This window comes from Cherax quadricarinatus, unplaced genomic scaffold, assembly GCF_038502225.1.
Source record: "Cherax quadricarinatus isolate ZL_2023a unplaced genomic scaffold, ASM3850222v1 Contig12, whole genome shotgun sequence".
NCBI lineage: Eukaryota > Metazoa > Arthropoda > Malacostraca > Decapoda > Parastacidae > Cherax > Cherax quadricarinatus.
In genome coordinates, this window is record NW_027195038.1 from 389,652 (window position 1) to 926,090 (window position 536,439).

General features: G+C 42.3%; 4 protein-coding genes and 1 long non-coding RNA gene across 7 annotated transcripts; 3 read left to right on the forward strand and 2 right to left on the reverse strand.

The window, feature by feature from the left end:
- Positions 1-23,710: 23,710 nt before the first annotated feature.
- LOC128685837 (uncharacterized) lies at positions 23,711-43,481 on the forward strand. The gene is made up of 3 exons (XR_008406561.2): positions 23,711-23,876; positions 34,648-34,740; positions 42,844-43,481. It is a non-coding gene; the product is annotated as an uncharacterized lncRNA (long non-coding RNA).
- Positions 43,482-63,905: 20,424 nt separating this feature from the next.
- On the reverse strand, positions 63,906-131,436 carry SerRS (Seryl-tRNA synthetase). Of its 2 annotated transcripts, XM_070079744.1 has the most exons (13): positions 131,182-131,436; positions 125,843-125,913; positions 121,372-121,641; positions 109,896-110,006; positions 109,053-109,184; positions 107,518-107,632; positions 94,457-94,635; positions 89,420-89,547; positions 71,782-71,872; positions 69,931-70,120; positions 68,994-69,091; positions 67,828-67,957; positions 63,906-67,653 (listed from the first exon to the last, which is right to left on the reverse strand). In XM_070079744.1, the coding sequence occupies exons 1-13, from the start codon at positions 131,312-131,314 to the stop codon at positions 67,559-67,561; spliced, it is 1,743 nt and encodes a 580-aa protein (XP_069935845.1). In that variant the 5' UTR covers positions 131,315-131,436; the 3' UTR covers positions 63,906-67,558. The 2 variants fall into 2 exon arrangements, with proteins under 2 accessions (XP_069935845.1, XP_069935846.1); XM_070079745.1 differs by lacking the exon at positions 121,372-121,641.
- A 10,759-nt stretch (positions 131,437-142,195) lies between these two features.
- Positions 142,196-224,613, forward strand: Mcm3 (minichromosome maintenance 3). The gene is made up of 15 exons (XM_070079747.1): positions 142,196-142,338; positions 146,774-146,886; positions 148,562-148,770; positions 156,105-156,245; positions 158,938-159,104; positions 178,087-178,251; positions 180,102-180,238; positions 183,726-183,890; positions 184,115-184,462; positions 198,832-198,984; positions 200,673-200,823; positions 209,168-209,308; positions 214,640-214,817; positions 220,373-220,566; positions 224,280-224,613. The coding sequence occupies exons 1-15, from the start codon at positions 142,258-142,260 to the stop codon at positions 224,436-224,438; spliced, it is 2,502 nt and encodes an 833-aa protein (XP_069935848.1). The 5' UTR covers positions 142,196-142,257; the 3' UTR covers positions 224,439-224,613.
- Positions 224,614-252,338: 27,725 nt separating this feature from the next.
- Positions 252,339-359,914, forward strand: Kap3 (kinesin associated protein 3). 2 transcript variants are annotated; one of them, XR_011391008.1, is made up of 17 exons: positions 252,339-252,481; positions 263,698-263,815; positions 268,388-268,550; positions 291,001-291,189; positions 296,824-296,960; positions 310,422-310,598; positions 312,456-312,644; positions 315,998-316,160; positions 318,494-318,594; positions 319,186-319,407; positions 330,500-330,665; positions 337,435-337,560; positions 342,983-343,167; positions 345,576-345,768; positions 348,299-348,386; positions 358,843-358,957; positions 359,778-359,914. XR_011391008.1 is itself a non-coding variant. In XM_070079748.1 (16 exons), exons 1-16 carry the CDS (start codon positions 252,450-252,452, stop codon positions 358,898-358,900), a joined length of 2,307 nt encoding a protein of 768 aa, XP_069935849.1. In that variant the 5' UTR covers positions 252,339-252,449; the 3' UTR covers positions 358,901-358,968. The 2 variants fall into 2 exon arrangements, 1 of the variants encoding a protein (XP_069935849.1); XM_070079748.1 differs by lacking the exon at positions 359,778-359,914 and having other exon boundaries at positions 358,843-358,968.
- Positions 359,915-364,888: 4,974 nt separating this feature from the next.
- LOC128685835 (uncharacterized) lies at positions 364,889-439,283 on the reverse strand. Its single transcript, XM_070079749.1, has 6 exons — positions 439,145-439,283; positions 397,123-397,231; positions 392,328-392,673; positions 388,886-389,060; positions 368,753-369,030; positions 364,889-367,094 (listed from the first exon to the last, which is right to left on the reverse strand). The coding sequence occupies exons 1-6, from the start codon at positions 439,151-439,153 to the stop codon at positions 367,061-367,063; spliced, it is 951 nt and encodes a 316-aa protein (XP_069935850.1). The 5' UTR covers positions 439,154-439,283; the 3' UTR covers positions 364,889-367,060.
- Between the last annotated feature and the right edge of the window lie 97,156 nt (positions 439,284-536,439).

The following is a 536,439-nucleotide window of genomic DNA, read 5'->3' on the forward strand; positions in this document are numbered from 1 at the left end:
AAAGAAAAATTGGATATCACATTGGAGGGAGGGAGTATGGAAGAAGTGAATGTGTTCAGATATTTGTGACTTAACTTCTCAGTAGATGGGTTTATGAAGAATGAGGTTAACCATAGAATTGATGATGGAAAAATGGTGATTTGTGCTTTGAGGTATCTGTGGAGACAAAAAAAACTTATCCAAGGAGGCAAAGAAGGGAATGTACGAGAGTATAGTGGTTCCAACATTCTTATGTGGGTGTGAAGCATGGATTGCAAATGCTGCAGCAAGGAGGAGGCTAGAGGCAGTGGAGATGTTGTGTCTAAGGGCAATGTGTAGTGTAAATACGTATTATGCAGAGAATTTGTATTGTGAAAATTAGGAGGTGTGGAATTACTAAAAGTATTAGTCAGAGGGCTGAAGAGGGGTTGTTGGGGTGGTTTGGTTATTTACAGAGGATGGAGCAAAATAGAATGACTTGGACAATGTGTAAATCTGTAGTGGAAGGAAGGCAGGGTAGGGGCCACCCTAGGAAAGGTTGGAGGGAGGGGAAAAAGGGGGTTTTGTGGACGAGGGGCTTGGACTTCCATCAAGTGTGCATGAGCATGTTAGATAGTAGTGAATGGAGATGAATGGTTTTTGGGACCTGACGAGCTGTTAGAGTGTAAGCAGAGTAATATTTTTTGAAGGGATTCAGGGAACCTGCTTAGCCAGACTTGAGTCCTGGAGGTGGGAAGTACAATGCCTGCACTTTAAAGGAGAAGTTTGGGATATTGGCTGTTTGGAGTGACATCTGAACTCATATTTGAGTGCCTCTGCCAAGACTGGTAATGTAAGAGTGTTGGTAAAAGTGTTGAATGATGATGAAAGTTTTTTTTTTGTAGAGGTCTGAGCTTGCTCAGACATCTACAAAACAATTGCCCTCAAAGATTTGTTAAATTATACCATGGATTAAGGAAAGATTCTAGAATTCACCTTATGAAACAAAAAAAGCAAATACAACAGTAATTATGGACGAGGTAGATTATAGTGGAAAATGTTATTAGAAGACAGTCCTGCCCTGCTGCACTGTATGACCCTTGTAGGTTTAGAACTTCTTTTTGATTATAATATTAGAAAACAGGGGTACTTACGTGTCTCTTAACCCTTAAACTGTCCAAACATAGATCTACATTTTTTCAACATTTGAAAGTGTATGTAAAAAAACGTAGACATTCCTTTTTTTTTTTTTTTTTACATTTGAAAATGTGTAAAAAAAACTTTGATCTACGTTTTTTTTGTTATTGAAAATATGTAAAAAAAAATAGATCTACGTTTGGAGCACTACGCATGTGAACATAGATCTGTTTGGACAGTTTAAGGGTTAAGGGATCGTACTTCCTGCCAACATTCACCATCCAGTATTTCTGTGGCTGGGATGGACATCTCTTGATCCATCTCTGTCTCACTGGCCCTGCTTGTCTCATTTGTCTTGCTGTCCGATAAGCCCAGGGAGTCGCCTTGCTGTCTGATGAGTCTTGGCAATGGTTTTGCTGTCATGCAAATTCAGGTGTCATCTGCAAAGGAAGACACGGTGCTGTGGCTTACATCCTTATCTATGTCAGATGTGAGGATGAGGAATAGGATGAGAGCAAGTACTGTGCCTTGTGGAACAAAGCTTTCCACTGTAGCCCCCTCAGAGCTTACTCTGTTTACTACTACTCTTTGTGTTCTATTTGTTAGGAAATTATAGATCCCTCTGTTATTCCTTTATCACGCATTTTGTGTGTTATTACACCATGGTCACGCTTGTCAAAGGCCTTTGCAAAGTCTGTGTTTACTACATCTGCATTTTGTTTGTCTTCTAGAGCATCCAGGAGCTTGTTATAGTGGTCCAATAGTCAGGACAGGCAGGAACAACTTGCTCTAAACCCATGTTACCCTGGGTTGTGTAACTGATGAGTATCTAGATGGGTGGCAATCTTGTAGAACCCTTTCAAAGATTTTTATGATGTGGGATGTTCGCACTACCTGTCTGTAGTTCTTTGCTATTGCTTTACTGCCCCCTTTGTGGAGTGGGGCTATGTCTGTTGTTTTTAGGAGCTCTGGGAGCCCCTGTGTCCATGTTCCTTCTCCATAGGATGTTAATAGCACATGATATGGGTTTCTTGCAGTTCTTGATGAACATGAAGTTCCATGAGTGTGGGCCTGGGTCAGAGTGCATGGGCATGTCATTTATGGCCTTTTTGAAGTCGTAGCTGACATCAATGACATACTATTATACAGCAAGCCCCTTGTTATGCAGTGTTTCGGGCAAATTAACTCAGTTTTCTTCCAAGACGTGACCCACACCAGTCGACTAACACCCAGGTATCTATTTTATTGATGGGTGAACATAGACAACCAGTGTAAGGAAAAAAGCCCAATGTTTCTACCCTTGCCTGGAATCGAACCTGGACACTCAGTGTGTGAAGTGAGAGCTTTGCCTTCTAGAACGAATGGGAAAAGAGGCATGAGAAGGATGGAGTAGGGAAAGGAAGAATGTAAGGTAATTTACCTGGAGTTTACCTGGAGAGAGTTCTGGGGGTCAACGCCCCCGCGGCCCGGTCTGTGACCAGGCCTCCTGGTGGATCAGAGCCTGATCAGCCAGGCTGTTACTGCTGGCTGCACGCAAACCAACGTACGCGCCACAGCCCGGCTGGTCAGGAACTTAGGTTCGGTCAGATGAAGATCATGAGATCCAATTCCACAGAACAAAAGCCTCCTCACATTGTCAGAAAGCCCCCATCCCCCATCACTTGAAGAGGTCAGGTTAAAAATCCCAACAAATGTTATCTTGCAGTCTCTAATTTGACCTCTATACCCCGTAGCTGGATAGGTGTCTAGTAGCTGGATCACAAGCGCACTCAACTCACACACTGAGTTTCGGAGATCGAATCACCGGTACGGCTGGAGAACATTAGGATGTGTTTTCTTAAGACGCCTGTTGTTCATGTTCACCCATCAGTATAAAATGGGTACCTGGGTGATAGTCAACTGGTGTGGGTCGCATCCTGGAACAAGCAGCATAACAAGCGGCTTTCTACATAGTAGTATGTCATTGATACTACGTGCCGCAAACTACCCTTCTCACACTATACCATTCACTTATATATCCATACCTCACCTATGCTATCTGTGCTTGGGGTTCAACTGCAGCAACACACCTAAAGCCAATAATAACCCAACAAAAAGCTGCAGTAAGAATAATCACTAAATCCCATCCCTGGCAACACACCCCCCACTCTTCATAGATCTAAACTTACTCCCTGTTCAGAACATCCACACTTACTACTGTGCAGTCTATATCTACAGGACCTTAAATTCCAATATTAACCTTGACCTAAAATGCTTTCTTGATAATTGTGACAGGATCCACAGGCATAACACCAGACACAAACATCTCTATGATATTCCCCGTGTTCGGCTAAACCTTTACAAAAATTCAATGTATTTCAAAGGACCTAAAATTTGGAACACCCTACTTGAACACTCTAGAACTGCAGACACATTCATCACTTTCAAAACTACAGTTAGAAAACATCTTATCTCCCTGATCCACCCCGACAGCTAACTACATGATAACCACCTGGTGGTTCACAATTACACTCAATCACCCACTGACTATAAACCCAGAAATACTAATCTTAATCTTAAAATAATAAATCCTAACTAGTCATAAGTTTGCCTATGATACTCCAATATAGACACTTTGTATTGTGCCAGAACAAAAGCATTCACATTGCTAAACTCACAAATTATGATGTAGTCACTTAGCCTTAATACCATAATCTGTAAGGATTTAATATTAAGATTTAATTTAAGTCTGCCCGAAATGCCTAGCCAGGCTAGGTGTCCTAGTGGCCCCCTCTGTAATTAGTATTTTTTTTATTAACACACTGGCCAATTCCCACCAAGGCAGGGTGACCCGAAAAAGAAAAACTTTCACCATCATTCACTCCATCACTGTCTTGCCAGAAGGGTGCTTTACACTACAATTTTTAAACTGCAACATTAACATCCCTCCTTCAGAGTGCAGGCACTGCACTTCCCATCTCCAGGACTCAAGTCCGGCCTGCCAGTTTCCCTGAATCCCTTCATAAATGTTACTTTCCTCACACTCCAACAGCACGTCAAGTATTAAAAACCATTTGTCTCCATTCACTCCTATCAAACACGCTCACGCATGCCCGCTGGAAGTCCAAGCCCCTCGCACACAAAACCTCCTTTACCCCCTCCCTCCAACCTTTCCTAGGCCGACCCCTACCCCGCCTTCCTTCCACTACAGACTGATACACTCTTGAAGTCTTTCTGTTCTGCTCCATTCTCTCTACATGTGCGAACCACCTCAACAACCATTCCTCAGCCCTCTGGACAACAGTTTTGGTAATCCCGCACCTCCTCCTAACTTCCAAACTACGAATTCTCTGCATTATATTCACACCACACATTGCCCTCAGACATGACATCTCCACTGCCTCCAGCCTTCTCCTCGCTGCAACATTCATCACCCATGCTTCACACCCATATAAGAGCGTTGGTAAAACTATACTCTCATACATTCCCCTCTTTGCCTCCAAGGACAAAGTTCTTTGTCTCCACAGACTCCTAAGTGCACCACTCACCCTTTTCCCCTCATCAATTCTATGATTCACCTCATCTTTCATAGACCCATCCGCTGACACGTCCACTCCCAAATATCTGAATACATTCACCTCCTCCATACTCTCTCCCTCCAATCTGATATCCAATCTTTCATCACCTAATCTTTTTGTTATCCTCATAACCTTACTCTTTCCTGTATTCACTTTTAATTTTCTTCTTTTGCATACCCTACTAAATTCATCCACCAATTTCTGCAACTTCTCTTCAGAATCTCCCAAGAGCACAGTGTCATCAGCAAAGAGCAACTGTGACAACTCCCACTTTATGTGTGATTCTTTATCTTTTAACTCCACGCCTCTTGCCAAGACCCTCGCATTTACTTCTCTTACAACCCCATCTATAAATACATTAAACAACCACGGTGACATCACACATCCTTGTCTAAGGCCTACTTTTACTGGGAAATAATTTCCCTCTTTCCTACATATTCTAACTTGAGCCTCACTATCCTCGTAAAAACTCTTCACTGCTTTCAGTAACCTACCTCCTACACCATACACCTGCAACATCTGCCACATTGCCCCCCTATCCACCCTGTCATACGCCTTTTCTAAATCCATAAATGCCACAAAAACCTCTTTAGACTTATCTAAATACTGTTCACTTATATGTTTCACTGTAAACACCTGGTCCACACACCCCCTACCTTTCCTAAAGCCTCCTTGTTCATCTGCTATCCTATTCTCCGTCTCACTCTTAATTCTTTCAATAATAACTCTACCATACACTTTACCTGGTATACTCAACAGACTTAAACCCCTATAATTTTTGCACTCTCTTCTGTACCCTTTGCCTTTGTACAATTAGTATTTTATAACATGTAAACCACACAATACCCAAAACCTGTAAAACCCACATTGTAACCCTTATAGAGAATCAACTTGAATTGAATTGAATTGAACTGATGTCAGCTAGGGCTGTATAGCTTGTACATGTACTTGTAGAAATAAATACATTAATATTATATTACTTTCTAGTTGGTTAAGTTTCGACTCTAAACCTGATTGCAACATTGATGACCACATTCATTGTTGTAGTGAGCGAGACTTGCTGCTCAGGTGGTTACTAGGCTCTGGTCTCCCAGGTGGTTACTAGACTCTGGTCCCTCAGATGGTAACTAAACTCTGGTCTCCCAGGTGGTTACTAGACACTGGTCTCCTAGGTGGTTACTAGACTCTGGTCTCCCAGGTGGTTACTAGACTCTGGTCTCCCAGGTGGTTACTAGACTCTGGTCTCCCAGGTGGTTGCTAGACTCTGGTCTCCCAGGTGGATACGAGATTTGGGTGTCCCAGGTAGTTACTAGACTGGTCTCCCAGGTGGTTACTAGACTCTGGTCTCCCAGGTGGTTACTAGACTCTCATCTCCCAGGTGGTTACTAGACTGGTCTCCCAGGTGGCTACTAGACTCTGGTCTCCCAGGAGGTTACTAGACTCTGGTCTCCCAGGTGGTTACTAGACTCTGGTCTCCCAGGTGGATACGAGATTTGGGTGTCCCAGGCGGTTACTAGACTGGTCTCCCAGGTGGTTACTAGACTCTGGTCTCCCAGGTGGTTACTAGACTCTGGTATCCCAGGTGGTTACTAGACTGGTCTCCCAGGTGTTTACTAGATTTGGGTCTCCCACGTGGTTACTAGACTTGGGCCTCCCACGTGGTTACTAGACTGGTCTACCAGGCGGTTACCAGACTCTGGACCCACAGATGTTACTAGACTGGTCTACCAGGTAGTTAATACGCTCTGGACCCACAGGTGGTTACTAGACTGTGGTCTCCCAAGTGGTTACTAGACTCTGGACCCACGGATGGTTACTAGACTCTGGTCTCCCAGGTGGTTACTAGACTCGGGTCTAGCAGGTGGTTACTAGACTCTGGACCCACAGGTGGTTACTAGACTCTGGTCTCCCAGGTGGTTACTAGACTCTGGTCTCCCACGTGGTTACTAGACTCTGGTCTCCCAAGTAGTCACAGACTCTGGTCTCCCAGGTAGTCACTAGACTCTGGACCCACAGGTGGTTACTAGACTCTGGTCTCCCAGGTTGTTACTAGACTCTGGTCTCCCAGGTGGTTTCTAGACTCTGAACCCACAGTTGGTTACTAGATTCTGGACCCACAGGTGGTTACTAGATTCTGGTCTCCCAGGTAGTCACTAGACTCTGGTCTCCCACGTGGTTGCTAGACTCCGGTCTCCCAGGTGGTTACTAGACTTTGGTCTCCCACATGGTTACTAGACTCTGGTATCCCAGGTGGTTACTAGACTGGTCTCCCAGGTGTTTACTAGATTTGGGTCTCCCACGTGGTTACTAGACTTGGGTCTCCCACGTGGTTACTAGACTGGTCTACCAGGCGGTTACTAGACTCTGGACCCACAGATGTTACTAGACTGGTCTACCAGGTAGTTAATACGCTCTGGACCCACAGGTGGTTACTAGACTGTGGTCTCCCAAGTGGTTACTAGACTCTGGACCCACGGATGGTTACTAGACTCTGGTCTCCCAGGTGGTTACTAGACTCGGGTCTAGCAGGTGGTTACTAGACTCTGGACCCACAGGTGGTTACTAGACTCTGGTCTCCCAGGTGGTTACTAGACTCTGGTCTCCCACGTGGTTACTAGACTCTGGTCTCCCAAGTAGTCACAGACTCTGGTCTCCCAGGTAGTCACTAGACTCTGGACCCACAGGTGGTTACTAGACTCTGGTCTCCCAGGTTGTTACTAGACTCTGGTCTCCCAGGTGGTTTCTAGACTCTGAACCCACAGTTGGTTACTAGATTCTGGACCCACAGGTGGTTACTAGATTCTGGTCTCCCAGGTGGTCACTAGACTCTGGTCTCCCACGTGGTTGCTAGACTCCGGTCTCCCAGGTGGTTACTAGACTTTGGTCTCCCACATGGTTACTAGACTCTGGCCTCCCAGGTGGTTACTATGGTCTCCCAGGTGGTTACTATGGTCTCCCAGGTGGTTACTATGGTCTCCCAGGTGGTTACTATGGCCTCCCAGGTGGTTACTATGGTCTCCCAGGTGGTTACTATGGCCTCCCAGGTGGTTACTATGGTCTCCCAGGTGGTTACTATGGTCTCCCAGGTGGTTACTATGGTCTCCCAGGTGGAAACTACAGTAAAGAAACACTGGTAAATAGGCTACACAATTGTGACTGGACAGAGATAACAAGTTGCACGGACGTAAACGATGCCTGGGAAAAATTCAAAACAATGTTCACTACCATCCTTGATAATATTGTACCAGTTAAAGAGGTTAGAATTAAACGAAGAACTGAACCCTGGATGACTACTGATTATTATTATTATTATAATCAAGTGGGAAGAGCTAAACCCGGAGGATTATACAGCGCCTGGGGAGGGGGATCTGGAAGGCATTCAGGCTTAATTCGAGGAACTGGAGTACAGATCAAATTCCCTAAATCAAGAGCCCCTCACCAACATCAAGGAACCTTCCTTGAGGGGGATGACTACTGAGATATTAGATAATATGAAATTCAGAGACCAGCTGCTAAAAAGATTTAAAGCAAACAGACAGGATATTGCAGCACTAAATGAATTCCAAAGGGTGAGGAACAGAGTACAGAGACTTATAGAAGGAGCAAAGGCAATTTGCAAAGCATTATTGCTCAAAAATTGAAGAATATAAGCATAACCCCAGAAAGCTCTGGCAACAACTAAAACAGTTGGGGTATAGCCATAAGCCAGTAGATAGGTCTAACATAGTACTCACTATCGATAATGAGGTATGCCACGAAACATCTAAGGTGGCAAATTGCTTTAATTCCTACTACACATCTGTTGCATCAACACAGTAAGTAAACTACCAGCTGCATCAAATACCTTTAACACAGACTCTGATAAGTTTCAAACATACTATACCAATAAAGGGGTAACCCCAAACAGTTGTCAACTAGTAAGTGTATCTCATGACTTTATTCAAAAAGAACTAAGCAGGTTAAACCCAACTAAGACCACAGGCCCTGATAACATCCCGTCTAAGTTCCTAAAAAATGGTGCTTCTGAATTGTCAATTCTTATTGCTCACATAATAAATCTATCAATCACCACTAATACCGTACCGGAGGGGTTCAAGGAGGCCAGAGTTACTCCTATCTTCAAGAAAAATAGTAGGTCTGATGTCAGCAACTATAGGCCTGTTAGTATACTCAGTATAATATCCAAAATTCTAGAGAGGGCTGTATACTGTCAAGTAGTTAAGTACTTTAATGACAACAACATTCTCCATAGCTATCAATCAGGTTTTAGAAGATCTTACTCAACCGACACCTTCCTAATTAATCTGATGGATTACCTGAGAACTGAAATGTCAAAGGGGAACCTCATAGGTATAGTAACCTAAGACCTGCAAAAGGCCTACGATACTGTCAACCACAATATATTATGTAAGAAACTTCAAGCTATCGGTATAGGTTCTGTAGACTGGTTTAAGTCCTACCTTAGCAACAGGAGACAAATAGTCAAAATCAACAAAACAGAATCAGAACCCCTGCCGATAACATGTGGAGTTCCCCAAGGTAGTATTCTGGGTCCCTTATTATTCTTATGTTATGTCAATGACATGCCCATCAGTGTCAAGTGCAAACTCCTACTGTATGCAGATGACAGTGCTCTGTTAGTGTCTGGAGTTTACCTGGAGAGAGTTCCGGGGGTCAACGCCCCAGCGGCCCGGTCTGTGACCAGGCCTCCTGGTGGATCAGAGCCTGATCAACCAGGTTGTTGCTGCTGGCTGCACGCAAACCAACGTACGAGCCACAGCCCGGCTGGTCAGGAACCGACTTTAGGTGCTTGTCCAGTGCCAGCTTGAAGACTGCCAGGGGTCTGTTGGTAATCCCCCTTATGTATGCTGGGAGGCAGTTGAACAGTCTTGGGCCCCTGAAACTTATTGTATGGTCTCTTAACGTGCTAGTGACACCCCTGCTTTTCATTGGGGGGATGTTGCATCATCTGCCAAGTCTTTTGCTTTCGTAGTGAGTGATTTTCGTGTGCAAGTTCGGTACTAGTCCCTCTAGGATTTTCCAGGTGTATATAATCATGTATCTCTCCCTCCTGCATTCCAGGGAATACAGGTATAGGAACCTCAAGTGCTCCCAGTAATTGAGGTGTTTTATCTGTTATGCGCGCCGTGAAGGTTCTCTGTACATTTTCTAGGTCAGCAATTTCACCTGCCTTGAAAGGTGCTGTAAGTGTGCAGCAATATTCCAGCCTAGATAGAACAAGTGACCTGAAGTCTCATCATGGGCTTGGCATCCCTAGTTTTGAAGGTTCTCATTATCCAGCCTGTCATTTTTCTAGCAGATGCGAATGATACAATGTTATGGTCCTTGAAGGTGAGATCCTCCGACATGATCACTCCCAGGTCTTTGACGTTGGTGTTTCGCTCTATTTTGTGGCCAGAATTTGTTTTGTACTCTGATGAAGATTTAATTTCCTCATGTTTACCATATCTGAGTAATTGAAATTTCTCATCGTTGAACTTCATATTGTTTTCTGCAGCCCACTGAAAGATTTGGTTGATGTCCGCCTGGAGCCTTGCAGTGTCTGCAATGGAAGACACTGTCATGCAGATTCGGGTGTCATCTGCAAAGGGAGACACGGTGCTGTGGCTGACATCCTTGTCTATGTCAGATATGAGGATGAGGAACAAGATGGGAGCGAGTACTGTGCCTTGTGGAACAGAGCTTTTCACCGTAGCTGCCTCGGACTTTACTCTGTTGACGACTACTCTCTGTGTTATGTTAGTGAGGAAATTATAGATCCATCGACCGACTTTTCCTGTTATTCCTTTAGCACGCATTTTAGTTAGTTAGTTTAATATGTTTATTATGCACCCCATACCCATCCTGTGGGCGGTAGTCAAAAGATTACAGAGGTACATAATTGGTCCAGGGACTGGACTCCAAAGTTTTGATAGCTGAGCAAGTTACAGAGGTAATGAATTCACAATTTACAAAGGTAATGAACTCACAATTTACAAAGGTAATGAACTCCAGGTAGGTCTGGTCACAATCATGACAAGTTACAAAGATATTTACAGATTACAGAGGTACGTAATGGGTCCAGGGACTGGGCTCCCAAAGTTGTGATGGCTGAACTAGGTACAAGGTAATGAACTCACAAGTTACAAAGGTAATGAATCCTGTAAGAATTGTTACTTACGTTTATACATGGCTACAATCATGAACAAATTATAGTGTAATGAGCAATTCACACTTCCACACCCGGTCACAACTGTAGTGAGTTATTGGTGCAAATATTGATTGTTGAGTCAAACACACACACATACACACATATACAAATTCATACACACACACACACACACACACACACACACACACACACACACACACACACACACACACACACATACACAAACTCATACACACACACACGCACACACACTCATACACGCAGTCACAGAAACAAAACTCGCTTAGACAATAACAGACACAATCTTCCCAACAGGATATCAGATCCTGAGGAAAGATAGAAGGAGTAGAGGGGGAGGAGGGGTTGCACTGCTCATAAAACACCGATGGGGATTTGAGGAAATGGAAGGCATGGACATGATTGGAGAAAGAGACTACATTGTAGGTACAATTCAGTCCGGAGAACATAAAGTAGTCATTGGAGTGATGTATAACCCACCACAGAACTGCAGGAGGCCAAGAGAGGAGTACGAAGAAAACAACAGGGTGATGGTGGACACACTGGCTGAGGTGGCAAGAAGAGCTCACTCGAGCAGAGCAAAGTTACTGGTAATGGGCGATTTCAACCACAGGGAGATCGACTGGGAAAACCTGGAGCCACATGGGGGTCCCGAAACATGGAGAGCCAAGATGATGGATGTGGTACTTGAAAACCTCATGCATCAACATGTCAGGGACACAACCAGAGAGAGAGGGGAGGATGAGCCAGCAAGACTGGATCTTGTGTTCACCCTGAGCAGTTCAGACATTGAGGACATCACTTACGAGAGGCCCCTTGGAGCTAGCGATCATGTGGTTCTGAGTTTTGACTATATAGTAGAGTTACAAGTGGAGAAGGTAACAGGAACTGAAGGGGACAGGCCAAACTATAAAAGGGGGGACTACACAGGTATGAGAAACTTCCTGCAGGAGGTTCAGTGGGACAGAGAAATGGTAGGAAAATCAGTAAACGAGATGATGGAATATATGGCAACAAAGTGCAAGGAGGCAGAGGAAAGTTTTGTTCCCAAGGGAAACAGAAATAATAGGAAGACCAAAACGAGTCCTTGGTTTACCCGAAGGTGTAGGGAGGCAAAAACTAAGTGCAACAGAGAATGGAAAAGGTACAGGAGGCATAGGACCCAGGAAAACAAGGAGATTAGTAGAAGAGCCAGAAACGAGTATGCACAGATAAGGAGGGAGGCCCAGCGACAGTATGAAAACGACATAGCATCGAAAGTCAAATCTGACCCGAAACTGCTGTATAGCCACATTAGGAGGAAGACAACAGTCAAGGACCAGGTGATAAGGCTGAGGAAAGAAGGTGGAGAACTCACAAGAAACGATCAAGAGGTATGTGAGGAGCTCAACACGAGATTTAAGGAAGTATTTACAGTAGAGACAGGAAGGACTCTGGGGGGACAGACCAGATGGGGACACCAGCAAGGAATACACCAACAAGTGTTGGACGACATACATACAGATGGGGAGGAGGTGAAGAAACTGCTAAGGGACATCGATACCTCAAAGGCAATGGGACCGGACAACATCTCCCCGTGGGTCCTTAGAGAGGGAGCAGATATGTTGTGCGTGCCACTTACCACAATCTTCAACACATCCCTGGAAACTGGGCAACTGCCTGAGGTATGGAAGACGGCAAATGTAGTTCCCATTTTTAAAAAAGGAGACAGAAAAGAGGCACTAAACTATAGACCTGTGTCATTGACGTGTATAGTATGCAAAATTATGGAGAAGATTATCAGGAGGAGAGTGGTGGAGCACCTGGAACGGAACAGGAGTATAAATGCCAACCAGCACGGATTCACGGAAGGCAAATCCTGTGTCACAAACCTTCTGGAGTTTTATGATAAAATAACAGAAGTAAGACAAGAGAGAGAGGGGTGGGTTGATTGCATCTTCTTGGACTGCAAGAAGGCCTTTGACACAGTTCCTCACAAGAGATTAGTGCAGAAGCTAGAGCATCAGGCGCATATAACAGGAAGGGCACTGCAATGGATCAGAGAATACCTGACAGGGAGGCAACAACGAGTCATGGTACGTAATGATGTATCACAGTGGGCACCTGTGACGAGCGGGGTCCCACAGGGGTCGGTCCTAGGACCAGTGCTATTTTTGGTATATGTGAATGACATGACGGAAGGGTTAGACTCAGAAGTGTCCCTGTTTGCAGATGATGTGAAGTTAATGAGGAGAATTAAATCTGATGAGGACCAGGCAGGACTTCAAAGAGACTTGGACAGACTGGACACCTGGTCCAGCAAATGGCTTCTCGAATTTAATCCTGCCAAATGCAAAGTCATGAAGATAGGGGAAGGGCACAGAAGACCACAGACAGAGTATAGGCTAGGTGGCCAAAGACTGCAAACCTCACTCAAGGAGAAAGATTTTGGGGTGAGTATAACACCGAGCATGTCTCCGGAAGCACACATCAATCAGATAACTGCTGCAGCATATGGGCGCCTGGCAAACCTGAGAACAGCATTCCGATACCTTAGTAAGGAATCATTCAAGACACTGTACACCGTGTATGTCAGGCCCATACTGGAGTATGCAGCACCTGTTTGGAACCCGCACTTGATAAAGCACGTCAAGAAACTAGAGAAAGTACAAAGGTTTGCGACAAGGTTAGTTCCAGAGCTAAGGGGAATGTCCTATGAAGAAAGATTAAGGGAAATCGGCCTGACGACACTGGAGGACAGGAGGGTCAGGGGAGACATGATAACGACATATAAAATACTGCGTGGAATAGACAAGGTGGACAAAGACAGGATGTTCCAGGGAGGGGACACAGAAACAAGAGGCCACAATTGGAAGTTGAAGACACAAATGAGTCAGAGAGATAGTAGGAAGTATTTCTTCAGTCATAGAGTTGTAAGGCAGTGGAATAGCCTAGAAAATGACGTAGTGGAGGCAGGAACCATACACAGTTTTAAGACGAGGTTTGATAAAGCTCATGGAGCGGGGAGAGAGAGGGCCTAGTAGCAACCGGTGAAGAGGCGGGGCCAGGAGCTAGGACTCGACCCCTGCAACCACAAATAGGTGAGTACAAATAGGTGAGTACACACACACACTCATACACACACACACACTCATACACACACACACTCATATACACTCATACACATACACACGCACACACAAACACACACACACACACACACACACACAGGAGCTTGGACTCGACCCCTGCAATCTCAACTAGGTGAGTGCACACACATACACACACACACACACACACACACACACACACACACACACACACACACACACACACACACACACACACACACACACACACACACGATCGAAGACCAGGCAGAACTACAAAGGGATCTGGACAGGCTGCAGACCTGGTCCAGCAATTGGCTCCTGGAGTTCAATCCCACCAAGTGCAAAGTCATGAAGAGTGGGGAAGGGCAAAGAAGGCCGCAGACGGAGTACAGTCTAGGGGGTCAGAGACTACAAACCTCACTCAAGGAAAAAGATCTTGGGGTGAGTATAACACCAGGCACATCTCCTGAAGCGCACATCAACCAAATAACTGCTGCAGCATATGGGCGCCTAGCAAACCTCAGAACAGCATTCCGACATCTTAATAAGGAATCATTCAGGACCCTGTACACCGTGTATGTTAGGCCCATATTGGAGTATGCGGCACCAGTTTGGAACCCACACCTAGCCAAGCACGTGAAGAAACTAGAGAAAGTGCAAAGGTTTGCAACAAGACTAGTCCCAGAGCTAAGAGGTATGTCCTACGAGGAGAGGTTAAGGGAAATCAACCTGACGACACTGGAGGACAGGAGAGATAGGGGGGACATGATAACGACATACAAAATACTGAGAGGAATTGACAAGGTGGACAAAGACAGGATGTTCCAGAGATTGGACACAGTAACAAGGGGACACAGTTGGAAGCTGAAGACACAGATGAATCACAGGGATGTTAGGAAGTATTTCTTCAGCCACAGAGTAGTCAGTAAGTGGAATAGTTTGGGAAGCGATGTAGTGGAGGCAGGATCCATACATAGCTTTAAGCAGAGGTATGATAAAGCTCACGGCTCAGGGAGAGTCAGAGTGCACATGCTGTGGATTCCATCTCACATTGGTCTTCAGATGCATGATAGAACTGATAAATTGGCTAAGCTGTATGCTTTCAAAGAGGGAGTAGATTACAATCTTGGCTTGTCAGGTAGTAGTTTGAGAACAATAATACGAAAAGAACTTCAGCTGAATTTTATGGACTTAAGGCTCAGGGAGATTGACACCAGTGAGTCCATCTATCATCATTCTATCATGCAGGAGGAGCCACATGTCTATGGTGCATCCAACAAAATAAGCAGACTCTTGGATGTCACTACCGCCCGGCTCCGGCTGGGTTACAAGTATCTTTGGCAGGTTAAATCACCACCACCAGATGTAGACCAAACGAAATGTAAACTTTGCCAGATGGATTATTGTCACACCCTGCGTCATTATGTACTGGAGTGCGATAAAATTAATGAATTTAGAAACAACTCACTCAGAAGTGTTCAAGAAATGGCTAAGTATTTTATCCACAGTGGTATATTACAGACCATTCTGGAGAAATACCCTGACTTTGCTAGCTGTAAATAAAGCATTACCACATGTGTGCATGTGTGTGTGTGTGTGTGTGTGTGTGTGTGTGTGTGTGTGTGTGTGTGTGTGTGTGTGTGTGTGTGTGTGAGTATGAGTGTGTGTGTGTATGAGTGTGAGTGTGTGTATGAGTGTGTGTGAGTATGAGTGTGTGTGCGTGTGTGTATGAGTTTGTGTGTGTGTGTGTGTGTGTGTGTTTATGTGTGTGTGTGTATGAATTTGTATGTGTGTGTGTGTGTGTGTGTGTGTGTGTGTGAGAGAGAGAGAGAGACTCAGCAATCAACATTTGCACCAATAACTCACTACAGTTGTGACCGGGTGTGGAAGTGTGAATTGCTCATTACTCTAAAATTTGTTCATGATTGCAGCCATGTATAAACGTAAGTAACCATTCTTACAGTATTCATTACCTTTGTAACTTGTGAGTTCATTACCTTTGTAACTTGTGAGTTCATTACCTTGTACCTAGTTCAGCCATCAAAACTTTGGAGCCCGGTCCCTGGACCCATTGTGTACCTCTGTAATCTGTAAATACCTTTGTAACTTGTAATGATTGTGACTAGACCTACCTGGAGTTCATTACCTTTGTAAATTGTGAGTTCATTACCTTTGTAAATTGTGAGTTCATTGCCTCTGTAGCTTGCTCAGCTATCAAAACTTTGAGGCCCAGTCCCTGGACCCATTATGTACCTCTGTAATCTCCCACAGGATGGGTATGGGGTGCATAATAAACATATTAAACTAACTACTAACTCAGGGAGAGTGACCTAGTAGCGATCAGTGAAGAGGCGGGGCCAGGAGCTCGGACTCGACTCATGCAACCTCAACTAGGTGAGTACACATGCACACATGTGGTAATGCTTTATTTACAGCTAGCAAAGTCAGGGTATTTCTCCAGAATGGTCTAGCAAGCATTTTGTGCGCTATTACGCCATGGTCACACTTGTCGAAGGTTTTTGCAAAGTCTATATATTACATCTCAGGTAAAGACCCACAAGATATTGCTAATGTTTTAACACTGGAACTGGAGTCCTGCAGCAAATGGTTAGTAGACAACAAACTATCATTACACCTAGGGAAAACTGAAGCCATTCTCTTTGGCACGAAACATAAAGTGAGAAGGGTAAATAATTTTAATGTTCAGTGTAATGGGGAGATCATCACTTTGGTTTCTTCAGTAAAATATCTGGGAATCCCCTTTGACCCATGCATGTCAGGAGAATTGATATAGACAAGCACAGTGTCTGCCTACTGAGGCTCGCAGGACCCTATGTCTAGCCCTTATACAATGTCATATGGATTACGCTTGCTCTTCTTGGTACTCTGCCTTGACAAAAAAACTGAAAGATAGACTGCAAATTACCCAGAACAAAATCGTAAGATTCATCCTGGGGCTGGGACCAAGAGAACATGTAGGCCAGGATGAATTACAGCAGTTGGATATGCTGAATGTTGAAGACAGAGTAAAACAACTGAAGCTAAATCATGTTTATAAAATTGCTCACAAACAATGTCCAGAATATCTTGCTGTCAATTTTGTCAAGGTTGGGAACCAGAGCAATCATAGTACTAGGGGGAGACAACAATCATAGTACTAGGGGGAGACAACAATCATAGTACTAGGGGGAGACAACAATCATAGTACTAGGGGGAGACAACAATCATAGTACTAGGGGGAGACAACAATCATAGTACTAGGGGGAGACAACAATCATAGTACTAGGGGGAGACAACAATCATAGTACTAGGGGGAGACAACAATCATAGTACTAGGGGGAGACAACAATCATAGTACTAGGGGGAGAGAACAATCGTAGTACTAGGGGGAGAGAACAATCATAGTACTAGGGGGAGACAACAATCATAGTACTAGGGGGAGACAACAATCATAGTACTAGGGGGAGACAACAATCATAGTACTAGGGGGAGACAACAATCATAGTACTAGGGGGAGACAACAATCATAGTACTAGGGGGAGACAACAATCATAGTACTAGGGGGAGACAACAATCATAGTACTAGGGGGAGAGAACAATCGTAGTACTAGGGGGAGAGAACAATCATAGTACTAGGGGGAGACAACAATCATAGTACTAGGGGGAGACAACAATCATAGTACTAGGGGGAGACAACAATCATAGTACTAGGGGGAGACAACAATCATAGTACTAGGGGGAGACAACAATCATAGTACTAGGGGGAGAGAACAATCATAGTACTAGGGGGAGACAACAATCATAGTACTAGGGGGAGACAACAATCATAGTACTAGGGGGAGACAACAATCATAGTACTAGGGGGAGACAACAATCATAGTACTAGGGGGAGACAACAATCATAGTACTAGGGGGAGACAACAATCATAGTACTAGGGGGAGACAACAATCATAGTACTAGGGGGAGACAACAATCATAGTACTAGGGGGAGACAACAATCATAGTACTAGGGGGAGACAACAATCATAGTACTAGGGGGAGACAACAATCATAGTACTAGGGGGAGACAACAATCATAGTACTAGGGGGAGACAACAATCATAGTACTAGGGGGAGAGAACAATCGTAGTACTAGGGGGAGAGAACAATCATAGTACTAGGGGGAGACAACAATCATAGTACTAGGGGGAGACAACAATCATAGTACTAGGGGGAGACAACAATCATAGTACTAGGGGGAGACAACAATCATAGTACTAGGGGGAGACAACAATCATAGTACTAGGGGGAGAGAACAATCATAGTACTAGGGGGAGACAACAATCATAGTACTAGGGGGAGAGAACAATCATAGTACTAGGGGGAGAGAACAATCATAGTACTAGGGGGAGACAACAATCATAGTACTAGGGGGAGACAACAATCATAGTACTAGGGGGAGAGAACAATCATAGTACTAGGGGGAGAGAACAATCATAGTACTAGGGGGAGACAACAATCATAGTACTAGGGGGAGACAACAATCATAGTACTAGGGGGAGACTAGGGGGAGACAACAATCATAGTACTAGGGGGAGACAACAATTATAGTACTAGTGGGAGAAAACAATCAAAGTACTAGGGGGAGACAACAATCATAGTACTAGGGGGAGACAACAATCATAGTACTAGGGGAAGACAACAATCATAGTACTAGGGGGAGACAACAATCATAGTACTAGGGGGAGACAACAATCATAGTACTAGGGGGAGACAACAATCATAGTACTAGGGGGAGACAACAATCATAGCACTAGGGGGAGAGAGCACAACTTTGTAGTACCCACAGTCATTGGCCAGGCGTCAAACACCTTTTATTGTTCAAACATTAGCCAATTTAGTCAAAACCTAGGAAGTATGATAACTGATGCACGCATGAACAAAGATCACTTACTACTCTCAGGTGACTTCAATATAAATCTCCTGCAAGACCAGGACCCACACGTTACTGAATTCACAAACACAATGAGTAACTGCATGTTGCTACCAACAGTAACAAAACCTACAAGAGTTACAGAGACTAGTGTTTCCCTACTTGACCACATCTGGACCAACACCATATCCCCTTTAAAATCAGGCATAATTACAGATAATACCACAGACCACTACCCTACTTTCCTCATAACAACTCTTGGTAAAATACCCCAAGACACTACTAAAATCACCTTCAGACTTCACAATGAGGCAGCCATTAATAACTTCACAACAGCAGTAGCAAACATTGACTGGCACACTGAGCTAGAAATCTATACAGATATTGACGGATGTATTAATAATTTTCTAAAAAAGACCCAATACCTCTATAACAAGCACTGCCCTAAAAAAACTAAACAGATGACAGCTAAGAGACTGAACAGTCCCTGGCTAACACCCAGCATTCTCAAATCCATAAATACAAAACACCAATATGAAAAACAGTACAGAATGGGTCACATAACCAGAGACCAAACAAAACGTTACTCGTCAATCCTATGCAGCCTGATAAGAAGGGCAAAAAAAATTGTATTATGAGAACAGATTATCCAACTTACGAGGTGATATAAAAAAGACCTAGAAAACCCTATCAGAAATTCTGGGAACAAAAAAGATATCACGAAATAGCGAAATAAAATTAGCAAAATCAGATGAACCCCAACTCCCACCAAAAGAAACAGCAAACAGACTCAATGATTTCTTCTCCACTATAGGACAAAACCTTGCCAATAAAATCCCAAGCTCAGATACCCCACCAAATGACTACCTCACTGGCAACTACCCGAACACACTGTTCCTAGCTCCGACTAACCCATACGAAGTCTCCCTTATCATCAACGCACTAAAAAACAAGGCAGGAGATTTAAATACCTTACCACCCTTTATATACAAAAAAGTGTCACAAGTGCTATCACCAATCATTGCAACACTCTTTAACAAATCCATTGAATCCTCCACCTTCCCTACAGTACTCAAAATAGCAAGGGTCACCCCGATCCACAAAGGAGGAGACCAAACAGAGTTGAATAACTATAGGCCAATATCCAACTTACACCCTCTCTCAAAAATCTTCGAAAAATTAATTCATAAACGAATCTACTCCTACTTTATCTCCCAAAACATACTCAACTCCTGCCAATTTGGATTCAGGCCTAATAAAAATACTAATGAGGCTATTATACACATGCTAGAACATATATACACTGCAATAGAGAAAAAAGAAGTCCCATTGGGGATCTTCATTGACTTAAGTAAAGCTTTTGATACAGTTGACCATGACTTGCTCCACGTAAAATTGTCACACTATGGTATAAGAGGGCATTCCCTCAACTACCTCAAGTCTTACCTCAGCAACAGAAGCCAATATGTGTACGCAAATGGGGCAAACTCTTCTGCACAACCAATTACAGTTGGTGTCCCACAGGGAAGTGTCCTTGGCCCTCTTCTCTTTCTCCTATACATAAATGACCTACCAAATGCTTCGCAATTACTCAAACCCACACTATTTGCAGATGACACCACATACGTCTTCTCCCACCCGAGCCCAGTCACGCTAGCCAATACTGTAAACACCGAATTACAGAAAATATCTACCTGGATGAGGACTAACAAACTTACACTAAACATTGACAAAACCTACTTCATTCAGTTTGGTAGCAGAGCTACAGATGTACCTCTTAACATAACAATAAACGGATCACCTATCACAAAGCTAACAGAGGGAAAATTCTTAGGAATCCACCTTGATAATAGACTCAAATTTCATACACATATACAACAAATTTCTAAGAAAATTTCCAAGACTGTAGGCATACTATCGAAGATACGGTACTATGTTCCACAGTCAGCCCTCCTGGCCCTATATCACTCTCTTATTTACCCCTATCTCACCTATGGAATTTGTGCATGGGGCTCAACAACAATTAACCATCTCAGACCACTAATTACCCAACAAAAGGCTGCAGTTAGAATGATAACAAATTCTCACTACAGGCAGCACACTCCACCAATATTCAATACACTAAACCTACTCACCATACAAAACATCCATACTTATTACTGCACCTATTACATACATAGAACACTTAACTCTGATATTAACCCTCCCCTCAAACATCTCCTTGCCAACCTCAACAGAACACATGACCATAACACAAGGCACAGATCACTCTTTGATGTTCCTCGTGTCCATCTCACACTATGCAAAAACTCAATGCACATAAAAGGTCCTAAAATCTGGAATTCATTACCTGTAAATATAAAAGAAACACTTACCTGTTTATAAATTTAAGTCTCTTCTCAAAGATCACTTACTCACCCAAAACCAAATAAATACTGAATAACTGAACCTTATAAATTGTATATCTTAAATGTTTCTCACAATTATATCACATAAATGCTAAACCTAAAACCCAATCTAACTTTATTATTTTTTAAATACACTACCTAACAGAATACTCCATACGACTGAATGTTTACCTGGAGTTTACCTGGAGTTTACCTGGACCTGTCTTTGTAATACTCACTTGTGCTTTATAGTTATCTGTTTACATTAATGTTTTATCACTGATTTCATCATTGCTTAGTTAATCTTAAGTTAATTTTAAGCCAGCCCGTAATGCTATGCATAGTATAAGTGACTTTGGCATGCTGCTCTTATCTGTATTTTTTTGTACCTCTGTATGTGTGCTCAAATTGTTAATAAATAAATAAATAAATAAATAAATTGTACAGCAATAAAGGAATGGAACAGACTGCCCGCACATGTCAAAGCCAGTCATAGCATGAACCAGTTCAAGAAGAGTGCCAAAAGGTGTCTGATGAATGTAGCTACAGAAAGGGAGGGGAATGATTTTCTATTTTTTAGCTAACATACGTGTAAATTTTACCTTATTCCTAGTGATGACCCTCGTAGTGTAGGTAGTCTTAATGACCCTCGTTGTGGAAATTTATTTGGTCCAAATAGTTCCACAGCTCAGATCCAGCATGGCCGTCGGGTCATCCGAGCCGGACGGCCCTTAAACCCTCCCAAACAAACAAGGCATTCTCTGGTTGGCGGTTGGTAAGCTTATTTAATTTATAGATTTACTCTTCAGGGAAGGAGTAGGTAGTTTTACTGGTAGTACACTAATATTAGGTTTACTAAGGCATCTGTAGATAATGAAAAAAGTAGACCTAAGACCTTAACATAGGTAGTTATAGGCCGATAATGTAGGCAAACACTAGGATAAGTTAGCTAGGGAGAACTGGCAGCCCTAGCTTGAATGGCGGGGCGCGGGTCACAAAGACAGAATAGCGCCCTTCTTACGACAGACACCGACTGGACAAGACGTGCCGTGAACAGCAGTCGGCGCCCCCACGTGTCTTCACATCTGAGACCTGGGGAAATCTGGTAGAGGCACCTCGATGTACCGTAGATGATCTCCTCCATCAGCCCATACAGTAAGAGATCTTCACCTTTTCCCGTAGGTTCTGGCCAGTGTGTTGGGAGATTGTGGGTTGAGTTAACTGAGGGCTCGGCGTGCTACAGAGAGAGCATGCCCAGTAAGTACCAGTGTCTCAGACCCGTCTGAAGCTAGTGTCTGAGTCTGCATAGTTATACTAGGGGATACATACCCTCTTGGATATAGGAATTTCTGAGGTGCAGGCAGGACACTAATTACGATTGAATATTGCAGGAATTAATGCTCCCGGTTGCACGTGGTTTCTGAGGGAAAGTCCAAAGGGGCTAAAGCTAGGCTTAGGAAGTTGAAGATCAGGATATATGCTGCAACACCAAGTAAGTTAGTCCTTTATACGTGCATGCAGGCGAGGTTTCTTGCAATACCAATCATTTGTGAAAATCTGTCCTATAAGCCACTTGTGAGGCTGAGGTACCCACCTCAGAGCTCGGTGTCAACAGAGTTTGCCAGGGTAGGCGACTCACTTGGAGGCAGTCCACACAAATTTTCACATCTTCATTGTAGAATAATAAGAAAATATTATAACCTTTATATTATAATAATAAGGTAAAAGGACCCCAATGGAAATAAGTCACTGTCTGACTTTTTTGGGTTATCCCAGGTTCTCTACACATATGCTGCTATGTATGATAATTCTATGTAACTGTATTTGTGTATACCTGAATAAACTTACTTACTATGGTCTCCCAGGTGGTTACTATGGTCTCCCAGGTGGTTACTATGGCCTCCCAGGTGGTTAGTATGGCCTCCCAGGTGGTTACTATGGCCTCCCAGGTGGTTACTATGGTCTCCCAGGTGGTTACTATGGCCTCCCAGGTAGTTACTATGGCCTCCCAGGTGGTTACTATGGCCTCCCAGGTGGTTACTATGGCCTCCCAGGTGGTTACTATGGTCTCCCAGGTGGTTACTATGGCCTCCCAGGTGGTTACTATGGCCTCCCAGGTGGTTACTATGGTCTCCCAGGTGGTTACTATGGCCTCCCAGGTGGTTACTATGGTCTCCCAGGTGGTTACTATGGCCTCCCAGGTGGTTACTATGGTCTCCCAGGTGGTTACTATGGTCTCCCAGGTGGTTACTATGGTCTCCCAGGTGGTTACTATGGTCTCCCAGGTGGTTACTATGGCCTCCCAGGTGGTTACTATGGCCTCCCAGGTGGTTACTATGGCCTCCCAGGTGGTTACTATGGTCTCCCAGGTGGTTACTATGGTCCCCCAGGTGGTTACTATGGTCTCCCAGGTGGTTACTATGGTCCCCCAGGTGGTTACTGTATCAAGTGACGGTAAATGGCTAACGGCTCCACTAGTTATAACAACCTTTACATCCAACTTCAACAACAATATTATCACAACAAGAGTTAAGATAACTTGTAGTTTTTATTATGTCACTTCTTGTACTGGATATTTGTGCTGTCATCTACACCATTAAGTAAACTACCACGAGAAGCGTTCAAGTACGGACTAGGTGCATGTAAGTACGGACTAGGTGCACGTAAGTACGGACTAGGTGCATGTAAGTACGGACTAGGTGCATGTAAGTACGGACTAGGTACATGTAAGTACGGACTAGGTGCATGTAAGTACGGACTAGGTGCATGTAAGTACGGACTAGGTGCATGTAAGTACGGACTAGGTGCATGTAAGTACGGACTAGGTGCATGTAAGTACGGACTAGGTACATGTAAGTACGGACTAGGTGCATGTAAGTACGGACTAGGTGTATTCAATTCAAAGTTTATTCTCTATAAGGATTACAATGCTGAGTTAACAGAAATTTGGTTATTGTGTGGTTTACATGTAGTAAAGGACCCCAATGGAAATAAGTCACTCTGTCTGACTTTTTTGGGTTATCCCAGGTACTTTACACATATGTTGCTATGTATGATAATTCTATGTAACTGTATTTGTGTATACCTGAATAAATTTACTTACTTACTAGTAAAATTGTGATTACAGAGTGTACCACTAGAACACCTAGCATGGCTAGGCATTTCGGGCAGACTTAGTTTTATTCTTAATTGTAAAATATTACAAATTATGAGGTAAGTTGGTATTATGGCTAAGTGACTAAATACTAGTTTGTGAGTTTAGCAATGTGAATGCTTTTGTTTTGGCACAGTACATAGTTTCAGTATTGGAGTATCATAGGATTCATTATTTTAAGATTGAGATTAATATTTCTGTTTATGGTCAAATGAGTGAGTGAGTGTAAGTGTGAACCACCAGGTGGTATTCGTATAGTTAGTTGACGGGGTGTATCAGGGAGATAAGATGTTTTCTAATGGTAGTTTTGAAGGTGATGAATGTGTCTGCAGTTCTAGAGTTCTCAGGTAGGGTATTCCAGATTTTAGGGCCTTTGACATACATTGAATTTTTGTAAAGGTTTAGTCGGACACGGGGAATGTCGTAGAGATGTTTGTGTCTGGTGTTATGCCTGTGGGTTCTGTCACAACTATCAAGAAAGCGTTTTAGGTCAAGGTTGATATTAGAGTTTAAGGCCCTGTAGATGTAGATTGCACAGTAGTAAGTGTGGATGTACTGAACTGGGAGTAAGTTTAGGTCTATGAAGAGTGGGGGGGGGGGTGTTGCCAGGGATGGGATTTAGTGATTATTCTTACTGCAGCTTTTTGTTGGGTTATTATTGGCTTTAGGTGTGTTGCTGCAGTTGATCCCCAAGCACAAATAGCATAGGTGAGGTATGGATAAATAAGTGAGTGGTATAGTGTGAGAAGGGCATTTTGCGGCACGTAGTATCGTATCTTGGAGAGGATCCCAACCGTTTTGGATACTTTTTTGGTTATATGCTGGATATGGGTGCTGAAATTCAGGTTGTTGTCAAGGTATAAGCCTAGGAATTTGCCCCCATTATTTCTGGTAATTAGAGTGTTGTCAATCTTAATGTTAATTTGAGCATCTCCTGCTCTGCTACCAAACATAATATAGTAGGTTTTGTCAGTGTTAAGCGTAAGTTTATTGGCTGTCATCCAAGTCGATATTTTAATCAGCTCCTCATTCACAATGGTGTTGAGGGTGGCAAGATTAGGGTGAGAGATGACATAAGTCGTGTCATCAGCAAAGAGAATGGGTATGTAAGTACGGACTAGGTGCATGTAAGTATGGACTAGGTGCATGTAAGTATGGACTAGGTGCATGTAAGTACGGACCAGGTGCATGTAAGTACGGACCAGGTGCATGTAAGTATGGACTAGGTGCATGTAAGTATGGACTAGGTGCATGTAAGTACAGACCAGGTGCATGTAAGTACGGACTAGGTGCATGTAAGTATGGACTAGGTGCATGTAAGTATGGACCAGGTGCACGTAAGTATGGACCAGGTGCATGTAAGTACGGACCAGGTGCACGTAAGTACGGACCAGGTGCACGTAAGTACGGACCAGGTGCAGGTAAGTACGGACTAGGTTCAGGTAAGTATGGACCAGGTGCACGTAAGTACGGACCAGGTGCACGTAAGTACAGACCAGGTGCACGTAAGTACGGACCAGGTGCACGTAAGTACAGACCAGGTGCAGGTAAGTACGGACCAGGTGCAGGTAAGTACGGACCAGGTGCAGGTAAGTACGGACCAGGTGCAGGTAAGTACAGACCAGGTGCAGGTAAGTACGGACCAGGTGCAGGTAAGTACGGACCAGGTGCACGTAAAATACAGACGAGGTGCACATAACTACGAACGAGGAAATAAGTCACTTGGACTTTCTTGAAGGGTTCTCATAGGTAATTTGCACTATGTATGGTAATTGTACTTATTTATTTATTTATTTATTTATTTAATGTCTTTGCAAACAGTACATTGAGATTTTGTATTTACAATAGTGGGTTGTAATACAAAGAGAACCTCTATTATGCCTAGGCATTATGGCCCAACTTAACATTATTGGCTTACAGTCTACTTAATACTAAGGAGTATATCATAGTTGTACAGTAGGATAGTAATTATTTCATAGTTGTACAGTAGATTATTAATTATAAGTGAATCAAAATTTGTATAAGACAGATATATTTATATTCGAAAATGCTTTTGTGAAAACAATGATTCAATTATATTCCTGTCAACAATGGATAAAAGGTTCAAAGTGATTGTTTCAGTTATGAAGTGGGAGTACATAGGTGAGTAAGTGTGTACGGAGTATTTAGCATTTAGTCTAGGGTGATTAAGTGGCTTTTGAGAAGAGTCTTAAATTGACTCTTAAATTGGTAGACAGTAATGGTGAAGCTGGAGGTGCTGTCCTGGGAGACAGTAATGGTGAAGCTGGAGGTGCTGTCCTGGGAGACAGTAATGGTGAAGCTGGAGGTGCTGTCCTGGGAGACAGTAATGGTGAAGCTGGAGGTGCTGTCCTGGGAGACAGTAATGGTGAAGCTGGAGGTGCTGTCCTGGGAGACAGTAATGGTGAAGCTGGAGGTGCTGTCCTGGGAGACAGTAATGGTGAAGCTGGAGGTGCTGTCCTGGGAGACAGTAATGGTGAAGCTGGAGGTGCTGTCCTGGGAGACAGTAATGGTGAAGCTGGAGGTGCTGTCCTGGGAGACAGTAATGGTGAAGCTGGAGGTGCTGTCCTGGGAGACAGTAATGGTGAAGCTGGAGGTGCTGTCCTGGGAGACAGTAATGGTGAAGCTGGAGATTTTGTCCAGGTAGTCGGGAATTATACGCAGGAAGGACTGCATATAAATGACCTCATGGGAGACAGGAGCCGTAGTGGGAAAACAAAGTGTAGTCAAAGATAAGATAAAACCAATATTGCAAACTAGAAATACCACAGGAAATAGCAAACAAGAGGACTCCACTAGCAATAGTGAGGATATATTACCAAAAACAACTGGTGGGAACGCCATTGTTGGTGCTAGGGAGGATAGGAATAAGACAGGTAAACATACACCAACAGGGAATACAGTCACAGAAACCCAAGGCAAATGGAAACCAAGCCTGTGCACATATTATGCACTTGGTATCTGCAGACATGGGAAATCTGGAAAAACAGATGGGACGTGCAACTATGACCACCCTAGAAAATGCCGTGCCCATATGGCAACAGGAAAATGCAAACTCCCTTCCTGTAAGCTTTTTCACCCTGAAATGTGTACCTCTTCAGTACAGGAAAGACTGTGCTATAACTTAAATTGCCAGGCACATCATCTAAAGGGGACAAAAAGATACAAAACATCCAGGCCATGGGAAAACCTGGGTAGCCACAGCCACTCAAGAGGGAGAGGTTTTTTAGTGCCAGGAAGGAAAAAAACTGGCAGGAAATGGCAGAAATCGTACACCAAATCCAGCCATTCCTGCAGTGGAACCACAGTCGATGGCCTCCACTCCAAACCAACAGATAAAGATACTAATTCCGGAAAAAAAAATCCCCTCCCCAGTACCAACAATACCACCAGTCCGATGACATTCTTCTTTGCAAATATACTGGGTCTAAAGCCTCTGCTTGCAGAGGCAAAGGCAATGTTCGCAGCTTTCACTGAGACCCACATAAAGGATCACTTGGACAACGAAATATGGATCCCAGGTTACAACCTATACACATGCGACAGAGTGAATAGGCAAAAGGGGGGGGTTGGCCTGTACATTGCAGAGTCACTTGTTTGCACAGAACTGCTTAATGCCTCAAATGATGTAGTGGAAGTTTTAGCAGTAAAGATCGAGAACCAAAACCTAGTCATTGTGGTAGTCTACATGCCTCCGGACGCAACATCCAAGCAATTCCAGGAACAGCTGTTAAAAATTGACCACTGTCTGGAAAATCTGCCAGCTCCTGCACCCAACATCTTGCTCCTGGGGGATTTCAACTTAAGGCACCTAAAATGGAGGAATATAGCAAATAATATTGTTGCAGTAATAACACCAGGAGGCAGCTCTGATGAAAACTCTCACTCAGACGAGCTTTTAAATCTCTGCACAAAATCAATTTAAACTAGCAAATAATAGAGCCTACTAGACTGGAGAATACACTAGACCTCATCTTCACTAACAATGATGATCTGATGCAAAATGTCACCATATCAAAAACAATATACATGTACTCAGATCACAACATAATTGAGGTTCAGACATGTATGCGTGGAGCCCCAGACCAACATAATGAGATTAGTCACGAGGGAGCATTCACCAAATTCAACTTCAATAACAAAAACATAAAGTTGGACCAAGTAAACCAAGTCCTAACCGATATAAGCTGGGAAGATATACTAAGCAACACAGACCCCCAACTTATGCCTAGAACACATTAACTCAGTGGCACTCGATGTATGCACAAGGCTTATTCCTCTAAGAAAAAGGAGGAGTAGATGTATAATAGAAAGAGAGAGGCGCTCCCTTTACAGGTGACGGAAAAGAATAACAGAGCGGCTAAAAGAGGTCAATATATCTGATATGCGTAGGGAGACACTGGTCAGAGAAATAGCAAGCATCGAACTTAAACTAAAGGAATCTTACAGGAGTCAGGAATCGCGGGAAGAACTAAAAGCCATAAATGAAATCGAAAGAAACCCAAAGTATTTCTTCTCCTATGCCAAATCAAAGTCGAGAACAATGTCCAGTATTGGGCCCCTACTTAAACAAGATGGGTCCTACACAGATGACAGCAAGGAAATGAGTGAGCTACTCAAGTCCCAATGTGACTCAGTTTTTAGCAAGCCGCTAACCAGACTGAGATCAAAATGAATTTTTTATGAGAGAGCCACAGAATTTGGTTAACACAAGCCTATCTGATGTTATCCTGATGCCAAATGACTTCGAACAGGCAATAAATGACATGCCAATGTACTCTGCCCCAGGGCCAGACTCATGGAACTCCGTGTTCATCAAGAACTGCAAGAAGCCCCTATCACGAGCTTTTACCATCCTATGGAGAGGGAGCATGGACACGGGGGTCGTCCCACAGTTACTAAAAACAACAGACATACCCCCACTCCGCAAAGGGGGCAGTAAAGCAATAGCAAAGAACTACAGACGGATAGCACTAACATCCCCTATCATAAAAATCTTTGAAAGGGTCCTAAGAAGCAAGATCACCACCCATCTAGAAACCCATAAATTACACAACCCAGTGCAACATGGGTTTAGAACAGGTCGCTCCTGTCTGTCTCAACTATTGGATCACTACGACAAGGTCCTAGATGCACTAGAAGACAAAAAAAATGCAGATGTAATATATACAGACTTTGCAAAAGCCTTCGACAAGTGTGACCATGGCGTAATAGCGCACAAAATGCGTGCTAAAGGAAAAGTCGGTTGATGGATCTATAATTTCCTCACTAACAGAACACAGAGTAGTAGTCAACAGAGTAAAGTCCGAGGCAGCTATGGTGAAAAGCTCTGTTCCACAAGGCACAGTACTCGCTCCCATCTTGTTCCTCATCCTCATATCTGACATAGACAAGGATGTCAGCCACAGCACCGTGTCTTCCTTTGCAGATGACACCCGAATCTGCATGACAGTGTCTTCCATTGCAGACACTGCAAGGCTCCAGGCGGACATCAACCAAATCTTTCAGTGGGCTGCAGAAAACAATATGAGGTTCAACGATGAGAAATTTCAATTACGTACTCAGATATGGTAAACACGAAGAAATTAAATCTTCATCAGAGTACAAAACAAATTCTGGCCACAAAATAGAGCGAAACACCAACGTCAAAGACCTGGGAGTGATCGTGTCGGAGGATCTCACCTTCAAGGACCATAACATTGTATCAATCGCATCTGCTAGAAAAATGACAGGATGGATAATGAGAACCTTCAAAACTAGGGATGCTAAGCCCATGATGACACTCTTCAGGTCACTTGTTTTATCTAGGCTGGAATATTGCTGGACACTAACAGCTCCTTTCAAGGTAGGTGAAATTGCTGACCTAGAAAATGTACAGAGAACCTTCACGGCGCGCATAACGGAGATAAAACACCTACATATGCTATGTAATGGGTTTCATATATAATTTTGAGGGGTTTGGACTTCCAGCAGGCATGCGTGAGCGTGTTTGATAGGAGTGAATGGAGACAAATGGTTTTTAATACTTGACGTGCTGTTGGAGTGTGAGCAAAGTAACATTTATGAAGGGGTTCAGGGAAACCGGCAGGCCGGACTTGAGTCCTGGAGATGGGAAGTACAGTGCCTGCACTCTGAAGGAGGGGTGTTAATGTTGCAGTTTAAAAACTGTAGTGTAAAGCACCCCTCTGGCAAGACAGTGATGGAGTGAATGATGGTGAAAGTTTTTCTTTTTCGGGCCACCCTGCCTTGGTGGGAATCGGCCAGTGTGATAATAAAAAAAAAATATAATTTTGAGGAAAATATCATAGATGGATTAATGAAAATGCCTATATTGATGTAAAATAAGACATTTAGTATGACCAAGAGTGATTATTATTAGGTAGTATTGGCGTCATGAGTAGAGAGAGACTTAGTGATTTTAATGTGTACCTGCACACCAGCACAATGTGTAAGTATATTTAGGTACAGGTACACATAAGTATAATTATCAGAGTACATATAAAATATGCAGTAACTTTAAAACACTTGAAATTTTGGAAAGTTTCCTGACATAATAGATGTGGTCACGGAAAATGTAAACAAACCGGTTGGGGGTGCCATATTTGAAAGATTGCTTGCCTTATAGCAAATTTTGGTCATAATTTGACATCACCGTATTAACGGAATGCCGTAAGGCGAAACGCCGTAAAGCGGGGCCTTACTGTATTTGAGGTAGCTGGTATTAGCTAGTAAAAGAAAAAACAATAATGCACAATAATGTAATAGTAAATAATAATAATGCACAATAATAGTAACATACACTATATGCACCATATGTATATATGTGTTAAGGACACTTATCTAATCTGTTACAGAAATGTCAGCTTTTCTAAGGAAGGTAGAGAAATCATGTTCATTTGAGATGGTGTATTGTTGTCCTGTTGATGTTTTTCTAATTAGTATTTTCCCATCTCGAGTGAAACACTGATGTATTTTGTTTTCCTGTTTAAGTTTTCTCAACCTGAACAGAAGGTTTTGACGTTTTCTCATTAGACACTCGTTGATGTACACTCCATTTTTCATTGTAATTGCTGATTTAATTAGGTCCTTTTTTTTATCATATGAATGAAGTCTGATCATGATACTGTGTTTACTACCTTGTTTTCCTAACAAACATGTTTCTTTGATTTCATTGTTTTGCACGATAACTTGTACATGGTCCTGTATTATCCTGATAGCAGTTTCTTTGCACTGTTCTTGAGTTATGTCACTAGGAATGTGTGGACTGTTTATTATAACTGCATCAGACAACTTATCTTGTTCAGTTTTGTCGTCTTGGAAATCAAGGTATTCATTCAGTCGAATGTGCATGTTCTGATTCCAGTCCTTGATTGCCTCTTCAACCTTCATATCTAGAGTTGTTAATTGCTCAGTATAATAATCATAATAGTATAATAATACTAGTTTTTATTTCTACAAGTACATGTACAAGGTATACACACCATAGCTGACATCACTGACATAATACAATATATATAGGAAGGCACTTGTTATGATGAGCAATTCTGAGAAATTAGGTCAATTTTGTCCCAGGACAACACTAGTGTCAGGAGCCCAAGACTGTTCAACTGCCTCCCAGCATACATAAGGGGGATTACCAATAGACCCCTGGCTGTCTTCAAGACCATTGTTTGTCTTCAAGACCCCTGTTTGTCTTCAAGACCCCTGTTTGTCTTCAAGACCCCTGTTTGTCTTCAAGACCCCTGTTTGTCTTCAAGACCCCTGGTTGTCTTCAAGACCCCTGTTTGTCTTCAAGACCCCTGTTTGTCTTCAAGACCCCTGTTTGTCTTCAAGACCCCTGGCTGTCTTCAAGACCCCTGGCTGTCTTCAAGAAGGTACTGCACAGGCACCTAAAGTCAGTACCTGATCTGCCAGACTGTGGTTCGTATGTCATTCTATGTGTGGCCAGCAGTAACAGCCTGGTTGATCAGACCCTGATCCACCACGAGGCCTGGTCTCCGACCGGGCCATGGGGGCGTTGACCCCTGAAACCTTCTCCAGGTACTCCAGGATGCAACCCACACCAGTTGACTAACACCCAGGTACCTATTTTACTGCTAGGCAAACGTGGACATCAGGTGTACTAGCATTATAAATTTTTACTTTACTTAGTGAAGCTCCTAAACTCAATAAGGGGCTTTCTAAAAAATAGTTTCTATATGTTAATTACCCTAATTGTATAATGTACTGTATTGTACTTTATAGAAGTAGAGTTATGATGAAAGCGTTTTTTTCTTTTTCGGGTCACCGTGCCTTGGTGGGAAACAGTTGATGTGTTAAAAACAAAAATCGTCAAACAACTCTAGCCAGTTCAAGTTAGCATTGAGATAATTTATACAGTTATACAATAGGCAATAGTTTTAAGCTTTAGTTATTTTTTATTATCACACTGGCCGATTCCCACCAAGGCAGGGTGGCCCGAAAAAGAAAAACTTTCACCATCATTCACTCCATCACTGTCTTGCCAGAAGGGTGCTTTACACTACAGTTTTTAAACTGCAACATTAACACCCCTCCTTCAGAGTGCAGGCACTGTACTTCCCATCTCCAGGACTCAAGTCCGGCCTGCCGGTTTCCCTGAACCCCTTCATAAATGTTACTTTGCTCACACTCCAACAGCACGTCAAGTATTAAAAACCATTTGTCTCCATTCACTCCTATCAAACACGCTCATGCATACCTGCTGGAAGTCCAAGCCCCTCGCACACAAAACCTCCTTTACCCCATCTCTCCAACCTTTCCTAGGCCGACCCCTACCCCGCCTTCCTTCCACTACAGACTGATACACTCTTGAAGTCATTCTGTTTCGCTCCATTCTCTCTACATGTCCGAACCACCTCAACAACCCTTCCTCAGCCCTCTGGACAACAGTTTTGGTAATCCCGCACCTCCTCCTAACTTCCAAACTACGAATTCTCTGCATTATATTCACACCACACATTGCCCTCAGACATGACATCTCCACTGCCTCCAGCCTTCTCCTCGCTGCAACATTCATCACCCACGCTTCACACCCATATAAGAGCGTTGGTAAAACTATACTCTCATACATTCCCCTCTTTGCCTCCAAGGACAAAGTTCTTTGTTTCCACAGACTCCTAAGTGCACCACTCACTCTTTTTCCCTCATCAATTCTATGATTCACCTCATCTTTCATAGACCCATCCGCTGACACGTCCACTCCCAAATATCTGAATACATTCACCTCCTCCATACTCTCTCCCTCCAATCTGATATTCAATCTTTCATCACCTAATCTTTTTGTTATCCTCATAACCTTACTCTTTCCTGTATTCACCTTTAATTTTCTTCTTTTGCACACCCTACCAAATTCATCCACCAATCTCTGCAACTTCTCTTCAGAATCTCCCAAGAGCACAGTGTCATCAGCAAAGAGCAGCTGTGACAACTCCCACTTTGTGTGTGATTCTTTATCTTTTAACTCCACGCCTCTTGTCAAGACCCTCGCATTTACTTCTCTTACAACCCCATCTATAAATATATTAAACAACCACGGTGACATCACACATCCTTGTCTAAGGCCTACTTTTACTGGGAAATAATTTCCCTCTTTCCTACATACTCTAACTTGAGCCTCACTATCCTCGTAAAAACTCTTCACTGCTTTCAGTAACCTACCTCCTACACCATACACTTGCAACATCTGCCACATTGCCCCCCTATCCACCCTGTCATACGCTTTTTCCAAATCCATAAATGCCACAAAGACCTCTTTAGCCTTATCTAAAGCTTTAGTTACTTCTGGCCAAAATGCTCTGCATAACCAGGAGCTTCTGGTGAAGTATGAAATAAATATCACATAATTTTATAAGAAATGTATACAGTAGGACTCCCGTATCTGCGGGAGATACATTCCAAGGACCTGCCAAGGATACTGAAACTGCAGATGGTAGTGAACCCTATATATAAGACCTGTACATACCTTTTATGGAGTTTAATTAATAAATTATGCACAGTTAGTGGATAATTATCACTTTTCCCTGATGTGAAGCATCTCTCAGCTTCTCTTAAGCTTTGAAGAACTGCTACCATCACTTCTTTTGCACTTTGAGGACATTATTAAGCAAAATTAACAGTTATTTTCAGGCCACAATAAACTGTGATAACAGAAACTGCAGATACTGTACTTTTGTTAGTGGGACAATACTTGTGTAGTTATTTCATAATAGTTTTTATTACAGATTTATAAACTGAAAGAGGTAGAAGTCCTGGAGCTAAAGTTATGACCAGTTGAGTCGACTTTATAGCCGCCATCCAAGAGTAAAACATCTTTGGTAAGACACTAAAAATATTTTCTCTTCATTTTGTTGTGTACTGTAGTTTTTTTTTTTTTTTATAAAACTGTCTCTTTTTTTTATGTCACTTTTGAAAGTGCCAGTAAACAAAGGTTTCCTTTATTTTATGAACTTTTATTATGATGGATATTAATAAATGCTGTATATTATTGTAGCCTTTTTATCATATCTGAATACAGTATTCTGTATTTTATTACCAGTTCTTGATAATATATAGAGCCCATTAAGAAAACAATAATTTGCTATACAGCCTCTCCTCGCCTAACGAGGGAGTTCCGTTCCTGAGATCACGTTAGTAAACGAATTTGTCACTAAGTGAGGAGCATAGTATAATGGTTTGTGTCAACCATCTTTGATAATGTTTTAATGTCACCTTTGCACCATTTATAATATTTCTGATATATTTTTAAATGTTTATACAGTAGTGTACTCTATATTGTAATAAACAGAATAGAGGAAATCAGCTCTAATATACATAATTTAGGTATGAATACTGGTCAGAGAGCCCTTGTAAGTCCGAGTCGTTAGTAAATGAGTACATCACTAAGTGAGTAGAGGCTGTATATACAAATGTTTATTCAATATTGTCAGTTACTTTTACACACTTGGAAGAAGGGTGATTACATGTGGTGTAGTTCAGAGGTCAGTCAGTGATCATCACACTGGTAAGTAAGAGAAGGTCGTTGTGGGAGAGGTTAGTCAGTGATCATCACTGGTAAGTAAGAGAAGGTTGTTGTGGGAGAGGTCAGTCAGTGATCATCACACTGATAAGTAAGAGAAGGTTGCTGTGGGAGAGGCCAGTCAGTGATCATCACACTGGTAAGTAAGGGAAGGTTGTTGTGAGAGAGGTTAGTCAGTGACCATCACACTGGTAAGTAAGAGAAGGTTGTTTGTTGTAGGAGAGGTCAGTCAGTGACAATCACACTGGTAAGTAAGAGAAGGTTGTTGTGGGAGATTTTAGTCAGTGACCATCACACTGGTAAGTAAGAGAAGGTTGTTTGTTGTAGGAGAGGTCAGTCAGTGACCATCACACTGGTAAGTAAGAGAAGGTTGTTGTGGGAGATTTTAGTCAGTGACCATCACACTGGTAAGTAAGAGAAGGTTGTTGTGGGAGATTTTAGTCAGTGACCATCACACTGGTAAGTAAGAGAAGGTTGTTGTGGGAGAGGTTAGTCAGTGACCATCACACTGGTAAGTTCTCAAAATACAGTTCTCAAAATAGCAAGGGTCACCCTGATTCATAAAGGAGGAGACCAAACAGACTTGAATAACTATAGGCCAATATCCAACTTACACCCTCTCTCTAAAATCTTTGAAAAATTAATTCATCAGCGAATCTATTCCTACCTCATCTCCCAAAACATACTCAACCCCCTGTCATTTTGGGTTCAGGCCTAATAAAAATACTAATAATGCTATTATACACATACTAGAACATATATACACTGCAATAGAGAAAAAAGAAGTCCTACTGGGGATCTTCATTGACTTACGTAAAGCTTTTGATACAGTTGACCATGACTTGCTCCATATAAAATTGTCACACTATGGTATAAGAGGGCATTCCCTCAACTACCTAAAGTCATATCTCAGCAACAGAAGCCAATATGTTTACACAAATGGGGCAAGTGAGTGCAAAACGAAAGCCTGTAATTGTTTTACATGATGGTAGGATTGCTGGTGTCCATTTTTCTGTCTCATAAACATGCAAGGTTTCAGGTACATTTTGCTACTTCTACTTACACTTAGGTCACACTACACATACATGTACAAGCATATATATACACACACACCCCTCTGGGTTTTCTTCTATTTTCTTACTAGTTCTTGTTCTTGTTAATTTCCTCTTACCTCCATGGGGAAGTGGAACAGAATTCTTCCTCCGTAAGCCATGCGTGTTGTAAGAGGCGACTAAAATGCCGGGAGCAAGGGGCTAGTAACCCCTTCTCCTGTATATATTACTAAATGTAAAAGGAGAAACTTTTGTTTTTCCTTTTGGGCCACCCCGCCTCGGTGGGATACGGCCGGTGTGTTGAAAGAAAGATATAAATGGGGCAAACTCTTCCGCACAGCCAATTACAGTTGGTGTCCCACAGGGAAGTGTCTTTGGCCCTCTTCTCTTTCTCCTATACATAAATGACCTACCAAATGCATCGCAACTACTTAAACACACACTATTTGCAGATGACACTACATACGTCTTCTCTCACCCTAGCCCAGTCATGCTAGCCAATACGTACTGTAAATACCGAATTACAGAAAATATCTACCTGGATGAGGACTAACAAACTTACTCTAAACATTGACAAAACCTACTTCATTCAGTTTGGTAACGGAGCTACAAATGTCCCTCTTAACATAATGATAAATGGATCACCTATCACAAAATTCACAGAGGGAAAATTCTTAGGAATCCACCTTGATAATAGACTCAAATTTCAAACACATACACGGCAAATTTCCAAGAAAATTTCCAAGACAGTAGGCATACTATCGAAGATACGTTACTATGTTCCACAGTCAGCCCTCCTGGCCCTATAACACTCACTTATTTACCCCTATCTCACCTATGGAAATTGTGCATGGGGCTCAACAACAATAAACCATCTCAGACCACTAATTACCCAACAAAAGGCTGCAGTCAGAATGATAACAAATTCCCACTACAGGCAGCACACTCCACCAATATTCAAAACACTCAACCTACTCACCATACAAAACATCCATACTTATTACTGCACCTATTACATACATAGAACACTTAACTCGGATATAAACCCTCCCTTCAAACGTCTTCTTACCAACCTCAATAGAACACATGACCATAACACAAGGCACAGATCACTCTTTGATGTTCCTCGTGTCCATCTCACGCTATACAAAAACTCAATGTTTAACCTGATACCCAATCAAACTTTGTTATTTTTTAATTACGTACCTAACAGAATACTCCATTCTACTGAATGCACAGCAATACAGTAAATGACCATATGACCTGTCTTTGTAATACTCATTTGTGCTTAACCCTTAAACAGTCCAAACAGATCGACGTTCAGATTCGTAGTGCTACAAAAGTAGATCTACTTTTTTTTACATATTTTCAAATATAACAACAAAAAAATGTAGATAAAAGTCTTTTTTACACATTTTCAAATGTAAAACAAAAAAAGAAGTTCTAGGCTCTGGTGGCCTGGTGGTTAACGCTCTCGCTTCACACGGTGAGGGCCTGGGTTCGATTCCCAGCCAGAGTAGAAACATTGGACGTGTTTCTTTCCACCTGTTGTCTATGTTCCCCATCAGTAAAATGGGTACCTGGGTGTTTGTCGACTGGTGTGGGTCGCATCCTGGGACACTGACCTAAGGAGGCCTGGTCACAGACCGGGCCGCGGGGGCGTTGACCCCCGGAACTCTCTCCAGATAAACTCTCCAGATACGTTTGGACCATTTAAGGGTTAATTGTTATCTGTTTACAATAATGTTTTACCACTGAATATATCACTGCTTAGTTAATCTTAAGTTAATTTTAAACCTGCCCATAATGCTCTGCATACAAGGGGCTTTGGCATGTTGCACTTAACTGTATTCATTTGTACTACTCTGTATCATGTTCAAATTAATAAATAAATAAATAAAATAAATAAATAAATGTATTCAGATATTTGGGAGTGGACGTGTCAGCGGATGGGTCTATGAAAGATGAGATGAATCATAGTTGATGAGGGAAAAAGAGTGAGTGGTGCACTTAGGAGTCTGTGGAGACAAAGAACTTTGTCCTTGGAGGCAAAGAGGGGAATGTATGAGAGTATAGTTTTACCAACGCTCTTATATGGGTGTGAAGCATGGGTGATGAATGTTGCAGCGAGGAGAAGGCTGGAGGCAGTGGAGATGTCATGTCTGAGGGCAATGTGTGGTGTGAATATAATGCAGAGAATTCGTAGTTTGGAAGTTAGGAGGAGGTGCGGGATTACCAAAACTGTTGTCCAGAGGGCTCAGGAAGGGTTGTTGAGGTGGTTCGGACATGTAGAGAGAATGGAGCGAAACAGAAAGACTTCAAGAGTGTATCAGTCTGTAGTGGAAGGAAGGCGGGGTAGGGGTCGGCCTAGGAAAGGTTGGAGAGAGGGGGTAAAGGAGGTTTTGTGTGCGAGGGGCTTGGACTTCCAGCAGGTATGCATGAGCGTGTTTGATAGGAGTGAATGGAGACAAATGGTTTTTAATACTTGACGTGCTGTTGGAGTGTGAGCAAAGTAACATTTATGAAGGGGTTCAGGGAAACCGGCAGGCCGGACTTGAGTCCTGGAGATGGGAAGTACAGTGCCTGCACTCTGAAGGATTATGTGGAGTAAAATAAAGATTGGATGTGAAAAGTGAGTTATAGTAAGCGTGTATGCACCTGGAGAAGAGAGAAGTGTAGAGGAGAGAGAGATTTTGGGAAATGTTGAGGGAATGCATGGGGAGTTTTGAATCAAGTGTGAGAGTAATGGTGGTTGGGGATTTCAATGCTAAAGTGGGTAAAAATGTTATGGAGGGAGTAGTAGGTAAATTTGGGGTGCCAGGGGTAAATGTAAATGGGGAGCCTTTAATTGAGCTGTGTATAGAAAGAAATTTGGTAATAAGTAATACATATTTTATGAAAAAGAGGATAAATAAATATACAAGGTATGATGTAGCACGTAATGAAAGTAGTTTGTTAGATTATGTATTGGTGGATAAAAGGTTGATGGGTAGGCTCCAGGATGTACATGTTTATAGAGGGGCAACTGATATATCGGATCATTATTTAGTTGTAGCTACAGTTAGAGTAAGAGGTAGATGGGAAAAGAGGAAGGTGGCAACAACAAGTAAGAGGGAGGTGAAAGTGTATAAACTAAGGGAGGAGGAAGTTCGGGTGAGATATAAGCGACTATTGGCAGAAAGATGGTCTAGTGCAAAGATGAGTAGTGGGGGGTTGAAGAGGGTTGGAATAGTTTTAAAAATGCAGTATTACAATGTGGGGCAGAAGCTTGTGGTTATAGGAGGGTGGGAGCAGGAGGAAAGAGGAGTGATTGGTGGAATGATGAAGTAAAGGGTGTGATAAAAGAGAAAAAGGTAGCTTATGAGAAGTTGTTACAAAGCAGAAGTGTTATAAGAAGAGCAGAGTATATGGAGAGTAAAAGAAAGGTGAAGAGAGTGGTGAGAGAGTGCAAAAGGAGAGCAGATGATAGAATGGGAGAGGCACTGTCAAGAAATTTTAGTGAAAATAAGAAAAAATTTTGGAGTGAGTTAAACAAGTTAAGAAAGCCTAGGGAAAGTATAGATTTGTCAGTTAAAAACAGAGTAGGGGAGTTAGTAGATGGGGAGAGGGAGGTATTAGGTAGATGGCGAGAATATTTTGAGGAACTTTTAAATGTTGAGGAAGAAAGGGAGGTGGTAATTTCATGCACTGGCCAGGGAGGTATACCATCTTTTAGGAGTGAAGAAGAGCAGAATGTAAGTGTGGTGGAGGTACATGAGGCATTACATAGAATGAAAGGGGGTAAAGCAGCTGGAACTGATGGGATCATGACAGAAATGTTAAAAGCAGGGGGGGATATAGTGTTGGAGTGGTTGGTACTTATGTTTAATAAATGTATGAAAGAGGGGAAGGTACCTAGGGATTGGCGGAGAGCATGTATAGTCCCTTTGTATAAAGGGAAAGGGGACAAAAGAGATAGTAAACTTATTCCTCTATAATTTTTACAGAGTATACCAGGAAAAGTATACGGCAGGGTTATAATTGAAAGAATTAGAGGTAAGACAGAATATAGGATTGCGAATGAGCAGGGAGGCTTCAGAGTGGGTAGGGGATGTGTAGATCAAGTGTTTACATTGAAGCATATATGTGAACAGTATTTAGATAAACGTAGGAAAGTTTTTATTGCATTTATGGATTTAGAAAATGCATATGACAGAGGGGCTTGGACTTCCAGCAAGCGTGCATGAGCGTGTTAGATAGGAGTGAATGGAGACGAATGATACTTGGGACCTGACGATCTGTTGGAGTGTGAGCAGGGTAATATTTAGTGAAGGGATTCAGGGAAACCGGTTATTTTCATATAGTCGGACTTGAGTCCTGGAAATGGGAAGTACATTGCCTGCACTTTAAAGGAGGGGTTTGGGATATTGGCTGTTTGGAGGGATATGTTGTGTATCTTTATACGTATATGCTTCTAAACTGTTGTATTTTGAGCACCTCTGCAAAAGCAGTGATAATGTGTGAGTGTGGTGAAAGTGTTGAATGATGATGAAAGTATTTTCTTTTTGGGGATTTTCTTTCTTTTTTGGGTCACCCTGCCTCGGTGGGAGACGACCGACTTGTTGAAAAAAAAAAAAAAATATGACAGAGTGGATAGAGGAGCAATGTGGCAGTTGTTGCAAGTATATGGAATAGGTGGTAAGTTACTAAATGCTGTAAAGAGTTTTTATGAGGATAGTGAGGCTCAGGTTAGGGTGTGTAGAAGAGAGGGAGAATACTTCCCGGTAAAAGTAGGTCTTAGACAGGGATGTGTAATGTCACCATGGTTGTTTAATATATTTATAGATGGGGTTGTAAAAGAAGTAAATGCTAGGGTGTTCGGGAGAGGGGTGGAATTAAATTATGGGGATTCAAATTCAAAATGGGAATTGACAGTTACTTTTTGCTGATGATACTGTGCTTATGGGAGATTCTAAAGAAAAATTGCAAAGGTTAGTGGATGAGTTTGGGAATGTGTGTAAAGGTAGAAAGTTGAAAGTGAACATAGAAAAGAGTAAGGTGATGAGGGTATCAAATGATTTAGATAAAGAAAAATTAGATATCAAATTGGGGAGGAGCAGTATGGAAGATGTGAATGTTTTCAGATACTTGGGAGTTGACGTGTCGGCGGATGGATTTATGAAGGATGAGGTTAATCATAGAATTGACGAGGGAAAAAAGGTGAGTGGTGCATTGAGGTATATGTGGAGTCAAAAAACGTTATCTATGGAGGCAAAGAAGGGAATGTATGAAAGTATAGTAGTACCAACACTCTTATATGGATGTGAAGCTTGGGTGGTAAATGCAGCAGCAAGGAGACAGTTGGAGGCAGTGGAGATGTCCTGTCTAAGGGCAATGTGTGGTGTAAATATTATGCAGAAAATTCAGAGTGTGGAAATTAGGAAAAGGTGTGGAGTTAATAAAAGCATTAGTCAGAGGGCAGAAGAAGGGTTGTTGAGGTGGTTTGGTCATTTAGAGAGAATGGATCAAAGTAGAATGACATGGAAAGGATATAAATCTATAGGGGAAGGAAGGAGGGGTAGGGGTCATCCTCGAAAGGGTTTGAGAGAGGGGGTAAAGGAGGTTTTGTGGGCGAGGGGCTTGGACTTCCAGCAAGTGTGCGTGAGCGTGTTAGATAGGAGTGAATGGAGACGAATGGTACGTGGGATCTGACGATCTGTTGGAGTGTGAGCAGGGTAATATTTAGCGAAGGGATTCAGGGAAACCGGTTATTTTCATATACTCGGACTTGAGTCCTGGAAATGGGAAGTACAATGCCTGCACTTTAAAGGAGGGGTTTGAGATATTGGCAGTTTGGAGGGATATGTTATGTATCTTTATATGTGTATGCTTCTAAACTGTTGTATTCTGAGCACCTCTGCAAAAACAGTGATAATGTGTGAGTGTGGTGAAAGTGTGGAATGATGATGAAAGTATTTTCTTTTTGGGGATTTTCTTTCTTTTTTGGGTCACCCTGCCTCGGTGGGGGACGGCCAACTTGTTGAAAAAAAAAAAAATCTCTGATTTCCTTACCTCTTCCTCCTTCTGTTAGCATTTTAGTGTAAGTCTTGGTGTGGAAAGTATCAATTACTCTAAGACTGACTTACCGCATACTGTTTGTAATTAGGCTTCTTTTGGCATAACGTCTGAACTAAGATAATCTATTAGTGTCTGATACTTTTAGCTCATTTATAGCATGTATTGTAGAGGTTGTCAGTATGTATTATACTCTCCTGGAGTTTTAGCAAGAAAGAGTTTGAAAAATTGCAGGATTCTCCGTGAGATTCTCACTCGGGTACTGCTGATCATTCATGTTATATCTTTTTTTACAGTTACTAGCCAGCAGCCAGTAAAAGCTCTTGTGACATCAGTGGTTGATATATACTGCCAGCAGTAAGTGCTATGAAGGGATAAGCCGTAAGAGACAAAACCTTAAATACATTTATATTTGAATCTTAAGTTTATCTCATCGTCCATAGTTTTACAGACTTAACTGTCTGGAAGAAAGTCATCTTAGGAAATAGTGCCTTGGCATTTTAGATAAAACAAAAAATATAAGAACAGATCATCAGTCATATAATTTCTTGCACTGAAGAAAAGTATTGTCTGGAAGTACATACAAGACAGCAGTGTGTGAGATTTGGTCACATGCCATTGAAGGATTAGCCAACACCTACCAAGACTCAGAGACTGATCACTTCAAAACTACTACCATTATTTACAGTGTTTATTCACCTGTATTTGACAAAAGAAATGTTTTGAGCAGGTGACACCTTTCAGCGATGAAGATGCCAAAGTTTTGCATATGTCTTATTCATCAGTAATGTGAAAGACTCTTTGACTTTGCACTGAAATCACATTTAGTATTGCAGTGTTCATTCTGAAAAACCTTGCAAATCTTCAGTGTTTAAAAAGAGTATTAAAGTGAATCTAATTAAAAACTCCAAAAAAAAAAAAAAAAAGTTAAAACTGGTAAGAAATATGAGCACTCAAACAGTAGAAAAGCCATATCAGTGCTCAGAGTGTCGAAAAAGTTTTATACGTAAAACATATTTGGCTTTACATATGAGACTTCATCGAGGAGATAGACCATATCAGTGCTCAGAGTGTCAAAAAGACTTTTCACGAAAGTCTAACCTAATAGCACATATGACAATTCATACAGGAGAGAAACCATATAGCTGCTCTGAGTGTCCCAAGAAATTTTCAAGAAAACCCGATCTACTAAAACATAAAAAATTTCATACAGGAGAGAAGCCATACCAGTGCTCTGAATGTCAGAAAAGCTTTAAGTGCAAATCATTTTTGTCTCTACATATGAGAATTCATAGAGGAGAGAGACCATATAAATGCTCAGAGTGCCAAAAAGAGTTTTCAAGAAAATCTAATCTTCAGGCACATATGGCAGCTCATAAAGGATAGAAATGTTGTCAGTGCTTTCTCTAAAACACTTTGTACAAAAACACATAAGATATAAAGATTTTATACTTAAGAGAAACCATATTGATACAGTCCTACCTAAAAGCTTCTGGGTTAATTAACTATAGGAAAATCTGAAACTAGTGTCAGAATAATCTGTGTTGATGAAAAAATATCTAAAAAGTGTTTTAACAAATAATAATTTAATACATGTATATCAGTTCATATTTGCATGAAATACTTTCAGATATTAATGTGTATAGTTTAATAATAATTTTCTCAGAAGTTACATTTGAGGGATCACAAATAAGAAAATTCCTATTATGTTCATTGTTTAAAAAACTTCTTGCATAAATCTACTCTTAGTAAGATGTACAGGTTTCAGACATGTATCCAATCAACACAAACAAATAGAACAAGTGATGATGACGGCAATATTTCCAGCCACACAAGCTTAGCTCATCAAAATATATGTTTTTTAGGATATATTTCCAAATTTACTGAATAATTGGAGATCAAAAGTTTTAGGAAAGATGTGGGATGGTAGTATTTCCCACAAAATAACTTTGTGATGGAAAGCTCAATACAAGAACACTGGGCAAGATTGCCAGCACACTTAATCACTGTAAGATTACCAACATAATAACTGTAAGATTACCAGTACACTCAGTAACTAAGATTACCAATATACCTAATAACTGTAAGATTACTAGCACACTTTAAAACTGTAAGATTGATGGCACACTTAATAATTGTAAGATTACCAGCACTTAATAAATGACACCAAGAAAATATTGTAGACTTTTATCAAGTCAGCAAAGAATACATTAAAAAGAGAAGGGTTCTTTCTTGGAGTGAGATAACATTGCATGATACACCACAGACTATTAAGTTGGCTCTCACACACTTGGATAACTTATAAGTATGGTACATACAAAGCTTTTGTTAACATGAAATGTCCTTGGCTATGTGCAAGTGTCAGAAGTGCTGTAACTTGTCCTTTGTTTATACCTGTATATGTATTCCTGTGACGTATTTTCCGAACAACTTGATGACACCCGATGTGTGAGTCAAGTTTCATTGTTAAATAAAGGTGTCCACTGCATCTAAATGTCTTATAGGGAGAGTTACACAAGTGACTGATAGCAAGAACTACACAAGTGACTGAGAACAAAAGGTACACTATACTTCCTCCACTATACTTCCTCCACTATACTTCCTCCACTATACTTCCTCCACTATACTTCCTCCACTATGCTTCCTCCACTATACTTCCTCCACTATGCTTCCTCCACTATACTTCCTCCACTATGCTTCCTCCACTATGCTTCCTCCACTATGCTTCCTCCACTATGCTTCCTCCACTATACTTCCTCCACTATGCTTCCTCCACTATGCTTCCTCCACTATGCTTCCTCCACTATACTTCCTCCACTATACTTCCTCCACTATGCTTCCTCCACTATACTTCCTCCACTATACTTCCTCCACTATACTTCCTCCACTATACTTCCTCCACTATACTTCCTCCACTATACTTCCTCCACTATACTTCCTCCACTATGCTTCCTCCACTATACTTCCTCCACTATGCTTCCTCCACTATACTTCCTCCACTATGCTTCCTCCACTATGCTTCCTCCACTATGCTTCCTCCACTATGCTTCCTCCACTATACTTCCTCCACTATGCTTCTTCCACTATACTTCCTCCACTATACTTCCTCCACTATACTTCCTCCACTATGCTTCCTCCACTATGCTTCCTCCACTATGCTTCCTCCACTATGCTTCCTCCACTATGCTTCCTCCACTATGCTTCCTCCACTATGCTTCCTCCACTATGCTTCCTCCACTATACTTCCTCCACTATGCTTCCTCCACTATGCTTCCTCCACTATGCTTCCTCCACTATGCTTCCTCCACTATGCTTCCTCCACTATACTTCCTCCACTATACTTCCTCCACTATGCTTCCTCCACTATGCTTCCTCCACTATGCTTCCTCCACTATGCTTCCTCCACTATACTTCCTCCACTATGCTTCCTCCACTATGCTTCCTCCACTATGCTTCCTCCACTATGCTTCCTCCACTATACTTCCTCCACTATACTTCCTCCACTATACTTCCTCCACTATACTTCCTCCACTATTCTTCCTCCACTATACTTCCTCCACTATACTTCCTCCACTATACTTCCTCCACTATACTTCCTCCACTATACTTCCTCCACTATACTTCCTCCACTGTACTTCCTCCACTGTACTTCCTCCACTATGCTTCCTCCACTATACTTCCTCCACTATACTTCCTCCACTATGCTTCCTCCACTATGCTTCCTCCACTATGCTTCCTCCACTATGCTTCCTCCACTATACTTCCTCCACTATGCTTCCTCCACTATGCTTCCTCCACTATGCTTCCTCCACTATACTTCCTCCACTATGCTTCCTCCACTATGCTTCCTCCACTATGCTTCCTCCACTATGCTTCCTCCACTATGCTTCCTCCACTATGCTTCCTCCACTATGCTTCCTCCACTATGCTTCCTCCACTATACTTCCTCCACTATGCTTCCTCCACTATGCTTCCTCCACTATGCTTCCTCCACTATACTCCCTCCACTATACTTCCTCCACTATGCTTCCTCCACTATGCTTCCTCCACTATACTTCCTCCACTATGCTTCTTCCACTATACTTCCTCCACTATACTTCCTCCACTATACTTCCTCCACTATACTTCCTCCACTATACTTCCTCCACTGTACTTCCTCCACTGTACTTCCTCCACTGTACTTCCTCCACTATGCTTCCTCCACTATACTTCCTCCACTATACTTCCTCCACTGTACTTCCTCCACTATGCTTCCTCCACTGTACTTCCTCCATTATACTTCCTCCACTATACTTCCTCCACTATACAGTGGAACCCCGGATTTCGTCCGGTGTGGATATCATAGAATTTGGATTTCGACCACTTTTTTGGGCAAAATTTTACCCCAGGTTTCGTACCTTTGTTCAGAAACCATCTGTATCAGACGCGTCCACCCGCCCAGGATGCGGCCACTCACACGTGCGACTCGGTCTGCCTCTGTCACTTGTTCAGTGAGCAATACTCCTAGTGTTCATCCAGAACACTGGTGGTAGTGATGGTGGTAGAGGGTGGTAGTGATGGTGGTAGAGAGTGGTTATGATGAGGGTAATGATGGTGGTAGAAGGTGGTTATGGTTGTGATGGTGGTAATTAGTGGTAGTAATGGTGGTAGAGGGTGGTAGTGATGGTGGTAGAGGATGGTTGTGATGGTGGCAGAGGGTGGTTGTGATGGTGGTAGAGGGTGGTTGTGATGGTGGCAAAGGAAGGTAGTAATGGTGGTAGAGGTTGGTAGTGATGGTGGTAGTGTTGGTGGTAGTGATAGTGGTAGAGGGTGGTTGTGGTTGTGATGGTGGCAAAGGGTGGTAGCAGTGGTGGTTGTGATGGTGGTAGAGGAGGGTTGCGATGGTGGCAGAGGGTGGTTGTGATGGTGGTAGAGGGTGGTTGTGATGGTGGCAAAGGGTGGTAGTAATGCTGGTAGAGGGTGGTAGTGATGGTGGTAGAGGGTAGTTGTGATGGTAGTAGAGGGTTGTAATGATGGTAGAGGGTGGTAGTGATGGTGGTAGAGGGTGGTTATGGTTGTGATGGTGGTAGAGGGTGGTTTTTGTGGTGGTAAAGGGTGGTAGTGATGGAAGTAGAGGGTGGTAGTGATGGTGGTAGAGGGTGGTTGTGGTTGTGTTGGTAGTAGAGGGTTGTAGTGATGGTAGAGGGTGGTGGTGGAGGGTGGTTGTGGTTGTGATGGTAGTAGAGAGTTGTAGTGACAGTGGTAGAGGGTGGTAGTGATGGTGGTAGAGGGTGGTAGTGATGGTAGTAGAGACTGGTAGTGATGGTGGTAGAAGGTGGTTATGGTTGTGATGGTGGTAGAGGGTGGTTGTGGTGATGGTAAAGGGTGGTAGTGATGGTAGTAGAGGGTCCACTGCCTCCAACCGCCTCCTCGCTGCTGCATTCGCAACCCAAGCTTCACACCCATATAAGAGTGTCGGTACTACTATACTTTCATACATTCCCTTCTTTGCCTCCGTAGATAACGTTTTTTTGTCTCCACATGTACCTCATTGTACCACTCACCTATTTTCCCTCATCAATTCTATGATTAACCTGATCCTTCATAAATCCATCCGCCGACACATCAACTCCCAAGTATCTGAAAACATTCACTTCTTCCATACTCCTCCTCCCCTATTTAATATCCAATTTTTTTTTTATCTAAATCATTTGATACCCTCATCACTTGACTCTTTTCTATGTCCACTTTCAACTTTCTACCTTTACACACACTCCCAAACTCATCCACTAACCTTTGCAATTTTTCATTAGAATCTCCCATAAGCACAGTATCATCAGCAAAAAGCAACTGTGTCAATTCCCATTTTGAATTTGATTCCCCATAATTTAATCCCACCCCTCTCCTGAACACCCTAGCATTTACTTCTTTTACAACCTCATCTATAAATATATTAAACAACCATGATGACATTACACATCCCTGTCTAAGACCTACTTTTACCGGGAAGTAGTCTCCCTCTCTTCTACACACCCTAACCTGAGCCTCACTATCCTCATAAAAACTCTTTACAGCATTTAGTAACTTACCACCTATTCCATATACTTGCAACATCTGCCACATTGCTCCCCTATCCACTCTATCATATGTCTTTTCTAAATCCATAAATGCAATAAAAGCTTCCCTTCCTTTATCTAAATACTGTTCACATATATGCTTCAATGTAAACACTTGATCTATACATCCCCTACCCACTCTGAAACTATCTTTCTCATCCACAATCCTACATTCTGTTTTACCTCTAATTCTTTCAATTATAACCCTACCGTACACTTTTCCTAGTATACTCAGTAAACTTATTCCTCTATAATTTTTACAATCTCTTTTGTCCCCTTTCCCTTTATATAAAGGGACTAACATGCTCTCTGCCAATCCCTAGGTACTTTCCCCTCTTTCATACATTTATTAAACAAAAATACCAACCACTCCAACATTATATCCCCCCCTGCTTTTAAGATTTCTGTCATGATCCCATCAGTTCCAGCTGCTTTACCCCCTTTCATTCTACGTAATGCCTCATGCACCTCCCCCACACTCACATCCTGTTCTTCTTCACTCCTAAAAGATGGTATACCTCCCTGGCCAGTGCATGAAATTACCGCTTCCCTTTCTTCGTTGACATTTAAAAGTTCCTCAAAATATTCTCACCATCTATGCCATGTACATTATTTCTTATGGGAAATATTACTTCGGTTTTCGTCCATTTTGGATTTCGACCAACCTTCTGGAACAAATTAAGGATGAAAACCAGGGTTCCACTGTACTTCTACCACTATACTTCCTCTGCTATACTTTCACTGCTATACTTCTTCCATTATACTGCTGTAAGTTTCCCATCATGGCTGAAATGATTATTTTGTTAATATGCTATAGTTACAGTAGATAATGGATAAGCCTCATTGTGAATTTTTGACTGTTAGAAGGGGAGGGGGGGTGTCCACCCTTGTATATTGAACCTAGAAACTTTTATAATTTTTTTTAGTAGAGGAGGAAGTTATTAATCACATAGTGAAGAGAAGTGGTTCAAATTTCAGTACAGTTATCACTGTAATAGCAGATGGGCTATTCATTTGCTTATTTTTCTAGTTTGCAGTGATGGGCACAGTTCCACTAACTGCTAATTAGTGGGATTAATTTTTTGTTTACCAGATTAGCATTTCCACTAACTTCAGAAACTGTTAGCGGGCCAATTAGCTTCCGCTAAATAAAGTACTGCTAACTTTGAGTCCGCAAAAAAAAAAAATTCATACATTGTTGGTAGTCAGAAAGAAATACCTTTTCAACGGCGCACGTTTGTTCCTGTCTGTTGTAGGCATTTCCCCAACAGTGTCAAGCATGCTATTGGTGCTGGAGAAGGCCCAGCCAGAGTAGTAATCAGCCCAATCATCATTTGATCTTGGCATGATACCCATGCTGTGCATTTTGTACAGTAAATGAAATGTATGTTGGATTTAAACTGATGTTTGATTTCATTTGTTCATTTAACTATTTGTGTGCACCTGTATGACTGTATTGCTGGTGCAGCAATAAGTTGTGTGCACCTGTATGGCTGTATCACTGGCACAGTGATAAGTTGTGTGCACCTGTATGGTTGTATTGCTGGTGCAGCGATAAGTTGTGTGCACCTGTATGGTTGCATCGCTGGTGCAGTGATAAGTTGTGTGCAGTGATAAGTGCACCTGTATGTGCACCTGTATGGTTGTATCACTGGTCGCTGGTGCTGTATGGTTGTATTGCTGCTGCAGCAATAAGTTGTATGTCTGTATCACTGGTGCAGCGATAAGTTGTGTATGGTCTGTATCATCGCTGGTGCAGTGATAAGTTGGCACTCAAGGTTTCAGTGATAAACTTTAAGCACGCACCTGTATGGTTGTATCACTGGCACAGTGATAAGTTGTGTGCACCTGTATGTCTCAGTTGTGTGTACCTGTATGGTTGTATCACTGTATCACTGGCACAGTGATAAGTTGTTGTATCACTGGCACAGTGATAAGTTGTGTGCACCTGTATGGTTGGCACAGTGATAAGTTGTGTGCACCTGTATGGCTGTATCACTGGCACAGCGATAAGTTGTGTGTACCTGTATGGTTGTATTGCTGGTGAAGCAATAAGTTGTGTGCACCTGTATGGCTGTATCACTGGCACAGTGATAAGTTGTGTGCACCTGTATGGTTGTATCACTGGCACAGTGATAAGTTGTGTGCACCTGTATGGCTGTATCACTGGCACAGTGATAAGTTGTGTGCACCTGTATGGCTGTATCACTGGCACAGTGATAAGTTGTGTGCACCTGTATGGTTGTATTGCTGGTGCAGCGATAAGTTGTGTGCACCTGTATGGTTGCATCACTGGTGCAGTGATAAGTTGGCCTCAAGGTTTCAACTTTAAGCACGATTTTCAACTACTTGTTTGTAGTTTATTTGGTTCAAAATCTAAATTAAGTTAAATACAAACATGAACAGAAACAGAATAAAATGAACGAATACAATGAGTAACTGGAACTAATGAAGAAAACAGTTAAATAAGCTAACTCAGTCTGTTCGGTGCTATGGTGCTTCAGTGCAGTGACAAGCGTGTCCTTGTTGGTCGCTCACATTACATCACAAAATTAAACAATATTTTTGCACTAGGAAGCTCTCCAGATCTGTTCTAAAAGTCTTAAAAATAAAAGACCAAAAAACTAAACCGAATCTGATCTCATGTGAAAAAGTTAGCATTACCTTCTAATTTTTTTTGTCCGTTTAGCGATTTAGCATTAGCTAATGTTTTAGTTAGCGGATTAGCAGTTAGCTGTGATCAACACTGCTAGTGTGGGGCTTTCTAACATCTTGATTGTTTAAAAATTGTTGCTTGCTTATGGAATTACATTTTCAGAGTTTAACTGAAAAGGCTGTGTGTAACTCTGGGGTGGTTAGTAATTAGCAGGTTGCTGCTTGCCATCTGTGTGTTGCTTTTTTTTTTTAATTACTACTGGTGTATGCATATTAAAGTTTACTCTTAACAGTATGTAAAAGGTGAGATGGGTAATCTAATCTTAGAGTTTTTTTTTTATCAATTAGGCAGTGTTTTGTGTTTTGTTGAGGTTCTTATTTACATAATTTGTGATGCCTATTCTTTATATACTTTTTCTAAAAAAAATTCTTATTTTAATTACTGAGTGATGCCATTTTTGAATGATAATTGATTTTGGCTAGGTTTCAGCCCCGTGTACTATCTGACCTTTATGCTTATCTGTTTCTGGGGAATGGTCAAGTACTATATATTTTCTGAGGAACTCGTATGTCTATCACAGTCTGCTAATACTTCCTCAGTGAGGATAATCCCATGAGAGGTTCTGGTTACTTAAGTCTTTTATATAAGAAGACTATACTTTCATTTTGGATCTTTTATCAAACTAAACTAACAGCTTTCTCTGTTATATGACATAAATTTTCATTCTCCTCCAGAGTGATACATTAATTACTTATGTACATCAGTGGTAGACTATAGTGACAAGCAAACAAGGTGTAACACATCCTGGCAGGATCAGGAGCTACGACTCTATCCCTGCAGCCACAATTAGGCGAGTCATTGATAAAACACCAGATAAAAAAATAAAGTGCCTGAAAGCAGCAACAATTTACAAGTATACAATATTTGAAGGAAAAAAAAAATACTTTTATTTCACTGCCTCACTTCTAACTTGACTTGTACTGGAAGTGTTACAAATGTTTCTTAAGAAGTGACTCCACCTGATGTAACTTATAAAATATTACAGTTCCTTTTCTTATATTTCTTCTTGCTTAGTGAATTATATATGTTCTTGTATGTTTTTCTGTACACTTAAGAAAACTTGTATCAAATAACATTGTAAATTATACTGTGTACTCTATATGGCATTTTATTTACATTCTGCATATTATCACCTATAAGCATACCATGACCATAAGTTTATATGAACTATAAATCTACCAGGACCATGAGTTTACATGAATTATAAATCTGTCAGGACCATTAGTTTACATAACTATAAATCTATCAAGATCCTAAGTACCTGAACTATAAATCTACCAGGACCATAAGCCTGAATCATAAGCCTATCCAGACCAAAAATGTACAATAATAAAAGCTTACTTTGAATCATAGTGATGTATGACCCATACTTGTTGAGCTTTTTCATGATCAGTGCTGTATGACCCCCTTTTGGGTTTAATGCTTCATTTCATTATTAGCTTGTGAATGTAATAATACTTGTACCATGAACTTACCTTGACCATAAGTCTGCGTGAGTCTACTTAAATTATGTCTGTGAATTATGTGTACCTAAACAAAAAAGTCTACCAGAAATATAAGGTGACAAACTCTAAATTTACCTTAGCTGTAAAGTCAACATCAAAGTTGATTTTCACCTCTTGGATTACATATCATTATACATTTTCATTATTCCCCTTGAGGTGAGGGATTCTTAATTCAAGGAATTAGACCTGACTGCCCCTTATGCAAACCATTTAGAGCAGACAAAAAATATATATTTTAGCACATGTAGGTGTGTCAGAGATGTAACTGATCATTCTACTCTAGGTGGTAAAACACACTTTTCCAGTAGCCCTGCATGTGTTAGAGACTGAACCTGCTCATGACATAAATAATAGAAATGATCCTGATATGAGGGTTGATTTCAGCACCAAATGAAATTCTACTGAATAACAAAAGGCAGCAGACAACTGTATACTGTACTGACAATTACAGTAGGAAGCCACCTGTGCATTATCACAATCAAATGTTTGAAGTCGATATTATTTTTTTTTTTTTTTCAACAAGTCGGCCGTCTCCCACCGAGGCAGGGTGACCCAAAAAAATTTAGAAAATCCCCAAAAAGAAAATACTTTCATCATCATTCAACACTTTCACCACACTCACACATTATCACTGTTTTTGCAGAGGTGCTCAGAATACAATAGTTTAGAAGCATATACATATAAAGATACACAACATATCCCTCCAAACTGCCAATATCCCAAACCCCTCCTTTAAAGTGCAGGCATTGTACTTCCCATTTCCAGGACTCAAGTCCGACTATATGAAAATAACTGGTTTCCCTGAATCCCTTCACTAAATATTACCCTGCTCACACTCCAACAGATCGTCAGGTCCCAAGTACCATTCGTCTCCATTCACTCCTATCTAACACGCTCACGCACGCTTGCTGGAAGTCCAAGCCCCTCGCCCACAAAACCTGCTTTACCCCCTCTCTCCAACCCTTTCGAGAACGACCCCTACCCCTCCTTTCTTCCCCTATAGATTTATATGCTTTCCATATCATTCTACTTTGATCCATTCTCTCTAAATGACCAAACCACCTCAACAACCCCTCTTCTGCCCTCTGACTAATACTTTTATTTACTCCACACCTTTTCCTAATTTCCACACTCCGAATTTTCTGCATAATATATTTACACCACACATTGCCCTTAGACATGACATCTCCACTGCCTCCAACCATCTCCTCGCTGCTGCATTTACCACCCAAGCTTCACATCCATATAAGAGTGTTGGTACTACTATACTTTCATACATTCCCTTCTTTGCCTCCATAGATAACGTTTTTTGACTCCACATATACCTAAACGCACCACTCACCTTTTTTCCCTCATCAATTCTATGATTAACCTCTTCTTTCTTTCAACACACCGGCCGTATCCCACCTTCTTTCTTTCAACACACCGGCCGTATCCCACCGAGGCGGGGTGGCCCAAAAGGAAAAACGAAAGTTTCTCCTTTTACATTTAGTAATATATACAGGAGAAGGTTGGCTTAGCGCTTCTTTTTTGATTATAATAATAATAATACAGGAGAAGGGGTTACTAGCACTTTGCTCCTGGCATTTTAGTCGCCTCTTACAGCACGCATGGCTTATGGAGGAAAAATTCTGTTCCACTTCCCCATGGAAATGAGAGGAAATAGACAAGAACAAGAACTAGAAAGAAAATAGAAGAAAATCCTGAGGGGTATGTATATATAAATGCTTGTACATTTATGTGTAGTGTGACCTAAGTGTAAGTAGAAGTAGCAAGACGTACCTGAAATCTTGCATGTTTATGAAACAGAAAAAAGGACACCAGCAATCCTACGATCATATAAAACAATTACAGGATTTCGTTTTACACTCACTTGGCAGGACGGTAGTACCTCCCTGGGTGGTTGCTGTCTACCAACCTACTACCAATATGATTAACCTCATCCTTCATAAATCCATCCGCCGACACGTCAACTCCCAAGTATCTGAAAACATTCACTTCTTCCATACTCCTCCTCCCCAATTTGATATCCAATTTTTCTTTATCTAAATCATTTGATACCCTCATCACCTTACTCTTTTCTATGTTCACTTTCAACTTTCTACCTTTACACACACTCCCAAACTCATCCACTAACCTTTGCAATTTTTCTTTAGAATCTCCCATAAGCACAGTATCATCAGCAAAAAGTAACTGTGTCAGTTCCCATTTTGAATTTGATTCCCCATAATTTAATCTCACCTCTCTCCCGAACACCCTAGCATTTACTTCTTTTACAACCCCATCTGTAAATATATTAAACAACCATGGTGACATTACACATCCCTGTCTAAGACCTACGTTTACCGGGAAGTAGTCTCCCTCTCTTCTACACACCCTAACCTGAGCCTCACTATCCTCATAAAAACTCTTTACAGCATTTAGTAACTTACCACCTATTCCATATACTTGCAACATCTGCCACATTGCTCCCCTATCCACTCTATCATATGCCTTTTCTAAATCCATAAATGCAATAAAACCTTCCCTACCCGTATCAAAATACTGTTCACATATATGCTTCAATGTAAACACTTGATCTACACATCCCCTACCCACTCTGAAACCTCCTTGCTCATCCGCAATCCTACATTCTGTCTTACCTCTAATTCTTTCAATTATAACCCTACCATACACTTTTCCTGGTGTACTCGGTAAACTTATTCCTCTATAATTTTTACAAATTCTTTTGTCCTCCTTCCCTTTATATAAAGGGACTATACATGCTCTCTGCCAATCCCTAGGTACCTTCCCCTCTTTCATACATTTATTAAACAAAAGTACAAACCACTCCAACACTATATCCCCCCCTGCTTTTAACATTTCTGTCATGATCCCATCAGTTCCAGCTGCTTTACCCCTTTTCATTCTACGTAATGCCTCACGTACCTCCCCCACACTTACATTCTGTTCTTCGTCACTCCTAAAAGATGGTATACCTCCCTGGCCAGTGCATGAAATTACCACCTCCCTTTCTTCCTCAACATTTAAAAGTTCCTCAAAATATTTTCGCCATCTACCTAATACTTCCATCTCCCCATCTTCTAACTCCCCTGCTCTGTTTTTAACTGACAAATCCATACGTGCCCTAGGCTTTCTTAACTTGTTTAACTCGCTCCAAAATTTTTTCTTATTTTCATTAAAATTTCTTGACAGTGCCTCTCCCACTCTATCATATGCTCTTCTTTTGCACTCTTTCATCACTCTCTTCACCTTTCTTTTACTCTCCATATACTCTGCTCTTCTTATAACACTTCTACTTTGTAAAAACCTCTCACAAGCTAACTTTTTCTCTTTTATCACAGCCTTTACTTCATCATTCCACCAATCACTCCTCTTTCCTCCTGCCCCCACCCTCCTATAATCACAAACTTCTGCCCCACATTCTAATACTGCATTTTTAAAACTATTCCAACCCTCTTCAACCCCCCCACTACTCATCTTTGCACTAGCCCACCTTTCTGCCAATAGTCGCTTATATCTCACCCGAACTTCCTCCTCCCTTAGTTTATACACTTTCGCCTCTCTCTTACTTGTTGTTGCCACCTTCCGCTTGTCCCATCTACCTCTTACTCAAACTGTAGCTACAACTAAATAATGGTCCGATATATCAGTTGCCCCTCTATAAACATGTACATCCTGGAGCCTACCCATCAACCTTTTATCCACCAACATATAATCTAACAAACTACTTTCATTATGTGCTACATCATACCTTGTATATTTATTTATCCTCTTTTTCATAAAATATGTACCTCTTCAAGGGGGGCTCCTTGGCGTGGTGAAGAGGCTCTTGGTCTGAGGAATTAGACCTGTCGGTCTTCTTCCTCAGACCGAACCTAATTACCCCCATTGTCCCCTCCCCTATCCCATCCTCCCCTTTTTCCATTCCTCCTCCTCCTCCCCACCCCTCCCCTCCCTTTTGCCCTTCCTCTTTTTGGCCTTTGGGATTTCTCTCACAGGCACGCTAGTTCCTAGGTAGGGGAAAGGACACCGGGGTCCATCCCATTCCGTTGAGGTTCTTGGCAGTGGCATAGTTTGCCGTGGAATCTGGATCGCCTGGGGATGTCCCGATCCCTCTCCGGTATCCCGGATTAGCTTTGGGTGTCTTTCGGGTGACGGGTGTATCTCTGGAAGCCACCTTTCGGATTCCGGGGGTGGTGGCCGAAGGAGGTATGCTTTATGGCGGATATCCGGCCGCCCTCTCTTTTGTCTACCGAGGTAGCTCGGCAGATGTGAGGTTGCTATCCCGGATTGCTGGTTTACTGGCATGAAGGGTAGGGTATGGCACGGGTTCCATGCTGCATCTGCGCTACTAGTGGTGCTGAGGTCCTCTTGGGCGTGGAGGGAGATTTCCGGCCCTTTCATTCCTCCTGGGAACTATTCCTCCCCGCTCCCCCCTTTTTTTATTTTTATTTTCTTTTGTTCTTTCTTTTTTTTTCTTAAAAACAAAAAGCAAAGGAGTAACCTAACCATGGAGAACCCAATCCATGAACCCACTACCCCCAGGCCCCTTCTTGATACCGCACCCCATTCTGACCCTGCCTTGTGTTTAGACCACTCTTCGGACACTCCTGATGCCCCTGTACCTCTTGCTGGTGCTGTTTCCTCACCCGCTTCAGGTACCGGGGCTTCGACCGACTCCTTCGATTTGTCTGAACTCCGCTCTCCTCTGACTATGCTTCCGGCTTCTCCCTCTACGGTATGGCAAATTTTGAATCGCCCGCCCATTTCACGCCGGACCAACTCCGGTCCTACTCCTAAACGCCAACTTCAATCTCCTGATGATGCTCCTTCGTTACCTTCCCATTCTACTCGGAAAAGACCGACATGTCAAGCACTCCCTCTCCACGCTCAGTTTCGGACCACACAATGGACTAAATTCTTTACTTTAAGACCGACTTCTTCTTCTGCCTACCTTTCTGACAATAGTATTGGCAAAGCGCTGCTGCGTCATGTTGGTAGAGATATTTCATTTCATGCTCTCAAGAGCGGTACGTGCATCGTCACTGTCCAGAATGCTACCCAAGCTCATGATCTTTCTCTCCTTTCGAATATCGATACTACTCCTATCACTATTGAAAAACATCTTTCTCTCAATTCTTGTAGTGGTACTGTCATTCTGCCCCATACCATAGTCCAACAGAATTTCCAGTCATGTGGCAATGACATTCTTGAACAGCTGGAACTCCAGGATCTCCCAATCCTCAAAGTAGACACTTATGTCCTTCCTGCCCGGGGGCGGAGACGTTATCCTTGCAATGTGGCTCGTTTAACTTTTGACAGCCGAGAACTCCCGTCCTCTGTATATGTCGCGGGACATCGGTTACAAGTTTGAAAGGTGATACCTACACTGCAACAATGTAGAAATTGCTGGCGTTTTGGTCACCCAGCGAAATATTGCAGATCTATGGCCGAATGCCCAGTCTGTGGTGCCGACGACCATTCTAATACATCTTGCAGTCAACCTCCATCTTGCCTTAATTGTAATGAAGCTCACCCTTCGTACTCCCGCTGTTGCCAGGTCTACTTAAATGAACGTGAAATCCATTGCCTCAAAGAGGCAGAAGGTCTCCCTTATGCTATGGCAGTTACTCATCTCCGCCTCCAAGGGAGACTACCCTGTGTTTCTTATTCTCGTGTTTCCAAACATCCCCCCACTTCTGGGGTCCCATCTTCTGCAGCCTCTGTTGTTACCCCTCCCATAGCCACTCCGGCATCTAATCCTTTTGCTGTCCTTGGCTCTGACGTCCCAACTACAACTCAGTCTGTTCTCACATCTTCGCGTCCTTCCTCACACGCCCCAGTATCGACAAGACCTCGTACGACACCTAATACCAATCGCCCCTCTACTTCTCAGAAGTCCAAAAAATCCACATTGCTCAAATCTTCTTTGCCCCTTCCTTCCCTTCTTCCACATCCACACTTTACCTTTCCAGTCTCTGTACCTAGTTCTTCCCCTCTCTCTGGCTCTATTACAAGTGTGGAGATTCACCCTCCTCCTCGTACTATGCCTTCCACCCCCGTCCCCTCCCAAGTTTCTCCCTCTTCTGCCACCTCCCAGGTTTCTGCCTCTTCTGCCCCCCCCCCCACACTTCATCTCCAGTACCTTACACTCTTCCCTCCCCCTCTACTTTGGTACAGTCCATTACTGTCCCAATCTTTACTCACCCTCCTCCTATCTCCAATATGGTCTCCCATACATCTTTGAATTCAGAAACACTTGAAGCCATTTCAGAATATATTGCAGAGACTAAACCTTCAATGGACACTGATTCACTTCCTGTTCCTTCTCTTCCCTCTCCTCCATCTTCACAACCCCATTCTTCGCAACGCTCCGTTCCTTTGCTGCTTGAACGTCTTCCAATGCCACCACATGTTGACTTTTCTAACCCCTCTAGTCCGTAGGTGCCTTTATCTACAGATTCCTGGTATTTTCTTCATCGCCAATCATGGCCTATTTACAGTGGAATATCTGCGGCCTCAGGGGTAATCGGGGTGAGCTTCAGATGGTGCTTTCCAGGTTTTCCCCTGTTGGTGCTTGCTTACAAGAACCAAAATTACACTCGGCTGTTTTCCAACCTATCTCAGGCTATAATTTATTGTATTCTTCGGATCCTTTCTCAGATGGGACCTTTAATGAAAGTGCCCTTCTTCTACGCAATGATATTCCGTACTGTCAACTATTTGTCCATACCTCGCTGCATTACACTGCAGCCTGTATCCACTTGAATAAGTGGTTTACAATATGTTCTTTATATCTCTCTCCTTCTCGAGCATTTTCTATCCCAGACTTTACCTTTCTTGTTTCATCCTTACCACCACCACTTCTGTTACTTGGTGATTTTAATGCCCACCATTTCCTCTGGGGGGGGTCTCATTGTGACTCACGTGGCATGCAGTTGGAGGCTTTTCTCGCCTCTCACCCCCTCCATGTTTTAAATACGGGTACTCCCACCCATTTTGATCCTCGTACTCATACTCTCTCTTGCATCGATCTGTCAGTCTGCTCTTCCTCCACTGCACTAGACTTCACCTGGTCTGTTCTACCGGACTTACATGACAGCGATCATTTTCCAATCTTTCTTACTTCTCCTTCCTATTCACCACCTTTCCGTAGCCCTCGCTGGCAATTTGATCGGGCAAATTGGGATCTTTACTCACACCTCACTGCTTTTAGTGAGGTTCCTTCTTCATCCTCCATTGATGAGCTCCTACACCTCTTCTCGACGTCAGTTTATACCGCAGCTTCTCATTCTATACCCCAAACCTCAGGCAGGCATTCTCAGAAGTGCGTGCCTTGGTGGTCTCCTGCTTGTGCTCATGCAGTACGTTTGAAATGCGCTGCATGGGGCAGGTACCGGTACAATAGAACCGCTGAGAGACTTCTTGATTTTAAGCAGAAGCGTGCGATCGCTCGCCGTGTCATCCGTGAAGCTAAACGCACTTGTTGGCAAGACTGTTTCCACCATCACCTCTGCTTCTTCTATGAGTGCAGTCTGGAAAAAAGTGAGGAAATTGAGTGGTAAATACTCTCCTGACCCGGCTCCTGTTCTACGGGTCGCTGGTGTTGATGTAGCAAACCCTCTCGACGTTGCCATTGAACTTGGCACACATCTGGTCCGTATTTCCCGAGGGCTCCATCTATGCCCCTCATTTCTTTCCTCAAAGTCTGCCAGAGAGTTAGTACCCTTGGACTTTTCTTCTCTCAGAGAAGAACAGTATAATGTGCCTTTTACACTTCAAGAACTAGAGGCAACACTCTCAGCTTGCCGATCATCGGCAGCTGGGCCTGACGACATTCATATTTGTATGTTACAACATTTACATCGGTCAGCCCTTGTAGTCCTCTTACACCTCTTCAATCTTATTTGGGCACAAGGAGTTCTTCCCCAGCTGTGGAAATCTGCCATTGTTCTCCCTTTCCGCAAACCGGGTACTACAGGACATGATGCCTCCCACTATCATCCCAGTGCTCGTACTAGTGCAGTTTGCAAAGTGATGGAACGTCTCATAAATCGACGTTTAATGTGGTATTTATAGACACACAACAGTCTCTCCGCTAGTCAATACGGCTTTCATAAGGGTCGTTCTACCATAGACCCCTTACTACGCTTGGATACGTATGTTCGTAATGCCTTTGCGAATAATCACTCAGTTATTGCCATATTTTTTGACCTTGAGAAGGCATATGACACAACTTGGAGGTATAATATTTTGGCCCAGGCCCCTTTCATTAGGCCTCCGAGGCAATCTACCATCCTTCCTTAAGAACTTTTTAACTGACAGACATTTCCGTGTTCGAGTCAAAAATGTTCTTTCCCCAGACTTCGTCCAAGCTGAAGGTGTCCCTCAGGGATGTGTTCTAAGCACAACACTTTTTCTCCTTGCTATAAATGATTTGGCCTCTGTTCTTCCACCCAATATTTGGTCATCACTCTTATGTTGATGACTTCGCTATTGCTTGTGCAGGCGCTGACTGTCATCTTATTGCAGTTTCTCTCCAGCATGCGGTCGACCGTGTTTCCACTTGGGCCACCACGCGTGGGTTTAAATTTTCAAGTACCAAAACTCACCAAATTACTTTCACTAGATGCTCTGTTATCTCCGATCATCCTTTGTATCTCTATGGCTCCCGTATCCCCGAACGTGATAGTCAGGTTTCTAGGCCTTCTCTTTGACCGTAGGTTATCCTGGAAACCTCACATTACCTCTCTGAAGGCAACTTGTCACAGCCGGCTAAACCTTCTTAAAACCCTTGCTCATCTTTCCTGGGGAGCTGATCGTTGAACTCTGCTTCGCCTACATTCAGCCCTCGTTTTATCGAAACTCGATTATGGTGACCAGATTTATTCCATGGCCTCTCCTGCTACTCTCGCTAGCCTTAACTCTATCCATCACCAAGGATTACGTTTGTGCCTTGGTGCTTTTCGCTCTTCCCCTGTTGAGAGCCTCTATGCAGAAGCGAATGTTCCATCCTTGTCTGATCGCCGTGATGCCCATTGCCTTCGCTACTATGTACGCTCTCACGATCTCCACAATCCTTCCATTTATAGAATGGTCACCGATATTAGTAGACACTTTATTCGTTCGCCGCCCATTTGCTCCATCCCTTTTCTCTTCGCTTACATTCACTCTTGTCTTCCCTTCAGTTACCACCTTTATATGTTCATGTAGCATCTCACTTTTCCCTACCACCCTGGGAAGTTCCAGCTGTTTGGGTCTGTTCTTTCTCACTCCCTTGCTCGAAAGCTCAACTGCCTACGGCGGCTTCCCGCTCTCTTTTTCTTGATCACTTCCACTCCCATTCTCATGCCACCGTTGTGTACACAGATGGCTTTGAGTCTTCAGACGGCGTCGGATTCGCAGCAGTGTTTCCAGACAGCGTCGTGCGGGGGCATTTACTATCTTCGGCTAGCATTTTTACTGCTGAACTGTATGCCATTCTTGCAGCACTTATTCGTATCGCATCTATGCCTGTGTCATCATTTGTGGTAGTCTCAGACTCCCTTAGTGCTCTACAGGCTATACGAAAATTTGATACATCTCACCCCCTAGTTCTCCGTATCCAACTTTGGCTACGCCGTATCTCTATGAAGCATAAAGATATTATTTTTTGTTGGGTCCCTGGTCATGTCGACGTACAGGGCAATGAACAGGCAGACACTGCTGCGCAGTCAACAGTACATGACCTACCAATTTCCTATAGAGGTGTTCCATTTCTGGACTATTTTGCTACAATAGCTGCCCACCTTCGCGCCCGTTGGCAACAACGTTGGTCAACTCTGCTTGGTAACAAACTTCATTCTATTAAACCGAGCATAGGTTCCTGACCGTCTTCTTGTCATCAGTGCCGTGGTTGGGAGACCACTCTCTCCCGTCTTCGCATTGGCCACACTGTCTTACTCACGGGTATCTCATGGAGAGGCACCCTGTACCTCTCTGTGAGCAGTGTCAAGTTCCAGTATCGATTAGCCACATTCTGTTAGACTGTCCTCTCTATCAACGAGCACGCAGAATTTACCTCCAACGCCGTCTTCGTTCTACTACTCTCTCTTTACCTTCCCTTCTTGCTGATGGACCCTCCTTTAATCCTGACTCTCTCATTGACTTCTTGACAACGACTGATTTACTCCACAAACTCTGATGATGATACCTTACGCACTCCCCTCAGCCCTTTCTAGCTCAGTCTCTTGCTGCCCTTTACCCTTTCACCATCCACTGCTCCACTGTTATCCGTAACCTATTACTCATCCACCTCCCTTTTGCCACTTGATGCCCTCACTTCCTTCCTGCCCTGCAGCGCTGCATAGCCCTTGTGGCTTAGCGCTTCTTTTTGATTATAATAATAATAATCATAAAATATGTATTACTTATTACCAAATCTCTTTCTACACAAAGCTCAATTAAAGGCTCCCCATTTACATTTACCCCTGGCACCCCAAATTTACCTACTACTCCCTCAATAACATTTTTACCCACTTTAGCATTGAAATCCCCAACCACAAGTACTCTCACACTTGGTTCAAAACTCCCCATGCATTCACTCAACATTTCCCAAAATCTCTCTCTCTCGTCTACACTTCTCTCTTCTCCAGGTGCATATACACTTACTATAACCCACTTTTCACATCCAACCTTTATTTTACTCCACATAATCCCTCTTTTCCTGCCATAGCTTATCCTTCAACATTATTGCTACTCCTTCCTTAGCTCTAACTCTATTTGAAACCCCTGACCTAATCCCATTTATTCCTCTCCACTAAAACTCTCCCACCCCCTTCAGCTTTGTTTCACTTAAAGCCAGGACATCCAGCTTCTTCTCATATAATCAAATAAAGTGCTAAACCATTGAAGTCAATATAAAACGGTTCGTCTTACTGTCTAATAATGAAGTGCATCTCTTGGTTAAAAAAATGGTTGATATTCTCCCCATAAAATATCTGTTGGTTGAGAAACAGTTTTATACTATAGTGTAATATGAAAGGAACAAGCTAAACAACTTTTCCATAACATATTTATTTAAAACAGTATAAATACCAAGCTTAGAAAAACTGCCTTTTACCAGAGCCTATTCATTTGAATCACTATAATATAAATATTATAAGAATCATCTAAATACTACACTTCCCAGCTTATCAAATTAAATACAAATTATGATAATCACAATATACTGGTCAAGTATAGTACTACATTATTAGTACAGTACATATAACCATATTATAATCAAATAAAACACTAAACATATAACAAAAGGTATAGGGTGAAACAAGTCAAATTGAAACTTTTGAGAGAGAGTAAAAAAAATAAGTAACAGCTAAATGAAAGGGGGGAATTTCTGGACTACAATAATGGTATGATTATTTGAACATACGAGCCATCCCCTACCCAGGTAGAGTGATCGTGAAGAGGAAACATTCACCATCATCCATTCAATCACTGTCTTGCCACAAGCATGCTGACATCACAGTTCAGATGACCTTTTGAACTGCAACATTCCACCTCTTCTTCAGAGTGCAGGATCTTCCCACCTCCACCTCTCCTACAGAGTGCAGGACCTATGCTTCCCACCTCCACCTCTCCTACAGAGTGCAGGACCTATGCTTCCCACCTCCACCTCTCCTACAGAGTGCAGGACCTATGCTTCCCACCTCCATCTCTCCTACAGAGTGCAGGACCTATGCTTCCCACCTCCATCTCTCCTACAGAGTGCAGGACCTATGCTTCCCACTGCCACCTCTCCTACAGAATGCAGGACCCATACTTCCCACCTCTAGGTTAACTAGCTTTCCTGAATCTCTTCATAAATGTTACCTTGTTCACAGGAAATATTACTTTGCTCATAGTAATAAATGAAAAATATCCCACACAGGAAACCAGCAGGAAGAACAAGTGGGAGGTCTATGAATATTTTCATTTACTCCAAGAAATGTGTTAGGCAACTGCTTCCAAGATATCTTCATATCACTGTGACATATACTGTGACACCAGTGGACTTTATTGGTGCAGAAAACTTGGCTCACTTGAAATTATCAACTTAACACAGATTAGAGTCCTCATCATGCCACTGAATGTTCATTCATTATATATTTTCAACAACTATATCTTTAGGCAATTCAACATAACCTGTCCGTGTGCTCACTAGTTATATAATATACAATAAGTACATTAATATTGGCATCTCAAGTGATATGCTTACATTTTTAAACAATGGCTGTTCTCCACCAAGGTTATCTAGCAAAAGGGAAAAAACATTCACCATCTTTCATTCAGTTTGTCTTTCATTCACAGGATATACTTACATATCCCATGGATTTCATACACATACAGGTGGTTCCCCAAAATCATGGGGGTTATATTCTTAAGAGATCCTGCAAATCTAAAATCAGCAAATAAGGTAAAATTATGTCTGTATAATAAGTTGTTTCATGTTTGGGCTTCTTGATTTACTCAGAGCATCTTTCAATATTGCTCTAATCCAGTTAAAGCAACACTTTGGGTATAATATAGGTATTAAGCATATTTTCAGTTTTCAAGTCATAGGGTTCCTAGAGTGCCTGGGAAAATAGACGCTAATCAAGTCTAATATGAGGAAGGGAAGATAGGTCCAATTCCTTGGATCAAGACACCCTTATTGATATGAAGACACTTCCTTGATGGGTGTCCATCAGTAAAAGTATTGGATAATAGAATTCCACAAATTATGAAGCTGAGAAAGTGGACCCCTCAAGGAAGGTTCCTTGATGTTGGTGAGGGGCTCTTGATTTAGGGAATTGGATCTGTGCTCCAGTTCCCCAAATTAAGCCTGAATGCCTTCCACATCCCCCCCCAGGCGCTGTATAATCCTCCGGGTTTAGCGCTTCCCCCTTGATTGTAATAATAATAATGAGAAAGTGGATTGACTGTATAAGTAATATTTAAACTTATAATGTAGAAGTTAAAGTTGTTGAGGCACATAAATCAAGTGTCGCAAGTCAAATACGCCTTCCAGTAAATATAAGGCTATGGTGTCCTCACAGCTATCAAAAATATTTAACATGATCATAAGATACTCTGACAGAATGGAAACACTGATACAAGACAATTTTTTTTTAAAGATAAGATTGTGTTACCACCTTGTTGCTCTTGCAATCTCGTCCTCACTATTGTACTGTTAGCCATTATAAATAATCTGTTAAGAACATAAAGGCAGGGTGATTCGATGTTCAACTTTATTAAAAGTTCATATAAAACAAAAAAAAACATTGTTTAATATAATATACAGTGTTTTAATTTCTACATCTGATAAGCAGTGAAAATACTGTGTGCCAATTGTAGAAAATGGTTAAGACATGTTGAATTCAGTTTTTAATTTATATTTGTGTTAAAGGTACAGTTATGTCAACATTAGAGACGATGCAACTGGGAAGAAAGTAGTGCACTGTACACAAATAACCCGCACATAAAAGACAGAAGCTTACGACGACGTTTCGGTCCGACTTGGACCATTGACAAAGTCACACTGTGTGACTTTGTCAATGGTCCAAGTCGGACCGAAACGTCGTCGTAAGCTTCTGTCTTTTATGTGCGGGTTATTTGTGTATCGTTCCAGTCACGGTATTGTGCCTTTTTGTTATTTAGTAGTGCACTGTGCCAGTTAACATAACTTTTATATATAGAATACCCTAACTGGGAGGAGAGAGGTTTACCTTATTAGCCCTTGTTACCTAGTATACAGGATACCCTAATTCCTTAATTTACAAAGCAACTGTGTCCCTGGTATCTTGACTAACAAGCTGTTTGTATAGAAAACAATATACTTTTTAATAATGGTTTTAAAACTTCAACTGGTTCATAGAAGTCCCAGTCATATTTTAAGTTAGAAAGCTGCTCTGTAACCTGGAATCATTAACCCATCATCTCAAAAGTTTTTTCTCTTACAGCTTCTCTTGACCCTTACGTAGTCATGCAAAACTTCTAATTGTTTTTTCTCACAGATATTATGCCTGTTGCTAATCCTTGAACAGAGTACTTTGCTATCTCAATTATGTATTAAACAGAAATTGCAAACCCACCATCTAGTACACTTCCTGTAAATTTTACCTCAAGAGGCATGTGACTGTATTTTTAGACACTCTTCTGATACTTTCATATTTTTGAGAATTAATACGTAGCAAAGCACATCTTCCACAGCAGCACATTATCTCACCTGCTTCTAAACTAAATGTAAAGTATGTTTAACTCAAGTGATAATAATGTCATTCATTCATTCAATAATAACAAATGTCTTCTATTCAGCCATGTTCACCATTCTTTATGTTATATTCATATAGTGTACCCAGTTTCCTCACACAGACATTAACTCATAACTTGCCCTTCTTGCTGGGCTCCCTCTTCTCTTGCCTTCAGTTTATCCCAACACACTTTCTTCCAACTGTTTACAAAACTAAACAAAGAAATGTCGAAAGAATTTTAAGAATGGGAACTAGTACATAATTATAATAACGTAATGAAGAACCAAGAATTCGCCATAAGAGTAAGCAGAAACATAGTATATGACAAGAGCAACAGTTGGTACCCCTATTGTGATGATTGATGAAGCAACCACTATCTCATCATAAATAATGTGTCAGAATTAATGCTCCATTTTCTTGTGTGCTTAATAGTCTCTAATGCCTCATTCTTCTTGCTTATTTTTACCCTTTTTCTTCTTCTTGTTAGCTTCTTCATCAATTGGTGCTGGATACTTGAAAGGAATAAACTCCTTCATATCTGAGAAACATGAATAATTACAATCACTTTGTTTAAATGTAAATAAAGATAATGTACTAGTATAATTCTCTCTCTTATTAAACAATGGTAATATTATCATTAGTTACTCTAATATAGTTATTAAATATTTTATAATTAATATGTGCATATGAGGACTACTGTATATAGACATACCACTGGGCATGTACTCTCTGAGAGCAGCTGGTACAGTGATACCATCATCAGTCTGGTAGTTCTCCAGCAGTGCACATATCACTCGTGTGGTGGCACACATGGTAGCATTCAACATGTGCACATATTCAACCTAAGAGCAGACAAACAAATACAAAAATATTTTAGAGGATCTTTGAAATCGTGATATCTATACACCTCTTAATAAGACAGCTGTTGGCTGGGTGATGGGAAATGTGTTTACTTCTATGGACCAAACTACACTGTTGTAAGCTGGTGGGGAAAATATGCTAAAAAAAAAAAATGAAAAACCTTTATTACAGATTGATATCAATATATTGCACAAAGATACAGTACCGGGCCGCGGGGGCGCTGACCCCCGGAACTCTCTCCAGATAAACTCCAGATAAACACTTACACAGAAAATAATACAAGTAAAGAGAGGAGAACTACATGGTGCTGATTTTGCAGCAAAATGTATTATTAGTTGTATTCAAGTGTTTTACTGAAGAAATTTATTACAATAAATATACAAGACATAGGGACCATAGCCTCTGAGAAAGTAAATTAACAAAGGCTTCGAGGTAAAATATTTGGATTTCTCCCAGAGGCTGTCTGACTATTCCACTTCTTCCATCACCCCAGCTTTTATAAACAAACAAACAGGTATGTTATTGTGAATAAATGAAAAAATATTTTATAATTAAAACTTCACATTACATGTAATTTTATCCTCTACACTGCAGATATTTTAGCTCTAGTCATCCTGACATCTAATGCTGAGGGCTGTAATATTCTGTTACACCATCAGTGTCGTGGTGACCAGACATACTGTCGCACCATCAGTGTCGTGGTGCCCAGACATACTGTCACACCATCAGTGTCGAGGTGACCAGACATACTGTCGCACCATCAGTGTCGTGGTGCCCAGACATACTGTCACACCATCAGTGTCGTGGTAACCAAACATACTCTCACACCATCAGTGTCATGGTGACCACAGATACTCTGTTATGAGCCTATATAGGAAGAAAAATTTGGTACCAGCAGATTTTAGCTCATATTCTGAAGTTGGTTCAATTGATGTCTATTAAGACTGAGAATTTAGTGAAGCACATTCATGAGAAACCCTACATCCTACCCATACACAATGTTGAAGAAAAACTTACAGCAGTGTTCATCTTCTTGGTTGTTCCATAGCGAACCTTGAGCCTCCTGGACTGATAGTCGAGACAATTGGAGCACGAGACCAGTTCACGATAGGCACCTGAAACAATTTTCACTTTAGCAACCTTAATGAGTGAAACTTTGTTTCTGTGATTTAATATGTGGAATAATCTGAACATAATATAGCCTTGATGAGTGAAACTGCTTCTGTGATATAATATGCAGAATACTCTGAAGATAGCGTAATATTCATGAGTTCTGTAATATAACATGTGGAATAATCTGAACATAGTGTAACCATGATGAGTGAGACTGTTTATGTTACATAACATGTGGAATAACCTGAATATTATAAAAAAAAAGTGAAATATTACTTTGGTTACCTTCTACATATTAGTTTGTTACAACGATACAATAAAAGTGATATAAACTATACTTTTTCTGTTAATAACAATGTTACAATCATGAGTAGAGTTAACTGTATATGTTGTGTGTACCATGACTGGCTGATGACTGTGATATGCTCATAACGTCATACCCTAAAATAAAGAGTAATGTGAAATTTTTTCAAAGTTTGTATTGTATAGGGATTATGACAGAAATTTGTATGGTATAGGAAATATGACAATTTTGTATGGTATGTGAATTACGACTAAATTTTGTATTTTACTTTTTCTGCTGTCTTTGTATCACATTCATTTGTTTTTATGTGATCATTTGGTGCATGTGTGTGTGTGTGTAATAATTTGCTTTATGTACCCAGGGCCAGGAATATATTTATTGTACAGTATAAAGTCAGAAACACCTATATTATCCTCAACAATGTTCTCTTGTGATACTTGTCCATACTTTATGAAAAAGTGCTTCTCCAACTTAATGAACATGGTACTGTAATAGTTATTATATGAAATGTTGATTAGTATTTCAATACATATTGACCTGAGCCTGGGAAGTAAGCCTCCAGATCCAACTTCTTAGCTGCAGCATTGTTAAGTTCTCCTGACACAATGTTGACCACACGATAAGCTAGACCCAACAGTTGACATAATTCCTCAGCATTTGTGATCATTTCTTCCATCATGATCCACGAAGCATTGTCATGAGGCGATGTGAGACAAAATTGCTCCACCTGAAATACAACACAAGCTGAGGTCAAACAAATATTATAATTTTTTACTAATACAATGTACCAATAAACTGTAGTACAAATATTGCATGAATAGTTAAAACCGTACTCTGCATCTGTACATGTTGAAAGAGGTGACTCTACAATCCAATATTGGTTAATTTAACAAGCACAATGTGTTCAGACAGGTGGTAAGTAGCCAACAGATGTGAGAGATCCTGTCATTGTTCAACCAAAAAGCAACACCATTTAACAGAAGTCTCTCCCTTCCAGATAATAAAAATGTGATGGGTGGGATGGAAGGTGGGAGGGGATGTCCCTGGAATGATTGGAGGGAGGTGGGTAAAAAACAGGAATTTTGAGTTTTAGGGGTTTGAGAATGAATAAGTATTGTGCGAGCATGTTAAACTGGGTGGTTTTTAATGGACATGCTGTTGGAGTGTGAGCAAGATAACTACTATGAAGGGATTCAGAGAAACCAGTTAGACAGACTTGAGTCCTGGAGGTGAGAAGTACAATGCTTACACAATGAGGGAGGAGTGGGGATGTTGCAGTCAGAGGGTAATCTGATTTGTGATATCAGCACACTTCTGGAAAGATGGCAGTTGAATGAATGATAGTGAATGTACTTTCTTTGTTGGGTTACCCTGCCTTGGCAAGAGATGGTTTACCTGGAGTTTACCTGGAGAGAGTTCCGGGGGTCAACGCCCCCGCGGCCCGGTCTGTGACCAGGCCTCCTATGGTTGCTGAGGTAAAAACAAATAATAAAAATAATAATAGTAAATGATAATTATGTCTAGGTAGTAGGTTGGTAGACAACCACTTCCCAGGGAGGTGCTACTGTCTTGCCAAGCAAGTGTAAAACAAAAGCTTGTAATTGTTTTACATGATGATAGGAATGCTGGTGTCTTTTTTTGTCTCATAAACATGCAAGATTTCAGGTATGTCTTGCTACTTCTACTTGCACTTAGGTCACACTACACATACATGTACAAGCATATATATACACACCCCTCTGGGTTTTCTTCTATTTTCTTTCTAGTTCTTGTACTTGTTTATTTCCTCTTATCTCCATGGGGAAGTGGAACAGAATTCTTCCTCTGTAAGCCATGTGTGTTGTAAGAGGCGACTAAAATGCCGGGAGCAAGGGCCTAGCAACCCCTTCTCCTGTATAAATTACTAAATTTAAAAAGAGAAACTTTCGTTTTTCTTTTTGGGCCACCCTGCCTTGGTGGGATGCGGCCGGTTTGTTAAAAAAAAAAAAAAAAAAACATGCAAGATTTCAGGTACATCTTGTTACTTCTACTTACATTTAGGTCACACTACACATGCATGTACAAGCATATATACATACACCCCTCTGGGTTTTCTTATATTTTCTTACTAGTTCTTGTTTATTTCTACTTATCTCCATGGGGAAATGGAACAGAATTCTTCCTCCGTAAGCCATGCATGTCATAAGAGGCAACTAAAATGCCAGGAGCAAGGGGCTAGTAACCTGTTCTCCTGTATATATTACTAAATTTAGGAGTAGAAACTTTTTTTTTTTTTGGGTGGGGCCCACTCTGCCTCGGTGGAATATGGCCAGTGCGTTGAAAGAAGAAAGATAATTACAACGACAGTGACAACGACAATGGTGACATTGAAAATAAGAGAGAACTGACCTTCTGGAACTGGTGCACTCTGAAGATACCTCTGGTATCACGACCGTGAGAGCCCACTTCTTGGCGAAAACAGTAGGACAAACCTGCATATCTGAAACACCAAACAAAAAAAAAATTGAACATCTACTTCAAGTACCTATAATGCATCAATAAACATATTAATATCTTACAAATTTAACAACAGCAGTATCGTTACAATACTTATACATCTTTAAACATTAATATTTTACAATCGCCATCATTTTACAACTCCAAAATATATAATTAACATAATGTGCTTCAAATTAATAGTATCAGTAATATCACAGCCCATCATCTTACGTTAGTATTTCACTGTTACTAAGACAGTGAAATACTGACTGACCGAGTGGATGACCAGGCCTCCAGATTAGCAACTATCACAAAGCATCTAGGCAAGTAAATGTAAGTTTATACTGAATATATGGAAGTTATGGTAATAGGTTGGTAGACAGCAACCACCCAGGGAGGTACTACCGTCCTGCCAAGTGAGTGTAAAACAAAAGCCTGTAATTGTTTTACATGATGGTAGGATTGCTGGTGTCTTTTGTCTGTCTCATAAATATACACGATTACAGGTATGTCTTGCTACTTCTACTTACACTTAGGTCACACTACACATACATGTACACATTTATTTACATACACTCATCTGAGTTTTCTTTGATTTTATCTTAATAGTTCTTGGTCTTATTACTTTTCCTTTTATATCCATGGGGAAGTGGAATAAGAATCTTTCCTCCATAAGCCATGCGTGTTGTAAAAGTCAACTAAAATGCCGGGAACAATGGGCTAGTAACCCTTTTTCCTGTAAAGATTACTAAAAAGAATAAGAAGAAGAAAATTGTCAAAGTGGGAAGCCTGAATGTGCGTGGATGTTGTGCAAATGATAAGAAAGAGATGATTGTGGATGTTATGAATGAGAAGAAGCTGGATGTCCTGGCTTTAAGTGAAACAAAGCTGAAGGGGGTGGGAGAGTTTCAGTGGAGAGGAATAAATGGGATTAGATCAGGGGTTTCAAATAGAGTTAGAGCTAGAGAAGGAGTAGCAATAATGTTGAAGGATAAGATATGGCAGGAAAAGAGGGACTATAAATGTATTAATTCAAGGATTATGTAGCGTAAAATAAAGGTTGGATGTGAAAAGTGGGTTATAGTAAGCGTATATGCACCTGGAGAAGAGAGAAGTGTAGAGGAGAGAGAGACATTTTGGGAAATGTTGAGTGAATGCGTGGGGAGTTTTGAACCAATTGTGAGAGTACTTGTGGTTGGGGATTTCAATGCTAAAGTGGGTAAAAATGCTGTGGAGGGAGTAGTAGGTAAATTTTGGGTGCCAGGGGTAAATGTAAATGGGGAGCCTTTAACCCTTTGAGGGTTTTCGTCGTACTAGTACGTCTTACGCGTAGGGGTTTTTGACGTACTAGTACTCATAAATTCTAGCGGCCTCAAATCTAGTGGGAGAAAGCTGGTAGGCCTTCATATGAAAGAATGGGTCTATGTGGTCAGTGTGCACAGTCTAAAAAAAATCCTGCAGCACACAGTGCATAATGAGAAAAAAAAAACTTTGACCATTTTTTTTAATAAATCAGCGACTTTGCAGTGTATTTTCGTATGGTATTTATTGTTGTATTCTAGTTTTCTTGGTCTCATTTTATAGAATGGAAGACATATTACAGAAATTGAGATGATTTTGACTGGTTTTACTAAGAAAGGTGCCTTGAAATTGAGCTCAAAGTAGCAGAAATGTTCGATTTTTACCAAACTTCAAAAGTAAACAAATCGTGCCAAGCGTGCAATACACGTCAACTGGTGAGTCTAATATTCTTTCACAAGTGCACCAATAATATTTATACCATTTTTTACACTAATGCAATAGTCTGCATAACAGTAAATCTTATATTTTTTGTGAAAATAAAAATTCAAAGTGGAAAGCAAAAGAATATAAGAGGGGCCTTGAGACGTGACTAATGACTAGAGGAAATGCCATTTTAGTGCCAGGAATGTCTTTCTTCTTTATTCTGGACCCTATTCGGAAATTGGCATCTTTTGAAATTTGTGTGAAATTGGCAAAATTGCTAAATTCTGACCACTGTACTGGATAGTTGAATTTCATAAATGAGTGGTTTCTTGCACCCATTCGATAGAAAAAATGGAGTTCTAGTGAAATATTCATGTTTTTTTCGACTAGTACAGTGAAATTGGCCGAAAATGGGGCTCAAAGTGGGCAAAATCGCCGATGCGTAAACATCGCCGAGACCGCTAACTTTGCGAGAGCATAATTCCGTAAGTTTTCTATCAAATTTCAAACTTTTGGTGTCTTTATGATCAGGAAAAGATGTCAGCATAGTTGCTGATCCCTGTATTCCCTGTATTATATAGCATAGCATATTAGTATCCTCCATGTGCTTTAGACACGAGATCCCTCGTAGGCCTTTGGCTTGGAGTGACGTCATGGGCATAGACATGGGCAGTGATCCCTTTGTCCCGCCCTCACTCAGCGGTAGACCTTCATAACGTAAACAGGCTAGGCACCGGGCTCCATCTCTCATCTCAGTCTGACAATATATTTACCATCCTACAAGTGTGTCTACTTTCAACCTGTGATATCTCCATTCAAGAACCCTTACGATAAATGGTGACAGCGGTGAGCCTGTAATTCTGACGATTACAGCGATTTCTGGAGATAAAGTTGTCGACCAGCAAGACGGCCATTTCGTGTTACCAGTAGGCCTACCGAGGTTCACCCCATCCAGCTACCTCAAGCCAGCTACTCTACCAGCTTCTACATTATTCACTGGTCAGTCTCTTTGTATTAGTGTTTCCTGCTTTTTTTGCATTACTCCCGAGGGGTTGACCCGAGTTTGCAAAATAAGCCAGCTTCCAGTCTGTGGTGGGGGAGTCAGAACACCCGAGTCCAGTCCAGCCTAGCCTACTCCATCCAATTATTTTGCCTGCCAAGCCAGCTTCCACCCCTGCTGTGCTCATCGTGTGAAGTTATCAAGCTATTCTGTGTGAAGGGTTAAGATAAGCCAGCTAGCAACTAACCCAGGTGTCTTACCCCAGTACTCAAGCAAGCCACATGACTAGCCTTCATCGCTTGTGATTCTAGTTCCAAGCATTCTGAGTGCTCCTTGTCATCCTTGTGGTGTTGTAGTATTTCGTGGGTTTCTTCTAAGCCAGCCGGCTTAGAATTATCTTCGCGGCAGTGTGGGTTTTCTCAGTGAGGCTTACGACGTTCAACCCATAAGCCCAGCCACTCACGATCACGTGTGTCGCACCATTGCCGGTCTCAGACGCCTCGCTCAGCCTTTACCCACAAACCCAACTACAGTCGGCCATTACAACTCACCTACCTCATCAGTGTTTTGGTGCACTGCTAAGGGTTGTAGCACCATATTTTAAGGACCACATAGGGGGTCAAGAGCTAGAGAGTGGCGCGCCATCTTTAAAAGCCTCCTGTGTGTTGTCTCTCGCCGATTTAAGCGCAATTCTACGATCATCTGTGCAGAGGACAGCAGCAAGACGATATAAACAATCCATCAGTCTCATTCTTCTAGTTGTTACAGCGATAATATTTTTTTTTTTTTAGAGACATTTGCGAGTGTTGAGACATTTCTTTTGTGTTCCCAGTGAATTTTTCTCTTAGTGACATTCAGTGACTCTTGATCAGACTCAGTGTTTATCATGTACTGATTGCATTCATTTCTTTTAATCTCCTTAATTCAGTGTTAATTTTCGTGCATTATTTTATATCTGTTGTGTTGTGTTTCTTTTTATACACACTTGAAGTAAGTACTTAGTGTTTCCTTTGTTGTGTGTGCAACATATGAGCAGTATAGAACTTGTGTTTAAACTTCAGAATTCCAGTGAATTAATTCAGTAATTTTTCACCTCATATTCTGCATCACAACTCAGTGTTGTCTGTTATTTTTTTTCTTCCCAGCATTTGTGTATTTTTGTTTGTTCCCTGTGTGTTGAACATTCTTGTGTTCATATTTTTCCATTCAGCCAGTGTTTAATTTGTCTTATTTCCACAGACAATAGTGCCATTTTTAAAGCTCCAGCAAGAAATCTGTTTACAAAATTTTTTAAAACATCAAGTTTCATTGCAAGAAAATTCTAGTACTGAGTTTATGTTGATGTTTTGTGCTCTGCATCACTGTAAGTGTTGTATTTCTTTTTGTTGTGTGTTTTTTTTTGCACCTATTATTTTTTTTTTCATGTTTTATTGAACAAATTCACTCTTAGTGCAATTTTTAAATTCTCCTTCTAAAGTAAATTGTTCTTTTGCTTGTTGTTTAAGTGCAGTTAAGAGTTAAAGTGTTCATTCCTTGATATATTTCTTTTCTTGTGTGTTATAATTTTTATTATTGCACATTGACTCATTTTGCAATAATTCTTGTGCAAATATTGTGTTGCTATTAAAGTTTTTCTTGTAGAAAATTTTATGCAGTGTTGTGCAATACAGTTTATTACAGTGCAGTTTCTTATGCTCTGTTCTGTGCATAGTATTTTATTCTCTTGTCATTTTATTTTTTTAATTTCAGTGAATTGTGTGTTTGTTTTAATTTTTGCACAAGTTTATTGAGTCCATTTTATTATTTTATTGTGTATTTTCCTTGTTGCATTGAAAGTAAAGAAAACTCACTGTGCCATTTATTCAATTTAAAGTAAAAGTTGAGCAAATTAGATTTGAGCAAAGTACAAGTTCTCTTGATTTTCAGTGTTTGTTAAGTTGCATATTATTCTTGTGTGAGTTCTTTGCTTACTGTGTAACTTGTCAATTTTTAATTACTTATGCAGAATAGTTAAGCATTTTCTTCCATTTAAGCTTATTGTGTCATTCTCTCCATTTTTCTTGACTTATGCCCTTCAGTATTTTCACTGAGAAGATGTCCCAGTCACTTTTGAACGTTCACTTAGTGTATCATTCCAGTCAAAGTCAATATGAATCAGTCCACAGTACCAACATTCCCTTACTGACTGAAAGACAATACCTAGCCCTTGAGCAATGTGTTTGTTCTCACAGCTTGTATCTGAGATTTGTTAAAGTGCTGCGAAATGTGAAGTTCAGATTAAGTTCCTATAGATCCGTGAATTACTTATTAACGTAGCCGAGCGGTCAGGCACTAGTAATTCTGTCACTCCCATTAGTGTTCCACCTATACCTTCAGACTTGCAGGATAGTGTTCCGTTGCCTCAAGTGTCCGAGGACACTCAGACTGCCTTGAGTGCACAGCCTATCCCTGCAATGACTGCTAGTTCGAGTAGTAGTTTCTCCACAGGGGATGCCTTGTCAGAAAACGATTACTTGGAACTAGTAATGCCATCTCTTGTTGATGTCACATGCCGTTTGCAGAAAGACGTCTCTGTTACAGCTAGTGTTCTCACTAGAGTGTCTGTTGTTGTTCCTAATGTTTCAGATGGTGATCCCATCCTAGTTGACAGAAATCAGTGCATTGTAAGAAGTTATTTCTCGAGTAACTTTCACATGTTAACGTTTGTAAGTGTAGTTTCTTTATAGCTGATACCTCGTGTCACTGTGTGCGACTCAGATTGAATATCAGCATTGTTCACCGTGTTCATTTCTTTCTCCTGTGCTTGCAGTTGAGATAGTAGATTCGTTCTCCCTTGCTCATATTGCGTGTTATAGCGTTAATTTTTTTCAACCGGGGGGAGTCATCCACTCCACCGAGTTTGTTCTTTCCTCCAGTAAGGAAGAACTGTTACCTTTATTCCAGAACAAACAGCCTACTGGAAGGTTAGCCAGATGGACCTTGACTATCCAAGAGTTCAATCCCACTTTTGAAAATTTACCTGGCAAGTCAAATGTAGTCGCAGATGCTTTATCGCGACACGTTAGTGTAGTTACTGCAGATCCTCCATTTACTGTCGAGGATGTCAAAACTGCACAAAGACTAGATCCCTTGTGTCTGGTGTGATTCGATTCCTTCTCCAGGAAGATCCCATTCTTACTGTGAAGCCACCAGCATCCATTAGTGACTTTGTAATGAGCCAAGAATTACTGTATCGAATAGTCGAGTTGAGTACTCCTAGCAGACGAGTTAGTAATTCCACAGTCACTAGTGATTGTAGTTGTATCTTTTGTAGATACTCGTTCAGATCTCTCTCAGTCAAGGCATGTGTTAGCCATTGCAGAGGAATTCAATCCTCCCAGAGATGATAACCATTCTGCATATGTAAACCTTACCCTCGCAGAATTGGGTTTAAATGTACATAGTCTGTATAATTAGATGTCCGAGATGAATGAAAGTGTCAACTGTGTGTTTATTATTAGCTGATCAGTTTGTCAGAAATTTTCGTGTTCACGTTCCCTCCGTATTCTGAGAATTAACAGTCTAGATTTGTGTGCACCGAATCTGCCTTTCTGTTAAACACTTCTTTGTATATATTTATTCTTCCTCAGAATCCGTAGAGTGCATGAATACAGATCGATCGATCAATTCCATCCATATTGTATAATGAATTGTTCTTATAGTTTGTAATGCATTATGTTAACACCCTCTATGTAATGTCCATTATGATACCATCCATTAGTTCTAAGATATATATGAATTTGTTATTGTATAGAATCAGCCCAGATCCGCCTGCCTGTTCAGCCTATAGATAGTAGTGTATGTCGGGACGACATACGTAACATGACCGAGCTGTCAGCATAGTTGCTGATCCCTGTATTCCCTGTATTATATAGCATAGCATATTAGTATCCTCCATGTGCTTTAGACACGAGATCCCTCGTAGGCCTTTGGCTTGGAGTGACGTCATGGGCATAGACATGGGCAGTGATCCCTTTGTCCCGCCCTCACTCAGCGGTAGACCTTCATAACGTAAACAGGCTAGGCACCGGGCTCCATCTCTCATCTCAGTCTGACAATATATTTACCATCCTACAAGTGTGTCTACTTTCAACCTGTGATATCTCCATTCAAGAACCCTTACGATAAAGATTCTCTATCTTTTCATAAGAGAAAATAATTTTTTTTTTTTTAAATTTGGCCGACCCTGAGAACGAGTTTCGGAGAGGGCCTGTCGACCCTCAAAGGGTTAATTGAGCTATGTGTAGAAAGAGATTTGGTAATAAGTAATACATATTTTATGAAAAAGAGGATAAATAAATATACAAGGTATGATGTAGCACGTAATGAAAGTAGTTTGTTAGATTATGTATTGGTGGATAAAAGGTTAATGGGTAGGCTCCAGGATGTACATGTTTATAGAGGGGCAACTGATATATCGGATCATTATTTAGTTGTAGCTACAGTTAGAGTAAGAGGTAGATGGGACAAGAGGAAGGTGGCAACAACAAGGAGGGAAGTGAAAGTGTATAAACTAAGGGAGGAGGAAGTTCGGGTGAGATATAAACGACTATTGGCAGAAAGGTGGGCTAGTGCAAAGATGAGTAGTGGGGAGGGGGGGTTGAAGAGGGTTGGATGAGTTTTAAAAATGCAGTATTACAATGTAGGGCAGAAGTTTATGGTTATAGGAGGGTGGGAGCAGGAGGAAAGAGGAGTGATTGGTGGAATGATGAAGTACAGGGTGTGATAAAAGAGAAAAAGTTAGCTTATGAGAGGTTTTTACAAAGCAGAAGTGTTATAAGAAGAGCAGAGTATATGGAGAGTAAAAGAAAGGTGAAGAGAGTGGTGAGAGAGTGCAAAAGGAGAGCAGATGATAGAATGGGAGAGGCACTGTCAAGAAATTTTTATGAAAATAAGAAAAAATTTAGGAGTTAAACAAGTTAAGAAAGCCTAGGGAATGTATGGATTTGTCAGTAAAAAACAGAGTAGGGGAGTTAGTAGATGGGGAGAGGGAGGTATTAGGTAGATGGCGAGAATATTTTGAGGAACTTTTAAATGTTGAGGAAGGGAGGCGGTAATTTCATGCACTGGCCAGGGAGGTATACCATCTTTTAGGAGCGAAGAAGAGCAGAATGTGTGGGGGAGGTACGTGGGGCATTACGTAAAATGAAAGGGGGTAAAGTACCTGGAACTGATGGGATCATGACAGAAATGTTAAAAGCAGGGGGGGATATAGTGTTGGAGTGGTTGGTACTTTTGTTTAATAAATATATGAAAGAGGGGAAGGTACCTAGGGATTGGCGGAGAGCATGTATAGTCCCTTTATATAAAGGGAAGGGGGACAAAAGGGATTGTAAAAATTATAGAGGAATAAGTTTACTGAGTACTTTCATTTTTCCTTTTATGTCACCCCACCTCGGTGGGATTCGGCTGGTACGTTGAAAGAAGAAGTTTACTGAGTATACCAGGAAAAGTGTACAGTAGGGTTATAATTGAAAGAATTAGAGGTAAAACAGAATGTAGGATTGCAGATGAGCAAGGAGGTTTCAGAGTGGGTAGAGGATGTGTAGATCAAGTGTTTACATTGAAACATATATGTGAACAGTATTTCGATAAAGGTAGGAAAGGTTTTGTTGCATTTATGGATTTAAAAATGGCATATGATAGAGTGGATAGGGGAGCAATGTGGCAGATGTTGCAAGTATATGGAATATGTGGTAAGTTACTAAATGCTGTAAAGAGTTTTTATGAGGATAGTGAGGCTCAGGTTAGGGTGCGTAGAAGAGAGGGAGACTACTTCCCGGTAAAAGTAGGTCTTAGACAGGGATGTGTAATGCCACCATGGTTGTTTAATATATTTATAGATGGGGTTGTAAAAGAAGTAAATGCTAGGGTGTTCGGGAGAGGGGTGGGATTAAATTATGGGGAATCAAATACAAAATGGGAATTGACACAGTTACTTTTTGCTGATGATACTGTGCTTATGGGAGAGTCTAAAGAAAAATTGCAAAGGTTAGTGGGTGAGTTTGGGAGTGTGTGTAAAGGCAGAAAGTTGAAAGCGAACATAGAAAAGAGTAAGGTGATGAGGGTATCAAATGATTTAGATAAAGAAAAATTGGATATCAAATTGTGGAGGAGGAGCATGGAAGAAGTGAATGTTTTCAAATACTTGGGAGTTGACGTGTTGGCAGATGGATTTATGAAGGATGAGGTTAATCATAGAATTGATGAGGGGAAAAAAGGTGAGTGGTGCGTTGAGGTATATGTGGAGTCAAAAAATGTTATCTATGGAGGCAAAGAAGGGAATGTATGAAAGTACAGTAGTACCAACACTCTTATATGTGTGTGAAGCTTGGGTTGTGAATGCAGCAGTGAGGAGGCAGTTGGAGGCAGTGGAGATGTCCTGTCTAAGGGCAATGTGTGGTGTAAATATTATGCAGAAAATTAGGAGTGTGGAAATTAGAAGGTGTGGAGTTAATAAAAATATTAGTTAGAGGGCTGAAGAGCGGTTGTTGAGGTGGTTTGGTCATTTAGAGAGAATGGATTAAAGTAGAATGACATGGAGAGCATTTAAATCTGTAGGAGAAGGAAGGTGGGGTAGGGGTTGTCCTCGAAAAGGTTGGAAGGAAGGGGTAAGGGAGGTTTTGTGGGCGAGGGGCTTGGACTTCCAGAAGGCGTGCATGAGCGTGTTCGATAGGAGTGAATGGAGACGAATGGTATTTGGGACCTGACGATCTGTTGGAGTGTGAGCAGGGTAATATTTAGTGAAGGGATTCTGGGAAAACGGTTTATTTTATATAGCCGGACTTGAGTCCTGGAAATGGGAAGTACAATGCCTACACTCTAAAGGAGGGGGTTTGGGATATTAAGTATTTTCTTTTTGGGGATTTTCTTTCTTTTTGGGTCACCCTGCCTCGGTGGGAGATGGCCGACTTGTTGAAAAAAAAAAATATATGGAAGTTTGTCAGATTTACCTGTCATCTTACAAGTTCACGAGACAGAAAGAGAAGACAAGTAATCTTGTCTGAGTGTAAAAACATTTAACAGGTTTCCATTTTATACTCAACTGATAAGATGGTAGTACCTCCCTGGATGACTGTTGTTTACCAAACTAATAACTATTAGACTGGATAAATATATGAGTATAATTATCTTACAAATGCCTGGGATGAGGAGGACCTGCCAAGCATAAGCCAGAATAATTACTACATAACATCAACATCCAGTACAATACTTTAATTCTCAAGTGTTGTCCTACTGACTCTCATAAACTAAGATGCACTTACACATAAGATGTATAAAAAAAAAAAAAAGGCAAGGATTCCAGGATTGTCTACCACAGAATATTGTAAGGAGGTGAGAAGGAAGATTTGAGAAGGGTAAACAGGGACTGAACAAGGTGCTGAATGAACAGTAGGAAGACAAAAGGCTAGTGGCTCACCCACTATGATGTGTAAGTTTAAGTGTTAATTAAAAGAACACATGTGCAACATTTAATTGTGGCAATATTTTGCTCTCCAGGAGCTTTGTCAAGCAGTAACAGCTTGACAAAGCTCCTGGAGAGTGAAACATTGCCACAATAAAATGTCACACTAGTTGCACTTGTGTCCTTTCACCTAACATAATATCAGTAATTCTACCAACATTATTACAAGTTAAAGTGTGAATATCATAGATGAATTAATGAAAATGCATATATTAACATAAAATTAAACATTTAACGTGTCCAAGAGTGATTATTATTATTATGTATTATTATTATTATTATTATTACTATGGCATCAAGTCTAAAGGACACTCTTAGTGATTTTAATGTGTATCTGCATACCAGCACAGTGTGTAAGTTTATTTAGGTACATGTACACAAAAGTATAATTATCAGAGTTTTACCTAGAGTTTACCTGGAGAGGGTTTCGGGGGTCAACGCCCCCGCAGCTCGGTCTGATACCAGGCCACACAGTGGATCAGGGTCTGATCAACCAGGATGTTACTACTGGCTGCACGCAAGCTGACGTATGAACCACAGCCTGGTTGGCCAGGTGCCTGTCCAGTGCCTTCTTAACCCTTTCAGGGTTTCCGACATACTAGTATGGCTTACGCACCGTGGTTATTGACGTACTAGAACACCTAAATTCGAGAGCCTTCAAATCTAGTGAGAGAGAGCTGGTAGGCCTACATATGAAAGAATGGGTCTGTGTGGTCAGTGTACACAGTATAAAAAAATCCTGCAGCACACAGTGCATAATGAGAAAAAAAAAACTCCGACTGTGTTTTTAGTTCAAAACAGCAAATTTGCAGTGTATTTTCATAAGGTATTTATGGTTGTATTCTAGGTTTCCTGGTCTCAGTTTATAGAATGGAAGACATATTACAGAAATTGAGATGATTTTGATTGGTTTCATAATGAAAAGTATCTTGAAATTGAGCTCAAAGTAGCACAAATGTTCGATTTTTACCAAATTTCAAAAGTAAACAAATCATGCCAAGCGTCTAATACACGTCAACTGGCGAGTCTAATATTCTTTCACAAGTGCACTGATCAGGTACATCTTGCTACTTCTACTTACACTTAGGTCACACTACACATACATGTTTTTTTTTTTTTTTTTCAACAAGTCGGTCGTCTCCCACCGAGGCAGGGTGACCCAAAAAAAGAAAGAAAATCCCCAAAAAGAATATACTTTCATCATCATTCAACACTTTCACCACACTCACACATTATCACTCCTTTTGCAGAGGTGCTCAGAATACAGTGGACCCCCGCATACCGCACGCATCGCATACCGTACAATCCGCATACCGCTCGCTTTTTTCGCAAAAATTTTGCCTCGCATACCGCCCAAAAACCCGCTCACCGCCCTTCGTCCGAGACGCGTCCAATGTGCGGCCTGAGCCACGCTCACATGTTCCGCCGGTGGCATTGTTTACCAGCCAGCCTCCGCGGTAACATCCAAGCATACAATCGGAACATTTCGTATTATTACAGTGTTTTTGGTGATTTTTTCTGGAAAATAAGTGACCATGGGCCCCAAGAAAGCTTCTAGTGCCAACCCTACAGCAATAAGGGTGAGAATTACTATAGAGATGAAGAAAAAGATCATTGATAAGTATGAAAATGGAGTGCGTGTCTCCGAGCTGGCCAGGTTGTATAATAAACCCCAATAAACCATCGCTACTATTGGTGGTACAGCTGCTGCTGTACCACCGTCAGCTGCTGCTGCTGCTGTAGCATCGTCTGCTGCTGCTGTAGCATCATCTGCTGCTGCTGTAGCATCGTCTGCTGCTGCTGTAGCATCGTCTGCTGCTGCTGTAGCATCGTCTGCTGCTGCTGTAGAAATGTCTGCTGCTGCTGTAGCATCGTCTGCTGCTGCTGTAGCATCGTCTGTTGCTGCTGTAGCATCGTCTGCTGCTGCTGCAGCATCGTCTGTTGCTGCTGTACCACCATCAGCTGCTGCTGCTGCTGTAGCACCGTTGTTGGTGTGGCTTATTGAGAATACCAAGAAACAATTAACCCCAGAGGATTTGCCACCCAGGATAACCCAAAAAAGTCAGTGTCATTGAAGACTGTCTAACTTATTTCCATTGGGGTCCTTAATCTTGTCTCCCAGGATGCAACCCACACCAGTTGACTAACACCCAGGTGAACAGGGAAAAATGCCTGGAACTAGTGCTCATATTGGTGAATTTAAAGCCAGCAAAGGTTGGTTTGAGAGATTTAAGAATCGTAGTGGCATACACAGTGTGATAAGGCCTGTTCTGGAAGAAAATGCCAAACAGGACCTACAGTACTCAGGAGGAAAAGGCACTCCCAGGACACAGTGTCTCATCAGTCATTGCTGCATCTTCAATAAAGGTAAGTGTCATTTATTCTTCATTTAGTAGAGTAGTACATGCACAATATATATTGTGCATGTACTACTCTACTATTGTGCATGTATCCTTCTCTTTGTGTGTAGGAAAATGTATATTTCATGTAGTAAAAATTTTTTTTTCATACTTTTGGGTGTCTTGCACGGATTAATTTGATTTCCATTATTTCTTATGGGGAAAATTCATTCGCATACCGAACATTTCGCATAACAATCAGCCCTTTTGCACGGATTAAGGTCGCCATGCGGGGGTCCACTGTACAACAGCTTAGAAGTATTTTTTTTTTATTATCACACCGGCCGATTCCCACCAAGGCAGGGTGGCCCGAAAAAGAAAAACTTTCACCATCATTCACTCCATCACTGTCTTGCCAGAAGGGTGCTTTACACTACAGTTTTTAAACTGCAACATTAACACCCCTCCTTCAGAGTGCAGGCACTGTACTTCCCATCTCCAGGACTCAAGTCCGGCCTGCCGGTTTCCCTGAATCCCTTCATAAATGTTACTTTGCTCACACTCCAACAGCACGTCAAGTATTAAAAACCATTTGTCTCCATTCACTCCTATCAAACACGCTCACGCATGCCTGCTGGAAGTCCAAGCCCCTCGCACACAAAACCTCCTTTACCCCCTCCCTCCAACCCTTCCTAGGCCGACCCCTACCCCGCCTTCCTTCCACTACCGACTGATACACTCTTGAAGTCATTCTGTTTCGCTCCATTCTCTCTACATGTCCGAACCACCTCAACAACCCTTCCTCAGCCCTCTGGACAACAGTTTTGGTAATCCCGCACCTCCTCCTAACTTCCAAACTACGAATTCTCTGCATTATATTCACACCACACATTGCCCTCAGACATGACATCTCCACTGCCTCCAGCCTTCTCCTCGCTGCAACATTCATCACCCACGCTTCACACCCATATAAGAGCGTTGGTAAAACTATACTCTCATACATTCCCCTCTTTGCCTCCAAGGACAAAGTTCTTTGTCTCCACAGACTCCTAAGTGCACCACTCACTCTTTTTCCCTCATCAATTCTATGATTCACCTCATCTTTCATAGACCCATCCACTGACACGTCCACTCCCAAATATCTGAATACGTTCACCTCCTCCATACTCTCTCCCTCCAATCTGATATTCAATCTTTCATCACCTAATCTTTTTGTTATCCTCATAACCTTACTCTTTCCTGTATTCACCTTTAATTTTCTTCTTTTGCACACCCTACCAAATTCATCCACCAATCTCTGCAACTTCTCTTCAGAATCTCCCAAGAGCACAGTGTCATCAGCAAAGAGCAGCTGTGACAACTCCCACTTTGTGTGTGATTCTTTATCTTTTAACTCCACGCCTCTTGCCAAGACCCTCGCATTTACTTCTCTTACAACCCCATCTATAAATATATTAAATAACCACGGTGACATCACACATCCTTGTCTAAGGCCTACTTTTACTGGGAAAAAATTTCCCTCTTTCCTACATACTCTAACTTGAGCCTCACTATCCTCGTAAAAACTCTTCACTGCTTTCAGTAACCTACCTCCTACACCATACACTTGCAACATCTGCCACATTGCCCCCCTATCCACCCTGTCATACGCCTTTTCCAAATCCATAAATGCCACAAAGACCTCTTTAGCCTTATCTAAATACTGTTCACTTATATGTTTCACTGTAAACACCTGGTCCACACACCCCCTACCTTTCCTAAAGCCTCCTTGTTCATCTGCTATCCTATTCTCCGTCTTACTCTTAATTCTTTCAATTATAACTCTACCATACACTTTACCAGGTACACTCAACAGACTTATCCCCCTATAATTTTTGCACTCTCTTTTATCCCCTTTGCCTTTATACAAAGGAACTATGCATGCTCTCTGCCAATCTCTAGGTACCTTACCCTCTTCCATACATTTATTAAACAATTGCACCAACCACTCCAAAACTATATCCCCACCTGCTTTTAACATTTCTATCTTTATCCCATCAATCCCGGCTGCCTTACCCCCTTTCATTTTACCTACTGCCTCACGAACTTCCCCCACACTCACAACTGGCTCTTCCTCACTCCTACAAGATGTTATTCCTCCTTGCCCTATACACGAAATCACAGCTTCCCTATCTTCATCAACATTTAACAATTCCTCAAAATATTCCTTCCATCTTCCCAATACCTCTAACTCTCCATTTAATAACTCTCCTCTCCTATTTTTAACTGACAAATCCATTTGTTCTCTAGGCTTTCTTAACTTGTTAATCTCACTCCAAAACTTTTTCTTATTTTCAACAAAATTTGTTGATAACATCTCACCCACTCTCTCATTTGCTCTCTTTTTACATTGCTTCACCACTCTCTTAACCTCTCTCTTTTTCTCCATATACTCTTCCCTCCTTGCATCACTTCTACTTTGTAAAAACTTCTCATATGCTAACTTTTTCTCCCTTACTACTCTCTTTACATCATCATTCCACCAATCGCTCCTCTTCCCTCCTGCACCCACTTTCCTGTAACCACAAACTTCTGCTGAACACTCTAACACTACATTTTTAAACCTACCCCATACCTCTTCGACCCCATTGCCTATGCTCTCATTAGCCCATCTATCCTCCAATAGCTGTTTATATCTTACCCTAACTGCCTCCTCTTTTAGTTTATAAACCTTCACCTCTCTCTTCCCTGATGCTTCTATTCTCCTTGTATCCCATCTACCTTTTACTCTCAGTGTAGCTACAACTAGAAAGTGATCTGATATATCTGTGGCCCCTCTATAAACATGTACATCCTGAAGTCTACTCAACAGTCTTTTATCTACCAATACATAATCCAACAAACTACTGTCATTTCGCCCTACATCATATCGTGTATACTTATTTATCCTCTTTTTCTTAAAATATGTATTACCTATAACTAAACCCCTTTCTATACAAAGTTCAATCAAAGGGCTCCCATTATCATTTACACCTGGCACCCCAAACTTACCTACCACACCCTCTCTAAAAGTTTCTCCTACTTCAGAAGTATATACGTATAAAGATACACAACATATCCCTCCAAACTGCCAATACGTGTACAAGCATATATATACACACACCCCTTTGGGTTTTCTTCTATTTTCTTTCTAGTTCTTGTTCTTGTTTATTTCCTCTTACCTCCATGGGGAAGTGGAACAGAATTCTTCCTCCGTAAGCCATGCGTGTTGTAAGAGGTGACTAAAATGCCGGGAGCAAGGGGCTAGTAAGCCCTTCTCCTGTATATATTACTAAATGTAAAAGGAGAAACTTTCGTTTTTCCTTTTGGGCCACCCTGCCTCGGTGGGATACGGCCGGTGTGTTGAAAGAAAGAAAGAAGTGCACTGATATTATTTATACCATTTCTACACTAATGCAGTAGTCTGCATAACAGTAAATCTTCTATTTTTTGTGAGAATAAAAATTCAAAGTGGAAAGCAAAAGAGATGTAAGAGGGGCCTGGGGACATGACTAATGAACAGAGAAAACGTTATTTTAGTGCCAGGAATGTCTGTCTTGCTTATTCTGGAGCCTATTTGGAAATTGGCATCTTCTGAAATTTGTGTGAACTTGGCAAAATTGCCAATTTCTGACCACTTTATTGGATACTTTATATCGGTAAATGGGTGGTTTCTTGTACTTATTCAATAGAAAAGATGTAGTTCTAGCAAAATAGATATGATTTTTGTCAACTAGTACACTGAAATTGGCCGAAAATAAGACTCAAAGTGGGTGAAATCGCCGATGCGTAAACATCACCGAGACCGTTAACTTCACTAGAGCATAATTCCATGAGTTTTCCATCAAATTTCACACTTTTGGAGTCATTATGATCGGGAAAAGATTCTCTATCATTTTATAAGAAAAAATAATTTTTTTTTTCCAAAAAATTTTCGACTCTGAGAACGAGTTTAGGAGAGGGGCCTCTCAACCCTGAAAGGGTTAAAGATAGCCAGGGGTCTATTGGTAATCCCCCTTACGTAGGCTGGGAGGCAGCTGAACAGTCATGGACCCCGGACACTTATTGTGTTGTCTCTCAATGTACTCGTTGCGCCCCTGCTTTTCATTGGGGGAAGGTTGCATCTCCTGCCGAGTCTTTTGCTTTCATAGGGAGTGATTTTCGTGTGCAGGTTTGGTATCAATCCCTCCAGGACCTTCCAAGTGTATATTATCATGTATCTCTCTCGTCTGCATTCCAGGGAAAACAGATCAAGGACCTTCAACCGTTCCCAGTAATTTAGGTGCCTTATCGTACTTATATATGCCGTGAAAGTTCTTTGTACACTCTCCAGGTCTGCAATGTCACCAGCCTTGAAGGGGGCTGTTAGTGTACAGAAGTATTCCAGCCTAGAGAGCACAAGCAATTTGAGAGAATCATCATGGGCTTGGCATCCCTAGTTTTGAAGGTTCTCATTATCCATCCTACCATTTTCCTAGCAGATGAGGTAGATACATTGTTGTGGTCTTTGAAGGCGAGGTCCTCTGACATTATCACTCCCAGGTCCCTCGCATTACTTTTCCGCTCTACTGTATGCATATAAAATATGCAATAACTTTAAAATAACTTAAATTTTGGAAAGTTTTCAGACATAATGGAGAGATATGCTCATGGAGAATGTAAACAAACTGGGTGGCTCACAGTGACTATATTATAATGAAAGTCAGATAGGGGGGGGAGCCGTATAGCGAGTTTTGGTCATAATTTGAAATGTCTGTATTAGAAGAATGCCCTAAGGCAAAATGCCATAAAGCGGGGCCCTACTGTGCTTATTCATGAAGAAAAAATAAGAACCTTTTACCAGAAATTTGAGGTAAAGTTATAAATGGAATCAACTGTACTTGAATACTGTATGAACAGTATGATCTACACAATAATAACAGGAAATATTAAGAAAATATAAGATAATAGCTTTGTAGTGACCTGATTGGCAGTTGGTCAGTAGGTATCCACTCATCACGGTGGAAAGCAGCAATTGGTTGTTCTGATGTAGCAATGAGATACTTCTCATCTACTTGTTCACTACCTGGAACATTACCTTTACCCAGGACCTAGAGAGAAAAAATGAGGATTAATATAGGGCATTTCAAAAATATGGACCCAATCTGAAATTCAACTATCATTGAAATTGGGTCCATATTTTTAAAACACCCTGGATATTTCTTAGAATGAGTACATTTGAATCTTTTCTCAAAAGGAAAAAAAAAAAATTCAAAATGGGATTACACACAGGATCAAAAATATGATTGACAAATACCTAGACTTATATATCTCCCATTCTCAAAAAATATATAAGTGAACATAGGAAAGAAGAAGGTAATGAGAGTAACAAAAAAGCCTAGACAATGAAAGACTGGATACCAGACTTTTGAGAGGGAGTATGGAGAAAGCTAATGTATTCATAGATTATAGTGGAGAATGTATGAGGGTAAAAGGGTAAGTGGTGTGTTGAGGCATCTGTGTTAGGAAGTTTATCTTTTTTTCTATTTTCAACACGTTGGCCATCTTCCACCAAGGCACGGCAACACCAAACAGAAAGAAACACTTTCACAATCATTCACATATAATCACTGTCTTTGCAGAGGCACTCAGATACAACAGTTCAGATGTCACTTCCAACAGCAAATACAGGTGGCCCTCAACATTCGCGAGCTCCACTTTCGCAAGCTTCGAACATTCGCGAATGCCTAGCCGCCCAAACAACCTCAAGCCCTGACCCTTGAAAAACTAGGGCAAGCAATGAGAATGATAGCACAGCTCAAACAATTTTTTTACGACATAGACCCATCGATACTGAGGGCTTTGAAGGTGATGAACGACATTGATAGGAGCATAATTCCCTACAAAACTCTGTTTGTTAATCTGAAGAGGAAACAGTCTCAGTTACCCATCACAATGTTCTTCACAAGGAAGCCTGCCACTGCTCCCGTTGCTAACTCTGACTCTAGCGATGTCGATGACCCACCGCCTATTATTGGCAGGGACGCTGGCAGTGAAGAGTTAGAATCCACACACTAGACTCATCATGCCATGCAGTTACACTCCATATAATCACCTCCATTTAACTGTCATCAATAACTGCATGGCTAACTATCATCACCATTATCATCGTCATTGTCATCATCATCACAAGTCATCGGAGTTTGTCTGCCTAACCGTACAAGTGGTGAGTGTTCTGTTTGTTCATTATTTATTATTAAACCATAATATGTATGAATATACAATACATGCAAGTATTTCACGATGTTTTCATGTGTTTTATGATTGTTCAATTGGTTAAGGAAGCAGTATTGTTAGGCTAAGTAAATGCTATTATTGTATTTCCCTACAATATATTTGTGCACCAACATTCGCGAATTTTCAACATTCACGAGGTTCTTGATCCCCTAACCCTCATGAATATGGAGGGCCACCTGTATCCCAAACCACTCCTTTAAAGTGCAGGTACTGTACTTCCCACCTCTAGGACTCAAGTCCAGCTAACTGGTTTATCTATGGATACAAAATAAGGAAATTGTACTAAAGTGTAGCTGTATCAACACTGTTGTATAGCTTTTTTTTTTTCAACAAGTTAGCCGTCTCCCACCGAAGCAGGGTGACCCAAAAAGAAAGAAAATCCCCAAAAAGAAAATACTTTCATCATCATTCAACACTTTTACCTCACTCATACATAATCACTGCTTTTGCAGAGGTACCCAAAATACAACAGTTTAGAAGCATATGTATAAAGATATACAGCATATCCCCCAAAAGTGCCAATATCCCAAACCCCTCCTTTAAAGTGCAGGCATTGTACTTCCCATTTCCAGTACTCAAGTCCGGCTATATAAAAATAACCAATTTCCCCGAATCCCTTCACTAAATATTACCCTGCTCACACTCCAATAGCTCGTCAGGTCCCAAATACCATTCGTCTCCATTCACTCCTATCTAATTCGCTAATGCATGCTTGCTGGAAGTCCAAGCCCCTTGCCCACAAAACCTCCTTTATCCCCTCTCTCCATCCTTTTCGAGGATGATCCCTACCCTGCCTTCCTTCCCCTACAGATTTATATGCTCTCCATATCATTCTACACACCCTAACCTGAGCCTCACTATCCTCATAAAAACTCTTTACAGCATTTAGTAGCTTACTACCTATTCCATATACTTGCAACATCTGCCACATTGCTCCCCTATCCATAAATGCAATGAAAACTTCCCTACCTTTATCTAAATACTGTTCACATATATGCTTCAATGTAAACACTTGTTCTACACATCCCCTACCCACTCTAAAACCTCCTTGCTCATCCGCAATCCTACATTCTGTCTTGCCTCTAATTCTTTCAATAATAACCCTACCGTACACTTTTCCTGGTATACTCAGTAAACTTAAGATAAGATAAGATAAGATTTCGTTCGGATTTTTAACCCCGGAGGGTTAGCCACCCAGGATAACCCAAGAAAGTCGGTGCGTCATCGAGGACTGTCTAACTTATTTCCATTGGGGTCCTTAATCTTGTCCCCCAGGATGCGACCCACACCAGTCGACTAACACCCAGGTACCTATTTGCTGCTAGGTGAACAGGACAACAGGTGTAAGGAAACGTGTCGAATGTTTCCACCCGCCGGGAATCGAACCCGGGCCCTCCGTGTGTGAAGCAGGAGCTTTAGCCCCCCTTCCCATTATATATACAGGAACTGTACATGTTGTCTGCCAATTCCTAGGTACCTTCCCCTCTTTCATACATTTATTAAACAAAAATACCAACTGCTCCAATGCTCTATCCCCCCCTGCTTTTAACATTTCTGTCATGATCCTATCAGTTCCAGCTGCTTTACCCCCTTTCATTCTACATAATGCCTCATTGTATATTTATTTATTCTCTTTTTCATAAAATATGTATTACTTATTACCAAATCTCTTTCTACACATAGCTCAATTAAAGGCTCCCCATTTTCATATACCCCTGGCACCCAAAATTTACCTACTACTCCCTCCACAGCATTTTTACCCACTTTAGCATTGAAATCCCCAACCACAAGTACTCACACACTTGGTTCAAAACTCCCCATGCACTCACTCAACATTTCCCAAAATCTCTCTCTCTCCTCTGCACTTCTCTCTTCTCCAGGTGCATATACACTTACTATAACCCACTTTTCATATCCATCCTTTATTTTACTCCACATAATCCTTGAATTAATACATTTATACTCCCTCTTTTCCTGCCATAGCTTATCCTTCAACAGTATTGCTACTCCTTCTTTAGCTCTAACTCTATTCGAAACCCCTGACCTAATCCCATTTACTTCTCCCCACTGAAACTCTCCCACCCCCTTCAGCTTTGTTTCACTTAAAGCCAGGACATCCAGCTTCTTCTCATTCATAACATCCACAATCCTCTCTTTCTTATCATTTGCACAACATCCACACACATTCAGACTTCCCACTTTGACAATTTTATTCTTTTTCTTTTTAGTAGGCTTAAAGAGGTTACTAGCCCATTGTTCCCAGCATTTTAGTTGATTTTTACAACATGAATGGCTTACAGAGGAAAGATTCTTGTTCCACTTCCCCATGGATATAAAAGAAAAAGTAACAAGACCAAGAACTATTAAGATAAAATCAAAGAAAACTCAGATGAGTGTGTATAAATAAACATGTACATGTATGTGTAGTGTGACCTAAGTGTAAGTAGAAGTAGCAAGATGTACCTGCAATCTTGCATGTTTATGAGACAGACAAAAGACACCAGCAATCCTACCATCATGTAAAACAATTACAGGTTCTCATTTTACACTCACTTGGCAGGCCAGTAGTACCTCCCTGGGTGGTTGCTGTCTACCAACCTGTGAGATTTAAATGTTGAAGTAAGGAGGAGGCTGGAGGCATTAGAAATGTCATGTTTGAGAGCAATGTATGGTGTGAATATTATGTAAAGAATTCTGAGCTTGGATATTAGACAGTATGGGGTAACAGAAGGTATTATTCAGAGGGCAGAAGAGGGGTTGTTAAGGTGGTCTGGTAATTTAGCAAGAATGATGCAGGCCAGCTCCTGTATGCAGGGCCGGCCTGACTGCTCCTAATTGGGCCCCACACCTAAGGAACCCCCTGTGCTAGAGTGTAACAGAAGTTTAAACTTTAACAAAACTCTAAAAGACTTTGCAGAGAAAAAAGCAAGAAAAATAACTTTCTCCTAATAAAAGGCAATAATAATATGACTTATTTATAGTTTATGAATATTAAGTGATTTTTAGAAGTCCAAAAAAGATAATTTTTTTCCAATAGTGCACTTAAATTCTGATTTTTTTTTTTTCTGAACAAAAGTAAATTAACATTTTTAATAAATTATTTCACAATCACTAAAGCAAGTGGTATTGTGACTATGTACTTTTCAGAGGTGATATACAAATTTTGTTTGTTACTTGTTGGCTTACATGGATGCAATTTTACATTAAAATGTAGCTTACATCTGTTTGGTCTATTAACTCGCATGGATTTTTTAAGTACACAGTTTGATTGCTTTCCATATGTGGGGCCCACCAAAATTGTTCTCAATTGGGCCCTGCACCTCCTAAGGCTGATTCTGCCTGCATGTTAACAGTAAAACACTGGTGGCAGCTCCTGCATGTTGACACTAAAACACTGGTAGCAGCTCCTGCATGTTGACATTAAAACACTGGTGGCAGCTCCTGCATGTTGACACTAAAACACTGGTAGCAGCTCCTGCATGTTGACATTAAAACACTGGTAGCAGCTCCTGCATGTTGACATTAAAACACTGGTAGCAGCTCCTGCATGTTGACATTAAAACAGTGGTGGCAGCTCCCGCATGTTGACATTAAAACAGTGGTGGCAGCTCCTGCATGTTGACATTAAAACAGTGGTGGCAGCTCCTGCATGTTGACATTAAAACAGTGGTGGCAGCTCTTACATGTTGACACAGTTTATAACAAAGAGTAATGGCAACTTAACTTGTAGAGTTCTTCATCAAACTGGGAGAGCTGAGCCACCTCCTGCATAACTTCCTTGCGCATGAAGAATGGTGTGACGATGGGAGTGTAACCCTTCTTGTGAAGTAGGTTCAGGGATAGTTCAATTAGTGCACGCTCCAGGAACACTGCTGGACCCATCAAGTAGTATCCACGACCACCTGTTGATGCTCATTACATTAATGACATAAAATATAATACTAAATACAAAAGTCTCTATGACATACCCCATGTGCAGCTTAATCTCTGTAAAAACTAAATGTGCACAAAAATACTCAAAATCTGCAACTCCCTGCCAGATATCTCCAGAGCCTCTCTCTCTACCAACATCTTCAAAACTACCATAAAAAAAAAAACACTTTCTTTCACTAACATTAGCCCAACAAGAGCTAAATATGATGAAACTATATTCACATATTCTCACTGCCACAAGCACAAGAAGAAATAATACATTCTTATTCTCATTAGCTGTAATACTCACAACCATTAAATATACTGAATGTGTTCAAAATATGTTAATTACCTGTAATCATAAGCCAACCTGTAATCCTTAAAACAATTAACCCTTTCAGGATCCAAGGCCAAAATCTGAAGTGGTGTTCCATTGTCCAAGAAATTTTGAAAAAAAAAAAATTATTTTTTCTTACAGAATTAACCCTTTGACTGTTTCAGGCCCCTCTGAAACTGTCATTCTATGTCGCTCAATTTTTGAAAAAAAAAAATTATTTTTTCTTATGAAATGATAGAGAATCTTTTCCCGATGGTAATGACACCAAAAGTTCGAAATTTGGTTGAAAACTCGTGGAATTATGCTCCCGCGAAGTTAGCGGTCTCGGCGACATATGCGTATCGGCGATTTCACCGACTATGAGCCCTATTTTCAGCCAATTCCATTGTTCCAGTTGACCAAACTCATAGCTATTTCTTTAGAACTCCATTTTATCTATCAGCTGAGTACAAGAAACCTCCCATTTACTAATTTGGACTACCCAATATGGTGGTCAGAAATTGGCAATTTGGCCAATTTCACACAAAATAAAAAAGATGCCAATTTCAAAATAGGGTCCAGAATAAACAAGGTAGACATTCGTGGCACTAAAATAACATATGCTCTGTTCATTAGTCACATCTCTAGGCCCCTCTTATATTATTATTGCTTTCTATTTTGATTTTTTATTCATACAAAAAAATAAAAAATTTACTGTTATGCAGACGACTGCATTATTGTAAAAATGGTATAAATAATATCAGTGCACTAGTGAAAGAATATTAGACTCCCCAGTTGACGTGTATTGGACGTGTGGTGTGATTTATTTACTCTTGAACATTGGTAAAAATCGAACATTTCCGCTACTTTGAGCTCAGTTTCAAGGTCGTTTTCATCGTAAAAGTAATGAAAATCATCTCTATTTCTGTAATATGTTTTCCATTTTATCACCTAAGACCATGAAAACGCGAATACAACGATAAATACTATACGAAAATACACCTCAAAGTCGGCGTTTTATTCCAAAAAAACGATCAGTTTTTTTTTTTTCTCATTACGCAATGTGTGCTGCAGGATTTTTTTTATGTGGTGCACACTGACCACACAGACCCATTCTCTCACATGTGGGCCTACCAGCTTTCTCCCACTTGATTTGAAGCCGCTAGAATTATTGAGTATATATACGTCAGAAACATTGGCTCGTAAGACGTATTTATACGTCGAAAACAGTCAAAGGGTTAAAGAGCATATTTTTGTAAAGGTAATAAGACAAAAAAAAAAATCTGATCAGTACTTACCGAGATACAGTGCCAAGAAGTTTGTCAAAAATGATGTGGTGGCGGCAACATCGACGAATTCCACATACGCGCATTACATTATTTTGTGGTTTTAGTTGTTTTTTCTTTTCTTTTCCAATTTTTTTCTATTCCTACTAACATTTGGGGCCTGAGAGACCAATACTGTATATAATGTATATATATAAACTCACTGTATTGAACACAATAACTGCACTAAAGTTATTATCATATTATTGTTTACCACTGTTGTTTATTACAATAAACATGCACAAATCTTGTATAATACTAATGTTCTATCATACATTTACATATTTACAATCACTGGACATGGTTTTAAAACTGCTGGAGCTTGTGGAACTCCTTGAAACAAGGCACCATGCACAGAGGCACCTTACATTCCTCACACATAAACCGAGTGTCTTTGCGTCTTTGTTGCCGTCATTTTGTTTGTGCACAGACAATGCATCTCTTCTGAGCAAATTTCTTCTGAGTTGAAGGAAGCTGTATTATGAAATGATCACCTTCTCTCCTCAAATGCTTGGGTATATCCTGAGGAATTCGAGGACCATGTTGTATAGCAGGTGTTGTTACCTGGTACTTCATTATAAGTTGTCTGACAACAGACAAACAAAATTCACCATATGGTGGTCTGTTGCCAGTCTTTATTTGGTACATATTATATGCATTGAGCATTGAAATCTCCATGAGATGGAAGAAAAGTTTCATGTACCACTTGTAACTCTTACGAACACAGTCAACAAAACCAATCTGCATGTCACACTTGTCAACCAAGCGCATGTTTTGTGTATAATCAATCACTGACACTGGTTTACGAATACGTTCATTAGTCACTCGATCAACTTTGCCACTGTCTTGCATTTCATTACGGTGAATGGTTGTCAACAATGTGACATCTCGTTTGTCATGCCACCGTAATGCCATGATGTCATTGGCAGTAAACACCTGCACGTCATCACCACGAGCACTGCGTTGAGCCTGGGCATATGTTTACGATTAGAACGCACTGTGCCACACACATCTGTCTTGTTCACTCGCATGAAATCACTGAGTAATGGGCTTGTGTACCAGTTATCGGTATATAATGTATGCCCCTTACCAAGATAAGGTGCCATCATGTTTCTCACTATGTCACCTGAGATACCCAATAACATCTTGGTATCTTTCAATGTTTTACTACCCGTGTATACAACAATATCCAACACCAGGCCACTGTCACAATCACAGAGTACAAACAGTTTTATACCAAAGCGTTTCCTCTTGCTCGGTATATACTGCTTGAATGACAGTCTACCTTTGAACAAAATCAAAGACTTGTCAATTACAAGATTCTTGAATGGATAAAAGTATATGCTGAACTTTTGTTTGAGATACATGAAAACATTTCTAATCTTGTATAACCTGTCACTTCTGTCAGGCCTGGTTTTGTCAGAGAAGTGCAACATACGTAAGAGTAAGATAAACCTGTTCACTGGTATGATTTCACTGAAGACCGGGGTAGAAATTAGCCGATCTGTGGACCAGTATGCTTTTATATTATGCTTATAGACGTGAGGCATAAGCATTATTGTTGCAAAAAGCAAATACATTTCTGCAACAGTCGTCTCTTTCCACCTGTGTAGTCTTGACTGTGGTGATAAGATCGTATTTGCCATGGTGTACTCAAAATACTTATTACTTTCCCTGACAATAATTTCCATCAATGGCTGGTCAAAGAATAATTCAAAGAATTCCAGTTCATTGGCCATGGTTCCAAGGGGACAAGTAGGTAGAATACCACTTTGAGAATCATCAAAGTGGTGAGGCTTGGGAACAAAATTGGGATTTTGCTGCCAATCCCACATACGGTTTGCTGGTGGATACTGGACATCATAGGCTGGTTGTGCGGGTGGTTGTGGTTGTGGTGGGCTGGTGGCTGGCGCTCCGCTTTGTCCTTGAACTGACGAGTCAGCAGCGTGGGTCCCAGCGTGGCCTGGTGAGTCACGCATGGCGGTGCCACTACCATCACCACTAACACCATCCACTGATGCCTGTGGTCTATCCATGCCAAGTGTAGCCACATCATCCTCACTATCACTACCTAAAACTGGTGTTGGGCCACGGGATGTACACCGTCCCCTGGGCACAGCATAGGGTACACTACCCGAGCGCATGCGGCGGCGAACATACCAACGCTTCACTGGTGAATATGATTCCTCACTATCACTACTCGATTGATCGTCGAGCGCAATAAAATCACAGTTCACGTCACTATCATCATCATTACTGAAGTCAGAGGCCTGGCCACGTGAAAATATTAGTTTTCTCTTGCGATGAGGAACAACCGACCGTGAGTCACGAGTGCCCACACCAGAGGTAGAAGGTTGAGGATCGTCAGGGTTTTCTGCACTATTATCGATATCCTGGTCATTCTTTTCGGTCACTAACTGATCAAAGCCGTAGAATTCGTCTTCATTTCCACTTCCATCAGTGTCAGAACTATCAGATAGGAAGAGGAGAGTCCCAATTTTCCGGGGAGTGAGAGCTGACTTGCGACGAGGCATGGTGAACAAGGGTAACTGAGCCGGCGTTCCCACAATGCTATGCGGGTGCCTAGATTTTTTGTTTATGGCACACACCCACCACGCAGACCCGTTCTCTCACATGTAGGCCTATGAGCGTTTTCGTGCTAAATTTGACAGCGCTAAAATTTTGGCGTAGATCTACAGTTTGGACACTCAACATAAAGCCGTTGATCTATGGGACAGACCCTGAAAGGGTTAAACTCGATAAAAGTGTTCACTGTAATTCCTAAATTTATTGTTACACCTACTTAGAGATCATATATATAAGCAATCAATTAGTTATTGCCTTATTAATCTTAAGATAGGCTTAAGTTTACCCAAAATGATCTGCATACTAAAGGGCTTTCTGCCTACACACCTAAATGTCACCCTTCTCTGTACAAACATTATATCATGCTGGAATCAAGAATATTTAATCTTTAGGCTGTGAGCAGAAGGCACTAAGCCACTAGCCATCCATTTACACTAGTTTAACAATCACAAATAATAAAATAGGCAACCAAGGGTTATATTTAGAAACAGAAGCTTGCAGCTATAAAAATACAATGAAGTAGATGACTAGTAGTAGATCATTAGTAGAACACTAGTAGTAGATACACAAATAATCTGCACATAGTACGTACATTGAAACTTATGACGACATTCTGGTGCCACTCGGACCATTAACAAGTCACACTGAAGCACAAAGGGATGGGAGCCGGCATATATACAAGAGGGGGATGTGGCTGGCAGTAGAATGAAAGGAGGTAGTAGAATAATGGTAGAAGCAGTGGTGGTAGTAGCAGTGGTAATGGTAGTAGTACTACTAGTAGTTGTAGTACTACTAGTAGTAGTAGTACAGTGGACCCCCGGTTAACGATTTTAATCCGTGCAAGAGGGGTAATTGTTATGCGAAATAATCGTTATGTGAATGAATTTTCCCCATAAGAAATAATGGAAATAAAATTAATCCGTGCAAGACACCCAAAAGTATGAAAAAAAAAATTTTTTTACCACATGAAATATTAATTTTAATACACACAAACTGAAAAAGGCATGCACACTTACATGACACTTACTTTTATTGAAGATCTGGTGATGATTGATGGGATGGGAGGAGGGGAGAGCATTATCTTCTTACTGTTTAGAAGGGGAATCCCCTTCCATTAGGACTTGAGGTAGTAAGTCCTTTTCTGGGGTTACTTCCCTTCTTTTTTTAATGCCACTAGGGCCAGCTTCAGAGTCACTGGACTTCTTTCGCACAAGATATCTGTCCATAGTGGCCTGTACCTCTCGTTCCTTTATCACTTCCCTAAAGTGTTTCACAACATTGTCAGTGTAATAGTCACCAGCACGGCTTGCAATAGCTGTGTGAGGGTGATTTTCATCCATGAAGGTTTGCACTTCAAGCCACTTTGCACAGATTTCCTTTATCTTTGTAGTAGGCAACTTCTTCAATTTCTCTCTCCCCTCCTCTGAACCAGTTTCCCCAGGTCTGGCCTCTTGCTCTTGAAGTTGATCTATCAGCTCATCAGTGGTTAGTTCTTCATTGTCCTCCTCCACCAACTCTTCCACATCCTCCCCACTAACCTCCAACCCCAAGGACTTTCCCAATGCCACAATGGATTCCTCAACTGGCATAATCCTCTCAGGGTTAGCCTCAAACCCTTCAAAATCCCTTTTGTCTACACATTCTGGCCACAGTTTCTTCCAAGCAGAGTTCAAGGTCCTCTTAGTCACTTCCTCCCAAGCCTTACCTATAAGGTTTACACAATTGAGGATATTAAAGTGATCTCTCCAAAACTCTCTTAGAGTCAGTTGAGTTTCTGAGGTCATTACAAAGCACCTTTCAAACAGAGCTTTTGTGTACAGTTTCTTGAAGTTGGAAATAACCTGCTGGTCCATGGGCTGCAGGAGAGGAGTGGTATTAGGAGGCAAAAACTTGATGTTAATGAATTTCATGTCCCCATAAAGTCGCTCTGCCACGTCTGTAGGATGACCAGGGGCATTGTCTAACACCAGGAGGCACTTAAGTTCTAATTTCTTTTCAGTTAGGTAATCTTTCACATTGGGGGCAAATGCATGGTGTAACCAGTTATAGAAAAATTCCCTAGTGACCCATGCCTTACTGTTTGCCCTCCACAGCACACACAAATTATCCTTGAGGACATTCTTTTGCCTGAACGCTCTGGGAGTTTCAGAGTGATACACTAATAAAGGCTTCACTTTGCAATCACCAGTAGCATTGGCACACATCAACAAAGTAAGCCTGTCTTTCATAGGCTTATGTCCTGGGAGTGCCTTTTCCTCCTGAGTAATGTAGGTCCTGCTTGGCATTTTCTTCCAGAACAGGCCTGTTTCATCACAATTAAACACTTGTTCAGGTTTCAGTCCTTCAGTTTCTATATACTCCTTGAATTCCTGCACATATTTTTCAGCTGCTTTGTGGTCCGAACTGGCAGCCTCACCATGCCTTATCACGCTATGGATGCCACTACGCTTCTTAAATCTCTCAAACCAACCTTTGCTGGCCTTAAATTCACTCACATCATCACTAGTTGCAGGCCTTTTTTTAATTAAATCGTCATGCAACTTCCTAGCCTTTTCACATATGATCGCTTGAGAGACGCTATCTCCTGCTAGCTGTTTTTCATTTATCCACACCAATAAGAGTCTCTCAACATCTTCCATCACTTGCGAGCTTTGTTTCGAAAACACAGTTAAACCTTTGGCAACAACAGCTTCCTTGATTGTCTTTTTGGTGCCCACAATAGTAGCGATGGTTGATTGGGGTTTCTTGTACAACTTGACTAGGTCGGCAATACGCACTCCACTTTCATACTTATCAATGATCTCTTTCTTCATTTCAATGGGTATCCTTACCCTTATTGGTGTACGGTTGGCACTAGAAGCTTTCTTGGGGCCCATGGTCACTTATTTTCCAGAAACACCACCGAAAACACTGTAATAATACGAAATATTCCGAGTGTATGCTTGGATGTTAGCGCGGAGGCTGGCTGGTAAACAATGGCACGGGCGGCACATGTGAGGCTGGGTGAGGGCGCACATTGGACGCGTCTCGGACGAAAATCGGTGAGCGGGTTTTTAATCGGTATGCGCGGCAAAAATTTTGCGATTAAAGTAAGCTGTATGCGAAATAATCGCTATGTGATGCCATCGTTATGCGGGGGTCCACTGTACTAGTAGCAGTAGTACTACTAGTAGCAGTAGTACTACCTGTAGACAGCCTGTACTGTCAGAACACACAGCCTAGCCGTCTGCTCTGACTAGTTCATATTTCGCGGCATTTAGGTGCTGCCCTCTGTAGGCTCACCCAGGTCGGTGGGAGGCTCAGCCCAGCCGCTCTCTCTCCTAGGCCGACCCTCTTGATAGACACAAGTGCTCCCCCCTCCACGGACTGGCTTGCGGTCACTCCCTCACACTGCCCGTTGTGTACTCACTCCTACCCAATTAAAGCCAAACTAGTCCACGGCCGTATCATTGCTACCTACGCTACCTTCATCGGCACTAAACCGCTGTTCAGCAGCAAGAACAGCCGGCCGTATCATTGCTACCTACGCTACCTTCATCGGCACTAAACTGCTGTTCAGCAGCAAGAACAGCAATAACATACTAGTAGTACTACTACTACTACCATTAACTCTATCACTACTATTACCCTTGTACTACTACTACTGCCTCTCGTTCCCTTCCCGGCACTGCCCAGTATTGTGATTTTTATTCTTTACTGTAGTAGATCAGCACTAGCACATCATTAGTAATAAGTCTCAAGTGAGGAGTCCTGAGAGAAACACTGGCAAACCTGGGAGAAACACTGGCAAACCTGGGAGAGACACTGGCAAACCTGGGAGAAACACTGGCAAAACTGGGAGAAACACTGGCAAAACTGGGAGAAACACTGGCAAAACTGGGAGAAACACTGGCAAACCTGGGAGAGACACTGGCAAACCTGGGAGAAACACTGGCAAACCTGGGAGAAACACTGGCAAAACTGGGAGAAACACTGGCAAACCCGGGAGAAACACTGGCAATACTGGGAGAAACACTGGCAAACCTGGGAGAAACACTGGCAAATCAACTTCACTTGTTAAACCACCTAAAACATGCTCTAGTTTTTAACAGGAAAGGTAAAGAAATTTTAATAGTATGTAGTCTGTACCTACTAAGAACACAGTATGAAGCAGTATACAACACCTGGTTCATGTCACCAACAATAATACAGTATGAAGCAGTATACAACACCTGGTTCATGTCACCAACAATAATACAGTATGAAGCAGTATACAACACCTGGTTCATGTCACCAACAATAATACAGTATGAAGCAGTATACAACACCTGGTTCATGTCACCAACAATAATACAGTATGAAGCAGTATACAACACCTGGTTCATGTCACCAACAATAATACAGTATGAAGCAGTATACAACACCTGGTTCAGATCACCAACAATAATACAGTATGAAGCAGTATACAACACCTGGTTCATGTCACCAACAATAATACAGTATGAAGCAGTGTACAATGCCTGGTTCATGTCACCAACAAGAACAAGCATGAAGCAGTGTACAACACCTGGTTCATATCACCAACAATAATACAGGATGAAGCAGTGTACAACACCTGGTTCATATCACCAACAATCACACAGTATGAAGCAGTGTACAACACCTGGTTCATGTCACCAACAATAACACAGCATGAAGCAGTGTACAACACTTGGTCCATGTCACCAACAATAATACAGTATGCAGCAGTGTACAACACCTGGTCATGTCACCAACAATAATACAGTATGCAGCAGTGTACAACACTTGGTCCATGTCACCAACAATAATACAGCATGAAGCAGTGTACAACACTTGGTCCATGTCACCAACAATAATACAGTATGAAGCAGTGTACAACACCTGGTTCATGTCACCAACAATAATACAGTATAAAGCAGTGTACAACACCTGGTTCATATCACCAACAATAATACAGTATAAAGCAGTGTACAACACCTGGTCATGTCACCAACAATAATACAGTATGCAGCAGTGTACAACACCTGGTTCATGTCACCAACAATAATACAGCATGAAGCAGTGTACAACACCTGGTTCATGTCACCAACAATAATGCAGTATGATACAGTGTACAACACCTGGTTCATGTCACCAACAATAATACAGTATGATACAGTGTACAACACCTGGTTCATGTCACCAACAATAATGCAGTATGATACAGTGTACAACACCTGGTTCATGTCACCAACAATAATACAGTATGATACAGTGTACAACACCTGGTTCATGTCACCAACAATAATACAATATAAAGCAGTGTACAACACCTGGTTCATGTCACCAACAATAATACAGTATGATACAGTGTACAACACCTGGTTCATGTCACCAACAATAATACAGCATGAAGCAGGTTACAACACCTGGTTCATGTCACCAACAATAATACAGCATGAAGCAGTGTACAACACCTGGTTCATTAATCAATCCGTGGATGAAAAGCTCAGAAAACAAATAATCTTGAAAATGGCAGAGCATGTACACCTTATGAGTGAATGAATAAAGAAGAGAACCAGAAATTATAACCATGAAGTAAGGAAGGCAGCAGTAAGGTTACTCAGTACACAGTAGCCTTATACTGAGAAACAATTTAATAAAAAGATCCAGTGATCAGGCTGAGAAAGATGATTGATAACTCTCAGACATGTAAGAAGTGACTAGGCTGAGAAAGATGACTGACAACTCTCAGACAGGTGAGAGGTGACTAGGCTGAAAAAGGTGACTGATAACTCTCAGACAAGTGAGATACAGTGGAACCCCAGATTTCATCTGCACCAGATATCGTACAATTCAAATTTCGACCATTTTTTTGGTGAAATTTTGCTCCGGATTTCATACCTCATCCTGGAAATCATTCGTATCAGATGCGTTCACCCGCCCAGGGTATGTGTCTCAGTCTGGCTCTGTCACTGGTTGAGGGAGTGTTCATCCGAAACATTTCATAATAATTCATTGTTTTTGTGCTTGTTTATCGAGTGCAACTGCTAAATAAGCCACCATGGGCCCAAAAAAGTTCCTAGTGCCAGCCCTTTGGTAAAGAAGGTGAGAAACATGATAGAATTCAAGAAAGAGATTGTAGAAAAATATGAAAGTGGCGTGCATGTGGCTGAGCTCGCCAGGATGTATGGTTTTATAACAGTGAACTTCTTGCCTCCTAACACCACTCCTCTCATCCAGCCCATGGACCAGCAGGTCATTTCTAAGTGACCTCGGACACTGAATTGACCCTAAGAGAGTTCTGGAGGAATCACTTTAAGATCCTCCATTGCATAAGCCTTATAGGTAAGGCTTTGCAAGGAGTGACTTCCAGGACTTTGAACTCTGCTTGGAGAAACTTGTGGCCAGAATGTGTCCTTGACAAAGATTTTGAAGGGTTTGAGGCTGACCCTGTTGACCCTATGCTTGTTGTGGAATCTATTGTCTCTTTGGGGAAGTCCATGGGGTTGGATGTGAGTGGCGAGTATGTGGAAGAGTTGTTGGAGGACCACAGGGGAGAGCTAACCACTGAAGAGCTACAAGACCTTCAACTGGAACAGCAACAGACCACAGCTGAGGAAATTGCTTCAGAGGAGGAGAAAGAGAGAGGGGAGAAGGTGCCTTCTTCAGTGATTAAAGACATTTGTGCAAAGTGGAATGAGGTGCAAACTTTTGTGGAAAAATATCACCCGACCAAGCTGATACAAGCCGTATCTGCAACATTTTCAGTGACAATACCTTGTCCCATTTTAGGCAAATCTTAAAAAGATGCCAGAAACAGAGCTCTCTGGACAGATTTTTAGTGTGACAGGGGTGCAGTGCCAGTATAAGACAAAGGGAAGTAACCCCAGATAGGGCTTTGATACCTGAAGTCCTTATGGAGGGGGACTCCCCTTCCAAACAATAACCTCTGCTCCTCCTCCTCCCTCTCCCCTCCTCGCCATCCATACCCCAACAAGAGTCTTCAATAAAGGTAAGTGTGATGTTAAGTGTTCATTTATCCATTTCATTAGTCATTTATATTTTTTTCTCATTGCTTTCTGTATGTAAGCAATAGTTATTCTTTAAAAAATATATTTTTTTTTAATATTTTTGGGTGTCTCGAATGGATTAATTGTATTTACATTATTTCTTATGGCAAATATTGCTTCGGTTTTCATCCGTTTTGGATTTAGACCGACCTTCTGGAACGGATTAAGGACGAAATCCGGGATTCCACTGTATGTGATGTACCAAGACTGTGCAACTCAAACCAACCTTTCACTCAATACTTGCTCATATCCTTCACTAATTGTTCTCTTCATTATTTTTTCCAGTTTCACTTCTCCCTTACATTCCACCTGCCTTTTACTATAACTATTGGTTCAGAACTATCAATTTTTTCCCACATGGATATTCTCCCACCAGGGAAGGGTGACCACAAAGGAAACACATTCACCATTCAAACAATGATATGAAATAAGAGTCACTTCCCTAAAAATATGTACATGCAAAGGTCTACCCAATAAAAAGTCTGACAAACAGCTATCACTGTGCACTTCATTGTACCTCACATATTAATATTTCCTGTGGTAAAAACTACCTATTAACAAGCTTCTTTCTATACATAATTCAGTTATGACAATTTATGAAACCCACTTCTCATATCCTACTTTTATTCTCATTAATTCACGAATTTCAACATTTGTAACATATAAACCATACCACGGGCAGGATTGAACCCGCGGTCAGAGAGTCTCAAAACGCGATGGTCTGGAGTTTTGAGACTCTCTGACCACGGGTTTAATCCCGCCCGTGGTATGGTTTGTTTGCAATCGTGTCATTACGATTTCTTGAGTCTTTGTAACACTTCTTTTCTTTCCACAATTGCTCACTTAACATTACTGCTACCTCTTCTTTACTACTCTCTACATCTGACTGTATACTGATGGCCCCTTCAAGGCAAGACTGTCGAGTTGGAAAATGTACCAAGAATCTTCACAGCTCTTATATGGTCAATCAAGCATCTAAACTACTGGGAACACTTCAAGTCCCTTCAACTGTATTACTTGGAATGTGGGCAAGAAAGGTACATAATAATTTACACCTGGAAAATCCTGGAGTGACTGGTCCCAAACCTAAACACTTAAATCACTTACTATGACAAGAGACTTGGCAGATGGTGCAAAATGCCTCACTAAGATAGAGCTCTAAGTCAGAGGTACCCAAGTATTCAATGCCGTCCCTTCATGCATACAGGCAATTACCATCCTCCAGTGGTCGTTAAGAGGGACCTGGACAAGTTCCTTAAATCAGTGACTGACCAGCTAAGCTGTGGTTCATATGTTGGACTACGTACAGCCAGCAGTAACAGCCTGGATGCTGAGGCACTGATCCTCCAGGAAGTCAGGTCTGGGACGAGGTCTGAGGGCACTAACTTCTGAAAATGTCCTTCTGGTATCCTAGAGGTATCCTCTTCACTCAAACGATTATTCCTTGTAATGTGTTCACTCAGTGCTAGGACCACCAGCTTGCTTTCATTCACAACATTAACACAGTTCTCTCTCAACATGTGTACTGCACAACCTCAAAATTTATGTCTTTTTTAAGTACAGTATAAGCAACAGGAGAAAAATTAGACAAACCTGATGTAACAGATCCCCGCTTTGAGTCTGATCCTCCGATCATGGAGATGAGATCAACGTGGGAGTATTTTTTCTTGCTTTCCTCTCCAAACGTTCTCACTACTGCATTGTTCTCCTACAATACAAGAGTTCAATTTCCTCTTAAAATCCAGGACAACTATCAAAAATAATGGATAATCAAGAAATAAGTGTGTGTCAGAACTTTGCTTGCACTTGACTCTTGAACTTTGTTTGACTGTCATAACAATATTTATAAACACAAAATCAAGGTGCTAGTAACACCTTCTCCAGCATAAATTACTTGATGTAAAAGGAAGAAAGCCCTCATGAGGGCATCTCTTCTCTTTCAGGCCACCTGCCTGGGTGGGACATGGCTGGTATGTTTAAAAAAAAAAACAATTTTTACCAAGATGATATCATGTCGTCTTAAATCATTTGTTTACTGAAAGAAAAACTCTTACACAGACTTCTTCAAGTCAATAAATGACTTATAAATAAACCCTGATGCACAGAGTTAATTTTTTCTCTAAAATATCGTCTCATTATCACATTGTTGGTTTTATAAACCATGACTCACCAGTATTTAATAATGACAACGATGAGTCGTAACTATGACTCCCTAGTATTAATAATGACCATGATGAATCATAACTATGACTCACTAGTATTTAATAATGACCATGATGAATCATAACTATGACTCACTAGTATTTAATAATGACCATGATGATTCATAAATGATTCACTAGTATTTAATAATAACAATGATTAATCATAACTATGACTCACTAGTATTAATAACCTACTTCATCATAACTAACAGTATCATCACTAATCTCATCATTACTAACAGTATCATCACTAATCTCATCATTATTAACAATATCATCACTAACATCATCACTAACAATATTATCACTAACCTCATCATTACTAACAGTATCATCACTAACCTTATCATTGTAATAATGTTGGCGGAATTACCGACAATATGTAAAGTAAAAGGACACAAGTGCAACTAATGTGACATTTTATTGTGGCAACGTTTCACTCTGCAGGCACTTTTCTCAAGCCATTAACAGCTCAACAAAGCTCTTGGAGAGTGAAACGTTGCCACAGTAAAATGTCACATTAGTTGCACTTGTGTCCTTTTACTTTACAACCTCATCATTACTAACAGTATCATCACTAACAACATCATTACTAACAGTATCATCACTAACCTCATCATTACTAACAGTATCATCACTAACAACATCATTACTAACAGTATCATCACTAACCTCATCATTACCAACAATATCATCACTAACATCATTACTAACCTCATCATTACTAACAGTATCATCACTAACCTCATCATTACTAACAATATCATCACTAAACTCATCATTACTAACAGTATCATCACTAACATCATCATTACTAACAGTATCACTGCAAACATCATCATTACTAACAATATCATCACTAACCTCATCATTACTAACAGGAACATCACTACCCTCATCATTACTAACAGTATCATCACTAACCTCATCATTACTAACAGGAACATCACTATACACAATGTTGCCAATTTCCTTAAGGACGGCATCTCTCTCAGTCTCAGTGGTGACCAGTTTTTCATTATTCTCAACCATTGCCTCATCCACAAGTTTCTTCACCTGGGGAAGCAACATCATCTTAGTGTATACAATACTTTGCAGCAACATAAACTATCCACATAAACACATAAAAAAGACTGCAACATAAACACACTACAACAAGGGAACACATTCACCATCATTCATTCAATAACCGTCTTCCCAGAAGTGTAGCAACATCCCCATCTATTCTTCAGGGTGCAGGCACTGTGCATATCACCTCCAGGATAATGTCTTCATCCATCCTTCAGGGTGCAGGCACTGTACCTCCCACCTCCAGGATAATGTTCTCATCCATCCTCCAGGGTGCAGGCACTGTACTTCTCACCTCCAGGATAATGTCCTCATCCATCCTTCAGGGTGCAAGCACTGTACTTCCCACCTCCAGGATAATGTCCTCATCCATCCTTCAGGGTGCAAGCACTGTACTTCCCACCTCCAGGATAATGTCCTCATCCATCCTTCAAGGTGCAGGCACTTTACTTCTCACTGACTAACTGGTCTCCCCTAAATTCCTTAATGTTACCTTACTCCAAGAGTATGGCAAACCATAAAAGCCACTTGTCCCAACTCTAATTGAACTAAGACACTCACACAAGCCTGTTGGAAGTTCCAGTCCAGTCCCTGGCACCCTCACTTCATTCATCCCCTTCCCCTCCTTTCCTCCACCCCCAATTAAGACACCCTCTTGGGGGCACTTAATGTTTACTGAGCTAAGAGATAGTAACTGACTTCCTTGAGCTGTGAGACTGTTAGTGGACGGAGCAGCTCCATCGTCAGTTCCGTTAACTTCTCTTTAATTTCATCTGGAACTTTTGTCTCGGTGCCCTCGGCTTCTTTAGCCTAAAAAATAGAAAACATAACAAAATAAATACTCTTAGTTCTCAAGAAATGCGGAACATGAAAATGAAATAAATTCTATACTTTATAGTTTTCATCCTTTAATTACACTTCAAAAATATGTTGTTAAATAATTTCAATAAATTAAGCTATAAAAATAATAACCTACAATAACTTGAGACTGATAAACACTTAGTCAACATGAAGTAAAACTTATATGAAGACAGAAATAAAACAACAGATTATGGCTGCATACTGGAGCCTTTAAGACCACAATTAATAAGCCTACAATACTGGACTTGATGGCTGACTGATAAACCACTTAGTCAACATGGCTGAAGTAATAAGCCTAATAAGATGGCTGCATACTGGAGCCTTTAAGACCACAGATTATGGCTGCATACTGGAGCCTTTAAGACCACAGATTATGGCTGCATACTGGAGCCTTTAAGACCATCTTCAGTAAATACAAAACTTCAGGTTTATAAAACAGTAAGTCAAATATAACATTAATTTTACCCTTGTGTTGATGTTATCGACCTGTCATCCACACACTAACATTGTTGATGTTATCAACCTGTCATCCACACACTAACATTGTTGATGATATCAACCTGTCATCCACACACTAACACTGTTGATGTTATCAACCTGTCATCCACACACTAACATTGTTGATGTTATCAACCTGTCATCCACAAACACACTAACATTGTTGATGATATCAACCTGTCATCCACACACTAACATTGTTGATGATATCAACCTGTCATCCACAAACACACTAACATTGTTGATGTTATCAACCTGTCATCCACACACTAACATTGTTGATGATATCAACCTGTCATCCACACACTAACATTGTTGATGTTATCAACCTGTCATCCACACACTAACATTGTTGATGTTATCAACCTGTCATCCACACACTAACATTGTTGATGATATCAACCTGTCATCCACAAACACACTAACATTGTTGAGGATATCAACCTGTCATCCACACACTAACATTGTTGATGATATCAACCTGTCATCCACACACTAACATTGTTGATGATATCAACCTGTCATCAACAAACACACTAACATTGTTGAGGATATCAACCTGTCATCCACACACTAACATTGTTGATGTTATCAACCTGTCATCCACACACTAACATTGTTGATGATATCAACCTGTCATCCACACACTAACATTGTTGATGTTATCAACCTGTCATCCACACACTAACATTGTTGATGATATCAACCTGTCATCCACACACTAACATTGTTGATGTTATCAACCTGTCATCCACACACTAACATTGTTGATGTTATCAACCTGTCATCCACACACTAACATTGTTGATGTTATCAACCTGTCATCCACACACTAACATTGTTGATATCAACCTGTCATCCACACACTAACATTGTTGATGATATCAACCTGTCATCCACACACTAACATTGTTGATGATATCAACCTGTCATCCACACACTAACATTGTTGATGTTATCAACCTGTCATCCACACACTAACAATGTTGATGTTATCAACCTGTCATCCACACACTAACACTGTTGATGATATCAACCTGTCATCCATAAACACACTAACACTGTGGATGATATCAACCTGTCATCCACAAACACACTAACATTGTTGAGGATATCAACCTGTCATCCACACACTAACATTGTTGATGGTATCAACCTGTCATCCACAAACACTAACATTGTTGATGTTATCAACCTGTCATCCACACACTAACACTGTTGAGGATATCAATCTGTCATCCACACATTAACATTGTTGAGGATATCAATCTGTCATCCATTCACTAACATTGTTGAGGATATCAACCTGTCATCCACACACACACTAACATTGTTGAGGATATCAACCTGTCATCCACACATTAACATTGTTGAGGATATCAACCTGTCATCCATTCACTAACATTGTTGAGGATATCAACCTGTCATCCACACACACACTAACATTGTTGAGGATATCAACCTATCATCCACACACACACTAACATTGTTGAGGATATCAACCTGTCATCCATTCACTAACATTGTTGATGATATCAACCTGTCATCCATTCACTAACATTGTTGAGGATATCAACCTGTCATCCATTCACTAACACTGTTGAGGATATCAACCTGTCATCCATTCACTAACACTGTTGAGGATATCAACCTGTCATCCATTCACTAACACTGTTGAGGATATCAACCTGTCATCCACACACACCCAAACACTGTTGAGGATATCAACCTGTCATCCATTCACTAACATTGTTGAGGATATCAACCTGTCATTCACACACACACAAACACTGTTGAGGATATCAACCTATCATCCACACATAACATTGTTGAGGATATGAACCTGTCATCCACACACACTAACATTGTTGAGGATATCAACCTATCATCCACACACACACTAACATTGTTGAGGATATCAACCTGTCATCCACACACACACTAACATTGTTGAGGATATCAACCTATCATCCACACACACACTAACATTGTTGAGGATATCAACCTGTCATCCACACACACACACACACACTAACTTTGTTGAGGATATCAACCTGTCATCCACACACACACTAACATTGTTGAGGATATCAACCTGTCATCCACACACACACTAACATTGTTGAGGATATCAACCTGTCATCCACACACACACTAACATTGTTGAGGATATCAACCTGTCATCCACACACACACACACACACACTAACTTTGTTGAGGATATCAACCTGTCATCCACACACACACTAACATTGTTGAGGATATCAACCTATCATCCACACACACACACTAACATTGTTGAGGATATCAACCTATCATCCACACACACACACAAACATTGTTGAGGATATCAACCTATCATCCACACACACACACATTGTTGAGGATATCAACCTATCATCCACACACACACTAACATTGTTGAGGATATCAACCTGTCATCCACACACACACTAACATTGTTGAGGATATCAACCTGTCATTCACACACACACACTAACATTGTTGAGGATATCAACCTGTCATCCACACACACACACTAACATTGTTGAGGATATCAACCTGTCATCAACTCACTAACAATTTTTACTCGATATGCTTAATGCAGTTTCTTCATACACATTATTTACATTATGCCAGATTACCTTAACATCAAATAACCACATTTAAACAATTATTGTACAACATACTTTTTTTTAACACACTAGCTGTTTTCCATCAAGGTAGTGAAACTTAAGAGGAAATACTTTCACCATCATTTATTCAATCACTGTCTTGTCAGAAGTGTGCTGACATCACACGTCAGATGCTTATGATACTGACGCATAAAGGAGAAACTATGGCTTCGTGTGTGAACAAAGAATGAAGAACCAAACATAATATTGATAAAGCATGGTAGTAACAGCATACATTTAAAAAATAATGAAGTTTTAGTGTCGCTCTCGTTCTTTCCATACTCCAGAACTATAATGAAAAAAAACTTAACTAGTTCATCAAATCTTATACAGGAGCCCTGTATTTCACGTGGATTAGCTTCCGGAGGTGATGTAATTCTGAAGACATGGATAATAGGAGATATCGCATTTCAGAGCTATTTAAATTTTTGGGGCCATTTTTGTTAACATGCCAGCTGTCTCCCACCAAGATAGGGCAACAAATAAGAAAATATATTTATCAGCATTTATTTAATCACTGTCTTGCCAGAGGTGTGTTAACATCAAAGTTCAGATGAACCTCTGAACTACAACATCCTCACCTCTCCTTCAGAGCACAGACACTGTATTTCCACCTTAGGGCTCAAGTTCATCTAACTGATTTCTCTGAATCCTTTCATAAATATTACTCTGCCCACGCTCCAACAGCACATCAAGTCATAAAAAACACTCATCTCTACTCCAGTCTAATACACTTACACAAGTTTATTGGATGTCCAAGCCCCTAACACTCAAAACCTCCCTTACCCCACCCCTCCAACCCTTTGTGTGATAACCCCTATCCTTCCTTCCATCCACCATAGATATATGTACCATATATGCCCCTTATGGTCATCATATGTTGCTCCATCCTCTGTAAATGTCCAAACCACATCAACAACCCATCCTCAGCCCTCTGAATAATACTTTTGACATCCCCACACCTTCTAGTCTCCAAGCTATGAATTCTCCGCATATATTCACACCACACGTTGCTTTCAAACACATCTTTACTGCCACCAAAGAACTTTATCAGCATCAAAGAGCAAGTGTGTCAACTCCTACTTTGTATACACAGTAAACCCTCGATATAACAGACTATTGGGGGGGGATTCTCTTAGTGTCCATTAAATTAATGTTAAAAATTAACAGAAAAAGCAGCTCGGTACTCTACTGTACACCTAATATACTAGTGTACACATAATTCAGATATACTGCAATAAACACTGAAAATAAAGGTGTTAAAAGTATACTTCACAGAGTGGATTTTATCCCATTATTTAGGAAGTCCATTATATAGAGGGTTTACTATAATTCATTAACATCTAATCTCACACCTCTCTTTTCAACACCCTAGCATTCCCTTCTTTTAAAACCCATCTACATATGTATGTTAAATAACCATGATGGTATCATAAATCCCTGTTTAAAACCTACTTTTACTGGAAAATAATGCACTTCCCTCCAACATACCCTAACCTAAGCCTCACTATCTGCATGAAAGCTCTTTACTGCTTACAGTAGCCTACCACCTACTTCAAACATCTGCCATATTGTTTCCCTATTCACCCTATCATGTGCCTTTCTAACACAAGTGCAACAAGAGTTTTCTTTCCTTTAACTAAGTATTGTTTGCTTATATGCTGCAATGTAAACACTTGGTCTACACATCCCCTACCCTTCCTAAAAACCTCTTTGTTTCTCTGCAATCCCATTTTCTGTCTTACCCATAATTCTTTCAATAATAACTATCATACACTTTACCTGGTATACTTAACAAGCTTATTTCCCTATAATTTTTACACTTTTTTCCTCATTTCCCTTATATCAATGAATATGTATGCTCTCTGCCAATGCCTAGGTACCTTACTGTCTTTCACACATTTTTTTTTTAACACATCAACTGCCTCCCACTAATGCAGGGTGACCCAAAAAAGAAAAACAGTTTCAGCATCATTCACACATAATCACTGTCTTTGCAGAGGCACCCAGCTATGACAGTTCAGATGTCCCTCAAAACAGCCAATATCCCAAACCCCTTTTCTACAGTGCAGGCATTGTACTTCCCACCTCCAGGACTCAAGTCTGGCTAACTGGTTTCCCTGAATCCCTTCACAAAAACATTATCCTCCTCACATTCCAACAGCTCATCAGGTCCCAAAAACCATTCGTCTCCATTCATTCCTATCTAACATGCTCACATATGCCTGCTGTATGTCCAGGCCCCTTGCACACAAAACTTCTTTTACCCTCCTCCATCCTTTCCTAGGATGACCCCTATCCCTCCTCTCCTCCAAGTCATCTAATTTTGATCCACCCTCTCTAAATGACCAAACTACCTCAATAACCCCTCTTTAGCTCTGACTAACTCCACACCTTCTCCTAAATACCACACTACGAATTCTCTGCATAACATCTCCATTGCCTCCAGCCTCCTCCTGGCTGCAGCATTTACAACCCATGCTTCACACCCATATAAGAGTGTTGGTACCACTATACGTACTCTCATACATTCCCTTCTTTGCCTCCATGGAATAAATGCACTAACCACTTTTTAACCCACTGAGGGTCCAGACCCTAGATCTGAAACTTGTCCACAGGATCCAAGAATTTTCAGAAAATTTTTTTTTTATTTTTATTATGAAATGGTAGAGAATCTTTTTCTGAAGGTAATAAAAAGTACGAAATTTGATGGAGAATTAATGAAATTACACTATCATGAATTTTGCCATGTCAGCGATATTTACACATCGGCAATTTTGCTTGCTTTGAGGCCTATTTTAGGCCAATTACATTGTTACAATTAACCAAATTCTTAGCAATTTCGCTAGTATGCCTTCCATTTTAGCGACTGAGCACAAGAAACCACCCAATCCACTATTTCAACTGCTTAATAAAGTGATCAAAAATTGGTAATTTGTCCAATTTCACACAAATTTCAAAATAGGGTCCACAATAAACAATGCAGGCATTCATAGCACTAAAAATAACATTTCCTCTATTCATTAGTTATGTTTCCAGGCTTTACACATATATTCCATTTTGATTTTTTATTCACACAAAAAAAAAAAAACAGAAGATTTACTGTTATGGAATATTGTAAAAATTGAATAAATAATATTGGATGCATGATGTGATCTGTTCGTTCTTGAATATCAGCAAAAATCGAACATTATCCCTAGATCGAGCTCAATTTCGAGCTATTTTCAGTCCTAAAATCAATCAAAATCATCTCTATTTCAGTAACATATCTTCCATTCTATCAAATGAGACCAAGAGACCATGAATACATATAACCACTCTGTGAAGGTACCTAGGGATTGGTACCTAGGTACTAGCAGAGAGCATGCATAGCTCCTTTGTATAAAGGCAAAGGGGATAAAAGAGAATACAAAAATTATAGGGGAAGAAGTCTGCTGAGTATACCTGGTAAAGTGAATGGAAGTTATTATTGAAAGAATTAAGAGTAAGACAGAGAGTAGGATAGCAGATGAACAAGGAGGTTTTAGGAAAGGTAGGGGATGTGCAGACGAAGTGTTTACAGTGAAACATATAGGTGAACAGTATTTAGATAAGGGTAAAGAGGTTTTTGTGGCATTTATGGATTTGGAAAAGGCATATGACAGGGTGGACACGGGGGCAATGTGGCAGATGTTGCAGGTGTATGGTGGAGGAGGTAGGTTACCAAAAGCAGTGAAGAGTTTTTATGAGGATAGCGAGGCTCAGGTTAGAGTATGTAGGAAAAAGGGAGATTATTTCCCAGTAAAAGTAGGCCTTAGACAAGGATGTGTGATGTCACCGTGGTTGTTCAATATATGTATCTATAGATGGGGTTGTAAGAGAAGTGAATGCGAGGGTCTTGGCAAGAGGTGTGGAGTTAAAAGATAAAGAATCAAACACAACGTGGGAGTTGTCACAGTTGCTCTTTGCTGATGACACTGTGCTTTTGGGAGATTCTGAAGAGAAGTTGCAGAGGTTGGTGGATGAATTTGGTAGGGTATGTAAAAGAAGAAAATTAAAAGTGAATATAGGGAAGAGTAAGGTAATGAGGATAACAAAAAGATTAAGTGACAAAAGATTGGATATCATATTGGAGGGAGAGAGTATGGAAGAGGTGAATGTATTCAGATATTTAGGAGTAGACATGTCAGCAGATGGGTCTATGAAGGATGAAGTGAATCATAGAACTGATGAAGGGAAAAGGGTGAGTGGTGGACTTAGGAGTCTGTGGAGGCAAAGAACTGTCTGTGGAAGCCAAGAGGGGACTGTATAATAATAATAATAATAATAATATCTTTATTTACTACGAGTACATGTACATGGTACACAGGCCTAGCTGACAACAATGACATACTACTATATAGAGAGCCCCTTGTTATGCTCTGCATGTCAGGCAAATTAGGTCAGTGTCCCAGGATGTGACCCACACCAGTCGACTAACACCCAGGTACTGATGGGGAACATAGACAACAGGTGGAAAGAAACATGCCCAATGTTTCTACTCTGGCTGGGAATCAAACCCAGGCCCTCACCGTGTGAAGCGAGAGCGTTAGCCACCAGAGCCACCGTATGAGAGTATATATAGTTGTACCAACACTTGTATGGGTGTGAAGCATGAGTGATGAATGTTGCAACGAGGAGAAAGCTGGAGGCAGTTGAGATGTTTTGTCTGAGGGCAATGTGTGGTGTGAATATAATGCAGAGAATTCGTAGTTTGAAAATAAGGAGAGGGTGTGGGATTATCAAAGCTACTATCCAGAGGGCTGAGGAGGGGTTGCTGAGGTGGTTTGGACATGTAGAGAGAATGGAACAAAACAGAATGACTTCGAGTGTGTTTAAATCTGTAGTGGAGGGAAGGCGGGGTAGGGGTCGGCCAAGGATGGGTTGGAGGGAGGGGGGTAAAGGACGTTTTGTGTGCGAGGAACTTGGACTTCCAGCAAGCATGCATGAGCGTATTTGATAGGAATGAATGGAGACAAATGGTTTTTAATACTTGAAGGGCTGTTGGAGTGTGAGCAAAGTAACATTTATGAAGGGAAGGAAAACCAGCAGGTTGGACTTGAGTCCTGGAGATGGGAAGTACAGTGTCTACACTCTGAAGGAGGGGTGTTAATGTTGCAGTTTTATAACTGTAGTGTAAAGTACCCCTCTGGTAATTCAGTGATGGAGTGAATGATGATGAAAGGTTTTCTTTTTCAGGCCACCCTGCCTTGGTGGGAATCGGCCGATGTGTTAATAAAAAAAAATAAAAACAATACGAAAATACATCGTAATGTCGCTGTTTTAAACCAAAAACACTATCATCAAAGTTTTTTCTCACTGTTCACTGCGTGCTGCAGGATTTTTTTATATGGTACACACTTACCACATAGACTCATTCTCTCATATCTAGGACCAAATTTACTGCTCACGGCTTATCTGAGTGAGGTGAGCTCATGCCGTAGAGCAACAGCATGGACCCTGGCTTTGGACCTTCAAGTGGTTAAACTGTATCCACCTGCTTTTAATAACTGTCTTACTCTCATCTATCATAACTGCTTTACCCCCTTTCATTCTACCCACTGCCTCATGCATTTCCCCCCCAGACATCTGGCTCTTCCTCAATCATAAAGATGTTATATCTGCCAGTCCAATGGAATAATCACTGCTTCCCTTTCTTCATCAACAATGAATAATAAAAATGTTCCCTCCATCTTCCCAGTACCTTCACTTCCCTATCTAGTAACTCCCCTCCTTTATTTTTAGCTACTAAATCCATTTGTTTCCTAGGCTGCCTCAACTTATTGATCTCACTCCAAAACTTTTTTCTAATTCTCAGCAAACTTTGATGATAAAACCTCTTTGACAATCTCATTCACTCTTCTTTAGCACTCCCTCACCATTCTTTTAACCCTTTGAGGGTCGACAGGCCCTCTCCGAAACTCGTTCTCAGGGTCGGCCAAATTTAAAAAAAAAAAAAATTATTTTCTCTTATGAAAAGATAGAGAATCTTTTCCCGATCATAAAGACACCAAAAGTTTGAAATTTGATAGAAAACTTACGGAATTATGCTCTCGCAAAGTTAGCGGTCTCGGCGATGTTTACACATCGGCGTTTCTGCCCACTTTGAGCCCCATTTTCGGCCAATTTCACTGTACTAGTCGACAAAAAACATGAATATTTCGCTAGAACTCCATTTTTTCTATCGAATGGGTGCAAGAAACCACCCATTTATGAAATTCAACTATCCAGTACAGTGGTCAGAATTTAGCAATTTTGCCAATTTCACACAAATTTCAAAAGATGCCAATTTCCGAATAGGGTCCAGAATAAACAAGAAAGACATTCCTGGCACTAAAATGACATTTCCTCTAGTCATTAGTCACGTCTCAAGGCCCCTCTTATATTCTTTTGCTTTCCACTTTGAATTTTTATTTTCACAAAAAATATAAGATTTACTGTTATGCAGACTACTGCATTAGTGTAAAAAATGGTATAAATATTATTGGTGCACTTGTGAAAGAATATTAGACTCACCAGTTGACGTGTATTGCATGCTTGGCACGATTTGTTTACTTTTGAAGTTTGGTAAAAATCGAACATTTCTGCTACTTTGAGCTCAATTTCAAGGCACCTTTCATTGTAAAACCAGTCAGAATCATCTCAATTTCTGTAATATGTCTTCCATTCTATAAAATGAGACCAAGAAAACTAGAATACAACAATAAATACCATACGAAAATACACTGCAAAGTCACTGATTTATTAAAAAAAAATGGTCAGTTTTTTTTTTCTCATTATGCACTGTGTGCTGCAGGATTTTTTTTAGACTGTGCACACTGACCACATAGACCCATTCTTTCATATGAAGGCCTACCAGCTTTCTCCCACTAGAATTGAGGCCGCTAGAATTTATGAGTACTAGTACGTCAAAAACCCCTACGCGTAAGACGTACTAGTACGACCAAAACCCTCAAAGGGTTAACTTTTCTTACTCTGTATATACTCCTCCCTTTAAATATCACTTCTACATTATAAAAACCTTTCATATGATAACCTTTTCTCCTTCTCTACACTCTTTACCACATCATTCCACTAACTGCTTCTCTTCCATCCACCCTCCTATACCCACAAACTTCTGCTATTTCCTATACCCACAAACTTCTGCTATTTCCTATACCCACAAACTTCTGCCATTTCCTATACCCACAAACTTCTGCTATTTCCTATACCCACAAACTTCTGCTATTTCCTATACCCACAAACTTCTGCTATTTCCTATACCCACAAACTTCTGCTATTTCCTATACCCACAAACTTCTGCTATTTCCTATACCCACAAACTTCTGCTATTTCCTATACCCACAAACTTCTGCTATTTCCTATACCCACAAACTTCTGCTGTATACTCTAACACTTCATTCTTCAGTCTACCTGATATCTCTTTGACCTTATTCACACCAACTGTATTCTCTCTAGCCCTCTTACTCTTAACTGCTTATATCCTACCCTAAATATCTCCTTTTCTAGTTTATTAACTCTCATCTCCCTCTTACCCACTTATGACATTCTTGTACATATATTTATATAGGCAAAAAAAAAAAAATGCCATTGAGTAAAATATGGTACACATGATGGTGTAAAAACATGTGGGCACAAGTACAGTGTAACTAACAGTAAATACAAAATAATGTTCATAATTCATCACTTAAAATATTCAGTTACTTGAGACAAAGTAATAATATACATGTACATGTATGTACTATCATTCACACTATTAACTTTGTATTTGTAAACGAGACAGACGAATGTGCCTCCAAAATTGGACATCACATGGAAAAAGCCTTCATAGTATGCACTATTTGATCTTAGATGTACTGTTTCAATCACATTTAGAAAAAAAAAATAGACAAGAGAGCTTTATAAGAAATTTTTCTGAAACCTGTAAAAAGTATGTGTACTGTACATTAATTTGTTGCACATGTCATGCTGGATCACAACCTTTGCAACTAAAAAAAAATCGTGACCTACCCTGCCCATTTTTTACATTACCAGAAATACTCAATATTCTTGGGGTAGCTTAAGGTGTGTCTAATTAAAGGTGTGTTCCACACCTTCAACATTCACTAAGGACCCTGTCTTACCAAAGATGCCCTGAAGGGAAGCTGATGAGACTCAGGCAGTGCCTTTATATCAGAAGGGGAGAAAGAAGTGATGTGGGTGTACCAGCGACACACTGCCGGGTGAGTGTCAGGGGCTGGGGCACCTGAGAGCCGCTGTGCCAACATAGAGTCAGTCTGGCAGGGCATGTAACCATATATGTAGCTGTACTGAGTGAGGTGGCTCTCCAGAGCCTCCAAGTCCGGTGCCACACTCCTAGCTTCTGCCTCTGTGTCGTTCTTGCCTCTCGCTGCCTGCCAGGAGACCACAACTCACCTCAGTCCTAATACAATTCCACTCTTAACATGTATACACTAAACTCTAAAAATCAAATTCAATAGTAAAAATCTTTATTTCTAAGAAGCATATTTGGAAGAAGTTCATTTTGGTTACAGTTTTGATACAATTAGGATACAAAAAATGATAAACTGTAATTGCCTATTCAATAGAAAGAATTGAATATGCAAAACATTTTGAGAAATCTCTCTCATGAAGCTATTATACACTGTGATTTCTTGCAACTGCAACTGACAAAGTGCATCCATATAACACATACCTTGATGGCCTTTTTCATGTGCTATTCAATTTTGGATGTACTTTTTTCAATTACTTTTAAAAAATTCATGCTAGAGGAGCTATCTCATAAATAAGGAAAACATATCAAGCTGTAAAAGTAATCTGTACACTTCAGCATCTAACACAGACCAGATTCCTTTAACACACTAGCTACCTTTGATATACCTTTGAAGAATTTCGAGAGTATATCTACTCTCTGAGCCCGGCCATGGGCCAGGCTCGTCTGGTGCTCGCCTGGTCAACCAGGCTGTTGCTGCTGGAGGCCTGCTGCCCCACATATCCATCACAGCCTGGTTGATGCTATCTTCCACCGAGATCAGGACAGTCATTTTCTGTCATCACCGTCATTCATTAGATCACTACCTGGCCAGAAATGTGCTGCCATCACAGCACAGATGACCCTCTGAAATATAACATCCCCACTCATAATTCTGAGTGCAGGCACTGTACTTCCCACCTCAAGGACTGAAACATCCCCACTCATCAATCAGAATGTAGGCACTGTACTTCTCACCTCCAGCACTGTAACATCCCCACATGTCCTTCAGAGAGCAAGCACTGTATACTTCCCACATCTAGGACTGTAACATCCCCACCTATCCCTCAGAGTGTAAGCACTGTATGTGACAGAAGAGCAGTTGCTGACAACCCACATTCCATATTAGAGGGCAGAGTTAGTCATGTTCATCACTTCTCCCTTTTGCATTGCTCGATTATCTATTTTTGTAACTTGATTTAGATTATTCTGTTGCAGAATGCAAGTAGTTTAGCGAGACAAGACTAACCTTCCCTAAATCCATGGTGACTTTCTGTAAAAAAAACAAAAAGTCTACCTCTCTACAGTAAATGCTCAACCAATGGGTCAGTAGATGCTGTATATGAAGGAGAAGACTCATGTCATCACTCTCATGGAAGAGGTAGACCCTATGAAGGATACTGCTGAGAAGTTGGGATGCACCCCAGAGTCTATCAGGAACCTTAAATAACAGCAAGCAACTTGCATCATGGTACCACTCTCATCAAGCAGAGGGGAGTCTGGGGGGCCCAGGAAGCCCATCCCATGCACTGATGCTCTTCTCAAGAAGGAAGACATGCTAAAGCCTACAATTACTACTTAGGAACTAAAGAACAAGCATCCTGATGTTTTGTGAGAAGTGGCTGTGTGCACTATCCAACATCACCTGTAACAGGATCTAAGGATGCCATGTCAGAGGGCTACCAAGAAACCCGTTATCACCAAGAATACATGTTCAGTGGTTCACTTGTCCTGATACCCCATGTGGAGTAGACCCTTTACTGACATTTCCATTATGCAGTGGGGGAAACATTGTTGGTGAAGAATCTTATCACACTGCATTTGTGTCTGTTTCCATCATGTCAGTATGCCATGCCATTTATCGCAAACATAACACGCTAAAAGGAATCCTGGATGAGCCTTCATGACTCTTAGGTGTTTCTATTCTGACCACTGTTCATCAGTGACCCAGGACCCACACAAGACATCCTGGGAGAAGTTCAAAAGGTGTTTTAACATACATCACATCCAGTGTATCCCTTGCCACACCCCTGGATCACAATATCTACTCTATACACACAACAGAATTCCTTTTAGTTCTTGCTTTGGGGGTCCATGTAGGTGCCCTAAATGTTTTCCATGGGTACTTACCGGAGATCAGTTATAAGGGGCCTTCTACCCTCTTTACCAGATCCCAAACCAGGCTTCCTTACCTCACTTAATGGTCACCTACCTGTGTCAGTTACGAGGGTTAATCTATCCTGTCAGGTCATACATCAGGCTACCTTCCTTCACTCAATGGTTACAAACACTGTGTCAGTTATGACAGTTCTTCTATCCTCTCCATCAAGTCCCAGACCAGGCCTCCCTCCTCCCCTCAATCTTTCCACTTCATTCCAAGCAGCTCCTCATCATTTTTTCCCCAACAAGAAAGATAAGACTCATATTGTTTACAAGACAATCATATATTTACCAGTTAATTCCACACTCTTCTGTGATTTCAACATAAACGAGCACTTTCAATGGTCCTCCTATGGTTTTAAATTCTCTGCAGCTGAGCCTCTTCATTCCTTTGTCTCTGGGTTTTACCACCACCTCTAGACTCATCTCCAACACATTGAAATGATTCCTTACATCTGCCTGAACCAGGCATGACCTCAGAATAAAAGTAAAATCCCTTGACACCATACATGTGAAATGAAAGCCTGTGAAGGTACTTCCCTCTTGTCTGACCATTGTGAAATGATCTTTAAATAGTTTATATTCTGACAGGAATGCTGATCTTTTCTTTCTGGCTCATTAACATATAAGTAAATCTGATAAACCTTTTTGTATTTGTTCATGTCAGATGAGTCTCTGTGTTTGTGGATTGGAGAGTCTGTGGAGGATGTCTGAGAAGGTTTGAGAGTCAAGGGATTACTTGTTGAACATTGTAATTGCTGGTGACAACTTGTGCAGTTTTCCTATAGACAATGTTAACTATTTGCAGGATCAAAGCACTGGAAGAAATAATTCTGCTCAGTAATAGTATAGTACTGTACCTAGAATTTAAAATTAAATGTACATACTGTAGCAGTTTCCATATTACAGAACTATTCAAAGTCTTGTTTTAATTTAGGAACATGTGCAGCAATACATAAAAAGAAATACAAAATATGGAATAAGAAATGTTACAATAAAAATTCACAGATCTACTTATTGTAACCAGGTTCCTACCCATAACTTTAAACTGCACACCTAGGCATGAGTCTTGTGAGCCTTGGTAAGTGGCCCTGTACTGAGTGTGAGGGCACGAGTACTGAGTGTGAGGGCACGAGTACCTTCCTCTCTCTCACTCCCTGACAGCCTCCCTGTCCAGTGACATTCTTATGGTCTATGAACTAGGACAGCAGTATATTTCTGTGACACTGATACAACCCCTGACATGTCTAACTCCTTCACTGACTACACAATCTCGGTGAATTAGGTATCAATGCTCATATGCTTTAGAGTTAGTTAAAGCTCATGTATTGGAGTCAGTGTGGACTACACCATGCATACATACTTTATATAGGTGGTATATAGGTACACCCGTTGTATTTTCTTTGCATATTTTTTAATTTTAAGTTTTATCTCTCAGGCAGTGTGTACTATACAACCTGTATCATAGGCCAGGGCAGTAATGCTCTTTCACGTCACATGTCACAGATGGATTGATGCTTCTCAATGTGTGGACAATGTATGACATCCTATGTAACCCTGAGCCAATTGTACAGAGATTTATGTTCCAGTGCTGTCTTAACATCCCCCATTCATCACCATCTCTGTCAGTAAACCAGCCCTTTTTTTATCTCTCTCTTCTGCAGCCAGTATTACAAGGTTTTTTAGGGCCCAGTTATTTTACCATTTCTATAAAAGGGTAAGCCAAAGTCAAGTTCCACAGGAGCATTTCAGTTTTTACTTGCTGCATGTCAGTGCTGTCGGCTCGGGATGACTCAAGATGTGTGGCCAAGTGATGTAACCAGGTTCTTAACGATAACTTCAAAATGCCTGCTTAGGCACGATTCTTGTAGGCCTCGGTGCATACTCCTAACTCGCCAGCTACCATGCCAATCAGCCCTGCAATCATGGACAAGGTGGATTGTCCCATACTGGCACCTCTACACAACCTATTATTTAAATAAATACATAATAACCTTCATTATTACTAAACAAAAATGAAGTACATGTATAGTAAGTGATAGAGTGAAGACTTGTAATACTGCTGTATAAAAACCCTTAATAAGAAGTTGAATGCAAAACAATAAATTAATAAACTATGTACTACTGTACACACAATGATGAAGCTTGTCCGTACAGCACAACAAAACTTCACATAGGCTCACCTTCTTTTTTTCCCCGACTGTCTTGGAGATAACATTGGCCACTCTATTGAGGAGATCACCTTTGTGACGTGCTGCAATCATATAATTATTATTATTCAACAAACATTTATATTTCTTGGCTCTCCCACCTACCCTACTACATGCAACGATGAGAATAAACCTACAATGTAAATAATCTGTAAATGAACTTAAAATGCCAAATGAAGGGATGAATCAGGAGGATCTATTACAAAATGTAAGAAGTCTATTCATATCAATTCTAATGAATCAAGACAATCTTGCAGCTAAAATGCACTCACACAATTGCACAATATACCATTAATCCTATCACTGTCAGCACCCCCAAACTGGAAGCTCCTTTCTGTGTTGACATTTTTTAAAAAAAAAAAAAAATAATTTGGCTTTAAAATAGGAGAGAATCTTTTTTAAAGGACTTTGTTCAGAGGGAATGGGGCTTAAGACAGGATTTTAACCTAAGGGGCTGTGAAAAATGATACGATGCTGGAAAAATAAAAGAAATCATTTTAAAAACATGTGATTTTCAGTATGCATGTGAAATTTCTTAAACTTTAGTGCTTTTATAGACCCTGGTCAAAATAATACTGTACAGTAAAAAATTAGATATTAATTTGAAAAAATAAGTACAGTGGACCCCCACCTTACGAACGCATCACGTTACATTAAATCCGCTATACGAAGCATTTGAACGCAAAAATTTTGCCTCGCCTCACGATAAAAAACTCGCCTTATGTGATTCGTCCAGGACGTGTCCCACGTGTGGCCTCAGTGCCAGTGTTTACAAGCCAGCCAGTGCGGTCGCATCTACGCATACATTCGGTACATTTCACATTATCCCAGTGTTTTTAGTGCTTGTAACTGCAAAATAATTCACCATGGACCCCAAGAAAGCTTATAGTGCCATCCCTGTGGTAAAAAGGGCGAGAATTAGTATGGAATTGAAAAAAAGAGATTAAGGAAATGCGTGCAAAGTGGGTTGAACTGCAAACCTTTACGGATGAAAATCACCCTGACACAGCTACTGCAAGCCATGTTGGCAACCTGTACAATGACAATGTTATGACCCATTTTATTAAAGTCTTAAAGGAACAGGAGGTACAGAGCTCTATGGGCAGATTTGTTGTGCAATAGAGGTCCAGTGACTCTCAAGCTGGTCCTAGTGGCATTAAAAGAAGGGAAGTAACCCCGGAAAAGGACTTGCTACCTCATGTCCTAATGGAAGGGGATTCCCCTTCTAAACAATATCTTCCACACTCTCCCCTCCTCCTATCCCATCAATTATCACCAGATCTTCAACAAAGGTAAGTGTCATGTATTCTATTCTTAGTAGAGTAGTAATTGTGCATGTCTTCTTCAGTTTGTGTGTATTAAAATTAATATTTCATGTGGTAAAAATTTTTTTTTTCATACTTTGGAGTGACAGGAACGGATTAATTTGATTTCCATTATTTCTTATGGGGAAAATTAATTCGACTAACAATAATTTCAGCATACGATGAGCTCTCAGGAACGGATTAATATCGTAAGGCGGGGATCCACTGTATTGGCATCTAGGGTGCTTTAGCTTCCTTCAATCACATCGTTGCTATGCAACTGACACCAAAAATGCAAAATTTGGTGTAATATTTACAAAGTTACACAGGAGCAAAGATGGAGGTCAAGGAACACTTTATACAACCAAGCTTTTGCCCACTTTGAGGTCTAATTTTGGGTAATTCCAATGATCAAACTGAAGCAACCGAGGTGCACGCCTGGTGAACACGAGGTGTACGTAAGGTGCACATCTGGTGAACAAGAGGTGTATGTAAGGTGCACATCTGGTGAACATGAGGTGTAGATAAGGTGCACATCTGGTGAACATGAGGTGTAGATAAGGTGCACATCTGGTGAACATGAGGTGTAGGTGAGGTGCACATCTGGTGAACATGAGGTATAAGTGAGGTGCACATCTGGTGAACAAGGTGTAGGTAAGGTGCACATCTGGTGAACAAGGTGTAGGTAAGGTGCACATCTGGTGAACATGAGGTGTAGGTGAGGTGCACATCTAGTGAACATGAGGTGTAGGTAAGGTGCACATCTGGTGAACATGAGGTGTAGGTGAGGTGCACATCTGGTGAACAAGAGGTGTAAGTGAGGTGCACATCTGGTGTACAAGAGGTGTAAGTGAGGTGCACATCTGGTGAACAAGAGGTGCAAGTGAGGTGCACATCTGGTGAACAAGGTGTAGGTGAGGTGCACATCTGGTGAACATGATGTAGGTGAGGTGCACATCTGGTGAACATGAGGTGTAGGTGAGGTGCACATCTGGTGAACATGAGGTGTAGGTGAGGTGCACATCTGGTGAACAAGAGGTGTAGGTGAGGTGCACATCTGGTGAACAAGAGGTGTAAGTGAGGTGCATATCTGGTGTACAAGAGGTGTAAGTGAGGTGCACATCTGGTGAACAAGAGGTGTAAGCGAGGTGCAAATCTGATGAACAAGGTGTAGGTGAGGTGCACATCTGGTGAACATGATGTAGGTGAGGTGCACATCTGATGAAAATGAGGTGTAGGTGAGGTGCACATCTGGTGAACATGAGGTGTAGGTGAGGTGCACATCTGGTGAACAAGAGGTGTAGATGAGGTGTACATCTGGTGAACAAGAGGTGTAAGTGAGGTGCACATCTGGTGAACAAGATGTGTGAGGTGCACATCTGGTGAACAAGAGGTGTAAGAGAGGTGCACATCTGGTGAACATGGTGTAGGTGAGGTGCACATCTGGTGAACATGGTGTAGGTGAGGTGCACATCTGGTGAACAAGATGTAGGTGAGGTGTACATCTGGTGAACATGGTGTAGGTAAGGTGCACATCTGGTGAACATGGTGTAGGTGAGGTGCACATCTGGTGAACATGGTGTAGGTAAGGTGCACATCTGGTGAACATGGTGTAGATAAGGTGCACATCTGGTGAACATGGTGTAGGTGAGGTGCACATCTGGTGAACATGGTGTGGGTGAGGTGCACATCTGGTGCACATAGTGTAGGTGAGGTGCACATCTGGTGAGCATGGTGTAGGTGAGGTGCACATCTGGTGAACATGGTGTGGGTGAGGTGCACATCTAGTGCACATAGTGTAGGTGAGGTGCACATCTGGTGAGCATGGTGTAGGTGAGGTGCACATCTGGTGAACATGGTGTAGGTGAGGTGCACATCTAGTGCACATAGTGTAGGTGAGGTGCACATCTGGTGATCATGGTGTAGGTGAGGTGCACATCTGGTGCACATAGTGTAGGTGAGGTGCACATCTAGTGCACATAGTGTAGGTGAGGTGCACATCTGGTGATCATGGTGTAGGTGAGGTGCACATCTGGTGCACATAGTGTAGGTGAGGTGCACATCTAGTGCACATAGTGTAGGTGAGGTGCACATCTGGTGAACATGGTGTAGGTGAGGTGCACATCTAGTGCACATAGTGTAGGTGAGGTGCACATCTGGTGAACATGGTGTAGGTGAGGTGCACATCTGGTGAACATGGTGTAGGTGAGGTGCACATCTGGTGAACAAGATGTAGGTGAGGTGTACATCTGGTGAACATGGTGTAGGTAAGGTGCACATCTGGTGAACATGGTGTAGGTGAGGTGCACATCTGGTGAACATGGTGTAGGTAAGGTGCACATCTGGTGAACATGGTGTAGATAAGGTGCACATCTGGTGAACATGGTGTAGGTGAGGTGCACATCTGGTGAACATGGTGTGGGTGAGGTGCACATCTGGTGCACATAGTGTAGGTGAGGTGCACATCTGGTGAGCATGGTGTAGGTGAGGTGCACATCTGGTGAACATGGTGTGGGTGAGGTGCACATCTAGTGCACATAGTGTAGGTGAGGTGCACATCTGGTGAGCATGGTGTAGGTGAGGTGCACATCTGGTGAACATGGTGTAGGTGAGGTGCACATCTAGTGCACATAGTGTAGGTGAGGTGCACATCTGGTGATCATGGTGTAGGTGAGGTGCACATCTGGTGATCATGGTGTAGGTGAGGTGCACATCTGGTGAACATGGTGTAGGTGAGGTGCACATCTAGTGCACATAGTGTAGGTGAGGTGCACATCTGGTGATCATGGTGTAGGTGAGGTGCACATCTGGTGAACATGGTGTAGGTGAGGTGCACATCTAGTGCACATAGTGTAGGTGAGGTGCACATCTGGTGATCATGGTGTAGGTGAGGTGCACATCTGGTGAACATGGTGTGGGTGAGGTGCACATCTAGTGCACATAGTGTAGGTGAGGTGCACATCTGGTGAGCATGGTGTAGGTGAGGTGCACATCTGGTGAACATGGTGTAGGTGAGGTGCACATCTAGTGCACATAGTGTAGGTGAGGTGCACATCTGGTGATCATGGTGTAGGTGAGGTGCACATCTGGTGCACATAGTGTAGGTGAGGTGCACATCTAGTGCACATAGTGTAGGTGAGGTGCACATCTGGTGAACATGGTGTAGGTGAGGTGCACATCTAGTGCACATAGTGTAGGTGAGGTGCACATCTAGTGCACATAGTGTAGGTGAGGTGCACATCTAGTGTACATAGTGTAGGTGAGGTGCACATCTGGTGAACATGGTGTAGGTGAGGTGCACATCTAGTGCACATAGTGTAGGTGAGGTGCACATCTAGTGCACATAGTGTAGGTGAGGTGCACATCTGGTGAACATGGTGTAGGTGAGGTGCACATCTGGTGAACATGGTGTAGGTGAGGTGCACATCTGGTGAACATGGTGTAGGTGAGGTGCACATCTAGTGCACATAGTGTAGGTGAGGTGCACATCTGGTGAACATGGTGTAGGTGAGGTGCACATCTGGTGCACACAGTGTAGGTGAGGTGCACATCTGGTGCACACAGTGTAGGTAAGGTGCACATCTGGTGCACACAGTGTAGGTGAGGTGCACACAGTGTATGTGAGGTGCACATCTGGTGCACATAGTGTAGGTGAGGTGCACATCTGGTGCACATAGTGTAGGTGAGGTGCACATCTGGTGCACATAGTGTAGGTGAGGTGCACATCTGGTGCACATAGTGTAGGTGAGGTGCACACAGTGTAGGTGAGGTGCACATCTGGTGCACATAGTGTAGGTGAGGTGCATATCTGGTGCACATAGTGTAGGTGAGGTGCACACAGTGTAGGTGAGGTGCACATCTGGTGAACATGGTGTAGGTGAGGTGCATATCTGGTGCACATAGTGTAGGTGAGGTGCACACAGTGTAGGTGAGGTGCACATCTGGTGAACATGGTGTAGGTGAGGTGCACATCTGGTGCACACAGTGTAGGTGAGGTGCACATCTTACCAGATCTCCACTTAGTATCGAGGTTAATAACCTGGTCGACGGTAGAAACATCTTTATATCTGTTGGTCTGTGAGTGTCTGACAACCTCTGGGTCACCACCTTGATCAACACGGAACAACACTATGTCCAACATTGTACTCTTCTTCCTGCTCTTGTTTCCACCAGTAACTTTATTATTACTAACACCTGGATGATGGTGACACCTCTAACAACAACATCACATGCGGTCCGGCTCACTGTTGTCAAATCCGGAATCCACATGGCGTTCGTCGACAATAAATCCGGATTTGTAAATCATTTTGAATCCGAATTTGCAAGTTGTTCTTCAGAAGGCATCCGCCGGGATCTATGAAGTGTTCATCTCCCCATTCTAAATTCACAAGGAGTTCTTCATGCGAATCCGAATGTATGATGTTTTCTACACACTAAACGGCTCTAGGTTTTCCTTCTAGTAATTTCATATTTACGGGAAGTTCTTCATTCACTAGATCCGGATCCGAGATCCACGAGAAGTTCTCTAGTGATTCTGGATTTACAAGAAGTTCGTCTCCTAAATCCGGATTTACTAGGCTCTAAAATTCATGATCCACAAGTTTTTTTTCTCTTGAATCCGAATTTACAAGGCGTTCTCACTGGCTCTTGAATCTGAGATGCACAGGAAATTCCTCTCCAGGATCCGGATTATCAAAGCGTAATTAACAGTCACAAGCTTCAGATATTCGAGGTCCACAAAGCGGCCTTTCCCAGAATCCGGATTCACACTCACAAGCTTGAGAATCAGGGATTAACGATGCTTTCTTCCAGTACTACTAAAAAATATTTGAGAAATTAATCCACAACCGACTGTACACCTGCCTGACCAAGCACAATACACTTACTCATTGTCAGTCTGAATTCAGGCTGAAAAAAATACTAGAGAAGACTTCAGTAATATGAATGCTCACATAGTTTATTTAATCAGTCGAGAGAAATTATGTCTAAAGGAGAAAAAGGCACAATACCGTGACTGAAACAATACACAAATAACCAACATAGAGAGAGGAGCTTACGACGACGTTTTGGTCCTACTTGGACCTTTTACAAAGTCACACTCACACGAGAAATAGGATAGGTAGGTTTGTCAGGAAACAGAACAAGTGTTTCCTGACGCGAGTCTCAAGTCATATGATGACCCACAACTGGAGCTTTTGTTCATCTGACTGAGGCCTTCTGCTGGCTTACCGGTCAACCCCATTAAAAATATGGTTTTATTTTAATTCTAACTCAAGAGAGTTAATTGATTCGTCAGGAACCGTCATGACCGTCGATCTAATTCATCTATTCTGTGGCTGCAATCAGGGTCTTGCTGTAGTCCCTGTGCAAAACATTTTATGTCTCTGGGCCCTGTGTTTGGCGATCGGGTAAATTTGAAAATAAAAGCATTAAATCTGTTTTGTCCACCATGCATATGTTCAGGAATGTCTCCACAATAGTTCTGAATGTCTCTTTGTTTTCCTCAGAGTCTATCAGGTCGCATATGATATCGGTGAAGCACGTGATCGTCGACATAATTCGAGGGCTTAGAAGTAATATGGGATGTCCTGGTCTGCTCTCTTGGACTACAGTGTTCCTAACTAGTGACTGTTGTGGTGCTAGGCTTGATGCATTGTCTACAATCTTTTCTTGCAGCATGAGTCCTGTTGACTGCCGTTGTCGGGTGGGAGCTTGAGCAGAAGTTTTAGTTTAATATGTTTATTATGCACCCCATACCCACCCTGTGGGCGGTAGTCAAAAAGAAAACAGAGGTACATAATGGGTCCAGGGAAGGGGCCCCAATCTTGAGCAGAAGTATTGTAAGGTGGCTGAACAAAAACGCGACCGTGTCGATGATGCTTCTTCAGCTTCCTTTGTTGCTATGGCCAGGAAAGTGGCCCTGGATTCCATGTTACTGTAGCTTCCTCTGGACGAGGCTGCTGCTCAGTGGTGAAGGCTCTATTTGATGATGGAGGATGGACAACCGAAGTTTTCCCTGCTGCCTTAACACGGCGGAATCTCTCCGGGCAGTGCAAGTTCTAAGTTTGATGCCTCTTGCTCCAGTTCGGAAATCTAGTTTCCGTAGCTTCACTTTTCTTCAATTTATTCAAGGAGTCCTTGGTTGTGCGAGACCTGCTGCAGATGCTGCATACTTCTTTAAATTGACATCGGGCGCTGAGGTGGTTGTACCTCTGGTACCTGAAACACCTCAGAGGTTCTGGGCAGTACGTCCTAACCTGGTATGTTCCTCAGCAACCAAGATCTAATTGAGCTGGGAGAGGTCCTCTATGTCGTAGGTACGTTGCAGTCCTTCTTGGCTCGGAGCCGCTCCACTTGCAGGATGTTTTTGTTGCTATGGAATGCATCGAAAGGCATGTCTAGCGGATAGCGCATTAGTACACCTTTTGCTACCCGCTCTATGGATTTTAGTTCTGCTAGAGCAAGTGGTGATTCGAAGTCTTTCACCTGCAGTACCTCAGTGGGGAGTGAGAATAAACTCTCTTTTTAGATTTGGGGACACTGATATCTTCAGACTGTATTTTCTTTCCAGGTGAATTATAGCAGCATACGGAGTGTCATGGTGTCCTCTGTTGATGAATCTGAATTTGTTGACTAGGGATGTTTTAGCTTGTCTATTCTGCAAGGAAACACTGTGCCTTCCCTTGGACTTTGAAGATCGTACTTTCTGCCACCCTTCGCCATATGATATTTCTATGATTGGGATGGGCATTTCTTCATTTATACCCATCTCACTGGCCAGGCTGATGTTACTTGCATCGATGTCGCAAGAGCCCAGGGAGTCCAGTAAATGGTCTCGCAGCTTCTTTGCCAGAACTGCGCCCCACATTTCCAAATCCGAGTCCTTTGTTGAGTCCTTGGAACATCGTGACCTCTTCCTTTCGGAAGAAACCACGTGCTTCCTTGTGCCTGTCTCGTGAATCTGTCTTGAATATCTCAAAGGAGGACAGTATATATAGGCGAAGGGGACAAGGACGGAACTAAGAGACAGAAAAAGGAAGAGTGATAGTGGTAAGGCTGGTAGTGGGAACAGTAGTAGAAGAAATAGAAAGTAGGGAGAGTAGTTTAGTAGTACAAAAGAGAAAGGGTAATGAAGAGTGAAGGGAGGCAACAGTAATGGTAGTAGCAATAGTAGAAGAAATGGATTGGTAGACGTAGTAGTAGTAGAAATGGGGTCAGACTAAGGACAAGAAAAAGGAGCAATGCAGTAGAGCTAAGGGCCCACAAGGGTTAGGAAAAAAAAACCCAGGGGGAAAAACAGAAGGACAGAACACACATAAGCGGACGAGAGGAAAACAAAGGAAGAAAAGGAAAAAAATAGGAAAGGAGGAGAAGAAAGGATCAGGTCAAATCACGAGTGTTCGGAAGTCTGGAGTATTTGACAATGTAATGAGAAAGGAAGAAAGACATCAACAGAGACAAAGCCAGGACTAAGATTCATACAAGGAGAGTTATGTATTAGGGAAGCTTCAACAACAACTTTCCTCGTATGAATCTTAATCGTAGCTTTGTCTATGCTGATGCCTTCCTTTCTCATTACATTATCAAACGCTCCAAGCTTCAGAACACGTGTGACTTGACCTGATCCCTTCTTCTCCTTTCCTATTTTTTTCCTTTTTCTTTCTTTGTTTTCCTCTTTTGTCTACGTTACAGGCATTGGACTGTAAACGGTACATCGCGTGTACACACTCCGACACTCCCTCGGGAGCCACTGCCGGGCCACCTCATGGAAAAGACCCGGGCCAAGACCCGTCCTGGCAAACCTACATGAACATGAACTCTCTTGTGTAAGTGTAACTTTGTAAATGGTCCAAGTCGGACCGAAACATAATCGTAAGCTTCTGTCTCCTATGTGCGGAAATTTGTGATATGGTATCTCATTGGTCTATATTAATCTGCGGAAAGGTCTTTGATACTGATGACCACAACACAGTCCTTCTCAAGCTTAATGACTATGAACTCAGAGGACACATACACGTACTTTCATTCCTTCTTCAGTAACAAGCATGTCGCCATAAATTACACCTTACATAGTACCCTACCTATTAATTAACCCAGGTGTCATCCAAGGCAGCATTCTAGTCTATCTTCTCTTTCTCGTCTGTATCAATGATCTACCTAACGTCATTCACCATCTGAAACCTTTACTCTTTGCTAACGACACAACTTTTTCTAAAATCAAGTCCATATCCTGTGTAACAAGAAGATTCCATCTCCTAAATGTCTTCAATGGTGACAGGGATGGTCATGGAGGCAAGGACTTGTGTGAGAATAGTTCTTGCACTGTGATGTTGAAAACAGTGAAAGAAAATGTATTGTTTCTGAAACACTGCAGTTCAGTTTAATGGTTTAATATCTTTATTAGGCACCCCAGACCCATCCTGTGGACGCTAGTCAAAACATTACAGAGGTACATAATGGGTCCTGGGACTGGGCCCCAAAGTTTTGATAACTGAACAAGTTACAGTGGTAATGAACTATTTACATGTTTATATCTGGTTACAGTCGTAATGAATTATTTATGCAAACATTAATTAGGTCACACACACACACACACACACAGGAGTCAGTCCTAGGACCTGTGCTGTTCTTGGTATATGTGAACGACATAACGGAAGGGACAGACTCAGAAGTGTCCTCGTTTGCAGATGATGTGAAGTTAATGAGAAGAATCAAATCGGATGAGGATCAGGCAGGACTACAAAGAGACCTGGACAGGCTACAAGCCTGGTCCAGCAACTGGCTCCTTGAGTTTAACCCTGCCAAATGCAAAGTCCTGAAGATTGGGGAAGGGCAAAGTAGACCGCAGACACAATATAGTTTAGATGGCCAAGGAAAAAGATCTGGGGGTGAGTATAACACCGAGCATATCTCCTGAGGCGCACATCAATCAGATATCAGTATATCTTAAATGTTTCTCACAATTATATCACATAAATGTTAAACCTAAAACCCAATCTAACTTTATTATTTTTTAAATACACTACCTAACAGAATCCTTCATATGACCTGTCTTTGTAATACTCACTTGTGCTTTATAGTAATCTGTTTACATTAATGTTTTATCACTGACTTCATCATTGCTTAGTTAATCTTAAGTTAATTTTAAGCCAGCCCGTAATGCTATGCATAGTATAAGTGGCTTTGGCATACTGCTCTTATCTGTATTTTTTTGTACCTCTGTATGTGTGCACAAATTTATAATAAATAAATAAATAAATAAATAAATAAATAATAAATAACTGCTGCAGCATACGGGCGCCTGGCAAACCTACGGATAGCGTTCCGATACCTCAGTAAGGAGTCGTTCAAGACTCTGTATACCATTTACGTCAGGCCCATACTGGAGTATGCAGCACCAGTTTGGAATCCACACCTAGTCAAGCACGTCAAGAAATTAGAGAAAGTGCAGAGGTTTGCAACAAGGCTAGTCCCAGAGCTACGGGGATTGTCCTACGAAGAAAGGTTGAGGGAAATTGGCCTGACGACACTGGAGGACAGGAGGGTCAGGGGAGACATGGTAACGACATATAAAATACTGCGCGGAATAGACAAGGTGGACAAAGACGGGATGTTCCAGAGATGGGACACAGACACAAGAGGTCACAATTGGAAGTTGAAGACTCAGATGAATCAAAGGGATGTTAGGAAGTATTTCTTCAATCATAGAGTAGTCAGACCGTGGAATAGCCTAGAAAGTGACGTAGTGGAGGCGGGAACCATACATAGTTTTAAGGCGAGGTATGATAAAGCTCATGGAGCAGGGAGAGAGAGGACCTAGTAGCAATCAGCGAAGAGGCGGGGCCAGGAGCTAAGACTCGACCCCTGCAACCACAAATAGGGGAGTACTAACCTAACTAGTCATAAGTTGGCCTGTGATACTCCAATACTGAAACTATGTATAGTGCCAAAACAAAAGCATTCACATTGCTAAACTCACAAACTAGTATTTAGTCACTTAGCCATAATACCAACTTACCTCATAATTTGTAATATTTTAAAGTTAAGAATTAATCTAAGTCTGCCCGAAATGCCTAGCCATGCTAGGTGTCCTAGTGGCCCCCTCTGTAATTAGTATTTTAAAACATGTAAACCACACAATATCCAAACTCTGTAAACTTAGCATTGTAATCCTTATAGAGAATAAACTTGATTTGATTTGATGTTAGACCTATCTACTGGCTTATGGCTATACCCCAACTGTTTTAGTTGTTGCCAGAGCTTTCTGGGGTTATGCTTATACTCTTCAATTTTTGAGCAATAGTGCTTTGCCTTTGCTCCTTCTATAAGTCTCTGTACTCTGTTCCTCACCCTTTGGAATTCATTTAGTGCTGCAATATCCTGTCTGTTTGCTTTAAATCTTTTTAGCAGCTGGTCTCTGAATTTCATATTATCTAATATCTCAGTATTCATCCAGGGTTCAGTTCTTCGTTTAATCCTGACCTCTTTAACTGGTGCAATATTATTAAGAATGGTAGTGAACATTGTTTTGAATTTTTCCCAGGCATCGTTTACGTCCGTGCAACTTGTTATCTCTGTCCAGTCACAATTGTGTAGCCTATTTACCAGTGTTTCTTTACTGTAGTTTCTAGTTGACCTCATTTTTATTGTCCTGTGTAGGCCTATCCTATCCCTAGTGATTTTCCTGGTGCAGTAAATGATGAAATGATCACTAAGACCTGTGGTAATGACGCCTGACTGACTAATGTTCTCAGCGCGGTTACAAAGTATGTGGTCAATTAGGGTGGCTGAGAATTGTGATCCAGGTTGGTGTATTAATTAGTTGAGTGTAACTATTTAAACCTAGAATTTGCTTATACCTTTTGCATAGCCCGTTATTTTGCTGCTGAAAACAGATATTGAAGTCGCCCAGTATTATTGTCTCGCAATTGTTTTCAAGTCCGGACAATACTCTGGAAAAGTCTTCTAAGAACTGGTCCTGGGTGGGAGGGCGGCAACTAGTTCCTACTAAGATGGGTTTGGTCTTGCGAAGTAGCACTTCAAACCATAGAATCTCCAGTTTATTGTTATTTAAATCAGGTCTTGGGTTGTAAGTTAAGTCATTTCTAATGTAGACACATACTCCACCACCCTTTCTGTTCCTATCTAAGCGTTTTATATTGTAACCTATTTTGACCTCGTCGTCAGTCACTGTATCATCCTACCAGGATTCAGAGATGGTTATAACTGTCGCCCTAATTTTGTTAGCTAGAATCATAATCTCTGCCAATTTATGAAGAAGTGATCTTGCGTTGACATGAATAAAGTGAAGGCCTGTTTTCATAAAACAATTATAATCATCAATATATGGCAATGGGTCAACAGAGTAAAGTCCGAGGCAGCTACGGTGAAAAGCTGTGTTCCACAAGGCACAGTACTCGCTCCCATCTTGTTCCTCATCCTCATATCCGACATAGACAAGGATGTCAGCCACAGCACCGTGTCTTCCTTTGCAGATGACACCCGAATCTGCATGACAGTGTCTTCCATTGCAGACACTGCAAGGCTCCAGGCGGACATCAACCAAATCTTTCAGTGGGCTGCAGAAAACAACATGAAGTTCAATGATGAGAAATTTCAATTACTCAGATATGGTAAACACGAGGAAATTAAATCTTCATCAGAGTACAAAACAAATTCCGGCCACAAAATAGAGCGTAACAATAACGTCAAAGACCTGGGAGTGATCATGTCGGAGGATCTCACCTTCAAGGACCATAACATTGTATCAATCGCAGCTGCTAGAAAAATGACAGGATGGATAATGAGAACCTTCAAAACTAGGGATGCCAAGCCCATGATGACACTCTTCAGGTCGTTTGTTCTATCTAGGCTGGAATATTGCTGCACACTAACAGCACCTTTCAAGGTAGGTGAAATTGCTGACCTAGAAAATGTACAGAGAACCTTCACAGCGTGCATAACGGAGATAAAACACCTCAATTACTGGGAGCGCTTGAGGTTCCTGAACCTGTATTCCCTGGAACGCAGGCGGGAGAGATACATGATTATATACACCTGGAAAATCCTAGAGGGACTAGTACCGAACTTGCACACGAAAATCACTCACTACGAAAGCAAAAGACTTGGCAGACGATGCAACATCCCCCCAATGAAAAGCAGGGGTGTCACTAGCACGTTAAGAGACCATACAATAAGTGTCAGGGGCCCGAGACTGTTCAACTGCCTCCCAGCATACATAAGGGGGATTACCAATAGACCCTGGCAGTCTTCAAGTTGGCACTGGACAAGCACCTAAAGTCGGTACCTGACCAGCCGGGCTGTGGCTCGTACGTTGGTTTGCGTGCAGCCAGCAGTAACAGCCTGGTTGATCAGGCTGTGATCCACCAGGAGGCCTGGTCACAGACCGGGCCGCGGGGGCGTTGACCCCAGGAACTCTCTCCAGGTAAACTCCAGGTAATGTCATCATTGCTAAAGGGTAACTGTGCCAAAGTGCATTTGTTACACACAAAGTGAATTCTGGCACCGTTACTATAATTGTACATACATCTATCATGCACCCACCCCTTACACATTTTATATAAGGTGTCTTTTCTATTTTTCTTGCGTACTTTAGTACAGTGTATGTACCTGTTTGGTGGTGTTTGAGATAATAAAAATGGTTGTATTGTCTCACATTGACCTATGTATGCATTACATATGGAGTTAAGGTTATCATTTCTAGCTGTGTGTGGCTTCTGACACAACCATGACACAATACTACCATACCTGTGTGTGACTTCTGACACAACCATGACACAATACTACCATACCTGTGTGTGGCTTCTGACACAATCATGACACAATACTACCATACCTGTGTGTGGCTTCTGACACAACCATGACACAATACTACCATACCTGTGTGTGGCTTCTGACACAACCATGACACAATACTACCATACCTGTGTGTGGCTTCTGACACAACCATGACACAATACTACCATACCTGTGTGTGGCTTCTGACACAACCATGACACAATACTACCATACCTGTGTGTGACTTCTGACACAACCATGACACAATACTACCATACCTGTGTGTGGCTTCCGACACAACCATGACACAATACTACCATACCTGTGTGTGGCTTCTGACACAACCATGACACAATACTACCATACCTGTGTGTGGCTTCTGACACAACCATGACACAATACTACCATACCTGTGTGTGGCTTCTGACACAACCATGACACAATACTACCATACCTGTGTGTGGCTTCTGACACAACCATGACACAATACTACCATACCTGTGTGTGGCTTCTGACACAACCATGACACAATACTACCACACCTGTGTGTGGCTTCTGACACAACCATGACACAATACTACCATACCTGTGTGTGGCTTCTGACACAACCATGACACAATACTACCATACCTGTGTGTGACTTCTGACACAACCATGACACAATACTACCATACCTGTGTGTGGCTTCTGACACAACCATGACACAATACTACCATACCTGTGTGTGGCTTCTGACACAACCATGACACAATACTACCATACCTGTGTGTGGCTTCTGACACAACCATGACACAATACTACCATACCTGTGTGTGGCTTCTGACACAACCATGACACAATACTACCATACCTGTGTGTGGCTTCTGACACAACCATGACACAATACTACCATACCTGTGTGTGACTTCTGACACAACCATGACACAATACTACCATACCTGTGTGTGGCTTCTGACACAACCATGACACAATACTACCATACCTGTGTGTGGCTTCTGACACAACCATGACACAATACTACCATACCTGTGTGTGACTTCTGACACAACCATGACACAATACTACCATACCTGTGTGTGGCTTCTGACACAACCATGACACAATACTACCATACCTGTGTGTGACTTCTGACACAACCATGACACAATACTACCATACCTGTGTGTGGCTTCTGACACAACCATGACACAATACTACCATACCTGTGTGTGGCTTCTGACAGAACCATGACACAATACTACCATACTTGTGTGTGACTTCTGACACAACCATGACACAATACTACCATACCTGTGTGTGGCTTCTGACACAACCATGACACAATACTACCATACCTGTGTGTGGCTTCTGACACAACCATGACACAATACTACCATACCTGTGTGTGGCTTCTGACACAACCATGACACAATACTACCATACTTGTGTGTGACTTCTGACACAACCATGACACAATACTACCATACCTGTGTGTGGCTTCTGACACAACCATGACACAATACTACCATACCTGTGTGTGACTTCTGACACAACCATGACACAATACTACCATACCTGTGTATGGCTTCTGACACAACCATGACACAATACTACCATACCTGTGTGTGACTTCTGACACAACCATGACACAATACTACCATACCTGTATGTGACTTCTGACACAACCATGACACAATACTACCATACCTGTGTGTGGCTTCTGACACAACCATGACACAATACTACCATACCTGTGTGTGGCTTCTGACACAACCATGACACAATACTACCATACCTGTGTGTGGACACAATACTACCATACCTTACTTCTGACACAACCATGACACAATACTACCATACCTGTGTGTGGCTTATGACACAACCATGACACAATACTACCATACCTGTGTGTGGCTTCTGACACAACCATGACACAATATATATATATATATATATATATATATATATATATATATATATATATATATATATATATATATATATATATATATATATATATATATATATATATATATATATATATATATATATATATCCGCAATGCATTACGTACTAATAACCTTTGTGTGTTACAGTGTTTTACTTTATGTGAAATACATTATTTTGTACAGCATAAAGAAGTACAAATTTGTATTATAGTTTTTATTACTATAATTATAATTATTATTATAATTATTATTAATAATAATAAAGTAAGAGATAAAGTGAGAATGTTGGCGCCAAAAGTTGGTATAACAAGAGTGAGTTTTGGCGGGAGTTGTTGTGTTGTTGTTGTTGTGAGACATTATGGCCACTACTGCTGATGTTATTATTGATCAACGTATACGAGACATACAGAGGGAATATCTGGAGTTCCTGGAAGATGATGTGAGTGAATAAACTTGTATTTAAAACAGATATGATGAGTGAGAGGAGCGAGACGTGGTGGCAGGTCTCGCCCCTCTCATGGGTGGTTAATGAATGTTACTGAAGAGTTCTTGTTTCAGGGCAGTGGATCTGGCTTCCCTTTCCTCGGATTAAACCTCATGAACCTGTATGAACCTTAAGTGTTTAGCGCTTCCTGATGGGTGAAACACCTGGTACATCTCACTTGTCATATTGTTTATCCTGGATGACTGACACAAATGTTATTATTTAACACAGTTGTAATTCATCCAAAAATTGTGTAATTGTTACTAAATTTACTAGATAATGTATAAGACAACACTGGTATGTATTATTTCTGCTCCCTGGTATATTATGTGACCAATAATGTATATTATGTATGATGAACAATAATGTATATGTATGATGAACAATAATGTATAATATGTATGATGAACAGTAATGTATAATATGTATGATGAACAGTAATGTATATTATGTATGATGAACAGTAATGTATATTATGTATGATGAACAGTAATGTATATTATGTATGATGAACAATAATGTATATTATGTACAATGAACAATAATGTATATTATGTATAAGCAATAATGATAGGCTGTATGATAAAATTTTGTTTAGATTTTTAACCCTGGAGGGTTAGCCACACAGGATAACCCAAGAAAGTCAGTGTGTCGGTGAAGGACTGTCTTGTCTTATTTCCATTGGGGTCCTCATTCTTGTCCCCCAGGATGTGACCCACACCAGTCGACTAACATCCAGGTACCTACTTGCTAGGTGAACAGGACAGTAGGTGTAAGAAAACGTGTTGAATGTGTCCACCCCGTCAGGAATCGAACCCGGACTCTCAGCATGTGAGGTGAGAGCTTTGCCAACCAGGCCACAGGGCCCTGTGTATGACAGTTGGTAATTTATATTATGTATAACTATATTTGGCTATGTATAACATAATATATAGTATGCTATATATAACAGTATATATAGCAGTATAACAGGCAGCATCATATATTTCGTTTTGTGTAATGAACAGTGATGTATATTAGGCTATGTAAAACAAGTTATGATGACCTCACACGACGCTGTTGTGCAAGGGCATTTATTTTCCCCGGCTAGCATTTTTACGGCTGAATTGTTAGTCATTCTTGTAGCACTTATCCGTATTGCATCTATGCCTGTGTCACCATTTGTGGTTGTTTCAGACTTGGTGCTTTGCAGGCTATAAGAAAATTTGATACGCCTCATCCCCTGGTTCTTCGTATCCAACTTTGGTTACGCTGTATCTCTAGCAAGCACAAAGATATTGTTTTTTGTTGGGCCCCCGGTCATGTTGACGTACTGGACAATGAACAGGCAGACATTGTTGCATGGTCAGTGGTACATGACCTCCCAGTTTCATATAGAGGTGTTCCATTCACAGACTATTTTGCTGTAATTGCTACCCACTTTTGCACCCGTTGGCAACAACGTTGGTCTGATCTGCTCCATAATAAACTACATTCTAATAAACTGACTACATATATGTTTCTGGCTGTCTTATCAGTGTCGAGGTTGGGAGACTACAGTGGTACCTCAGGCTATGAACTTAATTCGTTCCAGAAGGCTGTTCAAGTGCCGATACCGAACAAATTTGTTCCCATGAGGAATGATGTAAATTAGATTAATCTGTTTCAGACCCCCAAAAATGCACTTAAAATAGCACTTACATAAATACACTTTCATAATTGTTTTAGTTTTGAGCTGTTCATATCCCGAGGTATCACTGTACTCTCTCCCGTCTTCGCATCAGCCACACTCGTCTTACTCACGGGTATCTCGTGGAGAGGCGCCCTGTTCCACTCTGAGAATTGTCAGGTTCCAGTTTCTGTTAGCCACATTTTGTTGGACTGCCCACTTTATCAGTGAGCATACAGAATTTACCTCTAACATCTGTACCGCTCTACTGCCCTTGCTTTACCTTCCCTTCTTGCTGATAGACCCTCTTTTAACCCAGACTCTCTCATTGACTTTTTGACAGCAACTGATTTACTGCACAAACTCTGATGGTGATGTCTCTAGTACTCCTCACAGCCCTTTCTGCCTCAATCTCTTTCTACCCTCTACCCCTGCACTATCCACTGCCCTGCTGCACTTCATGACCTAATAATCATCCCTCTCCCTCTTGCTACCCAATACCCCTGCATCTTTCCCTGCCTGGCAGCGCTGTATGACCCTTGTAGGTTCAGCACTTCTTTTTGATTATAATAAGAATATAAGCGTAGGTAGTAGGTTGGTAGACAGCAACCGCCCAGGGAGGTACTACCGTCCTGCCAAGTGAGTGTAAAATGAAAGCCTGTAATTGTTTTACATGATGGTAGGATTGCTGGTGTCTTTTGTCTGTCTCATAAATATGCAAGATTACAGGTAAGTCTTGCTACTTCTACTTACACTTAGGTCACACTACACATACATGTACAAGCATATATATACACACCCCTCTGGGTTTTCTTCTATTTTCTTTCTAATTCTTGTTCTTGTTTATTTCCTCTTATCTCCATGGGGAAGTGGAACAGAATTCTTCCTCTGTAAGCCATGCGTGTCGTAAGAGGCGACTAAAATGCCAGGAGCAAGGGGCTAGTAACCCCTTCTCCTGTATATATTACTAAATTTAAAAGGAGAAACTTCAGTTTTTCCTTTTGGGCCGCCCCACCTCAGTGGGATACGGCTGGTACGTTGAAGAAGAAGAATATAAGCAGCCTAACTATCATTGTTGTTAGTGTCAAACTTTAATATTCTTGTAAAGCAGCTTGATTATATAAAACCCCTGGAAGATTATTTAAAGTATCCCATTGTCAACTAATAATATATTAATTGTGTAATGTACTTTTTAGAAATTAAGGTTATTATTATTAGGGGATTTTCTATTAATTCTTCTTTCAACAAACCGGCCGTATCCCACGGAAGCAGGGTGGCCCAATAAGAAAAATGAAAGTTTCTCTTTAAATTTAGTAATTTATACAGGAGAAGGAGTTACTAGCCCTTTGCTCCCAGCATTTTAGTAACCTCTTACAATATAGTAGCCTCTTACAATACACATGGCTTACGGAGGGAGAATTCTGTTCCACTTCCCCATGGAGATAAGAGGAAATAAACAAGAACAAGAACTAGAAAGGAAATAGAAGAAAACAAAGATGGGTGTGTATATATATACTTGTACATGTATGTGTAGTGTGACTTAAGTGTAAGTAGAAGTAGCAGACAAACCTGAAATCTTGCATGTTTATGACAGAAAAAAAAGACACCATCATAATTTGTTCAGTACAACATGAGTGCCACACTAGAAAAAATTTCCCTGAGATTAATTTATGATGGATTTTTTAGGTTACATGACTTTACAAGTAATTTTTTCCCCATTTGCTCAGTATAAAACTACTGGATATGCCTGGCACAACCCACTTAATATAAGACATTTGAAACCATATCTTATCACCAAAATACACTAAGCTCAAGATGATTCTCCTCAAATTGCTTGTGCTCTCTAGGCTGGAATACTGCTGTACACTAATGGCCCCCTTCAAGGCTGATGACATTGCAGACCTGGAGTGTGTACAAAGAACATTCACGGCACATATAAGCACGATAAGGCACCTAAATTACTGGGAACAGTTGAACGTCCTTGATCTGTGTTCTCTTGAATGCAAGCGAGAGAAATACATGATAATATGCACTTGGAAGGTCCTGGAGGGATTGGTACCAAACCTGCACACGAAAATCACTCCCTACAAAAGCAAAAGACTCAGCAGGAGATGCAACCTTCCCCCAATGGAAAGCAGGGGCACAATGAGTACATTGAGAGACAACACAATAAGTGTCTGGGGTTCATGACTGTTCAGTTGCCTCCCAGCCTACTTAAGGGGGATTACCAATAGACCCCTGGCAGTCTTTAAGAAGGCACTGGACAGGTACCTAAAGTCAGTACCTGACCAACCGGGCTGTGGTTCGTACATCAACTTGTGTATGGCCAGTAGTAACAGCCTGGTTGATCAGACCCTGATCCACCGTGAGGCCTGGTCTCAGCCTGAGCCGCGGGGGCGTTGACCCCTGAAACCCTCTCCAGGTAAACTCCAGGTAGGGTCAACATTCAGTAACACTACCTATGTTATAATGGAAGGTGTTTAGGACTAATTTCCTACTGTAGGCACTACAAAATTGTTTACTTCCTCTAGTACAATATTGGTTCATAACCTTTGCAAAATTTGAAGGCAGATTTTGTAGACTCTGGTTGTTAGCAGTTATATAACCATGATTGAGGACCCAGGTGACATCTAGGCTGGTGGACTCTAGATGAATAGACTGACGCTAATTAATTGAGTCAGTCAAGTATACACACACAAATATCAGTAATATGTAATCTAGTCTGTACTCCATATCTTTCAGGAGGACTCTGGCCTGTATTCCGAACTTGTGCGTGATATGATTGAAGATGGCGAGTGTCGCCTCATTGTCAGCATTAATGACCTCCGCAAAAAGAATTCTCAGCGTGTCACAGGGTAAGTCATGTGCTATGTTGTTAATAATAATAACAATAATAATAATAATAATAATTGGGTTTTTTGTTGTTCTTAAGTGCCTGTTCTTTCAAGAAGTTCACAAATACTCTCACAAGAAGCCTAAATGCAAAATCAGCAATGAAGAAATATATACTGAAGTTTGTATTACGGATGGCATGGTTGTTGGGATCGCCAGAGTGACGGCATGGTTGTTGGGGTTGCTAGAATGATGGAACGGTTGTCAGGGGTTGCCCGAGTAATAGCACGGTTGTCGGAGTTGCAAGTTCTTGGAAAAGATGTGTCCTACTCATCTAAAACTCAGTACACATATCCAGCATATTGCAAGAAAAGTATAAAATGTGGGGATACTCTTAAAAGTGACATTAAGTAGCAACCTCTATTTTCCTTACTTTGTTAGTACTATATCATATATGGTGTGTGTGTGTTTGGGGGGGAGGATCGACAAGCGCTGACCATCATACACTAATCATACAACAAGAGGCAGCCATCAGAGTTACATCAAATGCTAGTTATAAATACTAATCAACTGTATTCAGAACTTGAAACATACATGTCATTCATACATTGTACTGTATGTGTGTACTTTATATCTTCAGCATAGTAAACCATAGTACGTACTAAATCAGATCTAAGATTCTTCCTGGAGAGCTGCAACACAATTCCTGTCTCTCCAAGAAGAAAGATAATCATTAGAATAAAAAGTAACAGTACCATGACTGGAACAATATGCAAATAACCCGTACACAGGTAAATGAAACTGACGATGTTTAGGTCTGACTAGTTCATGTTCCAAGTCAGACTGAAACGTCATTGTGAGTTTTTCTCCTATGTGCTGGTTAATTGTGCAAAATCTATTAGATATTCCATGTGTACATCTGATTGCATGTAGAAATGTTATGCAAATTAAGGGGGTCAAAAATGTGTAATGTTCTAGAATAAAGGAAAAGCTGTAACTTGAGTATCTTCAGACTGCCACTCCAAACAGTGTGTCTAGCTCTGATGAGCTGTTATCTTCAGTACTATTGTTTTTCGTCATAAGCTTGTTTCCTAAGTTTATATTAAAGTTTCCGTGTGTGATGTATGGTAGTTGTTAGCACACTAGTTATTACCTTAATATTACTTCTCAGTGTGCTTCATATAATTGTGATTTAAACCACTGTTCAGGAGTGACTGCTATATATTCTACTGTAAGTTCTAATTTTTTCAGTTGTTTCTTCTACAGTATTGAATTGCTATGATATTGTATTTAGATACAATACTGTATTAAACCAGCAATTTACTTAGTTTGTTAATAGTATACTGGGATATAATTTTTATTTTTTCTTCTGATGTTATTGTCATCTGTCATTTTCTCACATTTGTGTAACAGGAAATGTTATTTATTCACAAATTTAGGATTTCTCTTTTTTATACTATTTTTAATACTGTTAATATTCATTTCTTTCAATTTCTTCTTACTTTGGGCCAGTAAAAATAGAATAGCATTGAAGTATAAACTTTCTTAAGTGAATTTTTATGCAAGGACTAAGTATTGAACATTGCCCAGCATATATACCTAATAAAGAGGGACCTATTGAGACCACATAGTGATGATTAGATGAGCATCAGTAGTTACAGCCAACAATAATAGTTCTAAACCTGGCATCATTTTCAGGCTGCTAAACTGTGCCTACGAGGAAGTGCCAGCATTTCACCGAGCCCTGAAGGAGTATGTAGCATCAGTTGATGCTAACTATGCCAAGAATAAAGAAGAACTTTTTGTTGGGTTTGAGGGGAGTTTTGGCAGTAAGCATGTGTCTCCACGATCACTGACTGCCAGGAACCTGGGTAATCTAGTGTGTGTTGAAGGCATTGTTACCAAATGTGAGTCTTCATATTTTTGTATTGTACTGGAATGCTAGTTTTGTATTTGAAGCACATTGTCCAGTTTCAAGACACTTTATTTTAAATTTGCAATATCTTGGGCTCTTAGTGCCTGTTTGTGAAATTATTTTTTACATTCCATTGGTTAAAGCACTTGCTACATCCTCTCAAGAATTCGTTTCATTGGTCTACCACTGTGATAAAAAAAATTACTACTATTCCATCACTCCACTTTTTTTATCAGTTTACAGCTGTTGCCTGTTGGCATCCCTGTTTTAGATAAAAAATTTCTGGTCTTTCATATCACTTTATGACCTTACATGTTATCAGTCTTGGGCCCATTGTTGTTGTTTATAATATACAGTGGACCCCCGCTTAACGATCACCTCCAAATGCGACCAATTATGTAAGTTTATTTATGTAAGTGCGTGTGTACGTGTATGTTTGGGGGTCTGAAATGGACTAATCTACTTCACAATATTCCTTATGGGAAAAAATTCGGTCAGTAATGGCACCTGAACATACTACTGAAATGAAAAAAGTTCGTTAACCGGGGGTCCACTGTATATCAAAGATCTTGATGAGGGAATTACAAGTGATATGAGCAAATTCGCCAATGACACAAAGATAGGTAGGATAATTGATTCAAACGTAGATATTGGGGAACTTCTGGAGAATTCAGACAAACTCAATACCTGGTCAGAAAAGTGGCAGATGCAGTTCAGTGTAGATAAATGCAAGGTTCTGAAGCTTGGGAGTGTCCATAACCCTTGCACTTAAAAGTTAAATAATGTAGAGCTTAGCCATACAGATTGCGAAAAGGACTTGGAGCGTTATTGGGTACGGGAGGATATTCTTGGGAAGCTTTGAGTAGGGGTCGTTTTGATAAGGACCTGCCTTGTATGGGCCAGTAGGCCTTCTGCAGTGTTCCTCCATTTTTATGTTCCCCTCTTCCTCCCATCAGCCAGAGTGGGCATCTTCAGTGCTTTCAGTTTCTCATCCTAGAACTCATTTTCAAACTGGTTACCATTTTGTAGCCCTATTTTTGAACCTTTTCTGATTTATTCCATGCATATTCTAATTTTGGCCTAGGGTACCATATGTCATAAACAGATTGTAATAATGGTGGTAGAATTACCGACAATATGTAAAGTAAAAGGACACAAGTGCAACTAATGTGACATTTTATTGTGGCAACGTTTTGCTCTCCAGGAGCTTTGTCAATGGCTTTGGTAACGGCTTGACAAAGCTCCTGGAGAGCGAAACGTTGCCACAATAAAATGTCACATTAGTTGCACTTGTGTCCTTTTACTTTACATGTCATAAACAGCTGTTTTAGCATTTCTCCCTTCATATATTAAAGAACTATTTTATTCTTCACTAGCATAGCATAGGAGTTTCTCAAAATTCGTTGATATCTGCTGGTGTCTTGAGTTTTTGTTAATAAAATACTCTTAGGTCCCTTTCTCTGTTTTACACTTTCAGTATTTTGCCAGTCTTCATTCTTCATTGTGGTTTGATTTCACTTCCATTTCTGTTATATACCATTTTCTTTCTTTCTTCTTCTTTCAACACACCGGCTATATCCCACCGAGGCGGCGTGGCCCAAAAGGAAAAACGAAAGTTTCTCCTTTTACAGTTAGAAATATATACAGGAAAAGAGGTTACTAGCCCCTTGCTCCCGGCATTTTAGTTGCCTCTTACAACACGCATGGCTTACGGAGGAAGAATTCTGTTCCACTTCCCCATGGAGACGGCAGACTTGTTGAAAAAAAAAATAAAAAAAAGAACTAGAAAGAAACTAGAAGAAAACCCAGAGGGGTGTGTATATATGTGCTTGTACATGTATGTGTAGTTTGACCTAAGTGTAAGCAGAAGTAGCAAGACATACCTGAAATCTTGCATGTTCATGAGACAGAAAAAAGGACACCAGCAATCCTACCATCATGTAAAACAATTACAGGCTTTCGTTTTACACTCACTTGGCAGGACGGTAGTACCTCCCTGGGTGGTTGCTGTCTACCAACCTACTTCCTATGTTATATACCATTTATCTACGTTAAATTATCCTCTATCCATCACTCCATTTACCTCATTAATACACAGTGCAATGAGGTCACCACCAGCATCCTTAGGGAATCCTGAGAAGTCTCACTATGAGATGCTAGGGCCAGCATAACTTTTTTCTTACTGAAATGCCTAACAGGGTAGGGTATTACAGAGCTTTCGACATTAAAAACTGCCTGGCCTCCATCTGGCATACTTAATGACTAGCACTCTAGAAGAATTTCTTAACTGAAAGCTGATTTGTTTGTTAGTGTTTTTTTTTTTTTTCAAAAATTTTTCAATACTTATCAATTAAACTGGCCTATAGTTTAAAGGGAGTTCGCTTTCAGCTTTCTTTTAAATGTTGGCAGAAAGTGTGCCATCTTCCATTTGTCTGCCAATTTTCCTTCTTAAGAAAAAATAAAAAAAATTTCCAAAGTGGGCTGCTCAGTTCTTCTGAACATTCTTTTAAATCCATGGTGCTGTCTCATCTGCTCTTGTGTTTTTTTTTTTTTTTCAACATCCAGTAATAATTTCTTCAATATTTCACTTCTTTTGGTATCCTATAACTCAGTTATTTATTCAGGGTGTTTATTCTACTATGTATAAAATATCTACCCTTGTAAACACCGAAACTTGCTATTTAGCATTTCGGACATTTCCTCCACTTCAGTGATTGTTGCCATCTCTAATTCTTTACATTTTGTCTTCAATATGTAGTTTCCTCTTTACAAACTTGAAAAATATTGATTCTGTTTATTACAGTAGACCGTCATTTAGCACAAGTTTATTTGGCACAATTTGGGTATAGCACGATTGAAGAATTGTGGCACAATTTTATGTAACACGTAGTATGATGAATTTAACACGGTTCAGTTTGCGGGAAGGAAAAAAAACTTCCCCTTTCCTCAAGCAGCCGCCTTGTTGTGGTTCAGCAGGGGAGACCTCCCGCCGTCTCCAAGCCACCCTCCCACCACCAACCCACCATCCTACCATTTGTACTTCATGTGTGTCCAGTCCAACTTCTCTGCTACGAGCTTGTGATTGTGAATTGTGTTTTGATCTTTTAATTGCTTTATCTTGTATCTGCCAAGCAATCGTGACACCCAGAAGGCATACCAGTGTTGCTCAAAGTGGCAAGAAAAGGTGTAAGCATTTAATTAAGTCTTAGAATTAATGAAGGAAACAAAGATATTAGACAAGACATCCTGTTGCCATAATGAAGTGTTACTTTGTACACATAAAAAGAGATAAACATAAGTTTGTGTGACTGACTGACTTACTGAGTGACTGACTGACTTACTGAATGACTGACTTACTTACCGAATGATTTGACTGCCTGACTTACTAAATGACTTGACTGACTTACTGAATGACTTGACTGACTGAATGACTTGACTGACTGAATGACTTGACTGACTGAATGACTTCAACTTCAACAACTATCAACTTCAGTACCAGAACCTCTACCATCCACCTCAGCCCAGTAGGGCCACAACATAACTCTCCACTCTCTTCACAATCATCCACAAACACCAGCACCCACAATTTAAGGTAAGAAATATTGTTATTTCTGTTACATTTGTAGTCTTAAGCAGTAAAAACAACATAATACATCTTAACAATTAACTACAATTACATATTCACTTTTATTTTTGTAAGATGTGGAGGCCTAAAAAAAATTGTTTGGCTTTTTTTTTTGAGCTCTCAGGAACATAACCCTATTTTTCCCATAAGTTCTTCAGTTCATCTAACACGGTTTTACCTAACATGGTGTTTTCTTTCCTCTTTACCTCTGTAGTGTATTTAATTTCTGGCTTGCTTGTATCTCTTGTATGTCTTTGGGTTGGCCCTCTTCCTGTGTTGTTTCCAAGGTCTTTCATTATTTTTCATATCTCTCCAACACCTTGCATTGAGTTGGTCTTTAATATTTCTTCATTTACTTTATGGAGTAAATTGCTTAACCCTTTCAGGGTCCAGACCCTTTTTCTGAAAATTGCTCTCAGGGTCCAAGAATTTAAAAAAAAAAAAAAAACTTATGAAATGACAGAGAATCTTTTCCCAAAGGTAATGAAACCAAAAGTACAAAATTTGATTGAATACTCTCGCAAAGTTAGCGGTCTCGGTGATATTTACGCATCGACAATTTTGCCCACTTTTGTGTCCTATGTTAGGCCACTTACATTGTTCCAGTCCACCAAATTCTTATCTATTTCACAAGTATGCCTTCCATTCTGTTGATTGAGTACAAGAAACTGCCCATTTAATTATTTTGACTACCTAGTAAAGGGATCAGAAATTGATAATTTGGCCAATTTCACACGAAATAAAAAAAATTGCCAGTTTAAAAATGGAGTACAGAGTAAGCACTGTAGACATTCCTTGAATTGAAACATTCCTCTGTTTATAATTATGTCCCCAGGCTTCATATTTTTAATTTTTATTTATACGAAAAAATAGAAGATTTACTGTTATGCAGACTACTGCATTATTGTAATAATTGTATAAATAATGTTAGTGCATTTGTGAAGATGTATTAGACCAACCAGTTGGACATGTATTGGACGAGTGATGTAATTTGTGTCCTCTGGAATAATGGCAAAAGTCGAACATTTCCACTACTTTGAGCTCAATTTCAAGATACTTTTAGCCTTGAAACCAATCAAAATCGTCTCTGTTTCTGTAAAATATCTTCCATTCTGTGAAATGATACCAAGAAACTGAGAATACAACCATAAAAACCAACTGAAAACACACTGCAAAGTTGCTAATTTAAACCAAAACCACTTGCATTTTTTCCCATTATGCACTGTGTGGGCAGGATTTTTTTATATTTTGCACACTTTATAGACATTCTCGCATATCTAGGCCCATAGGTACCACTCACAGCTTATCTGAGTGAGCTGAACTCATCACTTAGTTCTCTGGCACTGATCATGAGCTCAAAGCCGTAGAGCTATGGCATGGACCTCTAAAAGGTTAATGCCAATTTCATAAATATTGCAGAACTTGTTGTATCCATCATTTATATCTGTCTCTTGTAATATTGTATACTATTCAGTTTATTACTAATATTGCTTTAACCCCTTGACTGTCGCAACCCCCAATCCTGAAGTGTCTCCTGGTGTCGCAAAATTTCAAAAAAAGAAAAAAAAATATTTTTTCTTATGAAATGGTAGAGAATCTTTTCCCGATTGTAATGACACCAAAAACATGAAATTTGATGGAAAACTGATGGAATTACACTCGCGAAGTTAGCGACCTCGGCGATATTTACAAACCGGCGATTTTGCCCACTTTGACCCATATTTTCGGCTAAATTCCATTGTTCCAGTCGACCAAACTCATAGCTACTTCTTTAGAACTCCATTTTTTCTATCAATTGAGTACAAGAAACTGCCCATTTACCGATTTCAACTACCCAATAACGTGGTCAGAAATTTGCAATTTGGCCAATTTCACGAAAATTAAAAAATATGACAATTTCAAAATACGGTCCAGAATGAACAATGCAGACATTCCTGGCTCTAAAATAACATTTTCTTTGTTCATCAGTCACATCTCCAAGCCCCTCTGATATTACTCTTGCTTTCTATTTTTGAATTTTTATTCAAACAAAAAATAGAAGATTTACTGTTATGCAGACTACTGCAATACTGTAATAATTGTATAAATAACATCAACCCATTCATGACTTCATATTAGAATGGCTAGTTGGACATTTATTGGATAATGACATCGTTTGTTTACTTTCGAACATCGGCAAAAATCAAACATTTCCCATATTTTGAGCTCCATTTCCAGGTTCTTTTTATAGTAAAATCAGTCAAAATCACCTTTATTTCTATAATATGTTTTCCATTCTATCAAATGAGACTAAGAAACCGAGAATACAACCATAAATACTACACGAAAATAGACCACAAAGTCGGCATTTTAATTAAAAAACATAACATAAGAAAGGAGGACCACTGCAGCAGGCCCATACTCGGCAGGTCCTTTACAATCCATCCCACTAACAAAACATTTGCCCAACCCAATTTTCAATGCTACCCAAGAAATAAGGTCTGATAACTCAGTCCACTCATTTGCAGGTCCCAATCAAATCCAACCCCTCCCACTCATATATTTATCCAACCTAAATTTGTAGGCAGGAGAGGTGCAGCAGTCGTAGGTGGTGTCACATTTGTCCAATGTGGAAGTAGGTCGTGCCCAAGGGTTAGGGAAGCGAAGAATTCCCAAGTGTTAAGATCCCAAGAAGTTGCAGTGTCTGACAGGATTGTAGATGAATGGTTCAGAGAACCGACATGTTAAATTAGACACATGTGCAACTCTTGGGTATCTTTATTGAGGAAACGTTTTGCCACACAGTGGCTTCATCAGTCCGTACAAAGGAGAAACTTGAACAGGGGGAGAATGAGGTAATCAATCCCTCAACCTTGAGTCGATGTGGTCAGTCCATCGAGTCGGAGTGACCGGTCGGAGTTTTTTTTTTCTCATTATGCACTGCATGCTCCAAGATTTTTTTTATATGGTGCACACTGACCACACAGACCCATTCTCTCACATGTGGGCCTACCAGCTTTCTCCTGCTTGATTTGAAACCGCTAGAATTTATGAGTATATATACGTCAAACACGGTACCTCGTAAGACGTATATTTACAATGTCGACAGTCAAAGGGTTAAAGCAGTTGTTCCTGTTTGTGTTTCTTTTTCCTCTCCTGGGTTATATTTAATAGCATATGTTAACTCCAGTGAAACATGATCACTTTTTTCAAGTGGGTTACGATAACTTGCTGAATATTTCTTCCAGTGTTCAAGTAAATACCAGGTTGGGTACTGACAGTGTGTTACATTCTCTTATTTATATGCTGTTGCATAAAAAACCCAGTCATTATGTTAGGTAGTGATCTCTGTGGCATCCATTGCTGTTAGTTTCACGTGTGGACACATTGTCCTCGTGTAATTTGTGGTTTTAGATTAAACTTTGGTGATAACTAGGGTCAGAAAGTTTTCTAAAATACGAGTAAGTGGAATTTTTTTACAATAGTCAGCTCTTGCAAAAAGTGTTTATATAATGTGATTTTTTGCAAATGCAATTGACAAATTGATTTTGCAAAAATTGAATAGCACGTACTGTGAAGACTTTTCACATTCTTAAATTTTGGATGCATTTTTTCAATCACACTTCAAAAAAAGAAATGCACTATATAGAGGGCCTTTTTAAGAGAGCTTATTGTAGTTTTAAAGTTTGCATTTGTTAATCTGATATAACTTATTTTTGCAGGTTCACTGGTTCGTCCCAAGGTGGTACGCTCGGTCCACTACTGTCCCACCACCAAGAAGACATTAGAACGACGCTACACAGACATGACATCATATGAACCATACCCATCGTCGGCGCTGTACCCGACTAAAGATGAAGATGGTGGGCTCAGCAAAGTTATTCATGCACCATTGCTGTAGTTATAAGTTGCTTGTGCTGTAACTCAGAACATCAGACTTTTACAAGCTTGTGTCTGAGTCTGATACATGTACATTAGAGACAGATTGACAGTTTCTGGTACCATAGGAACTGTTTCCCAACTAATAAACATTCACTTGCCTCAAAGCACTATGCATAAACACACAACACATCCTTGCCTAGTACCAACTTGTACTATTTTTTTTTTTTTTTACACAGGGTTTGACAAGGTTAGGTTCAAGATCCCTAGCTTTATTGACAAGCTATTTACAGGTTAAAGATTCCTAACTTTATTGACAATCTATGGGGAAATGTTCTCTACTCTTTTATACTAATCACTTACCTTTCTACCTATTGTCACATTGTGTTGTATTGCTCCATGATGCAGCCTGTCAAGTGTCTTTTGCAACTTGACTGCAACGATTGGCTCGTGTCTTATCCAAGTACTGTTCACTTAGGTGCATCATTGCAACCACAAAATCATACATGCATTTGTTTTACTAAATGCACTGTGTTCTGCAGTATGCTTAAAATCACTGTTTTTTGCCTGTGTTTTAGAAGATGGAAACATCTTTTTGGGAGAGAAGAGAGGAATTTTATAGGTGCAAGTCATTGTCTGAACCACTATTCTCATATTAAAGTTGCCCCCCCCCCCCAAAAAAACAAAATTGCGAAGAGGAACCTAAAAACGTTTTGCCTGTGGATGGGTTTTCCAGGAGAAGTCCCTCTATGCAATTGTGAATTTTTAGCCACTTATTGACATTGTGCCATTTGTTTCCATATTAACCCTTTGACTGTCGCAACCCCAAATCCTGGTGTCGAAGAATATTAAAAAAAAAAAAATTTTTTTTTCTTATGAAAATGTTAAGAATTTTCTAATTGTTTTAAGCCCCCCCAAAAGTTTTTGCGATCAGTAATTACAAAGATATAGAAGAGTAAAGTTGGCAGAAAATGAGCCGCATACAGTAACAGCGGCGAATGCCACTCACTCGGTAAACTTTGGTTTACTTGCATTGGAAGGTTTTTTTTTTTTTTTTTTCACTATTTTATTTTTTCCACATAACTTACATGGCCTGCAAGACCAAAGTAAGGTGCAATGTACATATATACACTCGTTGTATACAACACAATAAGCGCACAAACATAATTATCAATATATTGTTTACAAAACTTGTTTACACAAACAATACAAAAAATTTATTACTATTGTTCTATAATATATATACAAATGTACAGTCACTAGACGTATTCCTAGAAGTTCTGCAGCTTGTGGAACTCTTTGAAACATGGTTTCATACACAGTGGTGTTTTACACTCCTCACACATAAAACTAGTGCCTGTGTTTTTGTGGGCATTTTTTTTTTTTTTTGTATGTGCACAGACAAAATGCCTTGTCTGAGCAGTTTTCTTCCAAGTAGTGGCAGGCAGTTGTGTTAAGTAGTGGCAGGCAGTTGTGTTAAGTAGCTATCCTAGGTAAATGTGCTGAGTCAGGGTCCCACAGCTGTCAAAATAACATTGTCTCATTACTCACTCCCCCTACTGCCTGTCAATACGATGGGGTTGGATGCTCGCTTCCCCTCCATCCTCCTAGTAATTATCTTCCTTTCTACTACTTCCTTCTCCTTCCTTTCTTTCTTTCTTCTGGTATCCTGGGCATTGCTTTCTGTCACAAACTCCTCAAAACCATGAAACTGATCTTCACTGGTACTTCCATCTGTGTTAGAGCATCACTTGTGAAGAGAAGAGTCCCAGATTCGCCCGGGAGTCACATATTTCTTACCGCTAGGCATGCTGAAAAGACTACTGAAATGGCATTCCCACAATGCACCACTGGCTCCTCGATTTTTTTTATGTGGTGCACACTGACCATGGAGACCCATTCTCTTACATATGGGCCTACCAGCTTTCTCTTGCTTGATTTGAAGCCGTTAGAATTTTGGTGTATTAATAAGTCAAAGATGGTGGCTCGTAAGACGTATATATATGACCGAAACAGTCAAAGGGTTAAAAGTGGCCAAAAAAAAAAAAAAAAAAAAAAGATGGGACTGTGAAATTTAATTGGCAAAGGAATTGGACAAATCTAAATTGTTGTTTCCAAGCATGAGTCATTTAGTGCAAAGCATAGTGGAGGCTCGATCCTCTGTTTGACAATTACAACCCAGTTTGTGATTAGTCAGACTGTTCTTGAAGAATGCATGATGAAGCTTAGTGAGTGGCTTGCTAGTCTGCTCAGTGTATCACTACAAACACTTGCATTACTTGATGCTGTACTTGTAAGATGTCTAACATGATTCCTATATACAAAACTTGAGAGACATCTCTTATCAAATCACTACCCATTCAGCCTGATCTCAGTGGGGGGAAAATTTAGAATCTAAGTTATTAGATATAATTAGAAGCCACCTTAATGAGCATAATTTCATTAAAGACTCGACTACAGATAAAACATTACCAAATTTTTTGCCAATATGCTGTTTTATGCTGATACTGATACCATCAGAATTAGCCAATACCTACTGATACCAACATTTTGGTACAGCCATTTTCTGAACATGGGTAATATTCCTTATTTGTTATGAGTTTTGTAGTTATTCCCTGTCATTTGTATTTACACGTGTGAGTATATTTGAGTTGATATAATGTATGATATTTGCAGGTAATTTACTAGAGACAGAATATGGCCTGTGTATTTACAAGGATCACCAGACTATAACCATCCAGGAGATGCCAGAGAAGGCTCCGGCAGGCCAGCTGCCACGTTCTGTTGATATTGTCTTGGATAATGACTTGGTTGACAAGTGTAAACCTGGAGATAGAGTTCAGGTAAATGTTACAAACCTTCATACATTTATTTCAGTCTTTAGAAAAACTAAATAAAGTTGCTTTTCTGCAAGGCACTTGAAGGCTGTCAGGGAGATGCTGGAGGGAACTTTACAAAGTGAGAATTTATTGAGAGATGGTTATGTATTTTAGTAGCACTGTTTGGTGTCAGTGCAACCTGGTCATGGACCAGGCCATGGGGTGTTGACTAACGAAATATCCTCCAGGTATTAGCCTCGCTAATACCGTTTTTTCTGTATTTCTCGGGAATTTTGAAGTATGGCGTGCACAGTCTCGTGTAAAGTCACTGTTAAAGTAAGTCACTTTTCCCTCTTCACTACAAGTTGCAATATAATCACCAAAGGGAGTGTTAAGTTTCTGCCTCTTGTACTGGTGGGTATATGCAGTGTACACAGACCTTGCCAGGTAGTGTTCCACTTTGGATACAGAGTCTACCATTGTAAGTTACTTTTCATCACAGTTGAAGAAAAAAGTGCCAGTTTTAATAAATATGTGCCTCTGCTCTTAAGTTCTCAAATTTTACCACTTAAATCTTTTTTAGTGACAGTCCGTACTGCTGTGGAATGGATTTTCTTGAATGAAAATTTGTGCCACAGGAATTGTATTAAATGCAGTCAGGTGCAACAATATCTTCGAAAAAAAAAATATTCTTAGTGTTTCACTTCCAAGAACCAGTCATCACAGCACTACCTTGTGTTCTTAATAAACGCATCGGTTCTCGCTGATTCTCTCGTGAGTTCATTTTCAAATTCAAATTATTCCAAATTATTACATTGTATTAAAGAAGCAGTTACTCTCTAACTGCTTCTTTAACACAGTTAAGGTTTGAACAACTATTTTCTTTGAGGTTCCAGGCTGAGGTTATGCAGACGGTAACTCAACACTGCCACCAGCCTTGAAACGCTGCATCCAGTCCCTCACTGAATGGTCACACACACAAAGATTCTCCACTATTTCTTTTGTCTGGTGCCCAGCTTTGTGAGGCCCTATGATATGAGCTATAGTTTCAGGTGTTAACCTTTAAACTGTCCAAACGTAGATCTACGTTTTTTCAACATTTGAAAGTATGTAAAAAAAGTAGATCTTTTTTTTTACATTTGAAAACATGTAAAAAACGTAGATCTACTTTTGGAGCACTACACATGTGAACGTAGATCTATGTTGGACAGTTTAAGGGTTAAAGACTTCTTTTTACCCATAATCAAACGTGTACAGCCCCAAAACAAAATGGAACACCGAACAAAAGATGGGGCGGATGAGAGAACAGTGCAATGCTTCCTCTCACCACGGCAGCCACGTGAGCAGTGAGAAGTCACTGTGAAGTGTGGCGGCAGGCCGAGATGTCATGATTATGGCTGCTATTCAGCAGAATGCACTGATGAAAAAAGACCCCCCTGTATGGTAGGCCTTTGATTTTCGCCATGGCATTATGCCGGGGCGCTCACTCGGCATAATGTCGTGACGAGCAATGTAGATACACGTATAGATAAATATAATATAGATATAGATACAGATAAATATCGATACTTGAGTTCTGGAGATGGGAAGTACAGTGTCTGCACTCTGTTGCAGTTTTATAACTGTAGTGTAAAGCATCCCTCTAGCAACAGTGATGGAGTGAATGATGATGAAACTTTTTCTTTTTCGGGCCACCCTGCCTTGTTGGGAATCAGCCGATGTGTTAATAAAAAAAATAATATAGATATACAGATACAGATTAAGATGCAGATAGATTAAGATGCAGATAGATAAAGATGCAGATATAAAGATACAGTGGACCCCCGGTTCGCGATACTAATCCGTTCCTGAGAGCTCATCGTAAACCAAAAATATCGGAAAGCGAATCAATTTTCCCCATAAGAAATAATGGAAATCAAATTAATTGTGCAAGACACCCAAAAGTATGAAAAAAAAAAACTTTCACAACATGAAATATTAAGTTTAATGCAATAGAATAGTAATTACAATAACAACAATAACAATAAATAACAATAAATAATGAAAGAATAATTGACCCTTACCTTTAATGAAGATCTGGTGATGATTGATGGGATGGGAGGAGGGGAGAGTGTAGATGGTGTTAGCATTTAGAAGGGGAATCCCCCTCCATTAGGACTTGAGATAGCAAGTCCTTTTCTGGGGTTACTTCCCTTCTTTTAATGCCACTAGGACCAGCTTGAGAGTCACTGGACTTCTGTCGCACAACATAACTGGCAGCCTCACCATGCCTAATCACATTATGTATACCACTACGATTCTTAAATCTTTCAAACCAATCTTTGCTGGCCTTAAATTCACTCGCATCACCACTAGTTGCAGGCAGTTTTTTTCACCAAATCGTCATGCAACTGCCTAGCCTTTTCACAAATGATTGCTTGAAAGATGCTGTCTCCTGCTATCTGTTTTTCATTTATCCACACCAATAACAGTCTCTCAACATTTTCTAACACTTGGGGTCACTGTTTCATAATCACAGTTGCACCTTTTTCAAGAACAGCTTCCTTGATTGCTGTTTTCTTGCTCACTATAGTAGAGATGGTTGATTGGGGTTTACTATACAACCTGACCAGCTCCGACACACGCACTCCACTTCGTACTTTGCAATTATCTCTTTCTTCATTTCAACAGTCATTAGCACCCTTGGTCTCGAAGGGTTGGCACTGGGAGCATTCTTGGGGCCCATGTTGACTTATTTTGCAAAAACAGGCACCAAAAACAGTGATAATATGGATAATATGGAATGTACCGAATGTATCCTTAGATGCGCGCACACTGGCTGACTTGTAAACACTGGCACACATGGGGCAGTTCAGGCCACACATAGACACGTCTCATACGAACCACATCGCATACCGGGTTTTGTATCAGGAAGTGAGGCAAATTTTCTGCGATATAATGCATCGGTTACCGGATTTATCGGATACCGATAGCATCGCGAACCGGGGGTCCACTGTACAGATATATAGATACAGATAGATATATAGATACAGATAGATATATAGATACAGATAGATATATACTTAGGTCACACTAAACATACATGTACACATTTATTTATACACACTCGTTGAGTTTTCTTTGATTTTATCTTAGTTCTTGTTCTAATTACTTTTCATTTTATATCCATGTGGAAGTGGAATAAGAATCTTTCCTCCGTAAGCCATGCGTGTTGTAAGTCAACTAAAATGCCAGGAACAATGGGCTAGTAACCCTTTTTCCTGTAAAAATTACTAAAAAGAATAATAAGAAGAAAATTGTCAAAGTGGGAAGTTTGAATGTGCTTGGATGTTGTGTGAATGATAAGAAAGATGATTGTGGATGTTATGAATGAGAAGAAGCTGGATATCCTAGCTTTAAGTGAAACAAAACTGAAGGGGGTGGGTGAGTTTCAGTGGAGAGGAATAAATGGGATAAGGTCAGGGGTTTCTAATAGAGTTAGAGCTAAAGAAGGAGTAGCAATAATGTTGAAGGATAAGCTATGGCAGGAAAAGAGGGACTATGAATGTATTCAAGGATTATGTGGAGTAAAATATAGGTTGGATGTGACAAGTGGGTTATAGTAAGCATTTATGCACCTGGGGAAGAGAGAAGTATAGAGGAGAGAGAGAGATTTTGGGAAATGTTGAGTAATTGCATGGGGAGTTTTGAACCAAGTGTGAGAGTACTTGTGGTTGGGGATTTTATTGCTAAAGTGGGAAAAAATGTTGTGGAGGGAGTAGTAGGTAAATTTGGGGTGCCAGGGGTAAATGAAAATGGGGAGCCTTTAATTGAGCTATGTGTAGAAAGAGGTTTGGTAATAAGTAATACATATTTTATGAAAAAGAGGATAAATAAATATACAAGTTATGATGTAGCACGTAATGAAAGTAGTTTGTTAGATTATGTCTTGGTGGATAAAAGGTTGATGGGTAGGCTCCAGGATGTACACGTTTATAGAGGGGCAACTGATATATCGGATCATTATCTAGTTGTAGCTACAGTTAGAGTAAGAGGTAGATGAGAAAAGAGGAAGGTGGCAACAACAAGAAAGAGGGAGGTGAAAGTGTATAAACTAAGGGAGGGGGAAGTTCAGGTGAAATATAAGCAACTATTGGCAGAAAGGTGGGCTAGTGCAAAGATGAGTAGTGGGGGGTTGAAGAGGGTTGGAATTGTTTTAAAAATGCAGTATTAGAATGTGGGGCAGAAGTTTGTGGTTATAGGAGGGTGGGGGCAGGAGGAAAGAGGAGTGATTGGTGGAATGATGAAGTAAAGGGTGTGATAAAAGAGAAAAAGGTAGCTTACGAGAGGTATTTACAAAGCATAAGTGTTATAAGAAGAGTAGAGTATATGGAGAGTAAAAGAAAGGTGAAGAGAGTGGTGAGAGTGCAAAAGGAGAGCGGATGATACAGTGGGAGAGGTACTGTTAAGGAATTTTAATGAAAATAAGAAAAAATTTTGGAGTGAGTTAAACAAGTTAAGAAAGCCTAGGGAACAAATGGATTTATCAGTTAAAAACAGAGAAGGGGAGTTAGTGGATGGGGAGATGGAGGTTTTCTGTAGATGGCGAGAATATTTTGAAGAATTTTTAAATGTCGACGAAGAAAGGGAGGCGGTAATTTCGTGCACTGGCCAGGGAGGTCTATCATCTTTTAGGAGTGAAGAAGAGCAGGATGTGAGTGTGGGGGAGGTGTGTGAGGCATTACGTAGAATGAAAGGGGGTAAAGCAGCTGGAACTGATGGGATCATGGCAGAAATGTTAAAAGCAGGGGGGGGGGGACATAGTGTTGGAGTGGTTGGTATTTTTGTTTAATAAATGTATGAAAGAGGGGAAGGTACCTAGGGATTGGCGGAGAGCGTGTATAGTATAAGTTTACTGAGTATACCAGGAAAAGTGTACAGTAGGGTTATTATTGAAAGAATTAGAGGTAAGACAGAATGTAGAATTGCGGATGAACAAGGAGGTTTTAGAGTGGGTAGGGAATGTGTAGATCAAGTGTTTACATTGAAGCATATATGTGAACAGTATTTAGATAAAGGTAGGGAAGTTTTTATTGCATTTATGGATTTAGAAAAGGCATATGATAGTGGATAGGGGAGCAATGTGGCAGATGTTGCAAGTATATGGAATTGGTGGTAAGTTACTAAATGCTGTAAAGAGTTTTTATGAGGATAGTGAGGCTCAGGTTAGGGTGTGTAGAAGAGAGGGAGACTACTTCCTGGTAAAAGTAGGTCTTAGACAGGGATGTGTAATGTCACCATGGTTGTTTAATATATTTATAGATGGGGTGTTCGGGAGAGGGGTGGGATTAAATTATGGGGAATTAAATACAAAATGGGAATTCACAGTTACTTTTTGCTGATGATACTGTGCTTATGGGAGATTCTAAAGAAAAATTGCAAAGGTTAGTGGATGAGTTTGAGAATGTGTGTAAAGGTAGAAAGTTGAAAGTGAACATAGAAAAGAGTAAGGTGATGAGAGTATCAAATGATTTAGATAAAGAAAAATTGGATATCAAATTGGGGAGGAGGAGTATGGAAGAAGTGAATGTTTTCAGATATTTGGGAGTTGACGTGTCAGCGGATGGATTTATGAAGGATGAGGTTAATCATAGAATTGATGAAGGAAAAAAGGTGAGTGGTGCATTGAGGTATATGTGGAGGCAAAAAATGTTATCTATGGAGGCAAAGAAGGGAATGTATGAAAGTATAGTAGTACCAACACTCTTATATGGGTATGAAGCTTGGGTTGTAAATGCTGCAGCGAGGAGCCGGTTGGAGGCAGTGGAGATGTCCTGTCTAAGGGCAATGTGTGGTGTAAATATTATGCAGAAAATTTGGAGTGTTGAAATTAGGAGGTGTGGAGTTAATAAAAGTATTAGTCAGAGGGCTGAAGAGGGTTTGTTGAGGTGGTTTGATCATTTAGAGAGAATGGATCAAAGTAGAATGACATGGAGAGCGTATAAATCTGTAGGGGAAGGAAGGCGGGGTAAGGGTCATCCTCAAAAAAGTTGGAGGGAGGGGGTAAAGGTGGTGGTGTGGGCGAGGGGTTTGGACTTCCAGCAAGCGTGTGTGAGCGTGTTAGATAGGAGTGAATGGAGACAAGTTGTGTTTGGGACCTGACGATCTGTTGGAGTGTGAGCAGGGTAATATTTAGTGAAGGGATTCAGGGAAACCGGTTATTTTATATAGCCGGACTTGAGTCCTGGAAATGGGAAGTACAATGCCTGCACTCTAAAGGAGGGGTTTGGGATATTGGCAGTTTGGAGGGATATGTTGTGTATTTTTATACGTATATACTTCTAAACTGTTGTGTTCTGGGCACCTCTGCAAAAACAGTGATTGTGTGAGTGAGGTGAAAGTGTTGAATGATGATGAAAGTATTTTCTTTTTGGGGATTTTCTTTCTCTTGGGTCACCCTGCCTCGGTGGGAGACGGCCGACTTGTTGAAAGAAAAAAAAAAAGATATATAGATACAGATAGATATATAGATACAGATAGATATATAGATACAGATAGATATATAGATACAGATAGATATATAGATACAGATAGATATTTAGATACAGATATAGATATATAGATACAGATATAGATACTGATATAGATATATAGAAAGATATAGTGAGATATTTCCTTTATTTTTATTGCAATATACAGTACACTACTGTATAAACATTTAAAAATATACCAGAAATGTTATAATACACACAAACCCACTACCATTTTAGTATGCTCCTCACTTAGTGATGAATTTGTTTACCAGCGTGGTTTTAGGTATTGAACTCCATCATTAAGTGAGGAGAGGCTGTATTTTTTTATGATTTTATTCTCGGTTTCTTGGTATCTTTTGGTAGAATGAAAGATAAATTATGAAAGTTGATTTTTGATTGGTTCCAGGACTGGAAGTAACTTGAAATTGAGCTCAAAGTAGTGGAAATATTCAATTTTGTCAGTATTCCAGGACACTAATCACGTCGCTCTCTAATGTGTCCAGCTGGCTGGTCTAATACACGTTCACGAATGTGCTGACATTGTATATACAATTATTGCAGTAATGTAGTGGTCTGCTTAACAGTAAATCTTATGTTTTGTGTGAAAAAAAAAATGGAAAGCAAGTGTAACATAGGAGATGCCTGGAGGTGTTACTAATGAACAGAGGAAATGTTTTAGTGCCAGGAACGTCTACATTATTTATTCTGGACCCTACTTTTAAATGGGCATTTTTTAAATTTTTTGTGAAATTGACAAAATTACTGAATTCTGATCACATTGGGGAGTTGAAATAGTTAAATGGGCAATTTCTTGTGCTCATTTGATAGAATGGAAGGCATACTAGCAAAATAGCTAAGAGTTTGGTCAACTGGGAGAATGGAATTGGCCTAAAATAGGACTTGGTGGGCAAAATTGTTGGTGTGTACATATTGCCAAGACTGCTAACTTTGCACCATCGTAATCTTGTAAATTTTCCATCAGATTTTGTACTTTGGTGTCACTACTTCTGGACAAAGATTCTCTACGGTTTCATGAGTTTTTTTTTTTACGCTGAGAGCAAATTTCAGATTGGGGTCAGGACCCTGAAACTGTTAATATACAGGTATGCACCATTGTTCCAGCATCCTTGGTTCCTAAACCTTGCCAACAGAGGTTATGTAATAATTCAACACGGCACCTCTGACCCAGTAATTATACACTTTCCATTTCTTTAAAGCATCATGGTTATTAATTACTGTAATTAGAAGGCACTCTAAATAAGGGTTGGGGATATTTGCTGTTTGGGGGATCGTCTAAACTGTCCTATCTGCACGCCTCAGGCAAGACAGTGATAGTGTGAATGGTGAAAGTGTTTCTTTTTTGGGTCACCCTTCCTCAGTGGGAGACAGCCACTTCTGTCACTTCCAAAGTGGCAAATTTCAGAATTTTATTGAAACTGTATTTAAATATTTCATTCAAGTGAAGTTGTTTTATGTGCTATGTTCTTTCCCTCTATAATTTTTCATGCATCAAATAAATATTTATTATCATATGTTCTGTAATGAAGTAGTTTTAGTCCTTTGATGAATTCTACTGACAAATTGATTATTTTGTCATTAGTAAGTCTCTAGTTACACCACTGGTACTTACATCTTTCTTAGAAGCCATAACTAGAGTTTACCTGGAGTTTACCTGGAGAGAGTTCCGGGGGTCAACGCCCCCGCGGCCCAGTCTGTGACCAGGCCTCCTGGTGGATCAGAGCCTGATCAACCAGGCTGCTACTGCTGGCTGCACGCAATCCAACGTATGAGCTACAGCTCGGCTGGTCAGGTACCGACTTTAGGAGCTTGTCCAGTGCCAGCTTGAAGACTGTCAGAGGTCTATTGGTAATCCCCCTTATGTACGCTGGGAGGCAGTTGAACAGTCTCGGGCCCCTGACACTTACTGTATTGTCTCTTAACGTGCTAGTGACACCCCTGCTTTTCATTGGGGGGACGTTGCATCATCTGCCAAGTCTTTTGCTTTCGTTGTGAGTGATTTTTGCGTGCAGGTTCGGTACTAGTCCCTTTAGGATTTTCCAGGTGTATATAATCATGTATCTCTCCTGCCTGCATTCCAGGGAATACAGGTTTAGGAACTTTAAGCGCTTCCAGTAATTGAGGTGTTTTATCTCCGTTATGCGCGCCGTGAAGGTTCTCTCTACATTTTCTAGGTCAGCAACTTCACCTGCCTTGAAAGGTGCTGTTAGTGTGCAGCAATATTCCAGCCTAGATAGAACAAGTGACCTGAAGAGTGTCATCATGGTCTTGGCATCCCTAGTTTTGAAGGTTCTCATTATCCATCCTGTCATTTTTGTAGCAGCTGCGATTGATGTAATGTTATGGTCCTTGAATTGAGATCCTCCGACATGACCACTCCCAGGTCTTTGACGTTGGTGTTTCACTCTATTTTGTGGCCGGAATTTGTTTTGCACTCTGATGAAGTTTTGATTTCCTCGTGTTTACCATATCGGAGTAATTGAAATTTCTCATCGTTGGACTTCATATTGTTTTCTGCAGCCCATTGAAAGATTTGGTTGATGTCCGCCTGGAGCCTTGCAGTGCCTTCAATGGAAGACACTGTCATGCAGATTCGGGTGTCATCTGCGAAAGAAGACACGGTGCTGTGGCTGACATCCTTGTCTATGTCAGATATGAGGATGACAAACAAGATGGGAGCGAGTACTGTGCCTTGTGGAACAGAGCTTTTCACCGTAGCTGCCTCGGACTTTACTCTGTTGACTACTACTCTTTGTGTTCTGTTTGTGAGGAAATTATGTACTCAGGATAAGAATTGCACCAAGTCAAGGGATCACCACTAACAGCTGCAGTTTAAGCAATATGAGTGCATGCTACACAGGATGCCATCTGTAGCTACCCAGTAAACTACTGTAGTCTGGCAGTATTGACAATTTCAAGACCCCCCCCCCCCCCCACACTCAATTTTGCTTGGACTAAAAGACGTGCCAGACTATGTTCCTGGAAAATCAGTGGTGTACCTGTAGGATGTATATTTCTTAGGCTGTTAGACTTCATGGGATTTTATTATTTATGTAATGGAGCAATCTGTTCCCCACTTAGTGCAGCCAGTTTCATGCAAATTGCCCTGCTTGTATTTCTGCAAGGTCAAAGAGCTCAAACTAATTATTTTTTATATATGCTGGCTGTCTTCCACTGAGGCAGGGTGACCCGAAAAAGCTTTCACCATCATTCACACTATCACTCTTGCCAGGGGTGTGCAGATATGACAGTTTAGATAAATAAATTAGTTTAATTAATTTTTTTTTTTCAACAAGTCGGCCGTCTCCCACCGAGGAAGGGTGACCCAAAAAAGAAAGAAAATCCTGAAAAAGAAAATACTTTCATCATCATTAAACACTTTCACCACACTCACACATTATCACTGCTTTTGCAGAGGTGCTCAGAATACAACAGTTTAGAAGCATATACAGTGGACCCCCGCATACCGATTTTAATCCGTGCAAGAGGGGTCATTGTTATGCGAAATAATCGGTATGCGAATGAATTTTCCCCATAAGAAATAATGGAAATCAAATTAATCCGTGCAAGACACCCAAAAGTATGAAAAAAAAATTTTTACCACATGAAATATACATTTTCCTACACACAAAGAGAAGGATACATGCACAATAGTAGAGTAGTACATGCACAATATATATTGTGCATGTACTAGTCTACTAAATGAAGAATAAATGACACTTACCTTTATTGAAGATGCAGCAATGACTGATGAGACACTGTGTCCTGGGAGTGCCTTTTCCTCCTGAGTACTGTAGGTCCTGTTTGGCATTTTCTTCCAGAACAGGCCTTATCACACTGTGTATGCCACTACGATTCTTAAATCTCTCAAACCAACCTTTGCTGGCTTTAAATTCACCAATATGAGCACTAGTTCCAGGCATTTTTCCCTGTTCACCTGGGTGTTAGTCGACTTGGGAGACAAGATTAAGGACCCCAATGGAAATAAGTTAGACAGTCTTCGATGACACTGATTTTTTGGGTTATCCTGGGTGGCAAATCCTCTGGGGTTAATTGTTTCTTGGTATTCTCAATAAGCCACACCAACAACGATGCTACAGAAGCAGCAGCAGCTGACGGTGGTACAGCAGCAACAGACGATGCTACAGCAGCAGCAGACGATGCTACAGCAGCAGCAGCAGCTGACGGTGGTACAGCAGCAACAGACGATGCTACAGCAGCAGCAGACGATGCTACAGCAGCAGCAGACGATGCTACAGCAGCAGCAGCAGCTGACGGTGGTACAGCAGCAACAGACGATGCTACAGCAGCAACAGACGATGTTACAGCAGCAGCAGACGATGCTACAGAAGCAGCAGCAGCTGACAGTGCAGCAGCAGCAGCAGCTGTACCACCAATAGTAGCGATGGTTGATTGGGGTTTATTATACAACCTGGCCAGCTCGGAGACACGCACTCCACTTTCATACTTATCAATGATCTTTTTCTTCATCTCTATTGTAATTCTCACCCTTATTGCTGTAGGGTTGGCACTAGAAGCTTTCTTGGGGCCCATGGTCACTTATTTTCCAGAAAAAGCACCGAAAACACTGTAATAATACGAAATATTCCGATTGTATGCTTGGATGTTACCGCGGAGGCTGGCTGGTAAACAATGCCACCGGCGGAACATGTGAGCGTGGCTCAGGCCGCACATTGGACGCGTCTCGGACGAAAATCGGTGAGCGGGTTTTTAAGCGGTGTGCGAGGCAAAATTTTTGCGATTAAAGCAAGCGGTATGCGGATTAATCGTTATGTGATGCCATCAGTATGCGGGGGTCCACTGTACGTATAAAGATACACAACATATCCCTCCAAACTGCCAATATCCCAAACCCCTCCTTTAAAGTGCAGGCATTGTACTTCCCATTTCCAGGACTCAAGTCCGACTATATGAAAATAACCGGTTTCCCTGAATCCCTTCACTAAATATTACCCTGCTCACACTCCAACAGATCGTCAGGTCCCAAGTATCATTCGTCTCCATTCACTCCTATCTAACACGCTCGTGCACGCATGCTGGAAATACAAGCCCCTCGCCCACAAAACCTCCTTTACCCCCTCTTTCCAATCCTTTCGAGGACGACCCCTACCCCTCTTTCCTTTCCCTATAGATTTATATGCTTTCCATGTCATTCTACTTTGATCCATTCTCTCTAAATGACCAAACCACCTCAACAACCCCTCTTCTGCCCTCTGACTAATGCTTTTATTAACTCCACACCTTCTCCTAATTTCCACACTCCGAATCTTCTGCATAATATTTACACCTCGATGACGAACTGACTTTCTTGGGTTATCCTGGGTGGCTAACCCTCCGGGGTTAAAAATCCGAACGAAATCTTATCTTACCACACATTGCCCTTAGACAGGACATCTCCACTGCCTCCAACCGTCTCCTCGCTGCTGCATTTACCACCCAAGCTTCACATCCATATAAGAGTGTTGGTACTACTATACTTTCATACATTCCCTTCTTTGCCTACATAGATAACGTTTTTTGACTCCACATATACCTCAACGCACCACTCGCCTTTTTTCCCTCGTCAATTCTATGATTAACCTCATCCTTCATAAATCCATCCGCCGACACGTCAACTCCCAAGTATCTGAAAACATTCACTTCTTCCATACTCCTCCTCCCCAATTTGATATCCAATTTTTCTTTATCTAAATCATTTGATACCCTCATCACCTTACTCTTTTCTATGTTCACTTTCAACTTTCTACCTTTACACACATTCTCAAACTCATCCACTAACCTTTGCAATTTTTCTTTAGTCTCCCATAAGCACAGTATCATCAGCAAAAAGTAACTGTCAATTCCCATTTTGAATTTGGTTCCCCATAATTTAATCCAACCTCTCTCCCAAACACCCTAGCATTTACTTCTTTTACAACCCCATCTATAAATATATTAAACAACCATGGTGACATTACACATCCCTGTCTAAGACCTACTTTTACCGGGAAGTATTCTCCCTCTCTTCTACACACCCTAACCTGAGCCTCACTATCCTCATAAAAGCTCTTTACAGCATTTAGTAACTTACCACCTATTCCATATACTTGCAACATCTGCCACATTGCTCCTCTATCCACTCTATCATATGCCTTTTCTAAATCCATAAATGCAATAAAAACTTCCCTACCTTTATCTAAATACTGTTCACATATATGCTTCAATGCAAACACATCCCCTACCCACTCTGAAGCCTCCTTGCTCATCCGCAATCCTACATTCTGTCTTACCTCTAATTCTTTCAATTATAACCCTACCGTATACTTTTCCTGGTATACTCAGTAAACTTATTCCTCTATAATTTTTACAATCTCTTTTGTCCTCCTTCCCTTTATATAAAGGGACTATACATGCTCTCCGCCAATCCATAGGTTCCTTCCCCTCTTTCATACATTTATTAAACAAAAGTACCAACCACTCCAACACTATATCCCTCCCCCCCTGATTTTAACATTTCTGTCATGATCCCATCAGTTCCAGCTGCTTTACCCCCTTTCATTCTACGTAATGCCTCGCGTACCTCCACCACACTTACATTCTTCACTCCTTCACTCCTAAAAGATGGTATACCTCCCTCTCCAGTGCATGAAATTACTGCCTCCCTTTCTTCCTCAACATTTAAAAGTTTCTCAAAATATTCTTGCCATCTACCTAATACCTCCCTCTCCCCATCTACTAACTCCCCTTCTCTGTTTTTAACTGACAAATCCATACTTTCCCTAGGCTTTCTTAACTTGTTTAACTCGCTCCAAAATTTTTTCTTATTTTCATTAAAATTTCTTGACAGTGCCTCTCCCACTCTTTCATCTGCTCTCCTTTTGCACTCTCTCACCACTCTCTTCACCTTTCTTTTACTCTCCATATACTCTGCTCTTCTTATAACACTTCTGCTTGTAAAAACCTCTCGTAAGCTACCTTTTTTCTCTTTTATCGCACCCTTTACTTCATCATTCCACCAATCACTCCTCTTTCCTCCTGCCCCCACCCTCCTATAACCACAAAGTTCTGCCCCACATTCTAATACTGCAATTTTAAAACTATTCCAACCCTCTTCAACCCCCCCACTACTCATCTTTGCACTAGCCCACCTTTCTGCCAATAGTTGCTTATATCTCGCCTGAACTTCCTCCTCCCTTAGTTTGTGCACTTTTACCTCCCTCTTACTTGTTGTTGCCACCTTCCTCTTTTCCCATCTACCTCTTACTCTAACTGTAGCTACAACTAAATAATGATCCGATATATCAGTTGCCCCTCTATAAACATGTACATCCTGGAGCCTACCCATCAACCTTTTATCCACCAATACATAATCTAACAAACTACTTTCATTACATGCTACATCATACCTTGTATATTTATTTATCCTCTTTTTCATAAAATATGTATTACTTATTACCAAATTTCTTTCTACACATAGCTCAATTAAAGGCTCCCCATTTACATTTACCCCTGGCACCCCAAATTTACCTACTACTCCCTCCATAACATTTTTACCCACTTTAGCATTGAAATCCCCAACCACCATTACTCTCACACTTGATTCAAAACTCTCCAAGCATTCACTCAACATTTCCCAGAATCTCTCTCTCTCCTCTACACTTCTCTCTTCTCCAGGTGCGTACATGCTTACTATAACCCACTTTTCACATCCAATCTTTATTTTACTCCACATAATCCTTGAATTTATACATTTGTAGTCCCTCTTTTCCTGCCATAGCTTATCCTTCAACATTATTGCTACTCCTTCTTTAGCTCTAACTCTATTTGAAACCCCTGACCTAATCCCATTTATTCCTCTCCATTGAAACTCTCCCACCCCCTTCAGCTTTGTTTCACTTAAAGCCAGGACATCCAGTTTCTTCTCATTCATAACATCCACAATCATCTCTTTCTCATCATTTGCACAACATCCACCCACATTCAGACTTCCCACTTTGACAATTTTCTTCTTATTCTTTTTAGTAATCTTTACAGGAAAAGGGGTTACTAGCCCATTGTTTCCGGCATTTTAGTTGACTTTTACAACACGCATGGCTTACGGAGGAAAGATTCTTATTCCACTTCCCCATGGATATAAAAGGAAAAGTAATAAGACCAAGAACTATTAAGATAAAATCAAAGAAAACTCAGATGAGTGTGTATAAATAAATGTGTACATGTATGTGTAGTGTGACCTAAGTGTAAGTAGAAGTAGCAAGACATGCCTGTAATCTTGCATATTTATGAGACAGACAAAAGACACCAGCAATCCTACCATCATGTAAAACAATTACAGGCTTTCGTTTTACACTCGCTTGGCAGGACGGTAGTACCTCCCTGGGTGGTTGCTGTCTACCAACCTACTACCTATAATTAATTTAATTAATTATTCTCAGTTAAGTTAAGTTTGTTTAAGTTTACTAACATTGACCTACTTTTTTAAACAAGCTGGCCATCTCCCACCAAAGCAGGGTGACCCAAAAAGAAAGAAAATCCCCAAAAAGAAAATACTTTCATCATCATTCAACACTTTTACCTCACTCATACATAATCACTGTTTTTGCCTGTCCATGATATTTAAAAAAACTGATAGCATACCCCTGGCAGTGTGGAGCATAGTGAGACATTTCAGGCATGGAGTTTCTCACAAACTAAAACTTAGTGCATGAGTTTGTATGTGATGTATTGCAGGGATTAATAAAGGGGATATTAATAAGGTATTGAGGATATCTTTCCAATAAGAACATAAGAACATAAGAATGTAGGAACACTGCAGAAGGCCTACTGACCCGCAGTAATGGATTTAAATTAGATAAATTTAGATTTAGAAAGGACATAGGAAAGTATTGGTTTGGAAATAGGGTAGTTGATGAGTGGAACAGTCTACCTAGTTGGGTTATTGATGCTAGGACTTTGGGTAGTTTCAAATTTAGGTTGGATAAATACATGAGTGAGGGGTTGGATTTGAGTGGGACTTGCACATCAGAGCTTATTTCTTGGGTAGCATTGAAAATTGGGTTGGGCAAATGTTTTGTTAGTGGGATGAATTGTAAAGGACCTGCCTAGTATGGGCCAACAGGCCTGCTGCAGTGTTCCTCATTTCTTATGTTCTTATAAGAACATAAGAACATAAGAAAGGAGGAACACTGCAGCAGGCCTGTTGGCCCATACTAGGCAGGTCCTTTACAATTCATCCCACTAACAAACATTTGACCCACCCAATTTTCAATGCTACCCAAGAAATAAGCTCTGATGTGCAAGTCCCACTCAAATCCAACCCCTCCCACTCATGTACTTATCCAACCTAAATTTGAAACTACCCAAAGTCCTAGCCTCAATAACCCAACTAGGTAGACTGTTTCACTCATCAACTACCCTATTTCCAAACCAATACTTGCCTATGTCCTTTCTAAATCTAAACTTATCTAATTTAAATCCATTACTGCGGGTTCTCTCTTGGAGAGATATCCTCAAGACCTTGTTAATATCCCCTTTATTAATACCTATCTTCCACTTATACACTTCGATCAGGTCTCCCCTCATTCTTCGTCTAACAAGTGAATGTAACTTAAGAGTCTTCAATCTTTCTTCATAAGGAAGATTTCTAATGCTATGTATTAATTTAGTCATCCTACGCTGAATATTTTCTAACGAATTTATGTCCATTCTGTAATATGGAGACCAGAATTGAGCTGCATAATCTAGGTGAGGCCTTACTAATGATGTATAAAGCTGCAGTATGACCTCTGGACTTCTGTTGCTTACACTTCTTGATATAAATCCCAGTAATCTATTTGCCTTATTACGTACGCTTAGGCATTGCTGTCTTGGTTTAAGGTTGCTGCTTACCATAACCCCCAAGTCCTTTTCGCAATCTGTATGGTTAAGTTCTACATTATTTAACTTATAAGTGCTAGGGTTATGGACACTCCCGAGCTTCAGAACCTTGCATTTATCTACATTGAACTGCATCTGCCACTTTTCTGACCAAGAGTAGAGTTTGTCTAAATCCTCCTGAAGTTCCCTAACATCTACGTTTGAATCAATTATCCTACCTATCTTCGTGTCATCAGCGAATTTGCTCATATCACTAGTAATTCCTTCATCAAGATCATTGATATATATTATAAACAACAACGGGCCCAAGACTGATCCCTGTGGAACGCCACTTGTTACTGATCCCCACTCGGATTTAACCCCATTTATGGACACTCTTTGCTTCCTGTCTGTGAGCCATGATTCGATCCACGAGAGCACCCTTCCCCCAATGCCATGAGCTGCTACTTTCTTCAACAGTCTTTGGTGCGGAACTCTATCAAATGCCTTACTAAAATCTAAGTAAATAATATCAAATTCTTTGTCGTGGTCAACAGCCTCAAAAGCTTTACTGAAGAAAGTTAATAAATTAGTTAGACAAGACCGGCCTCTTGTGAATCCATGCTGAGTATCATTAATCAAGCTATGCTTATCGAGATGGCTTCTTATAATCTCAGCTATAATTGACTCTAGTAATTTGCCTACAATTGAGGTCAGGCTTATTGGGCGGTAATTTGACGGTAACGACTTGTCCCCTGTTTTAAAAATAGGAATTACATTAGCCATCTTCCACATATCAGACACTGCACCTGTTTGAAGAGATAAATTAAAAATATTAGTTAATGGTTCACAGACTTCCATTTTGCATTCCTTTAGAACCCTTGAAAAAACCTCATCAGGACCCGGTGACTTATTTTGCTTCAGTCTGTCTATCTGCTTCACAACCATTTCACTAGTGACTGTGATGTTACATAATTTATCTTCTTCTGATCCACTATAAAAATTAATTACCGGAATATTATTAGTGTCTTCCTGTGTAAAAACCGAGAGAAAATAATTATTTAAAATCGAGCACATTTCATTCTCTTTGTCAGTAAGATGCCCATAGTTATTTTTAAGGGGACCTATCTTATCTCTGACTTTTGTTCTATATACCTGGAAAAAACTTTTTGGGTTAGTTTTAGAATCCCTAGCAACTTTAATTTCATAGTCCCTTTTAGCTTTTCTTATCCCCTTTTTAATGTCCCTCTTAGTGTCAATATACTGATTCATAAGATGACCCTCGCCTCTTTTGATACGCCTATAAATTCCTTTCTTATGCCCTAGTAGATATTTCAGCCTATTATTCATCCATTTTGGGTCATTTCTATTTGATCTAATTTCTTTATAAGGTATAAATGTTCTTTGAGCAGCATGTATTGTGTTCAGAAAACTGTCATATTGATAGCTCTCTTCGTTACCCCAGTCAACAGATGATAAGTGTTCTCTAAGCCCATCGTAATCTGCTAAGCGAAAATCTGGGACTGTTACTGAGTTATCCCTACTATCATACTTCCATTCAATTCTAAATGTAATTGATTTGTGGTCGCTAGCACCCAGTTCTTCTGAAACTTCTAAATTATTAACAAGGGATTCATTGTTTGCCAGAACTAAGTCAAGCAGGTTATTACCCCTTGTAGGTTCTGTCACAAACTGCTTCAGAAAACAATCCTGAACTACTTCTAAGAAGTCGTATGATTCTAAATTCCCAGTCAAGAAATTCCAATCAATATGACTAAAGTTAAAGTCTCCTAGAATTACTACATTATCGTGCCTTGTGGCCCTAACAATTTCCTCCCATAGTAGTCTTCCCTGGTCCCTATCTAAATTTGGGGGACGGTATATCACACCTAAAGTTAATTTTTCATGCCCCTCTGAAAATTCTATCCAAACAGACTCTGTATGTGTTACTTCAGACTTAATACCCGTTTTAATGCAACAGTTCAAGCGATCTCGGACATACAATGCCACCCCACCCCCCTTCCCGATACTTCTATCTACTTGGAACAATTTGAAACCCTGAATGTGACATTCTGCAGGCATGTCCCGACTTTTTGAATTAAACCAAGTCTCAGTAATGGCAAATACATCTATGTTACCTGCACTAGCACCTAGTCTCAACTCGTCCATCTTATTCCTAGCACTGCGACTATTTGTGTAATATATACTTAAGGACCCTCCTTTCTCTTTATCATTCCTGCTCCTTTCTGTTATTCCACTAAACCTATTACTGTCCTTGTCAATTAGTGCCACTGGCTTTCCGATATCCACCTCATTTTGCCTATTACTAGTTCTCCTAGTACTCATATTACTACCCTGAGACTTCACAGTTTTCCCGCAGAAACCCATACCACTAACTATTCCTAGTTTAAAGACCTAACAGCTCCCTCCTCAAACTTAAATCTAGCATATGTAACCTGTAAACTCTTCTCCACTCACAGGTCCTCAGACTAATTTACTACTAGTGAGCTTTCCCACTCAGATTTTTCCATATTCATTTCAGCAGTTTTTAAAAAACTGAGAAAGTGTAGCATGAAAATATACATACTAGTATATTACTACATGATAATATACATTTTCAGGTTGTGGGCATCTACCGTTGTCTTCCTAACAAGCAAGGTTCCTTCACTAGTGGAACTTTCCGCACCATCTTGCTGGCCAACAATGTTATCCTCATGAGCAAGGAAGTTTCTCCACATATTTCCACAGAGGATGTATATAAGTGCAAGGACTTCTCCAGACAAAAGGTTAGTTGCACTAGCCATATTTTTACAACAATATACAGACATCTACATATTTTTTTTTTTTTAGCTTACTGGCTGTCTACCACTGAGGCAGGGTGACCTGAAAAAGAAGAAAACTTTAAAGTTTTCCTTCTTTTTACATTTAGTAATTTCTTTCTTTCTTCAACAAACCGGCCGTATCCCACCAAGGCAGGGTGGCCCAAAAAGAAAAATGAAAGTTTCTCTTTTTAAATTTAGTAATTTATATAGGAGAAGGGGTTACTAGCCCCTTGCTCCCGGCATTTTAGTCGCCTCTTACAACACGCATAGCTTACGGAGGAAGAATTCTGTTCCACTTCCCCATGGAGATTAGAGGAAATAAACAAGAACAATAACTAGTAAGAAAATAGAAGAAACCCAGAGAGGTGTGTATATATATGCTTGTACATGTATGTGTAGTGTGACCTAAGTGTAAGTAGAAGTAGCAAGACATACCTGAAATCTTGCATGTTTATGAGACAGACAAAAAACACCAGCAATCCTACCATCATGTAAAACAATTACAGGCTTTCGTTTTACACTCACTTGGCAGGACAGTAGTACCTCCCTGGGCGGTTGCTGTCTACCAACCTACTACCTAAACTTAATAATTTATACGGTAGAAAAGGTTACTAGCACTTTGCTCCCGGCGTTTTAGTCACCTTTTATGACATGCATGGCTTATGGAGGAAGGATTCTTCTCCACTTCCCATGGAGCTACAATTTTTTGCATCTCCACAATATTCTTTGTATGAATACTTTTTTCTTGCTATTAATTTTTCTGATCCTCTTATTTTTTTTTATAATGTATTGTGTCAAGAGTTCCTTGTACTGACCATTACTACCTGTATGCCAATTTTGGTTGAGGCACATTGTCACTTCTTGGGCATTTACAGTTTTCTGTCCTCAGTGGCTGTTTCCTGCCAGTGTGGAATAACCTGAAGAACAAAATCCATTTACCATCATTCATTCTTTCGGTTCCTTTCCAAAAGTGTCCTGACCTCACAAATTTTGGGCCGTTTTATCTTGGTGGGAGATTGACCGATGTAGGAAAATGAATGGCTTTACTGGAAATGTGATTCATGTGCTCAATTTCCATTTCTTTTTATATTCTTTCAAAAGATTATTTTTTTTCGATCATGAAAAGCAAAAAGGCACAGCACCGTGACTGGAACAATACACAAATAACCTACACATAGGAGAGAGAAGCTTACAACCATGTCCTGGTTTGACGTGTTAGACCAAAACATCATGTGTATGTGTGTGTGCCCTTTAATATTTGTACTTATAACTCATTACAGTTGTGACTGGGTGTGGATGTGTCAGTGACTTATTACTTTGTAACTTGTTCATGATTGTGACCAGATCTACCTGGAGTTCATTACCTTTGTAACTAGTTCAGCTATCATAACTTTGGTGTCCAGTTCCTGGACCCATTATGTACCTCTGTAATCTTTTGAGTACCGCCCACAGGATGGGTATGGGGTGCATAATAAACGTATTAAACTAACTAACTGCCTTCTATGTGCTTGTTATTTGTGTATTTTCCAATCGTGATTTTTGCATGAGTTTTGAAAGCAAAGTTTATGCCTTAAATAACTTCAAAGATTTTATTAGAGAATTTGATAAAATGATTATATCAAAGAATATTAAGGAAGGTTTTACCAATCATTTGAGAACCTTTGAAAAAATTTACTTTAGAGAATTTAAATTTTCTGTTTCTGATAGTGCATTTCAAAATGAGTAGTGCTAACGATATTTAATGTTAATGTATTTCGGAATGCCCAGGGTGTTAATGTATGTGTGTTTCTAATTATGTTTTACAAAATCCATAGGGTGTTGATATCTTTGAGTTGCTGGCCAAGTCTCTTGCTCCCAGTATTCATGGTCATGAATACATCAAGAGAGCTCTGCTGTGCATGCTGCTGGGTGGTGTTGAGAAGGTGCTGCCCAATGGTACCAGGTTGAGAGGGTAAGTACACTATGCCACCTCTTAGGTCACATCTTTTGTAAAACTTGGTAAGATACATGTGCAGCAGTTAGGTATCTTTGTTCTGAAATGTAGGTACCCGAGTATTAGTTGAACAGTGTGGGTTGCATACTGGGGATGGAAGTATGCTTTGGACAGGGCTGGATTTTGAAATGAGCTGAGGTAGTATAACAGCTCTTAGCCTGTAAAATTGATTTGTGTAAAACAAAAAAAAATGAACGACATTTATTCATAAATTAACAAATTAAAAGAAAAATAGTTTTGTTGTAATAGGGTGAGAGGTTTTAGTTAATTTGCTTACAATACAAAACATAGATTTAAGAATTGGTATGACAGGGCTCACACACCTAGGAGAGAGAGGAAAACAATATGATGCAGTACAAACTCACTGATAATTGTACGGGCAGACATAGACATAAGGAACAAAGACGGGATAATACTGTACAGGATTATCATTACAGTAGCTGTCTCAGTGAAGGGATGTGCCGTACAAGTACTCCTCACTTAACGACCGAGTTCTGTTCCTAACCCTTTCAGGGTCCGTCGCATAGTTCTATGGCTTTGAAGCCAGGATCCAAGTTGTAATTCTATGCCCTGAGCTCAGCTCACTCAGATAAGTTGTGAGTGCTGAATTTGGACCTCGATATGAAAGAATGGATCTGTGTGGTAAGTGTGTGCCATATAAAACAGATCCTGCAGCACGCAGTGCATTATGAGAAAATATGCAACTGTTTTTGGATTAAGACTGAATGGTTTTTATGATTGTATTCACAGTTTCTTGGCCTCTTTTGATAGAATGGAAGATATATTACAGAAATAGAGATGATTTTGATTGGTTTTAGTACTGAAAATACCTTGAAATTGAGCTCAAAGTAGCGGAAATGTTCTATTTTTCCCAACATTCTAGAGTAAACAAATGTCACACGTCCAGTACACGTCAGCTGGTGGATCTGATGTACATTCACGAATGCACTGATATTATTTATACAATTATTACAATATTGCATAACAGTAAATCTTCTATTTTTTGGTGTGAATAAAATTCTTTGAGAATAAAAAATCAAAATGGAATTCATGTGTAAAGCCTGGAAACATAACTAATACACAGAGGAAATGTTATTTTAGTGCCAGGAATGCCTGCATTGTTTATTCTAGACCCTATTTTGAAATGGAATATTTTGAACTTTTTGTGAAATTGGCCAAATTACCAATTTCTGATCACTTTATTGGGTAGTTGAAATAGACGACTTGGCAGTCGATAAAATAGAAGTGATACTAGCAAAATATCTAAGAATTTGGTCAACTGGAATAATGTAATTGGCCTAAAATAGGAGTCAAAGTGGGCAAAATCACCGGTGTAAATATTGCCGATGCAGTAAAATTCGCGATAATGTCACCCTGCTGAGGTGGGAAACGACCGACATGTTGAAAAAAAATAATGTGATAGTACAGTAGACCCTTGGCTAAGGAACGCATCGCATAACGTTAAATCCGCCCAACGAAGCATTTGAGCGTAAAAATTTTGGCCTGGCTAACGATAAAAAACTTGCCGAACGTAATTCGTCCCGAACCTGTCCGTCCAGCTTGAACGCCTCAGCTGCCCTGCCCTCATTGTTTACAAACCAGGGTGGCTGGTTTCATGCATACATTCGATACATTTTGTATTATTCCATTGTTTATTACCTGGAGTGAGTTCCGGGGGTCAACGCCCCCTCAGCCCGGTCTGTGACCAGGCCTCCTGGTGGATCAGAGCCTGATCAACCAGGCTGTTACTGCTGGCTGCACGCAATCCAACGTACGAGCCACAGCCCGGCTGGTCAGGTACCGACTTTAGGTGCTTGTCCAGTGCCTGCTTGAAGACAGCCAGGGGTCTATTGGTAATCCCCCTTATATATGCTGGGAGGCAGTTGAACAGTCTCGGGCCCCTGACACTTATTGTATAGTGCTTGTAACTGCTAAATAAGCCACCATGGGCCCAAAGAAAGCTTCTAGTGCCAACCCTGTGGTAAAAAGGGTGAGAAATACTATCGAAATACTATTGTACCACGGTCAGCTGCTGCTGCGCCACCGTCAGCTGTTGCTGCACCACTGTCAGCTGTACTATTCGAAGATGTGGAGAGACTTGTTGGTGTGGGTTAACGAGAAACAATTACCGAGAAACAATTAACCCCAGAAGGTTAGCCACCCAGGATAACCCAAGAAAGTCAGTGAGTCATCGAGGACTGTCTAACTTATTTCCATTGGGGTCCTTAATCTTGTCCCCCAGAATGCGACCCACACCAGTCAACTAACACCCAGGTGAACAGGAAAAAATGCCTGGAACTAGTGCTCATGTTGGTGAATTTGAGGCCAGCAAAGGTTGGGTTGAGAGATTTAAGAATCGTAGTGGCATACACAGTGTGATAAGGCATGGCAAAGCTGAAAAATTTCAACCCCAACAAGTGTTCAGTTGTGACGAAACAGACCTGTTCTGGAAGAAAATGCCAAACAGGACCTACATTACTCAGGAGGAAAAGGCACTCCTAGGACACAAGCCTATGAAAGACAGGCTAACTTCCTTGTTTTGTTGTAATGCTAGTGGGGATTGCCAAGTGAAGCATTTACTCATGTATCACTGAAAATCCCAGAGTGTTCAAGAAAGTGTCTCATCACTCATCAGTACTCTTCAATAAAGGTAAGTGTCATTTTAACATTTATTTATATAGTTATTATGCATGTCTCATTGTTTTCTTTGTAGGGAAATGTATATTTTATGAAAAAAATTATTTTTTTTAATGCGTTTGGGTGTCTGGAACGGATTAATTGGATTTCCATTATTTCTTATGGGAAAAATTAATTCGGCTAATGATAATTTTGTCTAGTGATGAGCTCTTAGGAATGGATTAATATCGTTAGCCGAGGGTCCACTGTATATGCACATCTAGTAGTTAATGGGAGTTGAAGGAAAGCTGGAATAAGAAGAAATGAAGACAATTGGAAAACGATGGCAGATTCCAGGATATGTTAAACATAGTGTATTGCTGAGAGGGTCACATTAAGGTAATGAGGTACTTTTTAACAGTAACTTCGAAGCAGTTGGCAGACAGAGAACCTTTGGATTCTTCAGGGAGAGTTCCAGATTTTAGTGCTTCTTGTGTTCATTGACATTTTTCACAGGTTGAGGCGAACACCAGGGATATCAGAGATTTTTATCTTGTTGATGCCCATAAGTTGTGTTGCAGCTATCAAGGAAGAGTTTCAGAGCAGAAAAAACAACTGTTTTAGTGTACACACAACTTTTGTATTATACATATTTTTAGTTAGACATTATGTTAAAATAACACATGTCTCCTGTATATAGAATAATAGCTGGAGTTCCATTCTGTTATGATAGTAATATACTTAATTCTGTGTGCATAGCTTATTATACAGAGAAATAGTATGTGTGTGGAACATTACTTCTATTAATTGTATTCTTGTAATTAATCAGTGACATCAATATCCTGCTGATTGGTGATCCATCGGTGGCTAAGTCTCAGTTGTTGCGGTATGTTCTTCACACTGCCGGTCGTGCCATCACCACGACTGGTCGCGGCTCTTCCGGTGTTGGTCTCACGGCGGCCGTCACTACAGACACAGAAACTGGAGAGAGACGGTACAGCTTGTTTCAGTGCAGTATTTATCACTAAAGTCTACTACTGTATATTTGTCATTAAAAAAAATTCAAATGTATGCAATAGAAATCACGGAAACTGTTTTATTGTAGATTCAGAAGAAATAAAAGGTTTGGGAATACTAGTTTGAAAATGAAAAATAGATATGGGCAGTTTTCAGTAGACAATATCATGATAATAGATAAATGTGTTTTTTGCCCTTCAGGTTGGAAGCTGGTGCTATGGTTCTTGGTGACCGTGGAATCGTGTGCATTGATGAATTTGATAAAATGAGTGATATGGACAGAACAGCTATTCATGAAGTGATGGAACAAGGAAGAGTTACAATTTCAAAGGCTGGCATCCATGCTAGGCTCAACGCCAGGTGTTCTGTACTGGCTGCAGCTAACCCAGTCTATGGCCGATACGATCAGTATAAAACTCCGATGGAAAACATTGGTTTACAGGACTCTCTTCTGTCTCGTTTTGATTGTCTATTTATTATGTTAGACATTGCTGACCCTGAGAGTGATCGAAGAATTTCCGATCACGTAGTACGCATGCACCGTTACAGGTAAGTTGTAAGTGATTAAAGAATTTGTGGAAAATCTTTACTTATTTAATGAATGGCATCTACTCATTGTTTATTACCGAAGCTTTTTCATGTCTATTGATCTTCAGTCTAGAAGTGACAGGGATGCTTGGCAGTTATCCCACAACCATTAACAAATGTTAGGTAATTCTCTCTAACTGATGAGTAATCTCCCTCTTAAGTAGGGTGACTGAAAACACAATGGAGATGCATTCACCATCATTCATTAAACTGTTTCATGCCCGAAGCTCACCTCACGTACTCCTCCCCCTCCCCTTTCTTTTCTTCAGAATGCAGGCACTGTACCTCCCACCTCCAGCAACAACTTGTCCATTTAACACTTCTACTCATTCCTGTGCTGGAAGCTCAAGTTAATACTACTCTCAACTTTCACTTCCTCTCACCATCCATTCCTGGGACAACCCCTATACCTCTGCTACTTTCCACTTTAGATTTATACTCCCTCTTTATCATCCTATCCCTCTATGCTCTCAGTGCCCAACCTCTTTAACAACCCCTCAGCCCTCTGAATCACAACTTTGCCAACCTCATTCTTCTAATTTATATATTCCAAAGTCTCTTAAAAATGCACTAACCACACACATTGCTCTCAAACATGATTAATATGAAAAATGAATTGAGTTAAATTTCAGTAACATAAATTGCTTCCAGTTACAATTTTTGTAGCATTAGTGACATTTAACACAACAGAATACCATAATGCTCATTAGTGCCAAGTTCTAACTGCTTAGATACAGAAAGAATGAATTCAAGAGAGACTGCATCCAGAATGCAAGGTCATCACTAAATGGAATGAAAGGAACATGTGAAAGATCTAGGTGTAATGATGTCGGCTGACCTTTGTTTCAGAGAACACAATGGATTTGTAAATATGAAAGCCAGGAAAATGATGAGGTACTAATGAGAATGTTCAAAACAAAGGAAATAGACCCATTGGTGATACTTGACATCACTAGTGTTCTCTTGCTTGTTCAATGTTGGTGGCTCCTTGTAACCCTTTGAGGGTCCAAGCCGTAGTTCTGTGCCATGAGCTCAGTTCACTCAGATAAGCTGTGAGCCGTAAATTTGGGCCTAGATATGAGAGAATGGATCTATGTGGTAAGTGTGCACCATATACAACAAATCCTGCAGTAAGCAGTGCATAATGAGAAAAAAATGCACCTGTGTTTTTGGATTAAAACAGTGACTTTGTGGTGTATTTTCATATGGTTTTTATGATTGTATTCACGGTTTCTTGGTCTCATTTGATAGAATGGAACATATACAGCCTCTTCTCACTTAACGATGGAGTTCCATTCCTAAGACCACATCGTTAAATGAATTCGTCGCTAAGTGAGGAGCATACTATAATGGTAGTGGGTTTGAGCCAACCACCTTTGATATTGTTTTAACCCTTTGAGGGTTTTCGTCGTACTAGTACGTCTTACGCGTAGGGGTTTTTGACGTACTAGTACTCATAAATTCTAGCGGCCTCAAATCTAGTGGGAGAAAGCTGGTAGGCCTTCATATGAAAGAATGGGTCTATGTGGTCAGTGTGCACAGTCTAAAAAAAATCCTGCAGCACACAGTGCATAATGAGAAAAAAAAAACTTTGACCATTTTTTTTTAATAAATCAGCGACTTTGCAGTGTATTTTCGTATGGTATTTATTGTTGTATTCTAGTTTTCTTGGTCTCATTTTATAGAATGGAAGACATATTACAGAAATTGAGATGATTTTGACTGGTTTTACAAAGAAAGGTGCCTTGAAATTGAGCTCAAAGTAGCAGAAATGTTCGATTTTTACCAAACTTCAAAAGTAAACAAATCGTGCCAAGCGTGCAATACACGTCAACTGGTGAGTCTAATATTCTTTCACAAGTGCACCAATAATATTTATACCATTTTTTACACTAATGCAGTAGTCTGCATAACAGTAAATCTTATATTTTTTGTGAAAATAAAAATTCAAAGTGGAAAGCAAAAGAATATAAGAGGGGCCTTGAGACATGACTAATGACTAGAGGAAATGTCATTTTAGTGCCAGGAATGTCTTTCTTGTTTATTCTGGACCCTATTCGGAAATTGGCATCTTTTGAAATTTGTGTGAAATTGGCAAAATTGCTAAATTCTGACCACTGTACTGGATAGTAGAATTTCATAAATGAGTGGTTTCTTGCACCCATTCGATAGAAAAAATGGAGTTCTATCGAAATATTCATGTTTTTTGTCGACTAGTACAGTGAAATTGGCCGAAAATGGGGCTCAAAGTGGGCAAAATCGCCGATGCGTAAACATCGCCGAGACCGCTAACTTTGCGAGAGCATAATTCCGTAAGTTTTCTATCAAATTTCAAACTTTTGGTGTCTTTATGATCGGGAAAAGATTCTCTATCTTTTCATAAGAGAAAATAATTTTTTTTTTTTTTAAATTTGGCCGACCCTGAGAACGAGTTTCGGAGAGGGCCTGTCGACCCTCAAAGGGTTAATGTCACCCTTGCATCATTTACAACATTATGGTATATTTTTAAATGTTTATACAATAGTGTACTGTATATTGAAATAAACAGAATAAGAGGAAATCAGCTCTAATCTGTTATTTAGGTATAAGTACTTGTCAGAGAGCCTGTCGTAAGTCCAAGGCGTCGGTAAACAAGTACATCGCTAAGTGAGGAGAGGCTGTATTACAGAAATAGAGATGATTTTGATTGGTTTAGCACTCAAAATAGCTTGAAATTGAGCTCAAAGTAGCGGAAATGTTCGATTTTTGCCGATATTCAAGTGTAAACAAATGATGTCACACACCCAATACACGTCAGCTGGTAGGTCTGATATACGCTGTTATAATATATACAATTATTACAATATTGCATAGTAGTAAATCTTCTATTTTTTTGGTGTGAATCAAAATTCTTTACGTGAATAAAAAATCAAAATGGAATTCATCTGTAAAGCCTGGAAACATAACTAATAAACAGAGGAAATGTTATTTTAGTGCCAGGAATGCCTGCATTGTTTATTCTGGACCCTATTTTGAAATTGGAATATTTTGGACTTTGTGTGAATTTAGCCATATTGCCAGTTTCTGATCACTTTATTGGGTTGTTGAAATAGTTGATTGGGCAGTTTCTTGTGCTCAGTCGATAAAATAGAAGTACCACTAGCAAAATAGCAAAGAATTTGGTAAACTGAAATAATTTAATTGGAGTCAAAGTTTGCAAAATTGCCAATGCGTAAATGTCACTGATACAGTAAAATTCGCGGTAGTGTAATTTCATCAGTTTTCCATCAAATTTTGTACTTTGTTTTATTACCTTCAGAAAAAGATGCTCTACAATTTCATGAGATTTTTTTTTTTTTTAAATTCTTGGACCCTGTGGGCATGCCATAGAACTATGGTTTGGACCCTCAAAGGGTTAAGGCAGAAATATTGGTGCTGAAATAAATAGGGATCATTTATGGCTGCATAGAACCAATAAAGCCTTTAAATTACTAAGAATGCCTCAAACTTCTAAGAAGGTCCATAAATTACACCTAGAAAATCCTGGAGCAACTGGTCCCAAATCTGCACACTGAAGTCACTCCATATGAAAACAAGACTTGCCTAACAGTGAAGAGTACACTTCATGAGCATCAGAGGTTCCCGATTTCTCAACGCCCTCCCTTCATGCATGAAGGGAATTACCAGCAAACCTGTGGCTGTCTTCAAGAGGAATCGCTACAAGTTCCGAAAGTTGGTTAGTGATCAGCCAGGCTGTACTTCATGTGTTGGTCTGAGTGTGGCTAGCAGTATGAGCCTGGATGATCAGGCCTTGAACCACTGGGAGGTCTGGTCTGGGACCGTTTATCCCCAGAAGCTTATTTCAGGTGTCCCTCAGGAATCTGAAATATCTTCAGAACTTGTATTTCATATGCATAACATGCCTATAATGTTGTTTAGTGGAAGAGGAAAAAATAAGGAATTAGTTCCAGAGTCAGTATGGAAATAGCACACCTCCACCTGCTCTCTCAATATATTACTTTTATGATAAGACACATGCACAACAGTTAAGTATCGTTATTCCACAATGTTTTGCCTACACAGTAGGCTTCTTTAGTCAATCAAATACAGAGGCAACAGTGGAGATATAAAGATGATGTAATCAATTCCTTACCTTTGAAGCTGTAGTTACGAAGTGGTCAGTAGGCAAAATGTTAGGGAATAAAGATGCCTAACTGTTGTGCATGTGTCTTACTTATCAACTCGTCAGTATTGTATACCATTATCATATTCACGTACTATTACTTTTCAATTGATAGTACAGCGGAACCTCTACTTGTGAGTTTAATCCATTCCATGACCTTGTTCGCAACTGGATTTGCTCATTTGCAGAGTCAATTTTCCTCATTTAAATTAACTGAAATGCAATTAATCTGTTCCAGTGGAATTCTGTACTTCAATAATTTCGCTAATATCAACTCAGCGGCTTATTTATCTATCTCACTTCATCTAATACGACAAAATAAACGATATAAATAACATAGAAACCTGATACATACTCAAAAATGAATAAAATGTCATTCATGTAGTGGTATGGGTGGTGTCAGCGGTGGACGAGAGTTTGTCTGGAGACCGAGGAAAATACTTCATGAATGATTTCGCTAATATCATCCATATGGCTTATTTATCTATCACAGTTCATCTAATATGACATAACAATGTAAATAACATAGAAACATGATATATACTCTAGAATGAATAAAATAAGTCATTATGTGGCGGGGTAGGGGTCGGCCTTGGAAAGGTTGGAGGGAGGGGGTAAAGGAGGTTTTGTGTGCGAGGGGCTTGGACTTCCAGCGGGCATGCGTGAGCGTGTTTGATAGGAGTGAATGGAGACAAATGGTTTTTAATACTTGATGTGCTGTTGGAGTGTGAGCAAAGTAACATTTATGAAGGGATTCAGGGAAACCGGTAGGCCGGACTTGAGTTCTGGAGATGGGAAGTACAGTGCCTGCACTATGAAGGAGGGGTGTTATTGTTGCAGTTTAAAAACTGTAGTGTAAAGCACCCTTCTGGCAAGACAGTGATGGAGTGAGTGATGGTGAAAGTTTTTCTTTTTCGGGCCACCCTGCCTTGGTGGGAATCGGCCAGTGTGTTAATAAATAAAAAATAATTATGTGACTGGTGGAGGCGGCCACAACCGCTCCCTCTTTGTTGTGGCAAGCACTGCCATCTAGTGATGACCTTTTGAAGCTGTCTATTATTATAATTATTATATGTAGTACATTATTATTATATATGATGAGTAGTGGGGGGGTTGAAGAGGGTTGGATGAGTTTTAAAAATGCAGTATTAGAATGTGGGGCAGAAGTTTGTGGTTATAGGAGGGTGGGGGCAGGAGGAAAGAGGAGTGATTGGTGGAATGATGAAGTAAAGGGTGTGATAAAAGAGAAAAAGGTAGCTTATGAAAGGTTTTTACAAAGCAGAAGTGTTATAAGAAGAGCAGAGTATATGGAGAGTAAAAGAAAGGTAAAGAGAGTGGTGAGAGAGTGCAAAAGGAGAGCAGATGATAGAGTGGGAGAGGCACTGTCAAGAAATTTTAATGAAAATAAGAAAAATTTTTGGAGTGAGTTAAACAAGTTAAGAAAGCCTAGGGAAAGTATGGATTTGTCAGTTAAGAACAGAGTAGGAGAGTTAGTAGATGGGGAGATGGAGGCATTAGGTAGATGGCGAGAATATTTTGAGGAACTTTTAAATGTTAAGGAAGAAACAGAGGCAGTAATTTCATGCACTGGTCAGGGAGATATATCATCTTTTAGGAGTGAAGAAGAGCAGAATGTAAGTGTGTGGGAGGTACGTGAGGCATTACGTAGAATGAAAGGGGGTAAAGCAGCTGGAACTGATGGGATCATGACAGAAATGTTAAAAGCAGGGGGGGATATTGTGTTGGAGTTTTTGGTACTTTTGTTTAATAAATGTATGAAAGAGGGGAAGGTACCTAGGGATTGGCGGAGAGCATGTATAGTCCCTTTATATAAAGGGAAAGGGGACAAAAGAGACTGTAAAAATTATAGAGGAATAAGTTTACTGAGTATACCAGGAAAAGTGTACGGTAGGGTTATAATTGAAAGACTTAGAGGTAAGACAGAATGTAGGATTGCGGATGAGCAGGGAGGTTTCAGAGTGGGTAGGGGATGTGTAGATCAAGTGTTTACATTGAAGCATATATGTGAACAGTATTTAGATAAAGGTAGGAAAGTTTTTATTGCATTTATGGATTTAGAAAAGGCATATGATAGAGTGGATAGAGGAGCAATGTGGCAGATGTTGCAAGTATATGGAATAGGTGGTAAGTTATTAAATGCTGTAAAGAGTTTTTATGAGGATAGTGAGGCTCAGATTAGGGTGTGTAGAAGAGAGGGAGACTACTTCCCAGTAAAAGTAGGTCTTAGACAGGGATGTGTAATGTCACCATGGTTGTTTAATATATTTATAGATGGGGTTGTAAAGGAAGTAAATGCTAGGGTGTTCGGGAGAGGGGTGGGATTAAATTTTGGGGAATCAAATTCAAAATGGGAATTGACACAGTTACTTTTTGCTGATGATACTGTGCTTATGGGAGATTCTAAAGAAAAATTGCAAAGGTTAGTGGATGAGTTTGGGAATGTGTGTAAAGGTAGAAAGTTGAAAGTGAACATAGAAAAGAGTAAGGTGATGAGGGTATCAAATGATTTAGATAAAGAAAAATTGGATATCAAATTGGGGAGGAGGAGTATGGAAGAAGTGAATTTTTTCAGATACTTGGGAGTTGACGTGTCAGCGGATGGATTTATTAAGGATGAGGTTAATCATAGAATTGATGAGGGAAAAAAGGTGAGTGGGGCGTTGAGGTATATGTGTAGTCAAAAAACGTTATCTATGGAGGCAAAGAAGGGAATGTATGAAAGTATAGTAGTACCAACACTCTTATATGGGTGTGAAGCTTGGGTGGTAAATGCAGCAGCGAGGAGACGGTTGGAGGCAGTGGAGATGTCCTGTTTAAGGGCAATGTGTGGTGTAAATATTATGCAGAAAATTCGGAGTGTGGAAATTACGAAAAGGTGTGGAGTTAATAAAAGTATTAGTCAGAGGGCAGAAGAGGGATTGAGGTGGTTTGGTCATTTAGAGAGAATGGATCACAGTAGAATGACATGGAAAGCATATAAATCTATAGGGGAAGGAAGGCGGGGTAGGGGTTGTCCTCGAAAGGGTTGGAGAGAGGGGGTAAAGGAGGTTTTGTGGGCAAGGGGCTTGGACTTCCAGCAAGCATGCGTGAGTGTGTTAGATAGGAGTGAATGGAGACGAATGGTACTTGGGACCTGACGCCTCTTCAAGGGGGGCTCCTTGGCGTGGTGAAGAGGCTCTTGGTCTGAGGAATTAGACCTGTCGGTCTACTTCCTCAGACCGAACCTAATTACCCCCCAATCCCCCGTTCCTTATCCCATCCTCCCCATCCTCCCCTTTTTCCTTTCCTCCTCCTCCTCCCCACCCCTCCCTTTTGCCCTTCCTTTTTGGCCTTTGTTTTTTTTTTTTTTTTTTCCCCACAGGCATGCTAGTTCCTAGGTAGGGGAAAGGGTACCGGGGTCCATCCCTTTCCGTTGAGGTTCTTGGCGGTGGCGTAGTTTGCCGTGGAATCTGGATTGCCTGGGGATGTCCTGATCCCTCTCCGGTATCCCGGAGGGTGGCTTTGGGTGTCTCTCGGGCGACGGGTGTATCTCTGGAAGCCACCTTTCGGATTCCGGGGGTGGTGGCCGAAGGAGGTATGCTTTGTGGCGGATTTCCAGCCGCCCTCTCTTTTGTCCACCGAGGTAGCTCGGCAGATGTGAGGTTGCTATCCCGGATTGCCGGTTTACTGGCATGATGGGTAGGGTATGGCACGGGTTCCATGCTGCATCTGCGCTACTTGCGGTGCTGAGGTCCTCTTGGGCGTGGAGGGAGATTTCTGGCCCTTTCATTCCTCCTAGGAACTATCCCTCCCCGGTCCCCCCTTTTTTTATTCTTTTTTTTATTTTTATTTTATTTTCTTCTTTCTTTTTTTTTCTTAAAAACAAAAAGAAAGAAGTAACCTAACCATGGCAGCCCTAGTCCATGAACCTGCTACCCCCGGGCCCCTTCTTGATACCGCCCCCCGTTCTGACCTCGCCTCGTCTTTGGACCACTCTTTGGACACTCCTCATGCCTCTGTACCTCTTGCCGGTGCTGTTTCCTCACCCGCTTCAGGTACTGAGGCCTCGACTGACTCCTTCGATTTATCTGACCTTCGCTCTCCTCTGACTATGCTTCCGGCCTCTCCCTCTACAGTGCGGCAATTTTCGAGTCGCTGGCCCGTTCCACGTCGGACCAACTCTGGTCCCACGCCTAAACGACAACGACAATTACCTGCTGATGATACTTCTCCACCTTCTCGTTCTTCTCAGAAAAGATCGACACATCCTTCACTGCCTTTCCACGCTCAGTTTCAGACTGCACAATGGACTAAATTCTTCACTTTATGACCGACTTCCTCTACTGCCTATCTTTCTGACCACAGTATTGGCAAGGCACTCCTACGCCATGTTGGTAAAGATATTTCTTTTCATGCTCTTAAGAGCGGTACGCGCATCGTCACCGTACAGAATGCTACCCAGGCTCATGAGCTTTCTCGTCTTTCCCATATCGATACTGTTCCTGTAACTATTGAAAAGCATCATTCCCTCAATTCTTGTAGTAGTACCATCATTCTGCCCCATACCATAGTTCAACAAAATTTCCAGACATGTGGCACTGACATTCTTTAACAGCTGGAACTCCAAGATCTCCCAATCCTCAAGGTAGACACTTACGTTCTTCCTGCCCGCGGGCGGAGACGATACCCTAGCAATGTGGCTCGTTTAACTTTTGACAGCCGTGAACTCCCATCCTCAGTTTATGTAGCAGGACATCGGTTACAAGTTCGAAAGGTGATCCCTACACCGCAACAGTGTAGAAATTGCTGGCGATTTGGCCATCCAGCGAAATATTGCAGATCTATCGCTGAATGCCCAGTCTGTGGTGCCGATGACCATTCTAATACGTCTTGCAATCGACCTCCCTCTTGCCTTAATTGTTATGAGGCTCACCCTTCGTACTCTCGCCATTGTCAAGTCTACTTAAACGAGCGGGAAATCCGTTACCTCAAAGAGGCAGAAGGTCTCCCTTATGCCATGGCAGTTTCTCATCTCCGCCTCCAAGGGAGACGACCTCGTGTTTCTTATTCCCGTGTTTCAAAACGTCCCCCCACTTCTGGTATCCCATCTTCTGCACCCACCTCTGTGGTTACCTCTCCCATAGTCACTCCTGTAGCTAATTCTTTTGCTGTCCTCGGCTCAGACGTCCCTACTTCAACGTCTCAGTCTGATCTTGCTTCTTCGTGTTCTCTCTCACAAGCCTCAGTAGCGACGAGATCTCGTATGACACCTCCTCCCAATCGTCCCTCTACTTCTCAAAAGTCAAAAAAAGGTCCGTTAACACCTCCTACCCATCTTCCACCTCCTCATTTTCCCTTCCCTGTCTCTGTACCTGGTTCTCCCCCTCTCACTGGCTCTGTTACAAGTGTAGAGGTTCACCCTCCTCCTCGTACTGTACCTTCCTCCCCTGTTCCCTCCCAAGTTTCTTCCTCTTCGGCCACCTCCCAGGTTTCTGCCTCTTCTGTCCCCTTCCACGCTTCTCCAGTTCCCTCCACCCTTCCGTCCCCCCCCTACCTTGGTACAGTCCATTACAGTTCCAGTCTTACTCGTCCTCCCCCTACCATTTCCAGTATTGTCTCCCATACGACGTCTCTGAATTCTGAAACACTTGAAGCAATCTCTGAATATATTGCAGAGACCAAACCATCAATGGACACTGATCCACCCTCCGCTCCTTCTCTCTCCTCTACTCCATCTGCGCAACTCCTTTCTTCACAGCGCACCGTTCCTTCGCTGCTTGAACGTTTTCCACTGCCTCCGCATGTGGACTTTTCTAACCCCTCTAGTCCGTAGGAACCCTTACCTGCAGATTTCAGGTATCTTTATCATTGCCAATCATGGCCTATTTACAGTGGAATATACACGGCCTCAGGGGTAATCGGGGTGAGCTTCAGATGTTACTCTCCCAGTTTTCCCCTGTTGGTGTTTGCTTACAGGAACCAAAATTACACTCTGCTGTTATCTCTCCCATCTCAGGCTATAATTTATTGTATTCTTCAGATCCTTTTCCTGATGGGACCTTTAATGAAAGTGCCCTTCTTCTACGCACTGATACTCCATACCATCAGCTATTTGTTTGTACTTCGCTGCATTACACAGCAGCCTGTATCCACTTGCATAGGTGGTATACGCTCTGTTCTTTATATCTCTCTCCTTCTCGGGCATTATCTATTCCGGATATTGCCTTTCTTGTTTCGTCATTACCACCACCGATTCTGTTGCTTGGTGATTTTAATGCCCACCATTTCCTCTGGGGGGGGGGGGTCTCACTGTGATTCCCGTGGAATTCAGTTAGAGGCTTTTCTTGCCACCCACCCCCTCCATGTTTTAAATACAAGTACTCGCACCCATTTTGATCCTCGGACTCACACTCTCTCTTGCATCGCTCTCTCAGTCTGCTCTTCCTCCGCCGCATTAGACTTCACTTGGTCTGTTCTTCCGGACTTACATGACAGCGATCATTTCCCAATCATTCTTACTTCCCCTTCATATTCGCCACCTCTTCGCATCCCACGCTGGCAATTTGATCAGGCAAATTGGAACCTTTACTCACACCTAACTGTTTTTAGAGAGGTTCCTTCTTCGTCCTCCATCGATGAGCTTTTACACCTCTTCTCGTCCTCCGTTTTAACCGCAGCTTCTCATTCTATACCCCAAACTTCGGGCAGGCATTCTCAGAAATGCGTGCCTTGGTGGTCTCCTGCTTGTGCTAGTGCAGTACGTTTGAAACGCGCTGCATGGGGCAGGTACCGGTACAATAGAACCACAGAGAGATTTCTTGAATTTAAGCAGAAGCGTGCGATCGCTCGCCGTGTCATCCGTGACGCTAAACGCACTTGCTGGCGAGATTGTCTCCACCATCACCTCTGCTTCCTCTATGAGTGCAGTCTGGAAAAAAGTACGAAAACTGAGTGGTAAATATTCTCCTGACCCGGCTCCTGTTCTGCGGGTTGCCGGTGTTGATATAGCAAACCCACTAGATGTTGCCAATGAAATTGGCAATCATCTGGTCCGTATTTCTCAGGGACTCCATCTATGCCCCTCATTTCTTTCCTCAAAGTCTGCCAGAGAGTTAGCATCCTTGGACTTTTCTTCTCTCAGAGAAGAACAGTATAATGTGCCTTTTACACTTCAAGAACTGGAGGCAACACTCTCAGCTTGCCGATCATCGGCAGCTGGGCCCGACGACATTCATATTCCTATGCTACAACATTTACATCAGTCAGCCCTTGCAGTCCTATTACACCTTTACAATCTTATTTGGTCACAAGGAGTTCTTCCACAGCTGTGGAAATCCGCCATTGTTCTCCCTTTCCGCAAACCAGGCACTATGGGACATGAAACCTCCCACTATCGTCCCATTGCTCTTACCAGTGCAGTTTGCAAAGTGATGGAACGCCTAGTAAATAGACGTTTAGTGTGGTATTTAGAGACACACAGCAGTCTCTCCACTCGTCAATATGGCTTTCGTAAGGGACGTTCTACCATAGACCCCTTACTACGCTTGGATACGTATGTTCGTAATGCCTTTGCGAATAACCACTCAGTTATTGCCATATTTTTTGACCTTGAGAAGGCATATGACACAACTTGGAGGTATAATATTTTAGCCCAAGCCCACTCCTTAGGCCTTCGAGGCAATCTACCATCCTTCCTTAAGAACTTTTTAACTGACAGGCATTTCCGTGTTCGGGTTAATAATGTGCTCTCCCCGGACTTTATCCAAGCTGAAGGTGTCCCCCAGGGATGTGTTCTGAGCACAACACTTTTTCTCCTTGCTATTAATGATTTGGCCTCTAGTCTTCCATCAAATATTTGGTCATCACTCTATGTTGATGACTTCGCTATTACCTGTGCAGGCGCTGACTGTCACCTTATTACAGTTTCTCTCCAGCATGTAGTCGACCATGTTTCCAATTGGGCCACCACACGTGGGTTTAAATTTTCCAGCACTAAAACCCACCAAATTACTTTCACTAGACGCTCTGTCATCTCCGATCATCCTTTGTACCTCTATGGCTCCCGTATCCCTGAACGTGATACAGTCAAGTTTCTGGGCCTCCTCTTTGATCGTAGGTTATCCTGGAAACCTCACATTACCTCTCTGAAGGCAACTTGCCACAGCCGGCTGAACCTCCTTAAAACCCTTGCTCATCTTTCATGGGGAGCTGATCGTCGAACCCTCCTTCGCCTACATTCCACCCTTATCTTATCGAAACTTGATTATGGTGACCAGATCTATTCAGCGGCATATCCTGCTACTCTCTCTAGCCTTAACCCCATTCATCACCAAGGATTACGTTTATGCCTTGGAAGTATGTAAAAAAAATGTAGATCTTTTTTTTTGTTTTACATGTGAAAACCTGTAAAAAACTTTAATCTACATTTTTTTTTGTTATATTTGAAAATATGTAAAAAAAAGTAGATCTACTTTTGTAGCACTATGAATTTGAACGTCGATCTGTTTGTACCATTTAAGGGTTAGTCATTCTATTTTGTTCCATGCTGTCTGCATGTCCGAACCACCTCAACAACCCCTCCTCAGCCCTCTGGATAATAGTTTTGGTAATCCTGCACCTTCTAATTTTCAAACTACGAATTCTCTGCATTTTATTCACACCACACATTGCCCTCAGACATCTAAATATTTTCTTCAAACTTTTTATCCTGTTACATAAATTAAGCATTCATGAGTTAAATAAATTTTGGAAAGTATTAGGTAAGAAATATGCTGTCGAGTGAACATGGCTTGTTTTTGGCTTAGCAAGAATAGTTGGAGTCTGGGGCTGAGGATCACCACTCAGGGCTCAGTGGTGAGCACACGGAGAAACTTGAGGGACAATACTATCCACATTTTGCACCTTATTTTTTTTTTTTTTTAATATTTGTTTTCACTTAATAAATTTTGGTTGCACTTTTTCAGCAGCATTTATACAAATATCATAGTGTGTGATATCATGCTAATAAAGGATTTGCTCTACTTCTAAAATTTCTTGCATTATTATTTTCAGCTAAAGTACAAAGGATTGATGAAGCTAACACTAAATATAAACATGGATATGAAACAATGAAGCTAACACTAAAACATAAATGTAGACATGAAACAAGGATGTCAGGTTGCAGAAAGGGAAGATGTGAACAGTATATTCAGATATTTAAGAGTGAATGTGTTGGTAGATGAGTCTGTGAAAAGTGAATGTGAACCACATAATAAATGGGGTAAAGAATGTGTTATTGCAAAAAGGAGAATGTAATAACATTTTTATATGATCAAAACACATTCAGATGTGCAGCAAAGAAGACAGGAAGCAGTGTAGATGTCTTATTTGAGGTCATTGTATGGTGTGAATATTACACCAAGAATAAGGAGCGAAGAAATTAGGTGTGGTGGCATGAAAGTTGTAATTCAAGAGGCAGAAGAGGAGTCAAGATGACTTGATCATTTAGAATACAAGGAACAAGATGGTTGCTCTGGAAGGTTAATAATTCTGGTGTAGATGTTTGAGGGAGAGTCAGAATGTTTCGTGATCTCTCATCTGAACCAAACTAAACACTTGTAATTGTTCATTGAAGGTAGGAATGCTTCTGAGAATACTGTGTTTTGTGTGTGTTTTGTATGTGTGTGTGTTTGTGTGTGTGTTTGTGTGTGTGTGTGTGTTTTGTGTGTGTGTGTGTGTTTTGTGTGTGTGTTTTGTGTGTGTGTGTGTTTTGTGTGTGTGTGTGTTTTGTGTGTGTGTGTGTTTTGTGTGTGTGTGTGTGTGTGTGTGTGTGTGTGTTTTGTGTGTGTGTGTGTGTTTTGTGTGTGTGTGTGTGTTTTGTGTGTGTGTGTTTTGTGTGTGTGTGTTTTGTGTGTGTGTGTGTTTTGTGTGTGTGTGTTTTGTGTGTGTGTGTTTTGTGTGTGTGTGTTTTGTGTGTGTGTTTTGTGTGTGTGTGTTTTGTGTGTGTGTTTTGTGTTTTGTGTATGTATGTTTTGTGTATGTGTTGTGTGTGCACGTGTGTGTGTTGTGTGCGCACATGCGTGCATGTGTGTGAGAGAGAGAGAGAGAGAGAGATAGATTACATGAGTAAGTAATGTTTGTGTATGTGATGATTTTGGAAGATGTAAGCAAAAATTATAAATTATTACAGATCTCCTCATGAACAAGATGGTGAAGCTCTTCCCATGGGCATCGGGGTGGATGTTCTATCAACAAATGGTCTGGATGAGGATGGTGAGGAAGAGGACACTCCTATGTATGAGAAATACGATGCCCTTCTTCATGGCAGTCTTCGCTCCAAGAAGTAAGTACTTGACATACTCTCTTCTTGCATTATGTCAAACAAGTCTGATATCCACGTCCCAAAGTTGAATATGTCCACACCTCATCCCATCCATGCTTTCACACTTACACACGTCCATGCTTACTTATGTCCTCACTTACACACATTGTGAGACCTCTACCCACTCTACCGGAGGTATCCCAGCGAGTGAGCACGTCTCCTGTATATCCCAGTGCTTAACAAAATAGGGAATAGCATATGAAGGTACAAATAAAAATGGGAACTATGGCTATAGTTTACTTAATAACATAAAAGGGCTAGAATACAACATATCCTGATGGAAATTTACACAATATAACAATTGACCTATGAGACTTATTACCAGGGGGAAGGGTAGATGTTATCAGTAACACGGACTAGTACTCACTCTTAATTCACCGACCAGCTGACCCGAGATTCCCAATGCGTGGTCCACTACACACGCGGCTGTCCAGAGCTCTCGCTCGACGGACCTGTCACCAACAACCTCTTTGCCCCGCTCTTCCCTGGGCTTATATCGTAGTCAAAGTACCCCCTCCCCAATGGTGTATGTACCACGTGTTACGACCTGACGCCGAGCTCTGACGCTGTTAAGAACAAAAGACCTCAGACGTGGGCGTGACTACCCGACATTTGCTAAGGCAGGTGTGACCATATAATTAGGTCTCCCTAGAGACCTCACAAGCCCATCTGAACTGCATCACATCCCCCTTTCTCCCCCAATTTAAAATATCTGAGAACTAGGACAATTTGTCCTAAGTTATTAGACTATTTTAATCCTAACCCTTTTATTCTATTACAATACAATAGCAAATAATATGAATTCACACAGATCAGTAGGTTTAATAAATTCTAGCACAAGAAACGAATAACAATGACTCTGGTGCGAAACCTCCTTATCCGTCATGTCTCCTTAAAACTAAATATCGGGCTCCAGTGCCTTCCTGTACTCTACTAGAAATAAACTAGCTCCTGTAGTCACCCTCGCTAATTAACCATTGAGCCAAACCTCGTAAGGTTTTCCTGGCATAGAAAACAGCTCCAGCGGGTATTATTCCTTCAAGTACTTGCAACTGAACCATTACACGACCACAATGTCGCATTTTCCTTGCACCCTACCGTGACCATTCATGACAAGGCAGGAATCGCAACCAGGACCAATCATTATCCCATTTCTAGGAACTAAAAGAAAACCTCCCATCCCTCACATAAAGGAATCCTCTTCTGACGGCGAGCCGATTGGTGTTTACAGTTCTCCACCTGAAAAGAAAATACATCCTATCTCTACTGTGATCCCTCCCGGCAAGGAGCTAGCTCACAAAATATACAACACATGTCCATGCTTACTCTCTTAAACATGTCCATATTTACACTCCCCCCCCAAACATGCACACATGTACACTTGCACACATACAGACATATTTATGAGGCATGTCCACACTTACAAACAAGGAACTTAGGAAGCAACTGAAGTTTATAAATTCTGATCTGTTGTTCAAACGTGTCAGTTAACTTGATAAGATTTTTTATACAGTCATTCTTGTTAGCTAACAGCCAAAAATATTCTTTTGCAGTTGTTGCACCTTGTGTATGTCTATTTTAAAATAATAAAGCAAACAGTAATAATTGTATGCAAGATATTTTATTGTTTTTGATTTTTATGCTTTCAGAGACAACATTGTTAGTTTGAAGTTCATGAGGAAGTACATTCACATAGCTAAGAGCATCAAGCCCAGTCTAACAAGAGAAGCTTGCGAGGTTATTGCCGAGGAATATTCTCGACTACGATCCCAGGACACTGAGCATGCAGATATGGCACGAGTGAGTCTCATCTTGGTATATTGTGCTTAATGTTAGTTACAGCTGCAAGATTAAGCAGTTGTTGTAGTATTGCATGTTAAACCTGTAGTATTGTATGTTAAACCTATAGTGTTGTGGTGTTGCATGTTTAACCTGTAGTGTTGCATGTTAAACCTGTAGTGTTGCATGTTAAACATGTAGCATTGCATGTTAAACCTATAGTGTTTTGTAGTTTTGCCTGTTTAACTCGTAGTGTTTATATTGTAGTGTTTCATGTTAAACTTGTAGCTGCCTCACACCCACTTTACTGCTTAACCTGCTTTGTTGTTATACACTAGTAAGGAAATAAAGGAATAAGAACACTTAAGTGTGGCAGTGTTGATATGGTTTCAAATTTTGAGTGGATATAAATATGTCAACGTGAATAAGGTATTAAAAATGTTAATTATTGAACATTGAGACAGCTAATTACCCAGCAACACACTAACACATTCTCCATTACTCCCTGTGTTTCCAGTAGTGTATACTGGCATAATTTTACACTCACACTTGCATTATCTTACTCTTACACTCTCACTCATGCTCTCCTGATATTTCTTCAAACTACAATGGTGACAGTAGTAGGCAAGAAGTAGATGTGAGGTTATAGGTCCCTTTGCCTTGAAGATGCAAATTTAAGGGGGGGGGGGTCTGAGGGACTGACCACCTCACACTTGCATCATCATCATTATGAAGGATGAGGGACTGATCATCTCGTATCTACACCTCCACTATTGTTGTCCTCTGTAATAGAATGAAGAAGCCTGCTGATTAGGTAGAGTCTCAGCAATAAAGGTATCAGCCTGCATGTGTGATTTACTATCTCGGTAACATTTAATATTTTGCCTATAATATAAAACATTTTTTTTTTTTTCAACAAGTCGGCCGTCTCCCACCGAGGCAGGGTGACCCAAAAAAGAAAGAAAATCCCCAAAAAGAAAATACTTTCATCATTCAACACTTTCACCACACTCACACATTATCACTGTTTTTGCAGAGGTGCTCAGAATACAACAGTTTAGAAGCATACACATATAAAGATACACAACATATCCCTCCAAACTGCCAATATCCCAAACCCCTCCTTTAAAATGCAGGCATTGTACTTCCCATTTCCAGGACTCAAGTCCGACTATATGAAAATAACCGGTTTCCCTGAATCCCTTCACTAAATATTACCCTGCTCACACTCCAACAGATCGTCAGGTCCCAAGTACCATTCATCTCCATTCACTCCTATCTAACACGCTCACGCACGCTTGCTGGAAGTCCAAGCCCCTTGCCCACAAAACCTCCTTTACCTCCTCTCTCCAACCCTTTCGAGGACGACCCCTACCCCGCCTTCCTTCCCCTATAGATTTATATGCTTTCTATGTCATTCTACTTTGATCCATTCTCTCTAAATGACCAAACCACCTCAACAACCCCTCTTCTGCCCTCTGACTAATACTTTTATTAGCTCCACACCTTTTCCTAATTTCCACACTCCGAATTTTCTGCATAATATTTACACCACACATTGCCCTTAAACAGGACTTCTCAACTGCCTCCAACCGTCTCCTCGCTGCTGCATTTACCACCCAAGCTTCACGCCCATATAAGAGTGTTGGTACTACTATACTTTCATACATTCCCTTCTTTGCCTCCATAGATAATGTTTTTTGACCCACATATACCTCAACGCACCACTCATCTTTTTTCCTTCATCAATTCTATGATTAACCTCATCCTTCATAAATCCATCTACCGACACGTCAACTCCCAAGTATCTGAAAACATTCACTTCTTCCATACTCCTCCTCCCCAATTTGATATCCAATTTTTCTTTATCTAAATCATTTGATACCCTCATCACCTTACTCTTTTCTATGTTCACTTTCAACTTTCTACCTTTACACACATTCCCAAACTCATCCACTAACCTTTGCAATTTTTCTTTAGAATCTCCCATAAGCACAGTATCATCAGCAAAAAGTAACTGTGTCAATTCCCATTTTGAATTTGATTATCCAAAATTTAATCCCACCTCTCTCCCGAACACCCTAGCATTTACTTCCTTTACAACCCCATCTATAAATATATTAAACAACCATGGTGACATTACACATCCCTGTCTAAGACCTACTTTTACCGGGTAGTAGTCTCCCTCTCTTCTACACACCCTAACCTGAGCCTCACTATCCTCATAAAAACTCTATACAGCATTTAATAACTTACCACCTATTCCATATACTTGCAACATCTGCCACATTGCTCCTCTAACCACTCTATCATATGCCTTTTCTAAATCCATAAATGCAATAAAAACTTCCCTACCTTTATCTAAATACTGTTCACATATATGCTTCAATGTAAACACTTGATCTACACATCCCCTACCCACTCTGAAACCTCCTTGCTCATCCGCAATCCTACATTCTGTCTTACCTCTAATTATTTCAGTTATAACCCTACCGTATACTTTTCCTGGTATACTCAGTAAACTTATTCCTCTATAATTTTTACAATCTCTTTTGTCCCCCTTCCCTTTATATAAAGGGACTATACATGCTCTCCGCCAATCCCTAGGTACCTTTCCCTCTTTCATACGTTTATTAAACAAAAGTACCAACCACTCCAACACTATAATCCCCCCTGCTTTTAACATTTCTGTCATGATCCCATCAGTTCCAGCTGCTTTACCCCCTTTCATTCTACGTAATGCCTCACGTACCTCCTAAAAGATGATATACCTCCCTGACCAGTGCATGAAATTACTGCCTCTCTTCCTTAACATTTAAAAGTTCCTCAAAATATTCTCGCTATCTACCTAATACCTCCATCTCCCCATCTACTAACTCCCCTACTCTGTTCTTAACTGACAAATCCATACTTTCCCTAGGCTTTCTTAACTTGTTTAACTCACTCCAAAATTTTTTCTTATTTTCATTAAAATTTCTTGACAGTGCCTCGCCCACTCTATCATCTGCTCTCCTTTTGCACTCTCTCACCACTCTCTTCACCTTTCTTTTACTCTCCATATACTCTGCTCTTCTTATAACACTTCTGCTTTGTAAAAACCTCTCATAAGCTACCTTTTTCTCTTTTATCACACCCTTTACTTCATCATTCCACCAATCACTCCTCTTTCCTCCTGCCCCCACCCTCCTATAACCACAAACTTCTGCCCCACATTCTAATACTGCATTTTTAAAGCTATTCCAACCCTCTTCTACCCCCCCCCCACTACTCATCTTTGCACTAGCCCACCTTTCTGCCAATAGTCGCTTATATCTCGCCCGAACTTCCTCCTCCCTTAGTTTATACACTTTCACCTCCCTCTTACTTGTTGTTGCCACCTTCCTCTTTTCCCATCTACCTCTTACTCTAACAGTAGCTACAACTAAATAATGATCCGATATATCAGTTGCCCCTCTATAAACATGTACATCCTGGAGCCTACCCATCAACCTTTTATCCACCAATACATAATCTAATAAACTACTTTCATTACGTGCTACATCATACCTTGTATATTTATTTATCCTCTTTTTCATAAAATATGTATTACTTATTACCAAATTTCTTTCTACACATAGGTCAATTAAAGGCTCCCCATTTACATTTACCCCTGGCACCCCAAATTTACCTACTACTCCCTCCATAACATTTTTACCCACTTTAGCATTGAAATCCCCAACCACCATTACTCTCACACTTGATTCAAAACTCCCCACGCATTCACTCAACATATCCCAAAATCTCTCTCTCTCTCCTCTACACTTCTCTCTTCTCCAGGTGCATACACGCTTATTATAACCCACTTTTCACATCCAATCTTTATTTTACTCCACATAATCCTTGAATTAATACATTTATAGACCCTCTTTCCCTGCCATAGCTTATCCTTCAACATTATTGCTACTCCTTCTTTAGCTCTAACTCTATTTGAAACCCCTGACCTAATCCCATTTATTCCTCTCCATTGAAACTCTCCCACCCCCTTCAGCTTTGTTTCACTTAAAGCCAGGACATCCAGCTTCTTCTCATTCATAACATCCACAATCATCTCTTTCTTATCATTTGCACAACATCCACGCACATTCAGACTTCCCACTTTGACAATTTTCTTCTTATTCTTTTTAGTAATCTTTACAGGAAAAGGGGTTACTAGCCCATTGTTCCCGGCATTTTAGTTGACTTTTACAACACGCATGGCTTACGGAGGAAAGATTCTTGTTCCACTTCCCCATGGATATAAAAGAAAAAGTAACAAGACTAAGAACTATTAAGATAAAATCAAAGAAAACTCAGATGAGTGTGTATAAATAAATGTGTACATGTATGTGTAGTGTGACCTAAGTGTAAGTATAAGTAGCAAGATATACCTGTAATCTTGCATATTTGTGAGACAGACAAAAGACATCAGCAATCCTACCATCATGTAAAACAATTACAGGCTTTCATTCTACACTCACTTGGCAGGACGGTAGTACCTCCCTGGGTGGTTGCTGTCTACCAACCTACTACATATTTTGCTTAATTGGAGTATGTGCCATATAGTTTTTACCAGACATCATAAGCCCTGAAACCTGGTCTGGGACCTGGTCTCATTAATCATTATAAATGAAATATTATAATGCTAGAGGGGTGGGGATATTGCATTTTGGAGAGGTAAATCAGCTAGGATGATGGCATGCCTCTGCCAAGATAGTGATTGAGTGATGGTGAAAGTGTTTCTTCTCTTTTGGTAGATGGCCAGTGTGTTTAACAACTACAGTAAGGCCCCACTTTTATGGCAGGTTAAGTTTCAAGCTGCCGCTGGAGAGCAGACATTGCCTGAAAACAGAGCACCACTTTTTCCACTTATAAATGCATATAAATGCTAGGTAACAAGTTCATACTAACATATGTTAAGTTAGCAATAGAACTAGGCATTAAAAACAATAAAAAGTAAAATACACACTCAGTACACCCATTACTTAACTTGAAATATTTGTAGTCTTAATGTAGGGTGAGAGGTGAGTTGTATTTATTTGTAGGAAGTCAGGTGTAGGAGGTATGGTAGCCAGCCAGGTCAGGTTGGTTGTGCTACACGGTAGCATGTAGTGTTGGTTGTGCTGCATGGTAGCATGTAGTGTTGGTTGTGCTGCACGGTAGTATGTAGTGTTGGTTGTGCTACACGGTAGCATGTAGTGTTGGTTGTGCTACATGGTAGCATGTAGTGTTGCTTGTGCTACACGGTAGCATGTAGTGTTGCTTGTGCTACACGGTAGCATGTAGTGTTGCTTGTGCTACACGGTAGCATGTAGTGTTGCTTGTGCTACACGGTAGCATGTAGTGTTGCTTGTGCTACACGGTAGCATGTAGTGTTGCTTGTGCTACACGGTAGCATGTAGCGTTGCTTGTGCTACACGGTAGCATGTAGCGTTGCTTGTGCCGCACGGTAGCATGTAGCGTTGCTTGTGCCGCACGGTAGCATGTAGCGTTGCTTGTGCCGCACGGTAGCATGTAGCGTTGCTTGTGCCGCACGGTAGCATGTAGCGTTGCTTGTGCCGCACGGTAGCATGTAGCGTTGCTTGTGCCGCACGGTAGCATGTAGCGTTGCTTGTGCCGCACGGTAGCATGTAGCGTTGCTTGTGCCGCACGGTAGCATGTAGCGTTGCTTGTGCCGCACGGTAGCATGTAGCGTTGCTTGTGCCGCACGGTAGCATGTAGCGTTGCTTGTGCCGCACGGTAGCATGTAGCGTTGCTTGTGCCGCACGGTAGCATGTAGCGTTGCTTGTGCCGCACGGTAGCATGTAGCGTTGGTTGTGCCGCACGGTAGCATGTAGCGTTGGTTGTGCCGCACGGTAGCATGTAGCGTTGGTTGTGCCGCACGGTAGCATGTAGCGTTGCTTGTGCCACACGGTAGCATGTAGCGTTGCTTGTGCCGCACGGTGGCACGTGGTGTCGGTCGTGCTGCACAGTGGCATGTGTAGTGTGTGTAGTGTGATCTAAGTGCAAGTAGAAGTAGCAAGACATACCTGAAATCTTGCATGTTTATGAGACAGACAAAAGGCACCAGCAATCCTACCATCATGGCTTTCGTTGTGCACTCACTTGGCAGGACGGTAATACCTCCCTGGGCGGTTGCTGTTTACCAACCTACTACCTAGGACTCGACAGACTTCTCCCCCTATAATTTTTGCACTCTTTTGTCCCCTTTGCCTTTATACAAAGGAATTATGCATGCTCTCTGCCAATCCCTAGGTACCTTACCCTCTTCCATACATTTATTAAATAATTGCACCAACCACTCCAAAACTATATCCCCACCTGCCTTTAACATTTCTATCTTTATCCCATCAATCTCCGCTGCCTTACCCCCTTTCATTTTACTTACTGCCTCACGAACTTCCCCCACACTCACAACTTGCTCTTCCTCACTCCTACAAGATGTTATTCCTCCTTGCCCTATACACGAAATCACAGCTTCCCTATCTTCATCAACATTTAACAATTCCTCAAAATATTCCTTCCATCTTCCCAATACCTCTAACTCTCCATTTAATAAGAAAAATTGCAAAGGTTAGTGGATGAATTTGGGAATGTGTGTAAAGGTAGAAAGTTGAAAGTGAACATAGAAAAGAGTAAGGTGATGAGGGTGTCAAATGATTTAGATAAAGAAAAATTGGATATCAAATTGGGGAGGAGGAGTATGGAAGAAGTGAATGTTTTCAGATACTTGGGAGTTGACATGTCGGTAGATGGATTTATGAAGGATGAGGTTAATCATAGAATTGATGAGGGAAAAAAGGTGAGTGGTGCGTTGAGGTATATGTGGAGTCAAAAAACGTTATCTATGGAGGCAAAGAAGGGAATGTATGAAAGTATAGTAGTACCAACACTCTTATATGGATGTGAAGCTTGGGTGGTAAATGCAGCAGCGAGGAGACGGTTGGAGGCAGTGGAGATGTCCTGTCTAAGGGCAATGTGTGGTGTAAATATTATGCAGAAAATTCGGAGTGTGGAAATTAGGAGAAGGTGTGGAGTTAATAAAAGCATTAGTCAGAGGGCAGAAGAGGGGTTGTTGAGGTGGTTTGGTCATTTAGAGAGAATGGATCAAAGTAGAATGACATGGAAAGCATATAAATCTATAGGGGAAGGAAAGAGGGGTAGGGGTCGTCCTCGAAAGGGTTGGAAAGAGGGGGTAAAGGAGGTTTTGTGGGCGAGGGGCTTGGACTTCTAGCAAGCGTGCATGAGCGTGTTTGATAGGAGTGAATGGAGACGAATGATACTTGGGACCTGACGATCTGTTGGAGTGTGAGCAGGGTAATATTTAGTGAAGGGATTCAGGGAAACCGGTTATTTTCATATAGTCGGACTTGAGTCCTGGAAATGGGAAGTACAATGCCTGCACTTTAAAGGAGGGGTTTTGGGATATTGGCAGTTTGGAGGGATATGTTGTGTATCTTTATACGTATATGCTTCTAAACTGTTGTATTCTGAGCACCTCTGCAAAAGCAGTGATAATGTGTGAGTGTGGTGAAAGTGTTGAATGATGATGATAGTATTTTCTTTTTGGGGATTTTTTCTTTTTTGGGTCACCCTGCCTCGGTGGGAGACGACCGACTTGTTGAAAAAAAAAAAAAAAAAACCTATTGTACACAACTCATTTTTTTAATTTACACCTTTATTTTTTTAAACAAGTCGGTTGTCTCCCACCGAGGCAGGGTGACCCAAAAAAAAAAAAGAAAATCCCCAAAAAGAAAATACTTTCATCATCATTCAACACTTTCACCTCGCTCACACATTATCACTGTCTTTGCAGAGATGCCCAGATGAAACTGTTTAGAAGCGTATAGTATAAAGATAGATAACATGCCCCTCGAAACTTCCAATATCTCAAACCTCTCCTTTAAAGTGCAGGCATTGTACTTCCCATTTCCAGTACTCAAGTCCCTGAATCTCTTCACTAAGTATTACCCTGCTCACACTCCAGCAGCTTGTCAGGTCCCAAAAACCATTTGTCTCCATTCACTCTTATCTAACACGTTCACACATGCTTGCTGGAAGTCCAAGCCCCTCGCCCACAAAGCCTCCTTTACTCTCTCCCTCTAACCTTTTCTAGGACGGCCCCTACCCCTCCTTCCTGTGTGATAAGCTTAGGTGACAACCCATAAATTTCCTCTTTTCTTGTCTTTCAATGTGTTAATTATTTATATTTATATTTAGTTAAAAAAAAAAAAATTATTTCCAAACGTTATACTATATAGCTGGCCTTGTCAGTAATGAGTATTTGTTTATTTGTAGATGTCTGAACAAACATTACACCACCATACTAAAGTTGGTTCTTCTTTTCCAGACACAGCCAGTAACTGCCCGTGCCCTGGAGACGCTCATTCGTCTCTCTACAGCTCATTCAAAAAGCAGACTTTCCCGTTATGTAACAGTGCAAGACGCTGAAGCTGCCATCGAGATGGTGTCATATGCCTACTTTAAAAAGGTGCGTCATTAGCAGTGAGTCGTTACTTGTAACATTACTACCAGTTGTTATTAGTCCTATTAACAGTGGGTCCTCATTAGTACTACTACCAGTGGGTCATTATTTATGCATTATCAGTGGGTCATTATTTGTGCCATTATCAGTGGGTCATTATTTGTGCCTTTATCAGTGGGTCAATATTTGTCATTATCAGTGTTTCATTATTAGTATTACTACCAGTGGGTCATTATTAGTGCTATTGTTTCACTAATGTGCTACATTTTATTTGACTCGATTCCTTTAAGGGCAGGTGTATGCATGTATGCTGATAAATGGGTCTTGAGCAAAGAAAATCAAAGTACCATTCCGTGGGTCAGGAGGAGGAGGAGGAGGGAAGCACTAAAGCAGTGGTTCCCAAACTTTTTCAGCTTGTTACCCAATTTAACATGCCACATAAAGCATGTTACCCCTTTCACAAAATGTTATTATTGATATATATGGCTAAACATGAACGTATACAGCCTCGCATACTCTGCTAATCCTAGCAAAACCATTGAAAACGTAAGAACCACACATACATTATATATAAAATTAATAATAGCTACAAATTCACAGTAACAGTGGGTAAATACTAACTATATACTGCACAGGGCAGTACACATACATACCAGCTTATGTCTACCTCGGCTGATGCTCACAGATAAACTGACAGTGTGAAATAGAGGCAGCCTCAGTAAGTGAGTGACACATACTGGACAGGTCGATCTGGGCTACTGAGTGACTTTTGTCCTGAAGCATACTTGTCAAAATACTTTTGGGTTTCTACACACTTAGCTATATATTTCTTCTTTTCTAATACTGTATATTAGTTTTTGATGTTTATTGTTATTTGGTTTAACTTTATTACTTACTTATAATAGGTTTACTTTACAACTTTATATACTAAGACAAAGTTAACAATAATCCTCATACCGGGTACCGCATTGTTTTCTTGATTTTCAGAATTCATAACTTTTTTTCTGTCACTCCTGCATTACCCCCCAAAAATGGTTAAATTACCCCCAGGGGGTAATTTACCCCCAGTTTGGGAACCACTGCACTAAAGGAAGAGGAATAAGAGGTAATCTGCTCTGACCCGAGGGAAAGTTTCTCGTGTGTCAGAGAAGATTATCTCCTCTTCCTCTTGCTTTACTGCTTCCCTGTGAATATAATAATATATGTACCGGAGAGTTAAGATATAAAATGGAGACAGTTTAGCTGCTGACTGTTTCCACATAAAGATGGTCCTTGACTTATGATGGGGTTATGTTCCAACAAACCTCTTGTAATTCAAAAATATCCTAAGTCAAATATGATATGATAAATAAACAAGTAAATAAATACTTCCCGGTAAAAGTAGGTCTTAGACAGGGATGTGTAATGTCACCATGGTTGTTTAATATATTTATAGATGGGGTTGTAAAAGAAGTAAATGCTAGGGTGTTCGGGAGAGGGGTGGGATTAAATTATGGGGAATCAAATTCAAAATGGGAATTGACACAGTTATTTTTTGCTGATGATACTGTGCTTATGGGAGATTCTAAAGAAAAATTGCAAAGGTTAGTGGATGAGTTTGAGAATGTGTGTAAAGGTAGAAAGTTGAAAGTGAACATAGAAAAGAGGAAGGTGATGAGGGTATCAAATGATTTAGATCAAGAAAAATTGGATATCAAATTGGGGAGGAGGAGTATGGAAGAAGTGAATGTTTTCAGATACTTGGGAGTTGACGTGTCGGCGGATGGATTTATGAAGGATGAGGTTAATCATAGAATTGATGAGGGAAAAAAGGTGAGTGGTGCGTTGAGGTATATGTGGAGTCAAAAAACGTTATCTATGGAGGCAAAGAAGGGAATGTATGAAAGTATAGTAGTACCAACACTCTTATATGGATGTGAAGCTTGGGTGGTAAATGCAGCAGCGAGGAGACGGTTGGAGGCAGTGGAGATGTCCTGTCTAAGGGCAACGTGTGGTGTAAATATTATGCAGAAAATTCGGAGTGTGGAAGTTAGGAGAAGGTGTGGAGTTAATAAAAGCATTAGTCAGAGGGCAGAAGAGGGGTTGTTGAGGTGGTTTGGTCATTTAGAGAGAATGGATCAAAGTAGAATGACATGGAAAGCATATAAATCTATAGGGGAAGGAAAGAGGGGTAGGGGTCGTCCTCGAAAGGGTTGGAAAGAGGGGGTAAAGGAGGTTTTGTGGGTGAGGGGCTTGGACTTCCAGCAAGCGTGCATGAGCGTGTTAGATAGGAGTGAATGGAGACGAATGATACTTGGGACCTGACGATCTGTTGGAGTGTGAGCAGGGTAATATTTAGTGAAGGGATTCAGGGAAACCGGTTATTTTCATATAGTCGGACTTGAGTCCTGGAAATGGGAAGTACAATGCCTGCACTTTAAAGGAGGGGTTTGGGATATTGGCAGTTTGGAGGGATATGTTGTGTATCTCTATACGTATATGCTTCTAAACTGTTATATTCTGAGCACCTCTGCAAAAGCAGTGATAATGTGTGAGTGTGGTGAAAGTGTTGAATGATGATGAAAGTATTTTCTTTTTGGGGATTTTCTTTCTTTTTTTGGGTCACCCTGCCTCGGTGGGAGACGACCGACTTGTTGGGAAAAAAAAAAAAAAATCACTGAATAAGTAAATAAACAAATAATTAGTGTAACTATAGACCAGTAAAATGAATACAGGTTACGGACTTGCCGCCTTTGTGCTTGGTAATTATCTTAAGTAATTGCAGCAGCGAGGAGACTGTTGGAGGCAGTGGAGATGTCCTGTTTAAGGGCAATGTGTGGTGTAAATATTATGCAGAAAATTCGGAGTGTGGAAATTAGGAAAAGGTGTGGAGTTAATAAAAGTATTAGTCAGAGGGCAGAAGAGGGGTTGTTGAGGTGGTTTGGTCATTTAGAGAGAATGAATCAAAGTAGAATGACATGGAAAGCATATAAATCTATAGGGGAAGGAAGGCGGGGTAGGGGTCGTCCTCGAAAGGGTTGGAGAGAGTGGGTAAAGGAGGTTTTGTGGGCAAGGGGCTTGGACTTCCAGCAAGCGTGCGTGAGCGTGTTAGATAGGAGTGAATGGAGACGAATGGTACTTGGGACCTGACGATCTGTTGGAGTGTGAGCAGGGTAATATTTAGTGAAGGGATTCAGGGAAACCGGTTATTTTCATATAGTCGGACTTGAGTCCTGGAAATGGGAAGTACAGTGCCTGCACTTTAAAGGAGGGGTTTGGGATATTGGCAGTTTGGAGGGATATATTGTGTATCTTTATATGTGTATGCTTCTAAACTGTTGTATTCTGAGCACCTCTGCAAAAAGAGTGATAATGTGCGAGTGTGGTGAAAGTGTTGAATGATGATGAAAGTATTTTTCTTTATCTAAATCATTTGACACCCTCATCACCTTACTCTTTTCTATGTTCACTTTCAACTTTCTACCTTTACACACACTCCCAAACTCATCCACTAACCTTTGCAATTTTTCTTTAGAATCTCCCATAAGCACAGTATCATCAGCAAAAAGTAAATGTGTCAATTCCCATTTTGAATTTGATTCCCCAAAATTTAATTCCACCCCTCTCCCGAACACCCTAGCATTTACTTCCTTTACAACCCCATCTATAAATATATTAAACAACCATGGTGACATTACACATCCCTGTCTAAGACCTACTTTTACTGGGAAGTAGTCTCCCTCTCTTCTACACACCCTAACCTGAGCCTCACCATCCTCATAAAAACTCTTTACAGCATTTAATAACTTACCACCTATTCCATATACAGTGGACCCCCGCTTAACGATCACCTCCAAATGCGACCAATTATGTAAGTGTATTTATGTAAGTGCGTTTGTACGTGTATGTTTGGGGGTCTGAAATGGACTAATCTACTTCACAATATTCCTTATGGGAAAAAATTCGGTCAGTACTGGCACCTGAACATACTACTGGAATGAAAAAAGTTCGTTAACCGGGGGTCCACTGTACTTGCAACATCTGCCACATTGCTCCTCTATCCACTCTATCATATGCCTTTTCTATATCCATAAATGCAATAAAAACTTCCCTACCTTTATCTAAATACTGTTCATATATATGCTTCAATGTAAAACACTTGATCTACACATCCCCTACCCACTCTGAAACCTTCTTGCTCATCCGCAATCCTACATTCTGTCTTACCTCTAATTCTTTCAATTATAACCCTACCGTACACTTTTCCTGGTATACTCAGTAAACTTATTCCCCTATAATTTTTACAGTCTCTCTTGTCCCCTTTCCCTTTATTATTATAAAGGGACTATACATGCTCTCTGCCAATCCCTAGGTACCTTCCCCTCTTTCATACATTTATTAAACAAAAATACCAACCACTCCAACACTATATCCCCCCCTGCTTTTAACATTTCTGTCATGATCCCATCAGTTCCAGCTGCTTTACCCCCTTTCATTTTACGTAATGCCTCGCGTACCTCCCCCACACTTACATTCTGCTCTTCTTCACTCCTAAAAGATGGTATACCTCCCTGACCAGTGCATGAAATTACTGCCTCTGTTTCTTCCTTAACATTTAAAAGTTCCTCAAAATATTCTCGCCATCTACCTAATACCTCCATCTCCCCATCTACTAACTCCCCTACTCTGTTTTTAACTGACAAATCCATACTTTCCCTAGGCTTTCTTAACTTGTTTAACTCCCTCCAAAATTTTATTATTATTGTTATTATTTATTGTAATCTTGTCACTAACTCCCTCCAAAATTTTATTATTATTGTTATTATTTATTGTAATCTTGTCACTAATCTGGTTCATACTTCTTCCCCCCTGTCCCTTTTCCCTGCCTCTGATGTTCCAGTGTATGCTCCCTTTCATGCTCCTTGTTCCCTCTCCAGTATGTTGCTGAGCGTGTGTGTGTTCCTTCTCTGCTGACACGAATAATTCTTTTTGTCATGTTAAAGATCAGTCACTTGTAAACTGGTTAAACTACCCTTCTTTCAACTTGACAACTGTCTTGTTGAATTACCACATATCAACACATTCCTAACATGAATGTTAATCCTCTTTTCTTTCTCTTGATACCTACCTTTCACAGTACATTGTGTGTTGCATGGAGTGACCACTTCACATAGTGTGTATGTAGCATGGAGTGACCACATTACATAGTGTGTATGTAGCATGGAGTGACCACATTACATAGTGTGTATGTAGCATAGTGACCACATCACATAGTGTGTATGTAGCATAGTGACCACATCACATAGTGTGTATGTAGCATGGAGTGACTGTCTCTTAAATATATACTCTTGATTGCAGGTGATGGAGAGGAAGAAGAGGCGTAAGAATGATGAAGAGAGTGATACAGAACCAGAAGAGGAAGATGACAACAGGGAGGAGGAGGAAGGTGGGAGGAAGAGAAAGAGAAGAGGCACAGGAGAGGCAGAGAAGAAGACAAAGAAGGTCAAGAAGACCAAGAAGCAGCCTGGTGATGAAGGTTGGTCTTTGTACTCTGCTTATTGGATCTTCTGTGCTGGTGAAGACCTCTTGTGACAAGCATTGGAACTTGTCTTCCCCTTCCTCACATTAAACCTGACTAACTCCCAGTCCTGAGGTATTGTCACTCCCAGCACTACGGCAGTCACACGAGGAATAAAAAGTCACAGTACCGTGACTGGAACACTACACAAATAACACAATCAGGAGAATGAAATTAATGACAGTGTTTTGGTCCAAGTAGGACTGCAACTTAGTCATAAGTTTCAGTCTCCTGAGTGAGAGTGATTTGTGGAGAGTCAGACATGGTTTTATTTTATGCTTTGACATTCTGTTAGTAACATTTATGAAGGGATTTAGAGCATCTGGTTACCTAGACTTAAGTCCTGGAGGTGGGAGCACCAGTGCCTGGACACTCAATGATGGTTGGGAATGTTGTACTTTAGAGTACCATCTGACTGTGATATAAACACACTTCTGGCAATAGTCATTGAATGAACAATGACTATATTGCCCTACCTCACTAGGGAACAGCTGGTGTATTAAAATGTTACATTTGACACCCAGTTAACCTTCATTCTGTGTAAGAATACCATAGATTGTAGCTTGGTAACCATTTAGGGAGGTAGTCATCCTGGCATGATGCTGGGTAACCATATAGGGAGGTACAATCATCCTGGCATGTTGGGTAACCATATAGGGAGGTACAATCATGCTGGCATGATGCTGGGTAACCATATAGGGAGGTATAATCATCCTGGCATGATGCTGGGTAACTAAATTGGGAGGTACAATCATTGTGGCATGTTGGGTAACCATATAAGGAAGAGAGATATAGTTTGTTAGTCAGTTACCATTTGTTAGTTACTGGGCCTCAGTCTTGAAGCCATGAGAGAGTAAACCAAGCAACAGCTAGCAAAAAGATGAGAGATGGGGCCAAGAGCAGAGACTTGAACCATGCAACCATATATTGGTGAGTCTGTCTGTCTCATTGTCTCTTTTGTCTCTGTCTCTCATGTCTTTGTCTCTATATCTCCCTTTCTTGCATATACAGTGGACCCCCAGTTATCGGCCGTAATCTGTTCCAGAAGGTCGGTTGATAACCGAAATGGCTGATAACAGAATTAATATTTCCCATAAGAATTAAAAATAGGAGAGGAGAGTTATTAAATGGAGAGTTAGAGGTATTGGGGAGATGGAGGGAATATTTTGAGGAATTGTTAAATGTTGATGAAGATAAGGAAGCTGTGATTTCATGTATAGAGCAAGGAGGAATAACATCTTGTAGGAGTGAGGAAGAACCAGTTGTGAGTGTGGGGGAAGTTCGTGAGGCAGTAGGTAAAATGAAAGGGGGTAAGGCAGCCGGGATTGATGGGATAAAGATAGAAATGTTAAAAGCAGGTGGGGATATAGTTTTGGAGTGGTTGGTGCAATTATTTAATAAATGCATGGAAGAGGGTAAGGTACCTAGGGATTGGCAGAGAGCATGCATAGTTCCTTTGTATAATGGCAAAGGGGACAAAAGAGAGTGCAAAAATTATAGGGGGATAAGTCTGTTGAGTATACCTGGTAAAGTGTATGGTAGAGTTATTATTGAAAGAATTAAGAGTAAGACGGAGAATAGGATAGCAGATAAACAAGGAGGCTTTAGGAAAGGTAGGGGGTGTGTGGACCAGGTGTTTACAGTGAAACATATAAGTGAACAGTATTTAGATAAGGCTAAAGAGGTCTTTGTGGCATTTATGGATTTGGAAAAGGCGTATGACAGGGTGGATAGGGGGGCAATGTGGCAGATGTTGCAGGTGTATGGTGTAGGAGGTAGGTTACTGAAAGCAGTGAAGAGTTTTTACGAGGATAGTGAGGCTCAAGTTAGAGTATGTAGGAAAGAGGGAAATTATTTCCCAGTAAAAGTAGGCCTTAGACAAGGATGTGTGATGTCACCGTGGTTGTTTAATATATTTATAGATGGGGTTGTAAGAGAAGTAAATGCGAGGGTCTTGGCAAGAGGCGTGGAGTTAAAAGATAAAGAATCACACATAAAGTGGGAGTTGTGACAGTTGCTCTTTGCTGATGACACTGTGCTCTTGGGAGATTCTGAAGAGAAGTTGCAGAAATTGGTGGATGAATTTGGTAGGGTGTGCAAAAGAAGAAAATTAAAAGTGAATAAAGGAAAGAGTAAGGTTATGAGGATAACAAAAAAGATTAGGTGATGAAAGATTGGATATCAGATTGGAGGGAGAGAGTATGGAGGAAGTGAATGTATTCAGATATTTGGGAGTGGACGTGTCAGCGGATGGGTCAATGAAAGATGAGGTGAATCATAGAATTGATGAGGGGAAAAGGGTGAGTGGTGCACTTAGGAGTCTGTGGAGACAAAGAACTTTGTCCTTGGAGGCAAAGAGGGGAATGTATGAGAGTATAGTTTTACCAACGCTCTTATATGGGTGTGAAGCATGGGTGATGAATGTTGCAGCGAGGAGAAGCTGGAGGCAGTGGAGATGTCATGTCTGAGGGCAATGTGTGGTGTGAATATAATGCAGAGAATTCGTAGTTTGGAAGTTAGGAGGAGGTGCGGGATTACCAAAACTGTTGTCCAGAGGGCTGAGGAAGGGTTGTTGAGGTGGTTCGGACATGTAGAGAGAATGGAGCGAAAGAGTGACTTCAAGAGTGTATCAGTCTGTAGTGGAAGGAAGGCAGGGTAGGGGTCGGCCTAGGAAAGGTTGGAGGGAGGGGGTAAAGGAGGTTTTGTGTGCGAGGGGCTTGGACTTCCAGCAGGCATGCGTGAGCGTGTTTGATAGGAGTGAATGGAGACAAATGGTTTTTAATACTTGACATGCTGTTGGAATGTGAGCAAAGTAACATTTATGAAGGGATTCAGGGAAACCGGCAGGCCGGACTTGAGTCCTGGAGATGGGGAGTACAGTGCCTGCACTCTGAAGGAGGGGTGTTAATGTTGCAGTTTAAAAACTGTAGTGTAAAGCACCCTTCTGGCAAGACAGTGGTGGAGTGAATGATGGTGAAAGTTTTTCTTTTTCGGGCCGCCCTGCCTTGGTGGGAATCGGCCAGTGTGATAATAAAAAAAAGAATTAATGGAAATACAATTAATCCGTTCCAAATAAAAATATTCACAAAAAAAAAATTAACAATTATGTAAGTATTACATACCTTTATTGATGGCTAATGCTGGCTTCTGGAAGATAGGGAGGAGGAAAGAGGGAGGAGTTAGTGTTTGGAAGGGGAATCCCCCTCCATAAAGACTAGGTAGCAAAGCCTTCTCTGGGGTTACTTCCCTTCTGTCTTTTATTGCCACTAGGACCAGCTTGAGAGTCACTGGATCCTGTCTCACAAAATAACTGTCCAGAGTGTTCTGTTTCTGGCATCTCTTAAAGATTTTCCTGAAGTGGGACAGGGTTTTGCCACTAAACATTGTTGCAGATATGGCTTGTTTCAGCTTTGTCAGGGTGGTGTTTCTCTACAAAAGCTTGCACCCTAATCCACATGCACACACCTCTTTAATCTCTGAAGAAGGCACCTCTTTCACTCTCTTCCTCCTCTTCTGAAGCAAGTTCCTCAGCTCCAGTCTGTTGCTGTTCAAGTTGAAGCTCTTGCAGCTCTTCAGTGGTAAGCTCTTCCCTGTGGTCCTCCACCAACTCATCCACATCCTTGCCACTCACCTCCAACCCCAGGGACTTCCCCAGTACTTCAAAGCACTTTTGAAACACTGCTTTTGTGTAGAGTTTTTTGAAGTTAGAAATGGCCTGCTGGTCCATGGGCTGGAGGAAAGGAGTGGTGTTAGGTGGCAAGAACTTAACTGTGATGAAACTGAAGTCCCTAAACACTTGGTCTTGCAAGTCTGGAGGATGTGCAGGAGCATTGTCCAGTAACAGGAGGCACTTGAGTGGCAATTTCTTTTCCAGGAAGTATTTTTTCACACTTGGGCCAAACACATCATTAACCCACTCTTTGAAAATTTGCCTTGTGACCCATGCCTTATGATTAGCTTTCCACATCACACACAATCTATTCTTCATTACATTGTTTTTCTTGAACACTCTGGGATTTTCTGAGTGATACACGAGTAAAAGCTTCACTTTGAAATCCCCACTAGCATTACCACACAACAAAAGAAGAAGCCTGTCTTTTATAGGCTTGTGTCCTGGCAGTGCCTTTTCCTTATGGGTAATGGGGCCCGAGACTGTTCAACTGCCTCCCAGCATACATAAGGGGGATTACCAACAGACCCCTGGCAGTCTTCAAGCTGGCACTGGACAAGCACCTAAAGTCGGTTCCTGATCAGCCGGGCTGTGGCTTGTACGTTGGTTTGCGTGCAGCCAGCAGCAACAGCCTGGTTGATCAGGCTCGGATCCACCAGGAGGCCTGGTCACAGACCGGGCCGCGGGGGCGTTGACCCCCGGAACTCTCTCCAGGTAAACTCCAGGTATTGTAGGTCCTGTTTGGCATTTTCTTCCAGAACAGGCCTGTTTCGTCACAATTGAACACTTGTTGGGGTTCGAATCCTTCAGCCTTTACGTAGTCCTGGAATTCGTGAACATACTTTTCAGCTGCACATTTGTCAGAACTTGCAGCCTCACCATGCCTTACAACACTGTGTATGCCACTACGCTTCTTAAATATATCAAACCATTCTTTGCTGGCTCTAAATTCACAAACTGCAGCACTTGTTCCAGGCATTTTCTTTGCAAGATCCTCATGCAACTGCTTTGCCTTCTCACAAATAATCGACTCCACAACACTGTCTCCCACTAATTCTTTTTCCTTAATCCACAATAATAATAACTTTTCCATCTTTTCCATTATTGGTGGCCTTTGTTTAGTTAGAAAAGTTACTCCTTTTGCAACATTAGCATCTTTGATTTGTTCTTTCTTTGCCAGGATGAATGTAATTGTTGATTTATTCTTGCTGTACATCCTGGCAAGTTCCACCACCTTCATACCACTCTCAAGCTTTTCTATCACTTCATGCTTAAATTCCATGGCGTTTCTCACTGTTTACCACAGGAACTTTACTAGGAGCTTTCTTTGGACCCATGGTTACTTATTTCACAGTGCACTGCAAGAAAAACCAGTAAAAACAATGGTAAACAAGCAAAATGTTTGGATGTATGAGCAGAAGCTTCCTCAGCCACCTAGAGACAAAATGAAACTGAAGTGCAAGCTGCCCTAGCCGGCGGATGGATGCTTCCGAAACGGCCGGTAACCAGGCGTGGAAAAACCCGTTGATAACTGAGTTGGCCGATAACCAAACCGGTCGATAACTGGGGGTCCATTGTACATATGCACACTCTTACCCCATCACTTCCCCTCCTTCCCACATCTTCACTTACCTGCTCACCTACCTACCTTTGCTTCCTGTTTCTTAATAATTCTTAATCATTTACCTTTTTTTTTTCATGTAGGTGTAGTGTAAGAGAGGAGGTCAGGGGCAATAAACTCCAGAACAAGTAAATATTGTGTTGTTTGCATGTTGTTTTTAAAGTAGATTACAGAGTAGGTCTACTGAAGTGATTTATTAATGTGAATTTTGTTGTTGTGTAGGTTATGATCCTTATGACATTGAGAGTGCCGAGGAAGAAGGTGAAGCCATGTCTCCAACACCAGCCTCAGTGAGAAGCAGTGTTAGCAGAGCCTCCAGGACTAGTGAAGCTGCTTCATCTACTACTACACCTAAAGAGATCTCTACTGAGAGACTAGCAGCCTTCAAAGTTTCACTCACAAAGCTGTTCAAAGAGGTAACATTTTTTTGAGGTTATGGTTACATAGCATTATGAAACGTTGAAGGGTCGTTTTTTAACCCCTTAACCCTTTCATGGTCGACAGGCCCTCTCAGAAACTTGTTCTCAGGGTCGCCCAATTTTCAAAAAAAAAAAAAAAATATTCTTTCTTTTGAAAAGATAGAGAATCTTTTCCCGATCATAATGACACCAAAAGTATGAAATTTGATGGAAAACTTGCGGAATTATGCTCTCGCGAAGTTAGCGGTCTCGACGATGTTTACGCATCAGCGATTTTTGCCCACTTTGAGCCCTATTTTCGGCAAATTCCACTGTACTAGTCGACAAAAATCATGAATATTTTGCTAGAACTCCATTTTTTCTATAGAATGAGTGCAAGAAACCACCCATTTACCGATTTCAACTATCCAATACAGTGGTCAGAATTTAGCAATTTTGCCAATTTCACACAAATTTCAAAAGATGCCAATTTCCAAATAGGGTCCAGAATAAACAAGAAAGACATTCCTGGCACTAAAATGACATTTCCTCTGTTCATTAGCCATGTCCCAAGGCCCCTCTTACATTCTTGTGTTTTCCACTTTGAATTTTTATTCTCACAAAAAATAGAAGATTTACTGTTATGCAGACTACTGCATTAGTGTAAAAAATGGTATAAATAATATCGGCGCACTTCTGAAAGAATATTAGACTCGCCAGTTGACGTGTATTGGACACTAAGCATGATTTGTTTACTTTTGAACTTTGGTAAAAATTGAACATTTCTGCTAATTTGAGCTCAATTTCAAGGTACTTTTCATTGTAAAATCAGTCAAAATCATCTCAATTTCTGTAATGTGTCTTCCATTCTATAGAATGAGACCAGGAAAACTAGAATACAACAATAAATACCATACGAAAATACAGTGCAAAGTTGCTGTTTTAATCCAAAAACATGGTCAAAGTTTTTTTTTTCTCATTACGCACTGTGTGCTGCAGGATTTTTTTATACTGTGCACACTGACCACATAGACCCATTCTTTCATATGTAGGCCTACCAGCTTTCTCTCACTATATTTGAGGGCGCTAGAATTTAGGTGTACTAGTACGTCAAAAACCCTGGTGCGTAAGCTGTACTAGTATGGCCGAAACCCTGAAAGGGTTAAGGGTCCGTCCCATAGTTTTACGGCTTTAAAGCCTGGGTCTGTGCTGTAGTACTGTCATGAGCTCAGGTCACTCAGATAAGCTGTGAGCGGTAAATTTGGGCTTAGATGTAAGAGAATGCATCTGTGTAGTAAGTGTGCACCAGCACACAGTGCATAATGAGAAAAAACTGACCGTGTTTTTTTTTTATTAAAACAACTTTGCGGTGTATTTTTGTATGGTTTTTATGTTTGTATTTGCAGTTTGGGATATTGTCAGTTTGGAGGGATATGTTGTGTATCTTTATACGTATATGCTTCTAAACTGTTGTATTCTGAGCACCTCTGCAAAAGCAGTGATAATGTGTGAGTGTGGTGAAAGTGTTGAATGATGATGAAAGTATTTTCTTTTTGGGGATTTTCTTTCTTTTTTGGGTCACCCTGCCTCGGTGGGAGACGACCAACTTGTTGAGGAAAAAAAAAAAAATTGCAGTTTCTTGGTCTCATTTGATAGAATGGAAGATATATTACAAAAGTAGAGATGTGGGTCTGATATAAGTTCACAAATGTGCTGATATTATTTATACAGTTACAGTATTGCATAACACTAAATCTTCTATTTTTTGGTGTGAATAAAAATTCTTTGTGAATAAAGAATCAAAATGGAATTCATGTGTAAAGCCTGGAAACATAAATAATAAACAGAGGAAATGTTATTTTAGTGTCAGGAATGCCTGCATTGTTTATTCTTATTATTTTTCAGAGTTTCTTTTTTGTGGTGCACACATGGAGGCTTGTATCTGCTTGGTGGAGGATGCTCAAGAACTGTAAATTAATGACTGTTTTATTATAGCTGAATTCCACTTTATTTTTGCCATATTCTTTGATATTTTGTTTATTTTGTGCATGTGTGTGGTTGTTTTATTTGTTTGGTAGAGGTGGCCAAGAACTGTAGATTTAAGAAATTCTTTGGTGTGGGGGGTGGTGGGGCGACAGTCTTGTCCTGTACATGAGCAAGATTAGTTTGCAGCCTTTCTGCTAAAAGCTGGGCATGCAGATACCCCTCACTTCAATCTTTTTATACTGTATGTCCAGACACCTAATACCTTCAACACAACAACAGTGAGAAGGTGGCAAGAACAGAAGAAGCAGTACCCTGGCTATAACCAGAGCCTACACTTCCTTCTCAACATGCTGAACATACCCCTCCTCCTTAGTATTCTTCTGATACCACCTCTTCAGACAAGTGTTGCAACTCTTCAGTGTTTGTGTTTTCTGCAGCTGTGCACATAACATATGGCGGTCTCTCAACTTTGCTCATGCCATTTGTTTGAAATGTGCTACATGGTGCTGCTTCAATCACAGTCATACTGCAAATTATTATCTTACTTGCTAGCAAGGCAGTGGTCATTTACGTTACGAATTTGTTGGTGTGCCTACGTCTGTGTCTATATAGAATGGGGAAAAAAAAAAAAGTGGGCATCACGAGGCAAGTACATACACACTTGACCTAGCTCCCATCCTTAACATTGCTGGCAAAGAATTAGCCCACATTGTTGACACAGCTTCAGCAATTAGACATCACTTTTCTTGTGTTCCCATGGGGAACACCACTAGGCTTCACCTCTCATACTTACGATTGTACATTGTTACCTTCGGGTTAAGAGAATCCACATGGGTGCTATCAAGATTTCAACTTGTACCAGCTGGGCCTGATGATGTACAAGTTTGCATGTTCTGTTATGAACATCCTTCAACACTAGACTTTCTCTTGCATCTCTTCAGTCAGATTTGGCCTGAAGGAATTTTATCTCCAGTGGAAAACTATGGTTGTTGTCCCTTTGAAAATCAGACTCATATGAATGTGATAATTACTATTGTGGACCCATGTTTCTTACCAGCTTTGTGTTATTGACATCTCCCGGAAGCATCCTTTAGGTATACTGACCTCGGTCAGGTGTTGCAATACAGTACATGGCAGTTGTTTTTAGTTAGTGGTGCTGTTGCAGAAGATAGTGAAAACAGTAACTTGAAGTTGATACATTTATATACATTTAACTCTTATAAAGCTGCTTTACATATGATGTGTTGTTTTTGTAGATGTGATTGAAAATGTACATCCAGACTGGAATAGCATGTGGAATGATCATAATACTCACTGTTAAATTTTGGATGTACTTTTTCAGTTGTGTTGAGGAAAAGTTCACATTATGTAAAGGAATTGTAAGAGGTGACTGTACTTTCTGTACATATAATTTATATTGAATAGAATATTTTCTTGCACTTAATAGCTTCATTTTAAATATATATGTACAGTAAACCCTGGATAAAACTTAAAATTATGGGTAAAATCCACTGGTTAAATTGTAATTTTAACTCCATTATTGTCAATGTTTATTGCAGTATATCTGTTAATTGTGTGTACAGCATTATACTAGGTAGAGTACTTTAGTGTACTTTTATGCTATTTTTTAACATTCTGATTTATTAGACACTCGTATGATCCCCCTGTTAGTTCATTATATTGAGGGTTTACTATACTGATAGCATTATTTACTTGTTAGTTCATTATTTTTTTTGATCTTTCAGGAAAGAATTCAAACAGTGGCTGTGTCGAAGGTTAAGAAGTTCCTGAGTGATGAACATGCCTCTCAGCCATTTACCACGGATGAATTCGATGCTGCAATTGCAAGAATGACAGATGATAACCAGCTGATGGTTGCAGATGACATGATTTTCCTTATGTAAACCTTTAAGGAAGGAGCATTGAAATGCAAGGGTGTTGTAAAATATTATGAATGCCTGTTAGTGTGCCACCAAGTTATTATTGCAGTGTGCTGCCAGTGGTACTATTGCAGTGTGCTGCCAGTGGTACTATTGCAGTGTGCTGCCAGTGGTACTTTTACAGTGTGCTGCCAGTGGTACTTTTACAGTGTGCTGCCAGTGGTACTATTACAGTGTGCTGCCAGTGGTACTTTTACAGTGTGCTGCCAAACGTACTACTTCAAGCAGTGTACCACCAAAAGTTCTTTTACAAACAATGTATAGCCAAAAGTACTTTACAGTGTACCACCAAATGGTATTTTGTTAGTATTGTATAAAATTTAAAATGTGTAATCTGGAAAATTAGTATTTTATAATCACATTATTTGTTAATTTGATACAAGTTACCTGAACATTTTTCCTTTATCCTGTAAGTATGATGAAAATAAATGTTTATGTATAATTTGTTATTAACATTTCTGCTATAGTATGAGTTTTTAACATTAGATATTTCTCAACAAAAGAAATAAACACTGACATGATTGGTAAAGGCAGTTTACCTCAAGTAAACTTGTGTACCAATACTTTTTCCTGTCTCTTGAAGGAAGTGGTTATATATTATACATGAATCTTTGCAACCATATCATGCCTACACATCCTTCAGAATGCAGGCACTGCACTCCACCTTGTTGCAATCCTGGGTAACATTGCATCATTCCCACCCATCCTTCAGGGTGCTAGATAAAAGGACAGATGCAACTAATGTGACAAGTTGTTGTGGCTCCTGGAGAGCAAAACACTGCCACAATAGTCTGTGTCCTTTTACCTAACATTTTGTTGATAATTTTGAGAAATTTTTTCCTGGGTAGAGGCATGGCTGACAAATAGACAGCAGAGAGTTTGCATAAATGGGGAGAAATCAGAATGGGGGCACGTCACAAGCGGTATTCCTCAGGGGTCAGTGTTGGGCCCGTTGTTGTTCACAATTTACATAAACGACATAGATGAGGGAATAAATAGTGACATAAGCAAATTTGCTGATGACGCCAAAATAGGCCGTCCAATTCATTCTAATGAGGACACTAGAGCACTCCAGGATGATTTGAATAGACTGATGCAATGGTCGGAGAAGTGGCAGATGCAGTTTAACATTGACAAATGCAAAGTTCTAAATGTTGGACAGGTAAATAACCATGCCACATATAAACTAAATAATGTAGATCTTAATACTACTGATTGCAAAAAGGATTTAGGAGTTCTGGTTAGCAGTAATTTAAAACCAAGACAACAGTGCATTAGTGTTCGCAATAAAGCTAACAGAATTCTTGGCTTCATATCTAGAAGTATAAATAATAGAAGTCCTCAGGCTGTTCTTCAACTCTATATATCCTTGGTTAGGCCTCATTTAGACTATGCTGCTCAGTTCTGGTCACCGTATTACAGAATGGATATAAATGCTCTGGAAAACGTACAGAGGAGGATGACAGATGATCCCATGTATCAGAAATCTTCCCTATGAGGATAGACTGAGGGCCCTGAATCTGCACTCTCTCGAAAGGCGTAGAATTAGGGGGGATATGATCAAGGTGTATAAATGGAAAACAGGAATAAATAAAGGGGATGTAAATAGCATGCTGAAAATTTCCAACCAAGACAGGACTCGCAGCAATGGTTTCAAGTTGGAAAAATTCAGATTCAGAAAGGATATAGGAAAGCACTGGTTTGGTAATAGAGTTGTGGATGAGTGGAACAAACTCCCGAGTACAGTTATTCAGGCTAAAACGTTGTGTAGTTTTAAAAATAGGTTAGATAAATACATGAGTGGGTGTGGGTGGGTGTGAGTTGGACCTGACTAGCTTGTGCTGCTGGATCTGGTGCAGTGCTCCATCCTTGAGTGAAGATGGTCAGACTGGGTGGGTCATTGGGCTAATCCGGGGGGGGTCATTGGTCTAATCCGGGAGGGAACATGGACCTGCTCCGCATGGGTCAGTAGGCCTGTCGCAGTGCTCCTTCTTTCTTATGTTCTTAATCCTTCAGAGTACTGGCACTCTTCTGTGCCTTGCTGCGGTTTGGCCCATGGCTAGGCTCTGGGAGTAGACTCGTGAAACTTGTCAAAGGTACCACTGGGCCCTATAGCCTCTCCATGATATCTTCTGTCCACCTACATGGGCAATGTTCTTCATTGTTGGAACCATCGAGACCACTGACTTGGGGAACTCTGTTCCACTTCCAGAACTGTTTTTTGATAGTTTTTCAGATTTTTTTTTTTTTTACAAACCAGCTATCTCCCACAGAGGTAAGGTGACCCAAAAAAGAAGAAACATTTTCACCATCACTCCTCCAGAGTGCAGGAACTGTACTTCTCACTCCCAGGGCTCAAGTTCAGCCAACCAATTTCCCTGAATCCGTTTGTGGTTTTTTTTTTTTTTTAACACATCAGCAGTTTCCCACCAAGGTAGGATGGCCTGAAAAAGAAAATCTTTCATCATTCACTCCATCACTGTCTTTCCAGAGGCATGCTTACACTACAGTTATAAAACTCCAACATTAACACCCCTCCTTCAGAATTCTTGCACTGTACTTCCCATCTCCAGGAATCAAGTCCAGCCTGCTGGTGTCCCTGAATCCCTTCATAATGTTACCTTGCTCACACTCCCACATCATGTCAAGTCCTAAAAACTATGTCTCCATTTGCTCCTATCTAACATGCTTGCTGGATATCAAGCCCCTCGCACACAAAACCACCTTTACCCCCTCCCTCCAACCTTTCCTAGGCCGACCCTTACCTCGCCTTCCCTCCACTACAGATTTATACACTGGAAGTCATTCTATTTCGTTCCATCCTCTCTACATGTCCAAGCCATCTTAATAACCCCTCCTCTTTCTTAGCCCTCTGGATAATAATTTTGGTAATCCTGCACCTCCTCCTAATCTCCAAACTACTGTAATAAACAGATTAGAGAAAATCACCTCTAATATATATATTAGGTTTGCATACTGGTTGGAGAGCTGGTCGTAAGTCCGAATGGTCGGTAAACGAGCACGTCGCTAAGTGAGAAGTGACTGTATAATTTTTTTTTTTTTTTTATTATCACACTGGCCGATTCCCACCAAGGCAGGGTGGCCCGAAAAAGAAAAACTTTCACCATCATTCACTCCATCACTGTCTTGCCAGAAGGGTGCTTTACACTACAGTTTTTAAACTGCAACATTAACACCCCTCCTTCAGAGTGCAGGCACTGTACTTCCCATCTCCAGGACACAAGTCCGGCCTGCCGGTTTCCCTGAATCCCTTCATAAATGTTACTTTGCTCACACTCCAACAGCACGTCAAGTATTAAAAACCATTTGTCTCCATTCACTCCTATCAAACACGCTCATGCATGCCTGCTGGAAGTCCAAGCCCCTCGCACACAAAACCTCCTTTACCCCCTCCCTCCAACCTTTCCTAGGCCGACCCCTACCCCGCCTTCCTTCCACTACAGACTGATACACTCTTGAAGTCATTCTGTTTCGCTCCATTCTCTCTACATGTCCGAACCACCTCAACAACCCTTCCTCAGCCCTCTGGACAACAGTTTTGGTAATCCCGCACCTCCTCCTAACTTCCAAACTACGAATTCTCTGCATTATATTCACACCACACATTGCCCTCAGACATGACATCTCCACTGCCTCCAGCCTTCTCCTCGCTGCAACATTCATCACCCACGCTTCACACCCATATAAGAGCGTTGGTAAAACTATACTCTCATACATTCCCCTCTTTGCCTCCAAGGACAAAGTTCTTTGTCTCCACAGACTCCTAAGTGCACCAATCACTCTTTTTCCCTCATCAATTCTATGATTCACCTCATCTTTCATAGACCCATCCGCTGACACGTCCACTCCCAAATATCTGAATACGTTCACCTCCTCCATACTCTCTCCCTCCAATCTGATATTCAATCTTTCATCACCTAATCTTTTTGTTATCCTCATAACCTTACTCTTTCCTGTATTCACCTTTAATTTTCTTCTTTTGCACACCCTACCAAATTCATCCACCAATCTCTGCAACTTCTCTTCAGAATCTCCCAAGAGCACAGTGTCATCAGCAAAGAGCAGCTGTGACAACTCCCACTTTGTGTGTGATTCTTTATCTTTTAACTCCACGCCTCTTGCCAAGACCCTCGCATTTACTTCTCTTACAACCCCATCTATAAATATATTAAACAACCACGGTGACATCACACATCCTTGTCTAAGGCCTACTTTTACTGGGAAAAAAATTTCCCTCTTTCCTACATACTCTAACTTGAGCCTCACTATCCTCGTAAAAACTCTTCACTGCTTTCAGTAACCTACCTCCTACACCATACACTTGCAACATCTGCCACATTGCTCCCCTATCCACTCTGTCATATGCCTTTTCCAAATCCATAAATGCCACAAAGACCTCTTTAGCCTTATCTAAATACTGTTCACTTATATGTTTCACTGTAAACACCTGGTCCACACACCCCCTACCTTTCCTAAAGCCTCCTTGTTCATCTGCTATCCTATTCTCCGTCTTACTCTTAATTCTTTCAATTATAACTCTACCATACACTTTACCAGGTACACTCAACAGACTTATCCCCCTATAATTTTTGCACTCTCTTTTATCCCCTTTGCCTTTATACAAAGGAACTATGCATGCTCTCTGCCAATCCCTAGGTACCTTACCCTCTTCCATACATTTATTAAATAATTGCACCAACCACTCCAACACTATATCCCCACCTGCTTTTAACATTTCTATCTTTATCCCATCAATCCCGGCTGCCTTACCCCCTTTCATTTTACCTACTGCCTCACGAACTTCCCCCACACTCACAACTGGCTCTTCCTCACTCCTACAAGATGTTATTCCTCCTTGCCCTATACACGAAATCACAGCTTCCCTATCTTCATCAGCATTTAACAATTCCTCAAAATATTCCCTCCATCTTCCCAATACCTCTACCTCTCCATTTAATAACTCTCCTCTCCTATTTTTAACTGACAAATCCATTTGTTCTCTAGGCTTTCTTAACTTGTTAATCTCACTCCAAAACTTTTTCTTATTTTCAACAAAATTTGTTGATAACATCTCACCCACTCTCTCATTTGCTCTCTTTTTACATTGCTTCACCACTCTCTTAACCTCTCTCTTTTTCTCCATATACTCTTCCCTCCTTGCATCACTTCTACTTTGTAAAAACTTCTCATATGCTAACTTTTTCTCCCTTACTACTCTCTCTACATCATCATTCCACCAATCGCTCCTCTTCCCTCCTGCACCCACTTTCCTGTAACCACAAACTTCTGCTGAACACTCTAACACTACATTTTTAATCCTACCCCATACCTCTTCGACCCCATTGCCTATGCTCTCATTTGCCCATCTATCCTCCAATAGCTGTTTATATCTTACCCTAACTGCCTCCTCTTTTAGTTTATAAACCTTCACCTCTCTCTTCCCTGATGCTTCTATTCTCCTTGTATCCCATCTACCTTTTACTCTCAGTGTAGCTACAACTAGAAAGTGATCTGATATATCTGTGGCCCCTCTATAAACATGTACATCCTGAAGTCTACTCAGCAGTCTTTTTTCTACCAATACATAATCCAACAAACTACTGTCATTTCGCCCTACATCATATCTTGTATACTTATTTATCCTCTTTTTCTTAAAATATGTATTACCTATAACTAAACCCCTTTCTATACAAAGTTCAATCAAAGGGCTCCCATTATCATTTACACCTGGCACCCCAAACTTACCTACCACACCCTCTCTAAAAGTTTCTCCTACTTTAGCATTCAGGTCCCCTACCACAATTACTCTCTCACTTGGTTCAAAGGCTCCTATACATTCACTTAACATCTCCCAAAATCTCTCTCTCTCCTCTGCATTCCTCTCTTCTCCAGGTGCATACACGCTTATTATGACCCACTTCTCGCATCCAACCTTTACTTTAATCCACATAATTCTTGGTAGACAGCAACCACCCAGGGAAGTACTACCGTCCTGCCAGATGACTGTGAAACAAAAACCTGTAACTGTTTTGCATGATGGTAGGATTGCTGGTTTCTTTTTCTATCTCATAAACACGCTAGATAACAGGGATATCTTGCTACTCCTACTTACACTTTGGTCACACTTCACAGACACGCACATGCATATATATATATACATACATCTAGGTTTTTCTCCTTTTTCTAAATAGCTCTTGTTCTTTTTTATTTCTTCTATTGTCCATGGGGAAGTGGAAAAGAATCTTTCCTCCGTAAGCCATGCGTGTCGTATGAGGCGACTAAAATGCCGGGAGCAATGGGCTAGTAACCCCTTCTCCTGTATACATTTACTAAAAAAGAGAAGAAGAAAAACTTTATAAAACTGGGATGCTTAAATGTGCGTGGATGTAGTGCGGATGACAAGAAACAGATGATTGCTGATGTTATGAATGAAAAGAAGTTGGATGTCCTGGCTCTAAGCGAAACAAAGCTGAAGGGGTTAGGAGAGTTTCAGTGGGGGGAAATAAATGGGATTAAATCTGGAGTATCTGAGAGAGTTAGAGCAAAGGAAGGGGTAGCAGTAATGTTAAATGATCAGTTATGGAAGGAGAAAAGAGAATATGAATGTGTAAATTCAAGAATTATGTGGATTAAAGTAAAGGTTGGATGCGAGAAGTGGGTCATAATAAGCGTGTATGCACCTGGAGAAGAGAGGAATGCAGAGGAGAGAGAGAGATTTTGGGAGATGTTAAGTGAATGTATAGGAGCCTTTGAACCAAGTGAGAGGGTAATTGTGGTAGGGGACCTGAATGCTAAAGTAGGAGAAACTTTTAGAGAGGGTGTGGTAGGTAAGTTTGGGGTGCCAGGTGTAAATGATAATGGGAGCCCTTTGATTGAACTTTGTATAGAAAGGGGTTTAGTTATAGGTAATACATATTTTAAGAAAAAGAGGATAAATAAGTATACACGATATGATGTAGGGCGAAATGACAGTAGTTTGTTGGATTATGTATTGGTAGATAAAAGACTGTTGAGTAGACTTCAGGATGTACATGTTTATAGAGGGGCCACAGATATATCAGATCACTTTCTAGTTGTAGCTACACTGAGAGTAAAAGGTAGATGGGATACAAGGAGAATAGAAGCATCAGGGAAGAGAGAGGTGAAGGTTTATAAACTAAAAGAGGAGGCAGTTAGGGTAAGATATAAACAGCTATTGGAGGATAGATGGGCTAATGAGAGCATAGGCAATGGGGTCGAAGAGGTATGGGGTAGGTTTAAAAATGTAGTGTTAGAGTGTTCAGCAGAAGTTTGTGGTTACAGGAAAGTGGGTGCAGGAGGGAAGAGGAGCGATTGGTGGAATGATGATGTAAAGAGAGTAGTAAGGGAGAAAAAGTTAGCATATGAGAAGTTTTTACAAAGTAGAAGTGATGCAAGGAGGGAAGAGTATATGGAGAAAAAGAGAGAGGTTAAGAGAGTGGTGAAGCAATGTAAAAAGAGAGCAAATGAGAGAGTGGGTGAGATGTTATCAACAAATTTTGTTGAAAATAAGAAAAAGTTTTGGAGTGAGATTAACAAGTTAAGAAAGCCTAGAGAACAAATGGATTTGTCAGTTAAAAATAGGAGAGGAGAGTTATTAAATGGAGAGTTAGAGGTATTGGGAAGATGGAGGGAATATTTTGAGGAATTGTTAAATGTTGATGAAGATAGGGAAGCTGTGATTTCGTGTATAGGGCAAGGAGGAATAACATCTTGTAGGAGTGAGGAAGAGCCAGTTGTGAGTGTGGGGGAAGTTCGTGAGGCAGTAGGTAAAATGAAAGGGGGTAAGGCAGCCGGGATTGATGGGATAAAGATAGAAATGTTAAAAGCAGGTGGGGATATAGTTTTGGAGTGGTTGGTGCAATTATTTAATAAATGTATGGAAGAGGGTAAGGTACCTATGGATTGGCAGAGAGCATGCATAGTTCCTTTGTATAAAGGCAAAGGGGATAAAAGAGAGTGCAAAAATTATAGGGGGATAAGTCTGTTGAGTGTACCTGGTAAAGTGTATGGTAGAGTTATAATTGAAAGAATTAAGAGTAAGACGGAGAATAGGATAGCAGATGAACAAGGAGGCTTTAGGAAAGGTAGGGAGTGTGTGGACCAGGTGTTTACAGTGAAACATATAAGTGAACAGTATTTAGATAAGGCTAAAGAGGTCTTTGTGGCATTTATGGATTTGGAAAAGGCGTATGACAGGGTGGATAGGGGGGCAATGTGGCAGATGTTGCAAGTGTATGGTGTAGGAGGTAGGTTACTGAAAGCAGTGAAGAGTTTTTACGAGGATAGTGAGGCTCAAGTTAGAGTATGTAGGAAAGAGGGAAATTTTTTCCCAGTAAAAGTAGGCCTTAGACAAGGATGTGTGATGTCACCGTGGTTGTTTAATATATTTATAGATGGGGTTGTAAGAGAAGTAAATGCGAGGGTCTTGGCAAGAGGCGTGGAGTTAAAAGATAAAGAATCACACACAAAGTGGGAGTTGTCACAGCTGCTCTTTGCTGATGACACTGTGCTCTTGGGAGATTCTGAAGAGAAGCTGCAGAGATTGGTGGATGAATTTGGTAGGGTGTGCAAAAGAAGAAAATTAAAGGTGAATACAGGAAAGAGTAAGGTTATGAGGATAACAAAAAGATTAGGTGATGAAAGATTGAATATCAGATTGGAGGGAGAGAGTATGGAGGAGGTGAACGTATTCAGATATTTGGGAGTGGACGTGTCAGCGGATGGGTCTATGAAAGATGAGGTGAATCATAGAATTGATGAGGGAAAAAGAGTGAGTGGTGCACTTAGGAGTCTGTGGAGACAAAGAACTTTGTCCTTGGAGGCAAAGAGGGGAATGTATGAGAGTATAGTTTTACCAACGCTCTTATATGGGTGTGAAGCGTGGGTGATGAATGTTGCAGCGAGGAGAAGGCTGGAGGCAGTGGAGATGTCATGTCTGAGGGCAATGTGTGGTGTGAATATAATGCAGAGAATTCGTAGTTTGGAAGTTAGGAGGAGGTGCGGGATTACCAAAACTGTTGTCCAGAGGGCTGAGGAAGGGTTGTTGAGGTGGTTCGGACATGTAGAGAGAATGGAGCGAAACAGAATGACTTCAAGAGTGTATCAGTCTGTAGTGGAAGGAAGGCGGGGTAGGGGTCGGCCTAGGAAGGGTTGGAGGGAGGGGGTAAAGGAGGTTTTCTGTGCGAGGGGCTTGGACTTCCAGCAGGCATGCGTGAGCGTGTTTGATAGGAGTGAATGGAGACAAATGGTTTTTAATACTTGACGTGCTGTTGGAGTGTGAGCAAAGTAACATTTATGAAGGGATTCAGGGAAACCGGCAGGCCGGACTTGAGTCCTGGAGATGGGAAGTACAGTGTCTGCACTCTGAAGGAGGGGTGTTAATGTTGCAGTTTAAAAACTGTAGTGTAAAGCACCCTTCTGGCAAGACAGTGATGGAGTGAATGATGGTGAAAGTTTTTCTTTTTCGGGCCACCCTGCCTTGGTGGGAATCGGCCAGTGTGATAATAAAAAAAATTCTTGAATTTACACATTCATATTCTCTTTTCTCCTTCCATAACTGATCATTTAACATTACTGCTACCCCTTCCTTTGCTCTAACTCTCTCAGATACTCCAGATTTAATCCCATTTATTTCCCCCCACTGAAACTCTCCTACCCCCTTCAGCTTTGTTTCACTTAGAGCCAGGACATCCAACTTCTTTTCATTCATAACATCAGCAATCATCTGTTTCTTGTCATCCTCACTACATCCACGCACATTTAAGCAACCCAGTTTTATAAAGTTTTTCTTCTTCTCTTTTTTAGTAAATGTATACAGGAGAAGGGGTTACTAGCCCATTGCTCCCGGCATTTTAGTCGCCTCATACGACACGCATGGCTTACGGAGGAAAGATTCTTTTCCACTTCCCCATGGACAATAGAAGAAATAAAAAGGGACAAGAGCTATTTAGAAAAAGGAGAAAAACCTAGATGTATGTATATATATATATATATATGCATGTGCGTATAGGTTGGTAGACAGCAACCACCCAGGGAAGTACTACCGTCCTGCCAGATGACTGTGAAACAAAAACCTGTAACTGTTTTGCATGATGGTAGGATTGCTGGTTTCTTTTTCTGCCTCATAAACACGCTAAGATAACAGGGATATCTTGCTACTCCTACTTACACTTTGGTCACACTTCACAGACACGCACATGCATATATATATATACATACATCTAGGTTTTTCTCCTTTTTCTAAATAGCTCTTGTTCTTTTTTATTTCTTCTATTGTCCATGGGGAAGTGGAAAAGAATCTTTCCTCCGTAAGCCATGCGTGTCGTATGAGGCGACTAAAATGCCGGGAGCAATGGGCTAGTAACCCCTTCTCCTGTATACAATTACTAAAAAAGAGAAGAAGAAAAACTTTATAAAACTGGGTTGCTTAAATGTGCGTGGATGTAGTGCGGATGACAAGAAACAGATGATTGCTGATGTTATGAATGAAAAGAAGTTGGATGTCCTGGCCCTAAGCGAAACAAAGCTGAAGGGGGTAGGAGAGTTTCAGTGGGGGGAAATAAATGGGATTAAATCTGGAGTATCTGAGAGAGTTAGAGCAAAGGAAGGGGTAGCAGTAATGTTAAATGATCAGTTATGGAAGGAGAAAAGAGAATATGAATGTGTAAATTCAAGAATTATGTGGATTAAAGTAAAGGTTGGATGCGAGAAGTGGGTCATAATAAGCGTGTATGCACCTGGAGAAGAGAGGAATGCTGAGGAGAGAGAGAGATTTTGGGAGATGTTAAGTGAATGTATAGGAGCCTTTGAACCAAGTGAGAGAGTAATTGTGGTAGGGGACTTGAATGCTAAAGTAGGAGAAACTTTTAGAGAGGGTGTGGTAGGTAAGTTTGGGGTGCCAGGTGTAAATGATAATGGGAGCCCTTTGATTGAACTTTGTATAGAAAGGGGTTTAGTTATAGGTAATACATATTTTAAGAAAAAGAGGATAAATAAGTATACACGATATGATGTAGGGCGAAATGACAGTAGTTTGTTGGATTATGTATTGGTAGATAAAAGACTGTTGAGTAGACTTCAGGATGTACATGTTTATAGAGGGGCCACAGATATATCAGATCACTTTCTAGTTGTAGCTACACTGAGAGTAAAAGGTAGATGGGATACAAGGAGAATAGAAGCATCAGGGAAGAGAGAGGTGAAGGTTTATAAACTAAAAGAGGAGGCAGTTAGGGTAAGATATAAACAGCTATTGGAGGATAGATGGGCTAATGAGAGCATAGGCAATGGGGTCGAAGAGGTATGGGGTAGGTTTAAAAATGTAGTGTTAGAGTGTTCAGCAGAAGTTTGTGGTTACAGGAAAGTGGGTGCAGGAGGGAAGAGGAGCGATTGGTGGAATGATGATGTAAAGAGAGTAGTAAGGGAGAAAAAGTTAGCATATGAGAAGTTTTTACAAAGTAGAAGTGATGCAAGGAGGGAAGAGTATATGGAGAAAAAGAGAGAAGTTAAGAGAGTGGTGAAGCAATGTAAAAAGAGAGCAAATGAGAGAGTGGGTGAGATGTTATCAACAAATTTTGTTGAAAATAAGAAAAAGTTTTGGAGTGAGATTAACAAGTTAAGAAAGCCTAGAGAACAAATGGATTTGTCAGTTAAAAATAGGAGAGGAGAGTTATTAAATGGAGAGTTAGAGGTATTGGGAAGATGGAAGGAATATTTTGAGGAATTGTTAAATGTTGATGAAGATAGGGAAGCTGTGATTTCGTGTATAGGGCAAGGAGGAATAACATCTTGTAGGAGTGAGGAAGAGCCAGTTGTGAGTGTGGGGGAAGTTCGTGAGGCAGTAGGTAAAATGAAAGGGGGTAAGGCAGCCGGGATTGATGGGATAAAGATAGAAATGTTAAAAGCAGGTGGGGATATAGTTTTGGAGTGGTTGGTGCAATTATTTAATAAATGTATGGAAAAGGGTAAGGTACCTAGGGATTGGCAGAGAGCATGCATAGTTCCTTTGTATAAAGGCAAAGGGGATAAAAGAGAGTGCAAAAATTATAGGGGGATAAGTCTGTTGAGTGTACCTGGTAAAGTGTATGGTAGAGTTATAATTGAAAGAATTAAGAGTAAGACGGAGAATAGGATAGCAGATGAACAAGGAGGCTTTAGGAAAGGTAGGGGGTGTGTGGACCAGGTGTTTACAGTGAAACATATAAGTGAACAGTATTTAGATAAGGCTAAAGAGGTCTTTGTGGCATTTATGGATTTGGAAAAGGCGTATGACAGGGTGGATAGGGGGGCAATGTGGCAGATGTTGCAAGTGTATGGTGTAGGAGGTAGGTTACTGAAAGCAGTGAAGAGTTTTTACGAGGATAGTGAGGCTCAAGTTAGAGTATGTAGGAAAGAGGGAAATTTTTTCCCAGTAAAAGTAGGCCTTAGACAAGGATGTGTGATGTCACCGTGGTTGTTTAATATATTTATAGATGGGGTTGTAAGAGAAGTAAATGCGAGGGTCTTGGCAAGAGGCGTGGAGTTAAAAGATAAAGAATCACACACAAAGTGGGAGTTGTCACAGCTGCTCTTTGCTGATGACACTGTGCTCTTGGGAGATTCTGAAGAGAAGTTGCAGAGATTGGTGGATGAATTTGGTAGGGTGTGCAAAAGAAGAAAATTAAAGGTGAATACAGGAAAGAGTAAGGTTATGAGGATAACAAAAAGATTAGGTGATGAAAGATTGAATATCAGATTGGAGGGAGAGAGTATGGAGGAGGTGAACGTATTCAGATATTTGGGAGTGGACGTGTCAGCGGATGGGTCTATGAAAGATGAGGTGAATCATAGAATTGATGAGGGAAAAAGAGTGAGTGGTGCACTTAGGAGTCTGTGGAGACAGAGAACTTTGTCCTTGGAGGCAAAGAGGGGAATGTATGAGAGTATAGTTTTACCAATGCTCTTATATGGGTGTGAAGCGTGGGTGATGAATGTTGCAGCGAGGAGAAGGCTGGAGGCAGTGGAGATGTCATGTCTGAGGGCAATGTGTGGTGTGAATATAATGCAGAGAATTCGTAGTTTGGAAGTTAGGAGGAGGTGCGGGATTACCAAAACTGTTGTCCAGAGGGCTGAGGAAGGGTTGTTGAGGTGGTTCGGACATGTAGAGAGAATGGAGCGAAATAGAATGACTTCAAGAGTGTATCAGTCTGTAGTGGAAGGAAGGCGGGGTAGGGGTCGGCCTAGGAAGGGTTGGAGGGAGGGGGTAAAGGAGGTTTTGTGTGCGAGGGGCTTGGACTTCCAGCAGGCATGCGTGAGCGTGTTTGATAGGAGTGAATGGAGACAAATGGTTTTTAATACTTGACGTGCTGTTGGAGTGTGAGCAAAGTAACATTTATGAAGGGATTCAGGGAAACCGGCAGGCCGGACTTGAGTCCTGGAGATGGGAAGTACAGTGCCTGCACTCTGAAGGAGGGGTGTTAATGTTGCAGTTTAAAAACTGTAGTGTAAAGCACCCTTCTGGCAAGACAGTGATGGAGTGAATGATGGTGAAAGTTTTTCTTTTTCGGGCCACCCTGCCTTGGTGGGAATCGGCCGGTGTGATAATAAAAATAAAAAAAAATGTGCGTGTCTGTGAAGTGTGACCAAAGTGTAAGTAGGAGTAGCAAGATATCCCTGTTATCTAGCGTGTTTATGAGACAGAAAAAGAAACCAGCAATCCTACCATCATGCAAAACAGTTACAGGTTTTTGTTTCACAGTCATCTGGCAGGACGGTAGTACTTCCCTGTATAATAATAATAATAATCCCCACCCTCAGAAATACACTGCAAGTTGAATTAGTCTAGGTGGCTTTCTTGAATCATTTCATAATATAATAAAAAAGAAGCTCTAAACCAACTAGGGTCATAGCACTGCAAAATTATTTCTTAGGTATTGCGTTACTCCACTAGCACATATGTACCATGCACCACCTAGCATTTCTGTTAACATCTAGCATCAGATTTTTACCCTGGCTCCTTGGCAAGCCCCTTTGATTCAGATTTTTTCCTCCTTACCCCCCTTTTCCTTGCCTGAATGCATGAATGTCTGCACTAAATTAAATTCTCAAGTGTTTGTTATTGAACATTTAAAATCATTCATATGCTATGGTATACACCAGTGATTGCAAATCTCCAGATGCAGCCATTTTTCCCAGAGACACTAATTCAAGGCCATATACTAGTGTGAGCCAGTATTGTCATCTCAAGCATTTTATGTTGTATTTACCCTTACAGCGGCCATTATGTAAAACCATGTCATTGAGCCCAGGGTCTATCATGTAGTTCTGTCATGAGCTCAGCTGTGTCAGTTCCACTTTCAATTCCCCATATTCTGTTGGACTCTCCTGTCTGTCAACTAGCATGCAGAATTTACTTCCAACATTGTCACCACTCTAACACACTTTATCTTCCCTCCTTGCCGACTCCCTCTTTGACTTTTTGACAGCAACCGATTTATTACACAAACTTTGTTAATACTTCCTCTAGCACTTCTCACAGCCCTTTCTAACTACCTCTGTTATCCTCCCCACCCTTGTTTATAATATGATCCTGCATCATTCCCTGCCCTGCAGCACTGTATGGCCCTAATGGTTTTAGTGTTTCATTTTGATTATAATAATCAACTTGGTCAGATAAACTGCAAGTGGTAAATTTTGGTGTAGATAAGAGACAGCCAACTTGTTGAGAGAGAGAAAAAAAAAGGAGAATGGTTCTGCACAGGGAGTGTGCACGGTATAAAAAATACAGCACCACTGTGCATGATGGGAAAACAAAACTAACCATGTGTTTGATATAAAATAGTAACTGAGGTGTTTTTATTGGTTGTTTCTTGGTATCATTTGATAGAATGGAAGATATACTACCAAAGAAAATGATTTTGGTTAGTTTCAAGCATTGGGCTTAAATCATTGGAAATGTTAGATTTTTTTTTTTTTTCTATTTTTCTGAGGATGGGCTAGGCCCCCCTACACCTTTAGCCTGTTTTATAGGTTTTTACTAGGTGTGAGTCAATTATTGGGATGCCATGAACCCTGACCAATCATTCATGTTTATATTTTTTTATCCAGGAAATAGGAGTAAATCTTCTATTTTTGTATGACTGTGAATTCAAAATGGAAGGCAAGTGTATTATAGGAGAGGTCTGGAGATGTGATTAATGAACAGAGGAAAAGTTTTAGTATTTTTAAATTGCTATATTTTTTAACTGTAAAATTGGCCAAATTACTGACTTCTCTAATCTTTATAGGTTAGTTGTTATAGTTGAATGGGAGAGAGAAAGTGGGGGAGCTGGGAGCTAGTGCCCCTATCATTTCCATCAGTCCCTGAAGGAAGAAAGCGATAGCTAAATGTATTTCAGTTGCTGCAATAACTAAGATAGGTATCCCTATATTGCATAACACTAGTCCCCTGTACTTCAGTGCATGCAACTTAGTAATGCAGTGTGTGGCACAACTTAGTAATGCAGTTCAACATCAATGAAAATTTGAAGCAAATTAGAAGAGGCATAGACAAGTTATCACATGGAAATTAGTATTTTAGATCCTTCAGTAACAATGGCAAGTTAGGGCAGCATGTGAAAGGAATTATAGTTTTTTTTAAAAACATTTGAAAACAGGAGGATGTATTTAGAAAATGCTTTGACTGAGGGATCATATCAGTTGTATTAATGCCAGGGATCAAATCCTGGTCCCTCAGAGTGAGAGATTCTCAGCAAGATTGATTCATTATTTCCAATAACTGCATTACAAAATGTACATTAAGCAGAAAGCTCATAAGATATGTTTCCCTACAAATTATGTTCCTTCCACTTGGAACAGTTTCTTGCCCTGGCAACACAGATCAATATAATGCAAGCTGACAGTGCTGTAAACCCTCAAGAACAAGAAGGAAATAGATACAAGTTACAGCATAATTCATAAAACCAAAAACAAATTTGTCTAACTGAACAAGAGTGTAACTAATTTATAAACAAAATATTATACAATATAATTATATGTATGTAGTAGGTTGGTAGACAGCAACCACCCAGGGAGGTACTACCGTCCTGCCAAGTGAGTGTAAAACGAAAGCCTGTGATTGTTTTACATGATGGTAGGATTGCTGGTGTCTTTTGTCTGTCTCATAAATATGCAAGATTACAGGTATGTCTTGCTACTTCTACTTACACTTAGGAAGGAATACATATAAATGACCTCATAGGGGACAGGAGCCATAGTAGGGAAACAAGTGTAGTCAAAGATAAGATAAAACCAATATTGCAAACTAGAAATACCGCAGGAAATAGCAAACAAGAGGACTCCACTAGCAATAGTGAGGATATATTACCAAAAACAACTAGTGGGAGCTCCATTGTTGGTGCTAGGGAGTATAGGAATAAGACAGGGAAACATGCACCAACAGGGAATACAGTCACAGAAACCCAAGGCAAACGGAAACCAAGCCTGTGCACATACTATGCACTCGGTATCTGCTGGCATGGGAAATCTGGAAAAACAGATGGGACGTGCAACTATGGCCACCCTAGGAAATGCCATGCCCATATGACAACAGGAAAATGCAAACTCCCTTCCTGTAAGCTTTTTCACCCTGAACTGTGTACCTCTTCAGTACAGGAAAGACTGTGCTATAACTTAAATTGCCAGGCATACCATCTAAAGGGGACAAAAAGATACAAAACATCCAGGCCATGGGAAAACCTGGGTAGCCACAGCCACTCAAGAGGGAGAGGTTTTTTAGTGCCAGGAAGGAAAAAAAACTGGCAGGAAATGGCAGAAATCGTACACCAAATCCAGTCATTCCTGGAGTGGAACCACAGTCGATGGCCTCCACTCCAAACCAACAGATACAGATACTAATGCCGGAAAAAAAATCCCCCCCCCCCAGTACCAACAATACCACCAGTCCGATAACATTCTTCTTTGCAAATATACAGGGTCTAAAGCCAGCAACAAACAACAAAATACCTTTCATCCGTGGACTGCTTGCAGAGGCAAAGGCAATGTTCGCGGCTTTCACTGAGACCCACATAAAGGATCACTTGGACAACGAAATATGGATCCCAGGTTACAACCTATACAGATGTGACAGAGTGAACAGGCAAAAGGGGGGGGTTGGCCTGTACATTGCAGAGTCACTTGTTTGCACAGAACTGCTAAATGCCTCAAATGATGTAGTGGAAGTTTTAGCAGTAAAGGTCGAGAACCAAAACCTAGTCATTGTGATAGTCTACAAGCCTCCGGATGCAACATCCCAGCAATTCCAGGAACAGCTGTTAAAAATTGACCACTGTCTGGAAAACCTTCCAGCTCCTGCACCCAACATCTTGCTCCTGGGGGATTTCAACTTAAGGCACCTAAAATGGAGGAATATAGCAAATAATATTGTTGCAGTAATAACACCAGGAGGCAGCTCTGATGAAAACTCACACTCACGCGAGCTTTTAAATCTCTGCACAAAATTCAATTTAAACCAGCAAATAATAGAGCCTACTAGACTGGAGAATACACTAGACCTCATCTTCACTAACAATGATGATCTGATAAAAAATATCACCATATCAAAAACAATATACTCAGATCACAACATAATTGAGGTTCAGTCATGTATGCGCGGAGCCCCAGACCGACATAATGAGATTAGTCACGAGGGAGCATTCACCAAATTCAACTTCAATAACAAAAACATAAAGTGGGACCAAGTAAACCAAGTCCTAACCGATATAAGCTGGGAAGATATACTAAGCAACACAGACCCCAACTTATGCCTAGAACAGATTAACTCGGTGGCACTCGATGTATGCACAAGGCTTATTCCTCTAAGAAAAAGGAGGAGTAGATGTAAAACAGAAAGAGACAGGCGCTCCCTTTACAGGCGACGGAAAAGAATAACAGAGCGGCTAAAAGAGGTCAATATATCTGAAATGCGTAGGGAGACACTGGTCAGAGAAATAGCAAGCATCGAACTTAAGCTAAAAGAATCCTTTAGGAGTCAGGAATCGCGGGAAGAACTAAAAGGCATAAATGAAATCGAAAGAAACCCAAAGTATTTCTTCTCCTATGCCAAATCAAAATCGAGAACAACGTCCAGTATTGGGCCCCTACTTAAACAAGATGGGTCCTACACACATGACAGCAAGGAAATGAGTGAGCTACTCAAGTCCCAATATGACTCAGTTTTTAGCAAGCCGCTAACCAGACTGAGAGTCGAAGATCAAAATGAATTTTTTATGAGAGAGCCACAAAATTTGATTAACACAAGCCTATCCGATGTTATCCTGACGCCAAATGACTTCGAACAGGCGATAAATGACATGCCCATGCACTCTGCCCCAGGGCCAGACTCATGGAACTCTGTGTTCATCAAGAACTGCAAGAAGCCCCTATCACGAGCCTTTTCCATCCTATGGAGAGGGAGCATGGACACGGGGGTCGTCCCACAGTTACTAAAATCAACAGACATAGCCCCACTCCACAAAGGGGGCAGTAAAGCAACAGCAAAGAACTACAGACCAATAGCACTAACATCCCATATCATAAAAATCTTTGAAAGGGTCCTAAGAAGCAAGATCACCACCCATCTAGAAACCCATCAGTTACACAACCCAGGGCAACATGGGTTTAGAACAGGTCGCTCCTGTCTGTCTCAACTATTGGACCACTACGACAAGGTCCTAAATGCACTAGAAGACAAAAAGAATGCAGATGTAATATATACAGACTTTGCAAAAGCCTTCGACAAGTGTGACCATGGCGTAATAGCGCACAAAATGCGTGCTAAAGGAATAACAGGAAAAGTCGGTCGATGGATCTATAATTTCCTCACTAACAGAACACAGAGAGTAGTCGTCAACAGAGTAAAGTCCGAGGCAGCTACGGTGAAAAGCTCTGTTCCACAAGGCACAGTACTCGCTCCCATCTTGTTCCTCATCCTTATATCCGACATAGACAAGGATGTCAGCCACAGCACCGTGTCTTCCTTTGCAGATGACACCCGAATCTGCATGACAGTGTCTTCCATTGCAGACACTGCAAAGCTCCAGGCAGACATCAACCAAATCTTTCAGTGGGCTGCAGAAAACAATATGAAGTTCAACGATGAGAAATTTCAATTACTCAGATATGGTAAACATGAGGAAATTAAATCTTCATCAGAGTACAAAACAAATTCTGGCCACAAAATAGAGCGAAACACCAACGTCAAAGACCTGGAAGTGATCATGTCGGAGGATCTCACCTTCAAGGACCATAACATTGTATCAATCGCATCTGCTAGAAAAATGACAGGATGGATAATGAGAACCTTCAAAACTAGGGAGGCCAAGCCCATGACACTCTTCAGGTCACTTGTTCTATCTAGGCTGGAATATTGCTGCACACTAACAGCACCTTTCAAGGCAGGTGAAATTGCCGACCTAGAAAATGTACAGAGAACTTTCACGGCGCGCATAACGGAGATAAAGCACCTCAATTATTGGGAGCGCTTGAGGTTCCTAAACCTGTATTCCCTGGAACGCAGGTGGGAGAGATACATGATTATATACACCTGGAAAATCCTAGAGGGACTAGTACCGAACTTGCACACGAAAATCACTCACTACGAAAGAGAAAGACTTGGCAGACGATGCACCATCCCCCCAATGAAAAGCAGGGGTGTCACTAGCACGTTAAGAGACCATACAATAAGTGTCAGGGGCCCGAGACTGTTCAACTGCCTCCCAGCACACATAAGGGGGATTACCAACAGACCCCTGGCAGTCTTCAAGCTGGCACTGGACAAGCACCTAAAGTCAGTTCCGGATCAGCCGGGCTGTGGCTCGTACGTTGGTTTGCGTGCAGCCAGCAGCAACAGCCTGGTTGATCAGGCTCTGATCCACCAGGAGGCCTGGTCACAGACCGGGCCGCGGGGGTGTTGACCCCCGGAACTCTCTCCAGGTAAACACTACACATACATGTACACATTTATTTATACACACTCATCTGAGTTTTCTTTGATTTTATCTTAATAGTTCTTGGTCTTATTACTTTTCCTTTTTATATCCATGGGGAAGTGGAATAAGAATCTTTCCTCCGTAAGCCATGCGTGTTGTAAAAGTCAACTAAAATGCCGGGAACAATGGGCTAGTAACCCCTTTTCCTGTAAAGATTACTAAAAAGAATAAGAAGAAAATTGTCAAAGTGGGAAGTCTGAATGTGCGTGGATGTTGTGCAGATGATAAGAAAGAGATGATTGTGGATGTTATGAATGAGAAGAAGCTGGATGTCCTGGCTTTAAGTGAAACAAAGCTGAAGGGGGTGGGAGAGTTTCAATGGAGAGGAATAAATGGGATTAGGTCAGGGGTTTCAAATAGAGTTAGAGCTAAAGAAGGAGTAGCAATAATGTTGAAGGATAAGCTATGGCAGGAAAAGAGGGACTATAAATGTATTAATTCAAGGATTATGTGGAGTAAAATAAAGATTGGATGTGAAAAGTGGGTTATAATAAGCGTGTATGCACCTGGAGAAGAGAGAAGTGTAGAGGAGAGAGAAAGATTTTGGGAAATGTTGAGTGAATGCGTGGGGAGTTTTGAATCAAGTGTGAGAGTAATGGTGGTTGGGGATTTCAATGCTAAAGTGGGTAAAAATGTTATGGAGGGAGTAGTAGGTAAATTTGGGGTTTGTAGATGAATGGTTCAGAGAACCGACATGTTGATAAATTAGACACATGTGCAACTCTTGGGTATCTTTATTGAGGAAACGTTTTGTCACACAGTGGCTTCATCAGTCCATACATAGGAGAAACTTGAAGAACAGGAGGAGAATGAGGTAATCAGTCCCTCAACCTTGAGTCGATGTGTTCAGTCCATCAATCTTGTATGGACTGATGAAGCCACTGTGTGGCAAAACGCTTCCTCAATAAAGATACCCAAGAGTTGCACATGTGTCTAATTTATCAAACTTGGGGTGCCAGGGGTAAATGTAAATGGGGAGCCTTTAATTGAGCTATGTGTAGAAAGAGATTTGGTAATAAGTAATACATATTTTATGAAAAAGAGGATAAATAAATATACAAGGTATGATGTAGCACGTAATGAAAGTAGTTTATTAGATTATGTATTGGTGGATAAAAGGTTGATGGGTAGGCTCCAGGATGTACATGTTTATAGAGGGGCAACTGATATATCGGATCATTATTTAGTTGTAGCTACAGTTAGAGTAAGAGGAAGGTGGCAACAACAAGTAAGAGGGAGGTGAAAGTATATAAACTAAGGGAGGAGGAAGTTCGGGTGAGATATAAGCGACTATGTATTACTCATTTGTATTTTATAGTTATCTGTTTACAATAATGTCTTATCACTGATTTCATCATTGCTTAGTTAATCTTAAGTTAATTTTAAGCCAGCCTGTAATGCTATGCATATAAGTGGCTTTGGCATGCTGCTCTTACCTGTATTTTTTGTACCTCTGTTTGTATGCTAAATTTCTAAATAAATAAATAAACTATTTGCAGAAAGTGGGCTAGTGCAAAGATGAGTAGTGGGGGGGGGGGGGTTGAAGAGGGTTGGAATAGTCTTAAAAATGCAGTATTAGAATGTGGGGCAGAAGTTTGTAGTTATAGGAGGGTGGGGGCAGGAGGAAAGAGGAGTGATTGGTGGAATGATGAAGTAAAGGGTGTGATAAAAGAGAAAAAGGTAGCTTATGAAAGGTTTTTACAAAGCAGAAGTGTTATAAGAAGAGCAGAGTATATGGAGAGTAAAAGAAAGGTAAAGAGATTGGTGAGAGAGTGCAAAAGGAGAGCAGATGATAGAGTGGGACAGGCACTGTCAAGAAATTTTAATGAAAATAAGAAAAAATTTTGGAGTGAGTTAAACAAGTTAAGAAAGCCTAGGGAAAGTATGGATTTGTCAGTTAAAAACAGAGTAGGGGAGTTAGTAGATGGGGAGATGGAGGTATTAGGTAGATGGCAAGAATATTTTGAGGAACTTTTAAATGTTAAGGAAGAAACAGAGGCAGTAATTTCATGCACTGGTCAGGGAGGTATACCATCTTTTAGGAGTGAAGAAGAGCAGAATGTAAGTGTGGGGGAGGTACGTGAGGCATTACGTAAAATGCAAGGAGGTAAAGCAGCTGGAACTGATGGGATCATGACAGAAATGTTAAAAGCACGGGGGGATATAGTGTTGGAATGGTTGGTACTTTTGTTTAATAAATGTATGAAAGAGGGGAAGGTACCTAGGGATTGGCAGAGAGCATGTATAGTCCCTTTATATAAACTTAGGGAAAGGGGACAAAAGAGACTGTAAAAATTATAGAGGAATAAGTTTACTGAGTATACCAGGAAAAGTGTACGGTAGGGTTATAATTGAAAGAATTAGAGGTAAGACAGAATGTAGGATTGCGGATGAGCAGGGAGGCTTCAGAGTGGGTAGGGGATGTGTAGGTCAAGTGTTTACATTGAAGCATATATGTGAACAGTATTTAGATAAAGGTAGGGAAGTTTTTAATGCATTTATGGATTTAGAAAAGGCATATGATAGAGTGGATAGAGGAGCAATGTGGCAGATGTTGCAAGTACAGTGGACCCCCGCATAACGATTACCTCCGAATGTGACCAATTATGTAAGTGTATTTATGTAAGTGCGTTTGTATGTGTATGTTTGGGGGTCTGAAATGGACTAATCTACTTCACAATATTTCTTATGGGAACAAATTCGGTCAGTACTGGCACCTGAACATACTTCTGGAGTGAAAAAATATCGTTAACCGGGGGTCCACTGTATATGGAATAGGTGGTAAGTTATTAAATGCTGTAAAGAGTTTTTATAAGGATAGTGAGGCTCAGGTTAGGGTGTGTAGAAGAGAGGGAGACTACTTCCCGGTAAAAGTAGGGCTTAGACAGGGATGTGTAATGTCACCATGGTTGTTTAATATATTTATAGATGGGGTTGTAAAGGAAGTAAATGCTAGGGTGGCCTGGTGGCTAAAGCTCCCGCTTCACACACGGAGGGTCCGGGTTCGATTCCCGGCGGGTGGAAACATTCGACACGTTTCCTTACACCTGTTGTCCTGTTCACCTAGCAGCAAATAGGTACCTGGGTGTTAGTCGACTGGTGTGGGTCGCCTCCTGGGGGACAAGATTAAGGACCCCAATGGAAATAAGTTAGACAGTCCTCGATGACACACTGACTTTCTTGGGTTATCCTGGGTGGCTAACCCTCCGGGGTTAAAAATCCGAACGAAATCTTATCTTATCTTATCTCTAGGGTGTTCGGGAGAGGGGTGGGGTTAAATTATGGGGAATCAAATTCAAAATGGGAATTGACACAGTTACTTTTTGCTGATGATACTGTGCTTATGGGAGATTCTAAAGAAAAATTGCAAAGGTTAGTGGATGAGTTTGGGAATGTGTGTAAAGGTAGAAAGTTGAAAGTGAACATAGAAAAGAGTAAGGTGATGAGGGTATCAAATGATTTAGATAAAGAAAAATTGGATATCAAATTGGGAAGGAGGAGTATGGAAGAAGTGAATGTTTTCAGATACTTGGGAGTTGACGTGTCGGCAGATGGACTTATGAAGGATGAGGTTAATCATAGAACTGATGAGGGAAAAAAGGTGAGTGGTGCATTGAGGTATATGTGGAGTCAAAAAACGTTATCTATGGAGGCAAAGAAGGGAATGTATCAAAGTATAGTAGTACCAACACTCTTATATGGGTGTGAAGCTTGGGTGGTAAATGCAGCAGCGAGGAGACGGTTGGAGGCAGTGGAGATGTCCTGTTTAAGGGCAATGTGTGGTGTAAATATTATGCAGAAAATTCGGAGTGTGGAAATTAGGAAAAGGTGTGGAGTTAATAAAAGCATTAGTCAGAGGGCAGAAGAGGGGTTGTTGAGGTGGTTTGGTCATTTAGAGAGAATGGATCAAAGTAGAATGACATGGAAAGCATATAAATCTATAGGGGAAGGAAGGCGGGGTAGGGGTCGTCCTCGAAAGGGTTGGAGAGAGGGGGTAAAGGAGGTTTTGTGGGCAAGGGGCTTGGACTTCCAGCAAGTGTGCATGAGCATGTTAGATAGGAGTGAATGGAGACGAATGGTACTTGGGACCTGACGATCTGTTGGAGTGTGAGCAGGGTAATATTTAGTGAAGGGATTCAGGGAAACCGGTTATTTTCATATAGTCGGACTTGAGTCCTGGAAATGGGAAGTACAATGCCTGCACTTTAAAGGAGTGGTTTGGGATATTGGCAGTTTGGAGGGATATGTTGTGTATCTTTATACGTATATGCTTCTAAACTGTTGTATTCTGAGCACCTCTGCAAAAACAGTGATAATGTGAGAGTGTGGTGAAAGTGTTGAATGATGATGAAAGTATTTTCTTTTTGGGGATTTTCTTTCTTTTTTGGGTCACCCTGCCTCGGTGGGAGACGACCGACTTGTTGGAAAAAAAAAATAATAGTTGTGCTCTATGTTCCTTATTGGTTTAGCACTTGGTTATGATTATAATTCACAAGACAGCAAAACTTTAACAGGATGTGACCCACTACAGTTGTTTTTCACCTAGGTACCTACTTACTGCTAGGTGAAGATGGGTAATGGGTATAAGGAAACTTACAAAGTTTACTTTGATCAGGAAGTTGAACCCTGGTTGCTTAGTCGACTGTGTTACACACAGTCTACTCTTACTGGTCTTTATTAACAAAAAAAGCCTAATGGAAAAACAACCTATTACATAGTGTCTTGCTTTGCTGTATAGCCCTTGTGGCTTGGCGCTTCTTTTTGATTATAATAATAATGTGCTATTAGCACTTCATTTTGATTATAATATCTTAAATCTTGCTTATGTATCTACAAACGTTTCTGTAACCTATGCAGCGCTGTATAGCCCTTGTGGTTTGGCGCTTGTTTGATTATAAACCCCTCAAGGAAGGTTCCTTGATGTTGGTGAGGGGCTCTTGATTTAGGGAATTAGATCTGTGCTCCAGTTCCCCGAATTAAGCCTGAATGCCTTCCACATCCCCTCCCCAGGCGCTGTATAATCCTCCGGGTTTAGCGCATCCCCCTTGATTATAATAATAATAATTTGATTATAATAATTGTGTAACCTATTGGTAAGGTTAAATGAGCCTTTCATCCCAACAGTAACCAGAGGCTGGGTGAACCCTTCATCCCAACAATAACCAGAGGCGGGTGAATCCTTCATCCCAACAATAACCAGAGGCTGGGTGAACCCTTCATCCCAACAGTAACGAGAGGCTGGGTGAACCCTTCATCCCAACAATAACCAGAGGCTGGGTGAACCCTTCATCCCAACAATAACCAGAGGCTGGGTGAACCCTTCATCCCAACAATAACCAGAGGCTAGGTGAACCCTTCATCCCAACAATAACCAGAGGCTGGGTGAACCCTTCATCCCAACAATAACCAGAGGCTGGGTGAACCCTTCAACCCAACAATAACCAGAGGCTGGGTGAACCCTTCATCCCAACAAAAACCAGAGGCTGGGTGAACCCTTCATCCCAACAATAACCAGAGGCTGGGTGAACCCTTCAACCCAACAATAACCAGAGGCTGGGTGAACCCTTCAACCCAACAATAACCAGAGGCCAAGTGAACCCTTCAACCCAACAATAACCAGAGGCTGGGTGAACCCTTCATCCCAACAATAACCAGAGGCCAAGTGAACCCTTCATCCCAACACACTAACCAGAGGCCGAGTGAACCCTTCATGCCAACACTAACCAGAGGCCAAGTGAACCCTTCATGCCAACACACTAACCAGAGGCTGAGTGAACCCTTCATGCCAACACACTAACCAGAGGCCAAGTGAACCCTTCATGCCAACACACTAACCAGAGGCCGAGTGAACCCTTCATGCCAACACACTAACCAGAGGCCAAGTGAACCCTTCATGCCAACACACTAACCAGAGGCCGAGTGAACCCTTCATGCCAACACACTAACCAGAGGCCGAGTGAACCCTTCATGCCAACACACTAACCAGAGGCTGGGTGAACCCTTCATGCCAACACACTAACCAGAGGCCGAGTGAACCCTTCATGCCAACACACTAACAAGAGGCCGAGTGAACCCTTCATGCCAACACACTAACCAGAGGCCGAGTGAACCCTTCATGCCAACACACTAACCAGAGGCCGAGTGAACCCTTCATGCCAACACACTAACCAGAGGCCGAGTGAACCCTTCATGCCAACACACTAACCAGAGGCCGAGTGAACCCTTCATGCCAACACACTAACCAGAGGCCGAGTGAACCCTTCATGCCAACACACTAACCAGAGGCCGAGTGAACCCTTCATGCCAACACACTAACCAGAGGCCGAGTGAACCCTTCATGCCAACACACTAACCAGAGGCCGAGTGAACCCTTCATACCAACACACTAACCAGAGGCCGAGTGAACCCTTCATGCCAACACACTAACCAGATGCCGAGTGAACCCTTCATGCCAACACACTAACCAGAGGCCGAGTGAACCCTTCATGCCAACACACTAACCAGAGGCCGAGTGAACCCTTCATGCCAACACACTAACCAGAGGCCGAGTGAACCCTTCATGCCAACACACTAACCAGAGGCTGGGTGAACCCTTCATGCCAACACACTAACCAGAGGCCGAGTGAACCCTTCATGCCAACACACTAACCAGAGGCCGAGTGAACCCTTCATGCCAACACACTAACCAGAGGCCGAGTGAACCCTTCATGCCAACACACTAACCAGAGGCCGAGTGAACCCTTCATGCCAACACACTAACCAGAGGCCGAGTGAACCCTTCATGCCAACACACTAACCAGAGGCCGAGTGAACCCTTCATGCCAACACACTAACCAGAGGCCGAGTGAACCCTTCATGCCAACACACTAACCAGAGGCCGAGTGAACCCTTCATGCCAACACACTAACCAGAGGCCGAGTGAACCCTTCATGCCAACACACTAACCAGAGGCCGAGTGAACCCTTCATGCCAACACACTAACCAGAGGCCGAGTGAACCCTTCATACCAACACACTAACCAGAGGCCGAGTGAACCCTTCATGCCAACACACTAACCAGATGCCGAGTGAACCCTTCATGCCAACACACTAACCAGAGGCCGAGTGAACCCTTCATGCCAACACACTAACCAGAGGCCGAGTGAACCCTTCATGCCAACACACTAACCAGAGGCCGAGTGAACCCTTCATGCCAACACACTAACCAGAGGCTGGGTGAACCCTTCATGCCAACACACTAACCAGAGGCCGAGTGAACCCTTCATGCCAACACACTAACCAGAGGCCGAGTGAACCCTTCATGCCAACACACTAACCAGAGGCCGAGTGAACCCTTCATGCCAACACACTAACCAGAGGCCGAGTGAACCCTTCATGCCAACACACTAACCAGAGGCCGAGTGAACCCTTCATGCCAACACACTAACCAGAGGCCGAGTGAACCCTTCATGCCAACACACTAACCAGAGGCCGAGTGAACCCTTCATGCCAACACACTAACCAGAGGCCGAGTGAACCCTTCATGCCAACACACTAACCAGAGGCCGAGTGAACCCTTCATGCCAACACACTAACCAGAGGCCGAGTGAACCCTTCATGTCAACACACTAACCAGAGGCCGAGTGAACCCTTCATGCCAACACACTAACCAGAGGCCGAGTGAACCCTTCATGCCAACACACTAACCAGAGGCCGAGTGAACCCTTCATGCCAACACACTAACCAGAGGCCGAGTGAACCCTTCATGCCAACACACTAACCAGAGGCCGAGTGAACCCTTCATGCCAACACACTAACCAGAGGCCGAGTGAACCCTTCATGCCAACACACTAACCAGAGGCCGAGTGAACCCTTCATGCCAACACACTAACCAGAGGCCGAGTGAACCCTTCATCCCAACACATCGCTGACAGTCAACATAAGAGTCCAAGATGCAGGCAGACGACGCAAGATACCTGAAAAAGTAAGCTTATATTCTACTGAAAATAACTTGAAACACTGTGTAATATATAGTTTTATTTATATTTCTTGTACTGTTGCAGGAGTGGAGGAGGATCTATGGTAGTATATGTCACGTGACCTGGAATTAACCTGACTAATGTGTTTGTCTGCGTCATTGTAATGAAATGTTCTTAATCCAAGGACATGGAACTACCGTCCCTATCCTCTGATCAAACCTTATTAACCTCACAGTCCTTAGGTCAAGCTTAATTATTCATACTCTCCCATCCTCAGATCAAGTTAAACCTCCCCATTCTTAGATCAAGTCTTATTAACCTCCCCATCCTCAGATCAAACCTAATTAACCTCCCCATCCTCAGATCAAACCTAATTAACCTCCCCATCCTCAGAGCAAACCTAATTAACCTCCCCATCCTCAGATCAAACCTAATTAACCTCCCCATCCTCAGAGCAAACCTAATTAACCTCCCCATCCTCAGATCAAATCTTATTAACCTCCCCATCCTCAGAGCAAACCTAATTAACCTCCCCAACCTCAGATCAAACCTAATTAACCTCCCCATCCTCAGATCAAACCTAATTAACCTCCCCATCCTCAGAGCAAACCTAATTAACCTCCCCATCCTCAAATCAAACCTAATTAACCTCCCCATCCTCAGATCAAACCTAATTAACCTCCCCATCCTCAGATCAAACCTAATTAACCTCCCCATCCTCAGATCAAACCTAATTAACCTCTCCATCCTCAGAGCAAACCTAATTAACCTCCCCATCCTCAGAGCTTATTTCAAATCTTACATTACTAATAGGTATCAGTATGTCACCATTAAAGACACAGCATCAGCAACACGGCCACTTGATACTGGAGTTCCGCAGGGAAGTGTCCTTGGTCCCCTGCTCTTCCTCATATACATCAATGACCTTCCAAACGTATCCCAACACCTGAAACCCATTCTCTTTGCTGATGACACAACTTATGTCATCTCTCACCCTAATCTTGCCACACTCAACACTATTGTGAATGAGGAGCTGATTAAAATATCGACTTGGATGACAGCCAATAAACTTACGCTTAACACTGACAAAACCTACTATATTATGTTTGGTAGCAGAGCAGGAGATGCACAAATTAACATTAAGATTGACAACACTCTAATTACCCGAAATAATGGGGGAAAATTCCTAGGCTTATACCTTGACAACAACCTGAATTTCAGCGCCCATATCCAGCATATAGCCAAAAAAGTATCCAAAACGGATGGGATCCTCTCCAAGATACGATACTACGTGCCGCAAAATGCCCTTCTCACACTATACCACTCACTTATTTATCCAGTTAGAATGATAACAAATTCTCACTACAGGCAGCACACTCCACCAATATTCAATACACTCAACCTACTCACCATACAAAACATCCATACTTATTACTGCACCTATTACATACATAGAACACTCAACTCTGATATTAACCCTCCCCTCAAACATCTCCTTGCCAACCTCAACAGAACACATGACCATAACACAAGGCACAGATCACTCTTTGATATTCCTCGTGTCCATCTCACGCTATGCAAAAACTCAATGCACATAAAAGGCCCTAAAATCTGGAATTCATTACCTGTTAATATAAAAGAAACACTACCTGTTTATAAATTCAAGTCTCTTCTCAAAGATCACTTACTCACCCAAAACCAAATAAATACTGAATAACTGAACCTTATAAATTGTATATCTTAAATGTTTCTCACAATTATATCACATAAATGTTAAACCTAAAACCCAATCTAACTTTATTATTTTTTAAATTCACTACCTAACAGAATACTCCATTCTACTGAATTTACAACAATGCATGCAACCATATGACCTGTCTTTGTAATACTCACTTGTGCTTTATAGTAATCAGTTTACATTAATGTTTTTCACTGATTTCATCATTGCTTAGTTAATCTTAAGTTAATTTTAAGCCAGCCCGTAATGCTATGCATAGTATAAGTGGCTTTGGCATGCTGCTCTTATCTGTATTTTTTTTTGTACCTCTGTAAGTGTGCTCAAATTATAAATAAATAAATAAATAAATAAATACCTCACCTATGCTATTTGTGCTTGGGGATCAACTGCAGCAACACACCTAAAGCCAATAATAACCCAACAAAAAGCTGCAGTAAGAATAATCACTAAATCCCATCCCTGGCAACACCCCCCCCCCACTCTTCATAGACCTAAACTTACTCCCTGTTCAGTACATCCACACTTCACTTACTACTGTGCAATCTACATCTACAGGGCCTTAAACTCTAATATCAACCTTGACCTAAAATGCTTTCTTGATAGTTGTGACAGAACCCACAGGCATAACACCAGACATAAACATCTCTACGACATTCCCCGTGTCCGACTAAACCTTTACAAAAATTCAATGTATGTCAAAGGCCCTAAAATCTGGAATACCCTACCTGAGAACTCTAGAACTGCAGACACATTCATCACCTTCAAAACTACCATTAGAAAACATCTTATCTCCCTGATACACCCCGTCAACTAACTATACGAATACCACCTGGTGGTTCACACTTACACTCACTCACTCATTTGACCATAAACAGAAATATTAATCTCAGTCTTAAAATAATGAATCCTGTGATACTCCAATACTGAAACTATGTACTGTGCCAAAACAAAAGCATTCACATTGCTAAACTCACAAACTAGTATTTAGTCACTTAGCCATAATACCAACTTACCTCATAATTTGTAATATTTTACAATTAAGAATAAAACTAAGTATGCCCGAAATGCCTAGCCATGCTAAGCGTTCTAGTGGTACACTCTGTAATCTCAATTTTACTACATGTAAACCAAACAATAACCAAATTTCTGTAAACTCAGCATTGTAATCCTTATAGAGAATAAACTTTGAATTAACCTCCCCATCCTCAGAGCAAACCTAATTAACCTCCCTATCTTCATATCAAACCTAATTAACCTCCCCATCCTCAGATCAAACCTAATTAACCTCCCCATCCTCAGAGCAAACCTAATTAACCTCCCTATCTTCATATCAAACCTAATTAACCTCCCCATCCTCAGATCAAACCTAATTAACCTCCCCATCCTCAGAGCAAACCTAATTAACCTCCCCATCCTCAGATTAAACCTAATTAACCTCCCCATCCTCAGAGCAAACCTAATTAACCTCCCCATCCTCAGATCAAACCTAATTAGCCTCCCCATCTTCAAATCAAACCTAATTAACCTCCCCATTCTCAGATTAAACCTAATTAACCTCCCCATCTTCAGATAAAACCTAATTAACCTCCCCATTCTCAGATTAAACCTAATTAACCTCCCCATCTTCAGATAAAACCTAATTAACCTCCCCATTCTCAGATTAAATGTAATTAACCTCCCTATCTTCAGATCAAACCTAATTAACCTCCCCATTCTCAGATTAAACATAATTAACCTCTCCATCTTCATATCATACCTAATTAACCTTACCAATCCTCATATCAAACCTAATGAACCTCCTCAATCCTCAGAGCAAACCTAATTAACATTCCCATTCTCAGATCAAACCTAATTAACCTTCCCAGTCTCATATTAAACCTAATTAACCTCCCCATCTTCATATCAAACCTAATTAACCTCCCCATTCTCATTAAACCTAATTAGCCTCCTCCCCATCCTCAGATCAGTATACACTTGTGTTACACTGTCAGTGTACACTTGTACTCACCCAGTTGTGGTTGTGGGGGGTCGATTCACAGTTCCTGGCCCTGCCTCTTCAACTGGCCGCTACTCAGTCACTCTTCCCACTCCGTGAGCTTTATCATACCTCTTCTTAAAGCTGTGTATGGATCCTGCCTCCACTACATCACTACCCAGGCTATTCCACTTCCTGACAACTCTGTGGCTGAAGAAATACTTCCTAACATCCCTGTGGTTCATCTGTGTCTTCAACTTCCAACTGTGACCCCTTGTTGCTGTGTCCCATTTCTGGAACATCCTGTCTTTGTCCACCTTGTCTATACCTCTCAGTATTTTATCATGTCCCCTCTCTCTCTCTCTCTTGTCTTCCAGTGTTGTCAGGTCGATTTTCCTTAACCTCTCCTCATAGGACATACCCTTTAGCTCCGGGACGAGTCTTGTTGCAAACCTTTGCACTTTCTATAGTATCTTTACATGCTTGACTAGGTGAGGGTTCCAAACTTGCGCTGCATATTCCAATATGGGCCTAACGTGCACAGTGTACAGGGTCCTGAATGAGTCCTTATTTAGATGTCGGAATGCTGTTCTTAGGTTTGGAAGGTGCCCGTATGCTGCAGCTGTCAGCATAGTTGCTGATCCCCTTACATGTGTTGTATAGCTTATCTGAGTATCATAGTACCATCCATATGTTTTATATAGACGATCCCTTACTAGGCCTAGTGACGGTTTGTGTGACGTCACGTGATGCGCATATGTGCGCGAGTACCTCTGTAACTTCCTCAGTCCACGCACAGGTCTACACACGGCAGGTTGGGCTCCCTTACCACAGTCTGACAATATATAGTGTTACCATCCACTAGTGTGTTTATCTTCAACCATCATATCTCCTTTTGAACCCCCACGACAATTGGTGACAGTGGTGTGGGCGTAAAATTGATAATTACGCCGATGCACGGAGATAAATTCTCGCAGTACACTTGTTACACAGTACACTTGTTACACAGTACACTTGTTACACAGTACACTTGTTACACAGTACACTTGTTACACAGTACACTTGTTACACAGTACACTTGTTACTTAATCAGTGCAATTGTTACACAGTACACTTGTTATACAGTACACTTGTTATACAGTACACTTGTTATACAGTACACTTGTTATACAGTACACTTGTTGCACAGTACACTTATTACACAGTAAGCTTGTTACACAGTACTCTTATTACACAGTACAGTTGTTACACAGTACATTTGTTACACAGTACACTTGTTATACAGTACACTTGTTGCACAGTACACTTATTACACAGTAAGCTTGTTACACAGTACTCTTATTACACAGTACAGTTGTTACACAGTACACTTGTTACACAGTACACTTGTTACACAGTACACTTGTTACACAGTACACTTGTTACACAGTACACTTGTAAGTAAGTAAGTTTATTCAGGTATACACAAATACAGTTACATAGAATTATCATACATAGCAGCATATGTGTAGAGAACCTAGGATAACCCCAAAAAGTCAGACAGAGTGACTTATTTCCATTGTTACACAGTCAGTACACTTGTTACACAGTCAGTACACTTGTTACACAGTACACTTGTAAGTAAGTTTATTCAGGTATACACAAATAAAGTTACATAGAATTATCATACATAGCAGCATATGTGTAGAGAACCTGGGATAACCCCAAAAAGTCAGACAGAGTGACTTATTTCCATTGTTACACAGTCAGTACACTTGTTACACAGTCAATACACTTGTTACACAGTACACTTATTACACAGTACACTTATTACACAGTACACTTGTTACATAGTGCCCTTGTTACACAGTACACTTGTTACACAGTACCCTTGTTACACAGTACCCTTGTTACACAGTACCCTTGTTACACATTACACTTGTTACACATTACACTTCTAACACAGTCAGTACACTTGTTACACAGTCAGTACACTTGTTACATAGAACACTTGTACACAGTACACTTGTTACACAGTATACTTGTTACACTACACTTGTTACACAGTACACTTGTTACACAGTACATTTGTTACACAGTACACATGTTTACCTGGAGTTTACCTGGAGAGAGTTTCGGGGGTCAACGCCCCCGCGGCCCGGTCTGTGACCAGGCCTCCTGGTGGATCAGCGCCTGATCAACCAGGCTGTTGCTGCTGGCTGCACGCAAACCAACGTACGAGCCACAGCCCGGCTGATCAGGAACTGCCTTTAGGTGCTTGTCCAGTGCCAGCTTGAAGACTGCCAGGGGTCTGTTGGTAATCCCCCTTATGTGTGCTGGGAGGCAGTTGAACAGTCTCGGTCCCCTGACACTTATTGTATGGTCTCTTAACGTGCTAGTGACACCCCTGCTTTTCATTGGGGGGATGGTGCATCGTCTGCCAAGTCTTTTGCTTTCGTAGTGAGTGATTTTCGTGTGCAAGTTCGGTACTAGTCCCTCTAGGATTTTCCAGGTGTATATAATCATGTATCTCTCCCTCCTGCGTTCCAGGGAATACAGGTTTAGAAACCTCAAGCGCTCCCAGTAATTGAGGTGTTTTATCTCCGTTATGCGCGCCGTGAAAGTTCTCTGTACATTTTCTAGGTCGGCAATTTCACCTGCCTTGAAAGGTGCTGTTAGAGTGCAGCAATATTCCAGCCTAGATAGAACAAGTGACCTGAAGAGTGTCATCATGGGCTTGGCCTCCCTAGTTTTGAAGGTTCTCATTATCCATCCTGTCATTTTTCTAGCAGATGCGATTGATACAATGTTATGGTCCTTGAAGGTGAGATCCTCCGACATAATCACTCCCAGGTCTTTGACGTTGGTGTTTCGCTCTATTTTGTGGCCAGAATTTGTTTTGTACTCTGATGAAGATTTAATTTCCTCATGTTTACCATATCTGAGTAATTGAAATTTCTCATCGTTGAACTTCATATTGTTTTCTGCAGCCCACTGAAAGATTTGGTTGATGTCCGCCTGGAGCCTTGCAGTGTCTGCAATGGAAGACACTGTCATGCAGATTCGGGTGTCATCTGCAAAGGAAGACACGGTGCTGTGGCTGACATCCTTGTCTATGTCGGATATGAGGATGAGGAACAAGATGGGAGCTAGTACTGTGCCTTGTGGAACAGAGCTTTTCACCGTAGCTGCCTCGGACTTTACTCTGTTGACGACTACTCTCTGTGTTCTGTTAGTGAGGAAATTATAGATCCATCGACCAACTTTTCCTGTTATTCCTTTAGCGCGCATTTTGTGCGCTATTACGCCATGGTCACACTTGTCGAAGGCTTTTGCAAAGTCTGTATATATTACATCTGCATTCTTTTTGTCTTCTAGTGCATTTAGGACCTTGTCGTAGTGATCCAGTAGTTGAGACAGACAGGAGCGACCTGTTCTAAACCCATGTTGCCCTGGGTTGTGTAACTGATGGGTTTCTAGATGGGTGGTGATCTTGCTTCTTAGGACCCTTTCAAAGATTTTTATGATATGGGATGTTAGTGCTATTGGTCTGTAGTTCTTTGCTGTTGCTTTACTGCCCCCTTTGTGGAGTGGGGCTATGTCTGTTGTTTTTAGTAACTGAGGGACGACCCCCGTGTCCATGCTCCCTCTCCATAGGATGGAAAAGGCTCGTGATAGGGGCTTCTTGCAGTTCTTGATGAACACAGAGTTCCATGAGTCTGGCCCTGGGGCAGAGTGCATGGGCATGTCATTTATCGCCTGTTCGAAGTCATTTGGCGTCAGGATAACATCGGATAGGCTTGTGTTAATCAAATTTTGTGGCTCTCTCATAAAAAATTCATTTTGATCTTCGACTCTCAGTCTGGTTAGCGGCTTGCTAAAAACTGAGTCATATTGGGACTTGAGTAGCTCACTCATTTCCTTGCTGTCATCTGTGTAGGACCCATCTTGTTTAAGTAGGGGCCCAATACTGGACGTTGTTCTCGATTTTGATTTGGCATAGGAGAAGAAATACTTTGGGTTTCTTTCGATTTCATTTATGGCTTTTAGTTCTTCCCGCGATTCCTGACTCCTAAAGGATTCTTTTAGCTTAAGTTCGATGCTTGCTATTTCTCTGACCAGTGTCTCCCTGCGCATTTCTGATATATTGACCTCTTTTAGCCGCTCTGTTATTCTTTTCCGTCGCCTGTAAAGGGAGCGCCTGTCTCTTTCTATTTTACATCTACTCCTCCTTTTTCTTAGAGGAATAAGCCTTGTGCATACATCGAGTGCCACCGAGTTAATCTGTTCTAGGCATAAGTTTGGGTCTGTGTTGCTTAGTATATCTTCCCAGCTTATATCGGTTAGGACTTGGTTTACTTGGTCCCACTTTATGTTTTTGTTATTGAAGTTGAATTTGGTGAATGCTCCCTCGTGACTAGTCTCATTTTGTCGGTCTGAGGCTCCACGCATACATGTCTGAACCTCAATTATGTTGTGATCTGAGTATATTGTTTTTGATATGGTGACATTTCTTATCAGATCATCATTGTTAGTGAAGATGAGGTCTAGTGTATTCTCCAGTCTAGTAGGCTCTATTATTTGCTGGTTTAAATTGAATTTTGTGCAGAGATTTAAAAGCTCGTGTGAGTGTGAGTTTTCATCAGAGCTGCCTCCTGGTGTTATTACTGCAACAATATTATTTGCTATATTCCTCCATTTTAGGTGCCTTAAGTTGAAATCCCCCAGGAGCAAGATGTTGGGTGCAGGAGCTGGAAGATTTTCCAGACAGTGGTCAATTTTTAACAGCTGTTCCTGGAATTGCTGGGATGTTGCATCCGGAGGCTTGTAGACTACCACAATGACTAGGTTTTGGTTCTCGACCTTTACTGCTAAAACTTCCACTACGTCATTTGAGGCATTAAGCAGTTCTGTGCAAACAAGTGACTCTGCAATGTACAGGCCAACCCCCCCCTTTTGCCTGTTCACTCTGTCACATCTGTATAGGTTGTAACCTGGGATCCATATTTCGTTGTCCAAGTGATCCTTTATGTGGGTCTCAGTGAAAGCCGCGAACATTGCCTTTGCCTCTGCAAGCAGTCCACGGATGAAAGGTATTTTGTTGTTTATTGCTGGCTTTAGACCCTGTATATTTGCAAAGAAGAATGTTATCGGACTGGTGGTATTGTTGGTACTGGGGGGGGGATTTTTTTTCCGGCATTAGTATCTGTATCTGTTGGTTTGGAGTGGAGGCCATCGACTGTGGTTCCACTCCAGGAATGACTGGATTTGGTGTACGATTTCTGCCATTTCCTGCCAGTTTTTTTTCCTTCCTGGCACTAAAAAACCTCTCCCTCTTGAGTGGCTGTGGCTACCCAGGTTTTCCCATGGCCTGGATGTTTTGTATCTTTTTGTCCCCTTTAGATGGTATGCCTGGCAATTTAAGTTATAGCACAGTCTTTCCTGTACTGAAGAGGTACACATTTCAGGGTGAAAAAGCTTACAGGAAGGGAGTTTGCATTTTCCTGTTGTCATATGGGCATGACATTTTCTAGGGTGGTCATAGTTGCATGTCCCATCTGTTTTTCCAGATTTCCCATGCCAGCAGATACCAAGTGCATAGTATGTGCACAGGCTTGGTTTCCGTTTGCCTTGGGTTTCTGTGACTGTATTCCCTGTTGGTGCATGTTTCCCTGTCTTATTCCTATCCTCCTTAGCACCAACAATGGAGCTCCCACCAGTTGTTTTTGGTAATTTATCCTCACTATTGCTATTGGAGTCCTCTTGTTTGCTATTTCCTGCGGTATTTCTGGTTTGCAATATTGGTTTTATCTTATCTTTGACTACACTTGTTTCCCTACTATGGCTCCTGTCCTCTATGAGGTCATTTATATGTATTCCTTCCTGCGTATAATTCCCGACTACCTGGACAAAATCTCCAGCTTCACCATTACTGTCTACCAGGACAGTATCTCCAGCTTCACCATTTCTGTCTCCCAGGACAGCACCTCCAGCTTCACCATTACTGTCTCCCAGGACAGTATCTCCAGCTTCACCATTACTGTCTCCCAGGACAGCACCTCCAGCTTCACCATTACTGTCTCCCAGGACAGCACTATCAGCCCTACATTTACTGACTACCAGGACATCACCTCCAGCCTTACAGTTTGTGACTACATGGCCAGTATCAAGGGCAGTACCATTCAGCCCGGACTTTTTATGTTCCCATCTGTTGTAGAAAGCTTCCAGGTTTTCTATGAAAGCAGCTTTGATGTTATCCTCTTTTAATACCCTTGTGATTTTAGTCCACAGATTTTCCTCATTTGGGCATACCCAAAAACACTTCTCTGTTTTAATACTGCTTGTAGCTAGTTCTGGGATATCTGCACAAGGAGCGTGACACCAATTTCCACAAAAATGACAATTTATCCATGTGGTAGCCCGTTTGTTTGACTGACCACAGACTACACACAGCTTCATAATGATTTGAATGGTTGATTTACTGCAAGTCTACTAGCAACCTCTTGAATATTATATTAATAACCTTAAATGAAGCTCTAGCTATTTGTATTTCTGTTTCTAACTCTTTTTGTATATTGGACAGCTTACCGTCACGTTCCTGATTTTTAATGTTTGTGTTGATCTAGAAGGTGAAAATACAACTTACCAGAGATTAAAATGTTGGTTTTAAACAAGAACAATACTTGTAGTCATGTAATAAATGTTGTCCTCTGCAATGTTACGTTATTATATTAATATATTTATTATTATTATTATTTTCTCACAATATACTTATCAACAAAATTGGATGGTATTTAATAGTAATATTAAAAATTTGTTTGGTGTTAACCCAGGGTAGAGAGTGTTAGCCACCCAGGATAACCCAGGGTAGGGAGTGTTAGCTGCCTTGGATAACTCAGGATAGGGAGGATTAGCCACCCAGAACAGGGAGTGCTAGTCACTCAGGATAACCCAGGATAGGGTTAGCCACATAGGATAACCCAGGATAGGGAGGGTTAGCCACCCAGGATAGGGAGAGTTAGCCAACCAGGATAACCCAGGATAGGGAGGGTTAGCCACCCAGGATAGGGAAGGTTAGCCACCCAGGATAGGAAGGGTTAACCATGCAGGATAGGGAGGGTTAGCCACCCAGGATAGGGAGGGTTAGCCACCCAAGATAGGGAGGGTTAGCCACCCAAGATAGCAAATAAAGTCGTCATTGGGGGCTGTCTTATTTCCACTGGGCTCCTTTTATCTTCTTCCCCAGGATGTGAACCACAACAGTTACCTAACACCCAGGTACCTATTTACTGCTATGTGAACAAGGGTAGCAGGTGTAAGGAAACATGACCAACATTTCACCTGTGCCGGGGAACAATCTCCAGTCACACAGTGTGTGAGCCATGGACTCTTCCAACTGAGCCATGAGTACCCACCAGCAGGGGGTGGTAGCCCCAGGTTATGTAGAGTGTATCAGGCAAACTCAGATGTAACCCAAGACTGATAGAACTTATCTTTTACCAAGTGTTAAATGTGTGGTTATTCTTCAGGAAGGTGAAGGTCGGCTCCCTGGATGTGCATCCCACTGAGAAGGCGTTGGTGGTCAACTATGAACTGGAGGCCACTATCCTGGGTCAACTGGGTGATGCCATGCTGGGAGACAAGAAGGTAACTATGTACTGTACTGGAGGTCACCATGCTGGGAGACAAGAATGTAACTATGTACTGTACCGGAGGTCACCATGCTGGGAGACAAGAAGGTAACTATGTACTGTACCAGAGGTCACCATGCTGGGAGACAAGAAGGTAACTATGTACTGTACTGGAGGTCACCATGCTGGGAGACAAGAAGGTAACTATGTACTGTACTGGAGGTCACCATGCTGGGAGACAAGAATGTAACTATGTACTGTACTGGAGGTTACCATGCTGGGAGACAAGAATGTAACTTATGTACTGTACTGGAGGTCACCATGCTGGGAGACAAGAATGTAACTATGTACTGTACCGGAGGTCACCATGCTGGGAGACAAGAAGGTAACTATGTATTGTACTGGAGGTCACCATGCTGGGAGACAAGAAGGTAACTATGTACTGTACTGGAGGTCACCATGCTGGGAGACAAGAAGGTAACTATGTACTGTACTGGAGGTCACCATGCTGGGAGACAGGAATGTAACTATGTACTGTACTGGAGGTCACCATGCTGGGAGACAAGAAGGTAACTATGTACTGTACTGGAGGTCACCATGCTGGGAGACAAGAAGGTAACTATGTATTGTACTGGAGGTCACCATGCTGGGAGACAAGAAGGTAACTATGTACTGTACTGGAGGTCACCATGCTGGGAGACAAGAAGGTAACTATGTACTGTACTGGAGGTCACCATGCTGGGAGACAAGAAGGTAACTATGTATTGTACTGGAGGTCACCATGCTGGGAGACAAGAAGGTAACTATGTACTGTACTGGAGGTCACCATGCTGGGAGACAAGAATGTAACTATGTACTGTACCAGAGGTCACCATGCTGGGAGACAAGAAGGTAACTATGTACTGTACTGGAGGTCACCATGCTGGGAGACAAGAATGTAGCTATGTACTGTACCGGAGGTCACCATGCTGGGAGACAAGAAGGTAACTATGTACTGTACTGGAGGTCACCATGCTGGGAGACAAGAATGTAACTATGTACTGTACCGGAGGTCACCATGCTGGGAGACAAGAAGGTAACTATGTACTGTACTGGAGGTCACCATGCTGGGAGACAAGAATGTAACTATGTACTGTACCGGAGGTCACCATGCTGGGAGACAAGAAGGTAACTATGTATTGTACTGGAGGTCACCATGCTGGGAGACAAGAATGTAACTATGTACTGTACCGGAGGTCACCATGCTGGGAGACAAGAAGGTAACTATGTACTGTACTGGAGGTCACCATGCTGGGAGACAAGAATGTAACTATGTACTGTACCAGAGGTCACCATGCTGGGAGACAAGAAGGTAACTATGTACTGTACTGGAGGTCACCATGCTGGGAGACAAGAAGGTAACTATGTACTGTACTGGAGGTCACCATGCTGGGAGACAAGAATGTAACTATGTACTGTACCGGAGGTCACCATGCTGGGAGACAAGAAGGTAACTATGTACTGTACTGGAGGTCACCATGCTGGGAGACAAGAAGGTAACTATGTACTGTACTGGAGGTCACCATGCTGGGAGACAAGAAGGTAACTATGTACTACTGTAATGTACTAGCTACTAGACACAAAGACAAACCTTGAATGATTGGAATCAAGAGAAGGATTTGATGTTCTGTATGATTTTATATCTTAAACAATTGTCAGTAAATTGAGAAAGTCAGAGTGTTCATGAGTGTTCACTTGCTTAATGTGTTGAGAGAGAAAGTCTCAGGGATTTTCTCGAGTGTATAACTCAGTTGATTGTAGTGAACACTGAACTGCAGTACCATTGTTTGTGGTGAGCACTGAACTGCAGTACCATTGTTTGTGGTGAGCACTGAACTGCAGTACCATTGTTTATGGTGAGCACTGAACTGCAGTACCATTGTTTGTGGTGAGCACTGAACTGCAGTACCATTGTTTGTGGTGAGCACTGAACTGCAGTACCATTGTTTGTAGTGAACACTGAACTGCAGTACCATTGTTTGTGGTGAGCACTGAACTGCAGTACCATTGTTTGTAGTGAACACTGAACTGCAGTACCATTGTTTGTGGTGAGCACTGAACTGCAGTACCATTGTTTGTGGTGAGCACTGAACTGCAGTACCATTGTTTGTGGTGAGCACTGAACTGCAGTACCATTGTTTGTAGTGAACACTGAACTGCAGTACCATTGTTTGTGGTGAGCACTGAACTGCAGTACCATTGTTTATGGTGAGCATTGAACTGCAGTACCATTGTTTGTTGTGAGCACTAAACTGCAGTACCATTGTTTGTGGTGAGCACTGAACTGCAGTACCATTGTTTGTGGTGAGCACTGAACTGCAGTACCATTGTTTGTAGTGAACACTGAGCTGCAGTACCATTGTTTGTGGTGAGCACTGAACTGCAGTACCATTGTTTGTAGTGAACACTGAGCTGCAGTACCATTGTTTGTGGTGAGCACTGAACTGCAGTACCATTGTTTGTGGTGAGCACTGAACTGCAGTACCATTGTAATGAGCACTGAGCTGCAGTACCATTGTAATGAGCACTGAGCTGCAGTACCATTGTAATGAGCACTGAGCTGCAGTACCATTGTTTGTGGTGAGCACTGAACTGCAGCACCATTGTTTGTGGTGAGCACTGAACTGCAGCACCATTGTTTGTGGTGAGCACTGAACTGCAGCACCATTGTTTGTGGTGAGCACTGAACTGCAGCACCATTGTTTGGGGTGAGCACTGAACTGCAGCACCATTGTTTGTAATGAGTACTGAACTGCAGTACCATTGTAATGAGCACTGAGCTGCAGTACCATTGTAATGAGCACTGAACTGCAGTACCATTGTTTATAATGAACACTGAGCTGCAGTACCTTTGTAATGAGCACTGAGCTGCAGTACCATTGTAATGGACACTGAGCTGCAGTACCATTGTAATGAGTACTGAACTGCAGTACCATTGTAATGAGTACTGAACTGCAGTACCATTGTAATGAGTACTGAACTGCAGTACCATTGTTTGTAATGAGTACTGAACTGCAGTACCATTGTAATGAGTACTGAACTGCAGTACCATTGTAATGAGTACTGAACTGCAGTACTATTGTAATGAGCACTGAACTGCAGTACTATTGTAATGAGTACTGAACTGCAGTACCATTGTAATTAGTACTGAACTGCAGTACCATTGTAATGAGTACTGAACTGCAGTACCATTGTTTGTAATGAGCACTGAACTGCAGTACTATTGTAATGAGTACTGAACTGCAGTACCATTGTAATGAGTACTGAACTGCAGTGCCATTGTAATGAGTACTGAACTGCAGTACCATTGTTTGTAATGAGTACTGAACTGCAGTACCATTGTTTGTAATGAGTACTGAACTGCAGTACCATTGTTTGTAATGAGTACTGAACTGCAGTACCATTGTTTCTAATGAGTACTGAACTGCAGTACCATTGTTTGTAATGAGCACTGAACTGCAGTACCATTGTTTGTGGTGAGCACTGAACTGCAGTACCATTGTTTGTAGTGAACACTGAACTGCAGTACCATTGTTTGTGGTGAGCACTGAACTGCAGTACCATTGTTTGTGGTGAGCACTGAACTGCAGTACCATTGTTTGTAGTGAACACTGAACTGCAGTACCATTGTTTGTGGTGAGCACTGAACTGCAGTACCATTGTTTGTGAACACTGAACTGCAGTACCATTGTTTGTAATGACCATTGAACTGCAGCACCATTGTTTGTGGTGAGCACTGAACTGCAGTACCATTGTTTGTAATGAGCACTGAACTGCAGTACCATTGTTTGTAATGAGCACTGAACTGCAGTACCATTGTTTGTAATGAGCACTGAACTGCAGTACCATTGTGGTGAGCACTGAACTGCAGCACCATTGTTTGTGGTGAGCACTGAACTGCAGTACCATTGTTTGTAATGAGCACTGAACTGCAGTACCATTGTTTGTGGTGAGCACTGAACTGCAGTACCATTGTTTGTGGTGAGCACTGAACTGCAGTACCATTGTTTGTGGTGAGCACTGAACTGCAGTACCATTGTTTGTGGTGAGCACTGAACTGCAGTACCATTGTTTGTGGTGAGCACTGAACTGCAGTACCATTGTTTGTAGTGAACACTGAGCTGCAGTACTATTGTTTGTGGTGAGCACTGAACTGCAGTACCATTGTTTGTGGTGAGCACTGAACTGCAGCACCATTGTTTGTGGTGAGCACTGAACTGCAGTACCATTGTTTGTAATGAGTACTGAACTGCAGTACCTTTGTGGTGAGCACTGAACTGCAGTACCATTGTGGTGAGCACTGAACTGCAGCACCATTGTTTGTTATGGGCACTGAACTGCAGTACCATTGTAATGAGTACTGAACTGCAGTACTATTGTATAAGAATCCTTTTAATTGAACTCAAAATTTAAGAGTAAGCAGATACGGTAAATGTTGTAAATTAAAGTTATAGTGTAGGCTTAGAAGCCATTATTATTGTTTTTGGTCATGAATTTAAAGCACACTGAAAAATATAATTTTTAACTCATTAACCATTTAAATTTTCAGGAATGTCAAAAAATCATTCGGTTGAAGAGTCTGGACAACAACACAGACATTGCAGTACTTGCAAGAGAAGTGGTGGACAAGTGCAAGCTGATTCATCCATCTAAACTGAACGAAGTTCAACATCTCATCACCTACTTGCTCTCACGCAAAGACACTGCTAAAGGTTCACTATACTTACCTCTTCTTGTATGATAATTTTTCCCTTGTCACACAAGACACTGCTGAAGGTGCAAAACTTATCTCTTCTTGTGTGATAATTTTTTCCATTTTCACAAAGACACTGCTGAAGGTTGGATGGTTTCCTCCTCTTGTATGAGATTTTTTCCTCATATACAAAGACACAACTTGATGTTTAATGTTTTTCTCTCATTGTATCAGACTTATCCAACTAAACAATTAAATAACAAATACAGTACGTACTGTTCTGTGTTGGTAGTGTTTGGTATCACCTGAAAAGGGAACTTACATAGGTTGGAAATTTTTTTTCCTCCAAGATTTTCATTTATAACTGGAGAATACCTCACCCTACTGACTTCAGATTTCCATCCCTGATGCACCATAACTAGTGGATGGTTGAAGTTGTTGGTAGCGTGTGCAGCTCATGGTAGTAGACTGCCAGACAGTGAGGGATAACTGTCTTCTCAAATGGAAACCAGCTATTTTTTGTTTTTCACTCTGGCAGGATTGCTGATTGTTTCTTTGTGATTCATTCACATGTAAGATGAGAGATAAATCATAGTCTTTGACCATCAGCATACACATGCCTTACTTTCATAATGTGCTTTTTTTTGTAATAGGTCTAAATCCTGTAATATTTCCTTTCCAAACTATGAGATCAGATCTGAGACCAAGTTGTGGAGAAGATAATCTCCAAAACCATTAATGGGTAACTGTCCTTTTGTCCATTTTATAAACCTGTATGTGATTTTTGGTTTCTGTGTGATACCTTGAGAATGCCTCTTTTGATCAGCTTCAAACTTTCACTCTGGTGTCTCCTACTGAGATGAAGGTTCATGGAGTGTGTAGTTACCAATTTGCAAATATTATAGTGTATCAAGTTTTGGGTTATTTTTTCTTTGGAATAACTTGAGAATGTCTTTTCTGAACAGCTTAAATCCTTAAAGAATGATGCATCTTATAGGAAAGAAGATTCATTATGAGTCTAGTTAGCCGGACTTGAGTCCTGGAGGTGGGAAGTACAGTGCCTGCACTCTGAAGGAGGGGTTTGGAATATTTACTGTTTAGATGGACATTTAAACTGTTGTATCTGCGTGCCTCTGGCAAGACAGGGGTAGTGTGAATGATGGTGAAAGTGTCTTTTTCGGGTCCCCCTGCCTCGGTGGGAGACAGTCAGTGAGTTAAAAAGAAAGAGTAAATCTGCAATAGTAAAAATAATTTTGGATTATTGGTTTCAGCGTTGTGATTGGTCTTGGGCTGTGTTGGTGCAAATTTATTATAGAAATTGGGATACTTGGTTTCATGTTATAACTTTTAATACTGGTTGCCTCTGTTGAGCAACTTCAAACCTTCAATGATGATGAATGTTACTTAGAGAAAAGCTCAGTTTATTACAGTTCCTGGACCTCTTAATATGAACATATTCTTCAATAAGGTGACCCCCCCCCCTCTGTTATTGATGCACATTTAAGTTTCTTTCATTTATGCCAAAAGATTTATGAAGGAATTCAGGGAAACCAGTGAGCCGGACTTGAGTCATGGTGGTGGGAAGTACAGTGTTTGCACTCTGAAGTAGGGGTAGAGGTGGGAAGTACAGTGTCTACACTCTGAAGGAGGGGTAGAGGTGGGAAGTACAGTGTCTACACTCTGAAGGAGGGGTAGAGGTGGGAAGTACAGTGTCTACACTCTGAAGGAGGGGTAGAGGTGGGAAGTACAGTGTCTACACTCTGAAGGAGGGGTATAGGTGGGAAGTACAGTGTCTACACTCTGAAGGAGGGGTAGAGGTGGGAAGTACAGTGTCTACACTCTGAAGGAGGGGTATAGGTGGGAAGTACAGTGTCTGCACTCTGAAGGAGGGGTAGATAAGATAATATAAGATAAGATTTCATTTGGATTTTTAACCCCGGAGGGTTAACCACCCAGGATAACCCAAGAAAGTCAGTGCGTCATCGAGGACTGTCTAACTTATTTCCATTGGGGTCCTTAATCTTCTCCCCCAGGATGCGACCCACACCAGTCGACTAACACCCAGGTACCTATTTGCTGCTAGGTGAACAGGACAACAGGTGTAAGGAAACGTGTCAAAATGTTTCCACCCACCGGGAATCGAACCCAGGCCCTCCGTGTGTGAAGCGGGAGCTTTAACCACCAGGCCACCGGGCCACCTCCACCAGGCCACCGGGCCACCTGGGAAGTACAGTGTTTACACTCTGAAGGAGGGGTAGAGGTGGGAGGTACAGTGTCTACACTCTGAAGGAGCAGTAGAGGTGGGAAGTACAGTGTCTACACTTTGAAGGAGGGGTGGTGGTGGGAAGTACAGTGTCTGCACTCTGAAGGAGGGGTAGAGGTGGGAAGTACAGTGTCTACACTCTGAAGGAGGGGTAGAGGTGGGAAGTAGAGTGTCTACACTCTGAAGGAGGGGTAGAGGTGGGAAGTACAGTGTCTACACTCTGAAGGATGGGTGTAGGTGCAAAGTACAGTGTCTGCACTCTGAAGGAGGGGTGGTGGTGGGAAGTACAGTGTCTGCACTCTGAAGGAGGGGTGTAGGTGGGAAATACAGTGTCTACACTCTTAAGGAGGGGCGTAGGTGGGAAGTACAGTGTCTGCACTCTGAAGGAGGGGTGTTGGTGGGAAGTACAGTGTCTGCACTCTGAAGGAGGGGTAGAGGTGGGAAGTACAGTGTCTACACTCTGAAGGAGGGGTAGAGGTGGGAAGTAGAGTGTCTACACTCTGAAGGAGGGGTAGAGGTGGGAAGTACAGTGTCTACACTCTGAAGGATGGGTGTAGGTGCAAAGTACAGTGTCTGCACTCTGAAGGAGGGGTGTAGATGGGAAGTACAGTGTCTACACTCTGAAGGAGGGGTGTAGGTAGGAAGTACAGTGTCTGCACTCTGAAGGAGGGGTGGTGGTGGGAAGTACAGTGTCTACACTCTTAAGGAGGGGTGGTGGTGGGAAGTACAGTGTCTGCACTTTGAAGGAGGGGTGTAGGTGGGAAATACAGTGTCTACACTCTTAAGGAGGGGTGTAGGTGGGAAGTACAGTGTCTGCACTCTGAAGGAGGGGTGGTGGTGGGTAGTACAGTGTCTGCACTCTGAAGGAGGGGTGGAGGTGGGAAGTACAGTGTCTGCAATCTGAAGAGGGTGGAGGTGGGAAGTACACTGTCAGCACTCTGAAGAGGGGTGGTGGTGGGAAGTACAGTGTCTGCACACTGAAGGGTGTAGGTGGGAAGTACAGTGTCTACGCAATGAAGGGTGTAGGTGGGAAGTACAGTGTCTACGCAATGAAGGGTGTAGGTGGGAAGTACAGTGTCTGCACACTGAAGGGTGTAGGTGGGAAGTACAGTGTCTGCACTCTGAAGAGGGGTGGTGGTGGGGAGTATGGTGTCTGCACTCTGAAGAAGGGTGGAGGTGGGAAGTACAGTGTCTGCACTCTGAAGGAAGGAGGGGTGGTGGTGGGAAGTACAGTGTCTGCACTCTGAAGGTGGGGTGGCAGTGGGATGTACAGTGTCTACACCCTGAAGGAGGAGTGGCAGTGGGATGTACAGTGTCTGCACTCTGAAGGAGGGATGTTAATGTTGCAATTTTTGAACTGTAGTATCAGTAGGCATCTGGCAAGACAGTGAAGTGAATGATGATGAAAGTGTTTCTTCTTTTTTGGGTCACCTGCCTCAGTGGGAAACAGCTGATGTATTAAATTTGTCTCCTATTTATCAATTTGGGATTATTTTTAATGAGTAGTCTACTCACAGCTTTGGCTTCTTTATCAGGATATGCTACTGAAATGAGATGGAAAAAGTTATATTATTAGATTACCTGATCATCAGAACAATACCAACCACAAAATGTTCTGCAATGATGAATAATGGAACTCAAAGAAACACACAAGAAAAAACTGTTGTTTAGAAACAGATTCTTCATAGAATTATTGGTCATCGTTGTAGGAGTTGGAGGCTGGCAGTGAGAGGTTAATAATAGTTTTATTAGTAATCCAAATAACAGTAATTTTTAAAGGATTTTTAGACGTGACTAGTCACTGTGATTCACTTCTTTAAGAACACTGAGGGAAGTTTGAACTCCTTAAGCTTCAGTTTCACTATTTGTTGCCTCAGATATAAATAAAACATGTTTATTATTTGCTGTGCAAATGAAGTGATGAATGTTATCCTAACTGAAAGAAAGGCAGCAAAATTATTCAGTATTCTTGAATAGTCTCTGCAGCGCCTGACTCTACTTATCTAGAACAAACTATGTTTGTACTTTACTGTGTACTGAAACCATGAAAATGTTTATGAGGTTCAGAAAAAGGTTTCTTCAGTTCATAGATTGCAATAAAATAATTGGAAAAGAGAACATTAATAATTACAAGAGAGCCTCTTCTTATACATCAAGTTAGGTTCTGGGGTACTGCCATACTGTGAAAATCACTGCAAAGTCAAACATAGTCTTTTTTCACTTTCAGATGCACATAGAAGCCTAATAATATACTTACACTATCATATATTAAGTGAGCAATAGAACTAGACCTAAAAACTGCATGTACAGTACACGCATTACTTACCTTAAAATATTTTTGCCCTTAGCTTATAGTAAGTGGTGAATATATTTTTTGTAGGAAGTCTGAATAAATGAAGTATAGGTATAATTGCAAACCACTGCATTACTGGAATGCTGTAAAGTGAAGTGCTGTAAAGTGTGGCCTCCTGTATTAACAGCACGAGGTTCACAGACAAAAATACAGTAGAGAGAAAATAGCATATATGAGTTTAGAAAAATCAGTTCAAAAATAATTTTTTTTTCTGGATTGCCTTATTGAAAACACGAGAGGTGGAGTCAAATTTCAGTGTTTTGCAGAAATATCCTGTAAAGAGTGTTGAAAATGGAAAAGAAAAACTGGAAATTTGTGTAATACATGCAGTGTAGATGTGTCTAAGGATCTGATTGTGCTCAGTAGTGTGTGTGCGTGTATGTGTTTCAGAATTGTTTGAAGATGTTACCCGAAGGTATGAGAAACACTCCTGGAACAAGTGTACAAGTCTCCAAGATATCAGAAGCACTCCTGGAACAAGTGTACAAGTCTCCAAGATATCAGAAACACTGCTGGAACAAGTGTACCAGTCTCCAAGATATCAGAAACACTGCTGGAACAAGTGTACCAGTCTCCAAGATATCAGAAACACTGCTGGAACAAGTGTACCAGTCTCCAAGATATCAGAAACACTGCTGGAACAAGTGTACCAGTCTCCAAGATATCAGAAACACTGCTGGAACAAGTGTACCAGTCTCCAAGATATCAGAAACACTGCTGGAACAAGTGTACCAGTCTCCAAGATATCAGAAACACTGCTGGAACAAGTGTACCAGTCTCCAAGATATCAGAAACACTGCTGGAACAAGTGTACCAGTCTCCAAGATATCAGAAACACTGCTGGAACAAGTGTACCAGTCTCCAAGATATCAGAAACACTGCTGGAACAAGTGTACCAGTCTCCAAGATATCAGAAACACTGCTGGAACAAGTGTACCAGTCTCCAAGATATCAGAAACACTGCTGGAACAAGTGTACCAGTCTCCAAGATATCAGAAACACTGCTGGAACAAGTGTACCAGTCTCCAAGATATCAGAAACACTGCTGGAACAAGTGTACCAGTCTCCAAGATATCAGAAACACTGCTGGAACAAGTGTACCAGTCTCCAAGATATCAGAAACACTGCTGGAATAATTGTATTAGTTTCCAAGAGGAAACCTGAAAAGTACTTCTGCCAAGTGCCAGATCAACCAAGCTGTGATAGATAATTGGGCTAGTTGGTCACTAGCAGCAACAGCTTGGTTTATCAGGCAAGCACCAGACAAACCTGGCCCAGGGCCAGGGCCAGGCTGTGGGCATAGTAAACTCTTGAAACCTATCCAAGGTGTAGGGTGGGCATCAGGCATGTGCATCGTGTTTTGTCACTCATTGATAACTTATTTGGCATCTTTCCAGGGCATCAGGTGTGTGATCTTATCTTTGTACACAACACAAGTGTTGCTTGTGTTGCTCATTGTTCATGCAAAGTGATGGTCCTGTATCCTGGATGATAGGCTGCAAGAAGTTACTTCTGCAAATTTCTTGTCACAGTAGACACAAATGGTGAAGATGCCTGCAGTACTGTACTCTGCTTGGTTGGATTTTTTTTTTTTGTACACAGATCAGTTTTATTGGCTAAGAGCTGTTTTCTGATCACAGCCACCGAGGCTGAGGGACTGATTACTTTTTCTTTTGCATATAGTCGTATAGTCTTCCCATTACGTCCTTGGATTGGTATTGATAAAGCCACTGAATGGCAAAATGTCTATAAATAAAGATACCTGAATGTTGCATGTGTGTTTGATTCTTCAAGATGTTCATTGAATCATTGATGAATGTACTTTTTTTTTTTGTCACACTACCGTGGTGAAAGACAGTCGGTGTGTTAAAATAATATTTTAAAAATATTAAACCAGTTGGTGTAATGTTTGCAGGGTGAGGGATGTTTCGTAAATATTATTTTGGCTCTGTTCTTCATGTGTCTAGAATCTGTCTTTGTCATATACATGAGTATGGGAAAAAGTATTTTTTTTTTTATAACACTCTGGCCATCTCCCACTAAGGCAGAGTGCATCCCCCAAAAAATGCTTTCATAAAGTTTTTCTTCTTTGTTTTTGTTTTCAACAAACTGGCCATATCCCACTGAGGTAGGGTGATCTAAAAAGAAAAACAAAAGTTCCTTTTTTTAAATTTAGTGTATACAGGAGAAGGGGATACTAGCCCCTTGCTCTCAGTATTTTAGCTGCCTCCTATGACACGCATGGCTTACAGAGGAAGGATGATTCTCCACTTCTCCAAGGAGATATATACATTTTTTTTTTTCAACAAACCGGCTGTATCCCACCAAGGCAGGGTGGCCCAAAAAGAAAAAAACGAAAGTTTCTCTTTCTAAATTTAGTAATTTATATGGGAGAAGGGGTTACTAGCTCCTTGCTCCCGGCAATTTAGTTGCCTCTTACAACATGCATGGCTTACGGAGGAAGAATTCTGTTCCACTTCCCCATGGAGATAAGAGGAAATAAACAAGAACAAGAACTAGATAGAAAATAGAAGAAAATCCAGAGGGATGTGTATATATACATATACAGTGGACCCCCGGATAACGATATTTTTTCATTCCAGAAGTATGTTCAGGTGCCAGTACTGACCGAATTTGTTCCCATAAGGAATATTGTGAAGTAGATTAGTCCATTTCAGACCCCCAAACATACACGTACAAACGCACTTACATAAATACACTTACATAACTGGTCGCATTGGGAGGTGATCGTTAAGCGGGGGTCCACTGTATATGCTTGTACATGTATGTGTAGTGTGACCTAAGTGTAAGTAGAAGTAGCAAGACATACCTGAAATCTTGCATGTTTATGAGACAGAAAAAAGGACACCAGCAATCCTACCATCATGTAAAACAATTACAGGCTTTCGTTTTACACTCACTTGGCAGGACGGTAGTACCTCCCTGGGCGGTTGCTGTCTACCAACCTACTACCTAGAATATACATTTATATAATACAGTGGTCCCTCAATAAGCGTCCATAATCCGTTCCTAGAAGTGGGACTATTATCAAAATGGACAATTTACGAATCAATTTTCCCCATAAGAAATAATGTAAATTCAATTAATCCGTTCCTGACAACCAGAAGTATTAAAACAAAAATTTTTTTTACATGAAATATAGATGTTGTACATAAACAGTACAGTGGCACATGATGAATTAAACATTAACAGAATAACACTTACCTTCATTGGCAATTCTTCTTTGTGTATGGAAGACTGGAGAAGGAGACTGATTGGATGAATTACTGTTTGGAAGGGGAATCCCCTTCCATCAACACTTCGGGTACCAATTGCTTTTCTGTGGTTACTTCTCTTCTCTGTTTCTTAATGCCACTAGGACCACCTTGAGAGTCACTGGAGTCCTGTCTCGCAAAAAAACTCTCCAGAGAGCTCTGTTTCTGGCGTCTCTTTAAAACTTCCCTAAAATGGGCCAAGACTCTGTCACTGTACAAGTTGCCAATATGGCTTGCAACATCCTTCTCTGGGTGATTTCTCCATAAATCTTTGCATCCTACCCCACATTTCAAAAATCTCCTTAATTTCTGAAGAAGGCACCTTCCTCCATCTCTCTTCCTCCTCCTCTGCAGCAAGATTCTGAGCTGCGATCTGTTGCTCTTCCTGCTGAAGCTCTTGCAGCTCCTCATTGGTTAGCTCTTCGTTGTGGTCCTCCACCAACTCTTCCACAACCTCCAAACTCACATCCAACCCCATGGAACTCCCCAGTGCCACAATGGATTTAACAACTGACATAGGCTCATCAGGGTCAGCCCCAAACCCTTCAAAATCCCTCTTGTGGACACAATCTGGCCACAATTTTCTCCAAGCAGAGTTCAAAGTCCTGGTAGTCACTCTCTCCCAAGCCTTACCTATAAGGCTTACGCAATGGAGAATACTGAAATGTTCTTTCCAAAAATCTCGTAGGGTCAAGTGAGTGTCTGAGGTCACATTCATCACCTTTCAAACATTGCTTTGGTGTAGAGTTTTTTAAAGTTTGCAATGACCTGCTGGTCCATGGGCTGGAGGAGAGGAGTGGTATTCGGGGGCAAGAACTTTACTGTGATGAACCCAAACTCCTTCAGAATTAGGTCATCCAAGTTTGGAGGATGAGCAGGTGCATTGTCCATTACTAGGAGGCACTTGAGATCCAATTTCTTTTCCAGGAGGTAATTCTTCACACTAGGGCCAAACACTTCATTGAACCACTCTACAAAAATTTCCCTCATGACCCATGCCTTACTATTAGATTTCCAAAACACACACAATTTACTCTTCATAACATTGTTTTTCCTGAACACTCTGGGATTTTCAGAATGGTACACTAGTAACGGCTTCACTTTGAAATCCCCACTAGCATTAGCACAGAACATTAGCGTCGGCCTGTCTTTCATAGGCTTGTGTCCTGGCAGTGCCTTTTCTTCCTGAATAATGTAGGTCCTTATTACAAAAAAAGTAATTTTTAAAGATGGTAGATTTACTCATTTTGTAATAAAGAGTTCGGGATACATAATACACGTTAAAATAAATTAATCTTTAATATTATATAAAAATCAATCTTTGGTCTAGAGGTATTTAAAATATATATACACATGTTACAATAATAAATTATAATTAGCATTTTACTAAAATAATAAATAATAATTCGTGACCCTACACAGGGTACAACTTCCTTGGCACTACTGTGTCATATATATATATATATATATATATATATATATATATATACAGTGGACCCCCACATAACGATTACCTCCAAATGTGACCAATTATGTAAGTGTATTTATGTAAGTGCGTTTGTACGTGTATGTTTGGGGGTCTGAAATGGACTAATCTACTTCACAATATTTCTTATGGGAACAAATTCGGTCAGTACTGGCACCTGAACATACTTCTGGAGTGAAAAAATATCGTTAACCGGGGGTCCACTGTGTATGTATATTTTTTTTTTTTTTTATTATCACACCGGCCGATTCCCACCAAGGCAGGGTGGCCCGAAAAAGAAAAACTTTCACCATCATTCACTCCATCACTGTCTTGCCAGAAGGGTGCTTTACACTACAGTTTTTAAACTGCAACATTAACACCCCTCCTTCAGAGTGCAGGCACTGTACTTCCCATCTCCAGGACTCAAGTCCGGCCTGCCGGTTTCCCTGAATCCCTTCATAAATGTTACTTTGCTCACACTCCAACAGCACGTCAAGTATTAAAAACCATTTGTCTCCATTCACTCCTATCAAACACGCTCACGCATGCCTGCTGGAAGTCCAAGCCCCTCGCACACAAAACCTCCTTTACCCCCTCCCTCCAACCCTTCCTAGGCCGACCCCTACCCCGCCTTCCTTCCACTACAGACTGATACACTCTTGAAGTCATTCTGTTTCGCTCCATTCTCTCTACATGTCCGAACCACCTCAACAACCCTTCCTCAGCCCTCTGGACAACAGTTTTGGTAATCCCGCACCTCCTCCTAACTTCCAAACTACGAATTCTCTGCATTATATTCACACCACACATTGCCCTCAGACATGACATCTCCACTGCCTCCAGCCTTCTCCTCGCTGCAACATTCATCACCCACGCTTCACACCCATATAAGAGCATTGGTAAAACTATACTCTCATACATTCCCCTCTTTGCCTCCAAGGACAAAGTTCTTTGTCTCCACAGACTCCTAAGTGCACCACTCACTCTTTTTCCCTCATCAATTCTATGATTCACCTCATCTTTCATAGACCCATCCGCTGACACGTCCACTCCCAAATATCTGAATACGTTCACCTCCTCCATACTCTCTCCCTCCAATCTGATATTCAATCTTTCATCACCTAATCTTTTTGTTATCCTCATAACCTTACTCTTTCCTGTATTCACCTTTAATTTTCTTCTTTTGCACACCCTACCAAATTCATCCACCAATCTCTGCAACTTCTCTTCAGAATCTCCCAAGAGCACAGTGTCATCAGCAAAGAGCAGCTGTGACAACTCCCACTTTGTGTGTGATTCTTTATCTTTTAACTCCACGCCTCTTGCCAAGACCCTCGCATTTACTTCTCTTACAACCCCATCTATAAATATATTAAACAACCACGGTGACATCACACATCCTTGTCTAAGGCCTACTTTTACTGGGAAAAAATTCCCCTCTTTCCTACATACTCTAACTTGAGCCTCACTATCCTCGTAAAAACTCTTCACTGCTTTCAGTAACCTACCTCCTACACCATACACTTGCAACATCTGCCACATTGCCCCCCTATCCACCCTGTCATACGCCTTTTCCAAATCCATAAATGCCACAAAGACCTCTTTAGCCTTATCTAAATACTGTTCACTTATATGTTTCACTGTAAACACCTGGTCCACACACCCCCTACCTTTCCTAAAGCCTCCTTGTTCATCTGCTATCCTATTCTCCGTCTTACTCTTAATTCTTTCAATTATAACTCTACCATACACTTTACCAGGTACACTCAACAGACTTATCCCCCTATAATTTTTGCACTCTCTTTTATCCCCTTTGCCTTTATACAAAGGAACTATGCATGCTCTCTGCCAATCCCTAGGTACCTTACCCTCTTCCATACATTTATTAAATAATTGCACCAACCACTCCAAAACTATATCCCCACCTGCTTTTAACATTTCTATCTTTATCCCATCAATCCCGGCTGCCTTACCCCCTTTCATTTTACCTACTGCCTCACGAACTTCCCCCACACTCACAACTGACTCTTCCTCACTCCTACAAGATGTTATTCCTCCTTGCCCTATACACGAAATCACAGCTTCCCTATCTTCATCAACATTTAACAATTCCTCAAAATATTCCTTCCATCTTCCCAATACCTCTAACTCTCCATTTAATAACTCTCCTCTCCTATTTTTAACTGACAAATCCATTTGTTCTCTAGGCTTTCTTAACTTGTTAATCTCACTCCAAAACTTTTTCTTATTTTCAACAAAATTTGTTGATAACATCTCACCCACTCTCTCATTTGCTCTCTTTTTACATTGCTTCACCACTCTCTTAACTTCTCTCTTTTTCTCCATATACTCTTCCCTCCTTGCATCACTTCTACTTTGTAAAAACTTCTCATATGCTAACTTTTTCTCCCTTACTACTCTCTTTACATCATCATTCCACCAATCGCTCCTCTTCCCTCCTGCACCCACTTTCCTGTAACCACAAACTTCTGCTGAACACTCTAACACTACATTTTTAAACCTACCCCATACCTCTTCGACCCCATTGCCTATGCTCTCATTAGCCCATCTATCCTCCAATAGCTGTTTATATCTTACCCTAACTGCCTCCTCTTTTAGTTTATAAACCTTTACCTCTCTCTTCCCTGATGCTTCTATTCTCCTTGTATCCCATCTACCTTTTACTCTCAGTGTAGCTACAACTAGAAAGTGATCTGATATATCTGTGGCCCCTCTATAAACATGTACATCCTGAAGTCTACTCAACAGTCTTTTATCTACCAATACATAATCCAACAAACTACTGTCATTTCGCCCTACATCATATCGTGTATACTTATTTATCCTCTTTTTCTTAAAATATGTATTACCTATAACTAAACCCCTTTCTATACAAAGTTCAATCAAAGGGCTCCCATTATCATTTACACCTGGCACCCCAAACTTACCTACCACACCCTCTCTAAAAGTTTCTCCTACTTTAGCATTCAAGTCCCCTACCACAATTACTCTCTCACTTGGTTCAAAGGCTCCTATACATTCACTTAACATCTCCCAAAATCTCTCTCTCTCCTCTGCATTCCTCTCTTCTCCAGGTGCATACACGCTTATTATGACCCACTTCTCGCATCCAACCTTTACTTTAATCCACATAATTCTTGAATTTACACATTCATATTCTCTTTTCTCCTTCCATAACTGATCATTTAACATTACTGCTACCCCTTCCTTTGCTCTAACTCTCTCAGATACTCCAGATTTAATCCCATTTATTTCCCCCCACTGAAACTCTCCTACCCCTCTCTCACCATATATATATATATATATATATATATATATATATATATATATATGGGGAAGTGGAACAGAATTCTTCCTCCGTAAGCCATGCGTGTTGTAAAAGGCAACTAAAATGCCAGGAGCAAGGGGCTAGTAACCCCTTCTCCTGTATATATTACTAAATGTAAAAGGAGAAACTTTCGTTTTTTCCTTTTGGGCCACCCCGCCTTGGTGGGATACGGCCAGTGTGTTGAAAGAATATATATATATATTTATTTATTTATTTATTTATTTATTTATTTATTTTGGGTCACCCTGCCTCGGTGGGAGACGGCCGACTTGTTGAAAAAAAAAAAAAAAAAAAAAAAAATATATATATATATATATATATATATATATATATATATATATATATATATATATATATATATATATATATATATATATATATATATATATATATATATATATATATATATATATATATAGGTAGTAGGTTGGTAGACAGCAACCACCCAGGGAAGTACTACCGTCCTGCCAGATGACTGTGAAACAAAAACCTGTAACTGTTTTGCATGATGGTAGGATTGCTGGTTTCTTTTTCTGTCTCATAAACACGCTAAGATAACAGGGATATCTTGCTACTCCTACTTACACTTTGGTCACACTTCACAGACACGCACATGCATATATATATATACATACATCTAGGTTTTTCTCTTTTTTCTAAATAGCTCTTGTTCTTTTTTATTTCTTCTATTGTCCATGGGGAAGTGGAAAAGAATCTTTCCTCCGTAAGCCATGCGTGTCGTATGAGGCGACTAAAATGCCGGGAGCAATGGGCTAGTAACCCCTTCTCCTGTATACAATTACTAAAAAAGAGAAGAAGAAAAACTTTATAAAACTGGGTTGCTTAAATGTGCGTGGATGTAGTGCGGATGACAAGAAACAGATGATTGCTGATGTTATGAATGAAAAGAAGTTGGATGTCCTGGCCCTAAGCGAAACAAAGCTGAAGGGGGTAGGAGAGTTTCAGTGGGGGGAAATAAATGGGATTAAATCTGGAGTATCTGAGAGAGTTAGAGCAAAGGAAGGGGTAGCAGTAATGTTAAATGATCAGTTATGGAAGGAGAAAAGAGAATATGAATGTGTAAATTCAAGAATTATGTGGATTAAAGTAAAGGTTGGATGCGAGAAGTGGGTCATAATAAGCGTGTATGCACCTGGAGAAGAGAGGAATGCAGAGGAGAGAGAGAGATTTTGGGAGATGTTAAGTGAATGTATAGGAGCCTTTGAACCAAGTGAGAGAGTAATTGTGGTAGGGGACTTGAATGCTAAAGTAGGAGAAACTTTTAGAGAGGGTGTGGTAGGTAAGTTTGGGGTGCCAGGTGTAAATGATAATGGGAGCCCTTTGATTGAACTTTGTATAGAAAGGGGTTTAGTTATAGGTAATACATATTTTAAGAAAAAGAGGATAAATAAGTATACACGATATGATGTAGGGCGAAATGACAGTAGTTTGTTGGATTATGTATTGGTAGATAAAAGACTGTTGAGTAGACTTCAGGATGTACATGTTTATAGAGGGGCCACAGATATATCAGATCACTTTCTAGTTGTAGCTATACTGAGAGTAAAAGGTAGATGGGATACAAGGAGAATAGAAGCATCAGGGAAGAGAGAGGTGAAGGTTTATAAACTAAAAGAGGAGGCAGTTAGGGTAAGATATAAACAGCTATTGGAGGATAGATGGGCTAATGAGAGCGTAGGCAATGGGGTCGAAGAGGTATGGGGTAGGTTTAAAAATGTAGTGTTAGAGTGTTCAGCAGAAGTTTGTGGTTACAGGAAAGTGGGTGCAGGAGGGAAGAGGAGCGATTGGTGGAATGATGATGTAAAGAGAGTAGTAAGGGAGAAAAAGTTAGCATATGAGAAGTTTTTACAAAGTAGAAGTGATGCAAGGAGGGAAGAGTATATGGAGAAAAAGAGAGAAGTTAAGAGAGTGGTGAAGCAATGTAAAAAGAGAGCAAATGAGAGAGTGGGTGAGATGTTATCAACAAATTTTGTTGAAAATAAGAAAAAGTTTTGGAGTGAGATTAACAAGTTAAGAAAGCCTAGAGAACAAATGGATTTGTCAGTTAAAAATAGGAGAGGAGAGTTATTAAATGGAGAGTTAGAGGTATTGGGAAGATGGAAGGAATATTTTGAGGAATTGTTAAATGTTGATGAAGATAGGGAAGCTGTGATTTCGTGTATAGGGCAAGGAGGAATAACATCTTGTAGGAGTGAGGAAGAGCCAGTTGTGAGTGTGGGGGAAGTTCGTGAGGCAGTAGGTAAAATGAAAGGGGGTAAGGCAGCCGGGATTGATGGGATAAAGATAGAAATGTTAAAAGCAGGTGGGGATATAGTTTTGGAGTGGTTGGTGCAATTATTTAATAAATGTATGGAAGAGGGTAAGGTACCTAGGGATTGGCAGAGAGCATGCATAGTTCCTTTGTATAAAGGCAAAGGGGATAAAAGAGAGTGCAAAAATTATAGGGGGATAAGTCTGTTGAGTGTACCTGGTAAAGTGTATGGTAGAGTTATAATTGAAAGAATTAAGAGTAAGACGGAGAATAGGATAGCAGATGAACAAGGAGGCTTTAGGAAAGGTAGGGGGTGTGTGGACCAGGTGTTTACAGTGAAACATATAAGTGAACAGTATTTAGATAAGGCTAAAGAGGTCTTTGTGGCATTTATGGATTTGGAAAAGGCGTATGACAGGGTGGATAGGGGGGCAATGTGGCAGATGTTGCAAGTGTATGGTGTAGGAGGTAGGTTACTGAAAGCAGTGAAGAGTTTTTACGAGGATAGTGAGGCTCAAGTTAGAGTATGTAGGAAAGAGGGAAATTTTTTCCCAGTAAAAGTAGGCCTTAGACAAGGATGTGTGATGTCACCGTGGTTGTTTAATATATTTATAGATGGGGTTGTAAGAGAAGTAAATGCGAGGGTTTTGGCAAGAGGCGTGGAGTTAAAAGATAAAGAATCACACACAAAGTGGGAGTTGTCACAGCTGCTCTTTGCTGATGACACTGTGCTCTTGGGAGATTCTGAAGAGAAGTTGCAGAGATTGGTGGATGAATTTGGTAGGGTGTGCAAAAGAAGAAAATTAAAGGTGAATACAGGAAAGAGTAAGGTTATGAGGATAACAAAAAGATTAGGTGATGAAAGATTGAATATCAGATTGGAGGGAGAGAGTATGGAGGAGGTGAACGTATTCAGATATTTGGGAGTGGACGTGTCAGCGGATGGGTCTATGAAAGATGAGGTGAATCATAGAATTGATGAGGGAAAAAGAGTGAGTGGTGCACTTAGGAGTCTGTGGAAACAAAGAACTTTGTCCTTGGAGGCAAAGAGGGGAATGTATGAGAGTATAGTTTTACCAACGCTCTTATATGGGTGTGAAGCGTGGGTGATGAATGTTGCAGCGAGGAGAAGGCTGGAGGCAGTGGAGATGTCATGTCTGAGGGCAATGTGTGGTGTGAATATAATGCAGAGAATTCGTAGTTTGGAAGTTAGGAGGAGGTGCGGGATTACCAAAACTGTTGTCCAGAGGGCTGAGGAAGGGTTGTTGAGGTGGTTCGGACATGTAGAGAGAATGGAGCGAAACAGAATGACTTCAAGAGTGTATCAGTCTGTAGTGGAAGGAAGGCGGGGTAGGGGTCGGCCTAGGAAGGGTTGGAGGGAGGGGGTAAAGGAGGTTTTGTGTGCGAGGGGCTTGGACTTCCAGCAGGCATGCGTGAGCGTGTTTGATAGGAGTGAATGGAGACAAATGGTTTTTAATACTTGACGTGCTGTTGGAGTGTGAGCAAAGTAACATTTATGAAGGGATTCAGGGAAACCGGCAGGCCGGACTTGAGTCCTGGAGATGGGAAGTACAGTGCCTGCACTCTGAAGGAGGGGTGTTAATGTTGCAGTTTAAAAACTGTAGTGTAAAGCACCCTTCTGGCAAGACAGTGATGGAGTGAATGATGGTGAAAGTTTTTCTTTTTCGGGCCACCCTGCCTTGGTGGGAATCGGCCGGTGTGATAATAAAAAAAAAAAAAAAAAAAAATATATATATATATATATATATATATATATATATATATATATATATATATATATATATATATGTATATATATATATATCTATGCTAAAATAATAAATTATACGTAACATATTTACAATAATAAATTACAATCAACTCCTTATGACGCTCCGTGTCTCTCACGACACTTATCCGTGATGTGTTGTGACGCTCCCTCTCAACTGTGTCACTTGACACCCTTTCTTCCGTGTAATGACGCTCCTGCTCAACCATGTCCACTAGACACCCTTTTCTGTGTCACACGACACTCCTACTCTCCGTGTCACACGACACCCTTTTCTCTGCGTCACACACAATATCTACTGTGTCACTCTTGATACCCTTGTCTCTGTGTCGCACACTATCACCCACAGCGTCTTTCTCGAGGCCAGTCACATGATACTATTCAATGTACACTACAACCTGACCATCTTCAGTGTCACACGACACCCTTTTCTTCTCAGTGTTCCACTACGGTCCTGTAGCATATCTCAGTGTTCCACTCCATCATACTTCCCTAAGTGTCACACTACGGTCCTAGCCCAGTTCAGTGTAACACTCCAACCTTTTCTTCATGTAATGTCCCACTAAAACAGCATCAGATGACTCCGGCCCACAGTTGACCAGCGTAGGCGGTGAGTCCGCAGACATCACCGGTAGTCCTGTAAATACTCTCTAAGGCCGGTAGAAGTACACCATAAGATGGTCTGGTGAGTACTATCCACCGCCTTCAAGACCAGTTGACACACCGCAAGGAGGTTCGGTTAATCCTGCTTGCCGAACACCATGCTGCAAGCTCACTGAATGCGGCCGTCAAGTAACTGAGGCCAACAGACTCAGTGAGCTGCGGTGAGCGCTCCCTCTAACGCCAGTAGAAGCCAGTAGAATACTCTACTGCCAGTAGATGTGTACAATTAGGTGTTCTGGTAACTACTGCGTAGATGCGTACTGTGAGGTGTTCAGGTACTTACTGCTCTAAGGCCGGCTCAGCAGTCCCCACAATGGGTTTGATGAGGTACCCAGTGGTACTGCCGGCCGGCAGGTTAACTATTTAACCGCTAGTTTGGAAGGGGGCCGCAACAGTCCTCTTTGGCATTTTCTTCCAAAAGAGGCCTGTTTCATCACAATTGAACACTTGTTCAGGTTTCAGTCCTTCACTGTTTATGTACTCCTTGAATTCATGCACATATTTTTCAGCCGCCTTGTGGTCTGAACTGGCAGCCTCACCATGCCTTACCACACTGTGTATGCCAGTACGCTTCTTAAATCTCTCAAACCAGCCTTTGCTGGCCTTAAATTCACTCACATCATCACTAGTTGCAGGCAATTTCTTTACCAAATCGTCATGCAACTGTCTAGCCTTTTCACAAATAAGCGACGTCATAAGACTATATCCTGCTAATTGTTTCTCATTTATCCACACCGATAATAACTTCTCAACATCTTCGAGTACTGGTGATCTCATTTTTGTCAGCATATTTACCCCCTTTGCAACAACAGCGTCCTTGATTTCCTTTTTCTTGGCAATGATGGAAGATATGGTTGTACGGGATTTGTTATACATCCTGGCCAGTTCGCCCACACGTGCGCCACTATCATATTGTTCAATGATGTTTTCTTAAATTCAGTCATATTTCTCACCTTCTTTACCAAAGGCTTGGCACTAGGAGCTTTCTTTGGAGCCATGGTAGCTTATTTAGCACTTAAATAACTTGCAAGCACTAAAATAAATGGAATATTATGAAATATTTCGCTGGAGCACGTGAGGGGACCGTCGCTCACTAGTAAACAATGGCACACTGGCTGGGAAGGAAAGGCTGAGGCGGCTCAGAGTGTGGGTACGTGTCCGGGACGAAGGACTATTAGCGAGTTGCCGGACCATTTGCGAGCCAATATTTTGACGAAAAAACAGGACTATTTCCGAAAGGACGACTTTCAGGCCGGACGATTATTGAGGGACCGCTGTAGATTAAATCTTGCCTAAAATGCTGAATATATCTTGGACTTTGTAAAAGGACTATGTACACTATTCTTACATTGTCGTGTATCTGTGTAAAACCCTTGATTTAAGGTACTGACAGAGGGTTGTGGTGTGGCTTGGCTGGTAATGGTAATTGTGGTGGCTAGAGATTAGATTTTTTTGTAACTGTAACAGTGACTTGCAATTCTGTCATCAGTGAGCTTTATCCATTGCATCTGAATCAGTTGATCCAGCAATTTTTTTTTTATTAACACCTTGGCCGTTTCCCACCAAGGTAGGGTGGCCCGAAAAAGAAAAACTTTCACCATTATTCACTCCATCACTGTCTTGCCAGAGGTGTAGTTATACTACAGTTAAAAAACTGCAACCTTACCATCCCTACCATACCCCGGCCGGGATTGAACCCGCGGTCAGAGAGTCTCAAAACTCCAGCCCGTCGCGTTAGCCACTAGACCAGCTAGCCACAATAAGATTCGTCCAACTAGGTATATTTCTACACCATAGGAAGGTTAGCACAGGCACCACTGTGACCACAAATGCAAGTTTTTACAGACGAATCTCCAGCTAGCGTGGCCGTGACGAACTCTAGCTCAAGTCCCTTCACTGCCGTCAACATGACTCACGAAATCGTAATGACACGATTGCAAACAAACCATACCCCGGCCGGGGTATGGTTTGTTTGCAATCGTGTCATTACGATTTCGTGAGTCAAGTTACCATCCCTACTTCAGAGTGCAGGCACTGTACTTCCCATCTCCAGGACTCAAGTCTGGCCTGCCAGTTTCCCTGAATCCCTTCATAAATGTTAGCTTGCTCACCCTCCAACAGTACGTTAAGTCTTAAAAATCATTTGTCTCCATTCACTCTATCTAACACGCTCACTCATGCTTGCTGGAAGTCCAAGCCCCTCACTCACAAAACCTCCTTTACCCCCTTATATATCCATAATCTGTTTGTTACATTGGGGTCCATTAACCCTGTCATGGTCTGTGCCATAGTACTACAGGTTTGAACTTAGGGTTCGTGCTGTAGTTCTGTGCCTAAATTCTGTTAGCTGCAAATTTAGCACCAGAAGGCTGGTAGGCCTACATATGAGAGAATGGGTTTGTGTGGTCAGTGTGCTTCAGTGGGGCTCCTGCACTGCATTGTGGGAACGCCATCTCGGTACACTTTGTTCATCATGCCTCGTTGTCAGAAAAACCTCACTCCTCAGTGAATTGGAAATCCCTGCCCAAGTGATATTTCTAACAGCGAGGAATATGGAAGCAGGAATGCCATCTCAGTACGCTTTGTTCACCATTCCTCGCTGTCAGAAAAACCTCACTCCTCAGTGAAATGGAAATCTCTGCCCAAGTGATAGTTCTGACAGTGAGGAATGTGGAAGCAAAGATGAATTCAATGGTTTTGAACAGTTAGTAACTGAAAGCAACAATCAAGATGCTGGAAATAGTGATGAAAACCCAAATAACACTCAACCACCCACTTCTAGGGCTGGTCTGTCTAGTTCACATTCAGTTTTGCAACAGGGAGTACTCCAGAATGCACTCCGTCCCACTGGAATAGCATACATTCCGAAGTACATTCTGGAGTACTTCCTGTTGCCCTACACCAGCAACAGTCATTGAAAGTGATGATAATGTGGCTACAGTTGGGATGGATATTCGACTGTATGCAGCAGTAGGTGGTGCCACGCAGGATGCAGTTCCAGCAGCAGCTGAGACTGGGAGTCATGACCGTCACTCAACAAGTCAATGAGCCAGAGCATTCTCAACCACTCACACACCACAGTAACAGCTTGCAGAACCACAACTATAACCACAGTACCCACCACCAGACTGCATCTGGGACTGGCAGCAACATACAAATTTTGTGTCCAATCCCCCTCAATTTGATGACACAGTGTAATCTTGCCATATTGTATCTTTGGGAACACTGCAAGTGAACTTGAATTTTTTGAACTCTTTTTTGATCAACTTCTGATGGAAATTATTGTTAGGAAAAGTAACAGATACTTTGATTACACCATGGCAGACAATGGTTTCACTAGTCATGACTACACTGGCAGAAGGAGACAACTGTGGCTGAGATGTTTTCGTGTTTTGCCACAATAATGCTTATGCCACATGTGTATAAGCATAATGTCAAATCATACTGGTCCACAGATCGCCTAGTTTCTACCCCAGCCTTCAGTGATATTATCCCAGTCAGCAGATTTATCCTACCATTACGTATAGTACACTTCTCAGACAAAACAAGGCCTGACAGAAATGACAGGATATACAAGATTAGGAATGCGTTTATGTATCTGAAACAGAAGTTCAGTATGTATTTTTATCCTGGCATTCAAGCAGTATATATCAAGCAAGAGGAAATGCTTTGATATCAAGCTGTTTGTGCTTTGTGATTGTGAAAGTGGTCTTGTATTGGATGTAATTGTGTACACAAGAAGTAAAACACTGGAAGATACCAGAAAGTTATTGGGTATCTCTGGTGATGTGGTGAGAACAATGATGGAACCATTTCACAGTAAGGGGCATACATTATATGCTGATAACTAGTACACAAGCCCCTTAGTGATTTCCTGCATGTGAACATGACAAACGTGTGTGGTACAGGTTCAGTGCAGGCACTTGTAGTGGTGAGGTGTAGGTGTTTGCTGCTAATGACATCATGACATTATGGTGGCATGACAAATGAGATGTCATATTGCTGACATCCATTCACCAGAACAAAATGAAAGACACTGGCAAGGTGGATAGAGAGATGATGAACCTATTGTGAAACCTGGTAGACAAATGTGACATGCAGATTGGGTTTGCTGATTGTGTTCACAAGAGTTATAAGTGGTACACGAAACTCTTCTTCCATCACCTGGACATTTCCATACTCAGTGCTTATAATATGTACTGGATGAAAACAGACCACCGTATGCTGAATTTTGTTCATCTGTCATCAGGCAAATAATAATCAAGTACCAGGTCACAACATCTGCAATACAAAACTAGCCATGAACTGATCACCAAATACCCTCTCATTGGAGGCATGGTGATCACTTCTTAGTACCACTTCCTCCTCCTAAGAATAAATGGACCCGGAAGAGATATTTTGTCCATGTACATACAACAAAATGCCCACAAAGACTCAGAAATATTTGTTAAATGTGCGAGGAGTGTAAAACACCACTGTGCATGACACCATGTTTCAGAGAGTTCTGCAAATTGCAACAGTTCTAGGAACAAGTCCAGTGACTGTGTATATGTGTATATATTTAATAGAAGAATAGTAATTTGAAACATTTTTACCTGTTTGTTTCTGTAAACAAGTTTTGTAAACAATGTAATGATGACAATATTAGTGTGGTTATTGTGTTGCATACGAGTGGGTATATATACATTGTGCATTAGAAAAACAGACAAAAAAAAAAAACGTAGAGTGCATGGCAGTTGCTGATGTTGTCATCAGCCGGTCATTTACTTTCTATTTCATGCCTCTGTATCTCAATAAGTACTGATGGGATTTTTTTTTGTTTCATTACCTTTATTTAAATATACTCTTGTAATCTATAAGACTTTTTTTTTAAATTCTTGGACCCTGAGAGCAATTTTCAGATCAGGGGTCTGGACTCTGAAGGGTTAAATTGATGTTTATTAAACTGAGGTTCATTAATAAATTGAGGTCCATTAAGTAGTGGGTTTCTAATTATCTTTGCAAATAAATGTTTGATTCTGACCTTTTATTTTTCAGATGGTCAGGTATCCTTAGATCATCCATCTGCTGGTCTCCCAAATGGCATGACTGAACAAGCTAATTTAAATGAACTGGATTCTTACATGGAAATGTTATATGAAGACATGGCTGAGAAAGTGCGTGGAGCATCTCTTATTCTTCAACTTGCCAGGAACCCGGATTATCTGGAAGAACTCTGTCAGAATGGTAAATTAAGTGACACATGTTTACAAGCTTAGGTAGTAGGTTGGTAGACAGCAACCACACAGGGAAGTACTACCGTCCTGCCAGATGACTGTGAAACAGAAACCTGTAACTGTTTTGCATGATGGTAGGATTGCTGGTTTTCTTTTTCTGTCTCATAAACACGCTAGATAACAGGGATATCTTGCTACTCCAACTTACACTTTGGTCACACTTCACAGACACGCACATGCATATATATATACATACATCTAGGTTTTTCTCCTTTTTCTAAATAGCTCTTGTTCTTCTTTATTTCTTCTATTGTCCATGGGGAAGTGGAAAAGAATCTTTCCTCCGTAAGCCATGCGTGTCGTATGAGGCGACTAAAATGCCGGGAGCAATGGGCTAGTAACCCCTTCTGTAGACATTTACTAAAAAAGAGAAGAAGAAAAACTTTATAAAACTGGGATGCTTGAATGTGCGTGGATGTAGTGCGGATGACAAGAAACAGATGATTGCTGATGTTATGAATGAAAAGAAGTTGGATGTCCTGGCCCTAAGCGAAACAAAGCTGAAGGGGGTAGGGGAGTTTCGGTGGGGGGAAATAAATAGGATTAAATCTGGAGTATCTGAGAGAGTTAGAGCAAAGGAAGGGGTAGCAAAAATGTTGAATGATCAGTTATGGAAGGAGAAAAGAGAATATGAATGTGTAAATGCAAGAATTATGTGGATTAAAGTAAAGGTTGGATGCGAGAAGTGGGTCATAATAAGCGTGTATGCACCTGGAGAAGAGAGGAATGCAGAGGAGAGAGAGAGATTTTGGGAGATGTTAAGTGAATGTGTAGGAGCCTTTGAACCAAGTGAGAGAGTAATTATGGTAGGGGACCTGAATGCTAAAGTAGGAGAAACTTTTAGAGAGGGTGTGGTAGGTAAGTTTGGGGTGCCAGGTGTAAATGATAATGGGAGCCCTTTGATTGAACTTTGTATAGAAAGGGGTTTAGTTATAGGTAATACATATTTTAAGAAAAAGAGGATAAATAAGTATGCAAGATATGATGTAGGGCGAAATGACAGTAGTTTGTTGGATTATGTATTGGTAGATAAAAGACTGTTGAGTAGACTTCAGGATGTACATGTTTATAGAGGGGCCACAGATATATCAGATCACTTTCTAGTTGTAGCTACACTGAGAGTAAAAGATAGGTGGGACACAAGGAGAATAGAAGCATCAGGGAAGAGAGAGGTGAAGGTTTATAAACTAAAAGAGGAGGCAGTTAGGGAAAGATATAAACAGCTATTGGAGGATAGATGGGCTAATGAGAGCATAGGCAATGGGGTCGAAGAGGTATGGGGTTACCTGGATACCTGGAGGTTATTCCGGGGATCAACGAGCCCGCGGCCCGGTCCATGACCAGGCCTCCCGATGGATCAGGGCCTGATCAACTAGGCTGTTACTGCTGGCCGCACGCAGTCCAACGTACGAGCCACAGCCCGGCTGATCCGGCACTGACTTTAGGTATCTGTCCAGCTCTCTCTTGAAGGCAGCCAGGGGTTTATTGGCAATTCCCCTAATGCTTGATGGGAGGCTGTTGAACAGTTTTGGGCCCCGGACACTTATGGTGTTTTCTCTTAGTGTACCAATGGCGCCCCTACTTTTTATTGGGGGCATTTTGGGTAGGTTTAAAAATGTAGTGTTAGAGTGTTCAGCAGAAGTTTGTGGTTACAGGAAAGTGGGTTCGGGAGGGAAGAGGAGCGATTGGTGGAATGATGATGTAAAGAGAGTAGTAAGGGAGAAAAAGTTAGCATATGAGAAGTTTTTACAAAGTAGAAGTGATGCAAGGTGGGAAGAGTATATGGAGAAAAAGAGAGAGGTTAAGAGAGTGGTGAAGCAATGTAAAAAGAGAGCAAATGAGAGAGTGGGTGAGATGTTATCAACAAATTTTGTTGAAAATAAGAAAAAGTTTTTGAGTGAGATTAACAAGTTAAGGAAGCCTAGAGAACAAATGGATTTGTCAGTTAAAAATAGGAGAGGAGAGTTATTAAATGGAGAGTTAGAGGTATTGGGAAGATGGAGGGAATATTTTGAGGAATTGTTAAATGTTGATGAAGATAGGGAAGCTGTGATTTTGTGTTTACCTGGAGTTTACCTGGAGAGAGTTCCGGGGGTCAACGCCCCGCGGCCTGGTCTGTGTATAGGGCAAGGAGGAATAACATCTTGTAGGAGTGAGGAAGAGCCAGTTGTGAGTGTGGGGGAAGTTCGTGAGGCAGTAGGTAAAATGAAAGGGGGTAAGGCAGCCGGGATTGATGGGATAAAGATAGAAATGTTAAAAGCAGGTGGGGATATAGTTTTGGAGTGGTTGGTGCAATTATTTAATAAATGTATGGAAGAGGGTAAGGTACCTAGGGATTGGCAGAGAGCATGCATAGTTCCTTTGTATAAAGGCAAAGGGGACAAAAGAGAGTGCAAAAATTATAGGGGGATAAGTCTGTTGAGTATACCTGGTAAAGTGTATGGTAGAGTTATTATTGAAAGAATTAAGAGTAAGACGGAGAATAGGATAGCAGATGAACAAGGAGGCTTTAGGAAAGGTAGGGGGTGTGTGGACCAGGTGTTTACAGTGAAACATATAAGTGAACAGTATTTAGATAAGGCTAAAGAAGTCTTTGTGGCATTTATGGATTTGGAAAAGGCATATGACAGGGTGGATAGGGGGGCAATGTGGCAGATGTTGCAGGTGTATGGTGTAGGAGGTAGGTTACTGAAAGCAGTGAAGAGTTTTTACGAGGATAGTGAGGCTCAAGTTAGAGTATGTAGGAAAGAGGGAAATTATTTCCCAGTAAAAGTAGGCCTTAGACAAGGATGTGTGATGTCACCGTGGTTGTTTAATATATTTATAGATGGGGTTGTAAGAGAAGTAAATGCGAGGGTCTTGGCAAGAGGCGTGGAGTTAAAAGATAAAGAATCACACATAAAGTGGGAGTTGTCACAGTTGCTCTTTGCTGATGACACTGTGCTCTTGGGAGATTCTGAAGAGAAGTTGCAGAGATTGGTGGATGAATTTTGGTAGGATGAATTTGCGTGAGCATGTTTGATAGGAGTGAATGGAGACAAATGGTTTTTAATACTTGACGTGCTGTTGGAGTGTGAGCAAAGTAACATTTATGAAGGGATTCAGGGAAACCGGCAGGCCGGACTTGAGTCCTGGAGATGGGAAGTACAGTGCCTGCACTCTGAAGGAGGGGTGTTAATGTTGCAGTTTAAAAACTGTAGTGTAAAGCACTCTTCTGGCAAGACAGTGATGGAGTGAATGATGGTGAAAGTTTTTCTTTTTCGGGCCACCCTGCCTTGGTGGGAATCGGCCAGTGTGATAATAATAAAAAAAAAATATTGGGAGAGTGTATTAGGCAAAGTTAGGACTAACTTAAGATTTATTTGGCAAATCTGTACAGTAGGGCTCCGCTTTACGGCGTTTCACTTCATGGTGTTCTGCTAATACGGTCATTTCAGATTATGACCAAAAAAACTCTATACAGCTCCTCCCACCTGACTTTCTAATACGGTCACTGCGCCCCACCTGGTTTGTTTACATTCTATGTGAGATCGGTAAGCACTATGTCTCTCCATTGTCTGGAAACTCTAAAATTTCAAGTGTTTTAAAAGTTATTTCATATTTTATGTATACTCTGATAATTATTCTTATGCATACCTGTATCTAAATAAACTTACACACTGTGCTGGCATGCAGGTACACATTAAAATCATTAAGTGTCTTATGTCTTGAGGCACCATATTATTAATGATAATAATAATCACCGAGTCTCATTAAATGTCGTATATTAAGTTAATATACGTATTTTCATTAATCCATCTATGATATTTTTTCAAAATTATATAATAAACACGATTCATAACATATAAAGATGATAAATACACCCCACAGTAAAATAAATAAACATAAATATGAGATGTGGTAGCTAGACGACTTGTACGAGTGACGGCAAGAATAATGTTTTTTCTAGTCCAACATAAAAGAAAATGTGTTACTGGGGGTAACTGAAGAAAATTGTTCCTTTTGTATATAAGTTTATTCAGGTATACACAAATACAGTTACATAGATTATCATACATAGCAGCATATATGTAAAGTACCTAGGATAACCCAAAAAAGTCAGACAGAGTGACTTATTTCCATTGTCTTCACTCAAAGCGACATTTCTTCTAAAAATGGTGTTACATGAGAATGGAAGTGTTCCTCTTTATTTATTCTACCATATCAATGTAGAGGCAACTTGTACACAATGTAACTTGTACACAAACCAGACGTGTACACCTGGTTTATTTACAAAACTTGCATTCGCCTGGTTTGTTTACAAAACTTGCGTTTGCCTGGTTTGTTTACAAAACTTGCGTTTGCCTGGTTTGTTTACAAAACTTGCATTCGCCTGGTTTGTTTACAAAACTTGCATTCACCTAGTTTGTTTACAAAACTTGCATTCGCCTGGTTTATTTACAAAACTCTGCGCCTCTCCTCCCTCACGTGCTCATTCTCTCTCTCTCATTTATTTGTTTTATCTCGTTTACTCACCCCTGACCCTACATTAAGAATACAAATATTTTAAGGTAAGTAATGAGCGAACTGTATGTGCATTTTATCGCCCTGGGACGCTTAAATGTCATAGAATATTATGTGTAGGTGGGGTGGCCTGGTATGGTAGCCTGGCTGACTACCATACATACCACACCTGATTTCTTACAATAAATACTACTTGTCTCACCCTAGACTAAGACTACAAATATTTTAAGGTAAGTAATGAGTGTACTATATGTGTATTTTACTTTTTTATTGTTTTTAATGCCTAGTTCTATTGCTAACTTAATATATGTTAGTGTAAACTTGTTATTTAATATTTGTATGCATTTATAAGTGGAGCCCTACTGTACAGTGGACCCCCGCATAACGATTACCTCAGAATGCGACCAATTATGTAAGTGTATTTAAGTAAGTGCGTTTGTACGTGTATGTTTGGGGGTCTGAAATGGACTAATCTACTTCACAATATTTCTTATGGGAACAAATTCGGTCAGTACTGGCACCAGAACATACTTCTGGAGTGAAAAAATATCGTTAACCGGGGGTCCACTGTATTTGGAATTTTACATTTACAGTCATTTAGGTGAGGGGTTTGGGATATTGACTGTCTGGAGTGACCTCTAAACTGTCATATCTGGGCACCTCTGCAAAGACAGTGATTGTGTTAATGATGGTGAAAGTGTTTCGTTTTTGGGTCACCCTCCCTTGGTGGGAGACGGCCAGAGTGTTGAAAAAAAATTATTGCAGGTTTTCAGCTAGTAAATACAGATTATTTTAAAATATTATTGCTTGTGTAATTAGTATGAACTTAGAAATGTCACCAAAATTGATCCTAAATTAAAAATTGCATTCTAAGGACTTCTTGTGTGCTTCCTAGAAAGAACTGACATTTTTTTAACGAGTCTGTTGAGATAATAGAGTATATCTTATTGAAGAATTCTTGTTATATATGGTTTGCTACAGCTAATGTGTAAATACACAAAGAGTAATTACACAAACTAATTTATAATGGAATTTGTTGCAAAGTAATTAGGTGTACTAAATGTTGAGGTTGTACCCACAGAGACCGTTTTAGGAGCCCTGGCGAGAGTGTTGCGTGAAGACTGGAAGAAGAGTCTGGACCTGAGTTATAACATCGTCTACACCTTCTTCTGCTTCTCTGTCTTCTCAAACTTCCACACTGTCATCTCTCACTTCAAGGTGAGTGTTCCACACTGTCATCTCTTTCTTTAAGGTGAGTGTTCCACACTGTCATCTCTCACTTCAAGATCAGTATTTCACACTTCCTCTCAAGAGTATACATGTATGCATATCACTCCTCTTCATAACACTCATGATATTAAACTGTTTTAAGGTGAGTGTTTCAGACTTACTCAAAGAGTGGGCAAGATCAGAACCCATGACAAGTCTGTCCTAAAACTAGAAGGCCAGTGGCTTGAATCTTGCTTCTCTAATGTGTTACTATTTCTGCTTCAAACTTACTCTGAAGAATAATGCAAAACCTATGTGGAAACAAATAAAACAGCAAATAAGAAGGGTTGTGTATCTCAATTTCTGAGACCCTCTTCAGTAGATGGAGTAGAAGGTTTACTTATGGTCTCTATGTTGGTTTGGTGTTTACATTCAACTTCAAGTTTATTTCCATATAATACATTGTTTATATAGAAATGGGTGACACTTGAATGCATGCATTCACTTCTCTTACAACCCCATCTATAAATAAATTGAACAACCATAGTGACATCACACATCCTTGTCTGAGGCCTACTTTTACTGGGAAATAATCTCCCTCTCTCCTACATACTCTAACCTGAGCCTCACTATCCTCATAAAAATTCTTCACTGCTTTCAATAACCTACCTCCTATACCATACATTTGCAACATCTACCATACTGCCACCCTATCCACCCTGTCATATGCCTTTTCCAAATCCATAAATGCCACAAAAGCCTCTTTACCCTTATCTAAATACTGCTCACTTGTATGTTTCACTGTAAACACTTGGTCTATATACCGCCTACCCTTCCTAAAGCCTCCTTGTTCATCTGCGATCCTGCTCTCCATCTTACTCTTAATTCTTTCATTAATAACTCTACCATACACTTTACCACATATACTCAACAGACTTCTTTCTTCTTCTTTCAATGCACCGTCCGCATCCCACCAAAGCAGGGTGACCTAAAAAGAAAAACACAAGTTTTTCTTTTTAAATTTAGTAATTTATGCAAGAGAAGAGGTTACTAGCCCCTTGCCCACGGCATATTAGTCGCCTCTTACAACACGCATGGCTTATGGAGGAAGAATTCTGTTCCACTTCCCCATGGAGATAAGAGGAAATAAACAAGAACAAGAACTAGAAAGAAAATAGAAAACCCAGAGGAAATAAACAAGAACTAGAAAGAAAATAGCAGAAAACCCAGAGGAGTGTGTATATATATATGCCTGTATACATGTATGTGTAGTGTGACCTAAGTGTAAGTAGAAGTAGCAGGACGTACCTGAAATCTTGCATGTTTATGAGACAGAAAAAATGATGCCAGTAATCCTACCATCATGTAAAACAATTACAGGCTTTCATTTTGCACTCACTTGGCAGGACGGTAGGACCTCCCTGGGCAGTTGCTGTCTACCAGCCTTCTACCTAGGACCTGAATAAACTTTTCTTCTTCTTTCAACATACCAGCCGTATCCCACTGAGGTGGGGTGACCCAAAAGAAAAAACTAAAGTTTCTCCTTTTAAATTTAGTAATATACACAGGAGAAGGGGTTACTAGCCCCTTGCTCCCGGCATTTTAGTCGCCTCTTACAACACGCATGGCTTACGGAGGAAGAATTCTGTTCCACTTTCCCATGGAGATAAGAGGAAATAAACAAGAATAAGAACTAGAATGAAAATAGTGTAATGTGACCTAAGTGTAAGTAGAAGTAGGAAAACATACCTGAAATCTTGCATGTTCATGAGACAGAAAAAAGGACACCAGCAATCCTACCATCATGTAAAACAATTACAGGCTTTTGTTTTACACTCACTTGGCAGGACGGTAGTACCTCCCTGGGCAGTTGCTGTCTACCAACCTACTACCTAAGACCTGAATAAACTTACATTTATTAAATAAAAGCACCAACCCCTCCAGAACTATATCCCCACCTGCTTTTAACATTTCTATCTTTATCCCATCAATCTCAGCTGCCTTACCCACTTTCATTCTGCCCACTGCCTCATAAACTTTCCCCACACTCACAAGTTGCTCCTCCTCACTCCTTCAAGATGTTATTCCTCCTTACCCTATACTACACGTAATCACAGCTTCTCTATCTTTATCAGCGTTTAACAATTCCTCAAAATATTCCCTCCATCTTCCTGATACCTCTAACTCTTCATTTAATAGCTCTAAAGAAATAACTCTATAAACAAATGACTCTAAACAAATAAATACAAAAAGGCTAAACAGCCTATGGCTCACAAATGGCTTATATTAATTGAGAAGACAAATGACAGTGAAAAGAAGTATAGTATTACCTTGGCTTTATCTCGTAGGAAATTTATGTACCTTCTCTGAGTAAATTTATGGTGCAACTTGTCAAAATGGTGAAAGTACGTCAGTAACTCCTCAGCGCTCTGACCTGTATTTACGACCTCGTACTCTCCTCTAATTACTACTATGAATTTTTTGCACAGTATTCACATTGGTCTCAAACATAACATTTCCACTGTCTTGCTGCAACAGCTCGTGGCATATTTGTCTGAACTTTAACAGAAACCCAACGCAAATAAAATGATCAAAAATGTGTAATAACCCACTAGATAACGTAAACAATTGTAATGAATTACAAAACTGAAAATGTTGTGTGTGTGTGTTTTAACTAGTTCATTCATATTTACACCATATGTCTCCCAGACAACAATCTTTTATTGTAATATCAAAAACTATTGTTTCATTCAAACTTTTTTAACCTGTCATTTACAATTTTAATTTTAATAATCTTGTAATTTATATTTTGACTTGTTATTTTTTACATGCAGTTGATATCATGTATGAGAGCCAGAAGTGATATCTTGTACGAGAGCCAGAAGTGATATCTTGTATGAGAGCCAGAAGTGATATCTTGTATGAGAGCCAGAAGTGATATCTTGTATGAGAGCCAGAAGTGATATCTTGTATGAGAGCCAGAAGTGATATCTTGTATGAGAGCCAGAAGTGATATCTTGTATGAGTGCCAGAAGTGATATCTTGTATGAGTGCCAGAAGTGATATCTTGTATGAGAGCCAGAAGTGATATCATGTATGAGTGCCAGAAGTGATATCTTGTATGAGAGCCAGAAGTGATATCTTGTATGAGTGCCAGAAGTGATATCTTGTATGAGAGCCAGAAGTGATATCATGTATGAGTGCCAGAAGTGATATCTTGTATGAGAGCCAGAAGTGATATCTTGTATGAGTGCCAGAAGTGATATCTTGTATGAGAGCCAGAAGTGATATCTTGTATGAGAGCCAGAAGTGATATCATGTATGAGAACCAGAAGTGATATCATGTATGAGAACCAGAAGTGATATCATGTATGAGAGCCAGAAGTGATATCATGTATGAGAGCCAGAAGTGATATCTTGTATGAGAGCCAGAAGCAGGGCCGGATTAAGAAGTCTCCGGGCCCTAGGCTATTCAGATTGGCGGGGCCCCTTTGAGTTACGGGTAAGTGAAGCGACCCCTTCCAGCTTGGGGGTGGGGGGGGTCGGTGTGAGCCTGTTTAAGGTCTAATTAAATACATTCTGGCTATTTAGATTAAATTTAATAGGGAAAGTACATCAAGACAACCAAACAACCATTATAACAGCCATTATAACTATCTTGTTAAATCATGCATTTTAAAGAGAATAAACTCAAGACAGCATAGTATTACTAGATTAGGCTATTAAAGTAGTGACATCATGTACCTATTATATTCAGCATAACCACTACAGCACTATTATTCCCTTTATAAATCACTGACCATTATTGTTATCATTGCATCATGCATAAGACTATCAAATAATATAAACTCAAGAAAGTAAAGAATTGTTTATATTCACAGGCACTTCTTAAATAAACTTTTTTCTGGATTTCATATTGGAAAAATCATCAATTATATTCTGAAAATCAATATTTCTTGTTAGATCAGACTCAATGGTCAACAAGGCTAGGTTACACAATTTGTCTTGGCTCATTGTTGAACGGAGCTGGTTTTTCACTCTTTTCAAAACAGAAAATGAACGTTCTCCTTCGCAGTTAGTAGCTGGAAGTGTTAGGTAAAGACGATACACTATGTCAACATTACGGAAGGTTTCTGAGATACCTGCATTTCTTAAATGTTTCAAAGCAGCTGAGGGTGCACATTTTTCAGGTGGAGCTTTAATCTGATTCATATACCCAGAAAAATGAACTATTTCTTCAACAAATGTGTCCTGAACATCTGCTGAAAGGTGTTGTTGCAACTTTAATGCAGCTTCTCTCAATTCTGCATCTGGCATAGTAGTAATTTTGAACAGAAATCCAACCTTGTCATTGAGATTCTGGTAGATTTCTTTTCTTTTCACCAATTCTGTAATCAGTGAATCCAGAATGACGAAGTATGTAGCTGTCTTACATTTCTGCCTTGGTAGCAACACAGTTTCATTGTCTGGCTCTTCAAAATTGCGTTTCCTCTTCCTTGACCGCTGATGATCAGCCCGGTAACTGTAGTCTTTCACCAGCAGTTTAGCTTTCTCTTTAAACATTTCAAAAGCTTCATCATTGCGAAGTGAGCTTACAAATTCCACTAAGCCTGCATAGAGGTTAGCACAAGTAGCCATTTCAATTTCAATTTTCTGAAGTGTCTTGTTCGTGGCATTTAACCGTTCCAGTATACAGTCCCAAAGCACACAGAGTAAGGCCATTTCAAAATCTTCCAATTTTGATGCTAAGCTGGCTGCTTCGCTTCTTGTAGTTGCTGTCTGGTCTTCATCCTCTGCTATTTGGATCAAAGCAGAACGTATTTCAGCAAAGCTGTCTTTCAAAGCATGTGTTGCATCATGCTGCGCTGACCACCTTGTTGTTGATAATGATTTGATGACATCTCCATGAATGGTTGACTTGAGTATACTCCACCGATGCGTTGAAGCAGAGAAAAAATTAAAGAGTGCTTGTAAAAGTCCAAAAAATGAAACTGCAGCGACACAACACTCCGCAGCACATGATCCAACAAGATTAAGAGAATGTGCTGAGCAGGGCACATATTCAGCAAGTGGGTTGATTTGCTTGATACGGGCTTGCAATCCATTATATTTACCCGACATGTTACTTGCATTGTCATAGCTCTGGCCACGGCAATCCATAATAGAGAGATCATGTTCAAGCAGAGTATCCAGTACTACATTCATCATTGTTTCTCCATCATGGCCTGAAAGAGGAATGAATTTTATAAAGCGCTCTACAGGCTTACCACTGGAGTCGACAAAGCGAACAATGAATGTCAGTTGATCTGTATGTGAAATATCTGGTGTTGAATCTACACTTATTGCAAAGTATTTTGCAGTTTTCACAGCTGCTATGGTGTTATTGAGGACCTTCTTAGTCATCAGTTTAATAAATTCATTGCATATAGTAGATGACATGTAAGATACAGTGCCTCTTCCTGCATTCCCAAGGCGTGACACATGATTTGCTAAGAATGGATCGAATTGTGCTAACAGTTCTATGATCCCTAGGAAATTGCCATTGTTTTCCGAACCAAAAACCTCATTTTCTCCACGGAAAGCAAGTCCTCTTAGAGCTAAGAATTTTACAACAGCAACGACTCTTTCTAGAACTTTTCTCCAATAAGTGCGCTCTTTTTCAGTTTGATTTTCCAAATGAGAATCCAATAAGCCTTTTTTCTGTACACGAAATACACTGGCTAAAATGCAGCTCCTGTGAGTGGTGCTGTTTTCATGTTCCTCGAAATGCTTGGAATTTTTCCAGTCATTGAACCCCTGTGTGAAGGTATTTTCTTTGGTAGAAAATAGCTTGCATGCTGAACAGTACACTTTTCCTGAGCTTTCAGAGTATACCATCCATGATCTTTTCACAGTTTCTGAATTTGCAAGCTTCCAATAAAACATAGATGATTTTAAACAACGACGACTTCCATCATCATAAATCCTTGCTGATTTCCTAAAGTCAATGTTCAGAGTTTGACTGAAGTTTTCTGCAATGAAAGCATTACGTAGAGAATCTGGGATTACATTTGGCCATGAGGCAGGATCTTTTAAGACAAATCCTGTGGATGAAATGTCCTTTGAGACATTGAGAGGAGACACAAAAGAAGTAGATGCTGGCTGAGAAATAATGGAGGGAGGGCTTCCTGTATGATCTGACGTATCTGCAGATTCAACTGTACTGGTAACATCAGAAACTGTTTTCGTAAGCATGTCTGTGATCTTTCTGCAGCTTCCTACATCTTTCTTTTTCTGTTCTTCTTGAATTTTCTTCTTTCTTTTCTGTGACCCACTCGCATAAGAACGTCCAACATCACGTTCACGAGATGCCATAATGAGGATGTATCACTGTCTGTAATCATGCAAATACAAATTTTTCATTATCAATTATTATTATTTTTTTAATTATTATTAATTTTTTTTTTCTGTCAATTGGGGGGGATATGGCCCTTGTAGCCCCCTTTCCTCTGGCTGCGCATCTAAAAATTCAAAACGTTACCAGAAAGGAGTCATATACAGAACTTTTACCATAGATTAGGTTAGTGATTTGGGCTACGAATATTTTACTAATTCATCCTCCTTGATCTCCAATTTACTTAAACAGAAATCATACTGAGTCCAAGAACAATGCACAATGGTGTTTATATTGCTATTTTCATAACTAAACTAATCATTATGTTTTGCATGATATATGGCTTACCACCATAGATAAGGACATGAGAATTAAAGAATGCAGGGACAATTTTCAGTTTCACCCAACCAACGATTTTCTGATGTGGCTTATGTGTTTCTGGGGAAATATGTAGTAAATTAATTGATGTTCTACATCACTTCCGTCGCAACTTGAAAACTAAGCATTTGCGACGGAAGTGATGTAGAACATCAATCAATTGAGATCTGTTATTGAAATGATAAAGACTTAAAGACAGGACAAAGTGCTTTTAAAACCTACAAACGGAAGTCAGTTTGCGTTTTTAGGTTTTTCTTTATAGTATTTTTACCAAAAATGCGTCTTTACTGGTTCATGCGTCTTTACTGGTCAAGTAACCCTATCAGGTACTTCCCTTAACATTTAGAGGCAAAAACAAACATTTATCCATACACATCAATGTCTATCAACAACACTTCAGTTAATTTGTCACAGTACAAGTCTAGATAACGTGTAATTACTACAGAAAATTGGAGAGGAATCTCCCATACTTGCCCATTAGCGGGAAAACACAGCTGTTCTGATGTAAACAAAGGCGTGTTGAGTGTTGCCATCTATGGTTAGGTTTATTTATTTTTATTTTATTTTATTTCATTATTTATTTTTGTTTTGATTAATTTTTAAAAATCAATTTTACTTTCCAAACACTTGAATGTTTTAGGTAAGGACCCCTTTGCACTTGCACCATGTGCGCAGTCTTGGATGACCTCCTGAACCCCTTGGACCGTGGGGCCCCCAAATGCGCGGGGCCCTAGGCAAATGCCTAGTTTGCCTATGCGGTTAATCCGGCCCTGGCCAGAAGTGATATCTTGTATGAGAGCCAGAAGTGATATCATGTATGAGAACCAGAAGTGATATCATGTATGAGAGCCAGAAGTGATATCATGTATGAGAGCCAGAAGTGATATGTATGAGAGCCAGAAGTGATATGTATGAGAGCCAGAAGCGATATCATGTATGAGAGCCAGAAGTGATATCTTGTATGAGAGCCAGAAGTGATATGTATGAGAGCCAGAAGTGATATCATGTATGAGAGCCAGAAGTGATATCATGTATGAGAGCCAGAAGTGATATCATGTATGAGAGCCAGAAGTGATATCATGTATGAGAGCCAGAAGTGATATGTATGAGAGCCAGACGTGATATCATGTATGAGAGCCAGAAGTGATATCTTGTATGAGAGCCAGAAGTGATATGTATGAGAGCCAGAAGTGATATCATGTATGAGAGCCAGAAGTGATATCATATATGAGAGCCAGAAGTAATATCATGTATGAGAGCCAGAAGTGATATCTTGTATGAGAGCCAGAAGTGATATCATGTATGAGAGCCAGAAGTGATATCATGTATGAGAACCAGAAGTGATATCTTGTATGAGAGCCAGAAGTGATATCATGTATGAGAGCCAGAAGTGATATCTTGTATGAGAGCCAGAAGTATTAATTTCACAAGTATGTAGTCTTTCTAGTATTAAGTAATTTAACTGAAAATTACTTATTGCTGGTTTTTCATTTATGTAATTTCTCCAGTACTTAGTGGACTGTGCAATTAGGCAAGTTATATTTTGTGCAAATGGAGCAAAAGCTAATTTATGATAAACATAACCCAATTAACTCAACTTCATCTATCCTAAAATTTAACTTCTAATCTAGGTTAAGTTGAGTTATGTTTGATTCTCTCTTTTTCTTGGGAGTTACCAAGCAAAATCTTTTTTGCTTGGTAACACCAGACACAAACATCTCTATGACATTCCCCGTGTCCGACTAAACCTTTACAAAAATTCAAAGTATGTCAAAGGCCCTAAAATCTGGAACACCCTACCTGAAAATTCTAAAACTGTAGACACATTCATCACCTTCAAAACTACCATCAGAAAACATCTTATCTCCCTGATACACCCCGTCAACTAACTACATGAATACCACCTGGTGGTTCACACTTACACTCACTCACCCATTTGACCATAAACAGAAATATCAATCTCAATCTCAAAATAATGAATCTTAACTAGTCATAAGTTGGCCTGTGATACTCCAATACTGAAACTATGTATTGTGCCAAAACAAAAGCATTCACATTGCTAAACTCACAAACTAGTATTTAGTCACTTAGCCATAATACCAACTTACCTCATAATTTTGTAATATTTTAAACGTAAGATGTAATTTAAGTCTGCCCGAAATGCCTAGCCATGCTAGGTGTTCTAGTGGTACACTCGTAATTATTATTTTACTACATGTAAACCACACAATAACCAAATTCTGTAAACTCAGCATTGTAATCCTTATAGAGAATAAACTTTGAATTTGAGTTTGGGATATTGGCAGTTTGGAGGGATATGTTGTACATAAGAACATAAGAAAGGAGGAACACTGCAGCAGGCCTGTTGGCCCATACTAGGCAGGTCCTTCACAATTCATCCCACTAACAAACATTTGTGTATCTTTATACATATATGCTTCTAAACTGTTGTATTCTGGGCACCTCTGCAAAAGCAGTGATAATGTGTGAGTGTGGTGAAAGTGTTGAATGATGATGAAAGTATTTTCTTTTTGGGGATTTTCTTTCTTTTTTTTGGGTCACCCTGCCTCGGTGGGAGACGACCGACTTGTTGAAAAAAAAAAAAAAAAAAATACTAAAAACACGAAATAGTTTACAGCGAAGTTTTAGCAGGTCACGTTTGTGTGGTAGAGTGCTGAGCTTTGTTTACATAAGGAGCTGTTCGTGTACCGAGCTTTCACTGTACCTGGTATCCCATGTGTTTATGAGATAAAAAATAGACACCAGCAATCCTACCATCATGTAAAGCAATTACAGGTTTCCGTTTCATGCTCGCTAAAGCAATTATTTACCAGTAATTTTAGTCTTTAGAGGTAGTAGGTTGGTAGACAGCAACCACCCAGGGAAGTACTACCGTCCTGCCAGATGACTGTGAAACAAAAACCTGTAACTGTTTTGCATGATGGTAGGATTGCTGGTTTCTTTTTCTGTCTCATAAACACGCTAGATAACAGGGATATCTTGCTACTCCTACTTACACTTTGGTCACACTTCACAGACACGCACATGCATATATATATATACATACATCTAGGTTTTTCTCCTTTTTCTAAATAGCTCTTGTTCTTTTTTATTTCTTCTATTGTCCATGGGGAAGTGGAAAAGAATCTTTCCTCCGTAAGCCATGCGTGTTGTATGAGGCGACTAAAATGCCGGGAGCAATGGGCTAGTAACCCCTTCTCCTGTATACATTTACTAAAAAAGAGAAGAAGAAAAACTTTATAAAACTGGGATGCTTAAATGTGCGTGGATGTAGTGCGGATGACAAGAAACAGATGATTGCTGATGTTATGAATGAAAAGAAGTTGGATGTCCTGGCTCTAAGCGAAACAAAGCTGAAGGGGGTAGGAGAGTTTCAGTGGGGGGAAATAAATGGGATTAAATCTGGAGTATCTGAGAGAGTTAGAGCAAAGGAAGGGGTAGCAGTAATGTTAAATGATCAGTTATGGAAGGAGAAAAGAGAATATGAATGTGTAAATTCAAGAATTATGTGGATAAAAGTAAAGGTTGGATGCGAGAAGTGGGTCATAATAAGCGTGTATGCACCTGGAGAAGAGAGGAATGCAGAGGAGAGAGAGAGATTTTGGGAGATGTTAAGTGAATGTATAGGAACCTTTGAACCAAGTGAGAGAGTAATTGTGGTAGGGGACCTGAATGCTAAAGTAGGAGAAACTTTTAGAGAGGGTGTGGTAGGTAAGTTTGGGGTGCCAGGTGTAAATGATAATGGGAGCCCTTTGATTGAACTTTGTATAGAAAGGGGTTTAGTTATAGGTAATACATATTTTAAGAAAAAGAGGATAAATAAGTATACAAGATATGATGTAGGGCGAAATGACAGTAGTTTGTTGGATTATGTATTGGTAGATAAAAGACTGCTGAGTAGACTTCAGGATGTACATGTTTATAGAGGGGCCACAGATATATCAGATCACTTTCTAGTTGTAGCTACACTGAGAGTAAAAGGTAGATGGGATACAAGGAGAATAGAAGTATCAGGGAAGAGAGAGGTGAAGGTTTATAAACTAAAAGAGGAGGCAGTTAGGGTAAGATATAGACAGCTATTGGAGGATAGATGGGCTAATGAGAGCATAGGCAATGGGGTCGAAGAGGTATGGGGTAGGATTAAAAATGTAGTGTTAGAGTGTTCAGCAGAAGTTTGTGGTTACAGGAAAGTGGGTGCAGGAGGGAAGAGGAGCGATTGGTGGAATGATGATGTAAAGAGAGTAGTAAGGGAGAAAAAGTTAGCATATGAGAAGTTTTTACAAAGTAGAAGTGATGCAAGGAGGGAAGAGTATATGGAGAAAAAGAGAGAGGTTAAGAGAGTGGTGAAGCAATGTAAAAAGAGAGCAAATGAGAGAGTGGGTGAGATGTTATCAACAAATTTTGTTGAAAATAAGAAAAAGTTTTGGAGTGAGATTAACAAGTTAAGAAAGCCTAGAGAACAAATGGATTTGTCAGTTAAAAATAGGAGAGGAGAGTTATTAAATGGAGAGTTAGAGGTATTGGGAAGATGGAGGGAATATTTTGAGGAATTGTTAAATGTTGATGAAGATAGGGAAGCTGTGATTTCGTGTATAGGGCAAGGAGGAATAACATCTTGTAGGAGTGAGGAAGAGCCAGTTGTGAGTGTGGGGGAAGTTCGTGAGGCAGTAGGTAAAATGAAAGGGGGTAAGGCAGCCGGGATTGATGGGATAAAGATAGAAATGTTAAAAGCAGGTGGGGATATAGTTTTGGAGTGGTTGGTGCAATTATTTAATAAATGTATGGAAGAGGGTAAGGTACCTAGGGATTGGCAGAGAGCATGCATAGTTCCTTTGTATAAAGGCAAAGGGGATAAAAGAGAGTGCAAAAATTATAGGGGGATAAGTCTGTTGAGTGTACCTGGTAAAGTGTATGGTAGAGTTATAATTGAAAGAATTAAGAGTAAGATGGAGAATAGGATAGCAGATGAACAAGGAGGCTTTAGGAAAGGTAGGGGGTGTGTGGACCAGGTGTTTACAGTGAAACATATAAGTGAACAGTATTTAGATAAGGCTAAAGAGGTCTTTGTGGCATTTATGGATTTGGAAAAGGCGTATGACAGGGTGGATAGGGGGGCAATGTGGCAGATGTTGCAAGTGTATGGTGTAGGAGGTAGGTTACTGAAAGCAGTGAAGAGTTTTTACGAGGATAGTGAGGCTCAAATTAGAGTATGTAGGAAAGAGGGAAATTTTTTCCCAGTAAAAGTAGGCCTTAGACAAGGATGTGTGATGTCACCGTGGTTGTTTAATATATTTATAGATGGGGTTGTAAGAGAAGTAAATGCGAGGGTCTTGGCAAGAGGCGTGGAGTTAAAAGATAAAGAATCACACACAAAGTGGGAGTTGTCACAGCTGCTCTTTGCTGATGACACTGTGCTCTTGGGAGATTCTGAAGAGAAGTTGCAGAGATTGGTGGATGAATTTGGTAGGGTGTGCAAAAGAAGAAAATTAAAGGTGAATACAGGAAAGAGTAAGGTTATGAGGATAACAAAAAGATTAGGTGATGAAAGATTGAATATCAGATTGGAGGGAGAGAGTATGGAGGAGGTGAACGTATTCAGATATTTGGGAGTGGATGTGTCAGCGGATGGGTCTATGAAAGATGAGGTGAATCATAGAATTGATGAGGGAAAAAGAGTGAGTGGTGCACTTAGGAGTCTGTGGAGACAAAGAACTTTGTCCTTGGAGGCAAAGAGGGGAATGTATGAGAGTATAGTTTTACCAACGCTCTTATATGGGTGTGAAGCGTGGGTGATGAATGTTGCAGCGAGGAGAAGGCTGGAGGCAGTGGAGATGTCATGTCTGAGAGCAATGTGTGGTGTGAATATAATGCAGAGAATTCGTTGTTTGGAAGTTAGGAGGAGGTGCGGGATTACCAAAACTGTTGTCCAGAGGGCTGAGGAAGGGTTGTTGAGGTGGTTCGGACATGTAGAGAGAATGGAGCGAAACAGAATGACTTCAAGAGTGTATCAGTCTGTAGTGGAAGGAAGGCGGGGTAGGGGTCGGCCTAGGAAAGGTTGGAGGGAGGGGGTAAAGGAGGTTTTGTGTGCGAGGGGCTTGGACTTCCAGCAGGCATGCATGAGCGTGTTTGATAGGAGTGAATGGAGACAAATGGTTTTTAATACTTGACGTGCTGTTGGAGTGTGAGCAAAGTAACATTTATGAAGGGATTCAGGGAAACCGGCAGGCCGGACTTGAGTCCTGGAGATGGGAAGTACAGTGCCTGCACTCTGAAGGAGGGGTGTTAATGTTGCAGTTTAAAAACTGTAGTGTAAAGCACCCTTCTGGCAAGACAGTGATGGAGTGAATGACGGTGAAAGTTTTTCTTTTTCGGGCCACCCTGCCTTGGTGGGAATCGGCCAGTGTGATAATAAATAAAAATAAAATAATAAATTTTAGTCTTTGTCTAAATTTGCCCAAAATGTTGTGCATACTATGTGTGTTTTAAATTATTATACTGTACTTGTGTATAATGTTTTTGAATGTACAGGATATGTATTTATTTTTTTATAAATCTTGCTATACAAGACTGTGTAATAAGGGGGTTTCTTGCAGTACTGTCATCCATTAAGTTCTTCAGAAACTTTGTTGTATGTTATATTTTCCTTTTTGAAAGTTGGTAGTGAAGTAAGTTGGCTGACATTATTTACATTTTCTTAGATCGGGTCACTGTGCATGGACATTATTGATGGGGAGTTGCAACGGACAGATCAGTACCGTGAACAATTGACCAAGAGGAAGAAAGGTGGAGAATTGGCTATTGATCCAGCCAAGCTGCAGCAGGACTATGAACGCAACCTTAAAAAGTACCAGACTGTTGTGGAGAAGCAAGATCAGGTAAGTTATTGTTAGTCTGCCAGCCAGTCCTCTTTATCACAGACATATTTTGCTCTTGTAAAGACAGTTAAATAGGAGCCTGATGAAGGTGCTTTAATCAGTGAAATCTGATGTAGTTATGTCTACTTCATTCACTGGCTGCTTGCTTTTCTTTGCACAACAGAAATTTTTATTACCTTTATCGTATATGTATTGGTATTTTTTCATTGTTGTATATTATACTTGGTTATTTTTATGGATAAGGGACAGTCTAATCTATCCAAGAAGTTTGCTACCAACTGTATGTGTGTGTTAATCGACTGTTGTGGGTAGCATCCTAAGGGGTAAGATTAATAGTTCTCCCATTATGAGACACACTGAGGGCAAATTTTTAGGTCTTCAGCTTGACTGCAACCTTAAATTTCATATCCATCATACAGCCAAGAAGGTCTCCAAAACAGTAGGCATCCTATCTAAGATAAGGTACTCTATACTCCAAATGGCACTACTTACACCGTACCAATCTCTAATCTTCCCTTAACTCATCTGTGGTATTTGTGCTCGGGGATCTACTATGACTAAGCACCTTAAACCATTAAGCCTTTGGGGGTTTCGGCTGTACTAGTACGGCTTACACCCCAGGGTTTTTGACGTACTAGTACGCCTAAATTCTAGCGCCCTCAAATCTAGTGAGAGAAAGCTGGTAGGCCTACATATGATAGAATGGGTCTATGTGGTCAGTGTGCGCAGTATAAAAAAAATCCTGCAGCACACAGTGTGTAATGAGAAAAAAAAATCTTTGACCATGTTTTTGGAATAAAACAGCGACTTTGCACTGTATTTTCGTATGGTATTTATTGTTGTATTCTAGTTTTCTTGGTCTCATTGTATAGAATGGAAGACATATTACAGAAATTGAGATGATTTTGACTGGGTTTACAATGGAAAGTACCTTGAAATTGAGCTCAAAGTAGCAGAAATGTTCAATTTTTACCAAAGTTCAAAAGTAAACAAATCATGCCAAGTGTCCAATACACATCAACTGGTGAGTCTAATATTCTTTCACATGTATACATGTATTACTGTTTGCAAAAATGATTTAGGAGTTCTGGTTAGCAGCAATCTGAAACCAAGACAATAGTGCATAAGTGTTTGCAATAAAGCTAGCAGAATTCTTGGCTTCATATCAAAAAGTATAAATAATAGAAGTCCTCAGGTTGTTCTTCAACTCTGTATATCTTTGATTAGGCTTCATATAGATTATACTGCATAGTTCTGGTCACCGTATTACAGAATGGATGTAAATGCACTGGAAAATGTACAAAGGAGGATGACAAAGTTGATCCCATGTATCAGAAATCTTTCCTATGAGGATAGATTGAGGGCCCTGAATCTGCACTCTCTAGAAAGGCCTAGAATTAGGGGGGATATGATTGAGGTGTATAAATGGAAAACGGGAATTAATACAGGAGCTGTATATACTGGGCTAAACATATCTAGCCTAGACAGGACTCGGAGCAGTGGCTTTAAGTTGGAAAAATTCAGATTCAAGAAGGATATAGGAAAGCATTGGTTTGGTAATAGAGTTGTGGGTGAGTGGAACAAACTCCCGAGTACTGTCATAGAAGCTAAGACTTTGTGTAGTTTTAAAAATAGGTTAGATAAATACATAAGTGGTTGTGGGTGGGTGAGTTGGACCTGACTAGCTTGTGCTACTAGGACAGATGCTGTGCTCCTTCCTTAAGTGAATGTGACCTAACCTGACTAGGTTAAGGCATTGGCTTAAGCGGTGGGAGAATTGGACCCGCATCGCATGGGCCAGTAGGCTTGCTGCAGTGTTTCTTCTTTCTTATGTTCTTATATAACTTTATTGACCAGGTGCTACGAGTGTGCACATACCTTCTCTTAAACATTGCTGAAGATGTGCGCGTTGAGGAGAAGATGCGCAGGAAGAACATAGTTGGTCTTCTCGTGCGCATGCTGGAGCGCGACTCCACAGATCTGCTCTTATTGGTCGTCTCGTTCCTTAAAAAACTCTCCGTCTATATGGAAAATAAAGATGACATGGTAAATTACCATTTTAACTTCATTGGCTCTCTTAGTTATAGTTGATGCTTTACTAATAACACTAAGTGGGTTATTAGTGTATTGTTAAACTTCATTAACATTATGAGGATGATAAGTTTACTCTCTAAGTATTATTACAGTTTTTCATTATTTTTTGCTTTATTTTCTCATAATACTATATATCTTTGTAATATATATTTGATTTCCTTTACATAATGCTTACATTTATTTATTTATTTATTTATTTATTTAATGTCTTTGCAAACAATACATTGAGATTGTGTACAGGTCTCCCTCAACATTCGCGAGGGTTAGGGGATCAAGAGCCTCGCGAATGTTGAAAAACCGTGAATGTTTGGTGCCCCAATATATTGTAGGGAAATATAATACAATACTGCTTCCTTAACTTGTTGAACTGTGAACAACCATAAAATACATGAAAACGTCATAAACTGTACTAAAAATATACATGTTATGCTTTAATAACATGTATGTTATTAAATACCACAGACTCCACCATTGCCTCCACCAATACCTCCACCACTTCCTCAACCACTGTGAGTCCCTACTACCCTCCCTCCGACCCCCGCAACTGGCAGCCAGCCCTCCCACCACTCAGTGTGGTGAGTGTTTTGTTTGTTCATTATTTGCTATTAAACTACAGTATAAATAATGTAAACCCATTCATGACTGCATATTGGAATGGCTATTCGGACAGGTATTGGACGGTGACATCATGTGTTTACTCTTGAACACAGCAAAGAATCAAGCATTTCTGCTACTGCTAATAATAACAATAGTAATAATAATAATAATAATAATAATAATAATAATAATAATACGATATAATTGAAGAAGGAAATTGTACAAAAATACGAGGGAGTGGTTGACACATCGTCAGTGTGGCTTTGTTTATGTTGGAGTGAACATTAGTCTCCCTGCTCTTCCAAACATTTCACAATAATTCAGCAGTTGAGGCAGTGGTATTTAATAACATATATGTTATAAATAATAATAGTACATATTATTAATAACATGTATTATTATTATTAATAACATGTATGTTATTAAATACCACTGCCTCAACCGCTGCCTCAACAGCTGCCTCAATCGCTGCCTCAACAGCTGCCTCAACAGCTGCCTCAACAGCTGCCTCAACAGCTGCCTCAATCGCTGCCTCAACAGCTGCCTCAACAGCTGCCTCAACCACTGCCTCAATTGCTGCCTCAACAGCTGCCTCAACCACTGCCTCAATTGCTTCCTCAACAGCTGCCTCACCCACTGCCTCAATCGCTGCCTCACCCACTGCCTCAATCGCTGCCTCAACAGCTGCCTCAATCGCTGCCTCAACCACTGCCTCAATCGCTGCCTCAATCGCTGCCTCAACAGCTGCCTCACCCACTGCCTCAATCGCTGCCTCAACAGCTGTCTCACCCACTGTCTCAATCGCTGCCTCAACAGCTGCCTCAATTGCTGCCTCAATCGCTGCCTCAACAGCTGCCTCACCCACTGTCTCAATTGCTGCCTCAACAGCTGCCTCACCCACTGCCTCAATCGCTGCCTCAACCACTGCCTCAATCGCTGCCTCAACAGCTGCCGCAACCACTGCCTCAATCGCTGCCTCAACAGCTGCCTCAACCACTGCCTCAATCGCTGCCTCAACAGCAGCCTCAACAGCTGCCTCACCCACTGCCTCAATCGCTGCCTCAACCACTGCCTCAATCGCTGCCTCAACAGCTGCCTCAATCGCTGCCTCAACAGCTGCCTCAACAGCTGCCTCAATCGCTGCCTCAACTGCTGAATTATTGTGAAATGTTTGGAAGAGCAGGGAGACTAATGCTCACTCCAGCATAAACAAAGCCACACTGACGATGTGTCAACCACTCCCTCGTATTTTTGTACAACTTCCTTCAATTATATCGTATTTATTATTATTATTATTATTATTACTATTGTTATTATTAGCAGTAGCAGAAATGTTTGATTCTTTGCTGTGTTCAAGAGTAAACACATGATGTCACCGTCTAATACCTGTCCGAATAGCCATTCCAATATGCAGTCATGAATGGGTTTACATTATTTATACTGTAGTTTAATAGCAAATAATGAACAAACAGAACACTCACCACACTGAGTGGTGGGAGGGCTGGCTGCTAGTTGCGGGGGTCGGTGGGAGGGTAGTAGGGACTCGCAGGTGGCGGGAAACTTGAATATGATTTGGCGGCTGGGAATTTGGTGGCTGGGAATTTGGCGGTTGGGAATTCGCGAATGTGTGAAGCCCGCGAAAGCTGAAAACGTGAATGTTGAGGGAGACCTGTATATACAATAGTGGGTTGTATACAAAGAGAACCTCTATTATGCCTTGGCATTATGGGCCAACTTAACATTATTGACTTACAGTCTACTTAACACTAAGGATTATATCATAGTTGTACAGTAGGACAGTAATTATTTCATAGTTGTACAGTAAAATATTAATTATAAATGAATCAAAATTTGTATAATACAAAGATATACGTATTTATATTCTAAAATGCTTTTGTGAAAAACAATGATTCAATTATATTCCTGTCAACAATGGATAAAAGGTTCAATGTGATTGTTTCAGTTATTAATAAAGATAATCATTTATTCTCTCAGTAAAGTTAATAATAAAGCTAACATGTTGGATATTTAAAGTAAAGTTATAGGTTTAAAGAAATAAGTTCTTTTCATTTTCTGAATAGTGATAGTATTATTATTATTCTTAATACTATTATTATTATAATTATGTGTTATCCTTTATATAATGAAGACATTAAACCATGTGAGGTTCTGACACAACATTATTTTCTCTATATAATGAAGACAATGCAGTGTGCAAATTCTGACAAAACATTATATACAGTAGGGCCAAAACTTACCATTGTACTAAAGTTGTCAGTGCAAAACCTCATAACCCAGGGCCTCATAAGTCAGGGCCCTACTGTACTTTATTACATAAATTTTCAGTACAAACTTAGGCTTCATATTTAAATATTTTGCATAAAAAATTTCAGTTGTTTCCTCTGAATTTTGTTTTGAAGTACAAATTTTGAGGCAGTTCATTTCTTAATCTATATATGCACTGTCCACAGGCTGATCTGAACAATACTTTTGTAAATGCACTGTTTCCAGACTGCTCTGAATGTTATTTTTGTAAATTCACTATTACCAGGCTGATTCCAACATTATTCTCATAAATGCATTGTCACTAGGCTGTTCTCAATATTATTTTTGCAAATGCATTGTCACCAGGCTGTTTGAGCATTATTTTGCAATACACTGTCCTCAGGCTGATCTGAGCATTATCTTTGTATATGCATGCTTCTCAGGCTGATCTGAACATCGTGGAGAAAGTGAGTCGCCTGGTGAGCACTAACAACAGCGACTTGGTGAATGTGACGGTGCGGTTGCTGCTGAACTTGTCATTCGATGCCGGAATGAGAGGCAAGATTATTAAAGTGGGTCTCCTGCCCAAGTTGGTTGCTCTTATCTGTAAGTACCCTACTGCCTTCATGATGATGATGGTTTTTGTTACAGGCATACCTCGCTAATGTGGCGCTCGCGTTAGGGTGCTTTCCTAATATGGCGCTTGTTAGTTATATTCACATTTACTATTTTTGGTGATACAGCTGACTTTGAGCCGAATCGAGTGAGTTGAAGTCTCAGATGATGAAGCTCCACTATGCCATTCAGCCTTCCTTCAGTAATTACCTCTTCTAAAAGGTTCAGTCACTTAACCCTTTCAGGGTCCAAGGCCCAAATCTGGAGTCACGCACCAGTGTCCAAGAATTTTCAAAAAAAAAATTTGTTATTTTTTCTTATGAAATCGTAGAGAATCTTTTTGTGAAGGTAATAAAACAAAAAGTACGAAATTTGGTGGAAAATTGACGAAATTATGCTCTCGCGAATTTTGATGTGTCAGCGATATTTACGAATCGGCGATTTTGCCGACTTTGACTCCCATTTTAGGCCAATTACATTATTCCAATCAACCAAATTCTTAGCTATTTCACTAGTATTACTTCTATTCTATCGATTGAGCACAAGAAATCGCCAAGTCAACTGTTTCAACTACAAAATAAAGTGATCGGAAATTGTTAATTTGGCCAATTTAACACAAAGTTCAAAATATTCCAATTTCAAAATAGGCTCCAGAATGAACAATGTAGGCATTCCTGGCACTAAACTAACATTTCCTCTGTTCATTAGTTATGTTTTGAGGCTTTACAAATAAATTCCATTTTGATTTTTTATTCACATAATGAATTTTTATTCACACCAAAAAATAGAAGATTTACTCTTATGCAATACTGTAATAATTGTATAAATATCATCACCGTATTTGTGAATGTATATTAGACCCACCAGCTGACGTGTATTAGACGTGTGAGGTCGTTTGTTTACTCTTGAATATCGGCAAAAATTTAACATTTCTGCTACTTTGAGCTCAGTTTCAAGCCATTTCCAGTGCTAAAACCAATCAAAATCATCTCTATTTCTGTAATATGTCTTCCATTCTATCAAATGAGACCAAGAAATCGCAAATACAACTATAAAAAACATACGAAAAAACACTGCAAAGTTGCTGTTTTAATCGAAAAATCATGAATTCATTTTTTTTCTCTCATTATACACAGTGTGCTGCAGGATCTGTTTTATGTGGTGCACACATACCACATAGATGTATTCTCTCATATCTAGGCCCAAATGTACCACTCACAGTTTATCAGAGTGAGCTGAGCTCATGGCGTAGATCTACGGTTTGGACCCTGAACGCAAAGCCGTAGATCTACGGGACGGACCCTGAAAGGGTTAACCCCTAAACTGTCCAAACGTAGATCTACGTTTTTTTTTTACATGCTTTCAAATGGGGAAAATCAAGGTCGCAGCGCTGTGTGTGTAAACGTAGATTTACATTTGGACAGTTTAAGGGTTAATAAATGATAGTGTAAATATGTTTTAAGGCTTTTATATGCACGGGTAAATGAAAAAAAGGCTGTGATCTGCTTGATATTAGTTTCGAACCTAACCTGCCGTATTAGTGAGACATGCCCTTAATGTTATTATTATTACTGAGGCCAAACTTGTATGTATGGAGGCATAATAGTGATGGATGGGTATTGTATGTATGGAGGTATAATGGTGATGGATGGGTATTGTATATATGGAGGTATAATGGTGATGGATGGGTATTGTATGTATGGAGGCGTAATATAAAGTTTTAGCCAACAGCTGTAACATAAGAACATAAGAATGGAGAAACACTGCAACAAGCCTAAAGGTCCATACTTGGCAAAACCTTCACAAATCTAATTCCTCTCAAATATGGCTGCAAGTCATTCCAAAAGCTACCCATGGTTTAGATTTAAAATGTTTACCTGCCCTGCAGCTTCTTCAGTTGAATGCAGAGATAAATTACACTTGTGGAGACAGCATTGGTGGAGAACGAAGTAGATAAGTGGGGAGGGAGTTTGATGTCATCAGTCTATCACTCTAGGTGCAAGGTGATCAGTCACTTAGCTAAGTGACTGATCATCTTGCACCTAGGGTAATAGACTGATGACATCAGCTACCTCTTCATTTCATCTACTTCGTTTACCACCATTGCTGATGTCTTCAGGAGTGTGATTCATTGCCGTATTCAATTGATGAAGCCTGTAGCTCAGATGAAACATTTTGCCAATAAAAAGTCATGAAGTTGCATATGTGTCTTACTTGTTTTAATGTTCAGACAGTGAACCTTGTGTGTTATCTGGTTCTGTGTCAGCAGTTCATTATTTTTGTTTTTACTTGTACAGTCACTGATGTTATTGAATATGTTTCAGGTGAGGAGCGTCACCAGCAGGCAGTGTTAGCAGTACTCTACCACCTCAGTGTTGATGACAAGTGCAAGTCTATGTTTACTTACACTGATTGTATCCCCATGGTGAGTCAAGTTTATGTTCTGTGCTGATTGTATCCCCCATGGTGAGTCAAGTTTGTTCTCTACTGATTGTATCCCCATAGTGAGTCAAGTTTGTTCTCCTATATTGATTGTATCCCCATGGTGAGTCAAGTGTATGTTCTCCTGTGCTGGTTGGGTCCCCATGATGAGTTAAGTTTATATTCTCCTATACTGATTGTATCTTTCATGGTGAGTCAGTAATGCTTGTCACACTTATTGTGAGTCATATTTATTGTTGACTTTACTGAATACTCTTAACATTAAAATGTTTAGAGCTCTAGTTTAGTAAGGAAGCACATTTTCATTTAGGTTTTGTGTAATAACATACAAATATTTTTTTACAGTGGTCTTCAGGATACACAAATGTTAAGCACACAGGTGTTATAGGCACAACATGGAGACACATTTAAATATTTGATATAAATTTAAGAGCTGCACAAATTATTCTTCAGGAAAAGCTCCACATTGAATAAATGAAAATAACGTATCACCTAAGAGTTTTGCTTCACTTACACATCCTTGGAGTCTGCTTGTCAGAATGTGATAATAGTTATTTTTTCTTTTTTGTTTTAGGTGATGAAATTAGTATTGAACTCCGCAGGGCCTCAAGTTCCCTTAGAACTGATGGCTCTGGCGGTCAACCTGGCGGCTAATAAGCGCAACGCTCAGCTGGTGTGTGAGGGAGCTGGTTTGAAGTTGTTACTGAAGAGAGCACTCAAGTACCGGGATCCACTGCTCACTAAGATGATTAGAAACATTGCTCAGCATGAAGGACCAACTAGAGCTCTCTTCACAGTACGTATCTATGTACTTGATAGCCATGTTTTATGCATAAACTTTTTTGCTGTCTTATCCTACCTTACTGTTATCCTACCTCAGCTCCTTTCAAAGCTCAGGTATGCTACCATTCCCAGAGATGAAATCCACAATAATTGCCTAACATTTAGGCACCTATTTAATACTAGGTGAATAGCAGCACCCCATCCAAATGTTTCATATTGTAAAGTAACACGTAGAGTGGACACACACGTGACCATCAGTGACTGTCCTCCAACAACTGGACCAGCCAACATAAAGGTGCCTTACAGCAGTGTTGTAGGCCCTCTACTCTTCTTTATCTATCTCAGTGATCTTTCTAATACCTTACAAGCACTTAGACCAATTCTTTTGTAGACGATACAACTATTTTTATCTCAAATGTAGATCTTGGGGGGGGGCGGGGGTAGAAGGAGCAGAACAGAGCACAGCACAGCACAGCACACCATATTTCTAAGAAAGTTTCTGATACAGTGGGCATACTCTCAGCTTTATGCAATGTATCTCAAACATTGTTACTAAATCTGCACTTTATTTATAATCTATCCTTACCTCACTTACGATGTGTACATGGGGATCCATAGCAGTTAATCACCTAAAAACCATTGTTACTCAAGAGAAATCTGCTCTGCTGCTAAAATGATCACTCAATCAAGTTGTGGATAACACACAACCTTCCCATTAAAATGTTTAAATTTACTCCACATAGAAAGTATCCTCAATGACTACTATGTTTTCTCTGCATACAGGACACTCAGCACAAACATTAATTCTGAATTCAAACATTACTAGGAAAACTGCAATAGAACATACACGCTACAAGAAACAAGCGTCTCTTTGATTTACCACTTGTTTAATTTTAAAGGCCTAAGAATATGGAGACTCTCTACAGGGAAATGCAAAAAGTTTCCAATTCATCAGCTTCTTCAGTAATAAGGAATTTATTTGATTCATTCACTGATGTTGTCAGAAGGTCACTACTAGCCTCACATTTTGACAGCTCTGTTACTAATGTACAGCTTGCTACTAGCTACACACAAATACAGGAAGGCCTCTTTTTACAGCACTTTGCTTTACAGTGTTTCACTAATGCAGCAGTTTTTACAGCACTTTGCTTTAGTGTTTCACTAATGCAGCAGTTTTTACAGCACTTTGCTTTAGTGTTTCACTAATGCAGCAGTTTTTACAGCACTTTGCTTTACAGTGTTTCAGTAATGCAGCAGTTTTTACAGCACTTTGCTTTAGTGTTTCAGTAATGCAGCAGTTTTTACAGCACTTTGCTTTAGTGTTTCAGTAATGCAGCAGTTTTTACAGCACTTTGCTTTAGTGTTTCAGTAACGCAGCAGTTTTTACAGCACTTTAGTGTTTCAGTAATGCAGCAGTTTTTGGTTATACTGTTCTTGTTGTATTCAGACTTTCTACAGTACATATATTTACTTACTATAAGCAGAGGAAGAAAATATTTTAGGGTAATTGTATTTACTGTTTGTGCAGTTTTTAGGTTGACTTTTATTGTTAATATATGACAGTGTAAACATGTTATCAGACTTTTATGTGCATTTAAAAGTGAAAAACAACGATGTTTCTTTTTACAGTGATTTTTGCTTTACAGCGGCAGCCCAGAACCTCACCTGCTGTATAAGCAGGTCCTCCTGTACAGCAGTAGCCCAGAACCTAACCTGCTGTATAAGCAGGTCCTGTACAGCAGTAGCCCAGAACCTCACCTGCTGTATAAGCAGGTCCTCCTGTACAGCAGTAGCCCAGAACCTCACCTGCTGTATAAGCAGGTCCTCCTGTACAGCAGTAGCCCAGAACCTCACCTGCTGTATAAGCAGGTCCTGTACAGCAGTAGCCCAGAACCTAACCTGCTGTATAAGCAGGTCCTGTACAGCAGTAGCCCAGAACCTCACCTGCTGTATAAGCAGGTCCTCCTGTACAGCAGTAGCCCAGAACCTAACCTGCTGTATAAGCAGGTCCTCCTGTACAGCGGCAGCCCAGAACCTCACCTGCTGTACAAGCAGGTCCTCCTGTACAGCAGTAGCCCAGAACCTAACCTGCTGTATAAGCAGGTCCTCCTGTACAGCAGTAGCCCAGAACCTAACCTGCTGTATAAGCAGGTCCTCCTGTACAGCAGTAGCCCAGAACCTAACCTGCTGTATAAGCAGGTCCTCCTGTACAGCAGTAGCCCAGAACCTCACCTGCTGTATAAGCAGGTCCTCCTGTACAGCAGTAGCCCAGAACCTCACCTGCTGTATAAGCAGGTCCTCCTGTACAGCAGTAGCCCAGAACCTCACCTGCTGTATAAGCAGGTCCTCCTGTGCAGCAGTAGCCCAGAACCTCACCTGCTGTATAAGCAGGTCCTCCTGTACAGCAGTAGCCCAGAACCTCACCTGCTGTATAAGCAGGTCCTCCTGTACAGCAGTAGCCCAGAACCTAACCTGCTGTATAAGCAGGTCCTGTACAGCAGTAGCCCAGAACCTCACCTGCTGTATAAGCAGGTCCTCCTGTGCAGCAGTAGCCCAGAACCTCACCTGCTGTATAAGCAGGTCCTCCTGTACAGCAGTAGCCCAGAACCTCACCTGCTGTATAAGCAGGTCCTCCTGTACAGCAGTAGTCCAGAACCTCACCTGCTGTATAAGCAGGTCCTCCTGTACAGCAGTAGCCCAGAACATAACCTGCTGTATAAGCAGGTCCTGTACAGCAGTAGCCCAGAACCTCACCTGCTGTATAAGCAGGTCCTCCTGTAGAGCAGTAGCCCAGAACCTCACCTGCTGTATAAGCAGGTCCTCCTGTACAGCAGTAGTCCAGAACCTCACCTGCTGTATAAGCAGGTCCTCCTGTGCAGCAGTAGCCCAGAACCTCACCTGCTGTATAAGCAGGTCCTCCTGTACAGCAGTAGCCCAGAACCTCACCTGCTGTATAAGCAGGTCCTCCTGTGCAGCAGTAGCCCAGAACCTCACCTGCTGTATAAGCAGGTCCTCCTGTGCAGCAGTAGCCCAGAACCTCACCTGCTGTATAAGCAGGTCCTCCTGTGCAGCAGTAGCCCAGAACCTCACCTGCTGTATAAGCAGGTCCTCCTGTGCAGCAGTAGCCCAGAACCTCACCTGCTGTATAAGCAGGTCCTCCTGTGCAGCAGTAGCCCAGAACCTCACCTGCTATATAAGCAGGTCCTCCTGTACAGCAGTAGCCCAGAACCTAACCTGCTGTATAAGCAGGTCCTCCTGTGCAGCAGTAGCCCAGAACCTCACCTGCTATATAAGCAGGTCCTCCTGTACAGCGGCAGCCCAGAACCTCACCTGCTGTATAAGCAGGTCCTCCTGTACAGCAGTAGCCCAGAACCTCACCTGCTGTATAAGCAGGTCCTCCTGTACAGCAGTAGCCCAGAACCTCACCTGCTGTATAAGCAGGTCCTCCTGTACAGCAGTAGCCCAGAACCTCACCTGCTGTATAAGCAGGTCCTCCTGTACAGCAGTAGCCCAGAACCTCACCTGCTGTATAAGCAGGTCCTCCTGTACAGCAGTAGCCCAGAACCTAACCTGCTGTATAAGCAGGTCCTCCTGTACAGCAGTAGCCCAGAACCTCACCTGCTGTATAAGCAGGTCCTCCTGTACAGCAGTAGCCCAGAACCTCACCTGCTGTATAAGCAGGTCCTCCTGTACAGCAGTAGCCCAGAACCTAACCTGCTGTATAAGCAGGTCCTCCTGTACAGCAGTAGCCCAGAACCTAACCTGCTGTATAAGCAGGTCCTCCTGTACAGCAGTAGCCCAGAACCTAACCTGCTGTATAAGCAGGTCCTGTACATCAGTAGCCCAGAACCTCACCTGCTGTATAAGCAGGTCCTCCTGTACAGCAGTAGCCCAGAACCTCACCTGCTGTATAAGCAGGTCTTGTACAGCAGTAGCCCAGAACCTCACCTGCTGTATAAGCAGGTCCTCCTGTACAGCAGTAGCCCAGAACCTCACCTGCTGTATAAGCAGGTCCTCCTGTACAGCAGTAGCACAGAACCTCACCTGCTGTATAAGCAGGTCCTGTACAGCAGTAGCCCAGAACCTCACCTGCTGTATAAGCAGGTCCTCCTGTACAGCAGTAGCCCAGAACCTCACCTGCTGTATAAGCAGGTCCTCCTGTACAGCAGTAGCCCAGAACCTCACCTGCTGTATAAGCAGGTCCTGTACAGCAGTAGCCCAGAACCTCACCTGCTGTATAAGCAGGTCCTCCTGTACAGCAGTAGCCCAGAACCTCACCTGCTGTATAAGCAGGTCCTCCTGTACAGCAGTAGCCCAGAACCTCACCTGCTGTATAAGCAGGTCCTCCTGTACAGCAGTAGCCCAGAACCTAACCTGCTGTATAAGCAGGTCCTCCTGTACAGCAGTAGCCCAGAACCTAACCTGCTGTATAAGCAGGTCCTCCTGTACAGCAGTAGCCCAGAACCTCACCTGCTGTATAAGCAGGTCCTCCTGTACAGCAGTAGCCCAGAACCTAACCTGCTGTATAAGCAGGTCCTCCTGTACAGCAGTAGCCCAGAACCTCACCTGCTGTATAAGCAGGTCCTCCTGTACAGCAGTAGCCCAGAACCTCACCTGCTGTATAAGCAGGTCCTCCTGTACAGCAGTAGCCCAGAACCTCACCTGCTGTATAAGCAGGTCCTGTACAGCAGTAGCCCAGAACCTCACCTGCTGTATAAGCAGGTCCTCCTGTACAGCAGTAGCCCAGAACCTCACCTGCTGTATAAGCAGGTCCTCCTGTACAGCAGTAGCCCAGAACCTCACCTGCTGTATAAGCAGGTCCTCCTGTACAGCAGTAGCCCAGAACCTCACCTGCTGTATAAGCAGGTCCTCCTGTACAGCAGTAGCCCAGAACCTCACCTGCTGTATAAGCAGGTCCTCCTGTACAGCGGCAGCCCAGAACCTCACCTGCTGTATAAGCAGGTCCTCCTGTACAGCAGTAGCCCAGAACCTAACCTGCTGTATAAGCAGGTCCTGTACAGCAGTAGCCCAGAATCTCACCTGCTGTATAAGCAGGTCCTCCTGTACAGCAGTAGCCCAGAACCTAACCTGCTGTATAAGCAGGTCCTCCTGTACAGCAGTAGCCCAGAACCTAACCTGCTGTATAAGCAGGTCCTCCTGTACAGCAGTAGCCCAGAACCTCACCTGCTGTATAAGCAGGTCCTCCTGTACAGCAGTAGCCCAGAACCTCACCTGCTGTATAAGCAGGTCCTCCTGTACAGCGGCAGCCCAGAACCTCACCTGCTGTATAAGCAGGTCCTCCTGTACAGCAGTAGCCCAGAACCTAACCTGCTGTATAAGCAGGTCCTGTACAGCAGTAGCCCAAAATCTCACCTGCTGTATAAGCAGGTCCTCCTGTACAGCAGTAGCCCAGAACCTAACCTGCTGTATAAGCAGGTCCTCCTGTACAGCAGTAGCCCAGAACCTAACCTGCTGTATAAGCAGGTCCTCCTGTACAGCAGTAGCCCAGAACCTAACCTGCTGTATAAGCAGGTCCTGTACATCAGTAGCCCAGAACCTCACCTGCTGTATAAGGAGGTCCTGTACAGCAGTAGCCCAGAACCTCACCTGCTGTATAAGCAGGTCTTGTACAGCAGTAGCCCAGAACCTCACCTGCTGTATAAGCAGGTCCTCCTGTACAGCAGTAGCCCAGAACCTCACCTGCTGTATAAGCAGGTCCTCCTGTACAGCAGTAGCCCAGAACCTCACCTGCTGTATAAGCAGGTCCTGTACAGCAGTAGCCCAGAACCTCACCTGCTGAATAAGCAGGTCCTCCTGTACAGCAGTAGCCCAGAACCTCACCTGCTGTATAAGCAGGTCCTCCTGTACAGCAGTAGCCCAGAACCTCACCTGCTGTATAAGCAGGTCCTCCTGTACAGCAGTAGCCCAGAACCTCACCTGCTGTATAAGCAGGTCCTCCTGTACAGCAGTAGCCCAGAACCTCACCTGCTGTATAAGCAGGTCCTCCTGTACAGCAGTAGCCCAGAACCTCACCTGCTGTATAAGCAGGTCCTCCTGTACAGCAGTAGCCCAGAACCTAACCTGCTGTATAAGCAGGTCCTCCTGTACAGCAGTAGCCCAGAACCTAACCTGCTGTATAAGCAGGTCCTCCTGTACAGCAGTAGCCCAGAACCTCACCTGCTGTATAAGCAGGTCCTCCTGTACAGCAGTAGCCCAGAACCTAACCTGCTGTATAAGCAGGTCCTCCTGTACAGCAGTAGCCCAGAACCTCACCTGCTGTATAAGCAGGTCCTCCTGTACAGCAGTAGCCCAGAACCTCACCTGCTGTATAAGCAGGTCCTCCTGTACAGCAGTAGCCCAGAACCTCACCTGCTGTATAAGCATGTCCTGTACAGCAGTAGCCCAGAACCTCACCTGCTGTATAAGCAGGTCCTCCTGTACAGCAGTAGCCCAGAACCTCACCTGCTGTATAAGCAGGTCCTCCTGTACAGCAGTAGCCCAGAACCTCACCTGCTGTATAAGCAGGTCCTCCTGTACAGCAGTAGCCCAGAACCTCACCTGCTGTATAAGCAGGTCCTCCTGTACAGCAGTAGCCCAGAACCTCACCTGCTGTATAAGCAGGTCCTCCTGTACAGCGGCAGCCCAGAACCTCACCTGCTGTATAAGCAGGTCCTCCTGTACAGCAGTAGCCCAGAACCTAACCTGCTGTGTAAGCAGGTCCTGTACAGCAGTAGCCCAGAATCTCACCTGCTGTATAAGCAGGTCCTCCTGTACAGCAGTAGCCCAGAACCTAACCTGCTGTATAAGCAGGTCCTCCTGTACAGCAGTAGCCCAGAACCTAACCTGCTGTATAAGCAGGTCCTCCTGTACAGCAGTAGCCCAGAACCTCACCTGCTGTATAAGCAGGTCCTCCTGTACAGCAGTAGCCCAGAACCTCACCTGCTGTATAAGCAGGTCCTCCTGTACAGCGGCAGCCCAGAACCTCACCTGCTGTATAAGCAGGTCCTCCTGTACAGCAGTAGCCCAGAACCTAACCTGCTGTATAAGCAGGTCCTGTACAGCAGTAGCCCAAAATCTCACCTGCTGTATAAGCAGGTCCTCCTGTACAGCAGTAGCCCAGAACCTAACCTGCTGTATAAGCAGGTCCTCCTGTACAGCAGTAGCCCAGAACCTAACCTGCTGTATAAGCAGGTCCTCCTGTACAGCAGTAGCCCAGAACCTCACCTGCTGTATAAGCAGGTCCTCCTGTACAGCAGTAACCCATAACCTCACCTGCTGTATAAGCAGGTTCTCCTGTACAGCAGTAGCCCAGAACCTCACCTGCTGTATAAGCAGGTCCTCCTGTACAGCAGTAGCCCAGAACCTCACCTGCTGTATAAGCAGGTCCTCCTGTACAGCAGTAGCCCAGAACCTCACCTGCTGTATAAGCAGGTCCTCCTGTACAGCAGTAGCCCAGAACCTCACCTGCTGTATAAGCAGGTCCTCCTGTACAGCAGTAGCCCAGAACCTCACCTGCTGTATAAGCAGGTCCTCCTGTACAGCAGTAGCCCAGAACCTAACCTGCTGTATAAGCAGGTCCTGTACAGCAGTAGCCCAGAACCTCACCTGCTGTATAAGCAGGTCCTCCTGTACAGCAGTAGCCCAGAACCTAACCTGCTGTATAAGCAGGTCCTGTACAGCAGTAGCCCAGAACCTAACCTGCTGTATAAGCAGGTCCTCCTGTACAGCAGTAGTGCATAACCTATCCTGCTGTATAAGCAGGTCCTCCTGTACAGCAGTAGTGCAGAACCTAACCTGCTGTATAAGCAGGTCCTCTTGTACAGCAGTAGTGCAGAACCTAACCTGCTGTATAAGCAGGTTCTCCTGTACAGCAGTAGCCCAGAGCCTAACCTGCTGTATAAGCAGGTCCTCCTGTACAGCAGTAGTGCAGAACCTATCCTGCTGTATAAGCAGGTCCTCTTGTACAGCAGTAGTGCAGAACCTAACCTGCTGTATAAGCAGGTTCTCCTGTACAGCAGTTGCCCAGAGCCTAACCTGCTGTATAAGCAGGTCCTCCTGTACAGCAGTAGCCCAGAACCTAACCTGCTGTATAAGCAGGTCCTCCTGTACAGCAGTAGCCCAGAACCTTACCTGCTGTATAAGCAGGTCCTGTACAGCAGTGGCCCAGAACCTCACCTGCTGTATAAGCAGGTCCTCCTGTACAGCAGTAGTGCAGAACCTAACCTGCTGTATAAGCAGGTCCTTCTGTACAGCAGTAGCCCAGAACCTAACCTGCTGCATAAGCAGGTCCTCCTGCACAGCAGTAGCCCAGAACCTAACCTGCTGTGTAAGCAGGTCCTGTACAGCAGTAGCCCAGAACCTCACCTGCTGTATAAGCAGGTCCTCCTGTACAGCAGTTGCCCAGAACCTAACCTGCTGTATAAGCAGGTCCTGTACAGCAGTAGTGCAGAACCTAACCTGCTGTATAAGCAGGTCCTCCTGTACAGCAGTAGTGCAGAACCTAACCTGCTGTATAAGCAGGTCCTCCTGTACAGCAGTAGTGCAGAACCTAACCTGCTGTATAAGCAGGTCCTCCTGTACAGCACTAGCCCAGAGCCTAACCTGCTGTGTAAGCAGGTCCTCCTGTACAGCAGTAGCCCAGAACCTCACCTGTTGTATAAGCAGGTCCTCCTGTACAGCAGTAGCCCAGAACCTAACCTGCTGTATAAGCAGGTCCTGTACAGCAGTAGCCCAGAACCTAACCTGCTGTATAAGCAGGTCCTGTACAGCAGTAGCCCAGAACCTCACCTGCTGTATAAGCAGGTCCTGTACAGCAGTAGCCCAGAACCTCACCTGCTGTATAAGCAGGTCCTGTACAGCAGTAGCCCAGAACCTAACCTGCTGTGTAAGCAGGTCCTCCTGTACAGCAGTAACCCAGAACCTCACCTGCTGTATAAGCAGGTCCTGTACAGCAGTAGCCCAGAACCTCACCTGTTGTATAAGCAGGTCCTCCTGTACAGCAGTAGCCCAGAACCTAATCTGCTGTATAAGCAGGTCCTGTACAGCAGTAGCCCAGAACCTCACCTGCTGTATAAGCAGGTCCTCCTGTACAGCAGTAGCCCAGAACCTAACCTGCTGTGTAAGCAGGTCCTGTACAGCAGTAGCCCAGAACCTCACCTGCTGTTTAAGCAGGTCCTCCTGTACAGCAGTAGCCCAGAACCTAACCTGCTGTATAAGCAGGTCCTGTGCAGCAGTAGCCCAGAACCTCACCTGCTGTATAAGCAGGTTCTCCTGTACAGCAGTAGCCCAGAACCTCACCTGCTGTTTAAGCAGGTCCTCCTGTACAACAGTAGCCCAGAACCTAACCTGCTGTATAAGCAGGTCCTGTACAGCAGTAGCCCAGAACCTAACCTGCTGTATAAGCAGGTCCTGTACAGCAGTAGCCCAGAACCTAAGCTGCTGTATATAAGGAGGTCCTCCTGTACAGCAGTAGCCCAGAACCTAACCTGCTGTATAAGCAGGTCCTCCTGTACAGCAGTAGCCCAGAACCTCACCTGCTGTATAAGGAGGTCCTCCTGTACAGCAGTAGCCCAGAACCTAACCTGCTGTATAAGCAGGTCCTCCTGTACAGCAGTAGCCCAGAACCTAACCTGCTGTATAAGCAGGTCTTCCTGTACAACAGTAGCCCAGAACCTCACCTGCTGTATAAGCAGGTCCTGTACAGCAGTAGTCCAGAACCTCACCTGCTGTATAAGCAGGTCCTGTACAGCAGTCGCCCAGAACCTCACCTGCTGTATAAGCAGGTCCTTCTGCACAGCAGTAGCCCAGAATGTCACCTGCTGTATAAGCAGGTCCTCCTGCACAGCAGTAGCCCAGAACCTAACCTGCTGTATAAGCAGGTTCTGTGCAGCAGTAGCCCAGAACCTCACCTGCTGTATAAGCAGGTCCTCCTGTACAGCAGTAGCCCAGAACCTAACCTGCTGTATAAGCAGGTCCTCCTGTATAGCTGTAGCCCAGAACCTAACCTGCTGTATAAGCAGGTCCTCCTGTACAGCAGTAGCCCAGAACCTAACCTGCTGTATAAGCAGGTCTTCCTGTACAACAGTAGCCCAGAACCTCACCTGCTGTATAAGCAGGTTTTCCTGTACAGCAGTAGCCGAGAACCTCACCTGCTGTATAAGCAGGTCTTCCTGTACAGCAGTAGTGCAGAACCTAACCTGCTGTATAAGCAGGTCCTCCTGTACAGTAGTAGCCCAGAACCTAACCTGCTGTATAAGCAGGTCTTCCTGCACAGCAGCAGCCCAGAACCTCACCTGCTGTATAAGCAGGTCCTGCTGTACAGTAGTGCAGAACCTAACCTGCTGTATAAGCAGGTTTTCCTGTACAGCAGTAGCCAAGAACCTCACCTGCTGTATAAGCAGGTCTTCCTGTACAGCAGTAGTGCAGAACCTAACCTGCTGTATAAGCAGGTCCTCCTGTACAGTAGTAGCCCAGAACCTAACCTGCTGTATAAGCAGGTCTTCCTGCACAGCAGCAGCCCAGAACCTCACCTGCTGTATAAGCAGGTCCTGCTGTACAGCAGTAGTGCAGAACCTAACCTGCTGTAAGCAGGTCCTCCTGTACAGCAGTAGCCCATAACCTCACCTGCTGTATAAGCAGGCCCTCCTGTACAGCAGTAGTCCAGACCCTCACCTGCTGTATAAGCAGGTCCTCCTGTACAGCAGTAGCCCAGAACCTCACCTGCTGTATAAGCAGGTCCTCCTGTACAGCAGTAGCCCAGAACCTAACCTTCTGTATAAGCAGGTCCTCCTGTACAGCAGTAGCCCAGAACCTAACCTGCTGTATAAGCAGGTCCTCCTGTATATGAAATATGTCTTATATGCAGGTGTCCATTATGATGTATTGGTACTGAACCCCTGCTACTTGCTAATGAAAGGAATTAGAGCTGCTGTTCCATTCTGTGGATCAAACCTGATTACTCCCCATCTTTCTTAAGTATTTGTTGAACTTATGGATTTGACACTTCCCCAAGATTGTTGGAATAATAATAATAATAATAATAATAATAATAATGAAAGCAGTTATATAAAGTGACACACATTAATAGTAGGGGTAATATTTTTCAGGAATTTGTTGGGGAGCTGTGTGAGGTAGTGAGCAGCGGGAAGAGTGATGAGTTTGTATTAGAGTGTGTGGGTGTGTTGGGCAACCTGTCCTTACCTGACCTGGACTACACTCAGCTGCTTTCTAAATATAACCTTATTGACTGGATCAAGGAGAGTCTGCAGCCAGGTAACATTAAAGTCTTACTGATTGTATCAAGGAGAGTGCAACCAGGTAACATTGATTACCATTCCTTACTATGTAACTATATCTCCTTGGGTAATACATTATATAGTGCACATGAGAAAGGTTTGTCACAATGTTATTATCTAGTCAGCCATATTTCACATAAATTGATATTTCAGAGATTCTCTCTTATTTCCAACTTTAAATCAACAATGTTCTAGCTGTAATGGCAGAGCATAAACTAATTCATCAGAATATTTTCTTACAGTTAAAATTTACATAGCAGCTCTTGGTGTCAGATTTGTTGACACCTTCTGACAACCTATTTACATAGCAGCTCTACTGTACAGTTGTTAACATTTCTCACTGTACCTATTTACTGATGAAGCTACCTGAAATAGACCACTTCTGATGTGTGGTTAGACCACTTCTCGTGTAGTTAGACCACTCATCATGTCTGGTTAGACCACTTCTGATGTGGGGTTGCAAACACGTGGGCAACACTTCAGGTATTTTCTCATGACAGTGTTGCAGTTCTGAAATATTATAGATTCAGTATTTACCAGGTTTTCACCAGATGTATGTATATTAGATCTTTCAATTTAAATTGATTACATTAGACTGCTGGTTTTGAAAGATGGCAAGATAGACCACTGCAAGATAGACCACAGCAGTGTTCTATCTTGCTATTATCAACACCAGCAGTGTTCTATCTTGCTATTATCAACACCAGCAGTGGTCTATCTTGCTATTATCAACACCAGCAGTGGTCTATCTTGCTATTATCAACACCAGCAGTGGTCTATCTTGCTATTATCAACACCAGCAGTGGTCTATCTTGCTATTATCAACACCAGCAGTGGTCTATCTTGCTATTATCAACACCAGCAGTGGTCTATCTTGCTATTATCAACACCAGCAGTGGTCTATCTTGCTATTATCAACACCAGCAGTGGTCTATCTTGCTATTATCAACACCAGCAGTGGTCTATCTTGCTATTATCAACACCAGCAGTGTTCTATCTTGCTATTATCAACACCAGCTGTGTTCTATCTTGCTATTATCAACACCAGCAGTGGTCTATCTTGCTATTATCAACACCAGCAGTGGTCTATCTTGCTATTATCAACACCAGCAGTGGTCTATCTTGCTATTATCAACACCAGCAGTGGTCTATCTTGCTATTATCAACACCAGCAGTGGTCTATCTTGCTATTATCAACACCAGCAGTGGTCTATCTTGCTATTATCAACACCAGCAGTGTTCTATCTTGCTATTATCAACACCAGCTGTGTTCTATCTTGCTATTATCAACACAAGCAGTGGTCTATCTTGCTATTATCAACACCAGCAGTGGTCTATCTTGCTATTATCAACACCAGCAGTGGTCTATCTTGCTATTATCAACACCAGCAGTGGTCTATCTTGCTATTATCAACACCAGCAGTGGTCTATCTTGCTATTATCAACACCAGCAGTTGTCTATCTTGCTATTATCAACACCAGCAGTGTTCTATCTTGCTATTATCAACACCAGCTGTGTTCTATCTTGCTATTATCAACACAAGCAGTGGTCTATCTTGCTATTATCAACACCAGCAGTGGTCTTGATAATTGGTGTTGATAATAGCAAGATAGACCACTGCTGGTGTTGATAATAGCAAGATAGACCACTGCTGGTGTTGATAATAGCAAGATAGACCACTGCTGGTGTTGATAATAGCAAGATAGACCACTGCTGGTGTTGATAATAGCAAGATAGACCACTGCTTGTGTTGATAATAGCAAGATAGAACACAGCTGGTGTTGATAATAGCAAGATAGAACACTGCTGGTGTTGATAATAGCAAGATAGACAACTACTGGTGTTGATAATAGCAAGATAGACCACTGCTGGTGTTGATAATAGCAAGATAGACCACTGCTGGTGTTGATAATAGCAAGATAGACCACTGCTGGTGTTGATAATAGCAAGATAGACCACTGCTGGTGTTGATAATAGCAAGATAGACCACTGCTGGTGTTGATAATAGCAAGATAGACCACTGCTTGTGTTGATAATAGCAAGATAGAACACAGCTGGTGTTGATAATAGCAAGATAGAACACTGCTGGTGTTGATAATAGCAAGATAGACCACTGCTGGTGTTGATAATAGCAAGATAGACCACTGCTGGTGTTGATAATAGCAAGATAGACCACTGCTGGTGTTGATAATAGCAAGATAGACCACTGCTGGTGTTGATAATAGCAAGATAGACCACTGCTGGTGTTGATAATAGCAAGATAGACCACTGCTGGTGTTGATAATAGCAAGATAGAACACAGCTGGTGTTGATAATAGCAAGATAGAACACTGCTGGTGTTGATAATAGCAAGATAGACCACTGCTGGTGTTGATAATAGCAAGATAGACCACTGCTGGTGTTGATAATAGCAAGATAGAACACTGCTGGTGTTAATAGCAAGATAGAACACTAGGCAGTATGATAGACTTCTGGTGTTGACAGTAGAAACATTGAATATTAAACAATATGATACACTCTGCTGGTGTTAGAAAACATTAATGGTAGTTTAGGTTAAGAGACATTAATGGTAGTGTATATTAAAGAACATTAATGGTAGTTTAGGTTAAGAGACATTAATGGTAGTGTATATTAGAGAACATTAATGGTAGTTTAGGTTAAGAGACATTAATGGTAGTGTATATTAGAGAACATTAATGGTAGTTTAGGTTAAGAGACATTAATGGTAGTTTAGGTTAAGAGACATTAATGGTAGTGTATATTAGAGAACATTAATGGTAGTTTAGGTTAAGAGACATTAATGGTAGTGTATATTAGAGAACATTAATGGTAGTGTGTTTTAAGTTAGAAAACACAGTTTGATCATTACACATGACACTTGTGGAATATATTTTAATTGAGACACAGAGAGATTATTGCTTAAGGAATCACATGCAGTGTGTGTTAGATGCTTAGAAAATCAAAATGCTTACTGAACATATAATGGAATATTAGTGCTGGCTGAAGGAATGTTGTGTTCTTATTGTTTCTTGTTTCTCAATATTCACACAAAGGTGCAAACATCACTGAATAGTTTTTATTGAAAATTAAAGTAAAAATTTTTATTTTAAAGTACAGTATTATACTTTAGAGTTGTGAATAACATGGTGGTTATATTCTTGAAAATTAGTGTTACCTGAAGCTATATTAAGCAGACTGAAGAACATCTGGCAAAAATAGTTACATTCTTGAAATCTATAAAAATATCTAACAAAATTTTTTTATGTTAAAAGTAATGAAGTTTTCCATTCCTTATATTGTAGTTGTTGATGCTTATTGCTCTGAAGAGAGATGATGCGACACTATACAATACCTGCACAAACATTTAGCAGAGAGCATCATCTAGTAACACCATCATCGGCTACCACCATTATCATCATCAGCTACCATCACCATCATCATCAGCTACCACCACCACCACCATCAGCTACCACCACCATCATCAGCTACCACCACCATCATCAGCTACCACCACCATCATCAGCTACCACCATCATCATCAGCTACCACCACCATCATCAGCTACCACCACCATTACTTATCATTATCACCTGCTGCTGTACCTTATATTCACTTTATGACATTACCAGGGGTCATCACCCCCACAGCTCAGTCCCAGACAAGACCTCTTGATCACTGTTGGTGCTGGCTGCATGCAATACAACATATACACCACAGCCTGGCTGATCTTATCTGATTTGAGTAAATTTTTAAGCCTGAGGTTTACTGATAGTACCCCTTATGTATGAAGGGTGTCAGGTGCCAGATCAACCAGGCCAGTTGCCAGATGAATCAGGCTGTGATGGATATGTGGGGCAGCAGGCCTCCAGCAGCAAAAGCTTAGTTGACCAGGCTAGCACCAGACAAGCCTGGTTAGTGGCTGGGCTCCAAGAGTAGTAAGACTCGAAACTCATCAAAGGTATGTCAAAGGGAACCTCTGACACCCTTCAAGATCTCTCTTAATATTTTGGTTGTGCCTATGCTCTTTATTGAAGGTGCTTTGTACCAGCTGCCAAGTCTCTTGCTTTCATAATGAGTGATTTTTGTTGTGCAGGTTTGGAACAGGTGTAAATTATATTGCATCATTCTCGGCTACTATACAATGAATATAGTTCAAGTGTTCCTGGTAGTTCAGATGTTCAATTGAAGGTATACTGGAACTAAAGGTTCTTTGTTTTCTAACTCAGCACTTTACTGCCTTGAAGAAATTTGTTAGTATACAGTAGTATTTCACTCTGGAAAGTATGATTGACATGAAAAGTATCATTATCAGCTCAGCATCTCTTGTTTTGAATGTGAAAGTAACTCAGCCTATTATTTTCCTTGCAGTATTGATAGCAACATTGTTGTGATCTTTGAATGTGAGATCCTCTGACATTATCACTCCCAAGTCTCACATTTGGAACTTTGGTTTTGTTGAATAATTTGAGCTTGTCTTGTACTTCTGTGCAGTCTTTTTTGTTTCCTCTATTCTTCCATAGTGGAGCAACTGAAATGTGACCCCATTAAATATAGTGTCTTAGGCCCACTGATTTATATCTGCTTGAAAATTCACTGTGTCCTTGACGAATGCCACTCTTAGACATTCTGACATCATCCTCAAAGGATGTTATAGTGCTATGATTTGTGTCCTTGTTGAGGCTGGGTATAGGAATGAAAAACAAATGGGGCCAATACTGTGCCTCGAGGAACAGAGCTCTTCAGTGTGGCAGCCACACACTTCACTATTTACAGCACTTTTACTTAATCTGTTCTGTTTGTTAAGAAGTTAAGCAGCCATTTGCCCATCTTTTCATTTATTTCCTTTGTACACATTTTGTGTGCTTTCACTGTGGTTACACTTATTGACAGCTTGTGCAGAAGCAATGTACACTAAAAAAGCACTTAGTTTGTCTTCTAGTACATATGAAATCATGCAAAGGTTTAGCAGTTGTGAAAGGTAAGAGTCACCTGTTCTAAACCCATGCTGCCTTGGATAGTGCAGTTGTTGTAATTCCATGTGATTGGCAAGCTTGCTTCATAGGAGCTGTTCTAAGATTTCGATGAGTGGCATTTGTGCTATTGGTCTATAGTTTTTTACAGTTGCTTTACTGCCACTTTTGTGAAGTGTAGGATGACACCTGTGTCCAGGTTACTTATCTGCAGATAACAGGGCTGGGCAGGTCTTTTTCAAATCCAACTTCTCAGTATTTTCCACCTAACTCTTCACGTCACTATGCCTTGTATATATACTCATGTACTCTTTGCTTACGTAGATCTGTTTGTAACTTGATAAATCCCATTGTGTGGGTGAAACGGTCAATAATGGATCACATTATACTGTATTTGTATCTGTTTTTCCATCGTGTCAATATTTTTCTTGTCATATAGCTCCTTTCTATTGTTGATGAACATTTTCACAGGTTGAGACCTGAAGCAGAATACATGAGCATGCTATGAGTGGCTTCAAAGTCAACTAGGGATAGACCTACATCAGAAGTTGTGGAGATGTCAGCTGTATTTTGAGTCTCATTTATGAAAACTCATTTGGATCATTGATCTGTAGACTGATGAGCAGTTCACTGAACACAGTCAACTTGTAACTTCAGTATTTCACTCGTTTCTTTATTGTCATCAGTGTATGTTACATTTTCTATAAGTAAGGACTCAGTGTGGTGCAGTGTTACAGTGTGTTAGGTCAGCATTACAGTGTAGTGTACTGTTACAGTGTGTTAGGTCAGTTTTACAGTACAGCCTCTCCTCACTTAGTGACATGCACTCATTTACTGATGACTCGGGCTTACGATGGGCTCTCTGACTGGAATGCATTCCTAAATAATGTATATTAAGAGCTGATTTCCTCTATTCTGTTTATTACAATATTCAGTAAACTACTGCACAACTATTTAAAAATATATCAGAAGTGTTATAAATGGTGCAAAGGTGACTTTAAAACAATATCAGAGATAGTCGACACAAACCCACTACCATTAAAGTATGCTCCCCACTTAGTGACGAATTTGTTTACCGATGTGGTCTTAGGAACAGAACTCCGTGTTAAGTGAGGAGAGGCTGTATAGTATAGTGTTAGTGTGTTAGGTTAACATTACAGTGTAGTGTAGTGTTACAGTGTGTTAGGTCAACATTACAGTGTAGTGTAGTGTTACAGTGTGTTAGGTTAACATTACAGTGTAGTGTAGTGTTACAGTGTGTTAGGTCAACATTACAGTGTAGTGTAGTGTTACAGTGTGTTAGGTTAACATTACAGTGTAGTGTAGTGTTACAGTGTGTTAGGTCAACATTACAGTGTAGTGTAGTGTTACAGTGTGTTAGGTCAACATTACAGTGTAGTAATTTGAAGTGTAGGAAAGTTAGGCACCTCTGTAAACAGTTTTTACAGTCCAGCTAGTATGACATGGTGTTTATCAAAACTCCATTGTATTTCCAACTGTGTTAGGTCAACATTACAGTGTAGTGTAGTGTTACAGTGTGTTAGGTCAACACTACAGTGTAGTGTAGTGTTACAGTGTGTTAGGTCAACATTACAGTGTAATGTAGTGTTACGGTGTATTAGGTCAACATTACAGTGTAGTGTTACAGTGTGTTAGGTCAACATTACAGTGAGGTGTTACAGTGTGTTGGTCAGCATTACAGTGTAGTAATTTGAAGATGTATAATAAACAGCAGTTAGTATGAATGGTGTTTAAATTGTATTTCTGTGTTACAGATGCCGTTGAGGATGACCTAGCACTGGAGGTGGTGGTCTTGTTGGGCACTGTCGCTGGTGACCAAGCTGCAGCTGAACTTATTGTGGAGTCGGGCATACTCCATTCTCTAGTTAACCTTCTCAACGGTAGGTACATTTTTTTTTTTTTTTTTTTTTTTTTTTTTTTCAACAAGTCGGTCGTCTCCCACCGAGGCAGGGTGACCCAAAAAAGAAAGAAAATCCCCAAAAAGAAAATACTTTCATCATCATTCAACACTTTCACCACACTCGCACATTATCACTGTTTTTGCAGAGGTGCTCAGAATACAACAGTCTAGAAGCATACACATATAAAGATACACAACATATCCCTCCAAACTGCCAATATCCCAAACCCCTCCTTTAAAGTGCAGGCATTGTACTTCCCATTTCCAGGACTCAAGTCCGACTATATGAAAATAACCGGTTTCCCTGAATCCCTTCACTAAATATTACCCTGCTCACACTCCAACAGATCCACGGAGGAAAAAAAAATAGAGTATAGTTATACCAACACTCTTAAATAGGTGTGAAGCATGGGTGGTGAATGTTGCTGGAGGGAGTGGAGATGTCGTGTCTGAGGGCAATTTGCAGTGTGAATATAATGCAGAGAATCCATAGCTTGGAGATTAGAAGAAGGTGCTGGATTGCTAAAAGCATTATTCAGAGGGCTGAAGAGAGGTTGTTGCGGCAATTCAGATATTTAGAGAGGATAGAGCAGAATAGGATGACATGGAGGGTGTATAAATCTGTAGTGGAAGGAAGATGGGGTAGGGATCATCCTGGGAAAGATTAGAGGGAGAGGGTAAAGGAGGTTTTGTGTGCAAGGGGATTAGACATCTAGCAGGCATACAGGACTGAGTGGAGGCAAGTAGTTTTTATGAATTTACGTACTGTTGCAGTGCGAGCAAAGTAACATTTATGAAGGGATTCAGGGAAACTGGTTAGATGGACTTGAGTCCTGGAGGTGGGAAATACAGTGCCTACACTCTGAAGGAGGGGTGGGGATATTTACAGTTTTGAATTGTAGTATCGGCACACCTCTGGCAAGACAGTGATAGAGCGAGTGATCGTGAGGGTGTTTCTTCTTTTTTTTTTTGGGTCACCCTGTGTCGGTGGGAGACGCTGGTGTGTTGAAATTTTTTTTATTATGATTCTTATTACAGTATTCTCCCCGTATCTGTGGGGTATGTGTTCCAAGACTTACCATGGATACCTGAAACTGTGGATAGTAGCAAACCCTATATATAAATCATTTTTCATTTAGCTACATACCTGTGATAAAGTTTAATTGATAAATTATGCAAAATAAGTCTAGAATTGGAACTTTTTCACCGATGGGAAGCATTTCACTGCTTCTCTTAGGCTTTGAAGAACTGCCAGCATCACTACTTTTGCACTTTGGGACCATTATTAAACAAAATTAAGGGTTATTTTTAGGCCACAGTAAACTGGATAACTGAAAGAGTGAATACAGAATCCATGGGTTTTGGGGTTCTACTGTATTATTCTTCTTTCAACAAACTGGCCATGTCCCACCAAAGCAGAGTGACTCAAAAAGAAAAACAAAAGTTTTTCTTTTTAACTTTAGTAATGTATACAGGAGAAGGGATTACTTGCCCCTTGCTCCCGGCATGTTAGTCACCTCTTACGACATGCATGGCTTACCGAGGAAGATTTCTGTTCTGCTTCCCCATGGAGATAAGAGGAAACAAACAAGAACAAGAACAAGAACTAGTAAGAATATAGAAGAAAACTCAGAGGGGTGTGTATATCTATGCTTGTACATGCAAGTGTAGTATGACCTAAGTGCAAGTAGAAGTAGGAAGACATACCTGAAATCTTGCATGTTTATGAGACAGAAAAAAGACACCAGCAATCCTACCATCGTGTAAAAACTATTATAGGCTTCCGTTTTATACTCACTTGACAAGACGGTAGTACCTCCCTGGGTGGTTGCTGCCAACCAACCTACTACAGATTTCCTCCCTCCAACCCTTCCTAGGCCGACCCCTACCCCGCCTTCCTTCCACTACAGACTGATACACTCTTGAAGTCATTCTGTTTCGCTCCATTCTCTCTACATGTCCGAACCACCTCAACAACCCTTCCTCAGCCCTCTGGACAACAGTTTTGGTAATCCCGCACCTCCTCCTAACTTCCAAACTACGAATTCTCTGCATTATATTCACACCACACATTGCCCTCAGACATGACATCTCCACTGCCTCCAGCCTTCTCCTCACTGCAACATTCATCACCCACGCTTCACACCCATATAAGAGCGTTGGTAAAACTATACTCTCATACATTCCCCTCTTTGCCTCCAAGGACAAAGTTCTTTGTCTCCACAGACTCCTAAGTGCACCACTCACTCTTTTTCCCTCATCAATTCTATGATTCACCTCATCTTTCATAGACCCATCCGCTGACACGTCCACTCCCAAATATCTGAATACGTTCACCTCCTCCATACTCTCTCTCCCTCCAATCTGATATTCAATCTTTCATCACCTAATCTTTTTGTTATCCTCATAACCTTACTCTTTCCTGTATTCCCCAATAATTTTCTTCTTTTGCACACCCTACCAAATTCATCCACCAATCTCTGCAACTTCTCTTCAGAATCTCCCAAGAGCACAGTGTCATCAGCAAAGAGCAGCTGTGACAACTCCCACTTTGTGTGTGATTCTTTATCTTTTAACTCCACGCCTCTTGCCAAGACCCTCGCATTTACTTCTCTTACAACCCCATCTATAAATATATTAAACAACCACGGTGACATCACACATCCTTGTCTAAGGCCTACTTTTACTGGGAAAAAATTTCCCTCTTTCCTACATACTCTAACTTGAGCCTCACTATCCTCGTAAAAACTCTTCACTGCTTTCAGTAACCTACCTCCTACACCATACACTTGCAACATCTGCCACATTGCCCCCCTATCCACCCTGTCATACGCCTTTTCCAAATCCATAAATGCCACAAAGACCTCTTTAGCCTTATCTAAATACTGTTCACTTATATGTTTCACTGTAAACACCTGGTCCACACACCCCCTACCTTTCCTAAAGCCTCCTTGTTCATCTGCTATCCTATTCTCCGTCTTACTCTTAATTCTTTCAATTATAACTCTACCATACACTTTACCAGGTACACTCAACAGATTTATTCCCCAATAATTTTTGCATTCTCTTCTGTCTCCTTTGCCTTTGTACAAAGGAACTATGCATGCTCTCTGCCAGTCCCTAGGTACCTTACCCTCTTCCATACATTTATTAAATATCTTTATCCCATCAATCCCGGGTGCCTTACCCCCTTTCATTTTACCTACTGCCTCACGAACTTCCCCCACACTCACAACTGGCTCTTCCTCACTCCTACAAGATGTTATTCCTCCTTGCCCTATACACGAAATCACAGCTTCCCTATCTTCATCAACATTTAACAATTCCTCAAAATATTCCTTCCATCTTCCCAATACCTCTAACTCTCCATTTAATAACTCTCCTCTCCTATTTTTAACTGACAAATCCATTTGTTCTCTAGGCTTTCTTAACTTGTTAATCTCACTCCAAAACTTTTTCTTATTTTCGACAAAATTTGTTGATAACATCTCACCCACTCTCTCATTTGAAAGCAACAACCACTCCAAAAGTATATCCCCACCTGTATTCTGCATTGACAGTCATCAGTGAAATTGGGGAAGAAGTGCATTTTGTAATAATGTTGGTAGAATTACTGACAATATGTAAAGTAAAAGGACACAAGTGCATATTCCCTTTTCTCCTTCCATAACTGATCATTTAACATTACTGCTACCCCTTCCTTTGCTCTAACTCTCTCAGATACTCCAGATTTAATCCCATTTATTTCCCCCCACTGAAACTCTCCTACCCCCTTCAGCTTTGTTTCGCTTAGGGCCAGGACATCCAACTTCTTTTCATTCATAACATCAGCAATCATCTGTTTCTTTTGCTCTCCAGGAGCTTTATCAAGCCGTTACAAACAGTAAATGGACACAGATGGTATGTATAGGCTCAGAGTGAGGTGCAATACTAGTGGTAGTTGTAGTAGTAGTATTAGTAATACAATATAGTAAAACAATTAACTCGCACATGAGTAAAAGGATATAAAAGATATTACTTGGGTAACATAAAAAATAGGTTAGACAAATATTTCTATTGGAGACTGGGTAGAGAAGACCTGTTTCAGTGTTCATTCTCTGTAATGTGCTTGTGTAGTATTAACAGGAGAGACTATGTGATGGCAGGGTTTACTGTTTTCAGGAGGATTCTTGCTAAGACTTCAGAGATGGTGAAGTTGCCTTTGTTTTGTTTAATTGTATTCGAAACAGCGATTAGTTCTGATTCAAGGCACTTGCGTCTGCGGAAATTAGTTTCTTTGATCACTAATTGGGTGTCCCTGAATTTCATGAGATGATTGGTGGAATTTCAGTGTTGTACACAGTCGTTGTTCAAGTTATTGTTCCTACATGCCTCAGTGAACACATTTACACACATAGGAATGATAACTTGAACAAAGCCTGTGTACAACACCGAAATTCCACCAATTATCTCGTGAAATTCAGGGATGCCCAATTAGTGATCAAAGAAACTAATTTCTGCAGACGCAAGTGCCTTGAATCAGAACTAATCGCTGTTTTGAATACAATTAAACAAAACAAAGGCAGCTTCACCATCTCTGAAGTCTTAGCAAGAATCCTCCTGAAAACAGTAAACCCTGCCATCACTTAGTCTCTCCTGTTAATACTACACAAAGCACATTACAGAGAATGTACACTGAAACAGGTCTTGTCTACCCAGTCTCCAATAGAAATATTTGTCTAACCTATTTTTTATGTCACCCAAGTAATATTTTTTATATCCTTTTACTCATGTGCAAGTTAATTGTTTTACCATATTGTATTACTACTACTAGTGCAACTACCACTAGTATTGCACCTCACTCTAAGCCTATATATACCATCTGTGTCCATGTACTGTTTGTAACGGCTTGACAAAGCTCCTGGAGAGCGAAACGTTGCCACAATAAAATGTCACATTAGTTGCACTTGTGTCCTTTTACTTTACAAGAAGTGCATTTTGGTGAAAGCTAATTGGAAAGAATTACATTCTTATGTAAAGGTTTCTTGACTACAATTCCTAAATGCCCTAATATAACCATTAGTATTTGAATCATATTTCATATACTATATATAAAATGTATGGCATACAAAGTTATAATTAAATAAACCAGGGAACTGGTGGGGTTTGAACCCATGGCAAGTGAGTGGTAAAACTGCAGGCCAGTGCATGAACCACTGTGCAAGCTACAATAAGATTCATCCAAGTAGGTATATTTGTACACCATAGGGAGGTTATCATGGGCCACCACTGTGACCACAAATGCGAGTTTTTTCAGATGAATCTCTTGCCAGCGTGGCCATGGCAAGCTCTAGCTGAAGTCCCCTCAAAGTTATAGTATTTAAATAATTTTAATGGATGATTCAATCTTATGACTATTGCAGCCAAACAAGAAGACGACGAAGTTGTGCTGCAGATTGTTTATGTCTTCTACCAGTTGACCCGACATGAAGCAACACGACCCCAAGTCATATCTACCACTGAGGTGCCAGCTTACCTCATTGACCTCATGCATGATAAAAACACAGAGATTCGCAGGGTGTGTGATACTACACTGGATATTATTGGGGTAAGTCTAGTGTGTTCTGAGTCTTCCTGCTGGTGCAATAGAACCTTCTGTAAGAACTGTTAACTCACATTAAATGGGATTCGATACAAGTCTGATGATGATGATTATGACAACTTGTGTACTGAGTATTGAGGTGTTACTGAAATATATTATGTTGGTTAACGTTCACAGTCTTTCCTCTGAGGGGTGATGTATCCTGTCTTTCTTCACTGTGTATGTGTGATATATCCTGTCATTTTTCACTGTGTATAATGTGTGATGTATCCTGTCATTCTTCATTGTGTATAATGTGTTGTGTGATATATCCTGTCATTCTCCATTGTGTATAATGTGTTGTGCGATGTGTGTGGTCAGTCTGCCTCTCTGTATAATGTGTTGTGCCATGTATCATATTCTCCACTGTATATTGTGTTGTGTGTTGTCTCCTGTCATTCTTCTCTCTGTGTATGGTCTGATATACTTATGATTGGTTTAAAGTTTTTCTACTCTCAGAGCCCAGCCTGGGGCTAGGCTCTTCTCTTGACTACCTGTTCACTCAGACAGTTGGTGTTGGCAGTCCCTTGTCCCACATAACAATCACAGCCTGGTTGATCTCGTACATGGCAGTCTTCTCTTGAAGACTTCCAGACTTGTTCTGGCAATATTTCCGATATCTGCTGGTAACAAGTTGATATCTGCTGGTAGCAGGTTGACGTCTGCTGGTAGCAGGTTGACGTCTGTTGGTAGCAGGTTGACATCTGCTGGTAGCAGGCTGACGTCTGCTGGTAGCAGGCTGACGTCTGCTGGTAGCAGGCTGACGTCTGCTGGTAGCAGGCTGACGTCTGCTGGTAGCAGGTTGATATCTGCTGGTAGCAGGTTGCCATCTGCTGGTAGCAGGCTGATGTCTGCTGGTAGCAGGCTGATGCCAGCTGGTAGCAGGCTGACACCAGCTGCTAGCAAGCTGACACCTACTGGTAGCAGGCTGACATCTGCTGGTAGCAGGCTGACGCCTGTTAGTACCAGGCTGATGTCTGTTGGTAGCAGGTTGACATCTCCTTTAAGCAGGGTTTAAAAAAGGTGTGTGTCTTCTGTGGTCTTTTAATCTGTAAAGTGTCTAAGGCTCTAAAATTAAATGCCCTTTCTGTGTCATGATATTTGAGAAAAAAAAATCAGAAATTGTAGAATATATTTTTCCCTAGGTAAGAAGATCATAATGAACAAAATTCATGCACTATATAGGGAACCCTGGTGGTGCCAAAGTGATGGTCTTGGTGAATGTGACAGCAACAGCCAGGCTGTCGCGTGACCTCAATCTTTGCTCTTTCTGATTTTCTAATTTTTTCTTTCTTATGTATTTGCTTTGTTTTCATTTCTAAACACTGGACACTGATTGTGTTGCTATTTGTTTTAGTATTCAAATTTTGTCAAGTTTATTATACACACACTAAACTGATAATGTTTCTCTGCTTCAGTTTTTGACTGTTTCTATCTTATATATACATGATGTACAATCATCGTTGATGCTGTAAAAATTGTTGCAATGTGTGGAACTCCTCAAAACAAGACATAAGGCACACCATTATCTCACAAGACTTGCACAGTATCTTGTATCTTTGTGTTGGGGAGGTAGGTCTTTTGGTGTGACTACACATGTAACATCTCTGGGCCTTTATCTTCCTGTCAGTAGAAAGAATTAGTGCTAGCTAATTATGAAGTTGCAGATGAGATGGAATTGGTCAGAGCAGTGGTGGTGGTGGTGCTGTGGTTGTGGGTTGGCTGAGTTTAAATTCAAGTAATATTATGATGAGTCCCTTCACTTACATTCATCTCAAATCATTGGAACTCCATATCAGAATGTACGTTCTCACTTTTAATGCATGTAGGTGTAAACAATAAGTGGTTAATTGTGGTGGGAGTGAGAGATTCATGTCTGGAAGCCATGGTTAACAATAGCTGAGAGAGAGTAACTGTTCACACCATGCTCTATGTGAGTCAGGAATTTTATATACTGCTCACACACAGTTTAGGTCTAAATTTGTTACTCACAGCCTATTTGAGGACATTGAATTATGTGTACTAGTACATCACCAACTTTGATAGCTTAAGACATACTGGTACATGACAGTTTAGTGGTTAAAATAATTTTGGAACTTGTTAGAAAAGTTTGGTCAACATTTAGTTACATCTTGAAGGCTGGGTTGTTCAGCCTGGGTTGTTCAGCCTGGGTTGTTCAGGCTGGGTTGTTCAGGCTGGGTTGTTCAGAGAAAACTTCAGGGAGCAGTAATGAGCTGTCATTCTCATCTTTGGATCAAACCCAATATGTCTTATTCATTACATTCTGTATGACCCTCACAGGCTGAAATCTTTTTCCATGAGATAAATCATAATATTTTTAAGAGTAGTCATTAATGATTAATATTTTAACACAGGAGAATGATGAAGACTGGGCAGTAAGAATCCAGTGCCACAAGTTTCGCTGGTACAACAGTCAGTGGCTGGACATGGTTGAGGAGGCCGAGAATATTGACACCATGGGTGGTGAAGAAATGGCCGGAGGTGAAGGTCTTGGCCACTCTTACCTTCACCACTCTGATGTCCTTGACCACCATGGACTATATTCAGGTTAGACCACTTAGCTATGAGTGTGACCACCAGAGGTATTAATATATGATAGATGTGTACACTCAACCCTCATTAATAACTAAAAAGGGTAATTGTCTGAATGTCTGGTAACACTCACTGTCAAAGCCCCAAAATTAAAAGTGTTCATAGTGTCTACATTTAAAAAATTCTTTTTCTGAAGGTAATGACACCATAAGTGCTAAATTTAGTGGATAACTTGCAGAATTACACAGGTGCCAATTTAGCAAATTCTTGGCTATGTTGCTAGTATGCCTTCCATTCTATTGAATGAACACAAGGAACAGCCCATTTAACTATGAAAGCAACTGTAAAGTGCACACAAGTTGGTAATGTTGGTAATTTGGCCATTTTTTTTCTTTCAACGAGTCGGCCGTATCCCACTGAGGCAGGGTGACCCAAAAAGAAAGAAAATCCCCAAAAAGAAAATACTTTCATCATCATTCAACACTTTCACCTCACTCACACATAATCACTGTTTTTGCAGAGGTGCTCAGAATACAACAGTTTAGAAGCATATACGTATAAAGATACACAACATATCCCTCCAAACTGCCAATATCCCAAAACCCCTCCTTTAAAGTGCAGGCATTGTACTTCCCATTTCCAGGACTCAAGTCCGACTATATGAAAATAACCGGTTTCCCTGAATCCCTTCACTAAATATTACCCTGCTCACACTCCAACAGATCGTCAGGTCCCAAATACCATTCATCTCCATTCACTCCTATTGAACACACTCATGCACGCCTGGTGGAAGTCCAAGCCCCTTGCCCACAAAACCTCCCTTACCCCTTCCTTCCAACCTTTTTGAGGACGACCCCTACCCCGCCTTCCTTCTCCTACAGATTTAAATGCTCTCCATGTCATTCTACTTTGATCCATTCTCTCTAAATGACCAAACCACCTCAACAACCCCTCTTCAGCCCTCTGACTAATACTTTTATTAACTCCACACCTTCTCCTAATTTCCACACTCCGAATTTTCTGCATAATATTTACACCACACATTGCCCTTAGACAGGACATCACTGCCCCCAACCGCCTCCTCGCTGCTGCAGTTACAACCCAAGCTTCACACCCATGTTTACACAAAATTAAAAAAAAATCTAATTTAAAAATTGAGTCCAAAATAAACACTGTAGACATTTCCTCTGTTCATTAATTACATCCCCAGGACCCACTTGTCTTTCATTTTGAATTCATGATCATCACAAGAAATCCATGACCAATCAAGAATGATTTGTCATGGTTTATGGCATCCCATTGAAACAGACTGGGGGTGTAAGAGGGCCTTACCTGTCCTAGGAAAAAGGGGCAAAAGTCGAATATTTCTGATAAATTGAAGCTGATTTCAAGCTACTTCCAGTCCTGGAACCAACAAAAATCATCTCTATTTCAATAGCATGTCTTCTGTTCTGTATAATGTGTTGTGCCATGTATCATATTCTCCACTGTGTATAAAATAAAACCATAAAAAAAATACTGGAAAATAAGTACCTCAGAGTTACTATTTTCAGCCAAACACATGGTTCAGCCAAACACATGCTTTTCCATCACTCACTGTGTAGGGCAGGATTTATTTTTAAACCATGTACACTCACCATACGGAACCATTCTCTCATGCTTAAGCCAAAATTTACCGCTCACAGTTTATCTGAGTGAGCTGAGCTCATGACCTAGACCTACATGAAGGACCCTGGCATCAATAACATAGATCTGTGTGACAGTCAGTGAAAGGGTTTAATCAGAATGATGTTCGACAATAGCAGAAAAAGGTCTAAGATACTCATTTGCATACTAATATAGTATGTAAGCACAATTTATATATTTTTTTTCAACAAACTGGTCATATCCCACCAAGGCAGGGTGACCTGAAATAAAAAACAAAAGCTTTTCTTTTTAAATTTAATAATTTATACAGGAGAAGGGATTACTAGCCCCTTGCTCCCGGTATTTTAGTCGCCTCTTACGACATGCATGGGCTATGGAGGAAGAGTTCTTTTCCACTACCCCATGGAAATAAGAGGAAATGAAGAAGAGCAAAAACTATTAAGAAAATAGAAGAAAACCCAGATGGGTATGTATATATATATGCATGTACAGTACATGCATGTGTAGTGTGACCTAAGTGTAACAAGAAGAGCCAGATATACCTATATACAGAAAGACACCAGCAATCCTGCCTTAATGTAAAACAGTTACAGGTTTCCATTCACACTCCATTGGCAGGACGGTAGTACCTCCCTGGGTAGTTGCTGTCTACCAGCCTACTACCTAGGAAAATTTAGATATATATTACAATAAAAATTGAAAATAATTTAGGGTTTGCTTTGTTGTGAGCCATCTGCTAAACGATTACCTTAAATTTTCAGATTTTTATTACAGATCACTGTGTTTCTTTATTATGAAGTAAAAGTAGACTGTTGCAGCTTTTTGTTTTTTACTTTCAAAATGAGAATGTTTATTTTTTTAATGTGTTGATTAAAGTTGAGATCTGCATGCCTTTCAGATGGATTATCTTCTCCTGAGAGTGAAGACTATCCTGGCATGAATGGTCATAGTGAAGACTCTCGTCCATCCTCAAACTACACAAATCGGTAAGATAGTTTACAACTTGGTTGCTGTAGATCCTTACTACTTTTGTCCCATCAATAGTAACATTTTTAATAGTGTTTTAGTAAAAATATTGTTCAGAATTATCTACTGTATCTTTCTGCTTATTGTTCATGGTGCTTGTGTGAACCAAGATAGTATGTGGATTTGTCCAGGTTGCGTGTTTAAACAATATAGTACATGGATTTGTTCATGGTGCATGTTTAAACAGGATAGTAGCATGGATTTGTTCATGGTGCGTGTTTAAACAAGATAGTATATACATGGATTTGTTAGAGTAAAAAAAGTTGTTGAATAAAGTGCTGAAGAGATGGGAAGAGTTTCAGAAATTATTGAGGATGAAATAGAGGCAGGAATTTCATCTTGGGGATAAGGAGGGATGAAATTATTCCAATAAATGAAGAGCCAGAAGTGAGTCAACTAGTAAGTTGAAAGTGGGAAACTAGGAGAGTGGGATGATCAACAACTTGGGTGTTGAAGCAGGTGGAAGTCAAGTTCTGGAATATGTATAAATGATTTAGAAAAGCAACAATTTGATGATAGAGATTGATGGACTGAACACACAAACTCGAGGCTGTGGGACTGATTACCTAAAACTTCTCCTTATCTTCCGCTGTTCTTCTCTATATTGGACTGAAGAATCCGCAGTGGCTGGTGAAATGTTTCCAGACTGAAGATTCCCAAATGTTGCCCAAGTGTCTCAGTTATCAAGTTCTGGAATAGCTTGTTCTTTTGTTCAATGTGTGTGTGTAATACCTGAGGATAGGCAAAGTTCATGTATGCTTCTTTTATGCAAAGGGAAGGATAACACAAGTAACAGTGTAAGAAATATGGGTGCATAAATCTTTTTGGGTTTTTCTTCCTTTTTGGGTCACCCTGCCTCAGTGGGAAATGGCTGACATGTTAAAAAAAAAAAATCTGTTAGCCAGACTTGAGTCCTGGAGGGAAGTACAGTGCCTACAATTTCAGCACTGGGTTGTTTTAAAAGTTCATTGGAACTGTGATGTCTGTGAACCTCAGGAAACAAACCTGGAAAATTAGTGATTGTGAGTATGTTTCCTTCTTTGAAAGTGGGCTAGGGATGATGTGGCTTGTTGGGTTAACACTGCACCAAAGTGTCTCTTCTCTTCTGAAAAGACAGCCAGCTAGAGAACAAGTGATGGTGAATGTGTTTTCTTCTCTAAGTCACCATACCTTAGTGGGATATAATGATGTATTAAAATTAGTGTGTAGACTGTAGTGAAATTGTTTGATTTCTGTAACACTGCTTAATCTGTTTTATGTCTATTATTCTATGATGTTTATTTTTAGTAAGGACAAATTTCTTTTGAAGATGAGTGTGGTTGATGGATGTTATAGTAGATACTTTCTCTTATGTATAGTGAGATGAGTTATGGTGAGAGAAAGAAGCGGAGTCGTTGTAGCGCCCTTAGTGTTGACTCCATCTCTGTGAGTAGCAGTGCTAGACTAGCTCACCACCAGCATGATCATCTCACACTAGTGAGGTCACATTTTGATGGCACAGTCATGTGGTCACTTGTTGAGAGCATGGTCATGATGTTACACTCATGAGGTCACATGTTAACTGCACACTCATGACACCACATGTTGGCAGCACAGTCATGATGTTTGTCATGACAGCACAATCATGGGGTTTCATGTTGACAGCACAGTAACAAAGTCACATCTTGACAGCAGTCAAGACACGTTTTGTTGGCAACACGAAATACGTGAACACTTGTATTTCTTCTTGAACTTTACTATAAATGTTTTCAATGATGTTAATATGGAAACCTTCTTTTTGTGTTTGAGTTCATTGAACTTCTAATATGAATAGCAACCTGCTGGTGTCACTTTTATAATGACCAGTAGGAAAGTTCTGGTTTGGCAGTAGAGTTGTAGATGAGTGGAATAAACTCCCTAGTAGTGTCATGAGAATTTTGGGTTGCTTAAAAAATTAGGTTGGAAGGTACATGAGTGGGTGTGGCTGGGTGTGAGTTGTACCTGCCTAGCATGGGTTAGTAGGCCTACTGTGTTCTTAGGGTAAAGAAATTATTAGGTATGTTACAATTTTTTCATTCACCTGATCTGCTTTTCCACATTTTTGGCCTTAAACTTGCATAGAATATCTGTAGATGTTCAAACAAACACTGGGAATATCATAGTGGTCTATATTTCCAGTGTGATGTTTATGCATTACGTGACAATTTTCCAGAAATGCGTTAAGTCAGCATTAGCATTACAGTGCAGTGTTCTGAAGCTGTAGAGTGAACAGTAGTACAGTATAACATTGATAAAGACTGTATCAAGTTTTGTTTCTGATATATGCAGCATACAATTAATGTAAGAATTGGTGACATATAGCTTGATCGCTAGCGCACTCAGCTCACACACTGAGCTGAGTGCGCTAGCGATCAGGAAAACATTAGGACGTGTTTCCATAAGACACCTGCTGTTCCTGTTCACCCATCAGTATAAAATGGGTACCTGGGTGTTAGTCGACTGGTGTGGTTCACATCCTGGGACAAAACTGACCTAATTTTCCTGAAATGCTCTGCATAACAAGCGGCTTTCTGTATAGTAGTATGTCATTGATATCAGCTAGGCCTGTATACCTTGTACATGTACTTGTAGAAATAAAGATATTGTTATTATTATTATTATTATTATTATTATTATTATTATTATTATTATTATTATTATTATTATTATTATTATTATTATTATTATTATTATTATTGTTATTTATGATTACTGTAGTATGCACAATAATAATTATATATATGTTTTGTATTTTAAATAAATTTAGAATTTTGATTAGAGGAGCTGTGTATTGTCTGGAATCAGTTTGAATTATCATTCTGATAGCTGATTTTTGTTGGATAACAATAGGTTTTAGGTGATTTTCTGCAGTGTATCCCCAAGCACAGATACTATAACTGAGATAAGGATAGATTATAGTAGTAAAGAGTGAGCAATGTTGTGTGAGACATAGTATCATATATTGGATAGAATGCCCACAGTTTTGGAAAGTTTCTTAACATGTTTGATGTGAGTGTTAAGCTTCAGACTGAAGTCAAGGTTTAAATTTAAGGATTTCTCCTTATCTCGTCTTTCTATGAATGAATTATTTATTTTTATGCTAAACTGAGCATTTTTAGCTTTATTCCCAAACAACAAGTAGAAGGTCTTGTCAATATTGAGAGTAAGTTTATTTGTTGTCAAGCAAGTAGATATCTCGACTAGCTCCTTGTTGACTGTGGTGTTGAGGATGACGACATCTGGATTTAATATAAAAAAAGTTGTGCCATCTGTAATCAGGACTGGTTTAACTTCCTGAAAATGGCATTGAAATTTAGTAGGTTTAGGAACTTGACAAGGGCAGCCTGTGATGTCTATAATTATAATTTGTGATATCTCTGAGAACTACATCTTGTTGAGTGATGGTTAATTGATGGATTGCTGAGGTGGATCTTCTGCCACAAATACCACATGTGAAGCATCAGAAGAAAAAAAGAATCTTTATTTTTAAGAAGCATAAATAAACCATAAATTACAATGATTGAGAAGTCCAAATCTTTATTTCTAAGAAACATAGATACTTATACTGCAAGTTACAGTGATATTGAGAAGTTCATTTTGGTTTGATAAAATTTTGACACAAATGACTGTATGTGATACATTTGTATGCTTAAAAGAAAGCATGGGTAGATGAGGGAAAAATGAAGTATTAGCAGCATAAATTCTTCTTCTTTCAACAAACCGGCCGTATCCCACCAAGGCAGGGTGGCCCAAAAAGAAAAACAAAAGTTTCTCTTTTTAACTTTAGTATACAAGAGAAGGGGTTACCAGCCCTTTGCTTCCAGCATTTTAGTCACCTTTTATGACACGCATAGCTTATGGCGGAAGAATTCTGTTCCACTTCCCCATGGAGATATGAGGAAATAAACAAGAACAATAACTAGAAAGAAAATAGAAGAAAACCCAGAGGAGTGTGTATATATATGCTTGTACATGTATGTGTAGTGTGACCTAAATGTAAGTAGAAGTAGCAAGATGTACCTGAAATCTTGCATGTTTAAGAGACAGAAAAAAGACACCAGCAATCCTACCATCATGTAAAACAATTACAGGATTCTGTTTTACACTCACTTGGCAGGACAGTAGTACCTCCCTGGGCGGTTGCTGTCTACCAACCTACTGCCTTGGTGATTACAGAATATAATAGTAAATTTTTTTGAGTATCTCTACAGTCTTTAATACTTTTAGTGATGTGTTATGGACAACATTAAATTTGAATTTGTTCACAATTTGGCCTAGGAATTTCCCCTTCATCTTGTTTCTATCTCAGCTTCATTATTTCTAATATCTAATTGGAAACATGATTTGTTTACCCAAAATTATAATGTATTTGATTATTAACCCTTACACTGTCGTGACCCTAACATTAAAAGTGCTGACTGTGTCATGATTTTTCCCCTCCAAAAAAAAATAATAAAATTATTTTGAAATGATAAAGAATCATTCTCTAGCCCTTAAACTGTCCAAACGTAGATCTACATTTGCACACGTAGCGCTCTGACCTTGATTTTCTCCATAAGAAACAATGTGAAAAAAACGTAGATCTACGTTCGGAGCACTACGCTAGCAAACATAGATCTACATTTGGATAGTTTAAGGATTAATGGTAAGAACACTAAAAATGCAAAATTTTATGAAAAACTTATGGAATTACACAGGTACAAAGTTGGCAGTCTAGGTGCAATTTACACATCATTGATGGCATCTACTTTTAGTCCTATTTTAGAACAGTTCCAATGCTCATTTTGACCAAATTTGCAGCTATTTTGCTAATATCCCTTCTGTTCTGTTGATTAAGTGCAAGAAACTGCCCATTTAGCTATCACAACTAACCTATAACTGCACAGTAATCTGTAATTTGGCCAATTTTACACAATTTTAACAAATTCTAATTTAAAAATAGTCCAAAATCAAACTGCAGGCATTCCAGTCACTTAAGCAATATATCCTCTGTTCATTAATCATGTTCCCAGGCTTCTCCTGTATTAAGCTTACCCTCCATTTTGAATCCATCTTCACACACAAAATCAAGTTTTCCTTATTTCTTGGATAATAATATATAACCAACAATGATTGGCCACACCAATAACTGAAGCAGACTTAGGGACCGGAAACTCATAAAACAGACTGAAAGGGTTGGTGAAGGCCCTACCTAAAACCAACCAAAATCATCTCTAATTGTCTAGTATGACTTCTTCCATTCTGTCAGTTGATACCAAAAGCAGCCAATAACACCATAAAAACTACCCTAGAAAACTGTTCAAAATTACTATTTTAAACCAAACAAGGTCAAATGTTCACTTTTCCCATCCTGCACTGCATGGGGAAAGATTTTTTGTTACATTGTGCACACTCATCACACAGAGTCATTCTCTCGTGTTGAGGCCAGAATTTACTGCTCAGAGCATGTCAAAGGACACTGTGCTTAAAATGTAGACGTACATGAACAACACCGGTGTCAGTAACGTTGCTCTATATGGGAGACAGCGAAAGGGTTAAATTATTTTCAGTAGCTGAAGGCATTTGGATTTTTTTACACTGAGATTGCACATGTGGAAATGAGGCATCAGAAACAGAGAATGAGAAGGTGAAGCTAGAATTCAAAAGCACTGCATCATGTACTGGAACCTTGCACATATGAAGCATTTTTGAATGAACTGTGTTAAAGTCCTCATGTTATCAAGGGTACTCTGTATATTGTATGATCATAGAGAACAGCTCTTTAGTTATTATAGATAATTCTGCAACTCTGAAAAATCTTCATGGAGTCAAATAGAAACTTATTGTTGATGTAACATAACATTTTGTACAGGTGGTCACTACATGAAAAGTTGAGTGAGTTCACCAGTAAGATACCATCCTCTGCACTAGTTAGGTATGATGAAGGAATCTTACCAGTTCGGTATTTTGAGCAAGAGATAGAAGACCTTGCAAGGTAACACTAGTGTGACCATGTTTCACCTCCAGCTTCCAGACATTAATATACCCTTAAATGTCCGACTTCCTGAATAACTTTCTTTTTTCTTTTTTGCAGCTTTATTGTACTTTCACACACAATTCAGAGAGGCCTAGTATTGCTCAGTTTGTTCTACTTTCACACATAATTCAGAGAAGCCTGGTATTGTTCTGTTTATTGTACTTTCACACATAATTCAGAGAAGCCTAGTGTTCTCCTCACAAACATTTCAGCAGCACTCGAAAATCTCTTATGCCTCCTCAGCTTTCATTATCACATACAGTAAAATTACCATAATACACTGTTTTCCAGATATACCATTAAAGGCTTTTGCTGCTAAAACTATAAATACGCATACATACTGTGCTCTCCACCAGTGTATTCTTCCATAAGATAATGCATGTCCTGAATTGTATTGAATAAATACAGCTTCTCCTCGCTTAATGATGGGGTTCCGTTCCTAAGAGTAGGTCAGTATTCAAACTGGTTGTTAAGCGAAGAGCGTACTATACTGGTAGTGAGTTTGTGTCAACTGTCTTTAGATTTTTTAATGTCACCTTTGCACCATTTATAACATTTTTTAGTATATTTTTAAATGTTGATACAGTAGTGTACTGTATATTGTAATAAACAGAATTCAGGAAATCAGATCTAATATAAATTACTTAGGTTTGCATACTGGCTGGAGAGCTGGTCGTAAGTCCGAGCGGTCGGTAAACGAGCTTGTTGCTCAGTGAGGAGAGGCTGTATGCAGGTTCATAATTTAGTTTATTATACATGAGGTGTTACCAGAAACATTCAAGGCAAATTTTACTTAGGAAATGAGAGTTACAAAGATGCACCTTTACAAGTGAGGCTTAGAAGACGTATTTAAAAATACGTAATTCTTTTTGCGAATGCTGCCTGTGAGCATGTTTGACACAGAGAAAAGAAGAATTTGAAATATACGGGTGAAGGAATCAAAACATAATAAATTTTTACATTTACAGACACTATTGTGGTGAGTCTGACTCAGTCAAACTTAATCCATGAAAAAAGGAAGAGAAGAAAATGCGTAGGATGCAAGCAGTGGTTGAACCTTATTAACAAACGGTTATTAAAATCACCAGCAAACCCTCATAGTCACCTGTCATGTACTAAAACCATTTGGAAATAATGGTGAATTAATGACAAAATGTTAGATAAAAGGACACAGATATAACTAATGTGACATTTTATTGTGGCAATGTTTCGCTCTTCAGGAACTTCGTCAAACTGTAACGGCTTGACAAAGTTCCTGGAGAGTGAAACATTGCCACAATAAAATGTCCCATTAGTTGCATATGTGTCCATTTACCTAACAACAGCAACAGTGACAACAGCAACAACAACAATTATAATAATAAAGGAGAAAGTTAAAAGTGAACATAGATAAGAGTAAGGTGATGAAGGTGTCAAACGATTTCGATAAAGAAAAATTGGATATCACATCGGAGAGAGGGAGTATGGAAGAAGTGAATGTTTTCAGATATTTGGGAGTTGACTTGTCAGCAGATGGGTTTGTGAAGGATGAGGTTAACCATAGAAATGATGAAAGAAAAAAGGTGAGTGGTGCATTGAGGTATCTGTGGAGACAAGAAACATTATCCGTGAAGGCAAAGAAGGGAATGTACGAGAGTATGGTGGTACCAACACTCTTACGTATATGGGTGTGAAGCATGGGTTATAAATACCGCAGAGAGGAGGAGGCTGGAGGCCTGTGTCTAAGGGCAATGTGTGGTGTAAATATTATGCAGAGAATTTGTAAGTGTGGAAATTAGGAGGAGGTGTGGAGTTACTAAAAGTATTAGTCAGAGGGCTGAAGAGGGGTTGTTGAGGTGGTTTGGTCATTTAGAGAGAATGGAACAAAGTAGAAAGACTTGGAGAGCATATACATCTGTAGGGGAAGGAAGGCAGGGTGGAGGTCATCCTCGAAAAGGTTGGAGGGAGGGGGTAAAAGAGGTTTTGTGGGCAAGGGGCTTGGACTTCCAGCAAGCGTGCATGATCGTGTTAGATAGGAGTGAATGGAGACGAATGGTTTTTGGACCTGACGAGCCGTTGGAGTGTGAGCAGGGTAATATTTAGTGAAGGGATTCGGGAAAACCGGTTAGCCGGACCTGAGTCCTGGAAATGGGAAGTATAATGCCTGCACTTTAAAGGAAGGGTTTGGGATATAGGCAGTTTGGAGGGATGTCTAAACTCATATTTGAGAATCTCTGCAAAGACATTGATTATGTTTGAGTGATGGTGAAAGTGTTGAATGTTGATGAAAGTTTTTTCTTTCTTTTTGGGTTTTTCTTTCTCTTTGGGTCACCCTACCTCAATGGGAAACAGCTGACGTATTAAAAAATAATAATAATATAAGTATTAATATTAAAATTTCATAAAACTTCACAAAGTTTATGAATGCCAGTAAATCCATTGTTCACATTTTATTTAAATATCTATGGATTGTTTGGATTTTGCTGTATGACCCTAATGCATTTAGCACTCCTGTAATGATTAATAATAATTTAGATGGGAGCAATGCACCAGTTAACATGGCTGTATTTCCTTAAAACTTAACTCATTGATGTTTTATTACAGCTTATGTGAAAGGTGAACATAATGTGCATGAGGACTGGTAAATCCACTGAGAATATTTCATAATACTTGCATGGCTAGTTTTGATTTTGATCTGCACTCAATGTCAACAGAGTTGTACAATGTATCTGATTAAATATTGCTTCAATGGCTTTAATGTTGAAATTTGGTAATAAATAATATGAAAGAAGTGATGAGGATCACAGTGATGAGGAAGCTAAAATGAAATTTTATAACCATGTTTCATATTTTCCAGTTCATTGTTGTTGTGAGTGTTCCTCTTATACATTATTTCCTAATTTGTCTTGTGTTTAAGCAAAATTTGTTCATTTTCTGTATGTATGTATGTATGTGAGTGTATATATGCTTATGCAGTGGTGATGTCGTGTCTAAGGGCAATGTGTGGTGTAAATATTATGCAGAGAATTCGTAGTGTGGAAATTAAGTGCAGATGTGGAGCTATTAAAAGTATTATTCAGAGGGTCGAAGAAGGGTTGTTGAGGTTGTTTAGACATTTAGAGAGGATGGAGCAAAACAGGATGACATGAAGTGTGTGTAAATCTGTTGTGCAGGGGAGGAAGGGTAGGGGTCGTTCAAAGAAAGGATAGAGGGAGGGGGTAAGAGGTTTTCTGTGCAAGGGGCTTGGACATGCAGCAAGCTTGTGTGTGTGTGTGAGGAGTGAATGGAGACAAATGGTTTTTGGGAGCTGATGACCTGTTGGAGTGTGATATTTTGTGAAGGGGTTCAGGGAAACCAGTTAGCTGGATTTGAGTCCTGGAGGTCTGGAGGTGGGAAGTATAATGCCTGCACTTTAAAGGAGGGGTTTGGGATATTTGCTGTTTGGAGTGACATCTAAACTGTCCTATCTGGGCACCTCTGCAAGGATAGTGATATCATGTGAATGATGGTGAAAGTGTCTGTTTTTTGGGTCACCCTCCCTTGATGGGAGATGGCCATCATGTTGAAATTAATTAATGAATAATTAAATAAATAATTTTTTTTTTAACATGTCACCCATTTACCACCGAGGCAGGGTGACCCCCCCAAAAAAGAGAAAACCCAAAAAGAAAGAAAAAAAAACTTTCATCATCATTCAACACTTTCACTGTCATTCATACATAATCACTGTCTTTGCAGATGTGCTCAGATATGACAGTTGAGATGTCACTCCAAACTGCCAATATTCCAAACCCCTCCTCTAAAGTGCAGGCATTGTACTTCCCATTTCCAGGACTCAAGTCCGGCTAATCGGTTTCCCTGAATCCCTTCACAAAATATTACCCTGTTCACACTCCAAGAGCTCAAGCCCCAAAAACCATTTGTCTCCATTCACTTCTATCTAATACACACACACATGCCTGCTGTATGTCCAAGCCCCTTACACATAAAACCTCTTCCTCCATCCTTTCCTAGGACCACCCTACCCATCCTCCCCTCCAATACAGATTTATACACCCTCTATATCATCCTATTTTGCTCTCTCCTCTCTAAATGACCAAACCACCTCAACAATCCCTCTTCAGCCCTCCGACTACAAATTCTCTGCATAATATTTACACCACACATTGCCCTTAGACACGACGTGTCCACTGCCTCCAGCCTCCTCCTCACCGCAATATTCACAACCCATGCTTCACACCCATATAATATATGACATTAATATTATAGAAATTACAGTATAGTATTTGCATTTCACCAAATACATAAATTCTTTATTGGTATATTTGAGGCCTGTGAAGGATATGAAGAATTTTTCTTATATTAGCAATGCCCATTTTCATTGTTTATTTTTTCATTAACAGATTTAGTGCTGACTTGGAGCAGTTTGCAGATGAGCTGTTAAAGAAAGCTGGTGTATAAATTGTTAAGTTTACCTTCATGTAAATTATACAAGAAATACAGTGAGAATCTAGTCAGGTGTGTATGAACTGTATTGTATTATACTCAGGTTTCATATACCCCAATGATTACATTAATGTTCTTCATTTAAAATTTAAAATAAAAAGATGTTTTTAAAGGGTTCCTAATAAGGTCACTTCCAGAGAGTAGTAATGTATTAACAAGAAGTAAAAAAAATAAACTCTCTTAAAAACATTCAGGTATGCAATAAGATCATAGTAAATAGGTGATATCGCATTATGCAAAATAACTGCTGTGAAAAACAAGTGAATTTCCAAGCACATTCACAATTTTTTACATTATCAAGGACCTGTAACAGTTCCTTGATAATGTGATAAATCATGAAAGTACTTGGAAATTCACATTTTTTTCACAGTGGTTATGTTGCACATTGAAGTATGTTTGAGTATGATTTATATTGTCCAGTGGATTCAGATCACAATTTGAATAACAGCACATGATATTAAAATCCCCACTGGTAGACAAAGAGAATTTTGAAACTTCATCCACAAAAGGACACCAGTAGATACCAAAGTTGCTTCTTAATACTATATATATTTGCCTAATATATGAGTTTTATTTATTTAATGTCAATTTATATAGATTACTGAGATGCTCAAGTACATGATTTATTTATTATTCTGTCACTTAAGCAGATAATGTTGCTAAGTAATTTTACATATATTACACACCAGAATTATCTTTAATCTGAAATATTTCTTTCTTGCCACTTATGTGTAGTGTTTACAAAGGTAAGACTTGAGTGCTGGGTAGCTGTGCTCACATGTGCTAACATCTCATATTTCTAGTGCTGGGCATCTTTGATTTTGTTTGGCAGAAATGTCAGTCCTGAGAGAAAGTGTTTGGCCGGGGCATAAATCATAGCCTAGCTAAATCAAGCAGCACTAATGGTGAGCAGAGTTCGTGAAATGGAATCCCAGTATTTCGATTTTTCAGCTTGTAACCAATCAGATCATTCCTGTTTTCTCGCGAATCTCATTGTCATTTTCAGCATTAAGATTTTGGAAAACCATATGTTTTACCAATAATTTTATCAGCCTTTTTATAATCAAATATTCCAGAGTAATGTTAACTTAATACATTAAATTGATTTACATGGTTATCATGTTAAGATGACCTTGTATGTACTGTACTGCCATAGAGTGGACACAATTTGCTATATAAACATATTGTAGTGCAAAGTCTTCTCTGTTATGTACTGTACGTTTTATTTTGATATAAAATGTGTGTACAGTAATGAAGTTTTACACATGTAAGATAATAAAAGCATTCCAAGAACAGGATTTTTCCCCCCATCCCTAAATATTGCATTAGCAAGTTATCAGTGTTGTAAGTGCAGTTACCACTAGTGATAGTTCCATTTAATATCACTAATGTTGCAAACTGATTAATATTGAAACCCCTAGTTTTGTTGTGTTACCTGTAATAAAACAAATTGTTCATTGCAGGAAGGGAAGCATTGGATTTTCGAGAAACACTGAAATTCGTAATTTTTTATCTTTTAATTATTTACAACATTTTGTACCTCTAATATTGTTTTAATTGCATTTAAATTCATTTCAGAAGAAAAATTAAATAAAAAGCATTTTTTGGATATGGAAAATCAAATGAGTATGTACATTTTGTGATGTCTTCATCATAGGAGACGTGCCAGGCAGAAAGAAAACAGCCATCACAAAAGAAAACTCACATTTCATGACTAGTGCAAGTCAAACAAATATGAATATACCAAATCTGCATGAAAATACCATTTACAAAAAATAAATTCATTTGCAAACTCAAGAGTAATAGGTAAAAATTGTAAAATTTGAAAAAAATATTGTTACAATGAGCCCAGCCCAGTTGGCTATACCCTAAGTATCACTCTGCTTAGGTTTTGTAAAAAACAAAAGTAACTCAATAGAGGTAACTGAAGGGGTCAGCTTATTTTCACTGTTTTAAGATATCTGTTCATTCAATTTAAACACCAGCTTCTTTGTTTAACTGATTGTGGACCTGATGGTGACTGACCTAGTACTGAAGTACCGGTTTTCTGGTGAATGCTGGATATTCACTATTTCTCCTATCAAACGAGACCTGGAAAATGTTGGCTGCAGAATAATCAGTCGCCAGATATTTGATGATTTACTCTTTATTATTTTATTAAAAGCACAATGCCCAGTGAGTTCTGGGGGTCATTCAGCACTACACCTGTCAGTAAGGTCATATATCATTAATAATGCATATCACTGCCAAGATCACTATTCTGGGCCATATCCTTTCAGAGGGCTGCACTCCATTCTTAAATCAAACCACCCACTCCTCCCTCTGTTTTCTTCAATTAGTGGAGATATTTCACCTTTTGTAAAATATAGCTACTTGACAGAAAAAAAAAAAAACAGCTCTCTCCAGCCCAGTTACAGTACTCCTCCTGGGAAAAGTGTTGTGACTGTGTCACTCCATTTGATGTTAATTGGATCATGTTAGGGTGTTGGATGGCCCTCCAGTGAAATTAGATGAACATTTGATGGCAAGAGTACTAATGGAAGTTACCTACAGATTCATGAGGGGCAAATGAAAGTGTACTGCTCTTGATGTATTTTTCAGTTCACCCATCCCCAAATATCAGCTGACACTGTAGTTCTGTTGGTGCTTTCCAAACAGGTGGTTTTGGCAAGTCTTTCTCAGTTAATTTTGGAGGTGCCATCCAGGTACTGAACACCAGGTATAGTAAGAAATGATTTCAATAGACAACAGTACTACCTGTTTCAGATGTAATCACAATTCAGGGGAGATGAGGGATTTTTTCATTCCCTGAGCTGCTCTCCAATTTGACCTTACAGTATTTTATAAGACCACTATGATGCCCTATTCTCCAATTGCCTATCAACCCTCCAATACTGGGTTACCTTAATGCAGTGGTGGGGTTTGTGGTAATGCAGGGTGATACTTCTGGAAATCAGGTAACACCAAAGTGTGCCTCTGGAGATCAATTATTTCTAAAGGGTTGTCTGAAGTTGAGGGTCAGGCTGCTTTAAGTTGTGTTTTCTGTGTTGTTTCAAGATGATGTGTACAATTGTTTGTCATATGAATGTGTAAATTCAAGAATTATGTGGATTAAAGTAAAGGTTGGATGCGAGAAGTGGGTCATAATAAGCGTGTATGCACCTGGAGAAGAGAGGAATGCAGAGGAGAGAGAGAGATTTTGGGAGATGTTAAGTGAATGTATAGGAGCCTTTGAACCAAGTGAGAGAGTAATTGTGGTAGGGGACTTGAATGCTAAAGTAGGAGAAACTTTTAGAGAGGGTGTGGTAGGTAAGTTTGGGGTGCCAGGTGTAAATGATAATGGGAGCCCTTTGATTGAACTTTGTATAGAAAGGGGTTTAGTTATAGGTAATACATATTTTAAGAAAAAGAGGATAAATAAGTATACACGATATGATGTAGGGCGAAATGACAGTAGTTTGTTGGATTATGTATTGGTAGATAAAAGACTGTTGAGTAGACTTCAGGATGTACATGTTTATAGAGGGGCCACAGATATATCAGATCACTTTCTAGTTGTAGCTACACTGAGAGTAAAAGGTAGATGGGATACAAGGAGAATAGAAGCATCAGGGAAGAGAGAGGTAAAGGTTTATAAACTAAAAGAGGAGGCAGTTAGGGTAAGATATAAACAGCTATTGGAGGATAGATGGGCTAATGAGAGCATAGGCAATGGGGTCGAAGAGGTATGGGGTAGGTTTAAAAATGTAGTGTTAGAGTGTTCAGCAGAAGTTTGTGGTTACAGGAAAGTGGGTGCAGGAGGGAAGAGGAGCGATTGGTGGAATGATGATGTAAAGAGAGTAGTAAGGGAGAAAAAGTTAGCATATGAGAAGTTTTTACAAAGTAGAAGTGATGCAAGGAGGGAAGAGTATATGGAGAAAAAGAGAGAAGTTAAGAGAGTGGTGAAGCAATGTAAAAAGAGAGCAAATGAGAGAGTGGGTGAGATGTTATCAACAAATTTTGTTGAAAATAAGAAAAAGTTTTGGAGTGAGATTAACAAGTTAAGAAAGCCTAGAGAACAAATGGATTTGTCTGTTAAAAATAGGAGAGGAGAGTTATTAAATGGAGAGTTAGAGGTATTGGGAAGATGGAAGGAATATTTTGAGGAATTGTTAAATGTTGATGAAGATAGGGAAGCTGTGATTTCGTGTATAGGGCAAGGAGGAATAACATCTTGTAGGAGTGAGGAAGAGCCAGTTGTGAGTGTGGGGGAAGTTCGTGAGGCAGTAGGTAAAATGAAAGGGGGTAAGGCAGCCAGGATTGATGGGATAAAGATAGAAATGTTAAAAGCAGGTGGGGATGTAGTTTTGGAGTGGTTGGTGCAATTATTTAATAAATGTATGGAAGAGGGTAAGGTACCTAGGGATTGGCAGAGAGCATGCATAGTTCCTTTGTATAAAGGCAAAGGGGATAAAAGAGAGTGCAAAAATTATAGGGGGATAAGTCTGTTGAGTGTACCTGGTAAAGTGTATGGTAGAGTTATAATTGAAAGAATTAAGAGTAAGACGGAGAATAGGATAGCAGATGAACAAGGAGGCTTTAGGAAAGGTAGGTAGTGTGTGGACCAGGTGTTTACAGTGAAACATATAAGTGAACAGTATTTAGATAAGGCTAAAGAGGTCTTTGTGGCATTTATGGATTTGGAAAAGGCGTATGACAGGGTGGATAGGGGGGCAATGTGGCAGATGTTGCAAGTGTATGGTGTAGGAGGTAGGTTACTGAAAGCAGTGAAGAGTTTTTACGAGGATAGTGAGGCTCAAGTTAGAGTATGTAGGAAAGAGGGAAATTTTTTCCCAGTAAAAGTAGGCCTTAGACAAGGATGTGTGATGTCACCGTGGTTGTTTAATATATTTATAGATGGGGTTGTAAGAGAAGTAAATGCGAGGGTCTTGGCAAGAGGCGTGGAGTTAAAAGATAAAGAATCACACACAAAGTGGGAGTTGTCACAGCTGCTCTTTGCTGATGACACTGTGCTCTTGGGAGATTCTGAAGAGAAGTTGCAGAGATTGGTGGATGAATTTGGTAGGGTGTGCAAAAGAAGAAAATTAAAGGTGAATACAGGAAAGAGTAAGGTTATGAGGATAACAAAAAGATTAGGTGATGAAAGATTGAATATCAGATTGGAGGGAGAGAGTATGGAGGAGGTGAACGTATTCAGATATTTGGGAGTGGACGTGTCAGCGGATGGGTCTATGAAAGATGAGGTGAATCATAGAATTGATGAGGGAAAAAGAGTGAGTGGTGCACTTAGGAGTCTGTGGAGACAAAGAACTTTGTCCTTGGAGGCAAAGAGGGGAATGTATGAGAGTATAGTTTTACCAACGCTCTTATATGGGTGTGAAGCGTGGGTGATGAATGTTGCAGCGAGGAGAAGGCTGGAGGCAGTGGAGATGTCATGTCTGAGGGCAATGTGTGGTGTGAATATAATGCAGAGAATTCGTAGTTTGGAAGTTAGGAGGAGGTGCGGGATTACCAAAACTGTTGTCCAGAGGGCTGAGGAAGGGTTGTTGAGGTGGTTCGGACATGTAGAGAGAATGGAGCGAAACAGAATGACTTCAAGAGTGTATCAGTCTGTAGTGGAAGGAAGGCGGGGTAGGGGTCGGCCTAGGAAGGGTTGGAGGGAGGGGGTAAAGGAGGTTTTGTGTGCGAGGGGCTTGGACTTCCAGCAGGCATGCGTGAGCGTGTTTGATAGGAGTGAATGGAGACAAATGGTTTTTAATACTTGACGTGCTGTTGGAGTGTGAGCAAAGTAACATTTATGAAGGGATTCAGGGAAACCGGCAGGCCGGACTTGAGTCCTGGAGATGGGAAGTACAGTGCCTGCACTCTGAAGGAGGGGTGTTAATGTTGCAGTTTAAAAACTGTAGTGTAAAGCACCCTTCTGGCAAGACAGTGATGGAGTGAATGATGGTGAAAGTTTTTCTTTTTTGGGCCACCCTGCCTTGGTGGGAATCGGCCGGTGTGATAATAATAAAAAAAAAAATTATGCATCTTACTGTTTGGTTGATGGTGTTGGTGAGGTAAACAGTAGCAGCCTTGAACCACTACTACTAGGATTTATTTGTGAAATTTTGCCTTCGCTAAACCACCTGACCAGAACCTGAACCTCTGTGCTATTGATACAGTTGATTTTGAATGCTCTTTGTACTTAAAAAAAAAAAAAAAGGCCTGATGGGAGACATGTTGGATAAATGAAAGGTTTTTGCTGTGTTCTTTTACCTCCATTTATTCCACACAGTAATTTTATTTAACAATGGTCATTAGGAGCTACACGAGAATGATAATATAAAACAAAATGTACCTTAATGACGACAATATTTGCAAAATACTCAAATATTAATTTAAGATACTGTAATTATATTGTTATTGCACTGTAGGGTTGTTGACAAATACATATAGTAATAAGACAGTTTGCAGACAAAACCTTTATCTTAAAGACATTTTGCCCACACAGACTTTTATCAATACAGTATGGATATATATAATAAAAAAGGTGGTGAGAAGTTAGGAATAGTCGAATAATAGATGGGCAAGTGTTAACCCATGCTGTCTTGAGCATCCTTGAACACTATTTCTCAACAACGCACAATAAGAACAAAGCAAGCTTCATTTTATAGAATAAAGAGGAACATGCCGACTGGACAAAAGTTGAAATGAGAAAATAGGTTATGAAGACCATGTTTAGAGGCACACATACATAGACTTCTACCAGTCTACTGAGCAAAATGATTGAGTGCCACAAAACGCATTTAAAATCAGCTTGAAAATTTCTCAAAAAAATGTGTGCAGGTAACTCAGTCATGTTGAATGTGTTATGTACTGATAAAGCTGTGTGGGTGAAGCATTTTTAAAATTGAAGCTTTATTTATCTGCATATAGTGTACTAGTACCATAATTAGTGTGACTAATGACATGTTTGACTATGCAAAATACTACACATGTCCAGTGTCCCAGCACAAATTAGGTTTAAAGCAGTGCATCTGTGCACTACATCAAAGATACTTTATCGACCGAAGACTGAATATAGTAAAAGTTCTCAATGTGAGTGCAGAGATAAACATCTCGTGGTATTTATTCTGTCATTATAAGTATGGAAACTTTAATACATAATTTGAACTTGACTCTTGGCAGATGAGTGTGTCTAACTCAGCTGTTTTGTAACTGCTGCTACTCAACAAATAATGCCAAATAATATAAATATTTTATGCTAATATTAACACTGAAATGATTATCTAAGAACTATGGTGCAGCAGTGCAAGACACTTGTGGGTTTAGTGCTTAGTTCTGATTTCAGTAATAATAATTACGGTATCTGGAACTTTCAGCAATATTTCTATGGTTGTAGAAGCAAAGATTAGTCAAGTATTTTTGTATCAATGTACTAACTGAGGATTAAATAAGCATTGTTTTTAATGAAATAAATAGTTTAGAAAACCCACAAGTTGAAGAATGAGACACTTGTGCAACATTTGGGAATACTGTGGAAATGTTTTGCCAGCCAGTAACTTCTTCAGTCCAATACAGAGAAGAATGGTGGAAGACGAGGAGTTTGAGGTAATCAGTTTCTCAGTCTGAGGCTGAGGGACTGATATCCTCAAACTTATCCTCATCTTCCACTGTTCTTCTCTGTATTGGACTGAAGTAGTCACTGGCTGGCAAAAAGTTTACAAAATAAAAAAATTCCCTAATAAAAGTCTCATTCTTCAACTGTTGTTAGTATTAACTTCGACGATAAAGCAACGTGGTATCAAAGACATTTACTTATAAGTCATTGTTGTCCCTTGCTCTGAATGCATTTATTCAGTAAAGCTGTAACTTCAAGACTGCCATCACTGTCATTAACCAAGGGAAGTCTTGTCTATGCTATGGCATAACTCCTCAAAAAAAAAAAAAAAAAAAAAAAAAAAAAAAAAAAAAAAAAAGTCTTTCTTTTGCTCTCTCTATCAGCTAGATTTTTGTTTAACATTTCTGTAAGTGGTGTGAGGCTCACCTCTTGAATCTAACAAGAGGAGATTACTTGTTACTGCTGGACCGTCTTGATGGGGTCATTACTGCTGGACTATCTTGAATGGGTCATTACTGCTGAACTATCTTGATGGGGATGTGGATCCTGCAACACAAATTTATGATAAAATTATAGTGCATCTCTGTATATCTGTTAAAAATGCTGTAATAAATCTTTACATTTCTAAACAATAGATATTATTATAGGAATTATTCTTTACCAAGCATAAAGATATTGTTTTTTGTTGGGTCCCTGGTCATGTTGACATACAGGGCAATGAACAGGCAGACACTGCTGCGCGGTCAGCAGTACATGACCTACCAGTTTCATATAGAGGTATTCCATTTATGGACTATTTTGCTGCAATAGCTACCCACCTTCACACCCGTTGGCAACAACGTTGGTCTATTCTGCTCGGTAACAAACTTCAATCTATTAAACCGAGTATAGGTTACTGGCCGTCTTGTCACCAGTGTCGAGGCTGGGAGACTACTCTCTCCCGTCTTCGCATTGGGCATACTCGTCTTACTCATGGATATCTCATGGAGAGGCGCCCTGCTCCTCTGTGAGAATTGTCAGGTTCCATTATCAGTCGGCCACATTCTGTTGGACTGCCCACTTTATCAACGAGCACGCAGAATTTACCTCTGTTGTCGTCTTCACTCTGCTGCTCTCTCTACCTTCCCTTCTCGCTGATGGACCCACCTTTCATCCGGACTCTCTCATTGACTTTTTGACAACGACTGACTTACTTCACAAACTCTGATACCTTCAGCCCTTTCTACCTCAATCTCTTGCTACCCTCTACCCCCGCACTATCCCCTGCCCCGCTGTTTTCTGTAACCTACTGATTATCCCTCCCCCCTTCTGCCGCCCAATACCCTTGCTTCCTTCCCTACCCTGCAGCACTGTATAGCCCTTGTGGCTTAGCGCTTCTTTTTGATTATAATAATAATATAGGAATTATGGAAAAGCATTACTTTAAGGACTGTATAGCACTTGGAAAATGAGAGGTAATCAGGTTTGACATAAGGGGGGGAAGAGTAACTGCGCTTCCTTGGATCAAGAACCCTTCACCAGTATCAAGGTAGCCCTCTGAAGAGAACTAATCAGTTGCTTATGACTTATCTTTTACAAAAAGGATGCATTTTGGACATCAGTGATTGGGACGTCAATGACCAGGACATTGTTTGAAAACAAAAACAAATGTCAGGTATTTTTTCCCCAATAAAAGCACCTACAATATATGCAAGAAAAGAGACTGCTGCAGTTATATACCTAAAAATTTAAATCGATGGACTGATATTTGCACTTTTTATTTTTTCCAACAAGTCAGCTGTCTCCCACCGAGGCAGGGTGACCCAAAACATAGAAAGAAAATCCCCAAAAAGAAAATACTTTCATCATTCAACACTTTCACCTCACTCACACATAATCACTGTTTTTGCAGAGGTGCTCAGAATACAACAGTTTAGAAGCATATATGTATAAAGATACACAACATATCCCTCCAAACTGCCAATATCCCAAACCCCTCCTTTAAAGTGCAGGCATTGTACTTCCCATTTCTAGGACTCGAGTCCGGCTCTGTAAAAATAACCAGTTTCCCTGAATCTCTTCACTAAACATTACCCTGCTCACACTCCAACAGCACATGTAAACTTCAAATTTGGAACAAATAAACTTAAGAGATTTCTTTGGCTAATTTAAGAAAAATAAAAAAAAATTTGGTAATAAGACAATTAGTAAGTTGAGAAGCTCACCTTAACACCTTATCATCCTGATAGAAAGTGTTTGAGGTGCCACCCAGAGAAGCATTGGTTCCTAAAGTGATCTGTTTGTTGAATTTCTCTGAAGCATCATGAGTTAGATCTGACTGAACAATCTCGCCCACTTCTACATCAACATGGTCAGTAGCCAACTGTGACTTGACTGGTGCATTAAGCCAAGCTGGGGGAGTGTTGAACCAGGATGGAGGAGTTTTGAACCACCATGGGGTGGCATTGAACCACTGTGGTAGACTATTGAACCACTCTGGAACCTGTAAGACAAGGGGAAGTTAATGGTTTCATTACTTTAACCCTTAAACTATCCAAACAAATTTACGTTCACATGTGTAGTGCTCCAAAAGTAGATCTACGTTTTTTTAAATTTTCAAATATTGAAAAAACGTAGATCTATGTTTGGACAGTTTAAGGGTTAATTTAAAGTTTGTTAGTTAAGGCAGAAAGTTTTATGATAATTAACTAATTTTAGATAATATTGTGGAAACTTGTGATAATTTTATTGCAATTTGTATAATAAAGGGATAATACTGTTTAGAAAATATTGTAGGAGTGTATCTTTAATGTTACTTTGGGAAGATATTAAGTCATGAGAACCTATATTCTCTAATTTCCTTATTTTTGGTAATTAGTTAAGTAAAATGTAATTGTGATAATGATGGGGGAAATTAATGTTTTGATAAAGGAAAATGTGTTACACACCTAGAAATATCCCTAACTATAAATAAATGTATGTATACAATAGCGTTTTGAAGGGGAAGCGCTGAATATGGTGTAATGGAAGAACGGACAGGAATTTGTCTACATTTTCCATTGTAATCAGTCGACAGAAATACAGCCTAACCTCACTTAACGATGGAGTTCTGTTCCTAAGACCACTTTGTTAAGTGAATTCGTCACTAAGTGAGGAGCATACTATGGTAGCGAGTTTGTGTCAACCATCTTTGATATTGTTTTAATGTCACCTTTGCACCATTCATAACATTTCTGGTATATTTTTAAATGTTTATACGGCAGTGTACTGTATACTGAAATAAACAGAAAACAGAGGAAATCAGCTCTAATATATATTATTTATGTATAGACTGGTCAGAGAGCCCGTTGTATAAGTTTTTATTCTGTGATTTGAAGACTCGCCCTCCAGCCATGGAGACAATGAAGTATATGCAAGTTATCTTCTAGTACAGTACACGATAACAAAAGAAAACGTCAGTCGAAGTGACTTGTGTTATCAGTGGGACTTACCCCCCCCCACCCCCCCCCCATTTTGCAACAAAAATTACATCGCCAGGTCACCATCTGGAGAAGACCCGGGCCGGAAGTACTGGCGAATCAACATGAATGAATGAATGAATGAATGAAAAATTACATAGCAAACTAACCTCATATACAAAAATCTACCTAACAGTTTCTACAAGTCAATATTTGAAAGTTTTCCAAGAATACTACTTTTCTTTTGTTATTTAAAACACGAACAAACTTCTCTTACAGTTCAAGTGAATTTTTTGCTTTTGTTTGACCTTATGTTGAGTCAAGGGTGAAATTCAGGTCACATAAAGGCTGCAAACTTCACACACTGCAAACTGTTGTGCAAGACAGGTATACAAGACAGGTATACAAGACAGGTATACAAGACAGGTATACAAGACAGGTATACAATATCGACAAGATGAAAGTTAAGACACTTGTGCAACATCTGGTTATCTTTATTGTAAACGTTTTGCCATCCAGTGGCTTTATCAATACAAATTCTTGGACATAAAGATAACCAGATGTTGCACAAGTGTCTGAACACAGTTTGCAGTGAAAGTTAAGCCTAGTCACACAAACTGTGTTCAGCCTAGTCACACAAACTGTGTTCAGCCTAGTCACACAAACTGTGTTCAGCCTAGTCACACAAACTGTGTTCAGCCTAGTCACACAAACTGTGTTCAGCCTAGTCACACAAACTGTGTTCAGCCTAGTCACACAACTCCACTTCCACACAAGATTATTTTTGAGTCATTTGTTGTCACTGCAATACACGTTGTGATAATTTTTGTTGGTATTTTCTTCAGAAAATGGTGTTTGTATATACTGAAACACGTTTAAACACTTGACTCTCTCAGGGTCTATGAAAGTGAATGATATACTTACTGTCCCACACTGTAGACCTGTCTTACTGCACAGTAAACTTACCCTACTGAATGATAGGCCTACTATATTGTAAATCAGGTCTGCTGTATTGCAGGGTAGGTCTGTGTTGTCCTGGTGGGCTAATGCCACCCCCTCCCTACCCAGGGCAGTTCTGAGGGGATAATGCCAACCTCTCCCTACTTAGGGTAGTCCTTGGGGGCTAATGCCACCCCCTCCCTACCCAGGGTGGTACTGGGGGCTAACGCCACCCCCTCCCCACCCAGCGCTGTACTAGGGGGCTAATGCCACCCTCTCCCTACCCAGGGCAGTCCTGGGGGAGCTAACACTGCCCCCTCCCTACCAAGGGGAGTCCAGTGGGGCTAACACCACCCCCTCCCTACCCAGGGCAGTCCAGTTGGGCAAACGCTGTCCCCTCCCTACCCAGGGTGGTCTTAGGGGCTAACACTACACCCTCCCTACCAAGGGCGGTCCTCGGGGGCTAACGCCACCCACTCCCTACCCAGGGCAGTCCTTGGGGGGGCTAATGCCACCTCCACCCCACCCAGGGCAGTCCTGGGGGCGCTAGCGCCACATCCTTACCCGTGGCGGTCCTGGGGGGCTAACACTACCCCCTATCAAGAGCAGTCCTGGGGGGCTAATGTCACCCTCTCCCAAACCAGGGTGGTCCTGTGGGGCTAACGCCACCCCCTCTCTACTGAGGGCAGTCCTGGGAGGCTAGCACCACCCTTTCCCCTTCCAGGGCAGTCCTAGGGGTCTAACACCACCCCTCCCTACCCAGGGCAGTCCAGTGGGGCTAATGCCACCCCCTCCCTACCCAGAGCAGTCCAGTGGGGCAAATGCCACCCCCTCTCTACCCAGGGCTGTCCTGGAGGGCAAATGCTAACCCTCTTCCTATCCAGGGAGGTTCTGAACCACTAATGCCACTTTCTCCCCACCCATGGCGGTTTTGGGGGGCAAACGCAACCCCTTCTCTACCAAGGGGGATCCTGGGGGTTAATGCCACCCCCTCTCTACCCAAGGTGGCCCTGAGGGGCTAACGCCACCCCCTCTCTACCCAGGACGTTCCTGGGAGGCTAACGCCACACCTTCCCTACCCAGGGTGGTTTTGGGGGGCTAATGCCCCCTCCCTGCCCAGGGTGGTCCTGGGGAGCTAACCCCACCCTTTCTCTACCCAGGGCAGTCCTGGGCAGCTTATGTCACCCCCTCCCTACCAAGGGCAGTCATGGGGGGCTAACACCACCCCCTCTACCTAGGGCAGTGCTGGTGGACTAATGCCACCCCCTCCCTACCCAGGGCAGTCCTCGAGGGCAAATGCTAACCCTCTTTCTACCCAGGGGAGTTCTGAAGAGCTATCATCACTCCCTCCCTCCCCAGGGCAGCCCTGGGGGCTAACACCACCTCCACCCCACACAGGGCAGTCCTGGGGGGCTAATGCCACACCCTCCCTACCCAGGACAGTCCTGGGGAGCTAGTGCCGCCACCTTCTTACCCAGGGCAGTCCTGGGGGGCCAACGCCACCCCCTCTCAACCCAGGGCAGTCCTGGATGGCAAATGCCACCCCTCTTCCTACCCAGGGGGGTTCTGAAGGGCTAATGCCACTCCTTCCCTACCCACAAAGGTTTTGAGGGGCAAACGCCACCCTTTCCCTACCAAGGGGGATCCTGGGGGGTTAATGCCACCCACTCTCTACCCAGAGCAATACTGAGGGGCTAATGCCACCCTGTCCCTACCCAGGGCGGTCCAGGGGGCTAAAGCTGACCCCCTCCTAACCCAGGGTGGTCCTGGGAGGCTAATGCTACCCCCTCTCTACCCAGGTCGGTCCTGGGTGGCTTATGTCACCCCGTCCCTACCAAGGGCGGTCATGGGGGGCTAACGCCACCCTCTCTCTACCCAGGGCAGTCCTGGGAGGCTAGCGCCACCCTTTCCCCTTCCAGGGCAGTCCTAGGGTCTAACACCATCCCCTCCCTACCCAGAGCAGTCCAGTGGGGCAAACGCCACCCCCGCTCTACCAAGGGGGGTCCTGGGGGTTAATGCCGCCCCCCTCTAGCCAAGGCAGCCCTGAGGGGCTAACACTGCCCCCTCCCTACCCAGGGCAGTCCTGGAGGGCAATAGCCACCCAGTCTACCCAGGATGTTCCTGGGGGTTAATGCCACACCCTCCCTACCCAGGAGGGTCCTGGGGGATAATGCCACACCCTCCCTACCCAGGGTGGTCCTGGGGGGCTAATGCCACCCCCTCCCTATCCAGGGTGGTCCTGGGGGGCTAATGCCACCCCCTCTCTACCCAGGGTAGTCCTGGGCAGCTTATGCCACCTCCTCCTCACCCAGAGCAGTCCTGGGGGCCAACGCCACCCCCTCTACCCAGGGCAGTCCTGGGGGGGCTAATGCCACCCCATCCCTACCCAGGGTGGTCCTGGAAGGCAAATGCCACCCATCTTCCTTCCCAGGGGGGTTCTGAAGGGCTAGTGCCACTCCTTCCCTACCCACAAATGTTTCGGGGGGCAAATGCCACCCTTTCCCTACCAAGGGGGATCCTGGGGAGTTAATGCCACCCCCTCTTTATCCAGAGTGGTACCGAGGGGCTAATTCAACCCCCTTCCCTGCCCAGGGCAGTCCTGGAGGGCTAATGCTGCTCCTTCCCTACTCACGGCAGTCCTGGGGGGATAACACCACCCCTTCCCTGCCCAGGGTGGGCCTGAGGGGCTAATACCACCCTTTCCTTATGCAGGGCTGTCTTTGGGGGCTTATGCCACCCCCTCTCTGCCCAGGGCAGTCCTGGAGGGCTAATTCCACCCCTTCCTTAACCAATGCAATCGTGGGGGGCTAATGCCACCCCCTCCCTATCAAAGGTGGTCCTTTGGGCTAATGCCACCAGCTCCCTACCCAGGGAGGTCCTGGAGGGCTAATGCCACCCCCTCGCTACCCAGGGCAGTCCTGGGGAGCTAACACAACCCACTCCCTAACCAGGGCAGTCCTAGGGAGCTAACGCCACCCCGTCCCTACCCAGAGTGGTCCTACCTGGAGTTTACCTGGAGAGAGTTCTGGGGGTCAACGCCCCTGCGGCCCGGTCTGTGACCAGGCCTCCTGGTGGATCAGAGCCTGATCAGCCAGGCTGTTACTGCTGGCTGCACGCAAACCAATGTACGAGCCACAGCTCGGCTGGTCAGGTACCGACTTTAGGTGCTTCTCCAGTGCCAGCTTGAAGACTGCCAGGGGTCTATTGGTAATCCCCCTTATGTATGCTGGGAGGCAGTTGAAGAGTCTTGAGCCCCTGACACTTATTGTATTGTCTCAACGTGCTAGTGACACCCTTGCTTTTCATTGGGGGGACGTTGCATTGTCTGCCAAGTCTTTTGCTTTTGTTGTCAGTGATTTTCGTGTGCAAGTTCGGTACTAGTCCTAGGATTTTCAAGGTGTATATAATCATGTATCTCTCCCACCTGCGTTCCAGGGAATACAGGTTCAGGAACTTCAAGCGCTCCCAGTAACTGAGGTGTTTTATCTCCGTTATGCGCGCCGTGAAGGTTCTCTGTACATTTTCTAGGTCAGCAATTTCACCTGCCTTGAAAGGTGCTGTTAGTGTGCAGCAATATTCCAGCCTAGATAGAACAAGTGACCTGAAGAGTGTCATCATGGGCTTGGCCTCCCTAGTTTTGAAGGTTCTCATTATCCATCCATGTGGCCCGGTGGCCTGGTGGCTAAAGCTCCCGCTTCACACACGGAGGGCCCGGGTTCGATTCCCGGCGGGTGGAAAAATGTCGACACGTTTCCTTACACCTGTTGTCCTGTTCACCTAGCAGCAAATAGGTACCTGGGTGTTAGTCGACTGGTGTGGGTCGCATCCTGGGGGACAAGATTAAGGACCCCAATGGAAATAAGTTAGACAGTCCTCGATGACGCACTGACTTTCTTGGGTTATCCTGGGTGGCTAACCCTCCGGGGTTAAAAATCCGAACGAAATCTTATCTTATCTTATCCTGTCATTTTTCTAGCAGATGCGATTGATACAATGTTATGGTCCTTGAAGGTGAGATCCTCCGACATGATCACTCCCAGGTCTTTGACGTTGGTGTTTCGCTCTATTTTGTGGCCAGAATTTGTTTTGTACTCTGATGAAGATTTAATTTCCTCGTGTTTACCATATCTGAGTAATTGAAATTTCTCATCGTTGAACTTCATATTGTTTTCTGCAGCCCACTGAAAGATTTGGTTGATGTCCGCCTGGAGCCTTGCAGTGTCTGCAATGGAAGACACTGTCATGCAGATTCGGGTGTCATCTGCAAAGGAAGACACGGTGCTGTGGCTGACATCCTTGTCTATGTCGGATATGAGGATGAGGAACAAGATGGGAGCGAGTACTGTGCCTTGTGGAACAGAGCTTTTCACCGTAGCTGCCTCGGACTTTACTCTGTTGACGACTACTCTCTGTGTTCTGTTAGTGAGGAAATTATAGATCCATCGACCGACTTTTCCTGTTATTCCTTTAGCACGCATTTTGTGCGCTATTACGCCATGGTCACACTTGTCGAAGGCTTTTGCAGTCTGTATATATTACATCTGCATTCTTTTTGTCTTCTAGTGCATTTAGGACCTTGTCATAGTGATCCAATAGTTGAGACAGACAGGAGCGACCTGTTCTAAACCCATGTTGCCCTGGGTTGTGTAACTGATGGGTTTCTAGATGGGTGGTGATCTTGCTTCTTAGGACCCTTTCAAAGATTTTTATGATATGGGATGTTAGTGCTATTGGTCTGTAGTTCTTTGCTGTTGCTTTACTGCCCCCTTTGTGGAGTGGGGCTATGTCTGTTGTTTTTAGTAACTGTGGGACGACCCCCGTGTCCATGCTCCCTCTCCATAGGATGGAAAAGGCTTGTGATAGGGTGGTCATAGTTGCACGTCCCATCTGTTTTTCCAGATTCCCCATGTCTGCAGATACCAAGTGCATAGTATGTGCACAGGCTTGGTTTCCGTTTGCCTTGGGTTTCTGTGACTGTATTCCCTGTTGGTGCATGTTTACCTGTCTCATTCCTATCCTCACTAGTACTAACAATGGAACTCTCACCAGTTGTTTCTGGTAATATATCCTCACTATTGCTAGTGGAGTCCCCTTGTTTGTTATATCCTGTGGTATTACTAGTTTGTAATATTGGTTTTATCTTGTCCTTGATTACACTTGTTTCCCCACTACAGCTCCCTAGGCTTATCCTGGGCGGCTAACAGTACTACCTCCACCCAGGGTAATCCTGGGTGGCTAAGACTGCTCCCTCTCCCCTAGGATTATCCGGAGTGGCTAACACCGCTCCATCTTTCTAGGAAGGAAAAAAAACTGGCAGGAAATGGCAGAAATCGTACACCAAATCCAGTCATTCCTGGAGTGGAACCACAGTCGATGGCCTCCACTCCAAACCAACAGATACAGATACTAATGCCGGAAAAAAAATCCCCCCCCAGTACCAACAATACCACCAGTCCGATAACATTCTTCTTTGCAAATATACAGGGTCTAAAGCCAGCAATAAACAACAAAATACCTTTCATCCGTGGACTGCTTGCAGAGGCAAAGGCAATGTTCGCGGCTTTCACTGAGACCCACATAAAGGATCACTTGGACAACGAAATATGGATCCCAGGTTACAACCTATACAGATGTGACAGAGTGAACAGGCAAAAGGGGGGGGTTGGCCTGTACATTGCAGAGTCACTTGTTTGCACAGAACTGCTTAATGCCTCAAATGACGTAGTGGAAGTTTTAGCAGTAAAGGTCGAGAACCAAAACCTAGTCATTGTGGTAGTCTACAAGCCTCCGGATGCAACATCCCAGCAATTCCAGGAACAGCTGTTAAAAATTGACCACTGTCTGGAAAATCTTCCAGCTCCTGCACCCAACATCTTGCTCCTGGGGGATTTCAACTTAAGGCACCTAAAATGGAGGAATATAGCAAATAATATTGTTGCAGTAATAACACCAGGAGGCAGCTCTGATGAAAACTCACACTCACACGAGCTTTTAAATCTCTGCACAAAATTCAATTTAAACCAGCAAATAATAGAGCCTACTAGACTGGAGAATACACTAGACCTCATCTTCACTAACAATGATGATCTGATAAGAAATGTCACCATATCAAAAACAATATACTCAGATCACAACATAATTGAGGTTCAGACATGTATGCGTGGAGCCTCAGACCGACAAAATGAGACTAGTCACGAGGGAGCATTCACCAAATTCAACTTCAATAACAAAAACATAAAGTGGGACCAAGTAAACCAAGTCCTAACCGATATAAGCTGGGAAGATATACTAAGCAACACAGACCCAAACTTATGCCTAGAACAGATTAACTCGGTGGCACTCGATGTATGCACAAGGCTTATTCCTCTAAGAAAAAGGAGGAGTAGATGTAAAATAGAAAGAGACAGGCGCTCCCTTTACAGGCGACGGAAAAGAATAACAGAGCGGCTAAAAGAGGTCAATATATCAGAAATGCGCAGGGAGACACTGGTCAGAGAAATAGCAAGCATCGAACTTAAGCTAAAAGAATCCTTTAGGAGTCAGGAATCGCGGGAAGAACTAAAAGCCATAAATGAAATCGAAAGAAACCCAAAGTATTTCTTCTCCTATGCCAAATCAAAATCGAGAACAACGTCCAGTATTGGGCCCCTACTTAAACAAGATGGGTCCTACACAGATGACAGCAAGGAAATGAGTGAGCTACTCAACAACAAAATATAATGACTAGTACATCTAATAATGGCTTCTACAGGGATGGTGATGTCTTGCATATGTCAAGAGAAAAGTTATAACTACAGGCCACATATTTAAACTCACCATGTAATCTGCATCGCAGATAAATGGATAAAGTATAAGAGAATCACACACCATGTGTTGGTGCCCATGACCACACCAAACTGTTGTTTTTGTTGTTAAGGGCCCCTAGAGGTGGTGCAGTATTATCCTGCTGCTGCTCCTCACATGACCAGTATCACTACAATCTCCCCCTTCTAAAATATTGAACATAGAATCTTCATAGTACTTCTGCAACAACAAAATATAATGACTAGTACATCTAATAATGGCTTCTACAGGGATGGTGATGTCTTGCATATGTCAAGAGAAAAGTTATAACTACAGGCCACATATTTAAACTCACCATGTAATCTGCATCGCAGATAAATGGATAAAGTATAAGAGAATCACACACCATGTGTTGGTGCCCATGACCACACCAAACTGTTGTTGTTGTTGTTAAGGGCCCCTAGAGGTGGTGCAGTATTATCCTGCTGCTGCTCCTCACATGACCAGTATCACTACAATCTCCCCCTTCTAAAATATCAGAGACAGTAATCTCCCAAACTGTTAGGTGGGCGACGTACACGTCCCGACCTTCGTAGCCCTTGAGCCTCTTCACCAGGTTCGATATTTTCCAGCGGGGTTTGATTAACTGCTGGAGCAGAATCCTCTATTTCCATAGGGGTAGTCTCAAGGGGCTTTCCAGGAGAAAACGAAGCATCTTTCACATCTATTGGTGTATCTTGAGATTCCACACTAATAGGGATTTCAACTGGGGCTAAATGTCTTGTAGATACTGTAGTCTCTTCACCATTTTGGTAGCGAATGTGGGCGTAATGTGGATTAGCTTGCAGGAGCTCTACCTCTTCCACTAAAGGATCCGTCTTGTTCATCCTACGGTGACTCTTCAGGAGAACAGGTCCAGGATGACATAACCAAGTGGGCACGGAGGCTCCCGTAGAGGAACGACGTGAATAGTTGAGGAGTCTTTCATGAGGGGTTGCATTAGTAGCTGTGCACAGCAGTGATCTAATAGAGTGAAGAGCATCCGGTAGGACAGTTTGCCAGTGTTGAACAGGTAGATTGCGCGACTTTAATGTCATTGTAACTGCCTTCCATATAGTACCATTGAACCGCTCCACTTGACCATTGCCTTGAGGGTTGTAGCTTGTTGTTCTGCTGCAGGCAATACCTTTGCTAGCCAAAAACTCCTGAAGTTCGTTACTCATGAACGAGGATCCCCTGTCTGAATGGATATAAGCTGGCATACCAAAAATAGAGAACAACTGTGAAAGACAACTAATAACAGTTGAAGCAGCCATATTTGCACAGGGGAATACAAAGGGAAACCTTGAATATTCATCTACTATGTTAAGGAAATACCTATTCTGATTTGTGCTTGGTAGAGGTCCTTTGAAATCTATATTCAATCTTTCGAAAGGCTGGGTGGATTTTATGAGATGAGTCTTCTCTGGCTGATGAAAGTTTGGCTTGCACTCTGCACATACTCTGCATGCTCTGATCACTTGTCGCACATCTTCCACTGAGTAGGGCATGTTCTTTGATTTGACAAAATGGTACAGGCGTGTAACTCCTGGGTGACACAAAGCCTTGTGGAGAGATGAGAGTGATTGCAAATCATGACATGCTGCTCCACAGTGGGACCTAGAGAATGCATCAGGTGAGATGTTCTCTTGACCCGGTCGGTACAGGATATCAAAGTCATAACACGATAGTTCCATCCTCCAGCGTAATATCTTGTCATTCTTTATCCTACTTTTGTGCCTCTTGTCGAACATATACATCACGGACCGTTGGTCAGTCCTTATGGTGAAATGTCTACCAGTTAAATAATGCCTCCAGTGGCGAACTGCTTCTATGATGGCCTGGGCTTCCTTTTCTACAGCAGCATAACATTTCTCTGATCCTTGAAAAGTTCTCGAAAAGAAGGCTACTGGTCGTCCTGCCTGAGATAAGACTGCAGCAATGGCAATGTCAGATGCATCCGTTTCCACTTCGAATGGTAGGGACTCATCAATGGCTTGAACTACTGAGTTTTCAATGTCCTGTTTGAGAGTATGGAAAGCGGCTTCTGCTTCCTTTGTCACAGGAAATGTGGTAGCACTCAATGGGCGGACTTTACTTGAATAGTTGTAGATCCATTGTGAGTAATAAGCAAAGAGACCAAGAGTTCTTCGGAGTGACTTTTTGTCTTGAGGCATTGGAAGTTCCCGTAGAGGTCGTAGTCGTTCAGGGTCTGGGAATATTGAACCTCCTTCCACTACATAACCAAGGATGCTAAGCCTTTTAGTTGAAAAAGTGCACTTTTCCTCATTGTAACTGATATTTTTCTTCTTGGCGGCTTCCAAAAACTTATCAAGGTTTGCATCATGTTCCTCCTGGGTCTTGCCACAAATGGTAACATTATCTAAATACGCGTAAGTTCCCATGAGTTGCTCTTCCTGAATGAGTGAATCCATAATTCGTTGGAAGCAGGCTACCCCATTGGTGACTCCAAAAGGGACTCTGGTAAACTGATACAGGCCATCACTAGCCTGAAACGCTGTGTATGGTTTATCTTCATTCCTTATAGGGACTTGATGATAGGCACTCTGCAGATCAATTGTGCTAAACACGTAGTACTGAGCAATTTTGTTCACTGTATCGTCAATTCGAGGTAGAGGGTACCCATCAAGAAGTGTAAATTTGTTGATTGTCTCAGAGTAATCGATAGCCAGTCTCCGTTTCCTATAACCATCCTTAACAACAACAACCTGTGCACGCCAAGGAGAATCACTCGGTTCTATAATACCCTCCTTCAGCAGCCTCTGAGTTTCTTTCTCAATGAACATCCGATCCTCATAAGAATAGCGGCGTGACTTAGCTGATATAGGATGGCAATCCGCGGTAAGATTTGCAAACAGCTTTGGTGGGTCTACCCTTAAAGTGCTAAGTCCACAGACAACAAGAGGAGGCAGTTCACCTCCATATGTTAAGGTGACACTACCATGCAGCTTCTGAAAGTCCTGACCAAGGATAACATCAGAGCACAGTTGTGGCAGAATAGCTAAATGTACATCTTGATAATCCTTTCCATTAACTCTGAGATTTACCTTACAAAACCCTAAGGTCTGAATAGAGAGAGATGTTGATGCCATGGAAACGGTACCTGATGAGTGATGTAGAGTCAAGGAGAGCCGTTTAACTAAGTCAAGGTTGATGAAACTCTCTGAGCTGCCACTATCAATAAGACCATCTACTTCTGTTCCTTTGATGAATACTTTCACAACTGCCTTTGACAGTGAATTTGGAGTAGCCGCAGAAGTCACTGTTGCTAGAGTCGCATGATCACTGGAATGTGTGGAGGCACTAGCTCTTGTTGATGCATTAGCACGACATACTTTCGCAAAGTGACCTTTCTTGTGGCATTTATGGCACATTGCTTCACGAGCAGGACACTTTGGACGTGGATGTCTTGAAAAACCACAAAAGAAACACACCGTACCTGCTGCTGCTGTCACTGAGGCAGGTTCCACAGTAACTTCATTGCAAGAGTCTTGGTCAGGAATTGCAGCACTTACCACTCGAGAAGGCTGAGCGGTACTGTATACTTCAGAATTCTTCTGGGCTGAATCTAGAGCTCTTGCCTGGTCAAAGGCAGCAGCTAAGTCGAGAGTTTTATTCTCCAATAAACGCTGCCTTATTATTGGTGATTGCAGGCCACTGATAAAAGCATCCCTGATGGACTCTTCACAATACTGAGCAGCTGTCACTGCTTGGAAGTGACAGTCCTTACCTAAGATTTTCAGTGCTTGAAAGTATTCCTCTAAGGACTCATCAATCTGCTGGCGGCGAGTTGCAAGGCGATAGCGTGCAAAGATTTCATTTGTAGGTTTAATATACTGAGACTTGAGGGTTTTGATAGCATCTTCGTAGGTATTACACTCAGAAATAGCCTCATATATCTTAGGTGACACAAAATTGATGAGCAGACTTAGTTTATCTAGATCTTCTTTAGGAAGGGCTCCCAAGAAGTTTTCGAAAGTCTTAAACCAGTGCTTCCATTCCTGAGCAGCCGTTGATAAGCTGGGGTCACAGTCTAGCCTCTCAGGTTTCAGTAAACGCTCCATGTTGTGATGTAGTCTAGCGCAGGATCACCACCAGGTAGCCCAGGATTCTATGTTCAATAAATTGTTGTGATAGAAACACAGGCCTTATCTCTAGGCTTTATTGAACATAGAATCTTCATAGTACTTCTGCAACAACAAAATATAATGACTAGTACATCTAATAATGGCTTCTACAGGGATGGTGATGTCTTGCATATGTCAAGAGAAAAGTTATAACTACAGGCCACATATTTAAACTCACCATGTAATCTGCATCGCAGATAAATGGATAAAGTATAAGAGAATCACACACCATGTGTTGGTGCCCATGACCACACCAAACTGTTGTTGTTGTTGTTAAGGGCCCCTAGAGGTGGTGCAGTATTATCCTGCTGCTGCTCCTCACATGACCAGTATCACTACACAAGCCGCTAACCAGACTGAGAGTCGAAGATCAAAATGAATTTTTTATGAGAGAGCCACAAAATTTGATTAACACAAGCCTATCCGATGTTATCCTGACGCCAAATGACTTCGAACAGGCGATAAATGACATGCCCATGCACTCTGCCCCAGGGCCAGACTCATGGAACTCTGTGTTCATCAAGAACTGCAAGAAGCCCCTATCACGAGCCTTTTCCATCCTATGGAGAGGGAGCATGGACACGGGGGTCGTCCCTCAGTTACTAAAAACAACAGACATAGCCCCACTCCACAAAGGGGGCAGTAAAGCAACAGCAAAGAACTACAGACCAATAGCACTAACATCCCATATCATAAAAATCTTTGAAAGGGTCCTAAGAAGCAAGATCACCACCCATCTAGAAACCCATCAGTTACACAACCCAGGGCAACATGGGTTTAGAACAGGTCGCTCCTGTCTGTCTCAACTACTGGATCACTACGACAAGGTCCTAAATGCACTAGAAGACAAAAAGAATGCAGATGTAATATATACAGACTTTGCAAAAGCCTTCGACAAGTGTGACCATGGTGTAATAGCGCACAAAATGCGCGCTAAAGGAATAACAGGAAAAGTTGGTCGATGGATCTATAATTTCCTCACTAACAGAACACAGAGAGTAGTCGTCAACAGAGTAAAGTCCGAGGCAGCTACGGTGAAAAGCTCTGTTCCACAAGGCACAGTACTAGCTCCCATCTTGTTCCTCATCCTCATATCCGACATAGACAAGGATGTCAGCCACAGCACCGTGTCTTCCTTTGCAGATGACACCCGAATCTGCATGACAGTGTCTTCCATTGCAGACACTGCAAGGCTCCAGGCGGACATCAACCAAATCTTTCAGTGGGCTGCAGAAAACAATATGAAGTTCAACGATGAGAAATTTCAATTACTCAGATATGGTAAACATGAGGAAATTAAATCTTCATCAGAGTACAAAACAAATTCTGGCCACAAAATAGAGCGAAACACCAACGTCAAAGACCTGGGAGTGATTATGTCGGAGGATCTCACCTTCAAGGACCATAACATTGTATCAATCGCATCTGCTAGAAAAATGACAGGATGGATAATGAGAACCTTCAAAACTAGGGAGGCCAAGCCCATGATGACACTCTTCAGGTCACTTGTTCTATCTAGGCTGGAATATTGCTGCACTCTAACAGCACCTTTCAAGGCAGGTGAAATTGCCGACCTAGAAAATGTACAGAGAACTTTCACGGCGCGCATAACGGAGATAAAACACCTCAATTACTGGGAGCGCTTGAGGTTTCTAAACCTGTATTCCCTGGAACGCAGGAGGGAGAGATACATGATTATATACACCTGGAAAATCCTAGAGGGACTAGTACCGAACTTGCACACGAAAATCACTCACTACGAAAGCAAAAGACTTGGCAGACGATGCACCATCCCCCCAATGAAAAGCAGGGGTGTCACTAGCACGTTAAGAGACCATACAATAAGTGTCAGGGGACCGAGACTGTTCAACTGCCTCCCAGCACACATAAGGGGGATTACAAACAGACCCCTGGCAGTCTTCAAGCTGGCACTGGACAAGCACCTAAAGGCAGTTCCTGATCAGCCGGGCTGTGGCTCGTACGTTGGTTTGCGTGCAGCCAGCAGCAACAGCCTGGTTGATCAGGCGCTGATCCACCAGGAGGCCTGGTCACAGACCGGGCCGCGGGGGCGTTGACCCCCGAAACTCTCTCCAGGTAAACTCCAGGTAAGACCTCATCTTCACTAACAATGATGATCTGATAAGAAATGTCACCATATCAAAAACAATATACTCAGATCACAACATAATTGAGGTTCAGACATGTATGCGTGGAGCCTCAGACCGACAAAATGAGACTAGTCACGAGGGAGCATTCACCAAATACAACTTCAATAACAAAAACATAAAGTGGGACCAAGTAAACCAAGTCCTAACCGATATAAGCTGGGAAGATATACTAAGCAACACAGACCCAAACTTATGCCTAGAACAGATTAACTCGGTGGCACTCGATGTATGCACAAGGCTTATTCCTCTAAGAAAAAGGAGGAGTAGATGTAAAATAGAAAGAGACAGGCGCTCCCTTTACAGGCGACGGAAAAGAATAACAGAGCGGCTAAAAGAGGTCAATATATCAGAAATGCGCAGGGAGACACTGGTCAGAGAAATAGCAAGCATCGAACTTAAGCTAAAAGAATCCTTTAGGAGTCAGGAATCGCGGGAAGAACTAAAAGCCATAAATGAAATCGAAAGAAACCCAAAGTATTTCTTCTCCTATGCCAAATCAAAATCGAGAACAACGTCCAGTATTGGGCCCCTACTTAAACAAGATGGGTCCTACACAGATGACAGCAAGGAAATGAGTGAGCTACTCAAGTCCCAATATGACTCAGTTTTTAGCAAGCCGCTAACCAGACTGAGAGTCGAAGATCAAAATGAATTTTTTATGAGAGAGCCACAAAATTTGATTAACACAAGCCTATCCGATGTTATCCTGACGCCAAATGACTTCGAACAGGCGATAAATGACATGCCCATGCACTCTGCCCCAGGGCCAGACTCATGGAACTCTGTGTTCATCAAGAACTGCAAGAAGCCCCTATCACGAGCCTTTTCCATCCTATGGAGAGGGAGCATGGACACGGGGGTCGTCCCTCAGTTACTAAAAACAACAGACATAGCCCCACTCCACAAAGGGGGCAGTAAAGCAACAGCAAAGAACTACAGACCAATAGCACTAACATCCCATATCATAAAAATCTTTGAAAGGGTCCTAAGAAGCAAGATCACCACCCATCTAGAAACCCATCAGTTACACAACCCAGGGCAACATGGGTTTAGAACAGGTCGCTCCTGTCTGTCTCAACTACTGGATCACTACGACAAGGTCCTAAATGCACTAGAAGACAAAAAGAATGCAGATGTAATATATACAGACTTTGCAAAAGCCTTCGACAAGTGTGACCATGGCGTAATAGCGCACAAAATGCGCGCTAAAGGAATAACAGGAAAAGTTGGTCGATGGATCTATAATTTCCTCACTAACAGAACACAGAGAGTAGTCGTCAACAGAGTAAAGTCCGAGGCAGCTACGGTGAAAAGCTCTGTTCCACAAGGCACAGTACTAGCTCCCATCTTGTTCCTCATCCTCATATCCGACATAGACAAGGATGTCAGCCACAGCACCGTGACTTCCTTTGCAGATGACACCCGAATCTGCATGACAGTGTCTTCCATTGCAGACACTGCAAGGCTCCAGGCGGACATCAACCAAATCTTTCAGTGGGCTGCAGAAAACAATATGAAGTTCAACGATGAGAAATTTCAATTACTCAGATATGGTAAACATGAGGAAATTAAATCTTCATCAGAGTACAAAACAAATTCTGGCCACAAAATAGAGCGAAACACCAACGTCAAAGACCTGGGAGTGATTATGTCGGAGGATCTCACCTTCAAGGACCATAACATTGTATCAATCGCATCTGCTAGAAAAATGACAGGATGGATAATGAGAACCTTCAAAACTAGGGAGGCCAAGCCCATGATGACACTCTTCAGGTCACTTGTTCTATCTAGGCTGGAATATTGCTGCACTCTAACAGCACCTTTCAAGGCAGGTGAAATTGCCGACCTAGAAAATGTACAGAGAACTTTCACGGCGCGCATAACGGAGATAAAACACCTCAATTACTGGGAGCGCTTGTGGTTTCTAAACCTGTATTCCCTGGAACGCAGGAGGGAGAGATACATGATTATATACACCTGGAAAATCCTAGAGGGACTAGTACCGAACTTGCACACGAAAATCACTCACTACGAAAGCAAAAGACTTGGCAGACGATGCACCATCCCCCCAATGAAAAGCAGGGGTGTCACTAGCACGTTAAGAGACCATACAATAAGTGTCAGGGGACCGAGACTGTTCAACTGCCTCCCAGCACACATAAGGGGGATTACCAACAGACCCCTGGCAGTCTTCAAGCTGGCACTGGACAAGCACCTAAAGGCAGTTCCTGATCAGCCGGGCTGTGGCTCGTACGTTGGTTTGCGTGCAGCCAGCAGCAACAGCCTGGTTGATCAGGCGCTGATCCACCAGGAGGCCTGGTCACAGACCGGGCCGCGGGGGCGTTGACCCCCGAAACTCTCTCCAGGTAAACTCCAGGTAGGTGGCTAACACCGCTCCCTCCTCACCTAAGGTTATCCTGGTTGGCTAACACTGCTCCCCACCTACCCAGGATTATCATGGATGGCTAACACCGCTTCCTACCTACCAAGGGTGATCCTGGGTGACTAACACCACTCCCTCCCCACCCAGGTTATCCTGGGTAGCTAACACAGCTCTCTCCCTACCCAGGTATATCCTGGGTGGCTGACACCGCTCCCTCGTTTCACTGGGTTATCCTTGGTGGCAAACACCGCTCATTCCCCCCCCCCAGACTTATCCTGGGCGGCTAACACTGCTCTCTCTCCCCCAGGGTTATCCTGGATGGGTGACATCGCTCCCTCCCCCACGAAGGGTTATCCTGGGTGGCTAACACCGCTGCCTCTCCACCCAGTGTTATCTTGGGTGGATAACGAAGCTCCCTCCCCACCCAGGGTTATCTTGGGTGGATAACACCGCTCCCTACCCAACCAGGGTTATCCTGGGTGGCTAACACCGCTCTTTACTCACCCAGGGTTATCCTGGGTGGCTAACACCGCTCCATACCCAACCAGGGTTATCCTGGGTGGCTAATACAGCTCCCTCCCCACCCAGGGTTATCTTAGGTTGGTAACACTGCTCCCTCCCCACCCAGGGTTATCCAAGGTTGGTAACACTGCTCCCTCCCCACCCAGGGTTATCCTAGGTTGGTAACACTGCTCTCTCCCCACCCAGGGTTATCCTAGGTTGGTAACAGCTCCCTCCCCACCCAGGGTTATCCTGGGTGGCTAATACAGCTCCCTCCCCACCCAGGGTTATCTTAGGTTGGTAACACTGCTCCCTCCCCACCCAGGGTTATCCAAGGTTGGTAACACTGCTCCCTCCCCACCCAGGGTTATCCTAGGTTGGTAACACTGCTCCCTCCCTACCCAGGGGTATCCTAGGTTGGTAACACTGCTCTCTCCCCACCCAGGGTTATCTTAGGTTGGTAACACTGCTCCCTCCCCACCCAGGGGTATCCTAGGTTGGTAACACTGCTCTCTCCCCACCTAGGGTTATATTAGGTTGGTAACACTGCTCCCTCCCCACCCAGGGTTATCCTAGTTTGGTAATACTGCTCTCTCCTTACCCAGGGGTATCCTAGGTTGGTAACACTGCTCTCTCCCGACCCAGGGTTATCTTAGGTTGGTAACACTGCTCCCTCCCCACCCAGGGTTATCCTAGGTTGGTAACACTGCTCTCTCCCCACCCAGGGTTATCCTAGGTTGGTAACAGCTCCCTCCCCACCCAGGGTTATCCTGGGTGGCTAATACAGCTCCCTCCCCACCCAGGGTTATCTTAGGTTGGTAACACTGCTCCCTCCCCACCCAGGGTTATCCAAGGTTGGTAACACTGCTCCCTCCCCACCCAGGGTTATCCTAGGTTGGTAACACTGCTCCCTCCCTACCCAGGGGTATCCTAGGTTGGTAACACTGCTCTCTCCCCACCCAGGGTTATCTTAGGTTGGTAACACTGCTCCCTCCCCACCCAGGGGTATCCTAGGTTGGTAACACTGCTCTCTCCCCACCTAGGGTTATATTAGGTTGGTAACACTGCTCCCTCCCCACCCAGGGTTATCCTAGTTTGGTAACACTGCTCTCTCCTTACCCAGGGGTATCCTAGGTTGGTAACACTGCTCTCTCCCGACCCAGGGTTATCTTAGGTTGGTAACACTGCTCCCTCCCCACCCAGGGTTATCCTAGGTTGGTAACACTGCTCTCTCCCCACCCAGGGTTATCCTAGGTTGGTAACAGCTCCCTCCCCACCCAGGGTTATCCTGGGGGGCTAACACTCCCTACCCACCCAGGGTTATCCTGGGGGGCTAACATTCCCTACCCACCCAGGGTTATCCTGGGGGGCTAACACTCCCTACCCACCCAGGGTTATCCTGGGGGGCTAACACTCCCTACCCACCCAGGGTTATCCTGGGAGGCTAACACTCCCTACCCACCCAGATCTATCCTGGGGGGCTAACACTCCCTACCCACCCAGAGCTATCCTCGGGGGCTGACACTCCCTACCCATCCAGGGTTAAACTGGGTGGCTAACACTCCTTACCCACCCAGGGTTAAACTGGGTGGCTAACACTCCCTACCCACCCAGGGTTATCCTGGGAGGCTAACACTCCCTACCCACCCAGAGCTATCCTGGGGGACTAACACTGCCTACCCACCCAGAGTTATCCTGGGAGGCTAACACTCCCTACCCACCCAGAGCTATCCTGGGTGGCTAACACTCCCTACCCACCCAGAGTTATCCTGGGTGGCTAACACTCCCTACCCACCCCGAGTTATCCTGGGTGGCTAACACTCCCTACCCACCCAGAGTTATCCTGGGGGGGGGCTAATCTCCCTACCTACCCAGGATTATCCTGGGTGATTAACACTCCCTGCCCATGGTTAAATATCCCAACACATGTTATCGTTACCTTTGGAGTCTCAGAGGGAGGTGCTGGCATCCCTGGGTCGTTCACAGGCCCAAATAAGTGGGAATAACATCCACCTTCGAAGATACAATCTTTCTCAGTCTCGATGTAAGTGTAACCTGGATCACACTTATACAAGTATTGGCTGTAAATTTCCTGGTGAGATTTATCCAGACATCTGTAAACGATAATTTACTTGTAAATTAATGTTGCAACAAGTACATTAGAAAATGCTGATGCTAGGATTGACGTGTTCATAGTGGCAGCATGGGAGGTGATAGTGGCAGCATGGGAGGTGATAGTGGCAGCATGGGAGGTGATAGTGGCAGCATAGCAGGTGATAGTGGCAACATGGGAGGTGATAGTGGCAGCATGGCAGGTGATAGTGGCAACATGGGTGGTGATAGTGGCAGCATGGCAGGTGATAGTGGCAGCATGGGAGGTGATAGTGGCAGCATGGCAGGTGATAGTGGCAACATGGGTGGTGATAGTGGCAACATGGGTGGTGATAGTGGCAACATGGGAGGTGATAGTGGCACCATGGGAGGTGATAGTGGCAGCATGGCAGGTGATAGTGGCAACATGGGAGGTGATAGTGGCAGCATGGCAGGTGATAGTGGCAGCATGGCAGGTGATAGTGGCAGCATGGGTGGTGATAGTGGCAGCATGGCAGGTGATAGTGGCAGCATGGGAGGTGATAGTGGCAGCATGGGAGGTGATAGTGGCAACATGGGTGGTGATAGTGGCAACATGGGTGGTGATAGTGGCAACATGGGTGGTGATAGTGGCAGCATGGGTGGTGATAGTGGCAGCATGGGTGGTGATAGTGGCAGCATGGGAGGTGATAGTGGCAACATGGGTGGTGACAGTGGCAACATGGGAGGTGATAGTGGCAACATGGGTGGTGATAGTGGCAACATGGGAGGTGATAGTGGCAACATGGGAGGTGATAGTGGCAACATGGGAGGTGATAGTGGCAACATGGGTGGTGATAGTGGTAACATGGGAGGTGATAATGGCAACATGGGAGGTGATAGTGGCAACATGGGTGGTGATAGTGGCAACATGGGAGGTGATAGTGGCAGCATGGGAGGTGATAGTGGCAACATGGGAGGTGATAGTGGCAGCATGGGAGGTGATAATGGCAACATGGGAGGTGATAGTGACAACATGGGTGGTGATAGTGGCAGCATGGGAGGTGATAGTGACAACATGGGAGGTGATAGTGGCAACATGGGAGGTGATAGTGGCAACATGGGAGGTGATAGTGACAACATGGGAGGTGATAGTGGCAGCATGGGAGGTGATAGTGGCAACATGGGAGGTGATAGTGGCAACATGGGTGGTGATAGTGGCAACATGGGAGATGATAGTGGCAACATGGGAGGTGATAGTGGCAGCATGGGAGGTGATAGTGGCAACATGGGTGGTGATAGTGGCAACATGGGAGGTGATAGTGGCAACATGGGAGGTGATAGTGGCAACATGGGAGGTGATAGTGGCAACATGGGTGGTGATAGTGGCAACATGGGAGGTGATAGTGGCAGCATGGGAGGTGATAGTGGCAACATGGGAGGTGATAGTGACAACATGGGTGGTGATAGTGGCAGCATGGGAGGTGATAGTGACATGGGAGGTGATAGTGGCAACATGGAAGGTGATAGTGGCAACATGGGAGGTGATAGTGGCAGGATGGGAGGTGATAGTGGCAGGATGGGAGGTGATAGTGGCAACATGGGAGGTGATAGTGGCAACATGGGTGGTGATAGTGGCAACATGGGAGATGATAGTGGCAACATGGGAGGTGATAGTGGCAGCATGGGAGGTGACAGTGGCAACATGGGAGGTGATAGTGGCAACATGGGAGGTGATAGTGGCAACATGGGTGGTGATAGTGGCAACATGGGAGGTGATAGTGGCAGCATGGGAGGTGACAGTGGCAGCATGGGAGGTGATAGTGGCAACATGGGAGGTGATAGTGGCAACATGGGAGATGATAGTGGCAACATGGGAGGTGATAGTGGCAGCATGGGAGGTGATAGTGGCAGCATGGGAGGTGATAGTGGCAACATGGGAGGTGATAGTGGCAGCATGGGAGGTGATAATGGCAACATGGGAGGTGATAATGGCAACATGGGAGGTGATAATGGCAACATGGGAGGTGATAATGGCAACATGGGAGGTGATAATGGCAACATGGGAGGTGATAGTGGCAACATGGGAGGTGATAGTGGCAACATGGGAGGTGATAGTGGCAACATGGGAGGTGATAGAGGCAACATGGGAGATGAAATATTTGTCAATAATTTACCTGGTGATGGATTTCCAACTACACATATGTATACATACATATGTATACATACATATGTATACATACATATATATACATACATATACACATGTATAAGAATTCACTCACATACACAATGTGTATACACACTACTACAACTCCTCCCTCCTCAAGGCCTTTCGTATTGCTACCAACACTTCATCAGGAGCTGGCAGTGTCACAGAAATGAGAAGTCTAGGCAGGTTTCTACTCGTTTCTTCAACATTCCAAGCTCTTGATGTGTTGATTGCAACGTGAAAGTGCTGTTGCTATCGTTGTTTGTATCTGTTATCCCTCGTTCGCGATATACTGTTATTGTAATGTATTGAGCAAGACTCCCTGGTGGGCGAAACGTTGCTTCTGTAAATGTCTTATTCAGACGCGTGTGTATCCATGTACTCACGCGTTTAATGTACTCATGTGTTGCATGTACTTACGTGTTGCATGTACTCACGTGTTGCATGTACTCACGTGTTGCATGTACTCACGTGTTGCATGTACTCACGTGTTGCATGTACTCACGTGTTGCATGTACTCACGTGTTGCATATACTCACGTGTTGCATGTACTCACGTGTTGCATGTACTCACGTGTTGCATGTACTCACGTGTTGCATGTACTCATTATTATAAACAGTCAACAACTTCTATGAGTTATGGGAATAATTTCAGTGGAAACTATAAGAGACAATAAGAACTAACTTCTCATCACCTTATTAACGCTACGTCAAACTGTGCACACAACTTTAAGAACTTTGTATGATTCAGTTTAAGTTTACAAGGTCAAGCTTATAACTAGTTTGAAGAAAGTGATGTTATTGACTTACGTTATAGATTAACTCTAGTTATTTGGAACATTCTAGCAGCCTTAAAGTGACAAGTAACTAATGATAATTTATAACTATGACTGGAAGTTTTTGCATGAGCAGGTTGTTATTAGTTGTTATTAGTTTTATTAAGGCAGTTGTGTGTGTTGAAAGAGAACAAATTAACAACGAGCTCAAAGAAAGAATTTATATTCGTGCTCAAGTTATTAAGAGACTAAGTACTTAAGATAATTAAGAGACGTCAAGTTACTAATGCAAGTGTGGTAAATAATACTGCTGGTGCTACTTACACGTAGAAAAAGGAGCAATCATTAGGAATGCCAAAGACTCCCTCGTTGGAACAAGGCAGAATTTCGTTGTTGCGGATGACAGCTGGTGGCTCAGGAACCCCCGAGTCTTTCACTGACTCAGGAGGAGCCTTCAGTACCTTGGCGTGTTCTGATGCATTTATTAACGAGGTATCCTTCGTTGTCTCAGTGATCTCCTTCACCAGCACTGAATGTTGAGGAATTGTCTGAGTGATCTCCTTCACCAGCACTGAATGTTGAGGAATTGTCTGAGTGATCTCCTTCACCAGCACTGAATGTTGAGGAATTGTCACTGGCAAGTTTCCTTCTGGTCGTGATAGTGAAGCCACTGTCAAGGTAAATTGTAACTGGGATTAAAAGTGACAGTTATCATTAAGTTGATGAGACACTTGTCTAACATGACTCACGAAATCGTAATGACACGATTGCAAACAAACCATACCACGGGTGGGGATAGAACCCGCGATCAGTCTCAAAACTCCAGACCGTCGCATTAGCCACTGGACCAGCTAGCCACTTGTCCAACACTTGGGTATCTTTATTGTGGAAACGTTTCGTCAACCAGAGGCTTCTTCAGTACAATACAGTGAGGACTGATGGAAGATCAGTAGGAGTTTGAGGTAATCAGTCCCTCAGCCTAGAGTCCATGTAACCAGTTTATCGTGATAAAAGTACACCATATGTACACAAGAGCTTATAAAACCCTCCTCTCTATATATACTGTAACAAACCCATAATAAAAGGCTAACAAAAATTAGAATAAATAACGAAAAAGAAAAAAATGCAATTAACTTTTATTAATTAATTTAACTAACAATAAGGATATATACACTGAGAGGTATATATCTCTCAGTGTGTATATATGTTGAGAGTTTTATTTCTGGTGACAAAAGCTCTCACTTCACACTTTAGTGAGACACTAAAGTGTCAATACGACTCAGTGTTCAGTGATCCGTTAATCAGAATAAAGGTCGACAATCTATATGATTTTTTTTATGACCGAGACCCAAAATTTTGTCACTTTAAAATTCTCTGATATTATCCTGATACCACAAGACTTCGAAAAGGCAATAAATGACATACCCATGCACTCTGCCCCAGGCCCAGACTCCAGACTCTGAAGAGGGAGCATGGACACAGGGGTCATCCCACACACTAACAACAACAGACATAGCCCCACTCCACGAAGGGGGCAGTCAAGCAATTACAAAGAACTTCAGACCGATAGCACTAACATCCCATATCATAAAAATCTTTGAGAGGGTTCTAAGAAGCAAGATCGCCAACCACCTAGATACCCATCAGTTACACAACCCAGGGCAACACGGGTTTAGAGCAGGTCGCTCCTGCTGTCCCAGCTACTGGACCACTATGACAAGGTCCTGGATGCTGCAGAGGATAAAATACAGATGTAGTATACACAGACTTTGCAAAGGCTTTTGACAAGTGTGACCATGGTGTAATAGCACACAAAATGCGTGATAAAGGAATAACGAGAAAAGTTGGTAGATGGATCTATAATTTCCTAACAAATAGAACACAAAGATTAATAGTAAACAGAGGCGGCTACTGTGGAAAGTTCCCATTATATTATTCATCCTCATATCTGACAGAGATGTCAGCCATAGCTCTGTGTCTTCCTTTGTGAATGGCACCCGGATCACCATGACTGTGTCCTCCATCGAAGACACCGCCAGACTTCAAGGTGACATCAACCAAATCTTCAGACTGGCCGCTCAAAACAACACGAAGAGAAATTTCAACTACTCACATATGAAGAACTTGAAATTAAGACTATTAAATTCTAACCATACAATAGAACGAAAAAGTAATGTGAAGGATCTGGGAGTGATAATGTCAGAGGATCTCACCATCAAAGACCACACCACTGTATCTGGAGTTTACCTGGAGAGAGTTCCGGGGGTCAACGCCCCCGCGGCCCGGTCTGTGACCAGGCCTCCTGGTGGATCAGAGCCTGATCAACCAGGCTGTTGCTGCTGGCTGCACGCAAACCAACGTACGAGCCACAGCCCGGCTGGTCAGGAACCGACTTTAGGTGCTTGTCCAGTGCCAGCTTGAAGACTGCCAGGGGTCTGTTGGTAATCCCCCTTATGTATGCTGGGAGGCAGTTGAACAGTCTTGGGCCCCTGACACTTATTGTATGGTCTCTTAACGTGCTAGTGACACCCCTGCTTTTCATTGGGGGGATGTTGCATCGTCTGCCAAGTCTTTTGCTTTCGTAGTGAGTGATTTTCGTGTGCAAGTTCGGTACTAGTCCCTCTAGGATTTTCCAGGTGTATATAATCATGTATCTCTCCCGCCTGTGTTCCAGGGAATACAGGTTTAGGAACCTCAAGCACTCCCAGTAATTGAGGTGTTTTATCTCCGTTATGCGCGCCGTGAAGGTTCTCTGTACATTTTCTAGGTCAGCAATTTCACCTGCCTTGAAAGGTGCTGTTAGTGTGCAGCAATATTCCAGCCTAGATAGAACAAGTGACCTGAAGAGTGTCATCATGGGCTTGGCCTCCCTAGTTTTGAAGGTTCTCATTATCCATCCTGTCATTTTTCTAGCAGATGCGATTGATACAATGTTATGGTCCTTGAAGGTGAGATCCTCCGACATGATCACTCCCAGGTCTTTGACGTTGGTGTTTCGCTCTATTTTGTGGCCAGAATTTGTTTTGTACTCTGATGAAGATTTAATTTCCTCGTGTTTACCATATCTGAGTAATTGAAATTTCTCATCGTTGAACTTCATATTGTTTTCTGCAGCCCACTGAAAGATTTGGTTGATGTCCGCCTGGAGCCTTGCAGTGTCTGCAGTGGAAGACACTGTCATGCAGATTCGGGTGTCATCTGCAAAGGAAGACACGGTGCTGTGGCTGACATCCTTGTCTATGTCGGATATGAGGATGAGGAACAAGATGGGAGCGAGTACTGTGCCTTGTGGAACAGAGCTTTTCACCGTAGCTGCCTCGGACTTTACTCTGTTGACTACTACTCTCTGTGTTCTGTTAGTGAGGAAATTATAGATCCATCGACCGACTTTTCCTGTTATTCCTTTAGCACGCATTTTGTGCGCTATTACGCCATGGTCACACTTGTCGAAGGCTTTTGCAAAGTCTGTATATATTACATCTGCATTCTTTTTGTCTTCTAGTGCATTTAGGACCTTGTCGTAGTGATCCAATAGTTGAGACAGACAGGAGCGACCTGTTCTAAACCCATGTTGCCCTGGGTTGTGTAATTGATGGGTTTCTAGATGGGTGGTGATCTTGCTTCTTAGGACCCTTTCAAAGATTTTTATGATATGGGATGTTAGTATCTGCCTCACCTTCTAGAAAAAATGATAGGATGGATAATGAGAACCTTCAAAACTAGGGACTCCAAGTCCATGATAATTCTCTTCAAATCGCTTGTTCTTTCTAGGGTAGTACACTAACTGCTTCCCTTCAAGGCAGGTGAAATTGCTGACCTGCAGAGTGTACAATGAACTTTCACGGCACACAAGTACGATAAAGCACCTAATTACTGGGAACGGTCGAAGTCCCTCGATTTGTATTCCCTGGAATGCAGGCGAGAAAGATGCATGATAATATGCACATGGAAAAATCCTAGAAGGATTAGTACCAAACTTGCACACGAAATTCACTCCCTATGAAAGCTAAAGACTCTTCAAGAGATGCAACATTCCCCCAATGAAAAGCAGGGGCGCCACGAGTACACTAAGAGACAACACAATAAATGTCAGGGGCCCAAGACTGCTCAAGTGCCTCTCATCATACATAAGGGGGATTACCAATAGACCCCTGACTCTTCAAGAAGGCACTGGACAGGCACCTATAGTCAATACCTGACCAGCCGGGCTGTGGTTCGTACGTCAGTTTGCGTGCTGCCAGCAGTAACAGCTTGGTTGATTATACCCTGATCCACTACGAGGTCTGGTCTCAGGCTGGGCCGAGAGGGCGTTAACCCCCGAAACTCTCCAGGTATACCCCAGGTGAGGGTCAAGTTCGATTCCCGGCGAGGGTAGAAACATTGGACGTGTTTCCTTTCACCGGTTGTCTATGTTCACCCATCAGTAAAATGGTACCTGGGTGTTATTGGACTGGTGTGGGTGGCATCCTGGGACAAAACTGACTAATCAGCGGGAAATGCTCAGCATAACAAGGGACTTTCTATATAGTAGTATGTCAGTGATGTCAGCTATGGTCTGTATACCTTGTACATGTACTTGTATACCTTGTACATGTACTTGTATACCTTGTACATGTACTTGTATACCTTGTACATGTACTTGTATACCTTGTACATGTACTTGTAGTAAATAAAGATATTATTACGAATATTACAACCATTTAAACAATTATTCTTGTCTGGTGGGGAACAAGTGATGTGCAGCCTTAATGAACATCGTGTAGTAGATAGGCTCTAAACCCTATTAACCAACCCATCATACAGGCAATAGCAAACTACAGTTAAATGAAAAATGTTAAATAAATGGTAAATTCATAAAAAAAATATATGCAGAAAGAGAGGTTAATATAGAGAGGGAAGCAACAACACTGTACAAGTCGAACATCATGGGATAAAATATGTATTTAAAACAGTATAGGTCATTAGAGAACATTAAAGAACATTACAGAGTAACAGAACACACAAGAACACTAGAAATCATTAAAGACAGTCAACTAGTTGACAGGTAACTGGTAACATCAACTCTGTCTCGACTGTTTTGATATGCAGGAACTGTAATATAAATGTAGGTAGCAGTTACCTGGTGCTTGTGGAGCAACAACATTGTTGGGGTCGAGCGGGACAGCCCATGACACTGTCAGCAGTGTCGTCACCAGCACTGCTACCAGGCACTGGTGATGCTGACACACCTGGGGACACACACACACTTTAGCTTCATAGTTATCACTGGTGTAGATGTGTGTGTGTGTGTGTGTGTGTGTGTGTGTGTGTGTGTGTGTGTGTGTGTGTGTGTGTGTGTGTGTGTGTGTGAGGGGAGGAAGGGTTGCTACTGTGCACTTCCAGTAGTGTCTTCCAGGTGTACTACCTGACGTAATTAAGGTGTTAGTCGTACGGTAGTTCCACTTGGGTAACATTCCAGGCTACATGTAGTTAGTCTAAATGAAATAAATATTTAGTAAATGCACTTGTTATTGTTATTATATGTAGTTATATTTAATTTTCCTCTGGTGTTTCACGAAGGTAACTGCCACAACTTTGGACTCTAATTCATGGTTTACGTCGAGTTTTTAACTGGTGGTTTATGGGCCTTAAGAGGCGCCTGAGTTTCTCTCTGTCTCCCAATATCATTTTTATTTTTCCCCAATAATCTACCCTGTCCATAATTACTGTCGCATTTACTTTGTTTCGTAAGATGAAGTCCAGGATATTTTTCTTGTGTTGGAGAGGTGTCAGCACAGCTTACACCTCTCCAACACAATTATCCTCAGATTTGTTAAGTTATACCATGAATTAAGGAAAGATCCTGGACTTCACCTTACGAAACAAAGCAAATGCGATAGTAATTATGAACAAGGTAGATTATAGGGTAAAAATAACATTAGAAGACAGGGGAGCTGACGTGCCCCTTAAGCAGGTCCATGGACCCATTAAGTGCCAATGGAAAGACTTCAAGACGTCCGTGAACTAGGACAAGAAATAGATTTTTTTCCGACTTTTCTTATTACTTTTAAAATTGTCTTTATAAATAAAATTATTTGGTGCCAGTCTATGTTATTAATGTACAGTTTTATGTAAGTGTAGACGCTGGTATGGCTGCTGCCATACATGGTCTGGTAATGTACAATAACCATCCTTACTCTGTAAATAGCTGTTAAACAGAGGTACTAACGTGGTCTATACGCACTAACCTAACATCTGGCCAAGTAACTATCCTACATACTTGGACTACGTAGTTAGGTACTGCTCATCTTAAGTATTCTGGCGAAGTTATCAGCATCAAAAACATCAACATCAATTAGAAACATAGGGCATCATTTGATGATGCCGTAGCTTGATTGGTAGCGCACTCACGTCACACATTGAGGTCCGTTGTTCGATCCCCGGTACAGGTGGAAACATTTGGGCGCGATTTCTCAAAACACCTGCTGTCCTTCACCTAGCAGTTAGTAGGTACCTGGGTGTTACCATACTGATATGGGTCGCATCCTGGGGACAAAATTAACCTAATTTGCCCGAAATGCTCTGCATAAGAAGGGGCTCTATATAGCATGTCAATATTAGCTATGGTCTGTATACGTTGTATCATGTACCTGTAACCTGTAGAAACAGAGATTATGTCACCTCAGTGTTCACCTACAGTCATCACCTTGACTCTCCCTTCATAATTTATCAGCAACCATCAAGCTGCGGATTAATTTGATCTTCAGATATGAAAACTAATTTTTAAACAGTGTTTTGGCATCGCTATGGGAAGACCTGCGAGTGTGACCCAGGTCAACATGTTGACGACCTGCGAGTGTGACCCAGGTCAACATGTTGACGACCTGCGAGTGTGACCCAGGTCAACATGTTGACGACCTGCGAGTGTGACCCAGGTCAACATGTTGACGGAGAACTGAGCACTTAAGGATCGTGTAACATTATTCCTAATACCATCACATGGTTCCGATATATCCATAACATTCTGGTCACATATCCTACAGGACTCGACATTCAACACCTTCATAGGATCAACAAAGTCGAGACTATTATCACATTCCTTCCTGAACTAAAAAGCCAAACATAACTACGTTGTTGATGTCTTATGCAGGTCACCGAACACCGCTTCTTTAGGAGTCCACTCGCACCACCACCACCACGCTCGCACCACCACCACCACGCTCGCACCACCACCACCACCACCACGCTCGCAACACCACCACGCTCGCACCACAACCACCACCACGCTAACACCACCACCACCACGCTCGCAACACCACCACGCTCGCACCACCACCACCACCACGCTAACACCACCACCACAACGCTCGCAACACCACCACGCTCGCACCACCACCACCACCACGCTAACACCACCACCACCACGCTCGCAACACCACCACGCTCGCACCCACCACCACGCTCGCACCACCACCACGCTCGCACCACCACCACGCTCGCACCACCACCACGCTCGCACCCACCACCACGCTCGCACCCACCACCACGCTCGCACCACCACCACGCTCGCACCACCACCACGCTCGCACCCACCACCACGCTCGCACCCACCACCACGCTCGCACCACCACCACGCTCGCACCCACCACCACGCTCTCACCCACCACCACGCTCGCACCACCACCACGCTCGCACCACCACCACGCTCGCACCACCACCACGCCCGAACCACCACCACCACGCTCGCACCACCACCACCACGCTCGCACCACCACCACCCAGCGAACACCACCACCCCCACGCTCCCACCACCACCACGCTCGCACCACCACCACCACGCTCGCACCACCACCACGCTCGCACCACCACCACGCTCGCACCCACCACCACGCTCGCACCCACCACCACGCTCGCACCACCACCACGCTCGCACCACCACCACCACGCTAACACCACCACCACCACGCTCGCACCACCACCACGCTCGCACCACCAGTACAGTACTAACACAGAAACATTCCTAACTCTACCTGGAAGACAAGTAGCCAGCTACACCAGACACAACACACTTCGTACACTTCCCTAATCCCACTTCTACAAGGCAGATCAAGATGGCAAGTACATCAGTGAAGCAGGAGTGTACACTACCATGAAGCAGGAGTGTACACACTACCATGAAGCAGGAGTGTACACACTACCATGAAGCAGGAGTGTACACTACCATGAAGCAGGAGTGTACACTACCATGAAGCAGGAGTGTACACACTACCATGAAGCAGGAGTGTACACTACCATGAAGCAGGAGTGTACACTACCATGAAGCAGGAGTGTACACACTACCATGAAGCAGGAGTGTACACTACCATGAAGCAGTGTACACTACCATGAAGCAGGAGTGTACACACTACCATGAAGCAGGAGTGTACACTACCATGAAGCAGGAGTGTACACACTACCATGAAGCAGGAGTGTACACTACCATGAAGCAGGAGTGTACACACTACCATGAAGCAGGAGTGTACACTACCATGAAGCAGGAGTGTACACAACCATGAAGCAGGAGTGTACACACTACCATGAAGCAGGAGTGTACACACTACCATGAAGCAGGAGTGTACACTACCATGAAGCAGGAGTGTACACACTACCATGAAGCAGGAGTGTACACTACCATGAAGCAGTAGTGTACACACTATCATGAAGCAGGAGTGTACACACTACCATGAAGCAGGAGTGTACACACTACCATGAAGCAGGAGTGTACACTACCATGAAGCAGGAGTGTACACACTACCATGAAGCAGGAGTGTACACTACCATGAAGCAGGAGTGTACACTACCATGAAGCAGGAGTGTACACTACCATGAAGCAGGAGTGTACACACTACCATGAAGCAGGAGTGTACACTACCATGAAGCAGGAGTGTACACACTACCATGAAGCAGGAGTGTACACTACCATGAAGCAGGAGTGTACACTACCATGAAGCAGTAGTGTACACACTACCATGAAGCAGGAGTGTACACACTACCATGAAGCAGGAGTGTACACACTACCATGAAGCAGGAGTGTACACTACCATGAAGCAGGAGTGTACACTACCATGAAGCAGGAGTGTACACACTACCATGAAGCAGGAGTGTACACTACCATGAAGCAGGAGTGTACACTACCATGAAGCAGTAGTGTACACACTACCATGAAGCAGGAGTGTACACTACCATGAAGCAGGAGTGTACACACTACCATGAAGCAGTAGTGTACACACTACCATGAAGCAGTAGTGTACACATTACCATGAAGCAGTAGTGTACACTACCATGAAGCAGTAGTGTACACACTACCATGAAGCAGGAGTGTACACTACCATGAAGCAGGAGTGTACACTACCATGAAGCAGGAGTGTACACTACCATGAAGCAGGAGTGTACACACTACCATGAAGCAGGAGTGTACACACTACCATGAAGCAGGAGTGTACACACTACCATGAAGCAGGAGTGTACACTACCATGAAGCAAGAGTGTACACTACCATGAAGCAAGAGTGTACACTACCATGAAGCAGGAGTGTACACTACCATGAAGCAGTAGTGTACACTACCATGAAGCAAGAGTGTACACTACCATGAAGCAGTAGTGTACACACTACCATGAAGCAGGAGTGTACACACTACCATGAAGCAGGAGTGTACACACTACCATGAAGCAGGAGTGTACACACTACCATGAAGCAGGAGTGTACACACTACCATGAAGCAGGAGTGTACACTACCATGAAGCAGGAGTGTACACTACCATGAAGCAGTAGTGTACACACTACCATGAAGGAGTGTACACACTACCATGAAGCAGGAGTGTACACATTACCATGAAGCAGGAGTGTACACTACCATGAAGCAGGAGTGTACACACTACCATGAAGCAGGAGTGTACACACTACCATGAAGCAGGAGTGTACACACTACCATGAAGCAGGAGTGTACACACTACCATGAAGCAGTAGTGTACACACTACCATGAAGCAGGAGTGTACACACTACCATGAAGCAGGAGTGTACACTACCATGAAGCAGGAGTGTACACTACCATGAAGCAAGAGTGTACACTACCATGAAGCAAGAGTGTACACTACCATGAAGCAAGAGTGTACACTACCATGAAGCAGGAGTGTACACTACCATGAAGCAGTAGTGTACACTACCATGAAGCAAGAGTGTACACTACCATGAAGCAGTAGTGTACACACTACCATGAAGCAGGAGTGTACACACTACCATGAAGCAGGAGTGTACACACTACCATGAAGCAGGAGTGTACACACTACCATGAAGCAGGAGTGTACACTACCATGAAGCAGTAGTGTACACACTACCATGAAGGAGTGTACACACTACCATGAAGCAGGAGTGTACACATTACCATGAAGCAGGAGTGTACACTACCATGAAGCAGGAGTGTACACACTACCATGAAGCAGGAGTGTACACACTACCATGAAGCAGGAGTGTACACACTACCATGAAGCAGGAGTGTACACACTACCATGAAGCAGGAGTGTACACACTACCATGAAGCAGTAGTGTACACACTACCATGAAGCAGGAGTGTACACACTACCATGAAGCAGGAGTGTACACACTACCATGAAGCAGGAGTGTACACTACCATGAAGCAGGAGTGTACACTACCATGAAGCAGGAGTGTACACACTACCATGAAGCAGGAGTGTACACTACCATGAAGCAGGAGTGTACACATTACCATGAAGCAGGAGTGTACACATTACCATGAAGCAGGAGTGTACACTACCATGAAGCAGGAGTGTACACTTCCATGAAGCAGGAGTGTACACACTACCATGAAGCAGGAGTGTACACACTACCATGAAGCAGGAGTGTACACACTACCATGAAGCAGGAGTGTACACACTACCATGAAGCAGGAGTGTACACACTACCATGAAGCAGGAGTGTACACACTACCATGAAGCAGGAGTGTACACACTACCATGAAGCAGGAGTGTACACACTACCATGAATCAGGAGTGTACACACTACCATGAATCAGGAGTGTACACACTACCATGAAGCAGGAGTGTACACACTACCATGAAGCAGGAGTGTACACACTACCATGAAGCAGGAGTGTACACACTACCATGAAGGAGTGTACACACTACCATGAAGCAGGAGTGTACACACTACCATGAAGAAGGAGTGTACACACTACCATGAAGAAGGAGTGTACACACTACCATGAAGAAGGAGTGTACACACTACCATGAAGGAGTGTACACTACCATGAAGCAGGAGTGTACACTACCATGAAGCAGGAGTGTACACAATACCATGAAGCAGGAGTGTACACATTACCATGAAGCAGGAGTGTACACATTACCATGAAGCAGGAGTGTACACATTACCATGAAGCAGGAGTGTACACACTACCATGAAGCAGGAGTGTACACACTACCATGAAGCAGGAGTGTACACACTACCATGAAGCAGGAGTGTACACACTACCATGAAGCAGGAGTGTACACACTACCATGCAGCAGGAGTGTACACACTACCATGCAGCAGGAGTGTACACACTACCATGCAGCAGGAGTGTACACAATACCATGAAGCAGGAGTGTACACACTACCATGAAGCAGGAGTGTACACTACCATGAAGCAGGAGTGTACACTACCATGAAGCAGGAGTGTACACACTACCATGAAGCAGGAGTGTACACACTACCATGAAGCAGGAGTGTACACACTACCATGAAGCAGGAGTGTACACTACCATGAAGCAGGAGTGTACACTACCATGAAGCAGGAGTGTACACTACTATGAAGCAGGAGTGTACACTACCATGAAGCAGTAGTGTACACACTACCATGAAGCAGGAGTGTACACACTACCATGAAGCAGGAGTGTACACACTACCATGAAGCAGTAGTGTACACACTACCATGAAGCAGGAGTGTACACTACCATGAAGCAGTAGTGTACACACTACCATGAAGCAGTAGTGTACACACTACCATGAAGCAGTAGTGTACACACTACCATGAAGCAGTAGTGTACACTAAAGCCAGTAGACGTGTACGATTAGGTGTTCAGGTACCTACTGCTTAGGTGCATATCCTGAGGCGCTCAGGTACATACTGTTACTAAAGCCAGTAGACTGTACCCTTAGGTGGTCAGGTACCTACTGCTTAGATGTGCACCGTGAGGCACTCAGGAACTTACTGCTCTAAGGCCGGCTCAGCAGTCCCCACATTGGGTTTGATGACGTACCCAGTGGTACTGCCGGCCGGCAGGTTAACTATTTAACCGCTAGTTTGGCAGGGGGCCGCAATATGTACACACTACCATGAAGCAGGAGTGTACACACTACCATGAAGCAGGAGTGTACACAATACCATGATGCAGGAGTGTACACTACCATGAAGCAGGAGTGTACACAATACCATGAAGCAGGAGTGTACACATTACCATGAAGCAGGAGTGTACACTACCATGAAGCAGGAGTGTACACATTACCGTGTGGAGGATGCAACAGCATCTACGTAGGAGCAAGGGGAAGGATTATTTTTTCTACACGGATCTAAGAACACAGACATGGACTTAATACACGGATCTAAGAACACAGACATGTACTTAATACACGGATCTAAGAACACAGACATGTACTTAATACACGGATCTAAGAACACAGACATGGACTTAATACACGGATCTAAGAACACAGACATGGACTTAATACACGGATCTAAGAACACAGACATGGACTTAATACACGGATCTAAGAACACAGACATGGACTTAATACACGGATCTAAGAACACAGACATGTACTTAAACCTGACAAGAGAAAAATGCACGGATCAGAAGACGGCCCACCAATGCACCATAAAAAATTAATTACTCACCTACAGTGAGAGGAACGTTGATATGAATCTGTGTAGTGAATCAAGCTTAATTTTTTTCATTCGCTGCCTGACCACGGTGGAGTGAGGTTGTCTCGGCACCCCTCTGCTGTCTCTCAGGCGAGCTACCTTAGTTCAGCAACAACCATTGAGTAGTGAGGACGTGCGCTGCTCATTGGGATATCAACATGGCGGAACATACAGTACGGAGAGTGAATACTATCTGCATAGAGCTGGTTCGTGGTACGTTAAGTGGAGATACGATGAACGTCCTTCTCCCTAACATCATCAGGGATACATATGGTATTCCCAACGAGGAATTGTATGGCGTCGCCCTTAATGGTTTAACAAGAATCTTTGTGAAATTTCTACGAGTCGATTACTACACAAGAATTGTCGAGCATTACCAGGAGCAACGTATGAGTGTGAATTCAACGATGGATGTTGTGTTACATGACGTCTCTAAGTACTTCACATGGGTGAAGGTACGGAATGTACCCTTCGAGGCTACGGCTTATGGCCTGCAGGAGTTTTTTCGAAGTTATGGGACAGTACATTCTGCAACAATGGGGGTGTGGAGGGATGGTCCATATGAAGGAATGCCGGAAGGTTCTTACACCCTTAAAATGACCTTAACAAGGCCTATACCATCCTATGTTACGATGATCGGTTGTAGAACACAGGTTTATGTGTACTATGCTGGGCAAAGGAAAACATGTCGTCTATGTAGCTCTTATGAGCACATGGCAGCCCAGTGTCCTAGGAGGCGGGCTTCTCGAATTCTCGACACTCCAGTTGTGATTCAGCAGTCGTGTAATTTGGTGCCTGGCTCTGATGCCTCGGGAGGCCGGAGGAATGACCTCTGGAGCGAAGAGGTCGACCGGGAGGTGGCGGCGGCGGAGACATGTGTCACTCTCCCAGGGGCGTCGGGGGAGTTGAAGGTGACATCTGAGGAGACTTTCGTCCAGGAAGCTTCAACCCAGGATGGGTTATTGGCAGATGTGATCAAGGATTTTTTGGATGAGGAGGAACCCTGTGCAAAAGGTGTCCTCAGTTCATGTGAAGCTGGAACTTTGGAGGGACAACAAATTGTTGAGGAAGACTTGAGTAAGATTGGGCGGGAGCATGTGGTGGCCGTGGAGGTACACCAGGAGGAATTGTCTGAGGGTGATATGTGTGTAAGTGTGAGTTCTAGGAAACGAACTGCGGCATCAGAGATAGATGAGGTCATTACCCCAGGGCAGAGGCCGGGGAAGAAGTCATGGGCAGCGGTTGTGGAGCCGAGGACACATAGTGGTAGAGGTGTGCCTGAGTTGCAAATTGGGAAAGGGAGGGGGGAAGTGATTGCACAGGAAAACTCGAGTGGCAAAGGAACACGTAATATGAAAAGTGCAGTGGGTAAATCCCAGAGGCATAGGGGAAAGCCGCCCCTTCTGTAATTTTCAGATGTGTCACGCTTAATGTTAATGGACTTAAGACTGAGGTCAAGAAAGTTTGGTTGGAGTGGTTTTTAAGGCGGTTTGATGTTGACATATGCTTTTTGCAAGAGCATAATCACAGGGCTGGTAGTGTGTTGAGGGTGAAAGGATATCGGATGTATGTAACCAGTGGTTTGCAATTGAAAGGTGGGGTAGCAGTTGCGGTAAAGGAGACCAGCCCCTTGCGTGTCATCGGTTGGGAAGAGGGGGGGTGGGAGGATCGTGAGGGTGGATGGCGTCTGGGGTGAGAGTCGAGTTAGTTTCGTGGGAGTTTACATGCCAGCAACTAGTAATATCAGGGTATAAGTAGATTTTGTCAGAGAGGTATTGCTGTATCACTTGAGAGGTTTGCCTGCTATAACAGTAATAGAAGGTGATTGGAATTGTGTGATTAGGAGTGGTGATGTCGAACCGAGAGGGGCGGGTTGTGTGCTGAGTGTGCTGAGGGATGTATTGCGAGATATTGGGGTTGTTGATGTGGTGGGGAGGGGGGGTTACCTAGTGGAGCATACGTTCGTCCATAGGGGATATGAAGCGCGATTAGACAGAATTTATATTAAGCAGGGTATAGATGTTGTGAGGGTGCAAACCTTCGATGTGGGGTTTTCTGATCACAGAGCGGTAATAGCAGATTTGATGTGGGATGGAGTGGTGCGTATTTATTCTGGGTACTGGAAATTAAATGTAAGGCTTCTTAAGGAGGAGGGGGAGGGGCCTTTTTTCAGTGATTGGTGGTTGCCTTTTTGGGAGGCTAGGAACAGGGAGATAGATCTGTTAGATTGGTGGGAAATGCAGGCAAAACCTGGAATAGCGAATTTTTTTAAGGCTAGGGGACGAGAGGAGGCGAGGTGGCGTTTTGGGTTGCAAAATTATCTGGAGGGACAGTTGCAAGATTGTTATGTTGGGGGAGGTGGTAGGAGGGATGATATGGACAGACTGCGGAGTAGAATAGCTGAATTACACAATGATAGGTTTGATGCAATTAGGGTTAGGGCGGGGTTAGAGGATGTTTTGTGGGGTGATAAACCGTCTGGGTATGTTTTATGTAAATTTCGGGACCGACAGAGTGTAACCACCATTCTACAATTGGAGACAAGCCCTGGGGTGGGAGGGTATCCAGTGGGTCGAGTCCTATCCAATATGGAAAGTATGAGTCTCTATGCTGATAGTTGGTTTAGAGAGAAATGGAGTTGGAGGGAGGGGGGTTCCTGGGAGGGTTTTTTTGAAGGGGGGTTCCATAGCGTTTTAAGTGAGCAGGATAGAGTGGGGTTGGAGGTTGGTATAAGTGAGGTTGAGGTGGAAGAGGCAGTTTTCGGGATGAGTACCGGGAAAACACCAGGGATAGACGGTATACCAAATGATTTTTATAGAGCACATTGGGGGTGTATTAGGCAGTGTTTTGTTAGGCTATTGGACCATATGTTAACTAGTGGGAAGTTGGGCATATCGCAAAGTACGGGTGTCATAGTTTTGGTGCCAAAGAAGGGGGGGGGTAGAGAGTTGAGTGCTTACCGTGCAATATCTTTGATGTGCGCTGATTACAAGGTTTTTGCGAAAATTTTGGGTAATAGACTGAAGAAGGTCATGGGGTCGGTGATACATGGGGGACAGTTTGGTATCCCGGGGAGGAGTATGCGGGTAGGTCATGGTCGTATTCGGGATTTCCTTGAAGGTAGTAATAAGGGAGGTATTCTAGGTCTGGATTGGGAGAAAGCTTATGATTATGTGGATAGGGAATTTTTGATTGAGAGTATGGTGAGAATGGGTTTTGGAGGGAGGGTGGTTGGATGGGTGAGGACTTTGTATGAGAATGCATCAATGAGAGTACAGGTAAATGGGAGGTTGGGTAGTTCAGTAAGCATGGGAAGGGGTTTAAGGCAGGGGTGTCCACTCTCCCAAATACTCTTTGCATGTATGCAGAACCCTTTCTATGTTCTGGTTGATGGTGGGATGGGAAGGTTGGGGGAGAGTGGAGGATATTGTGGGAATATTGTTGGTTATGTAGATGATACAACTGTTTTACTTAATGAGATTGAAGATTTAAGAAAAGTGGGAAGGGTAATTGAGATTTTTGGGAATGCTACTGGGATGAGAGTTAATAAGCAGAAATCACGGTTGTTGGAGGTAGGCGCTTGGGTAGGAGGGACCTTGGGGGAGGAGTTTGGTTGGATAACTGTAGATAGGCTAAAGATTTGTGGGATTTTGTTTTTGGCAGATGCACAGGAGAGCAGGAGGGTTAATTCAGAAATGGTAATGGACAGAGCTTTGAGTAGGCTGAGGGGTCTAAGGGCCGGGGATGTAACCTTGCATCAAAGGGTTGTGGTGGTAAATACGCTGATTTATAGTAAGGTGTGGGGAGTGGCGGAAATTTACCCATTAAGAAGTCAGGATATTATGGAAATGCAAAGAAGGGTCTTAAGGTATGTGTGGGGCTATGGGAGGGCGTGGTTGGGCAAAGATGTAGTAATGACTGCGGTAAGGCAGGGAGGACTGGGATTGATTGCATTAGGGTCTAGGGTGAAGGCGCTATATGTGAAGCAGAGGTATATTCGGGCAGCGGGGGAAAGGGGTCTTCGGGTGGGGGAGGTGATGGGGGATATCCGCAAATGGTGGGGTGGCAGGGACTTAGTGGAGTGTGAAGACATGTTGCGGTTTATGTTAAAGGTATGCAATGTTAAAAAACTCATGGTAAAACGGTTAGTGGGTGTGGGCCGTCGTCAGGAATTAATGCAAGGGATGGCAGTGTATCCCACATATGATTGGAGAGTGATATGGGTGGAATTTAGTAAATTAAGAATACCGGCAAGAGCGAGGGAATTAGTATATAGATTTCTTATGGGGACGTTAGCATCGAAAGAGGTGCTAAGACGAATGGGTTTTGTGAAAGAGGCGTCATGCGCTTTTTGTGGGGAAGTTGAAACGGCTTTTCATGTAGTATATTTCTGTTCTGCATTGGAGGTGGTAAGATTGTGGTTGAAGAGGGTTTTCTTTTTATTGGGGGGGGGGAAAGATATCACCCCTTAGGGCTTTAATGTTAGATATGGAAGGGGTACCCAAAGAGGTGGGAAGGGCTATCAGATATGTAATAGTTGATTACTTGTATGTTTCTTGGGGGATGAGGGAGGTGGAGGGGAACATTAGGATAAAAGCGCTGGCGGCGAGTTTTTATAGGACAGCATGTAGGAACAAACAATTATATGGGGGAAGGTGGGTAATTAGTTTTCCGGAGGGATATCGTGGACTTACTGTTGAACGTTTACTCCGTTTGAGTATGGGGTGAGAGGCAAGGGGTTGGTCTCTTCAGTGGTGCGCCCTCTTGGTGTGATTGGAAGCCTGGTGAGGTATGGTTGATTGGTTTGCACGGTGGTTGATGTGGGTAAAGTTTATTGTAGGAGTATGTAGACCTTATGAATTTTTGTAAAATCACAGAGTCAAAAGTTATGTGATTTTCGGTTTTTTCCCTTATTGTTATAAGAATCATTTTATATAGGAGGTTTATATTTATATGTAAAATGTGAGGTTATGTCTTATATATTTTTAATCTGAAGATAGATTTAGCCTTGTCATACACCTCTTTTTTTATTATTGTATTGAATATGTACATTATGCACTATGTACGAAAATATATAAGTATTTGATGGGGTTTATATATCCCCTTATTTTGTATGGAAGGTCCTATTATATATTGTGTTAATCAGTAACATTAACTTTGTGTATGAGTAGGGTGTTTGGGGGAACCAATGTCTTTGGTATAGTTCTATCATAAATTGTAATATTTAGTTTATTTGCAGACAAGTCATTTAGCGATTTATTTCTATGTATGATTTAGTTGGTTCTTATGAATAAGTGCACATACACGTATGTGTATATGCATGCGTATATGTATACATATATGACTGCAGGACTCGTTCCTACATGTCTTATAATGACCCTGACTGTTTTTGTTTGGAAGTCTGCTGGGTTGGGTTATTTTAGTAGAAATTGTTTTCAATGGCCATTCATTAGGGAAATTAATGTATGTTATTTAGAATGGGGACTGTACATACGGGGGGGGGGGTAGAAGTGTCAGCTGTGTCGGCACTGGCAATGATGAGTATTGTAAAGGAGGGTTTGAAGGTTATGTGGATTAATAATATATAAATAACAAAGTGGAAAAAATAATGCAGATTGTAGGTTTGGGTTTTCCTTGGTTATAATAATAATGATGAATATTGTTATGTTATCTTGTGTAATCTTACTTAACATAGTTACATTGGATGTAATGTATATGACAATGGGATTTATAATTTTGAGTAAGAACTGATAATGTGTTCTTTTATCTATTTAATGTATTGTGTTGTTTTAAATAAAAATATAAAAAAAAAAAAAAAAATTCCATGATATATTGAATTTTTTTTTTTTTTTTTATATTTTATTTAGAACTCAGGTACAAAAATATATGGGTACATAATCAATATGTAACAAGATACAGGCAGTGAACAATAATCAACTGTGACTACACAGTACTGAAGAAGCACATATATAATGACAGAACTGGCTGCTGCACTCAAACACCGCTTGTACGTATTGTGCTTCACATGAAAAGGTGGTCACGTATACATGTATATATATACACACACATATATAATACATATATATATATATATATATATATATATATATATATATATATATATATATATATATATATATACATATACATACACATACATATATATATACATACATATACACACACATACACATACAACCCACCCAGTAAAGCTTACACTCCCCCCCCCATGAAAACGTGCCACTTTCACCTTAAATACACAGTGACAAAACTCTTATACATACACATTTGCAAAAGCATTAAAAACTTCAATGACAATATATATATATAAACACAATTCAGCCAGCTAAACGGCTGACACTATAATACAAGGAATGTCTGAACCTGATGGCTCACATCCACCATAGAACACAATCCACCCTACCCTCATATACCCTATGGTAATAATTAATATCGTGCACGGTGGTGGGTTTAAGACACTACCGCTGACACTTCAACCCCCCCCCCCTTCCACATACCTAGTAACTGTGTCTGCCGTCACCACTCATAACCACCAACAGTTCTTGATAGTAATTAGCATCTTATATATCACCCTAAAAACACGCTACACACATAACCTACCACAATAATAAATAAATTTACACATTATTCCCTCCAGCAGACAGATTATTTACACTGCCGGAAATAATCTATACATCACATCCTACAGAGAATGGACAACATTAGACATCTAAAATAATATGACATGTGTATCACATGACCTGCTATTGCAGAGATTACTTAAACTCCTACCCCCCCCCCCCCAAATGAAAAAAACTGACCAGTTTCACCTGGCAATACACAAGATCAAAAACTCATTCACTTGAACATATATAATGAAAATGTGAAAAAAAAAAACCTCTGTAACAATATATAAGCAAAAACAGCCCAGGCAAGATCTTACATTATATACAATACCAGAACGTTCCACTAGTTAAAAAACAGGTATGAAACCTCATTATTATGACAAGTTACATTGCTCATATATAGGTAGACATGTATAATTACAGGTTAAAATATGCTTATATACTAACATGCTTATGTACATCCTTACAAAACATGAAGGAATCCTTAGATAAATTATAATCATCGGTGTTCACAATAACACCAAGACATTACATTGAATATCACATTGAATATCACCTCAACATCCTTTCCTCACACAATTCCACACACACTCACACAATCGTCCTCTGCAACACCCCCCCCTGGGAAGGCCAGCCCGTTCGTGCCCCTGACCGCTTATAAAGACCATAAATCCCTCAAAAGAAAGTCCCTGTAGCCCTCCGAGAAATCCCTCTCCCACCTCCTACCATATATTTCCCTGTTGCGACACTTTGTTCTATAAAAGGATGCTGCTATGGCCATCCTACGTTCCTCCGCCCCTTTGTCTCTCATTGCCCATGATATATACACAAAATCAACCATTAAGTAAGCCACTGCCCTTTGAACCTTTACCCCAACCCCACCTACATCTAAACTAAGCGCTCTCAAAACCGACAACCCTTTCCCCCCCACATGCCGGATTACTTTCCCTAACCATTCCCGCACAATCCCTAGGCTTTCACAAAAATAAACTACATGATAACAGGAAAAGTCGGTCGATGGATCTATAATTTCCTCACTAACAGAACCACCGTGTCTTCCTTTGCAGATGACACCCGAATCTGCATGACAGTGTCTTCCATTGCAGACACTGCAAGGCTCCAGGCGGACATCAACCAAATCTTTCAGTGGGCTGCAGAAAACAATATGAAGTTCAACGATGAGAAATTTCAATTACTCAGATATGGTAAACATGAGGAAATTAAATCTTCATCAGAGTACAAAACAAATTCTGGCCACAAAATAGAGCGAAACACCAACGTCAAAGACCTGGGAGTGATTATGTCGGAGGATCTCACCTTCAAGGACCATAACATTGTATCAATCGCATCTGCTAGAAAAATGACAGGATGGATAATGAGAACCTTCAAAACTAGGGAGGCAAAGCCCATGATGACACTCTTCAGGTCACTTGTTCTATCTAGGCTGGAATATTGCTGCACTCTAACAGCACCTTTCAAGGCAGGTGAAATTGCCGACCTAGAAAATGTACAGAGAACTTTCACGGCGCGCATAACGGAGATAAAACACCTCAATTACTGGGAGCGCTTGAGGTTTCTAAACCTGTATTCCCTGGAACGCAGGAGGGAGAGATACATGATTATATACACCTGGAAAATCCTAGAGGGACTAGTACCGAACTTGCACACGAAAATCACTCACTACGAAAGCAAAAGACTTGGCAGACGATGCACCATCCCCCCAATGAAAAGCAGGGGTGTCACTAGCACGTTAAGAGACCATACAATAAGTGTCAGGGGCCCGAGACTGTTCAACTGCCTCCCAGCACACATAAGGGGGATTACCAACAGACCCCTGGCAGTCTTCAAGCTGGCACTGGACAAGCACCTAAAGTCAGTTCCTGATCAGCCGGGCTGTGGCTCGTACGTTGGTTTGCGTGCAGCCAGCAGCAACAGCCTGGTTGATCAGGCGCTGATCCACCAGGAGGCCTGGTCACAGACCGGGCCGCGGGGGCGTTGACCCCCGAAACTCTCTCCAGGTACTCCAGGTACATGAAAAGCTGATTCATCTACCCCACAAACCTGACACATCCCACCCTCCCTTATTCGCCTATTTCGTAAAACAACCCCAGACGGCAATATTCCGTGAAGAAACCTATACATTACCTCCCTCACGCGTGGCCGGATGCGTAACCCTTTTAATCGGCCCCAAATGTCTTCCCATGCGTACATCGGGTACACTCCTTCCGTTGCCACTACCACCCTAGGCCATATCTTCCTCTCCATGGACCCTACCCGCATGTTTCTCGGCTCTCTGACCATCATCAATAGACGCAACAACTCCTCACCATCTCTCAAATCTTGTCCCTTCCACCATCTCCGAAGATCTCCCTGCAGCATCCCCAACCCTCCACTCCCTTCCCCCCGAGCCCTTAGCAACCCATGTTTCACATATACACACTTCAACCTTCTTTCCAAATGAATTAACCCCAGCCCTCCCAAGGCCACCGGAAGTGTTACCACCTCTCTTTTCAACCAATCGCATCCTGAACCCCAGATAAAACGGAAAACTCTGCTCAACAATCTCCGGACATCCCCATACACCAAAGGGTACAAAGCTGCCACATGCCATATTTTACTGTACAAAAGCACATTGACCACAATTACCCTCTGGTGTAGCGTAAGATGTGTCGGCCTCAATCCTGACAATCTTCCCAATACCCTATCTACCACACCCTTTGAATTATTCTCCCTCGCCATCTGAGCATTACCCATATACACAACTCCACAAATTTTCACCCGGTCCACGACACTCCACCTCACCCCCCCACCCCCGCCCTCCTGCCCATCCCATTCACCCAATATCATGAGCTTTGATTTATGCACATTCACTGCCATACCTGTTGCCATCCCAAAAACATCTATAACTCTCTCCAGACCCTCCAATCCCTCCCTCCCACTCACTAGGACAGTTGTGTCATCAACATAACCTATGATACTGGGACTCCCACCTCGTATGTCCTCCCTTACCCCCTCCTGTATGCACATTTCCACTGCCCTATAAAACGGATTCTGTAAACATGCAAATAATATTTGTGACAACGGGCAACCTTGCCTCAATCCCCTGCCCATTTTCACATGCAACCCCACCCTCCCATTTATCTGTACACACATCCCAGCTCCCCGATATAAAGTACGTGCCCAATTCACAATGTCCTCCCCGAACCCTTGCCACTCCATGATTCTCCACAGAGCCTCCCTCTCGACACTGTCATATGCCGTTCTCCAATCCAACGCCAATACCCCACGTTCCCCCTCTTGTGGACCCTCAATAAACCTTCTAATAACCCCATGCCCCTCATACATTGATCTCCCCGGAATCCCATATTGACCCCTCACTATTACCTTTCCAATGACCTTTTTTATACGATTTCCCAAAATTTTTGCAAAAAGTTTGTAGTCTGCACACATGAGTGATATCATCCGGTAATCTCTCACTCTGCACTGACTTTCACCCTTTGGCACCAAAACTACTAGTGCTGTCGCCTGCAAAGGTCCCAACGCACCCCTCTCTTTTATGATATTAAATAATTGCACCAAAAAATCTTTTAATACTCCCCAATGCTGTATGTAAAACTCTGCAGGCAGCCCATCTATCCCCGGTGCCTTACCCCTGCTCATACTCATTAAAGCCGTCCACACCTCTTCCTCCACAATAGGCCCCTGTAACTGTGTAGTGATACTGGTCCTGTGGGGAGCAGCAGCAGGATAATACTGCACCACCTCTAGGGGCCCTTAACAACAACAACAGTTTGGTGTGTGTCATGGGCACTAACACATGGTGTGTGATTCTCTCCTACTTTATCCATTTATCAGCGATGCAGATTACATGGTGAGTTTAAATATGTGGCCTGTAGTTATAACTTTTCTCTTGACATATGCAAGACATCACCATCCCTGTAGAAGCCATTATTAGATGTACTAGTCATTATATTTTGTTGTTGCAGAAGTACTATGAAGATTCTATGTTCAATAAAGCCTAGAGATAAGGCCTGTGTTTCTATCACAACAATTTATTGAACATATAATCCTGGGCTACCTGGTGGTGATCCTGCGCTAGACTACATCACAACATGGAGCGTTTACTGAAACCTGAGAGGCTAGACTGTGACCCCAGCTTATCAACGGCTGCTCAGGAATGGAAGCACTGGTTTAAGACTTTCGAAAACTTCTTGGGAGCCCTTCCTAAAGAAGATCTAGATAAACTAAGTCTGCTCATCAATTTTGTGTCACCTAAGATATATGAGGCTATTTCTGAGTGTAATACCTACGAAGATGCTATCAAAACCCTCAAGTCTCAGTATATTAAACCTACAAATGAAATCTTTGCACGCTATCGCCTTGCAACTCGCCGCCAGCAGATTGATGAGTCCTTAGAGGAATACTTTCAAGCACTGAAAATTTTAGGTAAGGACTGTCACTTCCAAGCAGTGACAGCTGCTCAGTATTGTGAAGAGTCCATCAGGGATGCTTTTATCAGTGGCCTGCAATCACCAATAATAAGGCAGCGTTTATTGGAGAATAAAACTCTCGACTTAGCCGCTGCCTTTGACCAGGCAAGAGCTCTAGATTCAGCCCAGAAGAATTCTGAAGTATACAGTACCACTCAGCCTTCTCGAGTGGTAAGTGCTGCAATTCCTGACCAAGACTCTTGCAATGAAGTTACTGGGGAACCTGCCTCAGTGACAGCAGCAGCAGGTACGGTGTGTTTCTTTTGTGGTTTTTCAAGACATCCACGTCCAAAGTGTCCTGCTCGTGAAGCAATGTGCCATAAATGCCACAAGAAAGGTCACTTTGCTAAAGTATGTCGTGCTAATGCATCAACAAGAGCTAGTGCCTCCACACATTCCAGTGATCATGCGACTCTAGCAACAGTGACTTCTGCGGCTACTCCAAATTCACTGTCAAAGGCAGTTGTGAAAGTATTCATCAAAGGAACAGAAGTAGATGGTCTTATTGATAGTGGCAGCTCAGAGAGTTTCATCAACCTTGACTTAGTTAAACGGCTCTCCTTGACTCTACATCACTCATCAGGTACCGTTTCCATGGCATCAACATCTCTCTCTATTCAGACCTTAGGGTTTTGTAAGGTAAATCTCAGAGTTAATGGAAAGGATTATCAAGATGTACATTTAGCTATTCTGCCACAACTGTGCTCTGATGTTATCCTTGGTCAGGACTTTCAGAAGCTGCATGGTAGTGTCACCTTAACATATGGAGGTGAACTGCCTCCTCTTGTTGTCTGTGGACTTAGCACTTTAAGGGTAGACCCACCAAAGCTGTTTGCAAATCTTACCGCGGATTGCCATCCTATATCAGCTAAGTCACGCCGCTATTCTTATGAGGATCGGATGTTCATTGAGAAAGAAACTCAGAGGCTGCTGAAGGAGGGTATTATAGAACCGAGTGATTCCCCTTGGCGTGCACAGGTTGTTGTTGTTAAAGATGGTTATAGGAAACGGAGACTGGCTATCGATTACTCTGAGACAATCAACAAATTTACACTTCTTGATGGGTACCCTCTACCTCGAATTGACGATACAGTGAACAAAATTGCTCAGTACTACGTGTTTAGCACAATTGATCTGCAGAGTGCCTATCATCAAGTCCCTATAAGGAATGAAGATAAACCATACACAGCGTTTCAGGCTAGTGATGGCCTGTATCAGTTTACCAGAGTCCCTTTTGGAGTCACCAATGGGGTAGCCTGCTTCCAACGAATTATGGATTCACTCATTCAGGAAGAGCAACTCATGGGAACCTACGCGTATTTAGATAATGTTACCATTTGTGGCAAGACCCAGGAGGAACATGATGCAAACCTTGATAAGTTTTTGGAAGCCGCCAAGAAGAAAAATATCAGTTACAATGAGGAAAAGTGCACTTTTTCAACTAAAAGGCTTAGCATCCTTGGTTATGTAGTGGAAGGAGGTTCAATATTCCCAGACCCTGAACGACTACGACCTCTACGGGAACTTCCAATGCCTCAAGACAAAAAGTCACTCCGAAGAACTCTTGGTCTCTTTGCTTATTACTCACAATGGATCTACAACTATTCAAGTAAAGTCCGCCCATTGAGTGCTACCACATTTCCTGTGACAAAGGAAGCAGAAGCCGCTTTCCATACTCTCAAACAGGACATTGAAAACTCAGTAGTTCAAGCCATTGATGAGTCCCTACCATTCGAAGTGGAAACGGATGCATCTGACATTGCCATTGCTGCAGTCTTATCTCAGGCAGGACGACCAGTAGCCTTCTTTTCGAGAACTTTTCAAGGATCAGAGAAATGTTATGCTGCTGTAGAAAAGGAAGCCCAGGCCATCATAGAAGCAGTTCGCCACTGGAGGCATTATTTAACTGGTAGACATTTCACCATAAGGACTGACCAACGGTCCGTGATGTATATGTTCGACAAGAGGCACAAAAGTAGGATAAAGAATGACAAGATATTACGCTGGAGGATGGAACTATCGTGTTATGACTTTGATATTCTGTACCGACCGGGTCAAGAGAACATCTCACCTGATGCATTCTCTAGGTCCCACTGTGGAGCAGCATGTCATGATTTGCAATCACTCTCAGCTCTCCACAAGGCTTTGTGTCACCCAGGAGTTACACGCCTGTACCATTTTGTCAAATCAAAGAACATGCCCTACTCAGTGGAAGATGTGCGACAAGTGATCAGAGCATGCAGAGTATGTGCAGAGTGCAAGCCAAACTTTCATCAGCCAGAGAAGACTCATCTCATAAAATCCACCCAGCCTTTCGAAAGATTGAATATAGATTTCAAAGGACCTCTACCAAGCACAAATCAGAATAGGTATTTCCTTAACATAGTAGATGAATATTCAAGGTTTCCCTTTGTATTCCCCTGTGCAAATATGGCTGCTTCAACTGTTATTAGTTGTCTTTCACAGTTGTTCTCTATTTTTGGTATGCCAGCTTATATCCATTCAGACAGGGGATCCTCGTTCATGAGTAACGAACTTCAGGAGTTTTTGGCTAGCAAAGGTATTGCCTGCAGCAGAACAACAAGCTACAACCCTCAAGGCAATGGTCAAGTGGAGCGGTTCAATGGTACTATATGGAAGGCAGTTACAATGACATTAAAGTCGCGCAATCTACCTGTTCAACACTGGCAAACTGTCCTACCTGATGCTCTTCACTCTATTAGATCACTGCTGTGCACAGCTACTAATGCAACCCCTCATGAAAGACTCCTCAACTATTCACGTCGTTCCTCCACGGGAGCCTCCGTGCCCACTTGGTTATGTCATCCTGGACCCGTTCTCCTGAAGAGTCACCGTAGGATGAACAAGACGGATCCTTTAGTGGAAGAGGTAGAGCTCCTGCAAGCTAATCCACATTACGCCCACATTCGCTACCAAAATGGTGAAGAGACTACAGTATCTACAAGACATTTAGCCCCAGTTGAAATCCCTATTAGTGTGGAATCTCAAGATACACCAATAGATGTGAAAGATGCTTCGTTTTCTCCTGGAAAGCCCCTTGAGACTACCCCTATGGAAATAGAGGATTCTGCTCCAGCAGTTAATCAAACCCCGCTGGAAAATATCGAACCTGGTGAAGAGGCTCAAGGGCTACGAAGGTCGGGACGTGTACGTCGCCCACCTAACAGTTTGGGAGATTACTGTCTCTGATATTTTAGAAGGGGGAGATTGTAGTGATACTGGTCCTGTGGGGAGCAGCAGCAGGATAATACTGCACCACCTCTAGGGGCCCTTAACAACAACAACAGTTTGGTGTGTGTCATGGGCACTAACACATGGTGTGTGATTCTCTCCTACTTTATCCATTTATCAGCGATGCAGATTACATGGTGAGTTTAAATATGTGGCCTGTAGTTATAACTTTTCTCTTGACATATGCAAGACATCACCATCCCTGTAGAAGCCATTATTAGATGTACTAGTCATTATATTTTGTTGTTGCAGAAGTACTATGAAGATTCTATGTTCAATAAAGCCTAGAGATAAGGCCTGTGTTTCTATCACAACAAACTGTTCCCTGTCGTCCCTGTCCAGCACACTCTGCACCCATCCCCCTGTCTCTCTTAAAGCCCCCTCTCTCACACCCACACTCCTCATATGTGCACTAAGCCAAGAATCAACATACCCTCCCATCCCCTCCGTTGTCACCAAGTCTTGTCCCTCCCTATACCCCTCGATGTCCTCAAGAACTCTCAAACCCACCATTTCCATTGCAACGCGCCGGCGCCCCTGCCCTCGCAGGACACACGCCGATGGTCTATCACCCCACATGACCTCCTCCAACCCCCCTAAAACCCTTGCCGCATCAAACCTCTCATTTTGCACTTCCATTAGGCGTTCCTTCACTCCTTGTATGTCAGCCACAGGGGCTCCCATCCCCCCCCTTCCTCTCTCATAATACTCCCTTAACTGCCCCTCAAGATACCTAATAAGCCCATAAGCCAACTGATTCTCGTGCCTTCCCTGTCGGACATAGAACTCTCGAATCCTCGTCTTCGCCGTCACATCCCACCATCTCAACACATCCCCATTGACTTCCATCCCTTCCCATAAGCCTTTCCACCATTGTGCAAATAGGACCCTCCCCTCAACATCTTGAAGCAACCGAACATTCAATTTCCAATAACTCTTATACCTGTTCGGCCGACCCTCCCATCCCAAATCCACCAAAACACCTCTATGATCAGAAAAAAAGACATCCAAAACCCTTACACTCCGCACCACAGCTTTCCTTGTCACGTATATCCTGTCCAGCCGTGCAGCATACCCCTGCCTCGCAAAGGTGTGCTGCACCTCCCACACCGCCCCCCCCTCTACATCCACCAACCCCACCCCTGTTAACAGGTCCCTCAGAACGCCAGAACAATATCCTGCTCCCCTAGGTTCCACATCCTTGCGGCGTATAACGCAATTCCAGTCCCCTCCCACCACAGCTAATGCTGGAAGCGACCTTAAGTGATACACCAACACTTCACGTACAAATTCATTCTTCACTCGACTGTCCCCCTCCGCCGGACCATAAACACACACAAAAGACATCTTATCTCTTCCCCATGTCCCATCCACTCTTATAACCCTCCCCTCACCCCCCTCCTCACAATGATGTACAGTAAACGGGCTAGCCTCCCTCACCAAAATAGCCACTCCTCCTTTCAATCTCGTTGAGTGTGCCGCATATACAGTATACCCCTCAATCATCAACATACAACCCGGCTTGTGGTTGTGCTCTTGCACAAACACTACATCTACACCATACCTAATGAGCATCTCATGAAACCATTCACACTTCCTAGAATTTTTCAGACCATTAACATTTATAGAGAGACTCTTGAATTTGTCAATGGAGGTTTTCCTTTACGTATTGCACCACCTTTATCCCCCTTCCCCTTTATACGCCCTTGATCTTCAATCACCATTCTGTGATCTGCTTTCACATGCCCCTTGCCCCTGGACCCCCCAGGTCCATGCTCAACCACTTCAGCCCAAACCTTTTTGCCCGAACGCTGTGCCGGAGTGAGCACATCCACATCGTCCACGTCCGAGGGCACTGCCGCTCTCTTCCGTGACACTCGAGCCTTTCTTCCCGCCTCCACCTGGAAGCCATCCCCGTGCACTTCCGCCACCACTGTGCCAATTTGCAACCCAGCCTCAACCTGGGTCTCTGACATGCCTCCCCCCCTCTCACCACCTGGAACCCCAGCAGCATCCAGGGCACCCACAAGCCCCTCAACTGTGACCTCTCCTGGGGTCCCTAACAGGTCGTGGAGGACTGAATCAATGGTAGCCTCCACGGCCCTGTCCTCACCCAGTGACACCACATCTTTGGTCGCCGGTGCCTGCCCGGCAGTGCATGTCTCTCTCGGAAGAGTTACACACTCTTCCTCCCTCAAGGCCTCCTCGACCTCCACACTCCAAGCCTTGTTCAAGGAAACCGACTCAGGTCGTGCCAAATCCAACGTCCTAAGGTCCTCTGATGCCTCCTTATGCTGCTCCTTCGCCTGTGTACCCTGTTGCTTAACACACTGCGCAGCAATGTGATCATATGCACCACATAATCGACAGGTACGTTGTTGCCCTGCGTAAGTCACCATTACTTGAGTCCTGAAGTCTTCTAGGAAAATATAGGAAGGAATAGGATGCCTCAATGTCATTTTTAAGGAAAAACTTCCTTCAGGCATCCCAGAATATGATCCTTCCTTCCACTTCCCCAATGTCGCCATATGAACAGTCCCAAACTTCTCGAAGACGGCACGTAGGTCTGCCTCATTAGCCTCAAAGGGTACATTTCTTATCTTCACCCACGTATAATGGCGGGACACATCATGTAGCCTTACCGTCACTGCAGGATTCACTGGTACACAAAGATCTTGGAACCTGGCGACTATGTCCTCATATACACTTGCATTGAGAAATTTCACAAAAATTCTATATGCCCCGTTCAAGGCTACACCATACAGCTCTTCGTTGGCAATGCCGTATGTGTCCCTGATGATGGCAGGTAATAAAACTTGAGCTGAGTGGGCATGCACAGCCCCACGCACCACTTCAATGCCGACAGTGTTTACCCTTCTTCTTGCCGGCTGCGCCATTTTGAGAAAACCAAGTTGTCACCGGCTGACAGCAGAGGGCAGGCTCAGCTCACGTCCGCTCGTCCCAAAGGTTGAGCGACGAATGAATCAAGCTTAATTACCACTACCAACACCAGAGGACAAAGACCTGGTGAGTACATCATCTCATCTACTGAGACCCATCCAATTAAATGGTCTTAAATGTGTTCATTTGTGTTCTTTATCCATAAAATATTTTTATGGTTCATCTCGTCGTTATATTACAGTTACTGACGCAATATATGACTGACGCAATATATGACTGACGCAATATATGACTGACGCAATATATGACTGACGCAATATATGACTTTAGCCTGGTGGCTAAAGCTCCCGCTTCACACACGGAGGGCCCGGGTTCGATTCCCGGCGGGTGGAAACATTTCGACACGTTTCCTTACACCTGTTGTCCTGTTCACCTAGCAGCAAATAGGTACCTGAGTGTTAGTCGACTGGTGTGGGTCGCATCCTGGGGGACAAGATTAAGGACCCCAATGGAAATAAGTTAGACAGTCCTCGATGACGCACTGACTTTCTTGGGTTATCCTGGGTGGCTAACCCTCCGGGGTTAAAAATCCGAACGAAATCTTATCTCTCTCTTATATATGACTGACGCAATATATAACTGATGCAATATATGACTGACGCAATATATGACTGACGCAATATATGACTGACGCAATATATGACTGACGCAATATATGACTGACGCAATATATGACGGGACTTTTGATGAAGATCTGACAGCAAAATGAAAGTAAAAAATAAAAAATAAACTTGTCGTTGTACCTCGTTATTGCTTGTCGTTGTACCTCGTTATTACTTGTCGTTGTACCTCGTTATTGTTTGTCGTTGTACCTCGTTATTGTTTGTCGTTGTACCTCGTTATTGTTTGTCGTTGTACCTCGTTATTGTTTGTCGTTGTACCTCGTTATTGTTTGTCGTTGTACCTCGTTATTGTTTGTCGTTGTACCTCGTTATTGTTTGTCGTTGTACCTCGTTATTGTTTGTCGTTGTACCTCGTTATTGTTTGTCGTTGTACCTCGTTATTGTTTGTCGTTGTACCTCGTTATTTCTTGTCGTTGTACCTCGTTATTGTTTGTCGTTGTACCTCGTTATTGTTTGTCGTTGTACCTCGTTATTGTTTGTCGTTGTACCTCGTTATTGTTTGTCGTTGTACCTCGTTATTGTTTGTCGTTGTACCTCGTTATTTCTTGTCGTTGTACCTCGTTATTGCTTGTCGTTGTACCTCGTTATTACTTGTCGTTGTACCTCGTTATTGCTTGTCGTTGTACCTCGTTATTGTTTGTCGTTGTACCTCGTTATTACTTGTCGTTGTACCTCGTTATTGCTTGTCGTTGTACCTCGCTATTGTTTGTCGTTGTACCTCGTTATTACTTGTCGTTGTACCTCGTTATTGCTTGCCGTTGTACCTCGTTATTGTTTGTCGTTGTACCTCGTTATTGTTTGTCGTTGTACCTCGTTATTGTTTGTCGATGTACCTCGTTATTGTTTGTCGTTGTACCTCGTTATTGTTTGTCGTTGTACCTCGTTATTGTTTGTCGTTGTACCTCGTTATTGTTTGTCGTTGTACCTCGTTATTGTTTGTCGTTGTACCTCGTTATTGTTTGTCGTTGTACCTCGTTATTGTTTGTCGTTGTACCTCGTTATTGTTTGTCGTTGTACCTCGTTATTGTTTGTCGTTGTACCTCGTTATTGTTTGTCGTTGTACCTCGTTATTGTTTGTCGTTGTACCTCGTTATTTCTTGTCGTTGTACCTCGTTATTGTTTGTCGTTGTACCTCGTTATTGTTTGTCGTTGTACCTCGTTATTGTTTGTCGTTGTACCTCGTTATTGTTTGTCGTTGTACCTCGTTATTGTTTGTCGTTGTACCTCGTTATTTCTTGTCGTTGTACCTCGTTATTGCTTGTCGTTGTACCTCGTTATTACTTGTCGTTGTACCTCGTTATTGCTTGTCGTTGTACCTCGTTATTGTTTGTCGTTGTACCTCGTTATTACTTGTCGTTGTACCTCGTTATTGCTTGTCGTTGTACCTCGTTATTGTTTGTCGTTGTACCTCGTTATTACTTGTCGTTGTACCTCGTTATTGCTTGCCGTTGTACCTCGTTATTGCTTGTCGTTGTACCTCGTTATTGCTTGTCGTTGTACCTCGTTATTACTTGTCGTTGTACCTCGTTATTGTTTGTCGTTGTACCTCGTTATTGCTTGTCGTTGTACCTCGTTATTGTTTGTCGTTGTACCTCGTTATTACTTGTCGTTGTACCTCGTTATTGCTTGCCGTTGTACCTCGTTATTGCTTGTCGTTGTACCTCGTTATTGCTTGTCGTTGTACCTCGTTATTGCTTGTCGTTGTACCTCGTTATTGCTTGTCGTTGTACCTCGTTATTGCTTGTCGTTGTACCTCGTTATTGTTTGTCGTTGTACCTCGTTATTACTTGTCGTTGTACCTCGTTATTGCTTGTCGTTGTACCTCGTTATTGTTTGTCGTTGTACCTCGTTATTACTTGTCGTTGTACCTCGTTATTGCTTGCCGTTGTACCTCGTTATTGCTTGTCGTTGTACCTCGTTATTGCTTGTCGTTGTACCTCGTTATTACTTGTCGTTGTACCTCGTTATTGTTTGTCGTTGTACCTCGTTATTGCTTGTCGTTGTACCTCGTTATTGTTTGTCGTTGTACCTCGTTATTACTTGTCGTTGTACCTCGTTATTACTTGTCGTTGTACCTCGTTATTGTTTGTCGTTGTACCTCGTTATTGCTTGTCGTTGTACCTCGTTATTGTTCACCATTTATGCTCCTCATAAAATAAAGATTACAAATACTGTGTGCAAATCCCAACAATAAATATAAAAAATAATAAAGTGTGACTTTTACTAATAAAACTGTCACTTTTGTCATAGAGTGCAGGAAGTGTTTAATAAGTGTGAACACTGTTGTTGTTGGCCAACTTAGTGACAATAATGTGAGCAGAATAAAGAGGTAAACAGAGCGGGCTTAGCCGGAACAAAAAATTTTGTCGAAAAATTTACAAATTGAGTTAATCATATATAAAAATAGCTTAACTCTCTGGCAACACAATGGTGCCAGAATCATTGTTCTTCGATATTCCTACAAGGAATTATGGTCATTTTAAAACACCTAGGGTGACGTCAACACCCGCGGCAGGTCTGCTCACCTGTCCTCAATTTTCATTTTTTTTCTGATTTTTTTTCGTGTATTTATTGTATTATTCTTTCTAAGATAATAATTGACGATTTGGCATCATAATACAGTGGGCGGGACTTATATATAGACTTACAGCCAATCAGGAACCTCCTTGGAAAATTTTGCTGACGTCATGGAAAATTCGTCTCGGGATGGCTTCAAAATAACGCTATTATAGCTTCTACGGCTTATTTATCTATCACAATTGATCTAATATGACATAATAAACAATATAAATAACAAAGAAATATGGTAAATACTCCAGAATGAATAATATATGGCATATTCCTCCAGCGTTCCCACGGGAATATAACATTCCCATAGTTAGGGATGGGCTTCCATTCTCCTTCTGTCACCTCCTTATATTAAAGAAAACGGATATGAGTAACTATGATATACACTCGTAATACAGTATAAACCTGAGAAAAATGCTATTTTCTCGGAAAAAAAAAAAAATCGGTAGGCCGGCTGTTTCGCGGATTATCTGGGAAGTAAGTTATTCACATATATATTGACGTACTGTCGTTAATAATAGCAGGAATGTAATGAAATTCACAGACAACATAAAGGAAAGATTTGTTTTTGATTTTTGTGAGGGCAAAAGTCAGATATTTGGCTTAATGTCAAAACCATAGAAACTTTATTTTTTTAAGAATGAAGAAAGGATAAATTACAGTAAAGATAACCATGATAAATAGTATTTAACATTGTTTTATACGTAGATAATGTCAACACAGCTTCTCCAAGTCCCACATCGACGGTACCTTGCAGTATGTATGATTATTAATAAATATTTTTTTTCTCAATTGTTTTTTGAGCTATCTTATTGAAACTTGGTCACATTACAATGGAAAGGTGCTTCTTTACGTACAAAAAAAAAACAAAAGAAATCGAACTAAGAATAATGAAGGTCATGTGACAATAATGTGAGGAGAATAAGATCTTATCTAATATCCTGGAAGACAACAATGAACCATCACTCTCAAAATGTTTGTTAATCAGTAAACTAGGAAGGTGACTTACGATTTAATACGACACAAAGACGATCACAAGTCACTAGTGGAGGGTTCAAGCACAGGTTCACATAACCACAATTATAATATATGGAAATAAGTCAAAGTGGCTTTGTTTCACTGGGATCTTTGACACTGATCAAGGAAGGTTCATTAATGTATAAGTTTTCGTTCGGATTTTTAACCCCGGAGGGTTATCCACCCAGGATAACCCAAGAAAGTCAGTGCGTCATCGAGGACTGTCTAACTTATTTCCATTGGGGTCTTTAATCTTGTCCCCCAGGATGCGACCCACACCAGTCGACTAACACCCAGGTACCTATTTGCTGCTAGGTGAACAGGACAACAGGTGTAAGGAAACGTGTCGAAATGTTTCCACCCGCCGGGAATCGAACCCGGGCCCTCCGTGTGTGAAGCGGGAGCTTTAGCCACCAGGCCACCGGGCCACCGTTATGAGGTGTTACAACCTCCCTGAAGCGCCGAGCGTCGTGTAGGTTTGATACCATGCTGGAAGACAGTCCTCCAGGGACCACTGGACCAACAACAACAACTCTGATAACAACTTAGGCCATTATTATACATGTTACCAAGAAATGATCTCAATAACTCAAAGTGAATCAAAGCTTTACAGATGACAAGCAAATTTGTTATAATATTCTGGCCGGCTCATCAGACGCCATTATTGTCTTGGTTTGTCATAATCCAGACGTCATGTTACTAAATGTTGTGCTAAGATTTGTTAGTTACCCGGGAATGTTAGTTACCCGGGATAACCCAGGGTAGGGAATGTTAGTTACCCGGGATAACCCAGGGTAGGGAGTGTTAGTTACCTGGGATAACCCAGGGTAGGGAATGTTAGTTACCTGGGATAACCCAGGGTAGGGAATGTTAGCCACCCAGGATAACCCAGGGTAGGGAATGTTAGTTACCTGGGATAACCCAGGGTAGGGAGTGTTAGTTACCTGGGATAACCCAGGGTGTGGAGAAATTTTCTCCAGGAGGGGGGTATCAGCCCCCTTCAGCCCCTTTCAGCCCCTTTCAGCCCTGAGGGGCCCAGCCCTCTCAGAAGGGGCAAATATCTTGTTTACTGCTACAGCAAGTAATTGATCCCAGATGCAGTACCAGTATACGACCTGTGGTCAAGCGACCGCCGCTCCTTGCAGTCCAGTGTTGCAAAGTGTATTTTAATAAGAGACAGTACATCTCTTACCTTAGCAGGACAAGTAAGGAAAATCCTGCTCCCACTTTATTACCATAGTAAAGATAGTGGACATTGTTGTCTATGCTTAAGACAGCAAGAATCAAACATTCTGCTTTGCTTCATCGAGGAAGTGGCAAGGAAGCAAAGGTACTATGTCAGCTTTTCCTTTGTGCTGGGGGCAGTAACGGCGTAGGGCGCTGTGGCGTCTGCAGATTACTTTTGACTCTACTGAGAGTGACACTGACGCCAGGATAACCAACAAAGAACGATCTGTGCGTTAGTGTGAACAAAGTGTCTCATAAAACACAATAAACACTTAAGAGAAATGTGATCAGCTTCTTTAGTGATAAGATTGTGAACAATAAAGACAAATCTTGTGGAACATATTCCTAGACTATGGAAGATGTGGACATCCAAGGACACTTCAGCTTCTATCAAGTCACCGATATCTGTCGAAGGTGTGAAGAACACCATAGCTCACGCTACAAGAGCAAGGTAGGTTACGAATTTCTTGTAGTACGGGGGACTGCACAGTTCTTGAGTCGCAAGGAGTTTGTAATCAACCTATAGTCGGCAGTTAGGTGCGGACTTTTGAGTCCACACAAGTAAGTTTGTCAGCCATCAGTGAATGAAATATGCTGACATAATATCCCCTAGGGGTAATTTATAATCTTACAAATTATAACTCATTACAGCCCATTGAGAGATGACTTCGACAGCTTCTCAAGACCTCGTCTGCAGGGGCGGCTGTGCAGGCGATGAGCTGTCTTTCTAAGTTAAGTTTCCCTATATTTAAACTTAGCTGGTAATCCCATTTCTCAACATTTTGGTCCTTCAAACTGGATAAAGGCCACACTGTGGTCCAAATATGTTGTACTACAGTGTACAAATAACCTACGAGCCAAGCAAAATGTTGAGAAATGGGATTACCAGCTAAGTTTAAATATAGGGAAACTTAACTTAGAAAGACAGCTCATCACCTGCACAGCCGCCCCTGCAGACGAGGTCTTGAGAAGCTGTCAAAGTCATCTCTCAACGGGCTGTAATGAGTTATAATTTGTAAGATTATAAATTACCCCTAGGGGGTGTTATGTCAGCATATTTCATTCACTGATGGCTGACAAACTTACTTGTGTGGACTCAAAAGTCCGCACCTAACTGCCAACTATAGGTTGATTACAAACTCCTTGCGACTCAAGAACTGCGCAGTCCCCCGTACTACAAGAAATTCGTAACCTACCTTGCTCTTGTAGCGTGAGCTATGGTGTTCTTTACACCTTCGACAAGTATCGGTGACTTGATAGAAGCTGAAGTGTCCTTGGATGTCCACGTCTTCCATGGTCTAGGAATACGCACACTGGTACACTATGTTCCACAAGATTTGTCTTTATTGTTCACAATCTTATCACTAAAGAAGCTGATCACACTTCTCTTAAGTGTTTATTGTGTTTTGGGAGACACTTTGTTCACACTAACGCACAGATCGTTCTTTGTTGGTTATCCTGGCGTCAGTGTCACTCTCAGTAGAGTCAAAAGTAATCTGAAGACGCCACAGTGCCCCACCCCGTTACTGCCCCCAGCACAAAGGAAAAGCTGACATAGTACCTTTGCTTCCTTGCCACTTCCTCGATGAAGCAAAGCAGAATGTTTAAATCTTGCTGTCTTAAGCATAGACAACAATGTCCATTATCTTTACTATGGTAATAAAGTGGGAGCAGGATTTTCCTTACTTGTCCTGCTAAGGTAAGAGATGTACTGTCTCTTATTAAAATACACTTTGCAACACTGGACTGCAAGGAGCGGCGGTCGCTTGACCACAGGTCGTATACTGGTACTGCATCTGGGATCAATTACTCGCTGTAGCAGTAAACAAGATATTTGCCCCTTTTCAAATTCAAACTTTATTCTCTATAAGGATTACAATGCTGAGTTTACAGAATTTGGTTATTGTGTGGTTTACATGTAGTAAAATAATAATTACAGAGTGTACCACTAGAACGCCTAGCATGGCTAGGCATTTCGGGCAGACTTATGTTAAATCTTAGGTTTAAAATGTTACAGAATTATGAGGTAAGTTGGTATTATGGCTAAGTGACTAAATACTAGTTGTGAGTTTAGCAATGTAAATGCTTTTGTTTTGGCACTATACATAGTTTCAGTATTGGAGTATCACAGGTCAACTTTTGACTAGTTAAGATTCATTATTTTAAGATTGAGATTGATATTTCTGTTTATGGTCAAATGAGTGAGTGATTGTAAGTGTGAACCACCAGGTGGTATTCGTGTAGTTAGTTGACGGGGTGTATCAGGGAGATAAGATGTTTTCTAATGGTAGTTTTGAAGGTGATGAATGTGTCTGCAGTTTTGGAATTTTCAGGTAGGGTGTTCCAGATTTTAAGGCCTTTGACATACACTGAATTTTTGTAAAGGTTTAGTCGGACACGGGGAATGTCATAGAGATGTTTGTGTCTGGTGTTGTGCCTGTGAGTTCTGTCACAACTATCAAAAAAGCGTTTTAGGTCAAGATTAATATTGGAATTTAAGGTCCTGTAGATGTAGATTGCACAGTAGTAAGTGTGGATGTACTGAACTGGGAGTAAGTTTAAATCTATGAAGAGTGGGGATGGGGGGGGGTGTTGCCAGGGATGGGATTTAGTGATTATTCTTACCGCGGCTTTTTGTTGGGTTATTATTGGCTTTAGGTGTGTTGCTGCAGTTGAACCCCAAGCACAGATAGCATAGGTGAGGTATGGATATATAAGTGAGTGGTATAGTGTGAGAAGGGCATTTTGCGGCACGTAGTATCGTATCTTGGAGAGGATCCCAACCGTTTTGGATACTTTTTTGGTTATGTGTTGGATATGGGTGCTGAAGTTCAGGTTGTTGTCGAGGTATAGGCCTAGGAATTTGCCCTCATTATGCCTGGTAATTAGAGTGTTAAGATAAGATAAGATAAGATTTCGTTCGGATTTTTAATCCCTGGAGGGTTAGCCACCCAGGATAACCCAAGAAAGTCAGTGCGTCATCGAGGACTGTCTAACTTATTTCCATTGGGGTCCTTAATCTTGTCCCCCAGGATGCGACCCACACCAGTCGACTAACACCCAGGTACCTATTTGCTGCTAGGTGAACAGGACAACAGGTGTAAGGAAACGTGTCGAAATGTTTCCACCCGCCGGGAATCGAACCCGGGCCCTCCGTGTGTGAAGCGGGAGCTTTAGCCACCAGGCCACCGGGCCGATCTTAATGTTAATTTGCGCATCTCCTGCTCTGCTACCAAACATAATATAGTAGGTTTTGTCAGTGTTAAGCGTAAGTTTATTGGCTGTCATCCAAGTCGATATTTTGATCAGCTCCTCGTTAACAATGGTGTTGAGTGTGGCAAGATTAGGGTGAGAGATGACATAAGTCGTGTCGTCAGCAAAGAGAATGGGGTTCAGGTGTTGGGATACGTTTGGAAGATCATTGATGTATATGAGGAAGAGTAGGGGACCAAGGACACTTCCCTGCGGAACTCCAGTATCAAGTGGCTGTGTTGTTGATGCTGTGTCTTTAATGGTAACATACTGATACCTATTAGTAAGGTAAGATTTGAAATATGCAAGCGCATGGCCTCTTATACCATAATGGTCAAGTTTGTGGAGTAGGATGCCGTGGTCTACTGTGTCAAAAGCTTTTCTTAGGTCAATAAAAATTCCTAGAGGGCTGGGCCCCTCAGGGCTGAAAGGGTCTGAAAGGGGCTGAAATGGGCTGAAGGGGGCTGATACCCCCCTCCTGGAGAAAATTTCTCCACTCACTCACTACGAAAGCAAAAGACTTGGCAGACGATGCACCATCCCCCCAATGAAAAGCAGGGGTGTCACTAGCACGTTAAGAGACCATACAATAAGTGTCAGGGGCCCGAGACTGTTCAACTGCCTCCCAGCACACATAAGGGGGATTACCAACAGACCCCTGGCAGTCTTCAAGCTGGCACTGGACAAGCACCTAAAGTCAGTTCCTGATCAGCCGGGCTGTGGCTCGTACGTTGGTTTGCGTGCAGCCAGCAGCAACAGCCTGGTTGATCAGGCTCTGATCCACCAGGAGGCCTGGTCACAGACCGGGCCGCGGGGGCATTGACCCCCGAAACTCTCTCCAGGTAAACTCCAGGTAAACAGGGTAGGGAGTGTTAGTTACCCGGGATAACCCAGGGTATGGAGTGTTAGCCACCCAGGATAACCCAAGTTAGGTAGTATTAGTCACCCAGGATAACCCAGGGTAGGTAGTATTAGTCACCCAGGATAACCCAGGGTAGGTAGTGATAGTCACCCAGGATAACCCAGGGTAGGTAGTGATAGTCACCCAGGATAACCCAGGGTAGGTAGTGATAGTCACCCAGGATAACCCAGGGTAGGTAGTGATAGTCACCCAGGATAACCCAGGGTAGGTAGTGATAGTCACCCAGGATAACCCAGGGTAGGTAGTGTTAGTCACACAGGATAACCCAGGGTAGGGAGTGTTAGCCACCCAGGATAACCCAGGGTAGGTAGTGTTAGTCACCCAGGGTAACCCAAGGTAGGTAGTATTAGTCACCCAGGATAACCAAAGGTAGGTAATATTAGTCACCCAGGATAACCCAGGGTAGGTAGTGTTAGTCACCCAGGATAACCAAAGGTAGGTAATATTAGTCACCCAGGATAACCCAGGGTAGGTAGTGTTAGTCAACCAGGATAACCCAGGGTAGGTAGTGATAGTCACCCAGGATAACCCAGGGGTAGGTAGTGTTAGTCACCCAGGATAACCCAGGGTAGGTAGTGTTAGTCACCCAGGATAACCCAAGGTAGGGAATGTTAGCCAGGCAGGATAACCCAGGGTTGGGAATGTTAGCCAGCCAGGATAACCCAGGGTAGGGAATGTTAGCCAGCCAGGAAAACCCAGGGTAGGTAGTGTTAGTCACCCAGGATAACTCAGGGTAGGGAATGTTAGCCAGCCAGGAAAACCCAGGGTAGGGAATGTTAGCCAGCCAGGAAAACCCAGGGTAGGTAGTGTTAGCCAGCCAGGATAACCCAGGGTAGGGAATGTTAGCCAGCCAGGAAAACCCAGGGTAGGTAGTGTTAGCCAGCCAGGATAACTCAGGGTAGGGAATGTTAGCCAGCCAGGATAACCCAGGGTAGGGAATGTTAGCCAACCAGGATAACCCAGGGTAGGGAATGTTAGCCAGTCAGGATAACCCAGGGTAGGTAGTGTTAGCCACCCAGGATAACCCAGGGTAGGGAATGTTAGCCAGCCAGGATAACCCAGGGTAGGTAGTGTTAGTCACCCAGGATAACCCAGGGTAGGGAATGTTAGCCAGTCAGGATAACCCAGGGTAGGTAGTGTTAGTCACACAGGATAACCCAGGGTAGGGAGTGTTAGTCACACAGGATAAGCCAGGGTAGGTAGTGTTAGTCACACAGGATAACCCAGGGTAGGGAGTGTTAGCCACCCAGGATAACCCAGGGTAGGGAGTGTTAGTCACCCAGGATAACCCAGGGTAGGGAGTGTTAGTCACACAGGATAACCCAGGGTAGGGAATGTTAGCCAGCCAGGATAACCCAGGGTAGGGAATGTTAGCCAGCCAGGATAACCCAGGGTAGGTAGTGTTAGTCACCCAGGATAACCCAGGATAATCAAGGAAAGTCAGTATGTTATCAAGGTCTTATTACCATTGTGGTCCTTTATTTTTGTCTCGCAGGATGTGACCCACACCAGTCCACTAACACCCAGGATGTGACCCACACCAGTCCACTAACACCCAGGATGTGACCCACACACCAGTCCACTAACACCCAGGATGTGACCCACACACCAGTCCACTAACACCCAGGATGTGACCCACACCAGTCCACTAACACCCAGGATGTGACCCACACACCAGTCCACTAACACCCAGGATGTGACCCACACCAGTCCACTAACACCCAGGATGTGACCCACACCAGTCCACTAACACCCAGGATGTGACCCACACACCAGTCCACTAACACCCAGGATGTGACCCACACACCAGTCCACTAACACCCAGGATGTGACCCACACCAGTCCACTAACACCCAGGATGTGACCCACACCAGTCCACTAACACCCAGGATGTGACCCACACCAGTCCACTAACACCCAGGATGTGACCCACACCAGTCCACTAACACCCAGGATGTGACCCACATCAGTCCACTAACACCCAGGATGTGACCCACACACCAGTCCACTAACACCCAGGATGTGACCCACACCAGTCCACTAACACCCAGGATGTGACCCACACCAGTCCACTAACACCCAGGATGTGACCCACACCAGTCCACTAACACCCAGGATGTGACCCACACATCAGTCCACTAACACCCAGGATGTGACCCACACCAGTCCACTAACACCCAGGATGTGACCCACACCAGTCCACTAACACCCAGGATGTGACCCACACACCAGTCCACTAACACCCAGGATGTGACCCACACCAGTCCACTAACACCCAGGATGTGACCCACACCAGTCCACTAACACCCAGGATGTGACCCACACCAGTCCACTAACACCCAGGTAACGTACTACTTACTGCTAAGTGAACAGTGACAGCCCAGTGTTTCCACCCGGCCGGGTACTGAGCCACTGAGACTGTGTGTGAGGCGGTTTAATATCTATTATTATAAAATCAAGCGCTAAACCTGTAAGGGAGTACAGCGCTGAAAAAAAAAATTAAAGTTGTAATCGCAAACTTGATCCTCCGTAAGGTATTTGATCCAATATTCTAGAGAGTGTAGCGGCCTGGAGTTACTGACTGGTGACAGTCTCTGGAGACAGTAACAGCAACTCTCTGGTAATAATCTGGAGAGAATCTAGGAGGAGGAGCTTGGACATGGGTGAAATTCCACAGTCACTTAAAACAACGGATATAGCCCCACTCCATAAAGGTGGCAGCAAAGCATTAGCTAAGAACTATAGACCAATAGCTCTGACGTCCCACATCATAAAAATTTTTGAAAGAGTGCTAAGAAGCAGGTTTCCAAATCACCTGGATTCCCAAAATCTGCACATTCCAGGGCAACATGGGTTCAGGGCAGGTCGCTCCTGCCTCTTACAACTACTGGATCACTATGATATGGCCTTGGATGCACTGGAAGAAAATCAGAATGCAGATGTAATATACACAGACTTTGCAAAAGCGTTTGACAAATGCGATCATGGCGTAATAGCCCATAAAATACGTGCTAAAGGAATAACTGGGAAAGTGGGGAGATGGATCTTCAACTTCCTAACAATCAAATGGTATAAAATACCGACAGGTTGTTAGGTAAGACAGGTTGTTAGGTAAGTCTTACCTAACAACTTCCTAACAAATCGAACACAAAGAGTAGTGGTCAACAGAGTTAAATCGGAGGCTGCCATAGTGAAGAGCTCTGTTCCACAAGGCACAGTACTCGCCCCCATCTTATTCCTCATCCTCATATCAGACATAGACAGAGATATACATCACAGCACCGTATCATCCTTTGCGGATGATACTAGGATCTGCATGAGGCTGTCATCTGCTGAGGACGCGGTTAACCTCCAAGAAGATATAAACAAAGTTTTCCAGTGGGCAACGGTAAACATTATGATGTTCAATGAGGACAAATTCCAACTACTCCGTTATGGAAAACTGGAGGAGATAATAACTAGAACAGAGTATACTACAGACTCTGGCCATACAATAGAGCGGAAAAATAATGTAAGGGACCTGGGAGTAGTAATGACTGAGGATCTCACTTTCAAGGATCACAACAGTGCCATGATCACAAGTGCAAAGAAAATGATAGGATGGATAATGAGAACGTTCAAAACGAGAGATGCCAAGCCAATGATGATCCTTTTCAAATCACTTGTTCTCTCTAGGCTGGAATACTGCAGTACATTAACATCTCCATTCAAAGCAGGTGAAATTGCAGACCTAGAGAGTGTACAGAGATCCTTTACTGCATGTATAAGTTCTGTCAAGCATCTTAACTACTGGGAACGCTTGGAAGCACTTGACTTGTACTCGTTGGAACGCAGGAGGGAGAGATATATCATAATCTACACTTGGAAAATCCTGGAAGGAATGGTCCCAAATCTGCACACAGAAATCACTCCCTACGAAAGTAAAAGACTGGGCAGCCGATGCAAAATGCCCCCAATTAAAAGTAGGGGCGCCATTCGTACACTAAGAGAAAACACCATAAGTGTCCGGGGCCCAAGACTGTTCAACAGCCTCCCATCAAGCATTAGGGGAATTACCAATAAACCCCTGGCTGCCTTCAAGAGAGCTGGACAGATACCTAAAGTCAGTGCCGGATCAGCTGGGCTGTGGCTCGTACGTTGGACTGCGTGCGGCAAGCAGTAACAGCCTGGTTGATCAGGCCCTGATTCACCGGGAGGCCTGGTCATGGACCGGCCGCGGGGGCGTTGATCCCCGGAATAACCTCCAGGTAACCAGGAGGTACCTTGATTCTGGTGAGGGACGCACCTGACCCAAGCTAAAGTAGGACCTCTCTTCCCCTTCCTCGGATCGAACAAGATCAGCAAGGAAAAGAGGAAGACAGAGATATAGGAGAACAAGAATTATATTGACTGCAACGAGTATAACACTAACGTATAGTTCTTAATTCTGGTGTAGGAGTCAAGGATGGGGAGGGTTGGGTAGGCCGGGCACTGGCATCAACCCTGACTGACCCTCAAGTGATACGAGCGAATTACTAGTCAGTCGAAATAAAATATACGCTCAGCAAGAATGTGACCCTTCTGACACTCAGACTTGTATTATTATTATAATCAAAAAGAAGCGCTAAGCCACAAGGGCTATACAGCGACTCAGACTTGTAGACGTGATTATAAGTAGACTGCAGTAACGTGTTTATTCTGGTCACAGTCTACCCACGCCCATAGACAGTTTTGTCGCGTCTACACCATAGAACAGACACTACTGAGCAGATCATGTGTCGAAGAGCAGAGTCAAGGCTGTCGTGACGAAGAAATCTTGACAGCTCAGTTTATCCTGGGTATAGGAAAGCCATCCTGAGAGATGTTAGTTTTCAATATATACTGAACCGTTTACCTGGAGAGAGTTCCGGGGGTCAACGCCCCCGCGGCCCGGTCTGTGACCAGGCCTCCTTAGGTCAGTGTCCCAGGATGCGACCCACACCAGTCGACTAACACCCAGGTACCCATTTTACTGATGGGGAACATAGACAACAGGTGGAAAGAAACACGTCCAATGTTTCTACTCTGGCTGGGAATCGAACCCAGGCCCTCACCGTGTGAAGCGAGAGCGTTAACCACCAGGCCAAGCGTTGGCTTGGCAGACAGTGCAACATGATCCCAGTGAAAACTAGGGGCGCCATTAGTACACTAAGAGAAGCACAATAAATGTCCGGGGTCCAAAACTTTTTAACAGCCTCCTACTAGAGATAAGGGGAATTACCCATAGGCCCCTGGCTGCCTTGAAGAGGGAGCTCTACAGATACTTAAAGTCAGTGCCGGATCCGCCGGGCTGTGGTTCGTAAGTTGGACTACGTGAACCCAGTAGTAATCAGGCCCTGATTCACCGGGAGGCCTGGTCATGAACCCGCCGCGAGGGCGTTGATCTCCGGCGGGTCCATGATCCAGGTAGACTCCAGGCCAGGTTGTTACTGAACCACTAAAGTGTTGTAGAGGCCTGATCTCAGACAAAGCAAATGCGATAGTAATTATGAACAACGTAGATTATAGTGGAAAAAATGAACATGTTATCAGAGATAGGGATACTTAGGTGCCCTTTAAATATTCCACGAAGAAGTCTGGACACTGAAGTCATCCCATAGTCATTAAAAGCCATTGATAATGCCCACCTCCTGAAAGGTGGCGGTAAACAAATTGAAAAAACTTCACTATAGATCCATAGAGCTGACATCCCACATCATCAAGATTCTTAAAAGGGTTTTAAGAAGTAACTTTACTAATCACGCGCAGTCGCAACAGTTACACAACCCAGGTTAAGTAGTCGCTCCTGCTTGTTGCAACTGATGGTTCATTACGACAGTCCCCTCAAGGAAGGTTCCTTGATGTTGGTGAGGGGCTCTTGATTTAGGGAATTGGATATGTGCTCCAGTTCCCCGAATTAAGCCTGAATGCCTTCCACATCCCCCCCCCCAGGCGCTGTATAATCCTCCGGGTTTAGCGCTTCCCCCTTGATTATAATAATAATAATCATTACGACAGTCTTGCTTACACTAGAGGCAAAATGCAGAAAGAGAATACACTGACCCTGCGAAAGTATTTGATAAGTGCGACCATGGGATAACTGGGCACAAAATGTGTGCAAAAGGAATAATTGAAATCAAGGGGCTGCTACAGTGAGAAGTTATATTCCCAAAGGCACTGTACTCGCCCCACTTCTCTTTCTCAGTCTTATATTTGACAGTCAAGGACACAAACCATAACACTGTGTGACAGTAATTCACTGACAGCGAGCCTCCAGGCTGATGTCAGTTAATTCTTCCAGTGAACCACATACATCATCATCATGGTCAATGAGGACAAACTTCACTTACTGTGATACAAAAGGATGGGTGAACAAAAAACAAGATTAGAGTAAAATATAAACTCAAATCACTCATTAGGATGTAAGTCTAATGTGAGAGACCTGGGAGTGACAATGTCAGATCTCACCTTGAAGGAACATAACAATGGTATTATCGCAAATGAGAGAAAACTGATAAGTTGGATAAGTAGAACTTAAAAAAAACAGTTGACAAGCCAGTGATACTGTTCAAGTCACTCGTTCTCTGTATATTAACAGCGACCTTTATAACAGGAGAAAATAAAGAACTGGATAAATGTACAGAGAATTTTCATAGCTCGTACACTCTGTCAAGCAACTAAATTACTAGGAGTGACTGAAGTCCCTAGAACTGTAATCCTTGAAACGTAGGCGAGAAAGATGCACGATAATCTACACCTGAAAGATGCTGGGGGGATTGGTCACAATTCTGCACACCAGAAATCTTTAAATATGAACCCAAGAGTCTTGGCAGACGGTGCAGGATACCTCCAGTGATAAGCAGGGGAGTGATGAGTACACAGAGAGAAGTCACTAAGTGTAAAAGGTCCACGACTCTTCATAACCCTCCCATCATACGTATGGGAATAATCAAACTCGATTGTCTTTAAGAAGGAACTTCACAAATTCTCCAAACCACTTATTTAATCCACCTGACTGTGGTGTACATGTAGGACCGGGGACGGAGGGCACCAACAGCTTGACAGATCAGGCTAGCAACCTGGAAACCTGATCTGGCATCAGGTCGTGGGGGCGGTGACATCAGGAATGCACTCCAGGTAACCCACAAGATTAAACCCGGGTACTTGCTCTTGTTACCAGAGGCTGTTATACACAGTCTGAGGAAAGTGTTACATTGTAATATCCTGCATATAAACTGTATTGCGAGTTCAGTGTATGTTAAGTGTGACTTGCCTGTATCATGACGGTGGAGGTGCGTGTGGTGCAGCCGGCGGTACAGAGGTGAGTGTAGCGGTACACTGCACTCTCACCCTCCTAGAGGCATTATTGTCCCTCCCTCCACAACCAAGACTCCATCCTCCCAACTATCCTCCACCCATCTATCCACCCTCCATCTATCCCTCCAGTTCTCCCACTACTTTTCTTCCTTCACTCCTGGGACTCGAGGTTCAAGTGGTAGCACCTTCAACTCCCAACTGAAGGTCCTTGGTTCGTTCCCACCACCACAGTGGGAACGTTGGGCATGTTACCTTACACACGCTGCCTCTGTTCACTTAGCATTAAGTAGGTATCTGGGTGTTACCTTATACCTGCTGTCACTGTCCACCTATCAGTAAGTAGGTACCAACGGTTAAGCCACCGCCGTGGATCACATTCTGGGGGAGGGGCGAGGTCAAAGAATTAATGGAAACAGGTAACATCTTACCCGAGTTGTCCTGGGTTACTGAACCTGAATCCAATACTCTTTTTTCAGTCTCTTTCAACATCCTTAGATCCTCCCTCCGTCCCTTGCAGTCTAGTCACACTGTGGTGTTCCCACCTTGTAACTATCAAACTGAATAGTGTAACCACCACACACTGCAGGTATTCAGACATTGTAACTACCACACACACACACACAATATTAAACAGCGCAACAACGGAACAGGTTTTTCAACATGAAGAAGTGTTGACCCGGGAGACGAGGACTCTCAGTGTGTGTTGCTGTGGAGGGAGTCAGGGAGTAATATTTATTATGGACGCCATACCCATCCTGTGGGCGGTAGTCAAAAAGATTACAGAGGTACATAATGGGTCCTGGGACTGGACCCCAAAGTTGTGATAGATGAACAAGCTACATAGGCAATGAACCAACCACACCTGATTAGTTGCAATGAGTTATTAATGCAAATATCTTTCAAGAAGCCGGCCGTATCCTACCGAGGCAGGGCGACCTAAACAGAAAAACAACGTTTCTTTAAATTTAGCAATATATACAGAAGGTGTTACTAACCCCTTGCTCCTGGCATGTTAGTCACCTCTTACAACACACATGGCTTACGGAGGAAGAATTCTGTTCCACTTCCCCATGGAGATAAGAGGAAATAAACAAGAACAAGAACTAGAAAGAAAATAGAAGAAAACCCAGAGAGGTGTGTATATATATGCTTGTACATGTATGTGTAGTGTGACCTAAGTGCAAGTAGAAGTAGCAAGACGTACCTGAAATCTTGCACGTGTATGAGACAAAAGACACCAGCAATCCTACCATCATGTAAAACAATTACAGGCTTCCGTTGTACACTCACTTGGCAGTCGCTGGTTACTACCAACTTTCCAGAAAGGTTTCTAATATGCCACTGTGGATAAAATACACATCTTGAACATTTCTAAGTGAGTTGTCTCTTAATTCCTTAATTTTATCGCACTCCAGTACATAATGACGCAGGGTGTGACAATAGTCCATCTGGCAAAGTTTACATTTAGTTTGGTCTACATCTGGTGGTGGGGATTTAACCTGCCAAAGATACTTGTAACCCAGCCGGAGCCACTGTAGGAGGGGTGACAACACTGTGGGAGTGATGTGGGAGGGGTGACAACACTGTGGGAGTGACGTGGGAGGGGTGACAACACTGGGAGTGATGTGGGAGGGGTGATAACACTGTGGGAGTGATGTGGGAGGGGTGACAACACTGTGGGAGTGATGTGGGAGGGGGTGACAACACTGTGGGAGTGATGTGGGAGGGGTGAAAACACTGTGGGAGTGATGTGGGAGGGGTGACAACACTGTGGGAGTGATGTGGGAGGGGTGACAACACTGTGGGAGTAATGTGGGAAGGGTGACAACACTGTGGGAGTAATGTGGGAGGGGTAACAACAATGTGGAAGTGATGTGGAAGGGGTGACAACACTGTGTGAGTGATGTGGGAGAGGCGACAACACTGTGGAAGTAATGTGGAAGGGGTGACAACACTGTGGAAGTAATGTGGAAGGGGTGACAACACTGTGGGAGTGATGTGGGAGGGGTAACAACACTGTGGGAGTGATGGACTGTGATGTCTGCCAGAAAATAAGATTCACTACCTGTCAGCTGCTTGTATAAAGTCAAACTGACTATACATTCTCTCCTAAGCATATTTATGTTATAACTCAGTATAGGCTTAAAATACGAAGCTTGGGACTGCACAGTGGTCGTCTGATTAAGTATATTCATCTATTCTGATGTCTATCACTGTAGTCATGTTTCTTGTAAATGTATATTAGAGATGTATGTAGGTAGAGCTACCATTGGTTAAACTACCACCTACCTTGTTGGGTTGTCCTGGTGTGTGGTTGTTACAACATGCATTATTATTAGTGAAGATGTGTCCAGAGAATACCACTCAACCCACTGGTCTTCTAACTTCTCAACTGTTCCTGGTTTTGCAAGTTCTTCTGCTAGCAGGAATAATCAAGCAAATCAAATTGATAACATTAATTACTGTGTTTATATGGATAGTTTATATATTATGCAAGCTTAAAAAGAAGTTATGGAGTATAGCTTATATATACTATACTTTTAACAGCCTGGTTGATCAGGCTCTGATCCAACGCGAGGCCTCGTCATAGACCCAGCCTCGGGGGCGTTGACCCCCGCGAGACCGGGTCTATGACGAGGCCTCAGGTATACATTAATTAAATGCTTGTGTCAACACTATAGGTGACCTACTACACTGTGGTATACCTACTACACTGTGGTATACCTACTACACTGTAGTATACCTACTACACTGTAGTATACCTACTACACTGTAGTATACCTACTACACTGTGGTATACCTACTACACTGTAGTATACCTACTACACTGTAGTATACCTACTACACTGTAGTATACCTACTACACTGTGGTATACCTACTACACTGTAGTATACCTACTACACTGTGGTATACCTACTACACTGTAGTATACCTACTACACTGTGGTATACCTACTACACTGTAGTATACCTACTACACTGTAGTATACCTACTACACTGTGGTATACCTACTACACTGTGGTATACCTACTACACTGTGGTATACCTACTACACTGTGGTATACCTACTACACTGTGGTATACCTACTACACTGTAGTATACCTACTACACTGTGGTATACCTACTACACTGTGGTATACCTACTACACTGTGGTATACCTACTACACTGTGGTATACCTACTACACTGTAGTATACCTACTACACTGCGGTATACCTACTACACTGTGGTATACCTACTACACTGTGGTATACCTACTACACTGTGGTATACCTACTACACTGTAGTATACCTACTACACTGTAGTATACCTACTACACTGTAGTATACCTACTACACTGTAGTATACCTACTACACTGTAGTATACCTACTACACTGTAGTATACCTACTACACTGTGGTATACCTACTACACTGTAGTATACCTACTACACTGTGGTATACCTACTACACTGTGGTATACCTACTACACTGTAGTATACCTACTACACTGTGGTATACCTACTACACTGTAGTATACCTACTACACTGCGGAATACCTACTACACTGTGGTATACCTACTACACTGCAGTATACCTACTACACTGTGGTATACCTACTACACTGTAGTATACCTACTACACTGCGGTATACCTACTACACTGTGGTATACCTACTACACTGTAGTATACCTACTACACTGCGGTATACCTACTACACTGTGGTATACCTACTACACTGCGGTATACCTACTACACTGTGGTATACCTACTACACTGTAGTATACCTACTACACTGCGGTATACCTACTACACTGTGGTATACCTACTACACTGTGGTATACCTACTACACTGTGGTATACCTACTACACTGCGGTATAAGAAACTGTACCACCTGGTATGTTTATGTACTTGACAATATAGCAATATAGGAATGTAAGTGACCGTGTGTGCTGGGGAGACAACATAGCCAGAGACGTGTGCTGGGGAGACAACATAGCCAGAGACGTGTGCTGGGGAGACAACATAGCCAGAGACGTGTGCTGGGAAGACAACATAGCCAGAGACGTGTGCTGGGGAGACAACATAGCCAGAGACGTGTGCTGGGGAGACAACATAGCCAGAGACGTGTGCTGGGGAGACAACATAGCCAGAGACGTGTGCTGGGGAGACAACATAGCCAGAGACGTGTGCTGGGGAGACAACATAGCCAGAGACGTGTGCTGGGGAGACAACATAGCCAGAGACGTGTGCTGGGGAGACAACATAGCCAGAGACGTGTGCTGGGGAGACAACATAGCCAGAGACGTGTGCTGGGGAGACAACATAGCCAGAGACGTGTGCTGGGGAGACAACATAGCCAGAGACGTGTGCTGGGGAGACAACGTAGCCAGAGACGTGTGCTGGGGAGACAACGTAGCCAGAGACGTGTGCTGGGGAGGCAAAGTAGCCAGAGACGTGTGCTGGGGAGACAACATAGCCAGAGACGTGTGCTGGGGAGACAACATAGCCAGAGACGTGTGCTGGGGAGACAACATAGCCAGAGACGTGTGCTGGGGAGGCAACGTAGCCAGAGACGTGTGCTGGGGAGACAAGATAGCCAGAGACGTGTGCTGGGGAGGCAACATAGCCAGAGACGTGTGCTGGGGAGACAACATAGCCAGAGACGTGTGCTGGGGAGACAACATAGCCAGAGACGTGTGCTGGGGAGACAACGTAGCCAGAGACGTGTGCTGGGGAGACAACATAGCCAGAGACGTGTGCTGGGGAGACAACGTAGTCAGAGACGTGTGCTGGGGAGACAACATAGCCAGAGACGTGTGCTGGGGAGACAACGTAGCCAGAGACGTGTGCTGGGGAGACAACATAGCCAGAGACGTGTGCTGGGGAGACAACGTAGCCAGAGACGTGTGCTGGGGAGACAACATAGCCAGAGACGTGTGCTGGGGAGACAACATAGCCAGAGACGTGTGCTGGGGAGACAACATAGCCAGAGACGTGTGCTGGGGAGACAACATAGCCAGAGACGTGTGCTGGGGAGACAACGTAGCCAGAGACGTGTGCTGGGGAGACAACATAGCCAGAGACGTGTGCTGGGGAGACAACATAGCCAGAGACGTGTGCTGGGGAGACAACATAGCCAGAGACGTGTGCTGGGGAGACAACATAGCCAGAGACGTGTGCTGGGGAGACAACATAGCCAGAGACGTGTGCTGGGGAGACAACGTAGCCAGAGACGTGTGCTGGGGAGACAACGTAGCCAGAGACGTGTGCTGGGGAGGCAACGTAGCCAGAGACGTGTGCTGGGGAGACAACATAGCCAGAGACGTGTGCTGGGGAGACAACATAGCCAGAGACGTGTGCTGGGGAGACAACATAACCAGAGACGTGTGGTGGGGGAGACAACATAGCCAGAGACGTGTGCTGGGGAGACAACATAGCCCGAGACGTGTCGGGATAGACAACATAGCCAGAGACGTGTGCTGGGGAGACAACTTAGCCAGAGACGTGTGCTGGGGAGCCAACGTAGCCAGAGACGTGTCGTGGTGAGACAACATAGCCAGAGACGTGTGCTGGGGAGACAACATAGCCAGAGACGTGTGCTGGGGAGGCAACGTAGCCAGAGACGTGTGCTGGGGAGACAGCATAGCCAGAGACGTGTGCTGGGGAGGCAACGTAGCCAGAGACGTGTGCTGGGGAGACAACATAGCCAGAAACGTGTGCTGGGGAGACAACATAGCCAGAGACGTGTGCTGGGGAGGCAACGTAGCCAGAGACGTGTGCTGGGGAGAAAACATAGCCAGAGACGTGTGCTGGGGAGACAACATAGCCAGAGACGTGTGCTGGGGAGACAACATAGTCAGAGACGTGTGCTGGGGAGACAACATAGTCAGAGACGTGTGCTGGGGAGACAACATAGTCAGAGACGTGTGTTGGGGAGACAACATAGCCAGAGACGTGTGCTGGGGAGACAACGTAGCCAGAGACGTGTGCTGGGGAGACAACATAGTCCGAGACGTGTGCTGGGGAGACAACGTAGCCAGAGACGTGTGCTGGGGAGACAACGTAGCCAGAGACGTGTGCTGGGGAGACAACGTAGCCAGAGACGTGTGCTGGGGAGGCAACGGAGCCAGAGACGTGTGCTGGGGAGGCAACGTATCCAGAGACTTGTGCTGGGGAGACAACATAGCCAGAGACGTGTGCTGGGGAGGCAACGTAGCCAGAGACGTGTGCTGGGGAGACAGCATAGCCAGAGACGTGTGCTGGGGAGGCAACGTAGCCAGAGACGTGTGCTGGGGAGACAACATAGCCAGAGACGTGTGGTGGGGAGACAACATAGCCAGAGACGTGTGCTGGGGAGGCAACGTAGCCAGAGACGTGTGCTGGGGAGAAAACATAGCCAGAGACGTGTGCTGGGGAGACAACATAGCCAGAGACGTGTGCTGGGGAGACAACATAGTCAGAGACGTGAGCTGGGGAGACAACATAGTCAGAGACGTGTGTTGGGGAGACAACATAGCCAGAGACGTGTGCTGGGGAGACAACGTAGCCAGAGACGTGTGCTGGGGAGACAACATAGCCCGAGACGTGTGCTGGGGAGGCAACGTGGCCAGAGACGTGTGCTGGGGAGACAACATAACCAGAGACGTGTGGTGGGGGAGACAACATAGCCAGAGACGTGTGCTGGGGAGACAACATAGCCCGAGACGTGTGGTGGGGAGTCAAAATAGCCAGAGAAGTGTGGTGGGGGAGACAACATAGCCAGAGACGTGTGGTGGGGGAGACAACATAGCCAGAGACGTGTGGTCGGGAAGACAACATAACTAGAGACGTGTGCTGGGGAGACAACATAGCCAGAGACGTGTGGTGGGGGAGACAACATAGCCAGAGACGTGTGGTGGGGGAGACAACATAGCCAGAGACGTGTGGTCGGGAAGACAACATAACTAGAGACGTGTGCTGGGGAGACAACAGAGCCAGAGACGTGTGCTGGGGAGACAACATAGCCAGAGACGTGTGGTGGGGGAGACAACATAGCCAGAGACGTGTGGTGGGGGAGACAACATAGCCAGAGACGTGTGGTGGGGAAGACAACATAACTAGAGACGTGTGCTGGGGAGACAACATAGCCAGAGACGTGTGCTGGGGAGAAAACATAGCCAGAGACGTGTGCTGGGGAGGCAACGTAGCCAGAGACGTGTGCTGGGGAGACAACATAGCCAGAGACGTGTGCTGGGGAGACAACATAGCCAGAGACGTGTGCTGGGGAGACAACATAGCCAGAGACGTGTGCTGGGGAGACAACATAGCCAGAGACGTGTGCTGGGGAGACAACATAGCCAGAGACGTGTGCTGGGGAGACAACATAGCCAGAGACGTGTGCTGGGGAGACAACGTAGCCAGAGACGTGTGCTGGGGAGCCAACGTAGCCAGAGACGTGTGCTGGGGAGGCAACGTAGCCAGAGACGTGTGCTGGGGAGACAACATAGCCAGAGACGTGTGCTGGGGAGACAACATAGCCAGAGACGTGTGCTGGGGAGACAACATAACCAGAGACGTGTGGTGGGGGAGACAACATAGCCAGAGACGTGTGCTGGGGAGACAACATAGCCCGAGACGTGTCGTGGATAGACAACATAGCCAGAGACGTGTGCTGGGGAGACAACGTAGCCAGAGACGTGTGCTGGGGAGGCAACGTAGCCAGAGACGTGTGCTGGGGAGACAACATAGCCAGAGACGTGTGCTGGGGAGACAACATAGCCAGAGACGTGTGCTGGGGAGGCAACGTAGCCAGAGACGTGTGCTGGGGAGACAGCATAGCCAGAGACGTGTGCTGGGGAGGCAACGTAGCCAGAGACGTGTGCTGGGGAGACAACATAGCCAGAAACGTGTGCTGGGGAGACAACATAGCCAGAGACGTGTGCTGGGGAGGCAACGTAGCCAGAGACGTGTGCTGGGGAGAAAACATAGCCAGAGACGTGTGCTGGGGAGACAACCTAGCCAGAGACGTGTGCTGGGGAGTCAACATAGACAGAGACGTGTGCTGGGGAGACAACATAGTCAGAGACGTGTGCTGGGGAGACAACATAGTCAGAGACGTGTGTTGGGGAGACAACATAGCCAGAGACGTGTGCTGGGGAGACAACGTAGCCAGAGACGTGTGCTGGGGAGACAACATAGCCAGAGACGTGTGCTGGGGAGACAACATAGCCAGAGACGTGTGCTGGGGAGACAACGTAGTCAGAGACGTGTGCTGGGGAGACAACGTAGCCAGAGACGTGTGCTGGGGAGGCAACGGAGCCAGAGACGTGTGCTGGGGAGGCAACGTAGCCAGAGACGTGTGCTGGGGAGACAACATAGCCAGAGACGTGTGCTGGGGAGGCAACGTAGCCAGAGACGTGTGCTGGGGAGACAGCATAGCCAGAGACGTGTGCTGGGGAGGCAACGTAGCCAGAGACGTGTGCTGGGGAGACAACATAGCCAGAGACGTGTGGTGGGGAGACAACATAGCCAGAGACGTGTGCTGGGGAGGCAACGTAGACAGAGACGTGTGCTGGGGAGAAAACATAGACAGAGACGTGTGCTGGGGAGACAACATAGCCAGAGACGTGTGCTGGGGAGACAACATAGTCAGAGACGTGAGCTGGGGAGACAACATAGTCAGAGACGTGTGTTGGGGAGACAACATAGCCAGAGACGTGTGCTGGGGAGACAACGTAGCCAGAGACGTGTGCTGGGGAGACAACATAGCCCGAGACGTGTGCTGGGGAGGCAACGTGGCCAGAGACGTGTGCTGGGGAGACAACATAACCAGAGACGTGTGGTGGGGGAGACAACATAGCCAGAGACGTGTGCTGGGGAGACAACATAGCCCGAGACGTGTGGTGGGGAGACAACATAGCCAGAGACGTGTGGTGGGGGAGACAACATAGCCAGAGACGTGTGGTGGGGGAGACAACATAGCCAGAGACGTGTGGTCGGGAAGACAACATAACTAGAGACGTGTGCTGGGGAGACAACATAGCCAGAGACGTGTGGTGGGGGAGACAACATAGCCAGAGACGTGTGGTGGGGGAGACAACATAGCCAGAGACGTGTGGTCGGGAAGACAACATAACTAGAGACGTGTGCTGGGGAGACAACAGAGCCAGAGACGTGTGCTGGGGAGACAACATAGCCAGAGACGTGTGGTGGGGGAGACAACATAGCCAGAGACGTGTGGTGGGGAGACAACATAGCCAGAGACGTGTGGTGGGGAAGACAACATAACTAGAGACGTGTGCTGGGGAGACAACATAGCCAGAGACGTGTGCTGGGGAGACAACATAGCCAGAGACGTGTGCTGGGGAGGCAACGTAGCCAGAGACGTGTGCTGGGGAGACAACATAGCCAGAGACGTGTGCTGGGGAGACAACAGAGCCAGAGACGTGTGCTGGGGAGACAACATAGCCAGAGACGTGTGCTGGGGAGACAACATAGCCAGAGACGTGTGCTGGGGAGGCAACGTAGCCAGAGACGTGTGCTGGGGAGACAACGTAGCCAGAGACGTGTGGTGGGGGAGACAGCATAGCCAGAGACGTGTGCTGGGGAGACAACATAGCCAGAGACGTGTGCTGGGGAGACAACATAGCCAGAGACGTGTGCTGGGGAGAAAACATAGCCAGAGACGTGTGCTGGGGAGACAACATAGCCAGAGACGTGTGCTGGGGAGACAACATAGTCAGAGACGTGTGCTGGGGAGACAACATAGTCAGAGACGTGTGCTGGGGAGACAACATAGTCAGAGACGTGTGCTGGGGAGACAACATAGTCAGAGACGTGTGTTGGGGAGACAACATAGCCAGAGACGTGTGCTGGGGAGACAACGTAGCCAGAGACGTGTGCTGGGGAGACAACATAGCCCGAGACGTGTGCTGGGGAGGCAACGTAGCCAGAGACGTGTGCTGGGGAGACAACGTAGCCAGAGACGTGTGCTGGGGAGACAACGTAGCCAGAGACGTGTGCTGGGGAGGCAACGGAGCCAGAGACGTGTGCTGGGGAGGCAACGTATCCAGAGACTTGTGCTGGGGAGACAACATAGCCAGAGACGTGTGCTGGGGAGACAACATAGCCAGAGACGTGTGCTGGGGAGGCAACGTAGCCAGAGACGTGTGCTGGGGAGACAGCATAGCCAGAGACGTGTGCTGGGGAGGCAACGTAGCCAGAGACGTGTGCTGGGGAGACAACATAGCCAGAGACGTGTGCTGGGGAGACAACATAGCCAGAGACGTGTGCTGGGGAGGCAACGTAGCCAGAGACGTGTGCTGGGGAGAAAACATAGCCAGAGACGTGTGCTGGGGAGACAACATAGCCAGAGACGTGTGCTGGGGAGACAACATAGTCAGAGACGTGTGCTGGGGAGACAACATAGTCAGAGACGTGTGTTGGGGAGACAACATAGCCAGAGACGTGTGCTGGGGAGACAACGTAGCCAGAGACGTGTGCTGGGGAGACAACATAGCCCGAGACGTGTGCTGGGGAGGCAACGTGGCCAGAGACGTGTGCTGGGGAGACAACATAACCAGAGACGTGTGGTGGGGGAGACAACATAGCCAGAGACGTGTGCTGGGGAGACAACATAGCCCGAGACGTGTGGTGGGGAGACAACATAGCCAGAGACGTGTGGTGGGGGAGACAACATAGCCAGAGACGTGTGCTGGGGAGACAACATAACCAGAGACGTGTGGTGGGGGAGACAACATAGCCAGAGACGTGTGGTCGGGAAGACAACATAACTAGAGACGTGTGCTGGGGAGACAACATAGCCAGAGACGTGTGGTCGGGAAGACAACATAACTAGAGACGTGTGGTGGGGAGACAACATAGCCAGAGACGTGTGCTGGGGAGACAACATAGCCAGAGACGTGTGCTGGGGAGACAACATAGCCAGAGACGTGTGCTGGGGAGACAACATAGCCAGAGACGTGTGCTGGGGAGACAACATAGCCAGAGACGTGTGCTGGGGAGACAACATAGCCAGAGACGTGTGCTGGGGAGACAACGTAGCCAGAGACGTGTGCTGGGGAGAAAACATAGCCAGAGACGTGTGCTGGGGAGACAACGTAGCCAGAGACGTGTGCTGGGGAGAAAACATAGCCAGAGACGTGTGCTGGGGAGACAACATAGCCAGAGACGTGTGCTGGGGAGACAACATAGTCAGAGACGTGTGCTGGGGAGACAACATAGTCAGAGACGTGTGTTGGGGAGACAACATAGCCAGAGACGTGTGCTGGGGAGACAACATAGCCAGAGACGTGTGCTGGGGAGACAACGTAGCCAGAGACGTGTGCTGGGGAGGCAACGTAGCCAGAGACGTGTGCTGGGGAGACAACATAACCAGAGACGTGTGGTGGGGGAGACAACATAGCCAGAGACGTGTGCTGGGGAGACAACATAGCCCGAGACGTGTGGTGGGGAGACAACATAGCCAGAGACGTGTGGTGGGGGAGACAACATAGCCAGAGACGTGTGGTGGGGAAGACAACATAACCAGAGACGTGTGGTGGGGGAGACAACATAGCCAGAGACGTGTGGTCGGGAAGACAACATAACTAGAGACGTGTGCTGGGGAGACAACATAGCCAGAGACGTGTGCTGGGGAGACAACATAGCCAGAGACGTGTGCTGGGGAGACAACATAGCCAGAGACGTGTGCTGGGGAGACAACATAGCCAGAGACGTGTGCTGGGGAGACAACATAGCCAGAGACGTGTGCTGGGGAGACAACATAGCCAGAGACGTGTACTGGGGAGACAACGTAGCCAAAGACGTGTGCTGGGGAGACAACGTAGCCAGAGACGTGTGCTGGGGAGACAACGTAGCCAGAGACGTGTGCTGGGGAGGCAACGTAGCTAGAGACGTGTGCTGGGGAGACAACATAGCCAGAGACGTGTGCTGGGGAGACAACATAGCCAGAGACGTGTGCTGGGGAGACAACGTAGCCAGAGACGTGTGCTGGGGAGACAACATAGCCAGAGACGTGTGCTGGGGAGACAACGTAACCAGAGACGTGTGCTGGGGAGACATAGTCAGAGACGTGTGCTGGGGAGACAACATAGCCAGAGACGTGTGCTGGGGAGACAACATAGCCCGAGACGGACCAAGACACTTGAGCTGCGCTGAGGAACATACACCTAGGACCAGTTCTTAGAAGACTTTTCCAGAGTATTGTCCGGAGTTGAAAACAATTGCGAGACAATAATACTGGGCGACTTCAATATCTGTTTTCAGCAGCAAAATAACGGGCTATGCAAAAGGTATAAGCAAATTCTAGGATTAAATAGTTACACTCAACTAATTAATACTCCAACCCGGATCACACAGTTCTCAGCCACCCTAATTGACCACATACTTTGTAACCGCTCTGAGAACATTAGTCAGTCAGGCGTCATTACCACAGGTCTTAGTGATCATTTCATCATTTACTGCACCAGGAAAATCACTAGGGATAGGATAGGCCTACACAGGACAATAAAAATGAGGTCAACTAGAAACTACAGTAAAGAAACACTGGTAAATAGGCTACACAATTGTGACTGGACAGAGATAACAAGTTGCACGGACGTAAACGATGCCTGGGAAAAATTCAAAACAATGTTCACTACCATCCTTGATAATATTGCACCAGTTAAAGAGGTCAGGATTAAACGAAGAACTGAACCCTGGATGACTACTGAGATATTAGATAATATGAAATTCAGAGACCAGCTGCTAAAAAGATTTAAAGCAAACAGACAGGATATTGCAGCACTAAATGAATTCCAAAGGGTGAGGAACAGAGTACAGAGACTTATAGAAGGAGCAAAGGCAATTTGCAAAGCATTATTGCTCAAAAATTGAAGAATATAAGCATAACCCCAGAAAGCTCTGGCAACAACTAAAACAGTTGGGGTATAGCCATAAGCCAGTAGATAGGTCTAACATAGTACTCACTATCGATAATGAGGTATGCCACGAAACATCTAAGGTAGCAAATTGCTTTAATTCCTACTACACATCTGTTGCATCAACACTAGTAAGTAAACTACCAGCTGCATCAAATACCTTTAACACAGACTCTGATAAGTTTCAAACATACTATACCAATAAAGGGGTAACCCCAAACAGTTGTCAACTAGTAAGTGTATCTCATGACTTTATTCAAAAAGAACTAAGCAGGTTAAACCCAACTAAGAGCACAGGCCCTGATAACATCCCGTCTAAGTTCCTAAAAGATGGTGCTTCTGAACTGTCAATCCCTATTGCTCGCATAATAAATCTATCAATCACCACTAATACCGTACCGGAGGGGTTCAAGGAGGCCAGAGTTACTCCTATCTTCAAGAAAAATAGTAGGTCTGATGTAAGCAACTATAGGCCTGTTAGTATACTCAGTATAATATCTAAAATTCTAGAGAGGGCGGTGTATTCTCAAGTAGTTAAGTACCTTAATGACAACAACATTCTCCATAGCTATCAATCGGGCTTTAGAAGATCCTACTCAACCGACACCTCCCTTATTAATCTGATGGATTTTTTTTTTTTTTTTTTTTTTATATTTTATTTAAAACGTAATATTACAACATAAAAAATAAATATATAGAAAACCACCATCCCTTAACAAACAGGTGTCCAAATGAGAATTCATAACCACAGTACACCATATGAATTGCTCAACATTGCGACAGTCGCTATATACACTTCGAGCCACCTAGGATGTTCATCATGCATAATTATAAATCAAATAAGAGCTTTGTGTCCCACATATGTCATCCTACTACAAAAATGCACTAAAAGACATGCTATAAGAAATCATATACTCCTATCTCCTCCACCATAATAGATATTATATAATCACATAGCTAGACCTATAGCATATATGTTTAGGAACATATTTTATAATACTTAAAACATTATAACAAAATAATAAAACAAAACATCAATACACGATGTTACATTACAGTGGTTCAAACACATAGTCACAATATATAAATGAAAACCAAACACAGAACGTAAAACGCTAACACCAGGAAGCATATAGTTTAACATGCAGACATAAAACAGATGCTCATGGAAAACTAGAAATGAAACATTATAACAACCCGAATACAACATCCCTGTGCAAATAGTTACTATAAGAATACAACACACACTACAACCCCCCCCCCCTATTCCCAACAGCTGTATCTGCCGTCACCATCATAACCTAAACTATAAAATAACATTAATTAACATGGTTGAAACTAGAAACATTCTGAAACACGCTTCATATATAACCACATTCCTGCATAACCCAGGAAAGACAAAAGCATAACACATGTGTAACATACGTACAAAAACCACAATGAATACAGCGGTATACATAGACACTGTATACCTCTCCAAAAGTGTATTTAAATCCCTACATAATAATACAGCATAATATCGTCTATGGAAACATACCATCACTTCATAGAAGTACTAAGTATTAATAATAATACATAAAAATTAAAATCTAATAAAATCCAAAAAAAAAAGAACATAAATCAACATATCTTAATACAGATGCTTTCTTAAACATGTTTCATACATAGCCACACACCTGCAAGACACAGGAAGTACATTTGTTAAAAAAAAATACATTATCATAATAAGAACCTTCAGAGTGATCATGCACACAAGACGCTCACAGTCACAAAGTACCAGACTTCATACCTTACTAAATTAAAGCTCCATCTTACTCATACCAGTTTCTCAACCCCTCACTTCGCATAACACTTTTCTTTAAAATTCCCTGACACCAAACCACTCACTTGACCCACACAACTCGCATTACACCTCTTGTCCTCCAAATGCACCAATCACGCCCGCGCCTTCCTCAAGAAGCCAGCCTCGTCACGTTCCCTGAATTTGTAATGCCCATAAGTCCTCCACTCTAAAGCTACGATATCCATCTGAAAATTTGGAATACCATCTATTCCCAGTGATATCCTTATTCCTCCTTTGTGTCCCATAAAATATCGCTGCCAGGGCCCTAATTCGCTCCCCCACCGGCGCTTTCCGTAAAACCCACGACGTATACACGAAGTCGGCTACCAGATAACCCATCGCATTTTGTACCGGCACCCCCACCCCCCCCACATCCAAGCTTAATGCCCGTAGAACAGAAATACCACCCCCACCCACCATACGTAAAACCCTGCTAAACCACTCTCTCACAGGTTCCAACCGTTCACAAAAATATACTGCATGGAAAACAGTGTCAATACCCCCACACTCACAACATTCCCGTCCCTCCTGCACACGCCTATTACCTAATACCTCCCCCGACGGTAATATATTATGGAGAAATTTAAACATTACCTCCCGCACCACAGCCTTCAATCGCAACCCTTGCAGGCGCCCCCATATATCACTCCATTCAATTCGCTGCCTGACCACGGTAGTGTGCGGTAGTGCTCTGCACCCCTCTGTTGTTTGTAGGCGAGCGCCCTTGTCAGTTACCTGGCTGCAGTGGTGTGAAGTGGTGCTGTCACACCTCGGCTAACAACTTAGGTGCACTGTGATCGTCAAGATGGCGGTTAGTCTGAGACGAAGGATAAATACTGTAGGCATCTAGCTACTTAAAGGAACGATAACGCCCAGTTCTGCGCAAGTCTTATTGCCAAAGATCATACGGGAGACTTATGGAGTACAAGATAGTGACTTGTATGGTGTAGCATTGAACGGAGGACAACGAATTTTCGTCAAACTGCTATCAGCAACGGTTTATGAATCGTTAGTCACCAGGTTTCAGGACGTGAGTCTTAACGTCACACCAGCTGTCACTGTAAGAATGATAGATGTTTCACGGTATTATACGTGGATCAAGTTACGCAACGTTCCCTTTGAGGCGGACGAGGCGGATATAAGGAAAGTTTTTGAGAAGTATGGGACGGTGCATTATGCTCAACATGGTACGTGGGCGGCAGGAGCCTATGCTGGTTTTCCAGAGGGTTCTTTCAACCTCAAAATGACTTTGAGGCACCCAATACCATCCTATGTGTACCTACAAGATTTCAGGACGCAGGTAATGGTAATGTACCCAGGACAACGACGTACATGCCGCCTATGTGGTGAGTATGATCACATAGCGGCGACCTGTGACAAGCGAAGACATGTGCCTGGACCTGTGGTGGACGTCGCAGCCCCTGCTTCAAAGGTGGCAGGTGAGGAACAAACATCGGATGGAAGGCGTGGTGTTTTGTGGAGCGAGATAGTGGATCGGGCACACAGGACTGGTGGTGAGTTGGAGTCCCGCCCCCAACTGCCTGATCAGGTGTCGTCTCCTGTGGACAAGGAGGAGCAGCAAGTACAAGAGAAGGTTCTTGAGATTGAGGAGGAATTGGTGGAGGTGTTGAAGACGTTGTCACCACCAGAGAGGGATGTTACATCTGAGCGTGGTGTCATTGGAGAATCGTCGCTTCCAGAAAGTCTGAGACATGATAATTTGGGACGTGATGGTGGTTTGGAGTCGTCCATTGACTCATTAAACCATTCTCAGGTGGAGGTGGAGGTTCATCGAGAGGCAACATCTGACCAAGATATGTGTAACATGCCTGTCACGAGAAAGAGGGCGGCTACATCAGATTCTGATGACGTCCTTACGCCTGCACAAAGGCCTGGGAAACAGATTGAGGTGAAGTGTGAAGGTAGTGGGTGTAGGTGGTGGTAGCCATGATAGGAGGCACCGGAAGAAGGGGGGAGGGAAAGAGAGCACTCTGAAGGTGTTGAACGTAAATTCAAGCTCTGGAGTTGTAAAGAGTGATGAGAGGAAGCAGGGGTGGAAACTTTAATAGGCCTTAGGTGTATGTCTGTAAATGTTAATGGGTTATGTAGCGGTTTGAAGAGAGATTGGTTTCGTAATTTTCTGAATAAATCTAGAGTGGATGTTGTGTTCCTGCAGGAGCACAATTTCAAAGAGGGTAGGGTGTTGGAGGTGGCAGGATTTCGGGTAGTTACCCTGCCATCTCCCCGTCTAAAAGGTGGTGTGGGAATTTTAATAAGGGAGACGAGCCCGTTTGTTTTGCAGAGAAGCGAGGGAGGAGGGGGAGGGAGGGTGTTGCGTGTGGATGGGTGGTGGATGGGTAAGCATGTGTCTTTTGTGAGTGTGTATGCGCCGGCAGAAAATAACATAAAGGTAAAGAATGATTTTGTGTGTGAGGATCTTGTGTTTTTCTTAAGTGCACTGCCAGAGGTGGCAATAGTTGGTGGGGACTGGAATAGTGTAATCAGGGTGGCTGATGTGGACCCAAGAGGGGCTGGATATATGTCTGTGGCTCTTAGGGATTTATTAAGGGATGTTAGGTTACGTGATGCCTTTGGGGGAGCAGTGTGGGAGACTGAATATACGTTTGTTAGGAGTGGATATGCTGCGAGACTAGATAGAGTGTACCTTTCTCAGGGAGTGGATGTGAAATCTTTCAGTACTGTTGAGACTACAATGTCAGATCATAGGGCAGTGGTGGTGGAGGTTGGGTGGGGGACGCTCGCGGACATATATAGAAGTTATTGGAAATTAAATATAAGTGTGTTAGGTGATGAGGAGGGGTTGGAGGGGTTTTCAGTCCTATGGAGGGAGCTTAGTGTGGAAGAACAGGGAGTGGATGACATTGTGACATGGTGGGATAGTGTCGCAAAGGAAAGGATTAGAAAGTTTTATGTGAGAGAAGGAAAACGTATTAATAGTTTAAAATATGGACTGGCTAACTATTTAGAGGATAGGTTAAGAGGTTGCTATGGGAGGGGGGTGGGTGGGAATAATTTTCCTCTGGATGAAATAGCAGAAATAAAGGGGAGGTTGAGGGTGTTGCAAAATGAAAGGTTTCAAGCTGTAAGGATGCAGGCAGGGGTGGAGGAAGTGCTTTGGGGCGACAAGCCGTCAGCGTGTGTTTTGCGGCATCAAAAGCAAAGGCAGGCGGTGACAGCTATCCCATGTTTAGAGGTAACGGAGATGGTTGGGAATTATAGAGTAGGGCAGGAGATACGAACCACGAAGGGGATGTGTGCGTATGCGGAGGCTTGGTACGAGAAGTACTGGAACAGTGGGGGGGTGGGTGACGGGGCATTGGACAAGGTGTGTACGTATGTGACGTGTAATTTAGGAAATAGTGATCGAAAGGATTTAGGTGGGACGATTACGGCAGAGGAAATAGAGAATGCGTTAAGGGGAATGAGGAAGGGGAAAGCTCCCGGTATTGATGGTCTCCCGGTAGAATTTTATTTACAACATTGGGCATTGATAAAGGAATTTATAGTTAGGTTATTTAATAGTATGAAGGAGAAGGGTAAGTTGGGGGAGAAGCAGGAAACAGCAGTAGTAGTGTTGGTCCCGAAGGTCAAGGGGCAGCCCACCCTTCGGGAGTACCGAGCCATATCACTGATGTGTGCAGACTATAAGGTGTTTGCAAAAATTTTAGGTAATAGGTTCAAATGTGTAGTGGAGAGGGTGGTGTCAAAATCTCAGTTCGGGTTGCCGGGAAGGTCGATGATTGAAGGACATGGGATACTGAGAAGTTTTGTGGAAGCTAAGGGTGGGGGTGGAGGGGCGGCTTTGTTGGCTCTAGACTGGCAGGGAGCATATGATAGAGTGGAAAGGGGAGCTTTGCAGGTTATACTTAGGAGACAGGGTTTTGGGGAGGAAATAGTCGAGTGGGTAAATACGTTGTACAAGGGAGCGAAAATGAGGATACAGATTAATGGGTGTATGGGGAGGGAAATTGCAATGGGACGAGGCCTTAGACAGGGATGCCCCATGTCCCAAATATTGTTTGCGTGTTTCCAGGACCCCTTTTATAGAATGGTTGACCGTAGCTTATGTACGCCATGTGAGGGAAGTGTGGGGGGTGGGAGGGCCTGGCCGGGGTTAATTGGATATGTTGACGACACCACTGTTCTCATTCGTGCAGGGATGTCAATGAGAGTGTTGGACGAGGTGGTGCAATTATTTGGAAGTGCCACGGGTATGCAGGTAAATAGTGCGAAGTCAAGGTGCATGGGGTTGGGTTCTTGGGTGGGGGGTGTGGGGGGGAGATGTAATGTTGTTAAAGAATGGGCGATGTCTTTAAAGATTTGTGGTATTATTTATAGGGATGACATGGTTGCGGCGCGGGAGGAAAATTCGGATAGGTTATTGGAAAGGATCGTGGGGCGTCTAGGTGTTCTGAGACCCCAGCACCTAACTCTGATACAGCGAGTGATAGTCGTGAACATTTTATTGTATAGTAAGGTTTGGTATGTTGCAGCTGTGTTCCCAATTACAGGAACAGCGATTGCGGGGATACTAAGACGAGTGTACAAATTTTTATGGGGTTCACGTTGTGATTGGTTACGGAGGGAGGTTGTAATGTTACCTGTAAGTCAGGGTGGGTTGGGGTTGTTGGATTTGAGACGGAGGGCTAAATGTGTGTTTATTAAATGGGAAGTGTTGCGTGAGGGTGTGAACGCGGGGCGTTTGGGAAGGATACACGACAGGCTGGGTATGTGGTATCGAGGAATGGAGTTGAGGGAATGTGAAATAGTTTTGAGGGCTGTGATGTTGGTTAGGGAACTGAGAAAGGTTCGTATAAGGGTTTTGTGTAGGTTACTTGTAGGTAGGTGCGTTGTCCCAGTTGAGGGTTTGTTCCCCATGTATGCATGGAAGAGTATTTGGTTTAGATTTAGTAAATTGAAGTTAAAACCTCGGGCGCGTGAGGTGATGTTTCGTTTTCTGCATGGGATCCTTCCGTCTGGTGAGATATTACGAAACAGACAGGTTGTAGAGGGTGGGGGGTGTGGTATCTGTGGAGGGGATGAGACAGCGTTCCATGTAGTTTACTTTTGTGAAGGGCTAGAGGAGGTTAGGTGCTGGTTAAGTAGGTTGGTACAGAGGGTGGGGGGCCGTGGGGTGTCGGTTTTGCGTGCTCTAAGTCTAGATATGGGTGGGTTAGACGAGGGTGTCATAAGAGCTTTAGATTATATCATGGTAGATTATATATATATGTCGTGGGTGATGAGGGGGAGAGGGGATAGTGAGGAGAGAAGAAAGGTTCTTGCCGTAACGTTCTATCGTACGATGTGTCGTAACAGAGATTTGTATGGGAGGAGGTGGGATCAGGCTTTCTCAGAGGGGTATAGAATGCTAACGTTAGGGATTCTCGTAAATCTGTGATTGATAATGAGTGAGTGAAGGGGTTTTCATAGGTTGGAGGGAGTCAGGGGGCAACAGCGGGCTCGCCTCCCTGGGGGGGGGGGGTCGTGAGAGTGTTGTGAATGTGGGTTTGGAATGGTTTCCTGGTTTTCATTGGGACTTTATGGCATCCAAGTGTGGATGTAGAGCTCAAGGTCTCGTTATGGTAGATATAACACTTTTCAGAATGTAGGTATAATATAGTAGGTTTTTTTTTTATGTATAATTATGATGTGTATCAGTCTTGTATAACATGATTCTTGAGAAATAAGTTATTTGCGACATGAAGTGTTTTAGTTTGTATTTATGTTACGTGCTGGGTTTTTGCACGATGAGATATACTTACATACTGTTTTGCATTGTGCATACAGTGCATCTGATTAATGTGAATTTGTGAAAATTTTTGTGTGTACGTGTGGGTGTGTGTGTGGATGTGTGTGTGTGGATGTGGGTGTGGGTGTGTGGGTGTGTATGTGTATATATATAAATATATATCTCTTTCTATTGTATTGAGCTTTTGTCATGGGTCAGACGTTATGTAATACTTTATATATGCATGATTGATTCTTTTTAAAGTTTATAATTATGGTCTGTACCCTGATACCGGTTTGGTGTTCATGCAAGTTCTTGATGTTAAGTTTTAGTCTGTATGGTATACAGACATATCTAGACAGTTTAGTCTGTATGGTATACAGACATATCTAGACAGTTTAGTGACGTAGTCCATTTGTTTGAAATTTGTATATGGGTGTATTGTAACAGTATAGAGCTTGTTATTGTGTTCTAAGCTGTATTCTTTTTCTGTTTATTTGTATGTTGGGATATGTTCAGCTGTATTGTTAGGGATAAGTATGTAGATTATCTAGTCAGATTATGATGTTAGGTTTTGGTTTTTTGATTAATGTGAAGGATGGGATTTAACTGATATAACTTCTTTGTATATTTTATGTTCAAGTGTATTGAACCTTTGTCAGATGTCATTTATATGTACAATTTATATATATGCAAGGTTTTGTATATATGTCAATTCATGACCCTGTGACATGTAATTTTGTTTTTAGTTATGTTCTTGATGTAAGTTTTTGTTGTAATATCTTGCGAGCATGTAGGTACAATCCGTTTGTCAGTTAATTTGATTAGGTTCCATACTGTTTCTTTATTTTTATGTTAAACTGTATTGGTTTTAAATAAAATATAAAAAAAAAAAAAATATATCACTCCATGCATACATCGGATACAAACCCACAACCCTAGTAACTACCTCCCCACCACCCACCCGAGCCAGTGTTCCTATCTTAACCCCGCAGGGTTCCCTTGCATAACTCAACAACCTCAACATTCCCTCACACACCTGAACATCCCTACCCCTCGCCCAACGTACCAAGTCCCTTCTCACCCATGCCAAACCTGTACCTGTGATTCTGCCCTCCCTCAAATAACTATGCTTAACGTACATACCCAACAACCTTAGATGCAGCGCCATTAACCCCAGCCCTCCCTGGCGTGCCGGTAAACACACAACATCTCTCGACAACCAATCACAACCCGAACCCCAAATATAGTGATACACACGCTTCAACAGAAGCTTCTCATCACATGTTTCCAAGGGATATATACCTGCCACATGCCATAGCTTATTATACAGTTTCACATTCACCACAATAGCACGCTGGTGCAGCGTCAAACCTCCTGTACGCAAACCCGCTAATCTACCCAAAACCCTATCTACAGCTTCTTTCGAATTCACCTTCCGTGCCTCCAGGATATTTTCCATGTGAACAACCCCACATACCTTAAGTCTACTTACCAGGGACCAACCTTCACCCTGTTCGTATACCCCACCCACACCATCCCCCACCCTCAATAACATCGACTTGTCTCTATTAAGCGTCATCCCTGTTGCCATGCCAAAACTCTCCACCAACTCACTAACCCTAGGTAAATCTTCAGACCTTCTAAATAGCACTGTGGTGTCATCAACATATCCAACGATCCCCGGTTCCACAGACACACCATCCCACACCATCCCTTCCCGTACGCCCCAACGCACAGCCCTATAGAACGGGTCCTGGAGTAATGCAAAGAGAAGCTGCGACACAGGGCATCCCTGCCTTAAGCCCCTTTCCATCCTAACAGGTTGACCTAATCTACCATTCACTTGTACCCTAACCGTTGCCTTCTCATACAACACCTTAGTCCAACTGACGATTTCCCTCCCAAACCCCTGCCATTGCATAAACTTCCACAACGCCTCACGCTCCACACAGTCATACGCTGCATGCCAATCTAATGCTAAAACCCCACCCTTGATGTTTCCCCCACTTTCATCTATAAACCTACGTATAATCCCCTGCCCCACACACATCGAACGCCCAGGCACTCCATATTGACCCTCGTCCAAAACACTTGCAAGAACACCTTTCAACCTATTTCCCAACACTTTAGCAAAGATCTTGTAATCGCCACACATTAAGGTGATTGAACGGTAGTCATGCACACATTCACAAGACTTTTTTTTAGGGACCATGACCACTACACCCGTTCTCTGCTGTTCCCCCAACCTACCCCTGGTTTTCATGGCATTAAATAACTCTACTAAAAATTCATGCAAACACTCCCAGTTTTCCCTATAAAAATCACAAGGGATGCCATCAATACCAGGCGATTTACCCATGCTCATCCCCTCCACTGCTACCCTAATCTCCTCCTCACATATAGGCCCACCCAAACTCAATCGATTCTTATGCACTAGATTACAGTTTACCCATTCGCCCATTGTGCCTAACGCCTCACAATTAACCCCCACACTTTTACCATTCTTCTCGTACCACGCATCCACATAACAACCCATACCCTCTGTAGACAAAAGCACCTGCCCCTGACGATATCCCGCCAATTGCTCCTGTACCCGCAAACTCATCACCTCTGTTGCCCTACGACGTGTCCCCTGCTCCCGCAAGACATACGCCGATGGACGGTCCCCCCATAAGACCTCATCAAGGCCCCCTGCAACCCTTGCAGCATCAAAATTGCGATTTTGAATATCCCTAATCCGTTGTTTCAAACCCTCAATCTCACCCATCGGATATGCACCCTCCCCTCCCATATAGCATTCTTGTAATTGACCCTCAAGGTAATTTAAAATCCCATATTGAAACTGCCTCTCTTCCTTTCCCCTCTTCTGATAAAAATCCCTCACCTTTCCCTTACCGACCGAGTCCCACCACCCAATGACATCAACCCCCCCCCCTCCATCAGCCCACCACCTTTTCCAAGCGCTCGCAAAAGATTCCCTCCCCTCCCCTGTTTTCAATAACCCAACATTCATCTTCCAGAAACCTCCGAAACGCTTCGGCAAACCCTCCCAATTTAAATCCACCAGTACCCCACGATGATCAGAGAAGCTTACATTCAACGCACACACACTGCTCACCCTCACCCCCCGCGATACATAAATACGATCAAGCCTCGCCGCATAATCACGCTTAATAAACGTATGCGTCACTCCGCTCACCTCCCCTCCAACATCCACTACATTCACTCCTCTCAACAGATCCCCTAAAAACCCCGAAAAAAAACCCCTCCCCCTAGGCTCTACATCCTTACGTCGGACAACACAGTTCCAATCACCCCCTATAATTGTAATACCCGGCAGCGATCTGAAATGATAGACAAGGACATCCCTAAAGAATCTATTTTTAACAGCCATATCCCCTTCCGCCGGCCCATACACCCCAATGAAACCCACCCGAACCCCTCCCCACATACCCTCGACCCTAACCACCCGCCCCTCCTCCCCTACCTCACACCTTTGCAAAAGAAACGGGCTGGCTTCCTTAATTAATAGCGCCACACCACCTTTCAGTCGTGTAGAGCAACCCATGTACACGTCATATCCGGTAATTGACAATTCACCTAAATATTTATAATTATGCTCCTGCAAGAACACAAGGTCTGGCATATATCTCCTCAAATAACCCTCCAGAACTTTACATTTGCCCACTGCCTTCAACCCATTAACATTTAGAGTAAGACACCTGAGTCTGATGGATTACCTGAGAACTGAAATGTCAAAGGGGAACCTCATAGGTATGGTAACCTTAGACCTGCAAAAAGCCTTCGATACTGTCAACCACAATATATTATGTAATAAACTTCAAGCTATCGGTATAGGTTCTGTAGACTGGTTTAAGTCCTACCTTAGCAACAGGAGACAAATAGTCAAAATCAACAAAACAGAATCAGAACCCCTGCCGATAACATGTGGAGTTCCCCAAGGTAGTATTCTGGGTCCCTTATTATTCTTATGTTATGTCAATGATATGCCTATCAGTGTCAAGTGCAAACTCCTACTGTATGCAGATGACAGTGCTCTGTTAGTGTCAGGTAAAGACCCACAAGATATTGCTAATGTTTTAACACTAGAACTGGAGTCCTGCAGCAAATGGTTAGTAGACAACAAACTATCATTACACCTAGGGAAAACTGAAGCCATTCTCTTTGGCACGAAACATAAACTGAGAAGGGTAAATAATTTTAATGTTCAATGTAATGGGGAGTCCATCACTTTGGTTTCATCAGTAAAATATTTGGGAATCCCCTTTGACCCATGCATGTCAGGAGAATTGATAGGGAACAGTGTAGTAAAGAAAGCGAATGTCAGACTGAAGTTCCTGTATAGACAAGCACAGTGTCTACCTACTGAGGCTCGCAGGACCCTATGTCTAGCCCTTATACAATGTCATATGGATTACGCTTGCTCTTCTTGGTACTCTGCCTTGACAAAAAAACTGAAAGATAGACTGCAAATCACCCAGAACAAAATCGTAAGATTCATCCTGGGGCTGGGACCAAGAGAACATGTAGGCCAGGATGAATTACAGCAGTTGGATATGCTGAATGTTGAAGACACAGTAAAACAACTGAAGCTAAATCATGTTTATAAAATTGCTCACAAAGAGTGTCCAGAATATCTTGCTGTCAATTTTGTCAAGGTTGGGAACCAGAGCAATCATAGTACTAGGGGGAGACAACAATCATAGTACTAGGGGGAGACAACAATCATAGTACTAGGGGGAGAGAGCACAACTTTGTAGTACCCACAGTCAGTGCCCAGGCGTCAAACACCTTTTATTGTACAGCAATAAAGGAATGGAACAGACTGCCCGCACATGTCAAAGCCAGTCATAGCATGAACCAGTTCAAGAAGAGTGCCGAAAGGTGTCTGATGAATGTAGCTACAGAAAGGGAGGGGAATGATTTTCTATTTTTTAGCTAACATACGTGTAAATTTTACCTTATTCCTAGTAATGACCCTCGTATTGTAGATAGTCTTAATGACCCTCGTATTGTAAATAGTCTTAATGACCCTCGTATTGTAGATAGTCTTAATGACCCTCGTGTAGTAGATAGTCTTAATGACCCTCGTGTAGTAGATAGTCTTTTTAGTATGATAATAAGATGTTATCTTCATTGTAGAATAATAAGAAAATATTATAACCTTTATATTATAATAATAAGGTAAAAGGACCACAATGGAAATAAGTCACTCTGTCTGACTTTTTTGTGTTATCTCAGGTTCTCTACACATATGCTGCTATGTATGATAATTCTACGTAACTGTATTTGTGTATACCTGAATAAACTTACTTACTTACTTACTTACTTACTAGTGTAGTTATTACCTGCAGCAGTAAAAGTGAGACACCACTGTAGAGGAAGTCCCTCTACATACATCAGGTGTCATCCTCTACTGGCTATATACACGTCCAGGTGTCATCCTCTACTGGCTATATACACGTCCAGGTGTCATACTCTACTGGCTATATACACGTCCAGGTGTCATCCTCTACTGGCTATATACACGTCCAAGTGTCATACTCTACTGGCTATATACACGTCCAGGTGTCATCCTCTACTGGCTATATACACGTCCAGGTGTCATCCTCTACTGGCTATGTACACGTCCAGGTGTCATCCTCTACTGGCTATATACACGTCCAGGTGTCATCCTCTACTGGCTATATACACGTCCAGGTGTCATCCTCTACTGGCTATATACACGTCCAGGTGTCATACTCTACTGGCTATATACACGTCCAGGTGTCATCCTCTACTGGCTATATACACGTCCAGGTGTCATCCTCTACTGGCTATATACACGTCCAGGTGTCATCCTCTACTGGCTATATACACGTCCAGGTGTCATCCTCTACTGGCTATATACACGTCCAGGTGTCATCCTCTACTGGCTATATACACGTCCAGGTGTCATCCTCTACTGGCTATATACACGTCCAGGTGTCATCCTCTACTGGCTATATACACGTCCAGGTGTCATACTCTACTGGCTATATACACGTCCAGGTGTCATCCTCTACTGGCTATATACACGTCCAGGTGTCATCCTCTACTGGCTATATACACGTCCAGGTGTCATACTCTACTGGCTATATACACGTCCAGGTGTCATCCTCTACTGGCTATATACACGTCCAAGTGTCATACTCTACTGGCTATATACACGTCCAGGTGTCATCCTCTACTGGCTATATACACGTCCAGGTGTCATCCTCTACTGGCTATATACACGTCCAGGTGTCATCCTCTACTGGCTATATACACGTCCAGGTGTCATCCTCTACTGGCTATATACACGTCCAGGTGTCATCCTCTACTGGCTATATACACGTCCAGGTGTCATCCTCTACTGGCTATATACACGTCCAGGTGTCATCCTCTACTGGCTATATACACGTCCAGGTGTCATCCTCTACTGGCTATATACACGTCCAGGTGTCATACTCTACTGGCTATATACACGTCCAGGTGTCATCCTCTACTGGCTATATACACGTCCAAGTGTCATACTCTACTGGCTATATACACGTCCAGGTGTCATCCTCTACTGGCTATATACACGTCCAGGTGTCATCCTCTACTGGCTATATACACGTCCAGGTGTCATCCTCTACTGGCTATATACACGTCCAGGTGTCATCCTCTACTGGCTATATACACGTCCAGGTGACAACCTCTACTGGCTATATACACGTCCAGGTGTCATCCTCTACTGGCTATATACACGTCCAGTCATCAAACAAGCGAGTGGTAGTTTGTAACTTGGTAAGTCAAACTCCATCAAGCACAGTCTGTTAGATGGTTATTACATCTTATCTATAAACATAGTTAAGTATATATCGTAAGTAATAATATAAATCACGATACTTTCGTTTTAACTAATAACGAAAACATCAGTAATATAATATTAGACAAAAAACAATATATACATCATAACAATGACGTGTTTATATGAAGACGCCTGAGTAGCTGTCAGCTGGTTGTTGTCAGGTGTCAGGGGGACTTGGCTAGGTTGGTAGCGCACTTACCACTTATACCGAAAATTGCTGGCTCGATCCACGGCACGGTTAGAAACGCTGATAATATATATATATATGTATATATATATATATATATATATATATATATATATATATATATATAGATATATATATATATATATATATATATATTACAGGTAGTAGGTTGGTAGACAGCAACCACCCAGGGAAGTACTACCGTCCTGCCAGATGACTGTGAAACAAAAACCTGTAACTGTTTTGCATGATGGTAGGATTGCTGGTTTCTTTTTCTGTCTCATAAACACGCTAAGATAACAGGGATATCTTGCTACTCCTACTTACACTTTGGTCACACTTCACAGACACGCACATGCATATATATATACATACATCTAGGTTTTTCTCCTTTTTCTAAATAGCTCTTGTTCTTCTTTATTTCTTCTATTGTCCATGGGGAAGTGGAAAAGAATCTTTCCTCCGTAAGCCATGCGTGTCGTATGAGGCGACTAAAATGCCGGGAGCAATGGGCTAGTAACCCCTTCTCCTGTATACAATTACTAAAAAAGAGAAGAAGAAAAACTTTATAAAACTGGGTTGCTTAAATGTGCGTGGATGTAGTGCGGATGACAAGAAACAGATGATTGCTGATGTTATGAATGAAAAGAAGTTGGATGTCCTGGCCCTAAGCGAAACAAAGCTGAAGGGGGTAGGAGAGTTTCAGTGGGGGGAAATAAATGGGATTAAATCTGGAGTATCTGAGAGAGTTAGAGCAAAGGAAGGGGTAGCAGTAATGTTAAATGATCAGTTATGGAAGGAGAAAAGAGAATATGAATGTGTAAATTCAAGAATTATGTGGATTAAAGTAAAGGTTGGATGCGAGAAGTGGGTCATAATAAGCGTGTATGCACCTGGAGAAGAGAGGAATGCAGAGGAGAGAGAGAGATTTTGGGAGATGTTAAGTGAATGTATAGGAGCCTTTGAACCAAGTGAGAGAGTAATTGTGGTAGGGGACTTGAATGCTAAAGTAGGAGAAACTTTTAGAGAGGGTGTGGTAGGTAAGTTTGGGGTGCCAGGTGTAAATGATAATGGGAACCCTTTGATTGAACTTTGTATAGAAAGGGGTTTAGTTATAGGTAATACATATTTTAAGAAAAAGAGGATAAATAAGTATACACGATATGATGTAGGGCGAAATGACAGTAGTTTGTTGGATTATGTATTGGTAGATAAAAGACTGTTGAGTAGACTTCAGGATGTACATGTTTATAGAGGGGCCACAGATATATCAGATCACTTTCTAGTTGTAGCTACACTGAGAGTAAAAGGTAGATGGGATACAAGGAGAATAGAAGCATCAGGGAAGAGAGAGGTGAAGGTTTATAAACTAAAAGAGGAGGCAGTTAGGGTAAGATATAAACAGCTATTGGAGGATAGATGGGCTAATGAGAGCATAGGCAATGGGGTCGAAGAGGTATGGGGTAGGTTTAAAAATGTAGTGTTAGAGTGTTCAGCAGAAGTTTGTGGTTACAGGAAAGTGGGTGCAGGAGGGAAGAGGAGCGATTGGTGGAATGATGATGTAAAGAGAGTAGTAAGGGAGAAAAAGTTAGCATATGAGAAGTTTTTACAAAGTAGAAGTGATGCAAGGAGGGAAGAGTATATGGAGAAAAAGAGAGAAGTTAAGAGAGTGGTGAAGCAATGTAAAAAGAGAGCAAATGAGAGAGTGGGTGAGATGTTATCAACAAATTTTGTTGAAAATAAGAAAAAGTTTTGGAGTGAGATTAACAAGTTAAGAAAGCCTAGAGAACAAATGGATTTGTCAGTTAAAAATAGGAGAGGAGAGTTATTAAATGGAGAGGTAGAGGTATTGGGAAGATGGAAGGAATATTTTGAGGAATTGTTAAATGTTGATGAAGATAGGGAAGCTGTGATTTCGTGTATAGGGCAAGGAGGAATAACATCTTGTAGGAGTGAGGAAGAGCCAGTTGTGAGTGTGGGGGAAGTTCGTGAGGCAGTAGGTAAAATGAAAGGGGGTAAGGCAGCCGGGATTGATGGGATAAAGATAGAAATGTTAAAAGCAGGTGGGGATATAGTTTTGGAGTGGTTGGTGCAATTATTTAATAAATGTATGGAAGAGGGTAAGGTACCTAGGGATTGGCAGAGAGCATGCATAGTTCCTTTGTATAAAGGCAAAGGGGATAAAAGAGAGTGCAAAAATTATAGGGGGATAAGTCTGTTGAGTGTACCTGGTAAAGTGTATGGTAGAGTTCTAATTGAAAGAATTAAGAGTAAGACGGAGAATAGGATAGCAGATGAACAAGGAGGCTTTAGGAAAGGTAGGGGGTGTGTGGACCAGGTGTTTACAGTGAAACATATAAGTGAACAGTATTTAGATAAGGCTAAAGAGGTCTTTGTGGCATTTATGGATTTGGAAAAGGCGTATGACAGGGTGGATAGGGGGGCAATGTGGCAGATGTTGCAAGTGTATGGTGTAGGAGGTAGGTTACTGAAAGCAGTGAAGAGTTTTTACGAGGATAGTGAGGCTCAAGTTAGAGTATGTAGGAAAGAGGGAAATTTTTTCCCAGTAAAAGTAGGCCTTAGACAAGGATGTGTGATGTCACCGTGGTTGTTTAATATATTTATAGATGGGGTTGTAAGAGAAGTAAATGCGAGGGTCTTGGCAAGAGGCGTGGAGTTAAAAGATAAAGAATCACACACAAAGTGGGAGTTGTCACAGCTGCTCTTTGCCGATGACACTGTGCTCTTGGGAGATTCTGAAGAGAAGTTGCAGAGATTGGTGGATGAATTTGGTAGGGTGTGCAAAAGAAGAAAATTAAAGGTGAATACAGGAAAGAGTAAGGTTATGAGGATAACAAAAAGATTAGGTGATGAAAGATTGAATATCAGATTGGAGGGAGAGAGTATGGAGGAGGTGAACGTATTCAGATATTTGGGAGTGGACGTGTCAGCGGATGGGTCTATGAAAGATGAGGTGAATCATAGAATTGATGAGGGAAAAAGAGTGAGTGGTGCACTTAGGAGTCTGTGGAGACAAAGAACTTTGTCCTTGGAGGCAAAGAGGGGAATGTATGAGAGTATAGTTTTACCAACGCTCTTATATGGGTGTGAAGCGTGGGTGATGAATGTTGCAGCGAGGAGAAGGCTGGAGGCAGTGGAGATGTCATGTCTGAGGGCAATGTGTGGTGTGAATATAATGCAGAGAATTCGTAGTTTGGAAGTTAGGAGGAGGTGCGGGATTACCAAAACTGTTGTCCAGAGGGCTGAGGAAGGGTTGTTGAGGTGGTTCGGACATGTAGAGAGAATGGAGCGAAACAGAATGACTTCAAGAGTGTATCAGTCTGTAGTGGAAGGAAGGCGGGGTAGGGGTCGGCCTAGGAAGGGTTGGAGGGAGGGGGTAAAGGAGGTTTTGTGTGCGAGGGGCTTGGACTTCCAGCAGGCATGCGTGAGCGTGTTTGATAGGAGTGAATGGAGACAAATGGTTTTTAATACTTGACGTGCTGTTGGAGTGTGAGCAAAGTAACATTTATGAAGGGATTCAGGGAAACCGGCAGGCCGGACTTGAGTCCTGGAGATGGGAAGTACAGTGCCTGCACTCTGAAGGAGGGGTGTTAATGTTGCAGTTTAAAAACTGTAGTGTAAAGCACCCTTCTGGCAAGACAGTGATGGAGTGAATGATGGTGAAAGTTTTTCTTTTTCGGGCCACCCTGCCTTGGTGGGAATCGGCCGGTGTGATAATAATAATAATAAAAATAATATATTACAGTGACCTGTGATCTGCTACAGTGACCTGTGATCTGCTACAGTGACCTGTGGTCTGCTACAGTGACCTGTGATCTGCTACAGTGACCTGTGGTCTGCTACAGTGACCTGCTAATATCGGCTACTCCGCAGCAACCATGGACACTGTACATCAGGAAGTAAGGAACCTCTTATCCTGATTGGGTGCTGTTTAACCCTCATGGGTTTAGCACTTAGCTTTGATTATAATAATTATCCTGAATAATCTCGTGGATTTTGAGAGAGAATAAAAAAAAAAACTGCAGATGTTAGGGTCACTTGACATTCTTGTACCTAACCTACCCAAGACGGGAACCACTCATGTTGATGTAAAGACATACAAACCAGTGAAAAAATATATCTTAATTTACTACCAGTACATGTACAAGGTATACAAGTACATGTACATGGTATACAAGTACATGTACAAGGTATACAAGTACATGTACATGGTATACAAGTACATGTACAAGGTATACAAGTACATGTACATGGTATACAAGTACATGTACAAGGTATACAAGTACATGTACATGGTATACAAGTACATGTACAAGGTATACAAGTACATGTACATGGTATACAAGTACATGTACAAGGTATACAAGTACATGTACATGGTATACAAGTACATGTACAAGGTATACAAGTACATGTACATGGTATACAAGTACATGTACAAGGTATACAAGTACATGTACATGGTATACAAGTACATGTACAAGGTATACAAGTACATGTACAAGGTATACAAGTACATGTACAAGGTATACAAGTACATGTACAAGGTATACAAGTACATGTACAAGGTATACAGACCATAGTTGACATCACTGACATACTACTATATAGAAAGTCCCTTGTTATGCTGAGCATTTCCCGCAAATTAGGTCAGTTTTGTCCCAGGATGCGACCCACACCAGTCCACTAACACCCAGGTACCCATTTACTGATGGGTGAACATAGACAACCGGTGTAAAGAAACACATCCAATGTTTCTACCCTTGCCGGGAATCGAACCCAGACGCTCGCCGTGTGAAGCGAGAGCTTTAGCCACCAGGCCACGGGTCACCACTTAGGCAGCATCACCCTATGCATCATCGAGTAGGTTCCAAGATGCAGGCAAGTGTGAGCAACACACACAAAATACATACAGATAATGCTCATAAAACAAGTGATGACTCCGAGTTATAACACAAGGAGAGTCGTGTCCCCTTCTGGCCACCAGCCAATTAAAGTGAACATGGGAAAAAAACCCAGTAAGCTGTAACTTGTCGTACCCACCATGATGTTGGTGACCTGCCAGACCCACCATGATGTTGGTGATCTGCCAGACCCACAATGATGTTGGTGACCTGCCAGACCCACAATGATGTTGGTGACCTGCCAGACCCACCATGATGTTGGTGACCTGCCAGACCCACCATGATGTTGGTGATCTGCCAGAATCACCATGATGTTGGTGACCTGCCAGACCCACCATGATGTTGGTGGCCTGCCAGACCCACCATGATGCTGGTGACCTGCCAGACCCACCATGATGCTGGTGACCTGCCAGACCCACCATGATGCTGGTGACCTCCCAGACCCACCATGATGCTGGAGACCTGCCAGACCCACCATGATGTTGGTGGCCTGCCAGACCCACCATGATGCTGGTGACCTGCCAGACCCACCATGATGCTGGTGACCTGCCAGACCCACCATGATGTTGGTGACCTGTCAGACCCACCATGATGCTGGTGACCTGCCAGACCCACCATGATGCTGGTGACGTGCCAGAACCACCATGATGCTGGTGACCTGTCAGACCCACCATGTTGCTGGTGACCTGCCAGACCCACCATGATGCTGGTGACCTGCCAGACCCACCATGATGCTGGTGACCTGTCAGACCCACCATGTTGCTGGTGACCTGCCAGACCCACCATGATGCTGGTGACCTGCCAGACCTACCATGATGCTGGTGACCTGCCAGACCCACCATGATGTTGGTGACCTGCTAGACCCACAATGATGCTGATGACCTGCCAGACCCACCATGATGCTGGTGACCTGCCAGACCCACCATGTTGCTGGTGACCTGCCAGACCCACCATGATGCTGGTGACCTGCCAGACTCACCATGATGCTGGTGACCTGCCAGACCCACCATGATGCCAGCTGGTGACGTGCCAGACCCACCATGATGCTGGTGACCTGCCAGACCCACCATGTTGCTGGTGACCTGCCAGGCCCACCATGATGCTGGTGACCTGCCAGACCCACCATGATGTTGGTGACCTGCCAGACCCACCATGATGTTGTTGACCTGCCAGACCCACCATGATGCTGGTGACCTGCCAGACCCACCATGATGTTGGTGACCTGTCAGACCCACCATGATGCTGGTGACCTGCCAGACCCACCATGATGCTGGTGACCTGCCAGACCCACCATGTTGCTGGTGACCTGCCAGACCCACCATGATGCTGGTGACCTGCCAGACCCACCATGATGCTGGTGACCTGCCAGACCCACCATGATGTTGGTGACCTGTCAGACCCACCATGATGCTGGTGACCTGCCAGACCCACCATGATGCTGGTGACGTGCCAGAGCCAACATGTTGCTGGTGACCTGCCAGACCCACCATGATGCTGGTGACCTGCCAGACTCACCATGATGCTGGTGACCTGCCAGACCCACCATGATGCCAGCTGGTGACGTGCCAGACCCACCATGATGCTGGTGACCTGCTAGACCCACCATGTTGCTGGTGACCTGCCAGGCCCACCATGATGCTGGTGACCTGCCAGACCCACCATGATGTTGGTGACCTGCCAGACCCACCATGATGTTGACCTGCCAGACCCACCATGATGCTGGTGACCTGCCAGACCCACCATGATGTTGGTGACCTGTCAGACCCACCATGATGTTGGTGACCTGCCAGACCCACCATGATGCTGGTGACCTGCCAGACCCACCATGTTGCTGGTGACCTGCCAGACCCACCATGATGCTGGTGACCTGCCAGACCCACCATGATGCTGGTGACCTGCCAGACCCACCATGATGTTGGTGACCTGTCAGACCCACCATGATGCTGGTGACCTGCCAGACCCACCATGATGCTGGTGACGTGCCAGAACCACCATGTTGCTGGTGACCTGCCAGACCCACCATGATGCTGGTGACCTGCCAGACCTACCATGGTGCTGGTGACCTGCCAGACCCACCATGATGTTGGTGACCTGCTAGACCCACAATGATGCTGATGACCTGCCAGACCCACCATGATGCTGGTGACCTGCCAGACTCACCATGATGCTGGTGACCTGCCAGACCCACCATGATGCCAGCTGGTGACGTGCCAGACCCACCATGATGCTGGTGACCTGCCAGACCCACCATGTTGCTGGTGACCTGCCAGGCCCACCATGATGCTGGTGACCTGCAAGACCCACCATGATGTTGGTGACCTGCCAGACCCACAATGATGTTGTTGATCTGCCAGACCCACCATGATGCTGGTGACCTGCCAGACCCACCATGATGCTGGTGACCTGCCAGACCCACCATGATGTTGGTGACCTGTCAGACCCACCATGATGCTGGTGACCTACCAGACCCACCATGATGCTGGTGACCTGCCAGACCCACCATGTTGCTGGTGACCTGCCAGACCCACCATGATGCTGGTGACCTGCCAGACCCACCATGATGCTGGTGACCTGCCAGACCCACCATGATGTTGGTGACCTGCCAGACCCACCATGATGCTGGTGACCTGCCAGACCCACCATGATGCTGGTGACCTGCCAGACCCACCATGATGCTGGTGACCTGCCAGACCCACCATGATTCTGGTGACGTGCCAGACCCACCATGATGCTGGTGACCTGCCAGACCCACCATGATGCCAGCTGGTGACGTGCCAGACCCACCATGATGCTGGTGACCTGCCAGACCCACCATGATGCTGGTGACCTGCCAGACCCACCATGTTGCTGGTGACCTGCCAGACCCACCATGTTGCTGTTGACCTGCCAGACCCACCATGATGTTGTTGACCTGCCAGACCCACCATGATGCTGGTGACCTGCCAGACCCACCATGATGTTGGTGACCTGTCAGACCCACCATGATGTTGGTGACCTGCCAGACCCACCATGATGCTGGTGACCTGCCAGACCCACCATGTTGCTGGTGACCTGCCAGACCCACCATGATGCTGGTGACCTGCCAGACCCACCATGATGCTGGTGACCTGCCAGACCCACCATGATGTTGGTGACCTGTCAGACCCACCATGATGCTGGTGACCTGCCAGACCCACCATGATGCTGGTGACGTGCCAGAACCACCATGTTGCTGGTGACCTGCCAGACCCACGATGATGCTGGTGACCTGCCAGACCTACCATGATGCTGGTGACATGCCAGACCCACCATGATGTTGGTGACCTGCTAGACCCACAATGATGCTGATGACCTGCCAGACCCACAATGATGCTGGTGACCTGCCAGACTCACCATGATGCTGGTGACCTGCCAGACCCACCATGATGCCAGCTGGTGACGTGCCAGACCCACCATGATGCTGGTGACCTGCCAGACCTACCATGATGCTGGTGACCTGCCAGACCCACCATGTTGCTGGTGACCTGCCAGACCCACCATGATGCTGGTGACCTGCCAGACTCACCATGATGCTGGTGACCTGCCAGACCCACCATGATGCCAGCTGGTGACGTGCCAGACCCACCATGATGCTGGTGACCTGCCAGACCCACCATGTTGCTGGTGACCTGCCAGGCCCACCATGATGCTGGTGACCTGCCAGACCCACCATGATGTTGGTGACCTGCCAGACCCACCATGATGTTGTTGACCTGCCAGACCCACCATGATGCTGGTGACCTGCCAGACCCACCATGATGTTGGTGACCTGTCAGACCCACCATGATGCTGGTGACCTGCCAGACCCACCATGATGCTGGTGACCTGCCAGACCCACCATGTTGCTGGTGACCTGCCAGACCCACCATGATGCTGGTGACCTGCCAGACCCACCATGATGCTGGTGACCTGCCAGACCCACCATGATGTTGGTGACCTGTCAGACCCACCATGATGCTGGTGACCTGCCAGACCCACCATGATGCTGGTGACGTGCCAGAGCCAACATGTTGCTGGTGACCTGCCAGACCCACCATGATGCTGGTGACCTGCCAGACTCACCATGATGCTGGTGACCTGCCAGACCCACCATGATGCCAGCTGGTGACGTGCCAGACCCACCATGATGCTGGTGACCTGCTAGACCCACCATGTTGCTGGTGACCTGACAGTCCCACCATGATGCTGGTGACCTGCCAGACCCACCATGATGCTGGTGACCTGCCAGACCCACTATGATGCTGGTGACCTGCCAGACCCACCATGATGCTGGTGACCTGCCAGACCCAACATGTTGCTGGTGACCTGCCAGACCCACCATGTTGCTGTTGACCTGCCAGACCCACCATGATGTTGTTGACCTGCCAGACCCACCATGATGCTGGTGACCTGCCAGACCCACCATGATGTTGGTGACCTGTCAGACCCACCATGATGTTGGTGACCTGCCAGACCCACCATGATGCTGGTGACCTGCCAGACCCACCATGTTGCTGGTGACCTGCCAGACCCACCATGATGCTGGTGACCTGCCAGACCCACCATGATGCTGGTGACCTGCCAGACCCACCATGATGTTGGTGACCTGTCAGACCCACCATGATGCTGGTGACCTGCCAGACCCACCATGATGCTGGTGACGTGCCAGAACCACCATGTTGCTGGTGACCTGCCAGACCCACGATGATGCTGGTGACCTGCCAGACCTACCATGATGCTGGTGACATGCCAGACCCACCATGATGTTGGTGACCTGCTAGACCCACAATGATGCTGATGACCTGCCAGACCCACAATGATGCTGGTGACCTGCCAGACTCACCATGATGCTGGTGACCTGCCAGACCCACCATGATGCCAGCTGGTGACGTGCCAGACCCACGATGATGCTGGTGACCTGCCAGACCAACCATGATGCTGGTGACCTGCCAGACCCACCATGATGCTGGTGACCTGCCAGACCCACCATGATGCTGGTGACCTGCCAGACTCACCATGATGCTGGTGACCTGCCAGACCCACCATGATGCCAGCTGGTGACGTGCCAGACCCACCATGATGCTGGTGACCTGCCAGACCCACCATGTTGCTGGTGACCTGCCAGGCCCACCATGATGCTGGTGACCTGCCAGACCCACCATGATGTTGGTGACCTGCCAGACCCACCATGATGTTGTTGACCTGCCAGACCCACCATGATGCTGGTGACCTGCCAGACCCACCATGATGTTGGTGACCTGTCAGACCCACCATGATGCTGGTGACCTGCCAGACCCACCATGATGCTGGTGACCTGCCAGACCCACCATGTTGCTGGTGACCTGCCAGACCCACCATGATGCTGGTGACCTGCCAGACCCACCATGATGCTGGTGACCTGCCAGACCCACCATGATGTTGGTGACCTGTCAGACCCAGCATGATGCTGGTGACCTGCCAGACCCACCATGATGCTGGTGACGTGCCAGAGCCAACATGTTGCTGGTGACCTGCCAGACCCACCATGATGCTGGTGACCTGCCAGACTCACCATGATGCTGGTGACCTGCCAGACCCACCATGATGCCAGCTGGTGACGTGCCAGACCCACCATGATGCTGGTGACCTGCTAGACCCACCATGTTGCTGGTGACCTGCCAGGCCCACCATGATGCTGGTGACCTGCCAGACCCACCATGATGTTGGTGACCTGCCAGACCCACCATGATGTTGACCTGCCAGACCCACCATGATGCTGGTGACCTGCCAGACCCACCATGATGTTGGTGACCTGTCAGACCCACCATGATGTTGGTGACCTGCCAGACCCACCATGATGCTGGTGACCTGCCAGACCCACCATGTTGCTGGTGACCTGCCAGACCCACCATGATGCTGGTGACCTGCCAGACCCACCATGATGCTGGTGACCTGCCAGACCCACCATGATGTTGGTGACCTGTCAGACCCACCATGATGCTGGTGACCTGCCAGACCCACCATGATGCTGGTGACGTGCCAGAACCACCATGTTGCTGGTGACCTGCCAGACCCACGATGATGCTGGTGACCTGCCAGACCTACCATGATGCTGGTGACCTGCCAGACCCACCATGATGTTGGTGACCTGCTAGACCCACAATGATGCTGATGACCTGCCAGACCCACCATGATGCTGGTGACCTGCCAGACTCACCATGATGCTGGTGACCTGCCAGACCCACCATGATGCCAGCTGGTGACGTGCCAGACCCACCATGATGCTGGTGACCTGCCAGACCCACCATGTTGCTGGTGACCTGCCAGGCCCACCATGATGCTGGTGACCTGCAAGACCCACCATGATGTTGGTGACCTGCCAGACCCACAATGATGTTGTTGATCTGCCAGACCCACCATGATGCTGGTGACCTGCCAGACCCACCATGATGCTGGTGACCTGCCAGACCCACCATGATGTTGGTGACCTGTCAGACCCACCATGATGCTGGTGACCTACCAGACCCACCATGATGCTGGTGACCTGCCAGACCCACCATGATGCTGGTGACCTGCCAGACCCACCATGATGCTGGTGACCTGCCAGACCGACCATGATGCTGGTGACCTGCCAGACCCACCATGATGTTGGTGACCTGCCAGACCCACCATGATGCTGGTGACCTGCCAGACCGACCATGATGCTGGTGACCTGCCAGACCCACCATGATGTTGGTGACCTGCCAGACCCACCATGATGCTGGTGACCTGCCAGACCCACCATGATGCTGGTGACCTGCCAGACCGACCATGATGCCAGCTGGTGACCTGCCAGACCCACTATGATGCTGGTGACCTGCCAGACCCACCATGATGCTGGTGACCTGCCAGACCCACCATGTTGCTGGTGACCTGCCAGACCCACCATGTTGCTGTTGACCTGCCAGACCCACCATGATGTTGTTGACCTGCCAGACCCACCATGATGCTGGTGACCTGCCAGACCCACCATGATGTTGGTGACCTGTCAGACCCACCATGATGTTGGTGACCTGCCAGACCCACCATGATGCTGGTGACCTGCCAGACCCACCATGTTGCTGGTGACCTGCCAGACCCACCATGATGCTGGTGACCTGCCAGACCCACCATGATGCTGGTGACCTGCCAGACCCACCATGATGTTGGTGACCTGTCAGACCCACCATGATGCTGGTGACCTGCCAGACCCACCATGATGCTGGTGACGTGCCAGAACCACCATGTTGCTGGTGACCTGCCAGACCCACGATGATGCTGGTGACCTGCCAGACCTACCATGATGCTGGTGACATGCCAGACCCACCATGATGTTGGTGACCTGCTAGACCCACAATGATGCTGATGACCTGCCAGACCCACAATGATGCTGGTGACCTGCCAGACTCACCATGATGCTGGTGACCTGCCAGACCCACCATGATGCCAGCTGGTGACGTGCCAGACCCACCATGATGCTGGTGACCTGCCAGACCCACCATGTTGCTGGTGACCTGCCAGGCCCACCATGATGCTGGTGACCTGCCAGACCCACCATGATGTTGGTGACCTGCCAGACCCACAATGATGTTGTTGATCTGCCAGACGCACCATGATGCTGGTGACCTGCCAGACCCACCATGATGTTGGTGACCTGCCAGACCCACCATGATGCTGGTGACCTGCCAGACCCACCATGATGCTGGTGACCTGCCAGACCCACCATGTTGCTGGTGACCTGCCAGACCCACCATGATGCTGGTGACCTGCCAGGCCCACCATGATGCTGGTGACCTGCCAGACCCACCATGATGCCAGCTGGTGACCTGCCAGACCCACTATGATGCTGGTGACCTGCCAGACCCACCATGATGCTGGTGACCTGCCAGACCCACCATGTTGCTGGTGACCTGCCAGACCCACCATGTTGCTGTTGACCTGCCAGACCCACCATGTTGCTGGTGACCTGCCAGACCCACCATGATGCAGGTGACCTGCCAGACTCACCATGATGCTGGTGACCTGCCAGACCCACCATGATGCTGGTGACCTGCCAGACCCACCATGTTGCTGTTGACCTGCCAGACCCAACATGATGCTGGTGACCTGCCAGACCCACCATGATGCTGGTGACCTGCCAGACACACCATGATGCTGGTGACCTGCCAGACCCACCATGATGCTGGTGACCTGCCAGACCCACCATGATGCTGGTGACCTGCCAGACCCACCATGATGCAAGCTGGTGACGTGCCAGACCCACCATGATGCTTGTGACCTGCCAGACCCACCATGATGCTGGTGACCTGCCAGACCCACCATGATGCTGGTGACCTGCCAGACCCACCATGATGCTGGTGACCTGCCAGACCCACCATGATGCTGGTGACCTGCCAGATCCACCATGATGCTGGTGACCTGCCAGACCCACCATGATGCTGGTGACCTGCCAGACCCACCATGATGCAAGCTGGTGACGTGACAGACCCACCATGATGCTGGTGACCTGCCAGACCCACCATGATGCTGGTAACCTGCCAGACCCACCATGATGCTGGTGACCTGCCAGACCCACCATGATGCCAGCTGGTGACCTGCCAGACTCACCATGATGCTGGTGACCTGCCAGACCCACAATGATGCTGGTGACCTGCCAGACCCACCATGATGCTGGTGACGTGCCAGACCCACCATGATGTTGGTGACCTGCCAGACCCACCATGATGCTGGTGACCTGCCAGACCCTCCATGATGCTGGTGACCTGCCAGACCCACCATGATGCTGGCGACCTGCCAGACCCACCATGATGCTGGTGACCTGCCAGACCCACCATGATGCTGGTGACCTGCCAGACCCACCATGATGCTGGTGACCTGCCAGACCCACCATGATGCTGGTGACCTGCCAGACCCACCATGATGCTGGTGACCTGCCAGACCCACCATGATGCTGGTGACCTGCCAGACCCACCATGATGCTGGTGACCTGCCAGACCCACCATGATGCTGGTGACCTGCCAGACCCACCATGATGCTGGTGACCTGCCAGACCCACCATGATGCTGGTGACCTGCCAGACCCATCATGATGCTGGTGACCTGCCAGACCCACCATGATGCTGGTGACCTGCCAGACCCACCATGATGCTGGTGACCTGCCAGACCCACCATGATGCTGGTGACCTGCCAGACCCACCATGATGCTGGTGACCTGCCAGACCCACCATGATGCTGGTGACCTGCCAGACCCACCATGATGCTGGTGGCCTGCCAGACCCACCATGATGCTGGTGAGCTGCCAGACCCACAATGATGCTGGTGACCTGCCAGACCCACCATAATGCTGGTGACCTGCCAGACCCACCATGATGCTGGTGACCTGCCAGACCCACAATGATGCTGGTGACCTGCCAGACCCAACATGATGCTGGTGACCTGCCAGACCCACCATGATGCTGGTGACCTGCCAGACCCACCATGATGTTGGTGACCTGCCAGACCCACCATGATGCTGGTGACCTGCCAGACCCACCATGATGTTGGTGACCTGCCAGACCCACCATGATGCTGGTTACCTGCCAGACCCACCATGATGTTGGTGACCTGCCAGACCCACCATGATGCTGGTGACCTGCCAGACCCACCATGATGCTGGTGACCTGCCAGACCCACCATGATGCTGGTGATCTGCCAGACCCACCATGATGTTGGTGACCTGCCAGACCCACCATGATGCTGGTGACCTGCCAGACCCACCATGATGCTGGTGACCTGCCAGACCCACCATGATGCTGGTGACCTGCCAGACCCACCATGATGTTGGTGACCTGCCAGACCCACCATGATGCTGGTGACCTGCCAGGCCCACCATGATGCTGGTGACCTGCCAGACCTACCATGATGCTGGTGACCTTCCAGACCCACCATGATGCTGGTGACCTGCCAGACCCACCATGATGCTGGTGACCTGCCAGACCCACCATGATGCTGGTGACCTGCCAGACCCACCATGATGCTGGTGACCTGTCATGTACACACACACCACTACCATAATATCATAAAATAGTATTATTGACATTTTAGCTGACATGAATAATAATTTTTATTATTGTTATTAACACACTGGCCGATTCCCACCAAGGCAAGGTGGCCCGAAAAAGAAAAACTTTCACCATCATTCACTCCATCACTGTCTTGCTAGTAGGGTGCTTTACACTACAGTTTTTAAACTGCAACATTAACACCCCTCCTTCAGAGCGCAGGCACTGTACTTCCCATCTCCAGGACTCAAGTCCGGCCTGCCGGTTTCCCTGAATCCCTTCATAAATGTTACTTTGCTCACACTCCAACAGCACGTCAAGTATTAAAAACCATTTGTCTCCATTCACTCCTATCAAACACGCTCACGCATGCCTGCTGGAAGTCCATGCCCCTCGCACACAAAACCTCCTTTACCCCTTCCCTCCAACTTTTTCTAGGCCGACCCCTACCCCGCCTTCCTTCCACTACAGACTGATACACTCTTGAAGTCACTCTGTTTCGCTCCATTCTCTCTACATGTCCGAACCACCTCAACAACCCTTCCTCAGCTCTCTGGACAACAGTTTTGGTAATCCCGCACCTCCTCCTAACTTCCAAACTACGAATTCTCTGCATTATATTCACACCACACATTGCCCTCAGACATGACATCTCCACTGCCTCCAGCCTTCTCCTCGCTGCAACATTCATCACCCATGCTTCACACCCATATAAGAGCGTTGGTAAAACTAGACTCTCATACATTCCCCTCTTTGCCTCCAAGGACAAAGTTCTTTGTCTTCACAGACTCCTAAGTGCACCACTCACACTTTTCCCCTCATCAATTCTATAATTCACCTCATCTTTCATAGACCCATCCGCTGACACGTCCACCCCCAAATATCTGAATACATTCACCTCCTCCATACTCTCTCCCTCCAATCTGATATCCAATCTTTCATCACCTGATCTTTTTGTTATCCTCATAACCTTACTCTTTCCTGTATTCACTTTTAATTTTCTTCTTTTGCATTCCCTACCAAATTCATCCACCAACCTCTGCAACTTCTCTTCAGAATCTCCCAAGAGCACAGTGTCATCAGCAAAGAGCAACTGTGACAATTCCCACTTTATGTGTGATTCTTTATCTTTTAACTCCACGCCTCTTGTCAAGACCCTCGCATTTACTTCTCTTACAACCCCATCTATAAATATATTAAACAACCACGGTGACATCACACATCCTTGTCTAAGCCCTACTTTTACTGGGAAATAATTTCCCTCTTTCCTACATACTCTAACTTGAGCCTCACTATACTCGTAAAAACTCTTCACTGCTTTCAGTAACCTACCTCCTACACCATACACCTGCAACATCTGCCACATTGCCCCCCTATCCACCCTGTCATACGCCTTTTCCAAATCCATAAATGCCACAAAAACCTCTTTAGCCTTATCTAAATATTATTCAATTATATGTTTGACTGTAAACACCTGGTCCACACACCCCCTACCTTTGCTAAAGCCTCCTTGTTCATCTGCTATCCTATTCTGTCTTACTCTTAATTCTTTCAATAATAACTCTACCATACACTTTACCAGGTATACTCAACAGACTTATCCCCGTATAATTTTTGCACTCTCTTTTATCCCCTTTGCCTTTATACAAAGGAACTATGCATGCTCTCTGCCAATCCCTAGGTACCTTACCCTCTTCCATACATTTATTAAATAATTGCACCAACCACTCCAAAACTATATCCCCACCTGCTTTTAAAATTTCTATCTTTATCCCATCATTCACGGCTGCCTTACCCCCTTACCTCCAAAACTTTTTCTTATTTTCAACAAAATTTGTTGATAACATCTCACCCACTCTCTCATTTGCTCTCTTTTTACATTGCTTCACCACTCTCTTAACCTCTCTCTTTTTCTCCATATACTCTTCCCTCCTTGCATCACTTCTACTTTGTAAAAACTTCTCATATGCTAACTTTTTCTCCCTTACTACTCTCTTTACATCATCATTCCACCAATCGCTCTTCTTCCCCCCCACACCCACTTTCTTGTAACCACAAACTTCTACTGAACACTCTAACACTACATTTTTAAACGTACCCCATGCATATTTACTAACAATAGATAACAGAAAAAGGCACAATACCGTGACTGGAACGACGTTTCGGGCGTCCTGCTCCACTTCTGGTTAGTGTGACTTCGTAAATGGTCCAGGCCGGACTGAAACGTCGTCGTAAGCTCCTCTCTTCTATGTGCGGGTTATTTGTGTATTAATAACAATATGTATACCTGGGGAGGTTCTAGGGGTCAACAAGGCCGCGGCCCAGACTGTGACCAGGTCTCCCGGTGCATCAGGGCCTGATCAACCAGACAGGTAGGTAGGCAGGCAGGCAGGCAGGCAGGCAGGCAGGCAGGCAGGCAGGTAGGCAGGCAGGCAGGCAGGCAGACAGGCAGGCAGGCAGGCAGGCAGGCAGGCAGATAGGCAGGTAGGCAGGCGGACAGAAAGGGAGGTAGGCAGGCAAACAGAAAGGCAGGTAGGCAGGCAGGCAGGAATGTCCGTTAAAGTGGTGAATGACCTTGTGGGAAGTTGCTACCCCACCATTATCCCCACCACTACTGCCTCCACCCAACCACACACCCCGCCTCCATTACCACCACCCAGCCACACACCCCGCCACCACTACCACCACCCAGCCACACACCCCGCCACCACTACCACCACCCAACCACACACCCCGCCACCACTACCACTACCCAACCACACACCCCGCCACCACTACCACCACACAACCACACACTCCACCACCACTACCACTACCCAACCACACACCCCGCCACCACTACCACCACCCAACCACACACCTCGCCACCACTACCACTACCATCACTACCACCACCACTACCACCAACACTACCACCACCACTACCTTTGGCTAATCTTTTCAATATATCACTATAAACTGGCATGGTGCCAGATAAGTGGAAAATGGCAAATGTGATACCTATTTTCAAAGCAGGTGACAGATCCTTAGCTTCGAACTATATACCAATAAGTCTAACCTCCATAGTGGGAAAATTTATGGAATCAATAATTGCCGAGGCAGTTCGTAGCCACCTTGAAAAGCACAAATTAATCAACGAATCTCAGCATGGTTTTACAAAGGGGCGTTCCTGCCTTACGAATTTATTAACTTTTTTCACTAAGGTGTTTGAGGAGGTAGATCATGGTAATGAATATGATATTGTGTATATGGACTTCAGTAAGGCTTTTGACAGGGTCCCACATCAGAGACTATTGAGGAAAATTAAGGTACATGGATAGGAGGAGAAATTTTTTCCTGGATAGAGGCATGGTTGACAAATAGGCAGCAGAGAGTTTGCATAAATGGAGAGAAATCAGAGTGGGGAAGCGTCACGAGCGGTCCCCTCAAGGAAGGTTCCTTGATGTTGGTGAGGGGCTCTTGATTTAGGAAATTGGATCTGTGCTCCAGTTCCCCAAATTAAGTCTGAATGCCTTCCACATCCCTCCCTAGGTGCTGTATAATCCTCCGGGTTTAACGCTTCCCCTTGATTATAATAATAATAATAATAATCACGAGCGGTGTTCCACAGGGGTCAGTGTTGGGCCCCCTGCTGTTCACAATCTACATTAACGACATAAATGAGGGCATAAAGAGCGACATAAGCAAGTTTGTCGATGACACCAAAACAGACCGTCGAATTCATTCTGACGAGGACATTAGAGCACTCCAGACTGATGCAGTGGTCGGAGAAGTGGCAGATGCAGTTTAATAAAGACAAATGCAAAGTTCTAAATGTTGGACAGGACAATAACCATGCCACATATAAACTAATTGTAAATCTTAATATTACGGATTGCGAAAAATACTTAGGAGTTTTAGTTAGCAGAAATCTGAAACCAAGACAACACTGCATAAGTGTCTGCAATAAAGCTAACAGAATTCTTGGTTTCATATCAAGAAGCATAAATAATAGGAGTCCTCAGGTTGTTCTTTGGTTAGGCCTCATTTAGATTATGCTGCACAGTTTTGGTCACCGTATTATAGAATGGATATAAATGCTCTGGAAAACATACAAAGGAGGATGACAAAGTTGATCTCATGTATCAGAAATCTTCCCTATGAGAATAGACTGAGGCCCTGAATCTGCACTCTCTAGAAAGACGTAGAATTAGGGGGGATATGATTGAGGTGTATAAATGGAAGACACGAATAAACAAAGGAGATGTAAATAGTGTGCTGAAAATATCTAGCCTAGACAGGACTCGCAGCAATGGTTTTAAGTTGGAAAAATTCAGATTCAGGAAGGATATAGAAAAGCACTGGTTTGGTAATAGAGTTGTGGATGAGTGGAACAAACTCCCGAGTACAGTTATAGAGGCTAAAACGTTGTGTAGTTTTAAAAATATGTTAGATAAATACATGAGGGGGTATGGGTGGGTGTGAGTTGGACCTTATTAGTTTGTGCTACTAGGTCAGTAACCTAAGTAAGTGAATGTGACCTTTCCTGACTAGGTTGGAGCATTGGCTTAAGCCGGTAGGAGACTTGGACCTGTCTCGCATGGGACAGTAGGTCTGCTGCAGTGTTCCTTCTTTCTTATGTTCTTATGCTACCACCACCATCACTACCACTATCATCACCACCACCCCTACCAATACTACCCCCACAATATTACTACCACCCCTACCAATACTACCTCTACCATCACCACTATTAGGAACACAGGTGTAGAATGGCCTGCGCATCTTGTCGTAATAAGACCATTAGTGGAACAATCAAAAGACAACAGAAGTTATGTCTTGTAGTTCCTTCACCAAATAAGCAATCTGGTATTTACAATATGTACATTATTTACAATATGCACAGTAATGTAAAAGCAAGTGTATAACATGGAGGCAAGAAGCAAGAAGCAGAGAATGTACCATGAACAACCAGCAGCCCAGGCAAGTCTGCCAACACTGGCCTCACAAGGAAAACAATTGTTTCGCAGCTTTGGTGGGTTTGTGATTGAACGATGAACCAAGGTACTGATATAATGATGTGGCCCCTATTAATCGTTAAACCCTTAGCACCTGGTTCGCTGGTCGGGAGGCAGCCTATATGGGAGTGTGACATATGCTAGATAAAATATAACATAGAATGCCACAAAGTCTAATACAGTTACTAAGTTTTGCATAGAGTTTTCTAAGGCTGTTCTTAGATTGAGAGATCTGGCTTCTCATAGTATTTTTCTGCTGCTGTGCTCTTCTGTTGATATTCTCTTTTATCACACTGTTATTATCTCACTCTGTTCAATGTTATCTAATGAACTGTTCTTGTTATTGTTACTGTTCTTGTTATAGTTATAGACACTTCCATTGTTCCTGAAGGATAAAGTAAATTATTTGCTGGACTGAAAGAAATAATTCGTTGTTTATTTGTGTTTTCATAAAACACAGTTAGTGGTTGCTGGTATATTTTTTTCTGTTTGCTGTTATATTAGAAGAAATGTTAGGTTGGTAGAGGTTATTACATGAAGAATGTTACTGCTACACAAATAACCCGCACATAAAAGAGAGAAGCTTACGACGACGTTTCGGTCCGACTTGGACCATTGACAAAGTCACACTGTTATACTACTGTTATACTGCTGTTATACTAGAATGAACGGTCAAGTTAACTGATGTTAGGTTAAATAAGAAATGTTTTTGTACGTGTAACATTTAACCAAGAACTACTCTGGTTTCCATTTACGATGTCCGATTGTTGACTGTTCATGGTGTTATGTCATGTTCTGAATGTTACTGTGAGTGTTCCCTTCTCTGATATTTGTTATGCCGTGTTCTGAAAGTTACTGTGAGTGTTCCCTTCTTTGATATTTGTTATGCCGTGTTCTGAAAGTAACTGTGAGTGTTCCCTTCTCTGATATTTGTTATGCCGTGTTCTGAAAGTTACTGTGAGTGTTCCCTTCTCTGATATTTGTTATGCCGTGTTCTGAAAGTTACTGTGAGTGTTCTCTTCTCTGATATTTGTTATGCCATGTTCTGAAAGTTACTGTGAGTGTTCCCTTCTCTGCTTCTCTCAGATATTTGGAGAACAAGATGATACCAGCAATATCTCCGGCTACTCGCCTGTGCGTCATTCTCTGCGACTTTCTCCTGGAAGACAGTAATAATAGTATTTTTTTTCTACAAGTACATGATACAAGTTATACATTCCATATCTAACGCCAGTGACATATTATACAGAAAATCCCTTGTTATGCAGAGCATTTCGGCTACTTTGGTTAATCTTGTCCCCCAGGATGCGACCCACACCAGTCGACTACCACCCAGGTACCTACTCAGTGCTAATTTAACATGGACAGCAGGTGTTTAAAGTATACACGCCCAGTGTTTTCATCCGTGCCGGGGATCGAACCACGGACACTCATTTTTTTGATCTGAGTGCGCTACCAACTGAGCTAGGCCAAACAATGAAAAAACCAGGAAGAGAGAAAGTACATTAAGTAAACAGAAAAAAAATATCGCAGGGTCCGAATCTAGACTATGTGTTCAAACAATATCTACCATTTAACTATCTTGGGATAGTTTTTTAACTATGGGTGCCATTGTGTCGACCACCACAACACAGTCGCTGCTCCTCTGTGATATTTACAAAGTATAATTTTTAGCTGGTTCTTCTTTTATTGGTTTAATATTTGCGGCTTCGCAAACAGTCGTTTCCAGTGAATGAAACTTCTGTTTAAGGGAAACTTACACAGGTGCGTTGCAGCTGTTTCGTCAAGGTTGATGACTATTGTTTAGAATTATTGTTAATTATCTTTTCACACCCACCTACCCTCTCACACCCACCTACCCTCTCACACCCACCTACCCTCTCACACCCACCTACCCTCTCACACCCACCTACCCTCTCACACCCACCTACCCTCTCACACCCACCTACCCTCTGACACCCACCTACCCTCTGACACCCACCTACTCTCTCACACCCACCTACTCTGTCACACCCACCTACCCTGTCACACCCACCTTCCCTCTGACACCCACCTACCCTCTGACACCCACCTACTCTCTCACACCCACCTACCCTCTGACACCTACCTTCCCTCTGACACCCATCTACCCTCTCACACCCACCTACTCTCTCACACCCACCTACCCTCTCACACCCACATACCCTCTCACACCTACCTACCCTCTCACACCCACCTACCCTCTCACACCCACCTACCCTCTCACACCCACGTAAAACTGATGAGAAGAGTACTAATTGAAGATTACAGTGACAGGTCACAGGTAGACCTGGGGATAGTGACAGTTGACAGGTAGACCTGGGGATAGTGACAGTTGACAGGTAGACCTGGGGACAGTGACAGTTGACAGGTAGACCTGGGGATAGTGACAGGTCACAAGTAGATCTGGGGATAGTGACAAGTTACAGGTAGACCTGGGGAAAGTGACAGATTTCAGGTGCACCGTGGCCTGGTGGCAAAAGCTCTCGCTTCATACGGTGAAGGTCCAGGTTTGATTCCCGGTGAAGGGTGGAAACTTTGAACGTGTTTCCTTACACCGGTTGTCTATGTTCAACCATCAGTAAAATAGGTACCTGGGTGTTAGTGGACTGGTGTGGGTCGCATCCTGGGACAAAACTGACCTAATTTGCACTAAATGCTGTGCATAACAAGCGGCTTTCTATATAGTAGTATGTCATTGATGTCAACTATGGTCTGTATACCTTGTACATGTACTGGTAGAAATAAGGACATTATTAAAATTATTATTATTATTATTATTATTATTATTATTATTATTATTATTATTATTATTATTGTCAAACAAGTGGCTACTGGAGTTCGACTCCTAGCAGGTGTGAGATCATTTAAACTGAAGCTGAAGAGAGAAGACCAGAGATGAAACACAGCTTGAGAGGCAAGGAACTACGGATATTGTTCAAAGAGAAGGATCTTGGAGTGAACATGACACCCAACATATCACCCGAGGTGCACATAACCAGTTGAATCATATGCGAGGACAGCTGGTCTGGGACCTGATTTCAGAACCCTCAATAAAGAATCTTTTATGACTGTGTACACGACATATGTTAAGTCTGTCATGGAGTATGCAGCACCACCATGGAACCCTCACCTGATCAAGCATAAACGAAAACTAGAAAAGATCCTAAGGTTCGCAACAAGGAAATAAACCTGATGGCTTTCCAAGAAGGAAAAGAAGAGATATGATTACGACATACAATATACTCAGAGGTTTTGACAGATTAGATATAAACGAATTTTTGTCTACTCTGTCAAAATTTCTGAGTATCTTGTATGTCGTAATCATGTCTCTTCTCATCCTTTTGCTTAAGAGGGTAGAGCTGATAGATGGAAACTATATTTACAGATGAGCCACATAGATATTAGGAAGTACTTTTTCAGTCGCAGGTTGGTAAATAAATAGAATGAGCTAGTTGACGGAGTGATAGAAGGAAAATCAACACAGAGTTTCAAGAGTAGGTATGATATGGGCCAAGAGATCAGGAAGCATTAATGACGGTGATTCTTGTTTATGAGCGTAAATACGACTCAGTGTGTATATCATACATATACCCTTGAATATACACACACATGCATGTATACACACAATACATACACACATGCATACACACAATACATACATAAACATTATCTCTCACCCCATATATAGAGTGGAACACGGATTTTGCACGCACCGGATATCAGACTTTTCGGATTTCAGACACTTTTTTTGTGCAAAATTTTGCTTCGAATTTCGGACCTTGTCCCAGGATGCACGTATCATACCCGTCCACCCGCCCGGGTAACTCCGTCAGTTCGGCTCTGCCACTGCTTGAGTGAGTGTTCATCAGAAACATTTCGCAATTTTTGTGCTTGTTTATTGATTGTGACTCTGAAATAAGCCACCATGGGCCCAAAGAAAGTTCCTAGTGTCAGCCCTTTGGTAAAGAAAATGAGAAACACAATAGAATTAAAGAAAGTGATTGTAGAAAAATACGAAGGTGGCATACGCTAAGCCAAGCTTGCCAGGATGTATGGGAAGAGAAGGATTTTGAAGGGTTTGAGGCTGACCCTGTCGACCCTATGCCTGTTGTGGAATGTATTGTGTCTTTGGGGAAGTCCATGGGGTTGGATGTGAGTGACCAGAATGTGGAAGAGTTGTTGGAGGACCACAGGGAAGAGCTTATCACTGAAGAGCTGAAAGACCTTCAACTGGAACAGACCACAGCTGAGGAAATTGCTTCAGAGGAGGAGGAAGAAAGAGGGGAGAAGGTGCCTTCTTCAGTGATTAAGGATATTTGTTCAAAGTGGAATGAGGTGCAAACTTTTGTGGAAAAATATCACCGTGACCAAGCTGATACAAGCCGTATCTGCAACATGCTCAGTGACAATACCTTGTCCCATTTTAGGCAAATCTTAAAGAGACGCCAGAAACAGAGCTCTCCGGACAGTTTTTTTTTTTTGTGCGACAGTAATCCAGTGACTCAAGTTGGTCCTAGTACCAGTAAAAGACAAAGAAGAGCAGTAACCCCAGAGAGGAAATTGATACCTGAAGTCCTCAGGGAGGGGGATTCCCCTTCCAAACAATAACCCCAATTCCCTCTCATCTTATTCCATACACCAACAAGAGTGTTCAGTAAAGGTGTGTAATGTTTATATTTAATTATAATTATGTATCATTATTTTCTATATGCAAAACTATAGTTATCTTTAAAAAAATTTTTGTGAATATTTTTAGATGTCTGGAATGAATTAACTGTATTTACATTACTTATGGGAAATATTGCTTTGGTTTTCGCACTTTTCGGATTTAGAACGGCCTTCTCGAATGGAATATATATATATATATATATATATAAGATATAAACAGCTATTGGAGGATAGATGGGCTAATGAGAGCATAGGCAATGGGGTCGAAGAGGTATGGGGTAGGTTTAAAAATGTAGTGTTAGAGTGTTCAGCAGAAGTTTGTGGTTACAGGAAAGTGGGTGCAGGAGGGAAGAGGAGCGATTGGTGGAATGATGATGTAAAGAGAGTAGTAAGGGAGAAAAAGTTAGCATATGAGAAGTTTTTACAAAGTAGAAGTGATGCAAGGAGGGAAGAGTATATGGAGAAAAAGAGAGAAGTTAAGAGAGTGGTGAAGCAATGTAAAAAGAGAGCAAATGAGAGAGTGGGTGAGATGTTATCAACAAATTTTGTTGAAAATAAGAAAAAGTTTTGGAGTGAGATTAACAAGTTAAGAAAGCCTAGAGAACAAATGGATTTGTCAGTTAAAAATAGGAGAGGAGAGTTATTAAATGGAGAGTTAGAGGTATTGGTAAGATGGAAGGAATATTTTGAGGAATTGTTAAATGTTGATGAAGATAGGGAAGCTGTGATTTCGTGTATAGGGCAAGGAGGAATAACATCTTGTAGGAGTGAGGAAGAGCCAGTTGTGAGTGTGGGGGAAGTTCGTGAGGCAGTAGGTAAAATGAAAGGGGGTAAGGCAGCCGGGATTGATGGGATAAAGATAGAAATGTTAAAAGCAGGTGGGGATATAGTTTTGGAGTGGTTGGTGCAATTATTTAATAAATGTATGGAAGAGGGTAAGGTACCTAGGGATTGGCAGAGAGCATGCATAGCTCCTTTGTATAAAGGCAAAGGGGATAAAAGAGAGTGCAAAAATTATAGGGGGATAAGTCTGTTGAGTGTACCTGGTAAAGTGTATGGTAGAGTTATAATTGAAAGAATTAAGAGTAAGACGGAGAATAGGATAGCAGATGAACAAGGAGGCTTTAGGAAAGGTAGGGGGTGTGTGGACCAGGTGTTTACAGTGAAACATATAAGTGAACAGTATTTAGATAAGGCTAAAGAGGTCTTTGTGGCATTTATGGATTTGGAAAAGGCGTATGACAGGGTGGATAGGGGGGCAATGTGGCAGATGTTGCAAGTGTATGGTGTAGGAGGTAGGTTACTGAAAGCAGTGAAGAGTTTTTACGAGGATAGTGAGGCTCAAGTTAGAGTATGTAGGAAAGAGGGAAATTTTTTCCCAGTAAAAGTAGGCCTTAGACAAGGATGTGTGATGTCACCGTGGTTGTTTAATATATTTATAGATGGGGTTGTAAGAGAAGTAAATGCGAGGGTCTTGGCAAGAGGCGTGGAGTTAAAAGATAAAGAATCACACACAAAGTGGGAGTTGTCACAGCTGCTCTTTGCTGATGACACTGTGCTCTTGGGAGATTCTGAAGAGAAGTTGCAGAGATTGGTGGATGAATTTGGTAGGGTGTGCAAAAGAAGAAAATTAAAGGTGAATACAGGAAAGAGTAAGGTTATGAGGATAACAAAAAGATTAGGTGATGAAAGATTGAATATCAGATTGGAGGGAGAGAGTATGGAGGAGGTGAACGTATTCAGATATTTGGGAGTGGACGTGTCAGCGGATGGGTCTATGAAAGATGAGGTGAATCATAGAATTGATGAGGGAAAAAGAGTGAGTGGTGCACTTAGGAGTCTGTGGAGACAAAGAACTTTGTCCTTGGAGGCAAAGAGGGGAATGTATGAGAGTATAGTTTTACCAACGCTCTTATATGGGTGTGAAGCATGGGTGATGAATGTTGCAGCGAGGAGAAGGCTGGAGGCAGTGGAGATGTCATGTCTGAGGGCAATGTGTGGTGTGAATATAATGCAGAGAATTCGTAGTTTGGAAGTTAGGAGGAGGTGCGGGATTACCAAAACTGTTGTCCAGAGGGCTGAGGAAGGGTTGTTGAGGTGGTTCGGACATGTAGAGAGAATGGAGCGAAACAGAATGACTTCAAGAGTGTATCAGTCTGTAGTGGAAGGAAGGCGGGGTAGGGGTCGGCCTAGGAAGGGTTGGAGGGAGGGGGTAAAGGAGGTTTTGTGTGCGAGGGGCTTGGACTTCCAGCAGGCATGCGTGAGCGTGTTTGATAGGAGTGAATGGAGACAAATGGTTTTTAATACTTGACGTGCTGTTGGAGTGTGAGCAAAGTAACATTTATGAAGGGATTCAGGGAAACCGGCAGGCCGGACTTGAGTCCTGGAGATGGGAAGTACAGTGCCTGCACTCTGAAGGAGGGGTGTTAATGTTGCAGTTTAAAAACTGTAGTGTAAAGCACCCTTCTGGCAAGACAGTGATGGAGTGAATGATGGTGAAAGTTTTTCTTTTTCGGGCCACCCTGCCTTGGTGGGAATCGGCCGGTGTGATAATAAAATAATAAATATATATATATATATATATATATATATATATATATATATATATATATATATATATATATATATATATATATATATATATATATATATATATATATATAACAAGCTATGTAAAACAGCCACGTGTGCAACCAGGGTTTCTCAGCAAAGAAATTAGGAAAATATTTGATACTGCCACGAAACTGTGGTACTCTGAGGAGTTCATGGACTCAGCATTTCCGGGCTTTGGTTTATGTTAGTTTGACAGTTGATACATTTTTCAGTGTGACCCCAAACACTTGGAAGGCGTCCAGACGGGGGATGGTAGGGAAATAGGTGAGAGGTCAAGAGGGTTGGGAGGGAATCAATATTACTTTAGTCTATATGAAAACACGTAATAAAAGAAAATGAAAACAACAGAAACCATAAAAAGAAAACTGTTACATTTTGTGTAACTAAGTTATTTTTGACGTTTGGAGCATCTTATATAAAGAGAATAACAGCTTTATTTCTGTAACATATGGTATAGAATACAATTGACATAAGAGTTATTGACCTGCATAAATTACTGTATAGAACGCTCATGATTATGAAGGACATTTCTAGAAACCTTAAACTTAAGTTACATTGACTTGACATTTATTCGGTTAGATTACTCCACTAGAATGCCACAGTGTGCAATCTTCGACATCTATCGACACCATGCCTAACCCTTCTAGGGTAGGGTAGGTGCCTGAGCCCGAGCCTTTAGCTCATAAGACTGTCATTCCCATTAGCCCCCTTGGGGCGGGGATGGCAGACCAGAGAGGCCTAGCTTTCAAAGTTTATTCTCTATAAGGATTACAATGTTGAATTTACAGAATTTGGTTATTGTGTGGTTTACATGTAGTTAAATAATGATTACAGAGTGTACCACTAGAACGCCTAGCATGGCTAGGCATTTCGGGCAGACTTAGTTTAATTCTTTATTTTAAAATATAACAAATTATGAGGTAAGTTGGTATTATGGCTAAGTGACTAAATACTAGTTTGTAAGTTTAGCAATGTGAATGCTTTTGTTTTGGCACAGTACATAGTTTCAGTATTGGAGTATCATAGGATTCATTATTTTAAGATTGAGATTAATATTGTGGCTAGGCCTGGGAACAGTTGGTCCCAAAGATGAGGAGGTACTTGTGCCTCCTCCCATGGGAGACTTAGGTCTCAGACACTCCCTAAAGAGGGAGCCAAGGCCGGGCCACCACTTGGAAAAGGCCCGGGCCGGGAGAATACCGGCTAATCTTTAATAATAATAATAATAATAATAATAATAATAATAATTCGACATCTAGGACCCGCGAATATATAGCTTGAGGGGTGCATGTTTCTCAAAATTGTGAGATGCCAACTCTAGTAACCTCTGCTGACAGGTAATTCAAGACTCCTCAAGTACTGTTCTCACACACTCTCGGCTACACTCTACTCTCGGTTAACCCTCTAGACTCTAGAGTCTAGAGGGTAACACTAGTATCACTGTAACACTACTATCACTGTAACACTAGTATCACTGTAACACTAGTATCACTGTAACACTAGTATCACTGTAACACTAGTATCACTGTAACACTAGTATCACTGTAACACTAGTATCACTGTAACACTAGTATCACTGTAACACTACTATCACTGTAACACTAGTATCACTGTAACACTAGTATCACTGTAACACTAGTATCACTGTAACACTAGTATCACTGTAACACTAGTATCACTGTAACACTACTATCACTGTAACACTAGTATCACTGTAACACTAGTATCACTGTAACACTAGTATCACTGTAACACTAGTATCACTGTAACACTAGCATCACCGTAACACTAGTGTCACTGTAACACTACTATCACTGTAACACTAGTATCACTGTAACACTAGTATCACTGTAACACTAGTATCGCTGTAACACTGTCACTGTACCACTAGTATCACTGTTACACTATCACTGTAACACTAGTATCACTGTAACACTACTATCACTGTAACATTAGTATCACTGTAACACTAGTATCACTGTAACACTAGTATCACTGTAACACTAGTATCACTGTAACACTAGTATCACTGCAACACTAGTATCACTGTAACACTAATATCACTGCAACACTAGTATCACTGTAACACTAGTATCACTGTAACACTAGTATCACTGTAACACTAGTATCACTGTAACACTAGTATCACTGTAACACTAGTATCACTGTAACACTAGTATCACTGTAACACTAGTATCACTGTAACACTAGTATCACTGTAACACTACTATCACTGTAACACTAGTATCACTGTAACACTAGTATCACTGTAACACTAGTATCACTGTAACACTAGTATCACTGTAACACTAGTATCACTGTAACACTGTCACTGTACCACTAGTATCACTGTTACACTAACACTGTAACACTGCAAGAAGGCCTTTGACACAGTTCCTCACAAGAGATTAGTGCAGAAGCTAGAGCATCAGGTGCATATAACAGGAAGGGCACTGCAATGGATCAGAGAATACCTGACAGGGAGGCAACAACGAGTCATGGTACGTAATGATGTATCACAGTGGGCACCTGTGACGAGCGGGGTCCCACAGGGGTCGGTCCTAGGACCAGTGCTATTTTTGGTATATGTGAACGACATGATGGAAGGGTTAGACTCAGAAGTGTCCCTGTTTGCAGATGATGTGAAGTTAATGAGGAGAATTAAGTCTGATGAGGACCAGGCAGGACTTCAAAGAGACCTGGACAGACTGGACACCTGGTCCAGCAAATGGCTTCTCGAATTTAATCCTGCCAAATGCAAAGTCATGAAGATAGAGGCAGGGCACAGAAGACCACAGACAGAGTATAGGCTAGGTGGCCAAAGACTACAAACCTCACTTAAGGAGAAAGATCTTGGGGTGAGTATAACACCGAGCATGTCTCCGGAAGCACACATCAATCAGATAACTGCTGCAGCATATGGGCGCCTGGCAAACCTGAGAACAGCATTCCGATACCTTAGTAAGGAATCATTCAAGACACTGTACACCGTGTATGTCAGGCCCATACTGGAGTATGCAGCACCTGTTTGGAACCCGCACTTGATAAAGCACGTCAAGAAACTAGAGAAAGTACAAAGGTTTGCGACAAGGTTAGTTCCAGAGCTAAGGGGAATGTCCTATGAAGAAAGATTAAGGGAAATCGGCCTGACGACACTGGAGGACAGGAGGGTCAGGGGAGACATGATAACGACATATAAAATACTGCGTGGAATAGACAAGGTGGACAAAGACAGGATGTTCCAGGGAGGGGACACAGAAACAAGAGGCCACAATTGGAAGCTGAAGACACAAATGAGTCAGAGAGATAGTAGGAAGTATTTCTTCAGTCATAGAGTTGTAAGGCAGTGGAATAGCCTAGAAAATGACGTAGTGGAGGCAGGAACCATACACAGTTTTAAGACGAGGTTTGATAAAGCTCATGGAGCGGGGAGAGAGAGGGCCCAGTAGCAACCGGTGAAGAGGCGGGGCCAGGAGCTAAGACTCGACCCCTGCAACCACAAATAGGTGAGTACTAGTATCACTGTAACAATACTATCACTGTAACACTAGTATCACTGTAACACTAATATCACTGTATCACTAGTATCACAGTAACACTAGTATCACTGTAACACTGTCACTGTAACACTACTATCACTGTAACACTAGTATCACTGTATCACTAGTATCACTATAACACTAGTATCACTGCAACACTGCCACTGTAACACTAGTATCACTGTAACACTAACTGTAACCCTAGTATCTCTGTATCACTAGTATCACTGCAACACTAGTATCACTGTATCACTAGTATCACTGTAACACTAGTATCACTGTATCACTAGTATCACTGTAACACTAGTATCACTGTATCACTAGTATCACTGTAACACTAGCATCACTGTTCCACTATCACTAACACTAGTATCAATGTAACACTAACTGTAGCACAGTGATACTAGTATCACTGTATCACTAGTATCACTGTAACACTAGTATCACTGTTCCACTATCACTGTAGCACTAGTATCACTGTAACACTAACTGTAGCACTAGTATCACTGTATCACTAGTGTCACTGAAACACTAGTATCACTGTATCACTAGTATAACTGTAACAATAGTATCACTGTAACACTGTCACTGTAACACTAGTATCACTGTAACACTAACTGTAACACTAGTATCACCGTATCACTAGTATCACTGTAACACTAGTATCACTGTAACACTAGTATCACTGTTACAATATCACTGTAACACTAACTGTAACACTAGTATCACTGTATCACTAGTATCACTGTAACGCTAGTATCACTGTAAAACTAACTGTAACACTACTATCACTGTAACATTAGTATCACTGTAACACTACTATCACTGTAACACTACTATCACTGTAAGTCTACTATCACTGTAACTCCACTGTCACTGTATTACTGTAACACTAGTATCACTGTTACACTATCACTGTAACACTAGTTTCACTGTAACACTACTATCACTGTAACATTAGTATCACTGTAACACTACTATCACTGTAACACTACTATCACTGTAAGTCTACTATCACTGTAACACTAGTATTACTGTAACACTAGTATCACTGTTACACTATCACTGTAACACTAGTTTCACTGTAACACTAGTATCACTGTATCACTAGTATCACTGTAATACTAGTATCACTGTAACACAAACTAACTGTGGCACTAGTATCACTGTATCACTAGTATCACTGTAACACTACTGTCATTGTAACACTTGTATCACTGTAACACTAGTATCACTGTATCACTACTATCACTGTAACTCTACTGTCACTGTAACATTACTATCACTGTAACACTAATGTCACTGTAACACTAGTGCCACTGTAACAGTACTATCACTGTAACACTATTATCACTGTAACACTATAATCACTGTAACACTACTATCACTGTAACACTACTATCACTGTAACACTAGTGTCACTGTAACACTACTATCACTGTAACACTACTATCACTGTAACACTACTATCACTGTAACACTACTGTCACTGTAACACTACTGTCACTGTCACACTACTATCACTGTAACACTAGTGTCACTGTAACACTACTATCACTGTAGCACCACTATCACTGTAACACTTCTATCACTGTAACACTAGTGTCACTGTAACACTACTATCACTGTAACACTAGTATCACTGTAACACTACTATCACTGTAACACTAGTATCACTGTAACACTAACTGTAGCACTAGTATCACTGTAACACTTGCATCACTGTAACACTAGTATCACTGTATCACTACTATAACTGTAACTACTGTCACTGTAACATTACTATCACTGTAACACTAATGTCACTGTAACACTAGTGCCACTGTAACAGTACTATCACTGTAACACTATTATCACTGTAACACTACTATCACGGTAACACTACTATCACTGTAACACTACTATCACTGTAACACTAGTGTCACTGTAACACTACTATCACTGAAACACTACTATCACTGTAACACTACTATCACTGTAACACTACTGTCACTGTAACACTACTGTCACTTGGGGATTTCAACTTAAGGCACCTAAAATGGAGGAATATAGCAAATAATATTGTTGCAGTAATAACACCAGGAGGCAGCTCTGATGAAAACTCACACTCACGCGAGCTTTTAAATCTCTGCACAAAATTCAATTTAAACCAGCAAATAATAGAGCCTACTAGACTGGAGAATACACTAGACCTCATCTTCACTAACAATGATGATCTGATAAGAAATGTCACCATATCAAAAACAATATACTCAGATCACAACATAATTGAGGTTCAGACATGTATGCGTGGAGCCCCAGACCGACAAAATGAGACTAGTCACGAGGGAGCATTCACCAAATTCAACTTCAATAACAAAAACATAAAGTGGGACCAAGTAAACCAAGTCCTAACCGATATAAGCTGGGAAGATATACTAAGCAACACAGACCCAAACTTATGCCTAGAACAGATTAACTCGGTGGCACTCGATGTATGCACAAGGCTTATTCCTCTAAGAAAAAGGAGGAGTAGATGTAAAATAGAAAGAGACAGGCGCTCCCTTTACAGGCGACGGAAAAGAATAACAGAGCGGCTAAAAGAGGTCAATATATCTGAAATGCGCAGGGAGACACTGGTCAGAGAAATAGCAAGCATCGAACTTAAGCTAAAAGAATCCTTTAGGAGTCAGGAATCGCGGGAAGAACTAAAAGCTATAAATGAAATCGAAAGAAACCCAAAGTATTTCTTCTCCTATGCCAAATCAAAATCGAGAACAACGCCCAGTATTGGGCCCCTACTTAAACAAGATGGGTCCTACACAGATGACAGCAAGGAAATGAGTGAGCTACTCAAGTCCCAGTATGACTCAGTTTTTAGCAAGCCGCTAACCAGACTGAGAGTCGAAGATCAAAATGAATTTTTTATGAGAGAGCCACAAAATTTGATTAACACAAGCCTATCCGATGTTATCCTGACGCCAAATGACTTCGAACAGGCGATAAATGACATGCCCATGCACTCTGCCCCAGGGCCAGACTCATGGAACTCTGTGTTCATCAAGAACTGCAATAAGCCCCTATCACGAGCCTTTTCCATCCTATGGAGAGGGAGCATGGACACGGGGGTCGTCCCTTAGTTACTAAAAACAACAGACATAGCCCCACTCCACAAAGGGGGCAGTAAAGCAACAGCAAAGAACTACAGACCAATAGCACTAACATCCCATATCATAAAAATCTTTGAAAGGGTCCTAAGAAGCAAGATCACCACCCATCTAGAAACCCATCAGTTACACAACCCAGGGCAAAATGGGTTTAGAACAGGTCGCTCCTGTCTGTCTCAGCTACTGGATCACTACGACAAGGTCCTAAATGCACTAGAAGACAAAAAGAATGCAGATGTAATATATACAGACTTTGCAAAAGCCTTCGACAAGTGTGACCATGGCGTAATAGCGCACAAAATGCGCGCTAAAGGAATAACAGGAAAAGTCGGTCGATGGATCTATAATTTCCTCACTAACAGAACACAGAGAGTAGTCGTCAACAGAGTAAAGTCCGAGGCAGCTACGGTGAAAAGCTCTGTTCCACAAGGCACAGTACTAGCTCCCATCTTGTTCCTCATCCTCATATCCGACATAGACAAGGATGTCAGCCACAGCACCGTGTCTTCCTTTGCAGATGACACCCGAATCTGCATGGCAGTGTCTTCCATTGCAGACACTGCAAGGCTCCAGGCGGACATCAACCAAATCTTTCAGTGGGCTGCAGAAAACAATATGAAGTTCAACGATGAGAAATTTCAATTACTCAGATATGGTAAACATGAGGAAATTAAATCTTCATCAGAGTACAAAACAAATTCTGGCCACGAAATAGAGCGAAACACCAACGTCAAAGACCTGGGAGTGATTATGTCGGAGGATCTCACCTTCAAGGACCATAACATTGTATCAATCGCATCTGCTAGAAAAATGACAGGATGGATAATGAGAACCTTCAAAACTAGGGAGGCCAAGCCCATGATGACACTCTTCAGGTCACTTGTTCTATCTAGGCTGGAATATTGCTGCACTCTAACAGCACCTTTCAAGGCAGGTAAAATTGCCGACCTAGAAAATGTACAGAGAACTTTCACGGCGCGCATAACGGAGATAAAACACCTCAATTACTGGGAGCGCTTGAGGTTTCTAAACCTGTATTCCCTGGAACGCAGGAGGGAGAGATACATGATTATATACACCTGGAAAATCCTAGAGGGACTAGTACCGAACTTGCACACGAAAATCACTCACTACGAAAGCAAAAGACTTGGCAGACGATGCACCATCCCCCCAATGAAAAGCAGGGGTGTCACTAGCACGTTAAGAGACCATACAATAAGTGTCAGGGGCCCGAGACTGTTCAACTGCCTCCCAGCACACATAAGGGGGATTACCAACAGACCCCTGGCAGTCTTCAAGCTGGCACTGGACAAGCACCTAAAGTCAGTTCCTGATCAGCCGGGCTGTGGCTCGTACGTTGGTTTGCGTGCAGCCAGCAGCAACAGCCTGGTTGATCAGGCGCTGATCCACCAGGAGGCCTGGTCACAGACCGGGCCGCGGGGGCGTTGACCCCCGAAACTCTCTCCAGGTAAACTCCAGGTAACACTACTATCACTGTAACACTAGTGTCACTGTAACACTACTATCACTGTAGCACCACTATCACTGTAACACTTCTATCACTGTAACACTAGTGTCACTGTAACACTACTATCACTGTAACACTAGTATCACTGTAACACTACTATCACTGTAACACTACTATCACTGTAACACTAGTGTCACTGTAACACTACTATCACTGTAACACTACTATCACTGTAACACTACTATCACTGTAACAGTACTATCACTGTAACACTACTATTACTGTAACACTAGTATCACTGTAACACTAGTATCACTGTAACACTACTATCACTGTAACACTACTATCATTGTAACAATACTATCACTGTAACACTACTATCACTGTAACACTAGTATCACTGTAACACTAGTATCACTGTAACACTACTATCACTGTAACACTACTATCACTGTAACACTAGTATCACTGTAACACTACTATCACTGTAGCACTAGTATCACTGTAACACTAGTATCTCTGCGACACTAGTATCACTGTAACACTACTGTCACTGTAACACTACTGTCACTGTAACAGTACCATCACTAACACAGACCGAGCCGCGGGGGCGTTGGCCCTCGGAACTCTCTCCAGGTAAACACTACTATCACTGTAACACCATCACTGTACCACTATCACTGCAACACTATCACTGTAACACTATCACTCTAACACTATCACTGTACCACTATCACTGTACCACTATCACTGTAACACTATCACTGTAACACTATCACTGTAACACTATCACTGTACCACTATCACTGTAACACTATCACTGTAAGACTGCTATCACAGTAACACTATCACTGTAACTCTATCACTGTAACAATATCACTGTAACACTATCACTGTAACACTATCACTGTACCACTATCACTGTAACACTATCACTGTAACACTATCACTGTAACACTATCACTGTAATACTACTATCACTGTAACACTATCACTGTACCACTATCACTGTACCACTATCACTGTAACACTATCACTATCTACTGTCATTGTAACACTAGTGTCACTGTAACACTACTATCACTGTAACACCACTATCACTGTAACACTATCACTATCTACTGTCATTGTAACACTAGTGTCACTGTAACACTACTATCACTGTAACACCACTATCACTGTAACACTATTATCACTGTAACACTACTATCACTGTAACACTACTATCACTGTAACACTAGTGTCACTGTAACACTACTATCACTGTAACACTAGTGTCACTGTAACACTACTATCACTGTAACACTACTATCACTGTAACACTCGTATCACTGTAACACTACTATCACTGTAACACTACAATCACTGTAACACTAGTATTACTGTAAGACTACTATCACTGTAACACTACTATCACTGTAACACTACAATCACTGTAACACTAGTATTACTGTAAGACTACTATCACTGTAACACTAGTGTCACTGTAACACTACTATCACTGCAACACTACTATCACTGTAACACTACTATCACTGTAACACTACTATTACTGTAACACTACTATCACTGTAACACTAGTATCACTGTAACACTACTATCACTGTAACACTACTATCACTGCAACACTACTATCACTGTAACACTATCACTGTAACACTACTATCACTGTAACACTACTATCACTGTAACACTACTATCACTGTAACACTAGTATCACTGTAACACTACTATCACTGTAACACTACTATCACTGTAACACTAGTATCACTCTAACACTACTATCACTGTAACACTACTATCACTGTAACACTATCACTGTAACACTACTATCACTGTAACACTACTATCACTGTAACACTACTATCACTGTAACACTACTATCACTGTAACACTACTATCACTGTAACACTACTATCACTGTAACACCACTATCACTGTAACACTATTATCACTGTAACACTACTATCACTGTAACACTACTATCACTGTAACACTAGTGTCACTGTAACACTACTACCACTGTAACACTATCACTGTATCACTACTATCACTGTAACACTACTATCATTGTAACACTACTATCACTGTAACACTACTATCACTGTAACACTACTATCACTGTAACACTACTATCACTGTAACACTACTATCACTGTAACACTAGTATCACTGCAACAATACTATCACTGTAACACTAGTATCACTGTAACACTACTATCACTGTAACACTACTATCACTGTAACACTAGTATCACTAACACTACTATCACTGTAACACTAGTATCACTGTAACACTAGTATCACTGTAACACTACTATCACTGTAACACTACTATCACTGTAACACTGTCACTGTAACACTAGTGTCACTGTAACAATACTATCACTGTAACACTAGTATCACTGTAACACTACTATCACTGTAACACTACTATCACTGTAACACTAGTGTCACTGTAACACTAATATTACTGTAACACCACTATCACTGTAACACTGCTATCACTGTAACACTACTATCACTGTAACACTACTATCACTGTAACACTACTATCACTGTAACACAACTATCACTGTAACACTACTATCACTGTAACACTACTATCACTGTAACACTACTATCACTGTAACACTACTATCACTGTAACACAACTATCACTGTAACACTACTATCACTGTAACACTACTATCACTGTAACACAACTATCACTGTAACACTACTATCACTGTAACACAACTATCACTGTAACACTACTATCACTGTAACACTACTATCACTGTAACACAACTATCACTGTTACACTACTATCACTGTAACACTACTATCACTGTAACACAACTATCACTGTAATACTACTATCACTGTAACACTACTATCACTGTAACACTACTATCACTGTAACACTACTATCACTGTAACACAACTAACACTGTAACACTACTATCACTGTAACACTACTATCACTGTAACACAACTATCACTGTAACACTACTATCACTGTAACACTACTATCACTGTAACACTACTATCACTGTAACACTACTATCACTGTAACACAACTACCACTGTAACACTACTTTCACTGTAACATAACTATCACTGTAACACTACTATCACTGTAACACTACTATCACTGTAACACAACTATCACTGTAACACTATCACTGTAACACAACTATCACTGTAACATTACTATAACTGTAACACTAGTGTCACTGAAACACTACTATCACTGTAACACTACTATCACTGTAACACTACTATCACTGTAACACAACTATCACTGTAACACTACTATCACTGTAACACTACTATCACTGTAACACAACTATCACTGTAATACTACTATCACTGTAACACTACTATCACTGTAACACTACTATCACTGTAACACTACTATCACTGTAACACAACTATCACTGTAGCACTGCTATCACTGTAACATAACTATCACTGTAACAGTACTATCACTGTAACACTAGTGTCACTGTAACACTACTATCACTGTAACACTACTATGACTGTAACACTACTATCACTGTAACACAACTATCACTGTAACACTTGTATCACTGCAACACTACTATCACTGTAACACAACTATCACTGTAACACTAGTATCACTGTAACACTACTATCACTGTAACACTACTATCACTGTAACACTACTATCACTGTAACACTACTATCACTGTAACACTAGTATCACTGTAACACTACTATCACTGTAACACTAGTATCACTGTAACACTACTATCACTGTAACACTACTATCACTGCAACACTACTATCACTGTAACACTACTATCACTGAAACTCTACTATCACTGTAACACTACTATCACTGTAACACTACTGTCACTGTAACACAACTATCACTGCAACACTACTATCACTGTAACACTACTATCACTGTAACACTACTATCACTGCAACACTACTATCACTGTAACACTACTATCATTGTAACACTATTATCACTGCAACACTACTATCACTGTAACGCTACTATCACTGTAACACTACTATCACTGCAACACTACTATCACTGTAACACTAGTGTCACTGTAACACTACTATCATTGTAACACTAGTATCACTGTAACACTAGTGTCACTGTAACACTACTATTACTGTAACACTACTAACACTGTAACACTACTATCACTGCAACACTACTAACACTGTAACACTACTATCACTGTAACACTAGTGTCACTGTAACACGACTATCATTGTAACACTAGTATCACTGTAACACTAGTGTCACTGTGACACTACTATCACTGTAACACAACTATCACTGTAACACTACTATCACTGAAACACTACTATCACTGTAACACTACTATCACTGTAACACAACTATCTCTGTAACACAACTATCACTGTAACACTACTATCACTGTAACACTACTATCACTGTAACAATACTATCACTGTAACACTACTATCACTGTAACACTACTATCACTGTAACACTACTGTCACTGTAACACTACTATCACTGTAACACAACTATCACTGTAACACTACTATCACTGTAACACTACTATCACTGTAACACAACTATCATTGTAACACTACTATCACTGTAACACAACTATCACTGAAACACTACTATCACTGTAACACTACTATCACTGTAACACAACTATCACTGTAACACTACTATCACTGTAACACAACTATCATTGTAACACTACTACCACTGTAACACTAATGTCACTGTAACACTACTATCATTGTAACACTACTATCACTGTAACACTAGTGTCACTGTAACACTACTTTCACTGTAACACAACTATCACTGTAACACTACTATCACTGAAACACTACTATCACTGTAACACTACTATCACTGTAACACAACTATCACTGTAACACAACTATCACTGTAACACTACTATCACTGTAACACTACTAACACTGTAACACAACTATCACTGTAACACTACTATCACTGTAACACTACTATCACTGTAACACTATTGTCACTGTAACACTACTATCACTGTAACACAACTATCACTGTAACACTACTATCACTGTAACACTACTATCACTGTAACACAACTATCATTGTAACACTACTATCACTGTAACACAACTATCACTGTAACACTACTATCACTGTAACACTACTATCACTGTAACACAACTATCACTGTAACACTACTATCACTGTAACACAACTATCACTGTAACACTACTATCACTGTAACACTAGTGTCACTGTAACACTACTATCACTGTAACACTACTATCACTGTAACACTACTATCACTGTAACACAACTATCACTGTAACACTACTATCACTGTAACACTACTATCACTGTAACACAACTATCACTGTAACACTACTATCACTGTAACACTACTATCACTGTAACACTACTATCACTGTAACACTACTATCACTGTAACACAACTATCACTGTAACACTACTATCACTGTAACATAACTATCACTGTAACACTACTATCACTGTAACACTAGTGTCACTGTAACACTACTATCACTGTAACACTACTATCACTGTAACACTACTATCACTGTAACACAACTATCACTGTAACACTTGTATCACTGTAACACTACAATCACTGCAACACAACTATCACTGTAACACTAGTATCACTGTAACACTACTATCACTGTAACACTACTATCACTGTAACACTACTATCACTGTAACACTACTATCACTGTAACACTAGTATCACTGTAACACTACTATCACTGCAACACTACTATCACTATAACACTACTATCACTGAAACACTACTATCACTGTAACACTACTATCACTGTAACACTACTGTTACTGTAGCACTACTATCACTGCAACACTACTATCACTGTAACACTACTATCACTGTAACACTACTATCACTGCAACACTACTATCACTGTAACACTAGTGTCACTGTAACACTACTATCACGGTAACACTAGTATCACTGTAACACTAGTGTCACTGTAACACTACTATCACTGTAACACTAATATCACTGTAACACTACTATCACTGTAACACTACAATCACTGTAACACTACTATCACTGTAACACTAGTGTCACTGTAACACTACTATCATTGTAACACTACTATCAGTGTAACACTAGAGTAACTGTAACACTACTATCACTGTAACACTAGTATCACTGTAACACTACTATCACTGTAACACTAATATCACTGTAACACTACTATCACTGCAGCACTACTATCACTGTGACACTACTATCACTGCAACACTACTATCACTGTAACGCTACTATCACTGTAACACTACTATCACTGCAACACTACTATCACTGTAACACTAGTGTCACTGTAACACTACTATCACTGTAACACTAGTATCACTGTAACACTAGTGTCACTGTAACACTACTATCACTGTAACACTACTATCACTGTAACACTACTCTCACTGTAACACTACTATCACTGTAACACTACTATCACTGAAACGCTAGTGTCACTGTAACACTACTATCACTGTAACACTAGTGTCACTGTAACACTACTATCACTGTAACGCTAGTATCACTGTAACACTACTATCACTGTAACACTACTATCACTGTAACACTACTATCACTGTACCACTACTATCACTGTAACACTACTAACACTGTAACACTTCTATCACTGTAACACTAGTGTCACTGTAACACTACTATCATTGTAACACTACTAACACTGTAACACTAGTGTCACTGTGACACTACTATCACTGTAACACAACTATCACTGTAACACTACTATCACTGAAACACTACTATCTCTGTAACACTACTATCACTGTAACACAACTATCACTGTAACACAACTATCAGTGTAACACTACTATCACTGTAACACTACTATCACTGTAACACTACTATCACTGTAACACTACTATCACTGTAACACTAATATCACTGTAACACTAGTGTCACTGAAACACTACTATCATTGTAACACTACTATCACTGTAACACTAGTGTCATTGTAACCCTACTTTCACTGTAACACAACTATCACTGTAACACTACTATCACTGAAACACTACTGTCACTGTAACACTACTATCACTGTAACACAACTATCACTGTAACACAACTATCACTGTAACACTACTATCACTGTAACACTACTATCACTGTAACACAACTATCACTGTAACACTACTATCACTGTAACACTACTATCACTGTAACACTACTATCACTGTAACACTACTATCACTGTAACACAACTATCACTGTAACACTACTATCACTGTAACACTACTATCACTGTAACACAACTGTCACTGTAACACTACTATCACTGTAACACAACTAACACTGTAACACTACCATCACTGTAACACTACTATCACTGTAACACAACTATCACTGTAACACTACTATCACTGTAACACAACTATCACTGTAACACTACTATCACTGTAACACTAGTGTCACTGTAACACTACTATCACTGTAACACTACTATCACTGTAACACTACTATCACTGTAACACAACTATCACTGTAACACTACGATCACTGTAACACTACTATCACTGTAACACAACTATCACTGTAACACTACTATCACTGTAACACTACTATCACTGTAACACTACTATCACTGTAACACTACTATCATTGTAACACAACTATCACTGTAACACTACCATCACTGTAACATAACTATCACTGTAACACTGCTATCACTGTAACACTAGTGTCACTGTAACACTACTATCACTGTAACACTACTATCACTGTAACACTACTATCACTGTAACACAACTATCACTGTAACACTTGTACCACTGTAACACTACTATCACTGTAACACAACTATCACTGTAACACTAGTATCACTGTAACACTACGATCACTGCAACACTACTATCACTGTAACACTACTATCATTGTAACACTTCTATCACTGCAACACTACTATCACTGTAACACTACTATCACTGTAACACTATTATCACTGCAACACTACTATCACTGTAACGCTACTATCACTGTAACACTACTATCACTGCAACACTACTATCACTGTAACACTAGTGTCACTGTAACACTACTATCATTGTAACACTAGTATCACTGTAACACTAGTGTCACTGTAACACTACTATTACTGTAACACTACTAACACTGTAACACTACTATCACTGCAACACTACTAACACTGTAACACTACTATCACTGTAACACTAGTGTCACTGTAACACGACTATCATTGTAACACTAGTATCACTGTAACACTAGTGTCACTGTGACAATACTATCACTGTAACACAACTATCACTGTAACACTACTATCACTGAAACACTACTATCACTGTAACACTACTATCACTGTAACACAACTATCACTGTAACACAACTATCACTGTAACACTACTATCACTGTAACACTACTATCACTGTAACAATACTATCACTGTAACATTACTATCACTGTAACACTACTATCACTGTAACACTAGTGTCACTGTAACACTACTATCATTGTAACACTACTATCACTGTAACACTAGTGTCACTGTAACACTACTTTCACTGTAACACAACTATCACTGTATCACTACTATCACTGAAACACTACTATCACTGTAACACTACTATCACTGTAACACAACTATCACTGTAACACAACTATCACTGTAACACTACTATCACTGTAACACTACTATCAATGTAACACAACTATCACTGTAACACTACTATCACTGTAACACTACTATCACTGTAACACTACTGTCACTGTAACACTACTATCACCGTAACACAACTATCACTGTAACACTACTATCACTGTAACACTACTATCACTGTAACACAACTACCATTGTAACACTACTATCACTGTAACACAACTATCACTGTAACACTACTATCACTGTAACACTACTATCACTGAAACACAACTATCACTGTAACACTACTATCACTGTAACACAACTATCACTGTAACACTACTATCACTGTAACACTAGTGTCACTGTAACACTACTATCACTGTAACACTACTATCACTGTAACACTACTATCACTGTAACACAACTATCACTGTAACACTACTATCACTGTAACACTACTATCACTGTAACACAACTATCACTGTAACACTACTATCACTGTAACACTACTATCACTGTAACACTACTATCACTGTAACACTACTATCATTGTAACACAACTATCACTGTAACACTACTATCACTGTAACATAACTATCACTGTAACACTACTATCACTGTAACACTAGTGTCACTGTAACACTAATATCACTGTAACACTACTATCACTGTAACACTACTATCACTGTAACACAACTATCACTGTAACACTTGTATCACTGTAACACTACTATCACTGCAACACAACTATCACTGTAACACTAGTATCACTGTAACACTACTATCACTGTAACACTACTATCACTGTAACACTACTATCACTGTAACACTACTATCACTGTAACACTAGTATCACTGTAACACTACTATCACTGTAACACTAGTATCACTGTAACACTACTATCACTGTAACACTACTATCACTGCAACACTACTATCACTATAACACTACTATCACTGAAACACTACTATCACTGTAACACTACTATCACTGCAACACTACTATCACTATAACACTACTATCACTGAAACACTACTATCACTGTAACACTACTATCACTGTAACACTACTGTTACTGTAGCACTACTATCACTGCAACACTACTATCACTGTAACACTACTATCACTGTAAAACTACTATCACTGCAACACTTCTATCACTGTAACACTAGTGTCACTGTAACACTACTATCACGGTAACACTAGTATCACTGTAACACTAGTGTCACTGTAACACTACTATCACTGTAACACTAATATCACTGTAACACTACTATCACTGTAACACTACAATCACTGTAACACTACTATCACTGTAACACTAGTGTCACTGTAACACTACTATCATTGTAACACTACTATCAGTGTAACACTAGTGTCACTGTAACACTACTATCACTGTAACACTAGTATCACTGTAACACTACTATCACTGTAACACTAATATCACTGTAACACTACTATCACTGCAGCACTACTATCACTGTAACACTACTATCACTGCAACACTACTATCACTGTAACACTAGTGTCACTGTAACACTACTGTCACTGTAACACTAGTATAACTGTAACACTAGTGTCACTGTAACATTACTATCACTGTAACACTACTATCATTGTAACACTACTCTCACTGTAACACTACTATCACTGTAACACTACTATCACTGAAACGCTAGTGTCACTGTAACACTACTATCATTGTAACACTACTATCACTGTAACACTAGTGTCACTGTAACACTACTATCACTGTAACGCTAATATCACTGTAACACTACTATCACTGTAACACTACTATCACTGTAACACTACTATCACTGTAACACTACTATCACTGTAACACTACTAACACCGTAACACTACTATCACTGTAACGCTAATATCACTGTAACACTACTATCACTGTAACACTACTATCACTGTAACACTACTATCTCTGTAACACTACTATCACTGTAACACTACTATCATTGTAACACTACTATCACTGTAACACTAGTGTCACTGTAACACTACTATCACTGTAACACAACTATCACTGTAACACTACTATCTCTGTAACACTACTATCACTGTAACACTACTAACACTGTAACACAACTATCACTGTAACACTACTAACACTGTAACACAACTATCACTGTAACACTACTATCTCTGTAACACTACTATCACTGTAACACTACTAACACTGTAACACAACTATCACTGTAACACTACTATCACTGTAACACTAGTGTCACTGTAACACTACTATCACTGTAACACAACTATCACTGTAACACAACTATCACTGTAACACTACTATCACTGAAACACTACTATCACTGTAACACTACTATCACTGTAACACAACTATCACTGTAACACAACTATCACTGTAACACTACTATCACTGTAACACTACTATCACTGTAACACAACTATCACTGTAACACTACTATCACTGTAACACTACTATCACTGTAACACTACTATCACTGTAACACTACTATCACTGTAACACAACTATCACTGTAACACTACTATCACTGTAACACTACTATCACTGTAACACAACTGTCACTGTAACACTACTATCACTGTAACACAACTATCACTGTAACACTACTATCACTGTAACACTACTATCACTGAAACACAACTATCACTGTAACACTACTATCACTGTAACACAACTATCACTGTAACACTACTATCACTGTAACACTAGTGTCACTGTAACACTACTATCACTGTAACACTACTATCATTGTAACACTACTATCATTGTAACACTACTATCACTGTAACACTACTATCACTGTAACACTACTATCATTGTAACACAACTATCACTGTAACACTACCATCACTGTAACATAACTATCACTGTAACACTACTATCACTGTAACACTAGTGTCACTGTAACACTACTATCACTGTAACACTACTATCACTGTAACACTACTATCACTGTAACACAACTATCACTGTAACACTTGTACCACTGTAACACTACTATCACTGTAACACAACTATCACTGTAACACTAGTATCACTGTAACACTACTATCACTGTAACACTACGATCACTGTAACACTACTATCACTGTAACACTACTATCACTGTAACACTACTATCACTGTAACACTACGATCACTGTAACACTACTATCACTGTAACACTACTATCACTGTAACACTACTATCACTGTAACACTAGTATCACTGTAACACTACTTTCACTGTAACACTAGTATCACTGTAACACTACGATCACTGTAACACTACTATCACTGTAACACTACTATCACTGTAACACTACTATCACTGTAACACTAGTATCACTGTAACACTACTTTCACTGTAACACTAGTATCACTGTAACACTACTATCACTGTAACACTACGATCACTGTAACACTACTATCACTGTAACACTACTATCACTGTAACACTACTATCACTGTAACACTACGATCACTGTAACACTACTATCACTGTAACACTACTATCACTGTAACACTACTATCACTGTAACACTAGTATCACTGTAACACTACTTTCACTGTAACACTAGTATCACTGTAACACTACTATCACTGTAACACTACTATCACTGCAACACTACTATCACTATAACACTACTTTCACTGAAACACTACTATCACTGTAACACTACTATCACTGTAACACTACTGTCACTGTAACACTACTATCACTGCAACACTTCTATCACTGTAACACTACTATCACTGTAACACTACTCTCACTGCAACACTACTATCACTGTAACACTACTATCACTGTAACACTATTATCACTGCAACACTATTATAATTGCAACACTACTATCACTGTAACGCTACTATCACTGTAACACTACTATCACTGCAACACTACTATCACTGTAACACTAGTGTCACTGTAACACTACTATCACTGTAACACTAGTATCACTGTAACACTAGTGTCACTGTAACACTACTATCACTGTAACACTAGTATCACTGTAACACTACTATCACTGTAAGACTACAATCACTGTAACACTACTATCACTGTAACACTAGTGTCACTGTAACACTACTATCATTGTAACACAACTATCACTGTAACACTACTATCACTGTAACACTACTATCACTGTAACACTACTATCACTGTAACACTACTATCATTGTAACACATCTATCACTGTAACACTACTATTATTGTAACATAACTATCTCTGTAACACTACTATCACTCTAACACTAGTGTCACTGTAACACTACTATCACTGTAACACTACTATCACTGTAACACTACTATCACTGTAACACAACTATCACTGTAACACTTGTATCACTGAAACACTACTATCACTGCAACACAACTATCACTGAAACACTAGTATCACTGTAACACTACTATCACTGTAACACTACTATCACTGTAACACTACTATCACTGTAACACTACTATCACTGTAACACTAGTATCACTGTAACACTACTATCACTGTAACACTAGTATCACTGTAACACTACTATCACTGTAACACTACTGTCACTGCAACACTACTATCACTATAACACTACTATCACTGAAACACTACTATCACTGTAACACTACTGTCACTGTAACACTAATGTCACTGTAACACTACTCTCACTGCAACACTACTATCACTGTAACACTACTATCACTGTAACACTACTATCACTGCAACACTACTATCACTGTAACACTACTATCACTGTAACACTATTATCACTGCAACACTACTATCACTGTAACGCTACTATCACTGTAACACTACTATCACTGCAACACTACTATCACTGTAACACTAGTGTCACTGTAACACTACTATCACGGTAACACTAGTATCACTGTAACACTAGTGTCACTGTAACACTACTATCACTGTAACGCTACTATCACTGTAACACTACTATCACTGTAACACTACAATCACTGTAACACTACTATCACTGTAACACTAGTGTCACTGTAACACTACTATCACTGTAACACTAGTATCACTGTAACACTACTATCACTGTGACACTAATATCACTGTAACACTACAATCACTGTAACACTACTATCACTGTAAAACTAGTGTCACTGTAACACTACTATCACTGTAACACTAGTATCACTGTAACACTACTATCACTGTGACACTAATATCACTGTAACACTACTATCACTGCAGCCCTACTATCACTGTAACACTATCACTGCAACACTACTATCACTGTAACGCTACTATCACTGTAACACTACTATCACTGCAACACTACTATCACTGTAACACTAGTGTCACTGTAACACTACTATCACTGTAACACTAGTATCACTGTAACACTAGTGTCACTGTAACACTACTATCACTGTAACACTACTATCACTGTAACACTACTATCACTGTAACACTACTATCACTGTAACACTACTATCATTGTAACACTAGTGTCACTGTAACACTACTATCATTGTAACACTACTATCACTGTGACACTAGTGTCACTGTAACAGTACTATCACTGTAACGCTAGTATCACTGTAACACTACTATCACTGTAACACTACTATCACTGTAGCACTACTATCACTGCAACACTACTATCACTGTAACACTACTAACACTGTAACACTACTATCACTGTAACACTAGTGTCACTGTAACACTACTATCATTGTAACACTACTATCACTGTAACACTAGTGTCACTGTGACACTACTATCACTGTAACACAACTATCACTGTAACACTACTATCACTGAAACACTACTATCACTGTAACACTACTATCACTGTAACACAACTATCACTGTAACACAACTATCACTGTAACACTACTATCACTGTAACACTACTATCACTGTAACACTACTATCACTGTAACACTACTATCACTGTAACACTACTATCACTGTAACACTAGTGTCACTGTAACACTACTATCATTGTAACACTACTATCACTGTAACACTAGTGTCACTGTAACCCTACTTTCACTGTAACACAACTATCACTGTAACACTACTATCACTGAAACACTACTATCACTGGAACACTACTATCACTGTAACACAACTATCACTGTAACACAACTATCACTGTAACACTACTATCACTGTAACACTACTATCACTGTAACACAACTATCACTGTAACACTACTATCACTGTAACACTACTATCACTGTAACACTACTATCACTGTAACACTACTATCACTGTAACACAACTATCACTGTAACACTACTATCACTGTAACACTACTATCACTGTAACACAACTATCACTGTAACACTACTATCACTGTAACACAACTATCACTGTAACACTACTATCACTGTAACACTACTATCACTGTAACACAACTATCACTGTAACACTACTATCACTGTAACACAACTATCACTGTAACACTACTATCACTGTAACACTAGTGTCACTGTAACACTACTATCACTGTAACACTACTATCACTGTAACACTACTATCACTGTAACACAACTATCACTGTAACACTACTATCACTGTAACACTACTATCACTGTAACACTACTATCACTGTAACACTACTATCATTGTAACACAACTATCACTGTAACACTACTATCACTGTAACATAACTATCACTGTAACACTACTATCACTGTAACACTAGTGTCACTGTAACACTACTATCACTGTAGCACTACTATCGCTGTAACACTACTATCACTGTAACACAACTATCACTGTAACACTTGTACCACTGTAACACTACTATCACTGTAACACAACTATCACTGTAACACTAGTATCACTGTAACACTACTATCACTTTAACACTACTATCACTGTAACACTACTATCACTGTAACACTACTATCACTGTAACACTAGTATCACTGTAACACTACTATCACTGTAACACTAGTATCACTGTAACACTACTATCACTGTAACACTACTATCACTGCAACACTACTATCACTATAACACTATCACTGAAACACTACTATCACTGTAACACTATCACTGTAACACTACTGTCACTGTAACACTACTATCACTGCAACACTACTATTACTGTAACACTACTATCACTGTAACACTACTCTCACTGCAACACTACTATCACTGTAAAACTACTATCACTGTAACACTATTTTCACTGCAACACTATTATCACTGCAACACTACTATGACTGTAACGCTACTATCACTGTAACACTACTATCACTGCAACACTACTATCACTGTAACACTAGTGTCACTGTAACACTACTATCAGTGTAACACTAGTATCACTGTAACACTAGTGTCACTGTAACACTACTATCACTGTAACACTACTATCACTGTAACACTACTATCACTGTAACACTACAATCACTGTAACACTACTATCACTGTAACACTAGTGTCACTGTAACACTACTATCATTGTAACACTACTATCACTGTAACACTAGTGTCACTGTAACACTACTATCACTGTAACACTAGTATCACTGTAACACTACTATCACTGTAACACTAATATCACTGTAACACTACTATCACTGCAGGACTACTATCACTGTAACACTACTATCACTGCAACACTATTATCACTGTAACGCTACTATCACTGTAACACTACTATCACTGCAACACTACTATCACTGTAACACTAGTGTCACTGTAACACTACTATCACTGTAACACTAGTATCACTGTAACACTAGTGTCACTGTAACACTACTATCACTGTAACACTACTATCACTGTAACACTACTATCACTGTAACACTACTATCACTGTAACACTACTATCACTGTAACACTAGTGTCACTGTAACACTACTATCATTGTAACACTACTATCACTGTAACACTAGTGTCACTGTAACACTACTATCACTGTAACGCTAGTATCACTGAAACACTACTATTACTGTAACGCTACTATCACTGTAACACTAGTGTCACTGTAACACTACTATCACTGTAACACTACTGTCACTGTAACACTACTATCACTGTAACACTACTATCACTGTAACACTACTGTCACTGTAGCACTACTATCACTGTAACATTACTATCGCTGTAACACTAGTGTCATTGTAACACTACTATCACTGTAACACTACTATCACTGTAACACTACTATCATTGTAACACTACTAACACTGTAACACTACTGTCACTGTAACACTACTATCACTGTAACATTACTATCGCTGTAACACTACTATCACTGTAACACTACTATCACTGTAACACTACTATCACTGTAACAGTACTATCACTGTAACACCACTATCACTGTAACACTACTATCACTGTAACACTACTATCACTGCAACACTACTATCACTGTAACACTACTCTCACTGTAACACTACTATCACTGTAACACTACTATCACTGCAATACTACTATCACTGTAACACCACTATCACTGTAACACTACTATCACTGTAACACTACTATCTCTGTAACACTACTATCACTGTAACACTAGTATCACTGTAACATTACTATCACTGTAAGACTACTATCACTGTAACACTACTATCACTAACATTACTATCACTGTAACACTATCACTGTAACACTACTATCACTGTAACACTATCAATGTGACACTACTATCACTGTAACACTACTATCACTGTAACACTACTATCACTGTAACACTTCTATCACTGTACCACTATCACTGTACCACTATCACTGTAACACTATCACTGTAACATTATCACGGTAACACTCTCACTGTAACACTATCACTGTAACACTATCACTGTACCACTATCACTGCAACACTATCACTGTAACACTTCTATCACTGTAAGACTACTATCACTGCAACACTACTATCACTGTAACACTACTATCACTGTAACACTGTTATCACTGCAACACTACTATCACTGTAACACTACTATCACTGTAACACTACTATCACTGCAACACTACTATCACTGTAACACTAGTGTCACTGTAACACTACTATTACTGTAACACTACTATCACTGTAACACTACTATCACTGTAACACTACTATCACTGTAACACTAGTGTCACTGTAACACTACTATCATTGTAACACTACTATCACTGTAACACTAGTGTCACTGTAACACTACTATCACTGTAACACTAGTATCACTGTAACACTACTATCACTTTAACACTACTATCACTGTAACACTAATGTCACTGTAACACTACTATCACTGTAACACTACTGTCACTGTAACACTACTATCACTGTAACACTACTATCACTGTAACACTACTGTCACTGTAACACTACTATCACTGTAACATTACTATCGCTGTAACACTAGTGTCACTGTAACACTACTATCACTGTAACACTACTATCACTGTAACACTACTATCACTGTAACACTACTATCACTGTAACACTACTGTCACTGTAACACTAGTATCACTGTAACATTACTATCACTGTAACACTACTATCACTGTAACACTACTATCACTGTAACATTACTATCACTGTAACACTATCACTGTAACACTACTATCACTGTAACACTATCACTGTAACACTACTATCACTGTAACACTACTATCACTGTAACACTACTATCACTGTACCACTATCACTGTACCACTATCACTGTAAGACTATCACTGTAACACTATCACTGTAACACTATCACTGTACCACTATCACTGTAACACTATCACTGTACCACTATCACTGTAACACTATCACTGTAACAATATCACTGTAACACTATCACTGTAACACTATCACTGTACCACTATCACTGCAACACTATGACTGTAACACTATCACTGTAACACTATCACTGTACCACTATCACTGTACCACTATCACTGCAACACTATCACTGTACCACTATCACTGTAACACTATCACTGTAGCACTATCACTGTAACACTATCACTGTAACACTATCACTGTAACACTATCACTGTACCACCATCACTGCAACACTATCACTGTAACACTATCACTGTAACACTATCACTGTAACTATCACTGTAACACTATCACTGTAACACTATCACTGTACCACTATCACTGTACCACTATCACTGCAACAATATCACTGTACCACTATCACTGTAAGACTATCACTGTAACACTATCACTGTAACACTATCACTGTAACACTATCACTGTAACACTATCACTGTACCACTATCACTGCAACACTATCACTGTAACACTATCACTGTAACACTATCACTGTAACACTATCACTGTAACACTATCACTGTACCACTATCACTGCAACACTATCACTGTAACACTATCACTGTAACACTATCACTGTACCACTATCACTGTACCACTATCACTGTACCACTATCACTGTACCACTATCACTGTACCACTATCACTGTAACACTATCACTGTACCACTATCACTGTACCACTATCACTGTACCACTATCAGTGTACCACTATCACTGTTACACTGTCACTGTACGACTATCACTGTAACACTATCACTGTACCACTATCACTGTACCACTATCACTGTACCACTATCACTGTAACACTATCACTGTAACACTATCACTCTACCACTATCACTGTACCACTATCACTGTAACACTATCACTGTACCACTATCACTGTAACACTATCACTGTACCACTATCACTGTACCACTATCACTGTAACACTATCACTCTACCACTATCACTGTACCACTATCACTGTACCACTATCACTGCACCACTATCACTGCACGACAAGAACACCGCTAAGTGCTAAGTGCAGCTCTGAGATTATTAATATACATGAAAGTGTGGTTCAGTTGTGCACTTTATAAGCCGGGGACTGATCCCCTCAAAGCGAGGCACACTGAGACATACCAAAAAAATTCTGAAGACTTGAGGTGAAGGTGAAGTCATGACGGACACAATAGCGGCAGCTGATAGTAATGAACATTAAAAAGGTATAAAATACCGACAGGTTGTTAGGTAAGACACATATGCAACAGTTAGGTATCTTTATTATGAAACGTTTCGCCTACACAGTAGGCTTCTTCAGTCGAGTACAGAAAAGTTGATAGAAGCAGAAGATACTTGAAGACGATGTAATCAGTCCATCACCCTTAAAGTTTTGAGGTGGTCAGTCCCTCAGTCTGGAGAAGAGCATTGTTCCATAGTATGAAACAATATGTGTCTTACCTAACAACAGCTGATAGTAACTTACTTTAATATTTGTAAATCCTGACACAAGATTCTTGGTGGTCATTATGTCAAATATGTTGACTGTAATTTAATTTTTCCAGTAGCAATATTTACCATCTGTGAAATTATTGTGATGTATGTGTACGGTGTGTGTGTGTGTGTGTGTACTCACCTAGTTGAGGTTGCAGGGGTCGAGTCCAAGCTCCTGGCCCCGCCTCTTCACCGACCGCTACTAGGTCCTCTCCCCCTGCTCCATGAGCTTTATCATACCTCATCCTAAAACTATGTATAGTTCCTGCCTCCACTACATCGCTTGCCAGACTATTCCGCTTCCTGACGACTCTATGACTGAAGAAATACTTCCTAACATTCCTTTGTCTCATCTGAGTCTTCAGCTTCCAATTGTGACCCCTTGTTTCTGTGTCCCATCTCTGGAACATCCTGTCTCCGTCCACCTTGTCTATTCCACGCAGTATTTTGTATGTCGTTATCATGTCTCCCCTGACCCTTCTGTCCTTCAGTGTTGTCAGACCGATTTCCCTTAACCTTTCTTCATAGGACATTCCCCTTAGCTCTGGAACTAGCCTTGTTGCAAACCTTTGCACTTTCTCTAATTTCTTGGCGTGTTTGACCAGGTGTGGGTTCCAAACTGGTGCTGCGTACTCCAGTATGGGCCTGACGTACACAGTGTATAAAGTCTTGAACGATTCCTTATTGAGGTACCGGAACGCTATTCTCAGGTTTGCCAGGCGCCCATATGCAGCAGCAGTTATCTGGTTAATGTGTGCTTCTGGCGAAGTACTCGATATTATACTCACTCCTAGGTCTTTCTCCTTGAGTGAGGTTTGCAGCCTTTGGCCTCCTAGCCTATACTCTGTCTACGGTCTTCTTTGCCCTCCTCCGATCTTCATGACTTTGCATTTGGCTGGGTTAAATTCTAGGAGCCAGTTTCTGGACCACGCATCCAGCCTGTCCAGGTCTCTTTGTAGACCTGTCTGGCCCGCGTCTGATTTAATTCTCCTCATTAACTTCACGTCATCTGCAAACAGGGACACTTCTGAGTCTATCCCTTCCGTCATGTCGTTTACATATACCAAGAATAGCACTGGTCCCAGGACTGACCCCTGTGGGACCCCGCTCGTCACTGGCGCCCACTGTGATACCTCATCACGGACCATGACTCGCTGTTGCCTCCCTGTCAGGTATTCTCTGATCCATTGCCGTGCCCTTCCTGTTATACGTGCCTGTTCCTCTAGCTTCTGTACTAATCTCTTGTGAGGAACTGTGTCGAAGGCCTTCTTGCAGTCCAAGAAAATGCAATCAACCCACTCCTCCCTCTCATTTCTTACTTCAGTTACCTTGACATAAAACTCTAGTAGGTTTGTGACACAGGATTTGCCTTCCATGAATCCGTACTGGCTGTCATTTATAATCTTGTTCCGCTCCAGGTGCTCCACCACTCTCCTCCTGATAATCTTTTCCAAGACTTTGCATACTATACATGTCAGTGACACTGGTCTATAATTTGCTGCTTCATTTCTGTCTCCCTTCTTAAAGATGGGGACTACATTTGCCTTCTTCCATACTTCAGGTAGTTGCCCAGTTTCAAGGGAAGTGTTGAAGATTTTAGTTAGTGGCACATGTAGTGTCCCTGCTCCCTCTCTAAGGACCCATGGAGAGATGTTGTCCAGTCCCACCGCCTTTGAGATACCAAGGTCACTTAGGAGCTTCTCTACCTCCTCCTCAGTGTGTGTATGTGAGTACTCACCTAGTTGTACTCACTTAGTTGAGGTTGCAGGGGTCGAGTCCAAGCTCCTGGCCCCGCCTCTTCACTGGTCGCTACAAGGTCACTCCCTGAACCGTGAGCTTTATCATACCTCTGCTTAAAGCTATGTATGGATCCCGCCTCCACTACATCGCTTCCCAAACTATTCCACTTCCTGACTACTCTGTGACTGAAGAAATACTTCCTAACATCCCTGTGATTCATCTGTGTCTTCAACTTCCAACTGTGTCCTCTTGTTGCTGTGTCCCATCTCTGGAACATTCTGTTTTTGTCCACCTTGTCAATTCTTCTCAGTATTTTGTATGTCGTTATCATGTCTCCCCTATCTCTCCTGTCCTCCAGCGTCGTCAGGTTGATTTCCCTTAACCTCTCCTCGTAGGACATACCTCTTAGCTCTGGGACTAGTCTTGTTGCAAACCTTTGCACTTTCTCTAGTTTCTTTACGTGCTTGGCTAGGTGTGGGTTCCAAACTGGTGCCGCATACTCCAATATGGGCCTAACGTACACGGTGTACAGGGTCCTGAACGATTCCTTATTAAGATGTCGGAATGCTGTTCTGAGGTTTGTTAGGCGCCCATATGCAGCAGCAGTTATTTGGTTGATGTGCGCTTCAGGAGATGTGCCTGGTGTTATACTCATCCCAAGATCTTTTTCCTTGAGTGAGGTTTGTAGTCTCTGGTCCCCTAGACTGTACTCCGTCTGCGGCCTTCTTTGCCCTTCCCCAATCTTCATGACTTTGCACTTGGTGGGGTTGAACTCCAGGAGCCAATTGCTGGACCAGGTCTGCAGCCTGTCCAGATTCCTTTGTAGTTCTGCCTGGTCTTCAGTCAAATGAATTCTTCTCATCAACTTCACGTCATCTGCAAACAGGGACACTTCGGAGTCTATTCCTTCCGTCATGTCGTTCACAAATGCCAGAAACAGGACTGCTCCTAGGACTGACCCCTGTGGGACCCCGCTGGTCACAGGCGCCCACTCTGACACCTCGCCACGTACCATGACTCGCTGTTGTCTTCCTGAGAAGTATTCTCTGATCCATTGTAGTGCCTTTCATGTTATCCCTGCTTGGTCCTCCAGTTTTTGCACCAATCTCTTGTGTGGAGCTGTGTCATACGCCTTCTTGCAGTCCAAGAAAATGCAATCCACCCAACCTTCTCTCTCTTGTCTTACTGCTGTTACCATGTCATAGAACTCCAGTAGGTTTGTGACACAGGATTTCCCGTCCTTGAAACCATGTTGGCTGCTGTTGATATCATTCCTTTCTAGGTGTTCCACCAATCTTCTCCTGATAATCTTCTCCATAACACTGCATGCTATACATGTCAGTGACACTGGTCTGTAGTTTAGTGCTTCATGTCTGTCTCCTTTTTTAAAAATTGGGACTACATTTGCTGTCTTCCATGCCTCAGGCAATCTCCCTGTTTCGATAGATGTATTGAATATTGTTGTTAGGGGTACACATAGCGCCTCTGCTCCCTCTCTCAGGACCCATGGAGAGATGTTATCCGGCCCCATTGCCTTTGAGGTATCTAGTTCACTCAGAAGCCTCTTCACTTCTTCCTCGGTTGTGTGTACTGTGTCCAGCACTTGGTGGTGTACCCCACCTCTCCGTCTTTCTGGAGCCCCTTTTGTCTCCTCTGTGAACACTTCTTTGAATCTCTTGTGTGTGTGTGTGTGTGTGTGTGTGTGTGTGTGTGTGTGTGTGTGTGTGTGTGTGTGTGTGTGTGTGTGTGTGTGTGTGTGCGTGTGTGCGTATTGACCTAATTCTCACCTAATTGAGGTTACAAGGGACGAGTCATAGCTCCTGGCCCCGCCTCTTCACTGGTCGCTACTAGGTCCTCTCTCTCCCTGCTCCCTGAGGTTTATCAAACCTCGTCTTAAAACTATGTATGGTGCCAGCCTTGCAACACAACAAACTGGCGTGGCATACCGCACTACCAGCCTTGCAACACAACAAACTGGCGTGACATACCACACTACCAGCCTTGCAACACAACAAACTGGTGTGACATACCACACTACCAGCCTTGCAACACAACAAACTATTGTGGCATGCCGCACAACCAGCCTTGCAACACAACAAACTGGTGTGGCATACCACACTACCAGCCTTGCAACACAACAAACTATTGTGGCATGCCGCACAACCAGCCTTGCAACACAACAAACTGGTGTGGCATACCGCACTACAAGCCTTGCAACACAACAAACTGGCGTGACATACCACACTGCCAGCCTTGCAACACAACAAACTGGCGTGACATACCACACTGCCAGCCTTGCAACACAACAAACTGGCGTGGCATACCGCACTACCAGCCTTGCAACGCAACGAACTGGTGTGGCATACCGCACTACCAGCCTTGGAACACAACAAACTGGCGTGGCATACCGCACTACCAGCCTTGCAACACAACAAACTGGCGTGGCATACCACACTGCCAGCCTTGCAACACAACAAACTGGCGTGGCATACCACACTGCCAGCCTTGCAACACAACAAACTGGCGTGGCATACCACACTGCCAGCCTTGCAACACAACAAACTGGCGTGGCATACCACACTGCCAGCCTTGCAACACAACAAACTGGCGTGGCATACCGCACTACCAGCCTTCCAACACAACAAACTGGCGTGGCATACCGCAATAAATGTCTTGCAACACAACAAACTGGTGTGCCATACCGCAATAAAAGTCTTGCAACACAACAAACTGGTGTGGCATGCCGCACTACCAGGCATGCAACACAACAAACTGGCGTGCCATACCGCAATAAAAGTCTTGCAACACAACAAACTGGTGTGGCATACCGCAATAAAAGTCTTGCAACACAACAAACTGGTGTGGCATACCGCAATAAAAGTCTTGCAACACAACAAACTGGTGTGGCATACCGCAATAAAAGTCTTGCAACACAACAAACTGGTGTGGCATACCGCAATAAAAGTCTTGCAACACAACAAACTGGTGTGGCATGCCGCACTACCAGGCATGCAACACAACAAACTGGCGTGCCATACCGCAATAAAAGTCTTGCAACACAACAAACTGGTGTGGCATACCGCAATAAAAGTCTTGCAACACAACAAACTGGTGTGGCATACCGCAATAAAAGTCTTGCAACACAACAAACTGGCGTGGCATACCGCACTACCAGCCTTCCAACACAACAAACTGGCGTGGCATACCGCAATAAATGTCTTGCAACACAACAAACTGGTGTGGCATGCCGCAATAAAAGTCTTGCAACACAACAAACTGGTGTGGCATGCCGCACTACCAGGCATGCAACACAACAAACTGGCGTGCCATACCGCAATAAAAGTCTTGCAACACAACAAACTGGTGTGGCATACCGCAATAAAAGTCTTGCAACACAACAAACTGGTGTGGCATACCGCAATAAAAGTCTTGCAACACAACAAACTGGTGTGGCATACCGCAATAAAAGTCTTGCAACACAACAAACTGGTGTGGCATACCGCAATAAAAGTCTTGCAACACAACAAACTGGTGTGGCATACCGCAATAAAAGTCTTGCAACACAACAAACTGGTGTGGCATACCGCAATAAAAGTCTTGCAACACAACAAACTGGCGTGGCATACCGCAATAAAAGTCTTGCAACACAACAAACTGGCGTGGCATACCGCACTACCAGCCTTGCAACACAACAAACTGGCGTGGCATACCGCACTACCAGCCTTGCAACACAACAAACTGGCGTGGCATACCGCACTACCAGCCTTGCAACACAACAAACTGGCGTGCCATACCGCACTACCAGCCTTGCAACACAACAAACTGGCGTGCCATACCGCACTACCAGCCTTGCAACACAACAAACTGGCGTGGCATACCGCACTACCAGCCTTGCAACACAACAAACTGGCGTGCCATACCGCACTACCAGCCTTGCAACACAACAAACTGGCGTGCCATACCGCACTACCAGCCTTGCAACACAACAAACTGGCGTGGCATACCGCACTACCAGCCTTGCAACACAACAAACTGGCGTGCCATACCGCACTACCAGCCTTGCAACACAACAAACTGGCGTGGCATACCGCACTACCAGCCTTGCAACACAACAAACTGGCGTGCCATACCGCACTACCAGCCTTGCAACACAACAAACTGGCGTGCCATACCGCACTACCAGCCTTGCAACACAACAAACTGGCGTGCCATACCGCACTACCAGCCTTGCAACACAACAAACTGGCGTGCCATACCGCACTACCAGCCTTGCAACACAACAAACTGGCGTGCCATACCGCACTACCAGCCTTGCAACACAACAAACTGGCGTGCCATACCGCACTACCAGCCTTGCAACACAACAAACTGGCGTGCCATACCGCACTACCAGCCTTGCAACACAACAAACTGGCGTGCCATACCGCACTACCAGCCTTGCAACACAACAAACTGGCGTGCCATACCGCACTACCAGCCTTGCAACACAACAAACTGGCGTGCCATACCGCACTACCAGCCTTGCAACACAACAAACTGGCTTGCAACACAACAAACTGGCCATACCGCACTACCAGCCTTGCAACACAACAAACTGGCGTGCCATACCGCACTACCAGCCTTGCAACACAACAAACTGGCGTGCCATACCGCACTACCAGCCTTGCAACACAACAAACTGGCGTGCCATACCGCACTACCAGCCTTGCAACACAACAAACTGGCGTGCCATACCGCACTACCAGCCTTGCAACACAACAAACTGGCGTGCCATACCGCACTACCAGCCTTGCAACACAACAAACTGGCGTGCCATACCGCACTACCAGCCTTGCAACACAACAAACTGGCGTGCCATACCGCACTACCAGCCTTGCAACACAACAAACTGGCGTGCCATACCGCACTACCAGCCTTGCAACACAACAAACTGGCGTGCCATACCGCACTACCAGCCTTGCAACACAACAAACTGGCGTGCCATACCGCACTACCAGCCTTGCAACACAACAAACTGGCGTGCCATACCGCACTACCAGCCTTGCAACACAACAAACTGGCGTGCCATACCGCACTACCAGCCTTGCAACACAACAAACTGGCGTGCCATACCGCACTACCAGCCTTGCAACACAACAAACTGGCGTGCCATACCGCACTACCAGCCTTGCAACACAACAAACTGGCGTGCCATACCGCACTACCAGCCTTGCAACACAACAAACTGGCGTGCCATACCGCACTACCAGCCTTGCAACACAACAAACTGGCGTGCCATACCGCACTACCAGCCTTGCACTACCACAACACACCACACTGGCGTGCCATACCGCACTACCAGCCTTGCAACACAACAAACTGGCGTGCCATACCGCACTACCAGCCTTGCAACACAACAAACTGGCGTGCCATACCGCACTACCAGCCTTGCAACACAACAAACTGGCGTGCCATACCGCACTACCAGCCTTGCAACACAACAAACTGGCGTGCCATACCGCACTACCAGCCTTGCAACACAACAAACTGGCGTGCCATACCGCACTACCAGCCTTGCAACACAACAAACTGGCGTGCCATACCGCACTACCAGCCTTGCAACACAACAAACTGGCGTGCCATACCGCACTACCAGCCTTGCAACACAACAAACTGGCGTGCCATACCGCACTACCAGCCTTGCAACACAACAAACTGGCGTGCCATACCGCACTACCAGCCTTGCAACACAACAAACTGGCGTGCCATACCGCACTACCAGCCTTGCTACACAACAAATTTCCAAATCCACTAACCTTTTTCCCTGTGTTTCTATGTACATGCTCTCTCTCTCTCTCTCTCTCTCTCTCTCTCTCTGTCTCTCTCTCTCTGTCTCTCTCTCTCTGTCTATCTTTCTCTCTCTCTCTGTCTCTCTCTCTCTGTCTCTCTCTCTCTGTCTATCTTTCTCTCTCTCTTTCTCTCTTAGTATAATCCTCGTACATCATTTCACTTCTCACGCCTCGGTCTTTGCTTAAGTTTACTTAGAAAGTTTGCAGGTAGACTGCAACTTAGGAGGAAATGTGTATACATTCCGGTGAAGTTCACACAATGGATGTGGGAGGTAACTACCAACAACCTGACAACTCTAACAGCGGTTCCACTCACTATACTCGACTTGTCAAAGCATTTCCATAACAGTTGCGTGGGATTGGACATTGAGATGCTTCGCCTTGATGGTGCCGCACCATAATACCAGCTTCACTTTCCATGTTTCTCTCTGGTATGGTGTTACTGACCACATATTATACTATTGTTTTTTTGTGGATACGATAAGACATATGGTAGATAAAAAAAGATGGAGCAAAATCTGTAGAGTAATAGAGCTGACAACATCAAGTGTTGAAAAAACGTGAAATTGCAGCATTCATAGTGCGCTGGTGTCAGCTGACACCAGTGTTCAGGTGAATAAAGGTGAATAAAGGTGAGGTCGGGATTAAGGTGAGGTCGGGATTAAGTTAAGGTCGGGATTAAGGTGAGGTCGGGAAAAAAGGGGAGGTCGGGATTAAGGTGAGGTTGGGAGTAAAGGGGAGGTCAGGATTAAGGTGAGGTCGGGATTATGGTGAGGTCGGGAGAAAAGGGGAGGTCCTGCCATCTTCAAGGAGTCAAGGTAACAGGGCGAGGTTGATCATGTTTGCTATGTAAATCACGTATTATGTGGATGGTGAGTTCAACATACCTTCCAGGGTCTGTCAACTAAATGCGTAGAAAATTCTTCTCCTGGTGCTGGTGTTGTGGCGATGTGACTCTTGTGTTCACCTCTACTTCGTGATGTAAGATGTAACGATAGATCACGCAAACTTCAGTGGTGTTATCTATCATGCAGGGATATGTAAGTAATTGATGGCGTGTCTGAAGGTCTGAGACGACCTCTCGCTCATTTTCCTGCTCTCAGGGATAAGGGAAGAGCTATGCTGAGAGACTTAAAGGAAATGAATCTTACGACATTAAAAGAATGAAGAAAAAGGAAAGATATGATTACAACATACTCCTGGGAAATGAAACAGTAGACAGGGATAGATTCTTTCGAGAGACGAGAAACAGGTATACAGGGGAATAAGTAGAAGTTAAAGACATAGTTGAGTCATAAGGATGTTAGGAAGAACTTCTTCAGCCTCAGACAGGTCAGGATATGGCATGACCTTGACGAAGCTGTGGTGGAAGCAGGCTCCAGGCACTGTTTTAAGAGCAGGTAGGACAGAGCCCATGAGGCTAGGAGTGAATTATGCAAGAGTCAAGTTGAAAAGCTGGACCAAGAGTAGACTCGTTCTCAGCCGATGATCACACCACACCAGCGTTCAGAATTTGCAGACGAATATCTTTCAAAAGAACTGAAATATATTGATGATACTCTCGCAGTCCTTAATTTCCCACCAAATAATATTCGCTCTTATAAACAGAAAAGCCGTCCTCATACGCACCATACACCAACAGCATGTCAGCAGTGAGAGACGTCTGGTCATCTGTACACAGCCATCACCAACGCCACGCTTCCCAGGAAAGCCAACATAAATGTGGCAGTTCTTACCAGGAAAACTATCAAAGACGTTATTGAAAACTCTAGAGCCACAACTGGTTGCACAACAGGAGTATGCAGAACACTGTGGAGGATGCAACCAACTTCTAGTTCAGTGTTTGAAAGACGAGAGAGGACGTTCAGCCACGGTCTCAACAACACTATGCATGCTGAGTGGACGACACCAACGATAGACACGTAGCTCCTCGTAACATACCTTCTCCAGTCATGGACAAGAGAAGAACATGTTGAAAATGGCAGGTGAAAAGTTTGAACAATACAGATATCCAACTGTTGTACATGTACACACTGACTAGGGAAGAAAACGACACAATAAACTGGAACAATAGAACGTATGTTAATAAACAAATTGTCTTTGTTGTGCACCTTAACCCCCTTTCCCAGACTTCTCTCACCAGTACCTACCTTCCCAGACTTCTCTCACCAGTACCTCCCTTCCCAGACTTCTCTCACTTAACCCCCTTTCCCAGATAGGTCCCCTTAAAAATAACTATGGGCACCTTACTGACAAAGAGAATGAAATGTGCTTGATTTTAAATAATTATTTTCTCTCAGTTTTTACACAGGAAGACACTAACAATATTCCAGTAATTAATTTTTACAGTGGACTAGAAGAAGATAAATTATGTAACATCACAGTCACTAGTGAAATGGTTGTGAAGCAGATAGACAGACTGAAGCAAAATAAGTCGCCGGGTCCTGATGAGGTTTTTTCAAGGGTTCTTAAGGAATGCAAAATGGAACTCTGTGAACCATTAACTAATATTTTTAATTTATCTCTTCAAACAGGTGTAGTGTCTGATATGTGGAAGATGGCTAATGTAATTCCTATTTTTAAAGCAGGGGACAAGTCGTTACCGTCAAATTACCGCCCAATAAGCCTGACCTCAATTGTAGGCAAATTACTAGAGTCAATTATAGCTGAGATTATAAGAAGCCATCTCGATAAGCATAACTTGATTAATGATACTCAGCATGGATTCACAAGAGGCCGGTCTTGTCTAACTAATTTATTAACTTTCTTCAGTAAAGCTTTTGAGGCTGTTGACCACAATAAAGAATTTGATATTATTTACTTAGATTTTAGTAAGGCTTTTGATAGAGTTCCGCACCATAGACTGTTAAAGAAAGTGGCAGCTCATGGCATTGGGGGAAAAGTGCTCTCGTGGATCGAGTCATGGCTCACTGACAGGAAGCAGAGAGTGTCCGTAAATGGGGTTAAATCCGAGTGGGGATCTGTAACAAGTGGCGTTCCACAGGGATCAGTCTTGGGCCCGTTGTTGTTTATAATATATATCAATGATCTTGATGAGGGAATTACTAGTGATATGAGCAAATTCGCCGATGACACAAAGATAGGTAGGATAATTGATTCAAACGTAGATGTTATGGAACTTCAGGAGGATTTAAACAAACTCTATTCTTGGTCAGAAAAGTGGCAGATGCAGTTCAATGTAGATAAATGCAAGGTTCTGAAGCTTGGGAGTGCCCATAACCCTAGTACTCATAAGTTAAATGATGTAGAACTTAGCCATACAGATTGCGAAAAGGACTTGGGGGTTATGGTGAGCAGCAACCTTAAACCAAGACAGCAATGCCTAAGCGTACGTAATAAGGCAAATAGATTACTGGGATTTATATCAAGAAGTGTAAGCAACAGAAGTCCAGAGGTCATACTGCAGCTTTATACATCATTAGTAAGGCCTCACCTAGATTATGCAGCTCAGTTCTGGTCTCCGTATCACAAAATGGACATAAATTCGTTAGAAAACATTCAGCGTAGGATGACTAAATTAATACATAGCATTAGAAATCTTCCTTATGAAGAAAGATTGAAGACTCTTAAGTTACATTCACTTGTTAGACGAAGAATGAGGGGAGACCTGATCGAAGTGTATAAGTGGAGGATAGGTATTAATAAAGGGGATATTAATAAGGTCTTGAGGATGTCTCTCCAAGAGAGAACCCGCAGTAATGGATTTAAATTAGACAAGTTTAGATTTAGAAAGGACATAGGAAAGTATTGGTTTGGAAATAGGGTAGTTGATGAGTGGAACAGTCTACCTAGTTGGGTTATTGAGGCTGGGACTTTGGGTAGTTTCATATCTAGGTTGGATAAGTACATGAGTGGGAGGGGTTGGATTTGAGTGGGACTTTCACATCAGAGCTTATTTCTTGGGTGGCATTGAAAATTGGGTTGGGCAAATGTTTTGTTAGTGGGATGAATTGTAAAGGACCTGCCTAGTATGGGCCAGCAGGCCTCCTGCAGTGTTCCTCCTTTCTTATGTTCTTATGTACCTCCCTTCCCAGACTTCTCTCACCAGTACCTACCTTCCCAGACTTCTCTCACCAGTACCTACCTTCCCAGACTTCTCTCACCAGTACCACCCTTCCCAGACTTCTCTCACCAGTACCTCCCTTCCCAGACTTCTCTCACCAGTACCTCCCTTCCCAGACTTCTCTCACCAGTACCTCCCTTCCCAGACTTCTCTCACCAGTACCTCCCTTCCCAGACTTCTCTCACCAGTACCTCCCTTCCCAGACTTCTCTCACCAGTACCTCCCTTCACAGACTTCTCTCACCAGTACCACCCTTCCCAGACTTCTCTCACCAGTACCTACCTTCCCAGACTTCTCTCACCAGTACCTACCGTCCCAGACTTCTCTCACCAGTACCACCCTTCCCAGACTTCTCTCACCAGTACCTCCCTTCCCAGACTTCTCTCACCAGTACCTACCTTCCCAGACTTCTCTCACCAGTACCACCCTTCCCAGACTTCTCTCACCAGTACCTACCTTCCCAGACTTCTCTCAGCAGTACCACCCTTCCCAGAATTCTCTCACCAGTACCACCCTTCCCAGACTTCTCTCACCAGTACCTCCCTTCCCAGACTTCTCTCACCAGTACCTCCCTTCCCAGACTTCTCTCACCAGTACCACCCTTCCCAGACTTCTCTCACCAGTACCTCCCTTCCCAGACTTCTCTCACCAGTACCTCCCTTCCCAGACTTCTCTCACCAGTACCTCCCTTCCCAGACTTCTCTCACCAGTACCACACTTCCCAGACTTCTCTCACCGGTACCTCGCTTCCCAGACTTCTCTCACCAGTACCACCCTTCCCAGACTTCTCTCACCAGTACCACACTTCCCAGACTTCTCTCACCGGTACCGCCCTTCCCAGACTTTTCTCACCAGTACCTACCTTCCCAGACTTCTCTCACCAGTACCTCCCTTCCCAGACTTCTCTCACCAGTACCACCCTTCCCAGACTTCTCTCACCAGTACCACCCTTCCCAGACTTCTCTCACCAGTACCACCCTTCCCAGACTTCTCTCACCAGTACCTACCTTCCCAGACTTCTCTCAGCAGTACCACCCTTCCCAGAATTCTCTCACCAGTACCACCCTTCCCAGACTTCTCTCACCAGTACCTCCCTTCCCAGACTTCTCTCACCAGTACCTACCTTCCCAGACTTCTCTCACCAGTACCACCCTTCCCAGACTTCTCTCACCAGTACCTCCCTTCCCAGACTTCTCTCACCAGCACCTCCCTTCCCAGACTTCTCTCACCAGTACCTCCCTTCCCAGACTTCTCTCACCAGTACCACACTTCCCAGACTTCTCTCACCGGTACCTCCCTTCCCAGACTTCTCTCACCAGTACCACCCTTCCCAGACTTCTCTCACCAGTACCACACTTCCCAGACTTCTCTCACCGGTACCGCCCTTCCAAGACTTTTCTCACCAGTACCTACCTTCCCAGACTTCTCTCACCAGTACCTCCCTTCCCAGACTTCCCTCACCAGTACCACCCTTCCCAGACTTCTCTCACCAGTACCACACTTTCCAGACTTCTCTCACCAGTACCTCCCTTCCCAGACTTCTCTCACCAGTACCACACTTCCCAGACTTCTCTCACCAGTACCACCCTTCCCAGACTTCTCTCACCAGTACCTCCCTTCCTAGGCTTCTCTTACCAGTACCTCCCTTACAAGGCTTCTCTCACCAGTACCTCCCTTCCCAGACTTCTCTCACCGGTACCTCTCTTCCCAGACTTCTCTCACCAGTACCACCCTTCCCAGACTTCTCTCACCAGTGCCTCCCTTCCCAGACTTCTATCACCGGTACCACCCTTCCCAGACTTCTCACACCAGTACCTCCCTTCACAAAATTCTCTCACCGGTACCACCCTTCCCAGACTTCTCTCACCAGTGCCTCCCTTCACAGACTTCTCTCACCATTACCACCCTTCCAAGACTTCTCTCACCAGTGCCTCCCTTCCCAGACTTCTCTCACCGGTACCACCCTTCCCAGACTTCTCTCACCGGTACCACCCTTCCCAGACTTCTCTCACCAGTGCCTCCCTTCCCAGACTTCTCTCACCAGTACCACCCTTCCCAGACTTCTCTCACCAGTACCTCCATTCCCAGACTTCTCTCACCAGTACCTCCCTTCCCAGACTTCTCTCACCAGTATGTCCCTTCCCAGACTTCTCTCACCAGTACCCACCTTCCCAGACTTCTCTCACCAGTACCTCCCTTCCCAGACTTCTCTCACCAATACGTCCCTTCCCAGACTTCTCTCACCAGTACCTCCTTTCCCAGATTTCTTTCACCAGTACCCACCTTCTCAGACTTCTCTCACCAGTACCTCCCTTCCCAGATTTCTCTCACCAGTACCCACCTTCCCAGACTTCTCTCACCAGCACAACCCTTCCCAGATTTCTCTCACCAGTACCACACTTCTCAGACTTCTCTCACCAGTACCTCCCTTCCCAGACTTCTCTCACCAGTACCACCCTTCCCAGACTTCTCTCACCAGTACCACCCTTCCCAGACTTCTCTCACCAGTACCACCCTTCCCAGACTTCTCTCACCAGTACCACCCTTCCCAGACTTCTCTCACCAGTACCACCCTTCCCAGACTTCTCTAACCAGTACCACCCTTCCCAGACTTCTCTCACTAGTACCTCCTTTCCCATATTTCTCTCACCAGTACCCACCTTCCCAGACTTCTCTCACCAGCACCACCCTTCCCAGATTTCTCTCAACAGTACCACCCTACCCAGACTTCTCTCACAAGTACCACCCTTCCCAGACTTCTCTCACC

Bases quoted from the DNA above. Each gene is read 5' to 3' on its own strand.
- SerRS (XM_070079744.1), bottom strand. From the start codon at position 131,314: ATGTTGGACATAGTGTTGTTCCGTGTTGATCAAGGTGGTGACCCAGAG. The intron at 110,007-121,371 runs GTAAGACAGGGT...TCTATTTTTTAG, and splicing joins TTCCCTTCAGGGCATCTTTG to GCTAAAGAAGCCGAGGGCAC. The intron at 67,958-68,993 runs GTAAGTTTTTCT...GTCTGCTCTTAG, and splicing joins CCAAGAAGATGAACACTGCT to GTTGAATATGTGCACATGTT.
- Mcm3 (XM_070079747.1), top strand. From the start codon at position 142,258: ATGGCCACTACTGCTGATGTTATTATTGATCAACGTATACGAGACATA. The intron at 146,887-148,561 runs GTAAGTCATGTG...CATCATTTTCAG, and splicing joins AATTCTCAGCGTGTCACAGG to GCTGCTAAACTGTGCCTACG. The intron at 220,567-224,279 runs GTAACATTTTTT...TTGATCTTTCAG, and splicing joins TCACAAAGCTGTTCAAAGAG to GAAAGAATTCAAACAGTGGC.
- Kap3 (XM_070079748.1), top strand. From the start codon at position 252,450: ATGCAGGCAGACGACGCAAGATACCTGAAAAA. The intron at 316,161-318,493 runs GTAAGTACCCTA...AATATGTTTCAG, and splicing joins CAAGTTGGTTGCTCTTATCT to GTGAGGAGCGTCACCAGCAG. The intron at 318,595-319,185 runs GTGAGTCAAGTT...TTTTTGTTTTAG, and splicing joins ACACTGATTGTATCCCCATG to GTGATGAAATTAGTATTGAA.
- LOC128685835 (XM_070079749.1), bottom strand. The intron at 392,674-397,122 runs GTAACTGCTACC...TTACCTTGACAG, and splicing joins TGTTGCTCCACAAGCACCAG to TGGCTTCACTATCACGACCA. The intron at 367,095-368,752 runs GTGAGCTTCTCA...TTTGTGTTGCAG, and splicing joins CAGGATGATAAGGTGTTAAG to GATCCACATCCCCATCAAGA.